The sequence below is a fragment of the Mustela putorius genome, unplaced genomic scaffold, assembly GCF_011764305.1.
Source record: "Mustela putorius furo isolate JIRA1106 unplaced genomic scaffold, ASM1176430v1.1 tig00003896_pilon_pilon_pilon, whole genome shotgun sequence".
Lineage (NCBI taxonomy): Eukaryota > Metazoa > Chordata > Mammalia > Carnivora > Mustelidae > Mustela > Mustela putorius.
The window spans coordinates 7762601-8339316 of record NW_025422045.1 but is presented as its reverse complement, the minus strand read 5'-3'; the positions used below and the strand labels follow the sequence as shown (position 1 = coordinate 8339316).

The window sequence follows — 576716 nt, the reverse complement described above, 5'->3', positions numbered from 1 at the left end:
GAATAAACAGAATGAATAACCCCAATACAGGCTTAACTCATCACAGAGGATTTTGATAGGAACCACATTTCATCTCTGGCTGATGAGCTGACAGCAGAATAGGAACTCCTCAACTACTTACTCTTCCTTCTTTAAAAGAATAAAAATCTTTGAAAGAATCAGTTAGTTTTTGACACTCATCTCTGTGTGGTTCACCAAATTCTAGCAGCATGGGTAGGCTGTGTGTATGTGTGCTGGGGTTCAAGGAAGTTCAACAATAATGACTTTATGTTACTAAAATGTAGTATAAAGATCTAGAATTTTTAAAGAAACCACAAATAAGCTAAACTGAATCCTGTATTTCTGATGCTTTGTTTAATGTTACAACAATTCTACCTTTTCAAGACTCATCTAAGGGTTAACACTGACTGTAAAAACCAAACACACTATACATATTTTACTTCACTGGGCTCACATTTAAAAGCAAATGTCTGAATTTGTCTGACAGTAAGTTTGAACTGGAGTCAATTCAAATTCTTGCCTTTTATTTATGTCTTGCTGCCAGACAAAATTTGTTGCAGAATTTGCAACAAGCATCCATCTTCCTCTTCTACTTATAAGATGAACCATCAGTAGCATCCTAGAACTTAACTGTTACCATACATTGAGTCTGCTCACTCAGTTGAGATGAAGGCACTAATAAAATCCCACTAAAGTTGTGGAAGAAGTTTCTGAGGCCTAGTAATAGAAAAAGATGCTTAGTCCCTTATTAAATCTCTTATTGCTTGGGGCGCCTAAGGCCTCTGCCTTTGGCTCAGGGTCATGATTCCAGGGTCCTGGGATCGAGCCCCATATCGGGCTCCCTGCTCAGCGGGGAGCCTGCTTCCTCCTCTCTCTCTCTCTGCCTCTCTGCCTTCTTGTGATCTCTCTCTGTCAAATGAATAAATAAAATCTTAAAAAAAAAATCTCTTATTGCTTTTTCTGACTTTTTTTGGCGGGGGGGTGGGTAGGTAGTGGGATGCGAGTGTACAGTGTTTATCCTTAATGGTTTTCAAGATAATAGTTACTACTTACTGGGATGAAAAGTACAGCATAGGGAATACAGTCAATAGTATTGTAATAATGTATGATGACAGATGGTAACTGCATTTATCATGATGAGCATAACATAATGTACAGAACTGTCAAATCACTACACTGTACACCTGAAACATAACACCGCATGTCAACTATATTTCAATAAAAAATAAAAAGCATTGCTTTTAATTAAAAAGTTACCATTTATTATGAAGAGTCTTCCATATATCAAGATTTTTATTTATTTGACATAGAGAGAGAGAGAAAGTGTACCAGTAGGTTGGGTGGTGGGGGCAGAGGGAGAGGGAGAGGGAGAAGCAGGCTTCCTGCTGAGCAGGCAGTCTGATGCAGGGCCTGATCCCAGAACCCTGGGATCATGACCTGAGCTAAAGGCAGATGCTTAACCAACCTACCCACCCAGGCGCCCAAGTCTTCCATATATTATCTCATATTTAATCCTCTCAGCAATCTCCAAAGTATTATCATTCCCATCTCACAGGTGAAGAAATGTAAGGTTAGACAATCTATTCCTGTGTTTCACAGCTAAATAAGATACAAAGCCAGGATCTGAATCAAAATCAGTCTCACTCTAAAGCTTGTATTTTTAACTATGTTGTCTCACAAGATGAGGATATGCTTTCTTGGTTCTCAGCAGCCCACATTTCCAGGTGTAAAACACTAAATGGTCTGTGTACTGCACTTGAGAATAAAATTGTGGACTAGAGTGAAAGACATCAACACTTGTAGGTTTATTTTTGGCTGAGAAGGAGGTTATTGATTTTATGTTTGACCTCTCTCTGCCAGAAAAGAAATAGAAGCAGCAATAAAGCCGCATACTGGTGGCAAAGAGCAGAAGAGGCAAGAAGCAAAAAAGAAAATGTCAAAGTAAAAGGCAGCAAGAGGACAGAAACAGGAAAAAGAGCTAGGGGAAGAAATTCAACAGTGCAAAGCTGGAAGGTTATTATGAGACACATAATGTGTTTCCCTTTGTGAGTATTTTATTGATGATATGAAAAACAAAGCTAAGTTCTTAAAGGGCTGAAAATTTTCAGAAGTATCTTTTTTAAAGTCATGAAAAAAAAAGAAGGGAATGTAATTTGATTAAATCAACCATGACACATCCTTTAATACAGAATGTGTGGTTTTTTTAACAACGTTACAGGAGACAATTTAATGTTATAGGAGAGGGGGCACCTGAGTAGCTCAGTTGGTTAATCATCTGCCTTAAGCATCTGCTCAGGTCATGATCCCAGGGTCCTGGGATGGGGCCCTGCATCAGGCTCCCTGCTCAGTGAGGAGTCTCCTTCTGCCTCTCCCTCTGCTCCTTCTCCTGCTTGTGATCTCCTTCTCTTCCCTCTCTCAAATAAATAAATAAAATCTTTAAAAAAATAAGTTACCAGAAAATGCTCATTATATATTCATCCATAAACAAAGATTACAAATATAAATACACAGAGACAGGTCCCAATTTGTTAAAACTAAAACAAAAAAAAGTATGTGTAATACAATAAAATCCTAATAGTAGTTCTCTCTTCTTTATAATTTATGATTTCTCCCAGATTGTCTATAAAAAGTTTTACCAGTTTTTTGAGAACGATAATTACTACCTATTTTCAAAAGTTCTTCATCACTTCAAACAGAAACTCTGTGACCATTAAACAAAAACTCCCTATTCCCTCTGACTCCTAGCTCTAGTAACTCTATTCTATTTTCTGTCTCCTTAAATTTGCCTATTCTAGATACCTCATCTAAGTGAAATCATATATTATTTGTTCTTTTGTGTCTGGTTTATTTCATTTAGCATGATATCTTCATGGTTTATCCACATTGTAGCATGTGTCAATATTTCATTCCTTTTCATTGCCGAATTAATATCCCATTGAAAGTATACACATTTTGTTTATCTATTCATCTGTTGGTGGACATTGGGTTGTTTCCGTCCATATTCATGTACAAGTTTTGTTTGAACACCTGTTTTCAATTATTTGGGGTCTCTATCTAGGAATGGCATTGCTGGATCATAGGTTAATTCTATGTTTAACTTTTTGAAGAATGACCACAATGTTTTCCACAATGGCTATGACATTTTATGCTCCCATCTATAATCCACAAGGGTTCCAACTTCTTCACATCCTCTCCAACACTTGCTATTGTCTTTTTCTATTTCTTTTTGTGATAACAGCCCTCCTAGTAAGTGTGAAGTATCTCACTGTGGTTTTAATTTACATTTCCCTTGTGATTAAGAATGCTGAGCATCTTTTTGTGCACTTACTGGTCATCTGTATATCTTCTTTGGCAAAATGTCTATTCAAGTCCTCTGCCTTTTTTTTTTTTTTTACTTTTATTTATTTAGTTGGGAGAGAGAGTGAGCAAGAGAGAAAGTGTAGGGGGCGGGGAGGGGCAGAGGGAGAGGGAGAAGCAGGCTCCCCGCTGTACAGGGAACTCTGCAGACTCTTGGGGCTCAATCCTAGGAATCTAAGATCATGACTTGAACTAAAGGCAGACGCTTAACCAACTGAGCCACCCAGGTGCTCCTCCTCAGCTCTGTTTTGAATTGGGTTGTTTGGTATTTTTGCTGTTGGGTTGCAGGAGTTCTTTATATATTGTGGACATTAATCCCCTATCAGATACATGATTTGCAAATACTTTCTCTCATTCTGTTGGCTGTCTTTTGAACTCTCAGTATCTTTTGATGAATAAAAGTTTTTAATTTCAATGGAATCAAATTTAACTATTTTTTTTTCTTTTATTGCCCATGCTTTTGGTGTCCTATCCAAGAAACCAGGCATTTTTTTTTTTTAAGATTTTATTTATTTATTTGTCAGAGAGGGAGCAAGTGAGAGCGAGCACAGGCAGACAGAGTGGCAGGCAGAGTCAGAGGGAGAAGCAGGCTCCCTGCGGAGCAAGGAGCCCAATATGGGACTCGATCCCAGGACGCTGGGATCATGACCTGAGCTGAAGGCAGCTGCTTAACCAATTGAGCCACCCAGGTGTCCCGAAACCAGGCATTTTTAACTCAGTAAAAAATGTAATTAAAAAAAAAAAAAAGACAAAATAATAGTTGCTAGTAGTGGGCTAGAAAATGCAGAAGGAAATTATAGCTTACTACCTCTCATCACGTATTCAAAGTACAGTATAGAAAAGCTCAAAATGAAGACTTTGAGGCATTCACATGCCTCCTCTTATTAGATGTGACTTAGTAGAGGATCTCTTGGTCTAAAGATACATATAAAAATTTCTCTATTTCAACTTTTCAACTTAGTAACTTTTATTTTTTTTTAAAGATTTTATTTATTGGGGCACCTGGGTGGCTCAGTGGGTTAAGCCTCTGCCTTCAGCTCAGGTCATGATCGGGGGTCCTGGGATCGAGTCCCGCGTCCGGCTCTCTGCTCCAAGGGGAGCCTGCTTCCCCCCAAGCCCCCAGCCTGCCTTTCTATGTATTTGTGATCTCTGTCAAATAAATAAATAAAATCTTTAAAAAAAAAGATTTTATTTATATATCTGAGAGAGAAAGCAAGATAGAGAGCACAAGCAGGGAGGAGAGGCAGACTCCCAGCTGAACAGGGTGCCCGATGTGGGACTCAATTCTAGGACCCTGGGATTATGACCTGAGCCAAAGGCAGACGCTTAAATAACTGAGCCACCCAGGCGCCCCATCAGCTTAATAACTTTTACAACAAAAACGAAGTTACCCACTGGTTCAAGAACTCATCAACTTTGCTCACCATTGATAGATGACATATCAGATTGTTTGCACAGTTTAAAAACAAGTGGGCCTATAACAAGAGCCTGTTGGTACCAAACCATTTAATATGTTCTATGCAATTTACAACTGACTCCTAAGACTCACATCTCAAGGCAGAAGCCATGGTAAAGGGATTTATTCCTGGGTGTGCAAACATTAGTTCTACCATCTGTTATTTTTAAAAGACCCTTTTTAATTTTTCTTTTATAAAGATTTTATTTATTTGATGGGGGGAGAGAAAGAGCACAAGCAGGAGGAGCAGGATAGGGAGAAGCAGGCTCCCTGCTGAGCACGGGAGCCCAACACGGAGTTTGATCCTAGGACCCCAGGATCATGACCTGAGCCACAGGCAGACACTTAACTGACTGAGCCACCCAGGTACCCCTAAAAGACCCTTTTTTCCTTTCCTTCCCCCACTTTTTAAAAAAGATTTTATATATTTATTTGACAGGGAGCAGAGACAGCAAGAGAGGGAACACAAGCAGGGGGAGTGGGAGAGGGAGAAGCAGGCTTCCCGCTGAGCATGGAGCCCGATGTGGGGCTTGACCCCAGCACCCTGGGATCATGACCTGAGCCAAAGGCAGGAAGGCAGAGTATTAAAGACTGAGCCACTGAGGAACCCCTCTCCTTCTTTTTTTAAAAAAGCTTGTCACCTTAAAAAAGATTCCCTTGGAAGCTGTATTTCCTTAGTGTGGTTAGAGAAATGAAAAGAGCTAAGCTAATGGCCAGTGCTTATGGGAGTGGTTAACAAGAAACACTAACGGTCGTTGCTAACACTTTTTACACTGATGCCCAAATGTGGTACAATATAGTCCTGTTCTCTGGAAATTAAATATGCCTTCTGGTGTGCTCTTCTCTTTGCTTTCCCGGTAAAGCCCTCTTTATTACTCTCCATACTTCTTATATGGGCCAAAGGTCTTTTTAGCCACCACTAAATGATCAAGGGTCTATTAAGAGGGTTTTGCATAGGTTTAATTTCTTTCTAAATGAGAATGACAGACATGTTTGTCAACTGGTATTGGGAATGGGGGCAAGAAGGAGGAGGATGCATCTACAAGAAATGTCTTGAATCCCAGTCAGTACTAACTTCAGGTTTTCTAGTTCTCTATAGAGATAGGTATAGAGCAGAAGTTAGTCAGTCACAGTTTCTGGAAAGATCTAAGTAGAGCAGCATCTTGGGCTGGAGTAGTAAACCACAGGAAAATGGAAGGACTGAGAGGAGAGTTACAGAGGGATACGCTTATGAGGAAGGCTGATCTGAAACTCCAACATCAGTGGAAACTGTAAGTGGCGGAACATAGGAATCATTACTTCTCACAGCTGATCTCTGGTGTACTGTCTAATGTTTAATCTCGTCTTGTGATTAGAGACTAGGCAAATTTTAAGCACTGTTTATTCCAGGACTAAAGTTCAAACCAGAGGTGTAGGAAAAGGGTGAATATAATTAGAAATTCATGCAAGGAAGTCATTTTAAGAAATGAAAAGACTAAGGAAAATTAGGGCCATCTGTAATTCATCTACTACCTAAGATTTTTTCCCTAAATCGGCTGCATTCTGAAAACTATTCTTTTTTATGGGTTCACCAGTAATAATATAAGGAACTTTGATAAAGAGTGTCATATTTTATTTTTTAAAAAATATTTTTATTTATTTATTTGACAGAGAGAGAGAGATCACAAGTAGGCAGAGAGGCAGGCAGAGAGAGAGGGGGAAGCAGGCTCCTGGCTGAGCAGAGAGCCCAATGTGGGGCTCGATCCCAGAACCCTGAGATCATGAGCCGAAGGCAGAAGCTTTAACCCACTGAGCCACCCAGGCGTCCCAAGAGTGTCATATTTTAAAACTCTGGTCCCAAATTTGTCTACAGCAGTGACAATTATTGGAGAGAATGCTTTACTATGCTATAAATTCTTATGTCCTACCAAATCTCAAGCAGGCAGAACCTCAGATCAGCTTAACAGCAATTATCTCCAGGTGTTTTTGTCATTGTTGTTGTTGTTTTTTGTTTTTTTAAATCTCACTTATCCTGGCAATCCATTCATCTGCAAGTCAGGGATCCGACTGTAGGGAAGGATCAAATCATGTATGAGTCTTCCAAAACCAGAAACCCAAAGACAGAAGTGTGGTTATTATTCCCTTAGAGAATATACTTCCAAAGAGGATCTATATCTCCTAGGAGCCCTTTATTAATACTCTTAAGTATAAATCTCTGAAGTTATATAAAGAAATTTGGAATAAAGTCTTCAGCCAAAATGTCTGAAGTTCATAGAACAGTGGTTACCCAAATTGGTGCACATGGGATACAACCCCAGATGATTTAAAATACTAACACCTAAGGGCGCCTGGGTTGCTCAGTAGGTTGCCCCTGCCTTCAGCTTAGGTCATGATCTCAGGGTCCTGAGATCGAGCCCCAAATGGGGCTGTCTGCTCAGCGGGGAGCCTGCTTCCCCCTCTCTCTCTGCCTGCCTCTCTACCTACTTGTGAGCTCTCTCTCCGTGTCAAATAAATAAAATCTTAAAAAAAAAAAAAATACTGGGGCGCCTGGGTGGCTCAGTGGGTTAAAGCTTCTGCCTTCAGCTCAGGTCATGATCCCAGAGTCCTGGGATCAAGCCCCCGCATCGGGCTCTCTGCTCAGGGGGGAGCCTGCTTCCCCCTCTCTCTGCCTGCCTCTCTGCCTACTTGTAATCTCTGCCTGTCAAATAAATAAAGAAAATCTAAAAAAAAAAAAAAATACTGACAACTGGGTGTCTGGGTGGCTTGGTCAGTTAAGTGTCTGTCTTCCCCTCAGGTCATGACCACAGGATCCTGGGATCGAGCCCCATGTCAGGCTCCCTGCTCAGCAGAGAGTCTGCTTCTCCCTCTCCCTCTGCCACTCCACCTGCTTGGGCTCTATCTCTCTGTCATTCATTTATTTATTTATTTTTATATAAATAAATAAAATCTTTAAAAAAAAATACTGACACCTGGTTCCCATCTGCATACACTGTGATTTAATTTAACTGGGCAAGACCTGGGCACCAGGTCTTTAAATCCCTGCCCCCACATTCTAATGTGCAGCAGAATCTGGAAACCACTGCTATAGAAAATGGTGTCTTCAATTTCTTCTGCCTTCAGTTCTGGGATTGACAGGAAACAAAAATCCCAAGCCCTTATTTCTGGGATCCTTTGGGGCTGAATGAGCCAAGAAAGCACAAGGTAACACCCACCAAGCTGGAACAATTTTTACATGACCATGGTATTTTCTCTCCACCGAATTTCAGGCAAAAGTATATAGAAGGCCAGCTGAAACCACTGTCAAGCAAGCACCAATTTGGGGAGTTGCTTAGGTAGATGTTATTGCTAAAGGAAAAACGTGCAGAGAATCAGTATAGGATAGAGATATAAGGCCAAAGTGGGATATCTATCAAATGTAGGCACTCTACACCCAGACTATGGGGACAGGGTGGCTGGGGAGGAACAGTAAAGATCTAATATGGACCCTCCTCCCATCTCTAAGTTCCCACACCATGGAAACTTCGTCTAAGTGCAACAAAGCCTGGCTCACCACACCCTGAAATCTCACATCCTCCCTTTCTTCTGGCTGAGGTAACGACACACTATACCCACACTGGGAGGCAGCTCAGCAGAGGTCATCACACGCTCCGCTGTCCAGCTGGAGTACTTGTCTGAAAGCTACTGGAAATAAGAGGGGATGGTATCATCTCGGTGTGACAGCTTTGAAGAAATACTTGCCTGAGGCTGAGATGGAATCACACTTGTCCATGGTTTTATTGCTTTATGGCCTAACAGGAAGAACCAGGATAAGAACATGGCTGGGGGCTAGTCTACGAGAGACACTTTTCCTTTCAGCCTTCTTCAGGTATAGGCTGACAGAAACAGCTAACTGCTGAAGCCTCTTTTTCTTTCTCGGTAACCTCCACTTGGCATTTTCAGGCTTTGTTAACAGAGCAGAACCAAACCACATTGTAGTTCTCAGAGCCAAAAAAGATGGGAGATAGTGATGTAGAGAGAGGAATGGTTGAGATCAGAGTGGATGATCTTCTGCCCAGAGTGGCTTTGGGAAGCAGTGTCTCTTAGGATTATAAACACTTCTGGATTTCCTTCCTCTCTCTAACTTGTGACAATTATTTTGAAATTTTCAATGGCTTCTGTTATGGGTTGAATTGTGTCCCCCTCAATTGGCTGAACTGAAGTCCTAACGCCTGACACCTCAGAATGTGATCTTATTTGGAAACAAGGTCTTTACAAAGGCAATCAAGTTAAAATGAGGTCATTGAAGTGGGCTCTAATCCAATATGACTGGTGTCCTAATAAAAGGGGAAATTTGGACACACTAACAGACACACAGAGGGAAGAAGATGTGAAGACACACAGAAGTCAGCCGTGGGACTGGAGTGATGACATGTATAAGCCAAGGAATGCCAAGGATTACTGGCTAACACCAGAAGCTAGAAGAAGAGGCAAGGAAGCATTCTTCCCTAAAATATCAGAGAGAGTAGTCCTGCTGCTTGATTTCGGACATCTAGCCTCCACAACTATGAGATAATAAATTTGTTCTAAACTACCAAGTTTTTGGTACTTTCTTACAGTAGCCTTAGGAAATACAGCCCCCAAAGCAGACCTGGTATTGATTAAATCAGTCAGATTTTACTTCAGTTAGCCTCAATGAATTACTGCTGCTAGCCAAGATTATAGTCTAGGTCAGTGGCTCTCAAATGGGGGGGGGGGAGTGGAACACAGTGGTGATGGCAGCAAATTATAATTCTTTGGGAAGGCGTTTCATAACAAATACCTAAGCTCTATACTGAGCCTGCTAATTCAGAACATTAGGAGTAAGGGATGTCAACATATCTTCTAATTAAACAAGCTCCCCAACTGATATCACAGACTTGCTCTGATCTCATGCACCACCCTGCCATCCCCAACTGAGTAACACTAGCTTAAATAAAAGGATAAAACTTTGGGTCTTACTCAAATTTATCTGTAGATCTAATGTAATCCCAATCAGAATCTCAGCAGGGTGTTTTTTGTCATAAAAATTCACAAACTGATCCTAATATTTATATGAAAATGCAAAAGGCCAAGAATACCCAAGGCAATCTTGAAGTAGTACAATAAAGCTTACAGTACTAGATACCAAGCCTCATAAAGCTATAGTTATTAAGACAGTGTAGTACTGGGTGCCTGGGTGGCTCAGTGGTTTAAGCCTCTGCCTTCGGCTCAGGTCATGATCTCATGATCTCAGGATCGAGTCCCACATCGGGCTCTTTGCATAGCGGGGAGCCTGCTTCCTCCTCTCTCTCTGCCTGCCTCTCTGCCTACTTGTGATCTCTGTCAAATAAATGGATAAAATCTTAAAAAAAAAAATACAGTGTAGTACTGACATAAGGCTAGACAAATGAATGAACAGAACAGAATACAGGGTCCTGAAATAAACCCACACCTACGTCACTTGACATAATAAATGTGACACTGCAGTGCGGCGGCGGGGGGTGGGGTGGGGAAGGGTGGCCTTTTCAATAAGGTGCTGGGTCAATTAGGTAACCAACCATATGTAAACAGGAGAATCTTGACTCCCAACTCATACCCTAAACAAAAATCAATCTCAGATAGACTGCAAATCTATATATGAAAATTTAAAAAAAAATAAAATTCTCAGAAAAACACGTAAAAGAATATCTTTATTACCTTGGAAAGAATATTTTTATTACCTTGGAAAAGGCAAAATTTCCTTAAACAGGACAGGAAGCACTTACTATAGAAGAAAAAAAGAAAAACTAGACTTTATAATATGAAGAACTTCGATTCATGAAAAGTTAAGAGAAAAGGCAAGATGCAAAATAAGAAGACATTTATAATACATATGTATCTGATAAAGAGCTCATAGAATATACAAAAAAATTCCTACAAATTTGTAAGAAAAAACACAACCGAATCCAAAAGTGGTTAAAAGGTTTGAACATGCACTTCATAAAAGATTTCCAAATGGCCAATAAGCACATGAAAAGAGCTTGATTTCATGATCTTCATGGAAATGCAAATTAGTATCACACATACACCAAACATGATGGCTAAAATGAAAAAGACAAGTAAGGTCAAGTGTTGATAAGGATGCAAAGCAACCAGGATTCTAATCAGAAGGAGGAGTATAAATTGGTTAAGACACTTTGGAAAACTGGCAATATCCACTGGAGCTGACCATATGTGCACCTAAGGACTCAGGAATTCCATTTCCAAGTATATACAGAATAGGTATGTGTATATATATTCCTCAGAAGACATATACAACAATTTTTCCAGCAGTGTTTTGCATAACAGCCCCAAACTGCAAACAATCCAAATGCTCATCAACAACTGAATAGTGTTACATTCACATAACAAATACAATAAAATAATGAGAATAAACAAAGTACCACTACGTGTAACAACATGGATAAATTTCACTGGCATAATGTTGAACAGTTAGACCTAAAAAAGTATACACTGTAATGATTTTACTTATATAATGTTCAAAATGAGAACATTAATCTATGATGCTGGCAGTCAGAACTGATTTTTTTTTTTTTTAAGGGGTTAGCTATTGGAAGGGATGAATGAAGGGGTTTCTGAGGTTGTGGTAATAATGCATTTCTTCATCTAGGTACTGATACCATGAAGTGGGCTCACTTTGAAAATGTGATGACCTGCATGCTTATGATTTGTGCACATATTTCTATTTCTATTATCGTTCAATAAGACCTATTAACTTAAAAACAAAAACACTTAGGTTTGTGACTCCTGTACATCAGTAGCAGGATCAGCTGGTTCTATACTAGCAAGCTAGTTCTCTGCTTTGGGCAGTCGCCCAAACTCCGTACTGGGCCAGCCTAGTATCTAACACAACTGTGCCTGAGGGATGGTCAGGGAGGGTTTCTACTTTCTTCATCCATTCTTTCTCCATTTCTATGAGATTTATAGAATGATTCTAAGGAGCAGGCTAAAAGCTGAAAAGCAGAGGGGAGCATGGTAAATGGGAATATGCACAGTATTTCATGTACTGAATGATACAAGCAATTTTTCAAAAGATGGGCATAGTCTGAGTCAAATAAGAAGGCAGGTTGTTCACTGAAACAGTTCAGGGTGAAAAAGTTACATTTGGTACTGAGTTCAGTGGGGGTAGAGAAGTATTCGATAATAGTCTTTTAGGCTTTTTAAAGACATACTAAACAGAAAATAGAGTACAGCTTGTGGGAGGGGGAACTACTCAATTCCTCACCATAGAGGAATTGTCACAGAGCTTGTTGCTATGGAGAAGGCCATGAAGGCAGCAACTAGGGGAAATAAAGGATCTGGCAGGAGTAAGCACAGTGACAGTGGATTAAACAAAAATTCCTTGAGCAATTAGCAAGTAGCAGGGCCTATAAATGACACACTTTCCATTTTTTCCCTAACCCCTACCCTCCTAAAAGTACAGGGCTTGGTTTGCCTCTATAATTTAACTCAAATACAGAGAACACTGAATGGGCTTAACAAAGCCTAAGCCTGGCAGACAAAACACGGGCCATTTAGCAATGCTGCCTCATGCCAGGGGGAATGAGCTACCTACCCACCCCTATCCTGGGGAAATGATCTCCAGCTGCCTAAATTATAAAGTTGATGCCCTATGATTTCTTTGTTCAGTAAAGCCTGAGGGAGGTAGGATAATGAAGTATCAGAAGAGGTGCAGAATAGCCTCTTGTTTCATAAAGCAGTCAGAGACAGAGAGGGAGAAGTGAGGAAAAGGGAGTTCTTATTGGTATCATTAAGAGGCAGCAGCAGCGACCTGGGAGCAAAGCTCTGCCTGAACTGGTCTGAAAACTACTGCTGTGGGAGAAAAGGCTGGTTGCCAAGTTTGTTAATAGCTTCTGCCCATCATTGTTACAGCAGCTTTATCAACCAGGGCAGGGCCAGGACCTGTTTTTAGCAGTGTAAGCACTGAGACCAGAGGGTTCAACAACATCTTCCAGCAGATCTCACCACAACCAGTGATTAACAAAGACAGTTCTCTTGTCTGTCCTACACAAATGATCACAGAATTGTAAATATCACAGCTGGAAGGAGTGCAGAGATATGTAGTCCAACCTCCCAATTTTACAAATGAGGACACTATGACCCAGACCAGTTAAACAACCTTATCCCTTTTACCTCTTGGAATCATAAGCCAAAGCTAAATTAACTGAGGCTAGTGATCAGTCCCAGTTTATACCAGACTGTATTTTATTGCCTACGTATCACTTATTGGGTTTCATAGATAAGTATTAGGAACTAAATTATTTGTTAAAGGATGACATTAATAACAAAACAGGTCTGTCTCTGAACCCATCTTAAAGTAACAACTGAAATATCAAAAGAATCTCATTGGAAGCAACCTTGCTCATCTGCCAAGTCCACAGTCTGGCCAACTGTACTACCCCACTGTGCTTTGCAGGGGTGAGGGAGGTGGGGGGTGACAGTGCACAAAAGGACATCTCTCTCCCCTGCTTAGTTTATTTTGCAATTCATAAAATGAAACTCAAAAAAGTCTTTAGGATCTTTAGGGCTTCAGGATTTAAGTATATGACAGTAGGCAGATAACATAATCCACAAGGGTATATAGACAAGCAACTGCCCTGAAGCATCCCCTGGGAATAAGCTGCTAGGTGGGAAAAATGTGCTGGCTGATGTTTTGGGTGGGGGAGGGGTGGGAGAAAGTAAGTATCGATTTCCCTAATGTTTCCTTTGTGTGACTGCTGTTGCCATGTGGTGGTCTGTTGCTATGAAGATTTGTGGTGCCAGACAATGGCTGCTAGACTCTTTATGACTGTGCTATTGGTGGAGCTGTTTCTGCGGAAGTCAGGCTAGTAAGCAACTAGCTAAGCAGTGGACAAAGCTTGGTCACTGTGTACCATCTCTTTCTTTTTTTTTTTTTTTTTTTAAGACTCCAGAGACAGAGGGAGAGAGAGCGCGAGCACAGGCAGACAAAGAGGCAGGCAGAGGCAGAGGGAGAAGCAGGCTCCCTGCTGAGCAAGGAGCCCGATGTGGGACTCGATCCCAGGACCCTGGGATCATGACCTGAGCCGAAGGCAGCTGCTCAACCAACTAAGCCACCCAGGCGTCCCTGTACCATCTCTTTCTAAAGGTAAGTGCAGCTTAAGGCAAGACTGAAGGTGAAGGACTGTAAATTATAGCCTAGATAAAATAAAAATCAGAAGCTGAGAACCAGTTAACTTTCCAGTATAAATATATAAAATTAGGTACTTCACGGTTCAAACACATACTTTCCTACATCAGAATCACACAGAATATACCAAGGGTAACTACCAAGGTTATCAGTTCCATGAAAGATGATGAATGGACAGCCCCTTCTTTTTAGCAAGAAGGATAAAGACCCGCAGCTGGGATCTGCAATCAGATGAGGAAAAAGAACTGCTGAGGCAGGTTCTCAGTGGAGCTACCACAGGCAAACTAACTTCCTGCTAAGCAAAACCACTGCCTATTACTCTGATAATGAGAAAACTGCAACCCACAGACCAAAGCACAAGGCTCAACCACTGAGCTTGAAGCAGGGCCAAATGTTCTCCCAGGTAATGGGGGCCAGAGTCATAGAAGTCACCCTGGGTCTGTGTAGATGTCAGCTACTTACCCACCCTCTTCATCCTCCCACATACTTACCCTTCTTTCTATATTACAGTGTATATTTGCACTTTTAGAGTACATATAATGTAAAGCTCTTCTAGCTCCTATGCTGCCCAATACAGTAAACCACTAGTGACATGTGACCATTTAAATTTAATAACCCTCAGGGTGACTGGGTGGCTCAGTCATTAAGCAACTGCCTTCGACTCAGGTCATGATCCCAAGGTCCTGGGATGGAGCCCCAAATAGGCTCCCTGCTCAGCAGGAAGCCTGCTTCTCCCTCTCCCATTCCCCCTGCCTGTGTTCCCTCTCTCTCTGTGTCTCTGCCAAATAAATAAAAATCTTTAAAACAAACAAATTTAATAACCCTCAGTATCATGTGCCACATTTTAGGGTGCTCAGTATCACATGTGACTGGACTACCACTTTGAACAGCATTTTTCCAACAAAAACATTTTACTAAACAGTGCAGATCTAGTCCAGACCCCCATAAATTAGAAATCTAAGGCCAGGATAAGTTAAGAAACTTACCCAAGATGATACAACCTAGCTAATGGTACAATCTGCTCTGGAACCCAACTTTCTTGACACTAGTTCAGATATCTGGTCTGTACTATTAAGCCTTTAAGACACTATTAGTCCTTGAAACAGTTACTTTCAAACAGTTCCTGACATTCTTAGCTGTTGAATAAAAATGTGGAGATGGGGATGCATAGACTTTTTATGTCTGCTTGTGCCTATATATAACAAACCTTTAATGGATATAAAAACTGAAACTGGGAGTCATGGGTGGCTCAGGTGGTTAAGCATTTGCCTTTGGCTCAGTTCATGATCCTGGGGTCCTCGGATTGAGTCCCACATCAGGCTCCCTGCTCCTTGGGGAGCCTGTTTCTCCCTATGCCCCTCTCTCTGTTTCTCACGAATAAATAAATAAATAAAATCTCAAAAAAAAAAAAAAAAAAAAAAAAAAAGGAAAAAAGAAAAAGAAAAAAGGAAAAAAAAAAAAGAAACTCCCTCCTCCCCACCAAATCTTTAAGCTGGAATTTAGCTTTGGAAGATAGACCAAACTTATCATACAGCTTTTCATGACATACAAGGGAGTTGTACCTGCTTCAGCTTCAAAAACATGGTTCTACAGCCCTGTAATTTCTGTCTTTCTGATATTTTTTGGTATTTCTGATAATCTTGAGTGGAGTGATATTCTTGGAGAGGGAAGGTGAACCCAGATAAATGATACAGAAACTTTTTCTAGCAAAAGAATCCCCTACAAATATAGTTTCACAAAGAGACCTAACATATAAATCACCCCTAAGTATAACTATTCTGGGTCGCATCTGGTGGGGTAGCAGAAGTAGAGCCTGGGGTCTGCCCACTCAGCACCCCATATTCCTCTTATGACTGCTTCTCCATGCTCAAGTTCTTCAGAATATAACCTCAAACCACTTCCTTTGAAAATACCTAAGGTTCTATCTCTGATTTTTGAAACTTCCAAAGATTGGTGGTAGAAGACACAAGAAAGAAAGGAAGGAAAGGAAGGAAAAGGAGAAAAGAAGGAAGAGGAGGGGAGTGGGAGAAAAGGGGAGGGGAGGAAAGGAAGAAGGTAGAAGAAAGGGAGAAAAGAAGGAAGGAAAGAAGGGAGGGAGGGAGAAGGGAAGTAAGTAAGGATTACAAAATCCCTCATTATTTTTATTCAATATATACCAAATGATGGGGCGCCTGGGTGGCTCAGTGGGTTAAGCTGCTGCCTTCGGCTCAGGTCATGATCTCAGGGTCCTGGGATCGAGTCCCGCATCGGGCTCTCTGCTCGGCAGGGAGCCTGCTTCCCCCTCTCTCTCTCTGCCTGCCTCTCTACTTGTGATCGCTCTCTGTCAAGTAAATAAATAAAATCTTAAAAAAAAATATATACACACACACACACACACACCAAATGAACCCAAGAGAAGTTATCAAGAAATTAGATTTTTACGTACATACCTGAAATACAAAAGCACAATGCACAAACAATTTTATTAATCAAATATTTACTGGTTATTTTACTTTTTGTGAAAAGACTGAACTAGTTCTTGGGGGAAATAAAATGATATATATAATGAAATTCCTGACTTCAGCTATCTTATAGTCTAATAAAGGAGAAAAAGTACACAGGAATCTCAGGTGGAAATTAATAAGGACTGTTTATGTTTATGTTACTGTGCTCCTAAAAGGGCAGGAGAAAGACAGTGGAATGGAAAAAAATGTTTCAAGTAATGGCTGAAGACTCTAAAAATTTGAAAAAAGAAAATTACAGATTCAAGAAGTTAAGTAAGTAAACCCCCAAACAGGATAAACACAAAAGAAATCCACATCAGACACATCACACATCATAATCAAAATGAAAAACTCTGAAAGCAAATAGAGGAAAGTGACGCATTACTTATAGGGGAAAAATGACTTAAGTGACTGTGTATTTCTTAGAAACAATGGAAGCTGTACAAAGAAATAGAGCAATTTTAAATTATAAGAAGAAACGTAAACCTAGATGTCTATATCCAGAAAAAAATATCTTTTTTAAAAAAAGATTTTATTTATTCATTTGACAGAGATCACAAGTAGGCAGAAAGGCAGGTGGGGTCAGGGCGGGGTGAGGCGGGGAAAGCAGGCTCCCTGCTGAGGAGAGGGCCTGATACAGGGCAGGATCTCAGGACCCTGAGATCATGACCTGAGCTGAAGGCAGAGGCTTTAACCCACCCACTGAGCCACACAGGTGCCCCCAGAAAAAATGTTTTTTAGAATTAAGGTGAAATAAAGACATTCTTAGAGAATTAATAGCCAATTAACCTGCTCCAAAAGAATTAGATTCTTTAGACAAAAGGAAAATAATAGACAACTGGAAAACCAGGAATGAAGAAAGAGCCACAGAAATGTTAAGTATACAGGTAAATATAATAAACCATTCTCTTGAGTCTTTAAAGTATATAACACACAACTGAAAGGGAAAAATTTTTAAAGACTGTCTGATGGGGTTCTCAATGTATTAGATGTAATACATAAGACCAGGAGTTTAAAAACTTTTTAGTAAAAGATCAGACAGTGAGATTTTTGACTTTGCAGGCCATATGATCTGCCACTCTAGTGCATAGTAGCTGAAAATAGATGAAGTGTGCCTAGGTTCCAATTAAACTTTATGTATGGACAATGAAATCTGGATTTCATATAAACTTCAGATCTTATTCTTATTTTGATTTTACCTGTTCTGGCAATGAGCATAAGACAATTACAACATAAAGAAGAGAAGGTAAAGAATCTTAAATAGTGGTAAAATTTCTACATTCCACTTGAGGTGGCAAAAGAAAATTCCAATTTTAAGTAGATTGTGGAAAGTTGAACACACATATTGTAATCCCCAGAGTAACTACTAAAAAGCTATTAAAAAAAAAAAGTTGAAGAATAGAGGTGCCTGGGTGGCTCAGTGGGTTAAGTGTCTGACTTAGTCTCAGCTCAGGTCTTGATTTCAGGGTTGTGAGTTCAAGGCCAACCCTGGCCTCCATGCTGGGTGTGGAGCCTACTTTAAAAAAAAAAAAAAAAAAAAGGTAAAGAAGTAAGAGTCAGAAATAACTCTAGGGAGGTTTGAGCCTAGTAAACAGTTAGGATGGTAATACAGGTAATGAAAGTAGATATAATAAAGAGAAATAGAGAAGAGGGAAAGAGAAGCAAAATTTCAGGAGAAAGAATATTCTTTTTTAGACATTCTGAATGTAAGAAATCAGCTTCTGGTGATATGTGAAATGGGATTAGGCAAAAGGTCAAGTCTAGAGATAACGATATGGGGATTGTTCATACAAGGGAAACAGCTGAAGCCATGAATATAAAAGACTGCACTTATTAAAAGGAAGCTACTGAACCAATGACTTCTGGTGGGAGTTATGACATATGAAGGTTATGCAAAGAAGAACGGCAGAGAAGGCTGCTTCCCATGTGTGGGTAAATAATGTATCCAGTTAAAACACAGTATTTCCTTGTCTCCTTTGCAGAAGGGGTAGCCAATGAGATGTAGGCCTAAGTCTTAGATCTGGCTTCTGGAAAAATTTGTTAAAGGTAAACAGATTAGGTGGGAAGCCAAAGCTACTTTACTCTTCTTCATATTCTTTCTTTTTAAAAATCTTAAAAATAAGATTTTACTTATTTGACAGAGAGATCTCACAAGTAGGCATAGAGGCAGGCCACAAGAGAAGGGGAAGCAGGATCCCCGCTGAGCAGAGAGCCCCATGCGCAGCTTGATCCCAGGACCCAGAGATCATGACCTGAGCCAAAGAGGCTTAACCCACTGAACCACCCAGGCGCCCCTCTTCTCCTTCATTTTCAAGCCTGGAAAGTAAATGTGATGTCTAGTGTTACATTAGCAATTTTGCAATGAAGAAGTAACTTTAAGGAGCCTAGAACACTGATTACATTTGAAGTCATCATACTGGTCCTGGACTGCCTACATTCAGAATTTTCTTCTATTAAATCACTATTACTTCATCTTCCATTCCTTGTAGCCAAATCCCATTCTTAGTCAATGTTTCCTCAACTTTCTCCACTATGGAATACACAGGATGTGAAAAAAATATATTGTGGATAAGGTTCCTTGTCTGGGGGAAAGGGGTGGGACACAAGTTACCACAGGCCCTCCCTAAAGGCCAACAGAACAGAATTGATCAATATTTCAGCATCCTAAAAGCCTTCCTGGAATTTCTGACTTAATAAATACAAGGAGGAAGAGGGACTGACACAAAATAAAGAGAATAACCAGTCAAAAAAAGAAATGAGATTTTTTTATTAAAATTTTTTATTTTTTTATAAACATATAATGTATTTTTATCCCCAGGGGTACAGGTCTGTGAATCACCAGGTTTACACACTTCACAGCACTCACCATAGCGCATACCCTCCCCAATGTCCATAATCCCAACCCCCTCTCTCGACCCCCCTCCCTCCAACAACCCTCAGTTTGTTTTGTGAGATTAAGAGTCACTTATGGTTTGTCTCCCTCCGATCCCAAGAAATGAGATTTTTGAGAGGTAGGATAAAGACGAGAGGAGAGTTTCAAGAATAGAGAAACAGTAGAGCTTCTAAAAGTCTAGGGTGGGGTGCCTGGGTGGCTCAGTGGGTTAAGCCTCTGCCTTCGGCTCAGGTCATGATCTCAGGGTCCTGGGATCGAGTCCCGCATCAGGCTCTCTGCTCGGCAGGGAGCCTGCTTCCTCCTCCTCCTCTCTCTCTGCCAACTTGTGATCTCTCTCTGTCAAATAAATAAATAAAGTCTTAAAAAAAAAATAAAAGTCTAGGGTGACTGAGAAAGACCTTGGGAAAACAGATGATCATTGGTACAAGATGATTTCAGTCAAATGGTGGCAGAAGAAATCTGATGGCAAGATGATATACGATACTGAGTAGGTGAAAAGAGACCGTTAAGAGCAATAGCAAGTACTGAAGAAAAGGAGAGAAATTCAAAAGGGTAGCAAAGATGAGGAAAAAACTTTCACTCTAAGTAACTGTTGCAGGGGGAGTTTAAATAGAAGGGGAAATAATGAAGATGAAGAAAAGTAGATAAAATTCATGGTATAAAGTCTTAAAGAATCTTTAAAATAAGGAGAAAAAAGAAATAATAGGACATAAAAATACATTTTAATAAAGAAGAGGGAAGTGGGAGGGGTTAGTTAGGCGAGTGTCTTTGATTCTAGTTGCTTAAGAGCATGAAGAGAGAATGAACTGTGCTAATGAATCTAGAATGAGGTAAGTATTGGGAAAGGTGAATGCAACAGGATTGCTAAAGCAGTACTGTGCTAAAGGTGAATGAAGGGAATGCTAAGCAGTACTGCGAGCTCAGCTTCTACCACCTAGCAAATGCTTGCACCAAAAGCAACTGGGTTTTGTGAATTCTTCCACTTGTCAGACTAGGATCAGGAGTTGAAAAATGTGAGTGATCTTCTGAATGGGAGACTGGCAAGGCGAGTAGTTTCCTTTTTTCTGAGAAAACAACTCTATATGACAAGTGTACAGTGAAATTTCATCATTGATATTAATATTTTAAGATGCCATAGTCAACTAGTATACGGCTCTCCTATTCTTCACTCTGGTATTCTTTCCACTATACCACAAATTCTTCCAGAAAGCACATTTGATAAAGTAATGCTACACTTAGTGTGGCTGCTTAGAAAGGAAAACCTACAGCATCTCTTGGAATTCTTGCCTTTAAGTCAGCCTTGCCTTTCTTAAAAACATTACAGAAGCCAGGAAGCAATTTTGCCTCAGTAAAAGAACATGGTCTGCCTTAAGGATTATTATACACTGTTCTAGGACCCTGGGTTAAAGTAAGCCTTGTGAACTAGGAATGGATTGGGAACCTGTTATTTCGATTATTTTTTAAAAGCAGGCTCCATGACCAGCATAGAGCCCATTGTGGGGTTTGAACTCACGATCCTGAGATCAAGACCTAAGCTGAGACCAAGAGTTAGACTCTTAACCAAATGAGCCACCCAGGCACCCCTGTTATTCTGATTTGAAGTAAGGTGGGACAAAATGAAATCAGATGGAATTAGACCTCCGCGTAAGTGCTAAGTCTCAAAAAAGTCAAAGAAAACATTCCAAGTTACACCTGGGTCTTAGTTGATCGTCCTAGTCAAGGACGATCTTTGCAGTACTGGCTGAATTATGAACAGCCTAAAAAGAGATGGAATCTGCAGGAATTTAAAAATGTCTCCAAGGCAAGTTTTGCATTGAGAGATAGGGAAGAAAGAAGCAATACTGCAGGACAGGTAGGCAAAGAAACCAGGAAGAACTGAGCTCCTGACCCCTACACCTGTTCTCAGCAAGGTAGCTCAGTTCTACAAGGACCTCATGATCCTCCATTTCCCTCAGAGGCCAAGCATTCACAGCTTCTCTCTAAGCTCTAAGGATTTTTCTATTTGAAGATAGTAGTTTGCTGGGAAAAGAGACAGACAGAAGTACAAAGAGTCAGGTGGCAGACAAAAATCCTAGAAGGCTGAAGGATTTTTTTTTCTAAAGTATCTGTATATAGTTCTTATTATTAACTTGAGGACTGACTCAGTATACCGTATCTTACAGATCTGCAGAGAATGATCTTTGCAGGAAATCTCTGTCACTTGAAGATGAAAAGGAATGTAAACCAACTCTGATCCCAGTTCAGACCTTTGCCAACTGATGGTTCAGGTGAAGGCCCTATGGGAGGGCCAGAAAGCAGAGTATAGTATCTAATTGCAGAACAGTTCTCTTTCCCTTGTGATGAATGAAAAAGAAAGAGAAGAGGTACTAAGCTATGAAACACAATATAGTAAATGGGAGAAAATATGGTATTAAAAGTAGGAGAACTAAAAATCTTACAGATATAAATAGGTGAGAGTGATCTCACTACCTGGTGACAGCAGTAATTATTCTGAGTTTCAGAGAAGGTTTAGAATTTTATAAAGTATTTGATATGGTTTCTAAGTTCAGATAATTATTATAATATCCATTAAATACATGTTAACATAGATCTAGAAATGACAATAACTAGATGTAAGCATTCACTCACTCAAATATTTTTGAGGGCCTACTATAGAGGCCAAGTGTTAAGTATTAGATATTCGGTGATAAGCAAAACAGAGTCCCTGAGCTCACAGAATTCTAAAACAGTGGAAGAGGGGCACCTGGGTGGCTCAGTGGGTTAAAGCCTCTGCCTTTGGCTCAGGTCATGATCCCAGGGTCCTGAGATGGAGCCCCACATCCAGCTCTCTCCTCAGCAGGGAGGCTGCTCCCTCCCCTGCCCCCAGCCCCAGCCTCTCTGCTCTGAGGAAAGCTTGCTTCCTCCTCTCTCTCTGCCTGCCTCTCTGCCTACTTGTGATCTCTGTCTGTCAAATAAATAAATAAAATCTTAAAAAAAGAAAAGAAGTGGAAGAGATAGATATTACTGGAAAACAGAATTATATAAAATTACAAAATCTGATAACTACTGTGAAATAAGATGTAGGGTGCATGCAAAATATGTAACAGGGGAACTTGGTAATAAGCTGCCAGGTATAACCACAGAGCTTTCAGATGAAATAATTTAAAAATTTTTTTGTGTGTGTGCTAACATTGCCTTGGCAGGAAGGGAGAACAGGAATCCTGGGATTAAAAAAAAAAGTAACCACTGTTCTCAGGAGACTGAAAGGTTTAGCTTCACTTTCCTGCAAAGTTTTCATCAGGTTCACACATATGAAAAACATCTTGCCCTTGGAGAAAAGTCACCATCATAAAGATGGATAGAATAAACAGGCAGGGAATTTATGTCTTCTATCTTCAATATATTGAGGTAACAGACCCCGAAGGTTGCTTGGTGTCACGGAGCTAAGGTCTGGACATGTTTGTCATTCCAACAGACATTGTGGCTGTTTAGACATTTGGCCATAGGCAGATGACATTTTTAAAACAAGAGATATAGCCACTTGTGATTTCCAGATTGTATACTGAATACACACATTGAGAGTCAACCTCTAGAATCAACTTCTGTCTCCATTGTCCCTGCATCAGTTTTTAACACAATAGGTTTTTTTTTTTTTTTGGCATTATGGTTTTAGGCACATAATAAAACCTCATCAGCAATGTTATTCTGAAAGCTGAAACTTTACTATATTGCTGTTTAACAATGAGAAAGCCAAAAACACAGAATTCTTTTTTTTTTTTTTAAAGATTTTATTTATTTATTTGACAGAGATCACAAGCAGGCAGAGAGAGAGGAGAAAGCAAACTCCCTATGGGGCAGAGAGCCCGATGTGGGGCTCGATCCCAGGACTCTGGGATCATGACCTGAGCTGAAGGCAGAGGCTTTAACCCACTGAGCCACCCAGGTGCCCCCAAAATACAGAATTCTTAACCTATATCACCTCAATGCCTACTGCATGGTAGTCTTTAAATAAATACCGAATCACAACAAAACATTCAGAGGAACAGACTTTGATTAGAATGACCACAATGAAATGCCTGAATTTCCATGGGCAAACTGACAAGATAGCTTATGATAATTAGAGATAATGAGCTGCGCTCCTCTGGGCCTCTAAACTCCAGAGTGGGGATGCTTTGAAAGTCTGGTTACTGATGCCAAGACCTGATGGGACCCTGAGGCCCAGCCTCCATAAACCACACATACTTTAACAAGAACTTAGATTCTTTATAAAAAGAATATATGTGCTGAAATCAAAGGATACCAAGGGGTCAGGAATACTTGGTTAACTCCCTTTATACCTCTAAATTTTAGGTTTATGAACTTCCAAAATAGAAGAAATTCTGTTCTCAGGGGCAAATGGAACATACAAGTCTGGATGGTAGCCTCAGGCAGAAGCACCCAACAGTGAGCCAATTGCTTAGTGGATGCCTGAAAACAAGACCATGTAAACATCTCCCTGTTGCCTAGGCCTATAAAATCAGTACTAAGTGACAGATGCATGAAGTGGCGTGGGTGGCTGGGCAATGAGGCAACCAGTGGGAAGGAGCTGGCTGCACCTCCAGGTGTTAAAAAAGGCCAGAGTTGCATATTCAATGAGCCAACACCAAGTCAATTTAAGAGTGAATGTTTTCCATTTCCTTGACTCCCACAGCTGTCCTTTCATTACTTTATTCTCCTCAAGCCTGACCCAATAAAGTTCATTTACCTTCAAATTCTCCCATATAAAATGATACAGAGGAGTATGGAGAGTATAGGCCCTGTTTAAATTACCTGGCTAACACTTATCAAATGACTGCTTAAATACAAGGGCCGATACTGTTGATTGATATGAAGAGTAGATAATTAATTTTAAAAACTGGCAAACTCTAGAAACTGGACGATCTTACTAAGAAGTTTGCTGCAATCATCTGGATAGGTATCATAAGCAGACTATGGCACTTGAGACTCCTAATAAATATTTGGTGTTATTTACACGATAAGCCCGTGTTGGCAGAAGCAGGTTGAGAAGGGATGGGAAAGTCCCACATAGCACTTACCATCTTCTGTTTCCTGCCACACGATGCCCTCGAGGTTGACACTTGTCCCAGGTTCACAGGGGCCCAGGCACTCAGGCTCTGTAGCCAGAGCCACATCACATGTGTTGACCCCAACTGATCGGGTACGAACCATGATCTGCTCACAGGGGGATGAGATGTCATTACTGACCACTGGTACCAAAAGGTGCAGTGGCAGCACCGCTGGTGTAGAGACAGGAGACTCCATCTGTGAGGGAAGAAAAGTAGTAGCTGAGTTGCAGAGAAAACATTTAGAGGAAATACCTTCTCTATATTTAATCTAGTCCTACATTCTTTCCTGCCAGCGTGGAAGGCTCTAAATATAAGATTTTGGTCCTTCCTTTCAAGTTCCAGCTTGTGATACCACTACAAATCTAGTTGTTTATATGAGTGTACCCTGTGGTAGGAGAAGCTGTATTTCTTATTAATGATCTTCCTCATAAACTGTGCTTAGCTAAAAGTGTACTAAAAAAATCCTGTCTCATTTAAAAACCTCTAGTGATAAAGAACCAGGTCCAGATTTCAACAGTATTTAGAGCACATAGATTGATGAGAAAGAAAAGACTTCTGAGGCATGTTCTACTGCCACCACTGTGTTTCCCACCAATCTATCATTTGACAAATAATACATTAATCAGGTACAAAATCCAAGAATATGGGAAGAGATAAAGAAAGGGAGAAAATATCCAGAGCCTTGAAATGTCACTTCAAGAAGACTAGAGCTTTAACATCTTTAACTAGAAGAACATCTACTTAAAAGTTATAGGAGGGCTAGGAGCAACCCGATGGGGGTTTCTAACCCTTAGAGATTACAACAGTGACTGGTTAATAAGAATGGCATTTTGGAGCATGAATCCAACATCAAATTAACTTTAAGGAACAGCAGGTGCTATTACTATCCAGAAGCCAATTCATGGCAGTCTGCAGATGAAGTTGATTACGCACACACAGACAGAAATAGGTGAACACAAGAACCAGCAACCTACCTCTAAAACTAGAACCTCTCACAAGAATGCAATCACTTAGAAACCAAAAATTCAACATATCCAGAATTAAAAGTTATAATGAAGAAGATAATAATCCCTTAACTCTTTAAATCCTAGCATTTATCAGACTCATGAAAATACTCTGAGTCTACAGTGCCCAAATCCTAACTGAACAGTGTCCTGCACATGCGAAAGCACTCAGTTCACACACTGACTGATCTTCCCTGAAGATTAAGTATGATACCATTCAAAAGACCTAGAAAATGAGAGTCAAGGGTTGTGATTTTCTTCACCTTGTGAAAGACTTTTTAAAAAAGATTTATTTATTTTGAGAGAGAGCAAGCACAAATGAGCGGGGGCGGTACAGAGGGGAAAATTCTCAAGTAGATTCCCTGCCAAGCCCAGAGCGTACATGGGGCTCTGATGTAGGACTCCATCTCACAACCCCAAGAGCATGACCTAAGCAGAAACCAAGAATCAGACACTCAACTGACTGAGACACCCAGTGCCCCACAAAAGATTTTTTAGTGCAGTTTGAATATACTCCTTCAATGGACCTACATTTAGAGAGCCGCATATGCATTCATAATCCAAGCTGCTGGACAGTTCTGCAACAGAACTCTGGTTTTACTGAATGTCCACTGCTGAACCTATATTCTACCTTCCTTTCTTAACACACACATTCACATATTCACACACACACATACACACACACACACACTCACACACACACCCCTTCCTGGCCTAAGATACTACTCTAGAAGCTGAGATCTGGGTATAGCCTCTACTGCAGTCAGCTCTCACTTCTTGGGGTAGAAGTCACTGCTATTTGTGAATCATCATTGAGTCCACTGAATGCTAGAACACAGATTCTGATGAATTCTGGTCCCTGAAAGGCTGCCAAAACATTATCATTATCTGCTTGTTGTCATGCACCCACCTTCCCCCTGATGCCCAACCCCATACTTCCCTAACTCCACCTCTTTCATAAAAAGAAAAGAAAGTCAAAGCCCGTATAATGAATTTTCTGCATTATGGTCAAGGCCAAAAGATATCTTTGCTTTCTTTGGATGTGCCAGATTCCCGAAAGACCTGTAAAATTTCTATGCACAGATTTGAAGGTGAAAACAAAAGTAAGCTCAAGTCTCTGCTACCCCTGTATATGGCTGGAATCTGGGTCTAACCATCAAGCCCTTTCAGGAATGCTTCAAGAAGGTAGCTCATAACACTTTGGATCTCCAGAATTACAACAGAGTACACAGATCATCTTTACTCTTGGCCTCACCTCTGTTTTTCTATTTTTTTCTCCTGCAGAAGAACTGAGACAAAAACAATTTCACAATCAGTATGTACATTTCCTTTGCCTAAGAGGTTGTTGTCTTTTCTATACCATTCTTCTACTATCAGGAGAAATTCCAGCAATGTCCTCTTTCTTGGACACAAGATTAGACTGAATCTTTAAGTCACTCCTCTGAATTTTCTGACTGCCTTGTTTGAGCATGTCCTGTTGCTAATCTGTTCCATTGCTGAGGCAGCAATCCAAAACACAAAAGGAGGTAAGTCCCCAGGGAGTCACCTACACACTTGTGCCTACACATGCATGTGTGCGCACGCACACACACACACTCTCTCTCTCTCAGCCATCAAGGGCAGCTGTTTTCTAGAAATGGCTTCATTTCCTGGTAGATCATTCACTGCCTCTGGGAGACCAATGAGAAGGGAAGGAAGCTACTAAAAATGTAAATAAAGCCAAGCCCCTAGTTCTATACTGACAGATCCAAAAAACATCTAAGATTTAAGTAGGAAACACCCTTGTTGCATTCAGTTTGTCAAGTTAAACCCTGCTACAGAATACATGCAGAGAAGGAACTTAGCAGAAATAATCAGTTAGAAAAACAAAATGTATTATACAAAGAGCCAATTAATATGTATATGCACCAAACTACTCTTAACTGATCAGCAGTAGTAAGTAGAATTCAGGATTCTGTTTGTGTGAGGATGACTTCATTTAGTCAGTTAATTAAAAGAGATTTTGGTTGGGGGGAGAAATAAAGAAATCCACCTATTGGTTTGGAACTCTTCAGTTCCCTACTTTGCAACAGAAATCGGAGGAGAAGTCACGGAGCAGCACAATAATGTTTAATTACAGCTCTAGCTCTGCTAATTACCATTTGGTCACATCTATAATCTACATTAAGCCACAGTGCATAATAAGCAGCTCTGTGATATTCATCTAATAACCTAGGTGGCTTCATGGGATTTCATAGTCTACTATTCACTGGAACAAACACAATTTCATTTACCGCTCTCCAGGAGAGGATAAAAAATCAGAAGAGGACTTATTTTGCCACCTTTCCCATATACCTAGGACACAAGAGAAGGAATCGTCAGGAGACTGGAGCCAGCAGGGAAAATTGAGTAACAGGAACATAAAAAGTTAAGGTCATTAAATACCTTAATAGCCATAAAAACAATAAAACTCAGGCCAATTCTTGGTCTCTAAAATGCCAGAGTGCCACAGGGGGGCTCCCAGGACTCACTGAATGGGGAGATTAACAACAAAACAAACGAAAAACCTAAAAAGAGACAAGAGAATTTAAAGATGGAAATATCTTAAATTTCCCCAGTGCGTGTCCTTTATCTTTTAATGATACTTCTTTTCAATTCACCTTTAGATATTACTCTTAATAGCACCTATTAGAGATCTAAGTGCTGATAGGCAGGTGATGCAGAAATGAGGACTGAAGAGAATAAAGAAAGGACAGAGCCATTAATCTCCTCTCAAGAAGTAATATACACTGACTTCAGCTGCCTCCCACATGAGAGGAACTGATGGAAGTAAAATTTAAGGCTGCAACATAATTTGGGGGGTAGAAAATGCAGCGAAGAAATATTGGGGACAGATATTTCCCTCTCCTCTTCACAAATAGGAGTCTGATACCTTCATCTTCATAGTCAAAAGGCAGAGAGGAAGATGGCTCTACTGATAACCTTCAGTAACTCTAAGAAACTCCTTTTATCCAAGAATGAAAGATAATGGGAGATAATGGTTAGGTAAATGTTCAGATTTATACAGAATTATTGGACAAGATTATATAGAATGTAGAATGTCATCAAGTATACTAAATACTATATTCTCTTTCTTTGATAATTCCAAAGGTCCTTCAAGATCTTACAGTGACTCAGCTTCAGCAATACTAACAATAATATAGATTTCTGATTCATGGATAAACATGAAAGTACTCCCCTATAAAACTTGACTGTTTGCAAAATTTTTATTGTAGCTTTGTATTTGAGAAAGAAAGCAAATGTGGGGTATGGGGAGAGGGAGAGAGAGCATCTTGAGCAGGCTCCACACCCAGTACTGAGCCCAATGTGGGGCTTGATCTCGCAACCCTGAGATCATGATCAAGTGGAAATCCAAAGTCCAATGTTTAACCAGCTGAGCCACCCAGGCGCCCCTATGGTGGGTTATTAAAAAGAATAACTGGTATTTATTCAAAATTATATTTATCAATTTTATTTTTTTTAGAGAGAGAGTATTGAGGGGAGGAGGGAGAGAATCCCAAGCAGAATTCATGCTGAGCGGGGTGGGGGGCTGGGAGGGTGCTGGCAGGGGAGTGAGGGGCGCTCGAGCCCATGACTGCAAGATCATGATCTGAGACAAAATCAAGAGTCAGACGCTCAACTGCTGAGCCACCCAGGCATTCCCCATTTATCAATTATGTTAATTGTCTCTAAAATTAAAAATACAGGAAAAAATCTTCAATTATTTGAACTGCCTCCTGTTGACTGAGATTTTGAAATAAAGTTATTGTATTTTTTAAATAATTACAGATTATCTTTGCTTATCCTGGAAGATCAGTAATTGCTTGTTTGCAAGAGCCTGGCCGGTAAGAAATCACAGTAACTGAGAAAGAAGTTCTGAATTCTTTCTTCTGAGGAAGAAGAAATCTGAATTCCTCCTTTCCACAAAGCTCTTAACAGAATACAATAGAATATTCCAAGTAAATCACAAAACAATACAACATTTAAGTATTAGTGAAGGAGGAAATCACCTTTTCAAATACTCTTTGACCCTAACTACTGGAAGGAAGGTAGATGGAAGAAGGAAGGAGAAACATAGGTTGCAGGTCTGTTGTTCCAGATTTCACTTAAGCTTGCTTTGAAAAAGAATTTGATTGTAACTCTGGTTAATTTCCAAGACATCTTGTAGCAGAAGGCAAGGAAGAAAAAGTGAAAAAGAAAGACACGGTAGCTGACACCATAACCAGCCATCAAACAGTTCTTTGAAACCACATATTCTCTTACTCACAGACAACTTACTTTAGCACTCAATTTTAACCAATCAGCCTGGCCAAGGTCAGGAGTAAAGGCAGCTCCAGTTTGTACTAGAAAATGCAAGTGCAAGTGAACATATAATTTGAAGACTATAAGACTAGCCATAGGGAGATCTCCTGCAATGATAGATCCCTATAGAATAGAATCCCTATAGAATCTCAGGCTCAAACCCAAAAGACCTCTTCTGGTAAAGAGGAGATAGCACATCATATGACCCTAAAATTCAAGCCCGTCTTAACTTCCCAGTGTGTGGGAATGGATATATTATGCTGGAAATTTAACAAAGGAAGAAAAATCTCATAAATAAAATCACTGTATAATACAAATTACATGGCAGTATCCATTACTGTGGCAAAGGTTTTTTCTTGAGAGAAGCATCTATTCTGCTCTTCTAACTCTTCTCAATCCATAATCTCCTGCCTACTTGAAATTCACCACATTTTCCTTCAGCAAAGCTATTAACTTTGCAGCTGATGAGTGATGATAGGGACCTGAGTACTACCTCTGAAACTATTTTTTTTCCACAGAAGGCTGATAATCCCTCCCATTCCTGTATTGTTTCAAGGGAAGCACTAGAATTAGCTTTTCAAGAATAAAGAATGAGAAAAATTCATTCTTTGGCAGCAACTACTTCCTTTCCTAAACACAATTCTTACTTCCTTTCACATACTCATTTCCTAAAAAGTCAGGACTGGAACTTGTCATCTCTACTCCATTCTCTAACCCCATAGGATATAAAAACAATCAAGAAAATAAGAAACAAGGGATGCCTGGGTGGCTCAGATGGTTGGGTGTCTGCCTTTGGGTCTTGGGATCAAACCCCTCAACAGAGTTTCTGCTCAGCCAAGAGTCCACTTCTCCTTCTCCTGCTACCTCTCCCTACCGCTCATGTTCTCTCGCTGTCTCGAATATATAAAATCTTAAATAAAACCAAACGAAACAACGATAACCCACAAAGTAAGGTGAATACAACAGAAAGCTTAAGTCTTTCTTCTGAATCATTCAGAATCACAGATGTCAGTAGAAAAGTCTTAATTTAACCAATATCATGGATAGAGCAAATTATACTAAAGAACCTAATCATCACTCATATTGATGACCCTATGAGAATTCTAAATTGAGACATCACAAACCACACCTTGTTCTGTAGTAGCTTGGGAAGGAGAAATGGGAATGATTCTCACTGCCTCAAGCCAGCTGTTTTTAAATATTTTGGTCTTGGGAAATATTTTATAGTCTTAAAAACAGAGAACCTTACAGAGCTTTTATTTATGTAGGCTTTATCAGTTAGTATTTACTATATTAGAAATTAAAAGTGAAAGATTCTAACTTGTACTTAAAACAGCTAATGATTTTGGGACGCCTGGGTGGCTCAGTTGGTTGGACGACTGCTTTCGGCTCAGGTCATGATCCCGGAGTCCCGGGATCGAGTCCCACATCAGGCTCTCAGCTCCATGGGGAGTCTGCTTCGCTCTCTGACCTTCTCCTCGCTCATGCTCTCTCTCACTGTCTCTCTCTCAAATAAATAAATAAATAAATCTTTAAACAAACAAACAAAAAAAAACAGCTAATGATTTTGAGGGTCTCCTGGGTAGCTCAGTGGGAGTCAGCTTGGATTCTTTTTTCCCTCCCTCTCTCCTCCTCCCTCTGCTTGTGCACTCTCTCTCTCAAATAAATATTTAAAAAAATGAAACTAATGATTTTGAAATGACAAAATTAGAGACTCATAGAACAGATTATTAGCTGCCAGGAGGAAGGGTTGGTGGGAGGTAATAGAGCTGATTGGTTAGATAAGTCAACACAAGAGTTCTTACAGTAATGGAGATGTTCTATATTTTGACCATGTGGTAAACAACCCAAGCCCACACATGTGATCAAACTGCACAGAATTAAATATACACACATACACAACGAGAGAAACACACAAGTGAGCACAAGCAAAATGGGGGACATCTTAAGATAGGTGGACTGCATTAATGTCAGTATCCCCTTTGCAATACTGTACTATAGCTCTGCAAGGTGTTACCATTAGGGGAAACTAGGTAAAGGATACATGAGACCTTTCTGAATTATTTATTAAACCTATTAATTATCCCGGGGCGCCTGGGTGGCTCAGTGGGTTAAGCCTCTGCCTTTGGCTCAGGTCGTGATCTCAGCATCCTGGGATCAAGCCCCGCGTCGGGCTCTCTGCTCAGTGGGGAGCCTGCTTCCCCTTCTCTCTGCCTGCCTCTCTGCCTACTTGTGATCTGTCAAATAAATAAATAAAATCTTTAAAAAAAAAAAACACCAAACCTATTAATTATCCCAAAATAAAAAGATAAACAAAAAATTGAAGACCCCAAAGAGCTCTGATGTGGACTATGTCTATTGATATTCACCATACTAGATCTTAAAAAGAAAAAATTTGACTTGCATTAACTTGTTTAAAATGACTTTTAAAAACTTAGTACATATGAATATATGTAACATTTTAAATAAAAATAGGGGTGTCTGGGTGGCTCAGTGGGTTAAGCTTCTGCCTTCAGCTCAGGTCATGATCTCAGGGTCCTGGAATGAGCCCCACATTAAGCTCTCTGCTTAGCAGGGAGCTTGCTTCCCGCCTCTCTGCCTGCCTCTCTGCCTACTTGTGATTTTTCTGTCAAACAAATAAACAAAATCTTAAAAAAAAAAAAAAAAAGCTGTAATTTTTCAAAAGAAAGGGAAAAAAGAATAGTGACAATGATTTACATTTTGCAAATCTCTTCAATGGCTGGGTTAATAGACAAGTGCTTGATTCTCATGTTTGTTTCTGCATTTAATCTGTTGGTGAAATGTGCTGAACTATATAAAGAGAACTGGCCTCACATAGATTTTATATATGCATCCTTTTCAGGTAATTGTGGTTATTCTTTGATACGACACCCAAACCAAACAATTGATAGTTCTTAGAGGTTAATGGCAATGTGGAATCTGACTGTATCAATGAACTTTTTGTAATCTGTTACAATACAGTCCTTGGGTCTGTCTAGTACTTTGAATGCTTCTTCTACCCATGCATGATTTTTAACATCATATATTAGTCATTTGGAAAATAATGGTTCACTGAGTTATACAACTTTTTCATATACCAACATATTCCATTAATACAAAAAAGTCATAGTTGCTGATATTGCCTCTGAGTTCATCAGAAAATCCTTTAGGTATTGGTAGGCTGTCAAACTACTAGGGGCGGGGAGGGAGATAAATGTTCCAAAAATACAATGTTTGCTTGAACATTGATAACAAATAGTGTTGATTGTTTTCCTTGGAGTTAATAGGCTCATTTCATTGACTTTTAAGAAAATGTCTGCAAATACCCAGCTCTGAATACCTATACTTTTAGTTGTACTTTCAAGTAAAAAGGACATCCCATGAAAAACTGGCTAGGTCAGCTTGCAACTCAATTGCAAAAGTGCTTTACCTAGAGAAAAATACATTTTGGCATGCAGCAGACCTGCTTTATATGTACTTCCCCTTTTGTCACATAGAATATAAAATGACATGTACTCACAAGGTGAGGTTTTATATATAAAGATATTTTAAAGATAAACTGGCTTTTAAAGATATATTTTTTCAACCTTTCACTTCCTTCACTCATTTTTCCCAACCCTACTCCCTGCTTCTGATAACTGCTAATCTGTTCTCTGTTTCAAGTTATTTTTTTTAAAAGATTCCATAAATAAGATAAGAGAGATCATGTGGTGTTTGTCTTTCTCTGAGTTATTTCATTTAGCACAATGCCCTTGAGGTCCAACCGTGTTATTATAAATGGCAAGAGTTTCCCCCACTTTTCTTATGATTTTTTTTAAAATTTAAGTATAGCTGACACAGGAAAATGCAAGATTTAATTTTTTTGTGGCCAAATAATATTCCATTGTATATATATATCACATCTACTTTATCTATTCCCCCACTGATGGACTCTTAGGTTGTTTCTGTATCTTGGCCACTGTAAATAATGCTGCAATAAACATGGCGGTACTTACATCTTTCAATGATTTTGTTTTCTTCAGATAAATACCTAGAACTGAAATTGCTGGATCATATCATAGTTCTATTTTTATTTTTTGAGGACCCTCCATATGTTTTTCATAGTGGCTGCACCAATTTACTTCCTCTCCAACAGTGAACTTTTTTCCACATCCTAACCAGTATTTATTATTTCTTATTATTTTGGTAAATAGCCATTCTAACAGGTATGAAGTGATAATTTGTGGTTTTGATTTATAATTAACCGATGAGTAATAGTGTTGAACATCTTTTTATACCTGTTGCCCATCTGTATATCTTCTTTGGAAAAATATCTCTTTAGATCTTCTGCCCACCCCCCTTTTTAAGATTGATTAACTTGGCAGAGAAAGAGGGAACACAAGCAGAAAAAGCAGGAGAGGGAGAAGCAGGCTTCCTGCCAAGCAGGGAGCCTGATGTGGGGCTCAATCCCAGGACCCTGGGATCATGACCTGAGCCAAAGAAAGACACTTAACAACTGAGCTACCCAGCCACCCCTCTTCTGTCCAGTTTTTAAACAGACTTTTTTGTTGTTGTTGTTCAGTTGTATGAATTCTTGTATTTTGGATATTAGCCTCTTATCAGATATATATGCTTAGCAAATATTTTCTCCCATTTAGCAGGTTGTCTTTCATTTTGTTGATGGTTTCCTTTGCTGTGTTTGCTGTGTAGAAGCTTTTTATTTTATGTTGTTTTGTTTATTTTTCCTTCTATTGCTTTTGCTTTTGGTGTCAGATTAAAAAAATCAATGCCAAGACCTATGTCAAGGAGCTTACTGCCTACGTTGTCATCTATGAGTTTTATGATTTCAGGTTTTTATGTACAAGCCTTAAATCCATTTGGAGTTGATTTTTGTAGATGTTGTAAGATGGTGTTCAAGTTTCATTCTTTTACATGTGGTTGGTCCAATCTTCCCAACACCATTTATTGAAGAGACAGTTCTTTCCCCATTGTATGTTCTTGGCTCCTTTGTCATAAATTAATTGACCATATATGTTTGGGTTTATTTCTGGGCAATTCTGTTCAATACCATTCTGTTTTAATCACTGTAGCTTTTTAATGGAGTTTAAAATCAGGGAGTCATGAAATCAGAAATCAGGTGTCTCCAGCTTTGTTCTTCTTTCTCAGAATTGCTTTGACTGTTTGGGGTCTCTTGTGGTTCCACACAAATTTTACAATTGTTCTAGTTCCATGAGAAATGCCATTGGAATTAATGATTACACTGAATTTTTAGACTGCTTTAGGTAGTATGGACATTTTAATGATACTCGGTCTTCCAAACTATGAGCACGGAGTATTTTTTCATTTATTTGTGTTGTCTTTAAATTTTTTACATTAATGTCTTATAGTTTTCAATACATAAGTCTCTAGCCTCCTTGGTTAAATTAGTCCTAGTTATTTTATGCTTTTTGATGCAACTGTAAATGGGATTTTTTTCTTAAATTTCTCTGGTATTCTGTTATTAGTATACAGAAATGCAACAGACTTTTGTATTGATTTTGTATCCTGCAACTTTACTGAATTCATTTATTAGTTCCAACAGTTTTTTAAGGAGTCTTTATAGTTTTCTATATATAATTATGTCATTTGCAAATAGTGACAGTTTTTTGTTGTTGTTGTTTTTTTAAATTTCCTCCTTCACAATTTGGATGTCTTTCTTTTTCTTACAGAATTTCTCCAGCTAGGACTTCCAATACTATGTTGAATAAAAAAGGCAAGAGTGGGCATTCCTGTCTTATTCCTGATATTAGAAGAAAAGCTTTCAGCTTTTCACAACTGAATATGATGTTAGCTAAGGACTTGGCATATATGGTCTTTATTATGTTGAGGTATGTTCCCTCTCTACCCACTTTATTGAGAATTTTTATCATAAACGGATATTGAATTTTGTCATATGCTTTTCCTACATCTATTGAGATAATCATATAATCTTTACCCTTCTTTTTGTTAATGTGTTGGGTAACACTGATTTTTTTTTTTTGAAGATTTTATTTATTCAACAGAGAGAGAAAGAGAGAGCACACAAGTAGGGGGAGTGGTAGGCAGAGGGAGAGGGAGAAGCAGGTTCCCCCCTAAGAAAGGAGCCTGATGCAGGACTTGATCCCAGGACCCTGGAATCATGACCTGAGCTGTAGGTAGTCTCTTAACCAACTGAGCCACCCAGGCACCCCTGACGTGTGGATGTTGAAATATCTTTGCATCCCTGGAATAAATCCCACTTGATCATGGTGGGATCTGAATTGTTGAATTCAGTTTGCTAATATTTTGTTGAGGACTTTAGTACCTGTGTTTATCAGGATAATGGCCCATAATTTTCTATTCATGTGACATCCTTGTCTCCTTTGCATCAAGACAATGCTGGTCTCCTAAAATGAGTGTGAAAGAGTTCCCTCCTCTTCTAAAAATAGTAAAGGTAGTGGGTTAATCATATATAAAGCTAGTATAAAGACTAAAAGACAGAAGTAGGAAAAATAACTGTGATTACCATAATTAGTTAAGAGATACCCAAAATAAAAAGATGTAAAATGTGACATTGCCAATAAAACCTGGGTAGGGGGAGAATAAAACATAATAAGCTTTGGAACAGGATCAGCTTAAGAGAGACTCTTTTGGGCATCTGGGCAGGTTAGTTGGTTGGGCTTATGCCTTTGGCTTGAGTCATGATCCCAGAATGATGCGATCAAGCCCTGCATTGGGCTCGCCGCTCAGCTGGGAGTCTGCTTCTCCCTCTCCTATTCCAGCTCCCCCTCTTTGTGCTCTCTGTCAAATAAATAAATAAAATATTTTTAAAAAATAGACTGTTATAGACATAGGTTGTTATATAAGTAGGCTTCACAATCACCTCAAAACAAAACCTAAAGCAAATACACAAAAGAGAAAGAGAAAGCAATATAAGTATACCACTAAAGAAAGTCATCAAACCGCAAAGGAAGAGAGTAAAAGGAAAGAAAGGAACAGAGAGGAACTACAGTAACAGCCACAAAACAAATAACAAATGGCAATAAGTACCTATCAATAATTATTTTAGGGGTGCCTGGGTGGCTCAGTGGGTTAAAGCCTCTGCCTTCAGCTCAGGTCTGGGATCGAGCCCTGCATTGGGCTCTCTGCTCAGCAGGGAGCCTGCTTCCTCCTCTCTTTCTCTCTCTGCCTGCCTCTCTGCCTACTTGTGATCTCTGTCTGTCAAATAAATAAAATCTTTTAAAAAAATAATTATTTTATTTTTATTTTTTAAATTGAAGTATAGCTGACAAACAATGGTATTAACTATGAAATATCAATAATTACTTTAAATGTAAGTAGACTAAATTTTTCCAATCAAAAGACATACAGAAGTACTTAGGATGAAAAAATAAGACCCATCTATATGCTACCTACAAGAGATTCACTTTAAATATAAGAACACACACAGACTGAAAGCGAAGGGACGGAAAAGATATTCTATGCAAATGGAAAACAAATGAAAGCTGGAGTGGCTATATGAGTAATACAACAGTCTTTTTTTTTTCCTCTTAAATAAGTCTATGCCCAACATGGGGCATGGATATACAATCCTGAGATCAAGAGTCACAGCACCCCCAGACAAAACAGATTTCAATTCTTTTTAAATTTTATTTTTTCAGTGTTCCAAGAGTCATTGTTTCTGCACCACACCATGCAATAAGTGCCCTCCATAACACCCACAACCAGGCTCACCCAACCTCCCACATCCAATCCCCTCCAAAACCCTCAGTTTGTTTCTCAGAGTCCACAGACTCTCATGCCTTGTTTCCCCCTCTGATTTCCCCCAATTCACTTTTCCTTTCCTTCTCCTAACGTCCGCCATGTTATTCCTTATGCTCCACAAGTGAACCCATATGATAACTGACTCTCTCTGCTTGACTTATTTCACTCAGTATCATCTCCAGGCCCATCCGTGTTGATACAAAAGTTGGGTATTCATCCTTTCTGATGAAGGCATAATATTCCATTGTATATATGGACCATCTTCTTTATCCATTTGTCTGTTGAAGGGCATCTTGACTCTTTCCACAGTTTGGAGATTGTGGCCATTGCTGCTATGAACATTGGGGTACAAAAAAAACAGACAAACAAACAAAAAACCTTTAAACGCATCGGACTCTCTGCTCAGTGGGGAGCCTGCTTCCCCCTCTCTCTCTCTGCCTGCCTCTCTGCTGCTTGTGATCTGTCTCTCTGTCAAATAAATAAATAGAATCTTTTAAAAAACCCCAAACACTGGGGTACAGATGGCCTTCTTTTCACTACACCTGTATCTTTGGGGTAAATACCCATAGTGCAATTGCAGGGTCATAGGGCCGCTCTATTTTTAATTTCTTAAGGAATCCCCACATTGTATTCTTTTTTTTTAAGTTTAATATTTTTTTTTAAGATTTTTATTTATTTATTTGTCAGAGAGAGAGAGAGCAAGAGTGAGCACAGGCAGACAGAGTGGAAGGCAGAGTCAGAGGGAGAAGCAGGCTCCCTGTGGAGCAAGGAGCCCGATGTAGGACTCGATCCCAGGACGCTGGGATCATGACCTGAGCCGAAGGCAGCTGCTTAACCAACTGAGCCACCCAGGCGTCCCCCCAAATTGTATTCTAAAGTGGCTGCACCAACTTGCACTCCCACCAACAGTGTAAGAAGGTTGCCCTTTCTACACATCCTCTCCAACACTTGTTGCTTACGGTCTTCTTATTTTTGGCCATTCTAACTGGTGTAAGGTGGTATCTCACTGTGGTTTTGATTTGAATCCTGATAGCTAATGATGATGAACATTTTTTCATGTATCTGTTAGCCATCTGTATGTCTTCTTTGGAGAAATGTCTGTTCATGTCTTCTGCCCATTTTTTGGACACAATTATCTGTTTTTTGAGTGGTAAGTTTGAGGAGTTCTTAAAGATCTTGAATATCAGCCCTTGTCTGTAATGTCATTTTCTCTAATATCTTCTCCCATTCTGTGGGTTGCCTCTTCATTTTGTTGAATGTTTCCTTTGCTGTGCAGAAGATTTTTATCTTGACAAAGTCCTAAAAAGTTCATTTTCACTTTTGTTTCCTTTGCCTTTGGAGACATGTCTTGAAAGAAGCTGCTGTGGACGATGGCAAAGAGGTTACTGCCTATGTTCTCCTCTAGGATTTTGATAAGATTCCTGCCTCATGTTGAGATCTTTTATCCATTTAGGTTTAGAACAAAGAGACAAAGATGGGCATTACATGATCAACAGGTCAATCCAACAAGAGGATATAATACTTGTAAATATTTACACCAATTGAGGAGCACCTAACTATATAAGGCAATTATTAACAGACCTAAAGGGAGAAATAGACTGCAAGACAGTAAGAGTAGACCCCATTTACATCAGTGGACAGATCATTCCAACAGAAAATCAATAAGGGAACATCAACCTTAAATAACACTTTAGACCAGATGGAGTTAACAGATACATACAGAACATTCCATCCAAAAGCAACAGAATACACATTTTTTTCCAAGTGCATACGGAACGTTTTCTAGGAGAGATATGTTAGACCACAAAACAAGTCTTAATAAATTTAAGAGGATTAAAATCATATCCCAACCACAATGGTATAAAACTAGAAACCAACTAGAAACTAGAAAATTCACAAATATGTGGAGATTAAGCAACATGAATAACAAATGGGTTAAAAAAATGAAAAGAAAAATAAGAAATACTCGCAGATAAATGAAAATGTAAATATATCAGAATTTGTGGGATTCAGCAAAAACTTTTTTTTTAAAGATTTTATTTATTTATTTGACAGAGAGAGGCAGGGAGAGAGAGAGGAGGAAGCAGGCTCCCTTCTGAGCAGAGAGCCCAATGTGGGGCTCGATCCCAAGACTCTGAGGTCATGACCTGAGCCAAAGGCAGAGGCTTTAACCCACTGAGCCACCCAGGCGCCCCCAGCAAAAACATTTTTAAGAGGGAAGTTTAATAGTAATAAAAATACCTACCTTAAGAAATAAAAGTCTTAACTAAAAAACTTAAACTAGAAACTAGAAGGAATTAGAAAAAGGGCAAATGAAGGACAAAGTTAGTAGAGGAAGGAAATAACAAAGATTAGAGCACAAATAAATGAAACAAAGACTAAAAAGACCTATGAAATGAAGAGGTAGTTCTTTGAAAAGATAAAACTGACAAGACTTTAGCTAGATTCACAAGAGAGAGACACTCACACAGAGAGACAAAGAGAGGGAGAGAAGTCAAATACAATTGGAAATGAAAGAGGACATATTACAACCGATATCACAGAAATACAAAAGGTCATAAGAGACTTCTAAGACTAATTATATGCCAGAAAACTAAACAACCTAGAAGAAATGGATAAATTCTTAGACACACACCTTATCAAGACTGAATCATGATGAAGTAAAAAGTGTGAATAGACCAATTACTAGTAGGAAATTGAATCAATAATCAAAAACCTCCTAATGAACAAAAGTCCGGGAATGTATGCCTTTACTGGTGAATACTACCAAGCATTCAAAGAAGATTAATACCAATGCTCAAACTCTTTCAAAATTTTTACTTTTACTGTGAGGGACAGCAGTGAAAATGTGATGGCTAGTAGTACAATCTGGTGCCATTTACCTGATTTGTGCCAAGATACTAGTCATTTTACTCACCATTGCTTTTGCATTATCAGTGCATATCAGGGTAAGTATCAACAAAGTGAAAATAATAAATAATGTCTTACTACTATTATGAAAATAATCCAGACCCAGAGAACCAATGAAAAGCTCGCAAAAGTATCTACAGGTCAGAGGATCATATTTTGAGAACAAATCAGGTTTCATGTTCTGGGATCAGCTTCTCCAAAACCACATGCCCATCTGATTCCTGAAGAAAAGTGGGAATCTGGTAGCCAGGAAGTTAAGGGCAATTGCCTGTTTAGTGGGCAAACAGGAGTGTCTGCCACAACAGGGCAGTTTGGAAGTAATGGTGAAGGAAAATAAGACATAAAGGCAGGGAACATTATTAGCAAGAGGGGAGCAGGAAAGAAAGCTTCTAAGATCCACAGACAATAGATTTTGTAAGTAGGGGATGTTTACAAGTTAGGTAGAAATAAATTTCAACAGTTAGGCAATGAGTATTTTAAACCTGTGGGAGAATGAAGAGCTCAGCTAATGGTTTTGGAAATGGACATTTGGGTGGTCATTAGAGAGAAAATGGACCTTACCATTGTGGGAGGAAGGGAAATCAGTCACTCTAATGCCTATTTGTTTTTAAATTGCCAAGAATAAGACTTCTTTGAAAATATAGCTTAGTAGTTCAGAAGATAAACATGCCATTATCTAAAAGAATTTTTTTTTTTTTAAAAGATTTTGCCAGAGAGAGACACAGCGAGAAGGAACATAAGCAGAGGGAGTGGGAGAGGGAGAAGCAGGCTTCCCCCTGATCAGGAACCCAATGCGGGATTCTATCCCAGGGTCCTGGCAGACACTTAATGACTGAGCCACCCAAGCACCCCTAAAAGAAATTTTAAAATGAATCTTCAATTACCAGGAGTCCTCATTTCCGACATAAGTCTTCCTTGTCTATGTCATTTAAACTAAAGGTATTACAGAGATAAAACCTCAAAGTAGTATGAAGGATCCTGTGCACTATAGATTAACTCCTGATTATGGACACCTCAGCACTGTTAAACCAAGCAGGAACTGGACATCTGCTTAGACAGGCTTCACTGCCAAGTCTCCCAGGTAATTTTATGTCCTAGAAGGTCACAGAACAACAGGTGATTTTACATAACAATGGGTAATTACAATGAGACATCATTCATTCTAAAGAAAGCACCTTGAACAGCAAAACTGATTTGGGTTCCTAGAGAGCATGTTTATACCAGAGCATCTCATTTTCTATCAGGTTCCTAAAAGAATACGCACAGAAAAATCATATCATCATAATGTGGAAGAATCTTAAAGACTGTTTAACTAACCACTGAAGGGTGAAATATTTTCCATAACAGGTAGTCATAAAAACCTGGATGCCTGGGTGGCTCAGTTGGTTAAGCAGCTGCCTTCGGCTCAGGTCATGATCCCAGCGTCCTGGGATCGAGTCCCACATCAGCCTCCTTGCTCAGCAGGGAGCCTGCTTCTCCCTCTGCCTCTGCCTACCATTCTGTCTGCCTGTGCTTGCTCTCTTCCCCCCCCTCTCTCTGATAAATAAATAAAATCTTAAAAAAAAAAAAAAAAAAAAAAAAAAAACCTTGTTCTAACGCCATCCCCACCTACGTGGGAGGAGAAAATAACCCTCACTCTACTGCAGTGGTTTAAAAGATTAAATTCTTTTTTTTTAAAGATTTTATTTATTTATTTGATACAGAGAAAGAGAGGGAATGTGAGCACAAGCAGGGGGAGCGGCAGGCAGAGGGAGAGGGGGAAGCAGGCTTCCTACTGAGCAGGGAGCGTGATACTGGGCTCCATCCCAGGACCATGGGATCATGACCTGAACTGAAGGCAGATGCTTAACTGACAGAGCTACCCAGGAACCCCTAAAAGATTAAATTCTTTAATAGCTCAAGTGCCTAGCAACAGGTGTAGAGTATTTTGGCAATCTCAAATGATAGTTATTATTAGTTATTCCAATAATCACGTCATTCTTGGAAGCTCATACTGAATTTCATATTCATTAGAATTCCCTAGATCTTTTCTACTCAGACTTTGAAAGGATTCTTTCATTCCTGACCCCTATTTCCTTTCCCAGAAGCAACCAACGTAATGCATATGTATTTGCTTGCTTATATGCACCTTCCCTTTATTCTTTTAGACAAATGGCACTGTACTATATATACTGTTTTATACATTGTATCAAAAATGTAGGTAATGATTTTAAACTTTTTTAAACTTTAAATGCTCATCTTTCTAAAAGACATACTGGTTGGTAGCTCTATTTTTTTTTTAAGAGTATTATTTTTTTTATTTGAGAGAGACAGAGTATGCAGAGCAAGACAGACAGAGCACAAGTGGGGGAGGGGAAAGGGAGAAGCAAACCCTCCAATGAGCAAGGAGATCAATGCGGGACTTGATCCCAGGACCCTGAGATCATGACTTGAGCTGAAGGCAGACACTTAACCAACTGAGCCACCCAGGCTCCCCTCTCAGTTCTATTATTTAATAGCTGGGTGATCACAGACACATTATGCAGTCTTTCTGATTCTATTTTATTCTGTAAAATAAAAACATCAAGAGTACCTGTATTTCAAATGACCACTGTACCAATTAACTGGATATAAAGTGCTTAGTATACAGTGCCCAAGACACAGTAAAAATTCAACAAATATTAGCTGCTGCTGCTGATAGTAATAATATCTTGTTAATGTAATTCTGTCTGTCAGTCTCTTATAACATTGTCAATTTCTACTCAGACATGCAGTGCTTAAACTCTCCATTTGTAGTGGTTTGTCATGGTACAGTTTTGACTTTTCATCATGCTTTCCCCTCCCTTCTGTGAGGAATTTCTCTTTCTTATGAAAAACCCACTCCCCAAACCTCATTCCACTACAGGAGCGGGCTGAACTCTACACAAAATACATGATGTAAGTTCTCCACAGACCATAGAAATTCTTTTTTCCTATGGTACCTTAAGCTGGAAGGACTAAATTAAAACTGGAGCTGCCAATATTCATTTCTACTAACACATGACAAAGGCTTGACTAAGAATAAAGCCAATTCAGAGGAAAGGAGAATAGGGAAATGAGCAGAGACAGAATCCTGATGACATTATTTGAGCCCCTGCCGGAAACCTAATCAACTCTATTTGTGGGAACACATAAATTCCTTATTTGCTTAAACTAGCTTGAGCAAGGTTTCCATTACAACTGAAAAAGTCCTGACCACTATGTATCACCCACAAATTTATATACCTATTTTATATTTAGTCATGGAAGTTATAATGAAAATGTTGAGAAAGACTAGACCAAAGACAGTCTTGTGGTACACCACCTCCATCCTACCTGACAAACACCTAAAAATCAATACTCTTCAAATACAGCTCTTCGGCCAGCTATAAGGTTACCCAACCGTATCACCATCCAGTCCACATTTCATCAACCTGTCATCAAGAATATCATAAAAGGCTTTTTCAAATACCCTGAAGAAATCAAAGTACTCCAATCTACCTACCCAACAACTGTATTGGAAACAGAGGAAGAAATTTTATAGTACCTGGTTTAAGGACTTCATTTGGTTTCTAATAACCAATAGTTTTCTGGATTCCTTTCTTCATTCAGAAATAACAAATAATTACCATGGTGTCAGGATGGTATTAAGGAAGGTGATAAATCTTGTGGGGGAAGGGTAAGAGAGAGGGAGAAGCAGGTACTGGGCTTAATTCCAGCACCCCGAGATCATGACCTGAGCCAAAGTCAGATGCTTAACCAACTGAGCCACAAAGGTGTCCCTCAAAGCATTTTATACGTCTGGATGCCTGGGTGGCTCAGTTTGTTAAGCGGCTGCGTTTGGCTCGGGTCGTGATCCCAGGGTTCTGGGATTGAGTCCCATATCCGGTTCCTGGCTCAGGAGAGAGCTTGCTTCTCCCTCCCACTCTGCATGCTGCTCTCCCTGCTTGTACTCTCCCTCTCCATTAAATGAATAAATTTTTTAAAAACCTTAAAAAAAATTATTTAAAAAAAAAGCATTTTATATGTGTTCCTCAAAACCACCCACTTTTAAAAAATTAAATGAAAATTTATTTTTATTCAAATAAAATTAATGAAGTATTAGATTGGACAATACGATTCAACAATTCCACACATTTTTTGGTGCTCATCAAGATAAGTATACTCTTGGGGTGCCTGGATGGCTCAGTGGGTTGGGCCGCTGCCTTCGGCTTGGGTCATGATCTCGGGGTCCTGGGATTGAGTCCTGCATCGGGCTCTCTGCTCGGCGGGGAGCCTGCTTTCCTCTCTCTCTCTCTCTCTCTGCCTGCCTCTCTGTCTACTTGTGATCTCTCTCTGTCAAATAAATAAATAAAATCTTAAAAAAAAAAAAAAAAGAGGGGCGCCTGGGTGGCTCAGTGGGTTAAAGCCTCTGCCTTCGGCTCAGGTCATGATCCGAGAGTCTTGGGATCGAGCCCCACATTGGGCTCTCTGCTCGGCAGAGAGCCTGTTTCTTCCTCTCTCTCTGCCTGCCTCTCTGCCTACTTGTGATCTCTGTCTGTCAAATAAATAAATAAACAAAATCTTTAAAAAAAAAAAAGATAAGTATACTCTTAATCCCCTTCACCTATTTCATCCCCGCTCCCCCATCTCTCTTCTGGCAACCATCAGTTTGGTCTCTATATTTAAAAGTCTGGGTTTTTTGGTCTCTCTTTTTTCTTTGTTCATTTTGTTTCTCACATGAGTGAAATTACATGGGATCTGTCTTTCTCTGACGTATTTCACTTAGCATAACACCCTCTAGGTCTGTATTATTGTAAATGGCAAGATCCCATCTTTTTGTATAGCCCAGTAATATTCTATTGTATGTAAACGTATGTATGCATATACAACCATACACACATATGCATCCACATCTTATTTATCCATTCATTTATTGATGGACACGGGTTGCTTCTCTATCTTGGCTACTATAAATAAGGCTTAACATAGGGGTGCATATGTCTTTCTGAACTAACATTTTCATTTTCCTTGAGTAAACACCCAGGAATGGGATTACTTGATCATACAGTAATACTATTTTTAATTTTTTGAGGAACCTCTTAACTATTTACCCCAGTGGCTAATCCAGATTGCATTCTCACCAAGAGCGCATGGGGTTCCTTTTCTCCCCACATCCATACTAAGTAGGCTTCTTACTGGTATCCATGCCTAACATTTGTTGTTTCTTGTGCTTTTAAGTTTAGCTATTCTGATAGGTTTAAAGTGGCATCTTACTGTGGTTTTAATACTATCTTCTTTTAAAGATGAATGTACTAAGGCTAAACAGATTAGGTAACTTGGTCAATGTCACACAGCTACTTAGTGATAAAACCAGGATTCAAACTCAGGCAGTCCGGATCTAGAACACACACAGTAATAAAGAAGTGAGAATCAAAACTGAATGGTGTCACAAGAAGTCAAGGGAAAAGGGAGTTTCAAGAAGAAAATGGGCCGGTGTTAATCTTAGTAAGAAACTGAAATTGCAAAAAAAAAAAAGAAAAGAAAAGAAAGAAACTGAAATTGCAGGAAAGGATAGGGTACAGAAGCTAAGAAGCTAAACTGACTATACTAGGTAAGGAAAAGCAGGAAGTGGTGAAGGGAAGATAATTAGAATTTATTACGGGTCTACTGTATGCTAGGATTTCTACATACATTATCTCATTAAATCTAATACCCTATGAAGTAGACGATAGCTATGTTTGAGAGAAAACAAATAGAACCCTGGGAAGGTTAACTGATTTGTCCATAATTACCCAATTATTAAGTGGCAGGGCCGGGAGTTGAATCAAGGTACGTCTGACCCTGAAAATTATACTCTTCCCCTTTATAGGATGCTATTCCAAAGAACCTTAGTCATGACCAGGAAAGAGAGTACAAGGGACTCTCATCTACTGTAACGTTTGTTCTAGGATTTTGCTAAAGATCAATAGAAGCTTAATGATCTCTAATTTTGAAATTTTGGGTATTTGCCTGTCCCAATGTTCTTCCAGTTCTCTCCCATTTGCCAGGATTCCCTAAACAATAGGATCTCTGGCTCCACATGCAAATTTTTTCAGTATTTTCCGATAGGATTAATTTGGATTTAGACACTTACACTCTGTCAAAACTCAAGATGCTCTGTCACAGAGGAAAAAGGATACTTATTATTTTATAGTCCTCTCGTAAAGCAAACATACCTTTTGTAAAAAGAATATTGTTCAAGACTTTTAATTTATTTTTGGATCTGGGTTTTTTCATATTTCAATTTTTGCTTAAAGTTGCATAATATATTTGATTTTTCAGTATATCCTCTGAAGTGAGACTGAAACATCTGTCACAACGCATTCAAGCCCTGCTAAACTATATTTTTTAACAACTCCTGCTTAGCTCAGCTCTTCTAAAAAGACCAACAAAACCCCAAATACTAACTAATAACACTATATGAAATTTAGAATTTTATAGAACATGCTTAACATATGGGGCTCACAAAATCCTATGGAAATTGAGGGGCAATTCACCTTTCAAGGGACAAAGCTTCTTAAATAACATGACTTACAAAGACATCAGAATACTCTAATATTGGAAAGAATTCTGTCCATAAAAATCTCTTTAACTAAGGTAGTGCATTAGTCAAACCCAATGTACAATATAAGAGTGACTATATTCTAGTTAGTGATTTTTACTGCCTTTACTAGTAAACATGCTCCTAATTCTAAAACTCACAAATCCATTCAACAAAGTAATAAAATGGAGAAACACAAAACTCTGTAAGGCTCATAAAAACAGATGTATCCTGATTTGTAAAGTCAATACAAAGTTTATGTCCTTGCTTGCAAAACTTCATTTTACGTGGGTGGACAGACTGGTAAGAATGTAATCACAATAAAGATGAGCAAAGGGCTATAAGTACCCTGCCCAGGGAGTGACAGTCAGAGGGAAAAGAGAAGACTTCACACTGGAGTGGACCTAAGGCATAAGAGTTTCCCAAGAAAAGAAGAAGGCACACTCCACACAGAAGGAACAACCACTCAAAGGTGCATAGGCAGGAACAAATACAATATATTCAAAGAACTACAAGTTGCTAGATTTAGTTGGAATAAAGATACAGGAAGAGTAAAATTTGGATTTAACTTTCTAGGTATTAAGATACTACTAGGGATGCCTGGGTGGCTCAGTGGGTTAAGCCACTGTCTTCGGCTCAGGTCATGATCCCAGGGTCCTGAGATCGAGCCCCAAATCCCTGCTGAGCAGAGAGCCTGCTTCCTCCTCTCTCTCTGCCTGCCTCTCTGCCTGCTTGTCATCTCTCTCTGTCAAATAAATAAATAAAATCTTTAAAAAAAAATAAAAAAATAAGATACTACTAAAGAATTAAAACAAGGGAACAATGTTATGAGATTTGTATATGTAAAGGTAAAATTAATGGAAGGGAGTAGACTAAAAGAGATTTTAAAAGAGGGTCCCTAGCTAGATGCCTGCTGCAATAAACCTAGTAAGTAGAAGGAGGGGGATGACATGAAGGATTCAAGAGACATTCAGGTTGTATGAGCAATCTGACTTTATAAGATATTAGACATGTAGGTAATCAGTAAAGGAGTCAGGCATGATTAGAGTTTCAGATTCAGATAGTTGGTAGAGGATTCATCCCACAAATATTTACTGAACATCTAATACATGCCAGGCACTATTCTAAGTGCTCAGGATATGCTATAAACCAAACAGACTAAATTCCCACTCTCTGGAGTTTAAATGCAAGTGGATGGTATCCAATACCTGAAAAAGAAAGAAAAAAGAGGAGAAACAAACAGGTTTTAGTTCTGATTTGGAGAGAGGCTGAAGAAAGATGAATGAGATTAGTTTTTTGGTTTTCTTTTAAACTTTCCTCAGTTGCCAGTACTCTAGGAAAAGAAGGAGGTTGGTCTTCAGTGCACAGTCTGAGGGACATCAGAATAATATATAAATACAAAGGAAAGCAATATAATTTTCCACCTATCTGACTGGCAAAGATGAAAAAGTTGAACAAATATTATTCAAGTTGGCAAGGGTAGGGGAAAAAAACAGGTATTCTGTTGTAGTTGCTGGGAATATAAACTGGCAGAAACTTGGTGGAGGGCATTCTGACACTATGTATAAAATATAAATTATACATGCTCTTTTGGCCCAAAATTCTATTTCTATAATTTATATAAAGAAGATAAGAGGACAGGCACATAAAGATGTATGACAGGGCACCTGGGTGGCTCACGCAGTTAAGCGTCTGTCTTTGGCTTGGGGGTCATGATCTCAGGGTCCTGGGACAGAGCCATAGGTCTCATGCTTATTCTCTGTCTCTCACAAATAAATCAAATCTTTAAAAAAAAAAAAAAAGATGTATGACATAGAATTTGTCTCAGTGTTGTTTTTAATAGCCAAACAAAAAAGGCCCAGAAACATGTAAATGACCACCACAGCATAGATCTCTATCAAGGACAGATATGCATAGTGTATTTTTGAGTGAACAGAAGGTTACAACACAGCATGTATTAGATTAGCCCATTAATGTTAAATTGATGTCTACATTAAATATATATGATTCTTTTTTTTTTTTAAGATTTTATTCATTTATTTGCCAGACAGAGATCACAAGTAGGCAGAGAGGCAGGCAAAGAGAGAGAGGAGGAAGCAGGCTCCCCGTGGAGCAGACAGCCCGATGCGGGGCTCGATCCCAGGACCCTGGGATCATGACCTGAGCCGAAGGCAGAGGCTTAACCCACTGAGCCACCCAGGTGGCCCTACATTAAGTATATATAATTCTTAAACAATCTGTAGATGAGAAATTAGAAATGGAAGTTGAGATCTGGAAAGATGTTCTTTTTTTTTTTTTTTTTTTTTAAAGATTTTATTTATTTATTTGACAGATCGAAATCACGAGTAGATGGAGAGGCAGGCAGAGAGAGAGAGAGAGGGAAGCAGGCTCTCTGCTGAGCAGAGAGCCCGATGCGGGACTCGATCCCAGGACCTGAGATCATGACCTGAGCCGAAGGGAACAGCTTAACCCACTGAGCCACCCAGGCGCCCTGGAAAGATGTTCTTGCAGTCATTTCTGAGTAGTAAGAATCTGGATGATTCTAAGTTTCTCTTTTGTATTTTTCAGTATTTGATTTTTCATTATATTTAGAATTTATAGTTTTTTTTTTAATTAATTTTTTATGGAACAGGGAGAGATATTTACATATGTCAAGGTTTAGGTTTATTATTATTTTTTAAAAATATTCTACTTATTTCTTTAGAGAGGAGAGAGAGTGCAAGCTAGGGGAGGGGCAGAGGGGAAGGGAAAGACTCCAGCAGAGAGGAGTTTGATTCCACAATCTGGAGCCCAAGCCGAAACCAAGAGTGGGATGCTCAGCTGACTGAACCACCTAGGTGCCCCAGGTTAAGGTTTATTAAAAAAGGGAAGGAGTTGATGAGGAAATGGGCAGGTAGATGAAAAGAGCAGCAACAGCGGGGCATCTAAGTAGAAGGGGGAACCAGAAAGGTCAGTACATTCACTGCAGAGGTCACTGAGCAAATGGGCAGTTCTACACAAACATCTCTATGACCTTTGTAGGCCGATATCACAACCTAGGAACTACCTGTATTCATTTGATTCTAGCTGTTGAGAACTGAGTGGCATCTTTCATGCATGTGCAAATACGCAAAATCTTTGTTGGGAAATAAACGACAATCCCAAATCCCTCTCTGTAGCAACCAGAATCCTATCTGGAAGAGGGCCAGAAAAAGCCAGGTCTCCAGCACTTCTGAGAAAACTGTGGTTGCTGTTTATCAAATTAAAATGCAAAGCAGCTCACTTCAGTGTCACTGGGAACTGTCAGAAAGGGATTATGGTTCCCACCCCAAGGATGCAGGTCAGCTAAACAATACCCATCTTCTTGTGCTGGGAAGGAGAGAGAAGGAGAAAGATTAGGCCGGTTTCCAAATAGCAGTCCCGCCTGCTTGTTACCGTGGTAACCTCCTTTCCCTGAGCTGCTCTCATTTGTCTCTCTCTGCCTGACCTTCATGTTGCTCTGACAGTAACTGAGGAGGAAAAGGTGCCCGCCTGCCAGCTCAGCACTCAAGTTGAGGACACTGAGCAAGAAAAAGAAACATTCAAAGTCCCTCTCATTCCAGACTCTAAACAGTGACCTTACAGTGATTAGAGTCCTGAAAGTGATTTCTGGTAGCCCCTGTCATTCCATCCTTCCTCCCCTGCCCTCAGGGCCACCTCACTTCTCTGATACATCCTTTTAGTGCATGGAATCGGAGTCGGAGTCAAGTGGGTAGGTGAGAAGTCACAGAGAAAAGAAAAAACTAGGCATGACAGGCTGAAGAATAATATCGTAATAAAATATCAACTCAAAAACGCCAGAGACAATTATCAGTATAATGGTTAAGTATCGCTTTCAGTTTCCTCTCTCTTCAGGATTCATGCCATATGCTCAGTAGGTGGAGGTATGAGAACATTAAGGTACTTGGGACAGGGCTGGGGAAAGGCCCAAATACTTAGTGCTATTTATTGCTTTTCTTCAAGCCACAGATACAAAAAATTCAATCATTTAACAAATAATTATTGAGTACCTTCCATCTGTAGGTCCTGTGCTAGACACTGGGTATGGAGTGGTAAAAGAGGCTGGTAAATAAATAGGAACTGGAAACCTACTAAGTGATAAGGGAATAATGAGAGCTGTCTAGGGTAGTCAAGGATGAATCTTCAAAGAGGATGGATTTAAGCTGAGACCTGAAAGATGAGAAGATATGGAGAACCTGGGGATAAGCAATAAAGGCAGAGGAAACAGCATATGCAAATCCCAAAGGCAGGAAAAAACTTGCCATATATTTGAGGCCCATATTTTATTTCATATTATCAGACACACCAAGAAAAATGTTTGAGTCTGCTGATTCTAGAAGCTTAGAAGGTCCAGGTATCGGGCAATATTAGAAAAGCCAAACAGATACTATCCACTAAGTTCATAGATGACTGAGTTATATCAATCCTGAAATGATATGGTCTATGGACAGAACTCTTATCCAATAATTTAGAAAAATAAGCACTACAATACTGGAGTCAGTTCTCTACCAAAAGCAGTCACTGTCTCCCCAAAAGACACACTGTGTGAGAGTGGGGCTGATTTCCATTAGTTTATCTTAAATGGTATCCCAAATCTACTATAAACCCATCATAAAGTTTACCCTAAACCTAGTTAAACTGATTTTTGTTGGAGTAATAAGCTTATAAAAGAGGTGGCAGGACAGGTTTCATTCACAGTTTCCACCATTAAACTGTATAACTTTAGGCAAGTCATTTTACTTCTCCAAACTTCAACCTTATGAAGTAGCTGACTTTTTCGATCACAGGTAACAGAAAAGCAAACCTGACTGGCTTAAACAAAAAGGGAATTTAGGAGCTCTCACATAACTAAAAAATTCCAAATCAGGCACTGCCTGATATAGGGGCTCAAATGATGTCATGGAGGCCTAGTTTCTATCCTTCCCTCTCTTAGTGCTGCCTTCTCTGGTCCAGCTTCATTTTTAGAAAGGCTTTCCTCCTGGGTGACAAGGTAGCTACAGTAGTTCAAGCTTTACAAGCTCTTAATTCCAAGCCCAACAGAAAGATGTATTTTTAACCACTCTAACAAAAATCCTGGGGTGTCTGAGTGGCTTGGTTGGTTGTGTCTGCCTTTGACTCAGGTCCTGACCGAGCCCCAAATCAGGCTCCTTGCTCAGCAGGGACCCTTTTTTCCCCTTCCTTCTGCTTGTGCTGTCAAATAAATAAATAAAATCTTAAAAAAAAAAAAAAAAAACTTGATAATTTAGTTTGATTGGACCAGCAGCTATAGCTTAAGAACCAGTGTCCCTGAGGCGCCTGAGTGATTCGGTGGGTTAAAGCCTCTGCCTTCGGCTTGGGTTGTGATCCCAGGGTCCTGGGATTGAGCCCTGTGTTGGGCTCTCTGCTCACCGGGGAGCCCGCTTCCCTTCCTCTCTCTCTGCCTGCCTCACTGCCTACTTGTGATCTCTCTGTGTCAAATAAATAAATAAAGTCTTTAAAAAAGAACCAGTGTTCCTTAAGATCTTTATATTTTGTAAATATCTGAGCAAATTCCAAGTCTTTGCATTTTCAGGTTTTAATTTTTTTTTTTTTTTTAGATTTTTTATTTATTTTACAGAGAGAGAGAGAGATCACAATTAGGCAGAGAGACAGGCAGAGAGAGTGGAGAAGCAGGCTCCCTGCCGAGCCCCCCGATGTGGGGCTTCATCCCAGGACCCTGAGATCATGACCTGAGCCGAAGGCAGAGGCTTAACCCATTGAGCCACTCAGGTGCCCCTCAGGTTTTAATTTTTTAAAACCACTCTATACACGCAGTTTGGTCTGCCTACTTTCCCTCCTTCTTATAGGAAAACTGCCCTCCTATCAGGCATCGTTTTTGTTGTTGTTGTTAGTTCTTTTCCTCCTGATTTTTCCATTTTTAAATTTTTTCTTATTAACATATGATGTATTATTTGCTCCAGGGGTACAGGTCTGTGAATCATCAGCCTTACACATTTCACAGCACTCACCATAGCACATACCCTCCCCAATGTCCATCACCTAGCAACCCTATCCCAGGCATCTTACTAGAAACTAGTAAGATGGGCAATCGCAGTCTCTCTCCAGTTGCCTGGCTCTAGGGTGGGTTCAGCATCAATTTCTTTTAAAATATTAGAAGCTGGGGCGCCTGGGTGGCTCAGTGGATTAAAGCCTCTGCCTTCGGCTCAGGTCATGATCCCAGGGTCCTGGGATTGAGCCCCGTACTGGGCTCTCTGCTCAGCAAGGGAGCCTGATTCCTCCTCTCTCTCTGCCTGCCTCTCTGCCTACTTGTCTTGTGGTCTCTGTCTGTCAAATAAATAAATAAAATCTTTAAAAAAATATATTAGAAGCTGCTGACAGAATATTTATTTCATTTTTTTAGATGGTAAAGCCATGCTTAATAAGCCTGTTCATGATATAAAACCTTTTGTACCTCTCCAGCTCTTAAAAGTACTAAATTTTCCATCTTCCTCAAACGAAATACTTGAATGATCATCAAGGAGTTCCACCACAAAAACAGTATTATGGCCAGGCAACAAACACACCCAATTCTACTACAAGAATAAATTATGGTTGGATCATCAGAACATTCCAGATTACTCTTGAATTTGGGTACTTTCTTGAAGACCAACTGGAATTTTTCAGATTGCAATAGGCCTTATTATCAGAATTTCACTGTATCATAAATATTTTTGTATCAATTCGCTATTAATTTAAAACAATTTTAAATGTCTGAATAGAACTCCTCTGAACAAACAAACCATAGTTTAACTGACCAATCCTTTTACAGGTAGATATTTAGGCTATCTGAATTTTCACTTGTTCAAAAAAGCTGAGAAAAATATCTTTTTTTTTTTTTTTTAAGATTTTATTTATTTATTTGACAGAGACACAGCGAGAGAGGGAATACAGGCAGGGGGAGTGGGAAAGGGAGAAGCAGGCTTCCCGCCGAGCAGGTCATGGGATCATGACCTGAGCCAAGGGAGATGCTTAACGACTGAGCCATCCAGGTGCCCCGAGAAAAATATCTTAATGGATAAGTCTCTTGCACCTGTTTCACTATTTTTAAAGGGCTAAAGTCCTACATATGAGAATAGTTGCATAAAAGGGTATGTATATTTTAAGGCATTTGATACACACCATTCTATCAAACTTTCAGGTAGGCTGTTTTTTTTTTTTTTAAGTCTATAGTATTGCCTACTTTTTCAGGATAATGTAATTTACCCCTCTCAGGACCTTTTTAGGTGTTACTAGGAGTGTTCAAAGGATTCTACCTTGAACTTATTTTGTCTTTATCTCTAAAGGATGATAACATTTTGTTTTTTGTTTTTTTAATGAAGATTTTATTTATTTCCTTGTCAGAGAGATCGCAAGCCCAAGTAGGGAGAATGGCAGGCAGAGAGAGAAGTAGGAGCCCAATGAGGGACTCAATCCCTGGATCCTAGGATGATGTCCTGAGCTGAAGGCAGACGATTACCCAACTAAGCCATCCAAGTGTCCCTAACATTTTCTTTTTTAATGTCTCCCTAACTATAGCCCTGTCTCCCTAACTATAACCTTGACATTTAAAGCACTGCTCTTATTTTAAGGAGGTCTACACTAATTTCTGGATTCCTTTACTGGGTTACAAATCACTACTCAAAGCCCAGATATATATTATACATAATATATAAAGTATGTAATATTTTACACAATATATACTACATATCTCATGGCACCCTCACTCCCATATGGATGACCTTATATTTAACCTTGGGTAAGATTCAAATAATTCAGATCTAAGAGATTAAATACTGGGAAGAGTCTGAGTCCCGTGCAGGCCACAGCAATAAAAGGTTAGATTTCTTAGAGCACAGGTTGGGAGTTGAGATTCCTAATCGGCAAACAGCTAGCAGACAGAAGACTTAAGTTCATAAATTAAATGGGGCCATGTGCAGTATGTGTTTTTTTTTTCCTCTTTCCAAATTCTCCTGGCAGCTCTCTGACTTCCTAATAAACCTGAATAATGTTTTAGCCTTTACCATAACCAGTATGATCAAGCATACCACATCAATTTTTAAATTTTTTAAAATATTTTTAAAAGATTTTATTTATTTGACAGAGAGAGATCACAAGTAGGCAGAGAGGCAGGCAGCGAGAGGAGAAAGAAGGCTCCCCAATGAGCAGAGAGCCCGAAGTGGGCTCGATCCCAGGACCCTGAGATCAGGACCTGAGCGGAAGGTAAAGGCTTAATCTTAATCCACTGAGCCACCCAGGCGTCCCACCACATCAATTTTTTATCAGCATCTATCAGTTTCAGTTTTCACTGTGAATTCCATTAAGAGCCTTCTAGGGGTGCCTGGGTGGCACAGTGGGTTAAGCCTCTGCCTTCGGCTCAGGTCATGATCTCAGGGTCCTGGGATTGAGCCCTGTGGGACTGAGCCTCCGCATCTGGCTCTCTGCTCAGCAGGGAGCCTGCTTTCTTCCTTTATCTCTCTGCCTGCAGCTCTGCCTACTTGTGATCTCTCTGTCAAAAAAATAAATAGAATCTTAAAAAAAAAAAATAGCCTTTTGGGGCGACAGGGTGGCTCAGCGGGTTAAGCCTCTGCCTTTGGCTTGGGTCGTGATCCCAGGGTCCTGGGATTGAGCCCCACATTGGGCTCTCCGCTCAGCGGGGAGCCTGATTCCCCCTCTCTCTCTCTGCCTGCCTCTCCACCTACTTTTGATCTCTGTCAAATAAAAATAAAATCTTAAAAAAAAAAAAACAAAACAGCCTTTTAAAAGGAGTTTTCCTGACAAAAATATAATGAATAAGACTTAAATTTTTGGGTCTGTTTCCACTATATAAAACTTCTTAACTATTTTATTTATAATTTTAACCTTGTAAAAAAGAAAATCTCATATAAAAGAATATTGCTGAAAATGTCCATAGATATGGACTGTTTTAGGAAGTAGTAGATGAGGATTTTGGTGTAAGAATGGATAAGGGAAGAAAGACTCCTTCAGAGAGAAGGAATGGGTGAAGATAAGTAGGAGGAGATAATGCAGTGAAATGGACTTTGAAGACAGTCAACCAGGTTCAAACCGATCCTCCAATATTGGCTATTGCAATTTTAGGCAAGTCATTTAACTTCTTAAAACCACAGTCTTTCCATTAGTAAAACAGAAATCATACTACTACGTATCTCACAGAATTACTGTGAGAATTAAATGAAATATCATATAAAAGCATTTAGCATTGTTTCCTGGCACACAGCCTGATAAATGTTAAATGCTGCAACTGCAGTTTCGGTTTTTATTAAGTGTGCCCTAGGGATCCTCCAAATGGCCTTTGTCCATTGACCTTTACTTCAGAACAAAGATTAGAAAGTTTACAAGTCAGATAGGAGCTTTTTTCAGGCTAAGAGCAGGCCAAGAGTTGGCTATTAAATCATTAATTTAAAAAGTCAAATGAGTTTGTCTCCTTTTTAGCTTCTCAAGCCCATCCTTATTTCAGGTTGGACCATGTGCACATAAGGTGAGTGCACCTTCCATAATTCTTGTATTACTCTATGACCGGGCTCCATAAGAAGAGTTAAAATGGAACTTGCTAGTGTTCATCTGAACAAGCCAGGAACAAACCCAGGAGAGAAAGTCCCCAAATGATATTCTGATGTGTAAACCACTTGCTCTATATGAGTAGCTGAAACATTATCCTTCTGGGCCTATTAAGTCTGAGTTGCCATAATCTCCAGTAGTCTGTATATCCTTCTCCTTCTTGTAGAACAAACTGCATAACCCACCAGCCCACACTTTACCTAAGCAGATAAAAATGGTCAGCAGGTGACAAGTTGGTAATAATCCTATAATCCTCTAAGAGTCAGCACTTAATCTCCACTTCAATGAGGCATTTAGGTAATCACTTGCTTGAGAAGGAACCTTTGGAAAAATACATGGGTGGGACAGCTTCCGAATAAGGTGAAAATGCCTACAGCACAAATATTTCAGCTGTCTTTAAAAAAATAAAAAAGATCAGGGAGGTCTCCCTCTCCCTCAATCAGTTCCTCTTCTGCCCTCTCTAACAAGCAGACCTTAGTTTTGCAAAGAAAGCTATCCTGGCTCCTATCACTTAGTTGTCTAGCACCTTCAAGATTTCTACACATTAGGGGTGCCTGCATGGCTCAGAGGGTTAAAGCCTTCAGCTCAGGTCATGATCCCAGGGTCCTAGGATTGAGACCCACATCAGGCTCTCTCCTTGGTGGAGAGCCTGCTTCCTCCTCTCTCTCTCTGCCTACTTGTGATCTCTGTCGAATAAATAAATAAAATCTTTAAAATTAAAAAAAAAAAAAAGGATTCCTACACATTAGCTGCTGCGGTCACTTAAGCTCTCTTGGCCTCAGTTTCCTTACAAGATTAATAAAATGCTAGATTTTTTTAGTCTCTCTCTAAATTCGGTTGTTGCCTAAATCCAAACTGGTATGATTGTCTTGGGGCAGCTATCCCTAACAGCACTGCTATTAACTTGAGTTTTATTACAAAGGTCGTCCATCAAACTGAAAACCTCTATATTCAGACAAGCATTTGCTGTATAAAAGTTAAACACTGCCAACCAGGAATCTCTTCAAAATGATCTGAATGAGATAAAGGCAGCACCTAATACACAATGACTCTGGACTGACATGAGGCTTATGGTCCAAGCATGACAAGTTTTAGATGAGGTTTTTTTGAGCTCCATATAGATATACATATTTCAAATAAAATACACAAGGGCGCCTGGGTTCCTCAGTGGGTTAAAGCCGCTGCCTTCGGCTCAGGTCATGATCTTGGGGTCCTGGGATCAGGCCCCGCATCGGGCTCTCTGCTCAGCAGGGAGCCTGCTTCCTCCTCTCTGCCTGCCTGTGATCTGTCAAATAGATAAATAAAATAATAAATAAATAAACAAATAAATAAATTCTAAAAGTCATGGATGGGAAGGGACAAAGAAACCATTTGAAAGCCCAAGGAACAAGGAGAAACGGGTAAAGGAGAAGCAAAAGGCTTCTGCTCAGCGGGGAGCTTGCTTCCTCCTCTCTCTCTCTTTGCCTGCCTCTCTGTGTACTTGTGATCTCTGTCTGTCAAATAAATAAAATCTTAAAAAATAAACAAATAAAAAAAATAAAATACACAGTGAAATAGTTCAGATGCATTCATTTATCCCACAGGCAATGAGATATCTTCTTTTAAACTAGGAAATATTAAAATGGACTACATTGAAATGTTCTAGTGTTCCAGAGCCTACTACCGTTTCTTTTCTTCTCCTCACAGGTTTTGCTCGGGTTGCCAGAAGAGATTCTACAGATTTCCAGCCTCAGAGTTGGATTGATCTGATTGACTAAAAGATTAGAGAGAGCAGGCACACACAAGCAAGAACTAGCAAGAAACTAAATAAACCAAATCACAACTGTCAAGAGGAAGGAAGAGACTGATAGAGAAGAGAAATACTACTTTAGTATTTTTAACAAGTACATGTGGCAGGAATACTTGCTTTTTAATTTCATTGTTTACCTCATGTACTCAAATCAACATTCAATTAATTCTAGTCTAAAGAGAAGCTCCTAGTAAAAGTTAACTGTGGGCATCATTCTATGTGTAACCACCAACAGGCCCAGAGCAAATCATTCTGTTCTCCTTCAAACTAAGGTTTTCCTTAACAAATCAAAGAATTCTTTTAGAATCTCCTATAGAAAGAGGAAAACAAAGCAGTCACATTCTAAGAAGTTCTTATTTCATACACAGTATTTTTTTTTAAGGTTTTATTTATTTATTTCACAGAGAGAGAGAGATATCTACAAGTAAGCAGAGAGGCAGGCAGAGGTGGGGGGGAGAAGCAGGCTCCCCACTAAGCAGAGAGCCCGATGCAGGGCTCGATGCCAGGACCTTGAGATCATGACCTGAGCCAAAGGCAGAGGCTTACCCACTGAGCCATCCAGGCACCCCTCATATGCAGTATTTTAAGCCATGTGGCAATATACTTTTTTTTTTTAAGAGAAGGAAAGAAGGGATACAAAGGGAGAGGGAGAGAATCTTAAGCTGACTCCATGCTGGACCTGATCTCACAGCACTGAGATCACGACCTAAGCCAAAATCAAGAGTTGGATGCTTAACCTACTGAGCCACCCAAGCACCCCAGCAAAGTACAAGATATCTCATTACCATCCTAAAAAGACTATATTTTCCATTCAGAGGAAAAGTCTATATTCACATATATTTAGAAGGACGTTATCTTAGTACACTGTCTTTGTTTCATAGTATCAGGAAGTGATACTTTGTACTTTACAAACCTTGGGGTAGGGACTCAGAATTTTTAAACTTCCAGCCCTATATTCCTTTTTGGAATACAGAAGACATAACAACAATGTTCACAGCAGCAATGTCTATAGCAAAAATACTGGAAGGAACCCAAATGTCCCTCAACAGACTGATGATATATATTTTCATATATTCACAGAGTGGAATACTAACAGTAGTGAAAATAAATTAATTATACTGAACATATCAACATGGGACAAGGAAAAAAAAAACACATGACATACTGGTTCCACTGGGAAAAAATGCATGACATACTGGTTCCATTTATTATTTTAAAAGACTATTTTTTTTTTTAAAGATTTTATTTATTTATTTATTTGACAGAGAGAGAGATCACAAGTAGGCGGAGAGTCAGGCAGAGAGAGAGAGAGAGAAGCAGGCTCCCGCTGAGCAAAGAGCCCGATGCGGGGCTCGATCCCAGGACCCTGAGATCATGACCTGAGCCGAAGGCAGCGGCTTAATCCACTGAGCCACCCAGGCGCCCCTAAAAGACTATTTTTAAGCCATCTCTATACCTTATGTGGGGCTCGAACTTACAACTCTAAGATCGAGACACAGTCTACCGACTAAAGCCAGTTAAGCACCCCCATAATGATCCCATTTAAATCAAGAACAAAATCAGGCAAAACTAAGAAAGACTACTCAGTAATACAGACAAATGGAAAAAAATACAAAGATAAGCAGGTGAATGATTAATATAAAATATAAGTGGGAGGTAAAGAGGAAGGACCTCATTAGGAAAGGGTCACCCCCTTTAACTTCTAAACCTGAAGTGCTCTACTTTTTTTTTTTTTAAGATTTTATTTATTTATTTGACAGAGATCACAAGTAGGCAGAGAGGCAGGCAGAGAGAGAGGAGGAAGCAAGCTCCTTGCTGAGCAGAGAGCCTGATGTGGGGCTCGATCCCAGAACCCTGAGATCGTGACCTGAGCTGAAGGCAGAGGCTTTAACCCACCTAGCCACCCAGGCGCCCCTGAAGTGCTCTACTTCTTAAGGTGGGTAATGGGTACAGGTGTTCTTTTCATTGTTCTTCATGAAACAGTTTAAAAACCAAAAGAAAGAAAGAAATACCAAAGGGCAAAATACTCCTCTTATCTAATGCTTACACATTGCTACAATGAGGAAAAATGCCAAGCTTTCCTGATGACTTCTTTAGGTAGTTAAAGAGATTCTACTTATCACATTAGTTCTCTAAAAAATTAAGCTAGAGTCAACTTCCGTAGCACCTCAGAGGTAATAATTTTCCTTTGTAGCACTTATCTCACACAAAATGACTTTTTGTAATGTCTCCCTCCCATGATAAACTAGAAATTCCGTGAAAGATAGATTCTCCTCCTCCAACACTTTATCTTAGGGCCTGAGCACAATCCCTGATCATGGGAAGTACTCAATAACTACTTTTTGAACAAATGGATAAATGGATCAATTGAAGAATCTAATTAAGTTTGTTAACTTTTTGACAGTCTCTCCATAAATGTAAGAAAACACACTACAGTTTTCCAGCAACTTGATGTTTCATCCCCCTTCACTGTCCCAGAGCTTGGTAGTTATTCAGCATTTATGTAACTTTATATAACAGCATTTAAGTTTACTGAGGCCCTCCAGTAAGTGCTGAAAATATGGCACTGACAGAACTGACATAGTCTCATTTATCTGCGTAATAGTCACTCCACACTGACAGTCACCCCCACAGACCTCTTAAGACACTGTAATGTGTACAAAGACAAAGCTGAGATTTCAACAACTGGTGGGTGGCAAAGATTCACACTTTGGAGAACAACGGGCTGCTATTTCCTTCAGCTGCTCTAAACGATGAACTAATTCCTTTAGTCTTTGCCATCCTTGTGAGTTAAATTAGATCATTCTTTGTTCTGCAGAGTAGCTGCTCATAAAATATTGAATAAACACCAAAGCACTGTCCTTCTGGAACCTCTTCTAGAAAACAACAGGCAGAGACAATCACTCATAGGAAAAAAAGCCATAAGGAAAGTTAGTTTTTTCCTGAAGATGAACATCTTCAGGAGATAAAAGAGAGATAAAAGAGAGGAGCCATAAGTTGTCACATTATAGCTGCCTCTCTGCCTCTAGTATATTGGAAAGGTTAAAATTAGAGAGAACTAAGGAAAAAGGATTAAATGGTGGTTCTAAAAACTTGAGAACTATTTTGTTTCATTAAACTCAAGACTTTTGCTGCCTTTCGTTCTGCTTCAATACAGTTATCATTCTATCCAGCATTCCTTTAAAGGCCATGGTAGAAAATGCTGCTGGCACTTACTATCAGCTCAAGTTATTTCTGACTCCCTTCCTCCATAAGCCAGCCAACCTAAAAGTTAAGAAATCAAAGATGAGGGGGGAATTGTGGTTAGGCAGGACATTAAGGGGATAACTGGCATTGCTAAAAATGAACTCTGCTTCTACCATCTTAGGTAATCAAGTTCTCCTTGAAAATTAAACAAGGTTGTCAGTAATTTGACTTCACAAGGTATATTTCCATTTGTACATTATCTCAATTAAAAATATGCACTGCCAGGGGCCCGTGGGTGGCTCAGTCGGTTAAGTGTCTGACTGCTGATCTCAGCTCAGTTCATCTCAGGGTCATGAGTTCAAGCCCTACATTGGGCTCCACGCAGGGCATGGAGCCTACTTAAAAAATACGTGTGCGTGTGTACATATATATGTGCAAACATGCATTTCAAAATCTCTTAGATTCAGTCTCCTCCTCTATGAATCATTATTTACAGGACAAGAATTTAGCATTCAGAATGTTAAAGTAAACTAAGGATATTGAGCACCCAGTTAGGTGCTAAATCGCTACACAAAAAACTAGTTAAGATTTAGAAATACAACATATTTATTACTATACTCAAAGGGCATACATACACAATTTAACAAGAACTGGGACACTGAACCCAGTAAAAAGCACTCACCATTTGCTACAGAATTGAAAAAATTCTCTTTTACATTCAAGTGATCACCTAAAGACAATAGCAACAAATATACACCCAGGGTTACCACCAGCAAGCATAAGGCCTTGGTGGATATGAGAGAATTTGCCTTCCTGTGCTAACCAGGTTTAAAGTATTGTGAAATCAGACTGGATTTCAAGCCTTAACTCAACCTCTCTCAGGAGAGGATCTTCCTGAAGGCCACCCTGTACAACTGAGGGTGACTGCCCCACATACACGTTTTCCTCTGTTCTCTTTCAAAAGCTCACTAAAATGAAAACACCTAAGTAGAAAAATAGGTGTAAAGCCTTGAGGACAAGGAGAGCAAAAGAGATAAGAACAGCAGATGTAAGATATCAAAAACGTTTTGGAAACTAGAAAACAAGATGAACAAATGTTAACCTAGCAAACCAATGGAAGCTAAAACCTAAACCAGTAAGAGACCTAAGTCTATAAGCTTGAAGTGAAAGAACTATGCTAGCAGACATTCAAAACTCAGGAAAAGCTTAGTAGCATCAGGTACTTCTAAAAAAAGGATAAAATTCAAGACAAAGATCAATTCATAGTCTTTAAAAGATACAATCAGACCTCTAGACTATCTCAACCTCCCATCTCCCTACCCTACCCCTCAGGACCCTAGCTGAAGTCTGAAGGTTTATTCTCTGTATATGTTGGACAACCAAGCTCTGTACTCACCCACACCAAACCAACTGAATAGGGATAAATTACAACACTGACAGCACCAGTGAAACACAAAACCCTTTTCCCTTCACTGGGCTCTTTGAGAGCAGGCAAAAGATTAGTTGATTCCTCTGAGGGAAAAATGACTTGCCTAAGACTAAAGGACCTGTAGATGCTGGCAGTTGGATGACCCCCACATAAATGGTCACTCGCCCCTATAGTACAGCCCAGCAACTGATAAACCCCGCCAATGAAAACAGAGCTTCTAAAAATGGTTTACCATAAGAGACACTTAATCTCAGGAAATAAACTGAGGGTTGTTGGAGTGGAGGGGAATAAGAGGAATGGGGTGGCTGCGTGATAGACACTGGGGAGGGTATGTGCTATGGTGAGTGCTGTGAACTATGTAAGACTGATAAATCACAGACCTGCACCCCTGAAACAAGACATTATATGTTAATAAAAAATATTCAAAAGGGACTATAGCGTCTCAATTTTATTATTTTTAAAGATTTATTATTTAAAAATTTTTAAAAATCTTTTTATTTTTTAAAGATTTTATTTATTTGACAAAGAGAGAGAGAGAGAGAACAAGCAGGGGGAGCAGCAGGCAGAGGGAGAGGGAGAAACAGATTCCCTGCTGAGCAGGGAGCCTGATGCAGGGGTCATTCCCATGATCCTGGGATCATGACCAGAGCTAAAGGCAGATGCTTAACCTACTGAGCCACCCAGGCACCCCTAGTTATTTATTTTTTAAATATTTATTTATTTATTTATGTGTGAGAGAGGGAGGGAGAACAGGAGGGAGGGGCAGAGGGAGAGGGAGGGACAAGTCTTAAGCAGACTCTGTGCTCATTGCAGAGCCCTAAGAGCAACTCAATTTTACGACCCGAGATCCTGACCTGAGCCAAAACCAACAGTCAGATGCTTAACCAACTGTGCCACCCAGACACCCCTGTAGTATCCTACTTTAAATAAAGTAGTTAACCAAGACGGACAAGACCAGTTGATAAAAACCCTCCAATATGAGTTGAAACTAAACAATGAATGAACTCATTGCAAATAGAGACAATGCAGGGAGCAGAAAAAAAAAAAAACTATCACATCAAACATAAGATATTAATAATTGGAAGAAGAGATTATGAAAAAGCATTTGAGTAGAATAAGGAAGTTGTAGTAATTAGAGTTGTAAAACGAAGAATAAAGAGGAAAAGGAAATTTATTATTAAAAAAGGATGGGGCACCTGGGTGGCTCAGTGGGTTAAGCCTCTGCCTTCAGCTCAGGTCATGATCTCAAGGTCCTGGGATCGAGTCCTGCATTAGGCTCTCTGGTCAGCGGGGAGCCTGCTTCCCCCTCTCTGCCTCTCTACCTACTTGTGATCTCTCTCTGTCAAATAAAAACAACAAAATGTGCAGACATAAATTTCGATTAAAAGGGCTGTCTAGAACTTCTCTACTGAGACAGATGAAAAGAAACCTATACCAAACAACATCATAATAAAAAGAATAAAAAGTATCTTCAAAAGGTAAAATTATTAGGTCAAATGAATGAAAATACCTTTTTTGTAGGCCAAAAACTGCTAACAAAAATTGCTTACAGTTCAACCTACTATTTCCAATCTTGAATTTAATATCTAGACAAACTTTCTGGACCTCTAAGTTCCCCCCATATTTACCTCCCATACCCCCTTTTCTCAGAAAACTATTACTGGAAGATGTGCTCCACTGCAAGGAAATAAATTGAGAAAGAGGAAGACATGACATCCAGAAAGGAGACGATCCAACATAGAAGGAATATTCCAAGGATAAATCCTAAGATGAAAGCTATGTAGCTGGCCTAGAAAGCCACCAGTCCACATTTAGAGAAAGAATGTTCAAGGAGTAATGTTTCTAAGGTGAAAAAAACTGAAGAAATATGTTTATAACCTGTCAAGAAGAAATTTTTTACTTCTATGGAAGAGTCTGGAGATGAATTACTGATGAATACATAAAACTCGAAGCAAACAAAAAACAAAATCCGGGAAACAAAAGACTGTGCAAGTAAGGAAGCATAAGAGAGGTAGTAGGAGGCACCTGGGTGGCTCAGTTGGTTAAGCAACTCCTTTCAGCTCAAGTTAGGATCCCAGAGTCCCAGGATCAAGTCCTGTATCATCAAGCAGGGAGTGTGCTTCTCCCTCAGTGCTCCCTCTCCTCTCTCATGCTCTCCCTAATAAATAAATAAAATCTTAAAAAAAAAAAAAGAGAAGTAGTATGCATGTGATGAATTAGGAAGGGGCAAGAGAACTATATCTCATCTTTCATTATAATAAATATTAGATAGTTTAATAAATTAGAAATATTAAAACAAATAGCAGAGTAAGCTTAGTATTTGAACTATCCGAACTATGGAAGTAAATACCAGAAGAAACAACTAAAAGACTTGAAAGTGTTGCCTCTGGGATGAATGGGAGGGAGGGACATGGCATGGAACTGTTCTATTATAAACCAAGTTGTACTTTTAACTTTTAAAACTATATATAGATACTGCTTTAATAAACAGATTTATAGTTTGAAGTGGTATGCCAAATTAAGTATAGTCTCATTAAATAACCCTTAGAAAATAACCCTTAAAAAAGCCCTTAGTTATAATAACCTAATCTTTTTGGAAACCATCTAAATTTATCACGTCAAAACTACACATCAAGAGATCCCATATGAAACACCAATCAAATTAACCTAACGATCTATATAAATATATTTAACAGTTTGGATGTTTAAAACTTGGTTGATGGGGGCGCCTGGGTGGCTCAGTGGGTTGGGCCTCTGCTTTCAGGTCATGATATGAGGGTTCTAGGACTCCCAACACTGGGGCTCCTGGTTCAGCAGGGAGTCTGTTTCTCTTTCACCCTCCCCCTACTCATGCTCTCTTGCTCTCATTCTCTCTCAAATAAATAATAAATAAAAATGTTCTAAAATATTTTATTTATTATTAATTTGACAGAGAGAGATATCACAAGCAGGCAGAGAGAGAGAGAGGGAAGCAGGCTCCCTGCTGAGCAGAGAGCCCGATGTGGGGCTAGATCCCAGGACCCTGAGATCATGAGCTGAGCCGAGGGCAGAGGCTTAATCCACTGAGCCACACAGGTGCCCCTAAACAAAATCTTCTTAAAAATATTCTTGGGGCATCTGCGTGGCTCAGTCAGTTAAGCATCTACCTTCAGTTCAGGTCATGATCCTGGAGTCCTCGGATCGAACCCTGCATTGGGCTTCCCCTATTCAGCGAAGAGCCTGCTTCTCCCTCTGCACTTCATCCCACTTGTGCTCTCTGGCTCTCATCTCTCAAATAAATAAAATATTAAAAACAACAACAACAACAACAAAAAATCAACCCATATTCTTGAACTATCTTCTAGTAAAGTTATACCAAATAATTTTTCTAATAAGAGAACATGAGATGCTTTATATCCTGATTACAATGGTCAATTTAGTCTTTGCTTTTTTACATGAACTTTGTTAAGATATAATGGACATAGGATGAATCCGCGAAAACTTAAAATTATACAATCTAGGGGCACCTGGGTGGCTCAATCAGTTAAACCTCTGCCTTTGGCTCCAGTCATGATCCCAGGATTCTGGAATCGAGTCCCACATCAGGGTTCCCGCTCAGCAGGGAGTCTGCTTCTCGCTCTCCCTCTGCCCGCCTCTCTTTCTCTCTCTCTCTCTCTCTCCCTCTCTCCCTCCCTCAAAAAAAAATTTTTTTTAAGGTTTTTATTTATTTATTTGACTGAGAAAGAGTGCAGAAACGGGGGAGCAGCAGGTAGAGGAAGAGGGAGAAACAGGCTCCCAGCTTAGCAAGGAGTCTGATACAGGGCTCAATCCCATAACCCTTAGCTGAAGGCAGATGCTCAACCAACTGAGCCACCCAGGCACCAGGCACCAGGCACCCCTCAAAAAAAAAAACACAAAAAAACAAAAACAAAAAAAAACTTAAAAAAAAATTAAACAAATAAGTCTGACATGTCTCATACTGTGAAATCATCACCATAATCAAAAGAGTGAATATATCTGTCATACACTGAACTTTCTTCATGCCTCCTTGTAACCCTCCATTCTGGTCTTTTTCAGTCTTTCCAGATCTTCCCTGGCCTTCCCCCATCCAATTCCTAACCAAATGCTGACCTGCTTCCTGTCACTACAATTTTCATCTTCTAGAATTTCATATAAACAAAATCATACAACATGTACTCTTTATTTTACACAGTTTTTTTTGCTCAGGATTATTATTTTGATATTCATTCATGTTGTGTCAATATAGGATTCCTTATTGTTGATGAGCAATAATTTATTGCACAGGTACACCAAAATGTGCTTATCCATTAACCAGTTAATGGACATTTGGGCTGTTGCCAGTTTTGGGTTATTACAAATAAAACTTCTATAAATGTTTATGAATAAGACGATGTGAACAAAGTAAATACCTTGTAATGGAATGACCAGGTTATGTTAGGTAAGTGCTTAATTTCTTTTTTTGGGGCGGGTGGGGAGACTAATTTTTCTTTTCTTTTTTTTTTTTGAAGACTGATTTATTTGACAGAGCAAACATACGCAAGTAGGGTGGAAGGAGCAGAGGGAGATGTAAAGAAGAAATCCAAGCACACTGCACTCCCTGCTGAGTGTGGAGCTCCATGCAGGGCTCAATCTCAGGACCAAGATCCTGACCTGAGCAGAAATCAAGAGTTGGATATTTAACCCATTGAGTCACCCAGGCGCCCTCCAAGTGCCAATTTCTTTTAAAAAATTGTGAAACTGTTTCTCGAACTTCTATCATTTTATATTCCCATTAATAGTGTAAAACAAGGGCACCTGGGTGGCTCAGTGGGTTAAAGCCTCTGCTTTTGGCTCAGGTTGTGATCCCAGGGTGCTGGGATGGAGCCCCTCATCGGGCTCTCTGCTCAGCAGGGAGCCTGCTCCCCCCCTCTCTCTCTCTGCCTGCCTCTCTACTTGTGAGCTCTCTCTGTCAAATAAATAAGTAAAATCTTAAAAAAAAAAAAATAGTGTAAAAGAGTTCCAATTGCTCCTCAAAGACACGGGGTATAGTCAAGTCTTTTTAATCCTAGATATTCTAATAAAGGAATCTAGCGGTATGTCATTGTAGGTTTAACTTACATTTCCTTGTTGGCCAAAGATGTTGGAAATCTATTCATACACTTATCTTTGGTGAAGTTATCTGTTCAGATTTGACGAACATCTTTTTATCAGGTTGGTTTTTTTTTTATTATTGAATATCCAGAGTTCTTTACATATTCTAGAAACAAGTCCTTTATCAGATATGTAATTTCCAATTATTTCTCCCAAAATCGGTAGCCTGCCTTTTCATTCTCTTAATGGTACCCTTCAAAGAGCAAAACTTCCAGACTTGAATCAAGTCCAGTTTATCAATTTTTCATTTTATAAACTGTATTCCTGAAGTTGTATCTAAGAATCTTGAACTAACCCAAGGTCATGAAAGCTTTCTACTATTACGGTTTTCTCCAGAATTTTTATATTCCTACATTTTACATTTGTCTAAATCCATTTTAAATTAAGTTTTATATATATTGTAAGGCTTAGATAGAACTTCACTTTTTGGAATATGGATATCCAATAGTTATAGTACCCTTTGTTAAAGCTATCCTTTCTCTGTGGAATTGCCTTTACACTTCTATAGGAAAATCAACTGACCATGTATGTATAGGTCAAGTCATGGACTCTTTTCCATTGATCCACATATTTGGCTATCTCCATGTCCATGCTACATGATTGTAATCATTATAAATTTAAAATAAGAATTGAAGTCAGGCAGTATAAGTGCACTTCCTTATGAATTTTAAAACCTGCTTATCACTTTCTATTAAAAAGTCTGCTAAGAGGGGCGCCTGGGTGGCTCAGTGGGTTAAAGCCTCTGCCTTCGGCTCAGGTCATGATCCCAGGGTCCTTGGATTGAGCCCCACATCGGGCTCTCTGCTCAGCAGGGAGCCTGCTTCCTCCTCTCTCTCTCTCTCTGCCTAGTTGTGATCTCTGTCTGTCAAGTAAATAAAATCTTTAAAAAAAAAAAAAGTCTGCTAAGAATTAGAGCTAATTGGTCTATCAATCAATTTGAGGATAACTGACACTGTAATACTGTTGAGTCTCTCCATCCATGAACATGATAATAAAACTCTCCACTTATTTAGAACTTTGTTTCTTTCTGTAATGTTTCGTAGTTTTTACTACAGAGGTCTCACACGTCTTTTCTCAGGTTTACTTCTAACTATGTAACACTTTTGATGCTATTATAAGAGGTATTTAAAAAATTTCAATGTGATTGCCAGTATACAGAAATACAATAGATTTTTAAACATTGAATTTGTCTTGCAATATTGCTAAACTCACATAACAGCATTTTTTTTGTAGCTTTCTTCTCATTTTCCACATAGATGATCATATCATCTATAAAGACAGTTTTATTTCTTCCCTTCCAATGTATATGTATTTTACTTACTTCTCTGGTCTTATCAGACTAGCTAGAACCTTCAGTGTAATGATGGACAGAAGTAGTGAGAGAAAACATCCTTATCTTGGTCTTTTTTTTTTTTTTTAAGATTTTATTTATTTATTTGACAGAGAGAGAGATCACAAATAGGCAGAGAGACAGACAGAGAGAGAGATGAGGAGAGGCAGGCTCCCTGCTGAGCAGAGAGCCCTATGTGGGACTCGATCCCAGGCCCCTGGGATCATGACCTGAGCCGAAGGTAGAGGCTCAACCCACTGAGCCACCCAGGCGCCCCTCTTGGTCTTTATTCTAAGGCAAAAACATTCAGTTTTTCACCATTAGCTATGATATTAGCTATTTATCGTAGATACTCTCTATCAGGAAGAGATTTCTTTCTATTCCTACTTTTTTTTTTTTAAGATTTTATTTATGACAGAGAGAGCGAGAGAGGGAACACAACACAGGGGAGCAGGGACCCCAATATGGGGCTCTATCTCAGGACGCTGGAATCATGATCTGAGCCAAAGGCAGATGCTTAACGACTGAGCCAACCAGGTGCTCCCCCCGCCCCCGCCCAGTCGTACTTTCTTGAGCAAAGTGATGCAAAGTAAGTAAAGGAGGGACAAAAAGTATTCACCTCATGTGGAAATATTTAAAGAAGTACCCAAAAAACTCAGTAATCAAGATAAATGGTATCTTTTATTTTTTAAAGATTTTATTTATTTGACAGAGAGCACAAGTAGGCAGAGAGCAGGCAGAGTGAGAGAGCAGGCAGAGAGAGGGGAAGCAGGCTTCCTGCTGAGCAGAGAGCCTAATGTGGGGCTCGATCCCAGGACCCTGGGATCATGACCTGAGCCAAAGGCAGAGGCTTTAACCCACTGAACCACCCAGGTGCCCCAAGATAAATGATATCTTAATGCAATATTTTTTAAAGCTCAAAATTAAGGCAAAGCCCACAATGAACAAAACATCAAAACTTAAATAAAGGGGCGCCTGGGTGGCTCAGTGGGTTGAGCCTCTGCCTTCAGCTCGGGTTATGATCCCAGGGTCCTGGGATCGAGTCCCACATGGGGCACTCTGCTCGGCAGGGGGCCTGCTTCCCCCCTCTCTCTCTGCCTATCTGTGATCTATCTCTGTCAAATAAATAAATAAATAAATACCTTAAATAAAGACCGACTGGATTGTTATTAGTGATTTTTCCTTTTGCTTCTGGCCCCAGTATGGCTCTGCATGGCACAGTCTTTGAAGCCATGCAGAAGAGTGGGCATTGCAGGCAGAAAGAAGAGCACCCACAAAGACCAAAAGGTTGGAATATGCCTGAGGCATCTGAGGTATATTAAGGAAGTTAGTTCCACAGGAAATGAGTGAAAGAGGCAGAGAAGAGAATAAAGGAGGTCAGACTAAATATAGGGGCTAGAAGAACTTTGAGATTTTCTGAATGATATGGAAAGCCACAACACAGTTTTAAGTAGAAGAGTGAAATAATTTGACATGTTTTAAAAGAATCACTCTGACTGCTACATTGAGAAAAGATTATAGGGCACTAAAGACAAGGAGACAAGTTAAGAACTATTAAAATAATCCAGAAGTTAAACAGTGGTTTGGACCAGTTGGTAGCAGTGAAGGTAGTAAGAAGAGGTTGGATCCTAAATACATTAAAGATAAAGCCAGTAGGATTTGTTAGTGGACTGAATGTGGGGACAGACAGGAGGAGGAGTCAAGAATGATTCCTTGGCCCAGAGAAATAGAAATCTGGGATTGTTATTTGCGGAGATGAGTAAGACTGAGGGAGGATTGGGTTTTAGAGAAAAAAAATCAGGAGTTTGGTTTTAGACAAATCAGTTTGAAATGTCTATCAGATATCTAAGTCAAAATGTCAAGAAAGCAGATGAATATATGAGACTGATAATAATTTTGAAACTGTCAGCATATAAATAAGAGCAGAGGAGATAACAGTGGTGTGATAGAACAAGTCTGAGAACTGCGCCCAGGGGCACTTCAATATTTAGAGGTTGGAGAGATTAAAATAAGATGCAAAAGAGACCAAGGTGAAGCACACACTAAGGTGAGGAAAAAAAAAAAAATCAGAAGAATGTGGTATCCCCAGACGCCTGGGTGGCTCAGTGGGTTAGGCCTCTGCCTTCGGCTCAGGACATGATCCCAGAGTCCTAGGATCGAGCCCCACATCGGAATCTCTGTTCAGCAAGGAGCCTGCTTCTCTGCCCCCCCCCCCGGTGTCTACTGTGATCTCTGTCTGTCAAATATATAAATAAAGCCTTTAAAAAAAAAGAAAAAGAATATATTTCAGGGGTGCCTGGGTGGCTCAGTCAGTTAAGTGTCCGCCGTCAGCTCAGGTCACAATCCTGGGGTCCTGGGATTGAGCCCTACATCAGGCTCCCTACTTAGCGGAGAGCCTGCTTCTCCCTCTCCCTCTGCTGCTCCCCCTACTTGTGTGCACTCTCTGTCTCTGATGAATAAATGAATCTTAAAAAAAAAAAAAAGGAATATATTTTTAAAACTCTTACAACAATAAAAAGACAACCCAATTAAAAATGGGCAAAGAACCGGAACTGATTCTCTTTTCCTAAAATCTTGACTGATTTTTCCAAAGAAAATATATAAATGGCCACAAAACACAATGAAAAGATGCTCAAAAGGGCATCTGGGTGGCTCAATTGGTTAAGTATCTACCTCTGGCTCAGGTCATGGTCTCAGGGTCATGGGAATGAGTCCCACATCAGGCTCCCTGCTCAACAGCGAGCCTGCTTCTCCCTCTCCCCTCTGCTTGTGCTTTCTCTTGTGGTCTCTCTAATAAATAAAATCTTTAAAAAAAAAAATTCTCAGAATCATTAGTCATTAGGAAACTAAACTCACAATGTGATACTACTTCATACTCTTGAAGATGGCTAAAATAAAAAGATTAAAAACTGCTGGTGAGGGGCACCTGAGTGACTCAGTGAGTTAAGCCTCTGCCTTCAGCTCGGGTCATGATCCCAGGGTCCTGGGATAGAGCCCTGCATCGGGCTCTCTGCTCAGCTGGGAGCCTGCTTCCCCTTCTCTCTCTCTGCCTGCCTCTCTGCCTACTTCAGATCTCTGTCCGTCAAATAAATAAATAGAATCTTTAAAAAATTAAAAAAAAAAAAAACCTGTTGGTGAGGGTGTAGAGAACTTGGAACCTTCCTACACCGCATGTAAGACTATAAACTGGTGCAGCCACTTGGGAAAAAGTTTGGAGTTCCTCAAAATGTTAAACAGAGTTACCGTATGACTTAGCAATTCCATTTCTAGGTATATACCCAAGAGAACCAAATATACATGTCCATACAAAATGTGTTCTTGAATGTTCACAGTAACATGAGTCAAAACAGCCAAAAAGTAAAAACAACTCAAATACATCCATCAACTGGTGTATGGATAAACAAAATGTAGTATGTGTATCCATACAATGGAACATTATTTGGCCATAAAAAGGAACAAAATACAGATGCATGCTATAAAATGGATGACCATTAAAAAATGTTATGCTAAGTTAAAGAGGCCAGGCACAAAAGCCATATATTATGTGACACCATTATATGAAATGTCCAGAATAGGCAAATTCACAGACATGAAAAGTAATGGTTTCCAAAAGCTAAGGGAACAAAGGAATGTAGAGTGACTGCAGATAAGTACAGGGCTTCTTTTTGGAGTGATAATAATGCTTTAAAATTAGACAATAGTAAATGGCTGTATAATTCTGTGAATACATTAAAATCCTCCAAATCCTATTATTTTTAAAAGGTGAATTTTATGGCAAGTGAATTATATCTCAAGAAAGTTATTACGTAAAAAAAATTGAGAACTGATCATTGGATTTATCAATGGAGAAGTCACTGGTGACTTTGACAAGGCCAGTTTTTGTAGAATGGCAGAGACAAAAGCCAAATTAGAGCTGGTTTAGGAGAAAAAGGGAGGAAAGGGATGAGATGGTTGTATAGACCATCACTGAGTCTATAAATGGTGTACAGACTGCTCTCTGAGAAGCTGAGCTAAAGGGAACAGAGAAATATGGCAATTTCTGGGTGAACATGTGTGACTGAGAGAGGCTATTTTTATTTTTATTTTTAAAGAATTTTATTTATTTGACAGAGAGAGACACAGTGAGAAAGGGAACACAAGCGGGGGAATGGGAGAGGAAAAAGCAGGCTTCCCGCTGATCAGGGAGCCTGATGCAGGGCACAATCCCAGGACTCTGGGATCATGACCTGAGCTGAAAGCTGACGCTTAATGATGGAGCCACCCAGCACCCCAAGAGAGGTTGTTTTTAAAAGATTAGAGAAATCTGGTGCATGTTTGCTACTGATGAGAGTGATCCTATGCACAGGGAAAAAAAGTAATTCTGCAATTGAAGAAAAGGAGAAATGCTGGAGTGAAGTCCCTGAATAGACAAGAGGAACATTTTGTGCATAAGAGGAGAGATTAGTTCTAGACAGGAACACAAGCAGCTCATGGGCAAAGACAAATGGGTACATGTGAGTAAAAATAAATGGAAAGAGGTGTATAGAATGGATGGAAGTCCTTACTTCTGTTTTTCCAGGGAAACAGCAAGCAGAGTGGAAGTGAGGATGGGAGAGGGATGCAGCAAGTTTGAGCAGAGGAGAAGGTATGAAAAACTGAATAGTCAGGAAATGTAATAGGATTGCTGTTAAGTATTAAAGGCCCATTTAAGGCTAAGGAACATGAACTTAAAAGTGAGAACGGAGGCCCTACTTGTGACCTCTGTCAAATAAATAAAATCTTTTTAAAAAAAATAGAGTGAGAACAGGCAGAATAGTTGTGTGGTTTTCTCCAGCCATCTTTAGATGCATACACGCAAGCATGCAGGAAGCCAAAAGTCAGATTTAACCATGGTCAGGGTTCTGTCAATGAGTTATTTTAAAATGTATAGAAGCGGGGTGCCTGGGTGGCTCAGTGGTTAAGCCTCTGCCTTTGGCTCAGATCATGGTCTTAGGGTCCTGGGATCAAGCCCCACATTGGGAATCTCTGCTCAGCAGGGAGCCTGCTTCCCCCCCTCTCTCTTGTCTGGCTCTCTGCCTGCTTGTGATCTCTCTCTGTCAAATAAATAAATAAAACCTTAAAAAAAATACGTATAGAAGGAATTAATTATAATTTGAAGAGGTAATGGTAAGGAGGAAAGTAAAGATCTGAAAAAAGTAAGATGTACAGTGTAAAAGGTGGTGAGGTTAAGGAATTAATACAGTTGAGACTAGAAAAAAGGAGGGGAAGATAGTCGGAGAATAGGATTCTTGAAATCAAGAAAATAGAAGAAATATACCTCTAACTGACTCGTTTTAAGTCAGGAGTCTGCAAGTAATTTGTCAAGATTAAGTCTAGGAACAATGATGAAGATAATGACTGAGGGCCAGGAAGTAAAACCTTTAAAGAATGGTGGGGGCAAAGGTGGAAATATCAGCAAAAATGGCAGAGCAAGGATCTCTCTGAAAATTCCATCCTCCATAAAAGCAATAGGAAAACTGGCAAAAGTCATCAGAATCAAGTATTTCAGAATTCTGGAAATTAACCAAAGACCTGCAGCAAATGAAGAGCATTTAGTTTTTTAAAAAAAAACAGCTCACATCACATATTGAGATTCAAACTGATCATGAATCTCAGTAAGAACAGTGGGCTTTGTGGCATCTTAATTTGCCCTATTCCTATCCTTGGGGCTGAAAAAAATCAATAGCCTACAATCCCAGTTAATAGCAGCAGCCTGACAACCACTGAAGGGGCAGCACACGATTGAGGCTCCTTCCAACCTTCATTTCCAAAGAATTCTCATGACATGGCCTTTCTTGTAACATGGCCAAACTTTTAAGTTTGTCTGTATTTGACCAGACTTTAGAGTTTGCTCATCATGAAAAGTTTTTTCGTTGGTAGTGGGAATATTTGTTGAAAATATCTGCAGGCACGTGTTTAATTTTGTGGCTGCCTGAGACAATGGATAACATTCAGGGCAAATAATAGACTATCCAAAGAGCTTAAAAAGAAAGCTAGGGAAGTTGATGTCCACAAGGGCTTTGAAAAGTTCTGAAGTGATCCTGGCAATCAAGATGTCCACATGCATGCAGAAGGCTATGTGCATGCCCAGGGCTAAGCACATGCTTAGAAATGGCCTGAGAAGGCTCTAAATTCTCACTTTGGTTGAGTTTGCACAAGCAGAAAGTGAAGGCTAAACCAGCGTGTCATTGCCTGGCTAAGTGCTGAATTCTTTTTTTTTAAAAAATATTTTATTTATTTATTTGACAGAGAGAGATCACAAGTAGGCAGAGAGGCAGTCAGAGAGAGGGGGAAGCAGGCTCCCTGCTGAGCAGAAAGCCCAATGCAGGACTTGATCCCAGGATCCTGGGATCATGACCTGAGCCGAAGGCAGAGTCTTTAACCCACTGAGGCACCCAGGCACCCTGAATGTTGAATTCTATACGAAGCAAAACTAGTCTTCAAAAAACTAGGAGAAAGTAAGATATTCCTAGGTAAACAAAACCAGAATTCATTGCTAGCAGACCTCCCATACAAGATATGCTAAGAGAAATCTTCAGGCTGACACAAAAGGACACAAGGCAGTAACATAAATCAACAGGAAGAAATAAAGAACACCAGTGAAGTTAACTCCATAGTTGTATTAGTTTTCTATTATAGCTACAACATTAAACCACAAACTTAGAGGCTTAAAACAACAAAAATTCCAACCTCCTCTGGGGGTTGGAAGTCTGACACGGCTCTCACTAGGATAAAATGAGTATGTCAGCAGGGCTGCATTTCTATGTAGAGGCTCTGGGAGAAAAATCTGTTTTCTTGCTTTTTCCATTAGAGGGTGCCTACATTCCCTGGCTCAGGGCCTCTTCTTCCATCTGCAAAGCCAGCAGTATAGCACCTTTAAATCTGTCTCTCTTACTTTCCTGTCTCTCTCCATCCCTTATAAAGATCCTTGTGATTATACTGAGCCTGTTTTTTTTTTATTATTATTTTTAGGATTTTATTTATTTGACAGAGAGAGAGACAGTGAGAGAGGGAACATAAGCAAGGGGAGTGGGAAAGGGAGAAGCAGGCTTCTAAGCAGAGCAGGGAGTCCGACGTAGGCCTTGGATCTTGACCTGAGCCAAAGGCAGTTGCTTATAACTGATTTAATCCAGGCTAATCTCTCTCATTCTAAATCCTTAATTTAATCACATCTATAAAATCCCTTTTGCTATGCAACGTAACATATTCACATGTTCTGAGAATTAATATGACAGATTGTTTTTTAGGGGAGAGTAATGACTCTGCCTAACACAGTAGATAAATACAAAAAACAGTATAAATGTATTTCTTGTAACTTTTTGTTTCTCTTATCTGATTTAAAAGACACTGCACAGGGGCACCTGGGTGGGCTCAGTGGGTTAAGCCTCTGCCTTCAGCTTAGGTCATGGTCTCAGAGTCCTGAGATGGGGTTCTCTGCTCAGCGGGGAGCCTACTCCCCACCCCACCTCCGCCTGCCTCTCTGCCTGCTTGTGATTTCTCTCTCCCTATCAAATAAATAAATAACATTTTAAAAAAATAAAAAATAAAAGACACTGCACAAAGCAATAATTATAAATTGTGGTGATGAGCAGATAATATTTAAAGATGTCATCTGAGGGCGCCTGAGTGGCTCAGTGGGTAAAAGCCTCTGCCTTTGGCTCAGGTCATGATCCCAGGGTCCTGGGATCGAGCCTCACATCGGGCTCTCTGCTCTGTAGGGAGCCTGCTTCCTCCTCTCTCTCTCTGCCTGCCTCTCTGCCTACTTGTGATCTCTGTCTGTCAAATAAATAAATAAAATATTAAAAAAAAAATAAAGATGTCATCTGTATGACAATAACAGCATAAGAGAGAGGAGGGAACAGAGCTGTACAGAATAAAATTTTTGCATACTACCGAAATTAAATTGGCATTAATCCAAACTAGGTTATTATAAATTAAGATGTTAACTGTAATCCCTGGGGCAACCACTAAGATAATAACTCAAAATATTAAAAGAAACAAGGAAATTAAAATGGTACACCAGAACATATCTATTTTAACATAAAAGAAGACTGTTGTGGAGGAACAGAGGAACAAAAATAAGATAAGATTTATAGAAAAAAACAGCACAATGGCAGACAAAAATCTCATCAATAATTACAACTGTAAATGAATGAAACATCCCAATTAAGGAATGATAAGAAGTAACCCCAGAGTCTATGACTAAAATAGATAAATGACAAACTAACAAACCTAGGAGGTTTTAGAAGAGAAAGACACAATGATCTGCAAGTGATGAGAAAAAGGAGGACACCAACCCCACTTTTAGGTTTAGTGGTATCAGGAACACAAAAGAGAGAACAGATACTGCTTGACAGGACTACAGTCTAACAGGATCCTTTGGGGGATATTTATAATCTTTATGGACACAAAGAAATTAGCAATTTTTAATTTAGTAAAACCTATCAATCTTTTCCTTTGTTTCTTCTCTTAACATTCAGGCTTAGAAAGGCATTCACAGGGTGTCTGGGTAGCTCAGCTGGTTAGCATCTGCCTTCAGCTCAGGTCATGATCCCAGGGTCCTGGGACTGACTCTAGTATCAGGCTCCCTGCTCAGCAGGGTGTCTGCTTCTCCCTCTGTCTCAGCCCCTTCGCCCTGCTCATGCTCACTCTCTCTCAAGTAAATAAAATCTTAAAAAAAAAAAAAAAAAAAAGGTCATTGAAATCCAGAGAGCAGATTAAAAAAATACTTGTCTATAGCTTCTTTTTATATCCAAGATTCTTAAATTGGGCCCTCATAACATTTTAACCTTACTGTAGACACTGCTATATAAAACTCTCTTATTTTTCTTTCACAGAATTAGAAGGAGAGTAAAGGAGACAATGATATATGCTAGAAAGAACACTAAATTAAAAGGCAGTAGTACTAACACTTAATCCAAACTCCACTAGAAAGTCATTGGGTGGCAGCAGTTTGATCTCTAATCTGTATCCCTCCTCCCGCACTACCACAGTTGAACTCCCTATCATCTCTCGTTTATGGCTATAGGTTACTGCAATTATCTCCCGGATGGCCAAGCTGACAATGGTCTCTCCTTTTTCCAATCCATCCCCCATAGAGACTAGAATTATAGTCTTTAAAAAACCTTAAAATGAAGGATTCATGCCTATCGTTTATATAAATCATTCCTACAAATCATTAAGAAAAACAAACAATTAAATAGAAAAATGAGTAAAGTGGATGCCTGGATGGCTCAGTAGGTTAAGCATCTGCCTTTGGCTCAGGTCATGATTCTAGGGTCCTGGGATCGAGCCCCAAAATGGGCTCCTTAGTTGGAAGGGAGCCTGCTTTTCCCTCTGCCTGCTGATCCCCCTGCTTATGAGCACTCTCTCTCTCTCTCTAATAAATAAAATCTTAAATAAAAACAAATGAGCAACAGATATATTTTATTCATTTTATATAAATGGAGCCATATATAAATTTTATATATATATAGATTTTATTTATATATTTAATTTATGTATAAAAATAAAATATATCTGTTGCTCATTTGTTTTTATTTAAGATTTTATTTATTAGAGAATTTTTATTTTATTTGTTTTATATATATATAAAGATTTTATTTATATATTTGACAGAGAGAGACACAATGAGAGAGGGAACACAACCTGGGAAAGTGGGAGAAGGAGAAGCAGCCTTCCCAATAAGCATGGAGCCCGATGCAGCAATCAATCCCAGGACCCTGGGATCATGACGTGAGTGGAAAGCAGACACTTAATAACTGAGCCACCCAGGTGCCCTACTTTTGCCTTTATAGCACTGAGCACATAGTTTGCACTCCATAAAAACTGGACTAGTAACATTTCATCTAGCACCTAAAGCTAACAGCAAGGTTTTTTTCATTTCTCAAAGTCTTCAAAGAACAGGATTTACTAGAATCTTAAAATTATCTTCTCCAACATACCACTGTCCAAAACACCAAAACCAACTACCTTATATTAAAAATCTAGGTCTTAGCATTCAACATTTACAAGGCTATAAAAAGCTAAATATTGTTTTTATCAGTATGTTATCTTAGTACGTTAGAAATAAAAACCGTGATGTTAGAAGTTAACCGTGCAAGGTAACTGATTCCATGCTGATACACTGAAATTGACCAGGGTAAGATTATTTATGCTGTGGAAACTGGTAAACACCACAAACAAAAACTGCCCCCTTCTCCAAGCTGGTTAAACCAGCACACCAAATGACAAAGGTGTATTTATTCTAACAGGACAGCACTATGACCAGCTGATGAGTAAACAGTAGTTTAAGTTTTCCTTCTTCAAGGAGCTTCCTGGTCTAGTTTAAATGCATGTATTTTCCCTAGTCATCTAAATCTAAAAATCTAAAGTATTTCTATCTATGTCTAAAAGTTTTACTTACATTCTTCTAATTCATTCAATAAATATTTACTGAGTACCTTGGCACTGTTCATACTCATGATCATTTTACCCACTCATTTTCTTCTTCTAAGCAGTAAAGCTTCTTGAAAGAGAAGTGGGTTCTCAGTAAGTACTTAATGGGCAATGACTGGCATAGCAGACCTTATGGTTGACTCCTAAGATCCATTTCATCTGAGACAATCAGTCAAATACAGTCAGTGCCTAGTATAAAGAGGGTTTATGACCCAGCTAATGGTCAAAGAGATATGAAAATAAAAGTCTGCTGGGAGCTTCTGGGAAAGGTTTCCTTGCTCCTAAGAAACAGAAGATTTCCCTTCTTAACTTCATGTGGTATTTAGACAAAATATTTCTAAAGCTGTAGCCACTGCCTTATCCAAAACAAACAAACCACAACCACAACAAAAAATCCCAAACCTGACCTACCTCTGAAATTGATGACTGATAAAAAAAATCTCCTTATCAAGCTATTTAAAATTTAAAAAGGGTTTGTGGGATTTTTAAATTTTTTTTAAGATTTTGTTATTATTATTATTATTTTTTGATAGAGAGAGATCACAAGTAGGCACAGAGGCAGGCAGAGAGAGGGGGAAGCAGGCTCCCCGCTGAGCAGAGCCTGATGCAGGGCTTGATCCCAGGACCCTGAGATCATGACCTGAGCCCAAGGCAGAGGCTTAAACCACTGAGCCACCCAGGTGCCCCCTGTTTTTTGTTTTCTGTTTTTTTAAGGTTTTATTTATTTATTTGACAGAGAGCGCTTGAGAACATAAGCAGGGGTAACAGTAGAGAGAGAGAGAGAGAGAGAGCAGCAGGCTCCCCAGGCTCCCTGCTCAGCAGGGAGCCCAATGTGGGGCTCAATACCAGGACTCTGGGATCATGACCTGAGCTGAAGGCAGAGGCTTTAACCCACCAAGCCACCCAGGTGCCCCTGAAGGTAGATGCTTAATCAACTGAGCCATGCAGGCACTCCTAAAAAAAGGTTTCTGTTACTTGCAGCTAAAAGCAAATTAATTGATAAAACAGAAATGTGGACAAAGATCTAGGTAGTGAACTAAGATTTTTTTTTAAAGATTTATTTATTTGACAGAAATCACAAGTAGGCAGAGAGAAAGGCACAGAGAGAGGGGGAGGCAGGCTCCCTGCTGAGCAGAGAACCCGATTCGGGGCTCAATCCCGGGACCCCTGGGATCATGACCTGAGCCAAAGGCAGAGGCTTTAACCCACTGAACCCCATGAACTAAGATTCTTAACACAGTAAAATTGGTTGGACAGTAACTAATTGTGTGTGTGTGTTTTTTTAAAGATATTTATTTATTTAACAGAGATCAAAAGTATGCAGAGAGGGGCAGAGAGAGGGGTGGGGTGGGGGAGGTAGGCTCCTCACCCCGGGAGCCTGATGTGGGGCTTGATCCCAGGACCCTGGGATCATGACCTGAACTGAAGGCAGAGGCTTTAACCCACCAAGCCACCCAGGTGCCCCTTGTGTGGTTTTTTAAAAAGAACTATTTTTTTTAATGATTTTGTTTATTTGACAGAGAGAGAGATCACAAGTAGGCAGAGAGAGAGAGAGAGAGACAAGTAGGCAGAGAGAGAGGAAAGGGAAGCAGGCCCCCAATGAGCAGAGAGCATGATGTGGGGCTCCATCCCAGGACCCTGGGATCATGAACTGAGCCGAAGGCAGAGGCTTTAACCACTGAGCCACCCAGGTGCCCCTTGTTTTATTTTAAGTAGACTCCACACCCAATGTGGGGCTCCAACTCATTAGCCTGATATCAAGAGTTGCATGCTCTACCAACTCAGCCAGCCAGGTATCCCAACTGCTTGTGTGTGTATTTATGTAGGTATGTATTTTTTATTTTATTTTATTTTTTAGAGGGAGAGGGAGAGAGAATGTTAAGCAGGCTCCATGCCCAGGAGGGCCCAACACGGGGCTTGATCTCACAACCCTGAGATCACAACCTGAGCCAAAACCAAGAGTTGGAGGCTTAACTCACTGAGGACCCCCAATTGTGTTTTGTTTTTGTTTTTTAGATTTTATTTCACACACACACAGAGAGAGAGAGAGAGAGAGAGAGAAAACACAAGTCTGGGGTGTGGGAGAGGGAGAAGCAGGATTCCCACAGCTGAGCAGAGAGCCTGATGCAGGGCTCAATCCCAGGATCCTGGGATCATGCATCACCTGAGCCCAAGGCAGAGGGTTAATGACCAAGCCATTCAGCGCCCCATCTCCAGTTGTGCTTTAAATTTTCTCCTTTAACATTTTCCTCTAAGGCATACACCTATTTTTAAAAGAGATCAAAGTTAAAAATGTACATAATTTAACAAATGAGAGTTCTACAAAGTTTGTTAAGAAAAACAGTAGCCTGGGGCACCTGAGTGGCTCAGTCTGTTGGGCATCTGCCTTTAGCTCCAGTTGTGGATCCCGGGGCCCGGGATGAGCCCTGCTTCCGGCTCCCTGCTCAATGGGGAGTCTGCTTCTCCCTCTCCCTTTGACCCCCTCCATGCTCTAACTCTCTCTCTCTCTCAACCAAATAAATAAATAAATAATAAAAAAGGAAAAGCCGTAGCCCTCACCTCTGTTGTTGTCCCATTTCCAATCCCTAGAGGCAAACCACTTGCAATCACTTTCAAGTGATTATTCTAGAATTCATCTCCATGTTTCTAAATTACATGCTCCTGTTGTTAACCTCTTAATTTTTCAGTTTTGGGAATTATCTATTGATTTCTCACTTTGAAAGATGATGATTTAGATCTCTCTTTTCCTGTATCCAACTATCCTTTATAATAAAGTTAAAATTTTGATTAGTTCACTGTTCAGTGTACATTTTAATGACTTTATAAGCCTATTCAAATTTAAGCCCTATAGTAAACCATGATTCCTTTTCCTTTCCAGCACAACTTTTTGCTTTTCCTATGTAAGCATTATCTTTTTTATTCATTTGCTTAGATCTCCATGTATTTACCATTATTTCAACCCAGAAAATTTTTCTCAATTGTCTACATTTCCTCTCAAGACATTCAGACCCCTCAAGTATTCTACTTCATCTTTCTAAAGAAGTCTCTCTTCTGGAGCCTTCAAACTTTCTCCAGTGCAGGCTGGGTGGCCATTTAGTGCTGATAAATTATTGTTTATCTGCAATCCATTCACTATCTAGAGGAATCCCCTAGCCTTCCTGCCTACCTTCCTTTCCTTTCTTTCTTTTATTAAAAACATTTTGCCCATTAAAAATTTTTTTGTGTAGATATTAGCTTCCAGTGTACAATGATTCAACAATTATGTACATTATGAAATGATCACCAATAATAAGTATATTACAATACTCCTTATGTTGTATTTTTCATCCCCATGCTTATTTACTTTGTAACTAGAGGTCTGTACCTAAGATTTTAATCCCATCACCCAGTTTGCTCATCCCCCCACCCCTATAGCAACCACCAGTTTTTTTCCCTATATTTATGGGTCTATTTCTAGCTTTTCTTGTTGATTGGATTTCCTGTTTACTCCATCATATGTCTTCCTCTTTCCTGGTTTAAACCTTTATTTTGTGGAGAACATCTTCCACCAGCTTCCTAGAATGGTGCATGAGAAGTACATTTTTTGAGACACTGCAAGTTTATTCTAGCTTTTCATACAAGACCGACAGTTTGGCTGAATTAAACACGAACATACACACACACACACACACACACACACACGGACACCTCGGTGGCTCAGTTGGTTAAGCATTTGCCTTTGGCTCAGTCATGATCCCAGGGTCCTGGGATCAAGTCCCCCATCAGGCTCCCTTCTCAATGGGGAGCTGCTTCTCCCTCTACTGGCTGCTACCCCTGCTTGTGTTCACTTTCTGACAAATAAATATTTTTTTCCTTTTCTTTTATTATTTATTTATTTATTTTTAAATTTTTCAGCATAACAGTATTCCTTGTTTTTGCACCACACCCAGTGCTCCATGCAATCCGTGCCCTCTCTAATACCCACCTCCTGGTTCCCCCAACCTCCCACCCCCCGCCGCTTCAAACCCCTCAGATTGTTTTTCAGAGTCCATAGTCTCTCATGGTTCACCTCCCCTTCCAATTTCCCCCAACTCCCTTGACAAATAAATCTTTAAAAAAAACACAAACACAAACACAAAAACCTCTAGGCCTGTTTTTGGATACAATATTAGACAGTGATGTGTCTGATATTGTATCCAATATCAAGTCAGTATCCTGACTTTCTTTTTAACTTTTAGAACAAAATCTGATTATTTAACTTTTAGAACAAAAATCTGATGATGGGGGTGCCTGGGTGGCTCAGTGGGTTAAAGCCTCTGCCTTCGGCTCAGGTCATGATCCCAGGGTCCTGGGATCGAGCCCCACATCGGGCTGTCTGCTCCGCGGAGAGCCTGCTTCCTCCTCTCTCTCTCTCTGCCTGCCTCTCTGCCTACTTGTGATCTCTGTCTGTCAAATAAATAAATCAAATTAAAAAAAAAATCTGATGATGATTTCTGAATTAACACAGAAACTGAGATGCACCTGACTACAGAAGTCTGTATCAGAATTTAAAACACATTTAAGCTAGCCTATAGTTAGTGTTAATGTCTAAAGAAAGCCTCATAAAATTAGCAGCAAGTAGGCACTGAATAAATGGTATTAACAAAATCTTCTTTACAACTGTGAGTTCTGATATAAATGAAGTAGATAACTTTTTCTTTTAAAGACTTTATTAACTTATTTGATACAGAGAGAGAGAGAGCATGAGTGGGGGGAGGAGCAAGGGAAGAGGGAGAAGCAGGCTTCCCGCTGCTCAGGGAGCCTGACACAATACTTGATCCCAGGCCCCTGGATCGTGACATGCCTAACCCACTGAGCCACCCAGGTGCCCCCGAAGTAGATAACTTTGACCCAAAACTAAACCTGTGGTTTTGGCTTCTCAAGTTGCCTGATCTTGATTAGTCTCCAATTTTATTAACTTCTCAAATATATCAAGTAATGTTTTTTGTATTTATATTTTCTCTGTTCGGTAAAACCAGCTTGCTTGGTTAGACTTTAAACTCCAAATACTGGCAAAACAACTATGTCATTAAGTTTACCTTGCTAAAACCTCAAAACCTTTTTGTAAACACACAGAGGTTTATACTGCCCAGGATCTCAGTAACTTACGTAATTAACAGCAGACAAGAACCCTGAATAAGAAAAGGGAATTCATTATCAAGAGAAAACAAAGATGTCAACCTCCCTAAGGAACCAACATAATTTCCTCAATGGTTATTATTCCTATTCTGTCTCCAAAGTTTCACATTGCCAAAAATTTCATAAACATGAATCAAATCTCCTTTTTTGATTACAGGCAATTGTTTCTCTCCTCTTCTTTCTTCCCCTTCCCACACCCATCCTTGAAGGAGTCAATATTCAAATCACTGGTGTTCAGAGGAAATTCTGTCTTTTTCCACTTCGTGAAAACTGTGTAAGTAGGAGGCATTCTAGCCTTCCCTTGGTTCTCTGATGTCTTACTGCATATCAATGCTTACAATCAATCCAGAATTCTCAAACACAATAGTAAGGCTTGGTATTAGAAAAATCTCTCAGACTAAGAGAGATTTAAACTAAGGGCCAAGAGAAATTTGATTAACTTCATACAACTACACAACAGTACTAAAATATTAGTAAGTATTTGAAAGATCAATATAAATTATGTATAATGTACCCTCAATCTCTGTGAGAACTATATTTACATTTATAGCAATGAAAATTTTATTTACTAATACTAAGTTACAAAATAATGGGAAAAATATGTTTATTTAAAAATAATGGTCCCACTACAGTAGCAAGAAGCATGCCTACTGCTTAGATCTTTCTTTTCTAGTGTCATTCTCTAATATTAGGAAGCAAGTCTCCTTGGAGAAATGGGCTGATTCAAGCATTAGGGCCAGAAGCATACAAGATGAGTCTACCTCATCTTACAGTGCGAGAAAGTGAGGACGTGTTAAAAAATAAAGCACACAAGCACATTTGTATAGGTGCACACATGCACACATCCGTACACACACACACACACACAATCATATAACAAAGTAATGTGGGAACTGACTCAAAGGGTTCAGTTCAAGGGTGAAGCCAGAACAATATGAGCAAAAAAATAAAGTAGTACTGGATTGGAACCTAAAATGTAAAACAAATACCCATGAGTCCACAGTGTTATCTAAATAAATGCCTGAGTAAATGAATAAATGAGAAGAGACAAATCTCCCATGCAAAAGAATTCCAAATAATTTATGTGGATACTCTACCTGCAAGGAAGGAGAGCAAAACTCCCCGCCTTTTAGGCTGTGGACTACATACAGTGACTTCCCTCCAAAGGGTACAATATGGAAAGAGAAGAAAAGGGGAATAACTTTATAGTGAAGAACCTGACAAAGCACTATTTTAGCTAGGTGATCATGTTCAACATCCAAAGTCATAAATCATGCTTATAATATGTATGCCGATGTAATGTGATGAAAATGGCACTTTACTTCTGTGGGTACTTTCCCAATAACTGATAACCCCAGTCTTACCATGAGAAAACAATAAGACAAATTCCTATTGTGGGGCATTCTACAAAATACCTGACCAATATTCCTCAAAACTGTGAAGGTCTTCAAAAACAATTAAAGTCTGAGAAACGACCACGGCCAAGAAGGGCCTGAAGACGTTAACAACTAAATGTAATGTGGGACTCTAAATGGGATTCTGGAGCAAAAAAGTGAAAAGTAGGTTAATCTTAATAAAATAAAGACTTCCATTAATAATAAGAATTATAATATACTAATATTGGCTCATTAATTATAACAAATGTATCATACTAATAATAAGAAAAATGGGTATGCGGTATATGGGAATTCTCTATACTATCTTCTCAATTTTTCTATAAATCTAAAACTATTCTAAAAGAATAAAGCCTATTAAAAAAAAAAAATACTGGTCCCTGCTGCCAAGTCACAGTGGGATCTAACCTATTTACCCTAAAGAAACAAATGTAGTGATCCAAAGGGGCACATGCACCTGAATGTTTATAACAGCAATGTCCATAATAGCCAAACTATGGAAAGAACCTAGATGTCCATCAACAGATGAATGGAAAAAGAAGGTGTGGTATATATATACAATGGAATACCACACGGCCATCAGAAGAAATGAAACCTTGCTATTTGCAACGACGGGGATAGAAATAGAGGGTATTATGCTGAGCGAAATAAGTCAATTGGAGAAAGACAATTATCATAAGATCTCTCTGATATGAGGAATTTGAGAGGCAGGGCAGGGGGTTGTGGGGGGTAGGGAAGGAAAATATGAAAAAAGATGGGATCAGGAGGGAGATAAATCATAAGAAACTCTTAATCTCACAAACAAACTGAGGGTTGCGGGGGCTGTGAGGGTAGGCATAGAGTGGCTGGGTGATGGACATTGGGGAGGGTATGTGCTATGGTGAGTGCTGTGAAATGTGTAAGCCTGATGATTCACAGACCTGTACCCCTGGGGCAAATAATACATTATATGTCAATAAAAATAACTCTTAGGGACACCTGGGTGGCTCAGTTGGTTGGGTGACTGCCTTTGGCTCAGGTCATGATCCTTGAGTCCCGGGATCGAGTCCCTCATTGGACTCCCTGCCAAGCAGGGAGTCTGTTTCTCCCTCTGACCCTCCCACTTCTCATGCTCTCTCTCTCTCTCAAATAAATAAATAAAATCTTACAAAAAAAAAAAAAAAAACCTTTTGAAAAAGAATGGGACCTAACCAAATCAGGGTGGGTGAAGGAATTCAGTAAATTAGACTTCACAAAGAAATAAACACATTTCCCCTATTTTAGGAAACAATTTAGAACCTGTTAAACCAGGTACATAATTTCAGGTCAGCTGTCTCATCATAAGTTTAAGATATTTAAATTTCAAGGTAACCACATCTCCGCATCTCAGAATCGAACACCTCAACAGATATACAGCTAGCAATAAACATGGATGATCTCACAGGAGATCTGTGGGGAGAGAGTGGCTGAAAGTAAAAAATTCAGATAATATAATTAACAGATTAGCTTTGCTTGAAAGTAAAAGCAGATAAAAATCTTTGGAATCTATCACATTCTAAGAGCGAACTAATCACTAAAAAATTAAATCAAATCGGGGCACCTGGGTGGCTCAGTGGGTTAAGTCTCTGCCTTGGGCTCAGGTCATGATCTCAGGGACCTGGGATCAATCCCCACGTCAGCCTCTCTGCTTAGTGGTAAACCCCCACTCGCCTGCCTTCTGCCTAGGGCTCAGGTCATGATCTCAGGGACCTGGGATCAAGCCCCATGTCAGACTCTCTGCTTAGTGGTAACCCCCCACCCGCCTGCCTCTCTGCCTACTTGTGATCTCTGTCAAATAAATAAATAAAAATATTTTTAAAATAAATAAATAAATAGATAGATAAAATTAAATTAAATCAAGAAGTATTGAGTCTTGGGCGCCTGGGTGGCTCAGTGGGTTAACAAGGGAATTAAAATGGTACACCAGAACATATCTATTTTAACATAAAAGAAGACTGTTGTGGAGGAACAGAGGAACAAAAATAAGATAAGATTTATAGAAAAAAACAGCACAATGGCAGACAAAAATCTCATCAATAATTACAACTGTAAATGAATGAAACATCCCAATTAAGAAATGAATAAGAAGTAACCCAGAGTCTATGACTAAAATAGATAAATGACAAACTAACAAACCTAGGAGGCTTTGGAAGAGAAAGACACAATGATTTGCAAGTGATGAGATCTCAGGGTCCTGGGATCGAGTCCCGCATCTGGCTCTCTGCTCAGCAGGGAGCCTGCTTCCCTCTCTCTCTCTGCCTGCCTCTCTGTCTACTTGTGATCTCTGTCTGTCAAATAAACAAATAAAATCTTTAAAAAAAACAAGTATTGAGTCTTAGTTATGCATAAGGCATTATCCCTAGACCAGTACTACTCTAACTGTCTCTAGATTGGGAGCATCAACACATCCTGGTGGCCTGTTAAAAATACAAATGGACCTCAGTCCAGATTTAGTGAATCAGAATCTCTGGAGATGAGGCTAAAAATCTTTTTTAACATGCTCTCCACGTGATTCCGATGTACATTTAAGTTTGAGTATCACTGTGGCAGACAGTGTAATCCCTCTATAAATGTGGCAAATGCATACAAGGGTCTGGAAGACAGATAAGCAGATGAAGATTCATGTCACACAGCAACCCACCTGCTATATGATTACCAAGCAGCACCAGTAAAGCAAGCAGTCAACCCTCCTCTACCAGAAACTAAGTAGAAACACAGTAGTTAGATCCTCTGAGCTTTTTGCAGCAATTTCAAAGACAAGCAAAAGGGAACAGAAGTCAGAGTCAAGCGTAAATGCTAGTCAGGAGGGAGACATACATAATAGAAGGTGTAGTGTATATTCTTATCCAGTGACCCAAAATAGACTAAGTATTGCAGTCCAGTTTGCTTAACATCAGGTTCTTGTTTTCCATGGAAACCTGTGGATTTGGTTTTGACTCTTCTGCACTTTCAGACTGCTGTTTCCATCTTGTTCTCACCTATTTAAAAATGAAAAGCGCTTTCTATATCACCAACAAAAGCAATTCAGCAGGATTCATTTCTATACACTGTGCTGCCAAATATAAACCCCATTAATGAACAGCACAAGGGACTAGGGCTTGGCTTGGCAAAATGATTAGAGTGTCAGGAGAAATGTAGCTCTGCAAGCTGCTGCTTTTAGAAAAACGCATTTAACTACAGCCACAGGTCCCTCCCTCCTCTTGCTTCAAAATCAGATGTTCACCCATCCCTAGCAGCAAGATGAAGACCTTAGAGAGAGGGCCCTGACAGCAAACCACAGAGGCTGCAGACACATCTCATTTTAATTGCATCAGCAACTGCAAAGCAATTAATGAAAGAGAGAAAGAAGGAGGGAGCATCAAGGCAAAGAGAAAAGAGACTTGAGCAACCATGTGGAAATATTTCATCTTCACCCCAATGAAAGCAGGTTATTTATGGCAGCTGCAAAGAGCATCAAATCCTTGCATCTGAACTCCCAGGCACTTTCCAGGCAGCAATAAAGCTACATAGTCTAGATTTCCTGTTGCTTACAGTTTTATATCTCCCATATTCCTCCTTGTAGCCACCAACAAAGATGAGGGAGGGAGAAAGCCAACAGATCAAGTGGGTGATTTAGCTATTAAGTCCCCTGGGCAGATTCTATGCTTTGCACAATACTGGGATGTGAGAATCAGTAAATACTAAATATTAACAGCAGTGATTCATCAGAAGCATGCACATGCTAGGCCTAGGGCATGGTGGGCCAGGAACTCCATCAATAAACCTTTGCAGTTTCCTTCTTTTTCAAGCTGTATCGTTATCCTATCATTGAAGAGAAAGGCAGTAAGATAAAAACTGCCAACAAATATCTCTCAGAGATAAACTGAATTCTCAAATGTGACTTGGGGTACCAAAAAAACATCAGCATGAAAGAGAAACGAAAGCTCAAATAGTCATTCAATGCCAAGATTCCAGCTGTCATTTCCACAGTGAACAGGGAACCCTAAATAACATCAGTGAAGGTTGGTATTCTGGGGAGTTAAGGGAGGAAGCTGATGAAAAAATTAGATGGTCTTAACTAGTTCATTTGGGAAATTCCCTAAATAGAATAATGTTCAGATACCCCAGTTTCCCCCCCACACTCACTATTCAGTCACAAGGACCATAGGTTCTGGGTTTTCCACAACAACCCTGACTAAAAAACTACCATATTGTGTCTGGATTTGAGGTTACAAGAAAAAATGGTCATTTTGTATATAGCTTATTCCAAAGCCTCTCACTCAGATCTTGATAGGACATGGTAATGCAACATATCCAAGCAAAATGCAATGCCAAACAGACAAGGTTGAGATAAGTAGGCAGGAGAGAGATCTCTGAGGCCAAGATCCAAAACTATTGAAAGCTGGACTTAAACTAACCTGGCCTATGTCTTTCTCTATCACAAAATATTTTGTACTGCTTATTAAAAATACAGACTATCATGATTTAAAGAAAAAAAGTGTTCCAAGGGACCTCCCAGATGACTGCTGTTATGGGAAAAAAGCAAACAAAAAATAAACCCTTAGAAGTCCTTACCAGGGGTTCCTGGGTGGCTCAGTGGGTTAAGCCGCTGCCTTCGGCTCAGGTCATGATCTCAGGGTCCTGGGATCGAGTCCCGCATCGGGCTCTCTGCTTGGCGGGGAGCCTGCTTCCTCCTCGCTCTCTCTGCCTGCCTCTATGCCTCTATGCCTACTTGTGATCTCTGTCAAATAAATAAATAAAATCTTTAAAAAAAAAAAAAAAAGTCCTTACCAGATCTGATTTCCACCTACCTCTCATCTCATAACCACTCTCCCCTCCTCACTCGAAACTAGCCCATCATTTTATAAATATTTAGTCAGTGACTGCTACATGCTAACACTGCTGTATGTACTACGGATGCATATAGGTCTGTCGTGTAAAGGTGTTCAATTCCATCCTGTGTAAGGGTTCCTAACTAAGGAAGTAGGAAGAGGCTACAATCCAGATTTATGCTTTGCTAGCTAAGCTGCGGATCTTTGCATGGGGCTGCAGTCTCTTGGGAAGGAGACTTGTTTCTAATTTGCTGAAAGAAGGCTGATGGCCTAAGAGAGGCTCTAGGTTCAGTGACAAATCAGACAAAAATCCCTGTCTTCACCGAGCTCATTTCCCATTTCGTGAGGAAATAGAGGAACCAAAAGAAATTATATAGTATGTGAGACGATAAGTGTTATGGAGAAAATAAAAAAGATAAGAAGGAGAAGTGTATAGATGTGTAATTTTAGAGTATTCAGAGAAGAACTCAATGAGAAGGTGATGTTTATGTTGAGAACCTTAGCAAATCCATTCTTCTTGTCAGCCCTTTGTACCTGCCTTACTCTCTACCTAGAACTACTTCTGGCACACCTCTCCATACCCCCTCCCCATTTTTATCCATTCCTTTTTTATCTTTCAATTTCAGCCTAAATGTGACCTCCTCAAAGGGGCCTTCCCTGGCTACCCAATGTACCTAGGCATTCTTAACCAAATGAAGACTTACTATACACAGACTAGAGATTTGAAATCTATTTCTTGATTTAACCTCTGGTGTTTAGTTTCCCATTCTGCAAAATGGATAAAAATAGCACTTAGCTTATAGGGTTGCTGTGAGGATTAATTACAACCACCACCACAAAAATATAATAATAATAATGATAATAACAGCTATTACTTATAAAGCTACATCATGTACTAGGCATTATTCTATGTGTTCTGCATTTATTAACCCACTTAATCCATTCAATTAATATATTTAAAGTGCTTAGCACTGTATTTAGTGCTAAGTAAATAAATGTTTGCTGTCATTCTCATTATCATTCGCATCAAGGGCAGCATTACGAGCAATTCAATTTAAGAATCTATCTAAGCATCTGCCTGACTTTTTGCTCCACTGAAGGTTCTATGTTCAAAAGTTCCTTATATTCCCTTCTACGATTAACAGCCTCTGGAAGGAATATACGTATCAACTTCAGCATTCACTTTGTGCAAAGTGATCTTTCATTCCTGGCAATGGCATGGACCTTCAAAAAGAAAAAGATATAGGACTGTCTTTATGTATCACAGACAAGAGTCTGTAGAATGCAAGTAGTAAGATAGTGTGGAATTACAAGTCAAAAATCCCTAGATTCACTAATTCACAGAATGTCAGATGTTATCCAAATTAATCTATCACTTTACACATGAATAAAATGAAAGTCAGAGAAAGTAAGTTCTTTTTTTTTTTTTAAGATTTTATTTATTTATTTGACAGACAGAGATCACAAGTAGGCAGAGAGGCAGGCGGGGCGGGGGGGGGGGGCGGAGAGCAGCTCCCCGCTGAGCAGAGAGCCCAATGTGAGGCTCGATCCCAGGACCCCAAGATCATGACCTGAGCCAAAGGCAGAGGCTTTAACCCACTGAGCCACCCAGGCTCCCCGAGAAAGTAAGTTCTTTGCAGACTTGCCTAGTTACTTACTTATAGTTAGTTCATTACAGACCTGGAACCAGAATCTAAATATTTCATTTCCCAATCTAGCACTCCTTATTCCTCCAGAGAACCAACATTTCAAAGTGGCCATCTGCAAAATAAGGGAAATGAACTTGTTCATAGAAGTCTCTCCTCAGGGGCACCTTGGTGGCTCAGTTGGTTAAGTGGCCTTGCACCCAGCTCCCTGCTTAGCAGGAAGCCTGCTTCCCCCTCTGCCACCCGCCCCTGCTTATGTTCCCTCTCTAACTGTGTCTCTGTCAAATAAGTAAAATTAGGGGCACCTGGCTGGCTCAGTGGGTTAAGCCTCTGCTTTTGGCTCAGGTCATGATCTCAGGGTCCTGGGATTAAGCCCTGCGTTGGGCTCTCTGCTCAGCAGGGAGCCTGTCTCCCCCCCCCATCTCTGCCTGCCTCTCTGCCTACTTGTGATCTCTCTCTCCCTATCAAGTTAAACAAAATCTTTTTAAAAATTTTAAATTAAAGTAAATTAAAATAAAATAAAGAAGTCTCTCCTCAGTCTGTTCTAATACTGTAAAATTCTAATAGGAATGCAACCAAGAAAGAGATTAATACAGTCCAAAACAAATTTCCAACTTGGGGAAATTTTAAACTTTTAACACTAGATCAAAGTTTACAAGGCAACAGGGTTGAATCCACAGGATTCACAGAGCATCAGGTTCATGACAAAATGATAAAGAAATATAAGACCCTGGGAGGAGTAGAGTTATTGGTGTATGGAGAAACAAACAAAATATTTTGCTACAAATGGATAACAGATGATATTAAGGAATTATTGTGTAGTATATCAGTGGTATTTTGGTTATATAAGCAAATGTCCTCATTTTTTTGGAATGCATTTTCAAGTGTTTAGGAGAGAAACATCTTAATGTTTCAAGCTTCCAAACTGTTCAGCAAAACAAATAAAATACACATATGTAAACAAAGCAAATATGGCAAAACCGTAACAATTACTGAATCTAGGTGGTGGGTGATCATTTTACTTCTCTTAACTTTTCTGTATATTCAAAATTGTTCATTTAAAAAAAAGGTTCAGGGAGGAAAAATATCTTGCCACAATATAGTCAATTATGTATCAGAAAGCTGTCTTGGTAATTTTTTTTAGATGAAATGCCAGCTCTTTAAAGAAGGTACCTATTTTCAACTGCTAGTCTGGTTGAAAATATAAAACACTGCTTTTGAAATTTTAAAAAAATATTTAAAGTCTGTTTATATTGTCTCTCAATTCTACTTAGCAAGATCCTTTTTAGTCCTTTATTACCTTTTAACTGTATAATAGGTGAAACTCACACCCTCTACAGAGTTTATGATATTTCACTCTTTCTGGGAATCATATTTCCCAAAGCTTACCATTAAAGGCCTCTGTGCTATCAGCAGCTTCAGGCTGCCTGCCATTAAGCAGTCCTCACCTCTGAATGACACTAAAGAGAATGGTGACCTCCAGCAAAACTGAGTTACATACTACGAGGCTGTAATACAATCTCTCTTCACTAGCTCTCAAAACCAGCTCAGAATTATTGAAGTGTAATTAGGGTCACCCAAGGTGAAACTAGGAAGAAGGTAGTACTGTCTCCATCACTCCCTACACTGGCAGTTTAGGAACCTCCAATTCTAAACCTTTCCCCACCTGTTTCCTTTACTCACATTTAATTTTAAACTCTATGTCAACTAAATAAATTAATTCTAGGGGCACCTGGGTGGCTCAGTGGGTCGAACCTCTGCCTTCAGCTCGGGTCAAGATCTCAGGGTCCTGGGATCGAGCCCCACGTCAGGCTCTCTGCTTGGCGGGGAGCCTGCTTCCCACCCCCATCTGCCTCTCTGCCTGCTTGTGATCTCTCTGTGTGTCAAATATTATTTAAATATTTAAATATTATTTAAACCTTAAAAAAATGAATTCTAATTAATTAAATATGTTTAGCTAACGGACCTTTTAAAAAATGGTTAGAATTTTTGGCTCTTAGCTGTCTCTTCAAATCACATTATTCTGAAATACATTACATACATACAATATTCTGAAGGACCCACCTATAGAATCTCATTTGAAGATCCTATTAAAACCAACTCCGCTTTTCAGACAGTTCAAGTGAGAACCACAGACCGGTCATGCTTACTTCTTTTTCCATGGCTACTCATGGCTATTTACTGAAATAGAGAAGTCCCTGATTTAATGTATAGGTCAGCATCAAATGAGCACTTTTTGCCCTCCTTACTTTAACCAAAATTCATGGTAAATTTTAAGATGTCTCCCCACTCCTAAAAGAAACTTAGCTCAAGGGATGCCTGGGTGGCTCAGTGGGTTAAAGCCTCTGCCTTCAGCTCAGGTCATGATCCCAGGGTCCTGGGATCGAGCCCCGCATTGGGCTCTCTGCTCCTCGAGGGGCCTGCTTCCCCCCTCTCTCTCTTCTTGCCTCTCTGCCTACTTGTGATCTCTCTCTCTCTGTCAAATAAATAAATAAAACCTTTAAAAAATTTTTTAAAAGAAATAAAAAAGAAACTTAGCTCAATATAAAGGGTTATTATTCTAGTATCATTCATATCTTGGTTCCCTTAAGAGATGATCAAAATTACCACAGTCATTGCTTCAAATGCCCTTGCCAAACCTAATTTTGCTCATTTTCCATTCTGTACTCAGTACTTCCAAAATTAAAGACATTTAATTCATTTGCTAAAATGTTTATGTAACTTAATGTGCATTCTTAGTAGCTAAAGCAGACATTAAGGGTAAATATAAAATAGTTTCATAAATTATCAGTAAAGAACTTACTTTATCCTAGTAAAGGGACAAACACTTAAAAAATTAAGGAACTACTGGATAAAAAGATATGTTTAGTGAGCAGTATGCACAGCAATGGATCAGTGACAATACTATTATTCACTACAACCTAAATGTTGTAGTTTCAAGTGCTCTTTTATACACCCAGTTTAATTAAACTCAATGGATACAACAGATTGAAGCCACACTGAAATGTGTATAGTTCTCTTCGCTTGCTCTACAACAAAACATAAAGACCCTGGTTTCCCTTGCGAATATGACAAAATACCAAAGAGAATCAATTCTCACTGAGGGGTGGACATCATTATGCCTAAAAAACAAAACAAAACAAAATAAAACGCATTTTATTCCAGGTGTTGTAAAAAACAAAAATAAAGCCAAAATAAACCTTTACTATTTGCTCTCATCTTCTGGGTTTTTTTTTTTTTTTTTTAAGATTTTATTTATTTGACAGATAGAGACCACAAGTAGGCAGAGAGGCAGGCAAAGAGGCAGGCAGAGAGAAGGAAGGGAAGCAGGCTCCCCGCTGAGCAGAGAGCCCGGAGTGGGGCTCAATCCCAGGACCCTGGGATCATGACCTGAGCTGTAGGCAGAGGCTTCAACCCACTGAGCCACCCAGGTGCCCCTGCTCTCATTCTCTTATTGTTAATGTCTTCCTTACAAAGCCCCCCAACTTAAATAGGAACCAGAGAAGCAGTAACAACACTCAGCATGCTTACAGCTCCTCCTATGTGATCTAGTGCTAATAGTGAATTTCATTACTTGCAGCTTCCCTGACCACAACAGCTCTCTCTTCTCTGAGAGAATTGTTGTGAATATTACTCATCTGGCTTATAGACTGTTTGGTATACTTAGTCATCTTTTTTTTTTTTTTAAGATATTTATTTATTTATTTTACAGAGAGAGAGATCACAAGTAGGCAGAGAGGCAGGCAGAGAGAGAGAGGGGAGGAAGCAGGCTCCCTGCTGAGCAGAGAGCCCGATGCGGGACTCGATCCCAGGACCCTGAGATCATGACCTGAGCCGAAGGCAGCGGCTTAACCCACTGAGCCACCCAGGCGCCCATACTTAGTCATCTTAATCCTTTTTATAAGTATAGGTCATCCCTTTCTTCCAATTAGATAATTAGTAATTGCTCTTTCTAGGCAAACACACACACACACACACACACACACACACGAAGTTGCTGCTCACGTTAAGATTAGATTTTTGCTGGCTTCAAATTCTGAACTACAAATTCAGGTTACAGTTTACTTAGGTTATTACAAATAAACAAAGACTGTAAATCCCCTTCCTATTTGTCTAGCCCCATTAGTTAAATTTGAGAAATTTAACAGAATTATACAAAGTTATCTCAGCCAGGAAATCTAAGAATGTGTGTGGCTGTGATACAGAGGGGTTATTAGTAATATATGAGCCCAATGTGGGTGTCATATTAGTGCCTCCATCAAATTAAATGATAGAGGCAGCCAAGCATTATGGTAAAATGACCAACTTTGAAGTCACACACAGACATAGGTGATAAATCAAGTTCTATTCATTTCTAGTTGTGTGATCATCTTGGGGAAGTAAATGTTTCTAAGCCACAGTTTCTTCAAATGTAAAATGAGAATAGTCACCACCTCTTGTCAAGGTTGTTGTGAGATTATCAAGATAAATTGTTGCCTGGCAGAGTCTCCTTTGAAAGCACTCAAAATAAATGACAGTTACTATTACTAATTACAATGACTTTCAGGGAACAGAATTTTTACATTTATTTGGCAACCAACATTTATCAATATCCTTGGTATTATGCCAAAATAAGAATGAAGAGTGGATCTTGGAGTATGAAAGGACTGAACTGAAATTATTAGACTTTTCACTAGGATCTGAGATGTATTCTCAGGAGTTTCCAAGAAATTTGGAAATGTGTAAAATTCAAAAGGATAATTCAGATGTCAGATGGTACATTAATAAACATAATACCAAATTTTTCACACAGCAGGATGTATACCCTCATCTCACTGAAACCTGAACTCCAGTTGTTAAGGCAGCTTAACAAAACGAATGGCATGCAACAAGCCTTCTCTGAAAAATAATCTAATGATTTTCATCCTCACAATACCCAAACAAATCAGTGTTTAGTTCCTGGTTCTAAGAGGAGAGAAAAAACAATGTTAACATTGATCAGTTGTCTAGGAAAGGTTTTTGGCTATAAGGCCTTGGTACATTATTAGTTTGTCATTAGATACCAGCTCAGGAAGAGCCAGGAATGAAAACTACTATGAAAGAATCCATTTTGCATCATAAAAAGGGAGTTAGAATACAGAAACGGTTACGTCTCTAAGCAATCCAATCTTACTAAGTAGCATTATTATTTTTTTCAAGTTTAGATTTAACCTATTTCAGTTTACTATGTTAAGACATACTATTGTATGTTGGGCAATGGGGCTTAGCAATCAGTGGACAAGGACCAACACTCACAAAGATTTCTCTAGAAGACAAAGGCTGTCAAACAAGGAGACAGCTTGAAAAACTGGCAAGTGGTATTACACAAATAAAATAAGGTAATGGGTTAAACTATGAATTACTGGATAAGTAAGTAAAGTAAATAGGTAATTAGATAAATAAACATGGAAGAACAGGTGGCTGAACGAGGAGTAAGCCAGGTATTAGGGATGGGGAACCAGGTTGAGAGGCTATTAAGTGCTGAGCTTTAGCACTTAAAACGCACATACTATGGGAATACCTGGGTGGCTCAGTAGTTAAGTGTCTGCCTTTAGCACAGGTCATGATCTCAGGGTCCTAGGATCCAGACCTGCATTAAACCCCCTGCTCAGTGGGAAGCCTGCTTCTCCCTCTCCCACTCACTCCCTCTGCTTGTGTTCCTCTCTTACTATGTCTTTCTCTGTCAAATAGATAAATAAAATTAAAAAAAAAAAAAAGCCATTCTATGGATTCTAGTCATCTTTGACCGTTTCTATTCCTTGCTTCCCTAATCCAATTATTTAAGAAGTCCTGCCAATTTCTCTTTCATAAGTCATTTATTTCTTTTGCCAAACATCACACTTTAAAAATCTTTTCCATCTCTTGTTCTTTTCCCGACCTTCTCTCAAACAAGTGTATGTCTGCACAGAGATGAGCAGAAAATTTAACCGATAAGCCTGTCAGAAAGGGGAGGTCCCTGAGTTTTCTGTGTTAGAATCTAAAGAACGAGCATGAAAAAATATTTCATTTCCAGAAATAGAAAATCAGGGGTTCCCTGGGTAAGAGAGGAAAATAAACAATGAATAAATAAACTCTATTGAGATGGAATAGCATCTGATGCGTTGTGGAAAAGCCAAAGGATCCTTCCTTGAAAAAAAAAAATAAAACACTAGGGAAAGAGGAAGGGGATTGAAAATATGTGGCTACTCCAGATCCAGCACAGAGATGTAACAACTCATATGGCTACAAAAGCTCTAGTTTTCTCTACTCTGTTTATCAAAACCTTATTCTCCTCAAATGACCTGGTTAAAAGGCCATGTCCTGAGAGAGACTTTCTGTAAATTAAGCAAGCCAGAATTAATTTTTTCCTCCTTTATAATCTCGTATTTGAACTTCCATTTAATTGAATTTATTCTGCTAATTTATGTTATACTATTATTCTTGTGGATACTGCTATTATCTTACATCACAGAGGGGGATAAACAGAAGCAAGAACTAGAATACTAGGGTGCCTGGGTGGTTCAGCTGGTTAAGCAAATGCCTTCAGCGCAGGTCATGATCCTGGAGTCCCAGGATTGAGACCCACATCAGTCTCCCAGCTCCACGGGCAGTCTGCTTCTCCTTCTGACCTTCTCCCCCTCATGCTCTCACTGTCTCTCTCTCAACTAAATAAATAAATGAAATCTTAAAAATAATAAAAAAAAAGTAGAATACTAAATGAGCTATCTATGAAGGCACTCAGTAAACTGGGAAAGTCTAAACAAATTCATTTCTTCTGTTAATATTTACTAAACAACTGGGGCACCTGGGTGGCTCAGTGGGTTAAGCCACTGCCTTCGGCTCAGGTCATGATCTCAGAGTCCTGGGATCGAGTCCCGAATCGGGCTCTCTGCTCAGCAGGGAGCCTGCTTCCTCCTCCTGTCTCTCTCTGCCTGCCTCTCTGCCTACTTGTGATCTGTCAAATAAATAAATAATATCTTTAAAAAAAAAATATTTACTAAACAACTACTATGTGCCAAACATAAAAGTAGACATGGTCTGTGCTCTCATGGAGTTTATATCCTTGGGGACAATGGGAAATGTTAGCAATTATTAATAGAATTATTCATTCATGTTCATCTTTCCTACTAGTGAAATTTCCTAATAGTGAAATTCTCTAAAAGGACATACCTTTTTTTTTTTTATTCCCCCTAACAATGACCACTGCACCTAGTACACAACAGGTGACAAATATCAGTACTGAATACTTTACACAAAGGCTTTTCTAGTGCCGAGTCACAAGGTCCCTTCTAAGGGTCTTGACTTGGGCACCAGTGTTCTCCTTCTTGCTACAGACCCTAAGCCCTCAGCCAATCATCCTTTCCCTTTAACTGCTGCTACTCACCATTTTATCTTTGAGGTTCTCCCCCACTCCATCCCTGGTTGATTAACAAGGTCAGATTTTGGCTCTCTGTTTTTCATCTTCATGATACAAGTCTCACTAGCATTGCTTTTTGATTCCATCTTAAGCCAATCTATCTTGTCTTTCCAAAGAGACGATGCAATTAAGGCAGAAAAACAAGCACTTTCTTGCTCTAAAATGAAAAAAAATCTACATTTTTGAAGCTCCACATTAAAATAGTTCATAAGGTTAGGGCCCACCGTGGGAATTATCCTCTCTGGGAATTTCTTCATAGCCAAAGCCAAAGGGGTGAATTTAACTGCAAATACATGAATTTCCTCAGATACTAAAAAGGTCACTTAGTACAACAGCCTGATTTCAGACTGAGACAAAAATAGGGTGAAACAGAAAAACCTTAAATTCTAGGGTGAAGGTCCACGTGAAAGACTTGCTGACTAAAAGGGAATGGTTAGTGACAGGGGGGGAAAAAAGCCATACTTTCAAAAGAATGAATCTGAGCTATCACCAAGAGCCAGAATTTCATTTTTACCAAAAAAGTCAGGAAGAACTCTACTTAATACTAAATTATGTTTACTGAATGGGTCTAGATTTTAGGTATAATTATCCTATTTCCTCTTTGAGGTTTTTTTTAATCTTTAATGTTTTATAGTCCCATTGTAGGTCTTATTTGTTATAAACTGCACAAAATCCTTTTTCTAAGCAAACAGGACACAAATAATTAAAAATTCTCACAAGTGGTGAATAACTTTAAATATATATTAAATCTAGTCAGTAGGAAAAAAAATTAATAGACCGAGGTAATGTTACAACCATTAAACACACTGTATATAACATCTGAGTACTGGTCAACATTATGTCATGAGGCTATAAACACATTAAATATATTTGAATGCCAAAGACTATTAGTATTCAGTATTAGTGGCTAGGAGGGAAGGATACAATTTATACATTAAAGGGGCTTCTGGGGGCGCCTGGGTGGCTCAGTGGGTTAAAGCCTCTGCCTTTGGCTCAGGTCATGATCCCAGGGTCCTGGGATCAAGCCCCGCATCGGGCTCTCTGCTCAGCGGGGAGCCTACTTCCTTCTCTCTCTGCCTGCCTCTCTGCCTAGTTGTGATTTCTCTCTGTCAAATAAATAAAATATTAAAAAGGGGGGGGGCTTCTGGCTGACTCTTGATTTCAGCTGGGGTCCTGATCCTGGAATGGAGCATGGGCTCCATGCTCAGCAGGGAGTTGGTTTGAGGATTCTCTCCCATTTGCCTTCTGCCCCTCCCCCCCCACAACAACCTCTCTCTCTTTAAAAGAAACAAATCTTAAAAAAATATTTGTATGCTAAACTTTTAGTTAGGTTTTGAAAACTGGCCTTTTTTTTTTTTAAATATTTATTTATTTATTCAACAGAGAGATAGCACAACTAGGCAGAGTGGCAGACAGCAGGAGAGGGAGGAGCAGGCTCTGTTGGGCAGCGACTCTGACATGGGACTCCATCCCAGTACCTTAGAATCATGACCTGAGCCAAAGACAGATGCTTAACTGAGCCACCCAGGTGCCCCATGGGAAACTGACATTTATTTAACATTTCTGTTAAAAAATATCTGATGGCTAAAGTTAATGTATAAGAAGCATTTAGAATAATACTTGACATTTAGTAAGTGCTACTGTCATTATTGACAGATTAGAAATTCTAATAAAGGGCTCATTATTAAATCCACAAAGTCCCAAAAATACAACAAAAACAAAAATCAAAACAGAATTCACAAAAAATATAAACAGGTATAAAGCATTTGAAAAATTACTGAACTCGGGGCGCCTGGGTGGGTTAAAGCCTCTGCCTTCGGCTCAGGTCATGATCTCAGGGTCCTGAGATCGAGCCCCACATCGGGCTCTCTGCTCAGCAGGAGCCTGCTTCCTCCTCTCTCTCTCTCTGCCTGCTTCTCTGCCTACTTGTGACTCTCTGTCAAATAAATAAACAAAATCTTTAAAAAAAAAATTACTGAACCCTATTATTCTACTTCAAAAAGCCTACTCAAGAAAGAAAATAAATACAAACACATATCCGTATCACCATGGCCACTTTAACATTATTTGTATCTAAGAATGTATCCATAACAAATAAATGCAGATTAAACTGCCTATTTGAAGAATCCAGAAAATTTATTTACAAATAAAAAAGCTGAGAACAGCCCTAAAAGTTTAACAGTAGGAAATTAAGGAATGGGTAATTTATGATACATCCTGACTCCAGAATATTTAGCATTAACCAAAAAATGTTTACAGGGAATTTTTAATGAGATAAAAAAGATAAGTTAAGAAAGCAGCAGGCGGTCAATGGTACATAGCAAAAGCATATAATAAGGGACATATGGTTATTACTAGAGGTGCCCAGCTGGCTCAGACAGAAGAGTGTGTAATTCTTGATCTGGGGGTTGTGAGTTTAAACCTATGTTGGGTGTGGAGATTACTTAAATAAATAAAATCTTTAAAAAAATGGTTATTACTACATGTTGGATTATGAATTTTTGTTCTCTATACTTCTTTGTGTCTTACAAGTTACCTATATAAGCACTGGTCAGCTTAACAATAAAAAATTAAACATTTTTAAGGTGGGGATGTCGGGGTGGCTCAGTTGGTTAAGTGGCCAACTCTTGATTTTAGCTCAGGTCTCAATCCCAGAGTCATGAGCTTAAGCCCCAAGTTGGGCTCCACGCCAAGTGTGGAGCTGACTTAAAAAAAATTAGGGGATGGGGTATGCCTGGGTGGCTCAGTTGGTTAAGCATTTACCTTCAGCTCAGGTTGTGATTCTCAGGGTCCTGGGATTGAGCCCTGCTTTGGGCTCGCTGCTCAGCAGAGAATCTGCTTCTCCCCCTTCCTCTGTGCTCTCTCTCTCAAGCAAAAAATTTAAATCTTTGAAAAAATTTTCTTTTAAGGTGGGGGGAAAAAAAGAATCTGAGGATTCTACTCTGCAGAGAACGGGAGACACAATTAGAAGTCCTACTAAGTAATCCCTATAGTAATTCCTACTATAGTTATTATTACAAAGGTATATGGCACCATGTCTTTATTTTTTAAAAGATATTATTTATTTGAGAGAGAGAGAGGGGTGAAAGAGAGCATGAACAGGGGGAGTGGCAGATTCTTAACTGACTGAGTCACCCAGGCGTCCCAGCACCACCTCTTTAAGATTAAAAAAAAAAAAAAAAAAAAAAAAAAGTTGTCCCCAAGTCAATGGCAGTAAGCTCTATGGCTGGCAGTAAGTTCAAGTGGTAGTTTTAACTCGCAGCACACCTCCAATAAAAATATCTTTTTAAAGAAGAACAAGCAGTGAGGAAGGATGAGACAGTAGTGGAGGGAAAATACATACTTTATCCTAAGTTAAGATTTGCACGAAAAGTCAGCAGGAGGGAAAGAGATCTTTTTTTGTTTTTCTTGTTTTAACCATGTACTAAACATACTTGGTTTAGCCCCAACAGTCCATATCCCTCATCAATAAAGAAAAAATGATCAAGGCATAAAATTTTTCATAATGCCTTTTATCTCTATGAACATTGCTACCCCATGGATTCTGTCATCATTCTGAAATGCCTCACCTTTAGGATATTAAATGACAAAATTTCTCTAATCATAATCCCATCCCCTCTCTCCAGGCTTTTGGACCCTTACTTGGGAGCCATTAGAGGACCCCAGTACTTTGATCTCTCAGTCATATTCCAGGTTCACCCAATACTTCCCTTGCCACTCAGCCTGATTTCAAGACCAACCATTTAAATTAGGATCTCACTATGGTGGATTTCATAGACTATAAACTGGTTCTGAAAAAATATATATACATTAAGTAAAAAAGGACAGTTAAAAAAAAAAATCAAACACCATCATCCATCATCATAATTTCATAAAAGAACATTTAAATACCAAAAGTAGGAAGGTCATTCTTAAAGGAGTATAGTCCCAGAAGGAAAAAAGAAGAAAAACAAACAAAGAAGGGGTGACTGGGTGGCTTATTTGGTTAAGCGTCTGCCATCAGGTCATGATCCCAGAGTCCTGGGATGTAGCACCAGACATTGCGCTCCCTGCTGGGTGGGGAGTCTACTTCTCTCTCTCTCTCTCTCTTTGTTCCTCCCCACTGCTTGTGCTTGCTCACTCTCTCTCAAATACATAAATAAAATCTTAAAAAAAAAGAAAGGAAAAAGAAATTTGCCCCTATCTACACCAACCTCCTCTAAGGCCACTTACAATAACTGAATGGACTATATGGGAGTAAGTGGATGGGAGGCATTAAAAACTTAATTTAGAGGAGACCGCTAAATAATCGAAATTAAACATTTGAAAATTTGGAAGGAGAGATAGAGAGAGATCAATGGTCCTCAATCTATCTGACCATAACATACAGTGAAAATTACAAATGGGTTTCCCTGTTTCCACCCCTGACAACCTTCAGTCTGTTCTTAACACAGCAGCTAGAGGGATCCTGTTAAAAACTGAATGATGAGACTTTCACCTCCGGCCAAAACTGAGTACCAGGATGAGATTTACCCTCTAACCTGAAACAAAGAAAAAGATAATGGACATCAAGAAATGCTTGAGACTGAACACTTCGGTGGCTCAGTTGGTTAAGCATCTGTCTTTGGCTCAGGTCATGATGCCAGGGTCTTGAGACTGAGTCCCACATAGGCTCCTTGCTCAGTGGGGAGCCTGCTTCTCCCTCTCCCAGCCAGTCCCCCTGCTTATGCACGCACAAATGCACACACTTTGTCTCTCTCTCTCTCTAACAAATAAATACATACATATATACATACAAATCTTTAAAAAAAAAAAAAAAAGGAAAGAAATGCTTATGATTCTCTCTTCCTCTCCCTCTGCTTCTCCCCACTGCCCACTCTTTCAAATTCTAAAATAAATAAATAAATCTTTAAGTAATAAAAATAGTGATTCCCAAAAGATAAGAAACAAATGATTTAAGCTCTACAACTGTCCCACCTGACTGTCTGAAAGAATTTCTAGGCTGTTCTGTGAGGAGGAGTAACCCAAACAGAACCAGCAGTCTCCGAGAATTGAGAACAAACAGCTGCAAGTTTAGAGAGGGTCAAAGAGCTAGAGTTTACAGGGCAAAGTATAACAAAGGAAAGCACTGCACAAATTCTAGAGATCTACAAAAGGTCCCCTTCAAGTTTTCAGCTGAGTAGTGTTCAGCACATGTCTGTGAAGGAACAATCTAAGGCTGAGAAGAGAAACTGTCAAAAGTAATGAGAAAAAAAATACCTGTATCTCACACAGGACAGGAAATAGTGCCTGCTCCTACCACCAGAGAGGAAAACATCACCACACAGTATATGTAGGTGCACTCTCACCTCAGTGCCTTTGCACTGTTATTTACCCCCCACTCCTGCCCTTCCCTGGACATTTTCCCTCCAGATACCCTCTTAATTTGCTTCCTTATCTCCTTTAAGTCATTTATTAAATGTCACCTTCTCCTTCTACTCCCTCCCAAATCGCCAACACATCCTTCTCTGCTTTTTCTCCACAGCACTCATCACCATCTAACACACTATGCATTTATTTTGCTTATTGTCTGTCTCTGTTGACTAGATTATAAATTCCATAAAGGCAGGAATTCTTCCTCTAGATTCTTTAATCAATTACTTAAAATCCCTATGTTATAGTTTTAACATCTAGACAATCTCTAGGTCTGGTTGTATTTGTGTTGCTTCTTTTGTGTATCTTTGATTTTTTATTGAACTAGATACTATGTCTAAAAGTAGAAACAGAGGAAAATAGCATTTATGCCTGGAAATAAGCACATCTGTTTCTGCCAGGACATTAGGGTAAGGATCTGAATCAATCTAGTGTATAGGTGAGCTGGGTTTGATTTTACTGTTGTTTTTGTTAGCTTCAGTGCATCATAGCCTTCAAATTCTACCAGTGCTAAACTGACAATACCTTGTATTTTAGTGTGAGGAATGGATTACTGGAGAATTTTTCTGAGAGTTGTTGCTTCATCCTCAGTTTTTAGTAGATCTTTTTTTAAAGATTTATTTATTTGAGAGAGAGAGAGAGAGAGAACATGAATAGGGAGAGGGAGAGAGAATCCTCAAGTAGACTCCCCACTGAGCACGGAGTCCGAGGCAGGGCTGGATCCCAGGAACCTGAGCTCATGATGTGAGCCAAAATTAAGTTAGCCACTTAAGTGACTGTGTCACCCAGGCACCTCTCAGCAGGTCTTATTTATCTGTGCATAGAGCAGGTGTTTGCTCATGTTCTTGTCCTCTCCCCCCCCAAGGAGTAGACTGACATTGCTTATTACTTGGGGGAAAGACTAGGGATGGAACAAGATTCTCTTGCTCCAGGTATGGCCTTAAGCAGGCCTTACACACCTGAACCTCAGGTGTAGAAGTTACCCAAGGGCACACAACCTCTGTTTCCTACCCTATGCAAGATCTATATAGCTCAGGTAAGTTTCCTACAACCCTTCTGTCCCTACTCCCTTGCACTGACCTCTTGCCCTCCCCAGGGGGGCAACTGAACTCTGCCTACTCTGACCTGTATTCTAAAAGGTTCTTGGGCAGGAAGAAGCAAAGGGCAGGGATTCTGGTTAATTTACTAATGAATCCCTGTTTGGCACATAGCAGGCACTCAATAAATGTGATTAATTTTATGTTGCAATAAATATGCATTCAAACACACACAGCTTAAAATAACCTTACTAACTGTACTGAATTGCTTTTTTAAAAAGCTGTTTGCAACCAACTTAATTGATTTTATAACCCACTAATGAGTCAAATCTGTAATTCATGAGGAGTGTGGGGACTTATACAAAGGAGTACCGTGTCAGTCATGTATAACCATGTGCAAAGTAGGGCACTCAAGAAAGATACAAATCCCAGAGATGAACATACTGAAGAGATGTCTGTGTTTCTGGTTTTGGTTGCCCTTAAGATTGTCTCCTGAAACCTGACAATAACTCCCCACTGACATTTGTTAGAGTGGATTTCTTGTCCTTACAACACAATTACTCCTAATACAACCTTAATCCAATACCTATCATTCAATTTTTTGCTTCTATTTTGTTTTTATTCTTTTATTCTTCTCCTGGCTACAAAGCAATGCTAGCAAATTCATGTAATTGTGGTATCTTGCCCAACAACAAATTCCTGGCAACCATCCTTTGGTTGACTTGAGCAGCTGCTTAACCAACTGAGCCACTCAGGTGCCCCCATCTTATTATTTTTAGCCTCTCCAAATTTTCTCCAATGAACACGTTAATAAAGAAAAAATATTCTCTCCTTATAAAAAAAGCAACCTGTTTTTTCCTTCCCTCTTCTAACTACTGAGATTTCTTTTTTTTTTTAAACTACTGAGATTTCTAAATAAGTAATCTGTACTTGCTACTGTCACTTTCTTACTACTTACATTTCCTATATCTATTATCCCAAATCTTTAAATTGAGGGTGGGTGATAAAGACAATAGGTCAGAAATTAAGCCACAGGATAAAAGCTCGATCTTTACCTTAACCATATACAAAAATTAATTCAAAATAGATCAAAGTTCTAAACATAAGAGCTAAAACTATTAACACTTTGAAGAAAACAAAGGGGACACTGGATTTGGCAATGACTTCTTGGCTCACCCCAAAAACGCAGGAAACTTTTACACAAGAGGTAAAAAGACAACCTATAGAATGGGAGAAAATACTTACAGACCATAGATTTATTTTTTTTTTTTTTAAAGATTTATTTATTTATTTATTTGACAGAGAGAAATCACAAGTAGGCAGAGAGGCAGGCAGAGAGAGAGAGAGGAGGAAGCAGGCTCCCTGCTGAGCAGAGAGCCCGATGCGGGACTCGATCCCAGGACCCTGAGATCATGACCTGAGCCGAAGGCAGCGGCTTAACCACTGAGCCACCCAGGCGCCCCAGACCATAGATTTAATAAGTGATTAATATCCTGATTATGCTAAAAACTCCTATAATTCAATAACAAAAACCCAACATAATTCAAAACTGGGCAAAGGATTTGAATAAATCTATCTCCAAAGAAGATAAATGAAGGACAATAAGGGCATGAAAAGATGCTCCACATCACTAGCCATTAGGAAAGTGTAAATCAAAACCACAATTGGGTACTATTTGATACTTATCAGGATCTAGGATTGCTATTATTAAACAAAACAAACAAACGAAGACAAAAACACAATAACAAAATTTGGTGAGGATGTGGAGAAATTAGAACCTTTGTGTGTTGATAGGAATATAAAAGACGATGCAGCTCTTATAGAAAACAATGGGACAATCCCTCAAAAAAATTAAACACTGAAATACCGTATGAGTCAGTAGTTCCACTTCTGGGTCTGTATATATATCCCAAAGAATTTAAAGCAGGAACTTAAGCAAGTATTTGCACACATATGTTCATACAACATTATTTACAGCAGCCAAAAAGTGGAAGCAACGTAAGTGTTCATCAAAAGATAAACAGACAAAATGTGGTATAAACCCATAATGAAATATTATATAATGAAATATATTAAAAGGCATATATTTATTACTATTTTTTTAATTATTATAAAAATAATAATTATTATATATTATATAATTATATACATATTATATAATTATAGCCTTAAAAATAATATATATATATTATTATAGCCTTAAAAGTAAATTCTGACACATGCTATGGTGTCAATGAAACTTGAGGACATTGTGCTAAGTGAAAAAAGCCAGTTACAAAAAGACAAATGTTGTATGATTCCATTTATACATGAGGTATCTAGATTGGTCAAATTCATAGAGACAGAAAGTAGAATGGAAGTTATCAGGGGCAGGGGAAGAAGGGATTGGGGAATTATTTAATAGATATATCAGTTTCAGTTTTGCACAATGAAAACAGTTCTGGAGACTGGTTGCACACCAATGTGAATGTACTTAACGCTATTGATTTGTATACTTAAAAATGGTTAGGATGATAAGATTCATGTTATATATATTTTATCACATTTTTTAAAAAGATTTTATTTATTTATCAGAGAGAGAGGGGGAAAGAGCGAGCACAGGCAGACAGAATGGCAGGCAGAGGCAGAGGGAGAAGCAGGCTCCCTGCCGAGCAAGGAGCCCGATGTGGGACTTGATCCCAGGACGCTGGGATCATGACCTGAGCCGAAGGCAGCTGCTTAACCAACTGAGCCACCCAGGCGTCCCTATCACATTTTTTTTAAGTTAAAAAAAAAAAAAAAAGTAAACTCTGGTACCAGGTTACCTGGCTTTGAATCCTGCCTTTGCCACTTCCTGGCTACAGGACCTTGGGTAAATTACCTAAGTGCTCTTTACCTCATTTCCTCAGCTATAGATGGGATGACATTAATACTACCCACATCATTAATTTGCAGTGATGATTACATTAGTGAATATATATAAACTTCTTACAACAGTTCTAGCACACAGTGAGTACTATTTTTAAGTGTTTGTTATTATTATTAGATTCACCATTTTGAAAAGATAATCTAATGTGGAATTCAGGCTTATGGGCAAAATTGAGTTTCTCCTATGCAAAATTGAATAAAACAACTCATATGGTGTTTTCAGGTGAACTCCTGATATAAAGCAGTACTACCACTTACACAAACTGAGGAAAGATTTCCATATCTTATTTTTTTCAAAGATTTCATTTATAATTTTGGGTATTTCATCTCACTTTGCTTTAGTAGATGTGCAGAATGTTCTAAGAATTTCTGTTCAGATATTCTAAGCAGTGCTACTTACTGGGCACATTACTAATGTCTATTGATTCATCAATCTGTAATGAAAAGCATGGATATAATAGCCATCTGGTGTAGTGCTGTTTCTATGGCATCTGATGTTTTACAATGTCCAAAGTAATATTATTCAAAAGTGGCACCTTTTTTTGTTTCTTCGCTGATCTCAAACACAATACTAACCATTTCTAAGCAAGATGGTAAAGTGAACAATTCTAAAACTGTGTAGAATTTCCTATTTTGTGTTTGTAGATGTTGAAAAACTCAAATTTTTTGGTGGCTCAGTTGGTTAAGCGTCTGCCTTTGGCTCAGGTCATGATCCCAAAATCCTGGGATCAAGTCCCACATCGGGCTCCTTGCTCAGAAGGGAGCCTGTTTCTCCCCTCTGCCTGTCACTTGCCTTGCTTGTGCACACACTCTGACAAATAAATAAAATCTTTCAAAAAAAAAAAAGTTTAAAAAAAAATCAAAATTTTTTCCTGTGAAAATGGGGTGTTTTGCGGTGAGGGATCAGTGTAGTTTGCTTGGAACTGTATCTTCCGCAAACTCTTCCTTGAGAATAAGACAATTAGGTTAGAGAAGAAAATCATTAGGGAATACCTGTCTAAACTTGAGATAATCCTCATCATCACTGACTGAATAATTATTAATTAAAACCTTTTTTCCTACTACTTGGTTTGTGAGGTGAATCTGATGAGTTTCCAGCTTTAATCAAGTCGTCTATAGGGGTCTTAAAACAGCATACTTCCAATACACCCACCCCACCCACCTTTTCTATCTAATTTTTCTCCAAAGCTCTGTTCACTATGAATAGCTAGACAAACAGATGTTTATGTCTAATACTTATTTCTCCCACGAGAGTGTAATCAAAACAGGGATTTTTGACTGTTCACTGGTGTATCCCCAGTACCAAAACAGTGGCTGGTACCTGGTCAGCACTCACTCTCACTCACTAAATATTTGTCCAATGAATGAACTATAAGAGGCTTTACAAACGGCCAGAGGTAATGCCATTATCCTCTGCTGTACCTTGGTTTTATGAAGTGCTTTTCTTGGACTAGAGCCAAATTTTATTGTTCTTTAGAGCTCAGGACCTTCTTTCTAAATTTTCAAAAACCCGGAAGGCAAAACAACCTTGTTTACCATCTGCCATGCCAATTCTACTGCCACTTCAACTGTGTTCATCCAGTTCATATTCACGGTTTACACTTCAATTATGTCATCCTAACATGCATACAGAGGCCTATAAAGATAAGGCTTTCAAATATCCAGAAAACTACACATGCCAAAAATCTAGAGTATGTGGATTCTATGCTTACTGCCTCAAGTTGAGAAGATAAGTGCAAAATCAACACTGTTTATGTACAAAATCCTAGGAAATCTAAAACAAAACACACACACACACACACACACACACACACAAAGACTGCTAATGACTAAATGACTTTGATATAAGGTCATATACAATATTCAATTGCATTTCTATAGGCAACAAAAAATGTAAAATGAAATTCAAAATCAACACTGTTTATGTACAAAATCCTAGGAAATCTAAAACAAAACACACACACACACACACACACACACACAAAGACTGCTAATGACTAAATGACTTTGATATAAGGTCATATACAATATTCAATTGCATTTCTATAGGCAACAAAAAATGTAAAATGAAATTTAAAAAATCACGATTTACAACAGCCTCAAAAAACATGAAAAATTAGGGGCACTTGGCTGGCTCAGTTGGTAGAACATGCAACTCTTGATTTCAGGGTTATGAGTTCAAGCCTTACATTGGGCATGGAGCCTACTTTAATAAAGAAATAAGTAATTAGGGCGCCTGAGTGGCTAGGTGGGTTAAGCTGCTGCCTTCTGCTCAGGTCATGATCTCAGGGTCCTGGGATCGAGGCCCGCATCAGGCTCTCTGCTCAGCAGGGAGCCTGCTTCCTTGTCTCTTTCTGCCTGCCTCTCTGCCTGCTTGTGATCTCTCTCTGTCAAATAAATAAATAAATAAATAAAATCTTTTTAATAAATAAATAAATAAATAAATGTTTGTTTATTTAAATAAATTTCTTTTAAAAATGAAAAAATGTGAAAAATTAAAATCATAATGAGATACACCTCAAACCCACTTGGATGCTTCAATGAAAAAGATAATATCAACTTTTGGCAAGGATTTGCAGTAACTAGAACTCTCATACATTTCTGGTGGAAGTGTAAAATGGTGCAACCACTTAGGAAAATAGTTTTCCAGTTTCCTACGAAGTGAAACATACACTTACATAACCCAGAATTCCACTCAAAATAACCCAAATTTCCTTCAACTGGTGAATAAACAAATTGTGGGATATCCGTATAATAAAACAGTACTCAACAATAAAAAGAAATAACTATTACATGCAACAATGGACAATTTTCAAAGATGTTATACTGAGCAAAAGTAACTGGAAACAGAAGAATACATAGTGTATGATTCTTTTTATGCAAAATCCTAGAGCAGGTAAAACTAATTTATAGTGCTGAAAATCAGATTAGTGGTTGGTTGCAATGGGGAGGTGCTGAATGCGAAGGGACACAAAGGAACTTTGTGGGGAAATTAAAATATTTTACAGCTTGGTTTGGGTGATTTTTTTTTTTTAAGATTTTATTTATTTATTTGAGAGAGAGAGATCACAAGTAGGCAGAGAGGCAGGCAGAGAGAGAGGAAGGGAAGCAGGCTCCCTGGATGCGGGGCTCGATCCCAGGACGCTGGGATCATGACCTGAGCCCAAGGCAGAGGCTTTAACCCACTGAGCCACCCACCCAGGCGCCCCTGGGTGATTTTTTTTTTTTTAAGATTTTTATTTATTGGGGCACCTGGGTGGCTTAATGGCTTAAGCCACTGCCTTTGGCTCGGGTCACGGTCTCAGGGTCCTGGGATCGAGACCCACATTGGGCTCTCTGCTCAGCGGGAAGGCTGCTTCCCCCTGCCTTTCTGCCTACTTGGGATCTGTCAAATAAATAAATAAAATCTTTTTAAAATTTTATTTATTTACTTATTTATTTGACAGAGAGAGAGAGAGATCCCAAGTAGGCAGAAAGAGAGGGGGAAGCAAGCTCCCTGCTGAGCAGAGAGCCCGATTCCAGGCTCTATTCTGGGCTCTATCCCAGGGACCTGGGATCATGACCTGAGCCAAAGGCAGAGGCTTTAACCCACTGAGCCACCCAGGTGCCCCAATTTTGGGTGATGTTTAAAAAAGTGCATTCATTTGTGAAAAATTGTCAATCTGTACATTTAAAATGTGTGAGTTTTGTATTATATGGATATTATACTCAATAAACTGATTTTTTAAAATCCTGATTATCTGGATTCTCTTTTCACCAAACAACCCTTTTTACTCTCCCTGCTTTTATCAAGCAGATCTGGTTGCAAAATAAAGGGCTGAAAGTACCTCCTAGAAATACAAAGGCTTCCAGAAGAAAGTAGGTTTCTACTCTCACTAATCCTGATAAGTAGCCAGTCTTAATCTCTTTTACCTGCTAATCAGAATGGCAGAAACCACAAGCACACAGTTCTCTCATAATAGGGAAATCACAGTTTTTTGCAACTGTTTAACAACTGGGGGCAACCTTGAAGTATGCCACCCAACACCTACAACTTGATGGGCCAACAGCAGAGGACAAAGCACTGACTGGCAGTCTGGAGACTGAAAACCAAATGCCCTTTAACAATCAATGTACCGCCCTATATTCCCAGCTCATGGCTTTCATGCTAGACTGGTAAGAAGAGGTTTGCTTGCTGACAGCTTAGAGGATTTATGAGAAGGGATTAGTCCTGGCACTGCTGTTGTGAAAACTCTAGGCAAAGCATGACAATAACCCATGGCCTTCTGGAAAGGGGGTTTTAGATGAAGCTGTAGAAGAAACAATGTCTTCATCACAGAAAAAAAAGAACGCTGCCTCCTATTTCAAAACAGTAAGCAAAACCAGACTGAAAAGAATACTTCCAACCTCAGCATCATTTGTTTGACTGACAATAATAATCAATACTCTGCATGAATCTGGATACCAAAAATCAGTGAATGTACAAAGCACATCAAACTATATTCCAACAGGTCCCAAAGTCCTTTCAAATTCTTTGATTTTGTTGGACTTTGGGTCTAATGAACATTACTTGGAATGAATGGGTCCAGAGCTCAAGTTGAAAACCTTTCTGTTCCACTAAAATTTTTTCTTTTTAACATGAATGACATTCAGTCAATGAGCATTTATGGAGCAGCTACTTGGAACCAGGTGCTGTGTTAAGTAACATGGAGCCTAAGATAAAGATGACACAACACTGTCCTCCAGAAAAATCTGGGTGAAAAAGAGTAAGAATTAGATTATGTAATAAGGTGTGATAAATGCTATGACAACAAATACATATGAGGTCTTCAGAAACAAAGCTTCCTAAAGTAAAACTTCTAATTCCTGCAGTAGAAGTTAATTGATCAAAAATAGAAGAGAAAGGTGTTCTAGGCAGAGAAGAAAGTATATACAAAGGCACAATGATATATGAAACAGAAGGTATAAAACCCCATGGCATTTCTAGGGAACTGTGAGTACTTTATATGGATGGGAAAAAAGGAGTGGTAGATGAAGCTAGGAAAAAGCAGACTGGAATGGGTTTCTGAAGGACTTTGTTTCTTAAAATTAAGGAAATGAAATTTAATCTAGAATGTTACAGGAAATAATTAAAATATTTTATGATAGGAGTCTGATGTCATGCTGTCATTTTATTTGGAAAGATAACCCACCAGGCAAAGTAGAGAATGGTATGGAGAGATACTAACCCAGAAGCAGAAAGACTGTCTGGGAAGTAACTGCAGTGATGCAGGTAGTAAGTAATAAGGTCCAACTTAGAGCAGAGAAGTGGTGATAGAGAGGAGGAGAAAAGATACTTTAAAGAGTAATTATTCACAGAGCTTATGACTTTTGGAAAAGTGAAAAAAAAGAGTCTAGGACAATTCTCTGTTTCACCTTTAGCAACTGAGTGGATGGTCCAATTAAACATCACCAAGCCATGGAGTATCAATAGACCATCAGGTTTAGGTAGAAAGAAAAGAACTATTTTAGACAAACTAATTAAAATATGAGTATTTGGGGCACCTGGGTGGCGCAGTGTTTGGTTAAAGCCTCTACCTTCGGCTCAGGTCATGATCCCAGGGTCCTGGAATGGAGCCCTGCATAGGGAATCTCTGCTCAGCAGGGAGCCTTCTTTCTCCTCTCTCTGCCTACTTGTGATCTCTGTCAAATAAATAAAATCTTAAATAAATAAAATACTAGTACTGGTCTGTAGTGCACAGAACCTTGAAAGGCAACAACCTTTAAATCTTATTTTAGTATTACACAGCTAAAGGTCCATTTGATGATAGGAGAAATAACACACAGAGAAATCTTTAGTCAGAAAGGAAACTGCAGGAAAAAAAAGTTTAAATCTCATAGTTAAACTGAGAAGATGTTATCATTACTGTCTCCCTCTCTCACAATAACTACTTGCAAAACAAGTCTAATAAATTCAGGCAAATCATATTTTAAACTCTGCCCAAGAGGTCTACAAATATTGTAAGGCAAGTTTGAGAAAGAAGGGCACCTGGCTGGCTCTGTTAGTAGAGCATACAACTCTTGATCCTGGGATCATGAATTTGAACTCTACAACGTTGGATGTAGAGATTACTTAAAATAATAATAGTAATAATAGAAGTTTGAGAAAGATTGGTTTTAGACCATTTTGTAAGCTTCCCAACTCTCACATAGAAACATATACTGGGGAGCAGGTTCTGGGCTCACCCTTCTCAAAAAGGACTCACTTAAACTGAAGAGAAGTCTCAGTTCACTAAATAGACCTAACAGGGGACACCTGGGTAGCTGAGTGGGTTAAAGCCTCTGCCTTCGGCTCAGGTCATGATCCCAGGGTCCTGGGATAGAGCCCCACATCCGGCTCTCTGCTCACCAGGGAGCCTGCTTCCTCCTCTCTCTCTGCCTGCCTCTCTGCCGATTTGCTATCTCTGTCAAATAAATAAATAAAATGAGGTGCCTGGGTGGCTCAGTGTGTTAAGCCGCTGCCTTCGGCTCAGGTCATGTTCTCAGGGTCCTGGGATCGAGTCCCGCATCCCTCTCTCTCTCTCTCTGCCTGCCTCTCCATCTACTTGTGATTTCTCTCTGTCAAATAAATAAATAAAATCTTAAAAAAAAAAGAAAGAAAGAAAGACCTAACAGCCGAGGGCAAAGAGGAGAGATTCCACCTGTATAACAATTCCTTTTCCATTAAATCATTTATAGTCCCAGTGCAACACATTTGCCATTTTCCTCTCTGCCAGTTTTTCTCCTTCTAGGGAAATGCAACACTTTCCATTTTTCCATATGTTCTATTTGGTGGGAAAGAGAAACGGGACAACAAATGGATTTTGTTTCCTTGCTAGACTCCAGTTTTTCATCTACATTTAGAAAACCTGTATGTTTTCATAGGCACCTGGATGGCTCAATTAGGCTTCTCTCTTAAGCTCAGGTCATGATCTTGGGGTCCTGGGATTGAGCCCCATGGACTCCCTGCTCAGTGGGGTGTCTGCTTCTCCCTCTGCCCTTCCCCCCACTCGTGCTCTCTCCCCATCTCAATCTCTCTCTCTCAAAATAAATAAAATCTTTCAAAAATATAAAAGACGGTGGTGCCTGGGTGGCTCATATGGTTAAGCGTCTGCCTTCGGCTCAAGTCATGATTTCCAGGGCCTGGGATCAAGCCCCACATAGGGCTCCCGGCTCAGCAGGAAGTCTGCTTCTCCTTCTTCCTCTGCCTCTCCCCCTGCTCATGCTCTCTCTCTGTATCTCTGTCTCAAATGAATAAATAAAATCTTTCTTAAAAAAATAAAAAACAAAAGAAACTTAAAACCTCTATGTTTTCATAACGATTGATGGGCTATTCTGCATCACTAAACAGTCATCAAAAACTGACACAAAGGGGCACCTGGGTGGTTCGGTGGGTGGAATCCCACCCACTGGGATCATGACCTGCATTGGGCTCTCTGCTCAGCAGGGAGCCTGCTCCGCCCCATCCCACCCCACCCCCTGCCTCTCTGCCTACTCGTGATCTCTAACAAATTAAAAACAAACAAATCTAAAAACAAAACAAAACAAAAATCCACACAACTGACACAAAGAAAAGAGGTATTTGTGCCCCAATGCTTTAGAGTCTCTTCTTTTGAGCAGACCTTTTTCTCTCCAGCCTTCAAATCCTCACAGTCCTGCCTACTCCTACTTCTCCAGGAATACATATTTAAGAAAGAGAAGATGAGGATGGGAGAAAATGGGAAAAAAGAATCTTTTTTCTACTGCACTATAGGGCATAGGAGAGATGCAGAAACCTAGCATCATAAATCAGCTGGTATTAAAAATTCTCACTTTACAGACAAAATTCTAAAAAACGAAACTCTCTGACTACCACCTACAGCCAAACTTACTAATTTATTAGTAAGCGATGTATTTTTTAAAAGATTTTATTTATTATATATTTGACAGAGAGATCACCAGTAGGTGGCAGCGGGGGGGGGGGGGCGGTTGAAGAAGGCTCCCCTGCAGAGCAGAGAGCCCCGATGCGGGGGGTTTGATCCCAGAACCCTGAGATCATGACCTGAGCCAAAGGCAGAGGCTTAACCCACTGAGCCACCCAGGCGCCCCAGTAAGCGGTATTTTAAACCAGTCTATGAACTAAAGCAAAAGCCTTAAATATACTGATCAAAAGTCACCAAAATTTCCAAAATTTTAAAATGCTAAGACAATAGTATCACGTGTTATATGCTGATAGCTAAGTCTCTTAGCTTAGAGACCTAACAGTAGAACCCAATATACTATTTGAACACCTCAACACTAGAAGTATTTCTAAAGGAAATCTAACATATGAAAATTTTTTTACCCTCCTAATATAACAAAGGAAGGAGATTAACCTAATCAGAACACTACTTACAGTATCCACTCTCTGTGAGAACAGTATTGTGCCTAAGGGGTTAAAAAAAGATACTATCATCAGTTTGTGTTCCAGATATAAGGTATACATTGGTATAAAATTTCATGGGAAGGCAACTAGGGAAAAAATGTCTTAAAAAACTCCTTAGGAAACAAAAATGAAGAAAAAGTGAGAAAAACTGTTCAAGAATGAGGGTTGGCAAATCTTTTCCGCGAAGAGTCAAATAGCAAATATTTTAGGGGACTGAATTCTATACAGTCAGTCACTAACTCTGCAATCATAGCATGAAAATAGCCACAGATGATATGTAAAGAAACCAGCATGGCTATGTTTCAATAAAACTATATTCATGAATAAAACTTGAATTTCATATACTTTTCACATCATAAAAATTATTCTTTTTTTAATATTTTCAATCATCTAAAAATATAAAAAATCAACCCAAATGTCCAACAAAGGACAAACAGATAAAATGTACACTCATATAGTGGAATATTATTTGGCAATATATTGCCAAAAAGGAATGAAGAATGACCCTTGAAAACATAATGCTAAGTGGAAGAAACTACAGACAAAAGACCACATATTTGTTGCATAATTCCATTTAAATAAAAAGTCCATAATAGGAAAGTAGATTAGTGGTTAGCATGGACTGGTGGTAGGGGAGAAGACAAGATGACAAAATGTCTTGTTAGAATAATAAAATTACATAGAAGTAAACTACTCAACTCTGTGAATATACTAAAAACCAGTGAACGGCATGCTTTAAATGGGTGAAATTTATGGTATTTCAATTGGATTTCAATAAAGCAGCTTTTAAAAAATGATTAAAACCATTCTTAGCTCACAGACTCTACAAAAATGAAGGTGACCCTGATTTGGCCTGCAGTCTGTGATTTGACAACCGTTGATAGAGTGGTTAGGCAACTATGATCTTAAAGGAGAGAGTATGAACACCTTAGGAGTCAGACACTGATTAAAAGAGAAAAGATTTTTCAAGGCACTGTAGGAAAAGCAAATGTTACTTATAGCCAATATGCTGTAAGAACTGTTATCTAGGCTACCATGCACACTCACTCAATCAAACCAGATCAGGATCATCACCACTGGCGGTGGTGGTGAGACAGGTTGTTAAGACAGATTGCTGGACCTCACTCCTAGAGTTTCTGAGATGGGCAGGTCTAAGATGATGATGGAACTTGCATTTCTAACAGATTTCCATATGATGCTGATGCGCCAATCTGGGAAGTCACATCCTGAGAATCACTGATCTAATCTAAAACCTAACTAGTGAAGGGCCCCTGTGTGGCTCAGTCATTAGGTGTCTGCCTTCGCTCAGGTCATGATCCCAGGGTACTGGGATTGAGCCCCACATCGAGTCCTATAACAGGCTCCCTGATCACCAGGAAGCCTGCTTCTCCCTCTCCCTCTCCCACTCCCACTCATCAGGCCTAGGATACCTGATGGACAAACAGATTATTGGTTATCAAGAGATTTTAGGGAGTATGATTCTCAAAGTATAGGGGCACCTGGATGGCTCAGTTGGCTAAGCATCTAACTCTTGATTTTGGTACAGGTCATTAACTCAGGGTTGGGCTCTGTACTGGGCATGGAGTCTGCTTTAGATTCTCTCTCTACCTTTCCTCCTAGACCTCACTTGCTCACTTTCTCTCTAAAAAAAAAAAAAAGTAATCACAAATCAGTTTTTTAAGTTAAAAAAAGAGAGAGAACCAGCTAAATCTTCCTGCCCCTTAAAAAACTGTCGATAGCCTTCAATGACTTTGAAAAAGAACTTTGAAAATAGGTAAGCAAAAATAAATGCTTACCTATTCTTCCACAAGCCAACTTGAAATACTCCCAGTTATACACAGTCATGAGATTACAAATACTGGAAGCACACTTTTCTGACCTACTTAAATATATAACCCAAATATCTCCGCTTCCTTTTTTTTTTCTTCTTATTTTTGGCCATATGAAGCAGAGGTATCTAAATATTATCAAAAGTTCTCAGTAGGGGTGCCTGGGTGGCTCAGTGGGTTAAAGCCTCTGCCTTCGGCTCAGGTCATGATCCCAGGGTCCTGGGACTGAGCCCCACATTGAGCTCTCCGCTCTCCGCTCAGGAGAGAGACTGCTTCCCCCTCTCTCTCTGCCTGCCTCTCTGCCTACTTGTGATCTCTGTCAAATAAATAAATAAAATCTTAAAAAAAAAAAAAAAGAAAAAAAGTTCTCAGTGAAAATAATTACCAATTACGTTTTCCTGATTGACTTGTACCTTTCTAAACATTTCTTCTACTCAAATTCTATACTCACTACAAGTTCCACTTTCTCTATAAACTTGTTTCCAAACATTCTTCCACAGATTTTTCCTTTTTTATATCACTTAACAATCTGTGTTATATAAGCTATCACATTTTTGTGTATTACAGATCTAGGATTTTATGAGTTTTGTTTCTATAAAATATATACTTCTTTAATATGTACTGTGCTTTCTATTCTCAAAATTCAACTATTAACTATATCACTCATGGTTTTTTTTTTTAAGATTTTATTTATTTGACAGAGAGATCACAAGTAGGCAGAGAGGCAGGCAGAGAGAGAGAGAGGAGGAAGCAGGCTCCCTGCTGAGCAGAGAGCCCGATGCGGGACTCGATCCCAGGACCCCGAGATCATGACCTAAGCTGAAGGCAGCGGCTTAACCCACTGAGCCACCCAGGCGCCCAATATCACTCATGGTTTATGGTTGCTTACAAAAACTAATTCTGGCTGATTTAAGCAAAAGATGAAAGGTTAATGGGTGGCTGACAGAACTCCCTGGAAGTCTGGAGAATTAGGCTCAGAAACAAGCAAGCACAGAGGGGTGCCTGGGTGGCTCAGTGGGTTAAGCCTCTGCCTTTGGCTCAGGTCATGATCCCAGGGTACTGGGATCAAGCCCCGCACTGGGCTCTTTGCTCAGCAGGGAGCTGGCTTCCCCCTCTCTCACTATGCCTGCCTCTCTGCCTATTGGTGATCTCTGTCAAATAAATAAATAAAATCTTAGAAAGGAAGAAAGGAAGGAATAAAGAAAGAAAGAAAGAAAGAAAGAAAGAAAGAAACAAGCGAGCATAGAAAGAAACTATACAACCAGAACCACTTACAAAAATCATGCTACATTATCAGTCAGGATAGTGTTGCCTCTGGAGACTGGACGGTACTGCTACCACAACCACTATAAACAATTTTCCATTATCTCTTGGCATCAGAGACATGAAAATATCAGTGATGATATATGTGCTTAGTGAAGCTTGGGTCAAGGTCTCAAACTCATTGCTAAGAGAGGTAGTAAAGTAAGCATCTGGCATTTTCTGATTTTATAGTAGATATTAAACTCATAAGGTAAGGAATTCCCCCAAAAGGCAGTGACTCAGATAACTGGTAGGAAAAAAGAAAAAAACATTATACGTTTATTACACATGTTGAATTATTCCATCTTCCAAAGTATTAAAGGTGTGTCTATGTAAAATACTACATTCTAAATAAAAGCACAGTATCCTAGAAGAAAAAATTATATTTAGCCAAAATAACACAAGTAATACAAAAAGAAATAGTAGCAATTATTGTTATATATAGATGGAGATATCTGACCTTTCTCAGTAACTTAAATATAAATCTAAATACCTGGCTGGCTCAGTTGATAAAGCATGCAACAATTCATCTCTGGGTTATAAGTCCAAGCCCCACAATGGGTGGAGAAATTACTTAAAAATAAAATCTTTAAAAAATATAAATACTGTCATGTAGTCAAAGCCGCAGAAATTACATCTGAATAGAAGCAGAGGGATAAACAATCCTGTGCTAAAATGGAGAAGACCAGGGCACCTGGGTGCCTCAGTGGGTTAAGCCTCTGCCTTCAGCTCGGGTCGTGGTCTCAGGGTCCTGGAATCGAGCCCGTGTCAGGCTCTCTTGCTCAGTGGGGAGCCTGCTTCTCCCTCTCTGCCTGCCTCTCGGTCTACTTGTGATCTTTCTCTCCGTCAAATAAATAAATAAAATCTTTAAAAAACAAATTAAAAAATAAATAAAATGGAGAAGACCGATTTGGTAAAGAAAAAACTAGCAACTCTCACAATTTTATCCAATATTTTTTTCATCCATCATTTTTTAATAGATTTTATTTATTTATTTGACAGAGAGAGAGAACAAGAGAGGGAACACAGGCAGGGGGAGTGGGAGAGGGAGAAGCAGGCTCTTGGCTGAGCAGGAAACCTGATGTAGGGCTCAATCCCAGGACCCTGGCATCATGACCTAAGGCAGGAAGGCCTCCCAACCGCCCCTCATCCATCAAATAGATGTACATATCAGACACTGGGGATACAAACAGAAGCTTAAAGTCTAATAACAGAAAGAAGACATGAAAACAACTGAATGTAATAAAATATTATTGGATGCTAAATATCACCATGAGGGGTTCAAAGGGAAGATGCCAGGGTGGGGCTGGGGTGCAATGACAAAAAGTCAAAAAGGCTTTGCTGAAGAGGTGTTCTTGAATGGTAAGATGAATAGTACAGAAAAAACGGCAGGGGGAGGAAGAAGAACAAATAAAATTAAAATACCACCCATACAAGATAACCCTACTCCATTTATCATTCCAAACACTGTTTTAAAACAGAGGTGAAAATAATAAAAGTTTATATAAAACTGATATGTTATATCAAACAAGACAAGGAGACAGGATTCATGTTGGATCGCTGGGATTTATTTTCCTAAAAACAAATGCTGGGGCACCTGGGTGGCAGAGTCAGTCAAACCCTCGGACTCTTGATTTCCTCTCAGGTCGTGATCTCAGGGTTATGAGACTGAGCGCCCCCATCCCCTGCCCCCCCATATCAGCTTGGAGTCCACTTAAGATTTTCTCTCCCTCTCTTTCGCCCCTCCCACACACGCTCTTTCTCTGAAATAAATCTTCAAAAAAAAAAAAAAAATAGTGGGGTGCCTGGGTGGCTCAGTTGGTTGAGGGTCTGCCTTAGGCTCGGGTCATGATTTCAGAGTCCCAGGATCAAGCTCCATAGGAGGCTCCCCGCTCAGCAAGGAATAAACTTTTTCCTCTGCCCCTACCCCACTTGTGCTCTCTCACTTTCTCAAATAAATAAATAAAATCTTAAAAAAAAAAAAATAAAAAGCAAACGCAAAATATGTCTATGGCAGTTTGAAAGAAAAAAGTCACAAATTCTTCCCTTCCCTGAAGTCACCCACTTTGCAATTCTCTCATCAAGAGACAGAATCTGACGTATTTACCACTTGATTCTGCGCTGGCTTTGTGACTTGCTTTGGCCAACAGAAAGTGGAAGGAAAAAAAACCAGGGCCAGTTTTCTGCCTCAGCTTCAAAAGGCCTGACATACTCTCACATTTCCCCTGAGGGAAACCACCATGTGAATAAGCCTTATATAGCCTGTGAAAGAATGAAAAACCACATGGAGAAGGTGGCTCAGCAGTCCCAACCAAGGTAAGCCAAATCTGGTGCAGGTCACCAGAAGCATTTAGCAAAATCCAGCCTCAACTGCTAACCCTCAGAATAAATAAAAAGGGAAGTTAAGCCAATAAACTGGTGTGTTTGTATACAGCAACAGTTAACTGAGGTAATGGGTTTGTTTGATTAAGTTTCTACATTAGAAGGTATATGTTAACCATTATAAAATTTCTAAAGTAGAGATGATGGAATATTGTCAGATTTCCTCATCAGTATATTTGAGAAGATGTCCTTAGCCCCTGCAATATTAAGAAAAACAAGGTGAGAAGTGCTCTGAAAACTATAAATACTCAAATACTCATCTACAGTAGAATGGCTAAATAAACTGTCTTTCACGATGGACTACTTTAGAGCAACTAGAGTGAACAAACCACCACCACGTGCAATTAGGTATATGACTCTCAGAGGCTCAACAGTATATGACTCTCCATTTGTATAAAAATTAAAAACAAGAGAAAAACTCATATATGCTGGTAGAAGTCAGCACAGTGGTTAGCCTTAGGGGGCTTATGACTAGAAGGCAGCACAGCAAAGTTTCCAGAGTCTAGTTATGTTCTGTTTCTTGATCTGGGTTCTGGTTACACGGTTGTGTTCAGACTGTGAAAATTCACTGAGCTGAAAGCTTCTGACTAGTGCACTTTTGTATGTATAATAAAACCTTTTTTTTTTTTTTAAGATTTTATTTATTTATTTGACAGACAGAGATCACAAGTAGGCAGAGAGGCAGGCAGAAAGAGAGAGGATGAAGCAGGCTCCCTGCCGAGCAGAGAGCCCAATGCGGGACTGGATCCCAGGACCCTGAGATCATGACCTGAGCCGAAGGCAGCGGCTTAACCCACTGAGCCACCCAGGTGCCCTAATAAAACCTTTTTTTAAGGGATGCCTAGCTGGCTCAATCAGAAGAACATGCGACTCTTGACCTCAGGGTCAGGAGATTGAACCCCATATTGGGTATAGAGATTACTAAAAAAAAAAAACTTCTAAATAAAAAGTATGTATTACTTAATATAGTTGATAGTTTTTACTTCAATTTACTTATATTGTTTTACTCCCAAAATGTTATTAAAAAACTTCTAACATATGAGAAAAACAGAATAGTATATATTACTATACTTTGATGAGCATCTCTACTTTTTTTTTTTTAAGATTTTATTTATTTGAGATAGAGTGAGAGGACAAGCCAGGGGGAGGAGGAGTGGTGGACAGAGGGAGAAGGAGAAGCAGACTCCATGCTGAGTAGGGAACCCGAAGCAGGGTTAGAGCCCAGGACCCTGGGATTATGACCTGAGCTGAAGGCAGACACTTAACTGACTGAGCCACCCAGGTGCCCCTCTACTGATGTTTAAGTTCAAGACTTCTTCTTAGTCAAAATATAAAACTAATTTGTTTTTACCCCTAACCTACTCCCTTCTGAGAATAAACATAACCACTTATCAAACCTAAACAACCCTGGGAAGAAAATCAGGAAAATAAAAACAAGCATGATTTGGGCGCCTGGGTGGCTCAGTGGGTTAAAGCCTCTGCCTTCAGCTCAGGTCATGATCCCAAAGCCCTGGGATCGAGTCCCACATCGGGCTCTCTGCTCAGCAGGGAGCCTGCTTCTCTGCCTACTTGTGATCTCTGTCTGTCAAATAAGTAAATAAAATCTTTAAAAAACAAAAAACAAAAAACAAGCATGGTTTAAGGGCATTTGTGTATGACATCTCCTGTGGTCCTCACTGGAAACAGCCTTAATTATTTTTTAATTTTTTAAACATTTTTAATTTTTTTTTAAAAGATTTTATTTATTTATTTGACAGAGAGGGATCACAAGTAGGCAGAGAGGCAGGCAGAGAGAGAGAGGGAAGCAGGCTCCCCGCCGAGCAGAGCCCAATGTGGGGCTCGAACCCAGGACCCTGGGATCATGCCCTGAGCTGAAGGCAGAGGCCAACCCACTGAACTACCCAAGTGCCCCTATTTTTATTTTTTTTTAAGATTTCATTTATTTATTTGACAGAGAGAGCGAGAGAGGGAATACAAGGAGGGGGAGAGGGAGAAGGAGAAGTAGGCTTCCTACTGAGCAGGGAGCCCGATGTGGGGCTCTATCCCAGGACCCTGGGATCATGACCTGAGCCAAAGGAAGGCACTTAACAAGAGCCACCCAGGCACCCCCTCACTGGAAACAGTCTTTGGCCCTACTTGCTATTTCCTTGAAGCCATTAACTGATATATGCAGGCTGGGGATTTGGTTTGGGGCTGACTTATACATAATCAAAATAGTTTTACTGGGGCGCCTGGGTGGCTCAGTGGGTTAAGCCGCTGCCTTCCGCTCAGGTCAGGATCTCAGGTCCTGGGATCGAGTCCCACATCGGGCTCTCTGCTCGGCAGGGAGCCTGCTTCCTCCTCTCTCTCTGCCTGCCTTTCTGCCTACTTGTGATCTCTCTCTGTCAAATAAATAAATAAATAAATAATCAAAATAGTTTTACCTTTCAAGCTGAACAATCTAAAATGCAAAGCATCCAGGGCGCCTGGGTGGCTCAGTGGGTTAAGCCGCTGCCTTCGGCTCAGGTCATGATCTCAGGGTCCTGAGATCGAGTCCCGCATTGGGCTCTCTGCTCAGCAGGGAGCCTGCTTCCTCCTCTCTCTCTCTCTGCCTGCCTTTCTGCCTACTTGTGATCTCTCTGTCAAATAAATAAAATCTTAAAAAAAAAAAAATAAAATAAAATATTTCTAAAAAAAAAAAAAGGGCGCCTGGGTGGCTCAGTGGGTTAAGCCGCTGCCTTCGGCTCAGGTCATGATCTCAGGGTCCTGGGATCGAGGCCCGCATCGGGCTCTCTGCTCAGCGGGGAGCCTGCTTCCCTCTCTCTCTCTCTCTCTGCCTGCCTCTCTGCTGCTTGTGATCTCTCTCTGTCAAATAAATAAATAAAATCTTTAGATAAAATGCAAAGCATCCAACTAGAGTTTGGAGTCAGACGTTAAGAAAAACTGAGAAAAGAGGACAGAGATTTTGTTTTTGTTTTTTTTTCCCAAAGACTTAAGACAAAGAAGAGCAAGCTAGCCAGTGTGTGAATGGAGGAGGGACAGAGGGAGAGAATATTCAAACAGACCCCCCACTGAGTGGAGGGCCTGATGTGGGGTTTGATCCCAGGACCCATGAGATCATGACCTGAGCCAAAGTCAGGTGCTCAACTGACTGAACTACCCAGGTACCCCTGAGGTCAGTGATCTTTAAAACTGAGTATAACAAGCATCCTTCCTAGAGCAGAGATTTGGAAGAGTTTCCCTTAGGAAAATCCCAAAGCTCGAATTCAAAAGAACCAATTTCATTTGCATTATTTTCTTTACATGTATTCAGTCATTATTCATATATATATATACATATATTCACACGTATTCTGAATTTCACTATTACTGTTCCAAAGGTTATCATTCCGAGTTTTTCTTTTTTATTTACTCAAACATTCATGCACTTCTGGGTGAAAAAATGTGAGACAGTGCTGAAAAGACTGTTTTAAACCATCAATGTAGATGCAAGCATCTATAAAGCATCTAATGATGTATTCTACAGCATCATGTTTTTATACCACTGTTATTCTAGGGAAAAAGTGAGCCAATAATGTCACACTTGTGAACTTTATATAAGTCCCAATTATTTCTCTCTTTTTGTGTTTTAGATTGGATGGGAACAGAAAACAATCTCCATCTGTTAAGCCCAGAACTGACACAAGACTCTAGAAATGAAAAAATACACCATGTTCTTAGGTGGTAAGCCAGTATCATATAATGGGAACTAAGTGGTTTATTACATTATTTTAAAGATCATTTCTCCTCCCAAACTATAAATTCAATGTAATGCCAATCAGTAGCTGAACTAGATTCGGAATGAATATAAGAAAATATTTTTAAAGCTAGTCTATAAAGAAGGACTATGAGGACAACTTTGCCCTATTACCTGGCCTCTTACCTGGCACTAACTACCTTACATAGCATTTAAAGAGTTTTACATGTATTAATGCATTAATCCTCACAATAACCCTAGTATTTATATAATATTATAATTCTCATTTTGCAGATGATTCTGAAGCCCTGAGAATGTAAATAACTAACTAGTAATAATCTAGCTGGTAAATGATAGAGCTAGCCTTAAACTAGGCACCTGGAGTCAGATTCTTAACTATCATACCATGCCTCCTCCTAAACACTATAACGTCTCACAGACCCACAACAGATCATTAGAAAGTATAAGATGATGCAACAGATGACTGGACAGACAATTTGGCCCAGAAACAGACCCAAATATATATAGAACAATTTATATTATGATAAAGATGGCATCTCAAATCAATGAAAAACTATGAATAACGTTCAAAATTTCAGTAAATGATGAGAGAGGACAGGCACCCCTAAATACAAACTTTTATAAGACCAAAACACATAAGTAAACTTAAACGACAGATGTCTAGGGGCACCAAGGTGGCTCAGTGGGTTAAAGCGTCTGCCTTCAGCTCAGGTCATGATCTCAGCATCCTGGGAAAATTGATAACTAGGCCTCATCAAAACATATTGGGGCCCCTGCTCAGCGGGGAGCCTGCTCGTCCCTCTCTAGCTCCCCGGTGCTTGTATTCCCTCTCTTGCTATATCTCTCTGTCATAAAAAAATAAAATCTTAAAAAAAAAAATAGATGTCTATTCCCTCCATAGGGCAATTACTAATCAAAATTCTAGCAAGACTTTTTATAGTTAGAATTAAAACAATTATAAATTTTATATATAAAGGCATTAGTTGGGGCACCTGGGTGACTCAGTTGCTTAAGTGACTGCCTTTGGTTCAGGTCATGTTCCCAGGGTTCAAGGATCAAGTCCCACATTGGGTTCCCTGCTCAGTGGGGAGTCTGCTTCCCCCTCTGACCTTCCCTTTCTCATGCTCTCTCTCTCTTTCATTCTCTCTCTCTCTCAAATAAATAAGATCTTTTAAAAAATAAAAATAAGGGGCGCCTGCCTGGGTGGCTCAGTGGGTTAAGCCTCTGCCTTCGGCTCAGGTCATGATCTCAGAGTCCTGGGATCGAGTCCCACATCGGGCTCTCTGCTCAGCAGGGAGCCTGCTTCTTCCTCTCTCTCTTTCAGCCTGCCTCTCTGCCTACTTGTGATCTCTGTCTGTCAAATAAATAAAATCTTTAAAAAAAAATAAAAAAATAAAAAAAAAATAAAATAAAGGCATTAGCCTAAGAATAACCAAAACAATCTTGAAAAAGTAAAATAAAGCGAGAGGAATCACAGTACCCTATATTAAAGCTTATTAAATAGCTATAGTAATCAAGGCAATGCGGTACTGGGAGAGGGAAAGACATGTAGATCAATGGAAAGATGAGAGAACCCAGAAATAGACAGGTGCAAGTTTGCTCAAATGATTTTGGATAAAGTTGTAAAAGCAATTTAATGGAAGAAAGTTAGCCCTTTCAACAAATGGTGCCGGAATAACTGGATATCCATAGGTTAACATATACAAAGTGAACCTCAACCTGAACCTTACACCTTCTATAAAAATTAACTCAAAATGGATCACAAACTTAAGTGTAAAACAAAGTTAACAAAAGTTTCAGAAGAAAATGGAGAAAATCTTCAGGATCTAGGACTAGACAAAGAGTTCTCAGGACTTGATACCGAAAACACAATCTATATAAAGGAAAAACTGATAAATAGGCCTCATCAAAACTAAAAATATTTGCATTGTGAAAGCTCATGTAAAGAGGATAAAAAGATAAGCTAAAGACTGGAAGAGGGCGCCTGGGTGGCTCAGTGGGTTAAGCCTCTGCCTTCAGCTCAGGTCACGATCCCTTCTGGGATCCAGTCCCGCATCAGGCTCTCTGCTCAGCAGGGAGCCTGCTTCCTCCTCTCTTTCTCTCTCTGGCTGCTTGTGATCTCTCTCTGTCAAATAAATAAATAAATTCTTTAATAAAAAAAAAAAAAAAGACTGGAAGAAAATATCTGCAACCATACATCTTACGAAGGACTGGATCTAGAATATATAAAAAACCTTAAAAAAAAAACAATTAGAAAATGGGCAAAAGGCATTCAGAGACATTTCACTAGAGAGGATATACAGACAGGACGCCTGGGTGGCTTAGTCAGGTAAGCATCTGCCTTGGGCTCAGGTCATGATCCGAGGGCCCTGAGATGGAGCCCCACTGTTGGGCTCTCTGCTCAGTAGGGAGTTTCTTCTCCTTCTCCTTCAATTCCTCCCCCCTGCTCCTGTTCCCTCTCTCTCAAATAAATGAATTTAAAAAAATATTTTTTTTTAAACAAGGGTGCCTGGGTGACTCATCGGTTGGGCAGCTGCCTTGGGCTCAGTTGGTCCTGGGATCAAGCCCCACATTGGGCTTCTTGCTCAGCAGGGAGCCTGCTTCTCCCTCTCCCTCTGCCTGCTGTTCTCCCTGCTTGTGTGCTCTCTCTCAAATAAATAAAATCTTAAAAAACAAACAAAAAAAAGAGGTGATATATAGACAACAAACAAGTACATGAAATGATCTAAACACTGTTAGTCATTAGGGAAATGCAAATTAAAACCACAATGAGATACCACTACCCTCCTGTCAGAATGGCGAATTTAAAAAATAATAGTCATACCAAATACCGGTAAGAATGCAAAGAAAATGGACCTCTCATGTACTGATGGTAGGAATGTAAAATGGTACAGCTCCTCTGGAAAATAATCTGTAAGTTTCTTAAAACATTAAACACACAATTACCATATGACCCAGCAATTGGACTCTTGAGCATTTATCCCAGAGAAATGAAAATTTATGTTTGCACAAAACCTGTATGTAAGTGTTCACAGCTATTTTTTTCATAATGCCCAAAACTGGAAACAGCCCAAATGTCCTTCAACAGGTGACTGGTTTAACAAACTCTGGAATATACACACATATGTACCACAGAGGCTCAGCAATAAAAAGGAATGAACTATTGAAAAATGTAACCACCTCGATTAATCTCCAGAGAATTATGCTGCTGAAAAAAAACCCCAATTCGGGGGGGGGGGGGAGGAAGAAAGAAGCCAATTCCAATAGGTTACATGCTGATGATTCCATTTATATAAAACTTTTGAGGGGTGGGGCGCCTAGGTGGCTCAGTGGGTTAAAGCCTCTGCCTTCGGCTCAGGTAATGATCTTAGGGTCCTGGGATTGAGCCCCGCATTGGGCTCTCTGCTCAGCAGGGAGCCGCTTCTCCCCCCCCACCCCCACCTGCCTCTCTGCCTACTTGTGATCTCTGTCAAAAAAATAAATAAAATCTTTTAAAAAAACAAACAAAAAAACAAAACAAAAAACTTTTGAGGGGTGCCTGTGTTGCTCAGTGGGTTAAGCCTCTGCCTTGGGCTCAGGTCATGATCCCATGGTCCTGGGATCCAGCCCAGCGTCGGGGCTCTCTGCTCAGTAAAGAACCTGTTTCCCCCTCCCCCTCTGCCTGCTTCTCTGCCTACTTGTGATCTCTCTCTCTCTCTCTCTGTCAAATAAATAAACAAGTCTGCTTTTGACAGGACAAAATTTTAGAAATGGAGAAGAGATTAGCGGTTGCTTAGAATTCTCCAAGTGGGAGGTATATATAGAGAGGGAGGTGGCTATGTTATAAAAGGACAATATCAGGGATCCCACAGTGATGTAACTGTTCATAATCTTGACAGTGGTAGTAAAAAGACAAACCTACACGTGTGATAAGACTGCACTGAACCAAACTCACACACCCACACACGAACAAGTAAAACTGGTCAAATCCTGAATAAGATTGGTGGATTATATCAATTTCAATATCCTAGGTTTGAGAGTATAACATAGTTTTGCGAAATGATACTACTGGGGGAAAATGGGTAAAGTGTTCAAGGGATTTCTGTACTATAACCTACCGCTACATGTGACTCTACAATTATCTCAATAAAAATGTCAATTAAAAACAAACAAAAGACAAATGACAGATAAGAAAATAGGTGCAATAAATATAGTAGACAAAACCACACTAAAACCACAATAAAGGATTTTCCAAAAGACTTAAAAACCGTGGGCACCTGGGTGGCTTAGGTAGTTAAGTATGTGCCTTTGGCTCACGTCACGTTCCCAGGATCCTGGAGTGGAGTCCCACATCAGATTCCCTGGTCAGTGGAGTGTCTGCTTCTCCCTATGCCTCTCTCTGTCTCTCACAAATAAAAAAATAAAATCTTTATTTAAAAAAAAAACCCACAAAGAAGAAAAGGATACAAAGGCAACATTTTGGAATCTCGAAAGCAAATGAAAGAGTGGCAACTAAGCATACACAAGAATGCTGAATGCTAAACCATACACAAGCATACACAAGAATACTAAATGCAGTAGGGAACTTCCAACTACACCAGTCAACACGCCCAACCCCTGCCCCAAGAGCTCAGGAACTGTCAGCGGCAGGTAATTCAGGCTGGAATCTGAGTGCAGGACTGGTGATTAATAGTAAGACTGACTGAAAACTGTTGAAGCAAGTTACAAGCTTAATCCGTTTTCTCACTCAGATACTCCTGTCCAACCCCAACGCTGGAGACAGAGGTTTATTCTCTGGAGAGGGTCAAATAGAAGATCTCAGGACTAGGGTGCTTGCTCCAGGCACAGGGGAGGATATGAGGATCATACCTAAAATAAGGGGATTAAATGTGGATTTAAGCATAGTAAATGAAGGCAGACAACCCATTGTCTGCCTTCCTCTCATGTCATGATCCCAGAGTCCTGGGATCCAGGTCTGCTGAGCAGGGAGCCTGCTTCTCCCTCTGCCTCTGCCTGCCAATATTTCTGCTATGCATGGTCTCTCTGTCAAATAAGTAAATAAAATATTTAAAAAATAAATATACAAGCATAGTAAATGTGGAAGGTTGAGGACCCAGCTCTCTTTTATTTTCACTTGGCAAAAGGAAAGCTAGCAGTTAGTCCTTACCTTGAGAAGACTAGAAGAGGCTTTTTTAAGGAGTGGTAAACCCATGAAGAAAGACCTAAAGATATGGACATGTAGGGTTTGCCAATTTAACAGCTATCTTATTGTGAAGTTCACCATAAAAATACCCTCCTCATGGCATTCAGAGCTTCCGATCAATCTTTCAGTGCCCCAACTGGTTTTTGTTTGTTGTTGTTGATGTTTTTAAGATTTTATTTATTTATTCCTTTGAGAGAGAGAGAGAGAGAGAGAAAGCATGATGGGGGAGGAGCAGAGGGAGAAGGACTAGCAGACCCCAGGCTGAGCACAGAGACTGACACAGTGCTTGATCATAAGACCCTGAGATCATGAGCTGAGTCAAGAGTCTGACACTCAACTGAGCCACCCAGGGCCCCTCCGTGCCCCAACTTAAAGATGTTTAAGCCATGAACAGACAACCAATAATTACTAGATACTGAGAAAGCCTCCAATATAAAAGATAAAGATCAAAACCAGCATTTTATAAATGAGTCAACTGAGGCTCACATCAGCTAAAAATGAAATTAGTATCACCACAATGGACAACCCATTCCCATGTTTAACAAATATTTAATAGTCCAGGTAGTATTAAAGGCACTTGGAAAACAAGGGTAAACAAACTAAAAGAAACAAATAAAAAACATCTCTTCCCCAGTAGAGCTTACATTTTAGCAGACAGAGTCAGATAATAAATAATAAATGTAATAATTATGTACACATAGTAAATTAGTAATTACTGTTTTGAGAAAAAATAGTGGAACAGGGTATAGGGGCAGTGAAGAGGCAGCTGCAAATTTAAAAAAGGGTGACACAGTTATAAAAACTGGGTGGTTCAGTGGGTTAAGCCGCTACCTTCAGCTAGGGTCATGATCTCGGGGTCCTGGGATCGAATCCCGCATCGGGCTCCCTGCTCGGCGGGGAGCCTGCTTCCTCCTCTCTCTCTCTGCCTGCCTCTCTGCCTACTTGTGGTCTCTCTCTGCCAAATAAATAAATGAAATCTTAAAAAAAAAAAATCATTAAAAAAAAAAACTTGAAGGAAATGAGGGAGTTGTTAATACTGCTGTTTATGAATAAAGAAATTTTAGAAGCTGGGATTTTCAGTGTAGGAGCCCTGGTAAGAGGAGTATGCCCAAGATATTCAAGGAGCAGTGGCGTCCGGTATGGCTGGAGAAGAGAGAGGAGGAAAATAAGAGATAAATGCCACAGAGATACGGCAGGGAGAAGCACAGATCACGTATATAGGGCCTTAACACACCATGGGGTTTTTTCCTCTGAAGGAAATTAAGGGCCGATGGAAGGTTCTGAGGAAAGATGTGATACTGACTGACTGGACAAATTTTAACAATAACTATGGCTGGTGTGCTAAGACTGCCTAAAAGCAGGAGACACCAGTTAGAAGAGACAGGATGGAATCTCAAAATTTAGAACCCACAGGAACCTTGGGAAATAATTTTTCCAAGTCTTTCATTTTAGAGATAAGAAAACTGAGGCCCAGGAAGCAAAGTGAGTTTTCCAAAGTTCCAAGTTCAAGTCTGGAATAATCCACTTTGTATTTGTGAAGCCTTTCCAGTGCATTCAGGTTTATCTTCTCATTTGTGCTCAACATTCCTCTGGGCAGTTCAGAGGGTAGCTGATAGTTGATACTCATTTATCAGATAGCTGACCAAAATTAGGGGCCAAGTTTAGAATATTCTCTCTCAGTACTCAGTATAAAGCTATTAACTGTTATAGGGACTCTGCAGTCATGCCTCTAATATCACAAAGTATTAAATAATCCAACTAATTTAGACCTCAAAGTAACAGAAATGACTCACTCTTCCATGATCTAATCCCATGGATCTACAGCACAGCCAAGGCTACCAAATGTTGCCGTGGAGTATTAGACAGCATGATGTCCATTATAAATTAGTAAAAAGAATAATTTTGAGGCAAACAGGAAATAGTGATTTTACTCCCCATGATACTGTATGTCCAGGTCTCCCCTTTCTTTCTCACCCAGTCTCATTCTGCAAGGTCTTTCTCAGAGAGCAGCTGATAAACAACTAATTCCCATAGAATTGTTCTTGATAATAGTACAAGGTATTAATTCTCCAGGGGAATGTGTAACTTTAATAGGAAACCCAAAACCTACAAATCCCCAAGGAACTACAGTCAAGTTAGTAGGCAATACAATATTATTGTGAAGAAGATCTCCTAGCATTGTGTCAAATCACACTAAATAAATTCAAACTCAACAACTATTTATTGATGAATGTGGTTCTCGCCATTAAGATGCTCGGCCTACTGAAAAGACAACACAGACCATACTAGCTTTCGGGCGCCAGAGTGGCTCAGTCATTAGGCATCTGTCTTCAGCTCACGTCAGGATCCCAGGGTCCTGGGATCCAGCCCTACGTTGGGTTCCCTGCTGGACAGCCTGCTTCTCCCTCTCCCACTCCCCCTGTTTGTGTTCCCTCTCTCTTGGTCTCTCTCTCTCTGTCAAATAAATAAATAAATAAATAACCTAAAAAAAAAAAAGAAAGAAAGAAAATACAAGCTTTAGTTGACTGAATGTCTGCTGCACCTTAGGCACTGAGCTAATAATTACTTCCTATAAGCAATATGTATCTAATATGGTACTCAGCTCATTGTTTAGCAAGTAATAAATGTTCAATATATTGTGGCCATGATTACTATAATCATTACCTTCATAAATGCATTCAATCTTCACTTCTGCTCTATGAAGCACTTATTAGCTTTACTTTAAGATAAGGAACTTTAGGCTCAGAGAGGCTGAGTAATTTGCTCAGGGTCATACAGCTATTAAAAGCTAGGATTCGGGGAGCCTGGGTAGCTCAGTGGGTTAAAGCCTGCATGCTTTACATTTCACAGGTTTCTCTAACACACCACACACACACACACACACACACGTACGTACCTCAAGGTCTTCGTCATGAAAAAAAATACTCTTAAATTTCGAACAGGTATAAATGTTCCTTTCGAAACTCCTTATTAACAGAGAGCACCTCTGAAAAACCCACCATTACCACCACACTTAACAGTGAAAGATTAAATGTTTTCCCTTGCAATCAGAAACAAGCCAAGAATGTCTGCTCTTGCTTCTATCTGACATTGTACTGGAGGTTATAGCCAGTGCAATTAGGCAAGAAAAAAGAAATCTGTATTGGAAAGGAAGTAGAAGTATCTCTATTTGCAAACGACATGACCTTATAGATAGAAAGTCCTAAAGAACACACACACAAAATCTGTTAGAACTCATGCAAGACATGAGATTAAGAAATATAAATTAACTGTATTTCTACAGAACTATATGAAATTGAGGAAATTCTGGGGCGCCTGGGTGGCTCAGTGGGTTAAAGCCTCTGCCTTTGGCTCAGGTCATGATCCCAGGGTCCTGGGATGGAACGCTACGCCGGGCTCTGCTCAGGGGGGAGCCTGCTTCCCTTCCTCTCTCTCTGCCTGCCTCTCCACCTACTTGTGATTTGTCAAATAAATAAATAAAATCTTTAAAAAAAATTACTCTAGCAGCTCTGAGGCTAACTTTTGGAACCATCATCAGCACTTTGGTTTGAAAAAAAAAATCAAATCAGGATTGACTATCTAATGGTAAGTTTTGACCAACAGCTTGACTTAAGACTAAAGCAATCTGAAAAAAAGAGAGAGAGAATATTTAAGGCAATTTAAGGAACCTCTTTGAAAACCTTCCATGTGAATAAGTTATATATGAATAGAAGGTTGAGAAATCATGTCTGGTGGCCTTACCTCTAGGCAGAATTTCTGCTTTTTGCATGTTTATCAGATGGCTTTAATGTTTCTACCTTTATTTATTGTCAAAAAGCAGAAAATAATCTGTTTCTAGAACTCATTAATGATTGATAAGTAGCTGGAAAATTTGAGGAATGAGTGAGCTAAACAGGTAATATATGGGGAATTTTTTTTTTACTAATACAAGTTTTTAAAAATTAAGGTATTCACCTTTCCTTAAGTGTACAATTCTGTAGTTTTATGGTATATTCAGAGTTGTACAGCTGTCACCATTACTCAGTTCCTGGATATTTTCATCACTCCAGAAAGAAGCCTTGTACATATGAGCAGTGTCTGTCTCCTCTTCCCTCTCTTTTCATACACACACACACACACACACACACACACACACCCCCCATTCTCCTTTTCCCTCAGCTCCTGCCAGTCACTGGTCTATTTTTGTTTTTTAAAGAGATTTTATTTATTTATTTGACAGAGAGAGATCACAAGTAGATGGAGAGGCAGGCAGAGAGAGAGATAGAGGGAAGCAGGCTCCTTGATGAGCAGAGAGCCCAATGCGGAACTCGATCCCAGGACCCCAAGATCATGACCTGAGCCGAAGGCAGCAGCTTAACCCACTGAGCCACCCAGGTGCCCCTCACTGATCTATTTTATATCTCTATGGATATGTCAGTTCTGGACATTTCATATGAATAGAATCACACAGCATGTGACCTTTTTGTATCTGGCTTCTTTCACTTAGCATAATGTTTTCAGTGTTCATCAGGTACTTCATTCCTTTTTATGGTTGAATAATATTCCATTATGTAGATATGTAGATATACCAGATTTGTTTATCCATTTTTCATTGATAGACATTTAGATTTTTTTTTTAAGATTTTACTTATTTACTTGACAGAGAGAAATCACAAGTAGACGGAGAGGCAGGCAGAGAGAGAGAGGGAACAGGTTCCCTGCTGAGCAGAGAGCCCGATGCGGGACTCGATCCCAGGACCCTGAGATCATGACCTGAGCCGAAGGCAGCGGCTTAACCCACTGAGCCACCCAGGAGCCCCGACATTTAGATTTTTTTCACTATTTGGCTGTATGAATAATGTTGCTATCAACATTGGCATACAAGTTTTTGTTTTGTTTTTAAGATTTTATTAATTAGAAAATGAGCAGAGGGAAAGAGCAGGATGCAAACTCCTCACTGAGCACAGAGCCCAATGTGGGGCTCAATCCCAGGATCCCAAGATCACCACCGAGGCCAAAGTGAGATTCTTAACTGACTGAGCCACCTAGGTGCCCCTCCATATGAGTTTTAGAATCAACTTGTCAATTTCTGCAAAAAAGCTACTGAGGGTTTTGACAGAGATTGTGTTGAATCTGTGGCACAATTTGGAGAGTACTGCAGTCCTAATATGTTTTCTAAACCATGAACACAGGATCTCTTTCCATTTATTTAGGTCTTCTTTAATTTCTTTCAGTGACATTTTACAGTTTTCAGTAATACAAGTGTTGCACTTCTTTTGTTAAATTTAGTCTAAGTATTTTGTTCTTTTAGATTATATTTGGGTTTGTATTTATATTGTAAATGGAATTTCCTAAATTTTTTTTATAAAGATTTTATTTATTTATTTGACAGAGATCACAAGTAGGCAGAGAGGCAGGCAGAGAGAGAGGAAGGGAAGCAGGCTCCCCACTAAGCAGAGAGCCTGATGCAGTGCTCGATCCCAGGACCCTGGGATCATGACCTGAGCCGAAGGCAGAGGCTTTAACCCACTGAGCCACCCAGCCGCCCTGGAATTTCCTCAGTTTGCCGGCAGGCTCCCTGCTGAGGAGAGAGCTCGATGTGGGCTGGATCCCAGAACCCAGAGATCTGACCTGAGCTCAAGGCAGAGGCTTAACCCACTGAACCACCAGGCGCACCCTAGAGTAATTATTTTCACTGGGAGCTCACTCCCTCCCATTATATGGAGAATACATGTTAAATGAAAAGAAAATCTATGATAATACCGTATCATTATACAACACATAGATTCAGAGAACATAAATTAAAATGTACCCAGCTAGCATCTCTCCTCATTTCTGTCCTGTTATAAGATCATAAGGGTATAGTAGTGAATGTCTCTTTTGGGAATGGCTACACCTGATAGCCATTCAAAGTACTCTTTGGCAGTAGAGCCACTTTTGTACTTTTATTTGGAGCTCCACTGCCAAAGAGTACTTTCAAACATTAGTCTCCTATAGTTCCATCTCATTTTAAAATTAAGGAGAGGTAATAAATACATCCAAAATACATTTCCTTATTAGGCCAAGATTTCCATTTTCTTTACTACAAACCTCTAAGAGTTAATAATCTAAACATCTAGTAAGCAGAAGCTCCAGCTTAGACAATATAAATTAAGGTAGGAAGTTGTATAGTAAAAAATCTTTCCCTGTAGTTGCCTTAACTCGAATGTTACCCTAAGGGAAAAGAAAAAGGCCCTGTGCCTGGATTTATCTCAAGATTCCACAAAGAACAGCCCTTTTCTATTTATACAATAAGAAATCTCATAAAATTTCCTTGACCAAGCTTATCAAAGAAAGCACATTATTAGTTGACACCACAAATATCTCTTTCCCAAAAGAAGAAAGTGAGTTAATGTTCAGCCTTTAAAAATATTAAAACCTTCCCCCCCTACACATTCTTTTTTTTTTATTAAGATTTTATTTATTTATTTGGCAGAGAGAGACTCAGGGAGAGAGGGAACACAAGAGCAGGGGAGTGGGTGAGGGAGGAGCAGGCTTCCCACTGAGCAGGGAGCCTGAAGTGGGGCTCTCTCTGGGATCATGACTTGAGCCCAAGGAGGACACTTAACAACTGAGCCACACAGGCACTCCAACACATTCATTTATTAAAGACAATCACAGATAAAGATAAAAACTTGGCTTTGAGACAAGTTATAAAAACTTAAATATAGACGATAGAGTTTCATACTCCAGGGTGAAATTTCATCAAATGTAATAAAACCTAGCCAAGCAGAGCCAGAACAGGTTAGTTCCCAAATGGGAAAATTAAATATGCTTAAGGGAAGAGAGTTGAGATTCATGAGGTATAGGTCATGTCCAAGCCAGTCCTGAACCAATAATCTAGCTAGGTCCACAATGTCAAAGAAATTCTTCTGCTAAGAAAATATGATAAAACTAAATATGATTTTTCTATTCTCCCTTTACCTTTCCACATTTTTCAAAACTTTTATAATAAAGCATTTATTACTTTTATGACATTTAAAACTTAAAAAAAAATTAATAGTTTTTTTTCCAAAGACTAGCATTCAACACCTGAGTGCTGAAGCGTCACTAGTATAAAATAATCTCAAAGAAACATGAGACCAAGTGGACATGTTGCTGTAATTCACAAGGTCAAGACAGTCTCACTTGCCAAGCAGACAGTTTACCCTGAGGGCATTAGAGATAACAATACTTGTACTTTGCCCCAATCTTCTCTCTGACAAAATAGGCTTTTGTATATAGTCACCAGATGCCTCAGCAAGTGGTTTAGCCAAGTGCCCGAGGCTCAGAGCCTAGATAACATAGCTGAAGTTTGGTACTCCCATACAGGGATTAAGAAACAATCCCCAGCCCACAACTCTATTGAGCAAGATTTTGGCAGTTGCTAGGACCAGTAAAGAATAATGAGGGGATAGGGGTCCAGAGGCATGGTTGTACCTCTTTCCCATACCAATGCTCTCCTTTTATTCTCAGACATTTCATTCTGTTGCCAACTTCAGGTCTTAAAAGTCTCCTTGGTTTACCCACCATGGCTGCCCATCATCTCTTAAAAAACAAAAACAAAAACAAAACCCATGCTGGCAGTGATGGGATTTTAGTAAAACTTCCAAATAAACTGAGGGTACCCTGATCACAGCACTTTCATAAAAGTTATGAGTCCTGACTCTACCTAGTTAAACCCCTTCTGGCTTTCCTTTTAGCAGACCAGAATATTAAAAGACTGCTCTAGAAGAGCTGTAAAACACTCAATATCCAACTATTTCCTGTACCTTGAAATGTTAATACTAAGAATGAAGGGGGAAAAACAAAACACAACAAGAAAAGGAAAGGAAAAAACTCTTCCTCTCAGGGCAATGCCCAGACCCCTAAGACCAGGTAAAAGCTCTTTCCCTGCTCTATTTCCAGCTACCCTACAGCCAGAGCCAAGAACAATCCTTCCACTTAACAGAGCCTTCCATGCTTTTTTCCTCCTCAGCCAGCTCTGGAAGCCAGGTTGAGAGAGACTCTGTTGGCACATGCCAGTTCTTGTTTATGAGCTGCTTACCACCTCAAAGGCTGCTTGGCCCATGGCCTGCCCTCTCTTTATAGGAGCTTTCAAACTTCAAAACGGGATCTTTTCTTGGACTCCTCTCAAGACAATGAGATGGGTTACTTAACCTACTGCTTTCAGCTTGGGTCCTGTCCAAGGACTTCTCTGGGGACTGTATTCTCAGGCAGCAGTCAATATCACCCAGTATGGAAGGACATTCTACCCATCCACACAAAGACAAAATCCAAAAGATTTTATATTAAAGGTAAAAGCAAACACTTTCAGAAGTAAATTCAGTGACCATCAAGAAAGGGGTCGTAAGAGTTGAAGTGACCAAAACAAGGTTATCCCTTCTTCTGCTGTCACAGAATAGCAGAGAGGATGGGAGGTGAGATACCTGTTTTGTTGATAATTCAACTCTGTCATATGCCTAGAGATTATTTCTGAAATCTTGTTATAGAAATTTTTCTAGATTGAGGGGCACCTGGGTGGTTCAGTGGGGTTAATGCCTCTGCCTTCAGCTCAGGTCATGATCTTGATCTTGTAAAGGTCTCTTTAGCCAGAGCAGCTCCATCCTGACCATGCAGCCCCCGCCCCCTTCAGGGAACTTACGGGTCCCAGGTAACAAAGCCCAAATAAGGGTGGGTCAGGCCAGGTGGAGGTATCCAACTGGTGGGGGGCGCATACTGTCTCCTAGCTACCAAGAAGTATGGGCCCTGCCCTTTGGGCACCATTTCTGACTAAGGTGATAGGCTAGTTAAAATATCTATTATAGGGTAAATTGTAATTCAATTGGTCACTTACGTGTGACCTAGCAGGACTGTGCAGTTTTCTCTGTGTTACAATCTCATTGGTCACCTGTGCGTGGCCAGGCCCAACCACATGGCCTTTGCCCTTAAAAGCTAGTCTGTAAAGAAGAGAGAGGTCGCCTCTTTGCAAGAGACGGCCCCAGCCGATCAGTTTGATTCTCAATGCTTGGCGTGAAATAAAGCTTTGCTTGACCTTCGCTTTGTATCAGTCTCGCTCCTTTGACCACGGACCTATTATTGGGGAACGCAACAACCTGAGCCTGGGTCCTGAGGGTCCTGAGACCGAGCCACGTATGGGGCTCTCTGCTCAGCAAGGAGCCTGCTTCCCCTCTCATTCTACCTACTTGTGATCTCTGTCAAATAAATAAATTAAAAAAGAAATTTTTCTAGGTTGAATTCCATACCCTACTGGCTAGGAGTTGAAAAGAGATATTTGAATGCTAACATTTCAGACTATTTTTTGCTGCCTTTCCATACTACCATGGACCCCTTTCTGGACTTAATTCAACCCCACCTTTTAGGGGTTGAGGGAAAAGAATGAAAATCTAGACAAACTCAAATATCATAATGGGTTACAGCCTGGTTCTCTACTGCCTTTGGTGAAAAAATTATTTTAAAAACTTTTTATGGAAACATAACATTCACAGCAGAACACTGTATGTATCACTGGAATGTTCATAAACATACACAGCCACGTAAGTAACATTCACATCAGTAATAGTTCTCGAATGGAGACTCTGCTCTCTGGGGGACATCTGGCAATGTCTGGAGACATTTCTGGTTGCCTCAACTTAAAAAAGATTCTACTAGCATCAAGTGAGCAAAGGCACGGATGCTGCTAAACATCCTACAATACACAAAACTGCCCCCACAACAAATTACCCAGTCCCACATGTCACTGGTGCTATTGGTGAAAAACTCAACAACATTATAACAATGCAAAACCCCCTTGTACTTCCTCTGCAGAAAGGACTTTTACCACTTGAAATGTCAAACTCCATTACTCTAGCAGAAAAGCTGCTATTACATGATGTCATAGGGAGGTGGGACAGGCCTGATCAGATGAAAAAACTCACCTGCTTGGAAGTAAAGGACAGGATCCAAGAAAGAAAAGAGAGTACATACACTTGTTGCTGGCCTACAACTACCAGACAACCATATATTACAAATTTATTTTTTTTAAGGTTTTATTTATTTGACAGACAGATTACAAGTAGGCAGAGAAGCAGGCAGAGAAAGAGGAGGAAGCAGGCTCCCGGCCGAGCAGAGAGCCCGACTTGGGGCTTGATCCCAAGACCCTGGGACCATGACCCGAGCCGAAGGCAGAGGCCTCAACCCACTGAGCCATCCAGGTGCCCCTATATTACACATTTAAATATACTTTTAATCCATACAAAATTTAAGGTCATTAAATCTAAGGTCATTATCAAGATTCCACATCTATTAAGAGAAAGTGCTAAGATTCAAACACAGGTCTAATTAAAAAGTCTATGCTTTATAATCATGTAAAAATGGAATTAAGGAAGTTGAGACTAATTTGGAAAAGGCACTAAAAAGCAGGAAAAATATGGGAAGTGGTTAAAATAAGAAGGATCACTCTTTCACTGTTTACAAGTAGCAAGGGAAAGGAACTTTCCCTTAAAGCATGACTCAATCCAGGGGCGCCTGGGTGGCAGAGTTGGTTAAGCGGCAGATTCTTATAGATTCTTGGTTTCCGCTCAGGTCACGATCTCCGGATTGTGAGATCCAGCACTATTATGTCAGGCTCTGCGCTCTGCGCTCTGCGCTCAGAGGTAGAGCCTCTGCCCCTCGCCTTGCAGTCACTTACTCAAACTCTCTAAATAAATAAATCTTTAAAAAGAAAGAAAGAGAAAAGAATAAAGTGCAACAAAAAGAAAGAAAGAGAAAAGAATAAAGTGCAACTCAATCCAGTAAACCAAATCTTTTTTTTTTTTTTTAAGATTTTATTTATTTGATAGAGATAAAGAGCATAAGCAGGGTGAGTAGCAGACAGAGGGAAAAGCAGGCTTCCCGTTGTGCAAGGAGCCTGATGTGGGACTTGATCCCCAGACCCTGGGATTATGACCTGAGTCAAAGGCAGCCACTAAACAGACTGAGCCACCCAGGTACCCCTTCAGAGGACTTTTACATGTTTTTGTAGACATGTGATCCCAGTTGTAGTTTCATATACTCTCCATTACACAGAAAAGCACTTCTTAATATGTCATCTAAGTTAGATAAATCCTCAAGGATCTATCTTGGGCCCCCTTCTTTTCATCTGCTTCAACAGACACGTTTACCCTGGTAACCTCATCCAGTTCTATGGCATCAATTACCATTCACTGGTTCACATTAATAACTCCTAGATTTTCCAGTTCTATATTTCCAATTCTCTCTCATGACGTTAAGGAACTTTTTGACTTAGTTGTTCATTCATTTAACTCTCTCCTCCAAATTAGCTACTATTCATCCTTCAGGTATTTATTCAAACTTCTTCATGGTTATTTCTTCTCTGACACTCACCATGTTATGCATGTGATTATTTGAGTCCATTCTGTCTCTCCTACTAGACTGTATACCCACATTGGACTTATTATATAGTAGCTTACAAGATGAACTCTAGGGGGAAAAAATACTTTTTTTAAGATTTTAAGTATTCTTAGGTGCCTGGGTAGCTCAGTTGGTTAAGCAACTACCTTGGGCTCAGGTCATGATCCCAGGGTTCTGGATCAAGTCCTGAATTAGGCTCCCTGCTCAGTGGGAAGTCTATTTCTCCCTCTCCCTCTGCTTACTACTCCCCCTGCTTGTGCTCTTTCTCTCTCATAAAAATAAATAAGATCTTTAAAAAAAAAAAAATTTTTTTTTAAGTAGCCTCTATACCCAACATGGGGCTTGAACCCAAGATCAAGAATCATACACTTCTCAGACTGAGCCAGCCAGGTGCTCCAAACTTTGGAAATGGTTTTGAAAGATAAAAGAACAAGGGCACCTATGGCTCAGTGGGTTAAGCCTTTGGCTCAGGTGATGATCTCAGGGTTCTGGGATCGAGCCCCACGTCGGGCTCTTTGCTCGGTGGGGAGCCTGCTTCCCTCCTTTCTCTGCCTGCCTCTCTGCCTACTTATGATCTCTAATAAATAAATAAAATCTTAAAAGAAAAAAAAGAAAGAATCAGAATAGGGGTGTCTGGGTGGCTAAGTTGATTCAGCGTCTGCCTTCAGCTTGGGTCATGATCTCGGAGTCCTGGGATTAAGTCCTGTGCTGGGCTCCCTGCTTGGTGGGGGATGTGCTTCTCCCTCTCCCTCTGCTGCTCTCACTCTCTCTCAAATAAGTAAAATCTTAAAAAAAAAAAAAAAAAAAAAAAGCTATGTGGTCTTAAAAAAAAATACAGAAACATATAAACAGGGGAAATGTGGTAAGAAACCATCCCTAGGATAAGATTAATAAAAGAATATTTAAGAAAAGATAATTTTTAGGGGTGCCTGGTTGGCTCAGTCAGTAGAGCACAGTATTCTTACCCTTGTTGTTGTAAATTTAAGCCCCATAGTAGATGTAAAGACTACTTAAAAATAAAATCTTCAAGGGGCATCTGGGTGACTCAGTCATTAAGCATCCAACTACTGATTTCAGCTTAGGTCATGATCTCAGGGTCGTGAAATGCGCCCTCACATAGGGCTCCACACTAGGGTGAAGACTGCTTAAAATTCTTTCTCTTCCAAGGCACCTGGTGGCTCAGTCAGTTAAGCCTCTGACTCTTGATTTTGGCTCAGGTCATGATCTCAGTGTTGTGGGATCAAGCCCTACATTGGCCACCACACTCAGTGGGGTATCTGCTTGAAAGTCTCTCCCTCTGCTGTTCTCCACCGCCCCCACCCCACACTTTCACTCTCTCTAATAAATAAATAAATCTTAAAAAAAAAAAGATAGTTTTTATTAAATGAGCACCACACTAAAATCTAAGTTCCTTTTAAAAGTACTGTTTGTAGGGCACCTGGGTGGCTCAGTGTGTTAAGCCTCTGCCTTCGGCTCAGGTCATGATCTCGGCGTCCTGGGATCAAGCCCCGCATCCAGCTCTCTGCTCAGCAGGGGCCTACTTCTCCCTCTCCCTCTGCCTGTCATGATCCCTGTTTGTGCTCTGTCAAGTAAATAAATGAAATGTTTAAAGAAAATAGTACTATTTATTTCCTGGGAGGTATTATTTAGACCAAAGACGCCATCACTTGCTATCAACTCCTAATCTACCCCTAATCTCAATTCCCTTGTCAAAACCAGATGAACCAGTCATTTGCCATTGTTTTATTACCAATATCAAGTAAATAGGTGGTAAAGTGCTATAAATTTGTTTTTGCTAAAAATAAAAACAGGGTTGCCTGGGTAGCTCAGTTGCTTGAGCCTCTGACTCTTGATCTTGTCTCAGGTCATGATCTCAGGGTTGTGGGACTGAGACCCATGTTGGGCTCAGCACAGAGTCTGCTTGAGATTCTTTGCTACTCTCTCTCCCTCTGCTCTTCTTCCCAGCTAGCACTCTCTCCCTCTCTTTAAAATAAATAAAACCCTTAATTAGAAAAATAAATTAAAATAAAAGTAAAAACAAACCATCAAAATTTAAATTCAAGCACTCATTCCCCATATCACAAAGCCCAACCCCACTATCTCTCCACTGCTACTATCTTCCAAATAATACATCTCAGGCTGTCACCAATTCATTTGGACAAGCTTTTTCTTTGTCTATAGGGACAAGGGAATGGAAGGATTAAAGTGGATTTGCTTCGCCCTTTTCTCCTGATTTTCGTTATTAGATATGAAATGGAGGATGAAATGTGACTAGGGAATAAAAACAAATGAAAAATGTGAAAATTTTGGATACAAAAATGTCACTGTATTATTTTCCAACTATCTTCCCACACTTTCCTCTGCTACTTCAGGTCACTAATCCCGCATAAGCTAGGGACAACCCTAAAACTTGGGTCCTAAATAACAATCTTTGCCTCTCTGTGACATCTGAGGACACCTCCTATTTAGTTCTAAGGGAGTGATTAGAGGGTTGGAAAGTTGCATTATTTTAAGCCTTTAAGACTGTCACATTCCTATCCCCACTTCTGAAAAGCTGCTCCATTTCACAAAGGCTGAGGGGCAAAAACCCAGAGCTTCCCAAGTCAGTAAGCTTAGAATGTCTATTTCTGGAGTTTTGTCCTGCCCAGACTGTTTCCTAGGAAGAAGCAAACTATACTTCTTTTCTTCCTCAATAATATTTATAGGCCTACACTCAGAATCTTTTTTTAAAAAATAAAATCATTTTTACTTAGTTTTTCAACATGAAAACTTCTGTTTATCCTGTCCTATAAGGCAGGTGCAATGTTCTAAGAGCAGCCACTAGTACACAGCTAAAAGCACACCACTGGCACCAAGCTTTTGAATAAGGTACACTAGTCACAGCACTGCCATCTCTAAGCAGTAGCTAATTAGGAATTTCAAACGATGAGTAAAAGCTCATTGCAATAGTACAGTGGTTTTCTTGATAAAACCAATGTTGTGCCCAGAGTAACGAATGCCCACGTTGAACATAAAACATGGTTACCTTTTCCTGGTTAGGAAGGATGAAGAAGAAAAGACCTCTCTAAACCTGTGTAACTAGATATAATTCCACTTGGTTAAGACGGGACCAATATCAAATGCAAGAGCCTCAGAAATAACAAAAATAATTAAAACAACAGGACTTAAAAAAAAAAAACAACAACCATGATTTAGATCTAGCTGAAAGTCAGAAAGGGATAGAAAGTAAAGAGTAACTCAGAGAAGTTACCAAAGCACTAAGCCTGAGAGACACTAAGCTCAGGGATATTTATGTTGGTAAGAAAATAATAGCTCTGTTTTTCACTTTGCCTATAGGATGACCCTTGTTTAACTCAAGGGTAAGACCTGAGGTTACCATAGAGAAGACCAAAAGAGCCTAAAAAAGAAAGAATTTGTGATTACTGTAAGGAACATTAAAGGTGGACTTGAAAACTAAATGCTACAAAGAGTCTTCATTATATTAAGCTGGGTTCAATCCAAGGACCTGTAAATTTCTGTTACAGAGAGAACCTGCACCCCAAGATTTTATCTATCATAAAATACCTTTGTATACTAAATAGATAACTGGATATAGATACATTTAACAAAATCAAATAAACTATATGCAGCTGGCAATAAAAAGAAAAGAAAGAACAATCTGAATAGTTCGGGCTTCACAGTTATTCCACTCACTCAGTATACACTCTGGAGGGAGCCAGAGACAGGAGACTTGAACTGTCTGTTCACTTAATCTGGTTTCCAGTTCCATGTGCCAGTGTAAGTATTTAGCCAGGGTTAGGGGAACTTTAGGGTATAAATACATATTTTTCATTAATACAGTCCTTGAACACAAGCTACATTTTACATGAGACCTCAAACTGAAAAAACAATGGTTTCAATGCTGGAGAAAAAATTGTGTTGAATTTATGAAACCAATACGTCAATCTCCAACATGGAGACATCCTAAATAATTTTCAAGAGTATTTTCTGACCAAGTGCTTCATACCCTGACTTTAGTACTTGATCCTTTGTAAGGGATGGGAAAGGAGAGGAAAGATAGCAGACACAAACAAAAATGAAAAAATTTTTCAGCCTCTTTCTGAAATTGTAATAAGCAATCAGCTTGTTTGACTTCAAGTCTCCACATTCTCAATCTAAGCACATATGTATAAGCAAAATGAAAAATGCCTTATGGCATATTTTATCTAAAACAGACACTCCACCAGATGTTTAGGAATCTGCATACTGACGGATTTAAGATCTAGTCTAACATGGTGTATGTAAATGTGTAGTCACATTGTATGATGACTTCTTTTCCACATTTGCCATTTTTTCTCTTTCTATTCAGTGGTATATATATTCGAAAGACTCCAAAACCTAAAGAGAGCTATCTAAACTATAGATCAATATAAATTCTGAGAGCACAGGTAATACATGTACCAGTACTAAAAACCACATTTTAAATTTTATTTAAATAAATTAAATAAATAAATTTATTATATATAAAGTTATGTTACTATAACTTTGGCCAAAATAGGTCATTCCAGGGGCGCCTGGGTGGCTCAGTGGGTTGGGCCCCTGCCTTCGGCTTGGGTCATGATCCCCTCGTCTGCTCAGCAGGGAGCCTGCTTCTCTCTCTCTCTGTGCCTCTCTGTGCCTGCCTCTCTGCCTACTTGTGATCTCTGTCTGTCAAATAAATAAATAAAAATTAAAAAAAAAAATAGGTCATTCCATAATATTTCTTATTTGAGTTTGCAGCATATTCAAGTATGTGTTCATCTCCGATAACAACGGTAGCATGTTAATTATCCTTCCTTAGGTATGAGACTTAAAATCCCAGCAGGGAAATACACTATACTCAAAAACATTTAATTCTCTTATTGACTTCAAAGAAATAGTATGTGTTTATTAAAAGAAAAAGCAAAGAACTTAGGGGACTTTACTATTTATGTCAGGTGATGTTCTCTTCCTAAAACAGCACGTTTAATTTGAATGTGTCCAGCTCAGGAATAAGGTCTTTATTGGATAGCTATACTATTTTATTTGGGGATGCCATGAATTTCCAGAAAACTATGAACATGTATGATCTAATAAACACAGAAATACTTTCACAAATAGATTAGAAAGCAGACTACTTTTGGATTAGCAATAAATTCAAATTATCCAAACCTGTCTTCTACTCCCTTTTACTTTATATTTTTAAAAATATCACAAGTTGCCTTTCTGGCAAATATATCTAGTCATAAGAATTTTGCACAAATTTGGGGCACCTGGATTGCTCAGTCAGTTCAGCATCTGTCTTCAGCAAGGTTTGTGTTCTCAGAGTACTGAGATGGAGCCCCATATCCAACTCCGCAGTCAGCAGAGTCTGCTTCTCCTTCTGCCCCTCCCCCTGCACGTGTGCGTACTCTCTCAAATAAACAAACAAGTAAATAAATAAAATATTTTTTAAAAAAGAAAGAATTTTGCTCAAATTTTCCTTAAAAATTCTGGAACCATAATTTAAAATTGAATCAATAACACTGATATGGATGTCCTCCTTTAACAACTATATCAGAAATTCAGGAATTAGTTCTCCTAATTGAGAGGTTAACAAGAAGTCAGATTCATTATAGCTGTATTCTGAAATGACCGACCCCACACAACGACTGAGAAATGAAAAAGGAGAGCTGGAGGAAAATCTTGAGCATGCTGACAAACACTTGAGAATCAGATGATATCTAAAGTGTAGTGCATAGCTCCATCTGGAAATAGCAAAAAAAAAAAAAAAAAAAAAAACACAAGGACAACTTCCACAATGATAGTGGTATTTAACCAAAAGGTATATGAAAAGCATCTGTTAAAAGTTTTAAAGAAATATGTACATGCTTACTGTCCCCAGCACTAAAGATCTGACTTCAGTAGGGCACTTTTACTTCTGTAAAAGCTCCAAAATGATTCCGATATGTACGTCCAGTTTAGAAGCCTCCACACTAAAAGACTATTCAACTTGAATGTTAATTTCTCTAACCTCCCATTACTCTGCTTGGCGTATGATGAGTATGTACACCTTCTTTCCACAATACTCTGTACCTTTCCCTAGGGATTAATTCAGTGCAGAGTTACATATTTAACTTCTGAAGAAATGTATCTAACAGGAAAAACCAACTCTGAGTTGAGTGGGCTGGGTATCAGTTTATAAACACTTTTTATGATGGAAAGAGCCCACTAACAAAAATGGAGGCCAACAGAAGACATACAGATGGCCAACAGGCACATGAAAAGATGTCCAATGTCACTAATCATCAGGGAAATACAAATCAAAACCTCAATAAGGTATGACTTTACACCTGTTAGAAAAGCTATTATTAAAAAGATAAGAAATTAGTATTGGTGAGGATGTGGAGAATAAGAAGTCCTTGTGCACTACTGGTGGGAATGTAAACTGGTGCAGTCACTATGGAAAACAGTTTGCTCAGAAAACTGAAGATGGAACTACCATATGATGCAGTAATTCCATTTGTGGATATTTATTCGAAGAAAACAAAAACACTAATTTGAAAAGATATATGCACCCCCATGTTCACTGCAGCATTATTTACAATAGCTAAGACATGGAAACAACCTAAATGTCCATCAATGGATAAATGGATAAAGAAAATATGGCATGTGTATATGTATATAAAATGGAATATTTTTCATTCATTAAAGAAAAGAATGAAATCTTGCCATTTGCAACTACGCAGAGGGAACTTGAAGGCATTATGCTAAATAAGTCAGAAAAAGTTAAATTCTATATGAGCTCACTTACACGTGGAATGTATTTTTTTTTGAGAGAGAGAGAATGCATACATGAACGTGCAGGGAGGAGGGGGGTGCGTGGGTGTTGGGAGGAAGAGAGACTCTCTTAAGCAGGCTCCATGCCCAGTGCAGAGCCAAATTCAGGGCTCAATCTCATGACCCTGAGATCATGACCTGAGCTGAACCCAGGAGTCAGACACTTAACTGACTGAGCCCCCAGGTACCCCTATATGTGGAATTTAAACAAAACAAAAAACACCCAAGCTCATGGATACAGAGAATAGACTGGTGGTTGCCTGAGGTGAGGAGTGGATGAAATGGGTGAAAATGGTCAAAAGGAGCTAATTTCCAGTTATAAAATGAATAAGTTATAAAATGAATAAGCCATGGGGATGTAATTAATGTATGGCATAGTGACCATAGTTAATAATACTATATTGCATATTTGAAAGTAGCTAGGAAAATAAATCTTGAAAGTTCTCATCAGAAGAAAAAGACTTTTATAACTATATGTAGTTATGGATGTTAACTGGACTTACTGTGGTGATCATTTTGCAATATATACAAATATTGAATCATCATGTATATGTGAAACTAATATATTATGTCAATTATTCCTTAATTTAAAAAAAAAAGACCCATGAAAAAATTTAATGGCCAGGTCTGGCTCATCTAAACACAATATAGTATTTGCTAGTAGGGCTGGAATCCAATGGTCTCAAATTTAAAAATAGTCAATTAGTGTATTTTTCAGGCACACAGTCAAATTATACTCTCCCAATGGACAATATTTCAAATTGAAAACTGACCACTACCAAAAACCTTAGAACTGCCTTTTTATTTCCTGCAGCTAGTGACAAGTTCACAAAAAGAAGTACCTTAATCCTCATTCTTCTCCTCACTGTTCAGCCTAGAGCTCTAATTCCTTCAAAAGGCTAAAGTCTGTACTCCTTAAGGATTAACAAAAGGGAAAAACCTTTCTAAAGCAATCATGTTACATTCATTTCAATCCTTAGAAAAATAGTTCAGAAGGCCTGAATATATACCAAAAAACCTGACTTTAATGGGAAATAGCTAAGCAAGAGCCATGGTTCTCTTTTATTTTATTTAAGATTTTATTTATTTGAAAGCAAGAGGGAGAGTGAGCACGAGAGGGAGAGAGAGCGCACCAGTGAGAAGAGAGGCAGAGGGAGAGAGAGAAGCAGCAGACTCCCGGCTGAGCAAGAAGCCCAATGTGGGGCTTGATCCCAGGACTCCAAGATCATGACCAGAGCTGAATGCAGACACTTAACCAAATAAGCCACTCAGGCGCCCCAAAAGCCAGGTTCTTCAACTTGAGATCAGCCCTGAACCAAAAGGAATCCAACAAACACTTCCAAACTAACTAATCTATCAAACAATGTAACTCCAAACCTCAATGGCTCCAATTGCTCTGACTCAAATCTCTCTCTCCTCAAACCTTCCTGGAAACCAGGAGTTGAAACATAAGCTATCATAACCTCATTCTTTTCCAAAACCTTCAGATTTTGGCTTAACTCTTTAAAGTCTCTAAAGATATCTTTCAACTTAATTTCACAATGACCTGTACCTCATAGCTACTAACATTATAATATCAGCAATAGTTAACATTAATTGAGTAGTTACAACATGCTAGGCACTGTACTGAGTGCTTAATGTTCTTTATCTGATCTAATCCTCACCATAAGGTCAGTACTATTATTTACTTCCACATTACAGATAAGAAAAGAAGCTTAGTGTCGCCTGGATGGCACAGTTGATTAATTGTCTGCCTTTGTCCCAAGTCATGGTCCTGGGTCCTGGAATGGAGTCCTGCACTAGACTCCTTGCTCACCAGGGAGTCTGCTTCTCCTTCTGCCTGCCCTTCTCCTTGCTTGTGCATGCTCTCTCTCTGACAAATAAAATTTTTCTAAATAAATAAATAAGGAAAGCACTTTATGACAGCGTATCTCCAACTCTGGTATGTATCATAATCAAAGAAAGAGCTAATGTTAAAACACAAGGCCCAACACAATTGTTCACAGATACTGCAGCTGCTGGTACAAGGACTACTGCTTTATAAAAAGGTAAACAGAAGTAATACCCTCACCTTAGCTATCATTTTCTCATGCGAAATCACTTCTCTACAGAGTACTTCTGACAAAAGAGACACTTAGGACTTAAAAAAAACCTCCAGGGTCTGAAAGTTAAAAGATTTTTTCCCCTACTTCACAAAGGCCCCAGTATCACCAATGACATTAAGACAATGGAAATCTTGGGGTGCCTGGGTGGCTCATTGGGTTAAAGCCTATGCCGCCTTCAGCTCAGGTCGTGATCCCAGGGTTCTAGGATCGATCCCCGTGTTGGGTTCTCTGCTTTGTGGGGAGCCTGCTTCCTCCTCTCTCTTTCTCTGCCTACTTGTGATCTCTGTCTAACAAATAAATAAATAAATCTTTAAAAAAAAAAGACAGTGGAAATCCAAAAAAGGAAAATTAAGAGCAGAACGACTGTAAAATTCTGCTCAAGGGCCTGTCACCATCCACATTTTACTTCTTCAGCCTAAAAGTGTTTTCTTTGGGTATCCTAGGGCAAGAGAAACAACATAAGAAAAAGGAGGGAGATTGTTTTGTAATACTAAAAAATCGAGGACAAGTTCTAAAAATATAATAGAATTTTGCCCTATGAACAGAAAATCTCTAAATGCTATAAATTCCTTCTGTCTGTCTCTCTTTTGTCACACTATCATCTATCTCAAAAGAGCCATTCCTCTTACGCAAGACTGACCCAAAGTCTATCCTTTCTCAGGTAGTTTAAACATTGATTACGTCAGTGTCATCTAGGATGAACAACTTCAGGTATAGGATTTGTTAAAAATGTCTCCTCAGTCTGCTGGGGAAGCTTCTTACTTGGATGGGTGCTGTCAGCCATGACTAAACTGTACCAAGAGAAATATATTTTAAAATATTAATATGGCTTGGCACCTTCCTGATGCTAATCCTTCCAGGTCCATCCCAATGGTACAACTGGGAAATTAACTGGAGAAAAGCAAGCTTCCCTCTGCTTTCTACTTTCAGATGCTCCTCCTCTACAGCTCTGCCATGCACAGACTCATTCTATACATATACACAGAGATAGAACATGTGCACACACACAAATAACTCTCGGCAGGAACCAAAAATCAAAGCCTAACCCCACGGTTTTGAAGTGAGCAAGTCCAATTTCCTTCTTTGTAGCCCCTGACACATGCTGGCTGGGAGCCATCTGGATTTTTTTTCTGCCTTGTTCCTGCACCAGAAGGCTCTGCACTGCAGGTCAGGGGATGATAAGGAAATGAGCAGTGTAATTTCCAAGGCCTCTGAACACGGCCCTGTCAGCAGCTCTGGAGGCGGGTTACTCAAGCATGGCTTGAAGAGTGAAAACCACAGAGAGGAGTGCTCAGCCAGCCAGCAGTGGCAGGATCTCAGCTGTGTATGTTACTGCCACCTCCAGCCTGAAAGCCCAAGCCCTGCTGCCTCCCTGGATGAGCTCTGCTGGTAAAAGCTCTTATACCCAAATGGCAAAAATACAAATTCGCATTGGGGGAGGAAGATTAAGAACTGGGACTTAGATTTTTCCATGCACTCTTGTGTAGAAACAAAAAGCATTTAATGCTCTTCCAGCATACACGAGATTGCACAGGCTGGTAAAACCACAATAGCATCCATCCAAAACACCCAACCCCACAGGAATATGGCCAGAAAGGAAACTTAATTTATATGAAATGTGAAATTCAATAGGCTACTTCAAGATTTTTTAAAGCCAATTTTCGGTCTCCTCCCTTCTCCAAATCCCACTATAAATATCAGGACCTTTAGAACCCATCACCAGCATGAAAATTTCCCAACCCAGGTTTGGATCTTCTTCTGAGTACAGTGCTCAAAATCTTAACCTACATGTTTATCTATTTATACTGGGCTTTCTGTATAGGGGGAATGTGGTTATATTTCAGCCCATTATTGCCTATGACAGACTGAGACATATTTTAACTTAAATCATGTTTTTCTCTCTTTCTAATATTTATTGAATGCTTCCTACTGAATGCCTCACACTGTTCAAAGTGTTTTATATGCGTTAACTAATTTAATCTCATAACAACCCTATGTAGTAACTACTGTTTTCCTCATTTCACAGTTGAAAAAACTGAGGTAGAGCAGTTAAATAACTTGCTCAAGATCACTCAGTAAGTGGCAAAGCTGGGAAACAAACCAGGTAGTCTGGCTCCAGAGTTTATACTCTTTTTTTAAAAAAGATTTTATTTATTTGACACAGAGAGAGAGATCACAAATAGGCAGAGAGGCAGGCAGAGAGAGGGGGAGCAGGCTCCCCACTGAGCAGAGACCTGATGCAGGGCTTGATCCCAGGACCCTGAGATCATGACCTGAGCTGAAGGCAGAGGCTTAACCCATTGGGCCACCCTGGCACCCCCAGAGTTTATACTCTTAACCATTAAGTTATAGATAAAAGTTGATGTGAAATTTAAGTTTAGAAAGAAAGCTAATGTTTTATGTCAGAAGTGGCTCCCAGTTCTCACCTTAAACAGAAAATTCACAATGGTTCTCAAATGATAAAGTATACAGCAATTATCTGGAGAGACTTCTGGAAGTTTTTGGGCCCGTACTCCTGAAACTTACTTAGCAGAACTGGGGTAGGGTCAAGAATCTGCATTTTGACACTCAGGTGATGTGATACACACGGTTTTATGGGAAACACTTTTAGGGACTCAATTGTAGATGGTAAACCGTAAAGTCCAAAGTGCAGGAAACTTCTCTGTTACATTCACTAGGACATACTGAGCACCAAGTATAATACCTAAGATCTAAAATGCACTCAATTGCCAACTATACCTCAATTAAAATTTTTTAATAAAAATAAATGCACTGTTAATATCCTAAATAAATGGTATTCAACAGTATATATCATGTCTTTATAAAACAGTTAATATCCCAATTCATTTAAGGTCTACCTACTAGTGATATGTCCAAGAAGCAATAGGGTTTTTTTCTTACCTGCAATTGCAAAAAAAGAGGGAACTGGCAATGCCTCAATGATTACAATGGAAATTTGGAATGCAATAATTCAGAAAACACACATATACACACAAACCAAGCTCAAAGCAGTTTAAAAGTAACTTTCCTTTGTTATATGTAACAAGATAATAGGATAGGCTTAACACCAGCTATAAATAGTTCTTTGCAAACATCATCATCATACCAAAGAAACCTAAACTCAAGGGCTCTTTTGTTTATTAAGCATTTACAATGTTAAAATCGGTATGAAAAATAGTGAAAACAGTTTCAAGAGTATCTGGGAATTTATATCCAATGTTTCTAAGGTAGTTTTTAGAATGGGAAAACAGAATCCCTCAGAACAACTGAAGACTTTTTAATAACCACAGAGTAACCATATGCCCTAAGAACTTGGTCACCAAAAACCTGGTTTCTAAGCCTGGCTTTGCAACGGATTACCTGTGAGAGCCTAGGCAAGTCACATGACTTCCCTGGTCTTAATTTCTTCTTCCACAAAATAAGGAGATTGGACAAGATAATTTTTCTGTGGGCCCTCCTTGAATTACAACACCCAGATGGAAAACAGAGTTACTGAAGAAAAAATAAATTAAGATCAGGCTCTGTTGCATCTCTGTCCCACATAAATATCAACTTCTTTCAATTTTTCCCATGTAGGAAAATACTGGAGGGCATCTGGCTTCAGGAAGCATGGTTGACTGCTATGTCATCAATAGCTGAGAAAAACAGCTAGTGAAGGAGGAGGCTTTATGAGAGAAAACCTTGAATCAGAAGGAAAAAAAGAGACCTGACCTTGATTGGGCAATGAGGAATTATAACACAAGAGAACTTAGCTGGAAGGCATAAACTAGGGCAGGAAAACAAAACCAAGGGCAGAGGAAGATGCTCTTAGAACACAGGATATGATAGCAAGCATGATCAGAAGGGGAAAGGGCAAAGAGCACACTTAATGGGGTTTTTTTGGTATCCTAAACTAAGGGGGGAAGTGGTAATATATGTAGCAGTCTGAGAGTAACGGAAGCTGAGACCCCAAAAACGGAAAGCAGAGTGCAGACTGTTTCTACCTTGCAAGGTCAAAAACAGCAGCTAAAGAGGCCACGGGAGCTTCTGGTTGCAAACTTGTAGATCCTTTAGCCACTAGAGCCTACTGGTTACTTTATACGATTTGAAAAAATCAGTCTCACCTTAAATTCCTGGTTTAAGCCCTTGATTCTGACAAGAGTCTGTACTGCAGGACAGACTCAGCACAGATACATCACTGCCTTCTGTGGTTTGTACATTCTTTTTTTCTTGCCTGTCAGAGTGGCAATGCAAGCACTAAGCTCTTTTAAGCTTGGAACATTCAGGCAAGGCACCCTTCTTCCCCCTTCCATCCCTAATTTAACAACCTTTCAATCAAACCAAAGGCAAGGGAACAGGCAGGAGCCGAAAGGCTCTGTCTTGTTTATTCCTCAACATTCCCGTCCTCATCTCTTCAGCTGGCAGGAAGCATGAGCAGGAGTGTTCAGTAACAATTCAGGGCAACCGCAGTTGCTAAGAGCCATTTCTGGTCTCTCCTAGAACTCTGGGAAACAGCACAGTGAAACCTTCCAGAGAAAGGTGTGGTGGAGCCTAAGCAGGATCCCATGAAGGGAAATCCACATTCTTGGCTGATAGGAAATTCCCTCAGCCACAGCCCAAGATACTTAACTAGATGAGAAAGAAGGTCCTGAGGTGGATAATTTGAATACTCAAATCTCCCTCATTAGCTAGTGGTAGATACATGACAATTCTACCCTACAGCACAAACTATTTTCTCCAGTTTCCAAGGTGGGAGTGGGGAGGGAAGGGGCAGGTGGACATGGTTAGGGGGGAGACATCAGTTGAGACACTTCCCCAAGTTTTATGAGTTTTCTTCATGACAGCTCCCAGCTCAGATTATACAGTTCCCAGATTATATCAAAACATCTGTTTTGCTGTTTTAGTTCTGTTGGTATCCCCACATAGAAGAAACATTCCAAGCCAATTAAGGCATAGGCAAGCCTGTAACTCAGAGAGAAAATCTTAAGTTTTCAAAGACTTAGCATACAAGCTATAATAGTAATCATCACTGAGCCCCTCTTATACTCTAAACCCTGGAGTCCATATTTCCCAAAATCTGATCTGCTCTAAGATTCCTAGCCTTCTTCCCCCTTAAGTCTTCCCCTCCTCCCATTCTAGAAACACTCTCTCCCTGAACACTGTTTTCATCTCCTAGCAACTTCCTAACATTTACTTAAATAATTATTTCAATGATCAAAGGCTTTATGGAAAAGCACCCCTAGAAACAGACTGTTCAAAAAGGTTGAGGAAATAGGGAAAGGAACTAAGAAACCTGTTTTGGCTTACAGTAACATCAAACTGCAAAGCAACTTTCTGCTTCTGAAAGTATTTCCCAGCAGTTTTCTTTCTTCCCAAAAGTGAAGCAATCTCTCCCCCTTTTCTCTCTCATTCCATTGCCCTACTGTCAGTCTCCTTGGGAGACAAGGCTTATATATCACAGCTCCATTATAAAGGGGCAAACCTCCCTGACACCAAGGTGCTTTCCCAGCTGAATATACTGCATCTTTCAGCCCAATTATAATCTGAAGGGCAGCCACCCAACTGGTCACTGGACCTCCAAGAGAAAACAAGTTCCATTTGCTACTCTATTGGAGACTATCATAGACATTTAGACTTAAATCCAACATGAAGCTCAGCACCGTTAATCCTTTCACCTGCAGATGACTTTTAGGCCTACAAGACTGGGACATGAAATTAATAGTTCTAAACAGAAAGGAAAGATTTCATGTTCCTTTCACTCTCCAAAGTGGCCACTTTTCAGGGTTCCTGGGTGACTCCATGGATTGGGCAACCGCCTTCGGCTCAGGTCACTATCCCAGTGTCCTGAAATAGAGACCCACATCGGGATCCCTGCTAGGCAGTAAGCGGGCTTCTCCCTCTGCCTGCCCCTCCCCCTGCCTGTGCATGCATGCGTGCATACTCTCTCTGTCAAATAAACAAACAAACAAACTAACCCTAAAAAAAAGTGGCCACTTTTCAGCACAGGAATAACAGTGATTATGGACATGGATATATGGCAAGAGTTTATTGCAGCCAGATGTAGGGATCAGTCTAATGGGCCTGGAACAGAAGCAAGAACTGGTACTCCTAGGCCTCTTTAAAACAGTATTATCCATCTGTACCCCAGAGAAAATGGTAAATCACAGCCAGCACAGGACAAGCCATGCCAGTAGCCAGCTGGAACTTGATGCTGCTGAGGTGGACTATAGCATCTGTCACCTAAACACAGGCAGCTTTTCTTTGGCAGCTGCCTCCGGTGAAAGGGAATGAACCATTGTGTTATTAGTGGAAGAAAATTCACAGCCCTGTTACCAGGGAAGCCCAGATGTTGCTAAGAGCTACAGATGTGCCGGAGGCAAAGACCAAAATACCTACAGCAAAGAAAGCACAAGCTACCACTGGAATCCAGGCACGGAGAGGGCACCACCACACAAACATACACATGCAGCCTCTATTTATTAACACTTACATATGGAAATAGGTATTCCCTGTTGCAGCTGATGTAATTACAGAGAAACCAATTTATACTGCATCTGCTGGGATCAGCTGAAAGCAAAGGGTGAGCAAACACAGAGCGGAAAAATCAAGAGACAATGAAGAGCTCATCACCAGGCCAGCCGCTTTGCAGGAAATTGTAAGCTGCTGAAGTTTAAGGCAGCCTGAGCTGACCCTAGACTGACACCTCCTCTGCTCCAGCTCTGCAAGCTCTATTTCCTGAGACATGAACTAAGATCATCTTCCCAGAGGAGGAGAGCCCCTCCTGGGGCTGCTAGCACCTGTCCTTCCAACTCAAGCAGAAGGTAAGGTATCATTACACTGTTTGGTAGCTATTAAACCACCAGGACACTTTGATTACCAATAGCTGAGGGAGATACTTGGCCAAAAACTGTACCTTTAGTAGCCAAACAATCTCTTTCAAGGCCAAACATGCATAGCCACAACGCTAACTCGTAAGACCTGATTAAATACCTCTTAGTACAGTCAGTACCTCTTGCTCACTTCTTTACCTGCCCCTTCACTCTTTGGTAGGTACCAAAAGAACACTTGGCAGATATCATTCCATGAGACTTATTTAACCATTTCTCTTCCAGAAACCCAGCAGCACCATTTATTCCATTAAGACGAGCACTCAACTGAAACCCTATCATCAACTTACAAAGTTTATCAATGACTCTGAGGATAAAATACAAGCAAGCTGGCAGCCACATAAAGGTTGATGCCCATGTCCAGCAACAAGTGTCTGAGGGTGGGACAAGGACAAGGTGGCAGGTTCTCCAACTTAAAGAGAAAATTCATTCTACCAAGTAGCTGCCCCCAACAATAGATATTCTCCAAAATGTCCAGGCCTGCTGTTAATGAATCTGTAGAGAATCCCCTAATTATGAACAAAACCACATTATCATTACCAGCTGCTCTGACCTTGTAATTGGTCATTACCCACAAACTAATGAGCCTCCCACAGAGTGCACAAAGCATTTGGTGGTTAGTCCAGGGCAGTTCTGACTGGCAGTAGGCAGCCAGATCTGGCCACCTCTTACCTTTTCAGACTTGACTTTCTTTAGCGGGCGACACTCATTCTCCCCTTCCTCTGGCTCCGGTTTAGCTCCCAAAGGATTGAGCGCTGCCCCAGGCTCAATAGCTATACTCCCAAGTGGCTCCACAGCTCCTGTATCCACCCCTGCACTTCCATCATACTGACCAACCCGTCCTCCCAAGGGAACTGGCTGGAGGACCCCAGGATCCTTTTCTGAACAAGTCCCCACTCCTTCGCTTCTCTCCTTCTTGCTCTTAGATGAGCTGTTCTCCTTCTCCTTTTTGGAGCCGGCTACACTGCGGGATGCCTTAGCCGCCTTCTCTGAGCCCTTGGGAGCAATAGCAGCAACCAGGCTTCCTGCATTGGCACCATCTCCTGAGCGTCCCTGCACCTCTTTCTTGCTAGCTGCCCCCTCACTTGGAGTGAACAGGGAAGTCCCTGGAGTGGGTTTGCTAGTGTCTTTGCCACTCTTATTCCTTTTGGATTTTGATTTGCCTTCCTTCCCTTGAGGACCTGGCACTGGGGTCACAAACTTGATGTTGTCTGGTAGTGTGGCCACAGCATTGGGAGCCGGTATCCCCACCTCCTTTGAGCCTGACATTTCCAGTTTCTGCTGGTCCTTTTCCAGATCGGCGTCCAGGTCAATGATGAGATTCCCTACTCCAATGTCCCATTCATCCCCACTGTCGTATGTCTCAACCGGGTTTGCATCCACTCCTTTCCCTCCGGAGGCTCCACTGCTCAAGGACATCTTAGAGTCAACGTCCCACCTCAAGATTCAAGGCTCTTCCTTGCCCCCAGCTTTCCTATTTTCAGCTTCAGCTATGTTCTCAGACCTGTCACATTGGTCAGTACATGCCCAGTGGACAACATCATTGCTGGAAAAAGAAAATTTAAAGAGCTGTTAAAGGAAACAATACAGGCAAGGAGACAGCCTGAAATAAACTCCCACACAAAACAGACTATTCCTAGGGGGCTATCACATCACAATGGACAAGACAAACAGGTTCAATTGTATTTCTAACCAAGTCACATTGGACCAGGGAAAAGTTAATTCCCGCTCCATCTCCCCAGGGGAGAGTACAGTATTTCCAATTGCCCGGAGAGTCTGTATAAGTCTTAACTACGGGTCCTTTAGAGTTAGTTTCCCATTCCCCAGAGACTAATTCTACTACCACCGCCAGCTGGCAATCCTCCCTCAATCAATACAGGCCCTGGCACATAACAGATTCAAGCTCTAGCACAACTGTACTCATATCCCCTTTCTCCTTGCTTCTTCTTGAATTATCAGAGACTCAGAACATGGACTTGCAAAGGCTGTAAAAGCCCTCTATTAACAGAGTCTGTCCCTACTAAAAATAAAAAGGATTCCTTGTCATTCTACTGTTTTGGGGGGAAAAATCTTATTATGGATAAGAGCGAAAGAGAAAAAGCAAGCAGAACGAGAAAAAATATAACATTAGGATAGAGGCCAAATATTGCAACTAAAGGAGGCAATCATCAGAGAGGACTCAACTACTCAGCTTAATTTCAGTTAAATAAGCCTTATTCATCTCAAGGTTTCAAATTATGTCCAAATAGCATAATGCACTGTAACCTTTCCCACGTCCCCCTAAAATATCTACGAAGACAAACACACACATAAACACACACACAAAAATTGTACCCTGACTAAACACTCTAAAACCCCTAACACCGGAGTATGAAATAACTCTTCACAATTTTATATAAGATTGTTGGCATGGTGGGGCACCTGGATGGCTCAGCCATTAAGTGACTTTGGCTCAGGTCATGATCCAGGGTCCTGGGATGGAGCCCCGCATCAGGCTCCCTGCTCGGCGGGAAGCCTGCTTCTCCCTCTCCCACTCCCCCTGCTTGTGTTCCCTCTTTTGCTCTCTCTCTCTCTCTGTCAAATAAATAAATAAAATCTTAAAAAAAAAAAAAAAAGATTGTGGGCATGGTATTGATAAATATCAAGGTCTCACCACATGAAACAGAGATTGGCTAAAAAAGAGCGGGGACAGAACAATTTGTAACACTCCAGTCTCCCAGCTCATGAGACTTTGAGAGTGTACCATCTAGAAAACCTGGCAGTCAAGAAACACCACCCAGATATTACTTTATGACAAAGTGAAAGAGTTCTGTTCTTGCTCACTCCCCTGTCCACCATCTTTCTATATCTATTTAGAAAAGAATGCTCATAAGATAAGAGAGCAAAGAGCAAACCAGTATGGCACAATGAATCCTATAAAGTGGATTTCCAACAGTAAATGCTACGGATAGGACAGAGACACGACAAATTTTAATTTTTCACCTACTCTCTCGAGACAACATCAAAGAACCAGGGTGCAGTTACAAGAGAAGATATCAGAGCTCCTGGGTGGCTCAGTTGGTTAAGCGACTGCCTTTGGCTCAGGTCATGATCCCAGAGTCCTGGATCAAGTCCTGCACCGGGCTCCCCACTCAGTGGGGAACCTGCTTCTCCCTCTCACTCTAATGCTCTGCCTACTTGTGCTCTCTAGTTGTCAAATAAATAAATATTAAAAAAACAAAACAAAGAAACAAAAACAAAAGAAGATATCCTCCAAGACAGCAGAGCTGCCCCAAGTGAATGCTTGCTAGTAACTGGGATTTAAGAGAAAAAGGTGTGCAAGTTAATTTGCCATTTAGCTGTAGATCTGAGGGAAAAAATACATCCTTTACACAAGTAGAGAGCTTAGTACCATTAGGAACAACTATTGCTGGCATTGAGTCTACAGAGATCCTACTTCGTAAAAGGAAGAGCAATCTGTCGGGGGGTGGGGCGGGGGCAGCATGGTGTAGGAACTATGAAAAAATGCCACCCACAAGGTAAAGGAAACATTATCCCTGAAGTCAGAGAAATGATACCTCTGAAAATATCTAGAATTTTATTTATTTTTTAAAAGATTTATTTTATTTATTTGAAAGAGACAGACCAAAGAAAGAAAGAAAGAAAGAAAGAGACAGACAGACAGACAGAGAGAGCATGAGTGGGGGGAGTGGGGGAGAAGCCGACTCCCTGCTAAGCAGGGAACCTGACATACGACCTGATCCCAGAACGCTGGGATCACGATCTGAGCTGAAGGCAGATACTTAACCGACTGAGATACCCAAGTGCCCCAAATATCTGGAATTTTAAGGAAATTTTTGTTGAAATGTTTGGAATTCTCAATACCACCTAAGAAGACTTGGCTTCCAGTAAATATTAGTATAGCACACCTTTGTTCATTCATTAAAAAAAATTGTATTTATTACCTACTAGTGCTAGGCTCTAAACTAGGTGCTAGGAATACAGCAGTGAATAAGTGAGTAAGGCAGTGGAAAATGGTACTGGAAATAATTCTATTATGAGGGACGAGTATTTCTAGAAAAGGGAATGCCAACTGAATCTGCACTATAGTGCATCATTAAAGCATAGTTCTTTCCAACATCATAATTTATTACTGCTGCAATCTTTGCAATTGTGGCAAGGCTTAGAAGATAACACATTCACATTCACCTAAAACTCACCCACTTTCCTCCCAAGCTGCCATATCACCAGTATGTAATTTAACCATTAAAATAACCCGATGTTTGTTTAACCTCAGAAAAACAAAACTTTCAAGATTTTCCTCTAAAGAACAAAACAAATGAACACAACCTTCCTCTAGAAAGCAGGAATATGATGGAACAGAGACTATTGGGGAAAGAATATAAAGTACATAAAAATGACAGTACTCAGAGAGCTTATGACAGTTCTCACTTTACTGTACTGGATGACCTGTCATATGGAGCAAGATAAAAGAAGCATGCCCATAAGGAAAAGACAGCATTAAGAAGAAAATAGGCAGAAATGAAAGGATATGAACTTAAGACAAAAGGATATGAGGATATGACTTTTTTTTTAAAGATTTTATTTATTTATTTGAAAGAGAGAGATCACAAGTAGGCAGAGACAGGCAGAGAAACAGAGAGAGGAGGAAGCAAGCTCCCTGCTGAGCAGAGAGTCCCATGCAGGACTCACTCCCAGGACCCTGAGATCATGACCTGAGCAGAAGGCAGATGCTTAACCCACTGAGCCACCCAGGCACCCGAGGATATGGCATTTTTTAAAAAAGGAAGAAGGAAACAAAAAATGCACTACCTATTAAAATTCACAGAAATATCAAGAAAGCACAGAACTGAAACTGTGGGAAACGATTTAGTAAACTACAAGAAAACTTGAGATATTTTCCTAGAACGTGAAGAAAAAGGACAGCAAAAAGAAAATGAGAGGAATGTTGAGAGATATACCACCATTTAATAGCAGTGAAAAGAAAACTGAGGAAACTAGAACAAATGGGAGGTAAGCAACCCATTAAGACATAACAAATGAATAGGATCTTTATCTGAAAAAGATCCTGCATGCAGACTGAAAAGGATTACTGCTCTTTCAGCAAAACCCATTTTTTAAAAAAGATTTTATTTATTCATTTGACAGAGAGAGAGCTCACAAGTAGGCAAAGAGGCAGGCAGAGAGCGAGGAAGGGAAGCATGCTCCCCAGTGAGCAGAGAACCCGATTCGGGGCTCGATCCCAGGACCCTGGAATCATGACCTGAGCCGAAGGCAGAGGCTTTAACCCACTGAGCCACCCAGGTGCCCCAGCAAAATCAATTTAAAAAAACAAACTTACACACCTTCTGGCAAAATTTTCTAATTATAAGGACAAAAATTGGGCCAACCTCAGGCTGCTCTACAATAGTAAATGTTAAAAAAGAATGAAAAATCTACAGAATTTGAAGAAAAAAGTTGTTAGTCAAGTCTTACACAAAGTCAAGTTGTTTGTCATGTATAAAAGTAATAGGGGCACCTGGGTAGCTCAATCAGCTGGTCGTCCAGCTCTTGGTTTTGGCCCCGGTCATAACCTCAGGGTTGTGGAATGGAGCCTGTGTCAGGTGCTCAGTACACAGTCTGTTTGTCCCTCTCCCTCTGCTCCTCCCCCAATCCCCTGCTCTTGTGTGTGCTCTCTTTCTCTCTCTCTCAAATAAATACTTTAAAAAAAGGGTAACAAATTTTCAGTTATGTAAAACACGTATATATCTGTCTTGTTAAAAAACTATCTAAAGCCCTAAAATCATTTCAGTAGCATGAATGTTAATAATTCTTGTCAACACAAATACCAACTGAATTTTGTAATCTAAAGAGTAAAACTGGATGAAGATATTAAAAATTATTCCTGAAAAAAATCTGAGATAAAATCAATGCCTATAATAATGTAGAACCCAAAGTTCAGCCTTAATACTAGCAAGAAAAGACACTTCCTCAAATTCCTCTTGTCCCAATTCTGTATGTCCTGGCAAATTGTTTTGTTTTTTCCTAGTAAACAAGATATACTGCCATTATTATTATTTTTTTAATGTGATTCTTCTCAAAGGGGAGCTGGAGATGAAAATTTGAACATCTGGTAGTCTGTGATCATTTCCAGGTTCTGCATTTTAAGTGATATTCATTAAACAGAAAGATGTCCAAGAGTATACTGAAAGATCAAAAAGCCATTTTTCATAAGAGCAAAGGTCTTACAAATACAAAGATTAAGATATTCCTTAGTTTGGAAAGGAGAATACCAAAGGGAGACAGGTTGGTGAGCTTCAAGTATCTGGTTGAAATGTGGGAGAGAGAAATTATCCTGTGATGCTGAGGGTAGAAAACAGGACAAGTGAATAGAAGTTACAGAATTGACAGATCGTTTGGGACACGTGGGTGGCTCAGTCCGTTAAGCACCTGCCTTTGGCTCAAGTCATGATCCCAGGGTCCTGGGATCAAGTCCCACCACCAGGCTCCGTGGCTCAGCGGGGAGCCTGCTTCTCCCTCTGCCTGTCTCTCCCCCTGCTTGTGCGTGCTCTCTCTCTCTGACAAATAAATAAAATCTTAAAAAAAAAAAATGACAGATGTTTTAACTTAGGAAGAAATTCAGTTATTTCCAACAATAGCCCACAATGCTTAATGAAGCCATATCTTTATCACTGAAAATAGTGAGCAGAAAAAGCATAATCATCTGTCAAGCAAATAACATTAAGAATTCCTCTATGTGTGGTAGGGGGTAGTCTGGATATGCCTAGGGCCTTTTTCAAATCTATAATTCTATTAAGGTATCTACCAAAAAGTGCTTTCCTTCCTAGAAAACCAGCCAGCATTTCTGGACCAGGATACAAACAAAGAAAACATATCCTGAGGACTGATCTTTAGTAGTCCCAATGTTCTTTTGAGAGTTACTGTCCTATTTTTAAGGGTATTAAGAGTTTTCATAAGTAGTACTTTTAACCAGGTGACTTTTCAGAAATCCAGTCTTCCAAACCTCACAGGCTTCACAGTAACTTTAGTGGTACATTTCCAAAGATAAATTGTAAAATTGCCAAGGATTCTTTAATCAGCCTGACTGCAGCAGCCAAACCACTTCCCATCTGCTCCCTACAGCTTCCCTGGCTTTAGACTGCTAATAATCAATTCTCTGACAGGTCATTGCAGAGATGTTTAACCCCAGGAGGTAGGGCAACTAACATGCTTGCTGGAAATGAAAAGCACTGACCTCTTGCTTCCATGGCAGAGAAACTGCAGAATGAGGAGAACCAATACCTTAGAGAGACCACAAGCCACTTTCAACTTGAGAGCTTCTGTAAATACTTTCCTCCCTCTTCTCTCCCTCTGCCTAAATGTACTGCACTTCCTCATTTAGGACCACATTTCACCAGATTCTGGAATTACTTGTCAGTACCATTCATTATCTGTTCTAGCACCTGATCACCAACAACTCCTATCTGCACGAATATAGCTAAGGAACTAAGATAGGCCATGTTAATCATTCCCCATATCCTGTACCTATACCAGCAAAAATTGAAATCCCAGTTTCTTCTCTAGAACCCAATTCCATCTCTCAAACTCCAAGCCCACAGACTAGTTTGCAATCACATATTTTGGGTCATTGTTTACTTTTTTAAGGCACATGCCAAACATCACGCTACTTTCCTACCTCAGGAATGTACAAGAACTTCAAGATGGCTGAGAATAAGAGTCTTCATGTGAGGTCTCCCCACTGCCCAGAGGACATAAGCAGCGACTGACCCTACTGATGTTCAAACATAGTAAGGACAGTACTTCTCCCTAGAGGACTATAAAGAGAGAGTATCTCTTTAAACTGCCAACTACCCACAGATAATCTGATCTAAGAAGCAAATAGTCCAATGCTGTTGTACTCTAAGTTTATCTGTCTACCCCTCTTCTTATGGGTTTTGGATCAATCTTCTTATAGGCTTTATCATGAGTGAGAAGCAGCTGTATGTAGGTATAATCTGCTTGGGACCATACAAGTCATACACATTTAAACATGAGAGTGATCTGTCTGGCTAGGTAGTTCCCTCCAAAAGCTGTATGGTAAAAAAAAAAAAAAAGAAAGAAAGAAAGAAAGAAAAAATGCTATACCCAATTTTAAGAAGATAGCATGGTCTAGAAAATAAGCACTGAACTTAGAATCAAGATATGATTTCTGGGGCACGTGGCTGGCTCAATCAGAAGAACATGCGACTCTCGATCTTGGGGTTGAGAGTTTGCCCCATTTTTTTAGAGATTATTAAAAAAAACTTAAAAAAAAGTGATTTCTGGGGGTACCTAGTTGGCTCAGCAGTACAGTAGGTGACTCTACTTTTATCTTTTTTCTTTTTTTTTTTTTTTTTAAGATTTATTTATTGGGGCACCCGGGTGGCTCAGTGGGTTAAGCCTCTGCCTCTGGCTCTGGTCATGATCTCAGGATTCTGGGATGGAGCCCTGCATGGGGCTCTCTGCTCAGCAGGCCCCAACCTGCCTCACTGCCTACTTGTGATCTCTCTGTCAAATAAATACATAAAATCTTAACAACAAAAAAAGATATATTTATTTGAGAGTGTGTGGAGGTGAGGAGGGGGCGATCTTAAACAGACTTCACACTGAGTATGGAGCCTGACTTCAGGCTCAATCTCGCAATCCTCAGATCATGACCTGAAACCAAGAGTCGAATGCTTAACTACACCACCAAGCACCCCATTTTTTTTTGTTAAGGCTGATTTACTGGAGCACCTAGGTGGCTCAGCTGGTTTTAACATGAACTCTTTTTTTTTTTTTTTTTAAGATTTTATTTATTTGACAGACAGAGATCACAAGTAGGCAGAGAGGCAGGCAGCGAGAGGAGGAAGCAGGCTCCCCACTGAGCAGAGAGTCCAATGCGGGGCTCGATCCCAGGACCCTGGGATCATGACCTGAGCTGAAGACAGAGGCTTTAACCCACTAGGCCACCCAGGTGCCCCCTAAGAAGAACTCTTGATTTTGGCTCAGGTCATGTGATCTCATGGGTCATGAGATCGACACCCCAGTCAGCTCCATGGTAGGTGGGGAGTCTGCTTCAGATTCTCTCCTTCTGAACCTTCCCTGCAACTCTAAAATAAATCAGTCTTTTGAGAGAGAGAGAGAGAGAGGAAGCACGTGCACATGGAGGGAGAGGGAAATCGTGAATGTCAAGCAGACTCCCTGCTGAGCAAAGAGCCAGAGGTGGGGCTTGACCTCACCACCCTTAGATCTTGACCTCACCCAAAATCAAGTTGGAAGCTTAACTGACTGAGCCACCCAGATGCTCCCTAGAGCATGCTACTACTCTTGATCTCAGGGTCATGAGTTTGGGCCTCATATTGAGTGTAGAATTTACATAAAGGAAAAAAAAGAGAGAGAAAGATGTGATTTCTGGACTCAAATTTTCACTGACCCTAAGCCAAGTTGCTTCATTAAATATTCTCATTTATCAAATGGAGCAAGCGTCATTCCATGAATTCTAAGCATATTATAAGCATACAAATTGAAAAATGTAAGACAACTCAAAAATATAAAATGACCCAAATATTCTTACATTGTTCTAGTGTCTGAACTTAAAGTGTCTGCACTGCTTCACAATTAGATTTTATACAGAGTATCACAGTATTTAAAAAGAAAAAAAAGGAAAAATGTTTAAAATTTTTTTTACAAAATTATATAGTACTGATATTAACCTAAGTTCTATGAAAGAAAAATGGCAACCCATTTTCTTCTTTCTTTTTTTTTTTTTTAAGATTTTATTTATTTGACAGAGAGCACAGAATGGTAGAGGGAGAGAGAGAAGCAGGCTCCCCACTGAGTAGGAGGTCCAATGAAGAACTTGATCCCAGGACACTGGAAGCATGACCTGAGCTGAAGGCAGATGCTTAAATGACTGAGCCACCCCAATGGCCTGGCAATCCATTTTTCTTCCATGAACTCAGCAGTCTGAATTTTCTCTTTAGGATACTCCTTAACTTCAGGTGTGGCTCAAAACCCTACACTACAATGACAAACTCTGTTTTCCTTCAAAAATCCTCTAGGGCAAAGGTACCCATCTCAAAACTCTCTTTTATCACCTGTTCCTATCCACTAGGTTGTTGACCCCACTGATAGGACCAGGGGTCCTAATAGACCAAATCTGAATTGTGTGAGATTCATGGGTCTGATGCCCCAGGGAAAGGTCAATAAACCAATGGGAGTTGCTACAAGAAAACTGTATTATACCATCTTCCCTCAATTCCAGAGGCCTTCCTGAAATCAGTTTGTGCTTAGCCAGCCCCTGGTGAGGCTAGTACAACATTTAAACCACCCTCAGTGGCTCTGAGCTTTACCCAGCTGGAAGAACAGGCATCTCCCTCTCCACCTGCCACACTTCACAGCTCACTTATCAACTGAATTTCCACCTAAGGCTTTAACGAGAAACAATCAACTTTCCTCTGGGCCTCTCCCTTAATTTATTACATTAATTACTGTAACAAAGGAACTGTGTCATCTCCTCAAGTACCATAGCTCTAAGCTTATATCTCCAATGGGGGATCAGATAAAGAACAGACTAACAATGCCAATTTGAGAAGACGGATCCAATTCAACAGGGCTCATCTGACCATGTATCACCTAAGGACAGAAGAGTAAAAAGTATAGCATCTCTCTGTCCCTAAGTGTTTTATGCTACATCTCATGAACACTTTTATGGTCCTCACAGGCTGCTGTTCTCTGACAAAGATTATGAGGCTTGACCTGTTTCATTTCACAGAAGCAACTGACACTTCCACCAGGACACAGCTATTCAACAGGGCTCAGGCTTAGAGCCTTGGTGTTTGCTGATACTGCTCTGTGCCAGCATACATCTCACAATAGGCTAAACAGCATACCAAATATGTAAACAGTTCAGTCCCAGCTCTACAGGGATTCATTCGGTGGAACCAGTGCACAGAGAACTTTTTTTTTTTTTCAAAGATTTTATTCATTTATTTGACACAGAGAGATCACAAGTAGGCAGAGCAGCAGACAGAGAGAAAGGGGGAAGCAGGCTTCCCGCTAAGCAGAGAGCCCGATGCAGGGCTTGATCCCAGGACCCTGAGACCATAATCCGAGCTGAAGGCAGAGGCCTAACCCTCTGAACCACCCAAGCTCCCGTCCACAGTCCACAGAGAACTCTTATCAAGATCTATGGGTAAGTAGGCCAAGAAGCAGAAGGCAAAGATCATCTAAATAATAAAGCTCCACTAATCCCCTTTCCCTAATTGGAGGACTGTACAGCTTTTATAATTTAGTTTGACTCCCCAGAAGTAAACTTTCTATGCTAAAGCGAAAGAGGTGCTCGAATTCTCAGGAAAAAAGTGAATAGTGGAGATGGCTAGGAATCAGATCTAAGAAATCAGCCCTCCACACAGAACTGTTGCGTGAAAGCTTTTCTCTATGTCAATCATCTATCTATAAAATACGTGACAATGTGGGAGAAGTTCATGGGCACAAGGGAAAGGAAATAACCCAAGAATTTCTCAGGAAATACAAGGAATTACCTTCACTTTTTATAGACCTCACCTCCCTTCCTAAACTGTACACAAGAGCTACTATGCTTTTGTAACTCTAAAGAGCAAAGAAAAACTCTCTATCAAAAGGTACTATTCACTGTTAGCCATTAAAAAATGGTGGAATCCACATATACACCCATAAGGCTACCCAATACTTCTTCAGTCCTAGCTCATTTCCACACTGTCCTTTGCACCACACTCTTACCTTACTGCCTCATGGCTTTTACCTGAAAGGTATTCCCTGTGCACATTCTACCTCCCAATGTGTGGAATGACTTGATTAATATTTGTTTCCTCCATTCGAATGCAAGTACCCTGAGGGCAGGGACTATTCTTTTTTGCTCACCACTGTATCTTAATAACAGTGTTTGGTTTACTGTCAGCCCTCAATAAATATTTTGGTCAATAAATGAGGGAGGGATGGACGCCTGGGTGGCACAATTGTGGTTGGGCAACCAACTCTTGATTTCAGCTTGGGCTGTGATCTCAGGGTCACGGGACAGAGCCTCACGTTGGGCTCTGCGCTTAGCTCAGAGTTTGCTCGAGATTCTCTCTCCATCCCTTCTGCCCCTCCCTCTCGTGCTCTAAAGTAAATACATAAATCTTTAAAAATATATATATGAATAAATGGATGGGTGGATGGATGGATGGATGAATGAATGAATGAGGGAGTGAACACGGCTTTCTTCTCAAAAGGCAGAATCATAATTGTGTCCAGGATGCCCTTTCTCCTCCCTAGTCTTACTTCAATTTCATTTGTGTCTAGTTACAAACTGTCCCAATTACCTGACAGTCTTCAAACTTACTAAAACAGAATATGGATTCCTCTCTCTAGGAGGAGTCTAGGGGAAATGTTAGGAAACAAAACAGTCTCCACATTTCTTTCTTTCTTTTTTTGGAAAGATTTTATTTATTTATTTGACAGAGAGAGAGACAGAGAGAGGGAGAGAGAGCACAAGCAGTGGAGGTGGGAGAGGGAGAAGCAGGCTTCTGGCTGAGCAGAGAGCCCAAAGCTGGGCTTGATCCCAGGACCCCAGGATCATGACCTGAGCCAAAGACAGACGCTTAACGACTGAGCCACCCAGGTGCCCCTCCACATTTCTTAAAATACCTATGTGCTCCTAAGTGTTCTCTTAACCTTCAAATAGTTTTATCCATACACAACGCAGATGCTCCCCGAAATAGGGCTAGTACACAAATCAGGTGTTCTGGACATAACTGACTCCTGAGAACCCTCATGTATATACTTAAATGTATAATAAATTCTATCAGACTTTAATCACTAATTTTTCACATTTTAAACATCTATAAATCAAAGATGACAGAAGTCAGAAAAGTGGTCATGTCTGTGGGGTTGGTGGTTAATGACTGGGAAGAAGCATGAGGGAATCCTGTGGGGCTGGAAATGTTCTAGATCTTGAACTGGATGGTGGTTATATGGGTGTACAAATATGTAAGAATTGAGTTGTACACTTAAGATTAGTGAACTTAATGTACTTTATTACATGCACATTATATCTTTTTTAAAAAAGCAACACAGTAGGGACGCCTGGGTGGCTCAGTTGGTTAAGCAGCTGCCTTCGGCTCAGGTCATGATCCCAGCGTCCTGGGATCGAGTCCCACATCGGACTCCTTGCTCAGCAGGGAGCCTGCTTCTCCCTCTGCCTGCCATTCTGTCTGCCTGTGCTTGCTCTCTCCCCCTCTCTCTCTCTGATAAATAAATAAAATCTTTAAAAAAAAAATAAAAATAAAAAGCAACACAGTAAATATCTATGAACAAAAGAGCTGCATTACTAGATCATGTTCCTGGTCCTAAAGCAGCATTTTATGCAATCATGGTAAAAGGGAATCATGGCATTAATCTGCACAGGCTAGGATATTATGGCAGAATGATAAGGAAAAGAAAAAAAAAAGGAAAGGAAGAAGCTAACTAATTAAGCATTATTCTATGTTTGACTATATTGTGAGATTTACAAATCCGTTGAAGAATCTGAAAAAATTGGGATGCCTGGGTGGCTCAGTTGGTTGGACGACTGCCTTTGGCTCAGGCCATGATCCCGGAATCGCAGGATCGAATCCCACATCGGGCTCCCAGCTCCATGGGGAGTCTGCTTCTCCCTCTGACCTTCTCGCTCATGCTCTCTCTCACTGTCTCTCTCTCTCAAATAAATAAATAAATCTTTAAAAAAAAAAATCTGAAAAAATTAATGATAGTGATGTAACAAGCCAAAATAAAGAACGTAATTAATGATATTAAATCATGGACAAAACAAAAATTGTACAAGAAAACTTAACAGCAATATACTAAATGGCCCAACAGTGAATAATATGTACTTAACACAATGAGTACATATTTAACCAAAAATGTGACACAACTATAGTAAGACAATTTAGTAAAGAGAGGACAGCAGAAAGCATGTTGTTATTTTGACACAGGAGTAAATCTAAGAAAAAGACTAAAAAGGAGTGCCTAGGTGGCTCAAGTGGGTTAAGCCTCTGCTTTCGGCTCAGGTCATGATCTCAGGGTCCTGGGATCAAGCCTCATATTGGGCTCTCTGCTCCCCTGGGAGCCTGCTTCCCCCACCCCCGCCTCTCTGCCTACTTGTGATCTCTCTCTCCCTATCAAATAAACAAATAGAATCTTAAAATTAAAAAAAAAAAAAAGACTAAGAAGTATAAAGCTGTTACATATAGGGAGTAAGACTTGGTGGTGTCTTGCCAAAATGTCTTATCAAGGTAAAAAAAAGTAGATTACTGATTTTCATTAAAAGCCATAGTGGTACTTGATTTTCAATATAAAGCTTATGGAAAGACAAAAAAAGAAAAGCCTACATATTAATTTGATAAATAAAACACATTTTGGAATAATTACATAAAAAGGATATACTCCCTCAAACATCCCTGGATTTCCTTAACAGGTTATCATAAGGGGTACCTCGGTGGCTCATCTGGTTAAGTGTCTGACTTTGGCTCAGTTCATGATCCCAGGGTCCTGGGATGGAACCCTGCATTGGGCTCCCTGCTCAGTGGGTAATCTGCTTCCCCCTCTCCCTCTGGCCCTACCCTTGCTTGTGTTCTCTCTCTCTCTCACTCTCTCTTAAATAATAAAATCTTTTTAAAAATAGGTTATTGGGGCGCCTGGGTGGCTCTGGGTTAAGCCTCTGCCTTCAGCTCAGGTCATGATCTCAGGGTCCTGGGATCGAGCCCTACGTTTGGCTCTCCCCTTCTCTCTGCCCCTTACCCCCCTCATGCTCCCCCTCTCTCACCATCTCTCAAATAAATCAATAAAATGTTTTTTAAAAAATTTTATGGGAGGGGCGCCTGGGTGGCTCAGTGGGTTAATCCTCTGCCTTCAGCTCAGGTCATGATCTCAGGGTCCTGGGGTCGAGCCCCACATCGGGCTCTCTGCCAGGCAGGGGGCCTGCTTCCTCCTCTCTGCCTGTGTCTCTGCCTACTTGTGATCTCTGTCTGTCAAATAAATGAATAAAATCTTAAAAAAAAAAAAAATCTTATGGGAGATGGAATGACAGCAGAAATGAGGTTAGGTATGGCTATAAAAGGGCAATGTGAGGGATCTTTGTGGTGATAAAACTGCTTTGTATCTTGACTATGGTGGTAATAAAACGGCAGAGAACTAAATATATACACTCAAATGAGTACAAGTAAAACTGAAGAAATCTGAACAAGATGGATAGATTTTATCAATGTCAGTATCTGGTTGTGATACTGTATGGTAGTTTTGCAAGATATGACTATTGGAGGAACCTGGGTAAAGGCTACAAGGGATCTCTCAGTATTATTCTTGTTACTGCATGAGACGCTACAATTATCTCAAATTTAAAAGTTTTAAAAATCATTGAAACAAGGGCATCTAGGTAGGTCAGTTAATTAAGCGTCTGACTTGATTTCGGCTCAGGTAATGATCTCACGGTCGCTACCGTGAGATCTCTCACGGAGCCCCATGGGTTCTGTGCTCAGTAGGGAGTTGGCTTGAGATTCTCTTGCCCCTCCCAGAATGGAGCTCAACTCAGGGCTTGAACTCACAACCCTGAGATCAAGACCTGAGCTGAGATCAAGAGTCAGATACTTAATCAACTGAGTCACGGCAGGCACCCCAATAATATTTTCTGTCTTTAAAAGATGAATTTTTTTTGACAGGTCTTCATTAAAGCCTTTACCTCCTTTGGTCACTGGCTCTGGTATGTGTTTCTTGGGGATCAACAGAACACACAGTTATCCCAAATATAAACAAACCTTGGGTTTACAGAGGGATGTTTATTTTTATCTCTGTTTAATTCTGATTCTCTTCCTAATGTTGCTCACGATTTCCTTGGCAGCACACTGAGCTAATTTTTCTAGGAATAGGCTTACCAAGATTCCTAGTCTTTGGGGGCTTACAAGGGTTAACTATAATTTACTCATTCGAAGAAAGTGGTTTGGACTTTCTAACTTTTTTTTAAGATTTTTTAAAAATTTATTTATTTATTTATTTATTTATTTATTTTTTAAAAGATTTTATTTATTTGACAGAGAGAGATCACAAGTAGGCAGAGAGGCAGGCAGAGAGAGAGAGGAGGAAGCAGGCTCCCTGCTGAGCAGAGAGCCCGACGCGGAACTCGATCCCAGGACCCTGAGATCATGACCCAAGCCGAAGGCAGCAGCTTAACCAAGCGCCCAAAAATTTATTTGACAGAGAGAGATCACAAGTAGGCAGAGAGACAGGCAGAGAGGGGGAAACAGGCTCCCTGCTGAGCAGAGAGCCCGTTGTGGGCCTCGATCCCAGAACCCTGAGATCATGACCTGATTCAAAGGCAGAGGCTTAACAACTGAGCCACCCAGGTACCCTTTCTACCTCTTTTTAAATGTAACACTTGTCCACATTTAAGCTCATCTATTTTTCATCTCTCCCCACCCCCAAGAGCCATGAGACTCTTGAAGTTTATAATCTAACTGATTCAGGAACTAGTTTTAACTACCTAAAAAAGCTTCTGTGAAACATTTATTAAAAGGTCAAATAAGATGAGTGTTTTTCCTTAAGCTCTTCTACCTAGAACAACTTACGAGGATGGTTCCTGGACGTAATATTATGAGGAACCAGCATAGTACAATGCACAAAAAGCCAAAACAAAACAAGGGAAGCAGCAGAAAACCTCAATCCTATTCTTTACTCTCTCTTAGATGCGTAACAATTTCAGGCAAGTCACTGCACTTATTTGAGCTACAGCTGCTTCACCTGTAAAAACATGAGACAATTAATATACTCTATACAGTATAATACTCTCAGTAGAAAATGGGGTAGCCCCCCAACATTAAACTCATTGATATTCCTAAGGAAGTTGAATATTTACTTGAAATAGAACAATAAAAAGACTGTGAATAGCCTCAACAGACACAATCAGGTTTGTGTCTACCTTACAAAAGCTCAGTTTTCAATTTTTGAGTTTTAGAACTGCAGAGAAGGAACTATGGACTGTCAGAAAGTCAGTTTGCTAATATACAACAAAACATTTTCTCCTATTCCATGAGTAAAGTTTTTAAATAGCCTTGGCCTGACTTTTACAAAATTCTCTCAAAGTAAACAATGTCCACTGGTGACAACTTTGTCCACACACAACTACTAATGATTTGTCATATGTGACTTGTTATGTAAACTAACCTATCACCTTAGCCCCAGTAAGTTACATGAACAGTACCAAGTCAACTCAATCTTTACTTTGTATTTTTATCAATTTCCAATAGTTTTTTGTCTCTCCATCTCCAGACCCTTCTTATGGAGAGAATCACATCTGAAATCTACACCAGTCTATTAGTGTAATGATCATGCCACTCACAACTTTAAGTAACAGACTTTCACTAAGAGATTTACAGTTTACCCTTGAATTCCTTCTAAAATCTTGGGTAGAGGTACTTGATCTAATCAAATTTAATGATGTGGGAGAAAAATGTGTTGGAAATACTGAATAAATGTTAATATTTCTGGGATAATTCCTGGAACTTCTTTATATTTTTCTATAATTTTGTACTTTGAAAAAGATTAATTCATGTTCTAACCAGAAAAAAAATAAAAGTTAAGCATCTATCATCATTTGATCCAGAAACTTTAATCTGCTTAGGAGGAGGGGAAAAACAGAAGTGGAAATTCTCTGATGCTTTCATTCCTGAATGGATCCTTCACACCATGATCAAGTAGTCTTACCAATTTTCTAGCTGCCTTTCCATTTCTAACACGTCTCCTTAAAAAAATAAAAACAGGGCGCCTGGGTGGTTCAGTGGGTTAAGCCACTGCCTTCGGCTCAGGTCATGATCTCAGGGTCCTGGGATCGAGTCCCATATCGGGCTCTCTGCTCGGCGGAGAGCCTGCTTCCCTCTCTCTCTCTCTGGCTGCCTCTCCGTCTACTTGTGATTTCTCTCTGTCAAATTAATAAATAAAATCTTAAAAAAAATAAAAAATAAAAATAAAAACAAACAGGAAATTCTGACCATCAGCTGTACAAAGAGGTTTATCGAATTTCGTTTTTTTTCTTTAACCTAATTTCTAGGTGGCACTCACCTATCATCACTTTGTGGGCTTCTTTGTCCTTGAATGAAAATATCTGTATTTTAAAGATAGCTTTCTTTTCTCCACAGCCTCTAAGACTATGCCAAATAACTATCTGTTTTGTACAGTCCTTTTGATCCCTAGCTCTCTTTTAACATGGATTTTTAATACAATGATTTTTTTTTTTAAGATTCCATTCATTTTATTTGACAGACAGAGACCACAAGCAAGCAGAGAGGCAGGCAGAGAGAGAGGAGGAAGCAGGCTCCCCGCTGAGCAGAAAGCCTGACGCGGGACTCGATCCCAGGACCCCGAGATCACGACCCGAGCCAAAGGCAGCGGCCCAACCCACCGAGCCACCCAGGCGCCCCTAATACAATGATTTTTAAGCCTTTAAGTTTGTAGTGGGTTATTTGCTTTCTAAAATCTATTTTTCCTAATGTACATACTTGATCATAGCTCCATTTCTTAAAAGTGAATCCCCATGTGAAAGATTTTGTTCTTCCTCTCCCTGAAGAATGCTACCTTAGTCAATATATGATTACTATTTTTTGTGAGGCTGAGAATCAGATAAGATGATTTTATTTTTTGACTCAGTAAGATGCATGCACAGAGCCCATCACAGAAGTTGTTGGTACGCCATGACTAGGACAGTAATTCTTGAGGCTTCCCAGTTGGCTGGGAGGAAAAGAGCCAAAATATGATTACTATCAAGTAGTGCTGACCTACAGAAATTTTATAAACTGCATATTATTATTATCTGGCCTATTTTTCAGCTTCCTTTTTTTTTAAAAAAAAGATTTTATTTATTTATTTGACAGAGATCACAAGTAGGCAGAGAGGCAGGCAGAGAGAAAGGGAGGAGGAAGCAGGCTCCCTGCCTAGCAGAGAGTCCGATGTGGGGCTCGATCCCAGGACCCTGAGATCATGACCTGAGCCGGAGGCAGAGGCTTTAACCCACTGAGCTATCCAGGCGTCCCTATTTTTCAGCTTCCTTAATCTCCTATAACAGCTCCAACTCAGTCATATTATTTTGATTAAGAATGCGATATTGCTATGTTTTTTCAAAGATTTTATTTATTAATTTGACAGAGAGAAATTACAAGTAGATGGAGAGGCAGGCAGAGAGAGAGAGATAGGGAAGCAGGCTCCCCTGCTGAGCAGAGAGCCTGACGCAGGACTCGATCCCAGGATCCTGAGATCATGACCTGAGCCGAAGGCAGCGACTTAACCCACTGAGCCACCCAGGCGCCCCTCGATATTGCTATTTAAACAGGGATCTCAATCCTTATAAAAATGTAATACCTTGCTGTCTCTATCTTCCCTATGAGGTGCATAGTCTACAAGTACCACATTTCAAGGATTAGTCTCCTTCCATCAAGCACCCAAGATGTGAATTAAATTATTATAGGATTATTTTGCCTACTAAGAAAGAAGGAAAAAAGTTCATAGAAGAGGACAGAAATGGCACTAATCATGTTTACGTCAGTGACACTTTTAAGTAAACCTAAAACTTTCAAGTAAACCTCAGATCACATACTCAGGTACAATGTATATCTGTTGCTGGAAAAAAATGTCACTTCACCATTATGTCACCTACCCCAATGTGATCTTGTTAAAACTGAATTCCCTTAAAAAAAAAAAAAAAAAAAACCACTGAATTCCTTTCTTATATAAAGGCTCAAGAAAAAGAATATTGCCAAACACTGCCCTACACTTTCCTCTTTGTCAAATAGTGTTATGGAACTCATCTGAAATCCACATTGCCAAGATTTCCAGCTCCGCTAGGACAGGAAGGGCCAACTAATACAAACCACAGAAGCATTACTACTGAAAAAACAGTTTTCACTAGCAAACTAAGCTATGTCAAAGCATTTTTACTAATAAAGCAATACACCTTGGTTAATTAAACGGAGATCCTTTCAAACCACTAAAATAAAAAAACAACATACGTTTGAATTAACAGCTGCTGGCCTTAAAAGTTCACAATATCAGTAATGTATGACTGTACCAGTTAAGCACATGTAGTGAGAACCTATGACTTCAAGTTTGATATATGGCAAATTTAGAGAAAAGCCATGTGAAATTTGCTTGGAAGCCCACCTAACATTACAATCATCTACCTAAATAAAACAAATTCTTCTTAGCATGGACCTGAATTCATTAAGAACCTTTATTCTAGAGAAGCCTGGGTGGCTCAGTTGGTAAGCGTCTGCCTTTGGCTTGGGTCATGATCCCAAGGTCCTGGGATGGAGCCCCATATGGGGCTCCCTGCTCAGTGGGAAGCCTGCTTCTCCCTCTTCCTCTGCTTCTCCCGCCCCCACTTGTGTTCCCTACCTCTGCCAAATAAATAAATAAAATCTTAAAAAAAAAAAAAAAAAAGAACCTTTATTCTAGAATTGAAGACTTTTCTTTTTTTATTTTTTTAAGATTTTGTTCTTCGGGCGCCTGGGTGGCTCAGTGAGTTAAGCCTCTGCCTTCGGCTCAGGTTGTGATCCCAAAGTCCTGGGATAGAGTCCCGCATCGGGCTCTCTGTTCGGCAGGGAGCCTGCTTCCTCCTCTCTCTCTCTGTCTACTTGTGATCTCTCTCTGTCAAATAAATAAATAAAATATTAAAAAAAAAAAAAGATTTTGTTCTTAAGCCACCTAAGATCATGAGTCCCATGCTCCATAGACCTTTATTATAGGGACGCCTGGGTGGCTCAGTCATTAAGCATCTGCCTTTGGCTCAGGTCATCCCAAGGTCCTGGGATAGAGTCTCACATCGGGCTCCTTGCTCAGCAGGAAGCCTGCTTCTCCCTCTCTGGCTCCCCCTGCTTGTGTGTTCCCTCTTGCTGTCTTTCTGTCAAATAAATAAGATCTTAAAGAAAGAAAGAGAACCTTTATTATAAAATTATATATCTGGGGCGCCTGGGTGGCTCAGTGGGTTAAAGCCTCTGCCTTTGGCGCAGGTCATGGGATCGAGCCCCGCATCGGGCTCTCTGCTCCACGGGAGCCTGCTTCCTCCTCTCTCTGCCTGCCTCTCTGCTTACTTGTGATTTCTCTCTGTCAAATAAATAAATAAAATCTTAAAAAAATAAAAATGAAAAATAAAATTATATATCAAAAACAGCATATTTTTATGGAATGGCAAATAGATCTCCTTATGTACTGCAACTGCACAAGTTGATGTATAAATAACTAAAAATAGTGTTCAGGTACTACCTACCTCCGCTACCTTGAAAAGCATAACGTACAACCAGTTGAGAGCTTGATATCCACAAGCTGCATTCTATATAACCTAAGGACAGAAATAAGACATGCCATTTCTTGTATATTAGATAGGAATTTTAGCTTCCAGCCAATTACCAAAGTGGCGGTCTGGCCTAAGGGATTTCTGTTTCCTATCAGCTTCATGTAAGCAAAAAAGGAATGAGGACAAGGAAAAATAATGAAGAAAGAGAGGGATAAGGAAAGGGCAAGCAAGGAAATTGTAAGAAAATTTAAAATACACAAGTCAAACAAGAGAGCATCCAGACATCATGAGACATCTTCATCCTCAGGCTAATGCATTAGGTATTGAGACTTCCAGAACACAGCTAGCTATGTGTTTAGAGGAAGTCAAAATACCAGAAACCTGAAAATTCAATTTTTAAGCTGGGAGCAGAGTGCATACTCCTTCAAAGCTTATTTTTAAAGAGCTATCCCAAAGTTGGTAACGCCTCACCATGAAGGTCATATTGGACTTTTCCCCTTGAGTCAGGAGATAACTCAGGGGCCTACCTCACCCTTTACTCTAGGTATCCAAGACCCAGTTAGCAAAATAGTAAATCCCACCCCTCAGGTAACTGGCTACAGGGCCTCCAGTTCTACCCTGATGTCTTCCAGACATGACTGACTGCAATTTTCACCATGATTAACTTCCAGGAATGCCAACCAGAGGAGCAGCCAGGAGAAAAGAACATAAGGAGTAGCTGTTTCCCCCTCTATGTCAGCTGGACTCTTTGGAACAACTGCAGACACTGCCTCTTTCTCTCTGCTAGGCAGCATTCAATAACCTCAGCAAAGTGCCTAACAACCAGTAACGTGCTTCTCAAGTATGCCAACTCTGTATTATTTTTTTTTTAAGGATTTATTTGAGACAGATAGACACAGTAGAATGAGGAGTGAGGGGAGGAGAGAATCTGTAGCAGGCTCCAAGCTCAGCCCAAGACCCAATATGGGGCTCAATCTCATGACCCTGAGATCAGACCTGAACCTAAACCAAGAGTCAGATGCTTAACCTACTGCACCACCCATGTGCCCCTGACCATCTTATTTAAAGCTACAGCCTTCCCACCTCTCCCACCTATACCTCCTCCACACACCTAATCCCCCTTCCAATATTCTACTTTTCTCACACCATTTATTGGCCTCACAATAATATGTAATTATGCTTATTTCTATGTCCTTCTGTTTAAAGATAAGATTCATGAGGTTGGGATTTTTTTTTTCATTTTTTTTGTTTGTTTGGTTGGTTGTTTTGGGTCTATTTTGTTCACTGATAGATTTTTAAGCAGCTAGACTAGGGCCTCACAAATAACAGGAATGCGATAAGTATTTATAGAATGAAAGAAGTAAATAAGAAAACTAAAAACACCTTCCAGAGGTCAACAATACCCAGAGGGCCCAACAGTGCCTATATTCCTCTAACAGAACCGGTCTGGTTCCCATGTCTGACCTACATTGCCTCCACCTGCCATGTACTACTCCTCTCCCTCCCCAAAGTCTTCCATCAGCTAGGATATATGGTACTGCTGCAGGCAGTAAAAGCAACAAATGCTTGTCCTTGATTCTGAAGGATTTCTGAACGCTTTTATAGTCCTAGGTTATTCAGTTTGGGATAAAACGTGTTGAATGGAAATTACCTTAACATAAAAGGAGGCCTGAAGGGGCGGGCACCTGGGTGGCTCAGTGGGTTGAGCCTCTCTGCCTTTGGCTCGGGTCATGATCTCAGAGTCCTGGGATTGAGGCCCACATAGGGCTCTCTGCTCAGCAGGGAGCCTGCTTCCCCCCCCCCCTTCTCTGCCTGCTGCTCTGCCTACTTGTGATCTCTCTCTCTGTCAAATAAATAAATAAAATCTTAAAAAAAAAAAAAAGGCCTGAAAAAAAATTACAAGAAGTTTCTGTTCTCAAAAATCAAATTCCAATTCAATTCAGCAAGTATTAATTAAGCATAAAGTAATATTTTAAGGCACTGGTCGAGAAGCCATGAGGAACAGAGGAGACAGAGATGTCTCAGGTAGTTCAAAATGAGGAAGGAAAAAAATATATTCACAAATGATTAATTAAAGACAACTTGTGAGAAAGTGCTATAACAGAGCAAAGAGAGATACAGAGTAAGATGAAATCTTATCTCCAAAATCTCAATTTTGGAGATAGCTGGGTGGGAAGAAAAGGGTTAAGAAAGGCTTTGGGAAGGAGATGAAATTTTTTGCTAGGTTGAAGGGTCAGATTTGGAGATGAATGCTTTGGAGCAGGGAGGGCCATTCCAACAGAAAAGAAAAGAAAAAAAAGCTGTTGAGAATGAAAAATGTAGGATAAGCTGAAGAAAGGGCTGCAAAAAGAGAGAAAGAAATGAAATGGGGGCTAAGGAGGGCCAAGGTTGGTCAGATTATAGAGGATGTTGAGTGCTGGCCTATGCAGGGAATAAGGAGCCCTTTAAGGTTTTTCAGCAAGAAGTGAAAGGATAAGAACTATATTTTTAAAAATCTATACTGGGGGACACCTGGCTGGTTTCGCCGGCAGAGCATGCAACTGTTCATCTGTGGGTTGTGAGTTAGAGCCCCACATTGGGTATAGAGATTACTCTTAAAAAAATCTTAAGGGACACCTGGGTGGCTCAGTTGGTTAAGCATCAACTCGTGATTTTGGCTTAGGTCTTGATCTCGGGTAGTGAAATCGAGCCTGGCATTGAGCTCTGTGCTGGGCATGAAGCCTGCTTAGGATTCGCTCTCCACTTCTCCCTTTGCCGCCCCCCTCCCACCCTCTGGCATGAATGCTTGCTCACTCTTTCTAAAAAAAAAAAAAAAAATCAAGGGGTGCCTGGGTGGCTCAGTGGGTTAAAGCCTCTGCCTTTGGCTCAGGTCATGGTCCCAGGGTCCTGGGATCGAGCCCCACATCGGGCTCTCTGCTCAGCAGTGAGCCTGTTTCCTGCCCCCACCTACCTCTCTGCCTACTTGTGATCTCTGTCAAATAAATAAATAAAATCTTTTTTAAAAAATCAAATAAAATCATAAAACAAATCAAAACAAAAAAACAATGGGGCACCTGGCTGGCTCAGTCAGGGGAGCATGGGACTCTTGATCTTGGAGGCATGAGTTCAAACCCTAAGTTAAATGTAGAGATTACTTAAAAATATATATTAAATAAAACTTAAAGGGGCACCTGGGTGGCTCAGTCAGTTAAACCACCAACTCAATCTCAGCTCAGGTCTTGATCTCAGGGTTCTGAGCTCAAGCCCCACAGTGAATCTAAACAAAACAAAACCAAAAAAAGGTGGAAACAACTACACTGGGTTCCTTGTCATATACTTGTCTAGAACCAAATTCTTTCAGGGCACTTTAGTTCATGAGCGTACATTTATCAGTTGATTGTTGGTCTCCCCAACTATAATTTTAAGCTCTGAAAGGAGAGGGACCACGTATGCCCTGATACTTAACTGCTCAACAATAGTTAAGCAGGGGCGCTGCGGTAGCCCAGTTGGGGCGGCTCAGTTGTTAAGTATCTGCCTTGGGCTCAGGTCCTGATCCTAGGGGATCCTGGGATCCAGCCATATATTAGGCTCCCTGCTTAGCAGGAAGCCTGCTTCTCCCTCTCTTCCACTCCCCTTCTTGTGTTCCCTCTTTTGCTGTGTCTCTGTCAAATAAGTAAATAAAATCTTAAAAAAAAAAAAAAAAAGATCAGTCAAGCAAATAAAGGAAAATTGTAATAATACCAGGGCAGCTAGCTCATTCAGTGGTAGAGTGTGTGACTCTTAATCTCCGGGTTGTGAGTTCAAGCCCCACGCTGGGCTTAGAGCCTACATTAAAAAGAATTAAAATAATATTGCAGCAGACTGTACTATGGAATAGAGAGTCATTAACCATGAGGTGACTGCAATAATATATGGATGAAGGCCTGAACTATGTCAGATGAAAAAGCAAAGATCAATGGCAAGCTATTTAGAATAATCCAATTTTAGTGAATGATTAGATAAGGTAGGGAGTAAGAAAAAGAACCAAATTTGAGTCCAAAGTTTTGTGCCATCATAACTGGAAGAAGTGTAATGCTTAGGAGAGAAAGGGATAGGCAAGTGTCAGAAATGATGGAAGTACATTTGTAAGCAGATGCCAAATAGAAAAAAATTTTCCCTCCTCCCTCCTTCAGATTCACATACCCCAAAAGCTGCACAATAGCAACTTCTCTTCCTATAATTCCACTTCTAATAGCATTTTTAAAAAGATTTTATTTATTTATTTGACAGAGAGAAAGATCACAAGTAGGCAGAGTCAGGTGGGGGGGGGAAGCAGGATCCCCACTGAGCAGAGAGCCTGATGTGGGGCTCAATCCCAAGACATGCGATCATGACCTGAGCGGAAAGAAGCGGCCTAATCCACTGAGCCACCCAGGCGCCCCTCTAATTACATTTTTTTTTTTTAAAGATTTTATTTATTTATTTGACAGAGAGAGATCACAAGTAGGCAGAGAGGCAGGCAGAGAGAGAGAGAGGAGGAGGCAGGCTCCCTGCCGAGCAGAGAGCCCGATGCGGGACTCGATCCCGGGACACGAGATCATGACCTGAGCCGAAGGCAGCGGCTTAACCCACTGAGCCACCCAGGTGCCCCTCTAATTACATTTTTTAAGACTGCTCTAGAAGAATCAGTTCCAGAACAAAAATTAATGCTGAGTTTCACACCAAACTTCACCTAACAAGACCTAACAAAACCCAAAGTGTCCACCAAGAAGTATTGCTAAAAACATTGCTGGTAATTTGCCAAAAGCCCACTAGCTGTACTTTATACACAGAATAGAGCAGACACTGCTGCATTCCCCAACAAATACTCAACTACAGCCTAAGAAACTACAGATACAAGTATGCCATACGGTACCAAGCATGCAATGTGACCTAACTGCCAGGATCTGGATTTCATTCATGGCGTGGTTTGATTTCCAAAGGTTGCATGGCATCTACTCTGGCCACCTTTCAATTCAATACCCTATGCATCACTTGACACCTAAAAAACAAAACAAAAACCCATCTATAGGGGCGCCTGGGTGGCTCAGGTCATGATCTCAGTGTCCTGGGATGGAGCACCGCATAGGGATCTCTGCTCAGCAGGGAGCCGCTTCCCCTTCTCTCTCTGCCTGACTCTCTGCCTACTTGTGATCTCTCTCTATGTCAAATAAAATAAATAAAATCTTAAAAAAAAAAAACCCGTCTATAAAAACTACTTGTCACAGACTTGTACTCCTGGGGCAAATAATGCATTGTATGTTAATAAAAATAATTTCAAAATTAAAAATAAAAACTACTTGTATTTCTAATGTAAAACTTTCTAAAATATCAAATTCAAGTGGAGCACTTCTCAAACTAACCTTCAGATTACCCAAAAATTAGTAATATGCTGAAGATGGCTGGAAACAAAGCAAAGCATTCCCAGGACTTTTTGTGAGTCCAAAATAAACAATAGTTCCATCCACCTGATTCTTCTATTACAGACTGATGGATGTTTTAAATGGAAATTTATCCTGGGTGGCTCAGTCGGTTAAGGGTCTGCCTCCAGCTCAGGTCATGATCTCAAGGACCTGGGATGGAGTCCCATATCAGGCTCCTTGCTCTGCAGGGAGCCTGCTTCTCCCTCTGCCTGCCATTCCCCCTGCTTGTGCACTCCTTCTCTCTCTCTCTGACAAATAAATAAATAAATAAATAATTCTTTTTTTTTTTTTTTTAAATAAAGAAATAAATACAACTTTTAAAACAGTGAATGCTTCTTCCAATGTTCAAAGGTAGATTGAGGGGTGCCTGGGTGGCTCAGTGGGTTAAGCCGCTGCCTTCGGCTCAGGTCATGATCTCGGGGTCCTGGGATCAAGTCCCGCATCGGGCTCTCTGCTCAGCAGGGAGCCCGCTTCCCTTCCTCTCTCTCTGCCTGCCTCTCTGCCTACTTGTGATCTCTCTCTGTCAAATAAATAAATTTAAAAAATCTTAAAAAAAAAAAAAAGGTTGGGGCGCCTGGGTGGCTCAGTGGGTTAAAGCCTCTGCTTTCGGTTCAGGTCATGATCCCAGGGTCCTGGGATCGAGCCCCGCATCGGGCTCTCTGCTCAGCAGGGAGCCTGCTTCCTCCTCTCTCTGCCTGCCTCTCTGCCTACTTGTAATCTCTGTCTGTCAAATAAATAAATAAAATCTTTAAAAAAAAAAAAAAAAAAGGTAGATTGAATATGTGATTTTTGCTATATTAACAAAGAGAAAAAAAGACTAAAAGACCACCATCTTAACACTCAATAAATAGCCGCTACTGGAAGTCCCCACTCCAAGAATTAACTAGGAAATGCTGATAAAAATTCTAACTTGGGGAATTAACGTGGTTATGTAATTTTATTCATTTAAACTGCCGGAAAGCAAAGATTTCTTTTTTCTTTTCTTTTCTTTTTTTTTTTTTTTAAGATTTTATTTATTTGACAGACAGAGATCACAAGTAGACAGAGAGGCAGGCAGAGAATGAGGAGGAAGCAGGCTCCCTGAGGAGCAGAGAGCCTGATGCGGGGCTCGATCCCAGAACCCTGGGATCATGACCTGAGCCAAAGGCAGAGGCTTTAACCCACTGAGCCACCCAGGCACCCCGAAAGCAAAGATTTCTTAACATTATTGTCAATTCCACAGTTTCTATAAACACCTACCACCTTTCTATCCCTCAGTCCCTTTACAGGGCATTTCAGGGATCCTCCCTGTTAGTCATACTTTACCAAATGTCATCAATTTAGCATTTTTTGGCATTAAATCACATAATTTTATTTTCCAAGCAAAACACAGTGGGCAATCATATTTAATCCCAAGAAATTAATTCAAAGCAAGTTTTCTAATGATTGGTCAAAAATGGAAAAGTACCGAACCCACCTCCACGATCAGACCCATTTGACTCAAAGATTTTAGATAAAAGAGATTTAAAAAATCTTAGATTGCTGACTTAACACACAAATTTGCTTCTGGCAAATCTTTCAAGGTACAATTTCCTTCTCACAATCTGAGAGGTGCTTTTTCTACAGCTTTTTGATTCCCACTTCTATGGCTTGAGCAGAATAGAAAAAAATATATATTTGACAAGCTGGTGAACCTGCACAATAAGGGTATAAGAGCCTCTAAAAGAAGATGGCCTAGTAAAAAATGCACAGTAAAAAGCTTTACAAACATATCAAAGAGGAGGAAGGATCAAACCCTAGAGAACCAAGGCTTTACTCATTAGCCTTCCTGTATACTGACTATATTTTTGACACAGTAATAAAAAACTTCTATCAATAAGTTGCCTGTTCTTCCACCACAATCTTAGTATCATAAGATTCTACAACTAAATGGAACCTTGAGAGATGATTTTGTTTAATGTACTCATTTTACAAATAAGGAAAGAGAAAATAGTGGAGTGACTAGCACAAGGTCACACAGCTGGTCAGAAGCATAATAGTGATGAGGTTTTATGATACCCTATTCTATTCTTTGAAAAGCTGTATTAGCAAAGAAAACATTCTTAAATCAAACAATAACCTAACAGTAACTGTAACTAAGCCACACAAAAATAAAATCCATCCACATAAGGAGAACAAAGGGTTAGAACAGGAAGTACTCCAAATTAAACAGCAAGCAGCAGCATGTGTATATCCAATCCAGGGGTTTCTTAAGGGCACAACCTCGCACATATTTTCTGAACCATTTTATTAGTTACTACATGCCAGAATGTGTGTCCTGGGTGTTTGTGAAATGTATCTCCTTAAGATGAGGCCACAATGACCCTAGTGGCAAAGGTCTGAAAAATGATAACTTCTGGTATAGATAACTGACAGTACTAAAGGAACCCACAAATGTGGTGCCAATAATCAAAAAGGACTGAACTTGAAGGGGGTAGAGATATTGCTGGGAGCAAGTAATCATGAAAACGGTGTAAGAATAAAAATCCAAGAGAGCAAAGTTGGTCATACACTAATGACCAGAGAGCACAATAAAAAGAAGGCAGTTTCAGAGCTTGCCTGGCATCAGACAGCTTTCACCTGCAAAAGAAAGAAGGAAAAAATTCTCACAGAGACAAGAGAAAGATTGGAGGTTTGCTCCTGAGTGATGGACTAGATATGACCTAATAGGTATTTGCCATCTCTTATTTCTGGGACTCTGATCCAAGAACAAACAGCAAGAGGACCATGAAAAATCAGCCCTGTTGGATCTGGAGTTCTGCCTTGACAAGATATAAAGCTCATTCATAGATCTGACTGTGCTCATGAGACTGCAGTTCAACTCCTGCTGCTAGAGCAAGGGGAGGGGGAAGGAAGATAGAAAGGGGTGAGTGGGAAGGAGGTGGAAGATCTGGGTTGTGACTATAATAGCTACAGTAATTAGAGTGTTTCCAAGCTGCTGGAGAAGTCTTCAGAGCAGGGAACTAGGATGAGAGATGGGGGAGGGGGAAAAGCACGAGGAAGCAAACTACTGAAAATGCTAGGAAAGTATATTGTGGTTTGTGAACAGTTTAAAACAAACAAACAACTGTGATGGCTTCATATGGGTAAATAAAGAACGTTATATTCTTTCCGAGAAGTTAACGCTATACAAATAACTGCGAGGCTCCCACTTAAAGCTAGGTTATGAACCAGGTTTAAGCAGATAACTGCAAATGTTCCTGTCTTTGCAGTGGTCTACTGGCCCTGGCCTTATACTGTTGCCTCCCTTTCCCCTAATCAATCAATCAATCTATCTATGTATTGAAAGCTCTCTCTGTCCCTCAGAGAGCCTGCACTCCACTTGGAAAAGGGTTTTCTGAACTCTAAACAGTTATTATCTCTTACTTCCCTTCAATCAACTGTTAATTAGTACCCAGTGAATTCAGTGAGGGGGGCAGCACATAGCCTGTTGTGTTGACCTAACACAGAAAATGACTAGAGGGCCCTAAAAAAATCAGAAAATAAACACCCAAGTTATTTGTTCATACATTTTTGGCTCTAGTAGCATGAACACGTGAAAGAAAAATAATATATTAACAGAAGATGATGATGGTAACCTACAAGAAAAACCTGGGAATTTGCAAAAAACCTAAAAATAGAAAGTCCTCCTCCAAGTTATAGGAAATACTATGCTTGTTTCTAAGATAAATATATAGTTGAGGTATTATTTTCTTAACATGATTTGGCTTGAGATGATTTGATTCTAACAAGTGATGTTAATCTCAATGCCAGAGAAAAGTTATAAAGGTGCTAGGAGAAACTAAAAATGGAACAGGACATCTGAAGAGATGCAAACTTCATATGGAGATTTACATTCATAAAATAAAAACACATGCAAATTTCTTGAGGGAGGCATGTCAGGTAGACCTACACAAAAAGTCAATTATATCTTTTGCATAAAACCTGCTGGGTAGTCTCCCAGTGGGTTAAATCTATTTCACCACACTGAAAGCAAAGAATTTTCTCCTTCCCATTTCCCTCTAATAAACAAGCACTAGAAAACTGAATTACCACCATTTCCTTCCCATTCATTGGGCATAAAGCCAGAAATCACAGAACTACAATAAGGCCAGCTAGGACTATGTCTAAGGCATGTTGCTCAGTATTCTACAAGAAACAGAGAAAGAAGAATCTTTTTTCTATTCCATTATCATCTTACTAACAAACCTGTATCAGACATTAAGAAATGTGAAACAAAGAGCAATTTCACACATATGAACTGAGCCTAAACCACGGAAGACCCAGTATTTTCTTGTCACTGTGGCATGTGATTCTTTAACCACCTGCTCAATAATCCCTCTTCAGCTGCACAGCTGCTGCCAATTCCACATGCCCAGCTAGGCAGGTGCTTTGGTGAATTACCTGTTCCCTAGTGAAAAGAGTCCTTCACTGACACTTAGTGGGCCCAGATCCTGCCAATCAGCATCACCGATCTTCATTTTGTCTGTCACAGCCAACTTTTATGAGAGATATCGTGATGGCATATTCAGTACACTATGTGATTTTGTATTTTGTGGGGTTTGTTCTTGTTGCTGTTGTTTTTTTTAAAGGAAATGGATTTTTAAAAATCAAGTAGAAGTGAAAATTCGACTGCTGAAAAGAAAACTTGCCACACAACATAAGGCTGCCTTATCTCAGAATGGCCCCATCTGTCTGGCAGTATTCCCATCCATGACTGGTTTTCCACAAGGGAAATCACAATTGCTCAGCTACCTATGTAGCAGAAGAAGGTGGCAGTTGCAAAGTGCTATGGTACCTGGCAGGAATGAGGGGGGGAAGAACTTCTGAAGTCTCCATGGTTGAGCCCATGGCAGTAGTGTTCAGAGTCAAATAAATAAGGAGTGGCACTTCTAATCGCCAGAGCAATGCTAAAACCCTCAACAAATTATCCTGTTCCAGTCCTTTAGTTGCTATATGCTAATTGCAACATAATTACTACCAGGAGCCAAAATTATGCTCCTATATCCTCACGCAAAATAAGCACTAATCTGCCCAGCTATCTAGACCTCTCACAAGAAAACATTTTCTACCAAGAAAACCAAAGTGCTCTCTGAAAGATGGTCATAATCAGAAGACTCAGAAGACTCCCTGTGGCAAGGGCCCAACTCTGAAACCACTAATTCTAATCAGGGCAAACTTAACAGGAGTCTTTTGCCGTTGCTGTGACCTGACAGGATTCAGAATGAATGCCTACAATCCAAGGACAAAATGCTTTGGACTCAATTTAGGTGAGGCTTCACCCAGAGACCTTGGACAGGTAAGTTGGAAATACTCTAAAGACAGACTTGAAGATAGTTCTGTCATCAAGAACATGTTCCCTCCCAACAAAGCCCAACACCTAAGCGGCAAGTCATCATTTTAAGAAACTCACTGAAATAAAGGGATGAGGGAGGCACATAGACTCAGCACCTCAGAACAAGACCTCTACCAAAACCAAAGGCTAAAATTCCTATTCACAATACCCTATAGGCTATGGTTGGCTATTATGTACACAATGCATTGTGTGCAATTGCCCTCTCACAAGGAGTCTGATTTCTAATCTCTTCTTAAAAGTTTTCCTTAATACACTAAATGGAAACCTCATTTCTAATCCCAAATAATTTTTTACCCAACTAATAGTACCTAAATACTATCTGGACACTTCTATGAGATATTTACAAGGACAGCATTTCTTCTAGCTTATTCTCATCCTTCTCTTATTAATAAACCCCAAGACCTCAAATGATTTTTACATTCATCACTTTGACAAATTTCTCCCTAATATAAAGGCAGAAATGGCCTTTATGCACAATGGCAAGTCATCTCTTTTCATCAGAATTAAAATAAAGATTAAAAAGAAAGTTGTTTTGTTTCCATAGCCCTTGCCCAGATAGGCAAATTCTGTGGCTTTTTTGTTGTGCAATTATTACTGACCAGGAAGTCATCATTAAAAAGGTACTTGGTCCTTGACTCCCTATCTTAACCCTGCTAAGGTTTTTAGTGGTATTCCTAAACAAGCAAAAATCACTGTTGAGTGTCCAGTTTGTTTAAAAAGAAATATGATGGTTCAAACAAGAGTGAAAACCTCCCCTTGGAGTCTTCTTCCTTAAAGGTCTGACACAAACATCGGATTGAGTCTCCCAGACACGATTCCTCCACAACTTAGCACAGGCTAGCCAAAGAGGCAGGCACAACATGGCTGGCATTCCCTATTCTTCTGAAAAATGTGTGCCAATGAGCTCTGCATTGTTCCTCACTCAAAAAGAAGAGCCTTTCTGTCTGGCCTCCTCCAATGGCAAGCCCCAGTCTGGAAAAGGAAGAAAATGGCACTGAGGAGCCTGGGAGATGGAGCATATCCAAAGCTCTCAGACAAGACTTGAACCTATGACCTTCACTGTGTACACAATAGGCGGGTGAGAGGGACCGGTTTATCTCTGCAGCAGCAGTTCTCAGCCCTGGGGTAGCACTCCCGATAAAATGACACAGACTATTGTGTGTGGCAGCAGAACAGTCATCTCCTCACAACAGCCTAAACCAGCACTCCCTCCCCCAAGACAAAGCAGCAGGGGTGAAATTAACTCAAGGCTGCAGAGCAAAGCCTAGTACAGAAAAGAGAGGCCTGTGGGGGATTGGGGACTCTCCTCAACCCCTGGGGCTCTGGACACATGGCTAGAACAGACAGGTTTTCTCCCCCATCTTTCCCACTCTCATTTAGGTAGGAAGCTGCTTCTTAGAGAATTTAATCATCTGTGATTTGTTCAGAAATATTCCCCCTGAAGGGCTCTGATCTCTCCACCCTGTGTGAGCCTAATTCCTAGAAGCTGAAATGACTGTTTGCTGCTGCCTGTTTCACAAACACACATTAATTGGTCAGATGTGTCTCCTCCTCCTCAACCCCAGAGGGAGGAAGGAGAATCTGAGCAAAGCACAGAGATGATCCAACCGTAATTACACATAAAGGGAAAAGAGGGCAGCATGGGTTTTTCCAAACAGGACAGGGTCACAAATCCTCCCGGGGGTACAAGGAGAGCAGTTAAGGGCCAGGCCCAGGGATCCCTCCATCTTGAAGAAAAGGACAGGAGTAAATGTGACCTGAAGACTGGAAGGAGCACACACCCACAACCTACTTACTGCACACTCCGGGCCACCTTGCCCCCCCCCCCAGGGCCGCGCACACGTCCTGCTCCCAACCCTTACCCCTGAACCCCCCTAACTCCCTGACTAGCCCCGGCTGCCTTAGGCCCCCTCGAGATACCCAGACTCGTCACTGAAACTCTCTGGCCTGTCCCCACAACCTGGTCTGACCCTAATCCTCTCTTGGGCACCCCTACCCTGAGGTTGAACCGGCCCCGGCCACGCTTTGAACTTCACCCCGCGCCCCTCGACGCCCCCTCCCCCACCCACGCAACGACCCCCCCTCCCCCCCAAACACACCTTCCCCTCGCTCCGCCCCAGCCCCCCAACCCCCACTTCCTCCGTCAGGCGCCGCTGCCCCCGGCCCCCTCAGCCCCGGCCCCCCTCAGCGCCACGGCCTCTCTCCTCCCCCAGCCCCGGCTCCACACAAAGCTTCGGACTCACCGCGCGGCCGGTCCCGGGAGCCGCCACCTCCGCCCGCCCGGGGCCCCGGGCCGTAGAGCCGCCGCTGCTACGGGGCCCAGGCCGCCATCCGTTCCCGCGGCCCCTCCCCCCCACCCCACCCCGCCTCAGCTCCGGCTCTCCGCCCCCTCCCCGTGCCGCTCCGCCCCGCCCGGCCGGTGCCGCTGTGTCCGGGGCCGCGGGTCCCTCAGCCGCCGCCACCGCCGCCGCCGCCGCCGCGATCCGGGACAACCAGGGCCGCCCCGAAGACCCGGAAACTGGACTACCAGGCCCTCGGATCTGGATTCCGGGCTGCGGTGGAGTCTGGAGCGGGAGTGCGCCGGGGAAACCCGGAACCTGGATGAAAGAGCCAAATCCTGGGTCTCGGAATGCGCGGTCACACGGAGCCCGGATTAGAGTCGTAGCTCTGGGAATGCTGGAAAACCCGGCGAGCCGGTTAAAACAGAGATAAACTCGGAGAAACCTGGACTGGAGAGCTCGAACCTAACGCTCTCCCCTCGTGGAAAGAACTCTCGCAGGACCAGACTTCCTCGCAGAGAGATCTCTGGGGAATCATACCTTAAATACAGAAGACACCAGTTCCGTAGGTGTCCAGAAGAAAAGGCCGTAAGGGGTCTGAACGTGAATATCATTAAAGAACAGAAGAGCAAGCACAGCTCATAATGGTTTCATCCATTTTATCCTTTGGTTCAGCAAATTGTCAACCCCCTAATTTGTTTTATCCTTTGTTCTCCAGTTTCTTTCTTAGGATTACCACTTGTTTTTTTCTGCAAAGTACCCACTTCTCATCTTTCTATATCCCTTTTCATCTCACCATCCTATATCACCAAATCTTGTTGCTTTTTATTATTTAAAAGCCCGATGCTGTCCTTCTGCAACCCACTACTATAACGACTGTAACTTTTACCTTTCCATATCTGCCATTCATCTGTGATTGCCCAGTACACTACATAGTAGACATTCAGTCCATGTTTACGTGAACCCTCCCACCCATCTCTCACTTGTGAGATATAAACTTTTCATGACCTCTTCCCTAAAACTTCTACCTCCTTCCATAGCAAACAAATTTCTTAATTCTCAAGGCTCCCCTTTCTTAGCCCCTTTTATGTCCTTCCTGTGTCCTTGATCATTTTAGCTCTGCAGTTTTTATCTTTCTTCTCTTCTCCGGAGGCATCCTTCAACAGTGCCGCTCAAGATAGTGTGTGACTTGGGAATACAGCCAGGCCAAAAAACCCCTTTACTCTCCATCGACACACACACACACACACACACACACACACGGTGGGGATGGGGTTGGGGGTGGCTAAAGATGAACACTAAGCCTGTCTAGCCTAGGAAGAATAATCTCCCTTTGGCCTACCAATATTTAACTTGTTCTAGTACAATATAGGGCAGTACTGATTCCAGGTGACAACATACTTCCAATCTCTACTAGGCAATGTTACAAGTGAGGATTCACTATTTAGCAGGTAGACAAAGAGTAGGGTTTGGTATTTTAGACTTAGATACGACTTAATTAAGGGTTAACAGTCAAGTAGTCATCTTCTACTGAAGAGCATGACCCTATCACTGGGGAGGAAAGGACTGCAAAACTAGGGAAAAAAGGAAAATAAACACTCCTACAGTGAACCTCAATTTTTAGCCAAAGAAAGTTCGCAAGCCTAGAAGAACCACCAAAATTAAGTGATGTCCTGTACACTAAAAGACTTCCTGTTCCTCTAGACCAGGGGTTAGCAAATAACACTCACATGCTCACTGCATGTTTTGGTTATGTCCCATGAGCTAAGAGTGGTTATTACATTTTTAAAGGGCAGAAAAATAATCAAAATAATACTTTGTGGTGTGAGAATATAAAATTCATATTTCAGTGTCTATAAATAAAGTTTTATAGGCTCATAGCCATACTCATTCATGTATGCATTATCTATGGATTCATTTGTACTATAACAGAAGAGTTGAATAGGTGTAACAGAAATGTGTATGACCTCCAAAGCTGAAAATATTTGCTATCTGGCCCTGTGCAAAAAAAGTGTGTGGACCCCTGTTCTGAATAAGCACTGTCCAACCGAATTTTTTGCAATGATGGAAATGTTCTATATTTGTGCCCTCCAGTTCTGAAGTCACTAGCCACATGTGGCTGTTTGACCCTTTGAAATTTGGTTAATGGGACTAAAGAACTGAATTTTTAATTTCATTTAATTTAAATAACCACAAGTGGTTAGTAGCTACCATATTAGACAGTACAGCTCTAGACTATTCTCAAATCTTCCGTATTGACATTTTTTGCCCCTTGTGCCAATATTTTACTCCCTTCCCGTGTCACACTCTATGTGGATTCTCAGTTCCCCCACTCCCCTACCCCCAGCCCTATTTGTCTGACTCCAAGCTAGAATATTTACTGGGTTTTCTTTCTGGGCTCTCCATTGCCACAACTGAAATCTGATCAGTGTACCAAGTTTCACCCCGTGAATTAATCCACATTATGTGTACACATTTAAATGGACATTTATACAAGTTTCTTTGTGTTGAAGGATGGAACTGTGCTATGTTCTTTCTTCTCTGCATGAGAGAAGTAGAAAAGCCCTCCACATGCTGGATCCCTTGTTGCTGCTGGAGCCTGTGATATGGATCACCTCCCTCCAAACACATTCACAGAAGCTGAGAACAGCAGATGTGTACTTGCTATTTGAATCTCAAGGAAAAAAATTCCTTCTTCGCAAGCCTTTCTTTCCTCCCCCTAGGCCTAATAAACTGAAGTTAGTTGATTTCTCTAGTTTAATAGATGCTTGCTTTTTTACTGGCCTTTTCTCGCTGGGCAGGAGAACAAACCCAATACTGTCTCAATCTTGGCTAGGAGTTCTAGCAAAAGAATAAAAAAAAATTTTTACCAAACTAAATGAAATCCACATAAACGGGCTTTAGTAGAGACAGCAGTTAAAATGGAAAGAGATTAAAGGTTATAACTCATAAAAACCATTACTTTGTAATTATTTGTAAAAGTAATCTTTAAAGTCTAGATTTTTTACAGCTACACCGTAGGAAAAAATGGGTTTCTGTAAACTTCCAGCTTAAAGAGAAAAGAGGGGATACCTATTTCTGTTTCTCTAGATTAGCTATAGCAAGCAAAAACAAAACATAAAACCCCACAAAACCCTTAGTCCATTCCAAACATCTGACTACGAAGTCAAAGTCTCCTAAATCCTGACAAGAAAAAGTATCTGGTTTCATATATATCCCACTCTGAGCTTACATAATCAAGACAGGGACCTGCCTAGAAAACAAAAACACTGAATCCTTCAGGTACTGTACAAATCGAGAGCCAATGGACCCAACCATCCAAAAGGGGGCGCCGACAACATTTAGGCAGCAAAAGAAAACCAGCTCAGAAATGTGAAACTTCCTCAGGCCAAGCTGTCCCAGAGTTAAAAGGGTCAGTGCAAAGTGTTATAAAGCACTGAAAGGCAATTCCTGGGTGAATTTGTACTCAGGATGCTAAGAATTTCCACTAGGCTTTAAACTATGCTATTCATCACTGAGCAACTGAGGGCCATCTACCCCCAAGTCTCTCCCACACTTCCTCCCCGGTGTCCTACAAATAAAAGACAGACCTTACACCATCACCATGTGAACTAAAGACAAACCTTCACAGTCTAACCATGAAAAGAAGTTTCCAAGTTACTCTGCCATTTACTCATGTGGCTCCACTGCATATTTTGGATGCTGAGGGGGGATTCTTGTAAACTTATAATGTTCTTGTAAACTTTCTTATCACGGCACACAAAATGGTCGCATAACCTGATCTTGCAGGTCCTGATGTTTTTCTTTAGGCATGCATACACAATCTATCCAGGTGAAAAAAAAAAAAATCAATCCGGACTCCTCTGTGCTTGAGCTGCGATTCACATAAAAAGGCAGAAAACTTATGTTGTTGTTCCCTAGCCCTTCATCTTCTGCCTTTTGGTTTCATTCTGGAATTCAGAAAACCAGACAATTCCAGTGCAGAATTCATGGAATTACTGCTTGGTAATCTATTAACCCAGTGTGGGTTCATTAATAGTACTAGGGTCTTCAGGAAACCAGAATGATACTTTTTCCCCCCTTAAAGAAGTACCATTAGCTGTCCTTTCCACTTTCTCTACAGAAGTTGAACAGGAAAAGAATGAAAATACTGCATGTCTGCATTACCGGAACAAGAATTGGGTGGGTTTTCCCTGGGAATCCAGAGTGATCAGGCCCCACAAGACCAGTGCCTAGAGCTATGCAACAAGCTGGGTTCACAGTTGAGTGAACATCAATGCATATGAGTGCAGGCATTTCAATGCAAATACATGCTGAATATGAAGGATTAAAGAAAGGGGAAATTAATCTTTTTCATAACACAGGGCACTTTTTTTTTCTCTCCTGTGCGCTCTTTTTTAAGTCATGCACACAACTGCTGGAGGGAATCCAACTTCCCTAGTGTTGTGGTGGTGCTTTATAAAAAGCAGAACATACACATTTAAGACCATGAATTTCCTAAGGATGCCAGCAACTGAGATTCTGACAGCTCTACTGAACCGCCTCAGAAAAAAAGTGCTTCACTAAGTGGGGCCAGACTGATGAGTGAAAATCTCATTTCAAACCAACCTTCTATTTCTCAAAGCTCATAGCTTCCTGAGGTGTGGATGGTTTAAAGTGTTGGGTGGCTGCATTTGCATTTGAGGGTATTTGAATACGTTTACTGAAGGGACTTTATTTTTTAGTTTGTTTCTAATTGCCCCATCCAATTGATGGTTTTGCAATACCCACAACAATAAATAGGGCAGTTTCATGCTGCTTTAACAAGTGGCTCTATCTCCTCCCAGGCTGATCCTCTTATGGCCTAACATCTCAAACCAAAGAACAAAGTGGTAGCACCCCTTCAGGTTATTCCTTCAAAAAAAAAAAAAAAAAATCTGCCAAAGAAGGTTATTCAGCTTTTGAAGACTATTCACTTCAAGAGATGTTGGACTAGAGCAAAAAACTTGTTAAAACCCCTTCCAGTCCCATCACAGGATTGTATTAAACACAGGATTCCTCAAACATCCTAATACTCCAACCAGGCTATTGCTTTAAAAAGAAACTTTAAAATTCAAATGGTTTCTCAAAAAAAATTGTTAACCTATGTTAAGAATTTTTGTAACCTCAAATCCAAGCCTCAGAGAGGAGAGTAATTTCCAACTTGTTCCTTTCTCTTCTGATACCATTCTGAGAGAAATGTCAAAGACCTAGAATTTTTAAAATAGCATTTTATAAATAATGTATTCAAAGATTTTGACCTACTACATAAAGTAAGAATCCCACTCATTAAGAAAAATATACAGATTTAGGTAAGAGTTTAAATTCTAAGAGATTCAAGCCTGATGCCAAGTCTTTAGATTTCTAATGCTTCAGTTCCAAAGGACCAGTGGATAGCAATTTTAGTACACAAAACTTCACTATGTTGTTTAGTTCCTTTTCTCCTGGGTCAGACAGCTTTATTCTGCTTCATTAACCCCTTCTTTGCTCCTTGATGGATCTTGGAATCCAGTTTCCCTGTAAGGGAGAAAAAGAAGCCTCATTATTTATTTTTTATATTTGCAATGCAAATCTTTCATGGCCTCGCAGGTCCTCTGGTTACTGTGTTCCTGTCACATTCAATTACCTTGCTTCAGGACTCAGATACTTTGAAACTTCAGAATTTCATTCTGTAAGAATGAGGAATCAGTGGGAATACTGTTTAAGGACACACAAGTGTGGGCACTCTCACACACACTCACAGACACACAATAAGTATTCACTTAAAGAATCTAAATAGTTTATATTTCTAATTATGTAGCTACTATGAAAGAAACACCATGGTTTCTCAGGATGTCTGAAGCTAAGGCAAGTTTTTAAAGAATACACACATGTAATAAAGGAAGGCATTTCACACAGTGGGAAACTCATTCTTCTGACCTGTTAACTGGCTGAGCATAATGCATGAACCTCCCTTGCAGTGAGAAAAGCAGTTGAGTTCACCCCTTTGCAGCTTCCAACCTAATAGGGGGAGGGACCTGCAGCAGTGGAGTAGAATCCACAGGAATGCTTTATTGACAAAGGGCCCCTATCACAAGCTAAGAAGGGCAAAGGTCATAGGCTGCATGACTCTCCTAAGTGTTAAAGTTAGAAAACAAGCAACCTTCCTGTCCCAGGTGACCCTAATGAGAGGTACTTCACTGATGTGGTCCCTGACCTCTGACCCCTCAAATCTACCAGGACAGGGTTTGGTTCAGTGGTAGCAGCCTTAAGAACTATCCCTCTCATGAAGACAATCTTAACAAAGTTCCTGTCTGTTTTGCACATTGCTTTCTCCCACAAGACTCAGTTAAGTCAATAGAGATGGGCACGCTGAACTGAAACAGACACAGGGCAGTTCGGTCTCACACACACAAAAAATAATAAAAATAAAGACTAACAAATAAGTAAGGAGCCTCCCTTCAAGGACAGCCAGGTGTAAGCGTGACCCATAACTGCCCCATATTTGTCATCATGTAAAACCTGGGGCAAGTTATTTAGTCTCTCTAGACCTCAATATTCTCATTTCTCCAACTAAAATAAGAATACATGTCTTGACTGCTGCAAAAGATTGTGAGAAAAATAATCTCAACCCAACAAGTTTCCCTGTTTTCCTAAATTTTGTTTTCCTTTCCCCCTTCATCTCTCTAGAGATATACCTGTTTCTGGAATAACATTACTTCTCAGAAACCATCCTTCTTCAGAAACCATCACTAAGTAATGCCCGGAATGCTGTCCACAATAGTCACAAAGCTGTTGATTTTAATTTGGGCTTTAGAGCACAGAGTATTCCCAGGGATTTAGAAGTCTTTCATTCCCCAGGCTGCCCAGCTGGAAATCAGAACATGTGCCAGCAATCTGGCAAAAAGCCATATTACAAGGCACGTTTGCCTTTGAATCTCTAACACTACCATAGTGGGTGCAAAATGATAGGTGCTCAATAAATGTTTTCATCAAATCAATTAAACAAAGAAAGCAGACATTACAAACTCCAAAACCTTTGAATTATAGGAACTAAGTCACCAAAATTAGCAGATTATCAGATAGACATGAGAGTATCCATTGTAAAGGTGGTGGTACCCAGAGGTATAAAGAAGTACTGCATCTTATTCAACTTTTTAGGGCAAGCTAGGACAGAATTCAGAATTCCACCTAGGACTCTAGACTTCTAGTTTTATGTATTGAGTAAGTTAGAAGACTGAGGTCCTAACTGTAGTTCTGAGACTACCTAGCTTTATGTGAGGAAGTCGCCTAGTCACTCTCATCTTCAACTTTTTCAATGCTAAGAGGAAATGGGACATAATAGCACAGAAGACTCCTTCCAGCTCTGATATTGTGCCTAAAAGTGAAAAATTATTGGAATAATTTGTTTCTGAGGCAACCTGATAAAGTAAAAAGAGCAGAAAAACCAAAGACAGAAAGATGTAAGCAAAATACAACTTCTATAAACCTATTTACTCAGCTGAAAAATGAAAGGAGGGAAAAATTCCTACTAACTTACAAAGTTGAGAAAATTAAAACTAATATCGAGTGCTTTCTAAATACCAAGCACTGTGCTAAGTTTTTTATATACACTAAGTCACTTAATCCAATAACTAATTGAAATACTGTATGTTAAAGTGCTTCATAAACTCAAAGTTCTCTGAAAAAGTAATAAGGTAGTCATATTGATGCTGAGGCTTGGGAGTTGTGTTTCTTATTCATGGTCTCAGTTTACAACCCTAGACAAGTCTTTTAACTACATGTATTTCAGATTCCTCATATAAAACAGAGACATTATCTTCTTGACACTCTCAAAGCTTTACTGTTTAAGAACATTCCAAGTACAATCTTCAGAAAACTCCAGTCTGATTGTGAAAGCCCTCAAGTGAGACCAGCTCAGGAAAGATCAACCCATAGGAGCAAAGCACTCAATGGGTAGACAAACTAATCCCTGGCTTCAGAGATGATGTCATAAAATGGAAAACTAATAGGAAGAAGGAGATATAGATAGAGGAAGAAGGGATTTCTAGAGCATTTCCAGGAATGCAGAAATTCTTTCATCTCCTAGACTATCTAAGAAAACCATACAAGTGCCAGCAATCTGTGAGCTCCTCATAAGTAAGAACTTCTCTGCATCCCTAACATCTACCACAGGGACTGCCAATAGTGGCAATTCTTGGGCCAGCTGCAGGTTATGAAGGCAAGGGACTGGGGCTTCTTGCATGAAGAAGCAGTCGTTACAGTTGCCCTCTGAACTCTGAGTTCTAGTTCAGCCTCATCTTTCAAGACTTGGGACCTGGACAGTTAACTACAGTAACATACAGTATACTCTCTTAAATGCAGAGTGGTGATGCTTAGTTTTGGTATTTCCCCAACACTTCTACATATAGTACCTACAGCATTTCAGTGTTTACCACATCCTCAATCATGATGCCTAAAAGAAAATCAAATACATGTGCAGCAGATGGACAAGAAGTTAGAAGGGGGAAAAGTATTTGTCATCAATCGATATAACTCTCATAGGGATTTTCACATGCTTTGCATAACATATAAGGCAGTATTTGCATGAGTCTCTAGAGCATGGAATTCATTTGAAGTAAAAAGATTTCCTTTATCTCTTTGAGCATTTCACCTAAATACTCTACTATACTTTTTTGCATTTCCTAATTTGAGCAGACACACAGCCAAGTGATCATTTTGCATATTGCTCTTTTCTGAATTATTTCAACTTCAAGAAACATAATTATCTCCAGGTCAAGCAAGCTCAAGTTTATGTGCCCAAAAGCATAAATCCAAGTATATGCCTTTACTTCCAGTTATGGAATGAATAAGGAATGAGAATAAAAAAACAACATAGAAAAATACAGTTAGGGGCGCCTGGGTGGCTCAGTCGTTAAGTGTCTGCCTTTGGCTCAGGTCATGATCCCAGGATCCTGGGATCTAAACCCGCATCAGGCTCCCTATTTGGTGGGAAGCCTGCTTCTCCCTCTCCCACTCCCTCTGCTTGTGTTTCCTCTCTCATTGTGTGTCTCTCTGTCAAATAAATAAAATCTTAAAAAAAAAAAAAGAAAGAAAAATACAGTTAATGATATTGTAATCGTATTGTATGGTGACAGATGATAGGTACACTTGTGGTAGGCACAGCATAACGTATAGGGATGTTGAATCACCATGTTGTACACCTAAAACTAATGGTGTGTCAACTATACTCAAAAAATTTAAAATATGTGTGTGTGTGTATGTGTATAAAGCCTTAATTTAAAACATATATATATATATGTGCATATATATGTGCACATATAAAAGCTTATTTGCTTTTAGCTTGAGTCCCTATAACCTTTTCTTCTAAAAGCTTATTTGCAAGTCAGAGTTTGGAACTTGCATATCTCATAGAACTAATCTATAGAAGATTCCTAAGCCATCGTACAATAGAAAAACAAGAATAAAAACATTTAAGTCATAGGGCTGTAATTGAAGGAGAGTATATTATTAATACCATGGACCTTAACCACTTAGCGTAATGATGTATCCAGAAGAAAATGTGAAGCATTTCAAATTAAGAGCCAAATACATATTTTCCCCTGTGGCAGTGGGAGTAAAGACTTTTTCTAGCTGTCAGCTACTGAAGGTAGTAGCTCTTTTGGCCTATGGGGAAGGAAGTTCTGGCAGAGTGTAAGACTTTTATTTTTTTATTTTTATTTTCAATTTTTTACCTAAATTCAATTTAGTTAACATATAGTGTATTACTAGTTTCAGGCATAGAATTTAATGACTCATCAGCTACATATAACTCCCAAGTGTAAGATTTTTAGAGATGGTAAAGAGGAATGAAGGATGAAGGAATAAATTATAGGGAATAGAGACTTTACAGCAAACTAAATCCTCAGGTAAAACATAATTTTTTTTCTTTCTGGGGAGCCTGGCTGGCTCTGCCTGTAGAGCATGTGACTCTTGATCTCAGGTTCATGAGTTCACAAAGGCCACACATTGGGCATGGAACCTACTTAAAAAAAAAAAAAAAATTCCTGAAATACACAGGGTCAACCCATTCTTTCCTTTTTTTCTTTAAATTTCGCTATTATTTCTGACCAATGTTTTACCCTGTCTGGCCTACCATGGAAGAAGCTACAGTCTCACAATTTCTCTCTAGTCCTATTGTTCCTGAAAGAAGCATACAGCCCCTTTTGGATTTTTAAAGCTTTTTTTTTTAAAGATTTTATTTATTTATTTGACAGACAGAGATCAGAGGTAGGTAAGCAGAGAGGCAGGCAGAGAGAGAGGGGGAGAAGCATTCTCCCTGCTGAGCAGAGAGCCAGATGCAGGGCTTGATCCCAGGAATCTGAGATCATGACCTGAGCCGAAGGCAGAGGCTCAACCCACTGAGCCACCCAGGCACCCTGGCTTTTTAAAGCTTTTAAGAACAGAAGCAATGGGGGGAAAGACAGGAGGTTACTAAAGCTCTCTCCTAAGAACATCACTCCCCCCACCCCTCATTAAACCTTATCGAGAAAAACAGGCCAGTATATGTATTGAAGGTAGGTCTCTGGGAGAGAAAGCAATAGAGTAAAACATTTCAGAGAAATATCTAAACTTTGTTTATACAGAACATTTTCTCAAAGGAGCTAAGCAGCAGATAAAAACCAAGATAGGGAAGGAAGCTAAGAAAAGGTTATAGGGACTCAAGATCAAGCAGCACTAGATACAGGAGAAAAGACCTAAAATCTTTGGCTCCTACCACCAGTGCTGCTATGGGTGCCTAAAGTTAAGGTGAGAATGAAACAAAGAGGGATAAACTGCCACAACCAAAAAAGAGAAAAGAGATTTAAGTCCTAAATAGTGGAGGGGCGCCTGGTTGGCTCACTTGTTAAGTGTCTGCCTTCGGCTCAGGTCACGATCCCAGGATCCTAGGATCAAGCCCCACATGGGGCTGCCTGCTTGGCAGGAAGCCTGCTTCTCCCTCTCTCACTTACCCTGCTGTGTTCCCTCTCTTGCTGTTTCTCTCTGTCAATTAAATAAATACATTAAAAAAAATCTAAATATGGGGCGCCTGGGTGGCTCAGTGGGTTAAGCCGCTGCCTTCGGCTCAGGTCATGATCTCAGGGTCCTGGGATCGAGTCCCACATCGGGCTCTCTGCTTAGCAGGGAGCCTGCTTCCTCCTCTCTCTCTCTCTCTGCCTGCCTCTCTGCCTACTTGTGATCTCTCTCTGTCAAATAAATAAATCTTTAAAAAATAAATAAATAAATAAATAAATATACCTAAAATAAAATAAAATAAATCTAAATAAATAAATAGATCCTAAATAGTGGAGGAGCGCCTGGGTGACTCAGTCGGTTAAGTTCCAACTCTTGGTTTTGGGCAAGTCATGAGATCGAGCCCTGCATCTGTCTCTGTGCTCAGCGAAAAGTCTGCCTGATATTCTATCTCCCTCTGCCCCACCCCCAGCTTGCACTCTCTATCTCTGTCTAAAATAAAATAACTAAATAAAATCTTTTTTTAAAAGGGGGCAGGGCACCTGGGTGGCTCAGTGATTAAAGTCTCTGCCTTCAGCTCAGGTCATGACCTCAGGGTCCTGGGATTGAGCCCCACATCGGGCTCTCTGCTCAGCTCTCTCCCTGCCTACTGTGATCTCTGTCTGTCAAATAAATAAATAAAATCTTTAAAAAAAAAAATCTTAAAAAAATAAATATTCTAGGGATGCCTGGGTAGCTCACTTGGTTAAGCATCTCCATTTGGCTCGGGTCATGATCTTGACATCCTGGGATGTCACACATTGGGCTCCTTGCTCAGCGGGGAGCCTGTTTCTCCCTCTACCTGCTTCTCCTGCTTGTACTCACTTTCTCTCTCTCTCTCTGACAAATAAATAAATAAAATCTTAAAAAATAAAAATAAAAATAGATAAAAATCCTAAATAGTGGAGGGGGCACCTAGTTGACTCAGTCAGTGGACCAAGCAACTCTTGATCTCGGGTTTGTGAGTTTGAGCCCCAAATTAGGGGCAGACATCACTTGAAAATCTTTTTTTTTTTTAAGATTTTATTTATTTATTTGATAGAAATCACAAGTAGGCAGAGAGGCAGGCAGAGAGAGAGAAGAGGGAAGCAGGCTCCCTGGTGAGCAAAAAGCCCAATGTGGGACCCAATCCCAGGACCCTGGGATCACGACCTGAGCTGAAGGCAGAGGCTTTAACACACTGAGCCACCCAGGTGCCCCTAAAAAGAAAATCTTTAAGGGCCCCTGGTGGGCTAAGTTGTTAAGCATCTGCCTTCAGCTCAGGTCATGATCCCAGGGTCCTGAGATCCAACCCCGTGGCGGGCTCTCCACTCAGCAGGAGGCCTACTTCTGCTCTCACTCCCCCGGCTTGTGTTCCCTCTCTTGCTGTGTCTCTCTCTGTCAAATAACTAAAATCTTTAAAAAACAATAAATAGGGGCGCCTGAGTGGCTCAGTGGGTTAAGCCTCTGTCTTCTGCTCAGGTCGTGATCTCAGGGTCCTGGGATCTGGCCTGCATAGGGTTCTCTGCTCGGCGGGGGGCCTGCTTCCCTCTCTCTCTCTGCCCGCCTCTCTGCCTACTTGGGATCTCTCTCTGTCAAATAAATACATAAAATCTTAATAAATAAATAAATAAATAAATAAACAAACAAATTCTAAATAGTAGAGAGGAAGAAAAAAAACTTCCAGGACCACTTAGCTACCTGCTGGGATACAGTCTGAAGTAAATAATATATGTAAGTCAAAGGCAATATGTTCAGATTTTCTGATATATAGGCATCTTAAGAATATATGTCTTGTAAATCATGAGGGTTGCCTGAATTTTGTGATGAACATATATTAATCTAAATTCACACTCCAAGTATTTTGTGATCAAAAGCAGTATTACTCAAAGTGTAGTTAGTTGAGCAACAGAATCAGTATCACTTGGGAGAGGGCCCAGAAACTTGTGTTTTAACACCTTTCCAGGTGATTTTAATTTACAGTACAGTTTGGAAAGTACTTCTCTAGGGGCACCTGGGTGGCTCAGTTGGTTAAACATCTAAGTTCAGCACACATCGTAGTCTTAAGGTCCTGGGATCCAGTCCAGAGTTGTCGGTGAACAGGGAGCCCCCTTGTCCCTCTGCCCTTCCCAACTCATGCGCTGCCTCTCTCTTTCAAATAAATAAAGTCTTTAAAAAAGAGAAAGAGAGAGCGGAAGAAAAGTACTTCTCTATAGAATAGGTTTATCAAAGGGCTAGTTGGTCCCCAAGGTACAGGGTAAGGTAGAGTTGTGCACAGCTGAAGACAATGCTTGCCCCCAAATCATCCAGTTCACACAATGGGAAAGCAGTGCCACAGAGGCACAAAACAGTAACTAACATGGGCAAATGGGAGGGTAGTTGAGGTGGTTTTTAAAAATAAGCTAGACAGAGAGGACACCACTATGTGTTTCCTGAGATTTTTTTGAAATAGAAGAGGCTGTGGTAGGACTACACAGAGGAAGAGAAGTTGGAAGTTGAAGAAGAGGTGGAAGTTGAAAAAATGAAGTCAACAAAAAGTGATTAAGAAGTGAGGGGCACCTGGGTGGCTCAGTGGGTTGAGCCGATGCCTTCGGCTCAGGTCATGATCTCAGGGTCCTGGGATCGAGTCCCGAATCAGGCTCTCTGCTCAGCGGGGAGCCTGCTTCCTCCTCTCTCTCTGCCTACTTGTGATCTCTCTCTGTCAAATAAATAAATAAAATATTAAAAAAAAAAAAAAGAAGTAGTGAGTATGCAGGGGCACTTGGGTGGCTCAGTGGGTTAAGGCCTCTGCCTTCAGTTCAGGTCACAATCCCAGAGTCCTGGGATCAAACCCCGCATCGGGCTCTGCTCAGCAGGGAGTCTGCTTCCCCCTCCCGCTGGCTGCCTCTCTGCCTACTTGTGATCTCTTTCTGTCAAATAAATAAATAAAATCTTTTTTTTTTTTTTAAGATTTTATTTATTTATTTGAGAGAGAGACAGTGAGAGAGAGCATGAGCAAGGAGAAGGTCAGAGGGAGAAGCAGACTCCCCATGGACCTGGGAGCCCAATGTGGGACTCGATCCCGGAACTCAAGGATCATGACCTGAGCCGAAGGCAGTGGTCCAACCAACTGAGCGACCCAGGCGCCCCAATAAATAAAATCTTTAAAAAAAAAAGTGAGGGGCGCCTGGGTGGCTCAGTGGGTTAAGCCACTGCCTTCGGCTCAGGTCATGATCTCAGGGTCCTGGGATCGAGTCCCGCATCGGGCTCTCTGCTCGGCAGGGAGTCTGCTTCCTCCTCTCTCTCTCTCTCTGCCTGCCTCTCTGCCTACCTGTGATCTCTCTCTGTCAAATAAATAAAATCTTTAAAAAAAAAAAAAAAAAAAGAAGTGAAGGGGTGCCTGGGTGGCTCAGTGGGTTAGGCCTCTGTCTTTGGCTCAGGTCATGATCTCGGGGTCCTGGGATCGAACCCCACATCGGGCTCTCTGCTCAGCAGGGAGCCCGTTTCCCTCTCTCCCTCTCTGCTTGCCTCTCTGCCTACTTGTGATCTCTCTCTCTCTCTCTGTTAAATAAAGAAATAAAAATCTATTAAAAAAAAAGAAGTGGGGGCGCCTGGGTGGCTCAGTGGGTTAGGCCGCTGCCTTCCGGCTCAGGTCGTGGTCTCGGGGTCCTGGGATCGAGCCCCGCATCGGACTCTCTGCTCAGCAGGGAGCCTGCTTCCTCCTCTCCCTCTCTCTCTCTGCCTGCCTCTCTGCCTGCTTGTGATCTCTCTCTGTCAAATAAATAAATAAAATCTTAAAAAAAAAAAAAGAAAGAAGTGAATATGCAGAGGGTCTGTAATCTCAAATACATAAAGCAAAAGTTTGCAGAAAAATAAATAATCAAGAGGTTCCCAAGAGAATAAAAATCAAGAATGCAGAGTTCTAGAAACCAGTAATCACAGGAAAAGTGGGAAGTGGAGCCTCCAAAACACTCGAAAATAGACACCAACTTAAATCTTACTTGGACTGAATACTGAGGAACAATGAATAAATGTCATTATTGCCATTGGTGTGGGCTTACTACTTCCTTTAATGAGTAGTGCAGCAGAGTAAAGCATACTCTTTTGGCTGACAAATAAGGATTTTAAATGTAATAGGGTCTGTGGGTACCTGGGTCGCTCAGCTGGTTAAGCATCTGACTCTTAGTTTCAGCTCAGGTCATGATTTCTGGGTTGTGAGATAAAGCCCCGGCATCCGGGGCCCTGTGCTCAGTGGGGAGTCTGCTTGGGATTCTTTCTCTCTCTCTCTCCCTTATCCCTTGCCCTGCATGGATACTCTCAATCTCTCTCAAAATGAATAAATAAATTTTTAAAAGTAATGGGGTCTTACATAGAAGTTTAGAGTGATTCACTAGCATGCCAATAATTGTGGGTCAAGGTACACTTTGGAAAGGCTATGCTATGGTTAACACTAAAGTTATCAATAAATGTAATTATATTAATCTTCCAAAGCTTGAGATGCCATAGAACAGGGTAAGAAGAGAAGATTTTAAGGTTTTAAACAAGTGAGACACAAGACAAAAAGAAAGAAAAGAAACAAAAATTAGACCATTAAAACTTGTGACTTACAGATTTTTGGATTTCCTTTAATAGGAAACTTCACAATCATCTCCTGGGGATTTGTGCAGATGAAAACAAACGGAGAATCAGATTCTTGACTCATGTCTGGATACTGCAAAATATAAAAATAACAAGTTCAGACTAGTTGGGACAGATTTTGAATTTCAGGGAGATCAAAGGATGTCCCAAATTTCACCTCAACATTCTGATGATAGCACTCTCCATTTCAGTCAGGTAAAGAGGATTATGCTCAACAAGCAAGAACAAACCTTCCCCTTTCCCCAGGCCTTAGCACAGTAGTCTTATGCAGTCTATTGCCTGCCATTTCTGACCTCCTATAATGGGAACAACTTCTTTAAAAAAAAAAAAAAGATACCTGATATTTTTCCAGAAGAATCAGGACTGACTGTTCTTTTAGTATAAATGACAAAGTTGGGAGATTTGGAGGTCTACTTTGGGAACATTGGGCACCCCCAGGTTAACTTGAGTGAAACACTGGAAGGTTTAAGAAAAATAGAACATTTGTGGAAATGCTGCCAGAAATAGTCAACAAGCCCTTCTTTCACTATAAGGAAGGAAGATGATTCATTCTGAAAGGTATGAACATGCAAAAGCTGTTTTGCTGGATGCATTCCAGACTTACTTAGGGTGAAAAGGTAACTGGTAGAGCAATTCTGAAAATTATTTAGAAGCCTCCTTTGGATCTCTCATCACAAATCTGTGTGAATACTTAGGACTTGTATTCCTTCTGCAAAGACAGACACAGAACCTAGATTAAGACTAGGCCGGCCACATAATCACAATTTAAGGCACAATAGAGGGTTGGCAGAAAGTGCTCTCTAGCAATGCCCAGCTGATTTTTTTTTTCATTATTTCCTATCTTTCATGTCCTGTATTTAGCATGTTTGGCAAATAAGACTCATAGGCTGACTATGATATTAGCAAAGGAGCCTTTCTCCTAGTAACTACCATCAAATGTATAAACTTATTTTCCACTCTTATTCACCTGCTAGGATATGTCCTCTAAAGAACTAAGGCTCAAAAGTAGAAATGGAGGTTTCAGTAAAATAAGAAAATTAAAATTTCTCTGTAACTAGTAGAAACATAGGTAGTTAAAACTTCTTTACTGACCATTTGACCACTCTGTTCTAAGTGGTTAAGTAAGGCTGTGGAGAAAACAGAAGGGATTTTTAGCACCTTTTGGTCCTGCCCACATACCATGGCTCTCTGTGCGGGACAGGTGTGGCATGTACATTGAAAAAACATAGCTTAATATCAAGTATCAGACACAATTATATTCAGAGGCATGGTCAAAATGTTCACAGTAGGAAAAAAAAAAGAGTAAAGATGAGAAGGAAAATGCTCTTCTTTCTTTATACCCTGGATCTTTAGAACTCAAAGAAAAGCAGGTTCCAGCTGTTACTGCTGAGGTGCTTTGGCATGAATAAAACCAGAGGCTGCCATCGAGATCTTTCAACCGAATTCTACAGAGGCGTCAACAGCAACAGTCACAATTCACATCTCTTCAGTTTTCCTACTCTCTCCCCTCTGTGTCTCAGAATGTTGAGGCAGAGGACAGTGCTGCGAGGACCTCACAGCTCTACTTTTCTAGAACTATAACCCAGTTCAGTCATTCTCTCCTCTTTTTTCTGCATCAACAAATGTTCCCTCTCTACTGACTCTATCCCATTAAACATATTTTCTGTAATGTCTGCCATAAAACAAAATCTCCCCATTCTCCTCAAGCAAATGCCCCATTTCTGATTCTTTTTACAACAAAATTCACTAAAAGATTATGTATGCTCCCTGCTTCAAATTCCTCTATTGTTTCTTGAATTCATTATCGACAGGCTTTCACTCCCAACACTCCACCAAAACTATTCTTGGTGAACTAAAGATCATTGCTCACTTCCATGTTGCTAAATCAAATGGTCAGTGCTCAGTTCTCATCTTAATTGACATATTTGTAGAAGCTGATAGAATTCTTCTCTCCCTTCTTCATGAACGTTCCTTACTTGGCTTCCAGGATATCATTCTCTTCTTAGCTTTGCTATTTATCTACTGCTTATCACCTCATCCTTTAAATGTTGGGAGTGCTTCAGAGGTCAGGCCTCAGACCTCTTCTCTCCCAACATTTACCACCTTAGTGAATTTCTTCAGGCTCAGAGTTAAAAAATAAGGTCCTGAATTTGTAACTATGAGAGGTGATGGATGTTCTCTAAATATATTGTGGTAATCATTTTGCAACATATACATGTATTAAATCATTCTGTTGTACATAGTGAACTAATACAATGTTATATGCCAATTAGACCTCAATAAAAATGGGGAAAAAATGAGGTCCTGGAAATGCAAATCTAAACCACAGTGAGATATTAGTTTATGCTTATGGGATGGTTATAATAAAACCAAACAAAACTAAACCAAAAAACATGGAAAATAACAAGCATTGGTAAGGATGTGAGGAAATTAAAACAGTCATGCATTGCTGGTATGGGTATAAAACAGTGCAGCTGCTATGGAAAACAGTTCAGTTTTTGTAACATCAAAGAGTTACAAAATTACCGTAAGGTCCAGCAATTCCGCTCATGGGTATATCCCTCAAAGAAATTGAAAGCTGTTACATGCTCCCAACATCTCACTTGTTCACCAATGTTCCTAGCACCCAATAGTTTCCACAATCCAAATGTTCATCCACAGACAGATGAACAAAATATGGTACATACATACAGTGGAATATTAAAAATATTCCAGAAATTCTGATGAATCTTAAAAAATTACACTTACTGAAATAAGCCATACACAGAAGGCCAAATATTACCTGATGAGTAACTATACAAGGTACTTAGGATAAGCAAATTCAAAGAGACAGAAAATAGAGGTTATTAGGGGCCTGGAGGGAGGAGGAAGAAGTTATTATTTAATGGGGACAGTATTTCTGTTTGAGATGATGAAAAAGTTCTGGAAATGGATAGTGGCAATGGTTGCTCAACATTACAAATGTACATAATGCCACTGAATTGTACACTTAAAAAAGGTTAAAATGGTAAGTTTTATGTTATGTATATTTTATCACAGTACAAATAAAATTTTACAAAACAGATCCTGATTCATTTCCAAACCTGCTCCTCTCTTATCCATTCCCTTCTTTAAAATGAATAATGAATGAATAAATAGATACCCAGCCTACTAGCTATTCCATCCTTCCAGTTGTTCAGGCCAAAACCCCCACAACCACCTCACTAAGAAATTCTGTTAACTCCATCTTCAAAGGATATCCAATATCTCACCACTTCCTAAGACCTCCACAGCTACTTCCCTGGTCCAAGCCATCATGTTTTCCTGGATTACCACAATAATCTCCTAATTGGTCTCTCTGTTTCTGCCCTTAACCTCTCTCTTTTCTATTTTTAACAGGGCAGTCAGAACTATTTTTAAAAAAACATATCAGATCATACACTCCACTACTTAAAACTTCCCAGTGGCTTTTCATCTCACTCAGAATAAAAGCCTAAGTCCTCAGTATAACCTTCAGGTTCCTGGAGAGTCTGGCTCTCTATTTCCTCTTTGACATCTTTTCCTACTACATTTACCCCCACTTTCACTCTATTCCAGCCACACTGACTTCCAGGTTGTTCCTGTCCTTGGATCTTTGCACTTGCTTATTCCCTCTTCCTAGAATGCTCCCATCACTACCACGACCCAGATATGCACAAGGCTTCTCTTTCTTCAGAACTTTGTTTAAATGTCAGCTTTGCAGTAAGCCTTCCCTAATCATTCTATTTAAAATCAGAGCATGAATCTCCTCACAGACTTGGTACACTCAACCCTATAGCACTTACCATCATCTAATACATTATAATTTACTTATTTAAATTTTTAAAAGATTTTATTTTTAAGTAATCTCTATGCCCAATTTAAGGCTCAAACTCAAAACCTGGAGATCAAGAGTCCCATGCTCAGGGCACATGGGTGGCTCAGTTTAAGAATCCAATTCTTGGTTTTGACTCAGGTCATGATCTCAGGGTGGTAAGATTGAGCTCCACACCCAGCGCAGAGTCTACTTGAGATTCTTTCCCCTCCCTCTCCCTCTGCTCCTCCCCCTGATTGTGTGTGCTCTGTCAAATAAATAAAGAAATAAAAATTAAAGAAGAGTTACATGCTCTATCAACTGAACCAGCCAGGCACCACTGCATTTTTAAATTTGGCCTCCCTTTACAAGGATGAAAACTCCCATGAAGGCCAGTGTTTTTGTTTATTTTGTTTACTCGTCAGCACCCCGAATCATGCTTGGCACATTGTAGGCAATCAATATTTTCTGAATGAATGAATAATGAAAACAACCTGTGCATTAAGGTTATCTTTTTTTTTAATGTCATTGCTTATGTCATATTTGTAACTGTTGATTAAAGACACAGTATTTTTTTTTAAAGATTTTATTTATTTATTTGACAGAGAGAAATCACAAGTAGATGGAGAGGCAGGCAGAGAGAGAGAGAGAGAGGGAAGCAGGCTCCCTGCTGAGCAGAGAGCCCAATGCGGGACTCGATCCCAGGACCCCGAGATCATGACCCGAGCCGAAGGCAGCGGCTTAACCCACTGAGCCACCCAAGCGCCCAAAGACATAGTATTTTTAAAAGATTTTATTTATTTATTTAAGATAGAGCGAGAATGAGAGAGAGTATAAGCTTTGGGAGCAGGAGGCAGAGGGAGAAACAGGCTCTCCAATGACCAGGGAGCCCGACACGGGGCTTGATCCCAGGACTCCAAGATCATGACCTCATGACCTGGGCTGAAGGCAGACGCTCATCTAATAGAGCCACCCAGGCACCCCACACATTAAGGTTATCATAACTATACTAAATGCACACATGCTGGGAACTAGAGACTCTTAGGACAATAACTGGGTAAAAGCAGGTGCTACTCTGTAATCTGTTATCCCTAAAGCTAAATTAGAACTTTTGTGTCTTGGCAAGTAGTCCAATAAGGCCCTATGTTTAATGTTAACTACACTGACATACATTAACAGAGTAAGCAAATGTCAAATAATGGGGAAAATGATAGATAAATATAGATAAAATAGATAAATATAGATAAAAATAGATAAATAAATTATCTAACAGGTTCCTGGACCCACTCGTGCCTCACAATAAAGATAAACATTAAAATCAACTTTCCCAACTTAATCTAAATCAGAGTTTTATGTGAATATTCCTTTTTCTAAGCTCTTATACTGAACTTCAAGAGGCTTACAAGAAACAGAGCTGAAGAACAAAACAGTCTGCAAAGAATAAAGTAAAGTAAGGTCTTGTATTGGGAAAAGGGGTAGAGTGCAGTAAAGCAAAGTCAGTTTGGCAGAGCCTCAGTACGTTCAAAAAAGCATAATCTCTGCAGCTGGGGCCTGGGTACTATGGACCACATTAAACACTGGCATGTCAGTGACTCACAAGAAAGGGATTTTTGGTCTGAGAGTCAGAGACTAAAATGTAGTTGATGGACAGAAAACTAAATCAGGGGCGTGGCTGGCTCAGTAGGTATAGCATGCAATTCTTGATGTTGGGGTTGTGTTCAAGCACCATGTTAGGTGTAGAGCTTACATTAAAAAAACAAAAGTAAATTAAGAGAAAGGAGGTTCATATTTGTAAACAATATGAATAAACTTTGGATATCATATCCAATTTAGAGAGGATGCTAAAGAAAGGGTCACTGAGATAGCACAACAGACAGATCAAGGAATGTGGGCTGTAAAATCAAGCAATTCAAAGGAACCACTGAAATTCAGTAACACGGGGCGCCTGGGTGGCTCAGTGGGTTAAAGCCTCTGCCTTCGGCTCAGGTCATGATCCCAGGGTCCTGGGATCGAGCCCCGCATCGGGCTCTTTGCTCAGCAGGGAGCCTGCTTCCTCCTCTCTTTCTCTGCCTGCCTCTCTGCCTACTTGTAATCTTTGTCAAATAAAATAAAATAAAATCTTTAAAAAAAAAAAGAAAAGAAATTCAGTAACAGATTCCTCAGGAAGTTGCGGCTGTTCTTGCCTAAGAAAAAATGACTTCTGTTTTTTGGGTGTTGAGATGAACACCCAACTTTTCCATCAACATGGATTGGACAGTTGGAGATGATGCTAAGTGAAATAAGTCAAACAGAGAAAGTCAATTATCATATGGTTTCACTTGTTTGTGGAACATAAGGAATAGCATGGAGGACATTAGAAGGGGAAAATGAAGGAGGAGAAATTGGAGTGGGAGATGAACCATGAGAGACTATGGACTCCAGGGAAACAAATGGAGGGTTTTAGAAGGAAAGGGGGCGGGGGATGGGTGAGCCCTGGGATGGGTATTAAGGAGGGCACGGATTGCATGGAGCACTGGGTGTTATACACAAACAATGAATCATGGAACACTACATCAAAAACTAATAATGTACTGTATGGTGACTAACATAACTCAATAAAAAATAATTAGAAAGAAAGGAAGGAAGGAAGGAAGGAAGGAAGGAAGGAAGGAAGGAAGGAAACATGACTCCTATCACCTGGTTTCCAGCCTGGGGGGGAGGAGGAGAGGGTTGGGCCTACTCTTTTTTCATGGCTCATAAGTTTCATAGCTGTATAACATAACAGGTAATTAACACTAAACAGCCATTTTCTTCTCTTCTCCAGAGGAAAAATGTTCACCAGTCCTCTAGAAAACATTTCTTTTGCCATTTTTTGCCATTTTTTGGCAATCACAACTAATTCAGAGCCAAGTGGCCATTTTCACCAACTCTGCAAGATGTCACTCTTCCCAACAAATCCCCAAATGACCTTTAAGTCTTGTATCTGTCTCCAGAGGACTAAAAGCTAAAGCAAACAGTTAAGAAAGAACTCATTGACAAAGAACATATATTTGCTATAGGTTTTCTTGGTTTGAACTTTAGGGAACTAGACAGGACATGAAATCAGGCTCTGAAATGCAGTTAGCAGAAAACCAACTCCAAGAAGATTAAGGTGATAATACTCAGGAGAGAAGGAAATGAGTCTGATAAAAAGGCTACAAAGCACAACACATCCAAAGAAGCATATCCTGAAAGCAACTGTGTTCTCTAATAGTTGTGTACATTTTCCTTCAAAGCAATTCAAGGTGTTCACAGGACACACAACTAGTACCCTAGGCCACACTCTACTGGAGAATAAAAGTTTTCTCACATCAGTGACATATTGATCATGAGGCTTTGACAAGAAAACTACTATATATTTGACTGGAGTTGAATAAAGATCATGCCAGCTGGCCCAAGGTGGGATATTGAACTCCCATGTACTAGTAGTACCCAATTCAAGTCATGTGCTCAGTATCAAAGACAGGGGGGTTACAGCTCAATGCTACAGAGCTCATGTTTGCTCTAAGTGAAAAGAATAACGTATGAGTGACGTGCAGCTTAAGGGTTTTAGAGCCATTTGCGGAAAATGATCTAGCTGAAGCCACATAGTGTTGATTTCCTGGTCCCATCCTACTCACAGTTAAGTTTCCAATGTGGCTTTCTATGCCCTTTGGAATCCTATGCTCAAACCTCCATACATAAGAGAACCTAAGCAAGTATATTTTTTCTAAAATTAACCTCATAGCTTTTCTGCCCTTACTCATAAAGACCTAAAGTGGAATCACCCATACATGACAGCTATTTTTGGTCTTAAATTTCATATAGCAGGCTTTTAATAATTCAACTTAAACTAGTAAGAACTAAAAGAGATGCCTGGGTGGCTCAGTGGGTTGAACCGCTGCCTTTGGCTCGGGTCATGGTCTCAGGGTCCTGGGGTCGAGTCCTGCATCGGGCTCTCTGCTCAGCAGGGAGTCTGCTTCTCTCTCTCTCTCTGCCTGCCTCTCCATCTACTTGTGATCTCTCTCTGTCAAATAAATAAATAAAATCTTTAAAAAAAAAATTTTAAAGATACTACATTGTAAGGTCCTTAACCATTGAAGTCTACGTTGGGACTAATAACTCAGAACGCTAAAACTCGACTTGGGGATCTGGTAATTTTAGAATTTAACTCCCAATGGCTGGTTGACCCAACTAAGAACAACTATTCTGAGGCAGAGCTTAGAGCATCCTTTGACATCAGTTAACCTACCAAGGTAAGATCATTGTTAGGTAATCTGGTGCTATTAACATTAACAATACCCCTTCATAAAATGACATTTGTCTTTTAGAACAAAACAGATTAAAACATTTTATACTATCCAAGTAAAAAACCATAATACTGTGCGTGGAATTAATTTTTTTTTTTCTTAAGATTTTAAGTAATCTTGGGCGCCTGGGTGGCTCAGTGGGTTAAGCCGCTGCCTTCGGCTCAGGTCATGATCTCAGGGTCCTGGGATCGAGCCCCGCATCGGGCTCTCTGCTCAGCAGGGAGCCTGCTTCCCTCTCTCTCTCTCTCTCTGGCTGCCTCTCTGTCTACTTGTGATTTCTCTCTGTCAAATTAATAAAAATAAAATCTTTAAAAAAAAAAAAAGATTTTAAGTAATCTTGAGGCGCCTGGGTGGCTCAGTGGGTTAAACCTCTGCCTTCGGCTCAGGTCTAGACCTTCTAGACTTTCTAGATCAAGCAGACTACTTTGCCTCTAAGCCTGGGTTTACTTACAGGTAAAATGAAGGTGTTACATTAAGTGATTAATTCTACCTAAAACCTCTTACATCTGTCCCCCTCTTGTCTCATTTCACTGGCATTATCCTAGAACAGACTTTTAAAAATACCTTGATGTGGGACGCCTGGGTGGCTCAGTTGGCTTAAGCAGCTGCCTTCGGCTCAGGTCATGATCCCAGGCTTCTGGGAGTGAGCCCTGCATCGGACTCCTTGCTCAGCAGGGAGCCTGCTTCGCCCTCTGCCTTTGCCTGCCACTCTATCTGCCTGTGCTCACTCTCTGTCAAATAAATAAATAAAATCTTTATTTTATTTATTTATTAAAAAAAAAAGAATCTTGACCCTCGAATGACAACTGCCATCTCATTAGTACCTCCCCACCTTCAGAATCTTCACTGTAATCCATCTTCCACATTGCAGCCAGATCCATTTTCGTAAATCAAGGCCATGACCACGTTCCAAACACCCCTTCTCCATTCCACAACTGACTATAGAAAAAAGCATTACTGCTAAAGCTTATCATACAAAGCTATCTACCACTGGACCACAACATACTTTTCCATTCTTGTTTGCTGCTTCCTCCTCTTTTAAACCCATACCCATCTCTCAACAAACTGGTTTGCTATTATTCTCTGGATAGGCCCATAACTTCCACCTCACACTTCTTCTTCTCCTTGGACTATGCCTCTCAATCAACTATGTAGAAAGACTTGAACAACAATCTCATCTCTATCATTTACTGACTAATAGTACTCAAGTTACTTTAACTGAGTCTTAAATTTCCTCGTCCCTAAAAGAGGGGTAACGATACCTTGTTGTTGTTATTGTAATGAGGATAAGAACATACATGATAGGTCATATAACAGCTGATCAAAAGTGATAGATTTTATTATTACTACCCTTTAATGCTAATTCAAAAGCCATATTCTTAATAAAGTCTTTTGAGATCTCTCCTAGCTGGAAGCAACCTTTTCCTCCTTTAAATTCCTCAGTGACACTCTACTTTTCAAGACAGTAATTCTGCTTTTTATTTTGTATTTGTTTGTTTACATTGTTACATTTTGTTTACATTTGTTTACATTGCTTTTTATTTTGTATTTGTTTGCTTGCATTTGTATTTCATCTGTCTAGTAGTCTTTCAAACATTCTGAGAGCAGAACCCATGGCTCATTCACCTTTCTGTTTCTTTTAGTGTCTAAAACAATGTCTAATTTATGGTAGGCATTCAAGTGTTTATAATAATACTTAAGAAAATCTTAAGAATTATATGTTCATTTTCAGAGGCATCTTGGTGGCTCAGTCAGCTAAGCATCTGCTTTCAGCTCAGGTCATGATCCCAGGGTCTTGGCATTGAGCTCCATGTCGGGTTCCCTGCTCAGCAGGGAGTCTGCTTTTCCCTCTCTCTCTATCATTCTCCCTCTGCCCCTTACCCATCACCTGTGCTCTCTTTCTCAAATAAATTAATTAAATCTTAAAAAAAAAAAAAAGAATTAGGGGCGCCTGGGTGGCTCAGTAGGTAAAGCCTCTGCCTTCGGCTCAGGTCATGATCTCAGAGTCCTGGGATCAAGACCAGCACTGGGCTCTCTGCTCAGCAGGGAGCCTGCTTCCCCTGCCACCCGCCGCCGACACCTGTCTTTATGCCTACTTGTGATCTCTGTCAAATACATAAATAACATCTTTAAAAAAAAAAAGAATTACATGTTCATTTTCAGATGAAAAGCTAAACATCAAAGAACTTCTATAAATGCACAGATAAGTGTTACTATTTCTCTCCTCTGTTTGGGAAAAGAACAATAGAAAGTATAATGCTTTCTGGATTATTAAAAAACATACATGGTTGTCCTCAACTCATGCATGTGGGCACCTGACACTCAGGTTATAAAACAACTGTAGAGAGAGTTTGTTCTGACCTAGAAGTTCTAGTAAATATTCTAGTCTTCATGAGAATTCTGAAAATACATTCCCTGTTTCACTCAAGTGAGCTGTGATTTTAAAGAACTGCCTAGAGTCAGACTAGCTGTGGCACATACTCAGTTCCCCTCTTTGTTGGGTCTCTGACACAGCCCTCATGATCCCTTAGGAATACATATTTTTAGGTTTATAAATATGCAGGTTTTCTCAGTACAACAGAGAGGATATTTTAACACATTATTAAAAGGTTTTATTTATTTATTTGTCAGAGAGAAAGAGAGAGAGCACAAGTAGGGAGAGCAGCAGGCAGAGGGAGAAGCAGGCTTCCCACTGAGTAGGGACCCTGATGTGGGGCTCAATCCCTGGACCCCAGGATCATGACCTGAGCCAAAGGCAGGCACTAAACGGTCTGAAACACCCAGGCATCCCCATTTTCCACATATTAAAAGAAATTTTGCAGGGGCTGGTTTGCTTAGTCCGTAGAGAATATGACTCTCATCTCAGGGTCATGAGTTCAGGCCCCATGCTGGGCATAGAGGTTACTTTGAAAAAAAAAAGAAAAGGAAAATTTGGGGAATTTGGGGACTCCACATTTTTCAAAGCTAATGTCTGGTTTGAATATTGATATTCCTTCATCCTGTAATTTCTCACCTCTTAGATCAGCATACAACACATTGGTGATAGATGATTTCCATTCTATTTTTATTAATCGTCCTGAAGATCTGTATCACTTGGATACCCTTATAGGAGAAGGAACAAGTAATACTCTCTTCCCAATGAAGACTTCAATTCTACTTCTATGTCAATTACATAGGCACCCAGCAGAATTGCTTCAGCAGAGCTCTTTAAAGACAGGGTCTTGGCTATTATAAAAGCCATAAGATCAAATGGACTGAAGGGTCAGTATGCTGGCAGGAGAGGAATGGATTTAGTCAGAAGAAACAGAACAATCAATGACCTTGGAAATTTCAGACAAATCAGATTATTGAAGGCAGAGATATAAATAGCACAAACAACACAGACAAGTAGAAACAAAAGCCACCAACTCAACTTTCTGTTTGAAAACTTGTTGGGTCTAGAGAACTGTTCAAACCACAGCTGCTAATGGTTATGGATTTGGCAATCAAAATGTCTTTGTTAAAAAAAAAAAAAAAGTTTTAACTGCCTTACTATTGAGGTTACAAACCACAGCCTTGATGTATTGTTGCAGTCAACATCCTCCCTGCTGTTTTTGAGAGCTTACATCTGCTGCTGGCAGATAAAATGCTGGCAAACGGCATGGGCTCCTTCCAAGGGAATACAGGAGAAGTTGTAACTAGATGACTCTCATCTACCTTTCTCTCCTGAGTTGAGCCCACAGCCTTTTCTGTATCATTCCTACCTTGTTTAGGTTGATTCCCTGCCATTACTCAGGAGGGCTTAGGGTCCAGTGGGATTTTTTTCTGGCACAAATTATCCAGCCAGCCATACTACTCTTAGAAGATAAAAGGAAGAGGAGTTCTTAGCTCAGGGCAAAGCAATTTTAGCACATATTTTAAAAAATCAGTCAGAGTATAGTGTACTTGATTTTAAACAACCACTAATAAAACATTGTTTTTTTGTTTGTTTGTTTGTTTTAAGAGACTAAATGATCACACTATGTCAGAAATAGTGAGGGCTTAGTATATTTTAACTTATCAAAGAAAGGCCAAGAATGTGAGGTCAGGAAATAAGTTACTGAGTTTCTCTGGGGAAGGAAAAAACTAGGAACAAGATGGAGAAGTAAAATGTGGTCCAAATTACTTAGGAGATTAGCTTCAGTGGAAATAAAAATTACTAGATCTACACTGGTTTTCAAGGAAAATATAATTCAGCTGGGTGATGAGAAATGAGTGTGAAGATGCAGAAAGAAGACACAGGTCAAGAAACCAATTTCTGGGGCACCTGGGTGGCTCAGCGGGTTAAGCCGCTGCCTTCGGCTCAGGTCATGATCTCAGGGTCCTGGGATCGAGTCCCGCATCGGGCTCTCTGCTCAGCGGGGAGCCTGCTTCCTCCTCTCTCTCTCTGCCTGCCTCTCTGCCTACTTGTGATCTCTCTCTGTCAAATAAATAAATAAATAATAAAATCTTTAAAAAAAAAAAAAAAGAGAGAGAAAAAGAAACCAATTCCTGGATGATTCTCCCTCATTTTCATAGATAACCTGTGAGAATAAAAGAAAACCAAACATATGTCGACTAAAACTTTCTAAGTTGTATATACCACAAGATACCAGTTCTGCAGTTAGTAACTAGGCAGTGTACATGGGGTGGGGAGAAGGGATTTTATGGTCTAAGTTTTTGGAACACTACATGTTATATCTACTAGATGTATCAGCGTCATAATGCACACTAGCATGTTAATGGACCTGAAAAAGTCTGCAGTAAACAAACACATTTATTTGATACAAATTCATTTTCCAAATACATGTGTCCATAGACAATCACCTCCCCCGTTTTTATGTCTCCAGAGAACACTTATGCATGGAATAGTTTGGGAAACGCTAGTCTAGAGCTATTACTCCTCAACTTTCAACTCATTATTACAGAAATGAGAATAAGGTTTGTAAAACAGGCTAGGTAATCACATTTCTTACATCATAGAACCCTAGGTTAGGGACAGGCAGATTACCAAAGAGGCTTCAGACATTTTCTAAAAGGCAGCCAAACACCAAAGCTATAACTTTTTAAAGATCCTTACCTAATACATAATTTCCAAATAGGTCTACTAACAATTCTGAATACATTCTTGAGCTACCCCCAAACACAGAAAAGAAACAGTGGGGGAAAGCCCCAGAAAAGCTGATCATAGGGAAAATGGGTAAGGGATTCCTGTTTAATGAATGCTACTGGCTTCCAGTGTTTGGGGATATTCTAACGTCATACATTGGGAAATTCATAGGGAGAGCTGCCAGGACTTCCAGCTGGGAACATATGGGAGGATTCCTATATTTCTATGTGCAGCCCTCACTATCCTCAGGATAAAAGACATAATCTAAGCTTGAAGAGGAGTATCATGCTGACCTGAAAGAGAGGTATCTTTGAGAAACAAAAAAGATTTATTTTGTTAATTAGATTTCTAATTCCCATAAACTTGCTACACTCCATAGGCTAGGGTTACAGTTTCTATCCTTCTCTACACAAACCTATGGAAGAAAGAGGATAGGCTGTCTAGTGATTGAAATCATTTGACCTTATATCAGACGGTGATTTGCTTGATCAACAAATAAGAAAATAAAGGAAGGCCCCTTACCAAACCCCCCACCCACACTGCCAGATGCTCCTGAGTTCCCATTCAGAATGCAAATATCCTAAAAAGAAAATATATTAATAACATATTAAGTCGTACTAAGCTATTAATGACTGTGAGAGTCTTTAAAACTATAAAGTCTGGGGCACCTGGGTAGTTCAGTTGTCTAAGTGTCTGCCTTCAGCTCAGGTCATCATCTCAGGGTCTTGGAATTGAGCCCTGCATTGGGCTCCCTGCGTCTCTGCCCCTCACTCCCCCCAGCTCATAGGTTTGCACACACATGCTCTCTCTCAAATAAATAAAATCTTAATTAAAAAAAACCAAACCTTATAAAGCCAATACCAATGTATGGAATTTTTATAATTTTTACTTCTAGACTGAAAAAAAAAGGAGGGGGCTGGGGAGGGAAAGGAAGAGAGCAAAGAAGACCCTAGAAAAATGGTGAAAGACCCACAGGGGCATAGGCACAAGAGTGTGGAAAACAACCACATGTCTATGGTTTGCCTAAGTTTGGACCAGGTAATAAGGGCAGAACCAGAGGCGAGGGATCAAATTCATGCCAAAATGCATGCAGTGTACTCATATACATAAAGTAATCAAAGAGGACTGAGGAGGCAATCCACAAGAAAATGAAAGAAAACTAAAGGGATACTAACTATTGGTTAAAATCTACGAGGAAAGGGTAGGGAGAGTAAGATAGAGAAGAACAGTTTTTATAAACGGTAATAACAATATTGAAAAGCAAATAAATCTGGAAAACAATTTACTGAAAAAATGAAACTGAAGAACATTTTCCTAGGCATAGTGGTTGCCTAAAACAACTGTTCAAAGAACAGGAAAACCATATTGTTAGATAAGATGCTTCAGGCTCCAAGGATAGACTTTCCCATTCTGATTTTTGCTGGTCTGAGTATAAATATAAGGCTCTAAATCAGTTCTCCAATTAAGCTAAAGTCCTTCAGCTCCCTCTGCTGTTCAAAAATGAACTCTAGTTATGTCAGTACAATTTTTAGTGATCAAAATAAACAAAAATATATACCTATATACATGCATGCGCACAGGTGCACACACTCTCTCTCTCGCTCTCTTAAATATACCCCAAATATGGCACAGTCCAGGAAATCAGAATTCAAGCATACCTGCTTATCATGAATTCTCTGGCATGGACCAAATGTTCCAAAATAACAAATCCTATCATTTCCACCACCTAACTGAAATAATTTAAGGGATAATGGAGGGTTTCTTTACCAAAAGCGGCAAAGTTTTACGAAAGGAAAAGGACCCTATACTCTTTAGCCTAGTTGGCGCAATAGTTTGTCACGCAGACATGTACATGCATCAGAAACCAAAACATCACTAGTTTTTCTGTTTCTGACCTGATCCTTTCTCTTTCCAATATTTCCCTATGAAAAGATTATCCTCACAAGTCTGAATTCAGTTGCTAACACCTTACTATCTCCACAATATTCTGTGTTGAAGGATCTACAAGTCAACTATGGTAGCAAACCAAGCATGTATCCAAGAAAATTACTCTTTACTCACCTGATCCTTAAACTGCTTCTGGGACAAGCAGTCAATGAGGTCCACACAGCCCAAAAGACAACCTGATGGATAGTCGTTAGGAAATTCCACATCTGAATCAAGAACAACAGAAGGATCATATAAATTTCCTTTTCTGTGACCCTGAAACTGCCCAATCTGATTCCAAATCTGAACAAATCACTTTCTCTCTTATGTATTTGTAGACACGGAAAAAAAAATGATGTTTTTATTTAGCACAACTGTTTGTATTTTAGCAAAAAATTTAGTGAGTGGCTGGCTTAGTCCACTATCCACATCCTAAGCTATTAAAAAAAATTGCCCTTACACCATCAAAGTTCAAGGACCCTATAACTCCAAACAAATCAATTCCACCTATACTCAGCTGGACTAGTTTTGAATTTGGTGATGATGGGTTTTGGAAACAAGCTATAGGTGTGAAGAGAAAAACCAAAAAAATATAGGAATGACAGAACATAGGGAGTTAGAAAAAAAAATAAGACAATACAATTTTTTTTTTACTTTTATTTATTTATTTGACAGAGATCACAGGTAGGCAGAGAGGCAGGCAGAGAGAGAGGAAGGGAAGCAGGCTCCCTGCTGAGCAGAGAGCCCGATGCGGGACTGGATCCCAGGACCCTGGGATCATGACCTGAGCCAAAGGCAGAGGGTTTTTTTTGTTTTTTTAAAAATATTTTATTTATCTATTTGACAGACATCACAAGTAGGCAGAGAGGCAGGCAGAGAGAGAGGAGGAAGCAGGCTCCCCGTGGAGCAGAGAGCCCGACGTGGGGCTCGATCCCAGGACCCTGGGATTATGACCCACTGAGCCACCCAGGCGCCCGAAGGCAGAGGTTTTAACCCACTGAACAACCCAGGCGCCCAAGACAACACAAATTTAAAACAAGCCAGTCAGGGCGCCTGGGTGGCTCAGTGGGTTGGGCCGCTGCCTTCGGCTCGGGTCATGATCTCAGGGTCCTGGGATCGAGTCCCGCATCGGGCTCTCTGCTCAGCAGGGAGCCTGCTTCCCTTCTTCTCTCTCTACCTGCCTCTCCGTCTACTTGTGATTTCTCTCTGTCAAATAAATAAATAAAATCTTAAAAAAAAAAAAAAGAAAATATGAACTTTTGATTCCTAAAATTTTGGTTTCCTAAAAACTTTTAAGGGTAGCTCTGTAATTATCCTCTCATTCTACCTTTAAAACAACTGTATGAGTTAGATAAGAGGAAGAAAAACAAGACACCTAAAGGTCAGAAGTGGTTTTTAGGATCCAAACTTGATGTGCTTGGGATGACTTCCAAAATACACTGCTTAAGTCAACCAACTCTGACCTGTCCAAATCCCACAGCAGATATCTATTTGGGTCACTCCCCCCAAAAACTTCTTACTGTGGTTGTTCTTCCCAATCTAAAGATCCCAGAGTTTATAGTAGTCATTTTGCTCTCACAATTTAAAAGAGAGAGAGAGAGAGAAGGAAAGAAAGAAAAAGGAAGGAAGAAAGAAAGAAAATAAATTTCCTCAGATGAAATTAAAACTGACTCAAGTCAGTTAAGCATCTGATTCTTAATCTCTACTCAGGTCTTGATCTCAGGGTTGTAAGTTGGGCTCCTTGCTGGGTGCGATGCCTACTTAAAAAAAAAAAAAAAAAGAGGGGCGCCTAGGTGGCTCAGTGGGTTAAGCCTCTGCCTTCGGCTCAGGTCATAATCTCAGGGTCCTGTGATCGAGCCCCACATTGGGTTTCTCTGCTCTGTAGGGAGCTTGCTTCTCCTCTCTCTCTGCCTACTTCTCTGCCTACTTGTGATCTCTCTGTCAAATAAATAAATCTTTAAAAAAAAAAAAAAAAAGAAATTAAAACCAGTTGGTCAATATCTGGTGTTAGGAACTGTTATTTTTCTTTTCTTTTCTTTTAAAGATTTTATTTATTTATTTGACAGCAATCACAAGTAGGCAGAGAGGCAGGGGGTGGCGGTGGGCGGGGTGGGGCTGGGGAGCAGGCTCACCGCTGAGCAGGGACCCCGATGTGGGGCCTGATCCCAGGACCCCGAGTTCTCGACCTGAGCCAAAGGCAGAGGCCTTAACCCACTGAGCCACCCAGGCACCCCTGTTATTTTTATTTTCATTGGATGATGAATTAATGATTTGAACAGCTATCTATGACCTGATAGCTGTTCATGAAACAAATATACACAAAGATAAAAGTCCCTCTCATACCAACTCACCCAGAAAAAATAAACTCATAGGAAGAAGGAAATGAAATAAGATGAACATCAACAACAATGACTTCTCTCCATCAAATAATACTGAAAGGAGAATATACGGGTGTTACCTTTCCCACGAAGAACACGATATGTAGTCTGGAGTTCTGAGACTTCTTGAGGGGAGGGTCTTTTGGCTGTGGCTGCGATCCAAAGTCGTCCTCTGTGAGGAGTGTACCAGCTTCTGCCCTCCACCCTTAAAACAATTACAAATTGAGAGGAAGGGTTTAAATTCTAGTATCCCAGTGAATCTCATTTAAAACAGCAAATCTTCCAGTTGAACCAAGAGATCTATAGAAAGTATTTCACAAAGAGGGGTATTTTGTGTGAAAAACATTTAATACCCTTCACTAGAGTATGAAACCTGTTCTCCAGCTTTTCCTATCATCAGAACAAAGACAATTCGGGCATCTGGGTGGCTCAGACGATCAACTGTCTGCCTTCAGCCCAGGTCATGATCCCAGGGTCCTGGGACTGATTTCTGTATCGGGCTCCCTGTTTAGCAGGGAGTCTGCCTCTCTCTCTGCCTGCCGCTCCCCTCTGCTTGTGAGGGTGCTCTCTCTCTCTGACAAATAAATAAATGAAATCTTAAAAAAAAAAAAAAGAACAAAGACAATTCATCTCTTTCAGGTCCTACTTTTTACCTGATCTCTGTAACTCAGAATAGCTCTCAGTACCTTTCACTAGCCTTGGAACTTCTACCACCCAAATCTTATTTTTTTTTTAAGATATTATCTTTAAAAAAATTAATAATAAAATAAAGATTTTATTTATTCGAGAGTGAGTGAGAGAGAGAGAGAACATAAGTGGGGCAAGGGCAGAGAGAGAGGGAGCAGCAGACTCCCCACTGAGCAGGGAGTCCAATGACATGTGGGGCCTCAACCCTGGGACTCTAGGATCATGACCTAAGCTGAGGGCAGATGCTTAACCAACTGAGCCACCCAGGTGCCCCCAAATCTTACATTTTCAAGGTATCTAAGTTGTGCCACAAAAAAGGAAATCCTTGCTCTTCTCTGAGTGAAAGGCTAACATTTTCTTGGAAGCTTTGTTAATCGATCTCTAACCTAACAGAAAAAACCTCACCAACACATAAATCTCTCAGAAGAGTACTTTTATAATCATTACTTAATAGAATTTAAGTAAATGAAAATACTTATCATCTTCACTCTTTAAAGTATAACCACTTTCAATTATATTTTCTAAGTATTCTATAAAGGATTCTGTTCTTTGTAGATAATTAAACAACTTGACTAGTTCGAAAGAATCTTTAAGTGGAATAACAATGCATTCAAAATAATTTAATTACTCTCCAAGAATTATAAAAAGATGTTCCTGGGGGAGGGGGAATTGGGCAAAATGAGTGAAGGAGAGAGGGAGATACAGGATTCCAGTATGGAATGAGTAACTCATGGGAATAAAAAGCAGTTATTGGGACGCCTGGGTGGCTCAGTTGGTTGGACGACTGCCTTCGGCTCAGGTCATGATCCTGGAGTCCCGGGATCAAGTCCCGCATCGGGCTCCCAGCTCCATGGGGAGTCTGCTTCTCTCTCTGACCTTCTCCTCATTAATGCTCTCTCTCACTGTCTCTCTCTCAAGTAAATAAATAAAATCTTAAAAAAAAAAAAGCAGTTATTTTTCTTTTCATTATTACAAGGATATTGTAATAGCAGTAAAATGGGAAACATGTGGTGAACAAAGCATAATGTATAAACTTGTCAAGTCACTAAGCTGTACACCTAAAACTAATGTATCACTGAGTGTCAAGTATACCCAAATAAAAAAGAAAAGAAAAAGAAGAAAAAGGATGTTCGTCTTTTGGTTCCAACCAAATGAAGTAAGTACCTTGATAACATACCCCTATTACAAAATTCTTACAATGGAAAATAGAGACTTTCTCACATCCTTCATTTTCCAATACAGATGAAGTGAAAGAGTGCCAGACACAGAGCAGGTGATCAATAATACATGAAGAATGAATCATTAGCTTTCTTCTCTCCACACCGAATCACCTGAAGGGTTATTGGGAAACTGGTCTCACAAATGTGGCAGAACCACCCATTTTATTTCAGTGGGAAATAACTTATTGTGGGCAGGATGCTGCTCATCTGTTCTTTTTAGTAACAAAATCTGAAGAACACAGATCCAAAATAGGATGAGAGAAATGTAAACATTCTCATTGTCTCAGCAGAAGGCAAACTGTTTAGCTTTCTACTTTGGAAGATGGAAAAGATAACCGAATTGTAGAAAACTGAATGAGAAAAACACGTATCTGAGGGCCCAGCTGCTCTGAAGCAGAAGCAGATTCACACACATTTGTTCTTTTTTTTTTTCTTTTTAAATTTTATTTATTTATTTGTCAGAGAGAGAGCAGAGGCAGGGGAGTAGCAGGCAAAGCAGCCAGGGGAGAAGCAGGGAGCCCAATGTGGGACTCAATCCCCGGACCCCAGGATCATGACCTGACGCTTAATCGACTGAGCCACCCAGGTGTCCCTCACATGCACCTGTTCTAATGACACTACACACATGAACTATAAAACAATTTCAAGCCGGGGCACCTGGGTGGCTCAGTGGGTTAAGCCGCTGCCTTCGGCTCAGGTCATTATCTCAGGATCCTGGGATCGAGTCCCACGTCGGGCTCTCTGCTCGGCAGGGAGCCTGCTTCCCTCTCTCTCTCTCACTCTCTCTACCAGCCTCTCTACCTACCTGTGATTTCTCTCTGTCAAATAAATAAATAAAATCTTTAAAAAAAAAACAAAAAAAAAAAACCCAATTACAAGCTAAAGCAAGAAGGCCTGATCTTCAAGAGGGAACAAAAATGGTAATGAAGGAGGGAAGTCACAACTAATAATGAAAACACCAGAGTAGAAATGACTGATCCTAAATGCCAATAAAAAATTTTCTTTCAGAAGAAAAATAACTGAAGCTTACTCAGTAAGAATGGAAAAAACACTCTGAAAACTTGAACTCTAGTTCCATCTCTGCTGCAAATGAGCTTTTTAATTCAGAGAAAGCTACTTTATCTTTGCTTACCTAAGTGCCATCATTTGTACAAGATTATAAACTGGCCTAATCTCTTTCATAGAGCTACTACTTTTAAAACTGTAAAAAGCTATTTAAATATAAGGTATTATTGGGGCGCCTGGGTGGCTCAATCGTTAAGCCTCTGCATTTGGCACAGGTCATGGTCCTAGCGTCTTGAGGTCAAGCCCCCCATCCGGCTCCCTGCTTGGCTGGAAGCCTGCTTCTCCCTCTCCCACACCCCCCACCCCCGCCCCCGGCTTATGTTTCTTCTCTCGCTGTGTCTCTCTGTGTCAAATAAATAAAATCTTTAAATAAATAAATAAATGGTATTATTACTATTATGAGTTAGGACACTGCCTAGGAATAATAAACTCTAAAGGCAAAATAGAAAGGGAAAAAAAAGATATCTGCACCTCTCACATTCATTGCAGCATTATGTACAACAGGCAAGACATGGAAACAACCAAATGTTTACTGATGGATGAATGGATAAAGAAAATGTGGTATATATGCACAATGGGATACTATTCGGCCATTTAATTTAAAACATGGATAGAGCTTGAGGGCACTGTGCTAAATCAGACAGAAAAAGACAAATACTGTATGATCTCACTTATATGTGGGATCTGAAAAAAAGCAAACTCATAGATACAGAGACCAAACTGGTGGTTGTCAGAGGTAAATGGGTGAAGATAGTAAAAATTTTCAGTTATAAGGTAAGTAAGTCCCAGGGAAGTAATGTACAGCTGGTAACTACAGTGAACAATACTGTATTATATAGGGGCGACTGGGTGGTTCATCTGCCTTTGGTTCAGGTCATGATCCAGAGGTCCTGGGATTGAGCCCCACATTGCACCCTCGCTCATCAGGGAGCCTGCTTCTCCCTCTCCCTCTGCCATTCCCCCTTGCTGCTCTCTCTTTCAAATATATAAATAAATAAATAAATTTTTAAAATACTGTCTAGTATATTTAAAAGTCGTTAAGAAAGTAGATCTTAAAAGCCCTCATGTCAAGAGCACCTGGGTGGCTAAGTTGGTTATGCATCTGCCTTGGGCTCGGGTCATGATCCCAGGGACCTGGGACCAAGCCCCATGCCCTGCAGCCATTAGATTCCCTGTTCAGTGGAGATCCTGTTTCTCCCTCTCCCCACCTCCCCAGAATAAATAAAATCTTTTAAAAACAAAAAGAAATTCTCATGACAAACAAAAAATTTATAACTATGTGAAGTTATGGATGTTAACTAAACTTATTGAGGCAAATTTTAAAAAATATATATACTTCTATATCAAATCATTATATTGTACAGCTTGAACTAATATGTTATATGTTAATTACATTTCAATAAAATTGGGAAAAAGGGTGGCACCTGGGTGGCTCAGTGGGTTAAGCCTCTGCCTTCAGCTCAGGTCATGATCTCAGGATCCTGGGATCAAGCCCTATGAAGGGCTCATTGCTCAGTGGGGAGCCTGCTTCTCCCCTCTCTGCCTGCTTTTCTGCCTACTTATCATCTCTCTCTCTGTGTCAAATAAAAAGATAAAATCTTTAATAAAATAAAATAAAATTGGGAAAAAAGGAAAAATGAATATGTTGCAATGATAAAGTGAAAGAAGTAAAACATAATATATATTATGGTCTCACTGTATAATAATTTGCACAGGAAAAAATGTAAGTAAACCCTCTAAAATGCTAACAGTAGCTGTTTCTTTCTTTTTCTTTTTTTTTCTTTTTTTTAAGATTATTTATTTATTTATTTGTCAGTGATAGATGGAGAGAGAGCGAGCAAGCACAGGCAGACAGAGAGGCAGGCAGAGGCAGAGGGAGAAGCAGGCTCCCTGCCGAGCAAGGAGCCCGATGTGGGACTCGATCCCAGGACACTGGGATCATGACCTGAGCCGAAGGCAGCCGCTTAACCAACTGAGCCACCCAGGCGTCCCTTATTTTTCTTTTTTTAAAAAAAGATTTTATTTATTTATTTGACAGAAAGAGAGCACAAGCAGGCGGAGTCGCAGGCAGAGGGAGAGAGGGAGGGTCCTGGGATTGAGCCCCACATCAGGCTCTCTGCTCAGCAGGAAGCCTGCTTCCCCCTCTCTCTCTGACTGCCTCTCTGCCTACTTGTGATCTCTGCCTGTCAAATAAATGAATAAAATCTTTAAAAAATTAAAATTAAAATTTAAAAAAAAAAAAGAGGTACGACTGGGTGGCTCAGAGGGTTAAGCCTCTGCCTTTGGATTGGGTCATGATCCCAGTGTCCTGGGATCGAGCCCCACATTGGGCTCTCTGCTCAGCTGGGAGCCTGCTTCTCCCTCTCTCTCTGCCTGCCTCACTGTCTACTTGTGATCTCTTTCTCTGTCAAATAAATAAATAAATCCTTAAAAAAAAAAGGCTTTCTATAAAGATGAAAAAATGGTACTCTATTCTTTGTTATGATTAGGATTCTTAGTTTTTCTAAACTCAGTTTTTTTAAGCTATTCAGTAAAAACACTACTACCAAATCAATTACATGAATATATTGCTGAAATTTCTAGTGAAGAGTATTATAAATAATCACTAAATTGGGGAAAATGAATTCTAATCCACATTTTTTTTTAAAGAGAGAAACAGAGAGGTTGGGCGGGGGTGAGGGGGAGAAGGATAGAGAATCTTAAGCAGGCTCCATGTCCAGGATAGAGCCCAACTCGAGGCTCCATCTCATAACCCTGAGATCATGACCTGAACCAAAATCAAGAGTCAGATGCTTGACCAACTGAGCCACCCAGCTACCTCCCTAATTCATAATTCTAAATTAAGCTTATGTCACTATAAAATCTTCCACTGCCACGATTCATTTCTATCCTTACCTTTTGATCCCTCTGACAAGCAGAGAGGCCCAAGGCTGATGCATAGAGAGGCACCAGCCACCATCAAAGCCTTCCTGAAAATCTTGGTCCTGGATTCGCAGCTGATGCCGATAAGAGTTGAATTCTAGTTCTGATCCTGCTGAATGGAATGTCTTCTTCTGTGAGGCTGCACCTGTCTGGTCTATCCACTACACAAAAAAGAAACCAAACATACAGTTTTGTCTGACAAGGAAAAAACATGGGGTAGATATACAAAATGAAATGAATGCTTATAATGAAGAAATCATACTGGGCACAGTTTTCTTTTTCTTTTTATTTATTTATTTATTTATTTGACAGACAGAGATCACAAGTAGGCAGAGAGGCAGGCAGAGAGAGAGAGAGAGAGGAGGAAGCAGGCTCCCTGCTGAGCAGAGAGCCCGATGCGGGGCTCGATCCCAGGACCCTGAGACCATGACCTGAGCGCCCCACAGTTTTCTTAAAGTTTATACCATATTTATCGGAAACACGGCCAAAAAAGGTAGTAGGTTTTAAGATGATAAAATCTGGAGTTAGCGTAGATTTCTTAGCTTTTGGCTTATTTGATCATTTGTTGGGGGGAAAAACCAGAATAGTAGTTTAGAGATTCCAAACAATTACTTAACTTTTAACAGTTTTAGTTTTCTCAACTATAAAATGTGGGTGTTGGACTAAGTTAATCTCTAATAATCTTTCTGTAATAAAGTTTTATGATTCTAATCAACTGCATCATATCTTAATAAAATAAACATTTATTAATACTTGACTATGTGAAGCACATAAAGTATAAAAAAGATACAGTTCTTTCTTTCAAGGAACTTATAATCCTAGTAGAAGACAAAGACATAAATAGCTATCCAAAATCTAAACCAGAATAGAGTAAATATTACACAGGGATAGAGACCTTAACTGCGAATACCCAGGAAAGACTCATCCTTTATGGGGCAAATAAGTGGTTTCATAAACATGTTGGTGTTTGAACAATTTTGAGGCCCACATTCTCTGTTCTAGTTCTACTACAGTTCTAGTTTATATTACTGGTTTCTCTATTCCCACAGCCACTTTCCTAAATTAATCTCTTATATTTCTATAATACTGTTATAGACCTTAGTAACTGGTCTCCTCATCTGCTGCCCTACCAGTATTATAACATTAACCTGGCTTCTCATTATCTCCCCACTGCACTACTGCAATAACCTTCTTAGGAATTTCCTTGCTTCTAGTCTTACTCCTCTCTCCAATCTGTTCTCTATATAGGCATGGAAGTCATGCTAATCTTCTGCTTTCTTTAAAGACTTCCCTTTGCTGACTATGGAATAAAACCAGACTCCTCAGCATGAGACATAAAGGCTTTCATGGTAAGATGATGTCTACTGTACTGGGTTGAGTAGTATGCACCCTAACACTTATGTCTATCCAGAACCTGTAAAAGTGACCTTATTTGGGAATAGTCTTTGCAGATGCAATTAAATTAAGATACGGTAATGTTAGGTTAGGTTCAACCCCAAATCCAATGACTGGTGCCTTTATAAAATGGAAGAACAAGGCCGCCTGGGTGGCTCAGTCAGTTAAGCGGCTGCCTTCAGCTCATGGGTTTGAGCCCCGCATTGGGCTCTCTGAGCAGAGAGCCTGCTTCTCCCTCTCCCTCTGCCTGCTGCTCTGCCTACTTGTGTTCTCTCTCTCTGTCAAATAAATTTTTAAAAAATTATTACAAAATGGAAGAACACTTAGAGACAAAAACATACAAGGAATAAGGCCATATGAAAATGAAGGCAGACATCAGAATGATGCAGCTACAAACCAAGGGACACTCAGGGACACCAGAAGCTTAAAAGGCAAGGAAGTGTTTGGAGGAAGTGTGTGGCCCTGCCAACACCTTGGTTTTGATTATCAAACTGTGAGAAAATAAATTTCTGTTGTTTTAACCTAATTGTGATACTTTGTTATAGTTGCCCTAGGAAACTAATACACCTACTAGTCCATCTTTTTTTTTTTTCATCTTAACTTTTATACTTAATTACTTCTGGTTCTAACAAATCTATAATGCTCCTAAGCTGCTGACCCTTTGGTACATGCTGTACCTTCCACCTGGAATTTCCTCCTTAGATTCATCTCATTTGAAATTGTTATTCATCCTTTAAGTCTTCTCTCAAACACTATTTCTTTGGTGACCCCTCTAGTGCATTTATGAACTCTTTCTTGAAGTTCTACTCTATGCACATGTGTCTGTCATTGCAATTATCTTTTTTAATTGAAGTACAATTAACATATGCAACTATTTTAAGGAATTCAAATTATAACTTCCCTATAAAAGCCTCTTTTATTCTCAACTGGAAGTACTGTTTTCCCTCCCCTGGGTTTCCACCATACTTTATTTAAATTTCTGTTAGTATTAGAGCTGCTATGTAATCTTTTCCCCTACTAATCTATTAGTTTCTTGAGGATAGAAGCAGTGTAACAGTCAGTTTATCACTTACTACTATGCTTGCACATAGTAGATGCTCAATGTATGATGGAAAAAGTGAATGACAACAACAAACATTTTAGTTTAAAATACCATTCCATGGGATTACCCATATTCTATAAAAGGCAGAGAAAGAATATTAACAAAAGGACCATGGGGTTATTGTCTAAATATGTTACTTTTAAAAACCCTCTCTTGGAAAATACTAGGAAGGTAATACAGGTCAACTTGTTAGAAGTGCTGAAAAAATTGGAAAAAACTGGGGCCAGAAAATAAGGTTGGTGGGTGTGTTCAAAGAGCAAATTAGTATCTAAAGCCTATGAAATAGGCACACTTGAAGGAGAAATATCAGGGCCCAAACTTCTCTCATTACCATCTAGAAAAAAGGATCACTAACCTGGGGAGGGGACTGGTAGAGGTTGGGATTCACCAGAACTCCCAAAGGCTCATCAGAAGATCTATTCAGTTTGGTCAATGGTTGATTCAAGGTTCCATTGGCAATTGCCTGTATTGTCTCATCTAGTCTGTGATAACAAACCAAAGGATGCAATAATTGGTAATATTCTTTGCTCAGAATATCCTTACTTACCACAACATAAAATCCTTCAACAATGATAAAATTTGAAATTCAAAGAGGGGTCCATGGATGATCTTCCCTATCCCCACCACCAACTTCCTTCTCTTCACTCCAAGAACCCTAAGGAATATGAGTTAGTAGAAGTTCCAGAACATTAAGAAAATAGGTAGGGCATACTACAATCATTCATCTGCATAACAATATCACTAAAAATGCCAAGATAAGAAAACATGCATAGAAATAATCTGACCCACAGAAGAGTATTCAATAGCAATCTATTTACTCAACACATTCAATTACTCCTCTGCCCACTCAGAAGTCCCTGTCTACTTCTCCATGCTTATCTGGATTCTATCCTTGCTTCGAGGCCCAGAAGTTCTAATGAGGCACTCTACTGGCCTAGCACAAAAGTTCTTACTCCTTTTTCTGAAGTCCTATTAACACCTACTAATTAAACAGTCACGGAACCTGCCTCCTTAGTGCAGTAGGCAGCAGGTCAGTCTCATAAACAGTCATGGAATACATCCCATGTTATCCTGTGCCTATGGTGTTTGTTATTTATTTTGGCTCTAAACTCACAAAAGAATGTGATCATTATTCATTTAAAGACTGTAGAACTGGGATGCCTGGGTGGCTCAGTGGGTTAAGCCTTGCCTTCGGCTCATGTCATGGTCTCGGGGTCCTTGGATCCAACCCCGCATGGGGCTCTCCGCTCAGCAGGGATAGAGCCCTGCATGGGGCTCTCTGCTCAGCAGGGAGCCTGCTTCATCCTCTCTCTCTGCCTACTTGTGATCTCTGTCTGCCAAATTAACAAATTAAAGTCTTAAAAAAAAAAAAAACGGGAGAACTAATCTTACTGATTAGTAATAGATCATAGGTCCTGCAGGAACCGTAACTTATTCTTATTGATATTTCTATGTTACTTGCTGCTGTACTCCATGTTCTTGCCAGATGCTTTAGAAATATTTGTAGATAATGATAATTGTGAGGCACAACATAATGAAAAGCTTTTACCAGGAGGAAAGGTCAATTAAATACAATTAATACGATTAAAGAGATATTTGTTAGGAACCTCAGATATCCAAAGCAACTTGGATATCCAGGAGGGGCACCTGGGCAGCTCTGTCAGTTAAGCACTGGATTCTTGATCTCAGCTCAGGTGTTAACCTCAGGGTCCTCAGAGTCATGTGTTCCAGCCCCACATTGAGACCAGCATGGAACCTACTTAAGAAAAGAAAGTGTGGAGGACATGGACATGGTTCTTGCCTTCAAGAAGCTCTGAATCTAAACAGCAGGTTTAAAACAGCTATGAAGATGATGAACAAAAACATGGAAGGATGTAGCTATTATACTATGATACAGTTATTGCAATTATTGCTATTATTATCCCACCTGTTGTACCAAATAGGCAGGTATTTCAAAAGTGAACATTGAGGGAGAAATTTCCAAACCAAGAAAAAAGCAGAGACATAGGCATGAAGCAAAAAGAAAAGAAAAATAAGAATTTTTTAAAGCATTTTTTTTAAAGATTTTATTCATTTAGGGTTCACTCTTGGCATTGAGGCTGTACCATTTTAATAGTCCCATCCACAGTAAAAGAGCATCTCGAGTTTCCTACACTCATAGATTAAGCAATATTTTATATATATATATGTATTTTTTATTTCAGCCAATTTAATGATGTATTATGTTTTAAAATTTGCATTTCTCTTTTAACTAGTTGAGCATTTTATATTTTTCTTCTTTTTTAAAAAAAATTTATTTATTTGACAGAGAGAGAAAGGAACACAACCAGGGGGAGTGGGAGATGGAAAAGCAGGCCTCCCACGGAGCAGGGAGCCAGATGCGGGGCTTCATTCCAGGACCTCAGGATCATGACCTGAGCCGAAGGCAGACACTTAACAACTGAGCCACACAGGCACCCCTAGTTGAGCATTTTTTTTTTTTAAATGTCTATAGGCTATTTGCTTCACCTGTAAATCGTCCTTAACCTTTGCTCATTTTTCTAATGGATTGTTTTCTATGTTTCTTCTAATATGCAGGAAGTCTTTATATAGATATTCCTCTTTTGACTTAAAAATGTTGACAATATTCTCTCAGTTTGGTAGAATTTTTTTACTTTATTAAAAATATCTTGGGGCGCCTGGGTGGCTCAGTGGGTTAAGCCGCTGCCTTCGGCTCAGGTCATGATCTCAGGGTCCTGGGATCGAGTCCCGCATCGGGGCTCTCTGCTCAGCGGGGAGCCTGCTTCCTCCTCTCTCTCTCTGCCTGCCTCTCTGCCTACTTGTAATCTCTCTGTCAAATAAATAAATAAAAATCTTTAAAAAATAAAAATAAAAAAAATAAATAAATATCTTGGGGCACCTGGGTGGCTCAGTTGGTTAAGTGGCTGCCTTCAGCTCAGGTCATGATCTCAGGGTTCTGGGATTGAGCCCCAGGTTGGGCTCTCTGCTCAGGGCAAGTCTGCTTTTCCCTCTCCCTCTGCCTCTCTTTATTTCTTTCTAATCTTTTTATCTCTTCTACAATTAACTATTTAGTCAAACTTATTATCACAGTATGGTTTGAGGTACAGAGCTAATGTAGATTTTTTCCAAGTCAGTGCCCAATCATTCCATCATATATTTAACCCTTTTCTTACCATTCAGAAATGCTACCTGGTTCAGGGGCACCCAGGTGGCTCAGTCAGTTAAGCATCTGACTCTTGATTTTGGCTTTGGTCATGATCTCAGGGTGGTGGGATGGAGCCCCATGTCAGGCTCTGTGTTCAGCAGGGAATTTGCCTGAGATTCTCTCCCTCTTCCTGTCCCTCTGCCCCTACCCTGACTTGTGCACATGCATGCACTCTCTCTAATAAATAAATCTTTTTTTTTTTTTTAAGAAAGGAGAAACGCTATTTCAATTACTAATTTATGCATGTGTGGACACAAGCACACGTAATTCAAGATTGTTTCTGGATTCCTTTACATTTCATTGATCTTCTCCATGCCCAAACTGTACCTCATTGTTTTAAAAAGTTTATCAAACTACAGCAATTTTCTAGAAGACAAATTCCCCTCACTGTTCATTTTCAAAATTGTCTTAGCTACTTTTTTTTTTTTAAGATTTTATTTATTTATGAGAGAGAGAGAGATCATAAGTAGGCAGAAAGGCAGGCAGAGAGAGAGCGGGTGGGGAAGCAGGCTCCCTGCTGAGCAGGGAGCCCAGTGCAGGGCTCGATCCCAGAACCCTGGGACCAAGTCCCAAAGGGAAGGCAGAGGCCCTAACCCCCTGGGCCACCCAGGAGCCCCAGTCTTAGCTACTCTTACAATGATTCCAAATGAATATATAAATATTTTTAAAGATTTATTTATTTATTTATTTGACAGACAGAGATCACAAGTAGGCAGAGAGGCAGGCACAGAGAGAGAAAGGGAAGCAGGCTCCCTGCTGAGCAGAGAGCCCGATGCGGGGCTCGATCCCAGGACCCTGAGATCATGACCTGAGCCGAAGGCAGAGGCTTTAACCCACTGAGCAACCCAGGTGCCCTGCAAATGAATATATTATTTTTAAAATCAACAAAAATAGAGGTGCCTGGGTGGCTCAGTCATTTAAGCATCTACCTTCGGTTCAGGTCATGATCCCAGGTGGGGTCCTGGAACTGAGCCCCATGTCAGGCTCCCCGCTCAGTAGGGGAGTCTGTTTCTCCCTCTCCTTCCATCCCTGCCCTTGCTCACACTCGCTCTCTCTCTTCTCTCAAATAAATAAAATTTTAAATAAAATAAAATAAAATAAATAACAGATCCATGACAGGGGGAAAGTCCTCTACAGTCAAACTGCCCCCTCCCAAACCCTTTCCGGTGCTGCCCACTTACCTGCTGTGATACTCTGCTAGTGGATTTTCATCCTCCACGATCTTCCTGCCTGCAAAGTCAATGGTGACTTTCTTAGAGAGCCGAGACATATGTCGAAATTCTCTCAGCTCTTCCTCTCGCTTCTGCAGAGTCTCCCGCTCAATTTTAGACAACCACTGGTTAGAATCACTGGCAAAGTAATCTGACTCATCATCAATGACTTGGGTCCTTCGAATGCTAAGGAGGTAAAAAACAGAACACATGTCAACTGGGTCACCTGTTGATAAAACAGGGACTTGATATCCTGAGATTATTACCTCAAATATAGATGCCCAAAAAAGTCCAAAATCAGGTCAAGCTCTGCTTGGTTCCCAGCTTCTGCATATATCTTATCCCCATTGCAGTCTCAGCTCAGCTCTTGAAACTAATCTCACTCTCAGGCAGAAAAAGACACAGCATATAACCCATTATCCTTCTGCCATTTTTTTTTTAAACTGGTCCAGCCATAACTGAGCTTCCACCAGGTTTTGCTACATCTGAATTCATGTCTCAGCAGCTTACTCAATATCCCAGACCCTTTTACTGGGACCTTGTCTATTCTTGCTAGGCCCAACTGCTGTCCTTTCCCTTAGAAACTAAGGAGTGCTATCCTGGACTATTTAAGTCCTATGGCTTACTTTTTTTTTTTTTTTAAAGATTTCATTTATTTATTTGACAGACAGAGATCATAAGTAGGCAGAGAGAGGAGGAAGCAGACTCCCCATTGAGCAGAGAGCTTGATGCGGTGCTCCATCCCAGGACCCTGGGATCATAACCTAAGCCGAAGGCAGGAGTTTAATCCACTGAGCCACCCAGATGCCCCATTATGGCTTACTCTTAGGACATCCTACCACTCTACTACTATAAGCCAGTTTCTACCCCTTGCCCCCCAAAACCTATCTCCAGTCCCTCAATAAAACACTAAAACACTGGTCAAATTCTAAGATATGGCCTCAGGCCTATTCCTAAGATCATACTGACAAAGAAACTGAGAACTAGAAGGAATTTTGATGACCCAACTCTCTCATGCTATAGATAATGGGCCTGGGGCTCAAAGAAGTTAAGTGACTACTCAAAATGAACAAATCCAGTCACAACTGACTTTGTGCATAATATACAAAGTGACATAACACACACAGTGATGCCTGTGATATACACAGACAGGCACAGGGAAATACTGAATTTAGATTCATATATAGATTTCAATTTTTCAGGACACAGCTGAAATTCTACAAGTTTTAAAGTAGACTGAGACGGGGAGGTTTCAGAGGGCTCAGAAGAAAGCTGGTCCTACATGTGAACCTAAATAATGAAACTGGTACCCTGGAACACATGAGAAAAGGGGGCATTAGCAGGGAGAGACCCCTTTCTAGTTTCCATTTACCCAGAAATGTACTCCATTGCCAATTCTATTTCTAATGATAAAATTTTATTGAGTAGGGACAGAAGTGATATTTAAAGGATTAAGAGTAAATATGAGTTAAAAAACCTTTGCAATGAGGGCACCTGGCTGGCTCAGTGGGTTGAGCCTCTGCCTTTGGCTCAGGTCATGATATCAGGGCCCTGGATCAGTCCAACACCAGGCTCTCTGCTCAGCAGGGAGCCTGGTCCACCACCCCCCCGCACTCCGCCTTTCGGCCTACGTGTGATCTCTCTCTGTCAAATAAATAAATAAAATCTTGAAAAAAACAAACAAAAAAAACCTTTGTGATGGGCTTACTTAAGAAATAGCTTTCCAAGATATATCTCAGATTTACAGCAAATGGTTTGGAAGGAGGAAGCGTGTCTAACTAAAGGATTATAATGCCCAGAATAGACTCCCAGTTTAGGTACAATAAGTAAAATATTCAGGGGTCTCCAAGGACCTTCACAGATTCTCACACAGCCATTTGAAAAATGAGTGTATAAGTCCAATTTAAACAATTTTACCACTGGCTCTGAATACATATTTTGTTCAAAAGAAGAAAAACGTGTAAGAAATAAAAAACAGAATTAACAAATCAATAAAACTGTCTCCTAAACAAAAGTTGATGTGCTAAATGACAAATGTGTAGGAGTGTAAAAGCCAATTTAGGGACTTTTTTTTTTTTTAAAGATTTTATTTATTTATTTGACAGAGAGAAATCACAAGTAGGCAGAGAGGCAGGCAGAGAGAGAGAGGAGGAAACAGGCTCCCCGCTGAGCAGAGAGCCCAATGTGGAACTCGATCCCAGGACTCTGAGATCACGACCTGAGCCGAAGGCAGTGGCTTAACCCACTGAGCCACCCAGGCGCCCAAGGGACATTATAATATAGTGATCATTAAGTCAGAAAACAAATTAAGCATCAAAGGGAAGGAAGGGTAAATCATGCCTTTCCATGATATGCCACTACCCTCACTCTTCCAGAGGCAATTTCTTACAGCAGACTACACAGGGTAAGCACTCTAACATATGCCAACTGGCTACAAGCGGAACAACTGAGGAATTCTATCAACCCAAATCAACTTTCTGGGGGTATACCAGCATCTGCCAAAAATTAAAAAAAATGTTACAGGGTAAGATCCTCTTGGTGGGAGCCTAATTCATTCAAACATGAATTCAAAAACAAGATGTAAGCCATGTTATGCAGCAGAACTCTTCTTTTACTGTGAATCTTTCATACTCCACCCTAGAAAGGTACCAAGTGGCAGAATAAATGTTCTAATGGCCAGAATTTATAGACTAGTCTATTGCTTAGGATTTGTTATTCAAACCATATCATACCTAGTTCTGTCAAATTCTAACAGTTTGTCTTTGTGCTTAATAGCCTTCTCCAGACCAGACTTAATTCGCAATTCTTGATGAGGAAGAAGGTCCTTGGTAGAGATGTCCACTTTTCCAGAATTCTCCGTCCCTGAAATTCAATAAGGAAACCAAACGGTGTCAGGCTATAATATAAATTAGTTGTATCACTGGGCAGCAAAGAACAAAGAATCAGAAGATCTGGCTCTGCTCCAGATGGCTGACAGTCTTAACTGCAATGAAAAACAAATACACAGGCCAAGCTTTACTTATCAAGCATCAAGCATGGCTTGATACCGAATCAGTTCTCAGTATATAATAGGATCTCTTTCTGAAGTTTGGATCACTAAGGGTACCAAATTGTTACACAATATAAAAATGCATTATAGGGGCACCTGGGTGGCTCAGTGGTTTGAGCCTCTGCCTTCAGCTCAGGTCATGATCTCAGGGTCCTGGGACAGAGCCCGGAATCAGGCTCTCTGCTCAGCAGGGAGCCTGCTTCCCCACCTGCTCTCTCTCTGCCTGCCTCTCTGCCTACTTGTGATATATCTCTCTCTGTGTCAAATAAATAAAATCTTAAAAAAAAAAAAGAAACTAATTATAAACTACTAATTGAAAAAGGAAAACATAAAATTCTATATATATTATAATCACTACTTTATAATACCAATCAATCAAACTTTATTAAAAAAAAAATGGGGGAACCTAAGTGGCTTAGTCAGTAAAGTGATTGACTCTTGATTTCAGCTCAGGTCATGATCTCAGGGTACTGGGATCAAGCCCCTGTGTTAGGTTTCATGCTCAAGGGGGAGTCTGCTTGAGATTCTCTCTCCCTCTCACTGTCCTTCCCATCCCCAGCTTGTGTGTGTGAGCTCTCTCTAAAATAAGTAAATCTTTAAAAAAAAAAAAAATGAACTAGAGCAAAAACAAAAACTGCATAGATGTAAATTTAAAAATAAAATCTTGGGGCGCCTGGGTGGCTCAGTGGGTTAAGCCGCTGCCTTCGGCTCAGGTCATGATCCCAGGGTCCTGGGATCGAGTCCCACATCAGGCTCTCTGCTCGGCAGGGAGCCTGCTTCTTCCTCTCTCTCTTTCAGCCTGCCTCTCTGCCTACTTGTGATCTCTGTCTGTCAAATAAATAAATAAAATCTTTAAAAAAAAAAAAAATAAAAAAAAAAAAAATAAAATCTTGGGCCGCCTTAGGTGGCTCAGTCATTTAAGCACCTGTCTTCCACTGTAGTCATGATCTCAGGGTTCTGGGATCAAGCTCCACATGCAGCTCCTCCCTCTTCCTTTGCCCCTCCACCCACTCCTGCTCTTTCTTTCTCAAATAAATAAAATCTATAAAACAAATAAATAAGTATGGTAAAATTTTACAAAATTAAAAAAATACATATTTTTTAAAGTTTTCAATTTAAGTAATCTCTACACCCAACATGGGGCTCAAACTCACAACCCTGAGGTCAAGAGTCGCATGTTCCACCAAATGAATGAGCCAGGTGCGCAGTCCTGAACTATTTTTATTATGTGTTTTACAACTATAGAAGACTTAGAAAAGAGCTGGAAAAAAAAAGTAGACTTCTGTGTAATTTTCAGTTAGCTTCCCTTAATGTTAATACCTTATCTTACATAACTATAGTATATTTATCCAAAGAAATTAACATTAGTACAATACTATTAACTAAATTACAGTCTTTATTTGGATGCCAACGTTTTTGCCATTAATGTTATTTTCCGCTCTGGAATCAAACTCAGAATCCCACATTGCAGTTAGCTGTCATGTCGCCTCAGTGTCCTCTAATTTGTGATAATTCTTCAGCCTTTCCTGGTTTTTCATGACCTTGCAAATCTTCTATTCTTAAACTTTTCATCCAACAATTTTAGTATCCATTAGTGGATCTTGCCCATGGCAATTACTACTACTGTGGTATTCTAATTGGTGATTTTCTATAACCCTCATTCATTCATGGTAATAATTGGAATTCTTCTATAATAAAGAGCTATCTCTTCTCTCCCATTTATTAACTTATTTATTTAATTTGAGACATTAATTTTATTCTTTGAGTTATAATCCAATATTATTAGTAGTAGTTTTTTTGCTCAATGTTAGGTGGTTTTAATAATTTTGAAAAAATGATTGTAGAATAAATGAGTGAATAAACTGCATCTTGCATACCAGGATACAAGAAAGAAACAATCAGGGGCACCTGGGTGGCTCAGCAGGTTAAACATCTGCCTTCGGCTCAGGTCATAATCCCAGGGTCCTGGGTTCAAGCCCCATATCACGCTTCTTGCTCTGTGGGGAGCCTGCTTCTCCCTCTCCATTTCCCTCATCCTTGTGTTCCCTCTCTTGCTACCTTTCTCTGTCATAAATAAATAAAATCTTTAAAAAAAAAAAAAAAAAAAAAAAAGAAAGAAACAATCAGATACAACAAAATGTATCCACCACCACCATGATCCAATGGAAAGATTGCTGCCTACCTGACATTAACTTCTTCAGCAGTTTCTGGCTCTTATTAGAGTCACGCTGTAAAATATCCTGTTCTTCACGAGTACATACCTATAAAGTAATAAGAACAAGACACATGATCCTAGTTACATTAATTTTGTTTGCTTGATATCCTAAAATGTAATCTCAAATTACACATTAGTTATGGCAATAAAATAATGAGACTGTTGCTGGTTTTGTTATCCAAACACACCAGAAATATACATATCCAAATGAGTTTGCCCTTGTCTCTTTCCACTTCTCCCTTCTTTTATGAACAACAGAAAAAACTTACCTCACTGGAAGTGCCCCTGAATGATTTGTTTAAAAATGAAAAAAAAAATCTTACGTACTTTCAAAGGACAAAGATTTGCTATCACTGAGAATGTTGGGGAAAAACATGTAAGACTTTTTTTTTTTAATTTAAAGATTTTAATCGGGCTCCTTGCTCGGCAAGGAGCCTGCTTCTCCCTCTGCCTCTGCCTGCCATTCTGTCTGCCTGTGCTCGTTCTCTCCCCCTCTCTCTCTGATAAATAAATAAAATCTTAAAAATTAAAAATAAATAAATAAATAAATTTAAAGATTTTATTAATTTATTTGACAGAGAGAGAGATCATAAGTAGGCAAAGAGGCAGGCAGAGAAAGAGGGAGAAGCAGGCTCCCCGCCAAGCAGAGAGCCCAACGTGGGACTCGATCCCAGGACCCTGAGCCAAAGGCAGAGGCTTAACCCACTAAGCCACCCAGGCGCCCCGTAAGACTTTTTTTTAAAAGACTTCCAGTTCTGATCATAAAATCCAAGTCTTATGAAAGAAGATAAGTAGATGTCTTATTAGAAAGAACCAGAAAGAGGCACCTGGGTGGGTGGCTCAGTTGTTAAACATGCCTTCAGCTCAGGTCACCATCCCAGAGTCCTGGGATTGAACGCTGCATTGGGCAGGCTCCCTGCCTGGAGGGAAGCCTGCTTCTCCCTCTCCCACTCCCCTTGCTTGTGTTCCCTCTCTGGCTGTATCTCTCTCTGTCAAATAAATAAATAAAATCTTAAAAAAAAAGAAAGAAAGAAAGAAAGAACCAGAAAAAGCAAATTACAGTGCTACCAATGAAAACTAGTCTAATTTTTACACTTTTATAATGTATATATTTCATTTCTTTGTCTTTGAATATTACCTACTTATAAAATAATGAATATATTAAGCAAAGAAAAAGTTCTGTTTATTATAAAATCACTGCAACGATAAGAAGGGAGGCAAAAAAAGAGTTATTTAAAAACAATTTCAGGGGCACCTGGGTGGCTCAGTGGGTTAAGCCTCTGTCTTCGGCTCAGGTCATGATCTCAGGGTCCTGGGATCAACCCGCATCGGGCTCTCTGCTCAGCGGGGAGCCTGCTTCCCTCTCTCTCTCTGCCTGCCTCTCTGCCTAGTTGTGATCTCTGTCTGTCAAATAAATAAATAAAATCCTTAAAAAACAAAACTAAACTAAACTAAACTAAAAACAATTTCATACTGAATTTATAAAGCTGCAAGACTTCATGGCCAATTTGCTTTACATTGCTCCATGTCTTGAATTGAAGGGCGCAAGGGATCTAGCGGAAAACAGTGAAATTGGCTGTAAGTTGCCTCAGTTGCACACGAAGTTTCTGCCAGCAGCTATAGGGCATTTCTCTAGAGAAAACCCCATATAAGAAGATATTTACTGCTGTTTTATGAATTTTTGTCTTATGAATATTTTTGATGGAAGACACTACATTTTTTTAGGCGATTCACTATCAGCTTATTTTTTGAGTATACTGAACAATTAAAGGACCCATCAGAGAAGAAAAAACAAAGCAATATAAAATGGATGTCGTCACTGATACTAAAGCAACTGCTTCTGCCAGCCTGATCAACTGGCAGAATAAGTTTTCTAGACAAACTCATTAGGGTGTTTGTAAGATAGTTACTACTACATTATTGAGGTCATTCTCTCAGACAATGAAGGTGAAAAGGAGGTATCCTGGAAACAGAAGCTATAATAACCTGAGATTTATGTTACAGTACAAGACTTGGAGTCAACAATGTATATACTCAAAACTCTTCTCACTAATAGGCCTCAGTACTAAGACATAACCTTGGGTTTTTGACTAATTAAGTTCCTGCTACTAGAGTTAACTGAACATTGGAGGGAAAAAATTTCCTAAGAAAAAGAGAAATTACGAGGGGTGTGAATGTCCCTACATATTCAACCAAAGGACAGTAAAATAAAATACAAAAAAACAATTTACCAGGGTACCGCAGAAAAAGCAGGGGCCAGAGCCCTCCTGTTCACAGACAATGCGCCCACAGATCAGACAGTTATTGATCAGCTTATGCTTCTGGCCCAGGCAATCACATGGATGGCGACCAGGGATCAGGACTGCAAGCCTGTCCTGTCCCTCTTTTGTGTATAAACTGACAAACTTTGTCTTCTTCTTTAAGGAGTTGCTGTTCTCTTGTACCTAATTGTACAAAGATATCAGAAATAACATCAAATAATTAATGGTAAGAAGAGAAAAACCTCAGTTCAGTTCAATGACAACTTATACACTGCCTAGGAACCATGACAGAAGGAAAGGAATGGGAGAAATACAAATTAAGGGTTATCATCAAGGGTCTGAAGAAAGGTTAGATTCTAGAAAAACTAGCTGACATGCCTTGCTTTTTCTGCCAGTAGCTTTCTTTCTTTCTTTTTTTTTTAAAAGATTTTATTTATTTATTTGACAGACAGAGATCACAAGTAGGCAGAGAGGCAGGCAGAGAGAGAGGAAGGGAAACAGGCTCTTTGCCAAGCAGAGAGCCCAATGCAGGGCTCGATCCCAGGATCCTGGGATCATGACCTGAGCTGAAGGCAGAGGCTTTAACCCACTGAGCCACCCAGGCGCCCCTGCCAGTAGCTTTCAATCCTCTATTACAGCTGGTAGAAAGCAAATGCAGCAGTAAAAGCTATTTATGTGGCATATTTAAGCATAGCTAAAGTAGAGATCATAAGAAACAAAAATGCCCTTCAAAATAGATAATACTCAAATATCTTTAAATATGATCAATAAAATAAGAAAAATCAAGCACCTGGGTGGCTCAGTGGGTTAAGCCTCTACTTTCAGCTCAGGTCATGATCTCAGAGTCCTGGGATGGAGTCCTGCATCAGGCTCTCTGCTCAGCAGGGAATCTGCTCCCCCCAACCACTGCCTGCCTCTCTGCCTACTTGTGATCTTCCCCTCTCTGTCAAATACATAAATAAATAAAATCTTTTAAAAAATAAAATAAAATGAGAAAAATCAAGAAAGAGGTATGTGGGTGGCTCAGCTGGTTAAGCATCTGACTTTTGATTTCAGCTTCGGTCATGATCTCAGTAAGTGAGATGGAGCCCCGAGCTGGGCTCATTGCACAGCACGGAGTCTTCTTGAGATTCTCTCTCCCCCCTTTCCCTCTGCCCCTTCCCCTGCTCATACCCTTACTTGCTCTCTCTCTAAATAAATAAATCTTTCAAAAAAAAAAAGAAGAAGAAAAAAATTAGCTCCATAAGAAAAAGATGACACAATAGAAAAATGGGCAAAATATCTAAACAGGAACTTCATAAAAGAAAATATCCAACTGGTCACAAGATACATGAAAAGATGCTTAATGACTTTGCTACTCATCATGGTAATGCAAAATAAAAACCAAACTGCAATACCAACCAGAATGGCTAAATTGAAAAAGACAGAAAATACAAAATGCTGGCAAGGATACAGGAAGAACAATTAAAGCTTTCATACTCTGTTGGGGAGTATACACTGCTACCTACTAAAGCTGAACATATGTATAGCTTGTGATCCAGCAATTCAGTTCTCAGATATACATGCAACAGAAATGTGCAAAAATGTTCACCAAAAACATGTACGAGAATGTTCACTGCAGCACTAGAATTGAAAATTATCCAAATGTTCAACAGATTGATGTATTCATTTAACAGAATCCTCTGTAGGAATGAGAATTAAAAAGTATAGCTATATAAAACAATATGGATAATTTTTTTTTAAGATTTTATTTATTTACTTGAGAGAGAGAGAGTGAGAGAGAGAGCATGAGAGGGCAGAGGGTCAGAGGAAGAGGCAGACTTCCACTGACATGGAGCCCGACTTGGGACTCGATCCTCGGACTCCAGGATCATGACCTGAGCCAAAGGCAGTTGCTTAACCAACTAAGCCATCCAGGCACCCAATATGGATAATTCTTTCAAAGAAGCCAGACACTAAAGAGTACACACTATTTAGCTCCATTTACACAAAATTCATGAGTAGGCAAAACTAACATGGTGTTGAAAGTCAGGAAAGTGTTTTCCCTTGGGAGGGATGTCATTTTGGGGCAAAATGGGGGTCCTCTAGAGGAATAGTAATATTTTTATTCTGGATATAGAGGAATGGTCAGTTTGTGAAAATACATCTGTTCACTTCCGTATATATGTTATAAAATAAAAAGTTTAAAAAGAGAACTATATTTATCAGCCTCTATCTTAGTCCATTCAAGCTGCTATAATAAAATATCACAGACTGAGTAGCTTATAAACAATAGAAATTTATTTCTCACAGTTTTAAAGGCTAGAAGTCTAAGATCAGAGTGCCAGCATGGTTGGTGACCCTCTTACAGGTCGAAGGAATGATTTCTTCTAGATCATTCTATCATGACACAATAAAAGGGACTAGGGAGTTCTGTGGGATCTCTTTTACAATACAAATCCCAAGAATGCCTGGATGGCTCAATTGGTTAAGCATCTACCTTCAGTTCAGGTCATGATCTCAGGGCCCTAGAATGGAGTCTTGCTCAGTGGAGAGCCTGTTTCTCCCTCTGCCTGCTGCTCCCCCTGCTTGTGCTTTCTCTCTCTGGCAAATAAATTTTTAAAAAATATTAAAAAAAAAAAAAAGAATACTAATCCCATTCATGAGGGCTATACGTTCATGACATAAGAATGTCCTAAAGGCCTCACTTCCTAATATAATCACACTAGCATTTAACATATAAATTTGGGTGGGAGGGGGCACCTGGGTGGCTCAGTGGATTAAGCCTCTGCCTTCAGCTCGGGTCATGATCCCAGGGTCCTGGGATAGAGACCTGCGTCACTCTCTGCTCGGCGGGGGGCCTGCTTCCCCTCTCTGCTTGTTGCTCTGCCTACTTGTGATTTCTCTCTCTGTCAAATAAATAAATAAAATCTTTAAAAAAAATTTTTTTGGGTAGGAGGACATAAATATTAATATTAAATATCCAGACACATAATTGTATAGATGCCTCTTGCTTTCCCTTTTCAGGGAAGAAAAATCTTTTTTTTTTTTTTTAAAGATTTTATTTATTTGTCAGAGAAAGAGACAGAAAGAGCACAGTTGGGGGAGTGGCAGGCAGAGGCAGGCAGAGGCAGGCAGAAGCAGGCTCTCTGCTTCAGAGAGCCTGATGTGGGACTTGATCCTAGGACTGGGATCATGACCTGAGCCAAAGGCAGATGCTTAACCGACTAAGCCACCCAGGCATCCCCAGAAAGGAAAAATCTTAAGAGTTCTAATGGATGGGAAAATTACTACAAGGAAGAGAAAAATTCTTGGCTAAGTATAAAGGAAGGTGACATGCCCTAATGCCCAAAGCCAAGAGTTGAGATATAGGGATAATTTAAGTCAATCTAGGTAAAAATTAAAATCTAAGAAAGTGCTAAAGATTTTACCCAATCTAGCACACTGCCATTTTTTAAACTAGTCAATTATGTCTTTGGCTGTCAGTGATGGTGGTGAGGAGACTAAAATCTCTAAACAGAAACTTGTACTTGACTCTCATTAAATTATCCAGTAACATTAAAATAAGGTATTTGAAGGCCGTGCTTTGATGAGTTCTCATATACATACAGGAAATGAGTATACATTGAGAAATAGAGTAGAGAAGGAAAGAATAAGACAAGCAAGAAAATTCATACCATATTACCGCACTGCTTAAAACCATTTACTGGCTTCCCACTATGCTGAGAATAGAAATCCAAGCTACTTATAATGCCCTATAAAGTTTTAGATACGGCCTCCAGGTGCTCTCCAACCTCATGTACATATCACTCTTGCTCTGTTCACTATGTGCCAGCCACACAGGCTGCTGTTAGTTCCCAGAACACCTGTCTCCACTTCCCCTTTGCACTTGTCATTCCCTCCATCTGAACTGTTCCTAGCCCATCTCTTCATATACTTTTCAGTGTTCAGTTCTTAGCTATAATTTTACTCCCTCAGAGGCTTTCCCTGAATGTCCTATATAAAGTAGCTCCCTTCCTATCAAGTACTGTCTATCACACTGCCCTTTGTACTTTTCTCATGGCAGTTTTCACAATCTATAATTACTTTTAAAAATTGGCTTTTTAAAAAAGATTTTATTCAAAAACAAATAAATATTTTATTCATTTTACATAGAGGGAGAGAGCTAGCACAAGCAGAGGGAGAAGCAGGATCCCCGCTGAGCAGGAACCCAACGCAGGACTCAACCCCAGGATCCCATGATCACGACCTGAGGAGAAGGCAGACACTCAACAAACTGAGCCACCCAGGTGCCCCTTGACTGTCTTTTCTATCTTTCCTTTGAACCACTAAGATGTAATCTAGGAGAGCATGGGAACCTAATATGGTTTGTTTACTGCTATTATTCTTGACATATAGTAGACACAATACAATTTCCTGAATAACCAAATGAACTGTCTATAGAAGTTAAAGACACATTTACCTACAGGTCCATAAGTGGAACTATAAGTACACAACAAGATCATTTTTTATGATTCCAGGTCTATGAATTTGCTCATTTACTAAAATGTATTATAAATATATATATATATTTTTTTTTTTTAAAGATTTATTTATTTGACAGAGAGAAATTACAAGTACACTGAGAGGCAGGCAGAGAGAGAGAGAGAGAGAAGGAAGCAGGCTCCCTGCCGAGCAGAGAGCCCAACGCGGGACTCGATCCCAGGACCCTGAGACCATGACCCGAGCCGAAGGCAGCGGCTTAACCCACTGAGCCACCCAGGCGCCCCATAAATATATTTTAAAATTTTGTAAATATATTTAAAATTTTATTTAAAAATTTTTATTTTTTATTAAAAATTTATTTAAAATTTGTAAATAAATTTTGTAAATATATTTTAAAATATTGTAAATATATTTAAAAATAAAAATATATCTAAAAATAAATTGTAACCCCCAAATCAATACACCAGGTACTTTCACAATCATTTGTGGACATGCACAGCGTGGCAAACAATCTGATCTTCCAAATGAATAGATCTCCCACTAAAAGGCTAACCAAGGCAGTAATCTGCCTTCTCGTTTCAGCTCTCATACTGTAAACAAAAGTCTTATTTTTAGTCTACTTAGTCCACTTTTTTTTTTTTAAAGATTTTATTTATTTATTTGACAGACAGAGATCACAAGTAGGCAGAGAGGCAGGCTGAAAGAGAGAGAGGAAGAAGCAGGCTCCCTGCCGAGCAGAGAGCCCGATGTGGGACTCGATCCCAGGACCCTGGGATTATGACCTGAGCCAAAGGCAGCAGCTTAACCCACTGAGCCACCCAGGTGCCCCTACTTAGTCCACTTTTTGTTCATGACCTCGGTATTTAAAATGGCCCTATGCATAGTGCTTAAGTGTCGCCTGTATTCCTAAGCTCAAGAAGGCTATACCTATGGGGTGCCTGGTTGGCTCAGTGGGTTAAGCCTCTGCCTTCAGCTCAGGTCATGATCCCAGCCTCACACTGGGCTCCTTGCTCAGCAGGGAGCCTGCTTCCCCCTCTCTCTCTGCCTGCCTCCCTGGCCACTACTGATCTCTCTCTCTCTCTCTATCAAATAAATAAATAAAATCTTTAAAAAAAAAAAAAAAAAAAAGGTTGTACCTTACATAGGAAACAGGTGTTAGATAAATTTTTTCAGGCATAAGTTATAGTGCTGTTGGCTGTGAGTTCATGTTAATAAATCAGTAATGCATATTAAATAAAGTGTCTTTAGGGTGCCTAGGGGGCTCAGTCATTAAGCATCTACCTTTAGCTCAGGTCATGATCCCAGGGTCCTGGGATAGAGTCCTACATCGGGCTCCCTGCTCAGCAGGAAGCCTGCTTCTCCCTTTCCCATTCCCCTCTCGCTGTGTTTCTGTTAAATAAATAAATAAAATCTTTAAAAAATAAAGTGTCTTTAAACAGAAGTACTGGGGCGCCTGGGTGGCTCAGTGGATTAAAGCTCCCGCCTTCGGCTCAGGTCATGATCTCAGGGTCCTGGGATCAAGCCCCGCATCGGGCTCTCTGCTCAGTAGAGAGCCTGCTTCCCTCTCTCTGCCTGCCTCTCTGCCTACTTGTAATCTCTGTCTGTCAAATAAATATATAAAATCTTTAAAAAAAATAAACAGAAGTACATATAAAATAAGGTTAAGTACTGAATGTTTTATAGAAATGTTGTGACCAGATGCTCACAGAAACCTAACCCTTTATTTCCCCTAAGAGTAATGGTTCAGGGGACCTGGGTGGGTCACTCAGTTAAGCATACAAGCCTTTGGCTCATATCATGATCCTGGAATCCTGGGATCGAGTGCCAAATCACACTCCCTGCTCATCGGGAAGTTTGCTTCTCCCTCTCCCTCTGCCTCTCCCCTACTATGCTTACCCTCTCTCTCTCTCTCAACTAAACAAAATCTTAAAAAAAAAAAAAAAAGTAATGGTTCAGTATTCACTAATTCAGTGTACACTGCAGTGCTAATAAGAAATTACTACGTAGGGGATAAACCATTTTTTTCAAAATCATTTTCCAAGTTTGCTTAATGAGTAGAAAATACTTAAGAACAAAATATAGACTTGGAAACAGGTTGTTGAAAGATAAGCTGCTCTTAAAGCATTAAGAGATATAAAATTAAGTGTTAAGTCAATATTAATTAGTTCCCTACCCAAGCCTGGGAACTTAAGAGTGAACCATGCTTTTATTTTCCCTCATGAAACATACTTAACAAGCAAGCATCAAGGCACTTTATTCATTAAGATCCATTACTAAAAACAGTGAAATACTCTGTTAAGCTAAGACTGGCATCTACTGCACTAAAAAACTAGGTTGTAGCACAATATTACATAGTTAATGGTGGCTTTAATGTGAATTGGTAAATGAGTGAGTTGACCAAAGAGATTAGAGCAACATAGGACTGGATGGATGAAAGACTAAATTATTACAAAAAAGGGGTGCCTGGATAGCTCAGGGTTTGGGCCTCTGCCTTCAGCTCAGGTCATGGTCTCAGGACCCTGGGATGGAGCCCTGCATCCAGCTTTCTGCTCGGCGGGGAGGCTGCTTCCCCGTCTCTCTCTGCCTGCCTCTCTGCCTACTTGTGATCTCTCTCTCTGTCAAATAAATAAATGAAATCTTAAAAAAAAAAAAAAAGTTTTAAAAAAGAGCTTTAAATTATTACAAAAAAGAAATATCAAAAAGAATTGGAATATTAAATTTTAAAATATTTATCAATAGCTTCAAAGTATTTAAAAACTAAACTGGAAGTTCTGAAAAATTATCCTTAGGAAATTGACTCAAAGGAGAAAACATAGATAATAGTTCTCATGTTGTTTTCAACAACTTTCTCTACTGGATGCTAAAATTTATTAAAGTTATTATTGGGGTTATCTGGGTGGCTCAGTCAATTAAGCAACCAACCCTTGATTTCTGCTCAGATCATGACCTCAGGGTTGTGAGACTGAGTCCTGCATCAGCCTCATACTCTCTCCCTCTGCCACTCCCCCTAACCCCCACTCTCCTCTCTTAAGTAAATAAATAAACCTTTAAAAAATTCCATTGTTGTATTTTATGTTATTATTAATGATTATTTTACTTATATTTAAAGATTTATTTTAAAGAGAAGAGAGTGCACGTGCAAGAGCACACATGCACAGGAGCTGGGAGAGGGGCAGAGAGAGAGAAACTGAAGCAGATTCAGTGCTGAGCACAAAGCCCAACTCGAGGTTCAATCTCACATACAGAGATCATAACCTGAGACAAAACCAAGAGTCAGAGGCTCCACCAAGTGAGCCACCCAGATGCCCCCACAATTATTCTTAAAAAAATGAAATAAGGGTTTAAAATTTATTTCCATTATTTGAGGCAGCTGGCTGGCTCAATGGAGCATGTGACTCTTGGTTTTAGGGTAAAGAGTTCAAGCCCCAGGTTGGATATGGAGCTCACGTAAAAGAAAAAAAAATGTTATCTGTGATTTGATCACTCTGGCCAGAAAATATTCTCTTTACGTTCCCATTATACTTTTACCCCCTTAAGATTCTATGTACTTGCAGTCACCACTTGTAAAATATACATTCACACATATCGATGTAATACATCTTCTACTTTAAAAACAAGTAATTTCACTGATAAGAGTAACAGAAAAATCACTCAAAATAATGTTCAGATGAATTATAAACCTAAATGTGAAAACTGTAACATTTAAACTATTAGAGGAAAATTTAGAAAAATATATTTTTTTACTTTGGAATGGGAAAAATGCCATAAGGCTTAAGTAAGCTATAAAAAGCATAAAACAAAGAAAAAGATCAATACATATAACTACATTAAAATTGAAAATTCCTGGGCACATGGGTGGCTCAGTTGGTTAAGCAACTGCTTTCAGCTTAGGTCATGATCCTGGAGTCCCAGGATGGAGCCCTGCATTGGGTACCCTGCTCAGTGGGGAGTCTGCTTCTCCCTCCTACCCTCCCCACTCTCGTGCTCTTGGTCTCTCATGCTCTCTCTCTCAAATAAATAAATAAAATCTTTTTTAAAAAATTTATTTATTTGAGAGAGACAGTGAGAAAGAGCATGAGTGAGGAGAAAGTCAGAGGGAGAAGCAGACTCCCCATGGAGCTGGGCGCCTGATGCGGGACTCGATCCCGGGATTCTGGGATCATGACCTGAGCCGAAGGCAGTCATCCAACCAACTGAGCCACCCAGGCGTCCCATGAAAAAGACTTTCAACTCAGCAGAAAAGCAGATAAAGAATATGAAGAAGTAGGGGCACCTGGGTGGCTTAGTCATTAAGTGTCTACCTTTGGCTGAGGTCACAATCTCAGGGTCCTGGGATTGTGCCCCACATCAGTCTCCTTGCTCAACGGGAAGCCTGCTTCTCCCTCTCCCACTCCCCCTGCTTGTATTCCCTCTCTTGCTGTCTCTCTCTCTGTCAAATAAATAAATAAAAAATCTTAAAAAAAATATGAAGGTTATAATAACCCAAAAGGCTAAAAAAATGGAAACCAAAAACAAGTCAACAAACTCTCCAAAATGACACACTCTCAATTTAGAATTCATGTGTATGCAAAGTAAAATGAAATACCATTTCTTACACTTAAAATAGGCAAAACTTGGGACGTCTGGCTGTCTCAGTCTAGAGCATGCGACTCTTGATTTTAGGATTATAAATTCAAACCCCCCATTGGTGTAGAGATCATTTTTTTTAAGTTAAATAAAATAAATAAAAAATAAAAACAAAATAATAATTTTTTTAAAGGGCAAAACTTTAAAGGCTTCACATTATAAATTGGCAAAGAAGAAGAAAAGAGAAATCACTTACCTTGATGGAAGGAGGTAAAAATTGGTACAATTACTTTAGAAATTAATTTTTAGTTTCAGTAAAAGAAAAACTAAGAAAGTCTATAACCCAGCAATTCAAATAACAGGTAAATACATCCTAAAGAAACTCTCAAGTGTACCTGAAGGAAATATGTATAAGAATGTCCAATGCAGGGGTACCCGGGTGGTAAGCACACGGGTCTTCATTATATTAGTCATTATTCTTTCTGGGTTTTTTTCTACCTAAAAAAGCCTATTTATGAACTACCATATGATCCAGCAACCCCACTTCTGAGTATACATCCAAAAGGATTAAAAGTAGGGTCCTGAAGAGATAATTGCACACTGATGTTCAGAGCAGCACTATTCACAACAGCCAAAAAGAGAAAGCAATTCAAATGTACATTGAGAGATGAATGGATAAACAAAATGTGGTATACACATAAAACAGAATACTATTTAGCCTTAAAAGAGAAGGAAATTTTGACATATGCTACAACATAAATGAGCCTTAAGAACACTATGCTATAAGGGGCGCCTGAGTGCTTCAGTTGGTTGGACAACTGCCTTCAGCTCAGGTCATGATCCTGGAGTCCCGGGATCGAGTCCCACATCGGGCTCCCAGCTCCATGGGGAGTCTGCTTCTCCCCCTGACCTTCTCCTCACTCGTGTTCTCTCTCACTGTCTGTCTCTCAAATAAATAAATAAAATCTTTAAAAAAAAAAAAAGAACACTATGCTATGTGAAATAAGCCAGGCACAAAAAGAAAAATAGTGTTTTATTCTACTTAGTTGTAAAGCAGTCAAATTCATAGAAACAGAAAGTAGAATGGTGGTTGACAGGGACTGGAAGAAGGAGAAAATGGGGAGCTATTTAATGGGTACAGAGTTTCAGCTTTGCAAGGTGAAAATGTTCTGGAGATCTATTGTACAACAATATGCAAATACTTTTAATACTATTAACCTATACATTTAAAAATTGGTTAAGATGGTAAAAAAAAAAAACTTACCAATTGTACATCTTAAGTATGTGCAATTACATATGTATGACAATTACACCTCAATAAAGCTAATTTTTTAGAAAAACTATTCTTGTTCATTGTAAAAATAAAAAATAGAAAATACAAGAGTATAGAGAAGAAAAATTAAAACACTTACTGTCACATTACTTGAAGAAACACCAGTTTTAAAATTTGCCTTTTAGCCTTCTGAGGTTTGCGTGTGTGTGTGTGAAAGTATATTTGTGTGTATATAGAATAAGTAATTTTCAAACACAAAAAATCAAATATATATATTTTATTCATGCATTTTTCACTCAATATTTTATGAGTATTTTCCCAAATTACATATTTTAGAGAACAGTTTTATTAGTTGCATGATGTTCTATCTAATGAGGGAAACATAATTAATTTAATCTTTCTCTTACTGGTAAATAGGTCCGTTCAAATTTTCAAGCATTTCTTTTTTTTTTTTTAAGATATATTTATTTATTTTTTTTTTTTTTAAAGATTTTATTTATTTATTTGACAGAGAGAAATCACAAGTAGGCAGAGAGAGAGAGAGGAGGAAGCAGGCTCTCTGCTGAGCAGAGAGCCCGATGCGGGACTCGATCCCAGGACCCTGAGATCATGACCTGAGCCGAAGGCAGCGGCTTAACCCACTGAGCCACCCAGGCGCCCAGATATATTTATTTATTTTAGAGAGGGACAGTGTGCCGTGGGGAGGGACAGAAGAGAGGGAGAAAAAGAGAGACCCAAGTCAAGTCCCTGCTAACCGTGGAGGCTGACATGGGGTTCAATCTCATGATCCTGGGATCACAACCTGAGTGGAAACCAAGAATTGGTCGCTCAGCCAACTAAGTTACCCTGGCATCCCTTTGCATGCATTTCTGATTACCTTCTTATGTTAGATTTTTGAATCAAACTAGTAAGTCAAAAGGATATGAACATTTCTATGGTTCTTGATGTATGGTGCCAAACTGTCCCCCAGAAAGCTAAAACCAATCTACGGGGCATCTGGGTGGCTCAGTCATTAAGCGTCTACTTATTTTATTCTGCTTGATGAAAGGCTTAAATTTCTATTCTTTTCCTTTAACTTATTACTTTGCAAATACTTTTCCGCATTTTTTTTTGCACTGTCATCACACTCAAAGTTTTTTAGTCAGCTCTCTTCCATCTTAGCATAATTAATTATTCCCTTTTATTGGGATATTTAGTTTGTCAAATTTCCTTGATTATAAATATTTCTGCTTACCTCATAGGGCTATTTTGAGAGTCATGATAAAATACATAAAAACTTTAAAAACTAAATGATAATGGTGGCGGCAGTAATAGATGGTACAAAGTAGGAACACTCTTAAATAACAGAACTGTTCATTCTTTTAGTAAACACACACACACACACACACACACACAATGTTGAAGTTGAAGCCCTGGTGACCTTCATTAAATATTTTCCTTTTAGGGGCACCTGGGTGGCTCAGTCAGGTAAGTATCTGCCTCCAGCTCAGGTCATGGTCTCCAGGTCCCGGGATGGAGCCCCACCCACACAAGGCTCCTTGCTCTTCGGGGAGTCTGCTTATCCCTCTCTCCCTCTGCCCCCTTTCCTTTTCTTGTGCGTGCTCTCTCTCTCTCAAATAAATAAATAAAATCTTTTTTTAAGTTAATAAATAAATATTTTCCATTTATATGTATCTTTCTTAGTATCATTTCTAACCAAGGTGTCCTTATAATAACTATTTAATTAGGCTGCCAAAATAGCTACCATATAGAAAGTAATATATCATCATCACTTTCTCTCCATAAAATCCATGCATTTGTTGAAGAACTGCCACTCTAGATCAGTTTGTACACTTTGCTCTCTGAAATGTATCAGTCACCTCTCCTTTATCATAGAACTAGAAAAAGATTCATTCAAGCACTCACCTTGGCCAAATCAAAAGGTGTTTTAACCTCCCTGGTTGTGTCAGGTTCAGCAAATGCAGGAACTTCCTGTCTATTTCTTCCTTTCCGCCTGCTCCTCTTTAGCTGGTCTCCTGATTTCTGACCATCTGACATTTCTTTAAAGAAGAAAAACAAACAAACATATAAATATAAATAAATAAATAAATAAATATATATATATATATATATAACACACACACATACATGCACATAGGTTGATAACAGCAGGATTCATTGGTAAACTAGTATCCACTAAAGAGAAGATGACACTTAATATTTAAAGTGAAGATATGGGGGTGACTTGGTGGCTCAGTCCGTTAAAGCGGCTGCCTTTGGCTCAAGTCATGATTCCAGGGTCCTGGGATTGAGCCCCGCATTGGGCTCCACACTTGACAGAGAGTCTGCTTGTCCCACTCTCTCTGCCTGCCATTCTGCCTACCTGTGCTCTTTATCTCTCTGTCAAACAAATACATAAAATCTTTACAAAAAAAATAAAGTGAAGATATGAAATCAGGTAGCTTCTTACGTTAGTTTTTCCTCGCAAATTTAAAACACAATTTCCAAGATAGTAGATGATAAAGACTACTGGCTAGGATTAAAATGGTAAATTAAAATCTAATATTTCAGATTGTATAATAATAATGACTTAGATTATTTAGTTTGGTGTTTATCTTTTGTATCTTTTAACTAAATAGTTACTTCTAAATCCTATTCATACTATAATTGGTCAACATTTACTTTCATCCAGATATACACATAACTGGAAAGTGTTTTTTTAATCCATGGATAAATCTTTCAAACTATTCTGAAACCACATTTTTATCTGCAAACAGGCATTTCTGTGGTATTTTCAAAGTTCAAAAAGTCTGAACTAAAACAATATTCATTACTTGAGTAGAATTGAACTAAAAATATATATACATATGATTCTGCTTAAGTTAGCTGTGAGGAAATAGTGGTGACAGAAAATATCAGGTCCTATAAACCAGCCCATTTACCAGTATTTCAACCCTCAATTATATTAACTTAGCATCTTTTTTTTTTTTTAAAGATTTTACTTATTTATTTGACAGGTGGAGATCACACATAGGCAGAGAGGCAGGCAGAGAAAGAGAGGGAAGCAAGCTCCCTGCTGAGCAGAGAGCCTGATGTGGGGCTCGATCCCAGGACCCTGAGATTATGACCTGAGCCGAAGGCAGAGGCTTAACCCACTGAGGAACCCAGGCGCCCCAACTTACCATCTTTTTTGAAGGACTGTTGCAAAGCATCAGAACTCAATTCCAGATCATTCTTTTGCCATTTGGTTATAAGCTCCTCTATGAATTGACCTTTTTTGTCCTCATTTCCCTGAAGGAGGTCAGTAACATACTCTCGTATCTCTTCAGCACTCTCAATTGACAAAACATACCTCAGGAAGAAAAATATAAGTTGTTGAAACAAGACCTGCTTATGCTGTATCTCCCAATAATCACAACAGAAATAGTTACAAACCATTCATTAATCCATTAGAGTGGATTGTGCCAAATTCTATGCTAAATACTAGGGATTTAAGTTTGATCAGGACAAAAACCCTAAAATCAGGTAGCTCATAATCTAAACTTCATATAATCTTGTTAGAAGATTAGAATTAATGTTTTGAAGATAGGCTGTGGAGCTGTCTTTAATATAGGAATACTTTCTCTAAGTACACATCTGCAGTCATTTCATATTCCTTGGAATCCAAAAGACTTAATCTTTACACTACAAAACCTAAAATTTCTTTTTTGCTAAAAATTAGTATAGGGCGCCTGGGTGGCTCAGTGGGTTAAGCCGCTGCCTTCGGCTCAGGTCATGATCACGGGGTCCTGGGATCGAGTCCCGCATCGGGCTCTCTGCTCAGCAGGGAGCCTGCTTCCCTCTCTCTCTCTCTGCCTGCCTCTCCATCTACTTGTGATTTCTCTCTGTCAAATAAATAAATAAAATCTTTAAAAAAATAAAAATTAGTATAAATGACAATCTAACCAGTTATTGAATTAGTATTCTCAAAAACTGGGGCGGCTGGGTGGCTCAATCAGTAAGTGTCAGCCTTTGGCTCAGGTCATGATCCCAAGGTCCTGGGATTAACCTCCACATCAGGCTCCTTGCTCAGCAAGAAGCCTGCTTCTCTCTCCCACTCACCCTGTTTACATTCTCTTTCTCTCTCTCTCTCTGTCAAATAAATAAAATCATTAAAAAAATTTCTCATAAATTATAAATCAGGGCAGCAGGCTGGCTCAGTTGGTAGAGCATGTGACTCTTGATTCCCGGGTTGAGTTCAAGCTCCATGTTGGGCATAGAGATTACTTCAAAGAAAATAAAATCTTTAAAAAAAAATTATAAAAAGATTAGCATCACATTAGAATAAGCAGATCTATTTTAAGAAAATGTTATAAAGGGTTCCTTGAAGTGAAATGGGCTAACAGTTCAAGTCAGTATAACTTTCCTAAAAATTGACAGGCCAATATATTTAAAGTGCCTTAAAAATAATCAAAATTTATGATTAATTATTATTGACCTGATAAAAATGCTTTCATATAATGTTAAGTGAAATAACAGGATAGAATGTAGAGCATATTATAGCAATATCAATTGCTAAAAGAAATGTGTATATCCATACACTTATGTGCAGAAAAAAGGCCAGAAGGTTATACACTAAAATAATTAGCACTGAGTGATATGATTAAAGAGAGTTTATTTTTGGGGTGCCTGGGTGGCTCAGTTGGTTGGACGACTGCCTTCGGCTCAGGTCATGATCCTGGAGTCCCGGGATCGAGTCCCGCATCGGGCTCCCAGCTTCATGGGGAGTCTGCTTCTCCCTCTGACCTTCTCCTCGCTCATGTTCTCTCTCACTGTCTCTCTCTCAAATAAATAAATAAAATCTTTAAAAAAAAAAAAAAAGAGAGTTTATTTTTTCCTCTAAGATGAATATGTTTGAAAATAGATTACAATATGCATAAGAAAAACACTAAGAGGGGCGCCTGGGTGGCTCAGTTGGTTAAGCAGCTGCCTTCAGCTCAGGTCATGATCCCAGCGTCCTGGGATCGAGTCCCACATCGGGCTCCGTGCTCCGCAGGGAGCCTGCTTCTCCCTCTGACTCTGCCTTCCACTCTGTCTGCCTGTGCTCGCTCTCGCTCTCTCTCTCTCTGACAAATAAATAAATAAATTAAGAGAGAAACAATGATTACCTCTGGGTTGTGGTATTACGGAAATTTTAGTTTCCTCCTCTATCTCTGATTTTCTTTTTTAGGTTTCTACAGTAATTATGTTACACCAAGGTAAGAAAGAATTGAAAAAATAATTTGTAAATTAACATATCAGACCATGAAAGCATTATAAGATCTGAATGAACATTAATTCAGATACACTTGTATTGGATACAAGAAAAATTATACTAATGCTATATTCCTTTAAATTAAAATAAAATCACGTGATTGTACCATCACTAGTACACATGTACTTGGTTTTTTTCCTAATGTGATGGTACATTTGCAGAGTTATGATCGATAGGTAAATAAACCTGTGCCTTTGGGCCCCATTAAGCGCATCTTCTAGTCCACTGTATATTAAAAAGACACAATTGTTTTTCAGGACTTTTACAGTTTAATTAACTTGACCCCCAAACTTAGCAGCCCCCATCAAAATATTAATTGCTACCAAGCTCTCATAGAAGGAACTGCAAGGAACCTCAGGGGATCATTTAACTGTGGAGTATTCAAATCAGTAGGGAAGTATTTAAAGAGTTCCAGAAACATTTGAATAAATGATATTTTAATTATTTAACAAAGTATAAAAAGGAACAGCATACAGTGTTATATACAAAATCTTATCAAAATAGGGTCATCCAAAACATGAGCTAAGGCAGATCGTAGAGCGAAGTTTATTTTGCTAATCCTGTGTACAAATCTTAATGTTCCATAAATGTATCACTGATTAGGAAGATAGTACTTCTGTGTTCTTTGTAAAAAGGTCACTCATGCCAAGTTTTTCAAGTTAGCACACTATCATAGTACTAATTTTCAATTAAATACTACGCAAAGCACAGCAAATTTACACAAAAATGCTTTGATCATGGCATCATAGCCTGTTGAGCAATAACTAGTAAAAATCTAATAAATCAAATGAGTTCAAATAGAATTATGCTATAGGTAGTTTCAGTGCTTTTTTTGTTTTGTTTTGAACAATTCTTGTAGAACTTATTTATGAGTTTAAAAAAAAGCAAGCAGGTATTTACCCATACTTAGTGCTTCCAACTATAAAATTTAAACTTCTGATCATTGTTCTTTAAAGGGTGTAGATTAAGTTTAATTGAAAAAAAAAGCTAAGGCTTCAAAATGAGCTGTTAAACCACAATCAATGAAAATTAGAATTTTCTGGGCGCCTGGGTGGCTCAGTGGGTTAAGCCGCTGCCTTCGGCTCAGGTCATGATCTCAGGGTCCTGGGATCCAGTCCCGCATTGGGCTCTCTGCTCGGCAGGGAGCCTGCTTCCCTCTCTCTCTCTCTCTCTCTGCCTGCCTCTCCATCTACTTGTGATTTCTCTCTGTCAAATAAATAAATAAAATCTTAAAAAAAAAAAAGAAAATTAGAATTTTCTTCATACTATGTAAGCAGACAAGATACAAATGAACACTGAGACTGAGAAGACTGCATCTAACCATATTGCCTTGTTGACCCATCAAAAATAGCCTCAATCTTTATGTTTTGTTTTGTGTTCACCAAGTGACTTTTTTTTGCCATTTGGTGTATTTGCAAAGTCTCATTACCTCATTTGACAGCATCCACTGCTTTAAAAAAATGTTTGAAAACTACTTAATCTGATCTTGCCTTCAAACAAGGATAAAGATAAGCCATTCCATTTGGCAGGGGTTTTTTTCCCCCTAGTTGTTCGTTCCAGTTTTTAAAACAAAAACCTTTAAAGCAGCCCTTCTTAATTCTCTCCCTGCCAACTGTTTTCTCCCAAATCAGAAACTCATTTCCTATAAAAGCCCCAGAAATCGCAATAAAGGTTTCATCATCTATGAACAAGGAATCAAATCAAGAAACACTTTCAGGTTCTTGGATCGAGTCCAGTTTTTGTAGAAGTCTTTACCTCGCCGGAACACTGCACTTCCACCTACCCACCCTTTAGCTCTCAGGCTAAAGTCATGCCTTGAAGTAAAACCTTTCAAGTTTCTAAAATCTTAACGGGAGTCCTTTACTTCGTGCTCCCACAACACCTTATGTTTCCCCTGCTCATCAACCAAACAGAACCCAAAGGTCTCAGTCGTCTTTGGTGCCCCAGCACCAGTTATGTAGCGCAACAAAAATGACAAATCAATCGAAAGCAAATAGTAAATTATGTCACCATCTCCAATTCACAAGAATTATAAAATATGAAATATAAGCTCTGCTAATTATTCATTTTATAGACGCGGAAACAAAGGTATAGAGAGGGAAATTAAAATGTCCAAGGTTCCAAAACGGGTAAATAAGAACAGAAAACAGAACCTGGGACTCCTCAGTCAAAAAAGTTATTTACACCTTAACCACCGAAGCTTCAATTTAAAGTCCAGGTCCTATTTGACACACCCATATCGGGCAAACTAAAATGCTCAGAGCAAGGATTTCTGGGAAAACAATTTGGCTTGCCCATTATCTCCAGAATTTATAAGGAAACTGGCTCCGGGGACAGTCTTAAAGACTTAATTATCAGGGATTTGGCCTTTTCCTAAGAAAAAAAGGCCCCACTGGCCGACTGGGTAGCCTGACACAGTAATCCATAAGCTAAACTGTAAAGTCGGAGGTCAAAAGTCGACGCCTAGAGACCGATAACAGCCCTTTTATCCTATTTCTTCATTCTCATCAACTTTTTAGTCCTCCCCGCTTCACCCTTTCGCTCAGTGCACATCCCAGAGCTGCTTCCCGCCTGGGACCCGAACCGGTCTCACTGCATGATCTCCTCGCTGACATCCAGGCCGAAAGTTTTCCGCAACTGCTGGGTGCACCAGCCCACTAGCTGCTCCCGGGACGCCGCCCCAGCTACCGCCATTTTTCCCAGCCGGAACCAGCTGGGCTCCAACAGCCCCACGTCCTGCGCCGGACTAGTCCCCTTCGCAACACCGACTTCGGTCGCGCGAGTTCCGCCAGCGTGCTCGGCCCCTCCCAGTGGCTCCACCCCCAGCACAGATCCCTCCCACCCCTACTGCCTTTTCTTTCCCGCTTCCGGACATTGTTTATACTGGTACCAGAGCTCCTCTGCGGGTGATTTTTGTGCATCCTTAGATGCAGGGCTTGAGAATCGAGAATTCGCTGAGAAGATAGTATAAATACCTATAACAACTACAGTCGAGGAAAAGATACAACTGTTAAAATGAGAGGCCAGCCTCTAAATTATTCTAGTTTTGTGTAAAAGCATTTAAAATAGCACTTGTTTTTTACAGGTTCTTCATCCCCATTAGGCTATGTAGACTAAGCAATTACATTAATTGGATCCTGATTCACCTTTTTATGCTAACGCTTTTAACGACAAATAATAAAAATCATATGAGTGTAGATTGTTTTTGTTATTAATTTGGAAAATATATTAGTTTCTATCTTTAAAAAAAACTCAAATACTCCGAATGTTCATGAATAGTACAAATTTTGTTTCTTCATAAAAATCTGCTGCTTTTCATGTTAATATAACATATGCTAATTATTTACAGGTTTGTATCTGTTTAGTTCCAGCTATTTAAATGTTAATTTCTGTGGATGCCTGGGTGGCTCTATCAGTTAAGCGACTGCCTTCATCTGCGGTGGTGATCCCAAAGTCTGGAATCAAGTCCCAAACCAGGGCTTCTTGCACAGCGGGGAGCCTGCTTCTCCTTCTGCCTGCTGCTCTCCCTGCTTGTGATCCCGCGCGCGCTCTCTGTCTCTCTCTCTCTCTGACGAATAAGTAGATAAAATCTTTTTTAAAAAAATTTAAAAAGGAGCGCCTGGGTGCCTCAGTGGGCTAAGACTCCGCCTTCAGCTCAGGTCTTGATCCCCATGGGGCTCTCTGCTTAGCAGGGAGTCTGCTTCCCCCGCCCCCTCTGCCTACTTGTCATCTCTCTGTCAAATAAACAAATAAAATATTTTTTAAAATAAAAAATAAATAAATAATAAGGGGCACCTGAGTTGCTCAGCCGTCAAGCATCTGCCTTCCGCTCAGGTCATGGTCCCAGAGTCTTGGGGTCAAGCCCCTCATGGGTTTCTCTGCTCAGCGGGAAGCCTGCTTCTCCCTCTCCCACTTCCCCTGCTTGTGTTCCCTCTCTGGCTGTGTGTGTGTGTGTGTGTGTGTGTGTGTCTCTCTCTGTCAAATAAATAAATAAATAAATAAATAAATAAAATCTTTTTAAAAGATATAAATAAAAATAAATGTTAACTTTTTGAAGACGGAGACTCTGACAAGATTGTTTTTACAACAGGACTTAGCACATCATATAAATTATGATGAAATTATTAGGTCCTCAAGAATATTCTTGTAGTGCCTGGGTGGCTCAGTGTGTTTAAGCCTTTGCCTTTGGCTTAGGTCATGGTCTTAGGGTCCTGGGATCCCGCCCTGCTTTGGTCTCTCTGCTCAGCAGCGAGCTTGCTTCCCTCTCTCTGCCTGCCTCTCTGTCTGCTTGTGATCTCTGTCTGTCAAATAAAGAAAATCTTTTTTTAAAAAAAGAATATTCTTTAAAAAATATTCTTTTTACATAAAGCATATGTTAATGATTACAATATCTAGTTTGTAATGTATGTAATGTAAAACAATGCCATTTACAGATTATCATTTATTAAAATGCACTTCCGCCTGAGCAAAGCAAGCACACCTATTGAACATGACTCAGAGATACTCTTTGGTATACATTTAGGCAGATACTTCATACATCTGTACTACAACTTTTCATAATGCCCTAGGCCTTTGAAATTTTCAAGTTCACACCACACAATTCCCTGTTTTATTTAAAGAGGAGCTTCCTTAAAGCATATATTTAAATTAAGAATTTGTGCTAGACATCACTGCTTGTTTCCTATTTTTTTTTACCTTAACATACATTCTTTCCTATTATTAAAAAAGCAATATACAAACACAGCTGTAGTAATAGACTGCTCATGTGTGCTAAGGTATATTTGCAATTTTTTCTAGCCATTTACTTAGCATGTGAACTAAGAGAAAAGACCATCAGATTCTCTATGCTGTTCTAATCTCCACAGAAATCTGCAATATGAGTTTGAATTAAGTAATACAGGCCTTTAACTGAAAAGGAATTAATGTGTATTGAAGAACGATTGTGTATTGAGAAGGGAATGATAACAAAGAAGAAAGGAATACCCTGGGGCTTGTTGATTTTTCTGATAGGTTTTCTACTGCAGACTCCAAGTTTTAGACAAAGCTACAGGTAATTTTCAATACATTTCCTGCTATTATTATATCACTAATAGAATCATAATACAATTAATTTTAAAAATATATTTTTTCACCTGTTGGCTAGATTCATTAATCTTTTTGTTTTCAAGATCTTTAATTCTAAAACAAAAAGTAGTTGTTGATTCTGTTGACATATTGAGTAGCCTATTTTGTGAAAGTTCAAGCATAATTTATTGGAGAGAATCACCGCAGTGCTTACACTTTCAGGATTGTCTTTCAAGTGAGCATTTAACAAAACATATCCCAAGGCAAGCTCATCTGATCACGTTTTATGCATGGTTTTCAGAGAGTGAAAATCACTCCCCAGGGGTATTTTGAGTAATTAGAAGACAGACACAGGGATAGAAAATAGTTGTGAGCTACTATTCTAGCGTTATAATCACTATGTGTCTGGGATGTACCCTTGGCACATTTGGCTTTTTTTTTTTTTTTTTTTTTAAGATTCTGTTGTTAAGTAATCTCTGCACAGAAGGTGGGGCTCAAATCCACAACCCTAAGATCAAGAGTTGCATGCTCCTCTGACTGAGCCAGTCAGGCACCCTGACATCTGGCATATTTTTAAGGAGCTCTGAGACCATATAGATGTCAGGAAGACCTTTCATTAATTGTTCCTTTTTACGTGTGTATGTACATACAATCCACTCAGTTTTTACCTTGCTTTTCTAACACTCCATAGAATTGGTTTGTTATGGACCTTGTAAAGACAGTTTGCGGCTTTATTTTTTTTTTAAGGTTTTATTTATTTATTTGAGGGAGAATGAGTGAGAGAGAGCCTGAGAGAGGAGAAGGTCAGAGGGAGAAGCAGACTCCCCAAGGAGCTGGGAGCCAGATACGGGACTCGATCCTAGAAGTCCGGGATCATGACCTGAGCTGAAGGCAGTTGTTCAACCAACTGAGCCACCCAGGCGCCCCCAGTTTACGGCTTTAAAAAAAGAAGTTATTTATTCTGATTTGCATTTAAAAAAAAAAAAAACTGCTTCATTTCAAGTTTCTTTTCCTGGAGTTGATCGTTAGATTTATCCCTGTGGTAACTTTTGGAGAAATGTTATAATTCGCTGTCTTACCTGGGTTTTCTTTTCTAAGCAGGACCATTTCCCTAACTCACAATCTTAGCACTCACTCTTGGGGCACCCCAGGAAAAACTTTAACACCGCCCCCTTGGGGCGGCTACGAATCACACAGGCTACTGCAAAGTTGATGGACGGGACGGTACTGAGTCAAGGCTCGCCACTGTCATAGCTGGACACTGACGATTGGTTGTGGGGGGACGGCGCGGAACCAATGGGAGCGGCTCCCCGGGAGAGTCCGTGGAGCGCGCGGGAAAGAGACCAATATAAACTGTGGCGGGAGATTCGTTTTTCAGGTCCTTGTGCAGTTAAACACCCGCGGTTGGGAAGTCAGTTGATTGCTCTCGTCTCCTCGAGTTAGATCATGGTGCGGACGAAAGCGGACAGTGCCCCAGGCACCTACAGAAAAGGTGAGGTAGTTGAGCACGGCAGTGGAGGGCAGGGGGCCAGCGCTCTCCACCGCCCTCTGAGCCAGGCTAGTCCAGCCATTCTGGAAGCTGCGGCCTGGCCCCTTACCAGGAGGAAAGAGCGGCGCGGACAGGAGAGGGTTGTCCTGCTGTTCTGGATCTCGGGGCTCTTCTCTCCAAGCGGCGGGGTCCGGGACTGTGGTGAAAACGCGGCTCTCTGACTCGTGTCGGAAACTTAACTGCCCTGTTTTCAATGCTCTCCTTTGCCTCTCCGCAGTGGTCGCCTCGCGAGCCCCCAGGAAAGTGCTTGGTTCCTCCACTTCTGCCACTAATTCCACATCGCCTTCGTCAAGGAAAGGTAAAAAGCGCCCCTGCAGCTCCTGGGTGAACTTTGTCAAAGGGGATCAGGCCTTGCACCACACTTCTCCGGACCTGCAAGCCTCCTGACCCACCGTGGAATTTATTTTCCTGAGATCCTCACACTCAAATTTCTTCCCTGCCTTCTGATGTAATGAGGGGACCTAGGCCTCTCGTTCGGTTGGGGTAAAGGTGGGGGTCGCAAGGAAAAGAATCTCCAACCTCGGGGTTAGGGACAGACACGGTTTATCTTCTAACCTATTTTTCCTTTCTAGTTTAGCATTTTTATTTTTAATATTGGCTGATGGCTTTTTTCTGCAAGAGGCTATTTAAGCTCCCCTTCACTGGATTAAGAATTAGGACTACAGTTGACAGTGCTGACGGGGTTGTCTTAGTATAAAGTTTTTGTTTTTATTGCTGCATTTTTTGTTTTGTTGCTGTTGTTTATTTTTTGGCATGGTGTCTGTGTGTGTGTGTTATCCCAACTACTGTAGCTCCTGATATTGCTTTTGGAACATTAGAAGGGAAAACCTGGCCCATGAAAGAGCTTCACACTGCTCCTTCTGTGCAAGGAGAGATTGAGGAAATACCGTGCCATCTGGTGCCTCATTTCTCTCCTAGGAAGTTAGGAAGATTAATTCCACAAGGCCTAATTAAGAACATACAGGGGAGCACTGTGAAGAACTTCATGGGTTCTTAAGTTAACTTAAACTTCCCCCTGTTCTAAATATTTCATTAGAAAATATTAACTAATTCTCTTTAGATAAAAAGGAGCTGTAGGTCAAAATTTTGAAAGATGATGAATTTATTGAGAATATTCTATACTCTATACCACTAAATTATGATCAGGGCCACATCTCATTGTCTGGTGCACTGTTGAATCACCAAAGCCAACTGAATAGGCCCTCAATGAACATATGTTGGCCAAATGAACCTCTTAAGGCACTTTACAGATCTCTATCTTTTTGTAAGTAAGCTCTACGCCCAAGAGGGGCTTGAACCAAGGACCCTAAGATCAAGAGTCTCATTCTCTACACCCTGAGTCAGCCAGGTGCCCTTGGAAAACTCTTTTGGGGTTTTGTTGTTGTTGTTTTGGTTTTGTTTTGTTTTCAAGATTTTATTTTTAAGTAATCTATGCACCCAACATGGGGCTCAAAATCACAATCCTGAGATCAAAAGCATGCTTCATCAACTGAGCCAGGCAGGCGCCCACAGATCTCTTTTTAATCAACTGTATGAAGTTAGTAATAACTTCATTCTAAATGATGAGGACATTTAAGCTCAGGTTACATACTTTGCTAAAAAGTCACACAATTAAATCAGCAGAGCTGTGTTTGAATTTTTTTTTAAAGATTTTTATTTATTTATTTGAGCAAGAGACAGAGCACCATCAGGAGGCGGGGCAAAGGGAGAGGGAGAGCAGACTCCCTGACAAACAAGGACCCTGATATCATGACCTGAGCCAAAGTCAGACCCTTAACCAACTGCAACCCAGGCACTCTGAGCTGGGTTTGAATTCTATGTTGAGCTATATAGGTTGCTGCCATTTACTTTCCAAGTAGTCAAAGAGTTCCTGTCTGTGTCCTTTTGGAAAATTATGAACCAAAGTATCACTATTATTTATTTGTTTTTTGAATATTTATTTATTTTAGAGACATTGAGGTGGGAGGGTCAGAGGCAGAGAGAAATTTCAAAGTGGACTCCACTGCTGAGTGCAACCAGACCTGGCTCAAATCTCACAAATCTGAGACCACAACCTGAGCCAAAACTAAGAATCAGATCTTTAACCAGACTGCTCCACCCAGGGGCCGCAGATCACTATTTTTAAAAAGTCACTTGTACTTTTAAAAAAGATTTAAAAACTTAAGAAGTGGGCGCCTGGGTATCTCTGTTGGTTACGCCTCTGCCTTTGGCTCAGGTCATGATCCCAGGGTTCTGGGATGGAGCCCCACATCAGGCTCCCTGCTCAGTGGAGGAGTCTGCTTCTCCCTCTGCCCCCTTTCTACTAGGGCTTGTTGTCTCTCTCTCTCAGAAATAAAATCTTGAAAAACTAAATAAAAAATAAAAACTTCAGAGAGTATATATATATATATATATGGAAGCAACTTTATAACAGAGTTTGTGACAAATGTATTTAAAAGGAAAGATATATGTAGTGGCTCAGTAATTTGCTCATCTTCGTATACTAATCATTACTTCATAAAGAGGCAGAAATTTTTCCTTTATATTACTGTTTTAAAATGAAAAAAAAAAATCAGAAATTGGGGCACCTGGTTGGCTCAGTTGGTAAAACATGCAACTCTTGATCTCAGGGCCATAAGTTTAAGCCCCACGTTGGGTGTAGAACTTACTTAAAAAAAAATCAAGGGGTGCCTGGGTGGCTCAGTGGGTTAAAGCCTCTGCTTTTGGCTTGGGTCATGATCCCAGGGTCTTGGCATCAAGCCCCGCATCGGTCTCTCTGCTCAGTGGAGGAGTCTGCTTCCCTTCCCCTCTCTCTCTGCCTGCCTCTCTGCCTACTTGTGATCTCTGCCTGTCAAATAAATAAGTAAATAAATAATCTTTTTTAAAAAATCAAGAATTGGATTTACCTTATGAACTGTATGAACTGAAAAGGAGCCAAGGGCTTTGAAAAGTGTAACCTATTTTTGTGGAAACTTTCACATTGCTGTATATTTGTTTTGCCTTTCACAGGTGTTTTAATTAATAACCTTGTTAAGTAAAATTTTGGCCGTTTATACTACATCTCATATTAGGAAAAAATGTCAAAGTTTAGTATGACAATACATAAGACTATTTGAATAGCTCTGCTTGTGAATAAATTACGAAAAATATTTTCCAGTTGTAAAAATTCTGTTAATTTTATTTTCCTAGGACAAAGGATAATTTTAACAAAATATTATTATATATTGTATTAATATTAATTATATTAATAATAATGTATAATACTGACTGAATACAGCTTTATCATCTCACATTTTCTAATTATTTTAAGACACTTAATACCCTGTAGATTTAATGTTAAAGAATTGCTTCCTTTTAAGAAATGAGAGTTGTATCCTTAGTTCTTATTTAGTTCCACCTGTTTATATTTTATAGTTGAAAATAAGTATGCAGGAGGGAATCCAGTTTGTGTGCGCCCAACTCCCAAGTGGCAAAAAGGAATTGGAGAATTCTTCAGCCTGTCTCCTAAAGATTCTGAAAAAGAGAATCGGATTCCTGAAGAGGCAGGAAGCAGTGGCTTAGGAAAAGCAAAAAGAAAGTAAGTTTTTATATTCTGGAGTATAAAGAAAATATTTATATTCTTGAAAATAAAACACAAGGGGATATTGAGTAACTTTAAAGTTTCTCCTTGAACAGATAAGAAAACACAAACCAGGGTTTTTTTTAAACTTGTACTACTCTTGGGGCACCTGAGTGGCTCAGTGGGTTAAGCCTTTGCCTTCAGCTCAGGTCATGATCTCAGGGTCCTGGGATCAAGTCCCACATTGGGCTCTCTCCTCAGTGGGAGCCTGCTTCCTCCTCTCTCTCTGCCTTCCTCTCTGTCTACTCATGATCTCTCTCATCAAATAAATTAATTAAATATTAAAAAAAAATACTTGTACTACTCTTTTTATAAGTTACTCCCAAATTTCAAACATCAGTGAAAAGTATTATTTTTACTCATTTCAGTCACTTAAGTATTATTTTTACTCATTTCAGTCAGTCAAAGAGGATCAGTTCCCAATCAGATGCTACGTACTAAGGGCTATGTTATTAACCACGAACTTCCTGTCTTTATTCTCTCATTTTTACTGTCTATTTTCTATACTTTTTTTTTCTTTCAAAAAAGCAATTCTTTTAAAAATATTTTATTTATTTATTTAACAGAGATCACAACTAGGGAGAGAGGCAGGTAGAGAGAGAGGAAGGGAAGCAGGCTCTCCGCTGAGCAGAGAGCCCAATGTGGGGCTCAATCCCAGGACCCCGGGATCATTACCTGAGCCGAAGGCAGAGGCTTTAACTCACTGAGCCACCCAGATGCCCCTCAAAAAAGCAATTTCTATGTTGGTTTATCCAGCATCAATTCTACTAAATCAACTCCTCAAAAAATACTAGTTCAACCTCCATAAGTAATAAATAACCAATGTAGAAAAGTTAGAAAATGGGGTGGCTCAGTGAGTTAAGCTTCAGCCTTCCACTCAGTTCATGATCCCGAGGTCCTGAGAATAAGTCCTGTGTCAGGCTCCCTCCTCAGTGGGGAGCCTGCTTCTCCTTCTCCCTATGTTGTTCCTCCTGCTTGTGCTCCCTCACTCGTTCTGTCAAATAAATAAAATCTTTTTTTTTAAGATTTTATTTATTTATTTGACAGAGATAGTGAGAAAGGGAACACAAACAGGGGGAGTGGGAGAAGGAGAAGCAGCCTTCCCTGCTGAGCAGGGATCCCGACACAGGGCTCGATCCCTGGACCCGGGATCATGACCTGGGCCAAAGGCAGCCGCTTAACGGCTGAGCCACCAAGGCACCTCAATAAATAAAATCTTATAAAAAAAAAGAAGATAATTAAATCTTGCTTTTTAAAAACTTTTTTTTTAATGTGCCTTTTTTTTTTTAAGATTATCTTTATTTATTTGACAGACAGAGATCACAAGTAGGCAGAGAGGCAGGCAGAGAGAGGGGGGAAGCAGGCTCCCCAATGAGCCGAGAGCCCGACGCGGGACTCGATCCCAGAACTCTGGGATCATAACCTGAGCCGAAGGCAGAGGCTTTAACCCACTGAGCCACCCAGGCACCCCCGCTTTTTAAAAACTTTTAATGTCAGAAATATGCTGATGATAAATATTAAGAAAAATTCTGCATATAGAACTATATATAGTTTTTATAATGTAAAAACATGTATATAAACAGACCAAATATCAATAGTGATTATCTCTGGGTAAAAACCTCTCTTCATATTCATTTTGTGCTCCCAACTTTCAACAACAAACATACTTCTAAGAATCAGGAAAAAAATAATGCCACTTGGGAAAAAAAGGGAAAGAAAATAGACGTATAAGTAATAGGATCCAGGCTCTCTATAAACAATTTTGAAGAATTGTGTTTCAAAAACAAATTATATGACTGGAGGTATGGGGGAATGGTGAGCATGGGCGGACAGATGGTGCCATGTCACTGTCATTATGATGCCCCCTGGTTGAAGACCCTGCTAGCTACTTCTCTTGCATGAGCCAGGAGCCTATGATCCAACAGCACACCAAACAGCAAGTCTGACCCACGCCACAGTGACCAACATAGGCAAGGGGAAGGTGGCCAGGCTCAGTCTGTGACTGCTACTTCTGGCACTGCTCTCATCCACACAGATTTATTCATACAGTCCTTTACCAGCACACTGGGTCCTCTGTTTGAACCCACAGTGTCTACTGTGCCCTGTAGTCAGTGGCCATTCTCCTTGTGGTCTTACTTGCCCTTCTGTATTTCTACTGTTAAACAGATCCAGGCCAAAATAACATCTGTTCACTAATGCATATTCTAAAGTTCAATCCATATGGTAACTAGAAGTCCAATGTGAGAAAGAAAACACAGTCTTCATCAGATCTAATAATTCCATTCTTTATTTTACTAACACAGAAACTGTGAGAGTCCCCAGTTGGACTGACTTAGAGAGCATCTGAAGGATTTGACTAGGTAACAAATGCCAATATTAAATCTGCAGGAGTTTCACATACAAGACTGAAGAGAGACATTGAAAATTAATGATATGATTAAATGTAGTTTAATAAATATGGACACTTAAAACTCTACCTTGATAATAAGAATAACTGCACCTTGATCTAGAGAAAAGGGATAAGCTGTGGAATGGAAATTGGGTTTTTACTTTGATTCATTAAATTTAGAAGGCCATAAAATGATTAGGTAATACAAAAAGTTTCCAGGATTCTATTTATATGTACATTGGAAGGAGCCACCAGGTGTTACTGTAAATCCTCTGTTTATTTCAGCAAAACCAGTTTTTTTTTAAAGATTTTATTTATTTTGACAGACAGAAATCACAGGGAGGCAGAGAGGCAGAGAGAGAGGAAAGGAAGCAGGCTCCCTGCTGAGCAGAGAGCCCGACGCGGGGCTCTATCCCTGGACCCTGGGATCATGACCTGAGCCGAAGGCAGAGGCTTTAACCCACTGAGCCACCCAGGCGTCCCAGCAGTACTATTTTAATGCTGATATACTCCACATAAAATTTTACATTGTTAAGTTTTCATTGTTCTCTTGGGAACTCTTTCCTCTGGAGCTTTGGGGTTGACATTGCACATGACTTTATGTAGTAACTGACATGTTCCAGGGTGGTGATGTTTTATTGGCATCTACTACAAATCTAAGCATGAGTAATTTTTTTTTAAAGATTTTATTTATTTATTTGACATACAGAGATCACAAGTAGGCAGAGAGGCTGGCAAAGAGAGGGGAGAGGGAAAAGCAGGCTCCCTGCTGAGCAGAGAGCCCGATGCGGGGCTTGATCCCAGGACCCTGGGATCGTGACCTGAGCTGAAGGCAGAGACTTTAACACACTGAGCCACCCAGGCGCCTCAGCATGAGTAATTTTTGCATATACACTTAAAAGTCAAATGACAGGTATTTCCTATCACACATTCCCATCCAGTAAGAATGGCAGATTCACTTAGTTAACTTGGATCACTTAACTTCATTCCAGAGATAAGAAGTTCTTTGACTTCAACCATCTTAAAATACTGCATTTATTTCTGCCATTTGTTAAATCATTTTTTTTAAGATTTTATTTATTTATTTGACAGACCGAGATCACAAGTAAGCAAAGAGGCAGGCAGAGAGAGAGAGGTGGAAGCAGGCTCCCTGCAGAGCAGAGAGCCTGATGGGGGGCTCGATCCCAGGACCCTGGGATCACGACCTGAGCCAAAGGCATAGGATTTAACCCACTGAGCCACCCAGGCGCCCCATGTTAAATAATTTTTACAACTTAAAAATTGCTCTGTTTTGAAGGCGTATTTGACAAATACTGAAATTAAGATGCAAAAATATGAAGGAGGCAAAAATAATGTATATTACGTATTTGCGGAAGTGAAGACAGGAGACTTGCCTGTATATATATATATATATATTTGTAATTTTATATAGACATTTGTATATATATATATATGAAAGATTTTATTTATTTGAGAGAGAGAGAGCATGAGCGTGGGGAGGAGCAGAGAGAGAGGGACAAACTGACTATGTGCTGAGTGCAGAGCCCAACGTGGGGTTTGATCCCAAGACCTTGAGATCATGACCTGAGCTGAAATCAAAAGTTGGATGCTTACCTGACTGAACACCCAGGTTCCTGGAGACTTGCCTATATTAAATTCACAACTCTTTTGTGCTCTCTCTGTGAATACATTTAAAAAAAAAAAACCTTTATGAGTCAGAATAGCTACATTTGGAACACTTTCTATATCAGTATTTTTAGATAGTTAGAACCTTGTCCTAAATCTAGGTGTACTTAATTCTGGAAAGTAAAACTTTTACAACTGCCTTGATGTACAGAAAACTATGTCTAGAAATAGACACTTTATGAAATTTTTGGTTCACATGTTCACACACTGATGCTTACATGTTACAGTATCCAATATGGCCACAGTAGACTTAATAATTCTTAAACCACTATATGCCATCTTTAGAAACCAATAGGGGAGCAATCAGACCCAACAGATCTCAAGCTATGAGGGATCTCTGGGAATGAACATTCCCTTTGTTTCATATCTGAACACTGTACATCTGTTTGGGGTTGTACAGTGTGTTTGGAATTGATTCCCATTGAACACAAACTAAATAAAAATAAATGGCTGAAAGAGCAATTAAAACAAAGTATTTGGATATAGAAAAGGATTCTTATGTATATAAAATTTTAAGAATTCAATACTGTTCTAAGATCATTTAATAAATGTTTGTTGAGTGCCTACTGTCCATGTTACAAGATATTTAAGTTTTTTGTTTGTTTGTTTGTTTTTAGAAATCTTTCCACCCAATGTGGGGTTTGAACTCACAACCCCAAGATGAAGTCACATGCTCTTCTGATGAGCTAGCTAGGCATCCATGTTATGAGATATCTAAAAGAAATGTCAAACTCTAGAGCAGTAACTAAATTTTAGACTTTGTTGCTATGTCACTATTACGATTTCTGCTTCCAATAAAAATCAACAATGAATGGGATACATTTTTAGATAGAGCCTTTTAATAGATTTGCTTTCATGATTCTGTAAGTTACTTCTAGTTCCAGGTCACTGGCATCATTCTTCCTTGTTCTTTCTCATTCTGATATGATAGGCTAATAGTCAGTATTAGCTCTAGAATATACTACAGCCCTCTTGAATTATTTGTGACTTCCACTAAGGAAACAAAATATTTGGCAATATTGCCAAATATGGCTATACCATTGACCATTATTGATCATCGTAACAATAAAATATATATTACAGGCTTTCAATTATATGGAGAAAGATTACATGTATATATTCATAAAGGACTTTGATCCACAGTATACTAAAATTTGTGACATAAAACTAGGTAATAACGGTTTATACTATTCCTTTAGACCCCTTTTTTAGATTTGTCTTTGTTTAGGAGAGTTGTAATTACCTCTTTATTGATAGTAAATCAATAGCCTTATTTTTGATAGAGTTAATTAACAGATTATCAGAAGGACTTCTGCTATAAACTCTCTAATTTATAACCTGAAACACGGCTACTCCTAAAGCTTTATTTTTCTCACAAAGGCAGGGTAAACTCCCTTTAGTTGCATGGGGGTGGGGGGTGGAGTCAGAATCAAGAAAGACAATCTGTGTAAAACCTTGATTAGAGCTATGATACATAAATTACAGCAGGTCCTTGCAAAAAGGAAGCTTGGCTCATGATAGTGTTCATTTGTTAATTTGATTTAACTTCCAGGAAAATACAATGAAGTCCTCTTGGTAATCTAATAGTAGGTAAGTCAATGAATTTTAAAAATATTTTAAAATTTTTTGAATTTTAAAAATATTTTAAAATTTTTTAAATTTTAAAAATATTTTAACCAACTGAGCCACCCAGGTGCCCCTAAAAATATTTTAAAAAATTAAATATTTTAAAATTTTAAAAAATATTTTATTATTTATTTAAACAGTTTTTTAAAAAGATTTTATTTATTTATTAGAGAGAGCAAGCACACATGATAGTGAGAGAGAGAGAGCAAGAGCAGGGGGAGAAAGAAGCAGACTCTATGTTGAGCAGAGAGCTCAACATGGGGTTTCATCCCAGGACCCTGGGATCATGACCTGAGCAGATGCTTCACTGACTGAGCCACCCAGGTGCCCTGAAAACTGCTTATTTTAGAACACAACTGCTTATTTTAGAATACATTTCACAGATCTTCAGCAGCTCTAAAAAATATTCTGATTTATGGTTAAGTTTTTCATAGACTTTTCTCTATAAAAAGTGTAATGAATACAAAATGGCTCTGGGCTAATGTAAATTATTTTTCAAAAGCTACAACTACCTTTTACCAATTTAACCAATTTTGATATTTTTTTCCAATTAGGTAATATGTTTATATGGTTCAAAAAGACATACAGTCAAATATGGCAACTTGCTTTGTTTTCTCTGTTCACATGGATTGGTTGATTGTTTTGTTTTTTATTATCACAAAGTTATTTTTTTTCCCCTTAAGATTTTATTTATTTATTTGTAAGGAGAGGCGTGGGGAAAGCAGGAGTTGGGGAGTGGCAGGCTGAGGGAAAAGCAGGCTGAGGGAGCAGACTTCCTGCTGAGCAAGGAGCCGGATGTGGGACTTGATCCTATCCCTATTATCATGATGTTCTTGCTGAAGGATTATACTCTTTATCAATTCACTTAATTGAAAGAAGATGATATAGAAATAGAGATTCCCTTTTTAATAAGAATGGCAACATATCCTACAGGAGAAACACTGATACGACAAATTAACAGGCAAAATAGTTAAAAGACTTTGTTGTTCTAGTACTTGGGATTTGTAGGTGTTTGTCAACTAATGGAGTTTAATTTTCTCTCATTTCTATTCACTTGACCAGACACATTGCACTATTAATGGTCATGATTTATATAGGTTGATAACATTTTTTTTAGCCAATACTCCAATGACTATTGAAGTTCTCTATTCTTTCCACAGAGCATGTCCTTTGCCACCTGATCACTCAGATGACGAAAAAGAATAGAACTTTCTTAATTCATCCTTGACTAATGTCTCCTGTTTATTATTCTAGGATGTAAATGCATAAATGTATTTGTTCCAATTAGCTTTGTTGAATAGGCATTTAATTTAAAAAATGAGGCTTATATACAGTTACTCCAAAGCAAGTGATTATGATATTGGAGAATTTGTAAGATTAATTACGATTACTTAGCTTAGTATTCAGTAAACTGCAATATTTCATTTCTTTTACCTGTTGTTATTAAGCTTCTTGTTCTTGCTAAAAATTAATCATTGTGTGGTGTTCTAATTACGAATCTGTGTTTGAGATTGTAATCTTTGTACTGCTGCCATTTTTATTGGCATTTGATAATTGGAATGGTGCCATATTTTTGTTTCTTTTATATGCCTTAATAAGCAGAGTTAGGTTTTTGCACATTAAAAAAATTCAGTATTAATTAAACTGAACCTATACCCTTTTCAAGAAAGAGGGCCAAAGATGCAATGTTGAAAAAATTTGGACAGCTATGTATCTTCTCCGTCAGGGCAATTTGGCCTGAGGGTTTAAACAGTTGATAAAGCTTCTAACAACAACAAAACAGCTAAAATACGAGCATAGAATTACACAGGAATATTTCATAGACTACACTAAAAGAGAGAAATTTTCCAAGAATATGCATTTGATTCAGTATCATAAAATATTACCCTTTGGGCCTGTAATTTTAAAGTTGGAAATCAGTAAAACATGAAAGGCAACATACCATAAATCCAGATTATCTGTCTAGAGTCCTTAGAGCTACCATTATACATTTTAAGATAACCAGGGGTATAATTGAAGGGGAGGATATAATATAACTTAGTAACTGATATTCTTACTTTCTCATCACATTTTTTGCTCCCTGACCTCCTGTTGTCAAAATTAACCATGTTTTAACAAGTATGTTTTGCTGAACTTTGTTTTTAATAAATGAATACTTATTTTCACAATAGACTGTCTATTTGTGTGCTTCCTGAGATTATGTCCTACTATTTTTATTTTTTTCTTACAAATCAGTGAAAAGAAATACCAATCAGTGCATTAATCTGATTTTATCAGTTTTAAAAAATATATATTTATTTATTTATTTGACAGACAGAGATCATAAGTAGGCAGAGAGAGAGGAAGGGAAACAGGCTCTTTGCCAAGCAGAGAGGCCAATGTGGGGCTTGATCCCAGGACCCTGGGATCATGACCTGAGCCGAAGGCAGAGGCTTTAACCCACTAAGCCAACCAGGTGCCCCTGATTTTATCATTTTTTAAACTAAGTTCTGATGATTGTAGATTATATGTTTTGCTTTGTCTTTTAGAGAAGGTTTTTTTTTTTTTTTTTTTTTTAAGATTCAATCTTTTCATTTGACAGAGAGAGACAGCCAGCAAGGGAGGGAACAAAAGCAAGGGGAGTTGGAGAGAGAGAAGCAGGCCCCCTGCAGATGCAGAATGAGCCCCAACACAGGGCTCATTCCCAGAACCCTGGGGTCATGATCTGAGCGGAAGGCAGAACTACTACTGAGCCACCCAGGTGCCCCTTGGGTATTAAACAGAATGTTACTGAATTGAGAGCCGAGTTTTTATCCTAAGTACTTCCTTAATAATTAGGCTTTGTATTAAGGATTAGCTCAACGAACGAACTCTATTAAAGTGTTGTTTTTTTTTTTTTTTTTTTTAAAGACTTTATTTATTTGACAGAGACAGCGAGAGAGGGAATACAAGCAGGAATACAGTACTGCCCCTGGAAGCAGGCTCCCAGCTGAGCAGGGAGCCCAATGCAGGGCTCAATCCCAGGATGCTGGGATCACAACCCGAGCTGAAGGCATTCACTTAACCAACTGAGCCACCCAGGAATCCTTAAAGTAAAGTTTTGGTGGATCTGAAACCTGATTTGCTATTTTTCATAGATGGAAAGAGAAACTTTATGGTGACGTGTCCAGTGAAGTCTGAGTCTGATATGTAATTGTTTCTAAAAATGTTGACTTTAAGAACCTACAGTCTTTCCAAATATACAACATATGATGACTCCGTTTCTCCTGAACACTGGATCAAAAGTAAAATTTATATATTAAGATAATTAAACTTGTTTCTAATTTTGTACCCTTCACAAAATTAATCTGGTTTTCCTCTTTGAATGGATTATTCAAATTAATACTAATATTAAATTTAAAAATAACAAGATTAACAATATTAAATATTTTTAAAATTTTAAACAAAATAAAAACAATATTAAAATAAATATTAAATTCCTGGCCAATGAATAAAACTTTTCTGGAATTTTTGAACATTATGGGGATCATATGTATTTTATGTTTACCTAGCTTCACAAAGGAACAAATATACTATATTTTTATTTTATTTTTAAAAATATTTGTTTATTTGAGAGAGAGCAAGAGAGAGAACAAGCGTGGGAGGGGAAGGAGAAACAGACTCCACTGAGCAGGGATCCCCATGTGGGCCTCAATCCGAGGACTCGAGGATCATGACCTGAGCTGAAGGCAGAAGCTTAACTCACTGAGCCACCCAGGCACCCTGGAAGAGCAATACTATCATGGAAGTTGTACAGTGTGCTTGCTCAAGGAATGCTTATCATTTATTTTTAAAGCAGAAAATGAAACCTAAATTAACTGCACCTTTCCATATGTATATATACGCTGCTTACAGTTTTCACTGTACTTACAACGTTTCGTGGTAATTCGCTTTTGGAAAAACTGGAGGTTCAGCTGGACCTTGATCCAACCAACATTGTTATAATGGTTCTTTTTACCTTTCAGGATGGCATATGAGGGTGGGAAAGATTTTCACTGAATCAAAACCTCACTGAACAAGAAGTCTTCTTGCCCAACTCAAGCCAATTACAGCTGTTCATTAGGTGAACTATTTTATTAATTGGCAACTCTAACTGAAAAATGTTCGGAATTAAAATTTTGAATTTCTCTAACTGCCCTCCTTCTATTCTTGGTTTTGTCTTTGAAATAACTCAACAAGTTATTCCTTCCACATTACAACCTTCATGTATTTCAAGATAGCTGTGACATCCTAAGGCTTCACGTCCTAGGGCTAAACATTCTATAGTTTATTTCACATGTATCCTAAGTGAGTTTCTCTAAGTCCGTTGTGTTAGGAACTGTGGGTTTTGTGTTGTATATTGCTTAGGCATTTAAGTGGCAAATTTGGCTACATGTCTTCCCCAGCTGATCCCAAGTAGTCACTAACTGATAGACTCAAGTTTTGTTATCTTTTTTTTAATAGATTTTATTTATTTATACGACACAGAGAGAGATCATAAGTAGGCAGGGGGGGGGAAGCAGGCTCCCTGCTGAACAGAGAGCCCAATGTGGGGTTCGATCCCAGGACCCTGAGACCATGACCTGGGCCAAAGGTAGAGGCTTAACCCACTGAGCCATGCAGGTGCCCCAGTTTTGTTATCTTTTATATTTGGAGATGCCAGTGGAACTCTAAGTATATCTGAATATTAATTACTTCAGGAATATTTAAATATTATTGAGAAATAGTATTGGGTTTTATTGTTTTTAAAAGTTATTTACTTATTTTTATTTATTATATTTTTAAATTTTATTTATTTATTTGATGGAGAGAGATCACAAGTAGGCAGAAAGGCAGGCAGAGACAGAGGAGGAAGCAGGCTCCCTGCTGAGCAGAGAGCCCAATGCAGGGCTTGATCCCAGAACCCTGGGATCAATGACCTGAGCCGAAGGCAGAGGCTTAACCCACTGAGCCACCCAGTTGCCCTATTTACTTAACTTTTTTAAAAAAGATTTTATTTATGTATTTGGTAGACAGAGTTCACAAATAAGCAGAGATGGGCAGAGAGAGAGAGAGCAGAGGAAGCAGGCTCCCTACCATGCAAAGAACCCGATGCAGGGCTTGATCCCAGGACCCTGAGATCATGACCCGAGTCGAAGGCAGGGGCTTTACCCGCTAAGCCACCCAAGCACCCTATTTACCTGTTTTTAAAGTGATCTCTACATTAATGTGGGGCTCTAAATCATGACCCCAAGATCAAGAGTCACATGTTCTAACTGAGCCAGCCAGGTGCCCTAGGTTTTTAAAAAATAAACATTAGATACCCTGATTTTCTTAAATGATTAAAAGAGATGATTAAAAAAAGTGAAAAAAAAATTTGAAGAGATTGGCAAAAAGGCTGGAGGTCCAGAATTCATTTACAGGATGAAGTGTGCTTACTGTACTGACCTTGAAGGCCATTTGAGATCTAGCCAGGTTCTGAAAGCACTGTCTTAATTATGGTTCATAATAAGAATATGGATTCCTCTAGTACTGCTCACAAAATCCTAAAAATGTAGTTAAACCCACATAGCTAGTTTCAGATGTGGATTTTGCTGTACAACTTTAGAGATCTCCAAGCAATGAGTATACAGAAAATGATAGAGTAATAGGGCACCCAGGTGGCTCAATCAGTTAGGCATCTGTTGGTTTCAGCTTGGTCATGATCTCATGGGTTGTGGGATTCAGCCCCATGTCAGACCCCCTACTGCTTAAAGATTTTTTTTTTCCTCTCTCACTGCTCCTCCCCCCAACTCACATGTGCTCTCTCTCTCTCATAAATAAATCCTTTGGGACGCCTGGGTGGCTCAGTTGGTTGGACGACTGCCTTCGGCTCAGGTCATGATCCTGGAGTTCCGGGATCGAGTCCCACATCAGGCTCCCAGCTCCATGGAGAGTCTGCTTCTTCCTCTGACCTTCTCCTCGCTCTGTTCTCTCTCACTGTCTCTCTCTTAAATAAATAAAATAAAAATCTTTAAAAAAATAAATAAATAAATCAATCCTTTTTTTTTTTTTAAGATTTTTATTTATTTATTGGAGAGAAAGCAAGCACAAGCAGGAAGAGGGCTAGAGGAAGAGGGAGAAACAGACTCACTGGTGAGCAGGGTGCCTGATACCGAGCTTGATCCCAGGACCCTGGAACCATGACCTGAGCATAAGGCAGACACTTAATCAACCAAGCCACCTAGGTGCCCCTCATAAATTAATAAATCTTTCTTTTAAAAAAGAAAATGATAAGGCACCTGGGTGGCTCAGTGGGTTAAGCCGCTACCTTCGGCTCAGGTCATGATCTCAGGGTCCTGGGATCGAGTCCCGCATTGGGCTCTCTGCTCAGCAGGGAGCCTGCTTCCCTTCCTCTCTCTCTGCCTGCCTCTTGCCTACTTGTGATCTCTACTGTCAAATAAATAAATAAAATCTTTAAAAAAAAAAGAAAAGAAAATGATTGAACTGTATGTCATATGACCATTTAGTAGTTGGGCCAGTCATACAACTGTAAAAAAGCAATTGAGTAACTAAAAACAAAAACAAAAAAACAAAACCACAAAACTATAGTAAGAGAAGATTTAAATGGATGCTTTTATAACTCCTATTACCTCAGGCAATTGGAAAAATGAATGATACACAGGAACCTGCATTTCTATATTGGCTACTACCACGTTTAATCGTAACAATTAATTGTGGGACCCCTGGATGTCTCAGTTGGTTAAGGGTCTGCCTTCAGCTCAGGTCATGATTCTGGGGTCCTGGGATTGAGTCCCACATCTGGCTCCTTGCTTAGTGGGGGAGCCTGTTTCTCCCTCTGCCTCTGCCCCTTCCCCCTGCTCATGCTTGCTCTCTCTGACAAATAAAATCTTTAAAAAAATCTTAACAATTAATTTTACCCAATTAAATATTTATTTATATATAACACATTTACCGTATCACTTTTTAAGATTTTTTTTTTTAAGATTTTTTTTTTTATTTATTTATTCGACAGAAAGAGATCACAAGTAGGCAGAGAGGCAGGCAGAGAGAGAGAGGAGGAAGCAGGCTCCCTGCTGAGCAGAGAGCCTGATGCGGGACTCGATCCCAGGACCCTGAGATCATGACCTGAGCCGAAGGCAGCGGCTTAACCCACTGAGCCACCCAGGCGCCCCACTTTTTAAGATTTTTAGCGACATCTAAGTCCACTGTAGTTTAGATAAGTCATTATTCATTGAACTCATAGTTTCATTTTTCTAATTTAAAAATTTTTGATTCTGTTGACAATTGAAATAATATCCTCTGTTTTGTCATGGTAGCAGGTTTATTACTTGTGACCTATTGCCAGGTGGGTTTGTTTGTTTGTTTGTTTGTTTAAGTAATCCCTACACCCAACTTGGGGCTGGAACTTGCATGCTCTACTAACTGAGCCAGCCAGGCACCCCTTTAAAAGAACTATTAATTAGTAGATATATTCAAATTCCATTTGAAAGTTTTTATGTGCATACTCTCACACGTATGCATGTCCATGGCAAGAGTTGAAATGTTTTAGACTAATTAAATTACTACTGACATTTGAATTTCAAGTGATTTCCTACAGGTTTTGCTAAACTGTCTAGGATGAATCAATTTAATGCTGTTCCATGTGTTCAGGAAACCAATAGTCCTGCTCTTTCTTTTAAGTTACCAAAGCTCATTTCCTGGGGTGCCTGGGTGGCTCAGTGGGTTAAGCCGCTGCCTTCAGCTCAGGTCATGATCTCAGGGTCCTGGGATCGAGTCCCGCATCAGTCTCTCTGCTCTGCAGGGAGCCTGCTTCCTCCTCTCCCTCTCTCTGCCTGCCTGTCTGCCTGCTTGTGATCTCTGTCTGTCAAATAAATAAATAAAATCTTTAAAAAAAAAAAAAGCTCATTTCCTCTGCCCCAGATGAGGTGGACAACAGTCCAATATTGATGACTAAGAAGCTGTCATGACCAGTAAAATCAGAGCCAGCAATTGCATGTACATTTACTGATATCGAATAGAGAACAGATTCAGCAGCTACTCGTTTTACTGCTTTTAAACATATTCAAGATAAGAAAGTCCAGCCAAGATTTTTACCAATTTTTTTCTGATTTCCCAGTTACATTTTTCTGAATGTTTAACTGCCCTAATGTATGGGTCATTTTTCTTAGCCAGTAGTTTCCCCAATAACTTCAAAATTCAGATCACCCCGACAGAAGAGTAAATGAGGTCTCACAACATTTTTCTTGTCCACAGTGTTGGTATGAAAGTTTATGAAAGTTGGTATGAAAGTTTATTCTTTTTTTTTTTTTTTTTTTTTTATTTGACAGAGATCACAAGTAGGCAGAGAGGCGGGCAGAGAGAGAGAGGAGGAAGCAGGCTCTCCGCTGAGCAGAGAGCCCGATGCAGGACTCGAGATCATGACCTGAGCCGAAGGCAGCGGCTTAACCCACTGAGCCACCCAGGCGCCCCTGAAAGTTTATTCTGAGTGGAGGATTAAATGTTGTCTTTCCCTAGCTTGATTACCGACTTCTTTTGGATCAAAATAGCTCTACTCGATTTACAGCCAATCCTGTTTTTCCCTTCCATTTAAGCTAGGCTATTTCTAGATTGTACCTAAATGTGTAATCCTCACAAAAGATAAGATAGGTGAAGACAAAACTTTTCTCACCGTTCGGTTTCAGAGGCTGTCACAGGTGAATGAAGTCCAAGAAAAAGCTTTCGTAACATTGAAGATTTTTTAAACCCAGCTGAAACATAACTGAAAATCCACAAGAGGGAGATGCTTGCTAAGTCGCCAGAAGAAAACTCCCACGAGGGACCAGAGAGAGCCTTAGGAGGAGTCATTGGGTTGGCCTGGACTCAGGTTGGGAGGGAGCAGGTGTACATAGTGCCTGGGGGCTGACGGGGGACTACAGTTGAAGGGAAAAGCAAGCTGGGCTCCGCGTCTCTGACGGCGAAGAGTGTGTCCCTTCTAAGACCACGGGGGAAAGGTAAGAGGGTGTTTCCAAAAAGGTAGCCCCTCAGAGCTGCCTCCTGGTAGTCTCAGAAGAAATGGGGTTGGTTGTCTTTGAAGGCACTTCCGCTTAGCAACCCCACGCGGTTGCTAGGGAGGGGCAGTAGTGGGGATGACCCGGAAGTGGTGGTGTCCCTTTCTCTTTGCCTGCTTTAAGTTTGTCCTATCAGGAGCGCCGGGGTGCTCTGCGCCGGGCCGAGGGTGGGGCCAGCGCTAGTGGTTCCGGCTCGGCTCTTACAGCCCCTCGGTTCCTCGCTTTCCCCCTCCCCTCCCTCACCTCTCCTCCCTCCCGCTCCTGGGAAAGAGAGAAGCCACCACTGCGGGTGGCTGGAGAAGCACTCGGCGGCTCCGGTAGGGTACCGCGCCCGCCCAATCTGAGCCTCGGAGCACTGCCGGACCAGGTACTCACTCCGGATTCGACGGAGTCCGGGAGGCTGGAACCTGAGAGTGTGTGTGTCTGTAGGGACTGGTCGGGGGGCCCTTCTCCGTGTTGGGGAGGGGGCCGCGGAGATCCTGGGTGGGGCGCAGGCCGGCGTATGTTTCTGTGGCGGGTTGCGGGGGTGGAATGGAGGCTTTGGGGGAGACCGCTTGGGGGAGTTTCGGGTGGCCAGCTCCAGGTTGCGGGGGAGGCGCCCCTTCGGATGCAGAAGACTTCGGCTGAAGTGGACCGGAGTTTGCCACCTGGAGGATTCGCTCTGAAAGGGGGAGCATCCTCCCGGGCCAGAAGGGGAGAATGGACCTTGTTCGAGTGGTTGGGGCAGTCCCTTGCTTCCCTTGCCTACCCTTTTGAGACAGAGCAACGGCTTCCAGGGTTGTGGGGGTTGTGAGTCGACTGGGCACCACGGGGAGCCGCCCTTGGCGGAGCTAGGGCAGAAGAGTGGGTAAGGAGACCTCCCTCCACCCAACTTCCGTGTGCTTCCCTCACTTCTTCCTTTACTGCTCTCTCGCCCCAGAGTCCTACCGGAGCTGTACCTCCCAAGTGGGCAAGCATCATAGCGTAAAAAAGAGGGTGAGGTTCTTTGCCCTTAAATGATACTTCAGATATTTGGAAAGTGCCAGAATGGCATATTCAGCCAGGTCTCCCAGTTCGATGTTAAATCTCATATAAATTATCTTAGAAAAGTGCAACACGGAAAAAGCACCAAACTACAGGCTAGTTGGGCATAGCTTTGTTTGGTAGATATACATGTTTATAAAAAATAGGCTGGGGGGACCATATAGATGTAGAGGTCTAGGAGAGACATGTTGAGGCAAGCCTCCTTTTCCAATCTCTTACCTGTCAGAATGCCTGTCCTAGTTTAAATGAAGCAGAAAGATCCTCTTCATTTATATTTTAATTAGCGACTGAATTGTAGGTACAGTGTGATAGATGGCTCAGAATAGATATGTGAACGTTCATAGAGACAAGATCCTCAGCTTTTGAGCCTGTCTCTTAATCTTTTAAGGAGATAATTGTGGTCAAGTGGAAGTATTGGCTTTGAGATAGGTAAATCTGGGATTGAACCCAGACTGTGCCACTGGCTAGTTGCTGACCTTGGGCAAGTCATGGGATGTACCGGAGATTTAGTTTCTTCCTAAGTAAAATGAGTTAAAATTTTTACCAATATTTTAAGTGTGTGTGTGTGTATTGTATTTAAATAACAGTCCACTCTAGGGGCACCTTGGTGGCTCAGTGGGTTAAGCCTCAGACTCTTGATCTCAGCTCAGGTTTTGATCTCAGGATGGAGATCAAGCCCGGAGTTGGACTCCACTCACATGGAGTCTTCTTAAAAGCAAAAATTAAATAACAGTGCACTTTAAATGGAAGCGCCTTCATTTCTCAGTCTGCAGTCCCTTTCCACAGTGTTTTGTTTTATTTTTTAAAGATTTTATCTATTTGTCAGAGGGAGAGGGAGCGTGCATAAGCAAGGGGAACAGCAGGCAGAGGGAGAAGCAGACTTTTGCTGAGGAAGGAGCCCCGTGCGGGACTCCTTCCAAACCCTGGGATCATGACCTGAACTGAAGGGAGCTACTTAATGACCAAGCCACCAGGTGTCCCTAAATGTAAGCACCTTCTTTTTTTTTTTTTTTTAAGATTTTATTTTTTCATTTGAAAGACACAGAGAGCACACAAGTAGGGTTGAGGCAGTGGGAGAGAGAAAAGCAGGCTCTCCACTGAACAGGAAGCCTGATGTGGCCCTGATCCCAGAACCTGGAGATCATGACTTGAGCCAAAGGCAGACGTCTAACCATCTGAGCCACCCAGGCACCGCTGTAAACACCTTCTAATTGAAAGATCAATTATTATTAATCTCTCCAGTCAGCATAGCCCAGGAGGAGAAGGGAACTGGATAATATTGCAAAAACATATGTATACAATAGGAATTTCAGTGGCTTCTAGAAATTTACCATAAGCAGCATGAAATTCAGTTATTAGTAAGTGCTTTAAACTCTACAAAAGAGAAAACAATATGTGCATTTATTAAAGTGACCATTGTTTGAAAGATTTTTCTCAGATTTGTAGTGTGTATAGTGTAGATTGATTAAAAAAATTAAAATAATAATGTATATATATTTTCTTTTAAGTTTTTAATTCCAGTTAACATACAGTGTTATATTAGTTTCAGGTGTGCAATATAATAATTCATGACTTCCATACATATAACTTATATAAAGTTTAATTAGCTTCATATGTCTGAAGAGAATTAAAATTGGGGCATAAAATAGAAAGTAGTTGTAATTTTAAAATTAACATCAACATCAGTAGCATGACTCATCTTAATTAGACTTAAACTATTAGCAATACTTACAGAATTTTTTTTTTAGACATTTAATTTATTTATTTGAGAGAGTACAAGCTGGGGAGAGATACAGAGGGAATGGGATAAGCAGACTCCCTCCTAAGAAGGGAACTGGATTGAGGCTCCTGGGATCATGACCTGAGCCAAAAGCAGATGCTTAACCAACTGAATCACCCAGGTGTCCCTACTTGCAGAATTCTTTTGTATAAAATTCTGTAAAACAAATGAAAATGGAATGAATTTCTGCTTTTAAATTATTCATGATGATAATATAGAACTAAATCTAAGAATAATAAGTTTTTATATTCATTTTATAAATTTATTATTTTTTTATTTTTTAAAAAGATTTTATTTTTATTGATTTATTTATTTGACAGAGAGAGAGAGAGATTGAGATCACAAGTAGGCAGAGAGGAGGCAGAGAGGGGAGAAGCAGGCTTACCACCAAGCAGAGAGCCCAATGCGGGGCTCGATCCCAGGACCCTGAGACCATAACCTAAGCCTAAGGCAGAGGCTTAACCCACTGAGTCACCCAGGCACCCCTCATTTTATAAATGTAAAATGATACAGTTATATGTAACCTATTCTGTCAGATTATCAACTAATAGTGTTTGCTTTTTTTTTAGATTATTTATTTATTTATTTGACAGAGATCACAAGCAGGCAGAGAGGCAGGCAGAGAGAGAGAGAGGAGGAAGCAGGCTCCCCACTAAGCAGAGAGCCCGATGCGGGGCTCGATCCCAGGACCCTGGAATCGTGACCTGAGCCGAAGGCAGAGGCTTTAACCTATTGAGCCACCCAGGCGCCCCTATATTTTGAATTATTAAAGAATATTATTATTTTTTAAAAAGATTTTATTTATTTATTTGACACACAGATATCACAAGTAGGCAGAGAGGCAGGCAGAGAGAGAGGAGGAAGTAGGTGCCCCACCACGCAGAGAGCCTGATGCGGGGCTCGATCCCAGGACCCCAAGATCATGACCTGAGTTGAAGGCAACTGAACCACCCAGGTGCCCCAAAGAATATTATTTTTAAAGAGTTGAAATTATATTTTTGCTACACTTAAACAGAGTTTTTTGGTAAGATTATTCAGGTTTCTAAATGGCTTTTCTGAGAGTATAAAGTCTTTTTTTTTTTTTTTTTTTTTTTTTTGGTATAAACTCTTTAGTGTATACATAAGCTTTTAGCCGTGTTTCCCTGGATCATCATTTTTAATCATCTTTTAGGCCTTAAAATTGAGGCTGTATTATTTTGCTTTGGTAAAGCTATCAGAAGCTCCCATTTCCCTCCTATATTCTTTTTTTCTTTTTTTTTTTTTTAAAGATTTTATTTATTTATTTGACAGAGAGAGATTACAATTAGGCAGAGAGGCAGGCAGAGATAGAGAGGAGGAAGCAGGCTCCCTGCTGAGCAGAGAGCCCGATGCGGGACTCGATCCCAGGACCCTGAGATCATGACCTGAGCTGAAGGCAGCGTCTCAACCCACTGAGCCACCCAGGCGCCCCCCCCCCTATATTCTGATAGAACTTTATTACTAAATTAAATTTACTTTGGGATATGAGGTAGGATACTAGCTGTTAGAGGAAAAATATCTGCCTAAATAGTAGGCAATATTAGAGACCACTGGGGCACTTTTCTCAGTGACCTTTTCCACTCAAAGTATGTGGCCCTTACGGGGATCTTTGCAGTTGTCAGTTTTGGAATTTGCTTGTCAGGAAATCTAAAAATGACTAAATGTTTCTTTACTGTTGCATCTCTTGAATGATATCAAAAAAATTTAGGAAAGATTGGGAAGATTTATATAAGCATATGCTGGAAACATATAAGGAACAAAGTACAGTTAATTTTACTGGTGTTGCCAATTTGGTAGTAAAGAGTTACTGTGGAAATGTTTAAAAAATGCCAAGTAGTGCTTTATTCAAACCAAATGAATAGTCTTCCAGAGCTTGTTGCTTTTTTAAAAGTATATTCCTTTCTGAAGATACGATTTGGTCTCTATTAAGGATAAATAATCACTGTAACTGTATAAAGAAAAAAAAGGTTGATATCACAGACAGATTTTAATATCATCAGTCTTGGTAGAAATTGCTTTTCAGTGGCTTTAGATAAAGAAGTGGATTTTCATGAAAGAACTTCAGAATTTGTGGCATGATAGTTTTTCTCTTTTTAACTTCTAAGTTATCTGTACTCATTTCTGCCTAATTAGAAACTTTGAGAAGCTGGAGGTTAAAAAAATGAAATTACTTCAGAATTACCATTTTAAGTTTTGTGGATTACTTATTTGGAGAGCTAAATTGGATCTTGACATTATTGGGATTATGTTCAAGATGGACTCAGGAAAAAAATCAGATGCCATCTGTTTCAGATTCCTTATTCCCTCACCCCTTCATGTTTTATGGCTTTGAATTCATCAGATTATTTTTTAAAAATAAAGATCCTCAGTAGATTTAGATTATGTAATTTCAGCTGTATCAGTGAACATGTAACTAAAAGAACTTGGATTTTTATATTACACAAAAATATCACAGACAACGGCTAAAAGTAAGTCATTTCAAACTATATGAACATTAGGTAGTCATCTTTGTCATCATTCACTTAAACCATTTTTGTCAACACTTGTTGCTGCAAGTTGCTTAAAAAATGGATTATGGAGATACAGAATAAATCTTTTATTCTCTCATGTTATATCTAGAAGAGAAGCTTTTGCTGAGGATTTTTTGTATTTAGCGGTAAGTCCACTTAAATTTAATCTTTCAGTAGGGAGTTTTGCCTTACCATATGCCATTTGCTATTATTTTCATCTAAATGGCACCATATAGTTCATAGGCCACATACTTGGATTTTTTCAGTCCGGATCTTCATAAATCCTGAGGATAGGCTTTTGGGTTTACTGAGCTGGAAAAGACCATTATTTATTCGGGTTACAGTAGTTGGCACCTGGCATAGACTAGAAACACCTAGGCATCTTTGAGAAACCATAAAATACTACTAGCATGGTCTCTTAGAAATGGACTGGAGAGAGAGCAATCTGGATAGAAGAGTGCCATGCTTTGTCTGCAGCAGAAATGTTCTGATATTATAGGAAGACTAATGGCCTGCCCCCGATACTCCCGTAGTCTCTTCCTCACCAGAAACTCCAAGTGGGCAGTGTAGTTGTGGCAAGGGCTAGGGTGTCAGGGATGGGAATTGTTCTTCAATAATTGCTCACCCATCACAATGGAGGCAAAGACATACTGGGGAAAGGGATATTCTCTTGGATTTTGCCTTGGCCAGAGAAGCTGAGTGAAAAGGTAGCCTTTGCCTTTGCCACCAAAGACAACTTGGTGCAACACCTCTGGGTGCTGGGTAAGCCTGTCAAAATGCTATAGTTTCTTCATTAAAATGACATATAAAATTTCCAAGGAATAATATAGCATTGGATGCACACTGATTTCTGTAGTTTACATTTTCTAACGTAGAAAAAGGGGTGTTGAGGGCTTATGGGCCTCTAAATGAAAGTACTGTACATGACGTTTTCCTTGTGTTTTATACATATATATATATATATACACACACACACACACACACATACATATATATATACACATACACACATACATATATATATGTACTGATACATAATGTCTGCTGGCATTAATGAGTGGTGTGAAAATATTTTTTAAGTTTTTTTTTTTTTAAGATTTTATTTATTTATTTGTAAGAGAGAGAGAGTGAGAGCGAGCACAGGCAGACAGAGTGGAAGGCAGAGTCAGAGGGAGAAGCAGGCTCCCTGCGGAGCAAGGAGCCCGATGTGGGACTCGATCCCAGGACGCTGGGATCATGACCTGAGCCGAAGGCAGCTGCTTAACCAACTGAGCCACCCAGGCGTCCCTATTTTTTAAGTTTTGGGTGTGTGTGTGTGTGTGTGTGTGTGTCTGTATGTATGTGTAATGTCCATGGTAATCATCAGATTTCATTTTAGTTCTTCAGGCTAAATTGCTAACCATAGCTGTGGTCAAGCAGTTCTTAGCTGGAATTTTTTCCTCCATTTCTTAGATGTTACTCTCTCATGTAGGTGGTAGTGAGCAAGGGTATGACTAATGCTAGGAAAAAGGCAAGGGGTTTAAAGTTAATTTTTAAAAAAATTTAAATAGATTTAAATTTGATTTTATTTAAAGTTAATTTCTTTCACTGTTCTCAAATTTCTGTAGCCTAAAGTAATAATATATCCTATCCAAAGATACTTGTTTTTTTTTTTTTGAAAGATTTTTTTATTTACTTTATTTGACAGATAGAGATCACAAGTAGGCAGAGAGGCAGGCAGAGAGAGAGAGGAGGAAGCAGGCTCCCTGCCGAGCAGAGAGCCTGATGTGGGGCTCGATCCCAGGATTCTGGGATCATGACCTGAGCTGAAGGCAGAGGCTTTAACCCACTGAGCCACCCACTGAGCCACCAGCCCCCCCCTCGGTTTTTTTTTTTTTAAATTAAGACTTTTTTTTTTTTTACATTTTAAAATTTACAGAATAGTTGAGCAGGTAGAATTCCATATTTCCATATCCACAAAACTACATTCCATCCATTTCCCCAATTATTAACATCTTGTGTTAGTGTGATACATTCATTACAATTAATGTATAATATTGATACATTATTATTAACTGTAACACACTATTTCTTATTAAGGTTTACTCTTTGTGTTGTATGTATTTAAGGTTTATCCATGTCTTTTTGTGGCTTGATAGCTCCTATAGGTAAATGCCTAGGAGCTTGATTGGTGGATTGTATGGTAAACATATATTTAATTTTATAGGAAACTGCCAAACTGTCTTCCAAAGTGGTTTTATCATTTTGCCTTCCCTTCAGCAATGAATGAGTATTCCTATTGCTCTACATCCTTGCCAGAATTGGTATGATCAGTTTTTTGTACTTTAGCCATTCTAATATGTGGTGTTTTTTTTTTTTTTTAAGATTATTTATTTATTTATTTATTTGGCGGAGAAATCACAAGTAGGCAAAAGTAGGCAGAGAGGCAGGCAGAGAGAGAGGGAGAAGCAGGCTCCCTGCTGAGCAGAGAGCCTGATGTTTGGCTCAATCCTAGACTCTGGGATCATGACCTGAGCTGAAGGCGAGGCTTAACCCACTGAGCCATCCAGGTGCCCTTTCTAATATGTGTTTTAATTTGCAGTTTCCTAATGACATAAAATGTTGAGCACCATGCCTATTGGCCATCTACATATCTTCTTTGGTGAGGTGTCTGTTCACTCTTCTGTCTGTTAAATTGGGTTGTTTGTTTTCTTATTGTTGAGTTTTAAGTGTTCCTTGTTTAATTTGGATACATATTTTTATCAGATACGGTTTTTTGCAAATATTTTTATAGATGTCGTTTTTTTGCAAATTTTTTTCCCAATCTGTGGTTTGCCTCTTTATTCTCTTGTCTTTCATAGTATAAAAGTTTTAAATACTAATGAAGTCCATCTTATCAAGTTTTTCTTTCATTGAGTATGCTTTTGGTATCGCATCTAAAAACTCATTGCCAAACTCAAGGTTATATACATTTGTTCTGTGTGATCTTCAAGAGTTTTTATAATTTTACATTTTACACTAAGTTCCCAGGTCCATTTTTATTTATTTATTTATTTATTTAAGATTTTATTTTTATTTGTCAGAGAGAGAGAGACGGAGAGAGAGCGAGCATAGGCAGACAGAGTGGTAGGCAGAGACAGAGGGAGAAGCAGGCTCCCTGCCGAGCAAGGAGCCCGATGTGGGACTCGATCCCAGGATGCTGGGATCATGACCTGAGCCGAAGGCAGCGGCCTAACCAACTGAGCCACCCAGGTGCCCCCCAGGTCCATTTTTAAAAAAAGATCCATTTTGAGGGCACCTGGGTGGCTCAGTTGGTTAAGTTACTGCCTTTGGCTTAGGTCGTGATCCTAGGGTCCTGGAATTGAGTCCCACGTCAGGCTCCCTGCTTCTCCCTCTGTCTCTGTTGCTCCCCTTGCTTGTGCTCTCCTATTCTCTGTCTCCATCAAATAAATAAATAAAATCTTAAAGAAAAAACAAAAAGATCCACTTTGAGCTAATTTTTGTGAAAGGTTTAAGGACCGTGTATCTATTGATATTTTTGCACAAGAGTGTTCATTTGTGGGCGCCTGGGTGGCTCAGTGGGTTAAGCCGCTGCCTTCGGCTCAGGTCATGATCTCAGGGTCCTGGGATCGAGTCCCGCATCGGGCTCTCTGCTCAGCAGGAAGCCTGCTTCCCTCTCTCTCTGCCTGCCTCTCCATCTACTTGTGATTTCTCTCTGTCAAATAAATAAATAAAATCTTAAAAAAAAATAGTGTTCATTTGTTTTATAAAAATGTTTCTACTCAGAAAATGTTAATGTGGTATTTTTAAGAAAGACTTTTTCTAAAGATTTTATTTTTAGGTAATCTCTGTACCCAGTGTGGGTCTCCAGCTTACAACCCCGAGATCAAGAGTTGCATGCTCTATTGACAGAGCCAGCCAGGTGCCCCCTAAAAAGATTTTGTTTTATTTTTTAAGGATTTTCTTATTTATTTAAGAGAGAGAGCACATACATGTGTGAGCAAGGCTAGGGGCAGAGGGAGGGAGAGAGAGAGAGCATCCTTAAGCAGAATCCCTGCTGAACACAGAGGCCTACTTGGGGCTCCATTCCATGACCCTGAGATCATGACCTGAGCCGAAACCAAGAGTCTGACGCTTAACAGTCTGACAGCCACCTAGGTGCCCCCAAAGACTATTGTTTAAGGGCAGTTTTAGGTTCACAACAAAATTGAAAGGAACAAAACAGATTTCCCATAAACTTTGTGTACTATACATGTATGGCCTCCCCCATCCTCTTCACCAGAGTGGTACATTTGTTACAGTTGATGAATAAATTGACACATTTAATGAACTCTATTGACACATCATAATCACCGGAAGTCCATAGTAGCTTAGGATTCATTCTTTGTTTTATACAATCTATGGGTTTGTAAAAGTGTATACTATCCATCATTTAATATACAGAGTGCTTTCAATTTCCTAGAAATCTGTGCTCTGCCAGTTCAAGCTTCCCTTTTGCCTCCAGCCCCGGGGTGCATTTTTTTTTAAGAAATAAAAATGAATAAAATAATGTGGGAGTGGTTTTGAAAAGAGATTTTCCTTATATTGTCAGATGTAATTAGAAGCATTGTTCAGAGTCTGAATTTCCCTTTCAAAAAGATTATGTTAGATATTAGGCGTTAATCGACAGGTGCTTAATTCTTTGAGATATGTAATTGGGTATTAAGAAGTGTGATCCTGGCCATATGACAGTTGTATGTGATAACAGGGCTTGAGGGAGATCTAAATTCAGAATTTTTGAACTATTACTAAAGTTAAAGTCCTTTGCCACTTGCCTTTTATTGTTGTGCAGGGTATTATGTAGATTTCTTGATGCCCTTTCTGGTTTTTGCTTCTTTCTGTTACACTGGTTGAAGACTATCCAGATGCTTGAGCAGGCAAAGATCGTGGTTGCCTGATTATTTCTAGTTTGCATTCAGAGGGAATAGCTGTTCTAAATCTAATAAAATGCTTTCCTGAGACACTCTTTCTTATATAGCCTAAGTAGTAATTGTTAGCTAGAATCTACTTTTATTTGGTTTTATTAACTATCCTTTCCTGCACTTCTAGGGCACCTTCCATTTTTCTAGAACATCTTAACCTTAATTGTTATTTTGACCTCTAAATATTCTGGCCATCTAAGGTATGATGCAAAAACTGTTTAGTAACCCCATGTTTGATGGGTTTTATTTGCTTTTTCACCTAGTTAATTAACAATAGACACAAGGAATGATCTGTTTGTGTGAAAGCATTTAGGTTTTCCAGAGATAGATGCTTTCCAAATCTATCAGTGTGTAAGCTTACTTTCTCTTTAATGGGATTCATCTGGTTAATGCTTGTGTTTCTTGAGTTCCATAGATTATGGAATCATAAAGCTAAAAGAAAACATAGAGATAGTCTATGTAGACCCTTTGGTTTTACAACTGAGATTACTGAAGTGTAGAGAGGCTAAGTGATGAGCTCAAGATGGAATAGCAAATGAGTGAGACTGGAACCCAGATCTCCTGACTCCCAGTCCAGTCCTACTTCTCTTATAAGAACTCATTCATTTTAGCTTATGGAGAAATTATAATTTTATAAGAGGTACATTTTCCAGAAAATTTAAGTGGACTATTAAACTATAGTTACATGGGATGCCTGGGTGGCTCAGTGGGTTAAGCCTCTGCCTTCAGCTCAGGTTATGATCTCAGGGTCCTGGGATCAAGCCCCACATCGGGCTCTCTGCTGAGCCTCTTCCTCCTCTCTCTCTGTCTACCTACTCATGATCTCTCTCTGTCAAAATAAAATAAATAAAAATTTAAAAAAAACTACAGTTACAGCAGTAAACCAAATTTTTGGTTGAATTCCTAATTTCTGAAATGTCGAGGGAGTTAGTGTGTATTTCTTAAAGTGCCAGGTGTCACTTGGTCTTTAGTTACAAGCAAATTTGTCATTTTTCACATTCTGGATAGAAACTGGCTAATTAAAAAATAATGAAGATATTATAGCCTATATTTTGTAAGCACACATTCCACTGCATTAAAATGAATCTTAACATATGTTTTTTGCACAGTGGAAATAATCTTAATATTTAATGTCGGAAAGCAACAGTAGAATTCTGCTTTATGTGGTGGTGTATTTATAAAACTGGAATGGAGTGTTACGTAAAACTAAAAGTACGGATTAATTTAATATGCATCTGGTGAATTCAGGGCTTGAAGGATGCACATCTGTTGAGAAAACAAATCATAGAACTATTCAGAGCTTCAGCATCTTTAAATATGTGTGCTTTGATTCTCTTTAACTGTTTTGAAACAGTCTTTAATGGATTTCGACAAGGCTATTTGCTCTAAGGAAGCAACTGTGAAGTGATTTATGATGCTTTTAATCATTTTACTATTCCCCACAGCATTTTGATAATTAGTATTTTTCTTTTAAATTTAGTTATTGGGGATGGAAGGAGTTAAATAATCACCATAACAAAATAAGCTTGTTGTAGAACTGTATTTAAAAAAAAAAAAGAAGAAGAAGAACCATAGTTTCCTGGTTTGGATAAATTAGAAATACTTTAATATTCTGACTTCTAACTTAAATCCATTATCAATGAAGAAATAACCACAGAGTTCCTAACAGTGTATTCATCATGCTAGGGCTGTAGAAATACAGAAATTGAAGATAAGATTATTTATCAAGTTGGAGAAACAAGACTTAAAATGGTAGGGTGAGAGTAGTACAATCCAATAAGTAAATGAGTGCAAACTTGTTAATATAATCTGGGAATACTGTAGGAATTTTGAGGGGAGAACATTCAGTTCATAGTCCTGATGGGCAGGAGATTGAAGGTAAAGTAGTGGATCTCAGCTCTGGCAGCTCTTTAGAATCCTTTGGGGGAAACTTTTCCCAGGATCATTTGAATCAGAATCTTGGGAAGGTGCCTCCATAGTTTGTGAAAAAGCTTTTCCATTGTAGTGTGCAGGGAGTGCTGGGAACCACAAGCTTAAGAGAGGAAGGATTTGAGTAAGCAAGGAAGTGTTTGCAGGCAGCTAAGGTAAGCAGTGAGGGAGACCTGGGCATAGCCCGTGAAAAGACTAATCCAATCAAAGCTGTGTGTGCCACTTAGAGAGTAGACAAAAATAAACTTAAGGAGGCAGAATGGGGCCATACAAGAGTACTACTTCTCAGAGTGTGGTTCCTCAAGCAGTGTTAGCATCACCTGGACATTTATTATAAATGCAGATTTTGAGGCCTGCTGTAGATCTGCTGAATTGGAAACTAAGGGTGGGGTCCACCAATCTGTTTGAACAAACACTTCAGATGATTCTGATGTACACTGAAGTTTGAGAAACAGCTGTTAATAGAGGATAATGAATGCCAGGTGGAGGAAGTTAGATTTGATGTTGACATTAAGTAGAGACCCATAAAAGTTTTTTAAGCTGGGGAGTTAACAGCATGCATTTGTATGTCTGGTAAATGCAGATGAAGTTAAATCTGATGGTGATGTGCAGAGTCCTTTGGACTCCTAAAAGATAGGAATGAAGAAAGCCAGTTGAGGCACAGACATAATCTAATGGATATAATCAAGCAGCCATGAGGGTTTCTTCTAGGGAATTATTAGTGAAAACACAGAATAGTAATAATAGTGATGGTAGTTTGAATATTTATGAAATGGTCAGTATGCTAAATGCTTTGGCCATATTATCTCACTTTTTTTCTCATAATAAGCTCCTGAAGTGTGGCCATTACTACACTTCTACAGATTGAGCAATGAGGCCAAGAATGGAAACTACTTCTGAAGTTCATGTTGCTAATAAGGCATACACACAGGATGTCAAGTTCAAGTATCTCTACCTCTAAAGCCTCCTATTTTTTATTTTTTTAAAAAAGATTTTATTTATTTATTTGACAGAGAGAGAAATCACAAGTAGGCAGAGCAGCAGGCAGAGGGAGAGGAAGAAGCAGGCTCCCCGCTGAGCAGAGAGCCTGATACAGGGCTCCATCCCAGAACCCTGGGATCATGACCTGAGCCAAATGCAGAGGCTTAACCCACTGAGCCACCCAGGTGCCCCTAAAGCCTCTTTTTAAACAAACAGCTAGTAATATCTGGAGACCAAGAAATAAATAAAACTGACTCAAAAAAATTTTTAATCCTAGGTGACATATAGCAAGGGGAAGTCACTGTCAGAAGGGAAATAGTGCTCACAGTAGGTAACAGGGCAAGTCAGACTGTTGGGTCCCCAGTGTTGGGTACAAGACCACTTGAATCTATTTTTTAAAAGTGATTGTGAAAGATAACTAATGGAAATTTTTGTATTGTGATTTTTAGATACAAAATTTGAAGTAACTTGTGGTAGCTGAGTTTTCAGGTTTTGTTTGACCTTTTTGTTCATGGTGACTAAATTAGAAGAGCCACCTCATCTAGCTTTTAAAAATATCTTTTATTAGATTTCAGAGTATATAAGTCCATGAATAATATATGCTTGGGAAGCTTTGTATAATACTGCTTTTCTCTCTCTAAAGAAATACTGTGATTTAGAAAATGTCAAGAGCATATTTTCTTTTTTAAAGATTTTATTTATTATTTATTTGAGAGAGAGAGAGAAAGAATGAGCACACAGGCAGAGGGAGAGGCAGAGGGAGAAGGAGAAGCAGATTCCCCGCTGAGTAGGAAGCCTGATGCAGGGCTTGATCCCAGGACTCTGAGATCTGACCTGAGTCAAAGGCAGCTGCTTAACCCACTGAGCCACCCAGACACCCCTGTTAGGAGCATCTTAATCTTAAAATGGTGTGGGAGTTTTGTTTTGTTTTTTTTTGTTGTTGTTTTTTAAATTCAAGTTGGTTAACATAGAGTGTAGTATTCGGTTCAGGAGTCGAGTTTAGTGATTCATCACCTATGTGAAACACTCAGTGCTCATCCCAACAAGTGCCCTTATTAATCCCTACCCCCCATCCACCTCCCCTCCAGCAACCCTCAGTTTGTCTTCTGAACTCTAGTCTCTAATGGTTGGCTTCCTTTTTGTTTGTATCGTCTTTTTCCTTCCCTCCCCTGTGTTCATCTGTTTTGTTTCTTAAATTCCACATATGGGTGAAATCATGGTGTTTGTCTTTCTCTGACATATTTCGCTTAGCATCATACACTGTGGTTCCATCCATGTTGTTGTAGTTGCAAGATTTCATTCTTTTTGTTGACTGAGTAATTTTTCATTTACACACACGCATGCACGCGCTCGCTCTCTCTCTCTCTATCTCTCCACATCTTCTTTTTTTTTTATTATTATTTTTTTTAAAGATTTTTTTTTATTTATTTGTCAGAGAGAGTGAGCGAGAGCGAGCACAGGCAGACAGAGTGGAAGGCAGAGTCAGACGGAGAAGCAGGCTCCCTGCAGAGCAAGGAGCCCGATATGGGACTCGATCCCAGGACGCTGGGATCATGACCTGAGCCGAAGGCAGCTGCTTAACCAACTGAGCCACCCAGGCGTCCCTCTCCACATCTTCTTTATCCATTTTATCCATTCATCTGTTGAAGGACATTTGAGTTCTCTCCATAATTTGGCTGTTGTTGATAATGCTGCTATAAACATTAGGGTGCATATACCCCTTCAAATCAGCATTTAATCTTAAAAAGGTTTAAGAAAAACTTCAACGTTGGAACTCTTGGCTGGCTCAGTCAGAAGAGCATGCGACTCTTGATCTTGAGGTCATGAATTTGAGCCCCACATTGCGTGTAGAGATTACTAAAAAATAATAAACTTAGAAAAATATTTCAGTGTTATTTTGTTTTGGTTTGGAAGTAGTAAGTAGTAGAGTAGCATGACCTGTTTGGATAATTGTTTTCATAAGACATTATCAGTTCCAGCACCCTCTTATTTTACATACTGAGGTAAAATTCACATGGCATAAAATTAAGTATTTTGAAGTGTATAATTTGTGGCATTTGGTATGTTCATGATATTTTGCAAGTATAACCTTTATCTAGTTCCAAAACATTTCATCATCCCCAAAGGAAAAACCCCAAATCTATTAAGCAGTTCCTCCTTGTTCCTCTTTCTCCATAGCCCCTGGAGAACACTAATCTGTCGTTCTGTCTCTCTGGATTTATCTTTTCTGGGGATATCATATCATATAAGTGAAATTACGTAACATGTGATATTTTATATAACATGTGATGTTTTGTGTCTGTTACTTTCACTTAGGATGTTTTCTAGGTCCATTCATGTTGTAGTATGTACCAGTACTTCATTTTTATTTATTATTATTATTTTTAAAACAAAGTCTCTTTTTTTTAAGATTTTATTTATTTGACAGAGATCACAAGTAGGCAGAGAAGCAGGCAAAGAGAGATGGGAAGGCAGGCTCCCTGCTGAGCAGAGAGCCCGATGTGGGGCTCCATCCCAGGACCCCAGGATCATGACCTGAGCCTAAGGCAGATGCTTTAACCCACTGAGCCACCCAGGTGCCCCTCATTTTTATTTTAATTTTATTTTTTTTTTAATTTTTTAAAATATTTTATTTATTTATTTGACAGACAGAGATCACAAGTAGGCAGAGAGGCAAACAGAGGGAGAGGAGGAAGCAGGCTCCCTGCTGAGCAGAAAGCCCGATGCAGGGTTCGATCCCAGGACCCTGGGATCATGACCCGAGCCGAAGGCAGAGGCTTTAACCCACTGAGCCACCCAGGCGCCCCTCCTCATTTTTATTTATTTTTTTTTAATTTTTTTTTTAAAGATTTTATTTATTTTATTTGACAGACAGAGATTACAAGTAGGCAGAGAGGCAGGCAGAGAGAGAGAGAGAGAGGAGGAAGCAGGCTCCCTGCTGAGCAGAGAGCCCGATGTGGGACTCGATCCCAGGACCCTGAGATCATGACCTGAGCCGAAGGCAGCGGCTTAACCCACTGAGCCACCCAGGTGCCCCTCTCATTTTTATTTTTAAGGCTGAAAAATATTCTACAGTATGGATATACCACATTTGTGTGTTTATCAGTTCATAGTGTTTTTGGTTGTTTTCATCTTTTGATTATTATAAATAGTGCTTCTATAAACCTTCATATATAAGTTTTTGTTCAGATACAGGTTTTCAGTTCTTTTGGGTATGTAGCTAGTAATGGAATTGCTGGGCCATGTGGTAATTTTATATTTTACTTTTTTTTTTCTTTGTTAAGTTTATTTCTAATTTATTTTTGTAGTCTCTATGCCAAGCATGAGACTTGAACTCATGACCCTGAGATCAAGAGTTGCATGCTCTACAGACTGAGGCAACCAGGCCCCCTATATTTTACTTTTTAAGTAAAATGCACCGTTTTATTTATTTATTAAGATTTTATTTTATTTATTTAGAGAGAGCTCGTATGCATGAGTACATGAGGGGCAGAGGGAAATGGAGAGAGAGAATCTGAATCAGACTCACCGCTGATCATGAAACCCAAGGCGGGTCTTGATTCCATGACCCTGAGACTATGACCCAACCTGAAATCAAGAGTTGAACACCCAGCTGACTGAGCCACCAGCAGTGTTCAAAGGTTTTAATTTTTTCTACATTCTCACCAACAGCTGTTATTTTGTACCTGTTTTGTTTTGTTTTTTAATTACAGCCACCCTAGAGGGTATAAGGAGTAAATCCTGAGATTTTGATTTGCATTTCCCTAATAGCTAGTGATGTTGAACATCTTTTCTTGTGCTTTATTGGCCATTTGCATATACTTTGTTGGTGAAGTGTCTGTTCAAGTTCTTTGCCCATTTTTCTTTAAATTTGATAGAAAGTTTTCACTGTATTTGTTTATAATTGGTCAGATTTCACATTAAGTGTATGTCCATTAAATGTAGCTCACCTCAAGGTGCCATATTTCCAAGTGATTAACATGATTCCACAGATTAACATGGTTCCTTTTCTTCCATACTTTTTTTTTTTTTTTAATTTAAATTCAAGTTAGTTAACATAGTATAGTATTGGTTTTAGGAGTAGAATTTAGTGATTCATCACTTACATATAATACCCAGTGCTCATCCCATTCACATAGAGTGAAATCATATGGTATGTGTCTTTGAGTAACTTTTTTGACTCAGCATCATACATTCTAGTTCTATCCATGTTGTTACAAATGGGCAAATGGCAAGAGTTCATTCTTTTTTTTTTAAAGATTTTATTTATTTATTTGACAGAGAGATCACAAGTCGGCGGAGAGTCAGGCAGAGAGAGAGAGAAGCAGGCTCCCGCTGAGCAAAGAGCCCGATGCGGGGCTCGATTCCAGGACACTGAGATCATGACCTGAGCCGAAGGCAGCGGCTTAATCCACTGAGCCACCCAGGCGCCCCAAGAGTTCATTCTTTTTGATGGCTGAGTAATATTCCGTGTGTATTTGTGCGCACACGCACACGCACACACATACGCACATATATATATATACACTTAAAATGTGAAACCTGACCAATTATAAAAACTTTCTATCAAAAGGAAAAATGGGCAAAGAACTTGAATAGATATTTCACCAAAAAAAGATATTCAAATGTCCAATAAAGCACAAAAGATGCTCAACGTCACTAATTATTAGGGAAATGCAAATCCAGGACTGTGCGTGTGTGTGTGTGTGTGTATGTGTGTGTATACACACATACACCATGTCTTCTTTATCTTTTCATCAGTTGATGGACATTTGGACTTTTTCCATAATTTGACTATTGTTGATGGCTGCTATGAACACTGAGGTACATGTGTCCCTTCAAATCAACATTTTTATATCCTTTGGATAAAAACCTAGTATTACATTTGCTGGCTCATAGGGTTGTTCTGTCTTTAGCTTTTTGAGGAACGTCCGTACTGTTGTCCACAGTGACTGCATCAGTTTGCATTTCTACCAACAATGCAAGAGAATTCTTTTTCTGCATCTTCACAAACACCTATTTTCTGTGTTGTTAATTTTAGCCATTCTGTCAGGTGTGAGGTGGTAGGTATCTCACCATAGTTTTGATTTGTATTTCCCTGATAATGAATGATGTTGAGCATCTTTACATGTGTCTGTTGGCCATCTGGATGTCTTTTTTGGGAACCTTTATTTGCTTTTTTTAAAAAAAAAAGTTTTGACAGGGTACCTAGCTGGTTCAGTCAGTGGAACATGTAACTCTTATCTTGGGGTTGTAAGTTCAAGCTCCATGTTAGCTGGAGGTTACTTAAAAATAAAATCTTGGGGCACGTAGGTGGCACAGTTGGTTAAATGTCTGACTCTTGGTTTAGGCTCAGGTTACGATCTCAGGGTTGTGTGATCAAGCCTCACATTGGGCTCCATCCTCAGGCTGGAGTCTGCTTGGGTTTCTCTTTCCATTTCCCTTTCTCCCTCCCTGCTTGCTCATTTACTCTCTCTCAAATAAATTAATCTTTAAAAAAATTTTTTTTTAAATTAAAAATTTGTGGCATATGTACATAGAGAATATTCCATTTTAACCATCTTAAAATGTACAATTCTGTGCCTTCAAGTACATTCACATGGTTTTGTGACACATCACCGCTATCACCAGACTATTTCATTTTCCCCAACTAAATGCTATTGAACATTTATCTCTGTACAAATATCTGAATTCCTGCTTTCACTTCTTTGGACATAAACTCAGAAGTAGAGCTGCTGGGTTATGTGGTGATTCTGTGTTTAACTCTTTTGAGGAAGCAAACGTGGTTTTTACAGCTGATGTATCATTTCACATTCCCAGCAACAGTACACAGGATTCTAATTTCTCCACATCCTGGCCAACAGTTATTTTCTTTCTTTTTTTTTTTCCCCCCTTTTATTTTTTAGTATAGTCTTGCTATTAGGTATGAAGTGGTGTCTTGTGGTTTTGGTTTGCATTTCCTTAGTGATTAGTGATGCTGAGCATCACTTTGTGTGCTTTTTGGTCATCTGTGTATCTTCTAAGAGTGTGATACTTTTAGCTCTTATATGTTTGGTCTTTGATCTATTTTGAGTTGTACATTGTGAGGTTAAGGGCCAGCTCCATTCTTTTGCAGGTGGGTATCCAGTTGTCCCAGTATTATTTGTCCTTTCTTTCCCCAGTGAATGCTCTTGGCGTTCTTGTTGAAAATCAGTTCCTTATAGATGTATGGGCTTATTTCTGGACTCTTATTCTCTTGATCTGTATATCTATCTTTTTTTTTTTTAAGATTTTACGTATTTGTCAGAGAGAGAGGGAGAGAGAGTGAGCACAGGCAGACAGAATGGCAGACAGAGGCAGAGGGAGAGGCAGGCTCCCTGCCGAGCAAGGAGCCTGTTGTGGGACTCGATCCCAGGACGCTGGGATCATGACCTGAGCCGAAGGCAGCTGCTTAACCAACTGAGCCACCCAAGCGTGCCTCTGTATATCTATCTTATATATATATATATATATACATATATATGATGGAATATTATGTGGCCATCAAAAAAATGAAATCTTACCATTTGCAACAATGTGGATGGAACTAGGGGGTACTATGCTAAGCGAAATAAGTCAGTCAGAGAAAGACAATTATCATATGATCTCACTGATATGTGGAATTTGAAATATAAGGCAGAGGATCATAGGAAAAGAGAGGAAAAAATGAAATAAGAAGAAACCAGAGAGGGAGACAAACTGTAAGAGACTCTTAATCTCAGGAAACAAACTGAAGGTTACTGGAGTGGGAGGCGGGGTGGGAGGGATGGGGTGGCTGGGTAATGGGCACTGGGGAGGGTATGTGCTGTGGTGAGCACTGTGAATTGTTAAGACTGATGAATCACAGAGCTGTACCCCTGAAAAAAATAATACATTATACACTAATAATTAAAAATGTGAAATTAGGGGCACCTGGGTGGCTCAGTGGGTTAAGCCTCTGCCTTCAGTTCAGGTCATGATCTCAGGGTCCTGGGATCAAGCCCCACATCGGGCTCTCTGCTCAGCACGGAGCCTGCTTCCCTCTCTCTCTGCCTGCCTTTCTGCCTACTTGTGATCTCCATCTGTCAAATAAATAAACAAAATCTTTAAAAAAAAAAAAAAATGTGAAATTAGGGGCACCTGAATGGCTCAGTGGGTTAAAGCCTCTGCCTTTGGCTCAGGTCATGATCCCCGGGTCCTGGGATGGAGCAGGTTCACCGCTGAGCAGAGAGCCTGATGCGGGGCTCCATCCCTCTCAAACTATGGACAACAGGATATCTTTCCATTTATTTTGGTATTCTTTATTTTCTTTCAGCGTTTTTCCTCTAGTTTTCAGTGTACAATGCTTACACCTTTTTATTTTTATTTATTTATTTATTTTTAAATTTTATTTATTTATTTGACAGACAGAGATCACAAGTAGGCAGAGAGGCAGGCAGAGAGAGAGAGAGAGAGAGAGGGAAGCAGGCTTCCTGCGGAGCAGGGAGCCCGATGCGGGGCTCGATCCCAGGACCCTGAGATCATGACCCGAGCCGAAGTCAGCAGCCCAAACCACTGAGCCACCCAGGCGCCCCTGCTTACACCTTTTTAGATAAATTTATTCCTAACTATATTATTTTCTTGATGCTATAATAACTGGAATTGTTTTCTTTATTTCATTTTCAAATTATTCATTTTTGGTATATAATAATACAACTGATTTTTGTGCTGAATTTATTACTGCTAACAAGTTTTGTGTATATATTCTTTAGGTTTTCTTTTTTTTTTTTTTAATTTTATTTACTTGACAGAGAGAGATCGCAAGTAGACAAGAGAGGCAGGCAGAGAAAGAAGGGGAAGCAGGCTCCCTGCTGAGCAGAGAGCCTGATGTGGGGCTCAATCCCAGGACCCTGGGATCATGACCTGAGCCAAAGGCAGAGGCTTTAACCCGCTGAGCCACCCAGGTGCCCCTTCTTTAGGTTTTCTCTTTTTTTTTTTTTTAAATATTTTATTTATTCACTTGAGAAAGAGACAGTGAGAGAGAGCATGAACGAGGAGAAGGTCAGAGAGAGAAGCAGACTCCCCATGGAGCTGGGAGTCCGATGTGGGACTCGATCCCGGGACTCCAGGATCATGACCTGAGCCGAAGGCAGTCGTCCAACCAACTGAGCCACCCAGGCGTCCCTCTTTAGGTTTTCTTATATAGGATCCTGTCCTCTGTGGATAGAGATAATTTTATTCTTCTGGCCAACTTGGGATGGCTTTTTCTTTCCCTTAAACATTTATTTATTTATTTGTTTGTTTGTTTGTTTGTTTATTTATATGCCTGCCTGCCTGCCTGCCTGCCTGCCTTATTGTCCTGGCTAGAACTTCTAGTACATTGTGTAATAGGGGTGGCAAATGAGAGCATTCTGGTCTTCCTTATCTCGGGGAAAGCTTTTCATCTTTTGCTGTTCAGTATACCAACTGGGGGATTTTCATAGAAACATTTTATTATGTTGAAGTTCTTTTCTTTTCTTTTTTTTTAAGATTTCATTTATTGGGCGCCTGAGTGGCTCAGTGGGTTAAGCCTCTGCCTTTGGCTCAGGTCATGATCTCAGGGTCCTGGGATCGAGTCCCACATCGGTCTCTCTGCTTGGCAGGGAGCCTGCTTCCTCCTCTCTCTCTCTGCCTGCCTCTCTGCCTACTTATGATCTTGCTCTGTCAAATAAATAAATAAAATCTTTAAAAAAAAAGATTCCATTTATTTATTTGACAGAGATTACAAGTAGGCAGAGAGGCAGGCAGAGAGAAGGAGAAGCAGGCTCCCTGCTGAGCAGAGAGCCTGGTGCAGGGCTTGATCCCAGGACCCTGGGAACAGGACCTGAGCTGAAGGCAGAGCCTTTAAGGCAGAGGCTTTAACCCACTGAGCCACCCAGGCTCCCCGAAGAAGTTCTTTTCTATTTCTAGTTTGAGTGTTTTTATCATGATAGAATTTTATCAAATGGATTTTTCTTAAAGATTTATTTATTTGAGTGAAGAGAGTATGAGCACAACCAGAGGGAGGGGTAGAGGGAGAGAGAATCTCGAGCAGATTCCCTGCTGAGCACAGAGTTGGATGTGGGGCTCAATCTCACATCCATGATACCATGACCTGAGCCAAAATCAAAGGTTGGACTCTTAAGAGACTGAGCCACCCAGGCACCCTGCTTTTTTTTTTTTTTTTTGGCATCAACACTGATGATCATATGGTTTTTCTCCTTCATTCTGTTAATGGGTGTATTATATTCATTGATTTTTATAGTTGACCCACCTGGAATAAAGCTGTTTGTCATAATGTGTAATCCTCTTAATACGTTGTTGGATTACCTTCACTAGTATTTTATTGAGGACTTTTACAACTATATTGGTCTGTAATTTTCTTGGGATGTTTTTATCTGGCTTTGGTTATCAAGGAAATCCTGGCTTCACAGAATGAGTTAGGAAGTATTCTGTTCTGGATTTTGGGAGAGTTTGAGAAGGATTGTTAATTATTTTTTTGATATTTGGTAGAATTTATCAGTGAATTCATGTAGTCCTGGACTTTTCTGGGTGGGAAGTTTGGTGATTTAGTCTTTATTTGTTGCAGGTCTGTTCAGATTTCTATTTCTTTTGGAATGAGTTTTGTTACTTCGTGTGTTTATAGGACCATGTCCATTTCATTTACATTATCTGATTTGTTGGTGTGCAATTACTGGTAGTTTCCTTTTATAACCCCTCTGTTTTTAAGGTCTGTAGCCTTGTCACTACTTTCATCTATGAAGTTAGTACTTTGGGTCTTCTTTTTTTTGATAGTCAGTCTGATTAAAAGTTTGCCAGTTTTGTTGATCTTTTCAAAGAAATAGCTTTTGGTTTTGTTTGATTCTGTTGTTTATTTTCTTTTTTACCTCCACTTGAATCTTTATTATGTCTTTTCTTTTGTTAGCTTTGGATTTAACTTATTCTTTTTCTAGTTCTTTTAGGTGTAAACTTCAGAGTATTAATTCGGGATCTTGTTTAATGTAGCATTTTTATGTATAAATTGACCTCTTCACACTGCTTTCACTGTATGTCATAAGTTTCAGTATGTTGTGTTTTTGTTTTAATTTGTCTCAGGTTATTTTCTAATTTTTCTTGTAATTTTCTTTTTTTTTCCTTTTTTTTGGGTGATCTCTGAACCATTTGTTGTTTAAGATTATGTTGTTAAGTTTTTACTGTTTATGGATTTTCCAATTTTTCTTCTGTTAATTGATACCAGTGTCATTCTGTTATCATAAATGATACTTTGTATGCTCTCAGTCTTTTAAAATTTATTGAGAATTGTTTTGTGTTATAATGTATTATCTCTCCTGGAGAATGTTCCATGTACACTGGAGAAAAATATGTATTCTGCTTTGTTGAGTGGAGTGTCTATATATGTCTATGAGGGCTATAGTTCATAGTATTGTGCAAATACTCTATATCCTTATTTATCTTCTCTCTGATTGTTCTATCCGTTGTTGAAAGTGGAGTGTGAAAGTCTCTAATTGTTATGGTAGAATTGTCAGTATCTCCCTTCAGTTCTGTCAGTTTTTGCTTCCTATATTTTGTGACTCTTTTTTTTTTATTTTTTTATTTTTTAAAGATTTTATTTATTTACTTGAGAGAGAGCATTAACGAGGAGAAGGTCAGAGAGAGAAGCAGACTCCCCATGGAGCTGGGAGCCTGATGCGGGACTCGATCCCAGGACTCCAGGATCATGACCTGAGCCGAAGGCAGTCGTCCAACCAACTGAGCCACCCAGGCGTCCCATATTTTGTGACTCTTATTAGACATGTTTGTAATTGTGAGGTCTGTTTTCATCCTTTTACTTTTAACCGTTGTGTCTTTTGATATAAATTGAGGGTTGTGTAAATAACATTTAGTTGGGATTGTTCTCCATTATGCCAGTCTCTACCTTTTATTTTTTTATTTTAATTATTATTATTTTTTAAAGATTTTATTTATTTATTTGACAGTCAGAGATCACAAGTAGGCTGAGAGGCAGGTAGAAAGAGAGAGGAGGGAGCAGGCTCCCTGCTGAGCAGAGAGCCCGACTTGGGGCTCGAACTCAGGACCCTGGGATCATGACCCGAGCCGAAGGCAGAGGCTTTAACCCACTGAGCCACCCAGGCACCCCAGTCTCTACCTTTTAATGGGAGAATTTAACCTATTTACATTTAAAGTAACTGAAAAGGAAGGAGTTGTTTCTGGTATTTAGGACTCGTTTCTGCTATTTAGCTATTTGTTTTCTGTTTTATATATATATTTATTGTTTCTCAGATCCTTTATCATTGCCTTCATTTCCAGTTAGTTTTGTACTGCTTTGTTCTCCTCTTTTTTGTAAAGGTTTTCCTTAATATTACTCTGGGGATTACAGTTAACATCTCAATCTTGGGACAGTCAAGTTTGAACTTGAATATCAACTTAGTTGCAGCAGGTATACAGACACATTGCTCCTGTATAGCTCTGCTCCCTCCCCATTTTGTTATTGTTAGAATTACACCTTATACATTGTGTTGTCTTTATACATGTGTTCCTGTTAAAGAGGTGTTTAGTTACAAATGCATATTATTAGTTTAGGCATTTTTCTTTCAAATCATTGAAGCCAAAACAGAGTTAAAAACCACTGATGCTGGGCACCTGGGTGGCTCAGTAGATTAAGCAGCTGCCTTCAGCTCAGGTCATGATCCTAGGGTCCTGGGAGCAAGTCCCACATTGGGCTTCCTGCTCAGTGAGAAGTCTGCTTCTCCTTCTCCCTCTGCCTGCTGCTCTGCCTGTTTGTGTGCATGTGCTGTCTCTCTCTCTCTCTGTCTCTGTCAAATACATAAAATCTTTAAAAAACCTTTGATGCAATAATACTGGTTTGTATATATATTTATATAGCTTTCTCTTATTCTTTATTTCTTTATATGATTTTAAAGGTACTATCGAGTATCCTTTCATTTTGGCCCAAAGAACCCTCTATTAAATTTCTTGTAAAGTGGCTCTTCTTTTTTGTTGTTGGGGTTTTTTTTGTTGTTGTTATTTTCAAGATTTTATTTATTTATTTGACAGAGAGACAGATAGCAAGAGAGGGAACACAAGCAGGGGGAGTGGGAGAGGAAAAAGCAGGCCTCCGGCTGAGCAGGGAGCCCAGTGCAGGCTGATCCCAGGACCCTGGGATCATGACCTGAGTTGGAGGCAGATGTTTAATGACTGAGCCACCCAGGCGCCCCTAGAGTAGTTCTTGTGATGAAAGCTTTACCTTTTGTTTTTCTGGGAGCATCTTTAATTTTTTTTCATTTTTGAAGAAAAGTTTTGTTGGATATAGATTTTTTGGTTAACTGTTACTTTCAACACTTGAAAATAAGTTATCGCACTGCTTTATGGCCTCCATGATTTCTTTTTTTATATAAGATTTTATTTATTTATTTGACAGAGAGATAGAGAGCACAAGTAGGCAGAGTAGCAGACAGAGGGAGAAGGAGAAGTAGACTTCCTGACAAGAAGGGATTCCATGCGGGGCTTGATCCCCAGAACCCGGGGATTATGACCTGAGCCAAAGGCAGACACCTAACTGACTGAGCCACCCAGGTGTACCTCAGTTACTATACTTTGAGGTCCTTAATTTCAATTTGATTTTCTTTTTACCCTCCCCCTCAATTTGATTTTTTTAAAAAATAATTTACATTTCTTTCCTGATGTTTCTTCTTGGTGAGATACTTTTTTCTTGTTTTCCTTTCGTTCTTTCTGGTTTCCTTTGCCTGGGTTTCCTCAGGGACATTATCTTTCTTTCTTTTAAAAAACATTTTATTTATTTATTTGACAGAGAGAGAGACCACAAGTAGGCAGAGAGGCAGGGAGAGAAGTGGGGGAAGCAGGCTCCCTGCTGAGCAGAGAGCCCGATGTGGGACTTGATCCCATGACCCTGAGATCATGACCTGAGCGTAAGGCAGAGGCTTAACCCACTGAACCTCATAGGGGCCCCATCAGGGACATTTTCTGTATTAATTTCTTTATTCCTGTGAATGAGCCAGATTGGTTTTTGTTTGCATGCCTCATATTTTTTTTGTTGAGAACTATACATTTTGAATATTATTGTGGAGTACCTCTAGACATCAGATATCTTCCTTGTCACTGCTCATTGTGGGTTGTTACTGTTTGTTTTTTGTTTTGGGTCTTTTCTAAACTATTTTTGTAAAGTATATATTCTTAGTCATGTGTGATCCTTGGAATCTATGTTTCATTATCTTAGTATTCAACTAGCATTTTGACTATATTTCCTTGAATACCTGTAGCCCAAAACAGGAAATAATACTCTTTCAGTTTTGACTAAATGGTTCTGTGTTTGAATATTCCTTCAACACTAAGCCAGGCCACTTAAAACCCTGCCTTATCCTTCACTACCCATTTGTGTGGAGCCTGGCGGTGAGGTAGGGGTGAAAATTTTAGGGTCTTTTTTTTTTTTTTTAAAGATTTTATTTATTAATTTGACAGAGAGAGAGGGGGAATATAAGCAGGGGGAGTGGGAGAGGAAGAAGCAGGCCTCCTGATGACCAGGAAGCTGACAGGGCTCCATCCCAGGACCCTGGGGTCATGACCTGAGCTGAAGGCAGACGCTTAATGACTGAGCCATCTAGGCACCCCAACTTAGGGTCTTCTTTCTATGCATATATCCAGACTTGGGCATATATGTATCCTTTTTGAATCCTTTTTATGTCTGAGAGCTTACAAAGCTCATTTCTCCCTACCTACCTCCTTTTTCAGTCTCTCCCTTCCCTGTTTTCTTTTACCCAGGCTGCTTGCCCTGGAAGTGCTCCAAGTCAGGCAGAACAAAGGCAAAGTCCTTGTGCCAGTCCTCCAGGAAGCTGCCAGTCAGGTCCTAACATTCAGTCACAGTTCTTGGAGACTAAGGTTTGTATTGCTCCCTTGGTACTATCAGCCTGTACCAACAGTGCAGCTGCCATGCTCACTGCCCCTGCTGAACTAGAGAGTAGGGGATGATAGGCAGGTGATATAAAACCCTGTAACATTTTATTTATTTATTTATTTATTTATTTATTTTAGTTCTTTTCCGCATAACAGAATTCATTGTTTTTGCACCACACCCAGTGTTCCATGCAATACTTGCCCTCCTTAATACCCACCACCTGGCTGCCCCAACCTCCCCCGCCCCCTTCAAAACCCTCAGATTGTTTTTCAGAGTCCATAGTCTCTCATGGTTCACTTCCCCTTCCAATTTCCCTCAGCTCCCTTCTCTCCTTCTCCCTATATCCTCCATGTTATTTGTTATGCTCCACAAATAAGTGAAACCATATAATACTTGACTCTCTCTGCTTGACTTATTTCACTCAGCATAATCTCTTCCAGTCCCGTCCATGTTGCTGCAGAAGTTGGGTATTCATCCTTTCTGATGGAGGCATAATACTCCATAGTGTACATGGGCCACAGATAGCCCTTTTTTTTTTTTTTAAAGATTTTATTTATTTATTTGGCAGACAGATCATAAGTAGGCAGAGAGGCAGGCAGAGAGAGAGAGGAGTAAGCAGGCTCCCTGCTAAGCAGAGAGCCCAATGCAGGGCTCGATCCCAGAACCCTGGGATCATGACCTGAGCCAAAGGCAGAGGCTTTAACCCACTAAGCCACCCAGGCGCCCCAAGATGGCCCTTCTTTTCACTACATCTGTATCTTTGGGGTAAATACCTAGTAGCGCAATTGCAGGGTCATAGGGAATCTCTATTTTTAATTTCTTGAGGAAGCTCCACACATTTCTCCAAAGTGACTGCACCAACTTCCATTCCCACCAACAGTGTAAGAGGGTTCCCCTTTCTCGACATCCTCTCCAACACATGTTGTTTCCTGTCTTGCTAATTATAGCCATTCTAACTGGTGTAAGGTGGAATCTCAATGTGGTTTTTTTTTTTTTTTTAAGATTTTATTTATTTGACAGAGATCACAAGTAGGCAGAGAGGCAGGCAGAGAGAGGAGGAAGCAGACTCCCCGCTGAGCAGAGAGCTCCATGCGGGGCTGGATCCCAGGACCCTGAGACCATGACCTGAGCCGAAGGCAGAGGCTTTAACCCACTGAACCACCCAGGCACCCCTCTCAATGTGGTTTTAATTTGAATCTCCCTGATGGCTAGTGATGATGAACATTTTTTCATGTGTCTGATAGCCATTTGTATGTCTTCATTGGAGAAGTGTCTGTTCATATCTTCTGCCCATTTTTTGATATGATTATCTGTTTTGTGCGTGTTGAGTTTGAGAAGTTCTTTATAGATCCTGGATATCAACCTTCTGTCTGTACTGTCATTTGCAAATATCTTCTCCCATTCCGTGGGTTGCCTCTTTGTTTTGTTGACTGTTTCCTTTGCTGTGCAGAAGCTTTTGATCTTAATGAAGTCCCAAAAGTTCATTTTTGCTTTTGGAGACATATCTTGAAAGAAGTTGCTGTGGCTGATATCGAGAGGTTACTGCCTATGTTCTCCTGTAGGATTCTGATGGATTCGTGTCTCACATTGAGGTCTTTTATCCATTTCGAATTTATCTTTGTGTATGGTGTAAGAGAATGGTCGAGTTTCATTCTTCTACATATAGCTGTCCAATTTTCCCAGCACTATTTATTGAAGAGATGGTCTTTTTTCCACTGTATATTTTTTCCTGCTTTGTTGAAGATTATTTGACCGTAGAGTTGAGAGTCCATATCTGGGCTCTCTACTCTGTTCCACTGGTCTATGTGTTTTGTTTTGTTTTTTTTTTTTTATGCCAATACCATGCTGTCTTGGTGATCACAGCTTTGTAGTAAAGCTTGAAATCAGATAACGTGATGCTGCCAGTTTTATTTTTGTTTTTCAACATTTCCTTAGCAATTCAGGGTCTCTTCTTTTTTTATTATTATTATTTATTTTTTTTTTTTAAAGATTTTATTTATTTATCAGAGAGAGAGGGGGGCAGAGGCAGACAGAATGGCAGGCAGAGGCAGAGGGAGCAGGCTCCCTGCCGAGCAAGGAGCCCGATGTGGGACTCGATCCCAGGACGCTGGGATCATGACCTGAGCCGAAGGCAGCTGCTTAACCAGCTGAGCCACCCAGGTGTCCCTCTTCTGATTCCATACAAATTTTAGGATTATTTGCTCCAGCTCTTTGAAAAATACCGGTGGAATTTTGATCGGAATGGCATTAAAAGTATAGATTGCTCTAGGCAGTATAGACATTTTAACAATGTTTATTCTTCTGATCCAAGAGCATGGGATGGTCTTCCATCTTTTTGTGTCTTCTTCAGTTTCTTTCATGAGTGTTCTGTAGTTCCTCAAGTACAGATCCTTTACCTCTTTGGTTAGGTTTATTCCCAGGTATCTTCCGGTTCTTGGTGCTATAGTAAATGGAATCGATTCTCTAATTTCCCTTTCTGTATTTTCATTGTTAGTGTATAAGAAAGCCACTGATGGGGGCGCCTGGGTGGCTCAGTGGATTAAAGCCTCTGCCTTCAGCTCAGGTCATGATCCCGGGGTCCTGGGATCGAGCCCCACATTGGGCTCTCTGCTCGGCAGGGAGCCTGCTTCCTCCTCTCTCTCTCTCTGCCTTCCTCTCTGCCTACTTGTGATCTCTGTCTGTCAAATAAATTTTAAAAAAAGAAAGAAAGAAAGCCACTGATGTCTGTACATTGACTTTGTATCCTGCCACGTTACTGAATTGCTGTATGAATTCTAGTAGTTTGGGGGTGGAATCTTTTTAGGTTTTCCATATAAAGAATCATGTCATTTGCGAAGAGAGAGAGTTTGACTTCTTCATTGCCAATTTGGATACCTTTTATTTCTCTTTGTTGTCTGATTGCTGTTGCTGGGACTTCTAATACTATGTTGAATAAGAGTGGTGAGAGTGGGCATCCTTGTCGTGTTCCTGATCTCAATGGGAAGGCTGTGCTCTTTTTCCCATTGAGGATGATATTTGCTGTGTGTCTTTCATAGATAGATTTTATGAAGTTCCAGAATGTTCCCTCTACCCTTATACTTTGAAGCATTTTAATCAGGAACAGATGCTGGATTTTGTCAAATACTTTTTCTGCATCAATTGAGAGGACCATGTGGTTCTTCTCTATTCTCTTATTGATTTATTCTATTACATTGACTGATTTACAAATGTTGAACCATCCTTGTAACCCAGGGATGAATCCCACCTGGTCATGGTGGATAATCTTTTTAATTGTAACACTGTTTAAAAATATATATTTTATTTATTTTTTGAGAGAGAGAGAGTGTTGCGTGTGAGTAGGTGGGGGAAGGACTGAGAGAGAAGGAGAAGCAGACTCCTCCTGAACAGGAACTGCCCTCCCCAACCCCCGCCCCCACTCCCGATGCAGGTCTTGATGCAGGACTTGATCCAAGGATGCTGGATCATAACCTTAGCTGAAGGCAGACACCTATCCGACCTGGCCACTCAGAGCATCCCCTATAACACTCTTTTATTGCAATGTCATGGGTTCTTTCTTTGCTAATCTTCTTTTGGTTGTTGTGAGTTTTGGGGTTACATTCAAGGTTCTGCAAAAGTTGATTCTGACAGTTTTTACCAGGTTATTTGTTGCTTGTTTTTGTGGAGGGATGGGTCCCAGAGAATTCCCTACTCTGCTATTTTTGATGATGTTCTCCCTCCGCTCCCTTCGGTTTTTAGTTTTCCTACTGAATCTCTGCAGAGCATCCTACTTAATTTTTATAACATTTTTTCAAGGAGTACATAAAGGGTTTACTGCATAAAGGGTCATGTATAGTTTAATGACTAGAAGTGAACACTGCATACGCATCACTCAAATAAAGAAATAGGACATTACCAGTACCTAAGAAGACTCTTACGTGCCCCTTTCTTTTTCTGACCTTCTAGGAAACACTATTCTGAATTTTGTGTTATTTAGTTATGCAAATAGGTAGGAAAGTATAACCAGAAGAAAAACCAGTCAATAGAAATAGACCTAGAGATGATGAGATGATAGAATTAGTGCAGAAGATCTTTAAAAACATTTAGTAAAAAGTTGAAGGATTTGAGGCACCTGGGTGGCTCAGTGGGTTAGAGCCTCTGCCTTCGGCTCAGGTCATGATCCCAGGGTCCTGGGATCGAGCCCTGCATCAGGCTCTCTGCTCAGCAGGGAGCCTGCTTCCTCCACCTGCCCTGCCTCTTTGCCTACTTGTGATCTCTGTCTGTCAAATAAATAAATAAAATCTTAAAAAAAAAAAAGTTGACGGTTTTAAAGGTAGATGTGAAAATACCGAGAGAATGGATACAAAACTTTTCAAGTGAATAGATACCTGAATTTTTGCTTTTTTAAAAAATATTTTATTTATTTATTTATTTGACAGACAGAGATTACAGATAAGCAGAGAGGCAGGCAGAGAGAGAGGAAGAAGCAGGCTCCCAGCTGAGCAGAGAAGCCTGATGCGGGGCTGGATCCCAGGACCCTGAGACCATGACCTGAGCCGAAGGCAGAGGCTTTAATGCATTGAGCCACCCAGGCGCCCTGCCTCTTTTTTTTTTTTTTTTTTTAAGATTTTATTTATTTGACAGAGAGAGAGATCAACAAGTAGGCAGAGAGGCAGGCGGGGGGGTGGGGAAGCAGGCTCCTCGCTGAGCAGAGGGCCCCATGCGGGGCTTTATCACAGGACCCTGAGATCATGACCCTAGCTGAAGGCAGAGGCTTTAACCTACTGGGCCACCCAGGTGCCCTGAATTGTTGCTTTTAATTAAGCAGTTTTTTAAAAGATTTTATTTGTTTATTTGACATACAGAGATCACAAGTAGACAGAGGCAGGCAGAGAGAGAGGAAGGGAAGCAGGCTCCCCGCTGAGCAGAGAGCCCAATGCAGGACTTGATCCCAGGACCCTGGGATCATGACCCAAGCCAAAGGCAGAGGTTTTAAACCACTGAGCCACCCAGGCGCCTCTATTAAGCGTTTTCAATATAACTTACAAAATGAAGACTGTCATAATATTGCTTTTTCAGATAATAAAAGATGAAAATACTAAGATCTGAAAAATGAGCATGTAACCAAGATGATTATTTTTATATATTTTTAAAAGATTTTATTTATTTATTTGACAGCAAGAGCAGCAGTGAGAGAGGGAACACAAGCAGGAGGATTGGGAGAGGGAGGGGGAAAAGCAGGGTTCCCGTGGAGCAGAGAGCCCAATGTGGGGCAATCCCAGGACCCTGGGATGAGGACCTCACCTGAAGGCAGGCAGACGCTTAATGCCTGAGCCACCCAAGCACCCCTGGTTTTTTTGTTTTGTTTTGTTATCATTTTATTTATTTGTCAGGGAGAGCTTGACCACAAATGGGGAGGGGCGGGAGAGGGAGAAATATGGGACTTGATCCTAGGGACCCTTGGGTCATGACTAGACCCAAAGCCAGTTGCTTTACCAATGGAGCCACTCAGGCATCCCATCAAGATAATCATCTTGAATGAAGTAAGGAATAATATGGTTAAAATAAGAGCTCAGTATTTACTGTAGAAATATTTGAGAATGATTCAACATAAATTGTATTTCATGAAGTATATCTACATTTCTGCTGTATTTATTTAATATAAATTAAATGTTATGACTTAACATATTTTAATTAATGTATGATAAATGCTAAATAACATTTCTATTATATAAATACTTAAGCATTAATCTTTTTCTAAAATTGCACATTTTCAAGCATTTTGTAGGTAAGGCTGTGGTGTATCCTTGTTAGGACAGTACTGACAGCATAAACCTCTTTATGCACTCAGCCATGATTAAACTAAGGTTTACATCCTTAGTATTAAAATACCACAGTCCAGTTACTAATCATATTTTTAATTTTTCTAAGTTGCCAATCGTACCAGTACTGATCAGGGCCGTTGGGATTTGTCTTAATGTGGAGCAGGTTAGGACAATGAATTCTTTTTCTTTGGTTAAAAAATTTAAGTTTTAATTCTTTTTTTCCCAACATTTTATAATTTACTTTTGAATAAATCTCAATTTATGGTTGAGAAGGTTTAGAAGTATTAACTTGGGTCACTGACTTATATATGATTAGAATTCAGAATTTTTAGCCTTTGGTTCAATTCTTATCTTCAGTTTCTGTATATGACATGTTCTTCCACGTTATGTGTGCCTTTGGTTTACTTGCATTAATTTGTTTTTGGTACTAAAATATTTTAAGGTATTGAGTTGGTTATTCAGAACCATCAAGTATTTTTATATTTGGGGGGAGCTGAACATTGAGTCCAGTTGATCCTTTATATTAAAAATAGTATTTATTCTCTACATTGTTATACAATCCTGTGTCCAGGACTTCCAGTTACAGGGTTGAGAGGATTTAATTTTGTCTTTGAGTAGAGTGACCAGATAGTTCAAATCTGTGACTGGAGAATAGTTTCTTGTGTGCCCAAGAGGAAGTAAATGTATGCTGTGCATGAAAGTTTTAGTTTGTTTGTTTGTTTTAAAGATTTTATTTATTCATTTGAAAGAGAGAGGCAGAGAAAGCTCAAGCAGGGAGCAGCAGGCAGAGGGAGAAGCAGGCTCTCCACTGAGCAGGGAGCCTGATGCAGGGCCCGATCCCAAGAGCCTGGGATCATGACCCGAGCCGAAGACAGTGGCTTAACCCACTGAGCCACCCAGGTGCCCCGAAAGTTTTAGTCTTTAAATGATCAAAGACCTCTACTGGAAGCAGGTCACTCTGCAACTTAAAGTAATTTTTGGAGGACTACAATATGTATAACATTAGCATACATATGATTGCTAGTTTTAGAATATTCTGCATCCAGTGTAATTGAATTGTAGTATCATAATAAAGTATAACAGATAAAATATTGTTAACTTTGACATAATGTGTACCTCTAATTAGTAACTACTTGGTTTTGTGGTGACAGTGTCATTAATCTCTTGGGTTAATGTGTGTGTATGTATGTTTTTTGCAAATGTTTTTAATTTAAACAGTATTAATAAGACTTTCTGTTACTGTAAGTTGTTTACAGAGGTATTCTTTTAACATAGTATATGTGCTTTCTAAGGGTGATTTTAATCTGGATAGAAATTGGGCAGTTTGGTGTGTATTCCTATAAATTCTTTTTCTTTATATATGCTAGCATGTGTATATATATATTCAGTTCCCTTGTTTGTTTAAAGATTTTTATTTATTTGAGAGACAGAGAATGAGCACAAGCAGGGGAAGAGGCAGAGGAGGAGGGAGAAGCAGATTCCCTGCTGAGCAGGGATCCTAAGGTGGGGCTCTGTCACTCTGGTATCATGACCTGACTGGAAGGCAGATGCTTAACCGACTGAGCCACCCAGGTACCCCTTTAGTTCTCTTGTTAACAATATGCTGTACTATTTATTGTTTTCCTACTTAATTTTTTTTTTCTTAGCATTATCTCAATATCTTGTCACTATTTTGAGAATATGGACTAGGTATTTGGTTTGATTCATGTTTTAAAATAATTTATGTGAGAGGTACGTGGGTGGCTCAGTCAGTTAAGCATTTGACTTTTGATTTTGGCTCAGGTCATGATCTCAGGATTGAGCCCTGAATTGAGCTTTGTGGTCAGTATAGAGTCTGTTGTTCTCCCTCTGTTCCCTCCTGCTTGTGCTCTCTCTCTCTCTAAAATAAATTAAATCTTAAAATAAAATAAAATAATTTATGTGGTTATTTCATATGGGAGCATTGTAAAAAAATTTGAACAGTATAAAGAACAAAATAAAACCACATGTAATACCTTCTAGTTAGTAATCATTATTAGCAGTCAAATCATCTTTCTAATTTGTTCTGATTTTATGAGTATATATAAAGTGTATGTTTTAAATAAAATTTGAAAAAAATTTGGATTATATAGGTTAGTGTTCTTTTTTCACTTAACATTGAAAAAATTATTCCATATCATCAGATAGTTAGGTAATGGCTATAGAACACAGAAGTTATTTACACCTTTATTGTTTCTAAAGTTATTTCAGATACTTGCTTCTATGTATCCTGAAATAAACATTTTTATTATTTCTCTAGGACACTTCTTTCTTTAGGGCTTAATAGATGAACATTATTATTTATTCCTTGCTATTCAATAAGTGAACATTTTACCAGAGGTGATACAGTCCTTTTAACAAGGCATGAGAGTCTATTTATCTGGATTTGGATAACGTTGGGTAACAAGACTTTTTTTTTTATCTTTACCATTTTTATATGTGAAAAATATTTTTGTATAATGTCTTGAATGTGTACTTCATATGTGTAATATAACAGTGCTTTGTGACCTCTGGATATTATATATATTTAGCAACTAACTGTAAAGTAAAAAGTAAAATAAAATTTATGTAAAAATAAATTGGTACAGTTTGAGTCACATCAATATTGTATTTCTGAAATGTTAGAGGACAATGAAAATTGCAAAGGACCTGTTTTTTCTAATTTATATTGTCATGTGTATAAGACTTGGTAGAGTGCTGATGAATCCACCTTGAGGTTGGTTTTTTTTTTTTTTTTAAGATTTTATTTATTTATTTGACAGACAGAGATCACAAGTAGGCAGAGAGGCAGGCAGAGAAGAGGAAGCAGGCTCCCTGCTGAGCAGAGAGCCCAATTCGGGGGCTCCATCCCAGTACCCTGGGATCATGACCTGAGCTGAAGGCAGAGGCTTTAACCTACTGAGCTACCCAGGCGCCCCTCACCTTGAGTTTTGATGTGGTGCAGTTGTTATGTGAGAGTTGTTGGCTGATAGCTACTAAGAATCATCTCCACCCATAGCTACAAATGGTCTTTGAAAGGTAGTTTGTTAAAATTATTGGTGGATTAGAATCATGATCAATGGCTAATCTAACAAAGAGCAAATTGCTTTAGAGGCATTTTATTTGACATTTTGATTGTAGATTCTTCCTATTTATTTGCATTAGGAATGTACCCAAAGGACTCTTGATTAGAAATTTTGGGGGGGGGTGTCCGGGTGGCTCAGTCAGTTAAGCTTTGGACTCGATTTTTGCCTCAGTTTATGATCTCAAGGTCATGAGCTCAAGCCCCATGTCAGGCTGGTGCTCAGTGCAGAGTCTGCTTTTCCCTGCCTTTCTGCTCCTTCCCCTGCTCATGCTCTCTCTCTTTCTCTAAAGTAAATAAACAAAATCTTTTTAAAAATTGTTTTTTATTAGGGCACCTGGGTGGCTCAGCTGGTTAAGTGCCCAGCTCTTGGTTTTGGTTTAGGTGTGATCTTACAGATCCTGAGATTGAGCTCCCTGTTGAGCTCTGAGCTCAGTGGGGAATCAGCTTGAAGATTGTCTCCCTCTGCTTCTTCCCCCACTGCATGCTCACTCTGTCTCAAATAAATAAGTAAATCTTTAAAAAAAGAAATTATTTTTTATTAACTTTGTTGTTTGTATTTATGCACATAAAACAGTATTTCTTTTTCCCTTTGCTTTAATGTTTTTAAAATATTACAGTTCATAACTTAAAGACATTAGTTGCATTGATGTTCAGATTAGTCTGTGTGTGAGAACATGTGTGAAAACACTTACCTTAAACATAAGGGAATTTCTAATGAATTAAAGAACAATGATGATGTTCAGTACACAAATCATGTCTTTACCCACTGCTCCTGAATTTGCTCTGTTTGACTTAATTATGAAATGAAATGGCCCTTGTTTAATCCAATCACAGTTTTTTTGTTTAAAAAATTTTTTTAAGTAATCTCTACAATTAATGTGAGACTCAAACTCATGACCCTGAGATTAAGAATTGGATGCTCTGCCTATTGAGCCAGGCAGTTGCCCCTGTCCAACCCACAGAAACTCTTGTAATTTTATTTTCCTAGGAATATCATATATGCAGAACTGAGAACTTGAGAGTAGGCTAGGAAGTCTGTATTATAAAAGCCTGAGTCCTAAAACTCATGTGTTTTTCTTCAGAGTATACTTTTGAAGCTTCTAAGAACATACTCGCTTGACTTTACTAAGTCACCTAACTTTACTATTGAGTTTGGTTATAATGCATAGCAAATTAAAGGTGTTGCTAGAACTGAACAAACCCTGGAAGATTTGACTTTTGATACAAAAAAAGAGAAAAATATATAGTTTTAAAACTTAGTAGCCTGGGGCCGTTTAGTATAGTAACAGCATTTGACCCTTCATTAGTGCTGACTGACATAATTTTTCAAAGAAGAATACTTTGGTTGTTCTCAGTCATCACAAAGGTTAAATTCACATAATGTCATGTGTTTGGCTGCCTCAAGAGTTCATGTGTGAGTCCATTTCATGCTCTGAAATAATTATAAATTGCCTTTTTTTCTTTTCCTTTCCAATATTTATGTCCATCTTCTTTTTGACTTGGCTAGGGCCATTGTTTAAGTTATATTTGCAGTGGCTTCTATTTAATTGTAAAGTATATATGTCTAAACTGAGCTTTAGAATTTAAAAGGATAAGCTTCCAATTTTCTAGTAAATTCATGCATTGAAGATACAATTTCTTAATGACTAGCCTAGTGAGATATTATTCTACTTAAAGATATTTACCTCTATGCACACAGTTTGGCATATATACCTGCATGTATTTATATATATTTTAAAAGATTTTGTTTATTTATTTATTTGTCAGAGAGAGAGAGAGGGAGCGAGCGCACAAGCAGGCAGAGTGGCAGGCAGAGGTAGAGAGAGAAACAGGCTCCCCCCGATCAAGGAGCCCGATGTGGGACTCGATCCCAGGACCTTGGCATCATGACCTGAGCCGAAGGCAGCGGCTTAACCAACTGAGCCACCCAGGCATCCCATTATATATATTTTAGAAGTACTTGGTTAGAAGAAATTGTGGTTGGTAGGGGCATAGTTAAAGAGGTAGGACAAGATCTGGTTAGAAGGAATTGTGGTTGGTAGGGGCATAGATAAAGAGGTAGGACAAGATCTGCTAATTATAGAAAAGATTAGAAAGTTTAAGGTAGGTATGAAAGATAGTTGGGGAAGAGAAAACAATTTGAAGATCAATGTGTTAATAATTTAATCTTGGAATATTCATTAAAAGGAAAATTTTCATTTTTTTGTTTTAATGTCACATTGACCCTAGGAACTTTATAAATAATCAGATATCATCCTGTAGTGTGTAAGACTGAAGATTTTATGTAACTGATTAAAATTATTTAATATTAATAGGTAATAAAAGGAAAAGGGGCAAGTAAAACTCAGTTATCCTTGGAGTAAGAGCATTTTTTCTGTTCCAGGATTATAAAACATTGTTTTAGACATGGACTTTTATGCAGCCAAATGTACGAAATTATGTGTTTTACTACACTGTCTTGATAATTGAATTTGGCCCAGACTCATGGGAATCCTGTAGGCGTGTGTATGTTTGACTTCTGTGCAAGCTACTAGAGAAGGGTTGGTTTTAATTAAAGCTTCATAAAGCAGTGCCAAAATATGGATTTTTAGGTGTTTGTTGTTTGCTTCTTTGTAGTGAGCCTACCTATTATTTCTTTTCCCATTTTGCCTTTCTTGGCTTTAAAGAAACACCCTTCCTGCTCATGGCTTTTTTTTTTTTTTAAGATTTTATTTATTTATTTGACAGAGAGAGATCACAAGTAGGCAGAGAGGCAGGCAGAGAGAGAGAGAGAGAGGAGGAAGCAGGCTCCCTACTGAGCAGAGAGCCTGATGCGGGACTCGATCCCAGGACCCTGAGATCATGACCTGAGCTGAAGGCAGTGGCTTAACCCACTGAGCCACCCAGGCGCCACCCTGCTCATGGTTTTTAAAATTTCAAATTGGAACCAATATGTACTTATCTTACTTTATTTATTATTATTGTTGTTATTATTATTATTATTATTATTTTCTTTAAAAAAGATTTTATTTATTTGACAGAGAGAGAGATAGAATACAAGCAGGGGGAGCAATAGAGGCAGAAGAAGAAGCAAACTTCCCGATGTGGGACTCAATCCCAGGACCCTGGGATTATGACCTGAGCTGAAGGCAGCCACTTAACTGACTGAGCCACCCAGGAGCCCTATTTTTTCTTCTTATTATTTTTTTATGTCTCTTACTTTAATGGTACTGAATACAGAGCAGTACTTTTTCTCCTTTGAGGTGACTGGCAGGCATTTCTTCCTCTGCTTCTCTCAAACATTATCTTTTGAGTATTTTCACTGGGTTTTTGTTTGAGGGTTTATTTCCCAGTCAGAGGTTACTACTACTACAGGTAGATCCTCTCAGAAGACTTAATGGATTATTATGAATTCAGTATGGTGTCAGAGGAAGGAAAGGAGAAATTCTGGGTCTCTCTGCAGTAGGAATAAAATAAATATAAACTATCAAACAAGCCAGGACAAATGCAAGTTCTTTTCAGGGTTTTGTTGTTTGGTATGGAGGCTCAAGAAGAACAGGAGAAACTTCTTGGCTCTTTATGTGGATATGAGAGGTTATGGTTGTCTTTTGTCTACTCATTTTCCTTACCGTAACCACTTACCTTTGCTTTGAAGGCGTTTACAGGAAGAATAGGGATGAGGGGGAAAGAGCTCTCCTTGTGGCTTGCCTTATATCTCTGATCAATTCTTTTAATTTTAATTTTAATTTTTGCTTTTTTTAACTAAGCTCTATGTCCAACATGGGACTTGAACCCAAGAACCCGAATCAAGATCTCATGCTCTACCATGAACCAGTCAGGTGCCCTCATCTCTGATCAGTTTTGTTGTTTTTTCCTGTGGTAGTCATTCTTATTTTAGCAGCAAAGAAACAGGCATTGTCAAAGGTTACTGTTTCCCTATATTCTCTGTCCATTGTTTATCATTGAACCCTTTTGTGAATCTGTGTGTTTTCCCCACCTTTGAGTTGTGAAGCCATCCTAACTTCCTTCTTTATAGAGGAGATGCTTTGAAATAGTCATTTACCAGTTTGTGATTTGGGCTTTTTTTCATTGGCAGATTGTAATATTGGGGCTGCTTTGACCATAAAATACATTTCTGGCTGATCTGACAGCCACAAAGAGTGAGGTGTCTTTCTATAGCTTTGAAATTAAAAAATGCAGCTTGACGGATTTTTTGCTAACTGTTGCTTAAGTTTGGTTGCCTATAGAAATTTACCAACATCCTGAAACAATTACGTGAGAGAACGGCTGATAGCACTAAGTAGCATATGTGTATGAATAATTTTTCAACCAAATGTAGAAAAGGAGAGCTAATTAGTTTGAAGTGATGGTGATATTCATTTTATTGTATAATTAATATAATGGAAGATAATTAAAAATGAAAAGAAAGTGAGAACGTTAATTCTAACACAGAATTCTAACACAGAATAAGTCATTTTTATTTTCTATTTTTTGCACTTGTATTTGTAAGTATACTATGTGTAATTTTTGTTATTTGGTAATATCATAAATACATATGTATAATCTATAAGGCCATGTTTAAAATTTTTTTTTAAGTTTTATTTATTGAATTTTGGTGCCCAACATGGGGCTCAAACTCACAACTCCAAGATGAAGAATTATATGCTTCTCCGAATGAGCCAGCCAGGTTACCCTATAAAGTCATGATTCAAAAAATTAGAGATAGGGGGAAGTTTTAGGGGTCTTAGAAATGGATGGTAGGAGAGCTTGGGTGGCTCAGGCAGTTAAGCATCTGACTCTTGGATTGTCTCAGGTCCAGATCTCATGACTCATTAGATTGAGCCCCACCTATTGCTCCAAGCTCAGGAGGAGTCTGCTTCCATATTCTCTCCCTCTGGCCTTCTCCCCTATTAGTGCATGTGCCCTCTCTCTTTTTTCCTCTTTCAAATAAATTAAAAGGAAAGAAAAGAAAGAAAGATGCGATGCCTGGGTGGCTCAGTCATTTAAGCATCTCTCTCCTACTTGGGTTGTGATCCCAGGGTCCTGGGATCCAGCCCCACATCTGGCTCCTTGCTCAGAGGGGAGCTTGCTGTTCCCTCTCCCTCTGCCTGCCCTGCCCCCTGCTTTTGTGCATTTTCTCTCTGTGTCAAATAAGTAGAATCTTAGAAAAGAAAAGAAGAAAGAAAGAAAGAAAGAAGAGATATTAAAGACTGGGAGGTAGGGTCACCTAGGTGGCTCAGTTGGTTAAGTGGCTGCCTTCCTCTCAGGTCATGATCTCAGGGTCCAGGTATTGAACCCTGTGTCAGGCTCCCTGCTCAGTGGGGAATCTGCTTCTCCTTCTCTGGCACCAACCCCCCCCCCCCACCAACTTGTGCTGTCTCTCTCTCTCAAATAAAGTCTTTTTTTAAAGAAGACTGGAAGGTAATACTTTCCTATAGTTACTTGATAAAGGGCACCCCTTAAAAAGGAACTTTAAAGGAGTGAAGAAAGATAAGGATATTAAATATACAAGGAAGGTGTTTCAGAATTTCAGAACCACTGGTGTAACATAATCTTATATTTACTATCAGCTTAGAATAGATATTGCATTTACTTTATTTCCAGTGATAAGGGAGACTATATTTTTCCCCAAGATACACTATCTTTAAAAGAAAATAAAATCTTTCTACCATTAAACACCTAAAAATGATGGATTTTTTTGTTGTTTATTTTATTTTTTAAGATTTTATTTATTTATTTGACAGAAAGAGACATAGTGAGAAAGGGAACACAAATAGGGGGAGTGGGAGCAGGAGAAGGAGGCTTCCCGCTGAGCAGGGAGTCCAGTGCAGGGCTTGATCCCAGGACCGTGGGATCATGACCCGAGCCAATGGCAGATGCTTAGCTGACTGAGCCACCCAGGTGCCCCTATTTTATTTTTTTAAAGATTTTACTTGTTTTTCAGTGGGGGGGGGGCAGGTAGAGGGATAAGCAATCTCTCCACTGAGCAATGAGCCTGTTGCGGGACTCAATCCCAAGACCTTGGGATCATGACCCCAGCCGAAGGCAAATGCTTAACCAACTGAGCCGCCCAAGTGTCCCGGATTTATTTATTTTTTTTAAACCAAACAAATGAACAAACAAAAACCTCAAGGTTGAGCTAGCAAAAAAGATTAAAAAATGAAACAAATCAAAACACAAGAGAGCCCCAATTCAAAGAAGTATAGAAGCATTTGATGACTGCTGCCCTGAAGTCATCTACTTGTTCCACGTGACTTACACTTTCAGTTTTTAAGAGGCACGAATGGCGGGGGGCACCTGGGTGGCTCAGTGGGTTAAAGCCTCTGCCTTCGGCTCAGGTCATGATCCCAGGGTCCTGGAATCAAGCCCTGTATCGGGCTCTCTGCTCGGCGAGTGGCCTGCTTCTGCCCCACTCCTCTGCCTGCCTCTCTGCCTACTTGTGATCTCTGTCAAATAAATAAATAAAATCTTTAAAAAAAAAAGAAAAGAGATATGCATGGGACTCAGGAGACAAAGAATAGAAGCCATGCCTTATAGGAAGTCAGGCCAGAGATCCACCTTCCTAAAATGAGAATCCACAAAAAGCTATATACCCACTTTAAAAGGGAGAAGCAGGAAAAAAATCACCCTAGCAAAGAGAGGAAACTTATCCTTCTTAGCTATGGCTATAAATAGAGGGAGAAAAAAGTTTTCCCTGAATGTTTATAATTAGACACCTGCCCTCATAGAGGTTTGGAACCCCACTACCTGTGTAACTTCAAAAAAAAAAAAAAAAAAATCTCTGAACTGAGACTCATTTTGAGTGATTACAGCTTGGTGTTATGCCCAGGCAAAGATAGAAATGAATCAAAATTCTTTCTGGAGGAGTATGTTCTCAAAGGTTTCCAAGAATCACCAAATATAACATTCCAGAGAGTGTGAACTCCCTTACACAAAGCACATGAGGAGATAATTCACCAAGAGCAAAACAAAACACCTAAATCAGACCCACAGAAACTTCAAATAGTGTCATTACTAGGCATTTATAAAAATAAATGTGCTTAATGTATCTGAAGAAATAAATGGAAGAATTGAAATTAAGACTCAGGAACAAAGGATTGTCCAAAATAATTAGAATCCAGAAACAAAAATATATATAATAATTAAAATGAAAAATTCAAGGACGGGTTTAACAGCATATTGGATTGAAAAGAGAATTAGTGAGGTAGAAGAGAGATTTGAAGAATTAATTAGGAATGTTATACAGGGAGATAAAAGCGAGAAAATATCAATAAGGTGAAGACATGGAAGAAGAATTGAAAAAGTCTGATGTACATTTATGGTAAACAGAATAACAGGCCCTCAAAGATATTCATATCCTAACCCCTAGAACCTATGCATATGTTACCTTCAATGGCAGAAGGGACTGGCAAATATGATTAAATTAAGGATTTTTAGATGGCGAGATTATCCTGGATTATCCAGTGAGTCCATTGTAATCACAGCAGTCCTTATAAGGAAAAACAGTAGGCAGGAGAGCCAGAGAGAGATTTGAAGATACTACATCCTTTGCTCTGAAAAGTAGAAGAAGGAGCTATGAGCCAAGGAATATAGGTGGTCTCTAGGGGTTGAAAAAGACAACAGATTCTTCCTTAGAACCTCTACCAGGAACATAGTAGCCCTGTCAACACCTTGAGTTTAGCCTGGTGAGACCCAATTTGTACTTCTTACCTCCAAAACTGTTGTTCTAGGCCACTGAGTTTGTGGTAATTTGTTATAGGAGCAATAAAAAAAATAAACATCTAATCAAAATTCTACATGTAGGTAGATGAGAGAAGGATAAGAGACCTATAACTTTAAACTTTAAATTATACGTACATTTAAAAGTTTCCAGAGCAGCGCCTGAAAGAATAAAAATAGAACTAGAAGGCAAATGGAATGGTAGAGGGGAACCTCAAATAATGTAGAAAAAAAGGAGAAAGGAACAAAAGGGTAGGACAAAGGTCTGGTAGAACTAATATGGTACAAATAAGGCTAAATAAACCACTAATCATAATGAATATAAATAGATCAAATGCGGGGTGCCTGGGTGGGTCAGTTGTTAAGCCTCTGCCTTAAGCTCAGGTCATAATTCTGCTGTCCTGGGATCGAGCCCTGCATCGGGCTCCCTGCTTGGTGGGAGACCTGCTTCTCCCTCTTCTACTCTCCTTGCTCGTGTTCTCTCTCTTGCTGTGTCTCTCTCCATGAAGTAAATAAATAAAATCTTTAAAAAAGGATCAAATGCTGTACATAAAAGACAAAGTTTGTCAGATTATATGTATAAGCCAAAACCAACATGTGGGTTTTTGGTGGTTGTTTTTTTTTTGAAGATTGTATTTTTTTTTATTTGAAAGAGAGAGCATGAGATGGGGGAGGTCAGAGAGAGAAGCATACTCCCCACTGAGCAGGGAGCCTGATGCAGGATTGGATCCCAGGACTCCAGGATCATGACCTGAGCTGAAGACAATGGCTTAACCAACTGAGCCACGCAGGCGCCCCCAACATACAGTTTCTAAGAGATTAAAATATTGGGATAGAGGCAGTTGGAAGGTAAAAGGAATGCAAATGTTATACCTGGCAAAGTAGTAACCAAAAGAAATTGGTGGTTATGTTAATAAAATAAAATTACTTCAGGCAAAGGAGTACTACTTTAAGTGTTTCAAATGAGAATTCGTTTTTGCTGCTAGGTAGGCACAGAAACTAACAATGACTTAAAGAAAGCAGGTATTTATTTTTCCCCCACATGAAAGAGCCTAGAAGTTGACATTTCTAGGGCTGATCATGGAAGTTTCATTTTATCATCAAGGTTTCAGAATACTTTGTTTTTTTGTACTGCCGTCTCTTAGCCTGTGGTCAACTTTGTGGTCCAAGATGGCTGCTTCCGGCACCAATTCTCACAGATTCCATGTAGAAGGGAGGATGGGGGTTGGGTATGGAGCCCATGAAAGCTATTAGGCCATCTCTTAATGTCGTTCATGGAAGCCTACTTAGCTCTTCACTGCAAGACTGTTATGAAATGTGTTTTAGGTGAGCATATTGGTGCCTAGAGTAAACTTGGACTTTACTTACTGAGGAAAGAGGAAAGATTCAGTTTTGGTACAGTCACCAGCAGTCTCTGCCACATTATATAAAGACTGTGTTTACCAGAAGTTACTGGTTGTTAACTTTATTTTTACTATATAACAAAGGTTCAACATACATAAACCAAAAATGACAATTACAAGGATAAATGGACAAATTTACCATCATAATAGTTTTTAACTCCAAACAAAAATATTAGTAGGGAGATAGAAGACTTGAACAACCCCATGAATAAGCTTGAATTACTGGGTGAGTATAGAACATTGTATTCAAATTTTAAAGAATCAGTACCATAGCATTGCTACTGTGTGCATATATAGTACTTTGTGGAACCCAGAATTTCAGATAATGCAACAGATAATTAACCTTAAAAAGTGCCCGGGCACCTGGGTGGCACAGTAGGTTAGGCCTCTGCCTTTGGCTCAGGTCATGATCTTAGGGTCCTGGGATTGAGTCCTGCATCAGGACTCTCTGCTCGGCAGGGAGCCTGCTTCCTCCACTCTCTCTCTGCCTACTTGTGATCTCTCTCTGTCAAACAAATAAATAAATAAAATCTTAAAAAAAAAAAATGCCCCTGGAAATCTCAACAAATTTCAAAGTTTGTGTGTCATTCAGACCATTTTTTCTCATGACACTCACTGCAAGCTAAATTAGGACTTAGTTTTTAGAAAGGTAACTTTTTTTTTTTTTAAGATTTTATTTATTTATTTATTTGACACAGACAGAGACAGAGGGAGAGCACAAGCAGGGGGAGCAGCAGGCAGAGGGAGAGGGAGAAGCAAGGCTCCATCCCAGGACCCTGGGAGCATGACCTGAACTGAAGGCAGATGCTTAACTGACTGAGCCATCCAGGCACACCTAGAAAGGTAACTTTAAAAATATTTGAAAATTTGTAAATACACTTGTAAATAACTGAGGTTCCAGAAGAAGTTATGTTGGAGGTTTAAGAATACTTAAAACTTGGGGCGCCTGGGTGGCTCAGTGGGTTAAGCCGCTGCCTTCGGCTCAGGTCATGATCTCAGAGTCCTGGGATCGAGTCCCGCATCAGGCTCTCTGCTTGGCGGGGAGCCTCCTTCCCCTTCTCTCTCTCTGCCTGCTTGTGATATCTCTCTCTCTCTGTGTCAAATAAATAAAATAAAAAGAATACTTAAAACTCGGTAATAATGAAAATGCAGTATCAAAATTTGTGGTTAACTCTTGGTGGCTCTTGACCATAGCACATAGTCAAGTTTCTTAAATATCCCATTAGAGCATGAAGACAGTGCATATGCAGGCAATGATTAAGAGAGGAAAAGAACCTCACAGATTGGGAACTGTCAGTGGCTTCTCAGGTCTTAATGTTAGTGTACAATGCCTTGTGCAATTTGACCTCCAACAGTTGTGAGCTTTCTCTGTTTTAATTTTAATAACATAATTACAGTTCCCTGATCAGATTAGATCAGTGGTTTTGAAACTTTAGTGTGTATCAGAGTCATCTGGAGGATTTGTTAAAGCGTAGATTGCTGGCCCCTACCTCCAGAGTTTCTGATTTAATGGATCTGGGCTGGGGCCCTCAAATTTCTATTTATAACAAATTCCCAGGTAATGTTGATGCTCCTGACCGAGGGACCATGCTTTGAGAACAGCTGCGTTAGAGGCTGCATTCTTTTGGCTCCATTCGTGTGTGTGTGTGTGTGTGTGTTTGTGTGTACATTTTTTCCCCCTCTGCAATGCCTTTCTCTCCCTTGGTATACTTTTTCAGGAACTCTTAGTCTCCCCCTACCCCTGCTTCCCTGCCTCCACAGTTAAATCTCACTCTTTGAAGTATTTTTAACCACTAAATTATTAGATGTTCCTTGTCTATACTTCCTTATACTGCCGAATACCTCTCACATATCTGTAAGAGCCCTTGTCATATTTCTTAAAGCCATTAAAATCTGTATTTTGTGTTTATATCCAGTGTATATCCGCATACCTGGTAATAGAAAGCAGTAAATTAATACTTATTAATAAATAAATGAGCTTTTTCCATTCATATTTTGATTGAATATAGGTTAATATATAACCTATATATTATAGGTTTTATATATATATATATGTATACATATATATATAATGATTATGGAGATTTATCCAATACTGTATGTAGCACAGTGTTAAAATTCTGTGTTGTATGTTTAGAAATATATTGGTAAAATACACTTTGGAAGGTCACCTGAATTTGGAAAGTTTTCTTTTGTCTTCCTGCTATTTCATGTCTTGACTGGAACAAAAGGGTACAGGAATAAAGATGGTGAAATGAGGAACTACTTGCAATGGATTTAATAAGGAAGGATAAAATAAGAACGAGGCCAGTGGGTCTTCTTGATTCATCGTATCAGTTCAATCCGAAAGCAGGGTCACTAGGAGATTATATGTGTGTGTGTGTGTGTATTTTTTTAAAAGATTTTATTTATTTATTTGTCAGAGAGAGAAGTGAGTACACAAACACGGGGAGTGGCAGGCAGAGGGAGAAGGAAGCAGGCTCCCTGCTGAGCAAGGAACCCAATAACACACCAACCAGAGCTGAAGACAGAGGCTTAACTGACTGAACCACCCAGGCGTCCCTTTATGTATATATTTTTTAAAGATTTTTATTTACTGGGGCCCTGGGTAGCTCAGCCAGTTGGGTGTCTGCCTTCAGCTTAGGTTGTGATCCTGGGGTCCCAGGATCGAGCCCCGCATCATACTCCCTGCTCAGTAGGGAGCCTGCTTCTCTCTCTTCCTCTGCTGCTCCCCCTGCTTGTGCTTTCTCTTGTTCTCCCACCCTGTCATTAATAAATGAATAAAATCTTTCAAGAAAGATAATATATATTTTCTTAGGGCTAGAAATATTTGTTTGCTTTTTTTTTTTTTTAAAGATTTTCTTGTTTTTAAGTAATTTCTGCACTCAATGTGCGGCTCAAATTCACAATCCTGAGATCAAGAGTTGCATGCTCCATGGACTGAGCTAGCCAGGCGTGCCCCCAAATTTTTGATTTTATAAAGAACAGCAAATGCATGAAATTTTTAACTGCTGTTTGTTATCAATGTTAGAGAAATGTTGATAACAAATATTATGGTAGCATAATGGATCTCAATCTAGCTGCATATTTAAAAAGTTATAGTGTCCTACCCATCTTTATCTTATTAAATCAGGATATTAGGGGGGTGTGGTTCCTTGTTTCATTAGTGACTGCTATGCAGCCACAACTGAGAACTGCTGTTTTATGGCAATAAGGGATTCAAAGAAAATACTCAAAATAAAAAGTAGGGACCTAGTAAGTGTGTTTGAGATTGATCCATATTTATTTTGCATAGTGCTATCTGATGAATTATAAATATGAATTATAAATAGTGAAATTGTATTTGATCAAAGTATCCTTCTGTGTAGTAACATGTTTTGACTCTAAATGTAAACGAGATTATATGAGCTGTAGCACAGCTCATGGAGAGTGGTGTCTGGAGGATATCTGTGAATTAGCAAAAGGTGATTAGAGCCAGCAGTCTCACTTAATGAAACTGTCTTCTTTCATCCTGTCCTCTTACTTGTATTTTTTTGTTGTTTTGTTTTTGTTTTTGTTTGTTTCTTTAAAAAGATTTTATTTATTTATTTGACAGAGAGATCACAAGTAGGCAGAGAGTCAGGCAGAGAGAGAGAGAGAGAGAAGCAGGCTCCCCCAGCCGAAGGCAGCGGCTTAATCCACTGAACCACCCAGGTGCCCCTGTTTTTTGTTTTAAGTAGGCTCCATACCCAGCCTCGAGCTCAATGTTGGGCCTGAACTCACCAGCCTGAGAACAAGACCTGAGCTAAAATCAAAGGGCAGAGAGGCCCAATAGACTGAGCCAACCAGGCTCCCCAATTCATCCAGTTCTTTTCTCTCTCTCTCTCTCTTTTTTTAAAGATTTACTTATTTGAGAGAGAGAGAGCACAGGTGTGAGTGGGGGGAGGAGCAGAGGGAGAGGGAGAGAGAGACTCTCAAGCAGACATCCTGCTGAGTGCAGAGCCCAGTGCAGGGGTCAATCTCACAACTCTGAGGTCATGACCTGAGCTGAAATAAGAGATTAGTTTAACCACTGAGGGCACCCCTCATCCTGTTGTTTTTTTTTTTTTATTTTTAAGGTTTTATTTATTTATTTGACAGGGATCACAAGTAGGCAGAGAGACAGGCAGAGGAGAGAGGAAGGGAAGCAGGCTCCCTGCTGAGCAGAGAGCCCGATGCGGGGCTTGATCCCAGGACCCTGGAATCATGACCTGAGCTGAAGGCAGAGGCTTTAACCCACTGAGCCACCCAGGCGCCCCCCTTCATCCTGTTCTTTTAAAACTAAGAAACGATATCAGAATTTTTCTGACAGAAAATGATCATCTGCTATTGATATTTCAGCCTTTTAGTCTTCATTCAGCTTTATGTTTTAGATCTACCTGAAGGCTTAATCTGAATTATCAGGTCTGATTTTTTTTTAATTAAAAAAAATTTTTTTAAAGAATTTATTTATTTATTTGACACAGAGAGATCACAAGTAGGCAGAGAGGCAGGTAGAGAGAGAGAAGAAAGCAGGCTCCCTGCTGAGCAGAGAGCCCGATGCGGGACTCGATCCCAGGACCCTGGGATCATGACTTGAGCTGAAGGCAGAGTCTTAACACACTAAGCCACCCAGGTGCCCCAACAGGTCTGATTTTAATAGCAGTGCAAGTGCAAAGTGGAGATAAAGGTTAGTTAGCCTTCAAAGCAACTTATAGATTTAGGGCTTTGTGTGTCGTGGATACTATCAAGAAAGTGAAAAAATGAACTACAAAATGGAAAACATACTTGCAAGTATTTTCTGCTAAGGGATTAATAACAGAATGTTTACATGATGCCTAAAACTCAATGACAACAAAAAACAGTTCAAGAATGGCACCTGGGTTCACAGTTCAAGCCACCTGGGTGGCTCAGTTAAGCATCTGCCTTCAGCTCAGGTAATGATCCTAGGATCCTGGGATCGAGCCCCACATCAGGCTCCCTGCTCCATGGGGAGCCTGCTTCTCTCTCCCTCTAATACTCCCCATTTGCAATCTCTCTCTCTCTCACTGTCAAAAAAAAAAATCTTAAAAAAAAAAGGGTATAGAACTTAGGTAGATATTTCTCCAGTGAAGATATACAAATAAACACTTGTAAACACTTGAAAAGATACTCAAAATTGTTAGTCTTTAGGGAAATACAAGTCAGAACTAGAAAGAGATATCACTTCATACTCATTAGAATGACTTTTTAAGATTTTATTTATTTATTTTACAGAGAGAGATCACAAGTAGACAGAGAGGCAGGCAGAGAGAGAGAGAGAGGGAAGCAGGCTCCCCGCTGAATAGAGAGCCCGATGTGGGACTCGATCCCAGGACCCTGGGATCATGACCTGAGCCGAAGGCAGCGGCTTAACCCACTGAGCCACCCAGGCGCCCCGAATGACTTTTTTTTTTTTAAGATTTTTTTTTTTTTTTTTAAATTTGGAAGCAGGAGAGAGAGAGAGCATGAGCAGGGTAAGGGGCAGAAGGAGAAGCAGGCTCCCCACTGAGCAGGGAGCCTGATGTGGGACTCGATCCCAGGACCCTGGGACCATGTCCTGAGCCGATGGCAGACACCCAACTGACTGAGCCACCCAGGAGCCCCTAGTTTGACTATTATTAAAAAAAATTCAAGGGGCGCCTGGGTGGCTCAGTGGGTTAAAGCCTCTGCTTTCGGCTCAGATCATTATCCCAGAGTCCTGGAATCGAGCCCTGCATCAGGCTCTCCAATCAGCAGGGAGCATGCGTCTCTCTCTGCCTGCCTCTCTGCCTACTTGTGATCTCCCAAATAAATAAATAAAATCTTTAAAAAATAATAATAAATAAATAAAAGTTATATTTTCATTTGGGTAGATGGTTTCTAGTTTGATGCATCTTTATTATTTTTATCTTGAAATTTTTTAAATGTACCAAAGTATATGCACTACAGGCAGTATGTAATGGTCAGCTATTCGATAGAGTTTTATATAGAAATATCTTTTTAAGTCCAAGATTGTGTAGCTTTAACCTTCTTTAAACACTTTTTTCATACTCAGAAAAGAAGAGGATAGTTGTGGTCGTTCTGTTTCTGTAGTATTTTTCCTATTTACTAACCATTCTGAAAGTCTTTCAACTAAAACTGAAGAGAAAATTTTAATCTCTTTTGTCTGTTATCTTCTAAAGATATTTATGGCTGTCTAGTTAAAGGTACAGAACTAAGGAGGAAAACATGGTGGCTTGTATCACCATTGAACCAGCCTTCCTGTTCAAGTACCATCTGCATCTAATTCTTTTTGTTCTAAGTACAGACTGCAACACATATCTTAACCAGCTTCTTCATTCACTTTGACACTGGCCATAAGGAGGATTTGAGCAATCTTTTCCTAAAACCCAGAAAAAACTACGCAGTATAATTCCTTGTGAAAATTTTTGTAAAGGAAGAACTGAAGAGCATTAGCTCTTGCCCTCAAAAGCGTAGAAGTCAAAGCAGTATTTATGTCAATAAAACTTATTAATAATTTTGCCTATTTTAAACCATGAATGTAACAAGAAGTTTTAAGTTACAATTGTGACTTGTAAGCATTGTTTTGTTTTCTTGAAGATTGTTAGACAGAATGAGTGGGAAGGGCAGAGGGAAAGGGAGAGAGACTCTCAAGCAGACTCCCCACTGAGCACAAACCCTGACATAGGGTTGGATCTCACAACTCTGAGTCTGACACTTAACTGACTATGCCATCCCAGCGCCCCTAAACATTCTTATTTTTTAATTGAAATATGATTGATATACAATATATTATTAGTTTCAGATATACATCATAGTGATTTGATATTTTTATACATTATGAAGTGATCCCCACAGTAAGACTAGTTACCATCTGTACCATGCAAAGTTATTGCAATATTATTGACTGTATTCCCTCTATGTACATTTTAAGTGCTATTCTATTTTTTTTTAAGATTTTATTTATTTGAGTGAGAGAGAGAGAGAGAGCATGAGAAGGGAGAAGCAGACTCCCACAGAGCCTGATGCAGGACTCACTCGATCCTGGAACTCCAGGATCATGACCTGAGCGGAAGGCAGTCGCTTAACCAACTGGGCCACCCTGGAGCCCCTATAAGCACTCTTCTTGATTTAATTTACTAGTAACTGAGTGAGGGACATAGTTATTTTAATTAATTACCCAATAGTCAGAAAAAAGATGTTCAAACTGAGAGTGGCATAGATCACAAATTCAAACCAGCTCTGGAATTTTACTTTTCTTTTTCTCTTTTTTAAAAGATTTTATTTATTTATTTGACAGACAGAGATCACAAGTAGGCAGAGAGGCAGGCAGAGAGAGAGAGAAGAGGAAGCAGGTTCCCCGCGTAGCAGACAGCCTGATGTGGGACTCGATCCCAGGACCCTGGAATCATGACCTGAGCCGAAGGCAGAGGCTTTAACCCACTGAGCCACCCAGGCGCCCCGGAATTTTACTTTTCACTAGCCGTTTTCCCTTGGGAAATAAATTATCAAACTAATTTTTGTTTTTCTTTTCTGTGTTATGGGGATGACCTGCTTTGTGATGGGAGAAGGGACTAAAAGGAGGGAATTAACCCAATTATTGATTTATTTTTTTAGCTATTTGAATATCTACATTGTGTAAATTATGAAGCTCTTAGTGTTCTTATAATTTCTTTTATTTCTTTTAAAGCTCTTACAACACAGACTTTTAAAAATTCAATTCATTAAAATAAACATCCTAGGATGCCTGGATTTAGGCAACATGATTAAATTCAGTTTAATTGAAGATTACAAAGAACTTCAAAATTTTCTAAAACTTGCTTTATTTTGAACAATTACTATGCATAAGTTATTGTGGGACATCATAAAGAAGAAAAGGGGTTTTGTGTGGAAGAGGCTTATAGTAATTTGGAAGAACTAATTTGCTTTTCTTTTTAAGATTTTTATTTATTCATTTAAGAGAGAGAGCACAAGCAGGGAGGGGGGCAGAGGAAGAGGGGGAAGCATGCTCCCCACGAGCAGGGAGCCTGATTCCAGGACTGTGAGATCATTACCTGAGCCGAAGGCAGTAGCTTAACCGACTGAGCCACCCAGGAACCCCTGATGATTTTTTTTTTAATCATTTAAAAATATACTGCTGATATCCCTGATATTATAGGGAATAGAATGGGATCTTCCTCTGATGATGGAAATGGTGAATATTATAAATCTTTTACTCTGTAGGAATTCTGAGCATATTTAGTGACATGTAAGTATTGAGTGCATGTCGAATTTGTACTAATTATAGTAGACCTTCTGGCTTTAAAACAAGAAAGAAAAAAGAAAGTGTGTAGAGGATGGATTATAGATTTTGTATATATTGTGGTTTTGCTGTTTCTTAATTTTTTTGTAATTAGAATAAGTGAAATGCAGGGCTAGGATTTAGTAAATTAAGGGTACCTGTCAAGTAAATTTCAATTCATTAAAAACAGTCACTTAGTTAAACATATATTTACTCTGCTGTATTTTGTACAGCAGAAGCTGCTTGACACTGTAGGCAGCTAAGACAGCAGTACCTGGTTCCATAGAGCTCCACAGTTTAGTAAGCAGACAGGTAATGATAGCCACAGTCTATATCATAGTGATAAATAGATGTATAATTAAGGATAATATCACTCATTTGTGCCTCATAAATTTATTGAGCAACTATTTTGTCTTAAGCCTAGTGTTGGCACTGGAAGTACAGTGAAAACAAAGATTTGCTTCTACATTGAAGAAGCTTACAGGCAGGTTTTAAGTAGGCTTTATTTTGTTCTTATCCTTAAGCTTTTGAATGAAGTAACTAAAACAAGACAGGAAACAGCAGGAGTAAGTTGACTCTCTACTGGGGGAACTCAAATCAGATGTTTGTATAACAATCTAGTATTTCCTTGATCAACAAAAAAAATTTGAAATTCTGATTTTTCCTGTCAATATTGCAGGGACTCTACTATTAAGCTTGTGATAGGGTGTTTTTTAAAAAGTAGTAATTAGGTGAAAAGTTACATTAAAGCTTAAAAATCCAAATCCTCAATCAAAAGGAAATATTAATGAAAGAAACACAGTAGTTCTTTGGTAGTTAGATAGGGATGAGGCAGTCAATGGAAAAATCAATCCAATAACTATTTGGGTTGTCATCAAGGCTGCTTCTTGGTGTCCTGTAACGTGTTATGCTGACTGTTCCTGTATTACCACATTGCCGTTATCAAAGACTTATTTAAATTTTTTTTTTTAAAAATTGTAATAAAAATGATGATTCAGGATCTTTGTCACTCTGTATGCCAGTGGGAGGTGTTTGCGGCTTTTCAATACTGGCTTCATCGTGACAGATTTATTATTTATTTTTCCTTCAGGAGAGAAGAAAAACCATCTGCTCAATGACAGTTACTGTGTTTTTGAGTTTTTTTTAGCATAACTTAGCTTAAAAAAGATTTTATAGTGTGGTAGAAAAGAAAACGTTTTCACCACATTACTGAAAGATATATATTTTTTTCTATTAGTCTGTGTTGGTTTACTGTTCTCACACAGGATGTGTTCTGAGTATTGAAACAAATATTCATTTTCTTTGTAGATTGTTTTTTTTTTTAAAGGTTTATTTATTTATTTGACAGACAGAGATCACAAGTAGGCAGAGAGGCAGGCAGAGAGAGAGGAGGAAGCAGGCTCCCTGCTGAGCAGAGAGCCCGATGTGGGGCTCGATCCCAGGACCCTGAGATCATGACCTGAGCCGAAGGCAGCGGCTTAACCCACTGAGCCACCCAGGTGCCCCATGTAGATTGTTTTAACAAAGTAATTATTGTAGTATAAAAATAAGCCAATAATCTGAATCTTTATATTAAGTCTTCTGGAAATATCATAAGGGAAACCGGTGATGAAAATAATAGTGTGATCTTACCCTAAATTAGAGAAAAACAGGTAATTCTAGGAGTGAACTTTTCGGTAAGGATAATTTTAATACTATTATCTGTTAACATAGATAAAAGATTTCTGTAGTTCATGCTTTGTTGGTATAATTGCCTTAGTTTTAAATTAAAACTGCCTCTTTCTAGGTCCTTGAATGGGATGGTCTTAGAAAATAGTACTCCTGTGTTTTACTCCTGAGATGTACACGCTAGAATTTCTTTATTCCCAGGTAGTTTAGCTCATGTTTAAATACATATACAGAGAGTGTATAATATACAGAGAGTGTAATAATATACAGAGAGTGTAAATAAATATACAGAGAGTGTATAATCTCTGAAGATAAGGATGAATTTCCCAGTCCTGTAATAGGAAATCTGAAAAGCTGATAAATCAGTATAAATTATGTTTATATTATGTTTATATTATCAGTATAAATGATGTTTATCAGAAGAACTGCTTTTGCTGTAAGTCAATAGTCATTGGTTGATAATGTTTACATAACTTTGTTTTTTAAAAGATTTATTTATTTTAGAGAGAGAGTCGGGGAGAAGGGTCAGAGGGAGAGAATCCCAAAGCAGACTCTCTGCTGAGCTCAGATTCCTACAGAGGGCTGGATCTCATGACCTGAGTCAGAATCAAGAGCTGGTGGCTCAACTGAGTGAGCCACCCAGGCATCCCAATTTTTACATAGCTTTAAAAAGTACAATTTTCTTATGACATTAAGTATTTATGTAATATTTTTATAAACTGTAGCTTAAAACCCAGGAAAACTGGGGCACCTGGGTGGTGCACTCAGCTGAGCATCCTACCATTGGCTTTGGCTCAGATCTGATCTCAAGGTCTTGGGATTGAGCCCCCATCAGACTCCATGCTCACTGCAGAGTCTGCCTGGGACTCCCTCTCCCTCTGCCTCCCCCCGCCCCCTAAAATGAATAAATCTTTAGAAAGGAACAGTAAAACTAACTGAAAACTAAGGTACAGATGTTTTTATTCATGTTGAATGAGGTAAAGTGTGATGTGATAGGATGGCACATAACATGATGGGAAACAGTTTTGGAATTAGGCATGTCTGAATTTGAGTTATCTTTCTGCCATTTCTTAGCTGTGGTAATATTTGGCAAATTACTTAATGTCTTTAAACTTTACTTCTCCCGTGGGTCAGATAACCCATGTGAAGTGTCTCATATGGTACCTAGTCTGCAACAGGCACTCAACAGATATTCTTTTTTTTTTTTAAGATCTTATTTATTTATTTGACAGAGAGAGAGATCACAAGTAGGCAGAGAGAGGGGGGGGGAAGCAGGCTCCCTGCTAAGCAGACAGCCCGATGTGGGGCTCGATCCCAGGACCCTGAGATCACGACCCGAGCCGATGGCAACGGCTTAACCCACTGAGCCAGCCAGGTGCCCCCAGATATTCTTAATACTAGAAAAATTCAGAACTGTGAAATAAACCCTAAAGTTTGTGGTAGTGAAAGGTAGTTGAAATTTTGAAGTTTCAGAAAGCTTTATTTAAAGAATTCAAAGGGGGCGCCTGGATGGCTCAGTGGGTTAAGCCTCTGCCTTTGGCTCAGGTCATGATCTCAGGGTCCAGGGATCTAGCCCCACATCGAGCTCTCTGCTCGGCGGGGCGCCTGCTTCCCCCACCTCTCTGCCTACTTGTGATCTCTCTCTCTTTGTGTCAAATAAATGGATAAAATCTTTAAAAAGAAAAAAAAAGTATTCAAGGGGTGCCTGCCTGGATGGCTTAATTGGTTGAGCTTCTGACTCTTGATTTCAGCCTAGGTCATGACTTCAGGGTCCTGGAATCCAGCCCCAAGTTGGGCTCTGTGCTCAGCGGGGAGTCTGCTTTTAGGATTTCTCTCTCCCTCTCTCCTCTGTCCCTCCCCAATTTGTGTCTGTGTGTGTGTGTGTGTGTGTATTCATGCACATGCACACTCTCTTTCAAATCTTAGGGTAGTCATGAATCTAATTTTTCCTAATTTTATTTATTTTTTAAAATTTTATTTATTTGAGAGAAAGAGTGCATGCAGGAGGGAGGGAGAGAGAGAGAAAGAGCAACCTGAGCAAAAGGCTGACACTTAACCCTTAACCGACTGAGCCATCTAGGTGTCCCTAATTCTTCCAACTTTAATTAATTTTTCATAGAAATGGTTAGATAAAGTCTTTTATGATTCTAGTACTATAGTTTTTCTTGCTCTGAGATAATCCATTATAATATGAGAATTATTTAGTACTAATAGTTGTCAAGATTGTGAATTGTCTCTTAGTCTTAACTCCTCACACTGACCTCTGCTAATCAATGAAATTCAGTTAGCTTTACTGAAAATAATGAAAGGGGAAGTTTATTGCTGGTCATGTATATTTGTAGAATTCAAATAGAAGCTTGCTATGCTGCATCTGAGTTATATAATGTAACTATAGCCATATCCCAGTGAAGGTAAAATATCATTGAAAGACCACTTGAACTCATGCTTTTCCATTCTCCTTAAAATAAATACTTTTCTTTTACTGTAGCTTAGTTATAGAGAAAGATCATAGGAAAAAGTATCAATTGTTCCAGATATCACAAAAACTGAAAGGACAAAAAGTATTCTGTACTAAATTTTGTATTAATCAAGTTCTTATGGTTAAGATACTTTTATAAATTCAAAATGTGCCCTACCTAACATGTTATAGAGCATTGGACTGTATAATAATAAATTGTACCTTACACATTAGGCCAGTAGCATCTTCTTTTTTTTTCTTTTTTAAAGATTTTATGTATTTATTTATTTGTCAGAGACAGAGAGAGGGAGGGAGGGAAAGTACAAGCAGGCAGAGGCAGAGAGAGAAGGAGGCTCCCTGCTGAGCAAGGAACCCCACATGGGACTCGATCCCAGGATCCGGGGATCATGATCTGAGCTGAAGGCAGTGGCTTAACCCACTGAGCCACCCAGGCGTCCCAAGGCCAGTAGCATCTTCTTGAGAAAACTTGAATATACGTGAAGATGTACTCATATTTCCTAAAAGAATACATTTTCTTGTGATAATCTTTTGTATCTGTTGTGCCAGTCAGTGATGAACCTTTTTTTTTTTTTTTAAAGATTTTATTTATTTATTTGAGAGAAAGACAGTGAGAGAGAGCATGAGCGAGGAGAAGGTCAGAGGGAGAAGCAGACTCCCCATGGAGCTGGGAGCCCTATGCGGGACTCGATCCCAGGACTCCAGGATCATGACCTGAGCTGAAGGCAGTCGTCCAACCAACTGAGCCACCCAGGTGCCCCCCCCTCTTTTTTTTTTTTTAAAGATTTTATTTATCTCTTTGACAGTGAGAGAACACAAGCAGGGGGAGCAGCAGAGGGAGAGGGAGAAGTAGGCTCCCCGCTGAGCAGAGAGCCCATCGTGGGGCTTGATCACAGGACCCTGGGACCATGACCTGAGCCAAAGGCAGACCCTTAACCAACTGAGCTACATAGGTGTCCCCAGTTAGTGATGAATCTTAATCACTGAAGAAGTTGGGTGGGGTTCATTTTAATCTCAGGTTACAAGAATATGCCGTCTTAAGGCAATCATATACTTCATGTAAGTTTTGGTAATCAGTATAGTGTTTATAAAGAATTCTTGAGTCAGGCTGCCAAGTGTGCTGGCTCCATTTCTTACTAGGTTTATGAATCTTAGGTACTTTACTTGGTTTCCTCATCTGTGAAATGAGGATGGTGGTAAAAATATTACTGTTTCATAGGATTGTAGAAAAATTTAATGAATTAATATATTTAAATCACTTAAAAAGTGTCTGGCACATAAAAGCCCAATAAATTTTGGATAGTATAGTTGTCCCTGTTCTACAGTGTGACAGATGTGAACTATCCCTAGGTTTTTCATTATGTCCTGTAAAGTATATGCAGAGATTAATAAAATCTGAGATAGAGTGGCTTTGTATTAAGAATATAGAAAGTGGCACCTGGGTGGCTCAAGTCAGTTAAGCATCAGGTCGTGATCCTGGGGTCCTGAGATTGAGCCCCATATTGGGGCTCCCTGCTCAGTGGGGAGTCTGCTTCTCCCTCTGCACCCCCCCACTCACGCTCTCTCGCTCTCTCCAACCCTCCCTCTCTCTGTCAAATAAATAAATACAATCCTTTAAAAAAAAAAAGTATAGAAAGAAACTATTCCTTTTGCACTATCATGTAAGCTCTAAAATGAGAGAATAAACAGATAATGGCCCTTTGAAGAGGGGGATAAATATAACTTTAAACATTCTAATTAGATGGGTGAAGTTGCCTATGTGTTTAGCCATTGATTAAGAAATAGTGTTTGTAACTGGACAAGAGTTAGATAAAAATAGAGTAGTATTTGTATTTATAATGCTGTCAGATTTTCAACAGCAGCCCTTGCAGTTCCCAGTAAATACAGTGCAAAATGAAGACTTATTCATGATAAAAGCAAGCAGAAGATAGTAGTGTAATGCCTTTCATACTGATTAAAGTGCAGCCCTAACTTAAACTTTAGAGTTAACTGAGTTTTAAACCTTTGTTTCCAGGTACCAAGTAAGAGTATGGTAAGTACCTAAGATGAAAAGTAGCTCAGCGCCTTTAGGAGAAAGAATCAGATTCCATTGTACCTAGTTCATACATGAAACTGAGAAAGAGAAAGCTGAATATGGGAACACTCCTGTTATAATCCTTTATGCTCCATGAGAGAAGTAAAACATGTTCTAGAATAAGGATTTCAGAAGGTAGAAGATAGTTACTATTTAGGGTAATTAAGTATACAAATACAATGAAATGTTACATAAGATCTAATTAGAGGTGAGATTTATTACTGCCTTGTGTGGCTTATCAATAAGTTAATGGGAAATACAGGAAGCGAATTCAGGCTTTCTGTATATAGCTGTTAAAACTCCAGTCTCCCATGGAGTAAATGGGTGGCTCAGTGGGTTAAGCCTCTGCCTTCGGCTCAGGGTCCTGGGATTGAGCCCCGCATCTGACTCTTTGCTCAGCGAGGGCCTGCTTCCTGCCACCCCCCGACCCCCTGCCTCTCTGTCTAATTGTGATCTCTCTCTCTCTCTCTCTCTCTCTCTGTCAAATAAATAAATAAAATCTTAAACAACAACAACAACAACAAAAACCACTCCAGTCCCCTCCTTCCCCTCTTTTGGCTGCCTTGCTTGCTCAAGGAAAGTTTAATGATATGATCATTTCCTAATAAGAAAACGTTACCAATATTAGTGTTGTCTTTGACTAGATGATTTTAAATGAAATTTGCAATGTCTGTGGCTATAACCCATCTCAGTATCAGAAACAGCTACATTCATCATCAGCCCATGGACTTGTAATTTTTTTTTTTTAAGATTTTATTTATTTATTTGACAGACAGAGATCACAAGCATGCAAAGAGGCAGGTGGAGAGAGAGGAAGGGAAACAGGCTCCCTGCTGAGCAGAGAGCCTGATATGAGGCCCAATCCCAGGACCTTGGTATCATGACCTGAGCAGAAGGCTGAAGCTTTAACCCATCTAACCACCCAGGTGCCCTGGACTTGTAATTTTATATATGATAGCCTTTTCCCTTTATAACGCCATCTGTTTGTCATATAAATGCATATAAATATGTTTGTTTATCATATAAATGGTATAAATGTCATACAATTATCTAATGTGGAATAAACTTTTGTTTTGAAAACTGCTTATTTTCTGAGAATAATACTGAAATTGTTCTCATTTGGATGTGAAATTAAGAAATGTAAATATTCCCTTGAATAAGAAACAAATGAATTAAATCGATCTAGTTAATAGCACTAGCCATGATATTCTGAACTATTTGGTAGAAAGTGTTACCATTATGTCAGACTTCCACTTTTCATAAGATTTTTTTTTTTTTTTTTTTTTTTTTGCTAGAGTGAATAGGTACTTTTTAGTTTAAACAGGATACTTTTCTTCTTTGAGTACCCATCCTTGTTTTTGGCAACATAGATTATTTATGCTAAAGACTTTCAAAGCTGTATTTCACTTGAACAGCTTTAGACGAGAGGTTGCAAATGGGTGTTTTGGATATTTAAAATTTTTAAAAATTAATTGCCAACATATAAAAATAGGGAGATATTAAAGATTTTATTTATATATTTGAAAGAGAGCAGGGGTGGTGGGAGGGGCAGAAGGAAAGGAACAAGCAGACTCCCTGCTAAACAGGGAGCCTGAGGGGTGAGCAAGGGACTGGATGCAGGAGCTCCATGGGGGTGGGGGTGGGGAGCTTGATCCCAGGACCCTGAAATCATGACCTGAACTGAAGTCAGATGCTTTATCAACTGAGCTCCCCCACACGCCTCTGAAATTGGGGAGATTTTATTGACATTTCAGTGACCAATAACAACTCCTGAAAAATCAGTGCTGGCAGCATTGGGTCTGTATTCTTACATGGTAGACGTCAACAGGGACTGAGACATAGCTGTGCTTTAGATGGGATGCCCGCTCTTCACTTTACCACCATATTCCTTTGAAATGGTCATGAGTCCTTATGTTTGATATCTGGTTCTTCTGAGCATTGCAGCCTTTGCATCAGTGAGTTTGTTTCTTGATGCATGCCTTTTTAATGGAATCATCTTGAAAATGATAAAAAGCCTTGGTGTGCTTAGGCCATCATTCAGTTTTGTTCTATTATAAACCTTTTAGACTAGGAGTATTATCCTTTTATGATTTTAATTCATTCTAGGGAAGGGTGTTACATTTTATGTCTGTAACTTAAATAAAAGAAGATTAGCATGAGAAATTAAGATAACTTTGAGAAAAACTTCCAATAATTTAACATCCAAATACGTCCTGCTTTCTTCAAGTAATCACGCCAGTTTTTTCTAAAAGTGCTTACTCAAAACGTATTTGGGGAAAAAAAGGTGGTATATTTCTTTTGAATATTATCAGATGTCACATTTTTATCCTTAGAGATTAGATACATTTTAGTAATACTTGAAAAGTATATATAATTTGAGGGGAGCCTGGGTGGCTAGTGGGTTAAAGCCTCTGCCTTCAGCTCAGGTCATGATCCCAGGGAGCCTGCTTCCCCCTCTCTCTCTGCCTGCTGCTCTGCCTACTTGTGATCTCTGTCTGTCAAATAAATAAATAAAATATTAAAAAAAGAAAATTATATGTAGTTTTGAGAAGTATTATATATACATAAAATTTGAGAACAGTATATATAATTTGAGAAGTATATATATAATATATATAATGTGATAAAGTTTATGAAGTAACAAGAAGTCAGGCAGCTCAGAGTCCTAATGGATGACAATCTGGATAAATCCAGATTTTATCCAGCTTCACAGTAAATTTGAAGATTCATTCAAAGTAAATAGTTAAACCTTTCATTCAAAGTAAATAGTTCTCCAGGAAAGAAGATGTTATAACTATAGGTTTATACCCATTAAACCTTACTGAAAGAATAGAGTATAATGAATTAACAACAATAACAACAGTAAGAAGACAAAAGTAGTGAAGAAAATTTTTATCAGGGTGGTGAAAACAGAGATAATGCCTAATTTATGCTGCAGGTTTCAAGGAATGCCTTTCAGGAATAATATACTTTGAACCAGATTGAAAGTAATTCAGTTGTAACTATTCTTTCCAGAAGGACCATGCATTATTGTCAGAACCATATAAAGTTTGAAAAGCCATACTAATATGTCATAGGAAAGAGAAGGTTAGGTACATGTATTTTGAGGCCACAACAGCGAAGTGATAAACTATATATAATTTATTTATAATATTTATAAAAATATTTATATAAATGCATATTTTTGCTCCTTTCTGATTAAACCTTTCAATATCACAGTTGGCTTCTATATGAAGAAGTCCTTACCAAATTTCTTTTTTAAGATATTATTTATTTATTTGAGAGAGAGCAAGAGAGCACGAGGAGGGGCAGAGGGAGAAGCAGACTCCCTGCTGAGCAGGGAGCCCAATGTGGAGCTTGATCCCAGCACTCTGGGATTATGACCTGAGCTGAAGGCGGACGCTTAACTGACTGAGACACCTAGGCATCCCAAGAATTCCGCTTTAAATAGATATAACTGCTTTTACTTTTCACAGTCCTTACCAAATTTATTATGAACAAGATTTAGAGATGAAGCTAAAAGCAGGAGGTACAGTCTCCTTTTCTCAGTATATGGCAGGATAGTTCCTTTAGGCCTAGGTCCCTTACCATTCCTGTTAGGTTGGTGAAATGAATGAGCCAACTAAGGAAGCTCTAAGTATTTCCCAGGTGACTGAGCTCAAGAAAAGTCAGTTGTACTAATTGTGGGCTAAATTTGATATCTCCCAAGTTCAAAATTTATTTTGTTTTATTTATTAATTATTAGTTTTAAAGATTTTATTTTTAGTAGTCCCTACACCCAACATGGGGCTTGAACTCACAAACCTGAGATCAAGAGTTGCATATTCCACCAACTGAGCCAGCCAGGCGCCCCCCAATTTTATTTTATTTGTTTATTTATTTATTTAATTAAAAAAATTTGAAACAAGAGAGTTCACAAGTAGGCATAGAGGCAGTCAGAGAGAGAGGAGGAAGTAGGCTCCCTGCTGAGCAGAGAGCCTGATGCGGGGCTCCATCCCAGGACCCTGAGACCATGACCTGAGCTGAAAGCGGAGGCTTCACTCACTGAGACACCCAGGCACACCCCCTCCAAATTATTTTTAAAACAGAAATGTGCTTTAGATGAGTTATATGGTATATAAATTATATCTCAATAAAGCTTCAATTAAAAAATGCAAATGAGATCCCAGGGAGAAATTCTGCCACAAAAAGGGGCCATAAATATAGTGTTCCAAGTGATGAAGAGCATCGGTGTGGGAAATAGAAGGAATTTTAAGTTATTCAAGGGAGGAAGAATTAGGCTGGCTTCCTAGTTTAAAAAAAAAATTGTGGACACATATAAAAAACACCACACACTTTTATTTTTTTATTGTTTCAGGAGGACAGTTGTGAAGCCAGTGTACTTTCGATTCAGTGGGGCTGAATGGGTGAGTAAGTGAGTGCAGGGTTTTTTGGTACATGCGGCAGATGAGAGAGCAGAGTCAAACCCAGCCGGTTTGACTGTGACCTAGTTAGTGAATATAACCCTCTGAGCTTCAGTTTCCTCACCTATGGCAAGGAATAATTGGCTTTTATCAGGGCAGGTAAGTCTAAGTTCATTTCATTGAAGAGATCACATAGCACCCAAAGTTAATCATTTTAAAAATGTAAATATCACTTGGCAGATACAAATCAAAACCACCATCGGTGAGAATGGCTAAAGTTAACAAGTCACAAAACAACAGATGTTGGTGAGGATGTGGAGAAAGGGGAACCCTCTTACACTATAGGTGGGAGTGCAGACTGGTGCAGCTGTTCTGGAAAAGAGTATGAAATTCCTCAAAAAGTTAAAAATAGAATTACCCTACCACCTAGCAGTTGTACTGCTAGCTATTTATCCAAAGGATGCAAACAGTGATTTGAAAGGGTACATACACGCCACTGTTTATAAGCAGCAATGTCCACAGTCGCCAAAATATGTAGAGCTCAGATGTCCATCAACAGATGAATGGATAAAGAAGATGTGTGTGTATATACATATTCTTCTACACACACACACACACACACACACACACACACACGGGAATATTATTCAGCCATCAAAAATCTTGTCATTTGCAATGACGTGGGTGGAACTAGATGGTATTATGCTAAGTGAAATAGGTTAGTCAGAGAAAGACAAATACTGTATAATTTCACTCGTAGGTAGTATTTAAGAACCAAAACATATGAATATAGGGGAAGGGAAGGAAATATAAAATAAGATGAAAACAAAGGGAGACAAACCATAAGAGACTGTTAACTATAGGAATCTGAGAGTTGCTGGAGGGGAGGTGGGTAATTGGGTGATGGGCATTAAGGAGGGCACTTGATGGAATGAGCACTGGGTATTCTGTGCAACTGATGAATCACTAAATTCCACCCCTGAAACTAATAATGCAGCACATGTTAACTGATTTAAGTTTAAATATAAAATAAAAATAAATGTAAATGTCTTTTGTAAGCCCTAAATCCCTTCATATATAAATGTCCTTCCACTGCTTTAAATGTTTAAATGGCTTCTTCTTGCTGTATCAGTGATCTATAAAAGTCCTGAATGATGGATTCCTACTGTGCCTTCACCTTGAGAACTTGTTGGTCTTCTTCCACCAAGTCTTTTTTTATGGGCTGTTCCTTTCTCTGGAGATTCTGTTCCTAGCTCTTTTTTTTTTTTTTTTTTAAGATTTAATTTATTTATTTGAGAGAGAGACAGTGAGAGAGAGCATGAGTGAGGAGAAGGTCAGAGGGAGAAGCAGACTCCCCATGGAGGCGGGGCTCGATCCCGGGACTCCGGGATCATGACCTGAGCCAAAGGCAGTCGTCCAACCAACTGAGCCACCCAGGCGTCCCTGTTCCTAGCTCTTGATAAGGTTGTCTCCTTCTCATCCTTGAGGACACTGTTTAAGTGTGGCTTCTAATAATGGGTTTTTTTTGTTTGTTTGTTTTTGTTTTTATATAATTTTTTATTTTTTATACTAATAATGGTTTTAATCTCCCTCTATCTAAAACTCTCTCTTTTGACTTCCTCATAATCTTTATTTCAGCAGATCTTTGTTTTCTTTGTATTTCTTTTATTCCTGTGATTGATTGTGATGCCACCTCTTAGAACTGTAAGTTCTATGAGCACAGGAACTACATATATGTTAATGTCACCATTATATCCCTGGTGACTATCTTAGTTTTACGCACTCACTACATGTTTGTTGGTTGAATTAAGAACTCCACTTTGTTTTTTTTGGTGGTTTTTTTTGTTGTTGTTGTTGTTCTTTGTTTTTTAAGATTTTATTTATTTGACAGGGAGAGAAAGAGCACAAGCAGGGGGAGTGGCAGGGAGAGGGAGGAGCAGGCTCCCTCCTGAGCAAGGAGCCCCATGTGGGATCATGACCTGAAATGAAGACAGAGGCTTAACGGACTGAGCCACCCAGGCTTCCCCAAAATTCCACTTTGTTTGCTTGTTTGTTTGTTTTTAAACAGTTTATTTATTTATTTGACAGAGATCACAAGTAGGCAGAGAGGCAAGCAGAGAGAGGAAGGGAAGCAGGCTCCCAACCGAGCAGAGAGCCCAATACGGGGCTCGGCTCAATCCCAGAACCCTGGGATCATGATCCGAACCGCAGGCAGAGGCTTTAACCCACTGAGCCACCCAGGCGCCTCCCAAGAATTCCACTTCGAATAGATATAAGTGCTTTTCCTTTTCAACACCTAGAAATTATGTGGACTCCTTCAGTAATGGCTATTAATCCCTTAAAGTTCTTTTATGTAGAAATAATATTTTAAGATGTGTATAAACAAACGTGTGTATGTCTGCTTTTTTTAAGACTTCATTTTTTAGAGCAGTTTTAGGTTCACAGTAAAATTAAAGAAAAAGATATAGAGATTTACCCTTCATATATCCCCCAAACATGCATAGCTCCCCCATTATCAACACCCCCCACCCATCAATACATTTGTTATAATTGATGAGCCTACATTGACAAATCATAATCACCCAAAGCTTCTGGTTTACATTAGGGTTCACTCGAGGTGTTGTACGTTCTGTGGTTTCAGAAAAATGTGTAATGACATATATCCACCATTATAGTATCATACAGAGTAGTTTCACCGTCTTAACAAATGCCATACTGAAAGAGTACATGCGAGGGACACGTAACACAGAATTGAGTCAGGAAAGGTTTTCCAGAGAAAGGGACATTTAGGGTAAAGGCTACAAAGGAGCATAAGTTAACTTAAGGAGTCCAGGCTGGGGGTCTTTGAGAAGAAATGAGTTAAGTTTGGTGTTCATTAACATTCACTGCAAGGGAAGTATTGAAGTGAAATGAAGCTGGAGAGGTTAGGAAGTGCCAGATCAGGAAGGACTTTAAGCCACTTAAGAGATTTTACCTTTTCTCTAAGGCTATTGAGCAGCCATTGAAAGTTTGAGTTGGAAGATAACTTATCAGGCCAGCCTTTTAAGAAAGTTCCCTTAGGCTGCAGTGGTGTGCAAATTGCTGTGGAGACCCACTAGTTGAGAGGGGAAACCGGGAGCAAGGAGATCAGTTGTGAGATTGTGTTCCATCCCTCTGGGAGGATTGTTTCTTTGCCACAGTGGTACTAAATCAACACGGAGAAAACTTCTAGATTTGAGTGTTAAGAGTTAAAACTGACAGTTCTTTTGTCTCTTGTTTAGGTCATGAGGTCGATGGTTAGTAGTATTGTGCTTTGAGATGAGATCGAAGAGAAGAAAGAAGGTTTCAAATTTTCTTGGGGAGGAGAGGGTGGTGGGAGAAATGGGAGCCAAGAGATGAGTTCATTTTAAACTGTTCAGTTTGAAGTATCGGCATTTTTTATGTTTAGGTAGAAAAATTAAGTATACTTATGACCATATAGATCTCAACCTCTGGGAAGGGCTGGAAATGTAAATTAGGATGTATCAGCATGTTAATGAACATATGATACGGATGCTTAGAATAATGGATCAGTGCCTGGGAACAGTATATTTTACGTAATAAATGCTTAATACATTTATGTTGAATGCATGCGTGACTGGAATCCATGAAGTTGTATTGAGTGAGAAGAGAGGTTTGACCCAGTCAGAGGAAATAAAACCATTTAAGGACAGGCTGAGTAAAGGAGCAGTTAGGGCACCTGGGTGGTTCATGGGGTTGAGGGTCTGACTCTTGATCTCAGCTCAGTTCTTCATCTCAGTTCAGGTCTTGATCTCAGGGTAGTGAGTTCAAGTCTTGTGTTCAGCTCCAAGCCCAGGAGCCTACCTTAAAAAAAAAAAAAAAGGATCAGTCAGAGATATAGAAAGACAGAAGAGAGTGACAGCATGAACTCAAAGGGGAAAAAATTGTTTAAAATAAGAGCAAAAGGCCACCCACCAGTGTGGGGGGATGAAAAAGATAAGGACTGAATGGTGTTCCTCAGATTTAACCTCAAGGGTGTGGTTTACCTGGGGAAAAGAAAGGTAAAAATGGTTTGGGGGGATGGGATTAAAAACCCTATTACACAGTGTTCAGTAATAAGGAAATAGAAACTATGAGTGAGGACAACTCTTCAGTTTGGTTGTGAAGGGCCCATGGGAGAGAGGATGGTAGCTGGACCAGAGATAATGGTCAAGGTATGGGTGTTGTGTCTTGTATTTTTAATGGGACTGTTTTGAACATGTTTGGTGCTCATTGTAGGGGATCAGGAGAGAGGGAGAGAATAAAGGTAGAGGTGAGAGAGATGATATAGTAAAGTTTATAAGTTACTTGCCTTGGGTGAGAGGACCGCCTATTCTGTATGAGATAGGAAGAAGGTAATGTAAAGATAGATAACTTTGCAGACATGTTTCTGCTGGTTTGTGTTAGAAAATTGAGAGAATTTTTATCTAATGATTTTTTAAAAATAACTAAAATAATGCATGCTTATTTAAAATTATAGTTGACCTTTGATTAGTGTGGGGGTTAGGGATGCCAGCTCTCCAGTACAGCTGAGAATCTACTTAAAACTCTTGACTTCTCAAAAACTACTGCTAGTCTGTTGTTGACAAGGAGCCTCACTAATAACATAGTCAACACAGATTTGTGTGTTGTATGTATTATATACTGTATTCTTAAAGTAAGCTAGAGAAAAGAAAATATTAAAATAATAAGGAAGAGATAATATGTTTATAACATTATACTGTATTTATAAAAAACAATCCTTTATAAGTAGACCTGTGCTATTCAGGGGTTGACTGTATTATTATTAACTAAAGCCCATAGTTTACATTAGAATCCAATCCTTGTCTTATATGTTTTATGGTTTTTTTAAGATTTTATTTATTTATTTGACAGAGAGAGAGAGACAAGCAAGCAGAGAGGCAGGCAGAGAGAGAGGAGGAAGCAGGCTCCCCGCTGAGCAGAGAGCCCAATGCGGGGCTCCATCCCAGGACCCTGAGATCATGACCTGAGCCGAAGGCAGCGGCTTAACCCACTGAGCCACCCAGGTGCCCCTGTTTTATGGGTTTTGACAAGCACATAATTATATGTATCTACCATTACAGTATTTTATAGATTAGTTTCATTGCTCCAAAAATCCCCTCTGTCTTTTCATCCCTTTCTCCCTTTGTCTCCCTGAATATGTAGCAATTACTGTTCTTTTTACTACCTCCGTATTTTTTCCTTTTCCAGAATATCATACTTGGAATCATATAGTATATAATATTTTCAGATTGGCTTCCTTCACTTAGTGAGTGTTCTTTGAAGGCTCCTCTATTTCTTTTCATGGCTTAATACTTCATTTATTTTTATTGCTGAATAATATTCCTTTGCATGGCTGTATCATAGTTTATCCATTCATTTATTGGAAGATATCTTGAATGGTTCTACTTTTTGGCGATTTCAGATAAAAACATTTACTATGTTTAGCTGCTATAAACATTATGTGAAGGTTTTTGTATGGCCTTTAAGTTGTCAGTTCTTTTGAATAAGTACCAAGGACTGCTGGATCATATGGTAAAAATATGTTTAGCTTTGTAAGAAGCTGCCAAACTGCCTCCCACTGTAGCTGTACCATTTTGCATTCCAACCAACAATGAATGAGAGTTCTTGTTGCTCCATATCCTCACCAGCATTTGGTGTTGACAGTATTTTGTACTTTCCGTTCTAATAGTGTAGTGGTTGGTACCTTATTTGAATTTGCAATGTCATAATGGCGTATGATGTTGAGCATCTTTTCATTTTTGTGATCTGTATGTCTTTGTGAGGTGTTTGTTCAGATTCTTTGCCCATTTTCTTTCTTTCTTTTTTTAAAGATTTTATTTATTTATTTGACAGAAATCACAAGCAGGCAGAGGCAGGCAGAGAGAGGAGGAAGCAGGCTCCCTGCTGAGCAGAGAGCCCGATGTGGGGCTCGATCCCAGGACTCTGGGATCATGACCTGAGCTGAAGGCAGAGGCCTTAACTCACTGAGCCACCCAGGTGCCCCTCTTTTTCTTTTTTTAAATTAAGTTCTACACCAAATGTGGGGCTTGAACCCAGAACCCTGAGATCAAGAGTCACATGCTTTACCAACTGAGCCAGCCAGCCAGGTGCCCCCGTTTGCTCATTTTTATTTATTTTTATTTATATATTTATTTATTTTTTCTTTAAATTTTGGGTTAAGAGTCCTTTTTCAGGTATTTGTTTTGTGAATATTTCACCAAGTCTGTAGCTTGTCTTTTCATTCTTTTAACAATGACTTTTGCAGTGCAGAAGTTTCCAATTCAATTTTTAAAATTATTTTTTATTTTTTAATTTTTGAAGTTTTAAATTTTAATTAAATTCAGCTTACCAGTTTTTCTTTCATGGGTTGCACTTTTGGTGGTGGATCTGAGAAATTATTGCCAAACCCAAGGTCACTTAGTTTTTCTCTATTTTACCTTCTAGTAGTTTTATAGTTTTGTGTTTTCCATTTAGAGCTATCCTTCATTTTGAGTTAATTTTTGTGATAGGTGTGAGGTCTGTGTTTAGATTCACTTTTTTGCGTGTAGTATCCATTTTTTCCAGCACCATTTTTAGAAGAGATAATCCTCCACTGTATTGCCTTTGCTCCTTTGTCAAAGATCAGTTTGATTATATTTGTGTGGGCCTATTTTTGGGCCTTCTGTTCTGTTCCATTGATCTATTTGTGTATTCTTTCACCTGTATCACACTGTCTTGATTACGGTAGCTTTATAGTGAGTCTTAAAGTTGAGTAGTGTAGTCCTCCGACTTTGTTCTTCTCTTTGAAGTATGTGTTGGCTATTCTGGTTCTTTTGCCTTTTCTTTCTTTCTTTCTAAGATTTTATTTATTTATTTTTGAGAGAGAGAGAGAGAGAAAGGGAGATGAGTGGGGGAGCGGGGCAAAGGATAAGCGGTCTCCCCACTGAGCAAGGAGCCTGATGCGGGACTCTCCTTCTGGCCTACTGCACGTCACCAGTGTGTCTCCTTAGAATAAATCTGTACAGTCTCATCTGGTACCCAGGCTTTTGTGGCTGTTGCCTGGGATTGCACCTGCATGGTTGCCTGGCTCTGGTGGCTGCAGGGCTTGTGTTTATGAGTCCCACAGGACTATAACAAACAGTTTTTAACTGACTATAGCCCTGAGGGCTCAATGCAGAGGGAGCAGATTAAAAAGCTCTGCTCTCAGTCTCCCTGAAAGATCTACTCTCATTCTTTAAAAGCTGCTGCCTGAAGGTCCAGCTTCTTATTAGCCTTCATCTAAATGCTGACTTAAGTCTTCCCATTTGGTTTTGTTGTTGTTGTTATTTTAAAAGATTTTATTTATTTATTTATTTGTCAGAGAGAGAGAGAGCACAAGCAGGCAGAGTGGCAGGCAGAGGCAGAGAGAGAAGCAGGCTCCCCGCTGAGCATGGAGCCCAATCCCTGACTCTATCCCAGGACCCCAGTCTCATGACCTGACCTGAAGGCAGCCACTTAACTGACTGAACCACCCAGGCATCTCAGGTCCTCCCCTTTGGGTCATTGACGTGTGTTGGCACATCCTTAGTTACTGGGCACCATTAAGAACAAAGAAGGTGGCTTTGCACAATCACAAAGATTTGAGAAACAGCCAGGACCTAGGACCTGGCTGAGTAGTAAGGTTTATCTATAGGAGACTACTATGTCTAGACTGGGAGAGGTGGATGTTTTATCCAGTACACAGAAATCAACAGAGTCAAGGAGAATGAAGAAACAGAGGAATATTTTCTGAACAAAAGAACAAGGTAAAACTTGAGAAACAGAGATAAGTGATTTACTTGATAAAGTCTTAAAAATAATGGTCATAATGTCAGTCACTGAGGTCAGAAATCCTTTAGAATTAAAGGAGTGATAAAGAATTTTCCAGACAAGCAAAAATTGAAGGAGTTCATTACCACTAGACCAGCCTTAAAAGAAATGTTAAAGGGATTTTTTCAAGCTGAAACTAAAGCATGGTAATTACTAACAGGAAAACATGAGTGTGTAAATCTCACTGGTAAAGTTAAATATATAGTTAAATTCGGTATTCTTTAATATTATAATGGTGATGGGTAAATCACTTATAAATCTAGTATGAAGGTTAAAAGAGATAAGTAAAAAATAACAAGCTACAATAATTTCTTAACGGGTATACAAGGTAAAAGGATGTAAATTTTGCCATAGAAAACATAAAATGAGGGGGTGTGTAAAAATATAGAGCTTTAGTGTACAGTTTAAGTTGTTATCAGCTTAAAATAGACTGTTGTAAATGTATTTTATATAAGCCTCATTGCAACTACAAAACTGAAACTTAAAAGATACACAAAAGAGAAAGTGAAAGGAATCTAAGCACACACTAAATAAAATCATCAAGTCATAAAGGAAGAGACAAAGGGAACAAGAAAAGAAGAAAGGAACTATAAAACAGCTAGAAAAATAGTTAACAAAATGGTAATAGTAAGTCCATATATATCAATAATGACTTTAAATATAAATGTACTAAATTTCTCCAATCAAAAGACAAAGTTGGTTAATGGATGAAAAGATAAGACCCAACTATATGCTGCCTACAGGAGATACCTGCTTTAAGAACACACACAGACTGAAAGAGATGTTAAAAGATACTCCATACAAATTGAAACCAAAAGAAAGCAGTGGTAGCTATACTTACATCAGATTAAATGGGTTTTAAGACAGATTCTCTAATGAGAACAAGGTCATTATAATGGTAATGTTGTCAGTCCAACATGTTGACAGTCCACAAGATGATATAACTTTTGCAAATATTTATGCACCCAACATAGGAGCTCTTAAATATATATAAAGTAAACAATAATAGGGAGAAATAGATGGCAACACAATAATGATTGGAGACTTCAGTACTCACTTTCAGTAGTGGATGGATCATTCAGACAGATACTCAGTAAGTAAACATTGGACTTAAAGTATACGCTAGACTAGACAGACTTAACAGACATTTACACAGTGTTCCATTTGACAGCAGAATACCCATTCTTTTTAACATACACAGAATATCTCCAGGATAGATAATATGTTAGGTCACAAAACAAGACTTAATAAACTTAAGAAGACTCAAAGCATATCAAACATCTTCTCTTTTCTTTTTTAGATTTTATTTATTTATTTGACAGAGAAAGCGGGAGAGAGCATGAGCCATGGGAGAGGCAGAGAGAGGGAGAAGCAGACTCCTCATTGAGCAGGGAGCCCAAAATGGGGCTGGATCCAGAACCCCTGTTAGCCACTCAAGCATCTTTTCTGACCACAATGGCATGAAAGTAAAAATCAGTTACAAGGAAAAATGGAAAATTCAGAAGTATATGGAGATTAAACAGCATTCTACTGAACAACCAATGGGTCAAAGAAGAAATCAGCATAGTATTTGAAGTCCTTGCCAGAGCAATTAGTCAAGAAAAAGAAATCAAGGGGTGCCTGGTTGGCTCAGTTGATTAAGTGTCTTACTCTTTTTTTTAAAGATTTGATTTGATTTGATTTGATTTATGTATTTATTTATCAGGCACCCCTAAGTGTCTTACTCTTGATCTCAGCTCAGGGCTTTATCGAAAGTTGTGAATTCAACCCCTCCATTGGGCCCCATGCTAGGCATGGAGCCTACTTAAAGAAAGAAAGAAACCAAAAGGCATCAAAATTGGAAATGAAGAACTAAAGTTATCACTGTTTGTGGATGATGTGATATTATATATACAAACCCTAAAGTCTCTATCAAAAAACTAATAGAACTGGGACGCCTGGGTGGCTCAGTGAGTTAAAGCTTCTGTCTTCAGATCAGGTCATGATCCCAGGGTCCTGGGATAGAGCCCCACATAGGGCTCTCTGCTCAGCGGGGAGTCTGCTTCTCCTATCTCTCTCTCTCTCTCTCTCTCTCTCTGCCTACTTGTGACCTCTGTCTGTCAAATAAATAATTAATAAAAAAGAATCTTTAAAAAAAACTATTAGAACTAATGAACAAATTCAGTAAAGTTGCAGAATACAAATAGATGTACAAAAATCTGCATTTGTATGCACTAATGAACTGTCAGAAAATGGGAATTTTAAAAATCCCATTTGTAATTGTATCAAAAAGAACAAAATACCTGGTAATAAATTTAAACAGGGAGGTAAAACTGAAAACTGAGACATTGATGAAAGAAATTGAAGAAGATACAAATAAATGGAAAGGTAATCTGTTCTCATGGTTTGGAAGCATTAATATTGTTAAAATGTGCATACTGCCCAAAGTGATCTACGATTTTTCAGTTCAGTGCAGTCTGTATCAAAATTCCAGTGACATTTTTCACAGAAAAATAAGTTTGAAAAAGTATGAGTAGAAAAAAAATCCTAAAATTAGTATGGAACTGCAAAATAACCCCAATAGTCGAAGCCATCTTTTTTTTTTTTTTTTAAGATTTTATTTATTTTCGCAAGAGTGAGAGAAAGTGTGTGCACACACAAGTGGGGGAAGGAACAGATGGAAAAGCAGTCTTCCTACTGAGCAGGGAGCCCTATGTGGGACTCGATCCCAGGACCCTGGGATCATGACCTTAGCTGAAGGCAGACACTTAACCAGCTGAGCCACCTAGGTACCCTAGTCTAAGCAATCCTGACAAAGAACAAAACTGGAAATATCACACTTACGGATTTTGGACCGTAAGACAAAATTACAGTAGTCAAAGCAGTATGGCATTGGGATAAAAACAGACACTTTGATCAATGGAACAGAATAAATGGTCAATTAATTTACAACAAAGGAGCCAAGAATATACAATAGAAAAGGGATAGTGTTTTCAATAAGTGGTGATAGTGTTTTCAATAAGATGGAGAGCACCTGGGTGGCTCAGTGGGTTAATAAGCCTCTGCCTTCGGCTCAGGTCATGATCTCAGGGTCCTGGAATCAAGCCCCAGGGAGCCTGCTTCCCCTCCCCAACCCCCACCTCCGTGCCTGCCTCTCTGACTACTTTTGATCTCTCTCTGTCGAATAAATAAATGAAATCTTAAAAAAAGAAAAAGTCATAATGGGAAAACTGGACCCCTGTCTTCTATCACCAGAATGAACTCAAAATTGATTATAGACTTTAATGTAAGACCTGAAACCACAAAACTTCTAGAAGAAAACACAGAGCATAAGCAAGTTGGTACTAGTCTTGACAGTGATTTTTAAAAATTTTAACAGCAGAAACAAAGACGACAAAAGCAAAACAAGTGGAATTACATCAAACTAAAAACCTTTTTTCCCCCTTTATTTATTTAGTGAGAGAGTGTGTGTATAGGAGTTGGGGTGGGGGTGGTGGAAGGGGAGAGGGAGGGAGGGAGAGGGAGAGAAAGAGAGAGAGAATCCCAAGCAGATTCCATGTGGAGCCGGATGCAGGGCTTGATCTCACAACACTAAGACCATGACCTGTGCGAGAATCAAGAGCTTCTGCATATCAAAGGGAGTCATCGATAAAATGAATAGACAAGCTCTGAATGGGATAAAATAGTTGCAAATCCTGTAGCTGATAAGTGGTTAATACCTAAAATATATAAACAATTCAAGTCAATAGGAAAAACATCTAATTAAAAATGGGCAGAGGAGGGCGCCTGGGTGGCTCAGTGGGTTAAGCCGCTGCCTTCAGCTCAGGTCATGATCTCAGGGTCCTGGGATCTAGTCCCGTATTGGGCTCTCTGCTCAGCAGGGAGTCGGCTTCCTTCTCTCTCTCTCTCTGCCTGCCTCTCTGCCTACTTGTGATCTCTCTCTGTCAAATAAATAAATAAAATCTTAAAAAAAAAAATGGGCAGAGGAACTGAAAAGACATTTTTCAAAGAAGACATACAGGTGGCCAACATGGATATGGAAAGATGATCAACATTATTAATCATCAGGGAAATGCAAATCAAAACCACAATAAAGTAATACTTCACACCTGTTAAAATGACTGCTATCAAAATGATAAGAAATACCAAGTGTTGGTGAGGATGTGGAGAAAAGGGAGCCCTTGTACACTGTTGGTAGAAATGTAAATTGGTACAGACACTGGGGAAGACAGTAGGGATGTTCCTCAAGAAATTAAAAATAAGAGTTATATGTATCCCCATGTTCATAGCAGCATTAAGTGCAATAGCCAAGACATGGAAACAACCTAAATGCCCATCAAAAGATAGACATATACACGCATACCCACATACACCCCCACAAAGATATTATTCAGCTATAAAAATAAATGAAATCCTGCCATTTGTGACAACATGGCCCTTGAGGGCATTATGCTAAGTGAAGTAAGACAGAGAAAGACAAAATACTGTGTGACCCACATACATGGAATCTAAAAAACCTGAACTCAGAGCAACAGATTGGAGTTGCCTGAGGCAGGAGGCAGGGGTAATAGTAGGTATAGGGGGGTTGTGAAGGTAGTTGAAAGGCACAGTAGTCCCCCACCTTACCTGTGATAGATAAGTTCCAAGACCCCCAGTGGATGCCTGAAATTATGGATAGTACTGTACCCTTTATATACTGTTTTTTCCTATATTACATACCTGTGATAACTTTTATCAGTTAGTTAACAACAACTAACAAGTAGCACAGTTATAATAATATACTATAGTAGATGATCTTACTCTCCTATATTCCCCTTTTTTTTATTATTATCTTTTAAAATTTTATTTATTTGAGAGAGAGTGCACAAGCAGAGGGAGTGGTAGAGGGAGAGGGAGAAGCAGGTTCCCCACTGAGCAGGGAGCCTGATGTGGGGCTCCATCCTGGCCGCCCGGATCATGACTCAAGCCAAACCCACCCAGGCACCCCTCCCCTTCTTATTCTTGTGACATTATGAGGTGGTCAAGTGCTTTACATGATGAGATGAAGTGGAGTGACACAGGCATTGTGACGTAGCCATAGGCTTCTATTGACTTTCTGATGATACAGCAGAAGAAAGATTACCTGCTCCCAGATGGAAGTTTACCATAGGTAACTGAAACTGGTTAAGGGAGACACGAGGAGACTTCTGTACAAACTTGGAGTTAGAAGATAATTAAGTTCTGGGGATGTAATATACTGCATGGTGACTATAGTTAATACTGTATTTTATATTTGAAATTGTTGAGGGTGTGATTGTAAATAAAACTGAAAAGTAATCATTAGATGAGAATAGACTGAACAGTGAGGGTAGGGTGGTAAGAATAGGAAACATTTGGGAGACATTAATAATTGGAATTGGTGGAAAAGAGAAACAGTAATAGTATCAGGACCTGATACTAAACATTGTTCTTCCCTTTAATAATAACACTCCTGAAATGTATTGCGACTAAAATAAATCAATTTTGGTCATTTGTTAGATTAATTAAAGTGATATTCTTAGTGTCCTTTTTTCTTTTAAGCTAAAATGAGTTATAAGACTTTTATTTGTCCTTAATTTGTCTTTTAATTTTTTTATTCTGTAATTCTTGATGGTCTTTTAGTGCGCGCACACACACACACACACAAGTATATGCACACATGCAGATACCATTTTTACTGAATATTTACTCAGTACCTTCTTTTAGTATGATACCACTCTTGAAACTTATCCTGTGTTCTATTTTTTTTTATTTTAAAGATTTTTATTTATTTATTTGAGAGAGAGACAGTGAGAGAGAGCATGAACGAGGAGAAGGTCAGAGGGAGAAGCAGACTCCCCATGGAGACTGGGAGCCTGATGTGGGACTCGATCCCAGGACTCCGGGATCATAACCTGAGCCGAAGGCAGTCGTCCAACCAACTGAGCCATCTAGGTGTCCCTATTTTTCTTTTCTTTTTTTTTTTTTTTTTAAGATTTTATTTGTTTATTTGAAAGAGCTTGGGCAGAGGGAGAAGCAAACTCCCCAGTGAGCAGGGAGGCGGACTGAAATCATGACCTCAGGGCAGATGCTTAACTGACTGAGCCACCCAGGTGCCCAAATTATCCCGTGTTCTAAACATCAGGTTAGGCTTGATGTCATTCTTTGAGGAGCTTACAGTGGGAATTTCAGGGATTGTGGTATTCCCTGTTGGCCACTTAGCAGGAGGGGAACTTTGCTTTGGGCTCTGGGAAGAATTTTCTTCCTTACCAAGAAACAGATACAGAGAAAGTCTTTTTGCTCTTGCCATTTCCTTTTTTTTGTTTTTTTTTTGTTTTGTTTTGTTTTTAAAGATTTTATGTAGTTATTTGACAGAGAGGGAACACAAGCAAGGGGAGTGGGAGAGGGAGAAGCAGGCTTCCCACGGAGCAGGGAGCCCCATGTGAGGCCCATGACCTGAGCCTAAAGCAGATGCTTTGATGACTGAACCACCCAGGTGCCCCTGCCCTTTGATTTTTGTTTTGGATACTGGAGTGAGAAATGATGTCTGAAGCTGAAACTTGTGACTGAGAGGCTGTACGCCTTTGCACCAAAGCCAGTAGATGGAGGAACACAGGAAAAGTGTGGTCACTTCAGAGACTCTTTAAACATTCACTTACCATATGATCTAGCAATCCTACACCTCTAAGCAATTTCATCGTAATTTATATCAGAAGAGAGAGACTTAGGCTTGAGTATCTCTTGTCTTGACTATCAACAAAGACTGGGTATGTTTTGACTTTAAAATTTAAATATTTACATGCCTTATTTTGGTGTTGCCAATATATGAGAATCTGAAATAACAAACTGTAATTCAGTGATTTATTTTCTCTTAACAGACTCACAGCTGTAATTCTTTAAACATTTTTTTTGGTGGTTTTATAATATGACTTAATTTTTTTTAGACTTCATACAGCTTCTCAAAATACTCTTACGTAAAGCAATAAAATAACTTTAGTCATTTCATTCATGATAGAGGACCATGCCTGTATCTTCCACAAAGCATTCATTGTTGCCTTTATAAAAGAGTGACTTCGAGCCAGATGACCCCTTGGTTTTAGCCTATTTCTTTTTTTTTTTTTTTAAGATTTTATTTATTTATTTGACAGAGAGAGATCACAAGTAGGCAGAGAGGTAGGCAGAGAGAGAGAGAGGAGGAAGCAGGCTCCCCGCTGAGCAGAGAGCCCGATGCGGGACTCGATCCCAGGACCCCAAGATCATGACCCGAGCCGAAGGCAGCGGCTTAACCCACTGAGCCACCCAGGCGCCCGGTTTTAGCCTATTTCTTTTGGATGTTGCTTCAGGGTGATAGGTACCAGAAAAGTTTCTCCCATTTCAATGTGATAGAATGCTCTAAGATGTCTTCGAGATACCTTCTAGGAAAACTTTTCACTGACCACTGTTGAAGATAGCCATATTCTTCAACTGTGTTATAAAACAGCTGATTTGGCATCAGTTCCCTACCCACAGTTTGATGAATTGGATTTTTTCATTTTACTATTAGCAATAATTCTTTAACCTACTGGAGAACTCTTATAATTTCCCAGTCAAGAAAGTCGTGCATGTAAATCTCTTTTTATTCAGTAAGTGTGGCTTTATTGACGAAGTGATGCCTTCTGGGAAGCGGTAAACCAGTTCCTGAAATGAATTATAACTTTTGATTATAAAGAATGTTTGCAGTGTTATACTTGAAAAAATATATTTCCTCTTAATTCAGGCATGCTTAAATTCATAAAAACTATTAGAATTAAGCTTCTTTTTTTCCCCAAGATTTTATTTACTTGACAGATAGAGAACACAACCAAGGAGAGTGTCAGGCAGAGGGAGAGAGAGAAACAGGCTCCATGCTGAACAGAGAGCCCAATGTGGGGCTCAACCCCAGGACCCTGGGACCATGACCTGAGCCAAAGGCAGATGCTTAGCTGACTGAGCCACCTAGGTTCCTGTAGAATTTAGCAAGTTAAGAACTTGCTGGCATGATTCTAAACATTTATCATAGCATTTACATGTTTAATAAGTTACAAGTAGTTGCAAAATGGCTTATTTACTAGAAAAAGAAACATTTTATTGCATTTATATATCTCTCCCTCTGTCGTTTTTTAACATATGGTTGACATGCAGTATTTGTTCCAAGTGTACAACATAGTGATTCAGCAATTACTTGCATTATGAAATGCTCACTACACTGTTACCATCTGTCACCATATGAAGTTACTACAATATTATTGACTGCATTCCTTATGCTGTACTTTTTATCCTTGTTGACCTACTTATTTTATAACTGGAAGTTTTTACCTCTTAATTTCCTTCACCTATTTTGCTCATCCCTTGAATCTCCCTCCCCTATGGCAACCACCAGTTTATTCTCTGTATTTATGAATCTGTTTGTTTATTTGTTCATTTGTTTTTTAGATTCCACATATAAGTGAAGTAATATGGTATTTGTCTTTCTCTGCCTTATTTCACTTTATATTAAGTTGCATGCTCTACAAATTTTAGCTTCTAGGTCCATACATGTTGTCACAAACTGGCAAGATTCCATTCTTTTTTTTTTTTTTAAGATTTTATTTATTTATTTGACAGACAGAGATCACAAGAGGCAGAGAGGCAGGCAGAGAGAGGAGAAAGCCGGCTCCCTACTGAGCAGGGAGCCCAATGCCAGGCTCGATCCCAGGACGCTGGGATCATGACCTGAGCTGAAGGCAGAGGCTTTAACCCACTGAGCCACCCAGGCGCCCCAAGATTCCATTCTTTTAAATACCTTATATTTCATTACACACACACACACCCATCTTCTTTATCCATTCACCTATCAATGGAAACTTAGGTTGCTTCCACATCTTGGCTAATTGTAAAAAATGCTACAGTAGACATGGGGTATATGTATCTTTCTGAATTAGTGTTTTTGTTTTCTTCAGGTAAATACCCAGAAGTGGATTACTGGGTCATATGGTATTTCTGCTTTTAATTTTTAAAGGAATCTCCATACTGTTTTCCAGAGTTGCTACACCCATTTACATTCCCACAAACAATATACAGGGGTTTCTTTTTCTCCACATTCTTGCCAGTTTTTGTTGGCATATCTTTTTTTTTAAGATTTTATTTTATTTTTTAAGGATTTTATTTATTTGAGATAAGAAAAGAGAGAGCTCACAAGCAGGCGGAAGGGAGAGAGGGAAAGGAAGAAGCAGACTCCCTGCTGATCAGGGAGCCTGACCTGGGCTTGATCCTGGGACCCCAGACTCATGACCTGAGCCAACGGCAGATGCTTAACCAACTGAGCCACCCAAGTGCTCCAAGATTTTATTTTTAGGTAATCTCTACACTGAACGTGAGTCTTGAACTCACAACCCTGAGATCAAGAGTTGCATGCTCTACTGATTGAGCCAACCAAGTGCCCCATTCTTGTCTTTTTGGTACTGGGTATTCTGACTGCTGTGAGGGGATATCTCATTGTGGTGTTGATTTGCATTTCCTTGATTAGTGATATTGAGCCTCTTTTCATATGCCTGCTTGTCTTCTTTGGAAAAATGTCTGTTCAGGTTTTCTGCCCATTATTTAATCAGGGTATTTTGTTTTTAGGCATTGATTTATATGAGTTCTTCATATATTTTGGGTATTAACCCTTATTGGTTATATCATTTGTAAATATCTTCTGTCATTCAGTAGATTACCTTTTTGTTTTGTTAATGGTTTCCTTTGCTGTGGAAAAGCTTTTCAGTTTAGTTCCAATAGTTTATTTTTGCTTTTGTTTCCTTCATCTAAGGGGACAAATCCAGAAAAATACTGCTGAAGGTTGATACCCAAAAGTTTACTGCCTCTCTGTGTGTATGTGTGTGTTTTGTTCGCTTTTAGGAGTTCTCTGGTTTCAAGTCTTACATTTAGAAATTTAATCTATTTTGAGTTTATTTTTGTGTATGGTGAAAAAAAGTGGAATTTCCCCCTTTTTTTACTGTAAAAAAGAAAAAGGACAAATCATATATTTTGTCTTTTACTGCTATCTTTGGAAGTCTTTTTTTTTTTTAAGACTTTATTTATTTATTTGAGAGTGAGAGCATGAGAGGGGAGAAGGTCAGAGGGAGCAGCAGACTCCCCTTGGAGCTGGGAGCCTGATGCAGGACTTGATCCTGGGACTCCAGGATCATGAGCTGTTGCTTAACCAGCTGAGCCACCCAGGCGCCCTGGAAGTCATTTTTTAAAAATAAAGTTAAAGTATAACTTGATGTTTACCTTGGATGTTAAATTTGACCTGGTTCTTTTTTTTTTCTTTAAAGTTTTATATATTTAATTAATTAATTTATTATGAACCCCAGGATCATGACCTGAGCTGAAGGTAGACACTTAACCAACTGAGCCACCAGGTGCCCCCTATTTGACCTGATTCCTCTTTTTTTTTTTAAAGATATTTATTTATTTATTTGACAGAGAGAGAGAGAGAGAGAGAGAGATCACAAGTAGGCAGAGAGGTAAGCAGAGAGAGAGTCGGAAGCAGGCTCCCCGGTGAACAGAGTCCAATTCTGGGCTCGATCCCAGGACCCTGGGATCATGACCTAAGCTGAAGGCAGAGGCTTTAACCCACTGAGCCACCCAGGCATCCCTGACTTGCTTGATTCTTGAGCTAACTTTCTCATACGTTATCTGCTACTAATTGAAAATAAATCATTTAATATCCTTGTGAAATAGAAAGCCTATCGTGTCTTAACACTAATGACTTGAAATGAAACCATACCAGCTTCTTTCTAGATGAATTCTAAGAGTTTTTAGGGTTAATCAGGATTCTCTTGTACCATTTTGTGTAAATATTTGGCTATGTCATTGAAAATCTGTTTTCTATTAAGCAAGACCATCATAATTGTTATTCAGTATTTGTTAATTACCAATTATATGTAAGAAACAAAAGGAGATATGATATGATCCCTAACTTAAAAGGCTCATAACCAAATAGAATATGGAGTACATATCAATATAATCTGGTACATGGTAAATTGCAGATGTACACATAGTATACACAGTGGTGCTCCAAGTGTTGATTATGAATTGGTTATAAAAGTTTTCATAAGGGCCATAGGATGTGAGTCAGGCCTTTAAGACGGAAGAGGCCATTCTAGGTATAAGGGCCAACAATGGATGCTCCTTGTGTTTATGTGGTAACTTTAAAAAAAAATTAATTTTTAATTAACATATAATGTATTATTTGTTTCAGGGGTACAGGTCTGTGACTCATCAATCTTACATAAAACACAGCTCCCACCACAACACATACCCTCCCCAATGTCCATCACCCAGCAACCCCCTTCCCCCAACTCCGTTCCACTCCAGCAACCTTCAGTTGTTTATAGAAGTTAAGAGTCTCTTATGGTTTGCCTCCCTCTCTGGTTCATCTTGTTTCATTTTTCCCTTTCTTCCCCTGTGATCCTCTGCTTTGTTTCTCAAATTCCACGTATCAGTGAGATCGTATGATAATTGTCTTTCTCTGATTGACTTATTTCACTTAGCCTAATACCATCTAGTTCCATCCCCATCATTGCAAATGTCAATATTTTTTGATGGCTGCATAATATTCCTGTGTGTGTGTGTGTATATATGTATATGTATATATACATATATATATATAGTGTAACTTTTTAATACAAGAATTAAAATAGGGAGTTTAATAGTAAAGGAATTCAAATGACAAGCTAAAGAGTTTGCAATAAGGAGGTAGAAAATAGGTGTGAGCAGTGGGTGGTGATAAAGAAATAGGATTTTGAAAAATTGTTCAATCAGTTTGATTTCTTAAATGAGAAGTGCCATATAAAAGTAGTATTAAGTATTATTCATCTTTCATAGTTACAGGTTAGACCATGCTCATGTCGCATGCATATATTAGAAAACTGGTTTCTTAAATGTAAGTTTTTTCCATGTTTGTGGGAGTTAAAGTGATTCTTCTGGGCTACAAGCAGGTGTTAAAAACATCCTTTTCTCAGCTGAACATGATTTTTGCAGGGTTCTAACATGGCAAGTACTATATGTTTTTCTATACATACATGCAAGTATACATGGAAATGATGTATGTGATTACTCCACATAATGTTTCATGAGTTTAAGCGCAATGGAGAAAGTTAGTGACAAGTATAAAAATAACCTCCATCTGTTAGAGTGAACACATATGAAAAGTATGAAGAGCAATAGATAAGGAAGTACACTTTTCCAAATCTTATAAATGAAACTATTACACTAGTGATAATTTATGAAAATTTGGTAGTTAGTTGAAATAGCTCAGAATTGTGTGGATAGGCTAAGATCCATCTTTTTCCTGTCTTCAGAGAGATTTATAAGGGAAGAAAATCTAGCCTGACAGTTTCTCATACAAAGACACATACTTGCACCAGTTAAGACAGAACATTTTAAGTTTTATTTCCCTTCTCTTACTAAGACTGTTTGAAGGACTTTTAGTAAACAACAAAGATAACTGGAGGATATTAAATACAATTGCAAAGCTTCAGTCTAGGACTGCTTAGTATCACTAGGGTTTTGGGAAGTTTTTTATAGAACTAGTTTGTGTCATCAGTAACTTGGATTGGATTGTGTTGTTGCTGTCAGTGCTTGGTAATGGTGGGGATGGAGGAGGTGGGACGGAAAGGAAATTCATTTGTGATAGGTTCTGTACAAAATTGAAGGAAGAGCTTTTAATTGTCCACAGTTTATTTAACTAGACTTAACCCCACTTTTTCTTTCTGTTGGCCAGTGATGAAAAAGGGAGCAAATAGCTTTCTTGTGGGTCATATGTACAGTACTAGAAGATAGCATTTATGTATGTGTATATATATGTACTTAAATACATACGTATATTATGTGTGTGAGTAGGTTACACTCCCAGTGTGGAGGCCAACAGAGGGCTTGAACTCATGATCCTGAAATCAAGAATTGGATTCTTAACCTACTGTGGCACCTAGGCACTCCAGAGATAGAATTTTATATTAAAGGATTGCATATTCCCTTAGCTGCCGTGGGCTGTAGCTTTGAGCTTATGCTACCAGATGAAGAACTAGTCCAGATGGCTAAACTGTTGGAAAGTATAAAACCAAAACCCATATCAGGAAGCTATCCACTTTGTTCATTTTTGGATAAGATCCATTCTAATTAGTGGTAACTTTCTGAATTTGTTTTAAAATTTAATTTTTAACTCTATGTGTTTTTATTTTTACCTAGGTTACCAAATATCCTCCTATGTTTGAGATCCACAGACTACATGTCCTACAAGAACAAATCAATGATTTTTCATCTCCTGGAGATACATTAGAAACATAAATATGGTGTCAAAAGATCTCCTTACTTTTCTCTGACTACGGTTTATTTGGATGTACTTTTGTATTGAAGAGAATTATACGGACTGAGGCTACTCGTGCAGAGAGACTGTCGTGTAAAATCATGGACCATCCTAGTAGGGAGAAGGATGAAAGACAACGGACAACTAAACCCATGGCACAAAGGAGTACACACTGTCCCCGACCGTCTGGCACCTCAACGTCCTCTGGGGTTCTTATGGTGGGACCCAACTTCAGAGTTGGCAAGAAGATAGGGTGTGGGAACTTTGGAGAGCTCAGATTAGGTAAGGACTTGGTTTTATCAGTGACTTCCAACAATGACAGCTTTGGTGTGTTTAAGATAAGCAGTTATAATTTCATGAGAAATTATCTTAAGGAGGACTTGTTATTATAAGAACTAAAGAATTTGTGAAGGGGACTATAGTCATTATCAGTTATAATTTGTATCCAAGGTTCATCTCTGTATGATAGACTTTTAAATTTATCATCAATTCTGAGATTTTATGATGTAGGGAGCACTATATACAGATATCAATAAAATGAAAAGTCTGATTTAGTTGGTCTGAGAGGTAGACCAAAGTTCTTTTTAACAAACTTCAGGTGACCTAGATGTTGTTGGTCCTTGAACCACACTCTAAGAAGGGAGTAAGGTCTTGCTTTAATTCTGACTCTACCCCTGATAAGGAATAAATCCTTAATGAGTAATACCCAGACTTAGTCTATAAGGATATACTTCCTGTTCAGAGAGGCTTTCCAACTGATACTATGTTTGCATTCTTCCTGGAAATATCAACGTCAGGATTGAGCTAAAACTCCAGGGAGAAATTATGCGATTTTATTTCCCAACCAGGGAAATGGATTTTTTAATTTCAAGTATGAATTTGTGAGTATGATTATGAAAAATGACAAAACCAACCAGTTTGAAGATGTGAAATTGGGAAGAAGATACAGTAGGTATTTATAAGATTTTCAGTGGCCGTCCCTGGATGAATTGGGAAGAGAAAATGAAAGATCTTGTATGAAGTTGGACATCAGCTTGGAGAATGTAAAGAGGTTGCCTTTTAGGCTAAAGTGTTTGCTTTTTCTCCATAGCTGTTATCGGTAAGGATGATTATAAAGACCCATTGTAAGAGACTCTGCTCCTTGAGGGAACAGGAGAACAGGAGTGTGGAAGGGTAACATGATTATTGTTTGTCACCTTTTCTTCTTCTGTTCTGCGGAAGAAGGGAAAAATGTTGTCTCGGGTCCCCCATAGAGAGAATCAGGGAAGCATCACTGCACTAGTGAGAGATCACTGGGTGTACAGTTCAGTTTAAGGATTCTGAGTATGAATTTATTTTTACTGGTAGAAGGCCAGCAGCCTGGAATTTTAAAACCTGACTAGTGTAATGGAAGGCTCTTTATATTTAGCGATGTTCGAGTTAGCAAATCTAGCAGATGCTACTGAGAATAGGAGTAAGATGTGTAATTTCACACTGCTTGAGTTCCTAGCAACTACTGAGTTGTTTTAGCAGCTAGTTTCGTGAATATTCATTTATGTAGTGGATTGACTTTGCTCTAACATCACAGTAGTAACTTGAATTAAATAGATTATGACATAAACATCCACAGAATTACTACTGAGAAGCAGTTTGATGCATATGAATTCTTGCTTTCTCAGAACATCATAAAATTGTTTGATTTCTCTATAGGTAAAGGAAAACTTCAGTCAGTAAAAACTGGAAATCTGTCTTATTTAATTATTTATATTAGATGATCTTTAAGTTTACATGGAAATAGAAAAACTTAGTGAGTTAAAAGGATAAATTTGTTCCCATATGTATTTCAGAGTCCTTACGTGAATTTAGGATAATTTTGGTAGTTCTCATTTTGGCTTTGTAATCTGTAGAAAGACTTCTCTTTCTTTTGAAGTGGTTTTACTCTTTTGTGCTTATCAAGTTTTCATTAGCCCTGGGACGATATTGTCATGACATTGTATGCAGGAATACTTTTTTATCAACAGAAACCAGAAAACAAATTTCCAGAATCATTTGACATCTTCTTAACAACAGGGTATGCTATATACTCCATTCCACTGTTCTTTGGGTATGATTTTCGTAAGTAGGAGATTGTGCAGACAACAGATGATATAAACTAGAAATTGCATACTCAAGACAGGTACAGATGGGCCTTCACCAAGGCTGCCACTTACAAGGCCATGCTTTCTTCTCCGTATTCATTTCTTTATCTAGCCACACTGTCTCTCTGGCCCTCACATAGCCAAATGCATTTATGCTTTCAGACCTTTTGTACTTAAGGTTCCTTCTACTACAGAATTCTTCCCCCAAATTTTGCTTAGGTGGTTGCTTCTCATCCTTGAGGCTTTACCTTTTCTTTCCTTCTCAGAGAAACCTTCAGTGATTTCTTCCCCACCTCCATTTAAAATGGCACATTTCTCTCCTAGCTATGAAGCCAAACTTTATTTTATTTAATTTAGTTTTTTATTCATAAGATTTTTTTTTTTTTTTTTTTTTAGATTTTATTTATTTATCAGAGAGAGAGAGGGGGAGAGAGCGAGCACAGGCAGACAGACTGGCAGGCAGAGGCAGAGGGAGAAGCAGGCTCCCTGCTGAGCAAGGAGCCCGATGTGGGACTCGATCCCAGGACGCTGGGATCATGACCTGAGCCGAAGGCAGCTGCTTAACCAACTGAGCCACCCAGGCGTCCCATATTTTATTTAATTTAGTTTTTAAAAAGATTTTATTTATTTATTCACTTGACAGACAGAGAGCACAAGTAGGCAGAGAGGCAGGCAGAGAGAGGTGGGTAAGTAGGTTCCCTGCTGAGCAGGGCTCAATGCAAGGACCCTGGGATCATGACCTGAGCCGAAGGCAGAAGCTTAACCCACTGAGCCATCCAGGCACCCCCAAACACTTTATTTTAGTCATCACATTGATAAACTACCTGAAATGATTTATTTGTGTTTATTTACCTGCTAATTGTCTCTCCTTATTTGAATATAACCTCCTTGGAGGGTGGGGATTCTATCTGTGTTATTTACTGTTGTTAATCTGTGGATTGGATAGATAGATAGCCAGATGAACAGGAAGAGAGAGAAAAAAAAAACACAAACAAACATAGCTTCCTTCAGGCTCCTGGTATGTGGGGGTGGGGGTGATGGTAGGAAGTGGCCTTAGTACCACTGATTTAGGAGACCTCTGGATTCCAGGTAGAGAAATAAAGAAAATAATGCAGTGTTAGTACATTTTGGTTCTCTGCAAAACTGTTTCTACCCCATCATTCATTTAACAAAAATTTTTCTTTTAAGATTTTATTATTTATTTGAGAGAGGGTGAGAGAGAGCTTGAGCAGAGGGAAAGGGAGAAGCAAGATCTCTGCTAAGCAGGGGGTCTGACATAGGACTTGATCCCAGGAGCTCAAGATCATACCCTGAGCCGAAGGAAGACAGTTAACGGACTAAGCCACCCAGGTGCACCTTAACAAACATTTTTTGAGTAATTACTAACTACTGGACTTTGGGAAAGATAGAAAGAATAACAAAATGTAGTTTCTGTCCTCAAGAATCTGTCTCACAGTCTACTGGTAGAAAGAAAAAAAAACAAATTATAACACGAAGTGATAACTATTATATTAAAAACTGCTTTAGCAGAGGTTAATGAAGATTTCAGAAAGGAAGCATTATTTGAGAATAGGACTAGACTTCCACTGGTGGGCACGAGGAAGAAGGGCTCTCCAGCAGTAGGAACACGAAACATCAGAGTAGCAACTGGTTAACCCAGCAACATGACTGGGTTAATGGATGTGAAATAAAAGAAGTAATAGATGACTCCATCAGGGAGGTTGGGGCCAGATTGTGAAGTGTTTAGATGGTACTAAAGCATTTGGACGTTATCCTGTAGGTAGCGGAGTAGAATCATCACGGGTTTTACAACCCAAGAGTAGCATGATCTGGTTTGTATTCTAGATGGAAAGATAATTCAGGTGGTTGTAAGATTAGATCAGATAAGAAAGAGATTGACATCTTGTGAATTTTGCTCTAATTGTAAAACTTGTCACATTGTATTTTCTTCCCCCATGTCTCTGCCTCAAGATTAGCTTGATGGTAGTACTTTGCTTCATTAATCTCTATATTCTCAGCTCCTTTTTACTGTGTATGGCATATAATATATATTTAAGAAATATTAATGGGTACTTAAGAAATATTTATTTGGCTTTACAGTCGAAGTCAGAAATGGCCAGACCTGCCTTAGCTTTTAGCTCTGAAAATGGCAGTGAGATGGAGAGAAAGGGATGAATTAGGGAGAAATTTCAGAAGTAGATTGTAGGCAGGATTTGACCCCCGATATTTGAGGGAAAGCTTTCAAAGACAACTGAATTTGCCAGCTTGGAGAGACCAAATGAATGAAGAAACTTTTAATGTCAAAAGGAAATACAGGATTAGAGTTGGTGGAAGGGAAGACAGGTAGTTAATACACTGACTTTGAGGAGTGTGCAGCACATAAGCAAAAATGTGAATCTGAGACTAAGAAAATTTTAGGCTTGAGGTAGGGATAAGGAGGTCATCACTATGTCTGTGTTAATGGACACGCAGTCACAGATGATGAGATGATACTTTATGGAGTTTGTATGAGTGGAAGAAAGGTGCATTTAAGGGATGCTGGAAGAGGAAGGGCTTGAAGAGTAGTGAGGTTGAAAAGTCAGAAGTTTTTTCAAATTTTACTTCAGAAATTTCTCCAGGGGTATCTGGGTGGCTCAGTTGGTGGAGCATGCAACTCTTGATCTAAGGGTTGTGAGTTCAAGCCCCATGGTGGATATAGAAATTACTTAAAAATAATATCTTTTAAAAAAAATGTTTATCCAAAGATAACCACTAATTTTATTTAATTTAATTTTCTAGAATGTATATCAGGACATATTTTAGAAATATAATCAAACTGTAGTATAAACGTGTCTTTATCACTTAATATAACACGGATTTCTTTTTTCAGTTTAAATACAGATCATTCTTGGGGTGCCTGGTGCCTCAGTTGGTTAAGCGTCTACCTTCTGCTCAGGTCATTATCCCAGCATCCTGAGCTTGAGCCCTACATCTGGCTCTCTGCTCAGTAGAGAGCCTGCTTCCCCCTCTCCCTCTGCTGCTCCCCCTGCTTGTGCTCTGTGCCTCTCTCTCTGTGAAATAAATAAATAAGAATCTTTTTAAAAAATAAAAAATACAGATTTTTCTTTTTTTGAGAGAGAGAGCACACATGTGAAATGGCAGGGGAGCAGAGAGAGCGAGCTCCATGCCCAGCGCAAAGCCCTGTTCCAGCTCCATCTCAAGACCCTGAGATCACCACCTGAGCCGAAACCAAGTGTCAGACGCTTAACCAACTGAGCCATCCAGGCATCCCTAGATCATTCATTTTTAATGTCTGTAGTTATTCTGTAATTTAGCCCATTTATATTTACATATTAATTGTTTCTGTCTTTTCATATTATAAATGATACTGTACTGAGCATCCTAATAGATGCCTATGGTAGTACATCCTTATTGTATAGACTTGGCTAATTATTTTCTTAGGGTAAATCTGGGAAGTGTACACTCTGAGTCAAAGGATATACATATTTGTGATTTTGTTACATATTGGAAATTGGCTCCATAGAAAGATGGCTTCTCTTTTCTTTCTGCCTGTGTGTGCATGCATGTGCATGGGTGATTCTTTCCCTGCCCCTTCAAAAGCCTTGAACATTACTGAGAATCTTTTGATGTATGCTAATCTGATAGGGTAAATGGTGTCTTATTAAATATGTATAGATTCATGGGTAAAGTTAAATGTCTTTATACATTGATTTATATTTTTTCTTTTAAGAGTTGCTTCTTTCTGGCCTTTGCCTCTTTCTTATTGGAAAGATTGTTTCTGTGGCATCTTACCTGTGTATATTGCCTCAATAGATAAGGGAATTTTGAAGATTCGAGAAAGGAAGATTGATGAAGGATGATTGTGAATAAAAGGTTGGAGGATACAGTGGAGTGGAAATACATGTGCAAGCTGTTTTTTATTAATTGAGAAATATGGGTCTATTTTGAGGCCTTTTTTTTTTTTTTAAGGATTTTATTTATTTATTTGTCAGAGAGCAAGCGAGAGCGAGCGAGAGCGAGCACAGGCAGACAGAATGGCAGGCAGAGTCAGAGGGAGAAGCAGGCTCCCTGCGGAGCAAGGAGCCCGATGTGGGACTCGATCCCAGGACGCTGGGATCATGACCTGAGCTGAAGGCAGCTGCTTAACCAACTGAGCCACCCAGGCATCCCTATTTTGAGGCCTTTTTAAAAAATTTTTTTGAGTATTCTGAATCAGGCCTGGAAAGAATCATGTAAACATTAAGTTGTGACTGATTCTCTTCCTCTAGAATTAAGAAAACCTTGTCTACATTTAATATAGTCTACAAGTAAATGGCTAATGGCTTGTTTTTCTTTTTAGTTGTAAGAATAAGTAGATGATACTTCTTACCCTTCCTAATATGTGCCTATGTTAATGGGAGACCCTTTAGACTAGACAGTGTTGCATATAATTTTAATAATCTTCATATTATCCTTGTGAAATAGGACATTGTTAGAGAATCTTTTTACTTGCAAATAAGAAAATGGAGGCGCAAGGAATTCTTTTTAATTCATTCATTCATTCATTCATTCATTTGTTTGTTTGTTTTTGCTGTTTTTCATCTTTGGTACCTGATGAAATACACAAAAGTACATCATTAACACAGAAGAATGTTTTTGACAAAAGTAAATTGGCCAAGGGTAGCAACTTGTCCTTTGTCACCCTCCCTTCTAAAATAAGATACTTATTATTTCTGTGACTAAAATAGGGTGTACATGACAACATCTTTGCATATTTTTCTTTCCTTACCTGAATTACTTATCTGTCATTAATGAAGTTAATTTGAATTTTAACTTCATCTTTTACCAGCCACTTCTGTATTTGGCAGTTATGATCATTAACAGTTTACAGATGCATATTTTCTAAAACCCTTCATTTCATATTCTGTCCCACAAGCCCTTAAAGCCCTTATTTCCCACTGTGAGAGAATGGGAAATGAAGAATGAGAAGATAGGATTCTCACCTATATACTGAGTTTTCAATAAGATTATGTTTAAAAGATACCAATCTGCTGAGTTAAAATTTTTAAGATTGGGGACGCCTGGGTTGGTTAAGCGACTCTCTTCAGCTCAGGTCATGCCAGGATCAAGTCCCATATCAGACTCCCTGCTGAGCAGGGAGTCGGCTTCTCCCTCTGACCCTCCCACCACTTCTCATGCTCATTCTCTCACACTCTCTCTCTCAAATAAATCTTTAAAAAAAATTTTTTTTAAGATTCTATTTATTTATTTATTTGAGAGAGAGCACTTATGAGCAAGAGGGAGGGGGCAGAGGGAGAGGAAGAAAGGGTCTTAATCAGCCTCTGCACTGAGTGCATAGTCCCACATGGGGCTCAGTCCCACAACACCCAGGTCATGACCTGGGCCGAAAAAAAGAGCTGGACACTTAACCGACTACACCACCCACGTACCCCTTTGCTGTATTAAATTTTTTTTTGAAAATCATTTATCTGAAAGAATATAGGCTTAAGATAAAATTTAAAAGTGTTTAGTTGAAAGTGAAAGCATTATAAAATGAAATATTACTTTTTATTCATAGTTTCTTAATAAATCTATTAATTAATCTATTTTGAACAAATAGAACTAAGTCTGGATCAGCCCAAAGCTATGCCACCAATGAAACAGAAACAGCTGTGTTGTGCTTTTACAGCATTGTTAAGGTTTTCCTATACATTTGCAAACTCGTAGCATGTTTGGATGGAACAAACTAAAACAAGGTTAGAAGTCATGTCATTACTCTCTTTCCCAAGTGGTTAGAGTCCTGGAGTCATATTGCCTTTTGAAGTTTTTTCCCCCTTTTTAAAGATGAGAGTAATAATATCTTTACAGATTAGTTAGGAGCTATAATTCCCATAGTATATATAATCACATAATACAGTGGCTGATACATAGTGAGCATTTATATACATAATACAAATATTGTTTAAACTTTTGTTTTAATTTTTCCCAACCTTATATGAAGATTTTCAAATTTTTACTAAAAAGTAAAAAGGATAGGATGGTGATTATCCATAATATACTATTACCTAGATTTACCAGTTGTTAATATTTTGTCCCATATGCTTTATATCTTTGGGGATATGTGTGTACATTTTTGTGTGTGTGTGAGTGTATGAATGTGTGTCTCTGCTTGCACCATTCAAAGTAAGTTGTAGACCTGACAAAATACCTTCCCCTCTCAGGGATGTTTATGGCCCCACTTCACAGGTGTGTAACAGATTATATCCTTTGTTTTGCTTCAGCGGTATGTTGTGGAGGGCTTTAATTTAAAATTATGATTCCAGAAATAAGGCATTTTTATTTTTTTGAAAAAGCTACAAATAAATATAAAATTCTTGTTCTTAGTAATATGATAGTTTTACTTTCTTTTGAAATTACACCCTGTTGGTTCTAACTCAAGCAGAGGTTGTACAATTAAACAGCTTTAACAGATCTTGAGGAAGAATTTTTTTTTTTGGTCGGCATAATCCATCAAAAATGGTAGGAGTCAAGCATTTCAACCATATTCGCTGACACACAGTCTGCATCACATTAATACAACAATTTTAGAAGAGTCGCGGATAGGATTCTTACAGGATTATTCATCTTGGCTGGTTCATAAAGAAAATTAAATGGTGAAGTTTTGAGGATTGCTGAAACCACTCTGGAACTGTATGAGCGGGATTATGAAATGAAGATGATTTTGGATTTGATTATGAGGAGAGTTCAGAATCAATATTTACTTGATGCCATCATGCATCCTAAGGAGAAAACTGTCTGAACTTAGACTTTTCCAAAAAGGCAAAGCTTTTATCAAAGGAAGTGGAGTTTACTGCCAGTCATAGTGGACTCTTCAATGAGTAGATCATGTTAGATTAATATAGTTTTTTCCTGAGTTGGGGTTATTAGGGCAAGATATTGCTATAGACATATATTTTTATGATCTAAATTTTTAAGAGCATGAGCAAGGAGAAGGTCAGAGGGAGAAGCAGACTCCCCATGGAGCTGGGAGCCCAATGCGGGACTCGATCCTGGGACTCCGGGATCATGACCTGAGCTGAAGGCAGTCATCCAACCAACTGAGCCACCCAGGAGTCCCTTAAGTGTTATTTTTTAAGTAATCTCTACACCCAGTGTGGGGCTCAAACTCACAACCCTGAGATCCAGAGTCACATACTCTACCAGTTGAGCCAGTCAGGTGCCCCTTTTATAATCTGATTTTAATGAAAACAATTATATGGCATAGGTTGTGAAATCCTGATCTCTACAGGCAAGCATTTCAACTCTTTTAACAATGTCCTCTAGGTACCTTCTTTCTTCTAAGTGTTATTAAAGATTGTTTTTATTTTTCTGGTGTACATCATCCCAGTCACTCCCCACCTTCTCCCAACATACTAACGTTACACTTTTTGTTTAAACTATTTTTCTACATTTATAGTGTTATGGTTGTGAAAATACTGTTCACAACTGAACTATGAGAGCACTGTTATTATATTTTCTTTCACGTACATCTTCATCCCCCTTCCCTCAGAATTAAAAATTACTGATACTTGATTTTTAAAGACTTTTCTTAGTTATCCACATATCTTTCATTAATCCTTCTCAAGTTTCCAACGGAATTGTAAACTTTCTATCAATATCATTAGGCAGTCTTAGCATTAAGATTCCTCCTTTGCCGTATATGTCTGCTTTCTCAGGTCTTGTCTGTTTAGTACTTCTGAAGGTTGATGTCTTCAGTCTGCTGTTTTCTCACCAACTTACACCTGTCTGGTTTTTTTGGTCGTTTCAGTGGGGTTTTAGAGAGGACTAGAACTAAATGCCTCTTTTTTAAGCTACCATGTTAAGTCAACTCTCTCTATGTGTCATACATTTTTTATTCAGCAAGGCATTTATTTGACAGACTTTGAGATATCCTAGTGACATATAAAAATGTGAGCTAGCTGCTAAGATAGTTAAGTAGATTTGTAGTTGTTTTAACAATCATCAACAGAGAGCATTTGTTAGTGGATTGTTGTCATCATTAATGCTATATAAACTCCAGACTGACAAAAGTAAGAGTTTCTTAAGTTTTTGGCCTGTGAGGAACCTTGGCATTGCCTAGTCCAACCTTCATCTTTTTAAAGATGAGAGAGACTAGAGACTAAATGACTTGGTCAAAGTAAAATAAACTAGTTTGCCACACAGTTGCAACCAGAGCCCAGATCTGGGACATCCCAAACAGTTTGTTTCCATTCTGTACTATGTAATCTCACCACCTGTCACTTACTTACGTGGGTGGTTAAAATACCACATGAGATAAAAAAATTAAAAGGGCATTAGAATAAATATCTCATTCCAAAGATGATAGTCATTGACATTTAGTACAATTACCTGTTACTAGGGAAAAAAATACAAAGTATAAAATGGTAGCCAAAAATCTTCTCTTTAAGTAAAATTCTTTAGTTTCTCTGGTGGACCATTCCAAACTTTAATCTTTAAGGATTTTTCTGGGAGGTGAGGAAGGAAAACATTGGCGAATTAATTAATTATTATTATTTTAATTTTTAATTTTTTTGCAAAGTATGTATTTTAGAATTTAGAGTAAAATCAAAGTGGAGGAGGACATTGTAAACATTGTACATTATTCTACCCTGAGCTTTTTATTTGAAGAAGGTTCAGGGGGAAGTGAGGCTAGAGATGTCCGCAGTCCATTCTTGACTAAGTGTGGGCCATGATGTAGTTTTTGCACTTTTATTCCGTAGGTAGGAAAAAATCCTGGAAAGGTATTATATGTCATCCTTCCCCCTTGCTGGAGACCATAAATTAATAAGAACTTCTGATCTCATTTTTCCATCCCACCACAAAAAATGATTTTTCTTAAAAAATTGAAAAGCATTTAATTTTTATATTGTAAAGATTTTATTGATTTGTCGATTTATTGATTGATTTTTTAAAAAAGATTTTTAAAATCTTTTTGAGGTGGTAATGCTACTTTTTCTATTTTTATCTTATAAACTACTTCAGGGATTAATTAATCTAAATAATTTTTAAAAATCTAAATAATAATTAGATGGTTTAGATTTGAACATCCAGAAATTCCAAATCATGAAGGTAGTTTTGTATTGTTTTTGTTTCAGTAGACAGAATTATAACATCACAGAAAAATAGAGCAAAGTCTTTGTTCTGTCATATGTATATGTATGTACATATATATGTATATATATGTATGCACCTTGGCTAAACAAATTTGGAGATGCTTTGGGATTCTGCTTTTTTTTTTTTTTTTAAGATTTTATTTATTTATTTGACAGAGATCACAAGTAGGCAGAGAGGCAGGCAGAGAGAGAGGAGGAAGCAGGCTCCCCACTGAGCAGAGAGCCCGATGCGGGATTCCATCCCAGGACCCTGAGATCATGACCTGAGCTAAAGGCAGAGGGTTAACCCACTGAGCCACCCAGGTGCCCCTTTTCTTTTTTTTTTTCTTACTTTCCCCCAACCTTTACCTGTATAAACACAATACCAGTTTTCTGCAACTAATCACTAGCAGACTGATAGCAAGGGAGGGGACAGAGTACACAAAATAGCAGTCTAGGAAGCCTTATATACTTCATTAACCTTCCAGGGTATCATTCATGTGACAATATAACTATTACTTATCTTGATCAGATTCATTTTAAAAAATGATATTCTGTCTTTTAAAAAAAATTTTAGGGCTGCCCAGGTGGCTCAGTTGGTTAAGCATCTGACTCAGTTTCAGCTCAGGTCATAATCTCATGGGTTGTGAGATGGAAAACCCATTTCAGGCTTTGTGCTCGTTGGTGAGTCTGCTTGAGATTCTTTCTTTCCTTCTGCATTTGCCCCTCTCCCCACTTGTATGCTCTCTCTAAGATAAATAAATCTTAAAAAATTATTTTAATTGAGGTATAATTGCCATATAACATTAGTTTCAGGTATACAACATAGTGATTGGATATTTTTGTATATACTGCAGAATGATCATCAAAGTAAGTTCACTTAACATCCTTTATAGTTAACAAATTTTTTTTCCTATGATGAGAACTTGTAAGATTTACTTTCTGAACAAATTATAAATAAGCAACTGTAGTCATCATGCTATCTATACATTACATCCCCATTACTTACATAGTTTATAATTGGAGATATGTAAAAATGTGGAACACTTTACAGATTTATATGTCATCCTTGCACAGGGATTTTGCTAATCTATGTATCATTCCAGCTGTGGTACATGTGCTGCCAAAATGAGCACCAGATATTCTTTATGAAGCCTGAAACCTCAGAAACATTTTCATTTTAAGTGATTTTAGTTTTTAACTTTTACTGAAGGAGTGTCACTAATCTGGAAAATTCATTTATATGAAAGAGTTCCCTAGTTAGAGTTTAAGAGATATTAATACTTTTTTTTCTTTTTTAAAGATCTTGTTTATTAGAGAGAGAATGTATATAATCAGGGGAAAGGTCAGAAGGGGACAGAGAGGCAGAAAATCTCATGTGGACTCTGCACTGAGTGTGGAGCCTGATGTGGAGCAGGATCTTAAGACCCTGAGGTCATGACCTGAGCTGAAATAAAAAGTCAAGATCCTTAACCGACTGAGCCACCCAGGCTCTCCCTAATACTTCTCTAATGAAAAGAAATAATATGCTTCTAGGAATGGATCATGGGAGAAGAGGTCCAAATTATTATTAAACAAAAGTATCTGTGTTTAATCTGAAAATGAAGTTAAGAAAATAGATCTATTTACAATATAATCAAAAAATAAATTTAACAAAATGGGTATAGAACTTAACACTCTTGAGAGCTATAAAATGTGGAAAAAAATTAAAGAAGACCTAAATACATGGAAAGACATTCATATTCAGGGAGCAAACTTAATATTGTTAAGATAGTAGTACTCCCCAAGTTGATCTCCAGTTCAACTCAATCCCTGTCTGATTTCTAGCTGGCTTCTTTGTAGAAATTGACAGGCTGATCGTGAAATTGATAAGGAGTTGCAAGGTATGCCTAAGAGCCAAATCAGTTTTGAAAAGCAAGAACAGAGTTGAATGACTCACACTTTTTTATTTTGAAACTTCCTACAAAGCAACAGTGATCTAATAGCAGTGGTACTTGATTTGGAACAGACATAGTAGAGCAATGGGAACAGAATTTAGAATCAGATATGAGTCTGTGGTCCATTGCTTCTCGACCAGTGGACAAAGTATAATTTTTTCAACAGATAGAGCTAAGACAGCTGGATAGTTGAACCTGTACCTCATACCATATACAAATATTAACCCAAAATGGGTCAGCTAAATGTAAGAATCCAAACTATATAAAACCCTTAGAAATATAAGGCAAAATCTTTATGCCCTCAGATTAGATGGTGGATTCTTAGATAAGATAATATATTCTTAGATAAGTCAATTCTTAGATAATAGACTGTTTTTACCAGATGATTAAGTTCAAATCATTGACAGTTCATGGTTTGGGGTTTTCTAGAGTCAGTTGCTTTACCTTGAACTCTGTTTGTAGTTGTATTTTTTCACTCAATCATTTCGCTTTTCAAAGGACCACCTAGACTTTTTTTTCTTCCTGAATGCCTGAAATGTCTGACTATTGCTATAATCTCCTTGTCCCTGGGTCTCCATTTGGTCTTTTAATTTTCCACGGTTGTATTGTAGAGGTTTTCCAATAGCAAGTAATCCGCCTGTTTTGAAGGACTACTTCAAACCTATTAGGGATTCATAATGAAATATTTATTAATAAAATAGAGTACCAGGGATTTGCTTCAAAATAATTTACTTACTGAAATTGAGTAAGGTTACATGGGATAATCATTATAAAACTTTAAAATTTTACATAATAAAATAAATAAAAGTACTTTAGTATTTTTACTGCAGAGTATCATGCCTTTTATTTATTTATTTTTTTAAAAAGATTTTATTTATTTATTTGAGAGAGAGACAGTGAGAGAGAGCATGAGCGAGGAGAAGGTCAGAGAGCGAAGCAGACTCCCCATGGAGCTGGGAGCCCGATGCGGGACTCGATCCTGGGACTCCAGGATCATGACCTGAGCCGAAGGCAGTCGTCCAACCAACTGAGCCACCCAGGCGTCCCGTATCATGCCTTTTAGAGTGATTCATTCCAGTTTTTTTTTTCTTACCATGGTGATATGGACAGTTTTACACATTTGCTTAATTAATAAAGCCTAGGCCTCTGTAAGTAGTCACAGGCTTATCTTTTTGAAATGAGGTATATGGGTCTTTCTTTGACCCCATTTATAAAAGGTACTGCCCCACCCTCTTTTTTTTTTTTTTATAAACATATATTTTTATCCCCAGGGGTACAGGTCTGTGAATCACCAGGTTTACACACTTCACAGCACTCACCAAAGCACATACCCTCCCCAAAGTCCATAATCCCACCCCCTTCGCCCAAACCCCCTCCCCCCAGTAACCCTCAGTTTGTTTAGTGAGATTAAGAGTCACTTATGGTTTGTCTCCCTCCCAATCCCATCTTGTTTCATTGATTCTTCTCCTACCCACTTAAGCCCCCATGTTGCATCACCACTTCCCCATATCAGGGAGATCATATGATAGTTGTCTTTCTCTGCTTGACTTATTTCACTAAGCATGATACGCTCTAGTTCCATCCATGTTGTCGCAAATGGCAAGATTTTATTTCTTTTGATGGCTGCATAGTATTCCATTGTGTATATATACCACATCTTCTTGATCCATTCATCTGTTGATGGACATCTAGGTTCTTTCCATAGTTTGGCTATTGTGGACATTGCTGCTATAAACATTCGGGTGCAAGTGCCCCTTTGGATCACTATGTTTGTATCTTTAGGGTAAATGCCCCCACCCTCTTTTATCTTAACTCTACTGAGCCTCATTCCAATTTTGAGCTGCTAGAAAGCCCTCATTTTTCTGACTAACAGATTGATCAGAAAATTGTGTTTAATAGTTTAGGAAAGTCAGTGAAGCAGAGCCTATCACTGACTCAACTTGAGATCATTGAAACTACTTTTCAGAAGGCTTTTATTTGAAAATTTTTCATTTATATATGTATTCTAGTTAAATTCCAGTTAACATAACAGTGTGATATTAGTTATAAGTGTACAATACAGTGATTAATACTTCCATACACGACCTGCTGCTCATCACAGCAACCGAACTCCTTAATCCCCATCACATATTTCACCCATCCCACCACCCACCTCCACTGATAACCATCAGTTCTCTATAGTTAAGAGTCTGTTTCTTGGTCCCCCGAACCTTTTCTCTTTGCTTGTTTGTTTTGTTTCTTAAGTTCTACATATGAGTGAGACCATATAGTATTTGTCTTTCTCTGACTGACATGTCGCTTAGCATAGGAATACCATTGTTCATCCATGTTATTGCAAATGGCAAGAGTTCATTCATTTTTATGGCCGAGTAATATTCCATTACATGTGTATGTATATGCCACATTTTAAAAAAAAATTTTATTTTCTTTATTTGATAGAGTGTGAGAATACAAGCAGGGGGAGCATCAGAGGGAGAGAGAGAAGCAGGCTCTCTGCTGAGCAGGGACCCCTTTGCAAGGCTCAGTCCTAGGACCCTGGGGTCATCACCCAAGCCAAAGGCAGACACTTAACTGACTGAGCCACTAGGCCCCCCATACCACATCTTTATCCATTCATCAGTGGACATTTGGGCTGTTTACATAATTTGACTATTGTAGATAATGCTGTATAAACTTCGGGGTACATGTAATTTTTTGAATTAGTATTTTTGTATTCTTTGGATAAGTAGCTAGTGGTGTGTTTGCTGGATCATAGGGTGGTTTTACTTTTAACTTTTTGAGGTACCTCCTGATGTTTTCTAGGAGAGCTGTAGCAGCTTGCATTCCCATCAACAGTATAAGAGGGTTCTCCTTCACATCCTCATCAACATCTTTTGTTTCCTGTGCTGTTGATTTTAGCCATTCTGACGGGTGAGGTGGTATCTCATTGTAGTTTTGATTTGTGTTTCTCTGATTATGAGTGATGTGGAGCATCTTTTCATGTGTCTGTTGGCCATTTGGATGTCTTCTTTGGAGAAATGTCTGTTCATTTTGTCTGCCCATTTTTTAATTGTATTATTCATTTTCGGGGGTGTTGAGATTGTTAAGTTCTTTATAGATTTTGGATACTACCCCTTTATTAGAGACGTCATTTGCAAATATCTTCTCCCATTCTGTAGGCTGCATTTTGGTTTTGTTGTTTCCTTCACTGTGCAGAAGCGTTTTACTTTGGTGAAGCCCTAATTTTATAGTTGCATTTGTTTCTCTTGCCTCTAGAGACTTATCTAGAAAGAAGTTACTATGGCTCATGTCGCAGAGGTTACTGCCTGTATTCTTTTCTGAGATTTTTATGGTTTCAAGTCTCACATTTAGGTCTTTAATCCATTTTAAATTGATTTTTCTGTATGGTGTAAGAAAGTGGTCCAGTTTCATTCTTTTGCACGTTGCTACTGAATTTCCCTACACCATTTGTTGAAGAGACTGTGTTTTTCCCATTAGATATTCTTTCCAACTTTGTCAAAGGTTAATTGATGACATAGTTGTGGTTTCATTTCTGGGTTCTCTATTCTGTTTCTTTGATCTGTGTATCTGTTTTTGTGCCGGTACCATACTGTTTTGATTACTACAGCTTTGTAATTTAATTTGAAGTCTAGAGTTGTGATGCCTCCAGCTTTACTTTTCTTTTTCTTTTTTTGCTTTGGCTATTCGGGGTCTTTTGTGATTCCATATAAATTTTAGGGTTATTTGTTCTAGCTCTGTGAAAAATGCTGATGGTATTTTGATAAGGATTGCATTAAAGGTGCAGATTGCTTTGCGTAGTATAGACATTTTGACAATATTTGTTCTTCCAATCCATGAGCATGGAATGTTTTTCCATTTCTTTGTGTTGTCTTCAGTTTCTTTCATCCATGTCTTATAGTTTTCAGAGTTCAGGTCTTTTACATCTTTGGTTAGATTTATTCCTAAGTATCTTGTTGTTTTGGTTGAATTCATGACCTTGAGATCAAGACTTGCACACTCTGCCACTTGAGTGAGCCAGGTATCGCTGGAAGGCTTTTATTGATGGCTTTTATTTTTTTTTACTATGACCCACACTAAATAAATTATATTGCGATCCAGTGCATATGCATGTATATCTGCAACAAACATTTCATGAAATCATATCCTTGCTAAGTGTGGTATACTGTATTTTTTTATTTTACACTGGTTTTCTTCAAAGAACATGTTGGTCAGGATCCCGTGTATTGATTTATGTCACACTCCACTAATGGATCATGTCCTGCAGTTAAGAAGACATTTTAATATTGTTTAAAATAGACATCTTTAAAATAAAATAGACATGTTTTTGCATATTACTAGTAAACATGCTCTATGTTGTCAAAAGTGTCAAGCAAGATGTAAGTTTTTTAATAATATACTACTGATACTGACAAGTAAGTCCTTCAGAAAATTTAGCACAAAGAGAAATTTTATTTTTGCTGTTAACTGCTAACCATTTGGGAAATAATTCTGCACATTATACTAATATACTAGTAGAATTAAGTTAATAAAAATGAAAATGACATGTGGTTTTTTTTCTTTAAAGTTGTAGTGCCGTTTTGTTATCTTCTTACCCCTAATCATACTGCCTGCTTAAAAAAATATTCTCTGGGTGCTGAAGGTATTAGGCCAGTCTGTCCTCTTTACCCTAAATAGACACGGTAACCAATCTGAGTTACATAAAAGTGGTTTCTTGTTTTAACACAAAAGTACCCCAAGTTCATTTGGCTGGATTTTTTTTTTTTACAAGTTCTAGGTAGTAATTTATAAATGTACTACTTTCACTTTAGGGCAAGACAATGTGACAGCTGGAGATCTAACTAAACTGGGAACCTGAGGCTGTATGTTCCTTTATCAGTGTGACTCTGAGAACTGAGACCTGCTGGTTCTTTGAAATAATGCTGTGTCTGATGAAGCTTACGGTAAATGTTGTCTCTGTAGGTGACTTACTGCAATAGGACGTCTTCATGCAGTGGGTTTTATGGGCAGCATCACATTGAGGACTGCTGCTTCAAAAGGGCTGAGTTTAGATATAAAGCTCCAGAAGCTGCTATGTAATGCAGTTTCATTTCCATTAACAATAAAAGAACTCAGAGCCAGGAAGTGAGCGTGGGAAGCATTGTGGATTTTGTGCAACAGATTCTAAAAGCTTTGAGTGCTTGGGATTGTGCCATCTCATCGATGGTACTTTGCTGTCCATTAAACTGCCTGCCTTCCTCACAGTTATTGATAATGTTTTAAATATATATACTTAATAAATACATTTCAGCCGCAGCAGCCATTCATTTAAATGGGCAGGATTTTAATCCTCTATTTTTGTAAGTCTTCACAGAAACATTTTTGAGTATGTACATCACTGAGGAGGATAGTGGCTGAGTGATTGTCTAGCTTTCCACATGGCTGCATTTTGTGTTGGCCTGTTCAGTCTTAATGATGCCCTCTGGCAGAGGAATTCATTTGACTGATGCATAGCTCAAGAGAATTATCCAGTCACCTCCATTACTTCTTAGGAATAAGGATAATTGCTTTGTAAGAGGGTGACATGTGTTCAGTTCTTTTGGTGCCCCTAGAGAAGGTTAGCAAACACAAGCAATATTTTGTGATGTATCAGCCATCACATTTCATGTTAACATAGTTTGTCTCATTCATTATGTTTCTGTGATTGTATTTTTTATATAGGTATGAAAGTTGAAACTGAAAGATGTTTCGTAATTGTCTTGTTACTTTTAGATTTAGTGGGAACTTGGAAGGAGGCATCATCATGGAAGAGTGGAAGGTTGCTTCCTCTCTTGGTTCTCTTTCTGTTCTCCACTAATGGAGATACCATTTTTGACCCTTCTCTTTTCCTTATCCCCCACTTTTACATCTAATCCAAAGATTATTAGTTTTTTTCTTTGAAATGCCTTAATTATAAATCGTATTTTTAAGTCGTTTTCTGCCAGGAAATATTGGCCCATACCCTGCAATAAAATAAAAATTAGGTTTATCTAGCACCTAGCAGCTTGTAAAGAAGTTTCACATATTCTAACTCATGTAATGCTCATAATCATGCTAGGCATGGTAGATGTTATTTTTTAAGTGTTCTGTTATCAAAGCTTCCCCTTCATCATCTCTCTAAGTATTCTTCTCTCTTTTACTTTATACTTTGGGGCCAGATTAATAATTAGTATTTCACCATTATGCTTTTTCTCTTAGCACAAGACCTTTGTTGGTTTCACAGCAAGCTGAATAAGGAAGTCAAAACTCCTGTATTTGCATTTAGAATTATCCATATCTGATTGTAAACTAGACTTCTTTTTTTTATTATCCTAGAACTTTCTCAGAAGAACCTTCTCTGTGTGTTAATTTGGTTCACTGCAGCTAGCATCTGTTACCTATTATATATCAAATACTGTGTTTGTTACTAGGAATAAGAAGTTGAGTTGAACATTCTTTTTTCTTTTTGACCTTTTGAGTCATAAAACCACAAAGAACCCAAAAAAAAAAAAATGTGGGAGAGAAGAGGAAAACAGGTGAGAAAGGTTAACAAGGGGTGCCTGGGTGACTCAGTGGGTTAAAGCCTCTGCCTTTGGCTCAGGTCATGATCCCAGGGTCCTGGGATTGAGCCCCGCATCGGGCTCTCTGCTCAGCAGGGAGCCTGCTTCCTCCTCTCTTTCCACCTGCCTCTCTGCCTACTTGTGATCTCTATCTGTCAAATAAATAAATAAATCTTTAAAAAAAAAAAAAAGAAATGTTAACAAAATTTTGGAAGCTGGAAAGCAGGTAGTCAAGTGGTAACTGACTGAGCAGTCCAGAGAAAGCCAATGATTGAAATGTTCGGCCAGTTTGTAATATAAAATACACCAGTTAAGCTCAAGAATTGGAGACACTAGGAACTCTAGCAAGGATGCTAGAGTAAAAAAAGAACTTAGTGGCAAGTCTATAGAGGTTGGATGGCTAAATCACCTCTTTCCCTGGCAACACGTGGCTCATAAGAGATGTAAGTGATATACATTGTGAAAGCTGGGCCACCCAGATGAACACAGGGAAAATGAGAAAGTTTCCCCACTGATTGGTGAGACCCCTGTGGCCTCTGGAAGAAGTACATCCATAAATGCTTGGGATTTCCTTAAACTCTTGCGTTTTTTTTCTTCAAATGAAATCTGTGCAATTTCTCTAATAACTTTTTAACTATACAAAAGATTTTCCCCAAATCTTCAAAGAAAAGTGAAGATCTAGGAAATTTTTGTTTTATTTGTATATCTTATGGCCTGACACCTCTCCATATACACATGGTTGTATATACCTTAGAGTAAGAAGCTGGCATTCAGGGTTATTCACCTGTCCCTATTGGATCTTTCTGGCTTTACTTCTCACCATTTCTGTCCATATACTTGTGCTTAATTCATATTGGCTTACCCAGAGTATATTGGATTCTGCACAATTTCTATCATGTTTCCACCTCACTATTCTCTATTCACCTCACTATTAGTATTATTACTAATACTAATAAAATTAATATTTTATTATATACCCTTTATTGTCTCCTCTGTGAGCCTTCCCTCAAATGCCTCTTGTGGTGGAATGCTTTACCCTCCCTCATCCAATCTCCTATATTGACTTGTTCATATTTTTCTTATAACTCGTCACATTATGTGATTAATTTAATAATAGAGCCACCTGTGTAAGGCCCTGTATGAGGACCTAGAGTACCGTCTCTGCAGGGTGAGAACTGAGTGTTAGATGTCTGATATCTGCATAGGCTGGGTATTAAATGTACAAATGCTTTCCCCTACCTTTGGTCTCTTATTTTTCTTTCCTTCTTTTTTTTTTTTTTTTTTTAAGATTTTATTTATCTTTCCTTCTTTTTAAAAAAAATTTGTTTATTTGGGCGTCTGGGTTGCTCAGTCATTATGTGTCTGCCTTTGGCTCAGGTTATGATCCCAGGGTTTGGGATCGAGTTTTGCATCAGGCTCCTTGCTCCACGGGGAACCTGCTTCTCCCTCTTCCACTCCCCCTGCTTGTGTTGCCTCTCTTGCTCTCTCACTCAGTCAAATAAATAAAATCTTTAAAAAAAAAAGATGTATTTTAGATTGAGAGAGCAAGCAATGAGGGAGAGGGGCAGAAGGAGCAGGAGAGAGAATCTTAAGCAGACTCCGCACTGAGCATGGAGCCCGATGCAGGGCTTGATCTCACAACACTGATACTGCCACCTGAGCTGAAACCAAGAGTTGGAGGCTTAACCAGCTGCATTGCCCATGCACCTGTGGTCTCTTATTTTCTAGTTCACCGTTTATGCTTCCTCACAAATGGTTATTCATAATCACAGATCTGGTCATGTCACTACCCTACAAAAATTTTTTGTTTTAAACTTTAAGATGGCATTGAGGATTTTTCCTGTGTGGTTTGAGCCTTACTTTTCTAGTCTCCTTTGTTACCCTAAGCACTCTTTTCCCTATTCCTGCTCCATCCTGATGCTCATGATGCAACTTATAGTTCATCGACTCCCAGACCACCTTTCATTGTTAGACTACCTCTACTTCATCGCTTTTTTGTTTTTTCGTAGTGTTTTTTTGCCTTGGTTTGCCTTTCCCCCTTTTTCAGCTATTAAAATCCAACTCATTTTTTAAGACTTTAGCCAGGCGGTGCGGATGGGGGATGTAGATGGGGACAAGAAAGAAAAGAATATCTTCCCCAAGAAATCCTAAACTGCCTTCTCTCTTTTCTTGCTCACAGATCAGAATCTATGTTTATTACTCTTACATGTACACCATCACCTTACTTCACTTAAGTGTTGTATCTGTGGAATTGAAGACCTGTTAGGTTAAGCATGTACTTCAAAGGTTAATTCTTTGACAGTAAGGGCATGTTGTACTTTAAATGTGTAAGGTGTGAATTTTGGTGCCTCTACTCCCCATTGGAATTCTTACTGTTAAAAAAACTGGCTGGAAAAAAAAAAAACTGGCTGGGCAGGGGGTGGAAAGGGTGGTGTCCAAATCATAAAGACTCCTAAACATGTTTACAAATTTTTTAAAGATTTTATTCATTTATTTGACAGACAGAGATCACAAGTAGGTAGAAAAACAGGCAGAGAGAGAGGAGGAAACAGGCTCCCTGCTAAGCAGAGAGCCCGATGTGGAACTCGATCCCATGACCCTGGGATCACGACCTGAGCCGAAGGCAGAGGCTTTAATTTAACCCACTGAGCCACCCAGGCGCCCCCATGTTTACAAGTTTAAACTTGACCGTTTTCTTCTAAGTGATACTAAATTTTTAGGGTCAGACTTGTGCCAAAGTTGGTTTTGGGTCATAATAGCAGTGCTTATACTGTGTCAGGAAGAGCTGTCCTGAAGAATCTTTATGCAGTATTGTATCTGGTGTGGGAGAAGTCTGTGGCCAAGTTGGAGTTTTTTTGTTTTGTTTTTTAAAGATTATTTATATGTTTTGAGAGAAAGAGACCAAGTGCAGGCATGAGCAGGGGGAGGAGTAGGGAGAGAGGGAGAAGCAGACTCCCTGCTGAGCAGAGAGCCCAACACGGGCTCAGTCCCAAGACTCTGGGATCATGACCTGAGCCGAAGGCAGAGGCTTAACCCACTGAGCCACTCAGGTGCTACCCCTGGTTTTGGAGAAAATAAAATTTAATTGTGTACATGTAGAGAATCCACACAGATATGAGATGCCTGCCGAAGTTGGAGTTCTAATCTACCTCTATTGGCTGCTTCTACTTCAACTATCTGCACCCAGTTATTAGTATCCTTTTCACAGTTGCATCAAATACATTTTTAAAAATGTTTTTGGTGAGAGGATTAATCAGAAACACAAATTAACTTTTAGAAGCTTAATGCAATTAATATAGAGAGGAAAAATACCTGTTTTCTACTTTCACTTCTAAAAAAAGAAGTTGTACATCTTAAAATGGTTTCTTAGGTATTTCTCTGGCAATCTCTGAGTCCTCTTTATTATGTTATTTGCAGACAAAAGTTACTCCTAAATTAATATGCTCTTTGACACATAAAGGTGCTTGGCAACCTGACAGCAGTATTAAAAATATAATGGTATGATTTGTAAAGGGCCATCTGTTGTCTAAATCCTGGTTAAAATAGGAACTTATATTGCAAGCAGCTTTTTGTTCATTATAAAAACAAAAAAATCAAAATACTAAGAAATAGTCATTTTAATACCTTAATGTACATCTTTCTATATCCTTTTCCGTGCATATATATTCAACTGTGTACATATATGTCCATGTATATGTATAAATATAACATTTACTTCCATATATTATTTAAATAATAGTTACACTATATGTGCCAGTAACTTTTCATTAGTCAAGGTTTTGGGTGTCTTTGAGATGTGCAGAACATGGTCTTAAGCACCATAGGACATTGAGAGAATCATCAGATAAAATTCCTACCCTCAAGATATTTATAACCTAGCTGATTAAGATAGGACAGATCTATAAGAAGAAATGTGAAGTCCAATGCCATAACTAAACACTCAGGAGGAATTAAAATTAGCCTTCAAGAATCAGTAGAGATGGGTAGGTGAGGGTGGCTAAGTACCCAGTGTGGAACACAGGCTTACCAAGTGGTTAATTGCTGCTTTCATCCTCATCCTCCCTCCAGGCACTTTAGATGTCTAGGAGAATATTGGTTCCATTTATACAGGTGGAGAAGTTGAGAGGAAAAGTTGTTAATATTGCAAGAAGAACTTTGAGACGTCTAAGTGTTGTCCAGGTGGAGAGCTGTTTTCTGCTCATAAAGAGCTAGAGTTCTGGTGAAGAATCACAGCAGCTTTGAAAATCATCTACTGAGATGAGTCTTCCAAAAGGAGGATGGGCAGTAATTGGTTTTATTTAACACTGTCCTTTTTGCCAACGTGACAAATAATATATAATCTCCATTTGTTAGTGAGTTTTAAAAATTGAGGGGTTTGTGTTTATTGTGCCAAAAGTTAAAAATGTGTGTTTTTAACAGTCTGGCGTTTCTTGGTTTGCTTCATAGTTTACTAGTTGGGAAATAATAAATAACAAAATGTGTATATGAGAGAGAAAAGAAATTTGTTTTCTTCTTTTTAAGTTCTCATGCCTAACTTAAATTTCCAAATCCTCGAGTGGTTTCTAGTCTTGTCTTACTGGGTCTCATTATCTCTGTTTAGCTTTTTGCTTATAAATCATGTTTCATATATGTGAGTAGCATTGGGAATGTGACCTTTCTCATGACCCTGTAAGCTAAGATTTTGCTTTGCATTTCCCAAAATAAATGTCACTAAAACATATACATTCTATTTTCCCCTAGGTAAAAATCTCTACACCAATGAATATGTAGCTATCAAACTGGTGAGTAAAATTTGTATTTGTGGTAATTATGTTTTGGTGCTCTTACCCTCACATATTTTTTTACAGGGAATAGTTGTAAGTATTCACAAAAATATTAATTTTTTCTCCTTTGCATATGTTCCCACATAGTCACTTTCCTTCAACCATATATAGTATTACAGTGATGAATCACTATATACCGTGTAATGCTGTGTAGTTAGATGTTGCCAACTATAGTTTCAGTAGCAATGAATCAAAAAATAGTTATTAAAAAAGAGCTGGAAGAAAGACACTGGAAGATTTGTAATTTCTGTGAATTTTGTAACTTTCACAGTGCTATTTTAAAAGATAAAATCACTGGAAATTTTCATTTCCTTTTGCATGGTTGTGACTAATTCATTTTTAAAATGTAAGGTACTTATTAATATACTTAGTAGTAGAGAACCAAATCTGATCATCAAATCATAGCCTTAAAAACTGTCAAATGTGAAAATCTTGTATTCATATTTGAAACAAAAAGTTGACTTGGTTTTGTCAATACTAATCTTGTAAATAAGTAAAGTGGTCATTAAAGATAACATCCTGTTTTAAAAAATATGTTATTTTTGAGGAAGGGTAATTTTAGAAGAAAATTCTGTATCTTATATTTAAGGTCAAACAAAATCATTTCTAGTCATATGTGATGTCAGATGACTAGTTTCTATGATACTGTGTAAATGTTTGTCTTCCTAGTAAGTTTCCCAGGATTTACAGGCAGTTTGGGGCTTTATTAGTTGGAAGACAGAGGAGTTAATGATTGAAGGAAGTATGGTGTGATAATTGTGATAATGCTGTTCTTTTCTCACAAATTGCACTTAACCACATCCACACCTGCTCTGTGTGTTGATTGAGCTTCTCAGTTTATAGAAAAATCAGAGTTGTCTTTTGAAGACAATTATCAGACAGTTACCAGATCGGTTTCTCTACAAAGACATGGACAGGAAGCAGGGCTTAGAGCAGGTAGCTGCTAGGGAACCAAGTGTTTTCTTATGTTTGTTGACTTGGAACTCTTGTTGGAGAAAGGGGAGCAGGAAGATAGGTAATACATGTAACAATGCAGGCCAAATATTTTCTCAGATTGAATATCAAAGGAGTAACCATATTTTTTATTTATAGGAATTTGGTTCTGTAAAAGTGTTCCCTAGTTCATCTGTTCTTTTGTTTTTGTTTTTAATTTTTCTGTTTTACTGCTTCAGTAAGTTGGACTAGTAACAGGAGGAAGCAGTTCCTGAAACACTTTAAAATACTGTCTCAATGCTATATATCTTTCTTAGTTTCCCTTTATTTATCAAGACTTCTCTAGAGGCTTTTTGTTAGGGACAGTCTTTTCTATTTAGATTTCTTCTTCCAAGTTCATACTAGTTAATCTCATTAGATAAGTTTATTACAAATTGTTCTCATGATGGATTACTGCATTTCACTTGTAGTTTATTAAACTTTATTCTACTTTGTATGGGCAAGAGGGAAAGCTAAAAATAGACTTCATATCATCTAGTGTGGTGCTCATTTCTCTTTCAAATAAATCTTTTTATAGGATAACAATCTTGCCTATGGGCCTTCTCTCTTGCTGTTGGGCTGTTGGGCTGTGTTCTCCATGGGCGATATGAGGGCAGTAATTGAGCTCTTTTCATTGTAACAGCAAAATTTGCCTTAAGCATTATAGTCCTACAAGGTAGCCGTCTGCTGTTGGTTTAGGATTTCAGGCAGACATGTGTGTTCCAGAATAACCGTGATTCTGGCAAATAGCCAGCCCTCTGTGGAAATGTAATCAGCATCTGGCACAGAAATATAAGGAAGCCCTGCTGGTACTGTTTTCTTTCTACTTTGTTTGGATCTTCACTGTGGGCTTTTGTTTCTAAGATTTCTAGGAACCTTTTAAAAAAATCATATACAACATAAAATAGTATAATGAGCCCTTCCTTTACCCCATCACTGAGATTTCTCGGGTTCTTTTTAACAGAAGTTTTCTAACAGCTGTTAAAAAAGAAAAAAAATTCTCTCCATGCTCTAATCTTGCCACCTTCCACAAGACGTAGATTGAGTGTTTATAATGTACTTTTTTTATAGTGCTTCCAGAAGAGCACCTTGAAGCTCTAATTGTCTGAGCAGGCTTCAGCTGTATGCTAAAGGGGTTGGCCAAAGGGTATAAGTCCTTTCATCTGTGATAAAGAGCTCCTCATGTCTGAATATATGTGACATCTATGTCCACTTTCAGCCTTGCAACTCTAAAGAACTTTTGTGTTTTTTAATCTGTTAGCTTAGTTACCCCCCATCAGATCGAGTATTTCCGATCAAGATATCCACAGTGAAGTTTTAGAGTATTGTGTTTGAAGAAGGTTTTTTCATTCATTGCTCCTTGTGGTTTGTCAGAATCCCAAAGACTTTCTCCAGGAACAAACCTCCAGAAAGATCAATCTCTGGTTCCATATTAATTTGTTGTCCCGTTTCTGTTTGGATCCTTGTGAATTATTAGGGATTTTTCTGAAGGACAAATTTCACAACTGGCTGCTTTACTGGTGCTACAGTAGAAGATCTAAAGCCAAATGGAGACTCTCAACAGTGATCCTTCTCTGTTTGACGACATAAATGAATAAAGAAGTGACTTTACAGTGTAATTAGTCTTATGTACTTTTTCTTTTGACTACAAGAATCTTGAGAAGCTTGAAGTTCAACTCTGATGATTGCTGATTTTATAATCAAAGAAGGATATGAGTTCTTTCATGGAGCTCACTAGGGATATGAACTATTTCAGCCTTCCCAGAAGCAAAGGGATAGACTAGATAACTTCAAGGAAATTTCTGAATTCTGTGATTTATGGATTCTATATCTTAAGAAAAATGTAGAAAACAAGTGGGTTCAGGAAGAGCCTTCAAAGATGATCAAAGAACTGAAAAATAGGACCAGTGAAGAAAGGGATTGAAATTACTTTGCCCAAATAAAGAAAGTCTAAGAAATGATTGAGTAGTTTTGTTATTTGAAGATAGTAGTTATAGTATTCACTGGTTATTGAGGAGCTATTTCATTTTTGTCAGGGACAGAAAAGAAGTTTCAGTTGTGGAGATTTAAGCTACATATAAAGACCTTTGAAATCATGAAATGTTTTTAACATCAGGATGAATTATCAAGGGAAACTATGGGATCTCCTTTTGAGCTGGTCTTAAAACAAGGACAAGTAACCATTCACTGGAGAAAGGACAGTTTTTTGCACAAATATTGTTAGGAAAACCTGATATCCACATGCATTGAAGCTGAACCCTTACCTTACATCAGACATAAAAAAGTAATTCAAAATGGATCAAAGATCTAAATATAAGAACCAAAACTATAAATCTCTTAGAAGAAAATTTAGGGGAAAAGCTTCATGACATTGGATTTGGCGGTGATTTTTTAGATGACACAAAAAGCACAAGGAAGGAAGGAGATTGATTGGACTTTGTAAAAATTAACTTTTTTGTATTAAAGGACTCTGAATACAGTGAGAAGGCAACCCATGGAATAGGAGAGAAAATTTAAAAATCATGTATCTGTTAGAATTTTATCTAGAATTTTCCATTTTAACCCATTTTTAAGTGTGTTGCTCTGTGGCATTAAGTACATTCACACTGGTATGCAACCATTGCCACCATCCTTCCCTAGAACTTTTTCATCTTCCTCAGCTGAAATTCTGTATTAAACACTGACTGTCCATCTCCTCCCTCATAGCCTCTGGCAACCACCATTTAACTTTCTGTCTCTATAAATTTGACTACTCTAGGTACCTCTTATTAGTGAATCATGTAGTATTTGACCTTTTGTGTCTGGCTTTGTTTGCTTAGCATAATGTCTTCAGGGTTCATCCATGTTGTAGTATGTATCCAGATGTCTTTCATTTTCATGGCTGAATAATATTGTGTGGGTACACGTACATGTGCTTGCGTGTAACAAAATGTAATCACAGTTTGTTTCTTCGAGTGTTGCTGGATACTTGGGTCACTTCCACCTTTTGATTATTGTAAATAATGTTGCTATGAACATGGGCATATAAATATCAGTATGAGTCCCTGCTTTCAGTTTTTTCAGGTATGTATGCAAAAGTAGAATTGCTGGATCATATGGTAATTCTTTGTTTAATTTTTGGAGGAACTTCCATATTGTTTTCCATAATAGCTGTACCATTTCACATCCCCACCAGCAATGCACAGGAGTCCAGTTTCTCTACATCCTCATGAACACTTATTTTCTATGGTTTTGATAATAGCTATCCTATTGGGTATGTAGATCTACTTTCCAGGGTAATGTTTGATTTTCTTGTTAACTAGTTGCCCAGTGTACTGTCAGTTCAGAACAGTTAACCAGCTAGTTCTTAAAGTTCAATGTAGAGCAAAATGGTAGTTTGGCTGTTTTATCCCCAGGGTCTTAAAAACACTATTTTTGCAAACTTGAACATCATATTGATTAAGGGTACATATTTTATTTTACTTTTTTTAAGATACATATTTTAATCACATTTACAATCTTTAATTTTCTTGAGTGTAAATATACATGTGCATATAATGTTCCTCCAGGATTATTCATAATAATGAAAACTGAAAACAGTCAAAACATCCAAAAGTTTTCATATATGTGTACACACACAACACACACATACAGGGAAATACTACAGCCATTAAAATTTATATAAAGCTTTACTCAGTTGGTAGGGCATATGACTCTTGGTCTCAAGGTCATGAGTTCAGGCCCTACCTTGGGCATGGAGCCTATTTAAAAAAAATATATATATATATATGTATATGTATATATATATATATGAAGCTATTTACTGCCATAGGAAGATGTCATCATTATGTTGTTGAATTTAAAGACATAGAAGAAAAATATAGTATCTCATTCATTTTAAATATATTTCCAAGTCTGTATTATATCTAAATATACATGTAAATATTTAGAAGGACATTCACCAAATGTTAATAGTGCTTTTCTTTAAAATGATAGGATCCCAGATTACTTTTAGTCTCTTCCTAATTTTTGTGTATTTGGAATTTTTTTCTGATCATGTATTATTTTTCTAAAAAAATAATACTCTTTATCACCCCAAATTCATAATAAAACAGGCAGGGAATACATGCTCATCTTTAATTAAAAGGTTTGGCATCGGTTTCCTAGGAGAATACATTTCAGGAGAATATTTCATGGTGAGGGAGCTATCCTTGAATGATGTCTCACACAGAATATTTGTACTTAAATATCCGTGAAGGAATTGTATGTACTTCAGCTTCATCTTCCCCTAGCTGTGCTTTCAAAGAGAAATTGTGGTAAGAAAATGCTATCATATATGAATATCATCTCTAAAATATTAAGTGGTCTTAGCCCTGGTTTACTTTGAAAACCTAGGAATGGAAAAATTTTATTTGTCTACATCTGATCACAATTTCTCTTCTTGGGTTTCAGGAACCAATAAAATCACGTGCTCCACAGCTTCATTTAGAGTACAGGTTTTATAAACAGCTCGGCAGTGCAGGTAAGTCAAGTCTGTTTTCTCCATGTGCTTAGTTAGCATATAGCTTAGCTGAAAGCCCAGAAGTTTGCAGATTTTCTTGTCCAGTTGGCCTTTTTTTACCAGACTGTATATCTCCCCTGTTTGCTGAGTAGGTAAATAAACATAGTTAACTCAAGCTACTTATTCTCTGGCTCCTTGAAGGGACAGGTGATTGGGGATCTGTGCCATGAGCATGCCCACAAATCAGCCTTTGAATGCTTTCACCCACCTGAAATACACATTGTATGAGGTATTGATTTTTGGTAGTTTCCTTCTCTTTTCATTTCTTTATACTAAAAGAAAGGAAGAGGGTTTGGTAACTTGCAAGCAGTATTTTATCGTACTGAGACTATATATCTGTTTTAAAGATAACTACTAAATAACTACTAAAATACCATAACACTGTCATTTTATCCATTGTTCTCTTAATTTGGAAGATCTATCTTATGCTATTGTATTAATCTGTGACCTTTGAAGATTTTTTAATTAGATTTGTAATTTTTAAAAATATACCTGTTTTTTACCTAAAAGCTCTAATTTCTGAAATATCTTACTGGCTTCGAGAAAAATATCTTGACTATGTAAATGTTACCAACCCTAAAGAGGTTATATCTATAGGATACCTCTTGCAAAAGACAAAATTGTTCAGCACTAGTTTCATTGTTTGACAGTGTCAACATTCCTTTACTGTATGCCTACTTCAGTCTGACAGTTTTATATGATTGAAACATGTTTTTATTTCAAGTACCACTATTGGAAGTACTGCTGAAGGAATTTGAATTTCTCTTCCTAGATTATGTAGAATTATTTAAGAACCAAGTGGTCTTATATCCTGGCTATGGCAGTAATCAGCCGTAATCATGACCCAGTAGGGCCAAGATGGACATCTGTCTTTCATTGAACCTGAATGGGCTCTTGATTACAATAGCCTCTCAGCATATATTTGTTTATTGATTATATCCTTCAATATGGAATGTTCCAGGCATAGGATTTAAGATAAGATTTAAGATTGAACCTGAGTTCACAGAGCATTTGTGTAACTTGAGTCTTGTCTTGCCAGAACTAAACTTTTAAAGTTCACTGTTATGTTGTTCCTGTTTTTGTAAATTTCAGGGTGACAATTATCATAGCTCATTTTTAATTAAATATGTTTATACATGTTTCACAAATCTAAGGCTCAAGTAAAAACATTCTAGATCCAGCCCACCTTAGAAGTTTGAGGGGGCCTGTGGAAGGTGACCAGGCCAGTCTGTAGGATTTCCTCTGTAAGCCCTTCCCAGTATACCCATCCAATAGGCCAATCTTCCCTTTTCAATATGTAGTGAAAAATTTCATGAACCTGTTATGTAGGAATAGCATCTGTGTTCTTCCTGAATACAGGAGAATATTGCAGATTCTTAAGTTTTGACATTGTTCATGCACTGGAAAGGATTAAATAGAGAGAGGATTGGAGGAAAGGGGACTTCAAAAAAATTGCCTTTCACTTAAGGCAGCAAGCAACCTCTGAGACTAGAGGGGTTAGCAAGAGCGCTGTTTGAGTGGTCAGGCCAATTATTGGCCATCATTGGTCTCCCTCCCAATACTTCTGGCAATCTTCTCAAAGTCACAAAGCCTTCTAGGTCTTACGTGAAGTTCAGTCCTGATTCCTGACTCCTTTCTGCTTTTTGAGATTAACTGCTCTTAAAAGTAGCTGTGGTGGATATCATCTTTTTAATATTCTTGCCTGCAGCTAACAAGGTAGCCAGAAGCTTTTCTAAGATAGGAAGAGCTTCAAAATCTGTTACAATTTCTACCAAGTGTAAGAAATTCTCCTAGGGTTTTCTTAACAAATGATCATCCATCTCTGCTTGATTACTACTAACTGTAGAGTTTACCCCTCTTCTAGATAGTTCAGTATTAGAAAACCCAGGCCATTAGAAGTGCTTCATATGAGGCCAAAATTTGCCTTTATTTCCATGCAGCACAGTTCAGCTCTCTTGTATCAGCTCAGAGGCATTATAGTTGGTATATGCTGCCCCCTTCACTACTCACCCCAAGTCCTCTTTCAAGCCAAATGTCTTTAGTTCCTTCAGTCTTTCTGTATATATGTTTTATAGATGCTTCACTATCACCACTGTCTAGCATGAATATATACTCTCTCACTCACTTTCTTTCCTTCCCTCTCTCCCTCCTTCCCTCTCCTAGTTTTGTTATGAATGACCCTTATAAAATAGTACCACTAACTCTTGAGTATGGAGATAATGGCATTATTATCTTCCTTGGTCTGGACACAATATTGCTCTTAATTTAGATTAGCTATCTTAACAACCATTTCACTGGTTGACTTTTATGCTTTTTACAGTGTTTTACTCTGCTGAAACCTTTACATCTTTTTCGTGTAAGTTGCCATCAACCCAGACTTTCTGCATTTTGTGGTTATGTAATTGATTTTGAGCACCTAAACATCTTAAAGGCCATACTAGGATTTTTTCAATCCTGATTCTGTTCCTGGTGATCCTGTATTGAACGTTCTTTAACTGTGATTACATATTCCACCCCCCAGCCCTGCAGTGAGACCATAAGTTCTGGAGAACAAGGCTTGTATCCTCTGCTTCCTTGTGTATCAAGTTTATCTCAAGGCCCAACATAGTTCATTCACATGATAGGCAGCTAGGAAGTATTTTGGTGAAAGAAAAAAAGTTAGGAAGATTTGATAAGCATGGCTTTTTAGATTTTTGCCAAGTTATTAATAAAAATATTTCTGGGGATGGCCGAAAAAGGAAATTTATTTTGAAAGTAAATCATTTGACAAGAAAGTAGACAAGTTTTCACCATGTCTTATTATAAATGTGAGCATGAATATCCAGTCCTTACAAGCGAACATTTCTCTCCCTATTTTTCTAGAGTGAGTTCCAGCTGCAAATGTGACTCATCAGTAGTTAATATTTAAACAGCCAGAGCTTATATGCCACTCTCTTCAGAACCAAGGTGATGTGGCATTGTAAATAAACAACCTTTCATGTTGCAGACAATGACCAAAATAATGTAATCGTTTTTACTCACTAGCTTTTGTCTGTCATTATTCATCACAGGCCAGTGATTTGTAAAATATTTGGGTATCACGACAAAGAATACTTTTAAAAGCCCAGGATGACTTAGATTTATTCAAGGAATTAATAAGTGCTTATAAAATGGATGCAGGGTACCCGGGTGGCGCAGTTGGTTAAGTGTCCCACTCTTGGTTTCAGCTCAGGTCGTGATCCTTGAGGTCCTGGGATCAAGCCCGCTGTTTGGCTCTGTGCTCAGCACGGGGACTGCTTGGGTTTCTCTCTCCTCCTCCCTCTGCTTCTCACCCCACCCTACCAGCGCTCACTCACTCTGTCTCTCAAATAAATAAATCTTTAAAAAAAAGGATGAAGTTTTTTGAGAGGAATGAGTGCTTATGAATTTAAAGAATTCTGACCAGGGTGTGAGACTTTAAATTCCTGAAATAGGAACTTTTGTGTTGGCTTGAGAGTATGACCATTTCTTCCTTAAGTATGCAGGTCTTAATTATTACCTTAGGTTTTTGATCCCCATATTGCCCTGACCGTATGATATGGAAATTCATATCAGTTCCCTATCTATGGGAAGATAGAATGGTAGCACTGGATGATTGTGAACATGGTTTAAGTTGGAACTCTTCCTGATTGTCCATTCTTTTCCTTGTCTAATCTCTGACACCTTCCATTCCATTCCATTCTGTCTCTTGTGGACAGTCATACTTCACGCTTTGTTTGCTGATTTTAGCTTTGCCATCAAGAAATTTCAAGGCCTGATTGTTACTATGACAGTTGATATCTCCAAAATAATCAGGGAAGAAAGTAAAGAGGGCATTGAGGGCCCTGAAAATGAGAATGATGATTCTGATCTTTGTTATAGCTCTCAATTTTTCTTTTTTCATTCACCACAGAAACTAAATTATAAAATATTAAAGGATACTTTGAAAGGAAGTGGTGAAAGAACCATGCTCTTATCACCCTAACTGAACTACATTTCATTTGAGTATCTCTTCTTTTCATATGCAGACATATTTCATAGTTAATCTTAGTTCCATGTAACTACATCTTCTCTCACTTAGCATTATAGCATTTGTCATGATGCTGTAGTCTTCATGTTTCTGATCGTTGCATAATAGCCCATCAACCTCACAGGCTATAATGTAGGCACCAATTTTAATGGTCTGTCAGATATTTAGATTGTTTTTATTTGAGGAAATCATTTCCCCTATTGATTTCTGATATCCCAGTATTGTAACTCAAAACTCGTTTTTGTTCTTCCATTTACCCCCATATGATCATGATTTTCAAGGGTTTAAAGAGCTAGTATGTGGTAGGTTAGGTTGTTTCCAAATGACTTAAAACAAAAATTACTGAAAAAAACTATAAGGATATATTCTGGCTTTATATAACAATTAGAACAGAATGAAAATAATTTAAATGTCATCAGTATAGATCTGGATAAATAAATGATGATATATTTATACTGGGGAATTAGCTATTAAAAATAATGTAGAGGGGCAACTGGGTGGCTCAGTCATTTGAGCATCTGTCTGCCTTTGGCTCGGGTCATGATGCCAGGCTCCTGGGATGGAGCCCCACATCAGGATCCCTGCTTAGCAGGGAGTCTGCTTCTCTGTCTCCTTCTGCCTCTCTCCCAGCTTGTACTCTCTCTCTCTCTCAAGTAAATAAATAAAATCTTGGGTTTTTTTTAAGATTTTATTTATTTATTTGACAGAGAGAGATCACAAGTAGATGGAGAGACAGGCAGAGAGAGAGAGAGAGAGAGAGAGAGAAGCAGGTTCCCTGCTGAGCAGAGAGCCCGATGCAGGACTCCATCCCAGGACCCTGCGATCATGACCTGAGCTGAAGGCAGCAGCTTAACCCACTGAGCAACCCAGGCACCCAATAAATAAAATCTTATAAAAACAAATTAAATAGGCGCCTGGGTGGCTCAGTGGGTTAAGCCACTGCCTTCGGATCAGGTCATGATCTCAAGGTCCTGGGATCGAGTCCCGCATCGGGCTCTCTGCTCAGCAGGGAACCTGCTTCTCTCTCTCTCTCTCTCTCTCTTTCTCTCTCTCTCTGCCTACTTGTGGTCTCTGTCAAATAAATAAGTAAAATCTTTAAAAAATAATAAAATAAAAACAAATAAATAAGGGGCGCCTGGGTGGCTCAGTAGGTTAAGCTGCTGCCTTCGGCTTCATGATCTCAGGGTCCTGGGATTGAGTCCTGCATCAGGCTCTGCTAGGCAGGGAGCCTGCTTCCCTCTCTCTCTCTCTGCCTGCCTCTCTGTCTACTTGTCTCTGTCAAATAAATAAATAAAATCTTTTAAATAAATAAATAAATAAGGGGACGCCTGGATGGCTCAGTTGGTTAAGCAGCTGCCTTTGGTTCAGGTCATGATCGCAGCATCGTGGGATCGAGTCCCACATTGGGCTCCTTGCTCGGCAGGGAGCCTGCTTCTTCCTCTGACTCTGCCTGCCACTCTGTCTGCCTGTGCTCGCTCTCTCTCTGACAAATAAATAAAATCTTTAAAAAAATAAAAATAAATAAATAGGGACACCTGGGAGGGTCAGACAGTTCAGTGTCTGCCTTCGGCTCAGGTCATGACCCCAGGGTTCTGGGATCGAGTCCCACATCAGACTCCTTCCTCGGTGGGGAGCCTGCTTCTTTCTCTCCCTCTGTCTGTCGCTCTGCATGCTTGTGCTCTCTCTGTCAAATAAATAAATAAAATCTCAAATAAATAAAATAATAAAAAGAGGGTAGGATCCTATGTATTGATATGGAAAGATGCCCCAATATGTTTTTTAAGTGAAAAGGTTTGCAAAACAGTATATTGTCATATTTATATAGTGTAAGAAATACATATATAATACAGGTATGTCCACAGGAGCGTAGAAAATATCTGATTGGATATACAAAAATAATGATTACCTTTGAAGAGTATGCTTAGAAATGGGAAGTGGTGCCACTTTTAAGTTTTTAGATTAATCCTTTAGTATTTTTGTATTTTTCTTTTGCCCTAATCATGTACATTATTATTACTATTATTATTATTATTACTATTATAACAACTAGTTTCTTAAAAGACTACAGCAGTGGATTTATGGTCTCCCTTCTTCCTCTTATATTGCCAAGCAACCTGTTTATGTCCCCATTTATCCTGAGCCATGTGTTCACAGTTTCAGGCATAAGTTCAACTAGTGATAAAGTGCTACAATATCTTGTTTCCTTTCTTTCCAAACACCTTCTTGTAGGAAGAAAAACAAATTATGAACTGGAATAAGCTGTCTTACACAGTAGGATTTCCTGTCTTTTAGGGGAAGAAGGACAGTATTCAGGCAGCAGTTGAAGGGTTCTGCATTCTGGAGGTTGTGAGGGAGATTTGTGCATGGGGTAGAAAGTTAGAATACATGACTTTTTAAAGAACTATTTGAACTCTAAGATTGAATACAAAATTTTTAAAAAACCACATGTTACTTTACGAGAAACATCCTGGTACAGATATTTTATACTTGGTATCTTCATCAGCTTCAGAAGACATAAAATTATTTAAGTTAATTACATTGTAAATTAACCCTGGCAAAGTGGATTCCCAATGACCAAGTGAATCAAAATGGGAATTTAGTCTAGTGTTTTCACATAATTGGATCACTGTGGGTGGGGAAGATTTTTCTTTGCGCATTGTTGTTGAACTCATTGCATCTGAGGTTGCTGGAGAATTTCCAAAGTTTTTAGAAAGAAAAACAGTATTTTTAAAATGTGAAGCTGCAACTATATGTAAGGACTATGAAAAAGTACTCTTTTCCTCACTGTTGGAAAATGCTTTCTTCAGTTTTGTCTAATTTTTGTTTCACTCCTTCTTAAATCACTGTGTTCTGATTTTTCAAAGCACAAAGGGGTTTGGCATTGAGCACAGTTGTGCTTTTCTTTTCATATGTAGTTTCTATGGATTGTTTGGAATATATAAGAGTAGGAGTAAGGGTTTAAAGAACTACTCTGGATTCCCTGGAACTTGCTTGCCCTCCTAGTTGCTTTAGCATTTGTTTGGTACAATGGGCCAGCATCAAAGAGAGAAGAGCAGGATTTAATCATGGTAATTAAAAGCTGTAAGCTTTGCAGTCAGCAAGTGAATGTAACCATCTTTCTTACTTTCTTTCCATTTTTTTTTGTTATTCATCAGTGTTGTGTTAATTGTGTTACAGTCACTATGGGTAAGTCCCAAACTCATTTTCCTGTTTGAGGGATTGTTCCCTGCGCTCTCAGGGTCATTTTACTTAGGAGAGTATATATATATCATCAATTTTAAAATTCCCCAGCCCACTAATCCTTTATCCATTACACCTCCCACTTTTGCTGGTATCCTAACACAAAGGAATAGGACTTGGTGGATGACAGGTTTGAGGCAGAGAGGGCCAAAACCAGAGGCCTAATTAGAAGGCCTAAACGTGAGAGAGGGGACAGTATGAGCCTGAAGGTTCATAGCTCCGTATGGACTGGCCACATGGTAAAAAGGCCTAGTATATGTTTGGTAAATAAATAAAAGATGAGTAAACCAGAACCAAGCATGGCAGCTGAAGTGACAGGAGAGGAAGGGAGGGAGAGGAAATATGCATAAGCAAGGGCAGAAATAAATGAAAGAGGATGGGGGGGGTGTAGGAATAGGCAAAGGGCAAGAAAATGGGACTTAGATAAAGAAATAAGAATATAAGTAGATAAAATACGGTGGAGGCCTCTGATGTAGCCAGAAGGAAGCATAAAGTTGCCTTTTCCTAACTGTTCTCAGAGTTAACAGTTTCTTGGGAACAGTGGTTTTGAATAATATCTTTGGTCTTTTTAGTAAAAGTACTAGAGAAGGTTATGGTAAATTCTTGCCGGTTCACTTGGCATTTGGAAAGGCCTCACTGTAATACAGACCAACACTACAATGATTTTTTGCTTCTGGAGCCTTCTTAATTGTATTGAGAGATCCTAAAGGTGGTGGAGGAATTCCTCTTGCTCTGGTTAAACACTTAATTCCACCTCTTTTTTTTTCTTTTCTTTAAAGATTATTTATTTATCTATTTGACAGAGATCACTAGCAGGCAGAGAGAGAAGAGGAAGCAGGCTCCGCGCCGAGCAGAGAGCCCGATGCAGGGCTCGATCCCAGGACCCTGGGATCATGACCTGAGCAGAAGGCAGATGCTTAACCCTCTGAGCCACCGAGGCACCCCCTTAATTCCACTTCTAACCAGCAACTTGCCTGGGTAAAATTCTCAGGGACTCTGGGAATAAATGTCATGTCATAGTGGATCTAAGCCTCACCTGCCATGGCTCAACTATTCAGCAGCTATTCTAATCTGCTAATGACCATTCTATTTTGGATGTCTTGTAAAGGCGATGCTAATCCTCATATTTAAAAAAACTACAAGAGGGGCACCTGGGTGGCTCAGTGGGTTAAAGCTTCCTCTCTCTCTGCCTGCCTCTGTCTACTTGTGATCTCTGTCAAATAAATAAATAAATAAATAAATAAATAAAAAGTCTTTTAAAAAATAAAAAGACAACAAGATACTGAAATTTCACAATGTAATAAAACACAGCAATGTCTTATTGGGCAGAGAAAGTAAGTAAACTTAAGTATACCTCATATACTTTATATGCTTATTTCATTTTTCTTATTTTTGAGCACAGGGGAGTTTATTAACTTACTTACCTAGGGTCACACAATAGGCAAACCTGAGCTAGGAATGTTTTTTAATTTTAATTTTGTTTTTTAAAGATTTCGTTTGTTTATTTGACAGAGAGAGCACAAGGAGGCAGAGCAGCAGGCAAAGGGAGAGGAAGAATCAGGCTCTCTGCTGAGCAGGGAGCCTGACTCGGGGCTCGATTCCAGGACCCTGGGATCATGACCTGAGCCCAAGGCAGCCGTTTAACCTATTGAGCCACCCAGGCACCCCCCCAGGAATGTTTTTAATATAGATAATTTTTTTGTGTGTACACATACACATTTTCCCAGCAGATGCCTGGGGCCTTCCACCCATTATCCCTTACCTAATTTTAATAGAGTGGTAGATGATAGTCCTAGAAGTGTTTAATTAAAGCAAAGGCCCAGGGGTGCCTGGGTGGCTCAGTGGGTTAAAGCCTCTGCCTTCGGCTCAGGTCATGATCTCAGGGGTCCTGGGACCGAGCCCCGCATTGGGCTCTCTGTTCAGTGGGGAACCTGCTTCCCCCGCCCCTTGCCTGCCTCTCTGCCTGCTTGTGATCTCTGTCAAATAAATAAAATCTTTAAAAAAAAAAAAAGGGGGGCGCCTGGGTGGCTCAGTGGGTTAAGCCGCTGCCTTTGGCTCAGGTCATGATCCCAGGGTCCTGGGATCGAGCCCCGCATCGGGCTCTCTGCTCAGCAGGGAGCCTGCATCCTCCTTTCTCTCTGCCTGCCTCTCTGCCTGTTTGTGATCTCTCTCTGTCAAATAAATAAATAAAATCTTTAAAAAAAAAAAATACAAAGGCCCAGAACATCCCCCCAGTGAAAAAGTAGTTTTTCCTGTTTCACATGATAGCCTCAAACTTTATGCCTTAGAAGGCTGCCTTTGTTACCTCCAAAACCTTTATGGCCTTCGGCAACTAGATTTTGAGATATTTGTTGGGCATCTAGGTTTTGAAATATTTCTTTCTAAGGTAATCATTTATGTTGAATGCATATGCCTTGTATGCAGCTGAGAAGCCCAGAGCTAGTCCTGTGCAATCTATTTCACTCACTGAAATCTTTTTTTTTTTCTTAAAGATTTTGTTTATTTGACAGACAGAGATCACAAGTAGACAGAGAGGCAGGCAGAGAGAGAGAGAGGGAAGCAGGCTCCCTGCTGAGCAGAGAGCCCGACGCAGGACTCGATCCCAGGCCCGACGCAGGACTCGATCCCAGGACCCTAGGATCATGACCTGAGCTGAAGGCAGCGGCTTAACCCACTGAGACACCCAGGCACCCCTCATTCACTGAAATCTTTATGCTGTGAATAAAGACAGTGTTCACAGAGCTGATCAGACTTTGCAATTTTGAAATTTCTAGGAGGGAATGCCTTCATATGTCATCAAACAAGATAGGAGGTGCTAGTTGGTACCAGCAAGAGCTTTGAATCTAGGCAACTATAAAATTCACAGGAATGTGGTTCTCCTTCAACATAGGAATAAAGCATAGATCTGAAGAAAATCAATGGAAAGTGTGAGATTAACAAAACCTTCCTATAATGTTGTGAACTTCCTTAGGAGTATATTATAAACCTGCTGAGCAAACACAGGAAAATTTAAAGTAAGAACAGCTGAGGAGATACTGCAAAGATGGGAATTTTACTTAAAATAGAAGTGAATCATGTAACAAGAGTAGCTGTGAACAAGTAACTTACCTCAATACAGCACTTAAGGAATTTAAAAGAAACTTTTCAGTTTCCCGTTGAAAGTTTTCATAAGAGAAGAAAGGACAAAATAGTGAACTTGATAAAAAGAAGTGAAATCTGGACCTTTCTTGTCATGTATGTTTTTCAGAAGTCTCTCTTCTGGGGTATTGTGGAGGGGGGAGACACATACCACTAAATACAGGGAAAACTGATCTTAATGAGTATAAATGGACAGCTCTGAAATTACACTTTGAGTAGGCGATGCGAGTAAGTGGAAACAGCTAAGAATTGCAACGAGGAGTAAAGCTTAGCCTAGTTTTTCCCTCCATCTTTTTTGTTTTTGTTTTGTGTGTGTGTGTGTTTTCTTAAAAAAAGATTTATTTACTTGAGAGAGTGAGAGAGCATTTGCACGGTTGGAGTAGAGGAGGACAGAGAGGGGCAGAGGGACAGGGAGAGAGAAACTCGAGCAGACTCCTCATTGAGTGCAGAGCCTGTCAGTGGGCTCCATCCCACAACCCATGAGCTTACAACCTGAGTCAGACGCACAACTGACTGTGCCCCTTCCCACTGCTTTTTTCACTCCATGCTAACCATGTAGCCTTCCTGTGCCTCAGTTTCCTTATGCATACAACAGGAAACCCTGTTTCTCACAGTTTGAAGATCTGCTGGGGTTGAATGAGGTGATGTCTATAAAGGCCTTGTATTCTTAGGGGGAAGGGTACTATATAAATACACGGTTATTATTGTTTTACTTCGAAGCTGAAGATCTGACTTGCCTGTAGAAATGGAAATATCCTATTAACATTTCTCATAGCCTTAAAAATCTCAGAATGAAGAGAGAGATAACAGTTTTATCTTCGGAGAATTTTTTGCTGGATTCTCCAGAAGTTGCAACTTCATATTTCTCCACTCTTCTGATTCAGTAGAGGAGAATTCCAGCTACAGTGAACCCATCACATCTGTGATCTTGAGGGTAGTGTTTGTTTCTCTCAGAGGAGCTGACTAAGTCATATTGAAATATAGTTACCCTCACTTAAGCCTCCTTCGTGAGAACAAACACTTCTACTTGCACAACTCTGCAGCCCTTCATGCCAGTTTGTAGGGGACACTTGGCCACAGTGGTCTCGAAATACCTATGAAAAGAACCCCAGGAAAAAAAGGATCACATTACCATAACTGTTTTTGTTCTGTAAAACCAAACTGAAGCTATTATGCAAGAACCAGGCCAACTGGTTCAGTTAATGTTTGGTCCTTATCATAACTGGGTGCATTTATGAATTTGCCAAGGAAGTGGTATTACTAGTGCTGAACTAGGGAAACATCACAAGGCAGGTTTATTAAGGATCTGTTTTTATTTAGACATAATCACATTGAACCAGTGGTCATATCTTGTCAACTTTTTGCTTGGCTCCACTTTCAACAGGTACAGTTCAGAAAAGACAGCCTAGATCTCTTAACTCTGCTGCCTAAAAAAGAAAGTAACTTTAGAGGATGAATTTGCAATTATCTATGCACAGCTTGCCCAAAGAAAAATAAAGTTTTTCACTTAAAAATTTATTTTGTAAGTTCTGGAGAAAACTCCTATCATTTTAAATATTTAGAAAAATATTTAGGGGCGCCTGGGTGGCTCAGTGGGTTAAGCCGCTGCCTTCGGCTCAGGTCATGATCTCAGGGTCCTGGGATCGAGTCCCGCATCGGGCTCTCTGCTCAGCAGGAAGCCCGCTTCCTCCTCCTCTCTCTCTCTGCCTGTCTCTCTGCCTACTTGTGATCTCTCTCTGTCAAATAAATAAATAAAATCTTAAAAAAAAAAAAAGAAAAATATTTAGAAGAGGTGGGCCTGGGTGGCTCAGTTGATTAAGCATCCGACTCTTGGTCTTGGCTCAGGCAGGTCATGATCTCAGGGTTATGAGATCAAATCCTGAGTCAGGCTCTGCACTCAACACAGAGTCTGCTTGAGATTCTTTACCCTCCTTCTTCTGTCTCCCCATCCGTTCCTTCTGCATGTGTGTGTGAGCTCTCAAATAAATAAATAAATAAATAAAATCTTTAAAAAATTTTTTTTAAATAGAAAATATATAAAGAAAAGATAAAAGTTTTGGTCACTGCCATGCTGAGTCTCTCTATTCACAGCTACTATTACTATATATATTTCTTTAGACTTTTTTATTTATATTTTTTTTTATTAAGATTTCTCTGATGTTGGGATGCCTGGGTGGCTCAGCTGGTTAAGCAGCTGCCTTCAGCTCGGGTCATGATCCCAGCGTCCTGGGATCTAGTCCCATATCGGGCTCCTTCCTCAGCAGGGAGCCTGCTTCTCCCTCTGCCTCTGCCTGCCACTCTGTCTGCCTGTGCTTGTTCTCTCTCTCTCTCTGACAAATAAATAAATAAAATCTTTAAAAAAAAAAGATTTCTCTGATGTAAAGATAAGTATTTATCAAGTGGGAAGGAATAAATTTCAAATAGTACTGAGTTTCTTTTAGCCTTATTTTTTACATTTTAATTCTAGCATAGTTAACAGTGTTATATTAGTTTTAGTTGTACAGTATGGTGACTCAGCAATTCTTTATATTACTCAGTGCTCATCATCTTAATCCCCATCAACTATTTCACCCATCCCCCCACCCACCTTTCCTCTGGTAACTTTCTATTTGTTCTCTAGAGTTAAGAGTCTGTTTCTTGGTTTGTCTCTATTTTCTCCTTGTTCTTTTGTTTTATTCCTTAAATTACACATATGAGTGCAGTCATGTGGTATTTGTCTTTCTCTGACTTATTTCACTTACTAGGTTTATTGTTTAATATAGATTTAAGAGATAAGATACTAAAAGGGTGAAATGAATTAAGTGTCAAGTTGAATAGTATGACAGAAAAATAATTCTGGGGACCTGGCAGGCTCAGTCAGTAGAACATGAAACTCTTAATCTTGGGGCTGTGAGATTGAGCTCCATGCTGGGTGTAGAGATTATTTAAAAAAATAAATAAAATTAAAAAAAAATAATAATTGTAATACTGAAAATATTGAAAACAGTTCTAGGGAATAATAAAACATGTTAAAGAATAAGTTGGCAGGGGCTCATCTGTGTGCTAGTTTGCTTATTTCCTGTATGGAGACACTGTCACTTTGGGGACTTAGTACAGAATTTGAGGCTGTAGACTGTTCAAAATCCTAAATTACCTCTTAGAACACCATATTTCAGTTCACTTGACTGCTAGGGTAGTCTAATAATCAGTCCAATAACTAGATGACCATCAGCTGCCACAGCTTACATCTAACTAGTTTCTAGGTATTTTATTTTAAATACTAGGATTTCAGGACCACCTGGGTGGCTGAGTCAATTAAATGTCTCCCTTTGGCTCAGGTCATGATGCCAGGGTCGTGGGATGGAGCCCCTACTTGAGTTCTCTCTGTCAAATAAATAAAATCTTGGGGCACCTGGGTGGCTCAGTGGGTTAAGCCTCTGCCTTTGGCTAAGGTCATGATCTCAGGGTCCTGGGATCAGGCCCTGCATCCAGCTCCATGCTCAGCGGGGAGCCTAATCCACCCCCCCACCCCCCCTACCCCCCCCCGCCTGCCTCTCTGCCTACTTGTGATCTCTGTCTGTCAAATAAATAAATAAAATCTTTAAAAAAAAAAAAAAAAAAAGAAAGAAAGAAAAATAAATCTTAAGTAGACAAATAAAATGCTAGGATTTCAAGGGTGACAGTTTTTCTAAGGAAACCAACTGTTAAAAACAGGAGTCACATGTGAGGTTAGGAGCTAAAGTTAGCACACAGGTGAGAATCACATACCATCCAAGTTAGCCTTGAAAAAATCCCTAAATTGCCTGTAGAGTGTCTGTTCCAACTGGATTTGTGTATATATGATCATGATCAGTAAGTATGTATTGCAGAGTATGGGTATATAGTATATACAGTGCTTCATCTGCAAGATATTTAATGGTAGTTTTTAATTTAAACTTTGGCCAAATATGTATCATTAAATTTGAGTAAATTGTTTCTTATGTCATTCCACATTCCACTGGATGGCTCAGTCTGTTGAGTGTCTGCCTTCAGCTCTGGTTGTGGTCTTGGGGTCCTGGGATTGAGCCCCAAGTCAGGCTCCCTGCTCGGTGGGGATCCTGATTCTCCCTCTCCTCCCCACTCGTGCTTTCTCTCACAGTCCATGTCTCTCTCTCAAATAAATAAATAAAATCTTAAGAAACAAAAACAAAAATACTTTTAAACTTTGGCAAATATGTATCATTAAATTTGAGTAAATTAAATTTGGTTCTTATGCCATTCCACATTCCACTCTTTCTTCATTTTATTTTTATGAAAGGCTTGACCTAGCAACTATGCTAGCTGTCCGCTTCTCTGTTTTCTACCTCTAAGTTCCCTAAGGGCGGAGTCTGTGTCTTTTTGTTTTTTCACTCCCTAATGTGTCTAGTGTAGTGTTTTGCACATAGTGGTGTTTAGGAAATGATGGTTAAAGAGGAGGAAAATGCGCAGTTATGTGTGTGTGTTGGTCAACACTAGTTTGATTATCATTAAGAGTCTATTGTGGTTAGCTTAGACCCAGAATACTGGAAGATGACAGAGATGTGTCTTGGAACCAAGGAAGGAAATTTAATACAGGTCTCACTAGGGATTGGTACAAAGTACTTGAAAGCCTCTAGAAACCTGGACAATTACTCTGTCTCTAGCTTTCTGTCCTATTCTCATGGACTCTGACACTTTGACTCTCCTTCTCAGGGCCATAAAGTCTCTTGCCTCAGTGTATGCTAGCCCTCTTCATTTTCCCCATTGTACAGGCTTTCTCTGTCCCTCCTTACATTTGGTAGAAGCCCTTTCACTCAGTCCCTGTTGATTTAAGTCCCAGCAGATATTAACTGCAGCCCTGTGTCCTGATTACAAGTTCCTGGGTAAGGAGCGGCTGACTTAGCCTATAACAACTTTCCAGTCCTGGCCTACATACCTTATTCGGGGGTACAGAATCATGCAGACCACCATTCCACAGAGAAAAGGTTCTCTTAAGAGTGTGGCTTCAGAACGGTTGATAGTGTGATAAGAGAAGGGTGAGTTTACAGACCATGCTTTTCTTTCTGTTCATTTAACACTTGCTAAAGAAGCAAAATGTTTTGCCCTAAGACATTTCAACATCTTGAGATTATCTAAGAAGGGAGTCTGAAGACAACAACCGTGTGTTGTCCTGGCATAGGGCAGTTGGTATTCCCAGAAAGAGAACTGCCTATTTCACAATTGTGTCTGTGTTTACTGTACTTATCATACTCTTATTGGAAAAGAGTAGCCCTCAGAGGGAAACCTGCTTTAGGCCTTTGTTAAGAGAGGCAGACTTTCTTATACTTTGCAGTGGTCTGGAATGATGCATTGAAATTTAAAGCTGCATCTGCCCAGCTTAAGGACCTGCTCCTTTCAACATCAGTGGCTCCTTTCAGCATGCGTGTTTTGTTTGTTTGAAATAAGTTAACATTAGGACAGTAGCAGAGCCTCATATTAAAAACGAACGGAAAAGTCCTGTCCATTGGGTAAAGAGATGAGGGGGTATGTGTGAAAATATCTGAGCCCCTGAATGTACTTTGCAGAAGGAGCAACCCTGGTGTCACTGTTGTTCCTCTGAGGGAGAAGAACCTAAATATAAAAGTGTCCTTGAGTTGGTGACTCAGCAACAAGAACCTGAGATTGGGGGGTGCCTGGGTGGCTCAGTGGGTTAAGCCGCTGCCTTCGGCTCAGGTCATGTTCTCAGGGTCCTGGGATCGAGTCCCGCATCGGGCTCTCTGCTCAGCAGGGAGCCTGTTTCCTACTCTCTCTCTCTCTGCCTGCCTCTCTGCCTACTTGTGATCTCTCTCTGTCAAATAAATGAATAAAATCTTTAAAAAAAAAAATAAATAATAAAAAAAAAAAGAACCTGAGATTGGTATATGAAAAACATCTCTATGTCACAGCGTATGAAATGAACCTTAGACAAGGAAATCTGTGGTGTGGTCATCATCTTTTCCTTTTAAAGTGTGTGTACATGGGGCGCCTGGGTGGCTCAGTTGGTTAAGCCGCTGCCTTCAGCTCAGGTCATGATCCCAGTGTCCTGGGATCGAGTCCCACATCGGGCTCCTTGCTCCGCAGGGAGCCTGCTTCTCCCTCTGACTCTGCCTTCCACTCTGTCTGCCTGTGCTCGCTCTCGCTCGCTCTCTCTCTGACAAATAAATAAAATCTTTAAAAAAATAAAAATAAAAAATAAAGTGTGTGTACATGGATGTGTGCTTCCAAATCTACCTTCGTTGTCTAGAAAACATTCTAAAAGGACATTTAAATGCCTTCCTTGATGGTACAGCATAAGTCCAATCTGTTACTCGTGCTTAATTTTAGGAAGGAAAATATAGAAAGGGTTGTTTTGTGTACTGGGCTTGGAATGGTGTAATTCACATACTTAGTACTAATAATTGCTAGTCTTTAATGGAGCAGATTTACTGCTGATAGTTCAATGAATTTCATTCTTCCAAGGATCATGACCTAAACTTTTATTAACTAGCCTCATTGGTTAGTCAAACAGAGGGAACAAGGGGAACTGATAATTTCTGACTAGGTAGGATACACTTCTTGACTAGGATAAATTGTATTGTTTTGTGTCCTTTGTGTGTGTTTTTCATAGTTTAGAGCATTAGGACATTTCTTTTTATTTTTTTATTATGTTATGTTAGTCACCATACAATACATCATTAGTTTTTGATGTAGCGCTTCATGATTCTATGTGTATAACAGCCAGTGTTCCATGCAATTCTTAATACCCATCACCGGGCTATGCCCCCTACACCCCCACCCCAAAAACCCTCAGATTGTTTCCCCGGAGTCCATAGTTGTTCACAGTTTGTTTCCCCCTTTGATTCCACCTCCCCTTCATTTTTCCCTTCCTTCTCCTAATGTCCTCCATGCTATTCCTTATGTTTCACAAATAAGTGAAACCATATGATAATGGACATTAGTGTACTCTGTGGTATAGTGAAAATTAAGCAGAAAAGTTCATATGTAATGCTGCAAGAGACTTGCTTATCTGTTAGAGTCAAACCCCATGTGGCCCTACTTTGCTTCTTAAAACTCTAAAATAGCTCTAAGTCACATGAAGCATATTGTGTAATTACCTTTAATTACATACATAAAATTTGTCCCTCTCCCTCCTGGGGCAGGGGACTTCTATTTTAAACATTTTACTGGTGAAGACTTGTTGTGCAAATAATTTCTTTAATTGCAAGCAGAGTGTTGTGAGTTTATTATAGAAATTGGCCTGTGTACCACCTCACAGTAACACAGAGTACTAACACCTTTCGGTGCATTGTTTTGCAAAGTGCAAAACTGCTAGAGCTACTTGCTCAGTCTGAACTGAATTTGTTACTTGGCTTTTGTCTTCTTTTAAGAAACTTGATGCAAACTAGAAGGCAGTGTTCCAAAAATAGACCGAAGTAACTTATATGTAAGTGGAATGGACTGGAGAATTGTGATTAGTTGCAGAAAACTGGTATTGTGTTTATACAGGTAAAGATTAGGGGAAAGTAAGAAAAAAAAAAAGAAAAGGGGCACCTGGGTGGCTCAGTGGGTTAACCCTCTGCCTTTAGCTCAGGTCATGATCTCAGGGTCCTGGGATGGAGTCCCGCATCGGGCTCTCTGCTCAGCGGGGAGCCTGCTTCCTCCTCTCTCTCTGCCTACTTGTGATCTCTCTCTGTCAAATAAATAAATAAAATCTTTAAAAAAAAAAAAAGGTTGGGGGAAAGTCCATCACCAAAGCCTGTCAGTGGGAGTGGCTTGTAAACTGACCCAGAACCTAAAGTTTCAGATCCCGTTTTCTCCTTTCATTATAGCTCATACTTCATGTGTCTGTCTTTATTCACACCTCTCTAACTATGTACCTGCCCGTTATTCTTCCTTTGGTGTCCTCATGGCCATTTTTCAGTCATTAAGAATGACTTAGTAATTGCCCATAGAGAGTGCTTTTTTAAGGAGGGCAAAGGCAGGAGAAGTTTCAGCCCAAACTAAGGGCTAGAATAAGCTCAGTGACCATCAGTGAGACTGGCCACAGCCCTCAGACGCTCTCCCCTCCTAACTCAGTTTGTCAAGGTTAACTATTAAGAAGGAAGATAACATTTCGCAGCATCCTCAAAGCTGTGGAGTACTATGGAATCAAAGAGATGAGTCACTGAAGTGATTTACTCCTTTCAAGGTGGAAGCATGTATCCAGTGTTTTATGTTAAAACCAAACAAATTCCTTTCCAGTGTCTGTCAGTGTCATTGGTGAGAGAGAATATTTTCTTTAAGTTCCAATAGCAGACCACATAAAGATAGGGAAATCCTTGCACCTCCTTTCAAAATAGTAATCCAGTTACTAATTAAGCCCCTGTAGAATAATACTTACCTGTAAGTATGCTTAAGATGAAAGCCATCAAAAAACCCCAATTTTTAACATTTGTGACCAATTATATTGTCATCTTCTTTGAACAACTTGTAAGCAAGTATTTTATATTCCTCCACTTAAAAGAAGAAATTTGTCAGCTCTATATACAGCTCTGCACTCTTGTGCTTTCAACAGTCTGACACAATTTTATTTTTCCCTACATTTTCCTCCTTATTTTTTTTTTTTAAGATTTTAAAATTTATTTTAGAGAGACAGCAACAGAGACAGAATGGGGGGTGGGCATGGCGAGGAAGGGGCAGGGGGAGCAGATTCTCCACTGAGCTCAGAGCTGGAAGTGGGGCTTAATCCCACACTCCCAAGATCACAACCCCAGGGGAAACCAAGAGTCAGACACCCAACCGACTGCCACACTCAGGCTCCCCACATTTTCCTCTTTCTTTATACTTCATATTGCTTTAATTTCATCATTCCTAACCAGCCTGTAGTGGTCTTGTGCTAATAATTACTTTAGTCATGATGCAAGGAGATAAAAGCTAAGCATCAGCTGTGTCCATAGCTCTGTGCTGAATAATTGAGGGCCACAGGGTTATGAAGCACATGGTCTCTGCCCTTCAGGAGACTAGAGGAAAAGAAAATCTAATGTTTGCTGAGCTTCTGGTACTTTTTTAATGAGATATTATGCTACACTCTCAGGAGCTCCCTAAGGTGTGTGAAGAACTATAATGCAAACAAAGAGTGGAATGTTAGTGTTTTTTTTTTAAGGTACATATAAGATAAGATGGAAATTCTGAAGGGAGAAAGCTTTATAGAGAGGATGATAGCCGGGGGCTGAACTTTAAAAAAAAAAAAAAAAAAGGTATGATTTACTTGGACATGTTCTAATAGAAGAATAAGGGAAGCCTTCCAGAGTAAGGAAAGCCTTCTAAGTGCAAAATAAGCTAAGGCCTTGAGGCAGCTCCATGTCTGTTCATGTGTTTATTAAAGTTGTATTCATTGAGCATCCCACTTGGGTCAAGTACTGTTGGAAGTTAAGCCCTGGGGATACAGTGGTGAACAAGAGTAGGCCCTGCCCTTAACTATCTCCTAAAAGGGAGGGGCGCTGCCTTCGGCTCAGGTCCTCAGGTCGTGATCTCTGGATCCTGGGATCGAGTCCCGCATTGGGCTCTCTGCTCAGCAGGGGGTCTGCTTCCCTTCCTCTCTCTCTGCCTGCCTCTCTGCCTACTTGTGATCTCTCTCTATCAAATGAATAAATAAAGTCTTTAAAAAAACAAACAAAAACAAAAAACAACTATCTCCTAAAAGGGAGACAACCCAGTGAGCAGAAACAGCAGTTCTAGAGAGTTGAGAGGAAGGAGCGAATTGTGGGCTAGAGAAGCGAAGGCTCCTTGGTCAGGGTCATGCAGATTGCTGAGTATAGAACCTCTTTTCTGCCCCATTTCTATACATAAGCCTCATTTATATCTTTCAAAACTCCTTACAGAGCTGAGCCACTAGACACATGTGCCTGTGAAGCATCTGAATCAGTACTATAGCTAATCCGAATATGTTGGAAATGTAAAAAATAAATTGAATTTCCAAGATTTAGCCCTCCTCCTCCTCCCAAAAGATGTAAAATATTTTCGTAATTTTTAAATTCATTATGTGCTGGAGAGTTGATGTTTTGGATGTATATTAAATAAAATATATTATTAAACTTAATTCTTCCTATTTCCTTTAATTTTAAAGTATGGCTTCTAGAAAATTTAAAAATAAGTTTATGGTTCTCATTCTTGGCTTGCATTATATTTCTGTTTGTGCTACTATAATGTAATGGTGTGTTCCTAGTGTGTTCTTTAAATACTTCCAGTGAAACTATTTTTAAAAATATACTAAGGCAGTATGGGTATATAATACTCCGATAAAATCCTTATTTTTCTTCTTTATTCCTGTGATTTAAAAAAAATTTTTTTTTAAGATTATTTATTTGAGAAAGAGCGTGACAGAGAAAGCATTTTGGGGGGGGAACTTCAGAGGGAGAAACAGACTCCCCACTGAGAATGCAGGACTGGATCCTAGGACTCTGGAATCATGACCTGAACTGAAGACAGATGAACTGACTGAGCCACCCAGGTGCCTTTTTTTTTTTTTTTAAGACTTTTATTCCTTTGATTTTTTTTCATTTACTCCAATATCTCTGCCTTTTCAAATTTATTAATAACCTCTGCCATAATTTTTAGAGACATTTGTTAAACCAGCTGGTGGTTCAGAATTAGAATAAACTCTAGGAGAGAGAGCAAATACTCTAGTTTTCCTCATTTCAGAGAGCTTGGTGTCTCTGCTTTTAGCTACCTCTATAATTGTTGCTCCCTCAGCCAGCAGGATTCATTCTTTCTACTCTGGCCTAATCAACCCTAAACCACCCTTCAAGAATTGGCCTTTGGCCCCTGCTCTGTGAAGCCTTTTCCATCCCCTTGTTCACTGTACCCATAGCACTCTGTTCTCACTTGTGATGTTTGATGAATGGACAAACTGACCACTAGACTCTTTGAACTTAATTGAATTTGAAACTGAATTTGAAACAGGAACACTGTAGTACTGATTCCTCAGATTTGTTGAAAATCAGTAAAATAAATGAGTTCACTTTGCTTCCTTGCAAGTCTTCATGCTTCCTCAGTGACCAGAATTATAAGGCCATCTTGAATGTTCCATCAGGTCACATGTGTTCTGACTAGAGATATATATGGGTAAAGGCTCAAATGAGAAAAGAATGGCAGGCTGTGGTATCTGTTCCATTGACTGGTTGTTCTGTGGCAAGCCACTTAACCTCTGTGTTTCCATTCAGAAAATGAGGGTAACACTTGGTCCTTTACTCTCCCAGGGCTATTTGGATGCTTAAGGAAGGGTGTTACAATATTAACAGAGCTCAGTAATAGGGGGCACTCTGCTTCTGTACTATGATTAGACTGTGTGCCTTCGTAGGTTTTGTTTTGTTTTTTTAATCAGAGAACTGCTGGGAACAATTTGTTAAATGGGCCCAAAGTTAATGAAAACAAATGCTTATCTGTTTTTTATACTTTGTGTGTATTCAAAGTGTTTGCCAAGTTGCCTTCTGAATTCCTAAATGATGTGTTCAATTTAATAATAGACTTCATTTAAAGATTGACTCCTTCATAGTTGTATTAGGAAAATACCACTTTTGCACTCTTGATGTAATCTTACCTGTGCTTTCATAAGGGAAGTATTACTTTCTTTTTTACTTGAGTTCATAATGTATCAACATCATCAATATCTTATGATTGTCCATTAGAATCATATACAAGCCATGTTTTACTGAATCTTTATAAGATCATTTAATCTCCTATCAAGGCAATGCATCCCAGTAGAACTTACTGCCAGTCTAGATGTCTGTGAACTTAGAGCACATGGGTACCTGTAATATAGTGAGAGAGCGTAAGACTTGGAGGCAGAAGTTGGGGTCTTGGTTGTACCACTCATTATATGATCTGAGCAAGTCACTTCAGATCAGTTATCTTACCTATAAAATGAGAATAGTAATACCTCTGTGTACTTGCTAGGATTAAATGGAAGAACCTGCATAAGTTTAGGGCCAGTAGACTTTTATAATAGAGGTATGCTTTGAGGGAAATTTTCCATGGTAGCATTGAACAAATAATGGGGTGTCTTGACTTTGAAATATCAGTGGTAACTAGAGATGCCTTCAGATATGCTGTGGCTAAGAATAAGAGAGGAGGTAACCTGGAGCTGGAACTTTGGGAATAATAGATCAAGGCATGTTCTGAAAGCAGTTTTAAATAGCCTATGGGCCTCCATACTTAAGTAATATGACTTGTGTTTAAAGTAGGCCCAGGACTGGAGACACACCAGGAACCCACAGGATTTAGACCTCTTGGCAATTTGGTGATATAAAGTGAAATGTTAAATACTCATGCTTTTTGACTCAAATTTTCTCTTAAAGGAATTTACCCCCAAGTTATATATTTGCACTCATGCCCAAAAATGTGGGCACAAGGATTTTTGCCATCTTAAATGCATATTTGTCTAGACTCTTTAATTTTCAGATGATAGAGTTCTAGCTTACTTGTGGAGTGAGGGTAGCAAGGAGAGGAGATGAATTTTTTGGCTCACAGAACTGTTAAGTCCAGCAATATTCATACCTCAGGCAGTCTGGATCCAGGACCAACACTGTCCTTGATCCTCAGGTTATGTGACATATTTGTCTCTCTCTGTTTCTCTCAGCTCTGCTTTCTCTGTGTTTCATTCCCAGGTAGGTAGTCTATATATATATGCCTATTTTCATGTGGTAGTGTCTAGAAGCTCCAGGCTAAGTAAGCCCCTTCCAGTTTAGCAGTGGGGGTGGGGTGGGAAGGAATTGTTCCTCCTTCTCTGTAGGTCCACAGTGTCCTCGAGTTGACTCTCGCGGTACAAACATGAGTCAAGCACCCATCCTTGACCCAGTTCCCCAGGGCAGGGAGATAGATTACTCTGATTTACCTGGCTTGAATCATATCCTTGGGGAGGCAGTGGGAAATGAGTTGACCCCACTTTAACCACATGAAGTCGTATCTAGGAAATGGTGCTTCCACACTGGAAGAGTTAAGTGTTGTTATCACAGGAAGGAAGAAAGGGTGCAGGCCAGGCAAAAGCAGGATCTGTTCACTCTATTTCTAACAACAGATAATACAGATAACAACCTAAATGTTCATCAGTACTAAGAAAAATTTAAATATGGATGGGATACTATGTATCTGTTAAAATGAATGAGATATACCCATGAGATGACAAGAAAATATGTCTTCTATATAATTAAAAATGAAGTTGCAGAAAAGTATTCTTAGTTATGTGAATTTGTCTAATCTGTTATGGATGTGAACATTTTTTCTTCATATATTTCTGTACTGCTTTTGGTTTGCTGTTATATTTGATTGAATGTGTGCATGTGTGTGTATATATACATAATATATACATGTACATACATAATATACCTATTATGTATATATAAAAGTTATGTGTTTCTGTAATATATATTACACACATGTGTAATATATTATATAATATATTTAATATATAATATTTACATAATATATTTAATATATTATATATGATTATATTATAATTTTATATAATGTATTATATATCATTAAATATATGAATATATATTTATATATTACATAACTTTTATAATTTAAAAAATAATGCCCAAGTGACCCCTGTTCTGGAGCAGGGGCTGGAATTGACAAAGCTCTAGAACTATAGAGAGATAGATATGTGATAGGAAACCTGAAAGGGTGGTATTTATGGAGCCGATATAAAAGTAATGGGAACCCAGGGAATGGATAGGACAGATTAAGCTGCTTATGTAGTACAGCAGGGGATTTATATCCTAGAATAGTGACAGAGAGTTGCTACAGAGGCTAAATGTTAATCAAAAGGGCATTGGTTTGGAAGAGGTAGGGGACAATAGAAAGTAACTTCAACAGCCACATAAATCTGGAGAGCGGCTAATCTGGAGTCGAGAGATCTGTTTGTGTTACTTGGGCATTCTTTTACCTAGGAAAGGTCACACAACATCTCTTAGGGTCTCCATCCCATATGCAAAGTGGAATTTATTAGTATTTTCCTGTTTTCTTCACAGAATGACTGTGAGGTTCAAGTGAAATGGAAGAGGGCTAGTTAAGTAAAGAAAAGACCATGTAATTCCAAGTTAGCCTGGATCAAAGTAAAGAACTTGTCTATAAATGAATAGAGTGGGAAAATAAGGGATAGGAACATGTCATCAGACTGCCTTTGCACATTAGACAACTCAGATAACTCATTATATTGGTCATTTAACCTGTTTGGATGGGCAGGTGCTTTTTTGAGAGCGGGGAAGACATGGACCATTGTTTATGTGTAGCTTTTGGTGCTGTTAACTAAAATGAATAGTTTTACATAGGGTCCCATATGTGGGAACAGCAAGGTAAAACTGTAAAACTGCAAATACATGTAAAACCATCATGGAAAAATATACAGAAAAGAGAGCCAATGTAGAGATACTACAACTCTGCATTACTGGAATCTTCATAGTGGTAGCTTGCCCAACAAAGCATTCTTTTAAAAAATGTCATTCCTATGAAAAACAAACAAGAACTACTCAGAAGTATCAACTGTGTTAGCATGTCCCACATGTTTAAAATCTGATGAAGTTGTTTTGTTCTGTATATATACATTTTAGCATTTTGAGGTATAGGTATTATGCATTCCAAATAGAAAACTCACGTGGCATTTCATTGAATTGTTTTTATTTATTTACTTAATATTTATCCTGCCCTCATCTGCCATATGTTTGGGCCAATGCTAGGCTCTGACATGCAAACATAATTAACACATGGTAGTAGTCACTGCATTCAGACAGTCTTCTGTTAGTAAGGAAGACAGACACATGGACAAAATGTGTAAGAGGAGTGGGGCAGGATTGTCTAGAAGGAGTTCACTGTTCTTGAGTGACCTCATTTTTTTTCTTTCATTCCTTTTAAGTGCTTGCTAGAACGTTCTTAATTTTGTAGTTATTATTGCTCAGGTGTGTATTATGAATTTGATTTCTCTTTTTAGCTTTTGAAACTCAATAGATGTTCTGCATCTATAACTTAATCACAGAAACTGTGAATGCAATACTAAAGAAAGTAGAAATTTTTCAGAGACTGGGTTTTTATCCTGTAAGTTTTTACCAGTTCTGAACTCAATTAGTCTTTTTGGAAAGACAGAAGATCCCCCACCCCCACCCAACCCCAATATACAGCACACTTTTAAATGGTTTTTATCTTAGATGCTATCTATTACAGAAGAAATCTCTTCTCCTAACTTTGGCTTTCTTTCCTGGCTCCTTTGGATAAATAAAACTTTGACCATGCTTTGAGGCTTAAGGCCTTGGTAGGGGTGTGTGTGTTTGTGTGTGTGTGTGTGTGTGTGTGTGTGTGTGTAAAATAGAGAAACCGTAAAAGCTCAATTTTTGTGGCTCAGAAATATGAGCTTATTTGTCTTCTCTTGCCTTTCCTCACCTTCTCTTCTCCCACCATACAGATTTGAGCTCATGTTAGCAGCATATGTCTAGCAATACTCAAATTCCCAAGCGGCCTGTGAACAAGATGATTATAAAACATTTTTCATTACAAGACAAAGTAATCCTGTTGCTTAATTCTGGGTCTAGCTGTTTTGTTTTGTTTTGTTGTTGTTGTTGTTGTTAAGCTGGCATTTTGAGTAGATTCATATGAACTTGTTCATACTATAAGCAGGCATTTTTCAGAGTCAGAGAAATGAGAAAAGGGAAACACATGTATTGTTTCATCTTTGTGATGCATTGTTTTCTTAGAGTTAGTTTTTGAGTTTTAAAGGCTATGCTTTTGGGGTGCCTGGGTGGCTCAGTGGGTTAAGCCTCTGCCTTTGGCTCAGGTCATGATCTCAGGGTCCTGGGATCAAGCCTCGTATCGGGCTCTCTGCTCCGCAAGCAGGGAGCCTGCTTCTCCATCTCTCTCTGCCTATCTCTCTGCCTACCGATATCTCTCTATCAAATAAATAAATAAAATCTTAAAAAAAAAAAAAAAGGCTATGCTTTTATTTTCCCCCTTTACTTCTTCCTATGGAATATAATCCTGTTTATTTCCCTATTCTTTCTGCTTTCTTGTTAAGTGGACTTGCTTAATATCCTTAATATCCTGATGATCAATCCTGATGATAATTTCACATGTAAACAGTAATTCCGTAATCTCTCACAAATACTAAAGAACATTTAGTAGTTGTGCTAGAAGATACTACTGTGGGACAATTAAGTGTTGGAGAAAAACTGTCCTGTTTTCTGTAAGAATTAAAAAATCCAGCTGTATAAACAAAAAGAAACGGGAATTGCCAAGGTTATTATGTCCTTAAAGGTTTTCTCTGGTCCTGACTTTAGATGACAGTCATTACCAACATATACTTATTTTCTACAGAAATATTAATATATGTGTTTTTTTATATCCAGATATTAATGTAGGTATGGGACTTACTTGAACTTGCTTCACAGCTAGATAATTTAGTTTTTCAAAAAGAATGAAAGGCTAATTATTAGGCAATAATGTGATCAAATTGCCAAAAGCTTTGAGGTGGTTCTATTTCAGTTCTAAGCCTGATGTGCTTTTTAAAAATATCTCTACTTAGAGTAGTTACACTGTTCATAATGCATTATGGAATCTTTTTAGCTAACAGCTTGGATGATAAAGAAGCCATTATCTTTGATTTAGTGTGTTTAACCCAAGTTAAATTTATGACAGACTGAAAATTAGCTGTCATGTGGTAAACCTCACTTCCTGTTCTGTGCAACTTGATATGTGTGTGAGCTGCGTGTCCAGCAGGATTTTTTTTTTTTAAAGATTTTATTTACTTATTTGACAAGAGAGAGATCACAAGCAGGTAGAGCAGCAGGCAGAGAGAGAGGGGGAAGCAGGCTCCCTGCTGAGCAGAGAGCCTGATGTGGGGCTTGATCCCAGGACCTTGAGATCATGACCTGAGCGGAAGGCAGAGGCTCAACCCACTGAACCACTCAGGTGCCCCTGTCCAGCAGGATTTATAAGAATGTGTTATTGATGGATGGGAAAGCTGTCTTAAACTACCCTGCAAAAATGTACAAGATAATATGTACAGGGTACATATAACCTTGCAGTTTGGGTTTATAAGAGATTTAACCTGTGGCTAAATAGCATATGATGAAATCCATTAGAAATTTTTCAGGAGACGAAAACTCAGAATTTACTTCTTTAATTTCCAGGCTTTTATGCAGTTGACCAGTTTAAGAGGGAGATCTTAATTAATGCTTGATTTCCAGAGCAGATGAGAGACTGTGAAACTACTTAGCTTCTGAAATACCATGGATCAAAGAATTCAGTGCATATCTGCCTTGCCCACCTCTCCCACTTTGTTCCCATTACCTCACACTTACTTCTAGGAAGTACCTTATTGCATTAAAGGCTCTGACCTCATCCCTTGTCTTCTTAAAGAGTTCACAGCATCATGTTTATGGATTAAAAATTTCTTAAGCTATGAATTCAACATGGCTCTGTTGAAGAACAGTGAAATAGAATATACAGTATTTCTCATTGAAATTCAGCCCAGGTTAAGTCGTTACTGTGTGCTAATCTCTGATCAAAGAGATAGACTTTAAAAAGAGAGAGAGAGAGATTTTCTTAGTGGGCTTATATCTATGTTTTTCAGCACCAACATTGGCCACTTTATGGGCAGTCATGTGAAACACTAGGCACAGAATGGAACTTGCGTGGGTATCTTTCTGTACAGATAGTTCTAATAAATTATGGCTACGTCTCCCAAAGAGACTTTCATATTTGGCACATATTCTGTAATACCTAATAAGCTAAACAGACAAGTCTTTCATGGTTTTGTTTTTTTTTAAGATTTTATTTATTTATTCGACACTGAGAACATGCATATACACAAGCAGGGGGATGGGCAGAGGGAGAGGAAGAAGCAGACTCCCTGATGAGCAGGGAGCCGGATGTGGGGTTCTATGGCTTTAGAAAGAGGAACCTAGATGGTAGCTAGAAGGAATTCCTAGCTATTGTCATAATTTTGGTTTTAAAAGGAAACCAGTCTAAATGCTTCCTTCTTTATAGACGACAAAACAGACATGAAGGAATTTTCAGGGTTGGTAGCAGAATAGATCAAAGACTGACTTGAGCCTTTTTCTACAGTAGCATCTTGGACTTAGTCCATCTTTGAGAAAAGCTTCAAGCTACTCAGTAATCTAGGAGTTGTCCTGAGTATCTGAAGCCTGCCAAAGTATTGTTAGGTCTCGGTATTTAATACAAGGAGCAATAATGCAGCCAGCAGGAACTCCTCACATCTTTGAAGGTACTAGGTGGAATTAGGAGTGATAGAACTCATATGTAGAATTATAGACATCATCCAGAGTGCTTTTGTGACTTCTTTGTAAACATGGAAATGTCTGACAAGAGATGCCTAGATGTGTTATACTAAAGATTGTCAAGAACAAGATGATTATTTGTCTCATTTAAACTGATCCTTAAGTATTGGCAGCAAGTATAGGAAATTATGTCAGTATTTTATTTCTTTTTTTTTTTTTTTTTTTGTCCAAAGTATGTGTTAGTTGTTTATTTATCAAGACAATTCCATAACCCAATATTCATGCTTCATAGTTCAGGAACACAGATCAGTGACAAACTTCAATTGAACTCAACCCAAAGAAATTCTTTACATTCCAAAATCACTTTGCACTCTGAAAGATACCAGCCCTCCTCATCTCCTCAAAATCTTTCAAGGAATCGTAGTTTCTGTAGAAATCTGCATATGCATTCTTTCTTGGTTCGGCCACAGCAAACTTATAGAAAGCTGCAACCCCCAGGGATACAACGAAGGCTCCAACAACGTGAAATCGCAGACGCTTGGCCAGAAGGCCTCGCATCTGAGGTTTCGTCAAAGCACTGGAAGTCATGGTAGTTATTCTCTACACCAACCTCAAACCTAACGTCCTTCCTAACTGATAATGAAATGGACGGCGTTCCAGCCCAGTATTTTATTTCTAAGCAGGCCTGACTTTTAGCTTGTACTTCAGAAGGAGGATATTGTGCCCATATTTGCAGTTTAACCAACTAAAAGAATAATATTTTATTAATTAGGATTAGATTTGGCTATGAGAGAAAATCTAAATAACAGTTCAGTCGAGGTAGAGATTGATTTTTCTTTTGAATTAGAGTCCAGAGGGAAGGGAAGTCCAGCATTGGTTACTTCACAGCCATCAGGGACTCATGTTTTCCTTTTTGTTCCGTTCATTCTTGGCATTATGATATCCTCAAGGTGTCTAGTGGTTCTAGATGGCTTGAGCCATTGTCAAGGGCGGGGGACTAGTTCCAATTTGAGTTGGCTACCATGAAAGAGCTTTTCTAGAACCATCTGCTTCTGTTTCACTAGTCATTCCTGTTATCAAGGGAGGTTGAAAAGCTAGAACTGGGCAGATTGCTTTTCGCAATAATTAGAAATTTTGTTATTAAGTAAGAAGGAGATCGTGGGGACGCCTGGGTGGCTCAGTTGGTTAAGCAGCTGCCTTCGGTTCAGGTCATGATTCCAGCGTTCTGGGATCGAGTCCCACATCAGGCTCCTTGCTCAGCAGGGAGCCAGCTTCTCCCTCTGCCTCTGCCTGCCATTCTGTCTGCCTGTGCTCGCTCTCTCCCCCTCTCTCTCTGATAAATAAATAAAATCTTAAAAAAAAAATAAAGAGATTGTGGACACTGGACAGGCCACTAACAGATCTGCCACAAAATGTTTTGAAGAATATAATATTTATATTGGGAAAATCAAATTTTAGTGACATCAAAAACTATTATATAGGATGTAAATTTGAAAAATCCCCAAACTACTACAGTCTGCCATATGTCTGATTAATAAAAGCAATGACTGTCTACGGTGGTGGTCTGCTTTGGATTTTTCAGCAGGACTTATCGGGAACAGCTATGAGGTTTTGTGTATTTTAAATAAAACTGAAAAATGAGTTCAGAACAAGGGGGAAAAAAGACACTTCAAATTAAATCTTGTTTCCTTTTAGAGAGGGAGAATCAAAACAACCACAAGGACAACTGAGTGCATATTTATGGAGCTGGCAGGAGCAAAGTATACTACATTCGATGATATGAGCTAGGGATGAACATATTAGAACACTTGAGTTGCTTTGTACCTAGATAGATCAAAAGACATTGTAGCAGCAGTACATGCAAGAGTCATGAAATAGATGTCAGAGCAACGAAGCGTACCCACTCCAGATAGACAAGATTTATGCTGGGGACAAGGATGAGCATACTGGGCTAGAGATTAAGTAGTAGGTATTGTCTAAGTCCATTTGGGCTGCTGTAACAAAGTACCACAGATTGGGTGGCTTATGAAGTCAGAAACGTCTTTTTCTTTCACAGTTCCAGTGATCAGAAGTCCAAGATCAGGGTGCCATCCTGGTCAGGTTCTGACAGAGACCATCTTCTGACCTTCTGCTGTGTCCTCACACAGTGGAAGGCATTAAGGAGCACTGTAGGTTCTCTTGTATAAGGCACTACTCTTAGTCACAAGGTTTCTGCCCTCATGATCTAATCACTTCCCAAAGCCCCCCCCCCCCCTTAAAACCATCACATTGGGCATTAGGTTTCCAACATAGGAATTTGAGGATGGGGGTGGGGAGGGTATAAGCATTCAGATTATGGCAGAGAGAATTCCCTCTGCTTGTATCACGCCTGTACATAGAAAGAGAATGGGGAGATGGAGAGAACTTTGTTGTCTAAAAATCTTGTAGGCAGAAGCAACTGCAGACCATGGTATATATAAACGTGTAAGATGGAAGTGCTTCTGCTCTATGAGGCCAGATTTTTAAAATGTTCTGTAGTCTTCGTTCGTATCCACCATTCACATGGTGCCATTTAACATTTATTTACTGAATGCCTCATATTTACAATACACTTTAGAGAGGAAATTCATTCACAAGTTGCCACTTAGGTGAGAAAGTCTAAATTTTGGCATCTTAGAGCTATGAATTTCAAATCTGGGGAAAGCTCAGCCTTTTTTTTTCCCCCTTCCTTTTCCTTTCAAAATTACTTACAGTAACCAGACCCTGTGTGTTGGCTTTGCCCCAGCTGATAGAAAACAGGAAAGTACAGAGACTCCCTGTGAGAAGAGGGTCAGGCTGCACCCTCTATGACCTCAACCCTTCAGTCTGAGTTCTCCTTGGGGCAGCAGCTGCAGACAGCCCATATGGCATTGGCAGTGAGCATAGGGAGCGCAGATGAAACCGGCTAATGCACCAGGGCCAGGTGGGCTGGCTTTGAGCGCAGTGAGCTGTCTTTTGAACCTTTTATGACAGTGCACTTTCGGGCCTCCTTGGGGGAGAATAGTTTATGCTCTGATCCAGTTAATGGATCAGGGACCATTCTCTGTCTTATACAGCAGTGAAAATACCTTTGTCACTCTGGTATAAAATAGCTGCTTATTTGAGGCCATTGTGCAGTGGCTCGCCTTTCCTGCCCATTATTAGTTCCCTTTGAAGCCGCTCTACTCAGTTTAGGTTCTCCAGGAGGGACTATGAAAGAAAATGGAAATCTCGCGAATTGTGCTTTCTGTATTTCTACTCAGTGCTGATGGAGCTATCTCACATTTTGGGTTTTGTGTCCCCCACTCTGTACCCCTTTTCCCCTCTGCTTGCAGGTGAAGGTCTTCCACAGGTGTATTACTTTGGACCATGTGGGAAATATAATGCCATGGTGCTGGAGCTCCTTGGCCCTAGCTTGGAGGATTTGTTTGACCTCTGTGACCGAACTTTTACTTTGAAGACGGTGTTAATGATAGCCATCCAGTTGGTAAGTTGGCATTACTATTCTGCGGAAAGATATATAGGTCCCCCAGCTACACCCTTGTGACCCTTTTAGTGCTTTCCTGGCTATAGTAACACCTAGTGAACGCACACTCAGATGCTTGATGGCATTCTAGGAAGCAGGCCGGGCAAAAAGGGTTAACCCAGAGAAGTCACACTGCATCTTCTGTGCACTCTATTTTAAGAATTTGCACCTTGGAGCAATACCCTGCCCTTAACTGAAGTGGAAGCATTATAATTTAGATTGAGGAGAAAGAGGATGATTAGGTGAAATTGTACAAATGCAAGTAATTTCCTTGATGTTTTATTTTTAGGTTCTAAACATATGGCTGTAAGGTTCTGTCCTCTCCCCTCAACCTTGCATCCAAGAAAGGATTGGTGATGTAACCCACTGCCCTAACAATCAGATTCTAGAGTGCTGTGACCAAGAACCTGTCTTAGTTCCCTGGCCTCTAGTTCTCACAGAGACTGGCAGAGCTGAAGAGACAGCTCTCTCAATTCCAGCCAAATTGCATACCAGTGCCGGTTCAAGAGTTAAGGCAGTTCTCAACTTTGAGGAGTTTCTCACCCTCTCAGAGGAAGGATGCAAATGCATTTTTAATGGTCTGAAATGGTGATGCTCTCACCCACTTTACAGTAAAAGCTTTGAAATGTTTAAAAAAAAAAATTTGACCTTGACCTTGACTTTTGAGTCCAAAATTCAAATGCCTGAGCTTCCCTTTCTATGTTAAGTAGAGAAGTGTCATAGAAATAAAACTTAATGCAATTTGAAATTATTTTTTTAAAGATTATTTATTTTAGAGACAGAGAGAGTGAGTGCACATGCACAGGGTTGGAGGGGACGGAAGGGCAGAGGGAGAGAGATACTCCTCAAGCAGTCTCCCCTCTGAGCACAATGTGGGGCTTGGTCCCAGGACCCTGAGATCATGACCTAAGTGGAAATCAAGAGTTGGCTACTTAACCAACTGAGCCACCCAGGTGCCTCTGAAGTAATTTTATGATTATTATTTTGGGCTTTATTTACTTTCACATAAAAACTGCACTTCTACCTCTGCTGCCAATTAGCTCTAGGAAATCAGTCCAGTACTAACTTCTCTGGACCTTACTTCCCATATTTTTGCAACAGAAAGAATTAGGTTGGGGAGTCGTCTGATTGAGGATAGGAAGGTGTGGGCAGGAGGTGAATGTGGCAGTGGCACCTATCTTCACAGAGCACCGACCTATTCTGATATCCTGGCTGGGGATACTTCTCGCCTCTCAAATGTGTGCTTTCTGCAGTCAAATGCTCTACCCCTGAGCTATACCCCCTCTGCTTCAAATGTGTGCTTTCTGAAGTAGCCTAAAAACACCTAATTCCATTTATCATTTATAAATTATAACATTATGAGGTAAAACTGTATATTATTATTTTAGCTGAATAGTGCTATCCCACTTTCATTTATCTCAATTTTTTTTAAAGATTTTTATTTATTTATTTGAGAGGGAGAAAGGTCAGCAGGAGAAGCAGACTCCCTGCTGAGCAGGGAGCCTGGTGTGGGACTCAATCCTGAGACTCCAGGATCATAACCTGAGCCAAAGGCAGTCACTCAACCAGCTGACCCACCCAGATGCCCCGATATTTGTTATGTATATATTTGTATATATTTTCTGGTTTATAAGAGTGAAGTGAAAAAGAAATAAGTTTTATTTTCATTTCAGTAGTTAAAACGTTGGACTGATAAATGAAAATGTTTTGATGTTTTTTTTTCCCCAATAAACTTCTTTAGAATGTTTTCATTGATGTGTTTTCTCTTTTAGCTTTCTCGAATGGAGTATGTGCACTCAAAGAATCTCATTTACCGAGATGTGAAGCCAGAGAACTTCCTGATTGGCCGACAAGGCAATAAGAAAGAGCATGTTATACACATTATAGACTTTGGACTAGCCAAGGAGTACATTGACCCTGAAACCAAAAAACACATACCTTACAGGGAGCACAAAAGTTTAACTGGAACTGCAAGATATATGTCTATCAACACGCATCTTGGCAAAGGTGTGTTTATTTTCTGCTCCATGAAATGGGCAGGTCTTTAAAATAACTTTTTTTTTTTTAAGATTTTATTTATTTGACAGCGATTGAGAGAGCAAGAGAGGAAACACAAGCAGCAGAGAGCTGGAGAGGGAGAATCAGGCTCCCCTCTGAGCAGGGAGCCTGACACAGGGCTCGATCCCAGGACCCTGGGATCATGACCTGAGCTGAAGGCAGACCCTTAACGACTAAGCCACCCAGGCTCCCCCTTAAAAGAACTTTTTTTTTTTTAATTTTTAAGGAGTTTATTTATTTATTTGACAGAGATCACAAATAGACAGAGTGCAGGCAGGCAGAGAGAGGGGAAAGCAGGCTCCCTGCTAAGCAGATAGCCCTATGTGGGGCTTGATTCCAGGACCCTGAGATCATGACCCAAGCCAAAGGCAGGCTCAACCCATTGAGCCTCCCAGGTGCCCCTTAAAATAACTTTTTATTCCAATAATACTTTTGTCCCCATTGTGCGTTACAAGTTGTGATTCTTATTGCTTCACAAGGCAAGTGATTTTTTACTTGAAAAACTAAGGTGTTAAGTTAGTGACTTTCCTAAATATCCTGTTGACAACTTAAACATTTTTAATTCTTTATACTGTTTCCAGATACTTAGTTTCTCAGCAGTGTGGGTACTTGAACTTTTGTGTTAAGATGGTAACATTTCAGGGCGCCTGGATGGCTCAGTGGGTTAAGCCGCTGCCTTCAGATCAGGTCATGATCTCAGAGTCCTGGGATTGAGTCCCGCATCGGGCTCTCTGCTCAGCAGGGAGCCTGCTTCCCTCTCTCTCTCTCTGCCTGCCTCTCCATCTACTTGTGATTTCTCTCTGTCAAATAAATAAATAAAATCTTTAAAAAAATTAAAAAAAAAAAAGATGGTAACATTTCAGTTAAGTCTGATGATTAATTTGGTGTTTATATATGACTGCCTATACGACAGTCCTGAAAGGACCTGTATGAATCTTGCATTGTATTCAGGATAGACAATGGGCACAAATGTTGCTAAACCCGCTAATGAAGGCAGAAGGCCTTACTTGAAAGAGGAACTAAACCAGGGAAGAGTATTTAAAGAGAACTCTAAGGAACAGTGGGAAGGCCAAATAGACAAGGCCCTGGACCCCTCACTAGCTTCTCCAGAAAAGCTTCCCTTTTTATCTATTTTATATATGGGCTTCCATGGAAGATTCTGTTTGAAGAAAAGGTTCCAAAGTGATTGAAAAATATGTTTGAAAATCACTACTCTTGAGAGTAGACATGTAAACAATATTATCAGATTCCATACTCCTAGACATAGCTAATTATAGTGGGTGTTTAAATATTAATGAATTTTTGTACACTAAGAAGTGTTTTAAAGACTAAATGGCTACAAAGTTGTCTTGTTGAGTAAACTGCGGTATTCAGATGAGGATTCTGGTGTTAGGAGTAAAAATCATATTACAAAGTGATACAACTTTAATTGAAATCATGAATGTTGTCAGGATTTTTTTAGTAACCATATGGAAATCTTCAATTAACTAAGTATAATTTTTTTTCTTAATATTTTATTTATTTATTTGACACAGAGAGAGACAGCAAGAGAGGAAACCCATGCCAGGAGAGAGGGAGAGGGAGAAGCAGGTTTCCCACTGAGCAGGGAGCCTGATGTGGGACTCGATCCCAGAACCCTGGGATCATGACCTGAACTGAAGGCAGACACTTAACGACTGAGCCACCCAGGCGCTCCTAAATGTAATATTTTAAAATTAGAGCAGAAGGTCCCCTGCCACTTATTATCTGTGTCATTTTGGAGAAGTTACTTAATCTTCCTGAAACTTATCTGTAAAATGAGAGTAATATTTCGCAAGGGTGTGTTTGTGGGTTGAATGAGTAATATACGTAACACAGGTCTCTTGCATAGTGTTCAATATTCCCTCTTCCTTCCTTTTTACTAAGAGACAGACTGTTGTAAATAGTAAAGTCATGATTATTTGGTTTAACTGACAGACTCTAGAAGTTGTTTCAATGCTTGCTTACTAGGCACAGCAATTTGTGTTCTGATTTTATTATTCTTGTCAGGAAAGGCAAGAAGAGAAAAGAGATGGGTATCTGTGTTATGTTTGTATGAGGTGCAGGGTAATGGTTAAAAAGAAGGGATACGGGGCGCCTGGGTGCCTCAGTGGGTTAAAGCCTCTGGTTTCGGCTCAGGTCATGATCCCAGGGTCCTGGGATCGAGCCCCACATGGGGCTCTCTGCTCGTCGGGGAGCCTGCTTCCCTTCCTCTCTCTCTGCCTGCTTGTGGTCTCTCTCTGTGTCAAATAAATAAATAAAAATTAGAGAGTTTAAAAAAAAAAAAAAGGAAGGGATACAGGGGCGCCTGGAACTCCAGAGTTCCAGTCAGTTAAGCGTCTGCTTTCGACTTGGGTCGTGATCCCAGGGTCCTGGGGTCAAGCCCTGCATCGGGCTCCCTGCTCAGAAGGAAGCCTGCTTCTCCCTCTCCCACTCCTGCTGCTTGAGTTCTTTCTCTTGCTGTGTATCTCTCTGTTAAATAAATAAATAATCTTTTTTTTTTTTTAATTAAAAAAAAAAGAAGGGATGCAAATCCTGGCTCCTGCACTTAAAGCTATGTGATTTTGGTCCAGTAACCTTCTTCCTTCGGCCTCACTTATCTCATCTATGAAATGGGTATGATAGTAGTGCCTTATACTGTAGGATTCTGAGAGATAACATATATAAAGTGTTTAGCATAGTGCCTCATGGTAGCAAAGTCTCTAAATGATAGTTATTTGACTAAGTTTTAAGCATGTATGGCCATTAGACTGGGTTCTTTCTCTTGGTGTGGCCATTCCTGCTGGAACTTTGAGTTTTTCTCCAAACTTGAATTTCCTGAATTCCAGAGTTTTCCAGGTCACATTGAACCTGTCACTGTATTTCGTCCTCTCCATATTACAGAGAATACATATAGATGGCTGTCACATGCCCTTTAAACTCTGGTCGGGGTCTCAAAGCAGAAAGGTTTCCATAGGAACTTGAATCCTTATTTTTAATAATACAGAAAAAGAGAAGGGTGTCTTCAAATGACTTGGAGAGAATTGCCTATTAATTTTGTGAGGGAGAACAAGGGAAGAATCCTCCTAAACCTGACGTTACCTTGTCAGATTAGCCACCTCCTGCTGATTAAGGTAGCCAATTTTGATCTTGTATTCTTTTAATAATTGAAATTAGGGTCAGAACACTGGGTCACCTAGCCCCTTTCCTCCAGCAAAGAATATTTGACCTAAAATCAGGGATGTCACCCATGTAAAACCAAATGTCTTTCTGAATTGTTGAGAGCAGGCTTTTATGGTGTGGAAGAATTGTGTCCTTCTGGCCCTAAGACAGCCCCAGGACACTTAAAACCTTTCTTCTTTGAAAGGGAGAATTATCCTTCATGAAAAACGATGAGGGCATGTGGAAATGCTGGATTCAATGAATGTGGAGTTTTCAAAAAAGTATGGAAACAAAGCATGACTCTGGTTTTCACTTTTTTTTTTTTTTGGAAAGGCTTAAATTATCGTAGATTAATTATTGTCTCAAATTGCCACAGATTAATGACTTTATAATTTTAGAACTGGAAAATGACTTTTCAGATTATCTAAATCAACCAGTGTATTTTCAGATGAGGACTGGGGCCCAAAGTAGGTGACTTAGCCATGCTTAATTTCACATGGATCAAATTAATGGAAAGAGTGGGCCAGGAGCTAGATAACCCAGACTCAGGTGCCATTGCTCTTCCTATTATTCCATATTCCACAGCTGCTGTTCATGGTGCTCAGTATTTGGAAAACCACTTTATTAGATATGCCAGTGGGTTTACGTGTGTTTTCTGTTTGTTTGTTTTGATGTTTAAAAAACCAAAACCATTTTATAATGGGCTTTGCTGTGGAGAGAAGTTGGGCTTTTCCCCTGAAGTCTGATCAGTATTGAAAATGTGGTGAGTTTTGCCCTCTAGTGTTCAACTAGCAAAAGTGCAACCATTTGTCCAGTGAATTTTTATCACAGAGGGGCCTCTTGATAGAGGAAGCAGATGTAAAAATGGAAAGGCAATGAGTAGGTGTGATACAGTATGAGAAACTGCAGGGTGTGGTTCCTCTATCTGCCGGGCTTTGTGGGAGGCCTCAACTCACCCTGCTTGTACTTTCTTTTTTGTTGTATGTCTTTAGGTTCGGTTAACAAACTCTTTTCGTCTAACAGCTTTTTGTTTTCTGTTATATATAAAATTTGTTGTAAACCTCAGGCAAGCATGTAGACAAAAGCTTCTCTTGGCCTTGCTTTTTTATTTAATTCTTTTAAAGATTATTTCAATTGATGTGCATCCACTCAAGTTTATGTTATATATCTTTTCAGGGTGCCTCCCTTTCCCATTAGCGACCACCTTGCCAAGAAACGTTTTCAAACTATGATTTAGAAAGTTGCCTTTTCTTTCCCCATATGCCCTGTAGAGTTCTATTCACTTCTTTTCATGCACATTTCCCATAATTGGAGGCAGCTCTTAAACATGTTGTACTTTTGTATTTTGAGCTGAGTAGCTTTCCCTGCCTCTTAGATTTTCTTTTCTGTACAAAGAAAGCATAATGGGGCCTAGAATACCCACTTAGTCTTTTCTCTCTAATTTCTTATGATAAAGCCCTAAACTTGATTCTGAAAAGTAAATACATTAGATGTCTGAGATGAGTCATAATTGACAAATAAGGAGTAGAGGCATGTACTACTTCTATTCAGTCTGAGAACCCAAGAATACATAAGGATGTTTTCTGAGATGAAATAACAGTTTTTTGTTAAGCATTCTTTGGTTCTTTACCATCTTAGTCTTTCCAATGAAAAAGAAAGGAAAAACCTAGCAACTTGTTTTATATGTTAAGTGCCCAGAATGTGGGGATCCTGTTTTATGTGCCCATAATAGGCACCTTAAGTAATACATTTTAAAGTTTTCTTAAGGTGTCTATGGAACATGGTACAAATGGATTGGAGCTGAGAGATCATACATCCATGTTTGTTTATGTCAAACTAAATTTTAAGTGTTAATTTTTATGATGAAATAAAAGCACTTGACAGGTATGCCAGGCATTCTGCAGCTTGTGTCTTTGCAGGCCTAGCCAGAATGGACTATTTAAAAGTTTCAGCTGCTTAATCTACTTCTCATTTTCCGTGATGGTCACCCAAAGAGTAACTGTAGCCCATATACTGAAAATAACATTTCATTTTAATTATCTTACTTTCAGGAAGGTGACAGCACCTTCCTGGTGACTGAGGGTGGTTACCCACCAGTTAGTGATTCAGATTTGGTTTTAGTTTAGGATTTGCTCCTTTCCCTTGCTATTTACTTGCCCGTGACAGCAAAGGAAGTACACAGTGTTTTTTGGTTTTGATCTAAAATACTATTCCTGGTTTAGATATACAAAGAATGAGTAAGCAGAGCCTTTCCAGAGACAGAAGGGCTTCTGAAGGGATTACTTGGTTTTGAACCCCTTTCTGCTTTAATAACAGCAAACATAATGTGTGATCTGTCTTCCCTTTTAGAGCAAAGCCGGCGGGATGATTTGGAAGCCCTCGGCCATATGTTCATGTATTTCCTTCGAGGCAGCCTACCCTGGCAAGGACTCAAGGTATCCTTGAAAGTGCTCAGCGGAGGGCTTTGTTTCAATACTCAGTTGTTAATGGAGGGGTTGCTGACTCGATGTCTGTAAGAAGATGGGCTGGCAACAGAGATAAGAAGCAGGGACTGGCAATATCAGTCTACATATCATAAATGCTCCCCTGGGCTTTGGGAGCTCTGTTTTGCCTACATTTGTCTTTTCCCCTTATGAATCCTTCTTCCTTGTTTTGGGGTTTCCCATAATCTCTTCCCTTGTTCCCTCCCAGCCTTGGCAGTGCTGCTTTTCTCTGTGTCACTTTCCTCCTCCACTACCATTATGTAGCAGAAAGAGTGTTCCCAGTGTGCTGGGGAATTTCTGGAACAAATTGATGACAGCAGCTGCTACACATTTTACCAACAAGGACAGCAGGGCTGGGTGTACCCCTAAGGAGAGCTGGAAAATACTTGTTCAAACTCTATAAGCTAAGGACCCACCTGAATTAAAATAAAAATCCAGGCTTAATGTTGCTGTTCATGTGTTTTATTCAGTAAATCCCTATGCAGATGATAGTCGTTCCTTATGAAGCATATAGTTTAAATAGCCTTCCTTAGGTAGGTATTGGTAGAGTACATTTGTGTTCAAGTTAATTATTGATAATAATCATAACCATTGTAATTACTTTGTACCTTTGGCTGGTTGGAGCAGATAACCCATTTTAAGTCTCATTAGATAGTTAAATGTGAGACATATTTTTGAGTTGTAATTTATTTCAACATGTTAGTGTGGACAGAAAATCAGTAGCTTTGGGTGCCTCTATGCCCTGAGCCTCCCTCCAGAAGGACAGAGGGATCCACTCACTATGCTTTCTAGGCTGTTGTCCTGAAACGTAAAACTTTGCCCTTAAATTCCCCTTTTAATACCTTCTAGTCTTCTCCTGGTCATGTGTATCTTGTCATTGATACTGGTAGCTATCAGAGTGTCACATTCTCTTTGCTCTTCACATAGCCACACGATGCATTTGTGTGTTACTGTTTGAAATGTTCTCACGATCCATGAATCATTTTAGTGACAGTCGTAGATCTAAAATTTCTCCAACTTACCTTAGAACACTGTTGCTTAAAGCTGGGTGCAGCAGGCTAGGGAGAGCCTCATGAGACCCCCTTGAGACCGCGTTGTTGATCCAAGCTCCAGGAGCCTGCCTATAATTCGGAGCAAACCAGACTTGGCTTCTTTGAGCCACTGACCTGTATCAAACCTGTCTGTTAGCCATGCCTCTGTCATAGATAACACTTTTCCCTCTGGAAGCACATTGTAGAAAGGCATATTTTTCTACTACTTGTTATTTTTTTCTCTTCAGCTTCCCAGTAAATATTCTGTGGAGTCAGCTATCTGTCTGCCCCCGCTTAGATTAGCAGTTTTTTTTATCTTATCATAGAACCGATCTAAGAAGGAGAAGGCTGAATCACTTTTGAACCCCTGTGGCCATGGGAGATTACTAAGCTTCTGTAATTTTGAAAATACCACTATGTAATATTTTTGCTTTCTTCTAGTTAACTCGTTTCATTACATTGGATGGTGTTTATCTGAGACTACTAAATATACTTACAAGGAAAAACCTTCCAGAACAGAGCAGATATTAAATACATCATCTCTACTACCTTTCTTATTTATTAGAAAGAAGACTGAGCCTAGCACATCCTGCCAATTTGATTGAAACAACCATTGCCTCCCCAAACATATTGCACCACCCATACTTGGGACCTCTTCCCAAATAACTTTCTTTCTCTTCTCTACAGGCTGATACATTAAAAGAGAGATATCAAAAAATTGGTGACACCAAAAGGAATACTCCCATTGAAGCTCTCTGTGAAAACTTTCCAGGTAGGATGCTAAAAGGATGATTCAGCCACTGTGCCTGAATCTTTGAAGTAGGTTGAGACCATGACTTGGTATCTCTAGATGAGGGTGCTCGCTCACATGTCCTTTTATTGTCATTTAGACCAAGACAGGTTTTATCACTTTCATTTGGGTCATAAAGAAAACACCAGATATTCTTGGCTTGGTCCGCTTCTCGCCATGGGAAGCATTCAGCTCGTGAACATGGCCTTTCACCTCTTTTCTACAGAAGAGATGGCAACCTACCTGCGATATGTCAGGCGATTAGACTTCTTTGAAAAACCTGACTATGAGTATTTACGGACACTCTTCACAGACCTCTTTGAAAGGAAAGGCTACACCTTCGACTATGCCTACGATTGGGTCGGGAGGCCTATTGTAAGTATCCACTTTTACGTCCTCACCTCAGACCAGCGCTGCTTCACCACTTGACATGTCAGACTTTCTGGTTAAGTCCATGAGAAAAACATTCCTTTGACTGTAGACTTCACATTTGCCAGCCTTTTCAGGGTGATGCCATAGATAGCAGTTGGGAAGGAAGAGCAACTCCTTCCTATGTTTTTAAGATTATGCCCCGTATGTCCTAAGGTATCAGAACTAAAGCCAGTTCTGAAGAAGAACTTTCAGTTGAGTGATCCAGACGCTGGTGCTATGTAAACTGTGAAGGTCTTGACTTCTGGAGGAGTGGAACCCAGAACTTTAGGAAACTCTTGAATTGGCTCTCTTGGCCAGGGGTCCACAGTGCCTGAGAGCATGCTAACACATCACTGTAGGATGTTTTCCTTATTTTCCAAGGTAAGCTACTCTCCAGTGAACTCTTGAGGACCAAGCGGCCTCCCTTTTGCAGATAAATAAACAAAAGAAGACTGGAAACTGCCCTTGGTGGCTAAAAATAATAATCACTACTCTTTTATTAGAATTAGAATGATGCTCACCTTTGCGAAGGCATTAGCTTGGACCTGTTTTCCATTTGACTTTCTGTTCTGTCTTTCCAGCCTACTCCAGTAGGGTCAGTTCACGTAGATTCTGGCGCGTCTGCAATAACTCGAGAAAGCCACACGCACAGGGACCGGCCATCACAGCCGCCTCTGCGAAATCAGGTACGTGCTGGGCCTTCCTTGTTTCAGACATTCTCCCTCTTCTTGGCTAACACTAAAACTGAAATTCTTCAGCTTCTCTGCTTCGGTGTATATACTGAAATTAAAGACAAAGAACTTGCCATTTCTCAGTGGTGTGCGATGTTCCAGCATTCCTCGGGGCTAGGCAGTGGTGCAGAGATGTGGCCAGGCAATTTACATAAGTATCCAGTCTAAAGAATTTGGGCTTGTCCAAGTCTGTTGGCTGAAAGGGGAGTCTGCCACAGGTCTGAAAAAGCTGAACATACAGGGTGAACAGGGTAGCCCGTTTTGGGTCTCAGCTGCATGTAGTCCAATGTGGCACTCTTGCCAATGCTGAGGGGGGGTTTTTTGCTGATTAAGAAGAGTGGGTAATCTGGACTTCTAGCTGATCTAGGCATAAAGTGGCACCTCTCTTACCCCTCTGCCCCTGCCCCTAAGTTAATTCTAGAGCTGGCCAAGATCTGAGATAGACCTAAGTGAAGACTCAGCTTCGCTTTAGGCCACTCCACAGAAAGCCATGTCATCCATCCTTCAGTGTTAATATTGTTTGAGAAACTAGTGCTCTATATGAGAGGCTTCTCTTAGCCTAAAGGCAAGAGGCAGACACATAAAAATCAACAGATTTGACAACATTGAAAGAAAGGGGTCACTTATTGGGCAGTAAAAATTATGACTTTCATCTTTATATCATATTCAGTTGACTTTTGAGTAACGCATGTTTGAATTGTGTGGTCTACTTATATGCGGATTTTTTTTTTTCAGTAAATATAGTACAGTACTGTAAATGTATTTTCTCTTACAATTTTCCTAGTAACATTTTTTTCTCTAGTTTTATTGTAAGTACAGTATATAGTACATATAACACACAAAACGTGTTTGTTGGCTGTGTTATTGGTAAGGCTTCTGGTCAACAGGAGCCTATCAGCAGTTACGTGGGAGTCAAAGTTATATGGGGATTTTCAACTTCATGTTGGCCCGTGTCCCTAACCCCATTGTTGTTTAAGGGTCACCTGTATATTGCTAAGAGAAAACTTCAGGACCCCAGTAGATAAAGAAGCAAAGGATATTAAGCAGATATGCACACAAACGCACACTGAGACATTATCGCCTATCAAATTAGCTTGTTCTCCTCACCCTTGACCTCACTTTTTTTTTTTAAGATTTTATTTATTTATTTGACAGACAGAGATCCGAAGTAGGCAGAGAGGCAGGCAGAGAGAGAGGGAGGAAGCAGGCTCCCCGCCGAGTAGAGAGCCCAATGCGGGGCTCGATCACAGGACCCTGAGACCATGACCTGAGCCGAAAGCAGAAGCTTTAACCCAGTGAACCACCCAGGCGCCCCATTGACCTCACTTTTTAATATTCACACATCTTTTTATAATAAAATGCAAAAACACTTCTCTCAGATGTACATATGGAACCACATAGATTAAAAATAGCATATAGAAGTACAAACACATATGTGTACAGTGACATACACATACAAATAATGGATAGACTTACTGTAAGTACATACTCTTAGCAAAATGTGTGGCTTGGTAAGAAAAAAAAGTATAAAGGAAGGAAATCTGTGTCTTAGTAACTAAAACTCAGAGAAGACAGGCAAAAAGATGGGGTTTAGCAAATTGTGTACACTAGTGGGTCCATAGTTATATGCTTTATTTATTTATTTTTTTAAAGATTTCATTTATTTATCTGACAGACAAAGATCACAAGCAGGCAGAGAGGCAGGCAGAGAGAGAAGGGGAAGCAGGCTCCCCGCCGAGCAGAGAGCCTGACGCGGGGCTCAATCCCAGGACCTTGAGATCACGACCTGAGCCGAAGGCAGAGGCCCAACCCACTGAGCCACCCAGGCACCCCCGTAGTTATATGCTTTAACCAAAATAGTTGGCTAAGAATTATAATTTGTGGGGCGCCTGGGTGGCTCAGTGGGTTAAGCCGCTGCCTTCGGCTCAGATCATGATCTCGGGGTCCTGGGATTGAGCCCCACGTCGGGCTCTCTGCTCGGCGGGGAGCCTGCTTCCTCCTCTCTCTCTGCCTGCCTCTCTGCCTGCTTGTGATCTCCGTCTGTCAAATAAATAAATAAAATCTTTTAAAAAAAAAAAGAATTATAATTTGTCTGACTTCTGATTTGACAACAGAATATCGTTGACTTCTGTGATTGTTCTCCCTGGACCTCCCTTGTTAAAAGTGTAGCTAAGTGCACAGTTAAACTGTCTGCTGTCCTACATTGCTCTGGACTTTGCAAATTGTTAAAATTTTCTAGAAGGTAATTGGATGACGTTACTGTTCTCTCTGATAGAAAAATCTTACTTCTGAGAATCGTAACAGAACAACCAAAAATACAGATTAAGTTATGTGCATAAAATTGTTGCAGTGCAATTTTAAACAAAGTTTGAGAAATGACCCACCTATATAGTTATAAGGGAATGGTTATGGATCTAGTTCGGGTCTTTAATCAGATAAACTGGGTTATAGTAAAGTGAGTCGCAGTGCATTTATTCAGGAGAATATTATGTAGCCACTTAAAACAATATTTAGGAAAACTTGTAGCAACCTGAAAATGTTTATAGTTTGTAGAGTGAAGAAATCAGAGAACAAATTAGAAATACATCGTGATTTCCCTGAGGGAAAGGGAAAATGAAAAAATCAGTGAGACAAGATAATGCCAACGTATTAACAGAAGTGGTGTTGAAACTGATAATATTGTGGTTAACATTTTTCCATACTGTTCTATGATGAAGTTATATTACCTTATAATGAAAAATGCGTTTGAATAGAAAAAGTTTGGAAAGAAAAAGATAATTTAAGAAGTCAGTGAAGTCAGCATAATCAGCATATCTGCCCACTCATGTTTTCAGAATATTTCAAACTAAAATAGGTATTTCCTTTAGTTTCCCTTGTCTTTCCTGCTTCAGTGAATTCTTAATCAACATTGCTGTTTTGAATGGATTTTAAAAGTATGGGAGGGGTGCCTGGGTGGCTCTGTTGGTTAAAGCCTCTTTCTTCAGGATCCTGGGATTGAGCCCCACATCTGGCTTTCTGCTCAGCGGGGAGCCTGCTTCCCCCATCTCTCTGCCTGCCTCTCTGCCTGCCTCTCTGCCTACTTGTGATCTCTGTCTGTCAAATAAATAAATAAAATCTTAAAAAAAAAAAAAAGTGTGGGAAAAAGAGATGTTGAAAACCTAGATCGCCAAGGTGAAAAATATGGTCATACGTGGTAGCTGAGTAAAAATACAGTAATTTTCTGTGTACTTTTAAGTGAAGGGTGTAATTAGGAAATCTCATTTGCAAAGTAATAATAAGCTCCTTTTTGAGGAATTGAATCTTGAAATTCTCTCCCCCTGCCAAAGGGTTTTTAGTATCCCATGGCTGCTAAGGGACCGTAAGTCCCCGCATTAATGCAACTTTATACCTCCACTCCCAGCAGGTTTCTGAATCCTGGGTAGAATTCTTTCTGTTCTGTGCCCCATGGGCAAATATTATTTCTGGTGTCTCTTCTACCTTTACACTGTGTCTATGTGGTCTCATTGCTTTTTTCCATCTTTAGGGTTGTGTTGTTATATTTGGGGGGGGGTTCTTTTATTTTTTAAGAAAAATTGTAGTCACATAGATCCCTTACATGGAATTGAAAGCGGTATGTGTTCTTTTTTAGGCTGATTCTTTTCAATTTTGAAATCAGCAAAAGAAGAAAGTAAAGTCTCTCTTTGAGAGATATTGACAAGTATTATTCTCATTTGAGGGGCAGCTAACTTTTTTCTCAACAACTTTGACTAAATACGTCTAACTGAGAACCTGCTCCGTGAAAGTATGTCCTAGGGCTACCAAAATAAGTAGGGAATCCTTGCCCTCAAAAAACTGACAAGCAAATATGCCAAGTAGCCAGAAAACTATAACCCAAGGCAGAACAGAGAAGTATCCCAAGTTTCAAATTACCATCATCAGACTTCGGAATAAGGAGACATTTCGTCTAGTCTGAGCATGACAGAGTTTCATGAAAGAAACTGCATTTGAAGTGTTCTTGGAAGAGTAACGTGGGAATGAAAGAGGCATTCCAAGCAAAAAGGAAAAATAAGCAACAAGTTGTCAGGTTCATTTTGCTAAAATACATGGTGTGAATAAAGGGAGACAAGGCTAGGAAAATATCTTGGAGACATTTGATGAAGTTCCTGGAAAGCTGGGCTGGAAAGTTGGTATTTAATTTCAGAAAGGAATAGGTACTAAAGGTTAGTGAACAGAGGGCTGATAAGATCAAAACTTCGCTTTAGCAGTCTTGTGCATAGAAGGTGATTATAACCTGGCAGCTACCTTGGAGACAATAAAAGTACAGGGCATCCCCTTCAGAGGTAAAGGGGCCTGGATGGGCTATTGTTGTGAAAATGAAATAGAACTGAGAAATGATAAAAAGTTATGAGCTACCAGACTTGGCAGCCCACACGTGTGTCAAGGTTGAAGGAAAAGGATGAGTCAGCGCTGTTATGGAGATTTTTGAAGCCCCAATAATTTGGATGCAGGTGGTACGATTACTAGAAATAGGAAAGTTGAAAGAGAAACTTAACTTGGAGTTTGAATCAAGGCATCTTGAGTTTCAAATACTAGGAGTGTATATATTCTAGCTGAAGACAGCTAGCTAGCAGGCAGAGGAGGGCTCTCAAAAACAAACAAAACAATAGTGACATATTTGGAAATCAGAACATGGAGATGACATTGAGGTTAGTGCCAGCAGAACCTCCTTATTCTGGGTAAATCTGCTCTTGAGTTGTGGAAGAGTGATCCTAGGGATTAATAGGCTCTGTTTAGTCCCATACTTAGAGTAGGAAGAGAAAGAAAAGGAGCTCAGTACTTGGTTTTAGCTTAGCCCAAGGACTTTGGCCATAGGACATTTAACCTTTGGCCGGAGTGGGGGAGGCACTTAGTTTTCTCAGATGTAAGCCTGTAAGTGAGGGTAGAGATTTTTATTGTTTTGTTCACTGCTGTCTCCCTAACACCTAAAATAATGTGTGGAGTAGATACTTGATAAATAGTTGTTTGAATGAATGAATCTGTCAGATGAGGAGCATAGATGAAGTCAGATGTTCATTTAAAATACAGATTTTTATTTAACCTTCCATGAAAAATAAATTGTAAGCTTTTCTTCCTACTTGTTTTCTATTTCCACAAAAAGCCATTCTGCCTCCATTGGCAGCCAGAGTAGGGCTCCATTGTCTACTGAAGGAGAACGGTGTTCAAAAAACACAGCAGGTCTTGCTGCAGAGTAAGCTCAGGCAATTGTATTAGTTCTCGTTACAATGAGAATTTTCCAGGAAAATTTGCTTTGCTGTTCTAAATTGTAGGTGTATCAAATTGAGTACTGTTTGGTTCCCAGTAGTAGATCCCAAATACAGTTCCCAAAAAATGGTATTTAAATTCATCTATATTGGATCTGTCTTTTACAACTATGTTAGTATCAGATGCTTAAGAACAATCTTTTTTAATATAAGTATCACCCAGCTAGACAACTATAATTAAATCATGAGTTTGGATAGAATAAATACTGAGAAAGCTATATCTATTCAGAAAGTTCCCAGTGGAACCTTCTGTCATTTTCCCCTTGGTATTTGTCCTTTCGGAGATCCAAAGATGGCAAATCTTGCCATGGCTGTGGTTCTTCTTTAAAGAATTCTGCATTACCATCCATCAGGAAGGGGGTAAAAAATAGTTCTGCCTCTTTCTACCTGGCAAAGCTTCCCTTTGCATTCTCTGATCAAGTGGGATCAGGAAGTAAGTCTTGCCATTATCCGGAGAGCTAGTATTAGAGTGCAGTATATTGCAATGTTGAAGGTTTTATTCAGTGTGCTTGCTCAACATGCTAAATATAGAATATTGCATTGACTAGAATGTGCATGCAGCAGTGTGCTTTTTGTTCTTTCTCAATCTAAGTCTGTGACAGTCCTTACTCAGGTAAATGCTATACACATGTTACTGTGGTTCAGCAATTTTGATAGTTACGTAGATTTTCTGCTGGCATATGAAGAAGGGACACTTGACCTAGAAGGCTAGGGAGAACGCATCTGTTTTGAGGTTAGAAAGAGTCAGACTAGCCATCTAGAACTATTAAACTCTGCCAGATATGGCATCCTAGTATGATAATATTGAATAGTACTTACTCATTTTTATATATACAGGATAGGTTTAAGGGAAAAAACTGAATTTTTATCATTTTCTATGAGGTGAACTGTTTACTTAAAAATTCTCAAGTTCCTGCTTCCTCCTCTCTCTACCTGCCTCTCTGCCTACTTGTGATCTCTGTCTAATAAATAAAATCTTTGAAAAAAGTTGGGGGGTGGCCTGGGTGGCTCAGTGGGTTAAAGCCTCTGCCTTCGGCTCAGGTCATGATCCCAGGGTCCTGGGATCAAGCCCCACATCGGTCTCTCTGCTCAGCGGGGAGTCTGCTTCCTCTTCTCTCTCTCTACCTGCCTCTCTGCCTACTTGTGATCTCTGTCAAATAAATAAATAAAATCTTTAAAAAAAAATTCTCAAGTTTGACTAGGCAAGAAAATATGAATCAAATGTCAAAGAAAAGTTGACCCCTCATCCTTCTAGAAGAACCATATTCAAACTACTTCAATACCTTTTAAACACAGAAGAAATGAACAGTAAAACTCAGAAGGATCAAATCATGTTGAATTCTGAAGATGTGCCCCCCCGTCAAAGAGTTGGTTCAGGGATACCTGGCTGGCTTAGTCAGTAGAGGTGTGAGTTCGAGCTCTGTGTTGGATTTGGAGACTACTTAAAAATGAAATCTTTAAAAAAAAAAAAAGAGTGGTTCTCAAATCCAAGAGATTAGATTTAAGGAATGTATAGCCTTACAAAAGTATGTGTGGCTTAGTGTTGACATGCTTACTGAAAGAAGCTTGTTATAAGCATAGCTTTTCCAAAGGGCAGATTAAGCCAGATTGCTAACTAGCCAAGATGGGCAGAGATCTTCCTAAAATGAATATCTTCATATATTCTTTTGAAAGTCCAGTAGCTTTAGAAAAAACAAAAGCTGATTAATTCTCCATTGCTTTCCTTTGACAGAGTACTGCTTCGGGTTCAGCAAGGTTCACAGTTTGCTAGTTGAAGGGGCAGATGAGTATGCTCAGAGAGAATTTGCCTCCCTCTGACCTGTGTGTAATTTCCTAACTTGCTACCTGCCATTTAGCAGGAATTTGGGTGTAGAGATTGCATACTTTCTCTGTCACCCTCCAGCATAGAGTTCTCTGCAGAATGGGGCTGTCCTTCCTCATTTCTGGGGCACTTACCCCAAGGGGGACATGGAAACAAGTAAGTGTAAGATTGAAATACAGACCTTACCTTACCTTCTCTCATTCTGTCACCAAGTTGCTGCCACTCACTTCTGCTCTAATTCTCTATTCTGTATTAAAAGTTTTCTTTGTGCAGTCTTCAATGTTGTGTATTTCAGCAGACATCCTGTGTTCTGAGGCACTTCCTTTGTAGGAAGGAGGTTCTGGAGATATCCTCCCTAGTGAAGTCATCCTTCTCTAGCTGGGAGAGGAGGTGTGGGGTGTCTTAAACCCTTTGGAATAAGAATAGGGCAGGGTCTGAGTAGAGTTTCAGACCTCTGATTTTTCCCAGAGCATTACAAAATTGATACTATTAGCTCTGGATCTGCATAGTACTGAGCTTGGGAATAATCCCTTCTTAAGTTGTTGTCAGTGATTCTCAAACATCCCTGATATTTGATATCTAGTTTGTAGAATACAGGAAGGCATTGTTTGGCCACATGACAGGTTGCGCAGAATAATCCCTGTCTGGAATAGAAATTGATTCTATTTCATGAGCTTAACAGAAGGAAGTTTTAAATTTTGTTAAAGTACACTTCAGCCACCTTGCCAGCTTTTAAAAATTTCATATCTAAGGTCTAATATGCTCCAAAAAAAATTATTGAGATGCTTCCTGCCCCATTCTTTCTACTTCTGTCTTACCCCTGCTACCTTAAAAAAAATTTTTTTTTTTTTTTTTTTTTAAATCTTGGGAGTGTGGTAAGACAATGTAACCTAGTGTATTCATTACTAACTTTTTGGTACTATTTGGTCTCTATTCTAGTTTATTACAGTTGAAGACTATAATTATGTAATGAGGCCTAGAAGACCGACATGGGAGGCCAAAATGTTTTATATAGGTGGCATCTTGTAAAATACTTTGGGAGGCATAAAGTGACATGGAGAAATTTCCTTATAAATGTAATTAGTAAACCTTTCAAAGAATATAAAGAATAGGATTCAGTGATTTATTTTCTACAACAGGAAATGTTCTCCTGCCTTTTGCTTGAGAATAGGAGCTTTATCTCCAATATAAATTGGAAATAATATCTAGCCATAGATGGGAGTGGTACCTCAGGTATTTCCAGACTGTATTTTCCTGCCCTCTTGTTAGTGTCCTTTTCCCCACTGTCTGTCCATGAATTCTGGCCAGGTGACTGCTGGGAGGCATTCATTTCCTCTGCCCTAAGCATAGGTAGTAGTTTTGACTTTTTACACCAGGCTCCTCTAAGTTTCCCCTTAAGTAATTTTTGTTAGCTTCGTCTTTGGTTTATGCCATGCGGGATCGCTGCTGTTTTATTTCCACATTCACCTACTGGATAGTAAACCCAGCATTTCCACATAGGTAATGCAATTACAGCAGAAGATTTTAAAGCGTTCCCTCAAGGAATTCCCACTGCTTGAGATTCCTGCTTCTGCCTTTGGGGATTTTCACACTCCACGTGGACCTTTGCCTTTCAAGTAATGCAGAGAGATTGACCTTGTTGAGTCAATCAGGAAATTGATCAGGAGAAAGGCTCCTGATCACCTGTTAGATAGACTTGTGTGCATGAGTGATCTTTGAAGAGTAAAGAGTTTACATGCCCATCTCCTCTGCTGGTTTGCTTAGTATGACTATATCCTGTGCTGATTATGCCCAGTCATAACTCTGTGTACACAGCCTTGCCTAGAAAACCTTTCAGGTACACTAGCAGCATACTGTAGTTGTCGACATTCCTCCATTTCATCTACTTCCTGAGCACTCAGTTGCTTTCTAAAACTGGCCAATGACCCTTTTTACCAGATCAGCTTCCAGACACCATTCCTAGCCCTTAAATTCTAGAAGAGAATAGCCATAGCGTTTAATATTAGGATGAAGAGTAATTCCCAGTGTGACAAACCACCAACCCCAGGTTCATATCCGTATCTTGGTTTTGTAGCTTCCAGTGGATATAGAAGGTGTTGAAGTGCAGTAGAATGGTGCACTGTGTTCTTCGTTCGCCATTGTTTTTCTCTTTTTAAATAACACACTGCTTTGATATGGAAATGGAGTGTGGCTTTTAGGCCTTTGGGAAATGTCTTGGTATTTTCAAAATCTACACAAAAATGTTAATTCCTCCAACTAATTTTGTCTTTAACTAGAATGAATATAAATAGGTACACAGTCCTATGAATCAGACAGTGGCATCAGACCAGACTTTTGATGTGTGTTTCAGTAAAAATGGAAATAATAGTTGATCCGCTGTCCAGATTTTGTTGTTTAAAAAGCATATGAGTGTTTTATGTACATTTCTTTCCATTTTCAGCTTTATTTGCCTTAAAAACAAGTTCACAACAGAGAGCATTCATGCAAGAAGTAATCACACTGAATATGTATCTTAGAACTCAAAACAACCCCAAATGGCATATAAATATCTGGATATTGCTTGAACATTTAAATGTTTTGAAAACTGACAGTTCTTCATAGTTGTTTAGGAGCTTAAATATCCTACTTAAATATTACAAAAAGTAAAGTCCTAGAGGAACTGAAGAAGGCTATCACTAATGGATAATAGTTACAGGTATTATTTATAATATTAGAACAGATTTATTCTCTTGGCACCTGGCTAGTTAGTTAGTTGGTAGAGTATGCAACTCTTGATCTTGGGGTTGTGAGTTCGAACCCTGTGTTGGGTGTAGAGATTGCTTAGAAAAATAAACAATAAACTGGATTTATTATCAAATCTCTAGTAGTAAAATGATAGGAGATTAGGTGCTCTGAGGATATGGATACTGTCAATAAGTTTATGAAAGTTGTGGTTATGTTATAAACTATAGCCTTATGTTGGAAAATGAAACATCTGAACTTCTGTTGACAAAATAATCAGAGGGGTGGGGGTTTTTTTTGGGTAGCTTTGATTCTCAAATGTGACTGGCGAACTCAGATGTGACTTAGAGAACCAAGCCCCTCTTTTGTTAGAGAATATAGCAAGTGAGTTATTACAGCTGCCTCTGTACAGAATATACTCATTCCCTGAGGAATATCAGAAAACATGGCCAGGATTCTTTACACTGCTGTTACGCATGTGGCTTCATATTTTGTTAATAAAGATGAGGTTGTAGCTAATACATGAGGCTCAGGTTTTGTTTTGCTTTGCTTTGCTTTTTTAATGGAAAAAGCCCTTTTGGTGACTTACAGATGAGCTTTAAACAGCTCTTATCCATAAGATGCAGAAGAGAGAGATTGAATATGAGCCTCAGACCACTACTTTTTTCCTTTCCTTTTTTTATAAAATACAACATTGGTAGTTGTGAACATCTCTAAGATTTATTGCATCCTTGCTGATTTTCATGCAGAGCAGCAATATCACATCCCAACCCCTGCTGTTGTTTATATCAGCAGCAATTAAAATTTGATTTACTAATCCCTCACTGCTGCCTCTCCAACTCCTCATTTTTCATTTTGTAGAACCTTAGGACTGTTACAGCTGAGCATCATGATGTTAACACCTCCTCAGCCATCTGGTACAGGGGAAGAGGCACCTAAACAGATTCTTCAGAACAAAAATCACAAATGAGCAAGATCAGAATAGTATGAGATCTAAAAAACAGGTAAAGAAGGAATGAAGAGAGCCTGAATGACAGCAGAACTGAAAGCAGAACCCAAAAAGGTTTTGGATTGGAAGCTCTCCTTTTGCTGGGGAAAGATCTGCCTTTTGCTTTCTAGAAGAAAGCAATTCATAGTAGTCCTATCTAAAACTATTTCTAATTCCGGACTAGAGGCCAATAGCTAAGGGAATCAGGAAAACATTGTAGCCTCACCACCCCCCAACTTTTCATATTTCTTGACCCATGAGCCTGTTTTGAAGATACACTTTTTTCATTCTCCTAGATAAGAAAGCATATTCCAGCCACCGCCACTGCTCGTTTTATCTTAGTCGAAAGTCTTGCAGAGGTTTATGTTGAGAGTGGTGGGCTCCCTATTTAAGGAACAGCCATGTTATCTTGATTCCTAATGGTAGGAATTTTCTGTATTGACTACTGTCCATTTAGGTAGATCTTTAATCAGTGAAATGATTTGTAAGTATGATTGTTGCTTTGTCCAACAATATTAACATTCTGAATTCGGTCTGCTTAGTGGCTACTGAATTTTACTAATAATGGAAGCTTAAATTGATTCCAGCTTTTGGTGGTGGTGTCCCGCACCCCCCCCCAACCCTGCCCTGCCTTTTGGTGATTATTGTTTTTCTGTGTCTGGGTGAGGATGGTGTGCTGTAGACTGTCATGTATTGGCTCATTAGGCTGAAATGAATGTAGCCAAGCTAACTTTTTCCTAAGTGCTTTGCAGCCGTTGTTAGTTTAAAATCCAAAACGAAAACAAAACCCTCAGGGACACTAATGTACTTGATTTTGTTATTGCTTGCTGTTGCTTCACCTTTCCTTCCATATCTTGCTCTCATGCTTCCTAATGCCTGAGCAGACTGCATCGTCAGAGCGCCGAGGAGAGTGGGAAATCCAGCCCAGCCGGCAGACCAATACCTCGTACCTGACGTCTCACTTGGCTGCAGACCGCCATGGGGGATCAGTGCAGGTACTTACTGCCTTTATTGCCCTTTCCTGGCCTTCTCAGCTTGGCTGGTGGAATGTTGACTTGCTTCTGAAACTTTGGTTCCTTTAGAAACGAAACTTGCTACAAGGTTGAGCTGCTTCTATAGTTAACGCAATATCTATGTGCTGATTTCTACCTGAGTGGACCTGTAAGAACCACTTGTTGAGATAATTGTTGGTTGTTGTCATTGACTAAGAAACATCTGTATGATTTCTGATACTGATTTCTGGGTAAACTAATCCTATTACCTTGATCTACTCATGATAAACGATAAAAAATAATGCCAAGGTAGAGGTATGTTAGTGTCAAGTATGTGAATTTTGAAGACTTGAGATGTGCAAAATAAGTAGATTTTGGATAAAGAATTGCATATGTAGCTCATTCCATGGTCGTTTGTGCCTTATTAGCACTTAAGGTGAGATTGTTAATTGGTCCAAGTCACCCATTTCTGAGTGGGTTACCAAAAAGTTGGGCTCTTTCCTTTTTGGGCTTTATTCCTCTGGAATAAATGTGGTCTCAGTGAATTATTTCTGATTTCATTTGGACGGTTTTGAAGCTTTGTTGTGTCTGGTACTTAAGAACATCTGTGTCTCTTTACTTTTCTTCCATGTCACTGTTTTAATAATCTTAATCCAAATGTGTCTCTCAGACTGTTAAGTGACACCACCAGTTGGGGCACACAAGTAAACCCAGAGCCACCAAATCAAATAAAGGGATAGACAAACCTTTTGCATGTAGAAATGCATCTTAATAGGCTTGATTGTCTAGAATATGTTTTTTACATGGAGTGACTCACAGAAGATTGTGTTATTTATAGGAAGTCAGGAGACAGCTGTGGTTCTGTTTTAAAAAAAACAGATGTTCCTCACAGGAACATCTAGGTAAAAATGATGGATTGAACACACAGATCTGCTCTCACCTACTCCTGAAACAGCACTAAAAGAATGATAAAGGGATTTTTTTGAAAGGCATGAATCTATACAAGGTTGGAGAAAACAGAAGAAGCAACAGCAACAAAATGTTAGATGCTGGGCAATTATTCAGTGACTTAGCAGTCCCAAGAAAACCAAATCCTGAGCCAAGAAGGCCTGTTTTCACTGGGTAATCCCCTAAAGACTCAGAAATTGGCCTTCTGTAAGGAGAAGTCGGTGTGTAGGGCCATGTGCTAAAATAAAGAAGAGTGGTTAAAAGTCTGTTTCCTAAGAAGCCAGAGGTCCCTAGATGCTCTCCCCCTTCCCAACAAAAGCAAAGATTTAATCTTTGCTAAGGGCAAAATAAGGGGTCTATAAATTAGAGGGTGTGAGTCACATTTGGGGATGGGGAGCTATATTGAAGCAAAGGGATAGTAAATGAATGTGTGATCTATACTTTAAAGTCCCACCCCTGTACTTCTTGCAGTCTCCCACTTATTTTGTTTGTTTGTTTGTTTTTACTTTTTTATATAGAGAGAGACTGAGGATGGGTGAGGGAGGGGAGGAGGGAGAGAGAATCTCAGGCAGACTCCCTGCTGAGTATGGAGCTCAGTGCTTAACTGAGCCACCCAGACACCCTGAGATAGAGAGACTCTCAAGCAGGCTCCTTTCACGAGGCTTGATCTTAACCTGAGTCAGGTGCCCCAGATGCTATTTTAAAAAGGAACATTCTAAGAGCAAACCAAGAAAAAAGGAAAGAGCACGTGCTCTTGGAAATTAAAAACATAAGAAAAATTAAAACTCAAAAGAGCTTGGAAGATAAAGTTGTAAGGAAGTCTCCCATAAATTAGAAAAGAGAGGTTAAAATGATAGAAAACATTTTTGAAAAAATAAACAATAGAACTACCATGTGGCCCAGTAATTCCACTTCTGAATATTTATCCAAAGAAAATGAAGACACTAATTCAAAAAGATATATGCACCCCTCTGTTTACTGAAACATTATTTATGGTAGCCAAGATAGGGAAGCAACTTAAGTGTCCATTGATAGATGAACAGATAAGAAGACGTGCTGTATGTGTGCACACGCACATGCAATATTACTTGGCCTTAAAAATGAAGTGTCTCCATTTTTGACAACATGGGTGTACTAGAGGCTTTTGTGATAAGTGCAGTAAGTCAAGCTGAGAAAAAAAAATGCCATATGATTCTGTTATCTATGGATAAACATTGTTCAAAAAAACAAATGAACAAGAAACTGACTTATATATGAGAACAGATTGGTAGTTGTCAGAGGGTAAACAAAAGAGATGAAGAGGATTAAGAGGTACAAACTTCCCATTGGAAAATAAATAAATTGGGGCACCTGGAAGTCTCAGTTGGTTAAGCGTCTGACTCTTGGCTTGGGCTCAGGTCATGATCTCAGGTCCTGAAATCAAGCCCCACATCGGGCTCTGTGCTGGATGTGGAGTCTGCTTAAGATGCTCTCTCTCCCTCCCCACACCCAGACCCCTGCTCACTTTCTCTCTTCAAAAAAAAAAAACAAGTCACAGGGATAAAAAGTATAGCACAGGGAATATAGTTAATGATGTAATGACTTTGGGGGTACTTGGCTAGCTCAGTGGATAGAGCATGCAACTCTCAGTGTCAGGGTTGTGAGTTTGAGCTGCACGTTGGACATAGAGATTACTTGGAAAAAATTTTTTTTAATGTAATAACTTTGGTGACAAAAGGTAACTACACTTATTATCCTGAGCATTTTATAACATATCATTGTTAAATCATTATGTTGTATACCTGAAACTAATATATGTCAACTCTATTTCAATTAAACATTTTAAAAGATAAGATTTAAAAAATGAGATTGTAGAAAACAAAAAAATGATTAACTCTAGGGAAAATAAGAAATTATACAGGGAAGGAAAGAAGCATAGTATATACTCCATGGCACAGCTGTAAATAGTTAATGTAAAACTAAGAATTGATCTTGTCAGAATTACAGTATAACTATAATGGAAGACTAGAAGGGTGAAAATGTGAATATAATGCCTAAAAATGAAGGATCAACATGCATGTTATTCAGAGATAATGGAGGTAAAAAACAAAAGAATCTGTTTTAAAGGAGAGGAAATAGTGGGGTTGGGGAAAGACTGCTATTTTCCTAATGATCCTTGTGGAAATAATTTTTTTAAAGATTTTATTCATTTATTTGAGAGAGAGAGTGTGCACACTAGTGGGGTGGGTAGGAGCAGAGGGAGAGATGAGGCAGGGCTCGATCCCAGGACCCCAAGATCTTGACCTGACTCAAAGGCAGAAGCTTAATGGACTGAGCCACTCAGGTACCCCCTCCCCCCAAATCCTTGCAGAAATAATTTATGTATATATACATACATAACAATTTTCGTCTATCACATTTGCAGAAATATATAAGTTTAATAGCTCATCTATCTAGTATTGTTGAAATCGGAGTTACATCTATTTTAGAGGATTATTTGGAACTCTCTTTTACAATCTTAGATATCGGGGCACCTGGGTGGCTCAGTGGGTGAAAGCCTCTGCCTTCGGCTTAAGTCATGATCCCAGGGTCCTGGGATTTAGCCCCACTCGGACTCTCTGCTCAGCAGGGAGCCTGCTTCCTACTTTCTCTCTGCCTGCCTCTCTGCCTACTTGTGATATTTGTCTGTCAAATAAATAAATAAAATCTTTTTAAAAAAATAAAAAATAAATAAATAAAATAAAATTTTAAATATCTACACTTTTTGATTCAGTGAATCCAGTTTCAGGTAAATATTCCTCAGAAATGCACAGATACTGAAGACACATACTCCAGAACAATGCTGCCAAAGGAAATGAGTCATATGTGATTTTAAATTTTCTAGTAATCATGTTAAAAAGGTAAAAATAGGGACACCTGGGTGGCTCAGTGGGTTGGGCCTCTGCCTTCAGCTCGGGTCGTGATCTCAGGGTCCTGGGATCGAGTCCCACATCAGGCTCTCTGGTCAGTGGGGAGCCTGCTTCCACCTCTCTCTCTCTGCTTGCCTCTCTGCCCATTTGTGATCTCTCTCTATCAAATAAATAAAATCTTTAAAAAAAATAAAGGTAGGGCGCCTGGGTGGCTCAGTGGGTTAAGCCGCTGCCTTCGGCTCAGTTCATGATCTCAGGGTCCTGGGATCGAGTCCCGCATCGGGCTCTCTGCTCAGCAGGGAGCCTGCTTCCCTCTCTCTCTCTCTCTGCCTGCCTCTCCATCTACTTGGGATTTCTCTCTGTCAAATAAATAAATAAAATCTTTAAAAAAAAAAAAATAAAAAATAAAGGTAAAAATAAACAGTGAAGCTAACTTTAATAATATATTTAATCCAGTTTAAAATACTTCAGCACGTGGTCAGTATTAAAAATAGTTATGAGAGGGTTGGCATAGTCAATGGAGTGTGCAACTCTTGATCTTGGGTTTGTAAGTTCAAGCCCCATCCATGTTAGGTGTAGAGACTACTTAGAAATAAAATCTTGAAAAAATTTATGAGATATTTTGCTTTTTTTTTTTTAATGGAGTGTTTGAAATCTAGTGTGTATTTTATTCTTAAAAAACATCTCAGTTTGAACTAGCTACATTTTTAGTACTCAGCAGCCACATGTGGCTAGTAGCTACTGTTATGCATGCTGCAGTTCTAGAATGTATGTTGCCACTTAATACCAGAAAATCTGATGCAACTAACTTTTTATTAGTCGACCATATACTAAAAAATAAAACAAAATTTGGTATTAACAAAACAAACATAATACTTGCATACAGTGGATGGAGATCTCTAGGTCCTGTGGGAAAGGTCTAAGATATTTCGTGGAAAAAGCAAGTTGTAGGAACACCTGGGTGACTGAGTCGTTTAGGGTCTGCCTCCTGCTCAGGTCATGATCCCAGGTTCCTGGGACCAAGCCCTGCCAAGCCTGCTTCTCCTCTCCCACTCCCCAGCCTGTGTTCCCTCTCTCGCTGTCACTCCCTCTGTCAAATAAAAATCCTTTTAAAAAAGAAACAAAAACCAAGTTGTAAAACAATATATGAAATTTGGCCCTATTTTTATTTTCACACATAGATGAAAAATATATATAAATATAGTTATATATATTATGTATTTGTATATAATATATAAATACACATATAATATATTAATATACAATATATTATTTATATTGTACATTATTAACATATATTTTATATATTATACATAAGTATATACATATATATGGGGGTTAACATATACATATGTTAGTGTATACAGAAGAAAAAAAAGAAACGATGTAGAGTATGGGAGGACCAATACAACCAATGGGCCAAATCCTACCTTCTGCCTGTTTTTATGAAGTTTTATTAGAACATAAGCATGCTCATTTGTTTATATATTGTGGATGTCTGCTTTCATGCCAGAGTTGAGTAGTTACCACAGACTGTATAGTCCACAAAGCCTAAAGTATTTACTACTTGTCTTGTTATGTAAATGCTTTGCACAACCTTGTTCTCAAGGAAAATATACTGAATTTCCCACTAGTCATGTCCATGTGATGTCATCTCGGAAACTTGCACTTTTTATATAGTCTTTTTTAATATTCTAATTTTTTACAGTAAACATGCTTTTTCATTAGGGAACAATGTAAAGATTAAATATTTTAAAAGGAAAATACCTCCATAATCAACCACATCTGGACAGTTTACTAGATTTGTATTCCTGGAACACAGAGGTGCTCATTTAGATAGTGCTTCCTAATTGTCCATTGTGAGGGGTTGTCTTTAAAATTGGAGTTGATTAGAGTCTCTGGCGGCACTTTTGGAAAATGCAGCCTCCCTCTACTCCCTATAAACTTAGTTTTGCAAGCTTCCTTGACACTTGGGTAGGGGATAGGCACGTGTACCGTTTCCCTAAGATTACATTAAGCTCTGGTGCTCCTCAGGATATCTGCCTCTCTCATTGTAGCCACAGTTTGTGTATACTCATAAAGGCTATGCTTTTTGCAAACCAAATCAGCCATACTTTCCTAACACAACAGATGCCACATATTTTCAAGTCATCTCATTTCCCAAAGATAATGTGGTCAGACCGTGCTTAGCCTACCTGAATGACCAGCAGAGCACATGGTAGGAAATACAGAGCACCAAGATGAGAAGAGTTTGCTTTAGTAAGGCACGTGGACACTCCCATTCTAACCTGTTTAATAGGCAGGCCCCCTGCCCCATCCTCATGGTTCCCATTCTGCCACTGTTTCCACAAGTCCTCCACATGGGGAAGATCTAAATTCAAGAAGGCAGTATATTTTTTTCTTTCAAAAAGATGACCCCAAAGTTGTTTAAATTAAAATATATAGGAAATACCTAGAAAGTTTCAGGACCAGGCAAAGACATGAGACTTAAGAATGACATTCAACTATTTTTTTTTAAGATTATATTTATTTATTTGACAGATGGAGATCACAAGCAGGCAGAGAGAGAGGAGGAAGCAGGCTTCCTGATGAGCAGAGAGTCCAATGCAGGGCTCGATCCCAGGATCATACCTAAGCCGAAGGCAGAGGCTTTAACCCACTGAGCCACCCAGGCACCCCAAGAATGACATTCAACTATTAACTAATATTTACTTTGCTCAAATCTTTATAATTTTTAATTACAATTCTTGTTGAGGTCAGTAATATGCCCATTTTACAGATAGGGAAGCTAAAGTACAGAACTACCACATATGTTAGTTGTGAGAAGGAGGATTGATATGTTGACTGTCCACTAAAGTATTGCTTCCTTTGGTATATAACTCTTATTTTTCTTCATGGTCATGTTTTGAAAAATGGGGTTTAGTAACTCAAATTTTTTACTTAAAATATTAACTTATTAAAAGAGATGTTACTAATATTAAGGACTAAAGTTTAAAATAGCACTTTACCTTAATCTCATTCAGAGATTCAGGTATTCAGTGAATACCTGCACTTCCTTAGATTGCCCAAGGACATTGCTTTTAGGCCAAGTGGCAGTTCGTAGCAAAGAGGAATTAGAGAGCCTTCAACCTGTGAAACACTGTGGACAGGAGCCGTGACCCAAAGTCATCAAGCAGCTGGTAGTGGTGACTCTTGCTGACTCCTGCTTTGTCTCAGTAGAAGCCAAAACATTTTCTTTAACATCTTGTCTAGTTCCTGAGTTGTTCACTGAGAAACTTACAGTGTTTTCTCCTCTAGCCCCTGTGCTGGCAGAATGAATTTACAAGCATGCTCTCCAGCATGCAGCCAGAATGTGCCCCAGGAAATAAGTGTAGGCTAATGAAGTTAACGGAACAGCATTCACATGAGGAGCTGTGCTTCTCTAATCTGTAAATCTTTACTCATATTTCGGTTTTGCTGCTTATTGCCTTATGTTCTTATCTTGAAATTTTCAAATTTATGTAGTAGTTAATGGTGGTGGTGGTAGTGATGGTCAGATGAACCCATGTGTATCCTTAACGTAGATGAATGATTATTAAGATTTTGCCACATCTTTCTTTCTGTGGTGGTGGTGTATGGGGGGGGGGGTGCTAAAGTATCTGAAAGTAGTCTGTAAACATCATTGCATTTTATCTCACAATACTTTAGTCCACATGTCCTAAGAACAAAGATATTCTCTCATGTAACCAATACCATCATTGTATCTAAGAAATTGAATAATAATTCCGTAATATCTAATCTTCAGTCCTTATCACATTTCTAGTTGTGCCCCAGATTAATTTTATAGGGTACAGGACCTAATCGAGGTATGCATTGGCATTTAGTTCTTATGCCCCATTAGTTTCTTTCAGTCTCTTATTTGCTTAATTTCTTTTAGTCCGTAACACTTAGCCCTGTGTTAAAATTTTCGGAGAAGTCTTTTTTTGAAGAGTCCAGGCTTGCTGTTTTATAGAAAGTCCCATATTTTGGGTTTGTCTGGTTTTTTTTTTGTTGGTTTTTTTTTTTTTTTTTTTTGTCCATCATACTTAGATTCAGATAAAGCTTTTTTTTTTTTTGGAAGACTATTACATAGATAATGTTATATAATATTTATTATGTCATATCAGGAGATAAATAAGGTTGAGTGGTTCCATTAATGAGAGATGGTAAATTTGATCAGATCCCTTAGGTAAGTCCAAATTGAATGTTGTAGTTTTCTTTGACTAACCATATAGCATTGTTTAAATTATTTCAAGCATGTATTATAAGAACAATAAATATTTCTGGTTTAGAAATAATGGTAAGTAGAGACTGCTGCTAAGTAGTGTTTACCTTGTGTGCCCTTTATTCTTTATGTAAGTACCCCAAAGGGCCCTTTCTCAACACATTTCCTCCTGCCTTCCTTTTCATGACTGTTCTTGAATTTTTTTTCAAATAAGCTGCTGGTAAGGACCCCAGATCAAGAGGGAGATAAGAATAAACACTTATGGAGGGAGAATAACAGTAGTATGAACACTTACTGAGCCATTACGATGTACCATGGCATGGGGCTGAAGACTTGATGTACATTGTCTGCACAGTAACCCTGTTAGGGGTAAGCTGCATTGTTTCCCCATTGAACTTAGGAAGCTCAGGCACAGAAAGATTGCAGATCTTGCCCAAGGACCCACGGCAAGTAAGTGGTGGAGCTAGGGTTCTCACCCAGGGCTGACTAACCCTGGAACCCATATCTTAGTTACTTTGTGTGCTCTGGTACCGTGTCGGGTGCCAGGTATCCTCCCAAACGCCATCTGGTGCATTTGCTTGTGTAATTCTCACGTCAGCCTATAAGAAACCATCTCAAGTAGATGAAGTTACTTACCCAAGGGTATGTGATATCTGAACCATTTATCCTATTTTGTGGTTCTCTCCCATGTTTCAGCCAAGGTCTTTAACAGCAGAGTGGTTTGTCCAGCGGGGTCCCTTTTCCCACTTCCCAGCACCCACATAAGCAGGAATCATGTGCTGGAAATGAAACCAAGTGACAGAAGCAGCTGCACAAGCAAGAGAAGCCTGATCGGGTCCACATTAACCAGATGACAGGAGTGAGAGCCTTCAGTTACAATTCGGGGACCATCAGTGAGAAATGGGATGACCGTGAACCTGAAATAAAGGTTGTTGAAATAACACTGGTCTTCCAAAGGAAAGTGTTTCCTTACCGTCTGCCCTCTCAGCAGAGAGGATGTGGCACTCTTGTTGTTTGAGTAACTTGAAACCAGTGGTCAAAGCCGTGAAGAAATTCCTGAAGGAAAGTGTGATTGCTTATAGTTTCTGATGCCCACTATTGATTTCCTTTTTAGAAATTTTTTTCAACATCATCCCTGAGTCTATTTATAATTCTAGCATAAGAAACTGAGAGTAGTAGAATTAAAGCAAGTTAACATGACCTCTTTCACAGGCTTTTTGTGAAGATTAAATTTACACACACAGTGTAGCAGAGTGCCGACACAGAGTACACATTCAGTGTGGAAGCTACTGTTACATGATTATGTCATTGCATTTTGTGTTCTCACATGATACGGTCCTGGGAACCTGACCTAAATGAGGACATTTGGCCCCTCAGCTCAGGAAGACAAGCATTCCAGACACTGCCTGGTTAGTACCTAAGTTAGAGAATAGATCTCCCCTAGGGATCCTCTCTGGTGCTGGCAGGAGGCTCCTATTGCCATGGCGTCCATCACACTCCCATTTTTCTGTTTCAGGTGGTTAGCTCAACCAACGGAGAGCTGAATGTTGATGACCCCACGGGAGCCCACTCCAATGCACCAATCACAGCTCATGCCGAGGTGGAGGTAGTCGAGGAAGCTAAGTACGTTCATCTTTCATGGGGGCTCTTGTGTCCTAGGTTGAAAAGTCTTCTATCTTTTCCTTTCTGTGTGCTGCTCATCTCAGACTGGATTTCTCATGCTTGTGTCCTCAGCTTTCTTCCTTTGACTGTTTTATTTTTTTGCATGGTACCTTAAGGCTGCTTCTGCCCTTCTTTAGCTGTGATTTCTGGGAAGATCATCACATTTTTCTAGTCCACATGGGGCAAAAGACCTAGTGAACTAAAAGAATTGTGGTATAAGAGCTAAAACGGATAGTAGTCATGAGCCTCTTGGGTCCCTTGAGCTTCTTGCTCCCTGTGGGATACGGAGAAAAATCTGCTTATCTGAAATCATGGACCATACTGAACAGCATTTGATGCCTGGTTCTTGGCTAAGAACTCTGCATGTGTAGTCCTGGAGCAAGAGTTTTAGGACCAATTATGTTCTCACTTAAATGATTCTGGAATCAGAGAGACTCTGATTAGTCAGGCAAGATAGTCTCTACCTGTGAGGAAGAGCTTTGGGAGGAGAGGAAATCACACTATTGGGGAGGAGTGAGTCCACTCTCTTTTCTGCTTCTCTTGCCTGTGAATGTGTTGCCCTACCTATACCACCAGCCCCTTGGTGCTCTCTGCATGGCGTGTGGTTAAACTCTTAGCATTTGGGGTAGAAGGGGGAATAACTGCCAAGTCTACTGCTAAAGCAGTGTTTCTATCACTTCTTTCCCTTTTTGCCCCATCCCAAATTCCAATCCAGGCTGAAACTCCAAGAAGATATGAGGTAGGGAGAGAGAAGTCCTTTACAAATCAGTAACTGCTGCCAAGCCTGATATGGATGACCTTTCTTAGAAACCCTTTGAGAACATTCAGGCTATCCCAGTATCTTGTTCTCAGAAGCAGACAACATACGAATAGTGACACTGTGTCCCAGGTGCTCTCTTGAGCGCCAGGTGACCTCAGTACCCGCCAGAACATGCTTACACCTCTGGGTATAAAGTGGTGGGAGGCCATTCGAGAACTGCATTCTCTCTTCGGGCTACACTTTGCATACTTGTCCCCTGCCCACTCCTCTGCTCCCTGCCCATCTGTATGATAAGCTCACTTTGCTTCCAAGAGGTCCTTTCCTCAGAAAGCCAGGATTTGGGGATTCCTACCCAGTAGGTAAAGAACAACTCAAGGATGACTTGGACTCTCTCTTGTCAAGTCCCTGCTGACTGCAGATAGCTTCAGATGCTCCTCTCCTGGTTTCTAGAGGGCTCTTATGAGCAAGGAAGGCAGGGGCAGTTTTTAATGCCAGGGAGAGACCATTTTTAGTAAGGAAACATGCTCTCTGGTCTCAGAGACTTTGGAGATTTTAATAGTACTCACAGTTTTTCCAGCTTCTGTGACAAAACTTCATTCTCCGAAATAAACAGTATAGTACTTCCTGTCCTCTGGGTTCTCAACCTTGTCTGCACTTTGGAATCACCTGGGGCATGTTAGAAAATACGTATATCTGAACGCTGGTCCCAAAGATTCTGCTTTTATCTGGGATTATGGCCTGAGCATCAGGAAATTTTAAAGTTCAGATGATTTGAATGTATGGCCAAGGTTAGGAATCAGGACATTAAACATGTTCTGATTTAAACACTGTCTGGCCTTGAAAGATGGCTATACCCATTCCCACCCCCACCTCACTCCCAGTTCATGTCGTGGCTATTACTTTGAAGGCCAGGCATTTAGTTCTGGATTTATTAGTGTACTTTGAATACCAAGATTGAATGGGCTTTCGTCTTCTGGTGTGTCCTGTATAGGTTTATCTTTTGAACCCATTCTCTCATTTCGTTTTGGTAAATGTGTACACTGATTGTGTATGTGAGTATGGTGTTTGTGTCCTGTGTGTAAAAGAGGGGGCTGTTCACACAAACAGGTTGCAATGCGGTGAATTCTGTTCTGGAATATTCTAAACTCTAAGATGTGATGAAGAATGTTTAACGTCTTCCCATTTAGTTAAAAGGACTGCTGTGCCTCTTTGCCACTAGTTCTAGGTTTGGGCCTTCAGAAATGTGTGGAAACCAGGAGGGAGCAGTTGTCTTTGACCAAATGTCATCCAAAAGCTCAAAGCTTAGGGCATTTTGTGTGCTGATTCCCCCAGTGATTTCGTGAGCTACCAATCCATCTTGCCCAGGGAACTGTCAGCACAACCATGTGTGTTTCTTCTTGGCCGTCTCTATGTTTTGGAGGGAGGGGGTAGCCGTGAATCCACCTGCTCGATCATTTTCATGGGAAGAAGTCACAGCTAGGGAAGCACAAGATGTCCCAAACAACCCCTCATTGCACGCAGCTGTGATGCCATTTGTCCATGCAGCCTGCTTGTGGGAAAAAGAGGGCTGTTGCCTCTGTTAAGATTCACCCAGGGACTGGGGAGATATGTGAAACCTTCCCTTCCAAGTTTTTGAGTTTGGGTTCCTCACCCAGCTTGTTTTGTGTAAAGGAGGAGAGATATAACAGGGTCTTGGTTTTTGTTCTGTTTACGAAATGAGTATCTAACTGCCCTTTTCTTCTGGTTATAGGACACATGTCCTTGTTTAAATATGATTGGAAGGGTGGTGAGGCAAGACAGCTTTTTGTTAGGGTAAAAATAGGAGTTTTTGGTTAGTTACCAAATATAACTTAGCAGTTTCTCCTGGGAATTAACAAGAATGGGATGTAGGCCCTTCTCCTGGCAGTTATACCTTAGTCCAGAACAGTAACCCTTCTTGCTGCTTCATTTCCTACTAAAATAAAGGGTGGCTGAAGCCTTTCCCCCCTCCTCTAGGGGGATAGCTAACTGCCAGCTGCTTTGGTCAGGCATGTTGGAATTCTGGAAAGACTAAGGACTTCTCTTTCCCTCAGAATAGTTGGGAGGTCAGCCTAACATTGTACAGTAAAACTTTGTGTGGGAACCAAAATGGCTCACTTGGTGCTTGATTCAATTCTTAGAGCAGGATTGTTTCCTCTTTCTCCTGCTACCTTTCTGGAAATTGCCCAGGAAAACCCACTCTGAGGTTCTTTCTGTTTTGCCTTTCCCCTCACTAAGATACCCAGCTCCCTCCTCTATGCTTCTGTCAGGCACCTGCCCCCTCCTCCTTAGCATGGGGGCCAAGTGGCCTGGGCGTACTCACCGTACCTCAACAGAGGAGGAAACGAAACACAGACACATACTGCATGTTTGCATGGCTCACAGGGAGTCGCTTCCATCTCACCTCTGTGGACTAATATCTCTCTTTCTCTCTTCCTTTCTGTGTTTTTCTCTTTACACACTCTGTAGCTGCCTGAAAATGCTCAACCTGTGGTGAGTCCCTCTCTCCAGTCCACATGCTAGGGGAGCGGACCAGACTGGGCTGGGACTGGCAAAGCCAAACAAAATGCCTTAGGAACACTGAATGGCTTCCATACGCCACCTTGTGCAATAACCACCCAGACTGGGGAACTAGATCCACAAGGTGGGGATGGGGCAGGCCTACACCCAGGAATTAATCTGTTCCTTCTTTCCTTTCAAACCCATCTCATCACTGTCGTCTCCTGTCAAAACAATATCCCACAGTATCCAGAATTACCTTTCTATTTTTAGCTGAGTGAATTGTCTCCCAAATTAATAGATCAGAGATAATCAGAGAGGGACAGGAGCAGGAGGACAGGGTTACTATATCAGTTGTTTAGATTATCATTCACAATGTCAGTTGTTGCCAGATAATCTCACATTCTGTAGCTTGGTCCCTCACCTGGAAATTGGCTGCTTTGCAAAAAATCTGTGACTTTCCCTTTTGATTCAGCTGGTTCTTTCATCTGTATAATGAGTCTTTCAAAAAGAGCTCCTTCTTGGGGGGAGAAATGGACATTTTGTTGTTGTTGTTTTGGGTTTTTTTGTTTGTTTGTTTTTCGTTTATTGTCTTTTTCTTTTTTTTCCTGTCAGAGTACATTCAGTAGGTCAAGGGCTGACTCAGCTAATGCAATATTGAAGCCTCTCTTTTCCAACTCCTGGAGAAGGTTCCTTGAATGCCTTCTTAGGAACAACAGGAGCTATGTGGAAGGGGAAGCCCTAAAGAGTCCACATTCAGTGAGGCACATTCTTGCTACAGGAAAGAGCCCTCTCTCCAGCTTTCTTCTTAGCTGCTGCCTGTGGCCTTCCAGATGCTCCTGAGCGAGTTGGTCTGTTGTGGTCTGGAATGAGAACCCCCCCCACATCGTCTGCATGCATGGGGTTGTGTTCTACATGGTGATAACAGCCTGCTGGACTTTGTGATCACCTTGTTTCTATTTGTCTTCGGGGACTGGGTTGGACACCGGTTTCTGAACCCCAGGCGGTCTAAGCCAAGTTGCCTACAGGGTTCCCCAGGGACAGGGCTATGTGGAAGATAACAAATGGGTTTAATGGAAATAGACTTTGTAGTCTTATGGTACTGAGGAGCACATTTGGCCTGTTTAATCTAACAAACATGTCTGTGTAAATTTGACATTGTCATAGTCTATTTTTTCCTGTGAGAAGTCAGTCGCATAATTCTGAATGCAAATACAGAGCCTGCTTGGAAGTCTAGGGGGTTCCCCAAGAGCTTAGGTACCATCTGGCTTAGGTGCTCCAAAAAGCTTAGGTGCCACCTAGCTGTAGAGATAAGACATATATACTTGAAAGGACAAGTAGTTCTCCAGGACAATTGTTGTCTCCCAAGCGGTCACTATGGACAGGAAGACTTCACTGATATGGTGGGGCCTGAGCCAGGCATGAGAGCAAGGGAAGTATGTAAAAGAACACTCAAGAAGAGATGAGTGGCAAAGGGGTAGCAGACGGGGAGAGGGCCAGGATGTAGCAAGAGTGCAGTATAGGCAAGGTAGTGGCTCACAGGTCTGGGGAAAGAGCACGTGGTGGCTTGGGACCAAGGAGAATGGACTGATTCTGACTCCAGCATGTTAAGAACTTCTGGTCATCCAATCAAAGAATCAACTGGAAGAAAACCTACGACATAAGAAGGGTTCATCACGCACCTTCCTTCTCTTCAGAGAATAAGATGTCTGTATGGAATTAGTCAGTGGGCTTGGTCTGGGGTCTGACCCAGTTTAACAGGCCCTGTTGCCAATAGTAACCACAGAAACTCGAGGGTCGAAGAACAGATTGTGGGGCCTATTTCCTTGGGGTTAGAATTAAGAAAAGCTTCTGCTACTGCTGAAGCATTAACTATAGTAACTAGCCAAAATTCATCCAGGCCTGAAAACCACAGCTCACATTCCCCTCTGGTCAGGCAAATTCAGCACAGCATGTCAGGTTATGATGTGCTTGTAAGCAGACGTTAATTCTTAGGATTTGCCTTGAAGGAGGTAAAATGAAATAGTATAATTTGAAGTGGACCAAAATAGTATTTTGGACTTCATTGTGATTGTTCCTATTAAAAACACAAAATCCTCATTTTAGCACCCCCCCCCAAAAGAAAGAAAAATAGAGATTGACTTAAATGTTAATGATGTCTCTGAAAATCATTGTTAATAGGGAAGAGGTAGCTCTGTTGAAGTACTGGTGCCCTCATGAAATTTAATTTGCCTTGTTTAATGTTAATTTCAGGACCTTCAACTTGGAAATGTCCATTTTCTAAAACATATATAATAGAAAAAGACCATTTTTTTTTTTAAAGCCTCCTCCTGGGAGAAAACCATCTTAAATAATTGAAAGCATTGGTCATTTTTATTTAAAAGAATTTATTCAGTCTGCAAATACACCTACCGTTTGTTTAGTGACTATATTCACACCCATTAACAGTATTTTATGGGGTACCTGGTGGGCTCAGTTGGAAGAGCATGTGGTGCTTGCTCTTGGGGTCATGAGTTTGAGCCCATGCTGGCAGTAGAGATTACATAAATAAATTAACTTAAAATAGTATTTCACAGAAGCCATTGATACCCTCAGAAAAGCTTTTTTAAGACCTCCTTAAGGTCACATTTGATACATCTAGATATGGTTAAAGGTTATCATTACCTGTATAAAATGTCTGTTTCTGCATTCTAAGAGACCTCCAAATTTTTAATAACCTGTCCTTTGGGTGTTGAAGTACCAAGGGGTCAGACTGAAAACTGAAAGAATCTTAGCTACAGCGGAGAATTTTGGGGCATGGGAAGTAAGCAACAGTTTTTCCTTTTCATATGAATGGCCCTGGCATTAAACCCAGAGGGATTTAAGGAGGAGAACCAGAGACTTTTCTCCAAAAAGCCTTCCTTTCAAGGGTCAAGTTTGCAACTTGACTCCCCCCTCTACCATCTGGCATCTTTGACTCATCCACACCTTCTAGCCCTCCCATCCTCATTTCCCACATGTCGGCTTCCTGGGAAGGACCTGTCTCTTGCACCAGCCATGCCACTGCCCTCATCACCCCCTCCTAGACTTAGTCACTGCCTCAGTGAGAGCTGCTCCCCTTTCCAGTGACAGGAGTAGGAGGCGATGCTGGGGCTCAGGGCCGTGCTGGAACCGTGGCTGTTGCCCGAGGGAGCAGCACATGGAGGGCAGGGGAAGGGAGCAGGCCCTGACTTCCACCCTACACAAGGGCCAGCCCTCTAGCCCTGTCTGGTGCCGCAGCACCAGGCTCAGGAGCTATGTTGAGGACCCTGCAGCCATTCGCTTGTCGAGGGTCAGCGCCTGGGCTGTGGTACCAGTCCCCTCCAAGCAGACAGTGGGCTGTGCTGATTTCAGTCAGAGGATCTGGGCTCACAGGTCTCACTAGATTCGGGGCTCCTCCTGCCTGCTCGGGTTGGGTGAGAGTGGAGATGAGGCTGTGGGATGGAGAGAATCCGGAATCCTGCACTGGCAACATCATGAGGTCCCTCTAGAGATGCAGTCAGATTTTGTGGGGGATTTGTCTGCCTCAGTTTAGCTCCATACCTGCTGGCTACTGCAGCTGCATGAAATCATTTTGCTCTCTGTCTTTGGCAGCCCTGAGGACCCCCAGCCTTGTTCTAGAAAAGATGAGCTCTGTGGGCTGAGTGGGAGACTGGGAAACAAGCCTCCTTCCAAAGATGCCTGTTTTGGCCCTGCCTAGCCTGTAGCCTCTGGATGATGAGGTTTGGTGGCTGCAGATTGAGATCAAACAGCTGTTCCCTTTGGCTCTCCTGGCAGACACTGCCCACTGCTTCCAGTGTGTGCACCGCAGACACGGGTGGCCCTGTGGGTGGGTGCCAGGGGGGAAAGCCATCCCCCACCCCCGCAGTAAGCAGAAGCAGGCAGAAGCTGTTGGAAGCTGCAGGCCTCCCGCACTGACTTGCGCTGTTCTTGTCCTCCAGGTGCTGCTGTTTCTTTAAGAGGAAAAGGAAGAAGACTGCCCAGCGCCACAAGTGACCAGTGCCTCCCAGGAGTCCTCAGGCCCTGGGGACTCTAACTTGATTGCACCTGCAGCTCCTGCCACTTTTCACTGGAAGGGACTCCTCTGTGGGGAAGGGTAGAGATCCAAACCAAAAAGAAGAAAACAGATGCCCCCAGAAGGAGCCAGTGCGGGCAGCCAGGGCCCAGTAGGTCATTGGCCACCCCGCCTGCCTAAAGCTCTGAGCAGGTCCCAGAGCTGCTGCTCCTCCACTGATTGCCCTTGGGGGGCTGCCTGGTTGACTCTCCTTCCTATTGTTTACAGTGAAGGTGTCATTCACAAAAACTCAAGGACTACTATTCTCTTCCCTCCCCCGTAGTTTACTCCTGGTTCTTGCCCCACCCTCAACCCTCTCCAGCATAAAAGCTAGTGAGTTACAGGCTTTGTCTGCTGAAGGATCTCCAGAGGCTGGGGGTGTGGCCAAGGAGGCAGGGGGAAGGTGGCAGGCCTGGGCAGGAGAAGAACCTTCTCCAGCTACCAGGTGTGCCTGGCAGTATGTGGCTTCTTCCTCCTCTGTGCCTGTGCAGCCTCTAGCCCCAGCTGGCCACGGGGTGCAGGTTCCTCCCTCCCCTGCCCCCTCCTATGAAGTTACACTGTTGGACACAAGCTGTGAGAAATCTGCAGTCTACTGTCCCAGCGTGCTGGCATTCTTCGCTCTCTTGACAAGCGAACTCTGTTCTCCACATGGTAGTAGGACAATGCAAATTGTTCTGAGCAAAGGAAAAAAAACTGACTTTATTGCACTTTTTGTTTTTGTTTTTGTTTTGTTTTTTAACAAAAAACATGGCAGATGCATATTGTGTCTGGTTATATTGGGAGTTTTACTTTTTTCTGTTTTGAGGGGGGTGGGGCCAGCCAAGCCATTCAGAGAGAACATGGGTCCAGAGGACATGCTCAGTGGAAAAAGTTGGGTCTGCAGCACCCAGAAGAGAAGAAGCCAAACTCTGTGTCATTCTGAGTAAACGCTCAGGTTGGCAAGGAAACATACTTGAATACTCATTCATCTTCTCAACTGCTGAAGAATGTCCCTACCAGAGCCTCTTGACCTCATCAGCCTACAGTTTGGACACCCTTGCTCTCCGGCACATGGGATGAGCCAGCCAAGCCAGACTGTGACCAGGAGAAGGAGATGCTTGACAAAAAAATTGGAAATAATCAGTTTCCTCCACTGCCAGGGACTTCCAACTAGATAGCCATGTGACTTCCATAGTAACTTGGGGGACAGATTAGTGATGAAAGAGGCACTGCCATATTGCCACTAGTGGACAAGAAGAGGAGGAATGTGAGCCTGCCTTCCAACTGCCAGAAGAACCTCAGGATTTGGTATCATAGGGCCAGGAAATAAAATCAGTGTGTACTGTCTGCCCCAATAGCTGAGTGATAGCATTTGGGCTGGCCTGCCTTACTAGAAAGCACCTACAGATCTCCCAGCAGGTCCACAGCAGCAGGCTGAGGACTGAGCATGTGGGGCTGTCGTGAACAGGAGGATAAGATTGGTTGGTGCTGGAAAATTCCAGGGGAAAGGATACTGAAATGAAAGGTCTGAAATTATCTTCTCAACTGGATGTAGACTCCTTCCAAATAAGATGGCCATGTATCAAGAGCATGTTTTCCCCAGTCCACTGTCTGCCTTCCCATGTGGGGTAGTCAGCGAACCTACTACCATGAAGGGTCTTGGTTCTTCATTCACTGCTTGGAAAGTCATCAATATGTGGAGTTAACATTGTGCTCAATTTTCATTTGAGCTCAGCAGCTTTTGCAAACAGTGATCTCACTCCAGATGTGATAGAGGAGAAAGAATCACGTCAGGGAGCAAGACCTTGTGTCTGGGAGTAGGGAGAGCTAACCATGGAGGACCAGAGGCTGGCAACTGAGTCTGGTGGTTTGGGGAACACAGAAATCAGTGCCTCTGGCTTGAGGTGGAGGATGTGGGGATACTTTCTGGTAGTTGGCATGTCCTGACAAGTCCCTTGATGCATCTCACATGGAGCAAAAATAGCAGTCACATGGATCAGAGTTTCTGGGCCTTAGCCTTTCCATTGGGCCTCAGCTAGGAAGTATCACTTTACTGGCTCCAGACCCGCTCAGCTCATGTGTAGATCGTGATCTTTCATTTTTTTAAAAGAACAGACTGGGAAACACAGTGTCACATCCCTTTTCCACAAGGATTTTGACTATTGCTTCTTCAATATTACCTAGTGGTTAAGGCAACATCATGGAAACTTATTTCTCAATTGGCATTTGGGCAACTTGAACTTCCTGTATTTAACTTATCCCTTGACTCTCTCTCAAAGGAGGGCAAGGGAAAGTGGTGACAAAGCCTCTAGCATCCTGGCACTCCATACCCACTAAGTGCCTCCCCACCTCTGCTTCCACAAAAAAGCAAAGGCAGTGACCAGCTTGGCTCAGGGCAGGCCCCCCTGCAGCTGGATTTGTGACTTTATTTTGGGCTTAAATGTTTTTAAAGGCTTGCTCTTGAGGGGTTTAAACCTAAGCAGTTATGGGGGGGTCCTTCCTAATGCACTGTTCTTTCTCTGCCCCCCCAATCTCTTACTAGGTATGTGATTTTCATAACAAAGGGTCATGGTGATTTTTCCAAGGCCATTAGCACTCCAAGGTGGTCCCAGTCCCCACAGAGATTCTATTGTGATCTTCCTGAAAAATAAAAAGTGAATAAAAAGACTACCTAAGGAATAATTTGGCCATCAGTGCCATCCCCACCAGCCCCATCAGGGCTCCCGCCTCCACCCGTTTGCTATATTTGCTTAGCGCTGTGCCTCAGCCAGGCCCCCGAGGCTGGGCACCCCCTCCACCCACCAGCCACCCCAGTCCGCTCACTGCAGTTTTTTGAGCTTTCTCCATTTCTCAACATGGTGCCTAGGGATCTTTTCTTTGGGATTGTTGCGGTTGTTCCTGAGTTAGCAGTAAGTACTAACAGCATCTGTTCATTAAAAAATCCTTACTACATGCCACCAGGAGTTCTCCCGAGCTCTGCGGCCCCTCTGGCATTGTATCCTGAGCAGATTGAGGCAGGCAGGGCAGCGATCCAGCCAGGCATAAAGGGTCCTTCTGTATGCCCAGAGGATGACCTGCGTCTGCGCAGTCGGGTGTTGCAAGGGTTGAACCCTTGCCGCGCACACGTGCCATTTCCCAGGGATCTCACTCTGGACTCCTCTGCAAGGGCAGGCAGTGTGCCAGCAGCCACTATGCTCTCAGGGCTGCCTTAACATTCTGCTGTACTGGGTCTGTCTAGGAGTAAACAGAGTTTAAGAAGGTACAAGTCAAGGGACGCGGCTGACCTCCAGTTCAAGTTCCATTTCACTCTGACCCACAGGGGCAACAGGAGATGGCAGGTTCCTGGAGTTTTCAGTAGTGATGTTGATTTGCCTGTTTATGTCCATGAACTCCGAGTACAAAGAAACAGCCCCCGCTGGTAGCCAGAAAAGAGGGTCCATTGCCTCTTTATCCCAACGTAGTTCACTGGAAGTGTATGCTGATGGTGCATATTCAGTGTTGATTCTCAGTGCGAGTAACCATCTTTAATGTCAGAAATATGCAGTGATGGTAATGTATGTTGGAGTGGTTACTAAAGATCATAGCCTTAAATTTTTTGTATGCAAAAGATAGAGTTTATCCCCCCGTCCCCCCGCCCAGTGAGCAAGCATGGCCTGCATTTCTCAAAAACAGCCCAGAAAGCATCTCAAAGGAACGTATTCTTCTGATGCATCTCTCCCAATTCCACCTGCTTCGTGTGTGTCCCAGTCACCTCTTCCACTTTCATATTTAAGCCAGTTTTCCATCCCCAGTGAGTAGCCCTGACAATATCATCTCCAGTGTCAGCCACGTTAGGGCTAGAGTCCCTCAGATTGGGAGCTTAGAGCACCATCTGGCCAACATTGCCTTTGCCAGTCCACTGCCACCCTCCCCACCACTGCCCCAAGGTGGGTGGGTGAATTCCAGCAACCCTTAGGGAGCCAGCGTCACGTGGCACCCCGTCTGGATTGGCCATATGAGCAACAGGCACTTGTCTCTGGGGTTCTTGCTTTTGCCAACTCCAGACCTCTGGGAAAGCCCTGCCTAGAGATTGATGGCCAGTGACTCCCAGTCTTCCCTGTGATGGGTCAGCAGGAATTGAAAAGAGATCCCTATAGTTTTGTTGTCTTGTTTGGGGGGGGAGGGGTGGCTTCATTTCTGAATCTTAAAATAAGGAATCCACGGCCCTTATGAGGGTTTACAGAGTTTTGAGCAGTTTTTAGCCACAAATAAGGAATCTTGAAAGTTTTCAATCAATTAAGCAGTCTTAAAAACAGGTTTCTCATAACTACTTTTGCAGGTGACTGAGTGCAAAAGAATAGGTTTCTCCATTGTATTCAAAATAGTAAGTAGGTTCCCTGGATATAGACAGTAGTAGTTGACAGATTTCCTTAAAAAGCAACCAGGAAGTCCACCCCAGTATTTGTAGATCAGCTTACAAAGGAAAAAGTGAACGTGTACTCCATATGTTTTTAGTTTTGTTACCAAACGTGATGTTATAAAGAAACCTCGTTCTGTGGACAGAATTTCTTTTGTTACTTTCCTCCTCTTTGTCCTCACAGTCATATTTCCAGTGCCATCACCACCTTCAATGTCTCAGAGCAGAGGGTTATCCATGGTAATAAGTGGGGGGTGCAGTGCACTCATCCCGATAACACACGAGGACAGCTGTCCTGACTGCCCCTTCCCTGCAAACCCCCTCTTTAAGGGCAGGTGAGACATTTTCAGTGTTCCTCTTCATGAGCTCCAGACCAAATCCCAGGCCAGCCCTTGCACCGAAAGCTTTCTTTAAGAGGTTTGTCAATCTGTTAGGAATGTCTCAGGAAAAATGAGCCATTTCTTTGGGGGGAAATACACTTACAAATGGGTGTATGTGGTTGCACTTGTATGCCTCTGTGTGTGTGTGTGTGTGCACACGTGTTCGTGCACATTCTCATCTGTGCATTTCACTTCCATAAAGACTTACAGCCCAGGCCACTGGGAACACGTGTTACTGCATATTCTCAGAAGTAAACAACTAACAAGTGAGCTTCTCGAATTAGTGTCACAGGAAGTTGGCTCTGGGAATGAGCCCCATTTATCGAGCAGAAGAGTAAACAGTAGAAAAGATAAGAGATGAAACCAAAAATATAACCACCCCCCCCATTGGAAAGTAATGTTGATTCATCAATTCCCATTGGATATATTACATGCTCTAATTTATTATATTATTATTTTGTCTGTTTCTTTAATCTTTGCCCATTGTACTTTTAAAAAGATGTTGGGATTTTATTGCAATTTTTTTAAGACTAGATGTATAAATCAGCTGTGGAAATCAGTTTTAATTGCTGTGTGGATGTGTCTGATTATTGTTAAATACTTTTTTTTTTTTAACTTTTTGTTTTATTTTAGATATGTGATGTTTCATAAACCCTGGCACTGGTCACATAGCTCAGCTGTGAAAATGAAACTTGTAGTATTTTTAAACATGAATGTCAATTTCAAGTGTATTTGAATGGTTCCTCCAGGGAGAGATTTGTACACCATTGGGAGAAACTCCTCTGCAGTGGAAGTAGCCTTCTTTGGGGGAAGAAAAAAAAAAAACAACAACAACGGAAAATGGGTCTTGATATGTTATCTCAGAGTAGCCCATTTCCTAGGGCACCACGGAAAACACAAATGTGATCTTTAAGTATACCTCTTCCCCAATTTGGGGAAGAAAGGACTCCGTTTGCACCCTTTTTGTATGTAAAATAAAATGTCTTACCTTTCTTGACTAATTTTGGTTTGTTGATTGGTTTGTCTGGTTTTAATTTCCCCTGGTTGGTTTGTAACGAAGAATCCAGCCAAGATTAACTTAGACGTGACTCAGGGCTGATGAATGAAAATAATGAATGAATGAATGAATGAAAATACTTTGGCATTCTTGCTTCATTCCTTTGGGTTGAACATTGCTCTGTCCTGTCAGTCACTTGAAATATTCCTGGCAGAACTTTGACATTCATGACTCACATAACTGGTTCCAGAATCCCTGTGGTTCTTAGGTAGTAGAACACCTTAGGTAGTAGAACATCAGGAAGTTAAGATAGCTTTGTTATTCTGCTCTACTAATTAACCATCTATACAGATAGAGGATAAAACTATGATGTGCAATTATAAAATCACAAGTGTGTGTATGATATGTATATATAGCCACAGATCAACTGTCAATCGGCATGATTGGCTAGTTACAATTTTTGTTACTAAATTACTACTTAATGATTTTGTGTTTTTTCAATGGTAGGTAAGTAAGCAGAAGACATGTTTTAAGTTCATCATGAAAGGAAAAACTTCACATTTAGAACATTTTATCCATCAGGCTTTTTTTTTTTTTTTTTTTTCCATAGCGGTGGGGGAGGTACAGAGGAGGCTGCTTTTATGCTGTTTTAGCATTAGCTCCTCATGTGGAGAAGGGTACTTTGAAAACATAGTTTGGTAAACATTTTTCCCAGTAGCTATGGTTAGCATCAGACCAGTCAGTGGCAAAAGAGGCCTGACCAAAAAAATGATGGGGGATGGGGGTATTGGAAGATCAATCCTGTCAGTGCAGCAGTTCTACCTAGAAGTAGAAGTTCTACCTAGAAGAACCTTTACCAGATTGAGGTGGTCTGAATTGAGGTGTGAAAATTAGAAACAGCAAATGTCGTGTGTTTATCTGAGACACCTATGGAAGATTTGCACCTTGGCCATATTGAACTTGGTGTTAGCAAGGACAAGTTAATGCCAGCGGCCATGCATAAATTCCAGCTTGGCCCAGACCTCATAAAGGGACCAAATTGCAGGTTCAGCTAATTGAAACAGAACAATTCCTACCTATAATTCAGGCTGTGAAGACCTAGAATTTCCATATTAATCTTTGAAAACTGGTTTAAAGACATTTAATAATATCATAGGTCTAAATTTTAGAAAGATGTGTGTAATTTTATTTTTCTGGGTGAGACTCCCAGTGATGAAGTGTATATGTGGTAGAGAGGAACAAGTGTGAGAGCATCTGACAACTATCCCTGACCTGGAGGTGTCAAGAAAACTGAACCTGAGGCCATTTCATATATATATATATATATATATATATATATATATATATAATAAGATTATATATTTATCATAGATTATATATAATTATATATTATATATAATCTTAATATAAGATATATAATCTTATATTGATTATATGATTATATAATTAAGATTATATATATAATCTTATATATATATATATATGATTTCCCACCTCCCTGTTAATGATGCTATTGCAATCAATATTTGTTGGACACTTAGCCCTGCAGGAGTGTTGGGGGAGATGTACACAAAAGTGCAACACATGCAACACAGTTCGTTGCTCAAAAAAAGTGGTTAGTTGGCAGCGCCTGGGTGGCTCAGTCAGGGGAGTGTCTTACTCTTGATCTCAGCTCAGGTCTTGATCTCAGGGTCGGAAGTCCAAGCCTGTATTGGGCTCTATGCTGGGTGTGGAGCCTACTTCAAAACAAAACAAAAACAGTTTACTTGGGAAAATAGGTAAAGAAAGGAAGTTAAGAACCAGAATATACAAAAATAGTGTGCACTGACTCATACATACAGCAGTTGGCACACTAAGACCAGAGAAAAACAGGTACTAAAGTGACAGGGACTAAGTCAAAAAGGAAAGGTTCTGAAGCAAGACAAGTAGAAGGCGCAGTATAAGGTAAAAATCTGGGTGAGCAGAAGGATGCCCCGAATTTGGGGAAGCTACCATACTTAAACCCAAGCTAGTGGTGGCTAATGCTTGACTGGTCTAAGTGGGAAAACATCAGACCGTCGTTCCTTCCAGTCCCCGGCCCTTCTAACATAACTAACCCTCCAGACAACTTCCCTCCGCGAAGGCAAGACTGGTCACAGGAGTGGCCGCTCTGCATGCTGGGGTTTGTAGTCTCCTCAGAGACCCAATCCGCGTGCTCTTCGGGGCGGTGCCGCCTTCCGGGATCCTCTTCCTGTTGGTGGGCCCTGGCGAGGGGGGGAGCCAATGGGGCCACAGAAACGTGGCAGCCACCCACGAGCCCGCGTCTTGGCCGACCCTGCCGGCAGGCCGGGCCACGCCCCCTGCAAGGCCCTACTACCCGGCGCCAATCCAGAGGGGGAAAATAGGGACGACCTCCTGTCAGGAGACTGGCAGGAGCCCCGGTTTCCCCCCTCAGTCGCTCTCGGTGGTGGCGCCGGTGCTCTCGCCAACGCGTCCCCACCCTCTTCCGGCCCTCGGCTGCCGGGGCCGCGCTCTCTTTGCCCGGTGGATGCTGCGCCTCTCTGAGCGGAACATGAAGGTCCTCTTTGCCGCCGCCCTCATCGTGGGGTCCGTCTTCTTCCTGCTGTTGCCAGGTCCCTCCACGGCCGACGAGAAGAAGAAGGGGCCCAAAGTCACCGTCAAGGTCCGTCCTCCCCTCTCCTGACCTGCCTGGCGAAGCCCACCCCCCGTCGCCGGCGTTCTGGCCTCGGAGCCGCAAGTCACCGGTGTCCGAGGCATTTAAGCTCCCGGAGCTCAGGCTTGGGCGTCCTTGGCTTTGGCTCAGGCTCTGCCTAGGTTCCCGGCTGTGGCCTCGTGGCGTCCGGGCTTTTCTGCTCATTCAGACCGGAGACTGCCCGGCCCTCCCCGGCACCCCAGCCCCTGCTTTGACCCAGGAGTGGGCGCCCGGCATGTGCAGCCGGGGCTGATACTGTCAGCCTCAGAGCAGTCTTTGCGAATACCGTTCAGCGCTGGGAAAATAGTCAAGGATCACGTCTGGCAAACTGAGAATCCTTTTCTTTACTCAGGCCAGATGTTACCCACTTGCAATTACGAAGCACAGCAGTCTCGTTCAGACTTGCATGATGCTAACTAAGTTAAATTCCCCTCTTAAGATTTTTTGATGTTCATTTCTAGAATCTGCGCTCATTATTTATGTAGACTAAAGGTTGTTTGCTACCCTATAGTCTAAAGGGAGTGCAAACAGACATTTTCTGGGAGAAGTGTCTGGAGCCTTCATTAGATTCTCATAGAGTTTTTGTTACCACCGTAATCCGGTTCAGAACTACTGTTCTCAAAATAGGGCTCTTTTCTGTACGACCTTCAGGGTAACTTCTGGGGCCCTGGCTTCTCTGGCAAGACCCCTTCGAAAAGGCTGAGTTTGAAATGGTCTTCTTCCTCAGGTGTACTTTGATCTGCGAATTGGAGATGAAGATATAGGCCGGGTAGTCATTGGTCTCTTTGGAAAGACAGTTCCAAAAACAGTGGATAATTTTGTGGCCTTAGCCACGGGAGAGGTAAGTGGCTGGAACAGAGGTAGTTGAACTCAAGTGAAATTGGCACGTAAAGCTGGCAGCGAACTGAAGTGCAGAGAGTGGCCTATCTACAGCGGTAACCCTCACCGCTGCTCTGCGGCTCTAGGAACCTGGTATTATCGTATCTTCTGGAGGTTTTAAACTAAATCCAGAAATAGGGATTTTTTTTTTTTTTTTGAGAAAAAAATTTTTTTTTAAGATTTTCTTTATTTATTTGTTAGAGATACAGTGAGAGAGAGAATACAAGCAGGAGGAGTGGGAGAGGGAGAAGCAGGCTCCCCATTGAGCAGGGAGCCTGATGTGGGGCTTCATCCCAGGACCCTGGTATCATGACCCAAGCTGAAGGCAGATGCTTAACAACTGAGCCACCCAGGCTCCCTGACAAAAAATAATTTTAAGACATTGCAGTAATCAAGGAAAACATATCTGTGGAAACTAGTTTGTGTCCTGTGCACCAGAACTTTCTCTTAAGGGTAAGGGGCCCAGAGCTTCCCAGGTTTTTAAAGAAATAGGAGTGCCCTGTTTAAGAAAGTTTGTATTCCTCTTAACTCTAAAGCAGGTGGTGGGGATTAAGAATACACTTACCAAGGGGCGCCTGGGTGGCTCAGTGGGTTAAGCCTCTGCCTTTAGCTCAGGTCATGATCTCAGCGTCCTGGGATTGAGCCCCGCATCGGGCTCTCTGCTCCGCGGGGAGCCTGCTTCCCTTCCTCTCTCTCTGCCTGCCTCTCTCCCTACTTGTGATCTCTGTCAAATAAATAAATAAAATCTTTAACAAAAATATATATATATTTGAAAAGAAAAAAGACTGCTGCAAAATATATATATAAAAAAAAAAGTGCATTTACCAGGATGAGCACTGAGTGAAGTATATAGCATTGTTAGTCACTGTATTGTACACCTGAAACTAAGATAATGGTGTATCTTAACTATACTGGAATCAGAATAAAAAATTACCAGAGGAAAAAAATGTCTGTATTCCAACCCTGCAGTGACTCAGCAGGTAACTGTTGTTTTTTGGCCCGTCTTACATCTGTTCTTACGATTAGAGGAAAATGAGGGGGAAAGGTGGAGACGACATGTGAAGTAGAATTGTATAAAGGCTGAGGAGTGTGCAGTCTTAGCCTCTCTTGGGTCTGTGTGCTCTGTGCCTGGCCTGTTGGTCACTGCTCACTTGGCATGTCGAATGACGAATCTGGTCAGTGGTGTCTCTTCTGGGAGGTGGAGCTGTGGGCTGGGTTCATGGAGGGTCTAGTATCTGCCTTGTGTCGCATGCCACTTCTCACCTTCTCCTTCCCTTATTTAGAAAGGATTTGGCTACAAAAACAGCAAATTCCATCGTGTGATCAAGGACTTCATGATCCAGGGTGGAGACTTTACCCGGGGAGATGGCACTGGAGGTAACCTCGGGCCCACTGGGCACCAGGCTCTCTTGGTACAGCCTTTAAGCTGGGAGGGCTGGATTGTGCTGGGCAGACGAGCTGCCTCCTCTCCCAGCTGCAGAAGCAGGACTAGCACCCGCATGGGGACCAGCTGTGGCCTTCTTTGTACAGGGACCCCAGGACAAAGGGAAGGAGAAGAGCAGGGGGTCGTGTGGTTCTCACCCCTGCCGGTCAGGGCCCACAGCCTTGGTGACTTTTCTTGAGGTACCCCCTGGGGGTGGGGAGCAAAGTGAAACACGTGGGTCAGTGGCTCTAGGTCAGGCTCTTGCTGGGTTGTTCACCGTCTAGGTGGGAGGAGCCAGGGGAACAGGACATGGAAGCTATGGAACAGTACGGAATGTGAGTGATGGCCATCGGCAACAGTGCCTGAGACGGAGCAGACGCGATACAAAACATTGTATGCATGGGGGCAGACACATTTGGGTGAGGTCTGCCGTCCTCGTGCTTAGTGACCTCAGGCAAGTGAGTCCTCTGAGCTTCACCTTCCTCTTGTGTAGAGTGGGAAGAGCTGGGGTGCTGCAGGGTAGCTGCCTGGTGCGTGGTGGAAGTCGGCCACTGCCAGGTGCCGGCAAGCAGAGGAGTCGCTCCGTCCAAGCTGGTCAGTAGTGGCCTCTTGCTTGTGAGGGAGGATCTGGGCAGGGTCTGGCCGGGGAGAACTTGGACAAAGAGGTGGGGCTCAGGTGAACCCACTGCTGTTCTATGGCAGGAGCTTGGCTGAAGGTGGGGTTCCGAGATAGAGGGAGAGCACGCACCACACGGGGAGCCCATGCTGGGCTGTGGCCAGGCCCGGGAGCTTGAATGGGAGGAAGACCTAGGCACAAAGGAGTTTGAGGGAGGATAATGGGGCCGTGTTTCTGTGTGTAAACTGCTCGACTGTCCTCCAGCGTACATCGTTCCCACTCTGAGCATTAGTCACTACTGCAGTGGGGGTGGCAGTGGAGGAAGGACAAGTAGATAATACAGGTGGGAGCTGCATGGACAGTGGGCAAAGGAAAAGTTGTCAAAAGAATAACTGAAGTCTGGAGGGAAAAATGATGAAATATATTGAGTTTAAAACGAAGAGTTATTCCACAGAGGGAGCTGTGGGGGGTTTCTGGCAGAAACCCTGCAGATGCCGGAGATTTACAAGGAAGACTCTCATGGAGAGGAGACTCTGAGCCAGCACTTGACCCAGGAGTTGCCACAAATAGGTACAGGTTTTGTACGTGAGTTTGAAAGGTGTTGGGTAAAACAGTGTAGCTTGTTACTGGGTTTTTCCAGGACCTATAGTCACGAATGCACACTGTGAATCTCCCAAGAGGAGACAGGGAGAAAGTAGGGGGCAGGATTTCTCCCGGAAGCAGCTCTGGGAACTTAAGTATGAGGATTTCTGAAATGGTGTCAGGGTCTGCCCAGCTCCCTTCGTCATGTACCTGGGCCTCAGATCCTTTGTGGGTAGACACACTATACACATCAACACCCAGCTTTTATTTTGTGTTAGTGGTAAGAGGCGCTTGATTATCCAGAACCCAAGTGGCAGCCCCTCCCCACTCATCTGAGTTATCTTATGTGCTCTGAGAAAGAAAAGCTGATCAGCCACAGCTGTCCTTTTCTTTGCTTCTGCAAAGCACCTCTCTATACCAGAGTACTTCAGAGTTCCTGTGGCAGACCTCTCCAGCCATAGCCAAGAGTAGCTGTCGATCTTTGCCTTATTTAAAAGCCACTCAGTTATGTTTTCAAAGTAACCAATGGGATAAGCTGTTCACTAAATCAGTCTGGCCTCATGCCCCACTTGGTCTGTCAGCATGGTTTGGCTCTGAGACCAGAGGGAAGGAAGTGAACGGCTTTTATGTCCTTATAATCCACTGGAGCCTGGCCTGACCAAAGACAGGTTGAGTCCCTGGAATCCTCACCCCAAAGGATGCTTGATTTGGGCCAGCTCAGCTCCTTGCTCTACTCTTTCTTCCCAGGAAAGAGCATCTATGGTGAACGCTTCCCTGATGAGAACTTCAAGCTGAAACACTACGGGCCTGGCTGGGTGAGCATGGCCAATGCAGGCAAAGACACCAATGGCTCCCAGTTCTTTATCACGACGGTGAAGACAGCCTGGCTAGATGGCAAGCACGTGGTATTCGGCAAAGTTCTGGAAGGCATGGTGAGTTTGGGGGGCAGGGGCTAAACCTGGGTGGCCTTCCCCAGGAAATGGACATTCATGGGCAGGGGCACCATGTAGTTTATCCCTTTCCCAGTAGGGACCCATAGATTGCCAGTGTTCCTATGTCCAAATCTGGAAGCAATCAGGAACTACCCTATGTGTCTCTGCCCCCAAGTTCTCAATTTTTGTGGCCTGCACAAGGACAGGGGCCTCTATTTCACTTGCTTAATGAGAGGCTGGCACTACCCTCTGTTGTGCAGAACCCAGCCGAACACACTATCATCCCAGAGAGGCCACTGGGTACCCACTCCCCAGCCACCCCCCTCCTCTTCTCCCTTAGCTCTGCCTAGTCCTGCTGCAGAGGATCAAAACTACTGCCTCCTCATGTTACAGCTAGGGTCTCCCCGGCTAGGATTCCATTAGGTTTTGGGGGCCCCACAGTTTGCCTGCTCTTTCTCCCATGGGGGCAGATTTTCTCGGCCAGATTCTGGAGCCTTTCTCCTTCGAGGGGTGGACCTCCTGACTCGGCTCTGCTCTACCTTCCCAGGAGGTAGTACGGAAGGTGGAGAGCACCAAGACCGACAGTCGGGACAAGCCCCTGAAGGATGTGACGATTGCAGACTGTGGCAAGATCGAGGTGGAGAAGCCCTTCGCCATCGCCAAGGAGTAGGGCCCCCGGGACCTCTTCCCTTTGAGCCACCATCTGTGCAGCTCTGTTGCCTTCCCCTGGGTGGAGACCGGCTGCCGCAGGGTTCTGTGCTGCTCTGGCCCCAGTGCTGGCCTCTGACAGAGTGGACCCCTCCCCGCACATTCTGCAGGCCTACCTACCGGCCTGGTTTTGTAACAAAGTCCTACCAATGCTGACCAATTAAAAAAGATGTTTTTTTTTATAATCACTGTGTGGGCTGGATTCTTGGGCCTGCAACAGCTGCTGAAGTCCCTGTCCCAGAATGTCTGGGATCCGGTGGCAGGGGGTGCTGTCCCCTGTTCGGGGGCTCTGGTCTGAACCCTCCTTCCCCAATAACTACTCACAAATAGCAATCAGAAACTTTTTGCTCCTTGCTTCTAACCTTTGCCACTAAGGTGCCACTTTTTGCCCCTTGCCCCCTTCTGGTGTAGGGGAAGAAATACACCTCTTCCTTTTCATTGCCTACCTCTAAATGGACTTCTCCCTTTATTCCTTATCCCCTGTTGTCCCTGCCCTGACACCTAGGGTGGGTAAGTCCTGGGTCTGGGCTGGGGGGACCCCGCCTCCTCTGAGAAGGGAGCACATACACTGAGGCATGTGCCTGTCCTGGCAGGTGGCCCATAGGCCTCTGGGCTGGTCAGGGCATCGTTGGCAAAGGAGCAGGATGACAAGATGCCTCTGGCTGAGCTTCAGCTGGCCTGTTGCTGAAGCCGTAGAGGCCCTGGAGTACGCCATTCACCACCACGTTGGGCAGAGGCTCTGTGGGACAGAAAGAAAATAGGAGCAAAGGGAGAAAAGATGGAGGGCCAGCCTGGCCTCAGGTCTGTAGTTACGTGAGCTCCTGAACCCATAGGCTCAGCCCCCTCCTCAGGAATAGAGGTCCCTGCCAAGGCCCTAGAACAGCTGGCCATCCCAAATGAGGCCTTGGCATGTCCTGCTTACATTCTGTTCACATTAGCTTGGTAAAGCCAGGATGGTGAGGAATGGAGACCAGGAGTGCCAAGTTTATCTCCCCACATCCACTTTCTGAAGGAAAACAAAGCAGGCCACAGGAGCAGCAGGACAGGTATGGCCCCAAAGGCAGGCAGTAGGCCCAAGATGCTGCCTTGAAGTCCTGAGCTGAAAATGGCAGGTTCACCCTGGATTCCCATCCTGACATCTAGGCCCTACTAGCAGATTATAGGTCTGAGCCCCCACCCCTCACCTGAGGATGGGCTGCAAATATAGGGATCCGTGTAGAAGCTGATGACAGGCCGGTGGTGCAGCTGGGAGCTAGGAGGGAAGAGTCCAGAACAGTGAGGGAGAGGCAGGGGAGAGACTAGGGACCCCAAAAGGAAAAGGTGGGTGGTAAGTGGGCTCAGGAGGCACCAACAGAAACCAGGGTGGTGGTTGGGGGCGGGGGTGGGGGGTGGGAGTCTGCAGTTGGGAAGATAGGCCCGACAGCCTCAGGCCGCCTCCTGGCGCACGGCCACTAGGGGGCGGCAGGGGCTTTGACTTGCCTGCTGTCATGTGGCAGGAACTCCCCCAGGGCGCTGAAAAGAGGAGACGCGCTGTGAGCTGCGGTTGGTGAGGGGGGTGGGGGGAGGCAGGGGCACGCGTGAGGAAGAGGTGGAGACACGCAACCCCAGCACTTCGCCTCCCAGGGGACCACTGCTTCTATTTGTAACAAGCTCAGTTCCGGAGGTGGCTGGGGTAACCAAGACTGTCCAGAAAATAGCCACTCTATCCCCACCGCCAAGAAAGCTAATGAGGGAGGTCACGTCTCAAAGAAGAAACAGGCCCATGCCTGACAGCTGTAAGAAGAAAAAGGACTTGGCCTCTATAACCTTTCCTCAAAGATAAATAATAAGGCACACCTGGGTGGCTCAGTTGGTTAAGCAACTGCCTTTGGTTGGGGTCATGATCCCTGCCGTTTGAGTTGGGCTTCCAGCTCCCATCTCTACTGGGAGTCAGCTCCTCCCTCTGACCTCCCCTCTCATACTCCTCTCAAATAAATAATCTAAAAATAATAAATAAGTAAAACCTTTCCTCACCTGCTTGCTGCAAAGAGACCCTGTGCCCCCAGCACTGGGGCCCCTCTCTCTTGCCTGGCCATGGTCCCCAGAGGCACTCACCCCCAGCTGCTGGCCTTAGAGTCTGTGGGGAAGTGCCGAAGATTCAGGAATTCCAGTAACTCCTTGGGCACATCCTGGTTCAGGTACAGGACACCCTGGAGGGATCAGAGGGAACCTGTAATCAGACCCTGCTGTGTAACATACAGAGCCCAGTGCAAAATGGAGAGGGTGGGGGTTCTAAGATGACCAAGAATTTCAAGAACGAGCAGAGCATTAAACCAAGCTTGGGTACCTTTTGAGCACTGGGCCTTGGGTGACTCCATGGGTTGTAAGCCCAGGAAGCCAACATGGCCTAGAATCTGGCATCTCTGTGTGGGGAAAAGGGAGAAGGGTCCTCACCCAAATCCTCAGTATTAACGGTAGCCCAGGCTCTCACCCTGGAGGAAAGCAAGAACTAGCTTTCATTGAGCAGAAACCACCTGCCTCTGTGTTACCTCATCCTGTTCTCTCAACACAGAGAGAGCTGTTTGGACCCATGACTGTTCAGAAAACTGAGGCTTGGGGTCGTACACAGCATGCTGGAGAGTGGGTCCCCTTCACTCCCTGTACCTCCACACCACCCCCCCACCCCGGTCCACACCTTTGGTCCAGCAGGCTGGGGATTAACAGAGCGCGCCCCCTGCACACCTGGATATAGGCCTCCAAGCCTTGCCGCCGCTGCTCCAATCCTCTGCTCCTCCAGTTAGGCAGGCGTTTTGAGGGGAAGTCGGGCACTTTGCACAGTTTCTTAATCTGCCAGAAGGTTACCGCGGTGCCATCACAGCATTCTGCTTGAGCCCTCAAGCTCACTGCGCCCAAGAGTCTCCCCCGGTCCTCCCTGCCCCCACTTCCAGACTTCAGGCTCTACCCCGGGGCAGACCGTAGTGAGTGATGGTTGGGACAGGACCCAGTCTCCCCCCATCCTCCCCCAAATGCCCGAGGGATGGCCGACCACGCGACTGGCATTGACGGTACAAGCTGGGCCCTGCCCCTCTGCGTCCACCCCGAAGCCCGAAGGGAGGTCTGTGCCCAGGACGGAGGGAGCGGGGCGGTAATGGGGGTGGCAGAGGCTGGGGCCGCAGTTCGTCCGCCCGTCTCCCAGGAGCTGGACAGGAGCCGGGCCGGGGTCGGTCGGTCGGCGGCGCAGCCTCACCCGCTTGTGCAGCGCGTGGAACTCGCTGTAGCGCCTCTGCACGATGTGCCTGCGCCCGCGGCACAGCACTTCCACTCGGAACACCTGGCGGGCGCGGGCGGGCGGCCAGGTGCGCGTGAGGCCCAGCCGGAGGGCTCAACAGGACCCACGGCCGCAACCCGCCCACCCTCCCGCGCTCAAAGGTACAAAGCGGCCCCGGGAGCCCCGCCAATCTCCGGGGACCCTCCCACGCTGCCCAACACTTGGGGAGATGGGGAGGATGCACCCGCCCCTCTGCTACGTGCAGTCCCCCGTGAACCCGGACCGTCGTCCACGGAGCTGCCAAATCCAAGCGGCCCGAGACCCTCGGCTGGCGGTCTCTGGACCGCCTGACCCGCCGCGTTCGGATGCTCCAGCCCGGGCGCGGGATCCCCACTACGCTTGGCGCGAGGAAATGCGGCGGGTCCCATGCCCCTTCCCAGCCAGTGTCCCAGCTCACCATGTGGCCTTTCTCTGGGCTCTGCCTGGGATCCTCGGGTCCCACCGACGGGATGTGAACTTCCAGCATCCGCACCCCGGCTCCAGCCCCTCCGAGCGGGAAGCAGCAAGCAAGACCTCTCCCAGCTCACACCGCAGACCCCGGCGGGCCGCACCGGGCCCGCCCCCTCGGTCAGGCCCCGCCCCAAATTGGCCCCGCCCCGGGCGTTCCCTCGCGCTGCAGGGTCCTGCGAGGGGCCGATTAAGGCACCGCGCGGAGGAGGCGGGGGCCAAGCACCGCCCCCTGAGCCTAGTGGGCCGCAGGTGGGGACCTTCCCGCCACTTTTCACCTAGACCCTGGGAACAAGACCTCACCTAGGAAGGCTTGGACAATCTGGCTTTGATGTCTGCCTCTCCCAGCATCCATGAGCCCTTACATTCATTTTTTTTTTCATCCATTCATTTATCTTTCAGCCCCAATCTGCTTCAGGTCGAGTTTGCCGGGAAGAAGCAGTTTAGAGCCCTGGGCTCTGCTTTGGGGGACAGATAGCTTGGCTTTCCTGAACTGTGTAGACCTGTTCTCATCTGCAAAATTGGGATTATAGGGCTCCCTCAGGAGAGTGTATAAAAACTTAGATGATCCCTGTTAAGCCCTCAGCAGAGCAGGTGTTGAGAAGACGGCAGCTTGTGGGCTCGTCCTGGAGGCAGAGGTGGGTGGTGTCTTTGTACAGGGCAACAGACAGGGAAGAGGGACTGTGGGAGAGAGCACTAGGCTGTTCTTGCTCACCCCCTCAGACAAGGCCTTCCTGGGTATGGGGCAGGATTTAATCCAGAAATCTCTCACCCTTGGGCTAAAAAGGGCCTCTACTCCCCCACTGAGCACCCTACATTTCATCCCTAAGGGAGCTGTCCCATTCAGCAGAGTCCCATTCAGGACTCCTCTGACTTCTCCCAACAAAGGTCTGGGCAGGCTGGAGGACTTGTGGTGGGAAGGAGGAAGCAAGAGCACCTGTCTTAGGGGTAGAGGCTGGTGATTGGGGGACCACTGACTCACTTTCTCCCCTGCTAGTGCAGAGGGGCTTCTGAGCTGGAGCAGAAAGTCGCCCCCCACCCCCCACCCTCAGCTCTGCTCTCAGAGAGAGGCTGAGAGGATGACCCCAAAGAACGCAAGCAGGTCTCACCAATACTATGTACCACATGTTCTTCCCCCAAATTCCATCGCACAAGAGCCCCAGAATCAGGAAGCTGAAATTTCCCGCAAGGGAAACGACCCATTATGAACAGAAGTGGTGGGGTTTCATTTCTTCCCTTGCACTTTGGAGCGCCATCACTCAGAGACCCTGTTCTCTTTGTCTACTTACTGGGGAATCCTCTCCCAGGAACCTAAGACCTCTAAACTTCTTGGTCACCTGTCCTAATGACCGCCCTCTGTCTCTGATCCTACCACCCAGAAAACAGCTACATTTCCTAATGGATCTCCCTGTTTTCCCTTGCCTCCCTTTCTCATATAAGGTCCATTCTCTGATTAGAGCAAACCATCAAGGCATTGCTTCAAGCCTTCAGAAGGCTTCCCGTTATACTAAGAACAAAACCCACCCTCCCTACCACAGTCTACAGAGCTCTGAGTGACCCAGCCCTGCCTCCATCTCTCATCTCTTTTTTTTTTTTTTAAGATTTTATTTATTTATTTGACAGAGAGAGATCACAAGTAGGCAGAGAGGCAGGCAGAGAGAGAGAGGAGGAAGCAGGCTCCCTGCTGAGCAGAGAGCCCGATGTGGGACTCGATCCCAGGACCCTGAGATCATGACCTGAGCCAAAGGCAGCGGCTTAACCCACTGAGCCACCCAGGCGCCCCTCCATCTCTCATCTCATTTCCTTTCCTTCCTCTTGATGTACCAGCTCCAGCCACAGTGACCTTCTAGTTCTTCAAACCCAACAAGCTCTTTCTTGCCTCAGGGCCTTTGCGCTTGCTGTTTTCTCTCCCTGGAACACTCTTCCCTGACTCCTTACCTAGCTGGTGGGCTTAGCCTAAAAACTGCAATTCTTAGCCTTAAACCTCCTCAAAGAGACCTGCCTTCCTGACCCCTTACCTCACCACTATCCTATCACCCTGTCTTCCATTATATGTTTGGTTATTGTGTGCCTCCCTGGTTCTCCCGACTTTGCCCCAGGCTTTCATTGCCATTGGGCCAGGGACCTGGTCTCCTCAGAGTCTGCTGCCATGGTGCCAAGAATATAGGAGATACTAAAAAAAAACATTCGTGGGTTGAAAGCCTCCATGAATGAATGGAGAAGAGGATGTTGGGAAGAGGCTGGGAGCAGAGGGAAGGCCTGGGAGAGAGGCAGGAGGGAGGAGTTAGAGGAAGGCCTGTGAGGGATTACCTTCAGAGCTGGACACCTCTCGCTCCCCGCAGATTGTCGTCCACCTTATTTATTTGCTTAATATTCAGGTGTTCCTGAGAAACCTCAAATTGATGGAGTTCCATCACCAGTTTACAGGGAGATTAGTCAGAGGCAACTGACTTGTAAAACATCTGGTAGTAAACCGGCAGCTCCTAATTCCACCATGTTCCACACATGAGTGAAGATCCAAATGAATAAAGACAAGATCTTTGGCCTGGAGATATTTTAGGATGTCTCTGGGAAGATCAGTTCTGGAGAATATTTTCCTGTAAAGAGGCATACATGACATACTGTGGACTCCAAAGCCCATATGACAATCAAGGGAAAAGCTTATTTTCTGTAGACTTTAAGCTCAGGCCAGCTCGGTAGATGAGCACGGAGCTAAGTTCCTCACACTCTATGAGGGGTGTGTGGACCTTCAAAGTGACTGCTGTTTTTAGAATGAGTTTAACTGCACTAACTCTCTAACACATGAATTTCATTTCCAAGTTTCTGGGAGAAAGGGGCTGAAAAGCTCTAGTTTCTTGGCCCCAGTATTTCCAGATCAGATCACAGAACAGTGGTTCTCAGGCCTCCAAAGGCAGCAGCAGCAGCATCACCTACAAGGCCTGTTGAATCGCAAAGAAGGCTCTGAGTTCAGTTTTCTGAGATCCTGGGCGGTTCCCACAACTGCCCGGAGCGCTGCGGCCGCTCCTGGGTTGGGGGCCACGTTGTAGGCACCAGTCTCTTGCCTCCCACACCGGGCCCCTGGGGAGGAGGGTCACCGCCAAGCAGGAGGCAGCGAGGGCCCTGGGTACAAGCGTCCCCTCCCCGGCCCCTTCTGGGGACCGTGCAGGTGGGCTGGACCGCAGCTGCCGCCCCGGCTGGGCCCTGGCTCTCCGCGGCCCTCCGCAGCCGGCACACAAAGCCCCTTTCACGGATCTGGCTTCTGCAGAGCCGCCGCTGCTCGGGAGCTGGCTAAGCCCTTTAAGAAAACAAACAGCTCCTGGGCTGGTGGGCGCCGCAGGGCACAGAGGCTGGATTCTTCCCTCCAGGCGGCCGGAGGAGGCGGACTAGCTCGAGGGGGCCCAGCCCCCGCAACCCTTGCCCGCCAGATCGCTTCACCCCGGAGGCTCTGGTCACCTGGACAAGCTCAGACAGCTCCCTGCCTCAAGGTCCTTATCTGCAAGGCAGAGCGTTGGGTGTGGGCTGAAAGACATCACGCTTCCAAAACATTTAGCTGGGGCCTGGCACATAGTAAATTAATGTTAGCTCTTATTATTTACTGAATTATAGGAATTTGCTGTTTTTGTAGGTTACAACATTAGGATACGGGCAATTACATAGGGTTCATCCTAATACATTGCTGATTCAACTTTGAAACAACACAAATAAGCTTTACTCTTCCTCTTTCAGTATCCCGAGATTGCAAGGTTAAGTTAAAAAATGAGTTTTTAACTACTCAGTGATCAGAATTTTCCTGATTTTGGGGCGCCTGGGTGGCTCAGTCAGTTAAGCATCTGCCTTCAACTCAGATCAAGATCCCAGCGTCCTGGCATGCAGCTCTGTATATCAGGGCTCCCTGCTCAGTGGGGAGTCGGCTTCTCCATCTCTCTCTGCTGGCCCCCCTGCTTGTGCTCTCTCTCTCTCTCTGTGTCAGATAAATAATAAAATCTTTTTTAAAAAAATCCCGATTTTTGTTGATATTGTACAACCAAAAAAAACGGCAGAATAAATTGGGAGCAGAGCTTGATGTAAAAATCAGCAACGATCCCGTTCATCCTTATGGCCTCCCAGTTCTTACTAATTGCCTTTCTAACAGGTACATTTTTTTTCTTAAAAAATTATTTTAAGATTTTATTTATTTGAGAGAGAGAAAGAGAGAGAACATGAATGGAGTCAGAGAGAGAGGGAGAAGAAGACTCCCACCCAAGCAGAGGCCCGATGGAGCTCGGACGGGGGTGGGGGTGTGGGGGGGTGGGAGTGGGGGTGGTGGAGGGTGTTGGATCCCAGGACTCTGGGATCATGGTCTGAGCCTGTCAGATGCTTAACCGACTGAGCCACCCAGGCACCCCCTAATGGGTACATCTTTAATAAAACAAAACACCATATACCTTTATGTTTTGCATACTGGATTTTGGTGTAGATGTCTAAAAAAATATTAGTGCTGCTAAAACATCTTAAATTATAGAGGAGTCTAAACTCTTTGTTTTACAGGTGAGGAAATGGAGGTGTGAGGAAGGGGAAGCCAGCCCTGGAGTTGGTTGTGTAAGGAGAGCACCTTTCACCAGCGAGCAGGTCCTGCCACAGCCCCCAAAGCAAAGTTTGAGGGTAGCTGCTTCTCGGAGGACACAAAGGCTCTAGCCCTAGGGTTCCAGCCAACAGTGTCACTACTAGGCATCCCTTCCCCCTGTCCAGATGACAAGGACAGCTCAGGTGCATCAGACACCACCCAGGTCTGGAGGGGACACTGGCAGAGGCCTCGAAGGCTGCACAGCTTCCCAGGGAGATTGTTCTGGTGCTACAATAACTCCCAACACTCCTCACTTAGAATGATTATGTCAGGGGACCAACCAGTCGGCCCCTCTGGTGTGCCCAGTGCTCAGGTTCCAGAATAAAGGAATCCTCAGGTCACAGGGATTTCTTGTGAAGAGTTGTGGGTCCAAGCACTGAGGCCAAGAGGAAAGCCAGACCAAAGGCTGGGAGGGACTTCAGCCCTAGGCACTGAGGTCTGGGACTCAGATGCTCTCACCTCCCATTCTAGCTCTGGGTGCTGTCTGTGGTTTCTCAGTAAGTGGAGTTTTTTGTCTCTGCCACTAATGGTCCCCGGGGTACTCACCCAAGTTGCAGCCCTGTGTTCCAGTTTCTGCTCCTGCTCCCCAACTGGGCCACACGCTGTGCACGTCTGGGGAGAGACTACCTCACAGAGGTCAGAGAAGTTCATATGCCTACAGAAGTCAGGTGGGCAACATGTCCTTAACAGGTCTATTGTGTGGCTTCCTTTGGTCTTTAAAAGAACAACTTAGTGCATTATTATCTAGGTTCCTCCTGTCCATCCCTGTCTCGAACATGTGCAACATGGTGTGGCAGACAAGCTGAGTCAAGCAGATTGGGTTCAGGTCTTCCTTCTGAGCGTGGGGGGGTGGGACAGAGAAGGAGGGGGACGTGGAGGTGGTGATGAGCCTGAGCAAGCTGCTTCAGGTCTCAAAGCCTCAGTCTTTTAATGCAGAGAGTGATGCCCATCTGGAAGTTCCTGATGCTAGATTAGAGATGTTTCAAGTGGTGTGTATTACGGAGGGCACGTATTGCATGGAGCACTGGGTGTGGTGCATAAACAATGAATGCTGGAACACTGAAAACAAAATATGATGGAAAAAAAAAAAAGATGTTTCAAAGCCCAAAGGCACAGAGTAGGCCTTTAACACGTGACATCTCCTATCATCAGGCTCAATGGTGGGAAGAGATTACCCTGCCCCCACGCGGGTTCCTGCCTCCCAGGTGCCTTATCATTATTTCTGGTGAGGCAGCCAGGAGACTTGCTGGTTGGGTCCCTGTGGTCACCACCGCTGCCACTCAAAATGGAAGAGGAAGAAGCTGAGAGCTCTGAAGCTAGGAGGGGGCAGTCATTAGGAAACAATGGTTACATCCCTGGAGGGAAAGGTGCCCTAACTCAGATGGGACAGTGGTTTTCTGTGGTTTTTCTGGACCCAAAGTGCATCCGTTGGAGGCTGAGCAGCTGGCTCCCTCCAGGCAGCCTTGAGGGCGAGGGGTGTTTTCTGCTCCCGAGGTCTGGTCATCCCAGCCAGAGGGGCATTCCCATAACAGACAAGGACAAAGGGGAGGAATCCTGTCTAGGGCAAGCATGGGGGCAGGTGGTGATTATCCCTGAGCCTGCAGGCACCCCCTCCTTAAGCACCATTCCTGCCAAAAACATATCAGGTTAATTTCTGGGTCTCTTCAAAAACCCCAAGATCTGGGCCTACAGGCTCATAAAACAGTAATTGCCAGGAGCTGAATGGCAGCCATTGCCCCCTTAGGCTGCCTTTGTGGGTGAACATGGAGATGGGTAGGAACAACACAGTCCATGATCTTATGGAGTTCCGAGCCCCAGAGGCTAATGAGAACATCTCAGATTGATTAGATCTCAGATGATCTACTGCACACAAGAGTGAGAAAGAGCAGAGGTTTAAGAGGATGATAATGGGCTACAAAGGAGGTAGAGCTGCCCTTCCAGTCTGGGGGTAGAGCAGTGAGTGCGTCAAGGAAAGCTTCCTGGAGAATGTACATATAAAGTAGGCCTCGAAGGATGCACGGAGTTGTTTTCCCGTAATGAAAACACTTTAATTTTTATGATTATAAAAGTAATACATAGAAATTCCAAGCAACACAAAATGGTATAAAAATTTTAAATAATGCAAAATTCCATCCCTCTAGGCAACTGTAGATAACCGTTCAATCAACATCCTTCTCAAATACATATCATTTTGTATAAAGGTAGAGGATACTATACATGTAATTCTATAACCTACTTTTTTCACTTAAAAATGTTTTTGTCAATGGATATAGCTATGTATCATCTCTAATGACTATATAATATCCAAATGTACCATAATTCAGTTAATCCCTTCCTGCTGTACATTTAGATTGATTTCGGTTTTTACAACCGTAAATAATGCTAAGATGGGCACCTTCTCACAGTCATCTTCACGGACTTGGTTTCTAGATGTGTCTACGGGAATCCCCCATGAATGTTCTGACACATTCGCCCGTGCCCTCCATCTCTAATTAAACTCCCATTCAGACAGGTGTAATTCTGAGACTGGAGAGAGGGATGCAAGCAGAGACAGAGGGCATCAGGTACAAAGCCCACCATTAATAAAAGGCTGCTGGGGCTGCATGGAAGTGCCAAAGGAAAGAGCTTGTTTGGAGGCAGTTTCTATGAGGTGTTGGTATTGTTGGGAAGCACTAGGAGATAAACAGGAAAGGTGAGCGGTGGCCTCTCAGGGAAGGCTGTGAATGCCAGGTGGGAGAATCCGCAGTTGGAGATGATTCAACATTTAGCTATTTGGCACCTATTTTGAGCCCAAATCTTTGCTGGGGACCATGGAATTATAAAGACTTACCACTTCAGAGAGCTGACTATTTGGCAGAGAAAGCCATCATCAACCACATATCCGGCGTCGTAAGACACTGGCAGATGACATACACACTACCCCAACCCCCAGCCAGAAGACAGGGGTGAGTGGCTCTTACCCGTTTCTAAGGCTCAGCTCAGGCCCAACTCTCTGCAAGTGTGGAGCAGAAAATCTAAGCCAGTGTCTCCAAAGATAAAGCGTTCGGTTTAAGGGCATGCCAGTTGCAGCAAAGGTCTGCTCTTCTTTGCTGTGGGAGGGATCTTCATTTTCCTCTTCCCTCCTGTTTCCCTAGGCTGCTGTGGGGAAATCCCACCACCTTGGGCCTGATGCCCCTCACAAGCCATGATTTCCACTCCCACATGGGCTCCCAGCACTTCAGCAATGGACACTCATTCCATCACCGTGCTCTCTCCTCAACCAGTTCCCAGTCCCACCCTTAGCAGATTTTATCATCATCTCCCTGTTTTTCAACTTTGAGCTGCAAAGGCATTCTTTATTTTCTTTAGGGTTCCCAGCTACAGATGCACTCAGGATGCACGTCTATTTAATCTTTTTTAAATTTTAAGTAGACTCCATGTCCAACATGGGGCTTGAACTCACAACCCTAAGGATCGCATGCTCCACCAGCTGAGCCAGCCAGGTGCCCCGGAATGCAAGTCTTCTGGAAAGAGGTCAAAGTTACAAATACCTATGTGTGACACTATCATTCCTACTTCTCACTTATTCTGTCACTATTCATATTGAATGTTGGGGTCCCTCTAGCTCAAAGTCCTCATCCTCGAGACTCTGGAGCCCAGAGATTCTTTTTTTTTTTTAAAGATTTTATTTATTTATTTGTAAGAGAGAGAGTGAGAGCGAGCACAGGCAGACAGAGTGGAAGGCAGAGTCAGAGGGAGAAGCAGGCTCCCTGCAGAGCAAGGAGCCCGATATGGGACTCGATCCCAGGACGCCGGGATCATGACCTGAGCTGAAGGCAGCCGCTCAACCAACTGAGCCACCCAGGCGTCCCAAGCCCAGAGATTCTTAGGGGGAATAACACAAGGAGAAATGGGGGAAATGTAGACTTACCTCCACACTTCTCTAAAGCACTTGACTCAAAGTAGGAAAACAAAATATCCCTATTTGAGAATGCCGTAATTATCAGGCAGATAATAATCAGGCAGGTAAATATTCAGAGATATTTACTCTCTGGCCCACTGTATCTTTCTTCCCCACCCTTCCTCGCCTCCTTGAACGGCAGTGAGGCTCCTTACTCTGCGCATTTTCTCCCAGACATGGCTTTGATGGGGATTCCCTTTCTCTCTTCTGAATTTATTAACACGCTACGTGTGACCCACCTTTAAATTAAGGCTCCTTTCACGCCCTCTCTCCCCCACCTCTCAGCATGGGCCTCCCTTCCCGTTCGGAGGAGCCTCTTACACTATAGGACATGGTCAGCACCTACTGTCCTCCCTGTTCTGCTCCCATCTGTTCCAAACCTACTTGGCCGCCTGTGTTACCTGTGTCATGAAGGGCTTTACCGTACCCCCAAATCCCAGCCAGAAACCAGCAGGTCTGGCTATCGCTGCCCTCCCTCAAGCCTCTCATCATCAGTGACCAGATGCTGGGTCCATATCCACCTCCTGAGCCTCTCCCCAGAGCTCCAAGACCATTCCTTCTGTCCTCCTCAGCAATCTGCTTGGTTGCGATGAGCCTGGCTGCTCCCCTTGCTTCCAGTCTCACACCTTCTAATGTGACCATGTTGTCTGTTATTTCCTGCTTAAGTCCCCTCTGTGGCTCCCCACACTTCAGGGTAACATTCCACGCACCTCCCAAGTCGTACTGGCAAGTCGTACCAAGTAGTACAGTCTGCTTCCTGCTCATCACTCTCTGCAGGCTGCCCATGGACTTGACTCTGGCCATGCTGAGCCACTTCCATTTCCCTAGATGTGCCTACTTCCCACTGTCAGGAGACAGGGAGGCAGAACAGTCCCAGCAGAAGGGGCGAACACCTCTCCACCTTTAAGACATAGTTCAAGCATCCTCTTCTCTACAAATTTCTTCTTCCTGACTCCCCAGATAGAATGACTCCTTTTGTACAGTTGTGCTGGCCTTTGGGCTCAGTACGCCTAACCTGCCTTTGCAATTCCCATGTCTGCAAGCTCTATACAGAAATGCAGGGGCCCTGTCAGCCTTGGATGCCAGAAGCTGATGAGGAAGTTCTGAAGTCAGAGAATCTATCCCAAGGAAATGATAAAAATAACCTTCATCAAGATGATCATTGGATCACTGGATAACAAAGCAAGGAGAAAGTTTTAAAATTAAGTTTCTTTAGAAGAGACTTAACAAACACAGAAAAGGGAGACTAGGATAAATCCAATGGGGCTAGACTGGAAGTATCCCTGAGAGTTCATGATTTCTAGTATCTAATTCTTTATGCCATCTCTCTCTCTCTCTCTCACTATTGCTATACATCTTTATCCTTCCTTATTTTCTTGCTCTGGCCACCAAGGGCCTAGAAGCAATGACACTGCAGGAGCAATGAGCACTCTTAGCACCTAGACCGTGGTTTCTAAATATATGCCTCCATCAAAGGAAATCCAAGACTCCATGGAGAAATGGCTGATTCCAGGGCTCGGGCAAGGAAGATACAAGAGAAGCAGAAACAAACATTTTATGACTCCAGAAAGTAACAAAAGTGTTCAGAAATGAAGGAGACAGGTTAAAAAGGCACAGGACCCTCCCAGAAATCGGGAATGATTTGAGAATCAAAGTAAATAAAAGCAATGGCTTGCAACTCTGAGAAAAATAGGAATCCATTCATCCATCCTGATAAACACATAGATGATTAAGTCAGGAGAAAGGATGCTTTTCTTTAGTAGAGTGCCAATCAGGAAATGCAGATTATGGATTTAGAAAAGCACAACGAGGGTGCTTGGGTCGCTCAGTGGGCTAAAGCCTCTGCCTTGGGCTCAGGTCATGATCTCAGGGTCCCTGGATGGAGCCCCGCATCAGGCTCTGTGCTCAGCAGAGAGCCTGCTTCAGCCCCTTCTCTGCCTACTTGTGATCTCTCTCTCTGTCAAATAAATAAATAAAATCTTTTTTAAAAATTAAAAAAAAAAAAAAGAAAAGAAAAAAAGAAAAGCACAATGGACAAGGAACAAAATATTTACAGGATCTCAAAGTATCTCCTCACAAATTCCTTGTTAATTACAAAAGGGAAAATAGTAACCAAGGGATCAGAGTTACTTCAGCTCAATGGGACATCATATGCCAACTTAAAATTCACTGAGGATGCACCACTTCTGTGATGTTCCTGCCTGACTGCAAAACCCTAATCTAGTCATATGGAACCATGAGGCCAATCCAAACTGAGGAATATACTACAAATACCTGGCCTGTCTTCTTCACAAATGCCAAGGTAAGGAAAAGCAATGACTCACAGCCTGTGAAGTTCTTCTGGATTGAGAGAGACACACGTGTAATTATGTGTTGCAAGTAAATGTAATACACAATCCTGCACCAGGAAAAAGGGCATCGCTATAAAGGACATTACCAGGATAAGTGATGAAATTTAAATATGGACCATGGCTTATATCACAGTATTATTTCAGCGTTCAACTTCCCGATTTGGGTAACTGTACTTATGGCTTTAAGTTCTGAGAGAGCATCCTCGTTCTTAAGGAAATACATACTAAAGATTTTGGGGTAAAGGGGCACAATGTCTGCAACTTACTTTCAAATGCTTCAGAAAATACAATATATAAATATAGATAATCTAAGTCATAAAGCAAATAAGGTAAAATGTACAGACTCAGTAAATTTGGGTAAAGTATATATGGGAGTTCTTTGTGATAGCCTGTAACTATTCTATAAGGCTGAAATTCTATTAAAATTTAAAGTTTACCAAACAACTAAGAATCCAACAACAAGGGAGGAGTCAGAATTATGGTACAGTCGCTCTGTGGAAGCCTCAAAATTACTTAAAGTTTCTGAAGATATATAACCATATAGAAGAAATGCTTATAAAATATACAGTGCCGAGTGATAAAAGCGGGATACAAAATATTTTGTGTATATTATTACAACTAGGCAAAAACGAACACACAAGACAAACTGGCAGGATAAAATCAAGCATAGTAATAAATATACTGGAGGGTAGGAAGAGATTGAGTGACTTTTTCCAAAAAAATCAACCAGTTCAAAGAGATACTTGCCAGCCCTGCATCCCACCCCTCACCCCTGTATCCCCAACTCTCCAGCCTGTTGTACTGGAAAGCAGTGGTACTGACTGCATTCTCTTGCCTCAGGCTGGCCCTCCCCAAACCTTGAACACCCACCAAAGAGAACTAACAGAGCACGTGTGGAGCGCCCTCAGAGAGAGGCATCTCTGGGGCTGGGGCTGGGGCTGGGGCCCGGGAGTGGCGAGGTTACACAGCAGGCAGTCCGCCAACCCTGCCCCGCAGAGCAGCTCCATGGTCTACTCTGAGCAGCCAGTTTTAGCAGCTGTGGACACAGCTGAGGGGAAGCCCAGCAACAGTGCAGTGGAGACTCGAGCCCCCCTGGCCAGGCCAGGACAGAGACCCCTTAGAATGCCCTTGGCCTGTGTGGACAACACCTGGCCTCTTGTTGGCATGCTCCCTCCTGGAACAGACAGTAAAGCTTCTTGGAATCTCAAAAAATTTAGGAACTCTTGGATCATCTTATCTATAGAGGCAGAATGCCTGGCTCTGTCATCAGTGGAGATAAAGTGTTAAGTCCTTATCACCCCTTTACACTTTTCACATGAATCTGTCTACTGAAAATGTGGCAAAAAGAAGTTTAGAACACAAGACTGCTATCAAAGTGCAAGATTCAGAAAGACCTGGGCAGCTTAGGGAAACAGCAGGAATAAAAGACAATCGGCCTCCTCTGTAGGAGAACCCATTTTGCCTCTCTTACTGTAAGAAAGGTCTTTACAACTCCTTCCCTAAAGAAGTAGGAATAAGAATTAAACAGATTAAGAGACCCTCAGAGCAGGTACCTGAGGTAGGTAGGAAAAAAAAAAAAAAAAAATCCTAGCTCCATAGGGACGCATCAGCAAAAGCTTGTAAACTCCTATGGAGAGAAACTTACTCTAGACCTGGGTAACTTCTTGGTTCAGAGCATTCCGGACCTGCTTCCCAACTGCTCCCCTGCCTAAAGCAAAAAGCACCACCATTCTGAGTCATGTAATCTGATTTTAAAATATTTTATTACATAATCTTTTCATGGCACCATCAGGAGTAACAGAAAACGTTATTCCCAGTTCCTAACCACAACCTGAAAAATATACATTTGTATTTATATATTTATATCAATACTCCACCCCATCCCCTAACTCCACCACCTAGTGTCACCACCTAGTGTGGGTCTTCTGCTTAAAGCAACAAACTATTCTCTCAGGTAAGAAAATATATATGGAAGCTAAATGAAGTAACGGTTAGAATGGGGACAGGTAGGAAAGGGTCAAGTCCAGGCTAGGCAGGATGCATCACTGGAGTCCAGCAGAGGTGGAGGACAGTGTATAAAAAGGCAGCGTCAGGCAGGTGGGTTCTGATGTCCTTGGTCCATTAGGAGATGGCCTTTGCCTCAGGAAGGAAGGCTTCCCAGTACTTTGCCAGCTGCAAAGAAGTGGGGACAGTAAGCAAGTGCTCCCACCTAGTGGTGGTGGCAGAGCCAGAGGCTGAGCCTGGGAGGGGAGCAAGCACAGTGCCTCGGCACTCCCCCAGACGCCTGAGCGTCTTTTTTTTTTTTTTAAGATTTTATTTATTATTTATTTGACAGAGAGAGATCACAAGTAGGCAGAGAGGCAGGCAGAGAGAGAGAGGAGGAAGCAGGCTCCCCGCCGAGCAGAGAGCCCGATGCGGGACTCGATCCCAGGACCCCGAGATCATGACCTGAGCCAAAGGCAGCGGCTTAACCCACTGAGCCACCCAGGCGCCCACAAATAAATAAATCTTTAAAAAAAAAAAAAGAGGGTTAGGTGGTACCACGGGGTTATAGGGAGAGTTGGGGTTTGTCCTTAAAAACTAACTTCTTATAGATTTGGGCAATCCTGCTTAGCAAAAGACCCTGTTAGATGTTCCACGTTAGAGTAATAGGGCCAGCCCATCCCATCCTGTGACCAAAGCCCACAGAAGGCAGCTGGTCTCTGGAGCAGGCAGAGGAGGACAGTCATGCATAATGTACATACCTGCTGCTGTGAGGACAGGAGTGTCTCAAGGTACTTGATCACATGGTTTTTGAAGTCCTTGGATTTCTCTTTCTATAGGAGACAGGATTCTAGAGTGATCATCTAGACAGTTGCTCCTACCCCTCTTGATGGGATGGTGGTGTGTAATGCTGACCAAGGCCAAACACAGCCCCGGAAATTAGAGCCAGCAGCTGAACAGCTATAATTTCCAGTCACACAGCTTCTGCTGAGGCCTTGCAAAGTTTTCTTCATGGTGGGTGGGGGTGTTGGGGGATGAAGAAGACAGGAGCAAGGAAAGGGGACCAAAGGACACAGGATGATTGCAAGCTTTGTTTTGCGTCTAACTGTTCTGGTCTAATGACACAGGCCAAGCTACTTTGCCTCAGAACACACATGTAAATACACACACACACAGACACACACACACACAAAGGCCACGACTGTTCACAGTACCAAGTCACCAGCACTTCCACCTATCTCCCTACTTGACAGACGTGAACAAAACCAACACTACCACTAAAATCAGGCACTGCACACGTGTGAGAAGCAGGATGTTCTATCTCACCTCAAACCGTATCACTTCTTTTCGGACCACAGTTGAAATCCTTTCAAAGTCCCTTTCATACTGAGTTACACGAGACTCCCACTGGGAAGAAAGGGGAAAGGAAGGGTCACTTAATATTATGGTACCATTACTGAGTCTTGACCCCTGGACAGCAATTCTACATATGAGACCTGAATTGGTCATTATGTCTTTCCATCCCTCTGGGTAAGATTAGAAACCATATGGGACTCAGTGTGTAAGGCCATCTGGCTGGAAAAGAGGTACTGTGTGCACCAGGCCAGGCCTGATCTCTCAGGAAGTTCTGACACTCCATAGCCTCTGGCTCAGGCACCCACCAGCACAGCTGGGAGTTCCAGAGAACTGAATTTCACTCTCACCACTAGAGGGGCATATCTGAATCACCTTGGAGTTTTCTGAAGACCCACCCAAGACCCCTCCCTCGGGGACTGTGACTTGACCAGCAGGGGTGGAATGGCACAGGAGCAAGCCGGGACTCCTCCGAGGCTTCCCCAGCAGCCACTGCCTTTAGACTCAAACAGCTCCCTTGCCTGCTGTGGGGGTTCAAGCATCTGGGTGGGATGGGACCTGGGCCCATTCAGGAGTCCGTCAAATACCCGCACTGGTCTGCCTCGGGGGGCCTCACCTCTAAGATCTCGTCCTTGGCCTGCTGCAGTTTGTCAGGCTTGTTGGCCCAAAGCAGCCGAGCCTCAGCCTCCCGTTTCTTCTGCAGCGTAGCTTGAGCGTCCTGCCAGCGCTGCCAGGTCTTCATGCGCTGGTCGAAGGCAGCCTGTGGGGCGGGGGGTTGGGGAAGAGCACAACCAGCCCTGCAGGAGCGCCACCTGCTCTGCCAGGGGCGGGGGGCAGCTGTGCTAGAGAAGGACGGAGCAAGGGCAGGTTCTGCAGCCACATGTTAGTGCCCAGCTGGAAGCCTAGTATCAAAATGCACAAGCTTGGCTAAGACTCCTCTCCCAGCCTCCAGGAGGCCATGCTGCTTCATGCGACTCCCCAGGCTGGATGGCTGGGAGCACAGCAGGTGGCCTAATGCCAATGCCCAGTACTATGGCTTCTGAACTGCTTCCCTCAGATTAGTCCATGGGTCTCCACACCCTTCCTGAGCTCCTGCCATGTGCCAGGAACTAAGATAGAGGGTAACGAAACACATGGTTCTGCTTTTAATGGAGCTTATAATCTAATAGAAAAGGCTAACATTATATTAATAATTACCTATAAATGATTACATGTATGCAGAGTACAGAGAAAACAAGCAGGGGACCTATAACCAAATGACAGAACTGGAGACTTAGCTTAGCCTGGAAAATACACCAGGCAAGGCCAATCTAAGGAAGCAGTCTTTAAGTTAACACCAAATAGTATACAAGGTAAGCTTAACAGATCTTTAAATAAATAATTATAGCTACCATGGGGACACACGGCTTCCATCTCATCTACATATTCAACTGTGGAAGGCTACCAAGGCTCACAAGAAGCTCCCCAAGGTCCACTTGCTGGGTTGCCCTCATTCCAGTCCCTCGACTGCATTTCCAGAGGAGACCTGGTGGCCTAACCATGCCATCCACCACCCCCATTGGCTCAGTAAGACTTCAAGAGGCAGCCTGATGAGAGATCTGAACCCAGGGCCAGCCTTCCAGCCCTGTTCCATTTGCTCTCCTTTGCTGCAGAAGTCCCCTGGACGTTTTCTAGGTCTCCTTAGTGCAGCCCTTCACCAAAGTTTGAACCCTAGGGAGTTAAACTGCCACCACATTCACCTTTTCCAGTCACGTGTGATCACCTGAAACTTCCTAGCAGCTCAATGTCAAAGGACAGGTAAAGGTAACTTTGTATCCATGAGACTCAAGCCTAACCTTCTGGGTTAAGAGTGGTGCAGCTCCAGGTTCAGGGAAAAGCAGAAAAGAAATATTTGCTCATCGCCTCAATCCTACTGCCTACCCTCACAGGCAGGTGAAGGGTCTCTGAGAGAAGCCTAGCTCGCAGTTCTGCACGCAGGCATGCTGCCCCAGCCTCTGCCCAGAGCTCTAGGCTGGGCCCCTCTCATCTCTGTCCACAGAGGCTCACCCAGCCTGGGGGCGGGGGGTGGGGGGGATGGTCACATCCCAGAGCTGTGCTCTCCTGAGACTCCAAACAATGCCCCCCTCTGAAGACTTCCCCAGAGAGGGCACATCCCTGAGGTGGTGCTCCAGTTTTTGTAGTCGGACCAGTTCTACAAATTCCAAAGCAGGTTATTTTTCCAGCCTCTTATCAGTCTGGAGTTAGCAGCAAACCAGACAGCTGAGGGGGAGGACAATGAGCAACCTCATAGGCCACACTGAGCAGCTCTACCATGGAAGAAATGAGAGCCCTGGGAACAGCTTGGTTCTTGACAACACAGGAGCTCCCTGTGGGGGAATGCTGGAGATGGGGAGTGAAGGTGGCCCTGTTCCAACTCCGAGGTCCCTCCTGGTCCCAAGCTGGTTCAGGGGCAGACCCAGGCCTTATAAGGCAGGTACCAGGATCCCTCTTGGCTCTTTCCTCTATCACAGGGGACCATGCGAGAGCGAATACCACTGCCCAGTAAAGCTTCCTTGGCCACCCTAAAAGGTCTCGGGAAACCAGACTGCCCTGGTTACCAGGAGAAGAGGTGAGGTACTCGACCTGAGAGGCAGGCGGCAGTGTTGTTACCATTGTGGGCAGCACAGCACACAAAGGACTCTGGTGACAAGCTCTCTCAGCGCGCTGGCCACACTCCTCCATGCAATGCCAAGCCAGTTCCGTGTAGTTACCTGACTGCCCACGTTAGAGGGACAAGTGGAAGCCAGCAAGAGCTCTTACCAGGGCAAAGCTGCTGCTTACTGTTAAGGAGGCAAAGACCAAAGACTGAGGAAGTCACTGCTCCACAAGGCCAAGACAGCAGGTCTATAATAAGCCTCGTCTGAAAAAAGGACCACTGTCCAGCTTCAACAATAAGGAGGGGCCTACTTGGAAATTCAAGAGTAGTCTCTTCTCCAAATATTTTAGTGTTTTAAAAACTGGCTGTAGGCCTCAAAATGACTCTGTGATAACTAGCTAACAGTTAAATGGATTTTTTGGTTCAAAAGATACCTTCTCTCCTAAGAATAAAGCTACACCTATTTTCAGCTATAATGGATGGAAATATCTTGGGAAGGGAAAAAGCAAAAGAAAGACAAATCAATGGGAGCATGGAGAAAGAGGAAAGGAAAAAGAAGCTTACACGGACAATGGCCAGGAGACGAATGTAGTCACTCAGGAGCTCAGCAAGGAGGAAGAAGTCATTGTTGGCCTGTTCCTGGTGGAGCTGCTCAATTTTTTCTTCCACCTCAGCCAGCTGGGAGAGTGCCCGTGACAATGCCGTGTTGTCCTCAGAGCTCCCAAGCATGGCTAGACTCTTTGCAAACTGGGCCGTGTTCAGCGCTAGCTCTGGAAGAAGACAGCAGAGGCCTCTGATCTCACAAGGAAAAGGGAGAAGTCAGCTGGCACTGCAGGGCATGCCTTAGCAAAGCTGCCTCTGCATATCTAACAATGGGGGGCTCTGTGACCCAGTCACTTACACCCCGGCCACTTGGACTTAATAGAGTGAGCGGAGTGCAATGTGGTCACACGAGCAGGGAGAGGCACATGCTGGCCGAAGTATCACTAGGTTGAGGCCTACCTGGAAGAAGCAGCTCCAATATTCCTGGAGAAGCAGGGGCAGTTAATACAAATAGGACAAAGGAATGATTCTAATTTTCACGTTAAAGCTCACGGTTAGCAGTCTGTTTGCAAGACAGAGAGTGAATGTATGTGCACACTCCATAGTCTTGTATGTTCTAGAGCAGGGCAAACATTTTCTGTAAAGGGCCTGAGGACTGAAGCTTCGTGGACCACATACAGTCTCACTTACTCTATTTTTTCACTCTTCTCTTTAAAAATGTAAAAACCATTCCCACCTTGGAGCAAAGGCTGAGAGCCAGAAGTGGCCCATGGGTTAGGCCCTACATTTTGCCAACCCTTACATTGTCTTCATTTTAACAGTTTTCTGCCTGTTTTGATTTATGATTATTACCATGTTTAAGGCAGGGAAGGAATGCATTCAAACGTGGAAAATTTTAATAGCTCTTAGGCAAAAGTTAGGAGACATACATGGTTTCCATGAATTTACATACTGCCCATCTGATCATGTAGCTGAAGTGTGTGACATTACTTTGGATAAAAGCCACCAATTCAAATCATACCCTCTGAAGGCCATGAGTGTGGGCTGGCTTCCCTGTATCCTTCCCAGGTAGAAAGTACAATGATCACAGTGGCTGAGGTGGGAGGTGCAGGGCATACCTTTTTGATGAGAACATCAAGGACTAGGTGGGCTGAGTTTCCATTTGAATGGCTGACAGACTTGGGGACAGGATGTCCTCCCATCTCCAGCTCACTAGCAAACATCAATTTCCCCCAGCTCCAAGTGCATTTCCAAGGTTGTTACCTTTCCTATGGTTGACTAGAGTTTCTACAACAGCATGCAGTTTCCGTAAGCGCTGCTCTTCACACTCTACTTCCTGGAGCTTCTCCTCAAACCACTGAAACACAAAAGCCCAGATCTTTAATGGAGGGGACTCATATAGGCATCCAGCATGGCATTTCCTTAGCAGTTTTTTTTTTTTTAAAGGGACTGAATTATATTAAAAAGAAAGTCTCTGAGAAATTCAGGACTCTTCAGGGCATCTGACCCTTAAGACTGAGGGAGCAGGGGAAGCTGAGAGACACAGGGCTACTCACAATGTCTGATTCATTCATCTTGATGGTCATTTTACTGACGGCATCTGTGGCTTTGTTGAACATCTTGAGGAGACCAGCGCCACTCAATGTCTGGGTACCCACGGCGCGTGGCAGCTACAAGACCAAGAAGGCGGGATGGCATGTTATCTGCTGCCCCTATTTTAGGTTCAGAAGAATTAGTATCCATCAGATGGTATGCCCAAAACTTGCTAAACAAATTATTTGAACTGTAGATTGCTGTTTTCAAAAGCAATTAGGCACTTCTGTAACTAGTACATACATACAGAAAAAAAAAATCAAAGGACTATGTTAAGCAGAATTAGCAAAATTTTCAGCTTTTGAAATAGTGTGCAGAAAGGAATGAGAGTAGGATTGTTACGTGGCCAGGTGACCTCGTGTTGAGACTGTTTGTCATCCCAGGCATGAACTGCTTAAATTTCAAACACACTTTTGTTAAAAGATACTTTGGGTTAGCATACTCTGCACACAGCTGGATATAATCTTGAGAAGCTTTGAAGCTGTCCTGTGATTCCATTTGGATTTTCCTCAGTGAACAAAGGTCTAAGGACAGGAGCATTATTTGTTCAGATTGAGGTTACTTTTAGGGATGATCTTAATAAGCCAAGCATGCCAAACATTTAGAAACAACTTGGTTGATTCAGTCCTACCACTACTTTCCCAAGGTACAGAATGGATGCTAAAGAATCTACAGTAATTATAGTATACCATGCTGAAAAATTAGATTACAGGGCAGTAGTTTTCAATTTGGGGCCATTTTGCCCCCTAGGGGACATCTGGCCATGGCTGGACATAATTCTAGCTGTTCAGACTGGGGAAGGGTAATACTGGCGTCTACTGGATAGAAGCCAGGGACGCTGCTAACCCTATATTGCACAGGGCAGCTCTCTAGAGCAAAGAATGATCCAGCCCTAAGTGTGAAAAGTGCTGTTGGAGACAAACCCTGTTTTAGGGATATGAAGTGGAGATGAGGGACTAAAAAAGAAAAATGGATATAGGAATCCAAGAGGAATGAAAAGACTTTTTTTTTTTTTTTAAAAAAAGATTTTACTTATTTATTTCACAGAGAGAGAGATCACAAGTAGGCAGAACAGCAGGCAGAGAGAGAAAGGGGAAATAAGGCTCCCCACTGAGCAGAGAGCCTGATATGGGGCTTGATCCCAGGACCCTGAGATCATGACCTGAGCCGAAGGCAGAGGCCCAATCCACTGAGCCACCCAGGCGCCCGAAAAGATTTCTGCATTCAGTAAAGAAACTGTAATTTAAAAGTTTCATTTTGGGCGGAAAAAACCCATATACTTAGTGCCATTTTCTTCATGAGAGTAATGCATACTATATGCAAATGAAAATTTAAAATAACAAATAAATAAAACCTTTAAAAGTAATAACAAAATGAAAAAACAAATACAAAATGATAGTCCTACCCTGTCATTTCCTTCCTTCCAGTTTTTTTCATATGAGATACAACACTATTTTAATCCAGTGTTTGTAGAGATTCTTAATGACTAACATGTTCATATAGCTCTATATACATGCTGTTTCAAGTTTCACTTCCCATAAATTTTTATTTTTATTTTTTTAAAGTAAGCTCTAAACCCAACATAGGGCTTGAACTCATGATCTTGATATCAAGAGTTACATGCTCTACCAACTAAGCCAGCCAGGCACCCCATGTAATTCTTTTAATGTATATTTCCAGTGAATATATATAAAAACTTCTGTATATTTTCTGTTCAGAATTATTGTTAAGAATAAAGTATTTGTGGGCGCCTGGGTGGCTCAGTGGGTTAAGCCGCTGCCTTCGGCTCAGGTCATGATCTCAGAGTCCTGAGATCGAGTCCCACATCGGGCTCCCTGCTCAGTGGGGAGCCTGCTTCCCTCTCTCTCTCTCTCTGCCTGCCTCTCCATCTACTTGTGATTTCTCTCTGTCAAATAAATAAATAAAATCTTTAAAAAAAAAAAAAAAAAAAAAAAAAAAAAAAAAAGAATAAAGTATTTGTGGGGCGCCTGGGTGGCTCAGTGGGTTAGGCCGCTGCCTTCGGCTCAGGTCATGATCTCGGGGTCCTGGGATCGAGTCCCACATCGGGCTCTCTGCTCAGCGGGGAGCCTGCTTCCTCCTCCTCTCTCTCTCTGCCTGCCTCTATGCCTACTTGTGATCTCTCTCTGTCAAATAAATAAATAAAAATTAAAAAAAAAAAAAAAGAATAAAGTATTTGTTGCATTGTATATTTCACTTACTTCTTCAACTGTTAGTAACTGGACCATCTCCAATTTTTCACAATCATGAATAGTCTATGCATAGCCTATAAAAAAGACTGTCTACTTGAATCAACACTTTTGCTACATGGCAGTTTTGTGGTGTGTGGTAACCTGTTTTGAACCAATGCCCCTCAGCTCCTGCTATAAAACAAGCATTCAGACTGAGCCAAGTAGTAACTTATGAAAGACATGAAAAGGACATGCCAAACAGATCAGTGTATTGTTCCAGTAAGATAAAACTAGGTTGCAGTCTGACCTCTAAAACCAGTTGCTTTTGAATACAGGTAGAACTTCTTTTATTTCAAAGGCTGAAAAATACCTGTCATTCTTGAGAGGCTTACAAATTAGGATATAGTCTTGTACTAAACTAAATGCATGTAAAGTGCTCAAGTGTTTGTTGAATGAACTGGTTTCATTTCACTAGAGGCAGAGAAAAATTATGAAATTCAGTTTGTATAATACTAACCTCTTCTTTTTCCAAGAACTCCCTGACATCAGGGTCCTGTAACATGGTAGGATGATTCACAATCCTCTGAAGGTACCTACAAGGTATAAGCAGTTATCTGGCTAGTCAACCTGGCCTCACAAAGTTTTGGGTGTTATACACTGTAGGCAAGGGTACATCTTTCATTACTTTAACATGTCCTCAGATAAGGCACTTAAGTGTGTCTCTGCTTATCAGCACCACGCTCTAACCAACTGAGCTAACCGGCCAGCTAAGTTTGTCTCTGCTTATAAGCACATTTAAATTCACATTCCTCACTTTTCTAAAAAGGGAAGAAAAATAACTGCTCAGAAAGAGACCTCGGAGCCATTCATATTTGATTGTCCAAGGGAATATCCCTGTCTGCTCACTCGGGATGAGGAAAGAAAAGAAGATGGTCTGTTCCTAAGGTGGGAAGGTCAGGGACTTAGAAAAGATTAAAGAGCTTGCAGATGTGTGCATCTTTAATTCAATCAAGTCTGATCTCTACTAACTTCAGTGAATGTTTCATGGTTAAGTCTCAGTTTCAGCCTCTCACCTGTTCTTATGTCATTCAGGAAAATGGTCGTATGGCACTTACCTTTCTAGAGCGGCCCTCCGTTTTTCAAGAAATTCTGCAGAAGAAGAATCTTCCTTCCCAACTTTTACTTTTGTCATGCCTGAAATGGAATTTGAAAAGTAAAAATAAATGTAAATAAATCATCATGAATTTAAAAAATAATAATAACCTGTAAAAAAGTCCGCAAGAGGAAAGGCAATGAGAACAGCATTACAAAAAACAACCAAAGGCCACTTCTACACTTTTTTTTTTTTTAAAGATTTTATTTATTTATTTGACAGAGAGAAATCACAAGTAGTTGGAGAGGCAGGCAGAGAGAGAGAGAGGAGGAAGCAGGCTCCCCGCTCAGCGGAGAGCCCGATGCGGGACTCGATCTCAGGACCCTGAGATCATGACCTGAGCTGAAGGCAGCGGCTTAACCCACTGAGCCACCCAGGAGCCCCACTTCTACACTTCTATGTCATGAGAATGCATGAACAAAAGGTTCTTTACATGAGAGTCATATTCTGAACTAGTCTCAAAGTGCTGAAGGTTAGTCTAAACTCTGGGACTTGCAGAACATTATACGTTTTCTAAAAGGGGACCACAGGACTCTGAGTATAGATTAACAAACATCAACTGATGGCAGTGAAAAGGTTCCTAAGTCCCCTCCCCTGCTGCCAATCCCCTTTCAACTTAGTATATTTCAGTCTGAAGGAAACAGAAATCATTTAAGACTCCTGATACCAATACAAACATGAACACAACACAACACACCTACACTGATACAAACATGAACACAACACAACACACGCAAACACAGAGAGCTGTGAAAGCTCAAAGCAGAGCCTCCTACTGCACCTGAGGAAAGAGTACATGTCAAAACATGCTATCTCTCTAGACCTCGTGTAAGTTATAGGAAAATATTGGAAGTATCTCTTTCCTACCTATAAGATTCCACACTGTTAATAGTCTCATGTACTAATCAGAAAATATATTACAGAAAGAATGCAAAGGAAAAGATTCCAAGCAGAATAAAGACCTCAGAGCTTACCTATTAGGCTTTTCTCGGGTGGAGGAGGGACAATAAAGCCATTCTGAGAATGTTTCTCGGAAAGCTTCTCATAAAGACCCAGAAAGTCACTAAATCTTCTTTTCACTGCAAACTGTTTACTCCTGAACATTGGTAAGCTTGTCTTGGGGACAGAAAAAACACAAGGTGATTTCATTTCAAACAGAAGATGATTAAATATCTTTAAAGTCATCTGGCTGATGTGAAAGGAACCTATTTCCCAGATCCCTATCCTTTAGCCACCTGGCAAATAACTCTCTCCAAGGCTGAGATTCTTAAACTTTTTGAACTTCAGTACCCCCGGGCTGTACAGGATGTACAGGATTATAAAGGCAACTAACTGAATTCAAATCCAGTTCTACTTCCGGGTTAAGAACCCTTGCTCTAAAAGGAAACAGATGTTGAAGTCTAGTTTAAAGTGGAAATCTATGGTCACCTATAACCCATTCATCTTGCACTGCTTTCTTAAGGGTACTGGCTGCTGGAATTGAAGCAGCAAAACTAAAGACAGATTAAAGGGGGCGTATCAGGTGAAATGTCCACGCTGGAGATACTTTAACTTCTAAAGTGTCACTGAATCTAGAACTCACAGGTGGCCTGCTAACAAGTAGTAGTGAGACAATATAAAGGAGACTTCTAATAAAAAAGACTAGGCCTACATCCTAATGACAGATCATTTAATACTCACCTGGTAGGCAAAATTAAAGGAGGCTTTCCTTGCCGATTGTTGGCAAAGCAGTATATCAAGGAGAACTTTTACACATGCCAATGGGAGTATAAACTGGTACAAAGACTTCTAAAAAGTTTGTATTCCAAAAACAAAAATGAAAGTTTGTATTCCCTTTTTTCAACATTTGCTCTGTGACCCAGGGGATCTATACTCCTGGTTATAGACCCTAGAGAAACTCTTCATGGTGTTTACTAGCAGACATGTGCAAGAAAGGTCATGGTTTGTAATTACAAAAACTGGAAACATGCCGAATATTCACAACAGGAAAATGGGTAAATATATTATGCTATAATCACACAACAGACTAACTACAGCTACACAAAACATGGATGGGTCTGAGAAACAATGCTAGTCAAGAAAGCACTATTTGCAGCACGATGCCGTTTTTATGAAATTTAAGAACAAAGCAAAACAGTATATTGTTCAGAGATACGTATGTGAAGACTCTTTATAAAGGAAATGAGAAACTCAGGAGAGTGGTTGCCCTGAAGGTGTGAGGCAGGGGATATGAAGGGAGAAACACGCAGGTGGATTCAATAGTACTCATCTTAAGATTGGTGGTAGGCTCGGGGCTTCATTTTTTATGCTTCATAACCTGCATACAACATTGTATAAGTTTTGTATGCATTAATGTTATATAAAAAAGGAAGACCAGACCCGAGGGGTAAAAGGATAGGGAAAGTATTAAAAGAAGCTCCACACCGGAAACCTCCTAAGAACTGATGATTTTTAAATAGGTGATATAGTTTGGGGCAATCCACCAAACTAGTTCTAAGCCACAAAGGTCCTAAGAGGGATGGGAATATATCAGATATACCACATGTCTTAAGAAAACTTACAAAGTTTCATACTGAAGTGTTAGCTCTCTGGAAGAAAAGTGGAAAGGCTCAGATGAGATTACCAAAGGGATGCAGGCTTGCTCCATCTTGAGTAAACTTGAAGGAGGATGTTGGCAAAGAAACTAAAGAAATACCCAGAAATAATCTGAATGATGACCTTCTTGATACAAACACCCAAATCTATTAAGCTGGTCACCAGTAGGGTCACTTGGACTCACCTGTGTTGTAACTTTGTAGGCTACATAGGCATTCATACCATCCCCTGTGAGAAAACAAGAAAGCGTAAGAGGATTATTCTGTGAATCAAAGCAGGGCTGATCTTGCTCACATTTAACCAGGAATCATAAGCCACAGGAGCCCTGCATAAGAAGGGATACTTGTTTCATCTCCAAGCTTTATATACTATCCTACAATCTTCTACTTTGCTTTAGGGTCTCTGTGTCACATATCATGGCCCCACAGATACTGGCAGGGCCCCAGGTTGAGACAGACAAGAGAGTCAGCCCCCTGTTCCAAGGCCAGGCTCCATTTATACCCTCCACAAAGCAGCACTGGATACTGACAATCCATTGGTTGTTACCATGCCAATATTTGGGCTGGTTATACACATCTGTCTAAAACCAAACAATTCTCTTGCTGTATAAAGCAGCAGGAGTAGAAGGAAGCAACTGATGTAAAAGGAAACAAGCAGTTCTACCCTAAGCTAGCTCTGGGCTCCATTTGCTCTTTCAGAAATACTGTCACGGACCCCTCCATCGGTCCTGGGGACACTGACCTCTCTCATCTAGCATGTTCACCCAGAGCAAAGGGCCTGGCAGGAAGACGCTCCGGCTGCCTGATGTCACACAAATCTCTTTCCTGGAGGAATTATTTTTCTGAAAAAGCCTTTGACTGTTAAATAATTTGGGATTCAGGCAATTGTTTTTCTCTGTGGTAGTGTCCTGACCTAGACCACTTAGGGACATAAAGGCGCCATTGACTCTGAGTAGTGAAAAGACACACTGGACTCAGACAAAGCTCCAGTGCTAGAATCTGGTGTTTTGGGTTGGTTTTGTTCCCTTCTTCCCAACCCCTCAATTATTTCCCCACACCAAACAGGAAAACCTAGGTCAACAATTACTAGCTGCTTAAGCTTCTGAACTGGTCCTGGGAGAGGGCCCAGGGGAAGAAGGTACAGTACCAGATCAGCAGGGTCCCATATTGCGACTTGGTTTCAATGACATGGCTAGGAATGCCTGCTTTTATAAAGTACACAGACGAGCTGGAGATTATACAGGAACAGAGGGCTTGTCTTCTCTACCTCTCTAATCCTACCAAAAGGGTGTGTATGAAACAGAAATCATAAGCTAAACCTTAGAAATCACTGTGTATCAATTACCACTGTTAGTTCTCTTCTAAATCACTTACACTACATTGTGTAACACTACTAAGGATGTTTACTATAAAAGGAAAAAAAAAATCTAAATTTACTTTATGAAAGAAGTATTCAGAATTTCACTCATAGGTCATAGTCAAATTTCCAAAAGGTCAATCCCATAATTTAGTGCCTAGAATAAAGGGAAGCCTAAGTGCAAACATCCATAAAATATAAGAGCAAAGCAGGATCTTCAGTTTGCCAGTGTATCTGCTGCTTTTACTGAGACAATGAGAAAAAACATACCTGCATGTACATACAGAGTTCACAAAATATGGAAATGAGCAAGTAATATAGCAGTTTTAAATTTAACGTTAATTTCCTAAATAATTTCAGAAAGTTGGAGATGGCCTATACAATTACCAAGGCTCTAAAAAGCACATCCTGGTATGAGTGGGATTCTAATTAATTAGATTCTAATTTATTTTTTAAAAAGATTTCTTTACTTGATTTTCAGCAGAGAAAGTGTGCACGCATGAGTGGGAGGGGCAGAGGGAGAGAGAATCTAAAGCAGACTCCATGCCAATGTGAGGCTGGGTTCGATCTCATGACCCTGAGATTGGCCATGACCCTGGTATCGGCACCTGAGCCGATACCAAGAGTTGGCCGCTTAACCAACTGCACCGCCCAGGCACCCCAATTAATTAATCAATGTTTTTAAGGTTTTATTTTTAAGTAATCTCTACACACAATGTGGGGCTCTAACTCATGACCTGAAGATCAAGAGTTGCATGCTCCACTGACTGAGTCAGCCAGGTGCCCTGGATTCTTATCTAGATTGTGTGTAGGAATGAGAAGCACATGTTGAATATAAACAGCCCACACAAACAGAAGATATTGTTCTAAAGATCAGGTGGGTTTTTTTTTTTTTTCCCAAAGTAATCTCTATACCCAGTGTGGGGTTCAAACTCATGACCCAGAGATCAAGAGCTGTATGCACCACTGACTAAACCAGCCAGGGACCCCCAGTTTCCTCTGCTCATGTTTGTTCTAAAGAAAAGGAAATAAAAAATAAAAATAAAATACAATCTTTTAAAAAGAATTCTAATAGTATTTAATGTCTCTGACTTTCCTCCCCTCCAAAGCAGAGAAAAGCCTAATAAAATAGCAAGGAGTATAATCTTACAGGAAAGATAATGATGAAGCACTTCATATTGGCTAATTCAGCTCTAGAGACAACTGTGTAGAAATTAGCTAGCTATGCTTTCCTTGGCCACACCCTAACATCAGAAGGAATCCCAAGTACACTCACCTATTTTCTCAGGATCAGTTATACCGACTGTCAAATCAAATTGGTCTTCCTGTTCCTCTTCCTCTAGCTTTTAAAGAGAAGATAAACCATGAGAGTTAATACATGAAAAAGGCTATTAATTTTATCCTGCATTTATTTTGTAATATAACAACATCAAGCTATATTCTTCTATACATCAGTGTTCAACTCTGTCCCTTCCCAATAATCCCAATGTACCAACTTCCACAACTTTAAGCCTGTTCAAAGGTCTTTGTTACATCTATTTGCTTATAACATTATTTTGATCATAATGCATAATTACTAGAATTTGCAAGACCTGCCTCTGTTGGGCTAAGGAAGGAATGAGGAAAGACTACACTCTTGAATATGGGAGCTTCAGACACTAAGTATCATTAGTGTTCATTGAAAGCCTCTGTGCTATCCTTTGGGCTATCCTCTGCCCAAGAAAGAGGTATTGGATTGTGGCTGTCCATTAATCATAAGGGTCTTCTAAAGTCACAAATATTTTCTCAAGGTTCATACTCAACTGAACCTTACACTGGCAGCACAGTCCTAAAAATACAAAAGAAACAAGACCAAAGGCACAAATTCTCACCTCTTCATAGCTTGGCTGGGATTTAGAAGAATTTATAGCTTCCTGTGGAGGAAGAGAAATGAGCGTTTTGGCTGGCACCTTCTTCTGATTATTTTGTGTGCTATCCAGGGAGAGCTCTACTGTGGCATCTAAAAAGAAGTAGATATTCTACAATGAAGATCAATAATGGGTCTTTGATAGCTAAATTTCAGTTCTATAGTTAAGAGACAAAAACAAGGGGCGCCTGGGTGGCTCAGTGGGTTAAGCCGCTGCCTTCGGCTCAGGTCATGATCTCAGGGTCGTGGGATCGAGTCCCGCATCGGGCTCTCTGCTGAGCATGGAGCCTGCTTCCCTTCCTCTTTCTCTGCCTGCCTCTCTGCCTACTTGTGATCTCTCTCTGTCAAATAAATAAATAAAATATTTAAAAAAAAAAAAAAAGAGCAACCACTTTTTTTTTTTTTTTTTTAATTCTTTTCATGCCCACAGTGGCTGGGCTGTGGGGGTTAGGGATAGGGATTAGGGTTAAGGGTTAGGGGATAGGGTTCAAGAGCAACCACTCTTTTTTTTTTTTTTAAAGATTTTATTTATTTATTTGACAGAAATCACAAGTAGATGGAAAGGCAGGCAGAGAGAGAGAGGGAAGCAGGCTCCCTGCTGAGCAGAGAGCCCGATGCAGGACTCGATCCCAGGACCCTGGGATCATGACCCGAGCCGAAGGCAGCGGCTTAACCCACTGAGCCACCCAGGTGCCCTAAGAGCAACCACTCTTAATGCTTAACACATTTTCAAACTGAGAGCAAGAGTCGAGAAATCTCACCCAAGTGAGCTGAACAAGAGAAAGTAAGAAATTTTTACATGGATAAAGGGAAAGATGATAAGAGATGCATTCTTCTTCTTCCTTTTAAAGATTTTATTTATAATTTGACCGAGAGAGCATGTGCAGGGGGAACAGGAGGCAGAGGAACAAACAGGCTCCCCACTGAGCAGGGAGCCCAATGCGGGGCTCTGGGATCATGACCCAAGCTGAACAGATGCTTAACCCACTGAGCCACCCAGGTGCCCCAAGAAGTGTCCTTCTAGCACAGGCTTGATGGAACAATCTCTCCCATTTCCAAATACAATTACTTGGCTATCCTTTCCTACTTAAAATTTAGGCAATAACCAGTTATTAAGCAAAAAGCCTACAAAGTCTATGTACCAATTTATTTTACTCTTGGGAATATTCCAAATCTTATATAAACTATTTATTCCTATTACAATTGTTTGGAAAAGAAAATTAAGTTTCAGCTAGAGGCAGCAGGCACACTGATAGCAAAAAATCACATCAAAGGAAGTTAGGAAAACTGGTAAGCTAGTAAAAACAGCCCCAACATACAAACATAGTAACACTTGGGGTAAGGCACTATTAGCCACACCTGAGGATGGCAATGTAGTTTTAGCAGTTTAGTAATTGTTTACAATTATAATTTTAGACCATCTTGCAAAGTTTTTTTAAAAAAAGACTTTGACAGAGAGAAGGAGAGAGAGAGAGGGAGAAAGCACAAGGAGGGGGAGGAGCAGGGAGGAGAGGGAGAAGCAGGCTCCCCACTAAGCAGGGAGTCTGATGCTGCACTTGATACTGGGACCCTGGGATCATGACCTGAGCCGAAGGCAGAGGTTTAACCAACTGAACCACCCAGGTGCCCCTATGATTATGTTTGATACAGGCTGTCCAAAGGGGATAACAAGATATTGTGATATCTGAAAATCTTTCTAATAAAAAGGTTTTTTTTTTTTTTTAAAGATTTTATTTATTTATTTGAGAGAGAGACCACAAGTAGGCAGAGAGGCAGGCAGAGAGAGAGAGAGGGAAGCAGGCTCCCTGCTGAGCAGAGAGCCCGATGCGGGGCTCAATCCCAGGAGCCTGAGATCATGACCTGAGCAGAAGGCAGTGGCTTAACCCACTGAGCCACCCAGGCACCCTGCCATTTCATTCTTGAACAAATTTGTGATTGCCTTCTGAAGTATCCAGTTTTTCTCTACTGATATCATTTTATATAATTCCACTAGATCAGTCTTCTTAAAACATTTACCCTTATCACTTTCTTTCTTTTTTTTTTTTTTTAAAGATTTTATTTATTTGACAGAGAAATCACAAGTAGGCAGAGAGGCAGGCAGAGAGAGAGGGGGAAGCAGGCTCACCACTGAGCAGAGAGCCTGATGCGGGGCTTAATTTCAGGACCCTGGGATCATGACCTGAGCCAAAGGCAGAGGCTTTAACCTACTGAGCCACCCAGGAGCCCCATACCCTTATCACTTTCTTTATTTAAAACTGCCAATGGCTCTTAGTTGACAATAGAATGAAAATTCAAACTGTAATTATTATTGATGTCTAAAGTCCCCTAAACTACATTTCAAGTCTTACTTCCATGCCTTCTCTCAGAATTCCCTGCTCTGGCCTACCTAGTTTACTGAACGGACTTCAAATGTACCTTGCATCCCCTGCCCCACCATCTGTAAATCTTCTCCTTTTCTCCTACATAAATACTTCTAGGAAGTCTTCCAAGGGCACTCAAGCAGTTTCTCAATCTGCTCCCCCTGCTTGTGCTCTAACAAGTCAATAAATAAAAAAATCTAAAATGTTAAAATAATTAAAAATTATTGGGCCCAAAATGTTAATAGTGCCAAGGTTAAGAAACCTCACTTCATACTAGTCTTTTCCAAACTGCAAGATGTAGCTCATTGGTGAACTGTGAAAACAATTCAATTGGATGCAAATAGCTTTTAAAAAACAGGGAGAAACAATAGGACATTTCAGATTGTATTGAAATAAAGGTAAGTCACTTAATAAAATTTGTTTCAATTTTATGTAAGTATGCATATATTTTGGACACAAAATGTGATTCTCACTGTGAGTCTTGATCATAAGGCTAGCCACTACTTTAGTCTGATCTCAAGCGAAGATGTGAGACTTAGTATTTCTAGCACTGTTCTTGCCACATTTACATTGTTTAGTAGCCTAACTCTATCTGTATGTTTAGGTCTTTTTCCTTAACCTTCTTGATGGCAGGGGCTACTTTCTACATGATTTGAAATCTCCCACGATTGTATCCTTAAGAGCTATGTTTCCAATAGAAACTTTGCTTGTTTAGTTCAGTGACTTAGAAGACTCCTAGGTTTTTTGTTTTTTTTTTTTTTAAGATTTATTTATTTATTTATTCGACAGACAGAGAACACAAGTAGGCAGAGAGGCAGGCAGAGAGAGAGAGAAAGAGAGAGGAAGAAGCAGGCTCCCCGCTAAACACAGAGTCTGATGCGGGGCTCAATCCCAGGACTCCAGGATCATGACCTGAGCTGAAGGCAGAGGCTTTAAACCACTGAGCCACAAAGGCGCCCCCTAGGATAGGTTTTGAGTCCATACTTGCCTGCAAAGAGATCCTGGGGCTCTTGGTCTTGTTCCTCATGGATCCCATTTTCTTTGGAGCCATTGTTGATGGGAAGGGAAGCGATTCTCTTTGGAGACTGGGGCTTACTCTGTAAATGAAGAGATAATCTGACTAAAACAGTACTTTAAAAAAAAAAAGATTTTATTTATTTATTTGACAGACAGAGATCACAAGTAGGCAGAGAGGCAAGCAGAGAGGGGGAAGCAGGCTCCCTGCAAAGCAGAAAGCCCGATGTGGGGCTCGATCTCAGGATCCCGAGATCATGACCTGAGCCAAAGGCAGAAGCTTTAACCCACTGAGCCACCCAGGTGCCCTAAAACAGTACTTTTAAAAAAACAAACTCATAAAGTGACTTTTAATGCGTTCCTCAGTTGTACCCACGGGTGTTTAGCAGCAAATCATCATTAGTGATGTAAGTGCTGCCCAAGTAATCACAGAGCTAAAATAAACTCATACATTCCAGAGTTAATTTCTTAAAATTATTTTATTTACTTATTTATTTGACAGACAGAGATCACAAGTAGGCAGAGAGAGAGAGGAGGAGGAAGGCTCCCCGCTGAGCAGAGAGCCCAACGTGGGGCTCAATCCCAGAACCCTGAGATCATGACCCGAGCTGAAGGCAGAGGCTTTAACCCACTGAGCCACCCAGGTGCCCCGAGAGTTAATTTCTAACACCATAACCTTGCTGAAATGCCCTACCCCAAAGCAGGTGATACTGACATGGCTATGTGTACACACAGAAAATTTTCTAAAGAACGTGTCCAAATGCATTTCCTCTTCTCACTTGATGACCTTTATTCTTTCAAATGCTGATGGGGCACATTCTAGTGACCAGGACACCACACTAGGGTGCAGAATTCAAGCTCTGACCCTGGCTTACTGTATGGCCTTGGCTAAACTGTTCACAGAAATGCAGTTGTGCAGGTATTACTGGCCCCCTGACAGGCAAAAAAAGGTATAACACTTTACATCTAATGCTGTTCACAAATATGTTATCATTTTATCCTTAACTTACACAGACACAATTTTCTTTTCTTTCTTTTTTTTTTTTTTAAAGATTTTATTTATTTATTTGACAGAGATCACAAGTAGGCAGAGAGGCAGGCAGAGAGAGAAAGGAGGAAGCAGGCTCCCTGCTTTGGGGAGCAGAGAGCCTGATGCGGGGCTCAATCCCAGGACCCTGGGATCATGACCTGAGCTTTAACCCACTGTGCCACCCAGGCGGTCCCACAGACACAATTTTCAACCACGCCCATGCCAGGCTAGCAGAATAAAAACCAGTCATGCTTAGCCTAATGGGCACATGGTAAAAATAGTCAGTTGATGGCCTTCATCAAAAGCTCAGTGATCACCCACAAACAAGTGTTGGGTGGGGCACTAGACCGGTACCAGAATGAACAAAGCTGGATTGTATAGAACATGAACAAAATGCTGGGAATCTGGCTTCAAAAGCCATGGTGTAGTGTTGCAGGGTTTTGAAGTCAAACCCCAAGGCCAAATCAGTTAAATGACCTGACTTAAGGAATCTTTTATGAAACATTTCCTTAGCAAATCTGAGGGACTTTGTTCCTCAGAAACAGGCCTTTCTGACCCAACAAAACAAAGTAAAATGACAGATCTGTTGCGTATTCTGAATTTGCCAGGCAAACAGCTCCATCCCAATACTGGGGCCATCCTCAGGGAAAGAAACTGCTACCAATATGTACGATTTATATTAATAAGCAATGCTCCTACCGAAACTTTTCTATGCTAACAAAGCTTAATGAGTAAGTATTTTAATACCTAAAAATATATGCTTAAATGTTATACCAACTCAGAGACAGTGATCCTGTTTTCTAGGTGCTTCCACAATCTTCATCAACAAAATTACTATAGAGATAAATACAACAAATAATAGAACAAAATTAAAACCCACAGTTCCCTTTTGCCTCATATATTGTCAACTACCTTCTTACAACCCTGTGATCAAGAGTTACGTGCTTTACTGACTGAGCCAGCCAGGTACCCTGAATTCTTTCTTTTTAAAAAATCTGTGCCAGGTTGACAGGTCTGAAAAGTCTTGCTTCCACATGTTTACTGGCCATTTGAACCTCTGTGACTTGTCTTCTTGATGTCCTCTGCCCATTTTTCTAAGTCAACACTTAGATGTACACTTTTCTTACATAAGTGTATCTAAGTTTACCTAAGTTTCTTACATAACCCTTTCTAGGGCATATTGTAAGTACCCCTCCCCAACTTTATCTCTTTTCACATCTGTTTTATTTTGGACCTTATAAAATTTATTTTCAGATGAGTAATTTGGATTGGTATTGGACAAGCTAAGCTTATTTCTTTAGGCTGGGAAGTACTCAGCACACAATTAAGTCTTGGAGGCATACTATTCTCAAGTTCTACTTAAAATCAGATTTAGTAAAACCTAAGAACTTTTTTTTTTTTTGTAAAGATATTCATTTAGGGGCGCCTGGGTGGCTCAATCCTTGGGCATCTGCCTTTGGCTCAGGTCATGATCCCAGGGTCCTGGGATCCAGCCCTGCATCGGGCTCCCTGCTCTGTGGGGAGCCTGCTTCTCCCTCTCCCTCTCCCACTCTCCCTGCTTGTGTTCCCTCTCTCGCTGTCCCTCTATTAAATAAATAAAATCTTTTAAAAAAATAAAGATTTTTATTTGAGAGTGATCACAGAGGGATCAAGAGAGATTACAGAGGGAGAAGGAGAAGCAGACTCACCACTGAGCAGGAAGCGTGATGTGAGGCTTGATCCCAGGACCACAAGACTATGACCTGAGTCAAAGCCCATCTCTGATTGAGCCACCTAGGCGCCATTGAAAACTACTTTTACATATAAGAAACAGACAAAGTATTCTTCCTTCCCTGTTAATCTTTAGATTAACAGAACTCTTAATAGAAAACAAGTCTTCCATGAGACTAGAGTTTATAATAATAGCTTATCAAAATAAATATCTATCTGGGCTCTATAACACATTTCATATGTTTTGTCCCAGATTTAAAAGTCTAATCTTTAATCATTATTATTGATTTATACTAAAAAGCTAATTTGGGGGCACCTGGGCAGCTCAATTGGTTAAGCATCTGACCCTTGATCTCACTTCAGGTCTTGATCTCAGGGTTGAGATTCAAGGCCCATGCTGGGCTCCATGCTAGGTATGACAGCTACTTAAAAAAAGTAAGTAAGACGAAATAAGTCAAGCAGAGAAAGACAACTATCATATGATCTCCCTGATATGAGGAAGTGGTGATGCAACATGGAGGCTTAAGTGGGTAGAAGAAGAATAAATGAAACAAGATGGGATTGGGAGGGAGACAAACCATAAGTGACTCTTAATCTCACAAAACAAACTGAGGGTTGCCGGGGGGAGGGGGTTTGGGAGAAGGGGGTGGGATTATGGTCATTGGGGAGGGTATGTGCTTTGGTGAGTGCTGTGAAGTGTGTAAACCTGGTGATTCACAGACCTGTACCCCTGGGGATAAAAATATATGTTTATAAAAAATAAAAAATTTAAAAAAAATAAAAAATAAAAAAAAAAAAAAAAAAAAAAAAAAAAAAAAAGTAAGTAAGAAATAAATCAATAGCTAATTTAAAATCAACAGCTAAATTTCAGGAAGGACTCATTCTGAGGGAAGGGAAGAGGCACACAGACTATACTGAGTTGCAAACTCAATACTAAAAATAACCTTGCTTATAATTCGCATTTTAAAAATCTCTGAATCACCAGGACATCACAAACTATCCCTCTATTAAGGGGAGCTAAATTTCTAGGCAACAGATAAAACTATTTTCTATGATGAAAATGGTGTGTTTGTGATGTAGATAGTAAAGCAAATTACAGCCCTGCCTGCTTCCCCTTGTCCCCTGCCCTCTTTTCTGAAATAAAGGAGACATACTTTCTTCAGTGAGAGAATCCTAGGCTAGGATACCCAACCCTTGCTGATTCCTTTTGGCTGTTAATTCTAGCAGGTGGTTCCACTGATAAGCCTACTTAAAAGTTCAAGTATTTCTCTTTAGAATTAGAAGGCACACAGACAGCCAAATCTACCTCTCAGAGAAGCCCTAGAAAGAGCTACAGCAAGAGAGCACTTGTGTTAAGAGCAAAGAGGTATTCCTCACCAATTAGCAGCCTCAAACCACAAGGCCAGGCCATTAACACAATATTCTTAGCTCAGGGAAGGACAGACTTGGGTCTGCTCTCCCTCATAGCTAACAGAGCCATTTAGTCTTGAAAAGTACAGCTGTGATTCTGCATCACTTCCCTTTAGGTCACTGAGTGGTGATTCTTTTTTTTTTTTTTTTGGTGATTCTTCCTTATGTTGCTCAACTGCTCTATGCTGAATCCTCGCATTCTTCAAGGGACCTCAAAAGACAAGTACCGTGAAAATTCTCAACTGCATTTAGAGGGTGAATCCAAATTAAAAGCTATGATAAAACTGTGCTTCCGGAGAACTAGAGTACTCATCTTCTAGTGAAAAATTAATGTAATTTAGTAAGGCAAGATATATAGCTACACAATTGTGTGATCATACCAATGTAACAAGGCAAGGACAATTAGGAAAAAGTCATGCCCAGAAGTTATACCTAGATAACAGGGCAGTCACAAAGTCTTTAAAAATCACCCTGGCAGACTCTGGCATGGAATACTGTTCTATTTGCCATGTTATTTCTACAGATGAATATACTAAGTGGAGTGGTGTATTCGTTTTCTATCATCACTGCAACACAAAATTATCACAAATTTAACAGTTTCAACAATGCCAATGTATTATAGTTCTGTAGAAGTCAATACAGGTCTCACTGGGCTAAAATCAAGGTGTCAACCACAGTTATATTCCTTTGTGGAGGTACTATGAAAGAATCTGTTGCTTTGATCTTCTAGCTTCTAAAAGCAATCCACATTTCTTGGCTCATGGTCTGCTTCCTCCATCTTCAAAACCAACAATGTTACATCTCTCTTTGCCTTTCTTCAGCGGGTACTCATTTCCACAGCCACTCTCTGACACTCTTCAGTCTTCTATTTTTTTTTTAAAGATTTATATATTTATTTATTCGACCGGGGGGGCGGGGGGATCACAAGTAGGCATAGAGGCAGGCAGAGAGAAAGGGGGAAGCAGGATCCCAGCTGAGCAGACAGCCCGATGTGGGCCTCGATCCCAGGACCCTGAGACCATGACCTGAGCTGAAGGCAGAGGCTTTAACCCATTGAGTCACCCAGGTGCCCCCAGTCTTCTATTTTTAAAGGATCCTTGTGATTATATTGGGTTCATTCAGATAACCCAGGCTAATTTCTCTACCTTAATGTCAACTGATTAGCAATCTTAATTCCATCTTCAACCTTAATCCTTCTTTGCTTTGTAACCTAATAGATCCACAGCTTCTGGGATTAGGAGGTGGACATCTTAGGGAGAAGGCAATTATTTTACTTACCACAGGAAGTGACTCCACTCTCACATGCCACTGCCACATTTCAAAAATGGCACAGATGCACTAAAAACTTCTGGGCTTGGAAGAATGGGATTTAGTGTCCATTAAATTTGGTAATAGTGTGCATCTTACTCTACAAACTGGTTAAATATTCAATTAACCCAAAGGACTTCACAATTTTACCCCCCTTCACAGCTAAAGGAGTTTAAGTAGGGGTTCTTATTCTGGGATCAGGAGATGTCTAGAACTTAGATGGAATAAAATTACAATTTCATTTTCACTAATTTCTGAGATTCAGAATTTTCTTCAATTAAAAGATAGGCCAAACACCACAACAGTAATTACCAGTATTTGACACTATAATGGAAATTAGATATTTTTATTTGATATCACAATAGTTACAGTTCTCAAAATATCATTTATGGTCATCTGTATTTTTAAAAAATTATGGTAGTTATATAACTATCCCTACATCTTAATATGTAAAGCATTAAAAAGCACATGTTGCAAACATAAAATTGTTTTAATGTTTTGCTAACTGCATTTCTATGTAATTGGTTTCCTTGTAATCTTATGTATTTTATACACGTAAAAACATTCTGAGAATGGATCCATAAAGTTCACTGGACTGTTAGTGGGTCCACAACACAAAAAGGTAAAGAACCTTTAAGCTAGTCCCTCTAAGACTAGAAAATAGAAAAGGGGAATCTGGGAGGGTAGGGAAGATGAGAGACCTCAAAGTGACAGTGCATACTACAGTCTACCAAAATTTAGCTGTAATCTACTGAATTTTATGGTGTAATTTCCCTACTAAACGTTTTGGGTTTCAAACTAATATAACTTAGAAGGCCCAGAAAACTGCAGAAGGATCAGAGTCCGAACGAGTGTATTAACTTCCATTTTGAAAAAGCAAAACCCATTTAAATCTGCTCTGAAAGCAGAATGAAGCCCCAACTATTCATTTGACTAAGCAAGAGAATAAGCCAGAAAAGTTGAGCAACAGGCTTTTCCTGGAGATCAGATACTTATGGCTACTTGCTCTAGCAACTATCAACTACTCATGATTTATTTATGCCAAGTTACTCAAGATTTGAGGAGCAAGAGAGAAGTTAGAGTATTTTTTTTCCTCTCTCCCCTCCCAACCAAACAAATCACAAATGGCTAGGTCATCAGAACTACCCCAACACCTGAATAAGCAAGGAGCAGAACTCCCTGCAGAAACCAGAAATCTGACTGCGACCTTTACTGCTGCTCCCATAAGCCCCAAAGTATAATTTTATTTATTTATTTATTTTTAATTTTTTTTTTTAAATTTATTTGACAGAGATCGCAAGTTGGCAGAGAGGCAGGCAGAGAGAGAGGGGGAAGCAGGCTCCCCGCTGAGCAGAGAGCCCGACATGGGGCTCGATCCCAGGGTCCTGGGATCATGACCTAAGCAGAGGCCTTAACCCACCCAGGTTAACTGAGCCACCCAGGCGCCCCCCCCACCCCTGCCCAAAGTATAATTTTAAATAAATTTTAAGTTTTTTTTCTATTTTATTGTATTTATTTGAGAGTGAGAGACAGAGAATGAGCGAGCATGAGTGGGATGAGAAGAAGAGGGAGAAATAGGCTCTCTGCTGAGCAGGGAGCCCTACATGGGGCTTGATCCTGAACTCCAGGTTCATGACCTGAGCCGAAGACAGATGCTTTACCGACTGAGCCACTGCCCCTGAAGTTGAGTTCTTGTTAGTCATCTTTAAAAGTCTTTTCTCATTCCTCTACCTCCAAAAGTGCTTTGTAACTACTTTTGTTAGTTTTCCTGCATAATCCTAAAGCTAGGTTACCTGCAAGCACAATTCTTTTTTTTTAAGATTTTATTTATTTATTTGACAGAGAGAAATCACAAGTACACTGAGAGGCAGGCAGAGAGAGAGAGAGAAGGAAGCAGGCTCCCTGCTGAGCAGAGAGCCCGATGCGGGACTCAATCCCAGGACCCTGAGATCATGACCTGAGCCGAAGGCAGCGGCTTAACCCACTGAGCCACCCAGGCGCCCCTGCAAGCACAATTCTATGATCAAGAAATTAATGATTCTATGTGCTTCAAGAAAATCTAAACTTTTTATTTTTTTATTATTTTTTTAAAATCTTTATTTTTTTTTTAATTTTACCTATTTATTTGATAGACAGAGATCACAAGTAGGCCGAGAGGCAGGCAGAGAGAGAGAGAGAGGAGGAAGCAGGCTCCCTGCTGAGCAGAGAGCCCGATGCGGGACTCGATCCCGGGACCCCGAGATCATGACCTGAGCCGAAGGCAGCGGCCTAAACCACTGAGCCACCCAGGCGCCCAAGAAAATCTAAACTTTTTAGAAGTGAAACTTGTTTACAATCGGAGCTGAGCATTAAAATGAATCTTCAGTGTTTTGCTGACTTTTTCAAGAACATATGTATCAGACCTATGTGAAAAATGAGGAATTTCAACTACCATCTTTTTAAAGATTTTACTTATTAGAGAGAGAGACTGAGCAGGCCTGCTAGCAAGAGTGTTGAGGGGGGAAGGGTGGGAGGAAGAAGGGGCAGAAGGCAAAGGAGCCACACTCAATACAGGGCTTGATCCCAGGACCCTGAGATGATGACCTGAGCCAAAAGCAGACATTTAACTGACTGAGCCACCCAGGGACCAACTACTAATCATTTAGTAGTTAGATCTGACCACCTAATGTGGTATTAGCTCCAAAAACAAGTGTTTGAGAAAATATGCCTATAGAAAATACTACACATTAGAAGAACATAATAAATTATCCATGACTAATTGATATAACACCATTAACTAAAGACATTAAGCAGTAAACTGTTGTTTAACTATACTGTTACCTAGATTAACTCTCTAAGTCTATTTAATAATCGAGAAGAGGGGGTGCCTGGGTGGCTCACTTGGTTAATCATCTGCTTCAGCTCAGGTCATGATCTCCGGATCCTGTGATTGGGCCTGGATCTGGCTCCCTGCTCAGCGGGGAGTCTGCTTCTCCCTCTGTCCCTCCCCACACCGCCTGTGCACGTTCTCTCTCTCTCAAATGAGTAATAGTTAAAAAAAAAAAAGACTAGAGAAGGGATATTATAAAAAACTTATTGAGGACATGTTATTTACTTGGGAACAGTCACCATAGATTTTGCAGAACAGAATTAAAAATATTAGCCAGCTAAACTATCAATCTCGTTAGGCCTTTAATAAAATTACCATACTCTGTCCAGATCTAAAGAAGTTTTCCTATAAGCACAGAAAAGGAAATAAACTGGTCCTGGGACTGAAAAAGAGTACAAATGAAAAATAGTAGGGAAATTCCTCAAAAAATTAAAAATAGAACTATGATATCATCCAGCAACCCCTCTTCTGTGTGTGTACCTAAAAGAACTGAAGAAGGGTCTCAAAAGCTATTTACACACCTGTGTTCACAGCAGCACTATTCACAAGAGCCAAGAGGTAGAAGCAACCCAAATGTCCATTGAGGAATGAATGGGTAAATAAAATGTGGCACATACAATGGAATATTATGCAACTTTAAATTTAAAGATTTTATTTATTTATCTGACAGAGCTCACAAGTAGGCAGAGAGGCAGGCAGAGAGGCAGAGAGGGAAGCAGGCTCCCTGCTGAGCAGAGAGCCCAATGTGGGGCTCGATCCCAGGACCCTGGGATCATGACCTGAGCTGAAGGCAGAGGCCTAACCCAGTGAGCCACCCAGGTGCCTCTATTATGCAACTTTAAAAAGGAAGGAAATTCTGATGAATAGTGGAACATGGATAAACTCTTGAGGGTATTAGGTTAAGTGAAATAAGCCAGACACAAAAGGACAAATACTGCATGATCCCACCTACATGAGGTCATCTAAACTAGTCAAGTTCACAGAAACAGAAAGTAGAATGGTGGTTACCAGGGGCTTAGGAGTGGAGAGAAAGAAGAACTGTTATTTAATGGGTACTGATTTTCAGAATTGCGAAATGAAAAAGTTCTGGAGATCTGTTGCAAAATGTGAGTATACTTAACACTACTGAACAGTAAAACTAAAAAGGTTTATGATGGTAAATTTTGTTGTATGTTTCATGCCACAATAAAGAAAACCTGATTTATTCTCCCTCAGGATACATATTATATTGATCACAGATGTAGGCTGGATTTTAAAAATAACATGTCCTTTCCTGTCTAAATGTTAATACATAACTTACCTTTATATAATTCCCTTTATATATAAGTCTATAAAACACTGTCAATCAGAAGCCACTTGCTATCCCTGACTTCTGAATACCAATAAAAAGTTATGTTATTCTTTTGATTTAAACATCAGTGAGACTATGTAAATAAGTCTTTATTAATCAAAGACTAAGTGTTCAATACATGACTTTTGAAGTCTCCTGCTATTTCTTTATTCTATTTTTTACTTTTATTTATTTTTAATTTAAGTGGTCTCCATGCTGGGCATGAAGCCCAAAGCAAGGCTTGAACTCGCAACCCTGAGATCAAGAGTTGAACACTTAACCAACGAAGCCACCCAGGCGCCCCCCCTTTATGTTTTCTAGCCATTTCTGTAATTCTTAGAGTCTCAATTCAAGATTAAGAGTAGTGGGAAAGTGCTCGCTTCGGCAGCACATATACTAAAAAAAAAAAAAAAAAAAAAGTAGTGGGAAAAAACTCTAATTGGTCTGATAGATCACTGGTAGTAGTAGTTACCATATTTGGCCAAAATCTGAAGTGAGGTTATCATTTATCTATGTTTCCCTCCTTCCTCTTAGCATTAGAAAGGCATCTGCAGGGGCGCTTGGGTGGCTCAGTGGGTTAAAGCCTCTGCCTTCAGCTCAGGTCATAATCCCAGGATCCTGGGATCAAGCCCCTCGTCAGGCTCTCTACTCGGTAGGGAGCTTGCTTCCTCCTCTCTCTCTCTCTCTCTGCCTGCCTCTCTGCCTACTTGTGATCTCTGTCAAATGAATTAATAAAATCTTAAAAAAAAAAAAAAACACCCTGCATTAAAAAAAAAAAAAAAAAAAAGAAAGAAAGGCCTCTGCAGTTCTTTCATTTAGAGGGCATATCTACTTGTGGTCCTGGCATACTGCTAAAAAGAGATGGGCATACTAGAATTCCTGGGAGGGCAAATAATGAACTTGCTTCAACTCTATCATTCAGTGTTAGAAGTTTGCAAGTAAGACCACTGAAGTCAAATGAGGCACAGAAATACGTATGCCATTCAGTCTTTTTAATGTAATTTTAACATTTAGGAGGGCCAAAAAAATGGCTCTCTCATTTAATTAAGGAGAAAAATTAATCCTATCCTAGAACTAAGAAAGTTTTAACTAAAAAGCTGTGTATCTAGATTCAGGTTCAGTCAAAGATTCAGATAATACTTTTAGAATTGTAACCTTTTTATAGATATGCCCACAAAGTAAGAAGCAGAAAGATGTAAGGTCTTAAGTATTATTAAGAATCATCTTAAGATATTTCCCAGCTGGTTCTCAATCTTAAGGCAATGCTTTCAGATTTGTTTTAGACTTAGTAATCCTTTAAATACTCAGATTTGTTTTTAAAATCCTTTGAACTCCAGACTATCCCTTTTGGGTAACTGGTTTGTTGATTCTGAAATGCCTATCATGGGCTGCTCTTTTGATTATAAATCGTACTTTTATTACTGTAGTAACAAAGTCTCTTGGGCCCTAAAAGAGAGCAGATGGGATGATTAACAGCAGCTGTTGCATCAATGTCCAGGAAATTACATGCATACCATAAATTTTAAATTTTATATGCCTCAGCTTCCCAATTTTTTAATACCACTCCCTCTACTGCCAACACCCAACAAACACAATATATGAAGATAAACTTAGTAAGATACCACTGAAGTCATTAAGTGCCTTTGATGACTTTTAGTTAAATCAATCTTATTACTAGTTTGATTTTGATAAACTATATTAACCATTTTTAGAGTTAATAAATATAACTTTTCTAACCCATTATTAGATTCCATGGGTTACAGTAATTAGTTTACAATGCTCAACTGTTTCACAAGTGTTTCACTGATATTCAAATTTAATATGCACAATAATGGTGGGCGTAAATGCTGTTATTCATATTTTATTGGTGAGGAAACCACACAGAGTAATTAAGTATCTTGCCCAAGTAAAAGAACCTGGGTGGATTTAAATAAGCCTTCAAAGCTGTTGTTCTTATTCTTCAATGTCCTTAAGACACAGAAGCACTGCAATCCCCTATCTTCTCACACTGGCTCACAGCTAAAACATTTACTGGAATATAATTTGTATTTAATGGCTTTTAAACAAGAAATTCACAGTTTAACTAGTGAGAAATCTGGGGAGTCTTGGCTTCTTGAAGATTAACATCAGCACAGGCAGCTCAAAAAACGGCTTACAGGTGGCATTTTAGTTTCCCCAGCAACTCAATTTTCCTGGATCAAAATCTAACTAAAAATAATGCTTTCTGTGGTAGAATAAGTTCATTTGGAGTCCTTCCTCCTCCCTTTGGAAATTAAGCAAAGTACTTTGACACAGTCTAATACAAGAGAAGTACCGACGCCTCTGTAAAGTAATCTGATCAAGTCACTGCCTCTTCAACTTCTTTTAGAAATCTCTAGAAAACAACTCCTTGCCCTTTCAGGGCCCTTTTTGGAAAATAAATCCTCATTTGCCTATGTGACTAGTCACTTTCAATGTCAAAGTGTCTATTTTCAGATATTTGGTCTGAATATCTACCATTCCAGTAGCTATTATTAACAGTAACTCTTCTCCATGACTTATGGGAGAATTACCAAAGGAAAGGACCAAAAATTTGTTTTAAGTGAGATGCAGAAAGACTAAATTAATCAGCAAGAGTTATTTCTTAGAATAATAGAGACTTCATTAGACAGTTTAAGCGGTTATATTAGTATCAACAAGTACTTCTTGAGCTGGGATTATGAATTCAATTCCTGAATACAGTACAGGGAAAATTCTAAAGATGTCACCAAAGAGATTTCCTGGAAACTTAACCTCTGACAGAAATGATACCAGCCTCAACCTCTTTCAGACACATGGCGCATAAAGAATTTACAGCTGTTTTATTTAGTCACTTACTTACTGAATAGCTACTACAAAAAGTATTATCCAAGACCGAATAGTACATAAATTCACAGACCTAGCCCTGTAGAAGTTTTCAAACTGGAACGAACTGTACCAAGTGGTTATGAGTCAGTATTCTTATAAAACAACCCAAAACATCTTCACTGGTTCCAGAACTGATTACTGATTTTCACATTCCACATATAAAGATCAGTTTTTCCCCCAACACCTCTTATTAGAAACCTGGATATTACTAAGGGAAACACCATTTCCTCCTCACGTTTAGAGATTTAATCGCACAGAGGTACTTATGCATTTTAATACATATCTTTAAAAGGACAAAGCTTGTCATCTATGTAGTGATTTATCTGGCAGGGCCTTTTTTTCAAGCGACTTCTGGCAGGATTTTACTTAAGAGATCAGAGGATGTCAGCTTAACGCTTATAAACTAGATCCACAATGGGCCTTTGGTAATTAACGGTAAGTTCTGAGCTAATGAAAGGATTTGTGGGCGGGTCACTGTCCTGAGCGACTCCAGATAAGACTATTTGTCCTAGAAGCAGTAGGGTTAGGGAAAGAAAATCTGCATCCCATCTCCTTATCTTGACCTATTAAATCAGGCCGCCAGGAAAAGACCACGAAACCACCCCCTGGGTCCTTGGGGTCAACACACTGCAGGGCCAAATGCCGGCCTGGGCGTCTCTTCGCTGTCAGGGACCAGGGTAGAGAAGCCACCACACCCCTTGCTCCACACCGTCCGCCCCAGGGACCTGGGAGTCAGGCCCGTAACATCTTAGCACTCATTAAGAGCTCTCAAGCCACGACTACCGTCACCAACGCAGGGTTTCAACGGGCCCATTCTGCCCAGCTTCCTCGAACCTCCCTTAGCCTCTCTTCCCTTTCGGGGCGCCCGCCCGCTCCGAAGGGTGGGAACTCACGGCCGCCGCGGCGCCGGTGAAAATATCCTCCCCCTCGGTGTCGCTGTCCCCAGCCTCGGGTTCTGACCCTCCGGCCGTCCCCTCCGACTCCGGCTCCAGGCCGGGGAAAGGCGGAGGGAATCTTTCCGAAGCGCTACATCCACCACCACCCGACGCCATCTTCCTCCACCCGCGGCGGAAGCCGCAACAACAACTTTATAGAGAGATAGCGCCGCGAGCAAAACGTTCCAGATGAACGAGGAGTTGGGATCGTCGTGACCAACCCCGCGGGACGCACAGGGCGGGGGTTCAGGGGCGGAGCGTGGACCCTGGGGGCGGGGCGGGGCGGCCCCAAACTCCTACCCAACAAATCCGAACCCGACATTCGGACGCTGAGATCTTAACCAAGGGGAAGAGTGGGGCGGAAAAGGAGGAGCTAGCTGGGTAGGGAATGCTCAGATTCCTAAGGCCCTTTGTGTTCTGGATAGCTGTAGCCGACAGCTTTCGTAAGATATTCGAAATAAAGGAGTTTGAAAACTTCTCTACATGCCACCTACCTCTGCCAAGCACAGTGCTCTTGTTGAGATTCAGTAAATATTTTTGATTGCGGTCTCTCAACAGGCGGCAGTAGTTTCACCATTTATTCTTCCGGCAGCGTTTAGTTAATTCATTCAAGAAATATATATTGAACATCTACTGTGTGCCTGGCACCCTACTATGCGTTTGAAATACAGAAATAAGCTCCTGACCCACTAGACACTTGAGGGAGACAGACGTGTAAATGAACACATTCAATGTGTTCAGTGCTGTAATGTGCTCTGGGAGCTCAGTGAAAGAGGCTATCAGTTATGTTTGGAGATGCAGGGAGGCCTCACAGGAGATGAGACCTAAATGCTCTAAATTTGGTTACAAGGAAGTTAAAGTTATCCTCTTCATTGTTGTGGAGTGGAGTGGAACAGATGGCAGGGAAATTCTTAAACTCTGAACACAATTTTCCTGGGACCCAAACTACTCACCTGTCTGGTGAGCCGAAAATCTAAATCAGCCGGACAATAAGCAAAGGTTTAAAGATAAACGGGATATGTTAGCATAGGGTAATTCTGCACAATGACCCTGACTTTCTTTTCAATAGAGAAGAGATGACATTTGGTATCAAGTCTGACAAAAGGTTTGTTTCTAATTGCAAATTCTTCAACATCAGGGATTAGTTCCCTCACAGGTCTATGAGCTGTGTGAGGGCTGGGGCCACCTCCTACCTTTGCATTCTCAGTGCCTATACACCAAGTCTGGCAAAGTAAGTGGCCGATAAAAGTTCGAAGCTTGGAGGGAGGGATGGATAAAACTAACATCATCAACCTTGTTCCTGGCATTCATCACTGGTACGACCATGAGAGGACTTAAGACATTCTTTTTAGGATGAGGATTTCCAGTATGTCACTACTGGATATCCTGGGCACGAGGAAAGCTCTTTCGTTGTTAGTTGTCTCTGAAGGCGACTGACAGAAATACGCAGCTAGTAGTGAGGAAAGGTGCTGGCCTGGGGGCCTCTGAGGCGAGGAAAGTCAAAAAACCCTCCCCGCCCCGCGACGCCTAACCAACATCAGTAGACTCCCAAGACCTTCCGTTTCACGGCACGGAAACTCACTTCCGGCGTAACTAGGAAGTAAGAAACTGACTGGAAGGGGCTACCGCAGAGATATAATAGTAGACTGTCCTTTCATACGCTCCTCCAGCAAAAGAAATCAAGATCTCCTTTCCCCTACCTCTTCAGGATTCATTTTCAGCTTATCGAGGGCGCTGAATGAGGCAAACAGTAGCGGGTAACAGACCGTTACCTACCGGCTCTTACCCGACATAGACTACAAATACCAGAATACATCTCCTTGCTCCATTCATCCCAGCACGCAATGCGCCTCACGTGCTGGAAGGAATTTTTTTTTCTTCTTGTCCCGCCGAAACCGAGCAAAGCATGCTGGGGCTTGTAGTCTCCGCGGGGCCCTTCCCTAGGTCCTCCGCGCTACTCCGCCGGGTCCCGCCTATCTTCTGCTGTCCTGGACCTTTAGGCAGGTCTTGGCCCATTTGAAGACCAGGAAGTTGATAAATCGCGAGGCCCGCTGCTGAGAGACGGTGGCTCGGGTGGGACAGTCGCCAGGGATGGCGGAGCGTGAGGATGGAGCGGGTGTCCGGGCTGTTCTCCTGGACGCTGAGCAGAGTCCCGTGGCTCACCGGCCTCTTTGAGCGGGGAGCTGCCCGGCAGCCCCGGATCATGGAAGAGAAAGCGCTAGAGGTTTATGGTAATTAATTTTACCCAGGGAAGCGATTGGCGTTGTACGTGGAGATGGGGGTAACGGGGATCTCACCTGAGGGCTGGGGGTACAGAACTCGGTTTTTGCTGGGTCTCGTCCGAAGCTTGGGAAGCCTTTTTTCCGGGTTCCTGAGTCACGCTGGAATGTGGATCTTTCTAGGACCCGGGCTCTTCCTAAACCTGGGGCACGCCGAGCCTGGAGGTCTTAAACGCTTCGTTTCCCTTGTCTGCCCCACGCCCTCTTCAAGACTTCTGACGCAGAGCAGGCGTTTAGGGTGCTTGGTTAGGAACCAAACCTGGCTACACTACTTGTCTCCTTCCTTGCGTCCCCGAGCCCCTTGGACACAAATTCCTTCTCCTGCCACCACTCCTGCAGCACTGCTGGGTGACTAACAAGTTGGGGACTGGCCTAAGGTCATAGCCGTTCTCTTGTCCAAAAAAAAAAAAAAGCAGAGGTCTCAGAGAGAAGTGGACAAAACGGCCTCTCTGTACCCAGGCTTCGAACTTAAGAGTTTCTTATCACAGTTCTTATCACAGCCAAACCAGCAGTGCAAAAACGAATATACACACACAGTCACATACATTTTTTCAACCTTCTGGGGCCAGCATCATTGCACAGATGAGGAAACAAAGGTTCAGAATGGTTAAAACAGCTACCTGGAGGTCACACTGCCAGTAAAGAAATGGCAAAAACCAAGCCCTTGATTTTTGATTCCAAACTTTCTGCACTTTACACCATTTTACAATTGCCTTATGCCTCCCTGTTTTTGGACTTTCGTAGTATTGTTTTTGTAAACTAAGAAGGCTGGCTCTAACTACTGTTAAGCTATTCCTGCTGACGGAGAGTGAAAGATCTAACCATGAGAATACAAATAAAATGTGGACAATGATAATAGGCTGGGAGAAGGAAGTCAGCATTGAAAAAGATCTTTGGAGCCAATCTAATTTACCTCTCTCTTACTAGAGGCAGGAGTTAAGCCCAGCTAGATGATTATGAGTGGAATGATCTCCACAAAACAGACACATTCCTGTCCTGACTTCTGTCTACAGCATCTCAGGACAGAAGGACACTTGGGGGTACAGCTTTGGAAGAGAGATGATTCTTGTCCTAAAGCTTATATTGAGGGAGACCTGTGTATGAGAAAATATACTATTTTTTGTTTTATGCAGTAGAAAGCCATTGATCTGAATAAGAGATACAGAAATTCAGAAGGAGAGATAGTAATCTCTGAGTGGGGGGGGATCTGGAAAAACTTTAAGGAAGAGTCACTTGAGTTAGGCCTTGAAGTATAAGTAGGCTCTGGATGTATAGAGGATAGAAGGCATACTAAGCAGAGAAAAGGGAGCAAAAGTATGGAGGTGACACAGTAAAGTAATGTTAGAGAATGGCAGATAGGTGGGGCTTCAGGATAGGGTGTGGTTAAGGGTGGAAGTGTGGTTAAAAATTATTTTGGATACCAGGTCAGTACTGGATACTGAGGATTTAAATGTATAAAGAATATCAGTGCAGGGGCACCTGCGTGACTCAGTTGTTTAAGCATCTGCCTTCAGCTAGGTCATGATCCCAGGATCCTGGGATCGTTCCCCACATTGAGCTCCTTGCCCAGCATCAGGCTCTTTGCCCAGCGGGCCGCCTGCTTCTCCCATCTTCCTCTGGTCTTCCCCCTACTTGTGCCCTCTCTCTCTCACTCACTCTATCTCTCTCAAATAAATAAATTCTTAGAAAAAAAAAATGTCAGTGCAGAGCCATAGAAGAATTTTCATCAGGGGAGTAATGTGAGAAGAGCAACATTGCTCTTTCTAAAGAAATAAATCCAAATCTTTCTAAAGAAATAAATCCAAATCTCTCAAATCAATAGAAAACCAGAGAAGTTTAATAAGGGGTGAGACTTAATTTCAGGGTTAGGTATCATATTAAAGAATATAATGCAGCTTGTATAAATGAGCCTTACAGGGAACATGCCCAGGATGAGGGGCAGCAAATTCCTTTTTATTTTATTTATTTATTTATTTTTAAAGAAGATTTTATTTATTTATTTATTTGACAGACAGAGATCACAAGTAGGCAGAGAGGCAGGCAGAGAGAGAGAGAGAGAGAGAGAAGCAGGCTTCCTGCGGAGCAGGGAGCCCGATGCGGGGCTCAATCCCAGGACCCTGAGATCATGACCTGAGCCGAAGGCAGCAGCCCAAACCACTGAGCCACCCAGACTCCCCAGCAAATTCCTTTTTAAAGAGCCACGTGTTTGGGGCGCCTGGGTGGCTCAGTGGGTTAAAGCCTCTGGTTCGGCTCAGGTCATGATCCCAGGATCCTGGGATGGTGCCCCACATTGGGCTCTCTGCTCAGCAGGGAGCCTGCTTCCCTTCCTCTCTCTCTGTCTGCCTCTCTGCCTACTTATGATCTCTGTCAAATAAATAAACAAAATCTTAAAAAAAAAAAAAAAAAGGCCACATTTCCCTGAGCCCCATGATGATAGAGCCTTGTGAAGAGAAAGCTTTGTTCTTTTCTTCCCTGCCTCCATTTTCAAATTCTGTGGCTAATCAAGTGGCTAATGAAGCCCAGGAGTGGTCAGGAAGAGAAGGTAGAGCTTGCTGGATTCGTTGTTCCCAGCAGCATTTTTGATTACAGGGGTGCTATCAATTAGAGAACAAAACCTTAGGCTTGAGAACATCAAGCCCATCCTATGTGAATTCCCTCTGCTCTCCTTTTTACCTCACCATTTCTCTATCATTCTATTTTTCCGTATTTTTCTACCCCAGAATAAGAAGGAAATCTTGTCCTCTCCAAGGCCAGCCCAGGCTCCCATATCCTTGGTCTCATTCCCTTCTTATTTTGCCAGTCCCCCGTCCACACCCCTATACTTTCAGTCTCACTTCCTCTATTTGATCCTTCCCCTTGGGCTATAAAACATACTCAAGTTTCCCTTACTTTTTTTCATTGTTCTAGCTTTGTCTAAACCGCCTATTGGTTCTTTGCCCTTCCCTTCCCTGCCAAAGTCCTAGCACTACATTTTCAGTTCCTTCTCACTTCCCCCTTTTGCCATCTGGCTTCTGCCTTATCTCTTTACTGAAACTGCTTTCTTACAGGTGATCTTCTGGGTGACAAAACCAAAGAAAGACCTTTTTCTGTTCTCTTTATTTGGAATTTTTCTGCTGCATTTAATGTTAACCTCCCCCCACTTCCATCTCTGCTTCTTGCTTTTCTTTCTCCTTCTGATACCTAAATTAGGTGTTTCCCACAGATGTATTCTTGGGTCTCTCCCTTTACATTAGTGGTTCTCAAATTGAGATGCTCATAAGAGCAATCTGAGGACTTTTTTTTTTTAAAGATTTTATTTATTTGGCAGAGAGAGAGCACAAACAGGGGGAGTGGCAGGCAGAGGGAGAGGGAGAAGCAGGCTCCCTGTAGAGCAGGGGAAGCCTGACATGGGACTCATCCTGGGACTCCAGGATCATGACTGAGTTGAAGGCAGTGGCTTAACTAACTGAGACACCCAGGCACCCCAACTGAAGGAATTTTTTAAAAGTTTTACTGCTCAGCCCATACAAATCAGTTAAATCAGGATCTTTGGGGGTAGGGCTTAGACATTAGTTTTTGTTTTGTTTTTAAAGCAATCCTGATGATTCCATTGTTCACCCAAGGTTGAAAACTACTGGGTGAAAACTACTGCTCATTCTTTGCGAATCCCTTGGGTTCATCAACCACTCAGGCTTTGGTGCACTCTCTGTCTTTTTTTTTTTTTTTTTTAAGATTTTATTTATTTATTTGACAGACAGAGATCACAAGTAGGCAGAGAGAGAGGCAGGCAGAGAGAGAGAGGAGGAAGCAGGCTCCCTGCAGAGCAGAGAGCCTGATGCGGGGCTCCATCCCAGGACTCTGGGATCATGACCTGAGCTGAAGGCAGAAGCTTTAACCCACTGAGCCACCCAGGCACCCCTCTCTCTCTCTTTTTAATTAAATTCTTAATTTTAATTAACTAACATACGGCTTATGTTAGTTTCAGGCGTACAGCATGATTTAACAATTCTGTACATTTTTCAGTGCTCATCTTGGTAAGTGTACTCTTAAAACTCTTTATCCATTTCACCGGTTCCTCCACCCACCTCCCCTCTGATAACCATCAGTTTGTTCTCTATAGTTAAAAGTCTGTTTCTTGGTTTGTGTGTCTCTTTTTTCCTTTTGTTCATTTGTTTTATTTCTTAAATTCCGCATATAAGTGAGATCATATGGTATTTGTCTTTGACTTATTTTGGTTCGCATTATACTCTCTAGCTCCATTCATGTCCTTGCAAATGGCAAAACTTCATTCTTTTTTATGGCTGAATAATATTCCATTACATATATCAGATATATTCATAAATTCATCTATCAATGGATAAGGGGCTGCTTCTATGTCTTGGCTGTTGTGAAAAATGCTGCTACAAACATAGTCATGCATGTACCCCTTTGAAGTAGTGTTTTTGTATTTTGGGGGTAAATACCCAGTAGTGGAATTACTGAATTATAGGGTAGTTCCATTTTTAATTTTTTGAGGAACCTCCATACTGTTTTCCACAGTGGCTGTACCAGTTTGCGTTCCCACCAGTAGTGCACAGGGTTCCTTTTCTCCACATCCTTGCCAACATTTGTTTCTTGTGTTTTTGATTTTAGCCATTCTGACAGGTGTGAGCTGATATCTCATTGTGGTTCTGACTTGCGTTTCCCTGATGACCAGTGATGTTGAGCATCTTTTCATGTGTCTGTTTAACCTTGGTGCTCTCTTAACCCTTACGTCACAGTTCAGTGTTTGCTGGAATGTCCCACTGAGTTGCCCCTTAAGCACCTCAAAATCAATATGTATAAAATTGAACCCACTTCTCCCAGCCTCTACCCAACTTTCTTCCTGTGTTCTCCAGTTTTTCTTTTTTCATTCTGTCAGTGTTCTCCCAGACGGAGTTAAAAATCTGAGTCATCTTCCTTTTTCCCTTTCCTCGTCTTCTACATCTCAACAATCGTCAAATTCTGTTGATTCTGCTGCTGAGATTACTTCTCCTTCTGTCCCCTCCTCTCCATTACTATTGTCATGTGCCTGTTTTGGGCCCAGCATTTTCAGCTGGCCCTGCTCTTCCTCCTGAGTCTACCGGCTAGTGGATGAGTTCCTTGCTGACAGTGTAATGCTGGCCCTGTTCCTCTCTTGTTCAGAACATCTTGAGGATTCCCTATTGCCTATACTTAACTGTAAAAGATCCTTGATGGTCTGGCCCAAACTCTTACATACTCACTTATGTTGGGTTCCAGGCAGACTAAACATATTTTTTTTTAAAAGATTTTATTTATTTATTTGACAGAGATCACAAGTAGGCAGAGATGCAGGCAGAGAGAGAGAGAAGCAGACTCCCTGCTGAGCAGAGAGCCTGATGTGGGACTTGATTCCAGTACCCTGAGATCGTGACCTGACCCGAAGGCAGCGGCTTAACCCACTGAGCCACCCAGGCACCCCAACATTTTTTTTTAAAGATGTTATTTATTTATTTGACAGACAGAGATCACAAGTAGGCAGAGAAGCAGGCAGAGAGAGAGGAGGAAGCAGGCTCTCCACTGAGCAGAGAGCCTGATGCAGGGCTCGATCCCAGGACCCTGAGATCATGACCTGAGCTGAAGGCAGAGGCTTTAACCCACTGAGCCACCCAGAAGCCCCATTAATAAAAATTTTTTAAAAGTAATCTCTACACTCAACGTGGGAATCAAACTCATAGCCCCAAGATCTAGAGTTGCATGCACTGCTGACTAAGCCAGCCAAGTGCCCTAAACTACTTTTCCTTTCCTTTTCTTCACCTTCAGTATCAAATATTGATATTTTAAAGACTTGATTTAGATTCGATTTTCATAAATCCTGATACCACAGTCTCCCAAGCTACAAGTTATTTCTTTCTCTGGAGCTTCTATGATACTCTTCTTTTATTTTTTACTTTATTTTTTAAAGATTTTATTTATTTGACAGAGATTACAAGTAGGCAGAGAGGCAGGCAGAGAGAGGTGCGGGGAAGCAGGCTCCTTGCCGAGGAGAGAGCCCAATGCGGGGCTTGATCCTCAGGACCCTGAGGACCTGAGTTCCTCAAAAAATTAAAAATGGAACTACGCTATAATTCAGTAATTCCACTACTGGGTATTTACCCCAAAAACACAATACCTGGGCCGAAGGCAGAGGTGTAACCCACTGAGCCATCCAGGAGCCCCACTCTCCTCCTTTTTTATTCTCTCTGCAATGTTGGATCCAAGAAACAAGTTATGATCCACTAAGAATCTAAGAAAACAGTTTTCTCAAAAGGAAACTGATTGTGGAAACTGCTGTGAGAAATCTGGGCAGATACTGTTAATATTTGGTTAAAGAAAAAGAAAGAAGTCCATGTTTGGATTAGGACTGGCAAAGTCATCCTTATGTAGCATTTTCATGTTTTAACATAATACCTTGTCTCTGATGATTCTTTAGATTTGATTCGAACTATCCGGGACCCAGAGAAGCCCAATACTTTAGAAGAACTGGAAGTGGTAACGGAAAGTAGTGTGGAGGTTCAGGAGAGAAATGAAGACGACTATTTGGTTATTATCAGGTTCACGCCAACAGTACCTCACTGCTCTTTGGCAACCCTTATTGGTAAGTTTTTATATACAAATATATTTTTAATTCTAAATTATTTTACTGTTATTGACCCCAAATAACAATTAGTGTCATGTATCACACTTTGTAGTTCACAGAGTCTTTTCAGATGTGTGTCTTCTGTAGCCCTCACAGCCTGTGAGAGAATTTTCCAGATGAGGAACCCGAGACTCAGAGACTTTAAGTGACTTGCTCAGAATCATATAGCCAGGAAATGATGAAGCTGAAGCTCAGACCCAGTTCCCCTGACTCCAGACGTGAGATCTCCTTAGTTATACCATGCTGCTTGTCTTCCCTGTGCGTGCCTACAGTTAAGAGAGTGGGTGTGGGCCAGTCCTCTCCTCAGTTCTGGAGATTGCAGTGGGTGCTGTCAGCTTAACCCTGCTGTCATCACCTTCCTCTCCTTTGCTGCTCTGTTAGCTTCAGTGCAATATGGGCATCAGTCCTAGTGGGAGAGTTCTGTTTTTTTTGTTTTTATTTTTTTAAAGTATTTTTGATGTAGTTTTCTATTTGAGAGGCAGTGTTCCTAATACTTTGGAGTAGTTAGCAGTAAGATATACAAGAGATGTCTTTGAATATATACTACTTTGTTATAGAGAAGATAAAGGAGGGGTGCCTGGGTGGCTCACTCAGTTAAGTGTCAACTCTTAATTTCTGCTCAGGTCCTGTTCTCAGGGTCATGGGATAGAGCCCTGCTCGGGCTCCGCACTGGGTATGGAGCCTGCTAAAGATTCTCTTTCTGCCTCTCCCTCTGCCCCTCTCCCCACCCACTGTCTAAAAACATAAATAAAAATATAGAAGATAGGGGCGCCTGGGTGGCTCAGTGGGTTAAGCCGCTGCCTTCGGTTCAGGTTGTGATCTCAGGGTCCTGGGATCGAGTCCCACATCGGGCTCTCTGCTCAGCAGGGAGCCTGCTTCCTCCCCTCTCTCTCTGCCTGCCTCTCCTCCTACTTGTGATCTCTCTCTGTCAAATAAATAAATAAATAAATAAATAAATAAATAAAAATATAGAAGATAAAAGAAGTTTATTTCAAACCAAATGTTCATCAGTAGAGGAATGCTGAAGTAATCATTGATGATATTTATTAACAACGGAATGCTATACAGCTGTGGAAAAGGTCTCCATGTACTGGTATGGAAAGATCTTTGTGACATACTGTTAAGAAATAAAAACAAGTGTAATATTGCTATATTTGTGTAAAAAAGGGCAAAAACAGAAATTTGTATTTGATTGTGTATACATGAAGAATACATAAGAAATGACTAGCTGTGAATGGCAGTGTGGTAGAAACGGCAGGATGGGGACAGGTTGGGGGTAAGACTTTACTATATACTTTTTTATATTTTTAAGTCTTTGAACTATGCAAATATATTATCTATTTAAAAATAGATACATTTACAAAAATGATTGAAAAGATAAACATTTTATTATTACTTCCATTGTTGTGATTTCTGTTTTTCTCTTCTCACTTGATGATCTGGGATTCCTATTAGTGATTTCCAGCATATAGGCCGTATCTTGAGGGACTAAAGGGTCCACGAATCCATAGATAATATTGTGGTTATTTATTTATTTACTTATTTTTAAGATTTATTTATTTATCAGAGAGAGAGAGAGAACATGAGCCAGGGGAGGGACGGGGGGAGAGAGAATCCTCAAGCAGAGTCCCTGCTGAGCATTGAGCCCAAGGCAGGGCTGGATCCCAGGATCATGATCTGAGCCAAAATCAAGAGTCAGCCATTTAACCTACTGAGCCACCCAGGCGCCTTGATAATACTGTGGTTATTAATATTCCATATTGGAAAAAGCATTTTGAATGCGTACTTATTTTTTTTGTCATTGCATAGTTTCTGAATCAACAGATAACAGAAGTGCTGCTACTCTCTTGATGGGAAGGGGAATATCTTAAAATATTTTTATATATAAGATTTCTTAAAAAGAGGGTCTGTTCCTGTAAGAGCCTTTAGCAAATTGAGTTTTCAAAAAGTAACATTTATTTTGTGCTTTTTCTTTTTTTTTTTTTTTACACATTACAAAAGTAATGTGTTTCTTGGCAATAATTTGGAAACTCCACAAAAGCATAAAGAATGAAGTAAAAATCAGCTGTCATCAAAGAATGTGTGCTCTGGTCTAAAATTTCAGACCTTTGGGGTACCAGTGGGGTCCCAGTGAGTTTGGGTGGCTCAGTGGCTTAAAGCCTTGGGCTCAGGTCATGATCCCAGGGTCTTGGGATCGAGCCCCGCATTGGGCTCTCTGCTCAGTGGGGAACCTGCTTCCCCAACTCCTTGCCTGCCTCTCTATATGCTTGTGATCTCTGTCTGTCAAATAAATAAATAAAATTTTTAGAAAAATAAAAATAAAAAAATAAAATTCCAGCTCTGTCAAGTCTGCCACTTTGTGGCCTTAGGCAAATTACTTAACCTTTCTGACCCTCAGTTTTCTCATCTGTAAAGTAGAGGTAATAACAGTATCAAGAGTTATAAAGGTTAGATAATAGAAAGCATGAAATAGATAAGGAATATTTTTTATTCTTTATTAAATATTAGTTTTTAATTACATAGCCATAGAAATTTGTGCTAATCACATCAGTATATCATAATTTTTATAACCATTTATACCACTTCTAGACTTTTAGAATTATAAATAATACTATGATGAATGACTTTATACATAAATATTTTCATATATCTCTAGTTTTTGCCTCAGGATAAATTCCTTTAATTGAAATTATTGGGTCATATGGTATAAGTAATTTTAAGCCTCTGGGTACATATTAGTAAGTCCTTATGAAAAAATTTCTGCTCTTTGACCCAGGAATTAAGGAAATAATTCCATTAAAGAAAATAGTAACATGTACAGAATGTTTATAGTAAATTTGTAATCATAAAGCCTGGAAGAAACTCTAGTATCTATTAATAAGGAAATGGCACCAACATAATGGGATTTCTTGTTTCTTTTGAAAATGATAAATATGATCGGGCGCCTGGGTGGCTCAGTGGGTTAAAGCCTCTGCCTTCAGCTCAGGTCATGATCTCAGATTCCTGGGATGGAGCACTACATCGGGCTCTCCGCTCAGCAGGGAGCCTGCTTCCCTCTCTCTACCTGCCTGCCTCTCTGCCTACTTGTGATCTCTGTCTGTCAAATAAATAAATAAATAAAATCTTAAAAAAAAAAAAAAGAAAATGATAAATATGATCAAGGAATCAAAGTATCTGTTTGGGAAATGTATGAAAAAACTGGAATGCTAAGTTGCATTTGCATTCTAATTGTAATTATCAAAAAGCATGTTTGTATGGACAAAGATTGAGAAAACCCACGAAATAAAAGTAACTCTAAAGACACCGAGATCTGGTTATGGTAGCTACTTCAGATCTGTCCACTCCTTGAACAAAGTGTTGTCAGGTTTTTGAGGGCCCTTTTAATATGAGTTTCAGTTAAGACCCTTGGCTTTTTAGAAGTGAGTATACTAGTGTAGTAACCGTATTCAGTCAACGTGATTAGAAAACTCAATGAAGATAGCCCTCTTTCTGGCATCTGGGAGGCATTTCCTATGAGCAGGTAGTGCGAACCAGCAGAAGGCACCTGGATATGCATTCCAGCCCGACTGCTTAGCTCATCACCTACTTAGAGTTATCCTGGTAAGTAATTGCAAAGACAAGGAAGACTCAAAGGAAATGAGTGGGTAAGGCAGAGAAACTAGCTAATAGCCATTTGTGTTGACTTAGTCCAGACAAGAATAGCTGAAGGCAAGTCTGGTCCAATATGAATGGCATAGGATTTGGAGTCAGAAGGTCTATATTTAGCTCACAGCTCTCTGCTATTCAGACAAATCATTTATCATGGTTCCTGGTTGTAAAATGAAAATGATCCGATAGTAATAGCTAATATTTATTAAATGCTTTTTATGTACCAAGTCCTATTTTAGGCACATTGCATAATAATTTATTTACCACTTGTAACAACCCTATATGTAGGGGTACTATTATAATATTTACTTTACAGATGGGGAAACTGAAGCTCAGGAGAGGTTAAGTAACTTGCCTAGGCCCCCATAGCTTGTATATAGTAGACTGCTTTTGAACCCAGACTATCTATCTCAGTAACACTGTACTGCCTCTCTTGAGGATATTGATGGTCAAGAAAGTGCTTTGTGAATTGTGAAATGGTTGTTATATACTATGTGGCTAAAACACCTACCAGCAGTGAGTAGAACACATGAGGAGGCTCAGATGATACACAGGTAACAAATTAAAGAGACAGTGTGGGGGGCAGAGGGAAGAGAAGAGCCCTCCAGATATGTTTTAAGGCAGATCTTCTAAAGGGGGACCCTCTTACAGAAACTATATATTGTCTATAGAGTTCTCTAATATTTATTATGGAATTACTGTGTTTTAGACTCTAAGTGCTTTGAAACACTTCCTGTGCATAAGAACAGTTTGACTTATCTTTTTGTGTCTAGGGGTGTAGATTTAGATACAAATTCCTTCCTTGTTTTGAGGTGGGAGAGAAGTGGAACATGGACACACTGAGGGTCTGTTCTAAGCTGAGTTTTAATTTCTCTTATAAGTCTCAACTGGGGGATATATATATATATATATATGACTTGGCATTGGGTGATAAACTGAAGTTCAGAGGATCTTGTTTTAGGGAACTCTATTTGTATATTTCAGGCATAGAAGATTCCAAATTTGAGAAGATCCTTGTGGTCCTTTTAAGAGGCTCTTATTTGGTTTTACATTTTTACATGATCTGGCCTGTTCTGAGTGTTCAATAAAGTTAAATGAGTGAATTGACCTTTGCTCGAAGGTAAATTGATGTAGTAGAAAGGAGATAGGCTTTGCAGTGGTCTTGGGTTTTAGTCTCAGCTACCACTTTACTAGCTAAGTGACTTGGGCAAATTACATTGTGACCTTAGTTTCATAATTTGTAGAATGGGTTTGGTAATACCGTGGCTCACTGGATTAGTTGAGGAATATGTAAGACTGTATATATTAAAGTTGCTAGCATGGTGCCTGATTCAAAGGAGACCTACACTGGATTGAGCCAAAGCTGTTTCCAGCTACTGTTTTGTATGGAGACACCTACATACAGCTGTATACTTTTTCAGGAATTGATAAGAGAAGAGATAATTAGGGCCTTTCCTTTTTTCCCTCTACAGGGCTGTGCTTAAGAGTAAAACTTCAACGGTGTTTACCGTTTAAACATAAGGTAAGGAAGATTTTGTTGTTTTATAACAGGTTTATTGAGATTTAATTCACATTTCACACAACTCCCCTGTTTAAATTGTACAGTTTAATGTTTTTTTGTCTATCCACTGAAATGTGCAACCATCACTACTATCACTTTTTTTTTTTAAAGATTTTATTTATTTGAGAGAGTGTGAGCAATCATTAATAGGGGGTGGGCAGAGGGAGAGGGAAAAGGAGACTCCTTGCTGAGGAAGTCCAACTCAGGCCTCAATTCCAGGACCCTGGGATCATGACCTGAGCTGAGGGCAGCTGCTTAACCAACTGAGCCACCCAGCTGCCCCAGTTTTAAGACATTCTCATCACTTCAGTAAGAAACCCCATAACCATTTCCTGAAACCTTCCTCCATCCCCAGGCAACCACTGATCTCCTTTGGACTCTATAGATTTGCTTATTCTGAATGTTTAATTTAAATGGAATCATACAGTTTGTGGTCTTTTAGACTGGCCTCTTTCGCTTAAAATATTATTTTCAGAATTCATCCATGTCCTAGCATGTGTCAGTCTTTCTTCCCTTTTTACTGCCTTATATGATTCCATTGTATGGATATACCATAGCTTGTTTATCTATTGACTACTGGATGGACATTTGGGTTGTTTCCACTTCTTGTCTATTATGAATAATGCTGCTATGAACATTCATGTACAGGTTTTCACTTGGGGATGTTTCATCTTCCCTCCACCTAGGAGGGGAATTGCTGTGTCTTTTGCAAACTAGATTTAACTTTTGAGGCATTGCTAGACTGTTTTCCATAGCTGCTTTACCATTTTACATTCCCACCAACAGTGTATGAGGGTTCTTACACTTCTGTATTAATATTATCTGTCTTTTTCATTATAGCCATTCTAGCAGGTTGGAAGTGATAACTTGTGGTTTTGATTGCCATTTCCCTGGTGCTAACAATGTTGAACATATTTTCATGTGAAAAAGTTTAAAAGCAAGGAAGAACCACTAAGAAAGGGCCACAAGTAATCTTTCAGATTTAGAGTCTTCTATGCCTGCAAGGTACCAAGCCCACTGTGTGGTCTCCCTGAAGTATAGTTAGTTCATACAGGAATAACAGGGTAAATGCCTGACTTTTTCCCTTTATTTACCATTTTTCAGAGTTGAGTCATGCGTAATTTTAAACCAAAGTAAATGAATATGGAGTGATTTTATATCTGTTCCTTTGTTTTCTGGAATAAGAGTTAGTATTATGCCTCTAGCCACTAGAGGAATTCATATGGTATTTTTCGCAGGGATGGAGCAGAGGGAGAGAAAGAATCTTTTTTTTTTTTTTTTTTTTAAGATTTTATTTATTTATTTGACAAACAGATCTCAAGTAGGGGGAGAGGCAGGCAGAGAGAGAGAGAGAGAGAGGAGGAAGCAGGCACCCTACTGAGCAGAGAGCCCGATGCGGAGCTGGAGCCCAAGATCCCAGGATCATGACCTAAACCTAAGGCAGAGGCTTTAACCCACTGAGCCACCCAGGTGCCCTGAGCAAAAGAATCTTAAGCAGGCTCCATAATAGCAAGGAGCTCGGCGTTGAGCTAAATCTCACAATCCTGAGACCATGACCTGGGCCGAACTCAAGAGCTGGGGAGCCACCCAGGTGCCCCAAGGTGTTTTTTTTTTTTTTAAGTCTATTCTATATGACCTCTAGGGTCTCTTAGCCATAATAAAGTAAGATTTTTTTTTTCACTCTTGAAAGTAGCAAAATAATTGTATAAGAATTAGTTCATACACTCCAGTGTTCTCTGGGGAGTAGACATGCCTTTATCATATAGCATGCTTTATTTGTCACAGGATTTTGTGGGTTTGTCTCAGAAGGTCTAGTTCTTGGAAGTTAGCTAATCTGGGGGAATGAAGCAGGGCCAGGAGGTTTAGCTTAACCAATATTATACTTGAAATTAAATTTAGCAAGATAATAGTTTAATGAGAAAAGGAGGATACTGAAAACTATATTGTGATCCCATTTTTGTAAAATAAGCAAAGAAAAGAAACTTACAACTTTGGGGTGTATAAAATCTGTATTCCATTATGTAGGTATGGAGAAAAATATGGAAGAAACTACACTAGATTATTAGTATGGCTTTTCTTGGTGCTTGGGGCAGAGAGGAAGTTTAGATATTTTAGGTACTGATTTGGGAGGAAGAGATAGAGTGTAGAGTAGAGAGATCCATTCCATGAGTAAAATATGTATGAGATCTCATTTGTGTAAAATTTTATTTGTGTGTATTCATTAAAGAAGGTGATTAATGGGAATACCCCCTGCAGGCCTTCCGCAGGTGACCAAAATTAAAAATTTACTAATTTCAGGATGCCTGGGTGGCTCAGTCGGTTAAGTGTCTACCTTCAGCTCAGGTAGTGATCCCAGGGTCCTGGCCTGCTTCTCCTCTGTCTCTCTCTGTCTCTGTCTCTGTCTCTCTCTCTCTCTCTCTGTGTCTCTCATGAACAAATGAATAAAATCTTTAAAAAAAAAATCTACTAATTTCAGTCCCTGTTTTGGAGGGATTTGTCACTAAGTCATTAGTGTTAAGAAAACTATTTGGGCTTTCATTCCTAGACTCTTTAGTCTACTGTGCATTCCACTTTACTTGTCACCTTAGAGTGTTCTAAGTATTTTGGTTTTAATATTTTTTTTCTTCCTAGTTGGAAATCTACATTTCTGAAGGAACCCACTCAACAGAGGAAGACAGTAAGTCAATCTTGACCCATTAAAAAACAACTTCAGATAGTACTTCACTTTGGATACTGGTATTCAGCTATCCAAGTATCTTTGGGTCATTTGCAAAAAAGTGAAGAATTAGTTATTAGCTCTTCTATGAGGTGGGGAAGCATAGGTTTTTCAAGAAAATAATTTTTCAGTAGGACTCTAGGTGAACCAGAGGCAGGCCCTGTGAGTATTGGCTGGTTTTGACGAGTAGCTGCACCTCTCTAAAAGATATCCAGCTTTAGGGACCTTGACTTACAAACTCTAAAGAGGGCTTGATTTTTTTCTTTGGTGCAGGGTAGAGAGCTATGTACTTGAAATTGAAATTGAAGATCTAGAAAAGAATATGGACATTTCTCTTTTGAACTCTTATGTTGAGAGTGCTTTTAGCAAATTATAGACAGATATTATGGGCCAATACCTTTATTATATCAAGAGCCATGCAAACTCATTAAAAAATAAAACACGCAGTAGATTAACAGAGATGGACAGAAAATTCACAGAATAACTAATAGATAAACATGGGGAAATGTCCTCTCACTATTTATCAATATATGATAAAAGTATAAAATATGCAAATTATAAAATATGCAAATTGATAAAATATGCAAATTATAATAATGAGCTGTTTTTCACCTACTGTTTTATATGTGTGTATGTTTGTTTTTATTAATAGTACTAGTTGTTTTTTGCAAACTGATAACTCATGTATTGTTGGTAAAAAATGTTGGGAAGTAATTCAGTGATAAGAATCAAACCATAAAAAAATATTCAGACCCCTTGATCTAATAATGCCACTTTTAAGAATCTTTCCAAAAAGAAGTCTATATATATATAAGGGTGCTCCATGTAGCATAGTCTTCATAATTAATTTAGAAGGCTTGAGATTTTGGCTGTGTTAAATAACCCTGTAGTTTGAAAAAATAGGCTTAACAGGGGAAAATAACAGTTTTCAAAATTGTATCTACTCTTTGCTCTATATGGGAATAGTGTATATGGACAAAGACTAGAAAGAAAGAAATGAAAATAGTTGTGTTAGAGTAGTAAGGATTTAGGGGGTATTTTTCCTCTGTAAGTCTCCCTTCTAGAACTTAAAAAAGTGAGCCAGCTTTAAGTTATCAAGGAGTTCAATTTTACTTAAAGGGCTAATGAAATTTTTGTCTGTCACTATATGTTGACACAGTCCCTCTGCTAACTTTTGTCTGTGTTTTGCAGTCAACAAGCAGATAAATGACAAAGAGCGAGTGGCAGCTGCAATGGAAAACCCCAACTTACGGGAAATTGTGGAACAGTGTGTTCTGGAACCCGACTAATATCTGTTCTAAGAGCCACTTACCTTTAATTGTTTGATATATTTGTTTAAATTCTTTGTAAAATGTAAAAGACTCATGTTTAATACATAGGTGATTTGTACCTCAAGGCATTTTTTTTAACGGATGATTTGCAAGCAAGATATAATTATAAGCAGTACCTAGTTTGTTCAGTGGATAACATTCTCAGGATTTGTAACACTTAAATGATCAGACAGAAAAATATTTTCTAGTAATTATGTGTCAGATGACTTGCAATTTTTTGGCGCCTCTTCTGATACAACTACTTTTCATGTCAAATATTTACTGTGCCCAGATGTATTCAATTTAAATCATTACTGTAGAATAAATAAAATAGACATGATTCTTGTAATGATGTACCTTAGAATGTTTACGTTGAATTGTAAATCTTAGGTAAATGTCAACTCTAAAAGGTATCTACATAATAATCAGAAATCTGAGAACCAGGAAGAACGCTTAAAAGCTGGCGTAGGCTCTGCCTTGCTTCAGGGAGTCCTGGACTCATCTGTAGATAAGGATTGAATGTGGAGCTGGCCAGATAATATACATAATTTTGAAGATCAAGAAATCCCCTAAAGAAGTTTGGGTTAAACCAAACTAAATTTATGGTTTCTTCTTTATTTGAACTTTGTTCATTTGGGGGCTGATTATCATTTGAGATATAACAGGTTGTGGAAGGCGGCCTCCGAGTGTTCCCCAATGATCTTCCGTTCCTGGTCTCCATGCCCCTATATAGTTTCCTTCCAGATTGAATCAGAGCTGGTAGGTGTGGCTACTCAATAGTCAGAGGGGACAGTGTGTGACTTCTGAGGCTGATCATAACAGGTGTTGTTGCATTCATCTTGATTTCTCGAATCTCTCACTCTGTGGGCATCCGGCTACCATGTCATGAGAACACACGAGCAACTCTGTGGAGAATTCCACAAGGGAGGAATTCAGGCCTTGCACCAACAACCAGCACCAATTTACAAACCATGTGAGTGAACCGTATTAGAAGTGATACTGCAGCCTCAGTCAAGCTGATATCTTGACTGGAACTCCACAAGACCCTGAGCCAGAACTGTCTAGCTAAGCCCCCCAAATTCCTGACCCAGAGAAGCTGTGAGCAATAATAAATGTTTATTGTTTATACCACTAAGTTTGGGGGTAATTTGTTATATAGCATTAAGTAACAAATAGGTTTTTAGAATGGAATTCTTCTGCCTCAAATTTAATTGAGGATACAAAGGGGAAAATGGGAGAACTTCTTCCTTGGCTCTTGAACCCCTTTATCCACTTCGAGAGTATATGTTTTGAAAGAACAGTGGTTTTTATAAGAAGATTAATGAAGAGGTTTTTTTGGATAAAACTGTTGCCGTGTTGAGTTCCAGCCCCCATTTTGGTGGAGGAGTAGGGAAGGGACAACTTCTACCACTGCCTGCTGAGGGGAATTCCAAGGGGACAACTTAGAGAGTTTGGAAATGTATTCCTTGCAGTTGGGGGAATCCAGTAAACTGGTGCTTGACTCGGGCCCGAGGAAAAAGGTGAAAGTGGACTGAAGGCTGGACCAAAGGCAGGCTGATTTCCTGCCTGGGAAGTTTAGAGTGCAAGAGAGAGGCAAAGTCAATGACTCTGATGACAGAGTCCTCAGGACAAGAAATGCATGACTGTTTCTCATGGACTGTGCTTTGGGGTCGTATTTGACATTGTCCAATTGGCCATCAGCAGAGATGAGGAGACCTCCACAGAAAGGGTCTGAACATGTCCTGCCTGGTGCCCAGGAACTGAGGAGAGAGGACAGCAAGTGAACAGCAAAGTGGGGGCAGATGCATTTGCCAGGGTCAAGGGGTGCAGCAGGACCCTCTGGTAAGCTCATGAAGGTACCGACCTAAGAGAGAGAGCCAGCCCTAATCTCCAGGCAGGCCCAGAGAGCACAAAGTCAACCAGCTAAGTAAGAACTCTCCTATCTGGAATGTTCCCTTATCAGCCTCTAAGGCAGTGGTAGACTAACTAGCAAGCAGGGGGACTGGGGAGGAGGAATGGACTGTATCCCATTGCTCTGATACAGGTCTCAAGCCTGAAGCAGGACCCAAATTATCCAAAGAGATAATGCCAAGTTTGTAGTTTTGACTATGAGATGTGACCAGATTCTTTAATGCAGTGAGATTTTATGATTGAAGGTGACGGGAAGACTTCGTCTGACAGAAATCATCTGTCTGCCCAGATCTTCACCACTGGGCAGAGGAAGATCATACTTTCAACAAAGTGTCAAAGGATAGTAGGGGACAAAAATAGAACGAATTCTTCTATAACATACTGGTTCTAGAAGTCCTGTGGAAACCGTCTCGGTTTCTGCTAAGTCTGCACTGCCTCAGCCCAGCTTTTGCCCCACGTTCTCCCTCTCCCTTGAGATTACGAAAAATGCTGCTATCTGGAAAATTAAATGTTGTGGGATCAGAGCACTAGCTTTGTGGAAATGTCACTATTGATCCCTGATCTTTCGCTATGAAAGTTCTCATTGGCTTCTCGCTTTTTTCCAGGTCATTAGACATCTGTCCCCCTAGCCTACATAAATAGATCCACAAGTAATGGAGTGTTGCTGATTTTAGTCATCACTGTAATCACTTCCTCCTGAATTATCAATCCACCAGAGTTGGTCTGAGCACCAACACCCAGTTGCTTGCTTCATGACCGTCTGCAGGCAAAGGCCAGGGCCAGAGCAAAGTGTACCTGATGTGTACCCTGTCTCACGTTCTCCCAGGCAGCGCACACTTGCGTATTTACATGTGCTTTTTGACCGGCTATCTGCTTCTGAAAGATAGGGTAGGTATCATCAGAGTGCAAGAGAGAGAAGAAGCTCTGAGACTAATAGCCCAGGGTCAAATTCACAGCAGTCCTCAATTTTGACCTTCTCTCATCACTAGAGCCTTGATGGTCTGGGAAACCCAGGAAACCATAGCTAGGGTTAGAGGAGGAGGGCTGTCTTTCTAGTCCCTTCTTAAGAGACGCTGTTACATGAAAAGCTCGTTGCCAGTTTCAGGTGGCTGGAATCTAATGGAGTCGAGATCCCTAGTGTATGCTCTCTCCAACTCACACACTTACTCCCTGGTGCTCTCATCAACAGATACCTCAGTGAGCCCTCTTAGTACTCAGCACTCTCAGGCGCTGAGGGTACAAAGATGGACTGGCTATTCTCTGTCCCCTTGAAGCTTGTACTTAACCAACCTCAGCCTTTAGCCCCTCTGCTGCAGGCAATGAATGATGCTGGCCCATGATGCTGGTCTCTTCTAGTGCCTGAGCTTGGCTTAACCGGGTAAACACACAGGCTAGACAGCTAGAAGCAAAGACAAAGTCATTCCTTAAGGACTGTTGAATGAGGAGACCTCTGACATGCAGCCAGAAATGGGTCGTTGCTGTAGGGCTCCCATCCTGCTGGTCCTGCTGCTCTTGGAAGTTAGATGTGACTGCCATGTCTCTGCTGCTGCCAGAACAATCTCTCTTCTCCCTGCTGTTCCGTGTGACTCACTCCAACTTCAGAGCCCTAGATGAGGTCTCTAATGCCAAAGGCTTCGTGTATGCCCTGAGTGCCAGGGAGGTGGGAGAAAGGAGTGGCTGGCCTCATGTGGTGGGAGGGAGCTCCCCAGATTCATTAAGAGGTACCACTGACTAATGTCCCCTACATTAGTAATATACTTAGATGAGTTTGTACTTAATCACAACAGCATCTACACACAAGTGCAAAGCAGAGGCACATACATTTGCAAGATGTATTATCTAGTCCCATCTCTGGCTGGGTCAGCAAACTTTGCTCGGGAAAGGTCCAGATGGTACATAGTTAGGTTTTGTGTCTCTGTTACAGCTTTTTGGCTCTTCTCTCGTCCCGCAAAGGCAGCCATAGCAAGATGTAAACGAGTGACTGTTGTTGTGTTCCAGTAAGATTTTTTTTATGGATGCAAATCTGAATGTCATTTAATTCTGTGTATCATGAAGTACTACTCTTTTGTTTTTTTCCAACCACTTAAAAATATAAAAACCATTCTCAAAAGCCAAAACCCAAACCAAAAAGAACCATTCTCAGCTGGAGGCTTGTACAAAAGCAAGTATCAGGAAGAATTTGGCCTGTGGGCCATTTGCTGGCGCCTCCCCGGATCTGGAGGAATGATTCATAACCTTTTTGGAAGGTCTCTGACCTCTTTGAGAATCTGATAAAAGGTAGGGAACTGATCCTTTTCCTTTTCCGAAAGGAAAAAAGTACTCACATGATACTTGGTGTGTGACTTCAGGACTGTATGGATTTGCTAAGGAGTTTAGGGGAGGTCAGGTTTATAACTCTGGTCTGCAAGTAATGTTGCCTTAGCATTTGGGCTTCCTGTTCTTTCAATAATTCCTCAAAGCCCTGGGCTTCACAGCTGTGACTGGGAGCCACTACCTTGTTAGATCATAGCAAATAATCGAGAAGCTTTCTTAGCTCTACCACAAAGCAACTGCTTTGTTACCCAAACTGCAGATGTCTCCAGCAGGATGCATCAGATGTCTCCAGCAGGATATTAGCTGTAACTGGGGAGGACTGTTTTTAGGAAGGCGAAGGATTGCTATAAAAACTGCATTGCACCGAGAGCCCACTTGGTGCCCCTTGTGTGTTAATACAGTGGCAGAAAACAAGCCAGTGCACCAAGGGTTGAAACACATCACTGATGCATTGCTACTGGAGACACAATTTTTTAAATGCTGCTGGTGGGTCCTGAATATTTATTATGTTATTCCTTATCTATTTTTTGTCTATAGGAAGTATTTCAAAATTTTTTTTTTTTTTTTTTTTTTTCTTTTGGTAAATCCACTGGATTTGGCCTGGGCCATAGGTTGTCCCTGACTCAGGTTAGACTGCCTATCTGGCAGAGGCCAACTCAGTCCACTCGCTAACTTATTTGGGCCAGATGTACTAAGGGAAGGGGTAGCAGTTGCTGTACGGGGTGTGAGGTTCTCTTCGAGTACTATTATCACACAGACCTTTGCCCCTCGCAAAGGAGGTGGTTCAGAGCACAGACCGTGGTCCCAACAGGCCACCTTGCTCTAATTCTGGTCTTAGCCACTTGGGTGGCTGTGTGACCTTAGGCAAGTTACCTAACCTCTCTGTACCTTAGTTCTCTCATCTGTAAAGTTAGGTTTTGAGAGGGCTGTTAAGAGGATTAGTAGGCAGTGCTGAACACAATGCCTGGAACATAGTAAATGCTTTATTATAGTGTATACTAAACGAAAATAGGGCCCCTTGGTGGCTAAGTTACTTAACGGAGGGACCATTTTCGTCGCCAGCTGGGTGCAATCACCTTGGCGAGCACTAGGTGGCAGCAAAGCATGACTCCTTAGTGTCAGTTTTCAGGTTTCCAGCCGATCAGTTAGGAGCAAGACAGAGCACGGCTTGCTGAGCTTCAGCAGACCACGGGGGTCGCAGCACCTGCCCAGCAGCGCTCCCCGCTACCCCCCACCCCAGGGCGCCCTCGCCACCCGGCTGCGCTAAATGCTACACCATACTGGGCGCTTTGCCTTAATTCTGACTGGGGTGATTATCACGGAGGACTTCTTAGATGTGAAATTACCTTGCCAGAGGTTATGAGTAATTTTGAGGCTTTTGATATATTGCTGAATTGCCCACTGAATTGTACTATCGACATCCTATCAAGAATGGGGGTTTGTGTCTCTGTCGCACATTAATATTGGGCATTGTTACTTTATTTATTCGGGGGAGGGTATTATTTAAAAAAAAATCTTAGCCCTAGGTGGAAGATTTTTAAATGCTACCTTTTTTTCCATTCACATTTTTTTTTTTTTTTTGCTAAAGTTAAACATTCAAAAATATTTTTATTGGGATTTTAAAAAAAATTCCCATTTATATCTTTTGCCCATTTTCCTATTGACATGTTCACTTTTTATTTATTTTTATTTTAAAAGATTTTATGTATTTATTTGAGAGAGAGAGGGAGAGAGCAGGAGCACGGGGAGTGCGGAGGGAGAAGCAGACTTGCCACTGATCAGGGAGCCCCAGGTGGACCTTGATCCCTGGTACCTGGATCATAACCTGAGCCAAAGGCAGATGCTTAATCAACCAGGTGCCCCTGAGATGTTCACTTAAAACAAACAAACAAAAAAACCTATACAGTATGGGTTTTAGCATTTTCTGTCATAATACTGCAAATATGTTTCCCAGATTTTTGGTTGCATAGGAATGTTCAATTAATGTCTACTAACTAATGTAAACTAAACTAACATATTAATAAATAGAATGAATTAGTTTTTGAATGAGTAACGCCCTCAGGTGGTTTAAACATCAAAAAACATGGTCTGAAGTATATGGTGAAAAGATTCCTTCACAACCCTGTCTACCGGTTTTTACCCTTCCCCAATAGGTTTCATGGTTATTTTGTTTATTTATTTATTTTTAAAAAAGATTTTATTTTTTTATTTGACAGAGAGAGATCACAAGTAGGCAGAGAGGCAGACAGAGAGAAAGGAGGAAGCAGGCTCCCTGCTGAGTAGAGAGCCCGATGCAGGACTCGATCCCAGGACCCTGAGATCATGACCTGAGCCGAAGGCAGCAGCTTAACCCACTGAGCCACCCAGGTGCCCAGGTTTTGTGGTTATTAATCTCTTGTTGCTCCACTCAGTTTTTATGCCTATAACAGCCAATATAGATATATATATATATCTGTGTGTATATATATATGTACATATATATCTGTGTGTGTGTATATATACATATATGTGTGCATATATGTATGTATATATATGCACATATATACATATACAATATGTATATAAATGTATACATATATACACACAGAGATATATATGTACATATATATATATACACACACACACACTTTTGGGCACAATTTGTAGCATACATCCTGCCAGACACACTATTTTATGCCTTGCTTTTTTTTTTTACTTAACAGTGTATCTTTGAGATATAACCATAACAATCTACAAAGAACTTCCTCATTCTTCACTGTGTTACAGGGTTCCATTATATGTATCATATTTTATTTAGCAAGGCTCCTATTGATAGACATTTAGATTATTTCTGTTATATGGCTATTACAGACCAGGCTATAATGAACAACCATTTATATACCTCATATCATACATTTACAAGTAGATCTCTAGGATAAATTTTTGAAAATGGGATTGTTGGATAAAGGATCTATGCATTGACATTATATAGATACTGACAAATTGCCCTCAGTAGCGATTGTGCCAGTTTGCACTCCAATGGATGAAAGTCGTCATTGCACTGCACGGTAGCCAAATGGGGCATTTTCCAACTTTTAGATTTTTGTTAAACTGACAGGTGAAAAATTTTATCTCAGTGGAATTTTAGTTAGTATTTTCCTTAGCAGGAGTGAGGTTATGCACCATTTTTATATGAGTTAGAGATATTTTCTTTATGAAATGAGTTAGAGGTATTTTCTTTGATGTGAACCGTTTACTACATTTGTCCATTTTTCTGGTTAATCTTTTTCCTAATGATTTGTAGGAGATCTTCAAAAATTAGTGATAGATGTTGCAAGTTTTTTTTCCAGTTTGTTACTGACTTTTGATTTTTCTCATTTTTTATTGCCATGAATATTTTTCTTTTTCTTTTTTTTTTTTTAGTGCTTTCTTCTTCGTGTGTTTCTTGTTTTGTTTTATTTTTATGTGATTGAATTTATCAATCTTTAATTTTATGTATCCTGGATTTTGGGTCATAATTAGAAAGATTGTCTTCTCTCCAAGGTTATAAAACATTTTTCCTATGTTCATTTTTAATACTTTAATGATTTTAATTTTTAGTATTTCAGTCTTTGAGCCATTTGGGATTTATACTGATATACATAAGGAATGGACCCAATTCTCTTTTTATCCACATGACTAATTATTGTCTTGGCACCCTTTGTTGAACGGTCCATCTTATCCATGGCCGTTATTTCCAAATCTTACTTTATGAACCATGTAATCCTATTACTTTTTAAAAAGATTTTATCTATTTATTTGAGAAAGAGAGAGAGAGAGAGAGCATGACGGAGGGGGGAGGGGCACACAGAGGGAAAAGTAGGCTCCCCACTAACCTGGGAGCCTGAAGTGAGGTAATCCCAGGACCTTGGGATCATGACTTGAGCCAAAGGCAGACACTTAACTGATTGAGCCACCTAGGCATCCCTGGTCACATTATTTTTTATAATGAGAAATGTAAAACTTAATGTCTAACAATAGGTAAAGTATTAACTAAATAATACTACATTCTTTTAATGGATTCAGTGTTTTCAAAGACTTGTTCATTCCATTGGAGAATTCTCAAGATAAGAGAGAAAAACAAAATATAAAATAATCTATGCCAAATGATCCCAATTAAAAACAAAGGAGTGTATTTACATATAAAAATGGCTAGAAGCAAATATATTAAAAATTTAAGAGTAATTGTCTCTGCCTCAAAACAATTTATTTGAAATGAATATATTTTCTTTTAATAATACGATAACCCCTAATAAATGTTACTAAACATACACACACACATCTTATGGCATGTGTCTCCTTCATAAAACCATTTTTAAAAAGTGTATTTTTAAGGTGAGAGGTAAGTAAAATAAAATGTTATTTCCCCCCTTGGAGAAATTTCCTTTGATTCTATCCAAACTTCTAGGGCCTAGTACTGTATCACACTGCTCATTTTCTTGGTTATCCTGAGCCTGTTTTTTTATTTCTTATCTTCTTAGGTGCCCCCTAAGTCTCCCACAGCTCTTGGTACAGTGTTTCCTTGGTGAATTACTTCAGGTTCACCTTGGTCATAATGAAGGGTTTCAGCTTCACACAGGGTTTCAGCCTTTGGCATTTCACAGAAGGGATGTCCATTGAATGATGGGTGAGACCTGACCTTTAATCCTGGTTCTGCCCAGATAGAAATGAACTCGGATAAAAGTCACTTCCCTTGCTTTGGGTTTCCTTCTTCCTTCTATAAAATGAAAGTGTTAGATAGTCCCTAAGGTTCCTTTCGGTTTAAATTTCTACCTATTAGAAGCCATAGTGGGTTCTGGCTCTCTGAGGCTTCCAAGGATTTATTAACATCCTTAACAACCACAGACATGATTAATGTTGGGCCTGGTCCACAGTTGTGAATCTGTTGATTTTTACAGAATTGAGAATAATTTTTTTAAAGACTTTATTTATTTATTTATTTGACACAGAGAGAGAGATCACAAGTAGGCAGAGAGGCAGGCAGAGGGCGGGGTTCGGAAAGCAGGCTCCCCATTGAGCAGAGAGCCCCAAGAGGGGCTCCATCCCAGGACCCTTAGATCATGACCTGAGCCAAAGGCAGAGGCTTTAACCCATTGAGCCACCCAGGTGCCCTGAGAATGATTTATATAGCAAAGAATGATTTATATATCAAAGAGTGATTTATATAGCAAAGTTTATTGTTTGTTGTTGCCTTTAAGGAGTGTGTGCTTCTTTGGTGATGGTGGTGGGGGGGTGGATGTTGTTATTTCTGTTTTGATATAGCTAATTAAGCTAAATTGGGTCACATCATCTGAGTCTCCTTGTCACTGGATTCCTGAGGCTGTCATATCAGTGTTCTGTGGCTACGTCAAGGTGAAATCTGCTCAGATGAGTCAGAATATACAATGAATACGTATGCCAAGCTCAAGGTTGCCTTGCAGGGTGAAATTTACCAAGTTGCGGAGGATTGCTGGACCTTCATTTCCCCAAGTGAAATACATGGTTACAATTGGCGAGTGTGGGAACTCTAATCCTACTACTTGATTTTCTAGGTGAAAAAATAGTGGGAAGGTGTTGAGTGACCTATCCACACTCACACAGCATGGAAAACTCAGAGTCAAGACTGTGGGCTTAGGATGTATGGAAAGAGGTCTGGATTCCAACCGAGGATTTGCTGATAATCAGCATGATTTGGGCAAGTCATTTTGCTGCACAGATTAAAGTGAATTAAAATAATAAAATGTGAAACTTTCTAGATTATTTAATTATTTCGTAGACTAAAATATGGGCTAAGTGGGGTGCCTGGGTGCTCGGCGGGGAGCCTGCTTTCCCCTCTCTCTCTGCCTCCTTGTAATCTCTCTGTCAAATAAAAAATAAAATCTTTAAAAAAAAAATATGGGCTAAGTATATTGACAAAGGATTCCCCTGGTTAAAAAAAAAAAAAAGGATGTAATAGGACATGAGAAACAAGATATGATTCAATTCATTCTTTCATTTTCATCAGTTTCTGAAAGATATTTACATCCTACTAGGTCTTCACATTAGTGATATTTAATATTCTTAGCAATATTTTTTCCTCTTTGTAAGGTTTAGTAAAATAATGCAAGCCCTTTAATGAGTGCTGTTATTGAGCAGAAACGAGGCTGAGGAAGCAAGATGGAGCTCTAAGAACCTCAGTGACCATTAATAGGTCTACAAGCTTAATGAACATTAATGGCACTAAACACGATATTTATTAATTATTTTTTGGAATGAAGAAGCCTCTACAGATACAAGCTTACATCCTCAGAGCAACTTCTGTTGTACATATTTGTTTTATTAATTAATTACTAGTTTTCTTTCATCACAAGAGTAATATCGAAGCTTAGCAAAAAACGTTCAGAAAGTATAAAATGAAAACTAAAAGTGTCCTTTTCTGCCCACTCCCCAAAGACAACCAGCTTCAACAATTTGTATTTTTAGTTTTTCTGCCAATCACCATAATAAATGTTATGTTTTACTTTCTCCAACTTTTGGGTTTGAAAACCTCAGACTTACAAAGAAGTTGCGAGAAGAATTCATCTAGATTTATCAGTTGCTAATAGCTTGCCATGGTTAGCTTTCTCATACTCTACAAAAACACATTCTCCTTTTTGCTGAACCATTTGTGGAGCAGCTGTAGACTTACTGCCATTTCTCCTCCAAATACTCCAACATGCATGCCCCAAGAATAAGGCCATCCTCTTCCATAACCACAATGTAATTCTCCACTCGGAAGATGTAGCATTGATAGATTACATAATGAAGTGTCCATATTCACATTTCCATAATTGTTCAATAATGTCCCTTTTAACTTCTTTTTTAAATCCAGGATCCTCTCACTGGTCACACATTGCACAGACTTGTCATCTCTTCGGTCTCTCTAATGTAGAGAAGTCGTCTTTTTTCATGACATTGATATTTTTAAAGAGTACAGGTCGGTTGTCCCACAGGATGTGGATTTGTCTGATTGCTTCCTCTTGACCAGATTCAGCATCCACATTTTTGGCAGAAATACTACATGGGTGATGTTCTTTCCCAGCACAACACATGATGTCAGCTTGTCCCATTATTACTGAGGTTTCAGTTTGGACACTTTATTGAAGTGGTATCTGCCACATTCCTTCATTGTAAAAGGACCCCTTTCTCTTCGTCAGTAATGAGTAGTCTGTGGCTTGGTAGTTAGAAACCATGGGAATATCTTGTTTTCTGACCATCTTTCACTCAGCGGTTTTAATATCCAGTGATGAGTCTTTCTTGCCTGAACACTCATTGCTCTGCGTTGGGGAAGTGGTGATTTTTCTAATTCCATCAAGTCTTCATTTATGAGTTGTCATTTTCCTTTAAAAAATCGCTCTCCAGGGGCACTTGGGTGGCTCAGTGGATTAAAGCCTCTGCCTTTGGCTCAGGTCATGATCCCAGGGTCCTGGGATAGAGCCCCACATCGGGCTCTCTGCTCAGTGGAGAGCCTGCTTCCACCTCTCTCTCTGCCTACTTGTGATCTCTGTCAAATAATTTTTTTTTTTAAATTGCTCTCCAGGGGCGCCTGGGGGGCGCATTGGTTAGGCAACCAACTCTTGGTTTCGGCTTAGGTTGTGATTTCAGGGTTGTGAGATCGAGCCCTGAGTTGGGCTCCACACTCAGCAGGGAGTCTGATTCTGTCTCCCTCTGCCCTTCCCGCTTATGCACGTGCTCTCTCTCTCTAAAATAAATAAATCTTTGAAAATAAATAAACAAATAAATAATTGCTTTCCTTTCTTATCCTCCCTTTGCTTTAATTTTAATTTTTAAAATAAAAATTTTAAATCTCTGTGAGGTTAACAGGTGTAACTTTTTTTTTTTTTTAGATTTTTATTTATTTGACAGAGAGAGATCACAAGTAGAGAGAGAGAGAGAGAGAGAGAGAGGAGGAGGAGGAAGCAGGCTCCCCTTCTAGCAGAAAGCCCGATTCGGGACTCGACCTCAGGACCCTGAGATCATGACCTGAGCCGAAGGCAGAGGCTTAACCCACTGAGCCACCCAGGAAGCCCCAGGTATAACTTTTTAAAAAAGTTTTTATTTACTTATTTTTAAGTAAATTCTATCCCCAATGTAGGGCTTGAACCCAGGATATCAAGAGTCTTGTACTCTGCTGACTGAGCTAGCCAGGGACCCCTTAATTTTCATTTTAATTTATTTAATAATTTATTTTTTTAGAGAGGGAAAGGGGAGAGGCAGAGGGAGATGGAGAGAGAGAATCCTAAGCAGACTGCATGCCTAGCGTGGAGCCCAACAAGGGGCTTAATCTCGCAACTCTGAGATCATGACCTGAGCTGAAATTAAGAGTTAGACCTTTAACCAACTGAGGCACCCAGTTGCTCCTTAATTTTTATTTTTAAATATCAGATTAGGACACATGGATTAAAAAATTTTTTTCAATATGTTATATCAACATATTAAAACCTGTTTCTATCATTATTTATTTCAATAATCAAATTATTCCAAATTGGATCAGTGGGAGCCCCTTCAAGCTGGCTCCCTTGTCCCCAACACATTTGTTACCATCCATTTTTGAGCACTTCCTTACTTTCTGGAACAAGGTGTTCTAGGTTGTAAAACATCTTTTCCTTTCCCTGCCTTGTGCTCTCATCCTTGTACTATCCCTGCCCCAACCCTGGTATCAGCCATTTCCGTTAGGAGCCTTCCGTTATGATGAAAAAATAATATAATATCAACTAGAGCAAATGCCTCTCCTTCTACCCTTTCTACTTCCCAAATTTGTTAGCTATATATACTTTTTTTTTAAGATTTTTAAAATTTATTTGACAGACAGAGATCACAAGTAGGCAGAGAGACAGGCAGATAGAGAGTGAGAGAAGGAAGCAGGCTCCCTGCTGAGCAGAGAGCCCGACGTGGGACTCGATCCCAGGACCCTGAGATCATGACCTGAGCCGAAGGCAGCGGCTTAACCCACTGAGCCACCCAGGCGCCCCCTTTTTTTTTTTTTTTAAAGATTTTTTTTATAGCTATATATACTTTTTGTGCTGCCAAGATCTATAGCATTACATCTTAATCAGTACTACAGTTAAACTAGTTCATTCTTGGCTTAAGCATTGTTTCTAAAAATTAAAAGCCAATAAATGAGATATACTTTATGAACATATATAATTCTCTTTAGAAACAAATACACATTGGGTGTCAAATTTTAGTGTAGATATGAAATCTCCTAAAAGGGCCTGTTGAAGATGCACATTCCTCAGCCCCACCCCCAGAAGTTCTGAATCAATTCATTTAAGGTGTCTGGTGATTCTAAGACCTTGTGAAGTAGTACTGACTGGATAAAGAAGGAAATATAAACCCATGTCAACTGAGAATCCTTCAAATGTCAGCCCTTTAAGAATTCTTTTGTTTTCTTTCTAGCTGTGTTCCATTCTTCTGGGTCCCACTCAGCACAAGCTACTGCTTGTATCTCATATCATCCACTTTTTTGGATCCTTTAAACATTTTTTAAAAAGATTTTATTTATTTATTTGAGAGAGAGAGAGAATGAGAGAGAGAGAGAGAGAGCATGAGAGGAGAGAGGTTAGTGGGAGAAGCAGACTCCCTGCTTATTAGGGAGCCTGATGTGGGACTTGATCCTGGGACTTCAGGATCATGACCTGAGCCGAAGGCAGTTGCTTAACCAACTGAGCCACCCAGGTGCTCAGGCATTTTTTTTTTTTTTTTTACATTTTCCAGAGTGATTCTTTTTTTCATCTCAGATGCATGTGGTAAGATTTCTGAGCCATTTTGCAAAACGTTGCTTCATTTTATTCTCACATTCATAGTTTGGTTTGAAACCACAGATTTCAAAGAGAAATCTGTTGCTAGTCTCCTTTGTATTCTTTTTTTTTTTTTAATAAACATATATTTTTATCCCCAGGGGTACAGGTCTGTGAATCGCCAGGTTTACACACTTCACAGCTCTCACTCTCCTTTGTATTCTTGAGGCAAGATGCTTTTCTCCTCTGAATTATTTTAGGGTTTTTCTTTATTCTTAGCGTTCTAAAATTTCACCCTGATTTGCCCTGGTATAGATATTTTTTTCAATTAACCCTACTTGGCTCTTGGTGGGTTCCTTTAATCTGAAGATTTTTACCTTTTTAAAAAAAAAAAAGCAAAGGTAATTTTCTTTAAGTATATCTTTTATTATTTTTTCCTTTTAATTCTCTCTTAATACTCATTTTAGACAAATGTTGGACTCCCTCAATCTATTCTCTATGCCTCTGAACATTTCTTCATATTATCCACCTTCTTGTCCTTTTGTTTTGTTCTGGGAGATTTCTTTTCTTTTCTTTCTTTCTTTTTTTTTTTTTTAACTTCTTTATTTTCGAGTTTACAAACTGTGCAAGTGGGTTGGATGAGTTGTTAGTCTAGCCTTCTTGTTGGGGACTGCATTTGGAACACAAGGTTGGGGACAAACTGCCAAAAAAGTCTGTCTTTCTTTCTTTCTTTCTTTCTTTCTTTCTTTCTTTCTTTCTTTCGCTTATCCCCGAGCATGGCACGCTGAGGTGTATTTCACTTCTAGATAAAGCTATCATTTCAGCCCTCTGTCCCTCATAGAGAACCAAACTTACCTCTGCTCCACTTCTCCTGAGGGTCTCCACAGCCCTGTCAGGAGGCTTTCCTGGATGGGTTGTTCTCTTTTTCACAGTTCTTTTTTTTTTTTTTTTTTTAAGATTTTATTCATTTATTTGTCAGAGAGAGAGAGTACAAGTAGGGGAGGGGCAGAGGGAGAAGGAGAGTCCTCCCTGAGCAGGGAGCCAGAGGTGGGGCTTGATCCTTGGACACTGAGATCATGACCTGAGCTGAAGGAAGACGTTTAACCGACTGAGCCACCCAGGTGCCCTTCACAGAGTTATTCTTATTCCGGATTTATCTCAAATCCAAAGCTGTATCCTCTGGCCAGTGGGGAGGTGGAAGAGTAAGGGAGGAGCCTACTGGCACTGCTGTGCCTGGTGTGGAATTCATGAGTGATTCTGTCACACCATACCCAGCCCCCCAACTTCTGCTCTTCCTAATGTTCAGTGCAGAACAGGGAGATCGGTGGTGTGGCATAACTGGTGCAGAGTGTAAGCCCTGTCTCTGCTACATATTAACTCTGTGAGTCTCACTAAGTCTCATCTGTAAAATGGAGATTGTAATAATACAATGTTTCGTGGCATTTAAATGAAATAATAGGAAATGCTTAGTACAGTGCCTGGCTCAGATAGATTCTCTATAGATGTTGGTTTGATCTAAGCAGAGGGATGAGCATAATGTGTGTGGAGACAGTGACAGAAACCAAACATGACATGAGAGGTTGGAAAAACCTAGAAGGAAAGAGCTGAGGGTCCTGGGGTTCTTTACCCTAGGGAGCAGTTCTGGTGAGGATGGAGGCCCAGTTCTGTTTGGGACGGAGGCCACTATAGATGGCTGGACTTGGCCTTTTCTGCGTTTGTTTTCCCGGATGCAGCTGCTTGTAATTGGGTTGGGACCTGGGCTCAAGTGAGAGGAAGATACAGACCAGGGAGGGCAGGGCACGAGTCCTGAGTGGGAGGGCAAGCCTACACAGAGGTTGGGGATCAGCCAGGGGTGTGGAAAGAGTTGGAGCAGACTGGGACCAAGTTTGGCCCTGAAGTTCCTCTTGGGATGGGGAGGACTGTACTCTGTCCTCCCTATCCTTCCCTCATGGAAACACCCAAGGCCTCTGATGGTGGGTTTAACCACACCACCAGCAAAGTGTGGGAAAGATGGCAGGAGTGACTCAAAGGACCCATTAACAAACAGGGGAAGGTGCAATCTTATCTTCAGTTCAGCAGATATGATTGTGACGTTGAGGAAAGGCTCTCTCCTCAGAGCAGCCTTCCTGCTACTGTGCTCAGCGCTCAGGGACCATCCGTCCCACCTCTGGGCTCCTCTGGGTCTCTGCCCAGCCTCTTGCCTGGCCCCAGACCATGGGGTTCTGGACCTTCGTTTCCAGGATAGCTTCTCTGCTTGGCGTGGAGATCCTGAAGGGCAGAGCCTATGTCTCATTTCTCTCAGGGCCCAGCCCAGAGCCTGGCCCATGGCACCAGGAAATATCTGAACAGTAAAGGAGGCTAGAATTGAGCTAAGTCTTGGATAAATGAAGGTGAAAAGAAGAAAATATCTCAGGGACAGTTGTGGTAACAACATGGTTAGAGAGATACAGCACAAGTGACAGACTATCTTTAGAGAGGGACACATCAATTTTGGGAGGGAAGGTGAAATTTGTACCCAATTCTTTTTCAAATATTTTTTTCTGGTCCTCACATCAATTCTGAGGGAAAAGTGTGATATTCCCATTTTATAGATGAGGCAACTAAATCTCAGAGAAGGAAAGGTGACTTTCCAAAATAGTGGCTGAATCGGACTATAAATAGGCCTACCTGACTCCTCAAGCTAGAGACACAGGTAGGTGAAATTTGTAGCCCTAAAGGTAGGCACAGTCTTGGGGGGCATCTCTAAGAACTCCATGCCCATGACTCTGCCCCAAACTGAAGGCAATGGCGAATGCCTGGGTCATGATCTGACAGTGTGACCCCCATGCTGACTCAGGTGGGGGTTGGGACGGTAAATGGCAAGAGGTTGCTTACCCCCATCCCTTTGTGCACACAGCTGCTCCCATCTGATGTGCTCCCCTCCCTGCCACCTCCTACTCACCTGGTCCTCTTCTTCCAAGCCTCTCCTTCCCCTTAAACCCCTCGTGATGCCTGCTGGAGTAGACTGACCCTTCTGGGCATTGATTCTTTTTTTTTTTTTTTAATATTAACATATAATGTATTATTTGCCCCAGGGGTACAGGTCTGTGAATCATCAGGCTTACACATTTCACAGCACTCAATATATGACATACCCTCCCCAATGTCCATAACCCAACCAACCTCTCCATATCCCCCCACCCTCCAGCAACCCTCAGTTTGTTTCCTGAGATTAAGAGTATCTTATGGTTTATCTCCCTCCTGATCCCATCTTGTTTCATTTTTTTCCTCACTACACCCCACGACCCCTTGCCCTGCCTCTCAAATTCCTCATATCAGAGAGATATGATTTGATAATTGCCTTTCTATGATTGACTTATTTTGTTTAGCATAATACCTTCTAGTTCCATAATGGCAAGATTTTGGGGTTTTTTTGATGGCTGTATAGTATTCGATTGTGTGTGTGTGTGTGTGTGTGTGTATTTTATATACACCCAACACATCTTCTTTATCCATTCATATGTTGATGGACATCTAGGTTTTCCCCATAGTTTGGCTGTTGTGGACATTGCTGCTATAAACATCTGGGCATTGATTCTATGCTTACCCTTAATGGAACCCAGCCCCAGGAGGTGTCCTCCAATATTTGCAGAGTGAATGGGTGTGCTTATATGCTCAGGAAATCCCCATTCTCTAGGCTTCCAGGAAAAGGCAAGGCCTTTCATGGCCCAGCTCCTTTCTTGGTGGAGTCAAGGCCTTGCTGAGTCCAGTAAGGCTAAAGTTCGAAGCAGTCACCTCTGACTGCAGAAGCCAGTGGGCCTTCTGAGGGAGGAAACAGGAAGGGCTTCTGGGCCCTTTCCACACGCCCTGGCCCTGCCTAGCTGGGTGTGGGAGAGCAGAGGGCACAGGGAAGGGTAGGCGGGACTGGGAAGGGCTGAGAAGTCAGGCCACAGGGCCACCTTTGGGAGGAGGAGGCCTCCGGCCTGCCTTCCAGCCCGGAGGCAAGCCAGCCAGGGAGGAACCACCTGTGCCCTCTCCTGGCTTGCTCTGATAGCCTAAGAGTCCACACTGGGCCCACTGTCAAGAAGCCTGCATTCCAGACTTCATTTGACACTTGCTAAGAACGTCCTCTGGGCCAGGCTGTAGGTGGGTGGGGTGAAAAGATGGCTAAGTTCCATTTCCTCCTCTAAGGAAGCTCACAGCAGACATTTAAGGAAAAATTAAAAGAGCTAAGACTCATTGAGCACTTTGCCATGTACCAGGTACCGGGAAGGGCTGAGAAGTCAGGCCACAGTCCTTTGCATGGATCCTTGATGAACTGAACATTCACAACAGCCTAGGAGACAAATCTTAGCTCCACTTGGCCACTGAGGATAAGGAGGCACAGAGAAATCAAGAAGCTTGCCCTAGATCACACAGTAAGTAAACTGCATGCAGGGACCTGGCATCATTTGTCCTCACACTATGCACCCTCTGGGCTGACCCCAGGGCCAGCTGCCCCAGCCAACACATGCATCATCTTAATCCCTGCCCTGTCTCCTTGTCCACAGGTTGTTAGGCTCTGTATACTTGCCGGGCAACCAAACTGTGCTTTAGGATATCACCACTTTCATTGCCCTTTGCTGCCTGCCACGGTCACCTCTTTCCCGGTGGACTTGTTCTCTGTGGAAGCTTCAAGCTCTTGTGACTCACCCATCTCACGGTCCCTTGGAGTGTGTTAAACGAAGCAGGTGCTCAGATGTGTTTACAGTTTATTGGGTTGATGGAGGGTGGTTTCATTTCCCCAGATCTTTGTGACATGAGCAAAGTGGTTCTCAACCTGCCCACTGGAATCACTTGGGAGTTTTAACCACTACTGATGCCCAGACATCATGCCCAGAGGTTGCTATGTCATTGGTGAGGGGTGTGGTCTGAGCGTGGGGATCATTAAACACCCTCAGGCAATTCTGATGTGCAGCCTGGGCTGAGAACCCCTGTATTAACACCATTTTGGAATCTTTGGAAGTTTCCACTGAGAGAAGACAGTGTGTAGGTGGGTCAGGGGAGCAGAAAATCCTGGTCTTTGGAGGTGGGCAGGACAGATTCACAGCGGAGCTCAGCTACTTACAAGTTAGGGGAACTTGGGCAAGTCAACATTCCCAAACCTCAGCTACATCATCTATAGAAAGGGATCGTTGCATCCACCCCGAAGTAAAGTTCCTGGTATGGAGAAGGTACTTGCTGGAAGAAATGCTGTATGTGGCAGTTATTAAAATTATTTATATGTCTCTCCATCCAACGTAAAATTTCTAAGGGCTAGGGACTTGGATATCCTTGGGAGACAACAGAAAACAAGGCAGTCGTCTTGGGCTATTTACATTCTAGCAATCCAATCCAACAAACTTTATCAGGTTTGGGCTATCAGCCATTGCCTGGGTACAGAGATGAACGAGACATTGCTCTTGCCCTAAAGGCAAAGGGAAGTGGACACTGATGATAACTAAAATAGGGGAAGGAGAATGCCAATTTGGTACAAACCAAGAGTGGTGGGGCTCTGGGGAGAAAGCCATCTGGAGAGGAAGGGAGATGGTGTCCGTGGAAGATAAGGATACCCATCCTTCAAGAGCCCTATGATTTTGTAGGATGGGACTGGGGGAGGGTGGAGTGACTTAAACAAAAGCATGGAGGCAGGAACAGCCAATAATCCAACCTGGCAAGAGCGCTGGCTGTGCAGGCATACGAGGGAAAAGGGTGTATGTGTGGGCCTGGGAACTGCAGGTTGGAGCCTTAATTGCCAGAGTGAGGCATTTGTGCTATTTTGCCAGCCATGGGAAGCATGCAGGAGTTGGAGCAGAATCACGCTCTTAGCTCTTCATACCCAGCCCCTCCTCTGGTTTCATTCTGGAATAGATGCACTTCTTGCTATTACCCTCGGGGTCTTTCCTTCTCTGCCCACTGCCTCCTTGGTCCCATGTGCAGTGCTCAGTGTCCTGTTGCTGCTCTCAGGTGAAGGTCTGATACGTTCACTCAACCTTAAACAAAAAATGCATTTCCAGATGGTACCTCCCTAGGCAATTGCATTTGGCAAGAACAGTGCAGGGAGCACCAGACAGAATCTGGCAGAGTCCTGGTTCTAATCCTAGCTCTGCCTCTCACCGGCTGTGTGACTTTGGACAAGTCATTTTTTCTTTTCTGAGCCTCCGTTTCCTTGTCTGAAAATGACAGGCTGGATGGGATGACTGAAAATGACCCTTCCTGCTGTGATGTTCTTCGACTAATTTGCCAAGTATCAAACCTAAGAATGTCAGTTTTGCCTCATGTGAGGGGATGTTGTTTTTGCAAATTAGGTGTTAAGCATGAGGCTCACTGGGGAAGTGATGGAGAGGTGACATGTAGGTATTCTGGCAGTGTTGGCTGATTCCAGCTTGGCTTCATCATAGCCCAGGCTATGATGTGAATGAAGAAACCTCCAGAATATTCTATCTCCCAGCCATGCAAATTATTCCCCACCACTCAGATCTTCCTAGTTGAGGCCCTGGACATTGCAGAGCAGAGCTCAGCCATCCTGTGCACTGTCTGAATTCTTGAACCTCAGAATTTGTGAGCCTGGCAATATTGCTGTTTCAGGCCACCAAGGCTGAGGTGTCTTCTTGCATAGCAATAGATAACTGGAAGTGTGTGTGTGTGTTTTGAGGGTAGTCTGAGGATAAAGGGTCTCCCTACACTGGTGAAACTTCTGTGGGTGGCCTCCTCTATCACTGACTTTGTTGTTGTTAAAGACTTTATTTATTCGTCAGAGAGAGAGAGAGAGAGAGCAAGCAGGGGGAACAGCAAGCAGAGGGAGAAGCGTGCTCCCCAGTGAGCAAGGAGTCCAGTGTGAGAATGGATCCCTGCACTCTGGGATCATGACCTGAGCTGAAGGCAAATGCTTAACCAACTGAACCACCCAGGCATCCCTTACACATGTTTCATTTCAGTCCCATAGTAGCTCCATTAGAAACTATAAGAAGGGGGGCGGTGTTTGCCCCACTTTACTGACTTTGAAGGAGAAGTTCAGGTGCCATGCCCAAGACTATATACATGGGGAATGGCAGAGCAGGGCTTTGAACCAAGGAGCAGAACTCCAAATCAAACACCTTTTCCTCTAGGACCCCTTGAGGAGCCCTGTTGGTGACTTAGGGATGGGAAACTCTAGGAAGGGGCCTCCATTTCCTTTCGCTAAACTGTCTCTTGTCTTCAAATAAGTTCTGTCTTGGCTGTGATT

The 576716-nt window shown here is 40.3% G+C and overlaps 8 protein-coding genes, 1 long non-coding RNA gene and 1 other non-coding gene across 40 annotated transcripts in view; 4 read left to right on the top strand and 6 right to left on the bottom strand.

Moving 5' to 3' along the window:
- ZNF609 (zinc finger protein 609) overlaps positions 1-194493 on the bottom strand; it is a 231318-nt gene extending 36825 nt beyond the window's left edge. For 2 of the 4 annotated variants that reach the window (XM_045067406.1, XM_045067407.1), the window contains exons 1-3: positions 194006-194138; positions 160334-161207; positions 24407-24632 (exon numbers count right to left, since the gene is read on the bottom strand). In XM_045067406.1, coding sequence (XP_044923341.1) covers positions 24407-24632; positions 160334-161080 — 973 coding nt within the window. In that variant the 5' untranslated portion in view covers positions 161081-161207; positions 194006-194138. Of the gene's footprint in view, positions 1-24406; positions 24633-160333; positions 161208-194005 lie in introns of all 4 variants that reach the window. The other 2 variants (XM_045067408.1, XM_045067409.1) reach the window with 2 other exon arrangements.
- Positions 194494-199275: 4782 nt separating this feature from the next.
- On the bottom strand, positions 199276-288047 carry TRIP4 (thyroid hormone receptor interactor 4). Of its 7 annotated transcripts, XM_045067411.1 has the most exons (14): positions 287661-288047; positions 277316-277380; positions 260991-261160; positions 259735-259868; positions 247497-247709; positions 245233-245311; positions 242734-242863; positions 239972-240187; positions 235941-236067; positions 233062-233249; positions 227275-227399; positions 224952-225043; positions 209636-209738; positions 199276-199576 (listed from the first exon to the last, which is right to left on the bottom strand). In XM_045067411.1, the coding sequence occupies exons 4-14, from the start codon at positions 259864-259866 to the stop codon at positions 199509-199511; spliced, it is 1473 nt and encodes a 490-aa protein (XP_044923346.1). In that variant the 5' UTR covers positions 259867-259868; positions 260991-261160; positions 277316-277380; positions 287661-288047; the 3' UTR covers positions 199276-199508. The 7 variants fall into 7 exon arrangements, 6 of the variants coding, with proteins under 6 accessions (XP_044923346.1, XP_004758762.1, XP_044923347.1 ...); XM_004758705.3 differs by lacking the exons at positions 277316-277380; positions 287661-288047 and adding an exon at positions 265695-265877; XM_045067412.1 differs by lacking the exons at positions 277316-277380; positions 287661-288047 and adding an exon at positions 265686-265800.
- On the top strand, positions 269496-283147 carry PCLAF (PCNA clamp associated factor). 3 transcript variants are annotated; one of them, XM_004758708.3, is made up of 5 exons: positions 269496-269657; positions 269932-270012; positions 273108-273270; positions 278940-278977; positions 280174-281181. In XM_004758708.3, exons 1-4 carry the CDS (start codon positions 269612-269614, stop codon positions 278950-278952), a joined length of 303 nt encoding a protein of 100 aa, XP_004758765.1. In that variant the 5' UTR covers positions 269496-269611; the 3' UTR covers positions 278953-278977; positions 280174-281181. The 3 variants fall into 3 exon arrangements, with proteins under 3 accessions (XP_004758765.1, XP_004758764.1, XP_004758763.1); XM_004758707.3 differs by lacking the exons at positions 278940-278977; positions 280174-281181 and adding an exon at positions 282997-283147; XM_004758706.3 differs by lacking the exon at positions 278940-278977.
- A 129-nt stretch (positions 288048-288176) lies between the features above and the next one.
- Positions 288177-480730, top strand: CSNK1G1 (casein kinase 1 gamma 1). Of its 15 annotated transcripts, none has more exons than XM_045067414.1 (14): positions 288179-288406; positions 351961-352009; positions 373061-373460; positions 397637-397677; positions 403123-403192; positions 435208-435359; positions 437171-437405; positions 442965-443050; positions 444817-444901; positions 445020-445294; positions 445912-446016; positions 457777-457887; positions 467480-467586; positions 474862-480730. In XM_045067414.1, exons 3-14 carry the CDS (start codon positions 373280-373282, stop codon positions 474914-474916), a joined length of 1503 nt encoding a protein of 500 aa, XP_044923349.1. In that variant the 5' UTR covers positions 288179-288406; positions 351961-352009; positions 373061-373279; the 3' UTR covers positions 474917-480730. The 15 variants fall into 15 exon arrangements, 11 of the variants coding, with proteins under 11 accessions (XP_044923349.1, XP_044923353.1, XP_044923348.1 ...); XM_045067418.1 differs by lacking the exon at positions 351961-352009 and adding an exon at positions 314991-315107; XM_045067416.1 differs by lacking the exon at positions 288179-288406 and adding an exon at positions 292284-294132.
- On the bottom strand, positions 385438-385541 carry LOC123388249. Its single transcript, XR_006602804.1, has one exon. It is a non-coding gene; the product is annotated as a U6 spliceosomal RNA (small nuclear RNA).
- Positions 480731-483141: 2411 nt separating the features above from the next.
- PPIB (peptidylprolyl isomerase B) lies at positions 483142-488743 on the top strand. Its single transcript, XM_004758725.3, has 5 exons — positions 483142-483388; positions 484146-484259; positions 485581-485674; positions 487666-487850; positions 488398-488743. The coding sequence occupies exons 1-5, from the start codon at positions 483254-483256 to the stop codon at positions 488518-488520; spliced, it is 651 nt and encodes a 216-aa protein (XP_004758782.1). The 5' UTR covers positions 483142-483253; the 3' UTR covers positions 488521-488743.
- Positions 486737-493921, bottom strand: SNX22 (sorting nexin 22). Of its 3 annotated transcripts, XM_004758726.3 has the most exons (7): positions 492263-493919; positions 491785-491868; positions 491280-491384; positions 490653-490747; positions 490038-490070; positions 489743-489810; positions 486737-489297 (listed from the first exon to the last, which is right to left on the bottom strand). In XM_004758726.3, the coding sequence occupies exons 1-7, from the start codon at positions 492329-492331 to the stop codon at positions 489176-489178; spliced, it is 576 nt and encodes a 191-aa protein (XP_004758783.1). In that variant the 5' UTR covers positions 492332-493919; the 3' UTR covers positions 486737-489175. The 3 variants fall into 3 exon arrangements, with proteins under 3 accessions (XP_004758783.1, XP_004758784.1, XP_044923355.1); XM_004758727.3 differs by lacking the exon at positions 490038-490070 and having other exon boundaries at positions 492263-493921; XM_045067420.1 differs by lacking the exon at positions 491785-491868 and having other exon boundaries at positions 492263-493918.
- Positions 493922-494655: 734 nt separating this feature from the next.
- LOC123388213 lies at positions 494656-500625 on the bottom strand. Its single transcript, XR_006602775.1, has 2 exons — positions 497462-500625; positions 494656-494909 (listed from the first exon to the last, which is right to left on the bottom strand). It is a non-coding gene; the product is annotated as an uncharacterized LOC123388213 (long non-coding RNA).
- Positions 500626-504950: 4325 nt separating this feature from the next.
- SNX1 (sorting nexin 1) lies at positions 504951-539195 on the bottom strand. Of its 3 annotated transcripts, none has more exons than XM_045067597.1 (15): positions 539151-539195; positions 523861-523969; positions 520478-520605; positions 519883-519949; positions 517435-517478; positions 515630-515771; positions 514618-514696; positions 514020-514095; positions 511277-511390; positions 510984-511077; positions 509742-509947; positions 507159-507302; positions 506516-506596; positions 505951-506022; positions 504951-505378 (listed from the first exon to the last, which is right to left on the bottom strand). In XM_045067597.1, the coding sequence occupies exons 1-15, from the start codon at positions 539178-539180 to the stop codon at positions 505328-505330; spliced, it is 1437 nt and encodes a 478-aa protein (XP_044923532.1). In that variant the 5' UTR covers positions 539181-539195; the 3' UTR covers positions 504951-505327. The 3 variants fall into 3 exon arrangements, with proteins under 3 accessions (XP_044923532.1, XP_044923533.1, XP_044923531.1); XM_045067598.1 differs by lacking the exon at positions 539151-539195 and adding an exon at positions 539065-539094; XM_045067596.1 differs by lacking the exon at positions 539151-539195 and adding an exon at positions 537323-537586.
- Positions 539196-539296: 101 nt separating this feature from the next.
- CIAO2A (cytosolic iron-sulfur assembly component 2A) lies at positions 539297-556650 on the top strand. Of its 2 annotated transcripts, XM_004758729.3 has the most exons (5): positions 539300-539595; positions 546074-546238; positions 551401-551450; positions 554121-554166; positions 555397-556650. In XM_004758729.3, exons 1-5 carry the CDS (start codon positions 539472-539474, stop codon positions 555492-555494), a joined length of 483 nt encoding a protein of 160 aa, XP_004758786.1. In that variant the 5' UTR covers positions 539300-539471; the 3' UTR covers positions 555495-556650. The 2 variants fall into 2 exon arrangements, with proteins under 2 accessions (XP_004758787.1, XP_004758786.1); XM_004758730.3 differs by lacking the exon at positions 551401-551450 and having other exon boundaries at positions 539297-539595; positions 555397-555440.
- Positions 556651-576716: the final 20066 nt, after the last annotated feature.

What these genes read in the sequence shown, in the direction of transcription:
- TRIP4 (XM_004758705.3), bottom strand. Translation starts at nt 265,795, where the DNA reads ATGGCGGTAGCTGGGGCGGCGTCCCGGGAGCAGCTAGTGGGCTGGTGC. An exon ending in CTTGTCAGAGGGATCAAAAG is followed by an intron (nt 227,400 to 233,061) that starts GTAAGGATAGAA and finishes AATTGTTTTAAG; the next exon opens with GGTGGAGGGCAGAAGCTGGT. An exon ending in TAAAGGAAATCCAAAAATCT is followed by an intron (nt 199,577 to 209,635) that starts GTAAGTCACAAG and finishes TCTCCCTTACAG; the next exon opens with GGAAACTGGATTCCAAGATC.
- PCLAF (XM_004758706.3), top strand. Translation starts at nt 269,612, where the DNA reads ATGGTGCGGACGAAAGCGGACAGTGCCCCAGGCACCTACAGAAAAG. An exon ending in ATCGCCTTCGTCAAGGAAAG is followed by an intron (nt 270,013 to 273,107) that starts GTAAAAAGCGCC and finishes TATATTTTATAG; the next exon opens with TTGAAAATAAGTATGCAGGA. An exon ending in TTAGGAAAAGCAAAAAGAAA is followed by an intron (nt 273,271 to 280,173) that starts GTAAGTTTTTAT and finishes TTCTTTCCACAG; the next exon opens with AGCATGTCCTTTGCCACCTG.
- CSNK1G1 (XM_045067413.1), top strand. Translation starts at nt 373,280, where the DNA reads ATGGACCATCCTAGTAGGGAGAAGGATGAAAGACAACGGACAACTAAA. An exon ending in TCTCTGTGAAAACTTTCCAG is followed by an intron (nt 444,902 to 445,019) that starts GTAGGATGCTAA and finishes ATTGTCATTTAG; the next exon opens with ACCAAGACAGGTTTTATCAC. An exon ending in GAGGTAGTCGAGGAAGCTAA is followed by an intron (nt 467,587 to 474,861) that starts GTACGTTCATCT and finishes CTTGTCCTCCAG; the next exon opens with GTGCTGCTGTTTCTTTAAGA.
- PPIB (XM_004758725.3), top strand. Translation starts at nt 483,254, where the DNA reads ATGCTGCGCCTCTCTGAGCGGAACATGAAGGTCCTCTTTGCCGCCGCC. An exon ending in CCGGGGAGATGGCACTGGAG is followed by an intron (nt 485,675 to 487,665) that starts GTAACCTCGGGC and finishes CTTTCTTCCCAG; the next exon opens with GAAAGAGCATCTATGGTGAA. An exon ending in GCAAAGTTCTGGAAGGCATG is followed by an intron (nt 487,851 to 488,397) that starts GTGAGTTTGGGG and finishes CTACCTTCCCAG; the next exon opens with GAGGTAGTACGGAAGGTGGA.
- SNX22 (XM_004758726.3), bottom strand. Translation starts at nt 492,331, where the DNA reads ATGCTGGAAGTTCACATCCCGTCGGTGGGACCCGAGGATCCCAGGCAG. An exon ending in GCTTGGAGGCCTATATCCAG is followed by an intron (nt 490,748 to 491,279) that starts GTGTGCAGGGGG and finishes TGATCCCTCCAG; the next exon opens with GGTGTCCTGTACCTGAACCA. An exon ending in TATTTGCAGCCCATCCTCAG is followed by an intron (nt 489,298 to 489,742) that starts GTGAGGGGTGGG and finishes TCTGTCCCACAG; the next exon opens with AGCCTCTGCCCAACGTGGTG.
- SNX1 (XM_045067596.1), bottom strand. Translation starts at nt 537,481, where the DNA reads ATGGCGTCGGGTGGTGGTGGATGTAGCGCTTCGGAAAGATTCCCTCCG. An exon ending in CCCAGCCAAGCTATGAAGAG is followed by an intron (nt 519,950 to 520,477) that starts GTGAGAATTTGT and finishes TCTCTTTAAAAG; the next exon opens with CTAGAGGAAGAGGAACAGGA. An exon ending in AACTGATCCTGAGAAAATAG is followed by an intron (nt 517,479 to 519,882) that starts GTGAGTGTACTT and finishes GTTTTCTCACAG; the next exon opens with GGGATGGTATGAATGCCTAT.
- CIAO2A (XM_004758729.3), top strand. Translation starts at nt 539,472, where the DNA reads ATGGAGCGGGTGTCCGGGCTGTTCTCCTGGACGCTGAGCAGAGTCCCG. An exon ending in CTCTTTGGCAACCCTTATTG is followed by an intron (nt 546,239 to 551,400) that starts GTAAGTTTTTAT and finishes TTCCCTCTACAG; the next exon opens with GGCTGTGCTTAAGAGTAAAA. An exon ending in CCACTCAACAGAGGAAGACA is followed by an intron (nt 554,167 to 555,396) that starts GTAAGTCAATCT and finishes TGTGTTTTGCAG; the next exon opens with TCAACAAGCAGATAAATGAC.